Source organism: Hyaena hyaena, unplaced genomic scaffold (genome assembly GCF_003009895.1).
Source record: "Hyaena hyaena isolate Hyena2069 unplaced genomic scaffold, ASM300989v1 scaffold_8, whole genome shotgun sequence".
Lineage (NCBI taxonomy): Eukaryota > Metazoa > Chordata > Mammalia > Carnivora > Hyaenidae > Hyaena > Hyaena hyaena.
This window is the reverse complement of record NW_024080640.1, coordinates 4883307-5460022: the sequence shown is the minus strand read 5'-3', so window position 1 is coordinate 5460022 and position 576716 is coordinate 4883307. Positions and strand designations below refer to the sequence as shown.

The 576716-nt window shown below is 47.8% G+C and overlaps 1 protein-coding gene and 1 long non-coding RNA gene across 5 annotated transcripts in view; one reads left to right on the top strand and one right to left on the bottom strand.

Moving 5' to 3' along the window:
- Positions 1 to 124611: 124611 nt before the first annotated feature.
- PLXNA4 (plexin A4) lies at positions 124612 to 488024 on the top strand. 3 transcript variants are annotated; one of them, XM_039243563.1, is made up of 33 exons: positions 124612 to 125796; positions 141857 to 142039; positions 261342 to 261358; positions 311740 to 311751; positions 331788 to 331899; positions 384541 to 384641; positions 396920 to 397043; positions 397744 to 397897; positions 399135 to 399234; positions 401675 to 401789; positions 412441 to 412641; positions 420002 to 420098; positions 420514 to 420704; positions 424532 to 424683; positions 429119 to 429236; positions 434759 to 434895; positions 436076 to 436240; positions 439038 to 439131; positions 439582 to 439821; positions 440271 to 440417; positions 441105 to 441339; positions 444092 to 444234; positions 452319 to 452587; positions 455260 to 455326; positions 456084 to 456230; positions 459861 to 460020; positions 472272 to 472375; positions 472898 to 472997; positions 474146 to 474336; positions 475218 to 475387; positions 479149 to 479361; positions 485701 to 485851; positions 487896 to 488024. In XM_039243563.1, the coding sequence occupies exons 1-33, from the start codon at positions 124612 to 124614 to the stop codon at positions 487989 to 487991; spliced, it is 5691 nt and encodes a 1896-aa protein (XP_039099494.1). In that variant the 3' UTR covers positions 487992 to 488024. The 3 variants fall into 3 exon arrangements, with proteins under 3 accessions (XP_039099494.1, XP_039099501.1, XP_039099490.1); XM_039243570.1 differs by lacking the exon at positions 261342 to 261358 and adding an exon at positions 217509 to 217525; XM_039243559.1 differs by lacking the exons at positions 261342 to 261358; positions 311740 to 311751 and having other exon boundaries at positions 331768 to 331899.
- Positions 488025 to 493956: 5932 nt separating this feature from the next.
- Positions 493957 to 576716, bottom strand: part of LOC120238716 — a 232792-nt gene continuing 150032 nt past the window's right edge. For both annotated transcript variants that reach the window (XR_005530293.1, XR_005530298.1), the window contains exons 3-4: positions 568590 to 568698; positions 493957 to 494014 (exon numbers count right to left, since the gene is read on the bottom strand). This is a non-coding gene — a long non-coding RNA (uncharacterized LOC120238716). The remainder of the gene's footprint in view (positions 494015 to 568589; positions 568699 to 576716) is intronic.

The following is a 576716-nucleotide window of genomic DNA, read 5'->3' as shown; positions in this document are numbered from 1 at the left end:
GTTTCTGAAGGGCTGTCCCAGATTTCTGGCTGTGAAGCCCCAGTTTGCTTGGGGTTCTTGGGCAAAGTTGAGCCAACCTGGGTCTTAGATCTGAGGCTTTGCATGGTAGGGGTTTGCTGCTCCCATTCTCTGTCCTTATTGCAAGAGATGGTGGCTGCCCTTCCTTACATCCCCAGTGCAGCTCTTTAGAGGGGATGCCCACTGGCCAAGCTCTGTACCCCGAGTTCCCAGTGAAGGACTGCTCCTAACAGAACCTTGGGGCCCTTTCCTTCATCCCCCAGCCTCCTGGCAGAGCTGCATCCTGTCCTTGATGCCTGCAGATAAATACATGCTGTTCTTCTCTTTAAAAGTTGCCAGAAACAGTCGTTCAAAGACTTTCATTTTCCTATTTCAAGTTCAATAACCTGGCACTCAGAACATTCTTGTGCTGTCAGATGGAAAAGCTAGAAGCTTCTGATGCTGCTGCCATTAGTTTGGAATTCTCCTGAGCTAGTGGAGGATTGGGGGCCAGCCTGGTGGAGGCCTGGGACAAGGTGCAGCACAGTGGGTACAAAGAGCCGGTCCAGGGGGCTGAGGAATTGTCTAGGCAGTCCTTCTTCCTCTGTTGTCCATGAAAACTTTCTTAGCAATGACAGCTCACAGTGTTTTCTGCTTTTTCCATTGCTAGGAACACACAGCACCATGTGTTCTAGCTTTTGGTTATCTTGAATCCAACACTCTATCTTGTCTTCGTATTTGAGGGCCTATCATCGCTCCAGCCAACTTACCAGCTCTTGGGACAGGGGCCATCTGGCTCTATATGCACAAATATATGGTTCAAAAAGCCTATTTGAAGTTCCTGCTCTGCATCATTCACTGTGTTGGCATTGAAAATGCGAAGATAAGTGTGATATGACCTTAGCTCCTGAGGGACAAGCAATGGAAAACATAATTTCACTGTAGCGCAGTGGCCACTATGATCAAGGCACTAATGCATATCCATGCAACCCAGCCTGGGTGTGAGGGCAGTGGCCAGGGAGGATCCCAGCATGGGTCCCTCAGAAGCTGAGATCTCCATGAGCCCTTAAATGGTGAAGAAGATTATGTGGGAAAGGGGGAGGACAATGTAGAAAGAACAGCCTGTGTAAAGAACCAGAGTTACTTGTCCTGTGATATAGAGGGAAGTCTACATTTCTGGAGGATTGAGTATAAGATAGGTTGTGGTATGGGATGGCACGGACGAGTGAGTTCTGAGTGTGTGTGTGTGTGTGTGTGTCTGCATGTATCTGCCTCTGTGTGTGTGTTTGTTGCCATGGTCAACTAAAGAGATGACAAGCCTTGAGCCAGGGAAGCAGCTGGGGAAACATGAAAAATATCTAGGAGGTAAAATTGTCAGGACCCAAACCTCACCTTTACCAATTCAGTTGTTAAATGAATACTTGTCTCAAATGGAGGAAGAAATAAAAAGCACAAGAATGAGAACACTAAGCTCTACTGTTTCTGAATCAGCTTGAGCAAATTGTATTTGTTCTCCTCTGTCTTGGGCAATTAACTGCCTGTTTCATTTTTATACTTTTCATCTCCACAGGCCCCTCAGAACACCCACTTCACTGATTTGGTTTCTCTTCATCTCCTCGCCCTCCTGCCCCACATGCTGGCTGCTTTTGGCCCAGGAGTACTTTGCATTGAAGGGAGCATGGAAGGTCTGGTTAGGATAGAGGGACCCTTGAATAGGACCAAACACAGGCATTCCTTCCTTGTAGTGTTCCCAGGATTGAAACAGAGAATCCGTGTCCCTCCTCAATCTCCCACACCAAGAATGCTAGAGACCCTGCTCTGAGTCCCGAGAAAATGCACCAGGTGAGCTGATCTCTGGCTTCAAATGCTGTAATAGGGACACTAAGGTCCCCATCAGTTTTCACTTGTCTTCAGGAAAATGGAGAAAACAGGGCAGATGTACTGTTTTGCACAAATCTAAATTTATTTGGTTTAGATGTCTGCTTTTATCCTGAGATCATCTACTTCCCATTTTGTGGCTCTAACAAGTCATTTTAAAAATGATCTGATAGTGATCATAGGAGTTATTTTTAATGTGCTTATTTGGCAAAACATAAAGTTGGCAACCCTGTGTTGATCTACCCTCCCCCATATTATTTTGAAATTTTCTTGGCACGTGAAAAGTCAGAGCCTGGGAGCTGTTGGGATAGATGCACATTTCTACTTTAGGTGGTAGTATAATGGGTAAGAGCCTCATGGATTTCAGGACACACACCCCCAGATGTGGTGCCTTGGCATCCTGAATATTTATTTCAGACTGAAGAAATCTGAGGAATGGAGGGTGCAGGAAGGACTCTGACCTTCCCCAAAGCAGGTCATGGACCTTCATGTGAGAGGTGCCGTCCTTATATCTGGAGGAAAAGAAGCGTCTTTATGTCCAAAGACCAAGGGACTCTGAGAAGAATTTGAAGGGACAGGCCTTGTTAACTTCTCTCCAGTTTACTACCCATAGCTCTTACCCCTTTTGTCTGATCACATTTTCCTATGACTTCCCATGCTTTATTGAACCTAGCATAAAAGCCCTCAGCTGTAATGTTTCTTTGGGTCTTCACTTCCTTACGAAGGCTGCTGTGTCACATAAAAGTTATATTAACTAAACTCTTATGCTTTTCTCTTGTTAATGTGTCTTGTTGTAGAGACAGCTGTGGTCCTAAGATGGGTAGAGGCAAAAAAGATATATTTTTTCTTGCCCACCAGCCTAACTATGGAACCAGTCTAGGTTCACACGTGGCTCCAGCATTTACTAGCTGCATGAGTTCTGAGCTTCATGTTCCTGATCTGTGAAATGGGAATACTAGAGTACGAACTTTCCAGTGTTGTAAGGATGGAATGAGCTATTATGTGTTCTCTATTATTATTATTACTTCTAAAAATTTCCATTAAAATGTGACTTCCTTCTCTACCAAACGCTTTTGTTCCAGAAATTCTACCCAAGAAACTCGGGATATTTTCCCCCCAGCAGATTAGTCTTATTCCATTGCCAGTTAGGGTTTTGATGAGAGGCAGGGGCAGAAAGGAAAAAGAGATGGAAAGGAGAAGAAAGTGAGAAGATTCTCTGGAGCACTTTGTACTTAAAATTATGAGGCCAAAATAGAAGGCTCAGAGAAGAGAACCGAAAAGACTTCAAATAGCTGCCTTATCTTCCTAGAAGCTGGTTAGCTTTCTTTCCCTTTTTTTTTTTTTTTCTTTTTTTTTTTTGGTACCACTAGACCTGGCTCTTGGCTATATTGGGAAGTTTAAAAAGTCTGTACTAACCTCAGTAGGAATTTCTCTATTCTTGTGGTCCTCTTACTCCTGAGAGACAGGCAGCTGCTTTTCTATCTATTCACTTTGGGATATTAAAGACTTCCTGTGGCACCCCTCCCAGGGCCTTTTGCACAGTAAGAGGACAGTGATTTGAGGGAAGAATTTCTGACTTTAACGGGAGATTTGCTTAGATCAGGGGACTGTCCTTGCAGCCCTCAAAGTTGAAGCCTCTGTGTTTCTCGATATAAGGCCAGCCTTGCTTCTGAGATGGAGCTTCTGGGATTGGCTTGGACATGTAACACAGATATGATCTTGCCAGGAGCTCGAATGAGGGGTGAGTGAGGAGCAGGTGAGAGCATGGCTGGGGGGTAGTTCAATGCTTAAATGCAGAATAAAGAAACCTGAGTGACAGTGCTTATCCAGGGACACAGATACCCTTGAGTGATAATGCTTAACTAGGGACACAGATACCCTTGGATCTCAGGGCAAATATCAGAGATAAGAACATTTGGAAAAGCTCTCAGCCTGTGGTACCACACAGAAGATACTCAGTATGGTCATTCCTCCCTTTAGAACTTGACTTAGCTAAATGGCCTACTTGATCTGCCATAGACCCCCTCCTCACTCCCCATCCAAACAAGACCCACCCTTCAAGATCATCCAGTGCAGTTCATTCATCAAACACTTGTTAAGTATCTTCTAAGAGCCAAATACTGTGCTCAATATTGGGGACACAATAAGAATAAGGGCTGGACCTCTTAAATTGAGGTATATGTCTTCTGGAAACTCAAAGCAGTGAGATAAGCATGAAGTCTTTCCCAAAGCATCAATTTTATGTGAAGATTGGAAAAGGAAAGGAAAGGAAAGCAATTTAAATGGCCAATAATTAAAAATAATGCTCTATATTACAATAAACAGATCTATTGTGGGAGATAAAATTTGAATAGATTTTAAAATGTGATATTTCACGTGATTTTAAAAACATGATATTTCAAAGAAATTACATGCAAGTGGTTGACTTCTTTGGACTGTAGCCCAGAAGCTTGGAAGTACACATGTTAATTCTCTTCTTCTTCAATGAGTACATTGGTTGGAAAGTTTGAAAATCCTGACTGCATGTAATGAGGAGAAATTGAAGGGGTTTAGTTAGGGAAGAGTCATAGTAAAGCTTTCAGGTCAGATATATCACTCTCAGGAATACCTGGTAAGCTTGCAGACCAAACATTTGCATTTTCTTCTACTCCCTCTCTAAACCCCACTACAATAACTATGAAGAGTTAGGAAAAAAAAAAAAAAAAGGACAAAGTAAAGTATAGGAGATGAGATGACAAAAAGCAACAGTCTGCGAAGTTGTGGAAACTAAAAAGCAGCGGCAAATGACTTACCAGCGCAGAGAAAGCAAAGTGCTGTTGGAAAGAAACTAAGAAGAAGCAAACTGGTTTGCAGAAAGAACCAGGAATTGGATGTAATGGTTTCCTTTGAGGTCCTCCAGTATTGACTGCATGCTACCAAATTGTGTCCCTCCCCTGTTTCCTGCAGATTCACAGGTTGAAGCCCTAACCCCCAGTGTGAATGTATTTGGACACAGGGTCTTTAGCAGATAATTAAAGTTAAGTGAGGTCAGAAGGGTGGGGCCCTACTCTGATAAGACTAGAATCCTTATAAGAAGAGACACCAGAGAGCTCAGGCCCTCCCCACCAGCCCCAGCCCCACAGCGCTCATGCACACAGAAGGAAGGACATGTGAGGCCAAGCTGGCTGTCCATAAGCCAGGAAGAGAGGTCTCACCAGAAACTTGGTCTTGGACATCCAGCCTTCAGAACTATGAGAAAATATTTTTATTGTGAGAAAACATTTTTGTTGTTTATTTATGTTTGAGTGGGGGGGGGTGGAGGAGAGAGAGAAACAGAATGTATGTGAGCTGGAGGCGGGGGTGGGGGGCAGAGAGAGAGAAGGAGACACAGGATCTGAAGCAGGCTTCAGGCTCCAAGCTGTCAGCACAGAGTCCAACACAGGGCTTGAACTCAAGAACCATGAGATCATGACCTGAGCCAAACTCGGATGCTTAACTGACTGAGCCACCCAGGTGCCTCACACTTTTAGTGTTTGAGCCACCAAATCTATGGCACTTTTTATGGTAACCTAACCTAAGATATGCTATGGTACAACATCATGAGTTTTCAAAATGCTATAGACAAAGAGCCTAAAAGCTGAGAGATACAGAGGGAGAGAAAGGAGGGAGGAGAGATGATGATATATAAAACAGCGAAAGTCAACATGGTATGGGTGTTCTCATCAACGTTAGAAGTTAGAGGACTATAGAGCCATGACTTCAGATTTCTGAGGGAAATTGTTTTTGAATCTAGAATTGCATAACCTGCCAAACTACCTCTATGTATGAAGTATAAATATGAGGATACATGATGGTTAATTTTATTTGTCAGTTTGAGTGGACTAAGGGATGCCCAGATAGCTGACAAGGTGTTGTTTCTGAGTGTGTCTGTGAGGGTGTTTCAGATGAGATTAACATTTGAATCCATAGATTAAGTATAGAAGATCTCCCTCACTAATGCTGGTGGGATATCATTCAATCTGTTGAGAGCTTGAACAGAACAAAAAGGTGAAATAAGGCTGAATTTGCTCTCTTGAGCTGAGACATCCATCTTACGCCCTAGGCCATCTGAATTCTTAGTTCTTGGGCCTTCTGGTCTGGGCTGGAATTATGATACCAGCTTCCCTGGGCTTCCTGCTTGCTGATGTCAGATCATGGGATTTCTCAGCCTTCATTGTATGAGCCAATCTTGCATAGTTAACAAACAAGTAAACAAACAAACAAACAAACAAACTCCTCTTGGTTCTATTTCCATGGGGGAACTCTAATGTAAGACAGACTAAATTTTCAGAAATATAAGGCTTAAAAAATCATCTCCTATATATACATTATTGGAAAGCTACTAGAAAATGTATTTCACAAGGATGAGGATAACTGAGCAGGATTAGAGAGCTTCAGTCCATGTTGGATAAAGGAGGGAGAGTTTCATTAGAGAAATCTCCAAGAAGAAAAATATTGAGTGGATTGATTGCCAGATGTGTTTAAACATATTGAAAAGAGATAGTGTGGTAGAAAGTTTGGAAAGGAAATAGTGTGAGGTACATAAAAACCAAGCAAATAAGAAAACATGGCAATTATTTATTCCAGGGAAAACAAAAAAACCTGTACAGGAAAAGAAATGTAATCAGTATACCACATGGATTGGCTGTGAATGATACTACAGAGTCAAAACAACAAAAGCAATGAAAATTGTGATATTGCAATCTTAGGAAAATGAAGAAGGGGAAGTGTGTGTGTCTGTTTGTGTGTGTGTCTGTAAAAGACCTAAACCCTCATCTTCCATGGTAGGATGTCAATAAATATCTAAAAATCAAAAGCATCAACAAATAGAAACATAAGTAGGTTATTCAGAAATATGAAATTAATGCCAGAAGATGATCTGTGATGGGTAGGGAAGAGAATGCCGTTCTTTATTGTAAGTCTTGAGTAACATTTGATCTCATAAACTTTGTAGTACTTTGATAAAAGTAAAAGTTAAATTTTACAAAAATCATAAATATCACTTTTGTAGATATTCAGAGATGGGATTGGTGAAGCAACAAATGAAAGCAGAGAAGGCAGTAGAAGCCACTGCAATTATCTGGGTATCACAAGTTGGGTTCTGGCATGCAGGCTGTTTATCGAGGAGGGTCCTTGGTATTGACACCTGTGGAAGGGAAGGGACAGAGGTGGGAGGGGGCAGAGAAATATGTCATGATGCAACAACAGCCTCTGTGGTTCCATGGGGAGCTCTGGGACTAGAACAGCCTTTCAGAGTTTTTCTGGATTGGGCTGAGATAGGTGAGCCATAGATAAGACAGCTCTCTGCAGCTGAAGCAACCCCTAAGGGGGTTAACAGCTGAAGGCTGGGCACCCACAGTATTCCCAGAGCCAAGGCAACAAGGTCTTTCTGGAAGGGGAATCTGGTCTTTGCATGACAGTGTCCACCACTTACCTTCCTCCCAAAGGTAAGACATGATGAAGGCTCAAACTAGGTTGTGGTAGTGAGAATATGAAGGTAGGAACAGATTTTGGAGGCAATTAGATAAAATCTCTATGACATCCTGATTGATTGCCTACAGTGAGTGAAAGGAAGAAGTACATTAGGACCATCTGGTATACCTCCAGGTTTCTTGCTCGTAGGCCTGGGTGGATAGTGATGGTGACTGGGTTCACAGAAAGAGAGTCAGTAATACTGGAAAAGGGGTGATAAATTCAGTTTGGGGTAAGCTGAATACAGTCCTGTGGTGAGGCTTCTACCTCAGCCCACCCAGATCTCTTGTTGTGATTATAGATAACTTTTATTTTTTGACCTCCACAATCAAACCCTGAATTATATTTCCTACTACAACGTAAATCCCATAAGAGCAGGGATTTTTGCCTATATCTCAATACCTACAGCAAACCCTGGTGGTATTGAGTATATAACACACGTAGATATTTGCTATTGATGCGATGTACTGTTCCTATTATTTTCTTTTTGTATCTGGCCTCTTCAATGAGAGTGCAAGCTTTTTGCTGCCTGATATGACAAATTATTTTACATTCCACAGCACCTAGCATAGTGCTGAGCTAAAGCACACACATACCGATTGCAACTGATTTATGAGTAGCCAGGGGAATCTCAGGTCTCTAACTGTTAAGACTTCACACACCCCATTCTGCTTCCAGCCTGTTTCTATCTTCCACGATGTTCTTTCTGGTGCTTGGATGCAGTAGAAGCTGTTCAAGATCCATGAAAATAGTATGAAAAGATGGTGCCCAGAGAAAAGGGAAAAACATTTAAAATATTGCAGAATTAGTCAGTTTTTTGGGAGATCGGCATAGATTATGTACATTAGCAGGGAGGTGTTCTGACTTAGGGCCACAAAAGCCAAAAAAGCAGAATTAGGGATCTCCTGATCACCATACTCTGCTCTTTCAAGCTTTAGAATTGTGCTAGCATAGGGGGTATTTCTTATTATGTGGTTATATAGTCTACAATCTAGGGAGGCTTGATTCAGCATCCCCCACACACACCTGTCCTGGGCTTAAATCATTGGTCTTTACTACATCAGGGATGTTTAGGTTCTTGCAAATTGCCTAGCCTTCATTTATGAGATGGAAAAAGTGAGTAGAGGATGAATTTGAATGAAAGAAAAGGAAAGACCTTGAAGACCAAATATTCTGCTTTATTGTTAGGGCTCAGTTTTCTGCATGTGAAAATGAACTCATAGCATTGGCTATTCATGAGAAGGAGTTATTTTACCCATGTTTTACAAGGAGAATAATACATTGGGCAACATGGAAGTAGAATAAAGTCCCCTGACTTGGATTGTTTGTTCTCTTTTACAATGGCTTCTCTATACACATGCTTATTTCTTATGGTTGTTCATGGCTTGACTTAGAAGTAGGTGAATTTCTGAGGGTTTATGGTGAAGGTGACTCTAAGAGAAGGTGGCAGGTTATGGTGAACCTAAATAGGGTAGCCCTTGACAGTTTACTCACGGGGACTGGTGTTTAACTTTTAGGTCACTACACATTGAACAAGCAACCTGTGTTGTGGACCAAATTCATGACTTATACCAGGACCAAGGAATTGTTATTTCCAGACTCATGCTTTCTTACCAAGATTGAATAAGTCCTGGATGTAACTTCCCATGTGAAGTAGGACTTGGAGTTTGAGTTGATCTGGTTTTCAGATCATGAAACTAACTTTTCATCCCATACTTTTCACGCCTCTGGAGTTCCCTGGCATGAATATGTAGGATGACTGTTTGATGTAGGGTCTATTATCTGTGCTCATAGAGCAAGGCTTGCCCTCCTCAGTGTAAAGAGATAGAATCTGCAGCCATGTGAGCTAATCAGAAGGGTTGTGCTTAAGGTCAGAGACTTGTAGTCTTTATATGCTTTGCATACTGCTGTTATCCTAATAAATATTACACTACCATCCCCAACAATGGTTTCAGCCATTAATGTAGGAGAATCTAATAATCGCAGCGGTGAGGACAGTAGAAGCATCATGGGCACTTGGAGCCAAAGGTATAGTTCCAGTCCTGCAACTGCCCTTGACTAGTTGTATGACATTAACCATGTTACCTAACCTCTCTGACATTGTTTCCACTAAAAGGATGATAATCATTGTCTTGACTGCATTACAGTGGGTTCTGAAAGTGCTTTGTAAACCGTAAAATGCTATGTAGCTAATATGCTATAACTGTTGCTGATTGCAATGTGAAGACCAAACTTCCTTTATTCTGTCATTCCTTGGATATTAAATGCCTACTGTGTGCTCCATGCTAAGCCAGGGACTGGGGATACAATAGGCAAAATGCAACCAAGTCTCTGCCCTCATGTCTTTATGGACCATTAAGATTCCTACCTCCAAGAAATGCCCCCACCTTTGGGGTGCTGCTCTCTGCTCTGGGGGTTGCTTCCCATTAGACTTTTGGATGGTCCACCTGGAGGAGCCTGTGGAGAAGTGCTTTTCAAACTTTCAAATTTCAAAGCCCAAGGGTCCCAGGGAGAAATTCACATGGCTGAGGGGCAGAGCAAGGAGGAAGGACCCTAGGTCTCCCTCCTGCCGTCAGCCAGGTTTGCTTCTCTTTTCCTGCTTTATTTGATTGTTTGAACACTGCTGCTTTGGTGGAAGGAGATGGACAGTCCAGTTTCTTGGCCTTTTCTAACTTGTACATTTAACTTATGAGTGAGCCTCCTTTGTAGTCTCTTTCCTCCTCTCCCAGTATTCCCATTATTGGAATGTAGCCAGGATGTGAATACTTTAATCTCAGTTCTTATGCATAATGGGGGAGGGCCTGGGTGGGTGGTGACAAGTTGCCTGGAGGGGTGGGTCAGTTTCCTCTCATAGCCTTAGGACAACAACCTGCACAAATAGCTTTGACAGCTACCCTGCTGAGATGGCTTTGCTTCACAGGAAATGCTGAGTAGGACTCTATGTAAAGCAATTTCTCTTTTCTCAGTAGACTGTCAGCTTCAGCAGGGAACCTGGTAAGCTATGTGGTAGCTTCATCCCTGGCCCCAGTCTCATGGATATCATTCTAATAGCAAATGGCATTCTGGGTAGTATTTGACCACAGATGAAATTATTCTAGACTAGTATCTACTGTCTAGTAGTAGTAGACTAGTGTCTAGACTCTGTTGTAATTGACAGAGTATTGATAGCTGACAGAGTATTCCCAAGTGAACATAGTCCCCCAGGCCAAGTGCTGGCCAACAACCAGTCTCTCCAGTAAGTGATATTTCTCAGACCACTGTGGGAACCAGAAAATGGATGAAATCCCTTTGCTAGGCAAATTGGGAAGCATTTAGGATTTGCTGTCTTTAGCTAGCTCCTAATTATTCAGAGATTTTCCAAGATGGAATATTCCGCCCTGGGAGATATCCCTAAATATCTGCGAGGGAACCGTTCCCTGATTTTTTTTTTTTTAACACCCCGCGGTCATTTGAATGAGTTAATCCTCACTGCATTGTGTTAGCATACTGATATGGCTCTTGTAATAAACCCCAAAATGCTCAACCATACTAAAAGTTTGTTTCTTGTTCACACTACATCTGAACCAAGTCTTTGAATTGGTGGATGTCTCTTTTCCAAGTAGTTATGTAAGGACTCAGGCATCAGCCCTCGTGCAGTTCTGTCATCTTCAACATGTAGCTTCTAGGCTCACCATGCTTCCCTGCATCAAGCCAGTGCAGAGGAAAAGAGCATGGAAGGTAGCACGTGGCAAAGTTTTACAGGCCAGCTGGGAGTGGGACACATCACCACACTTAGGTTTTCATGTCTAGAACACAGTAACAAGACTGTATCTGAGAGAAGTCTGGGAAATGTAGTCTAACTGTATGTCCGGAAGAAGAGAGTTGGTGGATGGCTAGCCATGTCCGCCACTGCTGTCTGCTTTGGTTGTGTCTCCCTGTTTAGCAGGGAGTAAGACATAAAGCAAAGTGCAGAGAACTGTAGTAGTAACATAGTGACCTCCTACGTTCAAAACACTGTGGGACAAAATAAGACAAGAATGGAAAACTGTTTTCACTCATCTGGTAGGCCATCATCTTAAAATTTGATGATGGTGGCAGGCATTTTGGGAGATGGGTTCTCTCATACAGCGCTTATGGGAAAGTAATCTGATGCAGCCACTTTAGAGAGTTATTCGTCTGTGTTTATGCCCCGTGGCCCCGCAATTCCATTTCTCACTATCTTTCTTGGAGCAACCTTCTCATCTGTATACTGTAAAGCATAAATAAGATGCCAATTGCAGGCAATGTACATAAACTGAAAGATTATAGGCCATCTAAATGTCCAGGAGTAAGGAAATAGGTAAGTAAGCTATGGTACACTTGTTTTGTAGAATATACCATGAATGGTGAAAAATATAAGGTAGATTTATGTGGACAAACCTGGTAAAGCTTTTTAAGACCTATTCCAAAAGAAAAAAGCAAGTCACAGAGTAAAAGATCCCATAGTATATCATTTATAAAAATAAAAACAAGAACAAGATAAAACTATCAATGTCAGTGTGTACATATACATTTATATATTAAAGTATAAAGAAAAATCTGGAAGGCTGCAAACCAGGGAAAAATTACCTTGCAGGAGAGGACTGGGTGTGAGGCAATAATCAAGGGGATTTTAGTTTTTATTGTTTGGATTTTAATCATCACAAAGCATTATTAATGTACTACTTATATAATTAAAAATTAGTTAAAATAAAGAAATAAAGTCAGTAAAATAAAATAGGAAAAATAAAAAACCCAAGTATTGGATTTTGCAAATATAAATAGCAGTGTTACTTGTTATGATTTATTATTATCTCAGTGTTTTAAGATCATGAACAAAGAAACAAAAACTAAACAAAACAACAAGCCCTCCCCCCCCCCCCCCAAGGACACAAATTCTACTCAGAATCAGACCACTTATCCATGGTCACTTCAGAAATCACAGGAGTTCTTAGGATTAGGCCCTCATGCATATTGAGTGTGTCACTCAATCTTTCAGGACCCACAGGAGCTAATGTGGCTTTGAGCATGTTTATCAAGAAAAAGAGCTTCTCAAGAAAAACTGCAAGGGGTGTTGCTGTTGTCCAGTAATTTTCAAATTAAGTTCACTTTGCAGTGACAGGTTCCATTGCTAAAATGCAGGAGTTGCTCCCACATACTCCTAGAAAGTCAGACACTGGATAAGAACTGAAACAGAGCAATGGATAAGACAGACTTCATTGCCACTTCCTATGTGGTGCTTACAGTCTAGAGATACTATCCTCACTTATAGAAACCATTTAGTTAATGCATAGAATTTTCTCCACTTTCAGTTTTTTCCCATATGCTTTTCCTTTAATTTTTGATATTGCTTGCATACTAGCAAGCACAGACAATGGCCATAAAGACAAGCCAGTGGTAAATAGGGATAAACAGAAAAATTCCGGGAATGTTTGTCAACTAATCTTTTAGGGCACATGTGCCTGGTTGTAATATTATATTACATATATAGGAGATAGCCATGCTGTGTTCTTCCAAAATTGTTGTTTTATAAAATGGAATGAAAAACATAAATATCTCATGGAGCTCTACAGAGGACACCATGATTTTGAGGCTGGGAAAGTACCTGAAAAAATTTGAAAACTACCGCCATATACTTCCGTCTTTTGTAGGGCCATTTATTTTTGCTAGGATTGAAAGCAGATCTTTGTGAAGGAGGTTTTCTGGGATGTGTGCTTCTCTGACATTTCCCTGGTGCTCTGAGTCATCCTCACTCTGAGACACAGCTTGCCTCGTCACAAGGCAGAGTCTGGGTCACAGAAACACAGTCTAACAAATTTCATTTTCCAAATAATTTGTGTTCTCCTCCTGCATTTCTTATCTTGCCATGATGTCTGCAGTGATGCCTCTAAAATCGACTTTTCCTTTCCTCGCCGCTTCGCTCACGCATGCAGTTACTCCAACACTGCCCCTCCAGCTTCAGCCTTCTGCTCCTTTTCTCTCCTCCTCCTCTTCTCCTCACCACCGTGCATCACAGAAAGCCCAAAGCAGCAAAGAGTGAGGCTGGCCTAGAGAGGACTGAAAGAGAGAGACGGGGAAGACGGCGGGGCAGGCAAAGGTAGGCAAAACCAGAGGGCAGTAGGGAGGGACAGATAGAGGGGGGTCTGTTGTCTGCTGGTTGTCTGCTCATACCTTTCCTCCTTGTCTTCCTTTAATAATAGCATGTTCAAAATACACTGGCACAGCGGCCGCCCGGTAGAAACTATATTTTTCCAGCCTTCCTGGCAGCTAAGTTCAGCCGTGTGTACGTGTGGTCAGACAGTCGGAACACAAGTAATGTGTGCACCTCTGGTAATGCCCCGGAGATGAAGGGTGTCCTTTCCATCCCCTGTTCCTGTTGTGTGGAAAGTGGACCTGACGGTGGTACCTGGAGCAGCCAGCTTAGACCATGGAGTAGAAGCCCAGTGGGAAAGGTAGCAGAGGAGAAAGACAGAATGAACAGGAAACAGTATTTGTACAGCAGAGTTGCCTGGCCAGCCCAAGGCCTGCAGGAAAAGAAAAATTCTATCCAGTATAAGTTACTGCTACTTCGTCTCTGTTAGGGCAGCTGTATCAATATATTAAGCCATATGTCCAGTTTAAAGGAGAATTCCAAATTCCTAATCTCCCCTCCCTCAACCACTTGGATCCCATGCTGTAATTCAGTAGTGGTCCTTGCATCAGCCAATGTGGGAGGCATGGGGGAAATGGGCTGGTAATGTTTTAGATTCAATGGAGAGGTAGCTTCAGTGAAATAGGTACTCTTCCAATTCAGTTCCCCGGAAAATTCCTTAAAGACTGAGAGCCACTGCCTTAGGAGCCGAAAGAGGAGCCTAGAGGAGGAGGATTTATGTATTTGGTCTGAAATCGAACTCTTTTCTATTAGGAAGACACAGGACATGCAGAAACCAGGGATACAGAGTCATTTTTTACTCTCTGGCTTGGTCGTCTCTGGCCCAGAGTTCAGGGATGGCTTTTGGAAGAGGGTGGAAAGTGCCCGTCGGTTCCTGGGCAAGGCTGCCCAGGTGGTGCCTACCTGGTGCCCAGGTTTGCCTGTCAGACTCTTATATCTTGACCCCACCCTGCACCTTGTTCCCTGCTTTTCCCACCCACCCTGCCCCATGGCACTCTGGCTGCTTTCAGTGCCAAGGAGCACCCTTTCGGCAGTGTTAGCTGGGAGAGACCAGTCCTCAGAGACAAACCCTGTGACTGTGATGGCATCTGGTTCTTCACAAAAGGTGTCAGTCAAGATAAGTCAGTTTGTGCTGTTGTAACAGACAATTCCCAAACCTCAGATCCAACATGGCTCTGCAATGTCTCCTCATCATAGCCCCTTGAGGGACCCTGGATGACCATCTTATGACCCCACATTTGAACGTGAGGCTTCAGGCTTGGTTGCAGAAGAGAGGGGAGCACATGGAGAATCGCTCTTCTTCATGTTCCCAAGTGGAAGTGACCGTGTATGGGACATGCAGGTCACGTCGCCACTCCCACCTTCAAGGGCTGGGCATGCAATTCTCCTGTGCATCTGGAAAGGAAAGGGGCCAGGAATACCGGTGAGCAGCAATGCTGGCCACAGAGATGACACTGTGAAAACACTGATAGGTGAGCTCAGTGAGTCTTCAAAGCCTTGTGTGCCCAAGAGGAGCACAAAATGAGCCACTGAGCGTGGGAAGGACATGGTGGGACTTCCAGCTACATTTACTCTTATCTTCTCCTTTGTAAACTTCTATTTTCTGAGTATGTCTATTATATCTATTATAATGAGTATGTCTATTTATAAGGTGCATAATGTATATGTAGTTTTACATGATTATAATTTATAAGTAAATAAATATGCATATGCTGGGGGTGGATGCTCAAAAAAGTTTTATAAATGGGACAAGCAATCAAAAATGTTTGAGGACCACTGAACCCAAGAATAGGACCCAGAGATCCTTGGGTTGTGGGTGTTGCAGGCACTTTGAAAATAGGGCCTGGAGCCCTTAACCCTGAGATGACTCAGTTTCCTTGGCTGTGAAATTTCTACCATGATTCCCTTTTCAGAAGTTTCCAGGATTGATCCCCCAAAGATCCGTGGAGAGCAGAGGCCAAGACAGGGTAGGGTCAGGTTGAATACCTTTTCTCCTCCCTTTCCGGTGACCAGCAAATGAAAGAGCAGTCATGGCAGTGTGTGGGATTGCAAAGAGGCAAAGTGCTTTCATGAATGGGGCACATGGTACATGGTATGGGCACTCTGGGTGTGCAGGGGCAGTCAGTGGCAGTAGAGAATGCTGCCTCAGTCTGGAGAGCCAAGGGAACCTCTGTGTTATCTGCCATTTCTTTCCCTGGAGTGGCTGAAAACCTTTGAAAGGTTCACTCTGGGGGATAAATGTTACAAAATCCGGCTGGGGTAGAGAGAAAGAGTGAGAGAGAGAATAAATGCATGTGCATATGTGTGCGTGCATGTGGGTGCATATCTGTGCACACGTTGCTAGAAGCTGATATGGACAGAGTGTGTCAGTGTTTTTTCCTGTGGCTAAAATAGGGTCTGTTATCTATGGGATGTAAAAAGAAGGGATGAAAGATGCGGGGTTGCGGGGGGGGGGAAGACTGGCCCAGCCAGTAAGGGGCAGGTACCAATGGGAGAGGTGTGGAGAGAAAGTGCCAGAAGACAGACCTGAAAGTCAACACCAGAAATGATGTATCCCAGACCGTTAGCAGACCAGGAGATGAAAGCCTGGAGTCCTTTTGGGACTGTCCAGACCAGAGAACTCTGGACAGTCTGAGGAAGGGCAGGAGCAGCCCCAGCCACCGTGTTTCACACTCAGCCAGGGGCACAGGCGGCTCTGTGTCTCCCCAGTCCCAGTCAGGGCAGAGAGGCCAGGAACTCATGTCTGTGCATAATGTAATGCAGCATCATTTTCCCTTGGAGACCTGCCCCCCTTCCACTTCCCCCATCTGTGTGAAGGACACCATCAATTTTCCAGTCATCCAGGCTCAAACCCTCAGCCGTCTCCCTAACACTCGCTTCCCATTCAGTCAGTTGTCAGATCCTGGCAAGCTCACCTCTCACGTGGATCCCCTTCACTTCCTCCCTATGCTTCTCCACAGGAGGAAAAACAAAAAAGGAAAAACAAAACAGTGCATGTGATAAAGCCCTTTACTAATAATATTTCTTAGGACTTCTAAATCTTTAGTTGCATGGAACAGAAACCAGCATTCTAGAAGAGAAGGAAGGGAGAGGGAGAGAGAGATTTTAGTTTAAAAGTAAAGGACATCCCAAGGGCAGTATTTTAGGGGAGGCTCAGAAGAGTCGGGAAAGCTGGAACTTGGAAGCCAGCGGGACACAGGCACCTGGTCATAGCCCCTAGTCTCCGTCTCTCTCTGCACACCTGCTTCCTTTCTCTGCAGCTGCTCAGTGGGTGGGTGGGAGTCTCTCTACTACCTTAGCACTGCATGTCCCTAGTAGTGGCATCTCCTCCATCCAGGAGCCTCAGATAAACTGAACTAGTCTCGTGTCCCTCCAAAATTTCTTCTTTAGCCAGTTTGGTGTGGAGACACATACCTGTGTCCCCCAGCCTTGCCCCCTTGTGCATCTCACATTTATAACCTGTGCTTTTGACCGTATTCCTGCAGTCTTCTGCCTTTGAGCTTTATTTCAGTAACGTACCATATGAAAACAGTACTACGTATGCCTCTTCGAACTTCAGCCGCCGTCTACCACATTCTGTTATTTTCCCAGGGTGAGCCAGCCAAGTCCACACTGCCTAAGTGCACTGAGCCTGTGGCCACATGTGACGACTGAACACTTGAAGTGTGGCCAGTCCAAGTTGAGACGAGCAGTGTCAAATACACACCTGGCTCCTAACACCCAGGAAAAAAAGAATGTAAATATCTCAATATTAATTGTTCCTATGTCGGAATGGTAATATTTAGATATACTGAATTAGATACATATATACATTAAAGTTAATTTCACTTGTTTCTTTTCACTTTTTTTAAATGTGGTTATTAGAAAATTTAACATTACTCGTGTGACTCACATTTCATTTCGGCCGGACAGTGCTGGGCTGACCTACTTCTCAGGAAAAGCCTGGACGTTTTTACTCACTGCCTTTATTCAAGCTGTTTCTCCCTCCAGGAAGGTTTCTCCATCTCCCACCTACCCAACTCCTACCCATCCTGCAAAACCCCCCTTCAATGCTGTCCTGGATAGCTCCATGCCCACAGACAAAAATCTGTCCACCCTCAGAACTGTTGAAATCTTTTTTCTTTTACTTTTTTACTTTTTTTTTTTTTGTATTTTAAAATACGCTTTTGGCACATTGTACCTTTACTGTAATTATTAGTATGTATGTGTGTTCTGTATTATATTGTAGGTCCTGTGGCCATGCTTCATTTATTTGTCTGCTCCAGGTTTAGATACCTAATAAGTGCTGAAAATGGGCTGGAAATACTAAGTATGTGAAAGAAAATCCCCCCTTGGTTGTTGCGTGCTCCAGTGAGGCTTTTGTTCTGATCTGTGTCCCCGTTTTCTCCATTATTCCTTTACCCATTCCCTCACACCCCCTGCACATGCATGCTCTCTCACCTCCATTGCCATATTCATTCATTCATTCACTCATTCATTCATTCACCAAATATTTAATGGCACTTTATCGTGCCAGGGACTGGTGAATACAGATGAATGAAGATATAGGGCCCCTGTCTCCATGGAGGTTACAGTCTCATGGGGAGCTTGATAACACAAGTGAATAGATTAATATATGCTTAAGGAACCATGAGATGGAGAATTCAGAAGAGGAACCAGTCAGTGGGAGGGTCCGGTGACTTAGATTCCTGGTCAAGTTGAGGCAATGCCATTTAAGCAGGGCCTCAGCAGAGAGCTGAGGAGTCAGCTATGTGCTGAGTGGAAGAAGAGGGGCCCTAGCAGAGGGAATCTGTGTGGAAAGACCCCTGGGAGGGAAGAGGAGAGTTAAGGCCAAAGGATATTATCTCTGCACTTCCAAACCCTGAATGGGCGAGAGGAATCTCTAGGAGGGCAATTTCCTCTCTGTGTTGTGAGTTTACTCTTTGGAACTTTGTGAACTTCAGAGAATACACTTGGCTCTTAAAATCTCTCAAGATGCTTTTCGACAAGGTGTAAGTACTAATTCCATTTCTTCTCATAGTGTTACCCTTAGGTGAACAGGTGTAAAATTCATACACTTTCTGTAAGAAAATCATGTGTATAATCTCATTGTAATGCCCCTTTGATATACATCAGTGGTTCTCAGCCAGGCATTAATTTTGTCCCCTGGGAGACATTTGGCAATGTATGGAGATATTTTTGGTTGTCTCAACTTCAGGGGGCTGGTGGTGATACTATTGGCATCTAGTCAAAAGAGGTCAGAGAGGCTGCAAAACATCTTATAATACACAGGACAGCTCTCCCCCAAAAGAATTATCTGGTTCAAAATGTCAATAGTGCCAAGGCTGAGATATTTTGATACATAGTTAAGGTAGATCTTCTTTTGATAAATGGAAAGTAGATCTCTGTGACAGAGACTGCCAGTTGTCCCCTCGTATACAGGATATCTCTATCCTTAGTAGGATTCCCAGGGTTTGTGAAGACTACAATGCACCCAGGCAAAGGGCACTATTTCCCAGTACTCCATGCAACTGGGTGTGGCCATGTCACTAAATCCTGGCCACCAAGATGTCAGCAGAAATGCCTTTGGGGAAAGTTGCTATAAAATGGAGTTGCCATGGCCTGTATTGGTGTCATGGGGATATTTTGCTCTTGTTTCTTTTCCTCCCTGCCACCTAGCATGCAGTGTGATAGCAGGAGCTCAAACAGCCATTTAGAAAACCAATGGACTTAAAGGTAGAAGTCACCAAGCGACCTTGACGTGACCTTGAAGATGATTGTGCACAAATACTAGAGCCTTGGTCTTGGCTTCATAGAGCCCCTGACTCCCTTCCTCCAGACATCTTTTACATGAACAGATGAACCTGTGTGTTAGTTTGGGTTTCCCATAAAATACCTCTGAATTTACTTCTAGCTGAGAGACTGTCAATAAGGAGCCTGAGGTCCACGGCTCTTTCGGCTGGGTCTTTGGGACCTCTTTCTCACCCCAGGCACCTGCACTTCTCTCTTGGTTCTGGTCTCCTTGCATGCTAAATTGTCAGCCAGTCACAGATGCAATTTCACAAGTTTTCAAGTTCTGGGCCAGGCCCTGCATATGGGGAGATGAGCGTGTGGTTCATCTTTCAGGATTGTGCCCTGGGATAATGAATTCCCCACCTTCGGGTGTATGTTACTGTGTGAGCTTAGTACAATAGCCTCCTTGCTCTGGGGTCATTCATGGAGGTGTTCAGAAGTTGCGAGCAAGTGAGTGCTTGGGTATGTGTGCATGCTGTCACTTTAGAAGTCTGAATTCAGTTCTGCGCCTGAGCTTGGATTTGGAAGCACTAAGACATGTTTGCCAAAGGCTGGAGTTTTGATGTGGAGTGGAGGAATAGCTGTTACTTTGTGGGGGAGAAAAACACCTTTCATTTCTTTAGGGAAAGATAAGTACTGCAACTTTGCGGTTTCTCACTTCTGATCTTCTGGAGAGCAGATGTTCCTTGAGGAATGGCTGGTCCAGAGGCGACATATTTAAGTTCGCAAACACCACACATTTAGATGTTAGACATTTCAGTGTTGCTAAAGAAAACCACCAAATTAAACAGCCAACTTTCCCTCTTGGTTTTTGTCAAAGAGACTTTTTAAAATTAACTTGGCTGCCGGCAGTGGGATTGGCTCATTTGCCAGTCACAGGGATGGGGAAAGGGGTGGATATGTGATTGGGGTCGGGGCGAGGAGTCACAGGAAGAGGTGAGCGGTGGGAGTGTCTGGGCACACAGAGGAGCCTCCCTCCCCTTGAGGGACGGGGCGGGGGGTGGGGGGGACCTCCCTGGGGGCCATGCATACTCTGGCTCATCCACCTCCCAAGAGGCAAAAATCTGCTCCTCCAGGAGGTGATGTCATCACACCGAAGGGGAAATCCACCGCTTTGGCATAAGGGCAGTTGCCTCCTGAGACATGTGCCCTCTAGGATGAGAGGAACTGGCACGAGAAGACAGCCTTAGGTAAATGAGTGGAAAGTATTTCTTTAGAGCAGAATAAAAGATGCCCAGGGTTTAAATGGTGTGCTGCGGGCTGGGTAAATTGCTTCTCTTTGCCTCATGACCTTCTTATCATTTGTGTACGATTTAAGTTCTTAAAACATGTTAGGTGCTGGATGTTGGAGGAGGTTGGTGCAGAGAGCAGGAGAATGGAACTTCCCGCAGCTGTGTCCTAGCTGTGGTATGAATAAGATGAAATTCAACTTCTTATTTTTAGTAGGGGTGAGGAAGCAGGGAGAGTCTTTGGTGTGGAGTTTAAAGAGCTTCTTCAAGAGGATGAGGTTGCCAAGGTTAGGGACATCCCCTTCAAATGCCCACCAAAAGCACCACAGGAATCACCAGCAGCTGGGATGGGCCCGCCGCATGGATAGAAAAGTGCCACCTCTTTTTCTTGGAAGCTCAAAACGTCACTGCCCTGGTGGGGAAACTGAGGCCCTGAGAGTTGCAGCTGTCTGTCATCACCCAGCAATTCCCCAGGAGGAGTGAGGCTGGCCTGGGTCCTCTGGCACCTAGTTTAAGGGTTTTGTCTGGGTGATTGCTTTGGCTTCATAATATCACTTTCTACTCTGGTACTTGGATGTGTTCCATAAGTGCCCTGCTATGTGAAGATCTTCCTTAAAATAGGAAGAGGATAAATCCATCGGAAGGGCTAGAAGGACCTTGTGAAGAGAGCTGGGCGTGATTACAAGTCACCCTGGTTCCACTAGTTCAAGCAGACAGATGGTGGATAGAACCGAAGCCAGACAATTTGCACTTACCGAATTAGCACCCGTCTGTTAGTCTGCAGAAATGGGGAAAAAATGGGCATCTCTCTCCTCGCCATATAAGGTAAATAACAACCAGTGCTCCTGGAGTGTTGGCCCTTACAGGACCGCAAAGGCAGTGTTATCCAGGCTACACCCCTGCCCCCCCCCCCCCTCGTCAGCCACTCGTGGAAGGCAGCACAGAGTGATGGGAAGAACTCGGGCTGTGGACCCAGGGAGTCACAGGTTCAAATCCCAGCTCTGGTGCTTAGCGTGGCTAGTGTGGCCTTGGGCGACGTAACCCCAGAGCAGCTGTATGCTGACCTATCAAATAGGAATAATATCTAGAAAATAATGTGATGAAGTAAATAAAAGTAAAATGGACAGTACCCAGGTCTGCTACAGTGAGAACTCATCTGTGATGGCTGTCAGCCACACTCTGACCCTGTCTAGCCTTCACCTCCATGGGACAGTGGCCACAAGAATGGTGATGGAAGGGACCAAAGAGAGTGGCTGGCCTAGAGCAAATTCCTGCCCGCTCCTGGACATGCCTCACAAACTGCATGTTTGCATTCAGCCCTGATTAAAGGAAGGATGGGGGGTTTACATTGCAGGGCTTAAGTCGCATAATAGAGTCTCCTGTACAATGAAACCTTGGTTCACAAGCATAATTCATTCCGGAAACATGCTTGTAACCCAAACCGCTCATATGTCAAAACGAATTTCAGGAAACGTTGGTTCAGTTGTGATCATGTGATGTTCGGCGTCAACCTCCTAGATGCAACACATCGCTCGTTTTTCAAGCTAAAATTGATTAGAAATGTTTGCTCGTCTTGTAGAGCACTCACCCAACAAGTTACTCGCAATCCGAGGTTTTACTACTTTGAGGGGAGCCACCGCGTTTGCAGCAGGTGGTTTGTCATTCACCATTTCTTCCGCCGACCATTGCAGAGCCCAACCACGCCATGCCAGTCCTGATCCGGCGCTGGGGAGACTGGCCCTGCTCTCGAGGAAGTCAGAGTCTGGGAGGGAAGATAGGTATTCAAACAAATAATTATGACAAACTTTAAAAACGCTCTAATCAGCATGGTGAATCCTACCTGGCATGAGAAAGAACGTGTTGGGAGGTCCCTGGTGTAGACCCTGAGCCCGACCTTTCGGCAGGACAGGGATTTCAGCAGATTGCCAACGGGGCAGAAGGGACAACATGTGAGCAGGGCCTCAGGGTGTGGAGTGCCTGGGTTTCCCTGGGAGCAGTGAGCACCGCGAGGCGACAAGTGTCAGGCCATGTGAGTGTCAGGTGTGGGTTGCTGAGCTAGGCTGCGTCCCACCCTGACCATGGGCCTGAGGAACAGGGCGGCGTTAGTCAGGTGAGTGAGTGATTCCTTCAGGTTTGCATTTTGGGAAGGTCAGTTTGGCTGCACTGGGCAGAAGGGATTGTGAGAGGCAAGAGTGGGGGTAGGGAGCCCGGTTTAGGCTCTTACAGGAGGGCCTGAACCAAGGCAGCAGCAGAGGGACGGATTTACGTCACAGTGAGAAGGGAGATGGAGTGGGCCTGATGATGAACTGGACGTGAGGGATGGACGACAGAAGGCTGAGGATGATTACCTTATTGCTCTCTGGGGTAATTAGGATCTTGGGCCAACTTTCTCTCACAGCACTTCTGTTCTAATACTTGCAGTTTGTCTCTCCTTTGCTGTTAGGCTGAGTGTTCCTTGAGTGTGGGGACTATGTTTTATTCATTCCACCTGTGCCCTTCATGGTACTACAGAATGGAGACCAAATCATCTTAGCATTAGTATTTGGATAAATGAATAAATGAATATTCTTTGTGCCTTGTACTGTGCGTCTCTCGGGCCAGAGTGGGGGAGAGCGTCTGTTCTATGTGTTACGCAGCTCCCAGCATGAGGTGTCATGCCTGTCAAACTCCTTGTGATGATGATGATGGTGGTGGTGGTGGCAGTGGCGGTGGTGGTGATGAGAATAGTGACGGATAGTGATGATGGTGATAAAGCCTTGCTCCTCACCTTCCCCTCTCCAGAACTCAGTGCTCCCTAGCTTCCTTGGGGAATGCAGGAGGCCACATTCGTTAACAAGAGCTAAGTCTCCTGATTGGAACTTCTTGGCTGGAAGAAGTCGTGGGCTCAGGGAACATTTCCATTACAGTGACCGTGGCTGGCACAGTGTGTGAGGGGGCCTGTTAAAGCTCTTCTATCAATGGAAGATAAAACTGCAATCCCCTTAGCCTGGTTACTACACTTCAAAACTATCCATCTCTCCATCTAGAAAATTTCCCCTTGATTCCTCATCTGCTCAGTGCAGATTTCCAGCTGCTATTTTGCTGTGCTTGCTGTTACTCCTGGGGAGGTGAGGGGAGCCCCCGGGGAAAGCACGACGAGATCAAGAATTGCTGGAGGTGGGCAGAGAGGCAGTTTCACCCTAGACAGTTTGAACCATTGGAGAAACTTCTCCAGAATTTAAGCTGTGTTAACATCTTACATGCTCAGAGGGCGTGTCTCCTGTGGGCATATGTGGGCCAGCCTCTGGGAATTGGAAAGCTTGGGGCCCAGGAGTTTTTGGTTAACTGAGAATTATCAAAAATTCTTGTTTGGGTTAGCCTTGTTAAACTTCTTTTGCAAAGGCTTTGGTCCGTTTCCCTTCCTTAAGCTTCCTGAACACCAAAGATCATTTATTCTTGATTTTGTGATTCAGAAAGCATTGAGGATCATGACTCAGAATCCCCATTCCAAAATGCCAATTTTTATTACACATAAGCACAGGTGTGGAAGGCTCAGGGGACTGGGTGAATCTCCTTCCAGGACGCATTCTTGATTTTATTTGGCTAACTTCCACATTAGCTTGTTTCTTGTGATTTGCTTCTTTTAAAAATTAAAGACAGATCATTCCAAATATATGAGGGCTTCAAGTTGCTTTCTGCTTAATGAAAGTTTCACTATGTATCAGGTACTCCCTCCTCCCTATCTTTTCTCAGGCTAAAAGTGAAACGTGTCCCTGTGAAAAAGGAGCCGGTGGCATAAACTGTGCTCGGCCGGCTTGTTAATTCCTTATGTGAATTTAGATATACAGTCAGTTCTGCTATTAATGCTTGTTTTGGAAATGCACATTTTTTCCCAGTGCAATTGATGTCTTAGGGAACAATTTAACCATAACACAAATTTCACATTGACTTATGTGCCATTTACCATGCGAAAAACACTAGGTGAGTGCAGAAGACTGCACACGCTGAACCTGGAAACCTAACAGTGTATAGAAACGCACGTCTCCCCGCTCTCACAGCTGAGTGTGCTGGGAGCCACGCCCACCACACCTGTTGTTCTGACTCTGCTGACCTCAAGTCCCAAAAACACAGCTGTAACCTTTCCAGTGCAAACATCAGGACTTTTCCAGGGCAAAGTGCCATTTTTATTGTATTATATATGTATTTACAAACTATTTTACATGATAAAATTGTACTATTTTTATTAGATTCTTCTTTTTTAAAAAAAATGTGTCATTGATGGGGTTTTTGAGTGTTGTGCTTCTAACCCCATTCCCACCCCTCCATAAGCTCTGTGGGTTTTATCATGTGATTTTGCACATCATGGTGATTTTTAGGAACTTATATATTGCATTACAGCAAAACTGGTCATAACAGAGGTGGGGGGGGTGTTGTCTCTGAGCTTCACTGTAACCTGCTAGGAAAGGAAGGGAGTATTCATGTTGAAGAGAAGAGACTTTACCAGTTATACAAGTAATATTTGATCTCTTTACCAAAGGCCACTTTGATTACTCACCAAAGATACATAGCTTACAAAGAACTATTCTAGAAGGCTGAGCATATCTTCCAGTTAAAAGAAATAGACAACCAAACAGAAGTTTAAAATAGATATATAGGATGGTATCACTTCAACTTTAGTTATGGGGCATCCAAAGCATAGAACACATGTCCTCTCTGTTATGCAGAAGCTTTCTTTGTGAAATACAGGGAGTGTTCAGGGACATACAAAGAGCAGAGTTGGCACACACTAAGTCCTTCCTACAGAGAATAAATGCATTACATCATCATCTCACATAATCTTCCTATCACATCATTCCCATATTCTTCAAGTATTTGTTGAACCCCTGCTGTGTATTGGGTGCTGAACCAGGTGTGGTTATATCAGTGAACAGAATATGTTGCTTCCTCTAGAGCTGATCTTCCCATGGAGTGAGGCAGGCAGTAAGCCAACAAACCAATGTACTCTTGGCCATGGTGTGATAAGTGGAGGCTTACCATGTGTGTAGCTATGGAGAAAGATAGGACAGAGAAAGGAGTGCTTGCGGCAGAGGGAATAGAAAGGAAACTGAAGGGGTACCGAGCAGGGACCAGGCAGCGCTGTCATCCTCATTTCTATGGATGAAGAAACTGAGGTAAAGAAGGAAGGGTCAAGTTGCTCAGAGCTTTCAGTGGGCCAGTTGGGAGGTAGGGGGAGGGGAGGAAGAAAAGGTAGAATTTGTTCCTTGGTCTGTAGAGGGTAGAAGTAGAGTGAGGACTGTGCTAAATCTAATTTTACTTCAAAGTCTGTTTTCTTTCTATGCCTCTGAGCAGTTTCTACTTTTTGAGCTTGATCTTCCAAAAACATGGCTTCCCTCTCATTACCTCAGTCTTGCTCAAGGACCTGGGAGGTTTTTCTGATGATAATTGTATTAGTTTGCTAGGGCTGTGTCTTGCAAAGGCTCAATGTGCTTTCCTTTACTCTCACACTACCCTTCTCTACTATGTTGAGTTTCCCATACATCAAGCAATTCTCCAATACAGCTGGGTATTCCATGATTCAATTCTGTTCAGACACTATCTACCTGGAGTTAGCGTCAGACCCCACCAGTTAGGGACTCATTTTCACAAGACTGCCCCCACTTCAGACACCAATTGCAAGTCCCTGTTATCACTTTTATTTTTCACCAACTATATATATATATATATATAAATACTATATATTTATATATATATATATAAATACTATATATTTATATATATATAAATACTATATATTTATATATATATATATATATATATAAATGTTTTATTTATTTCTAAGAGAAAGAGACACAGTGTGAGCAGGGAGGGTCAGAGAGAGAGGGAGACACAGAATCTGAAACAGGCTCCAGGCTCTGAGCTGGCTGTCAGCACAGAGTCCGACATGGGGCTCGAACTCATGAACTGTGAGATCATGACCTGAGCCAAAGTCGGACGCTTAACCGACTGAGCCACCCAGGCACGCCTCACTAACCAACTATAAATCAGGGTTGCTATGACCCCCTTCTGGGATTCAATGATTTGCTAGAATGGCTCACAGAACTCAGGGAAACATTTGCTTTTGGCAGTTATTATAAAAGATATAACAAAGGATACAGATGAACAGCCAGGCAGAGAGATACATAGGGTGAGGCATGGGGAAAGCATGTGAAGCTTCCATGCTCTCTCTGGGTACACCACCCTCCCAGCACCTCTGTGTTGGTTCAGCAACCTATAGAAGTTCTCTGAACCCCACCCTTCTGGGATTTTTATGGAGGCCTCATCACATAGGCAGAATCAATCATTGACTCAATCTACATTCTCTTTCCTATTCCCAGAAGATGGGGATTGGGCTGAATGTTCTATACTTCTAATCATGGCTTGGTCTTTCTGGTGAATAACCCCCATCCAGGAGTCCCCCAAGAAGTGCCTCATTAGAACAAAAGATACTTCTATCACCCAGAAAACTTTAAGGATTTAAGAGTCCTATACCAGGAACCAGGATCCAATAACAAATAATAGAATAACATATGCTCCTGGTGTTCTAGTCATTTAGGAAATTAGAAAGGTTTTAGGAGCTCTATGCCAGGAATGGGGGGCAGAGACCAAATATAGATATTCTATAATCTCAAAGGTTGATATAACAAAATTTCACAAATTAGGTGACTTAAAACAGCATAAATTTACTGTATTATAGCTCCAGAGACTAGAAGTTAGAATTCAAGGTGTCATCAGGGCAGTGCTCCCTCTGAAGGCTCTAAGGAGGATCCTTCCTTGCTTCTCTCTTGGCTTCCAGTGGTGGTCACTAATCCTTGATGTTCCTTGACTTGTCTGTATCACTCCAATCTGCCTCCCTCTCTTTACATAGTGTTCTTTCTGTGTGTCTCTCTGTGTCCAAATTTCCCTTTTCTTACAAGGATACCAGTCATGTTGGATTAGGGTCCACCCTCATCTTAACTTTATTACATCTGCAAAGACCTTATTTACAAATAAGGTCACATTCATAAGTTAAGGGCTAGGGTGTTAGGACTTCAACACAATTCAACCTATTGGCCAAACTAAGTCCCAACTCTCTGCCTGGCTTCCTCTGTCTCCAGAACTTGCTCAAATCTACCAATGTCACCTGCCTGCCTACCAACAAGCCCTCCACACATGGTCACACCTCTGAGCCTTTGGCCTTTCCAGCATCTATCATGTCCCCTACTCATTCTCTAGGGCCAAGGTCCAGTTGTGGCTTGTTTCCAAATCCTCTCTGATGATTCTGTCCCTCCATAGTGATACTTAGTCATCTAACCATCATCTGTGTAACACACACACACACACACACACACACACACACAAAATCAAATCCTAGCTTGAAGGTTCCTCTTTCAGTGTGGTTGAGAGGTAAAGCACATGGACCTTGGAATTTCACAGCACAGATTTGGGTTTAGCTCTTCCTCTTCCTAACTGTGTGACCTTCACTAAATGATTTATCCTCTCTGTGCCTCAGCTTTTTTCATCAGTAAAATGTGGATAATAATGGTGCCAATCTCCTGGATTGTTATGGGAATTAAATGAGATGATTCCTGTGGAGTGCTCAGTGTGGGGAGCACACATTAGCTATTTTTATTGTGAATACCTGGGGAGCTTGCCTTTTAAAAGCACCCCTTTCTCAGTTGGTGCTGAGGCTGGGCTGCTATACACCACCAGCTAGTGAAGGAAAGGCCATCAAGAGCTGGGATAGGAGGGAAGTCTAGGACCATGTAGGCCTGGTCCCAAGAAGTGGCTGCAGCCAGGGACAGAGTCTGGTGTAAGTAAGTCATATCCAGGGGACATGGATGAGAGATGTGGCCATCTGCACATGGAAATAGAGGTCTGTCATGGTCCCTGCCCTTTGTCCTTGCCATTTGTTCAAATGAACAAATTACTGAATAATGATAAGTTTGAGTCAGAATTGTAGGAGAAGATATGTATATGATGGGGTTCCCAGTAAATAAATATTTCACACAAGGGACTGAGAGAGTGGGGGCAGAATCTGGCATCACTTGGCCGGTTTTGTCATTTTATATAATGGCGTAAACTTTTTACTGTTTAATGGTATGAATGGTTTACTATTTATTGAATAAGCAACTATTTACTAGATTATTAAGACTCTTCCCTGTTGCACATAATGAGAAACAGCTGAGCTAACTTTGACAAAAAGAAATAAAGAAACAAACAAAAACAGCCCCAAACCCAAACACCTTATTTTGAGGAACAGGGGTGTGAGTTTCATGGAACCCAAGGGCAGGGATGACCTAGGGTATTGGAATGTCAACCACATTGTCTCCTTTCTCTTCTTCTGTCTTTCCATTCAAACACTAGTCTCTCCAGCTGCTCTGCTTGGCAGAGCACAGAGTCCCCATCAGCTCCTGGACTCATGGGAATGCAGGGTCCTCTATCCAGAGGGAGACCCATATTTCTTGGCATACATCCAATGCTGAGACTCATATTGGCCTGCCTTGGGTTAGGGACCCACCCTAAACCACAGAGAAGTAGGGGAGTCTGTATCCTGGGACTGATCCCTGGGACCATGCAGACTAGAGATATAAGGAAGACTTCTCAGAAGAGGGTAGTAGTACACAGTGTTGGACATAGCTGGGCAGATAACTCGATCAGAGCCTAATAGAAACAGAGTCTGCTATGTACTTTATATGTATAATATTTTAAATCCTCATTACCACCTTGCAAAGTATACATTAACCTTCCCAATACTGGTATAGAAACTGAGGCTCAGATTGATCATGTAATTTGCTCAGGGTCATCATTAATATGTAACGAATTCAGGGTTTTAATTTAGATCTGTGTGAAACCAAGCCTCACAATAAGTGACTTGCCCAAGGCCAGAATTAATTGGTAGCCAAAGATGGACTAATTTGTGTGATACATTCTAAAAAACACAAAACCACACCCAAGGAAAATGTATCAACAGACACCAACCTCACAGCTGGTGGCCTAGTATATTTGGTACCAGTTGGAGGTCCCTTCTCCCAAATCCTAAGGTAGGCCGTGCCCTCCTACGTGCTAAATGAGCTGGGCCCTGGAACATGGATCCCTCTCCTAGATCAGAAACTATACTTTCAGCAGATGCTTCTCTATCCAAGATGTTTACCTGCAAAGCTGAATCTTGTCCTGAAGGCAATCACAGAATTGGCACATATTGGGGCTGGGCTCCCCTGTTTCTTCTTGCAGCCAAAGCTGGTACCAGAATCCTCTTAGGGGAGGTCAGTGAAGCTTCTACTTGGAAACCCAGACACAATCACTGTCTGGATTATCTGCAACGCAAGGCTGCAGAGTAGCTGGGCAGAAGTGTTTTACAGGGGAATAATTCCCAACAAGGGATTCTGATGACCTTATAAACCAAGAGACTGAAGCAGCTTGGCTTCTGTCTTCCCAGGATGGAATTAATTCCACCTAACTCTCTATAATCCATTTGGTTTTTTGTTTTTCAAGAAAAAGAATACAGATCCCAGGGGTCTGTGCTGTTTCTTTGAGACATTTAAACTACCAATCACATTAGCGTGGGACCTACTTGAAGACTGAAACCAGCAAATTCACTATGGAAGAATAAACACATGGTGTAGAAAGGAATGAAAAAAATAATTAATACATTCATTTCAAGGCTAAGGGCTCTTTTCTGCACCCTTGTGGGATTTCTTTTTATGTTTTGTTGATTCATTATAAGTGGTTGATGGGATATGCACTGGGAAATTTTGATTATGGTAAGGGAGAGCTTCTCTTGCTCCATGTTTCTTCTGGTTCATAGAATTGTACCAACACTTCTTGATAAGATCAGGAAGAAGCTTCTTTTTACTTAGTTCCTCCAAGGATGGAGGGGGATTCCACTGATAGGGGAGATGGTGAGAGTCTGTCATTCTTTGTCCATGTGTCCCCATGGGGCAGAATCTGCATCAGAGACTGATTTTCTTGTCTCTGGTCTCTCTTGTACTTTCTGCCCTGGCTAAGATGGGAGACAGGTCCTTGTTCTTGGCAACCATCTTTGTGGCTGCTTCTTGTCTGTTCTATAGACCCAAACCTCCCCTGTGTGTGAACACGAGGGTGGGGACTTAGAAGGAAAGAGTTGGAAGCTTGTCTTGGTCTTACATCTAAACCACGTCCTCTATTCTTACCAGTAAAAATAACTCTTAATATTTTTATTCCTGTTTAACTTTATATCTTAGCTGATTTTGTCATCAGAGAGGAGAGGTCTATCATCAATGGTCCATTTTCATTGAGTGCCACAACCACTAGCCATTTTAGCAACCATGATAGCATGTACTTTTTGTTCTATGGAGTGATAAATTGTGTTTAGAACAATCATCCAGTGAAAGGTTGGCTTTCTGGAAAATGGCTGGAGCAAAGATCAAGGAGGTTGGAGTTAGATGAACTTGGGTTTGAATCCACATTCCTCCACTTATTAGCAATTGACCTTGGAAGGTTATTTTAAGTCTCTGACTCTTATATCCTATAGGTTCAAAAGGGGCATAATACAACCTATTTCAAGGTGTCATTGTGATGATTAATGATAATAGCCAGCAAGCAGTTATTGAGATCTTATAATGTGACCCACACTATTCTAAATACCTTCATCGTACCAACCTTATGAGGTAAGAACTACTTTACCTCTTTTTTACAAGAATCTCAGAGAAATTAGTAATTTATGCAAGATCATATAGCTAGTAACTGTGCCTAACCTTCGCATTATACTGCCTTTTAACCGAACAAGAGATTCAATAATAAATTTATGTGAATATGCCTGCTACAGCTCATGGCATATAAAAAAGCTCCCAGTAAATATCATTTTTTTCCTTTTCCTCTCCACTGGTGAAGTGTTGGGGTCAGAGTCCACCTCACTTTAGCCAGGACTTCGGATTCTTTGCATTATATGTCCTGGCCCTGGTATCCAGGAGATATAAATCCTTTTTTTTGGATCTAGAACTGCCAATTTCTTGCCTGTAAGGTTCTGGGGTCAATCCAGAACTGATGTTGATGGTTCCCATTGATACTGATGCCACTTAAGAAAAAGCACTCCTAGAAGTCTTCAGTAACAGCAAAGAGACTGTAAGGACATAGAGAAGCTGGTAGTGAGACAGAGAAAACATAGCAATTTGATTTTATAGATTATAGAGTATGTAGGTATTGTCTATGAAGCTTGCTCTGAAGCGTGGAAAGCCATGCCGAATGTGGACCTCAAACCACAACTCATGTTGGGAACAGGTGGAGCACTACTTTGAAAGTCAAGGTCATCAGCTATGTAGTAGACAAAGCTTTCATAATTTGATTAAAAAGATTTTTTTTAAATGTTTCTTTATCCTTGAGAGGCAGGAAGGGGCAGAGAGAGAGGGAGACAGAGGAACCGAAGCAGGCTTGGCACTGACAACAGTGAGCCCGATGCAGGGCTCAAACCCATGAACTACGAAATCATGACCTGAGCTAAAGTCTAATGCTCAACTGACTGAGCCACCCAGACGCCCCTTTCATAGTTTGATGTAATTGTGTTTGATCTTCTTGAAAAGAACTGGGAACCTGATTACCTAGTTAGCCAGAGTCAAGTCTGAGAAAAGTCATACCAGAGTCTGAAAATTTGAGATTTACCTGGAATATTCCCAGGCCATCAATGGGGCTGCAAATTACTGGGAGTTCACATTAGAAAACTTAGATTTTTCTGTTAACTACCTTTGAGAGCAGTCCTTTTCTAAAGAGGTAAATTTGGCCAGTAAATTGGGATCTGAGTGAGAATGAGACATGAGTCTTAGTCTCAGCTACCTCATTGATTTTCCCATGTGTGAAATGAGGACTTTAACATCACCTTCTTTCTTAGGTCTTTGTTGTGTGAGTAAGGACATACTTTAGAAAAGGATCAACATGTGCCCAGTAAATCAGTTACCAATCTAATTGTAGTATCATCAATTTATATGATCAGTTACATGTGATAGAAGGTCCCTCCACCCCAAGAAAAGACCCCAAACAAAGTCTTGAACAAGATAAGAATTGGCTTTCTTTTCCAAAAGCATTCACTTTGGGCTGCCATAGAGGCTTCCTGGTACGAGAAACCCAGACTTTTTATCTTATTCCTTTGTCATGTGGGTTCCATTTCCAAGGTCATTCCCTGATCTGTTATAACTACTGAAACTCCAACCATTGTATCCACATTCCAGAAAGCAAGATGAAGAAAGGGGAAGAAGAAAGGCACATTTTCTCCCTTGAAGTACACTTGCTCAGGTTGACCCCACCATTTTCACTTGTATCCCATTGGCCAGAACTTAATCACTTGGTCTTTATTCCAAATGGTTGTGTGCCTAGGTAAGATTAGGAGTTCTATCACAGGAGAAGAAGAAAAGAAGAGAGGATCACTAGTATTACTAATGGTTTCTACACCACTATCAGAAATGTCTTTTTTTTTTTTTTTTTTTAATCACAAGTGTCAATTAGATGAATTCTGGAAGTTCCTTTAGGAAGGAGTATGTATATATCTTTATATTAACTATTCCCTCAGTAAATATTCTCTCAGTCTTTACTGAGGCCTCTTATTCGCTAGGTAGTATAGTTAGTTCTTTAAGGACTATGAAGATGGACAAGACATATTATTTGATCTCAAGGTGTTTACAGTTCATTCATTTATTCAGTAGACATTTGAGAAAAAGCTTCTGTGTACTAAGCATGTGCTCAGCTCTGGAGATAAAAAGTAAAAAAAGAAGTATGGAGCTAACCCAAAGAAAGTAGAATAGATGAAATAATAAATATAATAAAAAACATTTTAAAAATTGAGTACAAAAAAACATAATAGAAAAGATTAACAAAACCACAAGCTGATTCTTTGAGATCATTAGTAAAACAGTGATACCTCTGTAAAGACTGATCAAAACAAGAGAGAAGACACAAATAAATAAAATGGAATGAAAAAAGAAATAACTATAAACAAAGCAGAGATTAGAATAATAAGCACATTATGAATAGTACTAGATGTGATAATAGATGTAATGGATACATTTTTAGGAAATATAAAATTCTAAAATTGGTGTAAGAAAAAAAACTTGAGAATAGAATTAGACCAGTAAGTATTAAAGAAATTGTAATGGTAACCAAAGACCCCTTATTCCCCCAAAATCCAAGCTCAGTTAGTTTTAGGCTTTCACTCTAATGAATTTATAAGGAACAGCATATTTCTACTTATATATATACAATTCTAGAAACATATATAGTTACAAATGTGTGTATATATAATGATATATATTCTAGAAAATATCATGAAGCATGTGACATTATTTATTTATGTAAATAAAAATTCCATGTGCATAAAGATACACACACAACCCGCCCCTGTATATATATACACTTTATAAGAATACATGTAAACAAAAGAACCTCATTAACTTCCTTAAAATGGTTGCCAATGATCAAGGTAACAAGATTGGGAAAGGGGAATACAGGGAATAAATGAATACAAGAATGAATGAATGGAGAGAGACCATGCAGAAATAAATGTGTAATGAACTAGGAGTATGGCTGACTCAATTCTCTGACCTATGGTCTAGTAGTATAGAAAAGAAGTGATCAAACTGCCATCATTAGGGCTTACAATTTGGTAAAAGAAGACAGACATATGTCATTTAAAAAAATAAAATTATTTAGGTATTTTGGAATAATTCTGGTCATGGTAGAGTGGGGACACAAATCATGGGGAAGTGACTTCTCTCTGGGTGGGGGCTGAGGGTGAGCTTATAGAGACCACACACTAGTGGAAGAGACCAGTGTGGCATAAAGAATGTGATTCAACTTAAAATATAGATCTATAGTTTATGGTTTTCAGAAATAAATGTTGACTTGGAATATTAAAAAAAAAAAAAAGAATGTGATTCAAAGAGGGATAGAGAAAAGAAATTAAAAGTGAATGCTAAAAATAAGTCCAGTGGGAATGCAAAGGCAAGGGATGATAGCCCAGTCTAGGGTGTAGAAAACAGCATATTGATACCTCAGCTGAGCCCACAGAACTGGGCAAATGACCCAGACAGCCAGCACACCTGGGCCACATCTAGGTGCAGAACTGGATGCTGATGTTGGCTCCAGACTATCCGAGGAGCTTGTGTTGAAACTCTGCACCATCATGCACTGCACAGAATGTGGCCTGCAAACCGATCAAAGGATTAGTAATAAAACATAAACTTTTTTCCTGTTCCCTCATCTAGGAGGTGAATTCCTTTAAACCAGTTCCCAGTGCTAGTTGTTTGTGGTGGTTTTTCCATGGCCCTGGCATTTAGATTCTGCCTCTGAATTTGCAGATATAATGAGATGATTTATCATGGAAAATTATTGCATGATCATCAAAAAGTAATGAAAGTTGTCACAGCCTCTCTTCTTAATGGTATTTCTCACTGACCTCCTTCTCCCTACCCTGAAAATGAGCTCTAGGAGTCTTGCATGGAGCCAACCCAGGGATCTGACACTGTTTAATTCACTCAGGCAGTCAACCATAAGCAGTTTTCAGAAGTAAAGACAACTTCTGTAACTTTTTAATTAAAGCATAAAAGCCCGTAATTAAAGAGGCATAAATCACCAAGAAACCTTTACATGTTTGGAATCTTTTGCGGCATTGCATGCATGTTTCCAACTGTGTTCACTGGGACCTCAGAGGCAGCCTGGTCCAGAGAGGGAGGGCAGGGCCCTGCTTTCCAGGGGTCCTGGAGCAGTGGCTCGCCAGGACCGAACATTCAGTGGCAGTGCCGTGATGGAGATGCTGGCATGGACCCTACAGTTGATGGAGGCAGAGATGAGAGCACCTCAAACAGGAGCATTCAGTCCTGTTTCTCTCTTGACTAAGGCCACTCTTCAGTTTTTGGTAGGTTAGGATGGCAGCTGCCTTCAGAGGATAGAGGGACAAGTCAAACACCACCACCAGGAAACAATCACATGGTTTGAGACTATAAAACATTCAATGAAGCCATCAACCTGGGTTCCTCAAAAAATTAGTGTCACCAGAAAGGAGTTGGAGGACCAGAGTGGATTAAAGGAGTTCAAACAGACGCCACAACCAAATGCAGCATGTGAACTGTGATTGCATCCTGATTAGAAATAAACACCCAAACTATGAAGAACATTCCTTCTTTGGAAAGATTGAAAAAATTGAGTATAGACTTGACATTAGCTATTATGGAGTTATTAATTTTAGTATGTGCAATCATAATACTGCAGTTAAATAAGATAATGTTTTATTCTCAGGTATGCTGCAGTATCTAGAAGTGAAACTTCATGTAACACAAATGTGTTAGAATGACAGTTATTGGGCATAGATGGAGGGCATCCATGGGTTCATGTTAGTAGTTTTAAAACTTTTTATGTACGTATGAAACAATTTTGTACGAAACTTGGGGAAATAAAAGTGGCAGTTTCTTTTACTTGGTCTCTTAGAGACCTCCCCCCATGCATGAGTCACACATCTGACATGGGAGCAGAATCAGGTTGGGCAAGTAAAACTGGACAGGTTTTCCTCTCTGCTGTCTGGATCTTGTGAATGCACCTCTTTACAGCTTTTAAAATAACATAGCCAAAAACAAAAACAAAAATAAAAAAACAAAAACATGAGCTTTGAGAAGGAAATAGCTCTAGAAGGTGGGTCACAGAATCTTTCAACTGGCCAGATCCACTAGGGAACTCAAGGTGATGATGAGGGTCCAGAATGGGACTGAGTTTCCAGGACCCAAGCCCAGCAAAGATACAGGTATCTGAGTGGAAATGCCATTGAACTAGACCAAGAAATCTGCAAACTTTCCAAGCCCCTGGGTGAAGTGGCCTCACCCTACTGGGGCTCAGTGGCTGATGAAGCATGGCAGGTGTGTGTGGTATGGAGATGTGCATGGGGCCAATTAAAGGACTGGTCTATCCTCATAGCTAGACAAGTAAATGTTCCTGGAATGTCCTTTCCAAAAATCTCAAACATTACGTTGTCAGAACTGAAAAGGGCTTTAATTTAGAGAGAGCTGGACCTTGGAGATCACCGTGGTTTTTAATCAGTGCTGCCGATTGAACTTCTAGGACTCCAGGGACATTCCAGTTCAAGTCAAGACAGTCTGAAAGTCACAAACCTAGCCCAGAGCACTTCCCTTATGGAAGGCCAATGCCTTAGTGCCTCAGGGTTACTATAAGAAAGTACCATAAACCATGTGGCTCAACAGAAGTTTATTGTCTCACAGCTCTGGAGGCTAGAAGTCTGGGATCAAGGTGTCAGCTCCCTCTGAAGGTGCTAGAGGAAGGTCTGCTCCAGGCCTCTTTCTTAGCTTTGGTCATTCCTTGACTTGTGGCAGCATGGCTCCTACTGTGGAGGCAATGGTATTTTCCCTGTGTGTGTGTCTATGTCCAAATTTCTCCTGTTAGGTCACCAGTCATTCTAGAGGAGGGACCCATCCTACTCCAGTATAACCTCGCCTTAATGAATTACATCTGCAATGGCCCTCTTTCCAATTAAATTTACATTCAGAGGTACTGGTGGTTAGAACTTTAACATGAATTTTGAAGGGTCACAATTTGACGCATTGCAGTGAACTAGAGGCTCAGTAGGCTTGCCTGGTGTGGGCACCCACATCTAGGTCTGGGACTCCTGATTCATCCTCAAGAGATCTTTTCATTATTGCAAGCCATCTCCTACCAGATGCTCAGACTAAACAAGGGATCCCAAGCATGCATTTCTTAGCCATATTGTATGTGTCATTTGCCACTTTTGGGGTGCCTATCGCTCAACCTCTTTTTAATAGCACCTGGTCTTCCTTGTGGGAAGTCTCCTATAACGGGTCACTTTCTTGACAGATCGTACTTGTTTCCCACTCTCAAAACTGAAAGGGCAGACCCTCCTACTATCTCCAGTGAGCTAAGATGGACACATGCCTTAGACTCAATCTGTCAGTCCCATTCTCCTGAGCCTCATCCCTGGAATGAGTGATGCCATGAGGTGGAGGCAATAGCAGCACCCAGACTAACCTGATCCAGTAGGGTAGCCTTACTAGACTTCCTCCTGGTCATCCTCCAGAACTCCCTGGCATCCCAATCCTGTGAGTCCCTGATGTTCTTCTAGGAAGTACCATTTTTGTTTAAGAGAGGCAGAATCCATTTCTGTTATGTACAGACATAAGCTGACTGATACACAAGTCGTCACCGGTTACCTGGAGAGGTGTCACTAATTCATTTTAATTTTAGAACGAATCACAGCATCACAGTCATCCCGAGACCCAAAGGATGACAAAGTATCATTATGTGGATTTGGTTTTGGATCCAGGTGTGAGCTAGGACCATCGTCATGTGCTCGGCGGGCCTCACTAACCCAACCTGTACGGAGCTGGGGTGAGCAGGGCAAGGCGGCCACCGTCAGCCTGCCGCCATGTGCTAATCCATGTTCCGTGATAGCCCACCTTGCATGTCCAGTGTGTGGTAAACAGATTATAGGGCCCGATGATTTTATCTCTTTAAAATCAAGCCTAAACAAAATAGATAAGCACTCTATCATCTTCCTGAATTAATCCACATAGTTTATCTTCTGAGAGGCTTGCCACAGTGTCACTGTAAGCATATGTTGGGTGGGTCACTCTTATTTATTTAATTTGCTTTCAGGTGTGTGTCTGTGAGACCTCCCCTAAACCAAATAGTTTGGGATAATAGCAGCATAAAGGCGAGTAAAATAATATATGTGGTAAACCAAGGTCTAAGGTTTTTGTGGGTTTTTTCTTTTTCTTTTCTCTTCTTTTTCTTTTTTTGATTCAATGCCTTAGCCTTGCTTTGGTATTTATCTTCCTGTGGCAGCCCCTGATCCAGTCACAATGTGTAATTCCATTAGCATTATCTCTCAATTCTTTGGAGGGGGCTTCAGCCTGGACAAGAGCAGCAGAAAAGGCTGCACTGTTCAGGAAGCTTATTTCTTATTTCTTCAGCAAGTTTATTCCTTTATCGGCAGCTCGTTTAAAGGGAGCTAAAGGGGAGCCGGTCAAATCATTAAGTGAGAATTTAACATGGGTTTTTAAAGGCAAACCCAGATGCTTTTTGAGGGGTGAAAAATGGTTAAATTAAATAAATGAACAATGCCTGCACAGCTAGCGTAACTGTTGGCAAAGGATACTATTGGAAGGCCTTGTATTTGTAAAGGAGGTTTTATCTTTGTGCTTTTCATGAGAAAAGTGATTTTGATCAGATGTCAGGGCTCCTGGGTATATTCTAGCTGAGCCACTGAGTGACCCTGTGACTCAGTTTCCCCACCTGCACCCCACTACCATCTTTGTCTCTTCCCCATCACAGAGGCAAAGCTGGGAAGAAGATAGAGATGATCTTCCCAAAGCTCCTTGAGTGCCTGTAGAGAAAGATGAAGGCAGTGGGAAGAAAATACAGATACTTCTTGCTTGCCCATGTGAACGACAGGCAGGATTCAGAGGGAGACATGAATTGCACAGAAAATCTCCACACCCCATTTGTGTTTTAACCCTCCCCTCCCAGGGGAACCTTTCACTTCATGTGCCAGCCACCTCCCCTCCCTGGCTTTGCTTCCCCTCCTCCCCTTGTTCATGGTTCACAGGAGTGCCCACCAGCTCTATTCAAAAGATAGACAGCAGGTGGAAAGAGAAGAAGATGCCAGGGGTTGGGGAAGCCACGTAATAGTGACTTCTGGGAGCTGCTTCTAGCACGGTGCTTGTAATCCTGTTTTCTGGGAGAGGGATTTGAGGTGCCAAAAAAAGCACATGGTGTGCGGCATTTTGAGAGTGGAGTTGGGAGCCCCTGGGACAGATGCCTGCCCTTGCCATCAAAAATTGCAATCCTAAAATATCTGAAAGGCAACACACGAATGAGCCTTTTTCGAGGGCTCAATGTATATCCAATCTTGTGCTAAGGGCTTCATATACATTATGTTCTTTAAAAAGTGTTTCCAAGATGGTTTTTCCTTAAACATTGGGACCCTTATCAGCAAATGTTTTGAGCAATCTCAATATATGTACATTTATTTATTTATAAGTTATGTATATTCTATTATTGTGATGTATTATGCATATTATAATACATGAACAGCTGTGTATATTTTTAAAGAATGAGAAAAAGAAATAGAAGTTATAATACTTTATCCGTGAATCTCCATAGAGTCTTGGGAATATGCTGGGTACTCACAACCCACTCTGACAATTTCTGCTCTTCACAGCCTGCCTGACACATATGTGTTGTCACTTCTGTGTTATAGGTGAAGAAACCATGGCTGAGATTGTTTTAGTAATTTGCTCAAGGCTGGGATTGTAACTCGTGTCTTCTGATTCCAGATGCAAGATTTTTCCATTACACTGTATCCCTTCCTTCTCTCCTATCTTCTTGCGGGCCATAATGAATAGCCCTGCATTCCTGTGGCCCACTATTCCCTCCTTTTTCTGTTCCAAGGCTCTCCATGTTTATTGAATCTGCAGGGGATGACTCTGAATCTTGACTAGTCCAAATCAATGCCATGATCCCATTCCCCTTTGCCAGACACTCATTTTCCCAGCTTCCCTTGCAGCTTGGAGTGGCCATGTGACCCAGTTCTGGCCATTCAGACATACACAAGTGTTCTGAGAACTTTCACCTGATGTGAAAAGGGAGAGCCACTATAGAAGAGTGCCCTCCCCTTCCCCCCAACCCCAGCACTTCTTTTCTTCTCTTGGGTCTTAAATATGATTATATGAGCAGATGCTTGGAGCTGATTTTGGCCATGAGGAAATGAGTCTCAGGGAAAAAAAGCCAACTTGCTAAGGATGAGACATAGATAATGCAGAAAGAGACTGACCCCTTGGTAACCTCACTGAGTCCCTGCACTACATCAGGAACCACTTACCTCTAGGCTGCTCTTGTGAGATATTAAATGTCTTCATGACTTAAACAGCTAGATGGATGTTTTGTTACTTGCATACAAAGCCTTGCTAACTGACACAGTCTCTGTTCTACAATTTTTATGAGCATTTTCCATCTTCAGTTCACCATTCCATCAGTTTCTTTCTGCTCCGCAGTCTACAAGTTAACTTTTATGGAACCAGGCTTGTTTTCATATGGCCTAAGTCACATGACCCAAAGATCTTCAAAGACTAAGGACTATTTTCCTGACTCTTCATGGTTTTATCTTCCCCGACTGTATTACTACGTGTGTGTTTCTGTTTTTATAATGGCTTCTTCTAGTTCTTTGCCTGGGACAGTTCTGCCCACACTGGACCTTTCCTGGTTACCAGAGCTTGCCTTCTTTGGAAGTGAATATTAGTCTTTTGCTATGACCCACTTCAGGGTGCTTGTACTGGCTGCTTCCTTTCCCCACATCTCTCCCTAGCTGGTTCCTTGTCCTTCCAGCTTCAGCCCGGATGTTACCACCTCAGAGAGGTCTTTTCTAACATGTGTGCCTCCACCCCTTACAATACTGTGTCCTAATCTTCTTCATAAACCTAACCACTACCTTAGATTATCTTGTTAATTCATTCAACTGGTTCACTGTTGCCTCCATCCTCAATACACACTGTATAAGAGCAGAGACCTCATCTGCCTTGAGCTCCACTGTATCCTTAGTGCCTAGGAGTTGGCACATAGTAGGAGATTGGGATATATTCATATAACAAATGAATAAAAGAAAGAATGAATGGGAAGCTCCTTTTTATCTGTTAGGTCAGATGCTGCTTAATTCATGCATTGCTGAACAAAGCCAGTAATATCTTTAAAATTAAAAAGAAGAAAAAGAAAACGGAAAGAATGAATGGATATGAGCTACCTGCTCATATCAATTCTTGGTTTTGTCCCCCAGGGGAATATTTCAGCATTTATGAAACAGGGGTATTTAAAAGTAAAGTGATCAGCCACTCTATCCAAGTGCTATGTAAATATTGTACCGTCATGAACTTTCTTTAATTTGAAATCCTAACTTAGAAGACCATATATTAGTGTTGTTATTATTTCTCATTTAGATAAGCCTTATTTTAAAAATATTGTACCAGCAGAGACACTTCTAATAAAAGAAGGAATAGTCATAATTTTAATATGGTGCTATGATCAGAATTAAGCATAATTGCTTTCTGAACTGAGTGACACTCTCTCCCTTACAATTCCACACTACCTGGTGAATGCTTTTATCTTAGCATTGATAACATATTAGTGCACTTATTTGTTGGCAGTGGTGTTCTCCATTCACCCGAAAACCCCTAAGGGTAGGGACTGTGCCTGAAACAGCTTTGATCCGTAGCACAGTGACATATGGTAGTCATAAATGTTTTTTGAATGGATAATTTTAAACATGATATGAGTTACACAAAGTATCCCCTTGGCACATTTCACTCTCCAATTACAGTGAAATTTAAAAAAAAATAAAAGCCTTTATAGTTCCACAAAAATCTGTAATATCTGTTTTGATCTTTGGAAGATATCTTAATCATTGTTACCATTATTGTTTCACTCTTTTGTTCTTAAGATGTATTCTCTCTTTCTGTAGTATTTAAGCCTGAATAAGCGTGAAGAGTCAGGAAGGGACATTATGACCACACCCAGAAGGTGCTGATGAAATCACTGGAGGGAAAGAGATAGGATGCTTTCATTTTCTTTGCAGAAGAAACTGATGTGAGTGTCAGTGATACTGGTTGTAATATGGGAGGAAGCGTAATTAAGAATGGCAAAGAAACATTTAGGCTGGAAGTCTGGAAGTCCTGCAGAAGGAGCAAACACATTCCTTCACAGAGAGGTACATTTGATGATGGAGTAATTCCCCCCAGGAGAGAGAGAAGAATTATTCTGGTCCATTAAGACAAACAAGAGGATGAAAGAGCAGTTATTACTTGCAGTTTGTCCAGTTTCCACAGTGTTAGGTAGATAGATGTAGGACAAAAGCCTGCCCAGCCCCCAGATGTACAGTGTATGGGACAAGATGACATGAGTTGACATGGAGCCTGTTACCTGCGATATCTCTGAGACACAGGGATCCCTGGCCTGGGTTTTAGGCCTGTAGTGGCTGTAGGAAGCTACTGAGGCTAAGAGGTAGGGATAGAGCAAAAGAAAAAAAAAACCCTCAGAGAGGGAGAGGCTGCCTAGTTGGAGGAAGGATGAAAGCAATCTGAGCACAGAAAAACAATGACTGAGGACTCAGGAGAATAAGAACTGGAGAGAAATTTGAAAGTGAAAGGAAAGAATGAAAACTCAGAAGGCTCAGTTATATGAGCCTCCACTGGACAAATGATACAGTTCCATATAGGCCCACTTTGGGCAAAGGACAGTATATCTGGTGAATGAGGTACGCAGTACAGAGCAGGGAAGAGGCAGTGTTTAATGTAGCTCTGTGTCTGCTCATTCCCTTCATCCCACTCTGACGTGACCATATTCCTGACTTCGTCCTTGGCTTCTCTCCCTGGTGTTGGTCTTGAGTGGGACATAAGTTAGCTTCCCTAGATATTTTCCCCAGAGCATTACAGGTCAATTCAGTAAACATTTACTGAGTCAGTGCAAAGTGCGTGGTGTGGAGGATACAATAACAAACACATGATGGTTAAAACTTCAGACCCTTGAAGACATCAGATGTCATTTCATTGAAATTCCTGTCTTCACCTAAGTATCACCTAGTTCTCCAAGTGACAGATAACTTACTACCATCCAACGAAATCTATTCTGTCTTTAGAGAGCTCTATTAGAAAGATATTCTTTGTATTGGGCCAAAATTTCTCTACATAAGATAAATGTTATTAATTTATCCTACTTTGATATCTTGAAGTTATATAGAGCTAATGCAGCAACTCTTCCCCTTGAAAACCCTTCAAATATTTGAAAGTATCATATTCATTTGAGTCTTACTTTCCTGAAGATGGACATCACCAGTTTCTTTGAATGTTCCAAATATAATAGGGTTTTAAGTCCCTTTTGGGCTTGGCCACTCCTTTTTTTTTTCTTCTACTTGCTTTTATTTTTTTCTTAAATAGTTTATTGTCAAGTTGGTTTCCACACAGCATCCAGTGCTCATCCCAACAAGTGCCCTCCCCCATGCCCATCACCCTCCTTCCCCTCTCCCCAACCCCTATCAGCCCTCAGTTTGTTCTCAGCATTCAAGAGTCTCTCATGATTTGCCTCCCTCCCTCTCCCCAACTATTTTTTCCCCTTCTCCTCCCCCATGATCCTCCATTAAGTTCCTCCTAATACACCTATATGTGCAAACATATGGTATCTGTCCTTCTCTGCCTGATTTCTTTGCTCAGCATAACACCCTCAAGGTCCATCCACATTGCTACACATGGCCAGATTTCATTCTTTCTCATTGCCATGTAGTATTCCATTGTATAGATAAACCACATCTTCTTGATCCATTCGTCCGTTGATGGACACTTAGGCTCTTTCCATGTTTTGGCTATTGTTGAGAGTGCTCTTATGAACATTGGGGTCCATGTGCCCCTATGCATCAGCACTCCTGTATCCTTTGGGTAAATTCCTAGCAGTGCTATTGCTGGGTCATAGGGGAGTTCTATTGTTAATTTTTTGAGGAATCTCCACACTGTTTTCCAGAGGGGCTGCACCAGTTTACATTCCCACCAACAGTGTAGGAGGGTGCCCGTTTCTCCACATCCTCGCCAGCATCTGTAGTCTCCTGATTTGTTCATTTTAGCCATTCTGACTGGCATGAGGTAGTATCTCAGTGTGGTTTGATTTGTATTTCCTTGATGATGACTGATGCTGAGCATCATTTCATGTGTCTGTTCTTGACCACTCCTTCTTGAGTGTGGTCCAGTTTTTCTTAAAGCACAGTCCTGCTCTCTCAAAGTAGAGCAGGGCTATCACTGCATTCTTTGGGACTCTGTTCTTTATTAATAAATACAGCTTGTGATTTCATTGACTTTGGCAGCATCTCACACTGATAACTTATTGTCAACTTTAGCTCGTAACTAAAAATAGTGGTCGCATTTCCTCGATCCTGTATTTACAAAGTTATTTCTATATCCATATATAGGACCTTGGTTGTATCCATATTACACTTTGTAGTGTTAAAACTTTCCCCATAATTTCAGCACACAAAATTGCTTTCAAATACAGACTATATATTCTATGTTGCTAAGCTTTGATCATATACTTGTAGCCTGAATAAAACAGTTCCTTCTTTATTCTGTGTTAAGATCCATGGCGCCTTGATAATATATCCAAAATAAGTGCAAAGTCAACCCTTTCAAAGCATAGAAAAATTACAAAGCTCTATACTGATGGTATTTTGAGGAGGCATCAAAAGAAGGAATTACATCATATACTCTGAAAGACTTTTTAAAAACCCTTTTCTGACTGATGCTCACATACCTCAGGACTCTCCATCATCATAGCCTTCCTCCTACCTGGCAACTCTCATCCTCACCCCCCACTTCCCTCCCAGGCTGCTGCTTTATTTTTCTCCAGTTAGCAAATTCTTTTTCTTTCTGAGTATTCCATGCATATCCTTCCTTCCTTCCTTCTTTCCTTCCTTCCTTCCTTCCTTCCTTCCTTCCTTCCTTCCTTCCTTCCTTCCTCCCTCCCGCCCTCCCTCCCTCCCTTCCTTCTTTCCTTCCTTCCTCCCTCCCTCCTTCCCCTCTCTTCCTTCCTTCCTTCCTTCCTTCCTTCCTTCCTTCCTTCCTTCCTCCCTCCCTCCCTCCCTCCCTTCCTTCCTTTCTCCTTCCTCCCCTCTTTCTTCCTTCCTCCCTCCCTCCCCCATTCTCTCTTTCTTTCTTCAGATTTTATTTTTAAGTAATTTCCACACTGAACATAGGACTTGAACTCATAACCCTGAGATCAAGAGTCGCATGCTTCACTGACTGAGCCAGCCAGGCACCCCTCATTCCATGTATTTTCAAATGTTAATCAACTAAACTTCTCTCACCTCTTCCATTCCTCCACATAGTGCCCCAAGTCAACACCAAAATGCCTTACAGAAGCACCAAAAATGCCCAATATTAAGCAAAAGTTTTTTATCCTTTAGAAAGGAGGATTATAAATCTATATTTATATTTAATATTTTTTCTTTTATTGCAGTCGTAGACAATTTTGATGGCCACATCTTCTATGTCTTTATTCGAGTTACTAGTAAATCTGTTGAATAGGTTAGTTAGAGAGCAGAGTTCTGATACAGATCCCAAGAAAATCTTCCTGCAGTTGCCTTGATACATTAATGGGCATCTTTGGGGGTTAACCATTCAGTCAGCTAATCCATTCAGCCCACATTGCCCCATGTTATAAGGATTTTATTAAAGAGTCTACTGAGCTCATTGACACAATTCAGATAGTCTCTTGTGTTTCCTTGATCTAAAACCTCCCTACCTGCTGATTTAGGGAGAAAGAAGAGCCTGACAGAGTTTGTTCAAGATCACAGACTGATTCCTAGTGGTCATTGTATCACTTTCTAAATAATAATGCCTACCTTTTACAGAACTGGTGGTCAACATCTGGGTCGAGCTCATTTATTCATATTTTTTAGAACTTACATTATTTTCACCTTTCACAAAACTGGAATGGCATTTGCCTGTTAACTTTTCTTTCTCTCCCCCCTCCATAGTTCCTGAGAAGATTAATAACTCACTATGGAGTGTTTACCTGTTAATATCTACATCATGGCATCATCGTAATTTTAGCCTGGACCATCTCTGGGTGGTAGTTTCCATGAGTTTACTGATCCCAGTGTAGAAGAGTATTGCCTTTGACTTGACCTGAAGTTGCTTGTTTTATCCCAGAAAAGATGTTCTGGATCATTCCTGGAATCTTTCTTTGGCCAAATAGAAGTCCCCAGGCCAAGAAGGGCTCTGGTTGGTCTTTAAGAAATGGGAGCTGAGGACTTATTCTTTGGAATGAGAGAGATTCTCATCATGCCTGGAAGACAGGCTGCCATGTGACCTTCAAGACGGCCCACAGAAAAGGAGCGAGATGGCACCAATAATCGGAAACTAGAACAAAGGCAAACTTGACTATGATACAGATGGGGTGGAGGAGTGGTTGGCTGGATTCAAGAAGAGAGAGAGTAGAGGACTAGAGGCGTGATGAAGATGCTTTTAGCAGCAGTGTTTTTTGTTCCTTTTAAAGTAGCTTTTTTAAAAAAAAATGGAGAATGAAATACTCGCACATGGTAAAATGTCAAAAAGAACAAAGGATGTACAATACAACGATGAAATATATATCGCTCTGCCTCCCACTTTGAGGTTTCTGCTGGTAACTTCCAAAATGCTCTGTGTATATTGAAGCCTATAGAGATATGTGCATACTATTCTGTATGTTAAAAAATATGCAAGTATGTATACAAATACTCTGCACTTTTTTTATTTTCAGAGCATAGATTGCAGAGATTTTACTTCATTTGTTTAAGGTCAATGCTGTGTTCTCCTGCATGAGTGTACCCTAATTTTAACAGCAGTGCTCTGAGAGAACAAAAATAGAATTGTTGCCAAACACAGCATATTAATCTTAACTTTGAAGTGGAGGCAGTATATGACAGGTGTGAACAGGTTTACAATTTGGATACCTATGTAACACTTCAATGTCCCTTGCCTCAGTTTACCTAGCAGGGAAGGGAAATCACCTTCCTTCTTGATTCTGGTATTAGAAAATATGAGTCAAATCCCCTTAAATACAGGACTTAGGGAAAAACAGCTACAGGAAAGGGTGTATATTAATTTTTTCTTATCACCAAGAGGTGGGGTGTGTTTAGAAGGCAGCCCTTACTCTGGCTACAGCTACACTAAATTGAGCTGACATTGGCGGTGTGTTTGCTGGGTGTCTGTGAACCGCTGGCTGGCTAATGGTGCAGGACTGATCTGGCCTGACCCACCTTATTCTTGGTGTATTACTGGTTCTGCCCAGGGGTGCACTGGGAAATGTTTAACAACTGACTGTCCACAAAAACAAAAGCCCTGGTGTGTGGTATTGCTTCTCATGGTGTAATTGCTCCTGGCTGATTGCTGGCTATCAGCATGCTATCCCTGAATTCAGGGATGGGGAGAGAGGCCACAGTTGGCTCTCCCCAACTCTTAAGCGACTGCATACCGCCGTGGCCTTGGGGCTCACAAGGACCTCACAAGGGACCCTCAGCATTGTGAAGCCTGCAGTCAGCAGAGGTGCACTGGGAGGAAGCCCTTTAGAAACAGGGGAGGGGAATGGGGCCAGAGAGAGAATGGAGTCATGTTTCAGAGTCCTGGAGGGAGATGTTAAAGAGGAAAGAGGTCATGATGGGCCCTTGCACCATCTCTGGAAAGTCCCAGAGGCCGTCCATGGCTCTCTTTCTACTCTGACTTCGTATCGTCACCTCTGCCCTTCCTAGTCTTCCCTATTGCTACTTTCCTCCTTCCCCCTTCCTCCCTCGTGCAAGCCTTGGCCTCACTCACAACCCATAGGCTCTGCTTAGTTCTCCAGAAGCTGCTCAGGGTTGAGGAGATCCCCTGAAGCCTGAGAGAAGATGATGTGACCAAGTCCTCATGGGGCCCTGTGTGGATGGAAAACTGCAGTGTCAGGTTCCAGCCACTTCTTATTTCTAGTCTCTTCTTGCTGTGACAAGAAGAGTCCCTGGACTTCCCTCCTCCCCTGCAGTATAGTAAGGGTCAGGGTCAGGGGTAGGGAACTCTTTTAGCACCATAGGGACTGGTGTTCACACTGGAGTCCACACAGCCTGACCTCTAAGAGGATCCTGTGAAGGCAGGTGCCAGACAGCTTGTTAAAGAGAACAGGATCCAATACCACTTCAGTGCTGGGTGCCCCTGGGGCTGAGTCTCTGGAACTTATTCTGTTCTGGGACTTCAGGTGAGTGCTTGGCATGAACATTCTGTGGGCTGATGGTTTCCAGTGCCCTGGCTTGATTTTCTCATTTTTACTTAACATGTTGAGATACGCTAAGATGCTTGATGCTAAGAGCTCTGAAGGGAGTCCCAGGACGGGCACATATTGGTGCCCAGTCCTGCACAGTGTGGTCACTATCATGCACCAAGCATGTCCTCCTCTGCCCTTCTTCTTTTAAGGCCATGTGGACTCAAATAATAAGAATAAGAGGCTAATGAGGCCAAGGTCAGGGGAAGGAGTCCTTCTCTGTAAGTCACTGTATTAATTATTTATTGCTTCATAACAGAACACCTCCAACAACATCTAGTCTCTGCTCCACAATGTCCAGGACCTCATTTGGAAGACTCAAAGCTGGAATCATCTGAAGACTTGAATGGGGCTAGAGAATCCTCTTCCAAGGGGTTCACTCATGGGATGTCAAGTTTTGCTAGGAGTTGTCTGGGAACCTCAGTTCCTTTCCACAGGGCTTCTCAAAGGGTCCTTGCCACAGGGCAGCTCACTTGCCCCAAAGTGAGTGATGCAAAAGACCAAGCTAGAAGCTGCTATGTCTCTTATGACCGAGCTTGGCAATCACACCTGCTCACTTCTGCAGTATGTCTTCTTGGTCACCCAAGTCAGCTCCAATTCAGTGTGGGAGGGGGCTGCGTGAGGGCATGAGTATCAGCTGGCGAGGATCTTCAGGGCCATTTTGGGGGCTGGTGGTCACAGTTATTTAGGAGATTACACTCAGTCATCTTGGGAATGTATGTTACCAGGCAGCCTATCAGTACAAACCCACCTTCACTGCAAGGAAAATTGATTTCAGGCCTTTGTGTTTTTTGTACCCCAGTCAGAGGGGCCAAGCGACTCACTTAAGCTACTTGGCAAGTGCTAGGCAGAAGCAAGATGGAGCCTTCATGTGGGAGCCATGAACTGCATTCAGTCCTTGAATTTAGGCACACTGTAGGAACTCATGCTTCCTGGCACTGAAGTGTCTGCCTTTTCTCGTTGAGCAAGATATAGAGCAGGACAGAGCTGGAACTCTGCTATTTTCTTGCCAATGAAGTTAGGTAACATCCTCACCCTCCCCCCTCTCACCCTCCACCTGCTGCTACGTCCTCTAACTTCTGGTTCCTGCAGTTGAGAATACAAGTTTGTGTGTTAGCTGAAATAGAAGGAAGACTTCTGGAGAGAGTGTGGTGGCTGAAAGGGTCTGGGGAGGCAGAGGAGGAAGACTTGGACCGCGGGAGCTGCTTGAGGGCCCAGATGACCAATATCTGCACAATGTGTGGGTGGGGTTGGGGGCAGGCACCCTCGCCACCCTGGTACCAACCCCCCCGTGTGGCCTGGGAAGCCATGGCAGAGCAGCAGGGCCAACCGTGTCAGTATAGTTGGACAGGGGTGATGAGAGTGATGTCCTTCCATCAAATGGCTCATATAGGCAGTAGACTTCCATAATGGGCCCCATGGAGAACATGATCAGACTCGTTCCTAAGCACAACCACCATGGCGGGGTGGGGGAGGCCTGTGACATAATGCAGGGAGACAGGGAGGGAGTTGTCTGTGTGAATGGGGCAGGTTGGGAGCTGAGATTGAGGTGTTAACATCTCTGTGTCTTTGCTAGCACCCACAGGCTAGAGAAGCCTGGGAAAGTCTAGGTCTACTGACCATACCCAGCTACCAAGTTCAAGTCACAATTAGGGACTGTGGTGACCCAGGGAGACTTTCTCCCTCAGGTCCAAAGGCAGTCATTTCTCTGTCCTTTTTTTTTTTTTTTTTAACTATTCTAAGGCCTGGAGTTTCAAAAACAAAACCCTTGGGTTAGAAGCTTACTTAACTACTTAGGCATCAGAGGAAAGAATAAGGTTGTTTCAATGGACTGAGAATCTTGAGAGCAGCTGTCCTCCCTTGAAGTGGCAACTTTCAAGGACACAAACTGAAGGTTGCTAGAATGTACAGTGGGCATCTGGTGACACATCCAGAAAACAAGGGTCAGTGGGGAGTTGGGGGCCCTTCCTACTGTCTGCATCGCATCCAGGGAGGTGTCACTGGGAAGGCTCCCTTCCCTCCCAGCCTCTGCCTAGAGTTGGGATAGTGTTGCTATTTCTACTCTCCTGCAGGTGGCGCCACAATTTAGGTTTTTAAGCTGCTGACTGCCTGTGGTTTTCATCTAGTGCACTGTGCACTGTATAAAACCCAGCCATGGGGCCAGCTCTTGGGGGAAAAAATTTCTTCCTAGCACCACCAGGCTCTGGTGATTTATTTAACAAGCAAATCTGGCTTTTATCAACTTAAATAGCAGTTCTGTTCCTAGGCTAATAAAATGGTGGTAGCTAAGTGAAGGAAAACTTAAGGATTTCTTCTCCTCTCTCCTATTAAATTTGGCCCTTTAATTCAGCCGTGAGTGATGAGCCAATATTTTTCTCCTCAAGCCCCTCAATAAACCACAACCAAATGGCCACAAAAAATTGCCTCCTTAGAAGATAAGACTTTATGAAGCAATAATGACATTTCACTTCTCCCTCTTGTGGCCATGGGGCCCGGCAGTGACTCCTGGGTTTCCTCACTGGCCTGGGCTGGAATGGGTGACTTACAGATCCGATGTCATTTGAAGAAAAGTTGGATCTCTCTTTGCCCCTCACCAGTTGTCAGGGGCTGCAGGAGCTGTGAGAGGGAGAACAGTTTGCAACTAATGCAGAAACCCATTTTGAACTGTTCTAGAGCTTGCCCTTGCCAGCGTGTCTATTCATAGAGAAGGGTCAAGACAACAGAGGACTTTCCTGCCCCTCTGTACTGTGCCATTAACAAAGGATATGTCTTTCTGCAAAGCAGGGCTAATTCCTTGGGTGTGTACTGCACTTATTTTAGACTTTCCAAGTGCACGAATAGATAGCTTCTCCTTTGCATGTCACGATCTGTAAGGGGTAAGTGGGGCAGATGAGAACGGGCATCTCCGAATCATAGCATTCGTGGGTGGTGGCACCTAGGTCTAGGACCAAGTCTTCTTGCTTCCAGTGTAGAGTCCTACCCATCCAACCCCATTCTACTCTCTAGCCTTGAGAGAAGAAATCCAAGGGGCCATAATAATAACAATGACAATAACAATAATAATAATAATAATAATAAATCAAGCCCCACATTGTTGCTAATTTGACCCTTCCTGTTCTCCCTTACAATGAAATTGTACAACCACCTCTTCAACATAGCTTCCTCCGTGTTTCTAACTGGAGAGGAAGGAAGGAGAATGTGGTTGGCCATAAGTCCCATTAATGATGAGAGACTCGGCTGGGGCCACTCACCTTCCTGTGGCTGGGCCAACTTCTTACCTCCCTGCTTTTATGTCATTTGGTTCTGTTATTACTGTTCAGGCACTACATGGCATCTGTTTTTCTGAATGAAAATAAATGACACCACATACTAGGCAGGAAATAAAGAATAATAAATATATTTTATTTGCCACCCCTAAAAAAGGTCTTTGACTTCCCATCCATCCATCAGAAATTGACCCTGAGGCTCACCAGCAATATTCACACACACACTCACACTCACACACACACACACACACACACACACACACACACTGCACAGAGAAGCTACAAGAGGGAAAATCAGTTGTATTAAAAATACATGTTGGGGCACCTGGATGGCTCAGTCAGTTGAGCGCCCAACTTCAGCTCACGTCATAATCTCACAGTTCATGGGTTCAAGCCCACATTGGGCTCTGCGCTTATAGCTCAGAGCCTGGAGCCTGCTTCAGATTCTGTGTCTCCCTCTCTCTCTGCCCCTCCTCCCCCCGCACCCTGTCTCTCTCTCAAAATAAGTAAACATAACAATAAAAATTTTTAATTAAAAAATACATGTTAGAATGGCTGAGAATGGAGGCAAAGATGTTTTCTTGCTTCCTCTCACTTTCAGCATTTTTATGACATACCCTGAAAGCCAAATGGCAAACACATTTGAAAGGCTCGCCTCCCCCCAGCCCCACTCTGCTTTTATTGAGCCAGAGTCCTTAACTAACCCATCATGGTCTTTCATGGGGCTATCTATCTGTACTGCCACCTCTGGGAAAGACCTGCGATGATCCTGCAGAGAAATTTTAGAGAAGATACCTTAGAGTGGGGCCAGGGCCAGTGCGAGGCCAGCCTTACAGGAGCCTGAGCCTGAGCACCTCCTTAAATTTTTCAGCCTGGGTGCCTCACCCTAGCCTCAGTCCTTCCTAGAGAGATACTGGCCCTGGGCTTCCACAGCCTGGATGGAAGTCCAAGGAACAGCGGCGTAGAGTTATTTTGTTATGTGTTTCTCTGGACTTCTGAAACTAACCTGATATCGTGGGCTTTATCTAGAGTCTGGGATCCAGGGTTTCTGAGAAGAGAGGAGCCAGATCAATGTATTAACGCAAGCTAATAAGATAACTCCTTGCTGCTTTCTGGGCCATGCACTACTCAGCAGAGAACCAGAGGCTACAAGGGCTCCACGCTGTCTCCTGAAATACCCTCTAACCAAACAAGCCAATGTCTGGTTTCCTCCTCACCCCGGCTCTGGCTTGGCTCATGTTTTCACTGAGGCACCCACGTTTGAGAGCAAAGCTTCAACAAGGCGCTATCTAGGCGGGTCCTGCCTGACCTCAGTATGCCGCCCACCTTGGGGCTAGTAGAGCCGGGCAGCTCTCAGCTCCTGTCAAAGACTCCCTAGTTACAACTCGGATTTCTGTGAAAATGTAACCCCTAGAGGAAGGTGTCGGGATTTATGCTGTCGTCAGTCACGTCTACCTAATGGGAAGATTCTCAAGAGGTGTTCTGATGGGAGGGACACTGAGGGGCAGAAAGTTGGCTGCCTACAGGAAAAAGAAAAGTTGAGGAGTCCTGAGAGAGGAGACCAACTATGGCTCCTTTGGATGACCCTCAGTGACTGTTGCGCGCATGTGAGGAGGCACTGAGTGACCCAACTGATGGTTCCCCGGGACTGTGTCGGGGGTGGGGAGCAGGGCCTTGTGCAGAGTTGGTAGCTGAGTGTGGGAATCTCTTAGGCTTCTCCTGGCGGGAGGGGGGCACATTCTCAGGAGGATCTCGGCAGAGCTTTCAGAGGTAGTGCTACCCACTTCCGTCCGGCATGTTTCCTCTCTGCCAGATGGCTGTCTAAACCACAGCAACGTGATTTCTTTCTTCGGACTTCCGAAACTGCCCTGATGTCGGCATTGTCTGCTCTGCTGTGGTCGAGGTTTCTGAGAATAGGAGCCAGGTCGGCTCCTCAATATAAACACGAATAGCCGCGTCAGGCTACTGGGCAAGCTGGAGGGCACTTGGCCATTCATGCTCTCTCACCCAGGCCTCCGTCCTTGGGTGCCGTGGTGGAGGGGGGTGCCTTGGAGGGGTGCTGGGGTTCTGATAGGAATCGGTGCGTGCGCCTGTGTCAGCTCTGCACACCTGAGGGTCCCTCCGACCCGCAGCGCCCACATCCCGAGGAGGCTGATCGTGCCTCCTTCCGAGTACGCTCCCTGCGCCCGTGTCACCGTGTACGCGTCCCTCTCGGCCCCACATCGCCCCCGGGCAGGGTCGTTGGGCGCGGGCCGAGGGCCGAGGGGGGTGTCCGCCAACGTCCGTGCGGGGGAGCGCCGGCGGGGCGGGCGGCTGCGGGCGCGGAGTGGGGGAGGCGCCCCCTGCCCCCTCTGCCGGCCGCCCTCCGTCGGTCTACATGTCAGCCGCGAGCTCCGAGCCAGCCCGAGCGAGCCAGAGAGGGAGCGGCGGCGGGCGGCGGGCGGCAGGGGAGGGGAGGAGGCGAGGCGAGGGAGGGAGGCAGGGAAGCAGGGAGGGCGGGAGGGAGGAGAGGAGGACCCAGAGAGCGCCAGGCAGCTGGAGTTTTTGCAGCGCTTGGCCGGGCTTCAATGCACAGCAGCAGCGAGCCGCGGCGGCAGCAGGCAGCCCGGGAGCTCCGGCGGCGGCCGAGCCAGCGGCGGCCCCGCTCCCTGCCCCCTGCAAACTTTGCGAGCAGCCCGCCCGGGGGGCCGGGGGCGCGCCCGGGAGGCCCGGCTCGGCCCGCGGCCGCGCTCTCCGCCGCCGCAGCGCCAGGCGCCGCCGCCGCCACCGCCGCAGCCCCGCGCCTCCCCGGGGAGCAGCCGGCGGCTCCCGCGGCCCCCCAGCCCCGGGCCCTCGGCACTGCCCGGCAGGTCCCCCGGCGGGGGCGGGGGCGGCAGCGGTGCGGCCGGCCGCGGGCTGCCGGGGGGTGGCCGCCGCTGCCCAGGGAGGCGCGCGGAGGCGCCGAGAGCGCTCCCCGGCGGGTCCCCCGCGCACTCGCCGCGCCCGGGCAGCGGCCCGACCGGGCGAGCATGGGCGGCGCGGAGTGACGCCGCCGTGCCCGCTTGGCATCAAGGACATTCAGCCCGCGGGGGTGGGGACGAAGGGGGGCAGCCCCGCGTCGCCACCGCAGCTCCGGAGAGCCGCCGCCGCCGCCGCCGCTCCGGCTCCGGGCTAGGTGGAGGAAAGGGGTGCTTGGATTCGATCCACATTCTCCGACCTTTTTGTTGGACATTCCGCCCACCTCGGACGCCGCAAGAGGAGCTGTCAAGCCCCGCAGGCTGTGATTTCGCCCTCCGTTTCCCTCGCCTCCTCCCGGGTTCGCTGTGCCTCGGTGGAGTATTTGCGTTCGGGGCTGGGGCTGGAGGAGGCAGCCACACGCGCGCACACGCACACGTTCAGAGGAGGACGAGAGGCAGCGGCACAGACCATCTGCAGTGTCAATGCGGCGCTCCCGCTGAAGGAGGAAGAGCGGCGCTTGCAGGTAAGGAGCCGGCGGGCGGGAGAGGGCAGCGCAGGCGGAGGTACCCGGCTCGGTCTGGGAGTCCTCGGCTGCCCTGGAGCCAGCCCGCTGCACGCACGCACACACACACACTCGCGCGCGCACACACATACGCACGCACACACACACACAGACACACACACTGGCACACGCCGCTCACACGCACCTGCCCAAGTCCCACCTGGACACCCGCGTAGGTGCGGCGCGGCCGGAGCAGGTATTTCCCCCTGTTCTTTCTCGCCTGACGATCCGGACTCACACTTCTCTTACCTAGGACTTTTCAGGGTGCGATTCTGTGGACGACTACCTCTCCCTCCCACCGGGGTAGGCTTCGGGAGCGGATTTTTCAGTTCCCGGCCCCTGATATTTCTAGCTGGTTTTCAAAACGGGAGAAGTAATGCGAGGTCTGGGGAGACCCGCCCAGCATCATCTCGGCTCGGTGGCCCTTTGGACACCCTGGGGTTTTGACGCCAGACAGACCGACAGATATTCAGACAGATATTTGGAGAGCGTAGTGGCCCAGCGTGCAGGGAGGAGGCCACGGAGGCAGATGGGGCTGCAGTTCTGTAGGGCGGTGCATATGGAACAGACACTGCGTTTCCCCAGTAAGAGGCAGCACAAACGCCTTTCTGAAGCGGTGCACTGCTTCCCCGGGAATGCGCCCTGATTCCAGGCAGGAAGGGGCTTCCGCATGGCATTGGGTGTGTGGCTGGTCTAGGGAGGGCATATGGGGGTCACATCCCTATTCACATCTCCAGTCTCTCGGCAACAGCCCGCCGCCAGGGCTTAGGGACACAGGACGTGGGTCTCCCTTTCATCTCTCTACCCTTCCCTCCACACTGTGCGGGAAAGCATGGGGCTGCTTTGCCTGTGCCTCCGGCTAACACCTGTCACATGCCTTTGGAGGTGTGTGTCTGAGAAATTGAACTGAAGGGGGGCGAAGGAGGGTGTAGTGGGGAAGGGAGGAAGGTCCCCTTTCTCATGACCAACTCAGCAGTGCCCCCCGTAAGGAGGCCAGACATTCTTGGGTTTGCCAGTGTTTCCCAGAGCCAGGCTGCTCTTGACAGTGCAGAATGACTTTCCAGAAGCCTGTAGTTCAAGGTTCTATTTCCCTAAAGCCTTTCCTTTCCTTTTCTGCCCAGCTGGAGTTTTGCGGGCTGCTCATTTTCAAACTTTTTCTGGAGGAGCTAGGGGGTGGTTGGGGCCCCCACAAGGCTTTTTTTTTTCTTTTCTTTTTTTTTTTGCAGTTTCCATCTGGGGGGTGAAAGAGCAATTTATTTGGGCTCGGTTGTTGTAGGGAGAAGAAAGTGAGGTCAGGTAAAATAGGATTTTGGAGTTGCACGTAACTATAGCAGGGTCCCGTGTTTCTCTAGCGGTCCCTTTTGGGGTAGCTTTTGGGCAGCCTGGCAAGAAAGGGAGTGAACTGGTACCCTTTATATAAGATCATGTGTTCAGAGTGTCCTACAAACTCACCAGTGGGAAAAATATGTTGGGAGTTATCCAGAGCACTAGGGGAAAGGAGTCAACATTCTTTGGAACAAGGGGCCTCAGTGTTGGGCAATGGATTTGGTTGATTCTGTAAATCCTGAAGATGAGTGCTGAAATAAAGGGCTCTCTACGCATCCCCCCATCTCTGCTATTTTCAAACTTTTTTCCAGCTCCTGCCAAAGGTCTCTCAGCAAGGCTGGGGGGAGAGGAGCAGACGCCCCTGGGGGGAGATTGTATTCCTGGTGTGCTGTGTGTAACTGCCCTTTGATTGATTGGAAAGGGTAGATGGAATAAAGGAAAGCTCTCACAATGAGGAGAACCCAGTAGGGGGAAGAAGAAACATTATTTTCTTTTTGAGAATGGTGTGTGTGTGTGTACGCACACTCAGATATATGCGTGCTTTCTCAAAGAGTCCGCTCAACGCGATCGGCTTGTCTAGTATGTGACAGTGGGACCCACCTCTGTCTTCCAGACTGTGGAAAAACTGGAACATTTCCACACGCATGCCCTATGAACGCGTGGACAGGGAGGTCCCACGTATGTGTAGAGGAGCACATGGTTTTCAGAAGAAATAGTGAGCCCCAGCAATAGTGCGTGGCTTCCGGATAAACATTCTCTCACCGGACCTTGAAGGGGCCAAAGGATGGCATACCAAGCTTCCGGAAACGTCTGCGTGTCTTCCACACAGACTTGTGCTCCCTTCCCCGCTTCCCTCTCTATCTTTCCTTCTTCTGTGTTTGCAGCCTTAGGATCCGTCATGTTCTTGCAAGGCCAGGAGGCATAATGCTAGTTATAAGCTAAACATTTTAAAACATGGGTTCAAAAAATCCCCATACTTTTTGGACTTAGCATTAGGTACCGATTTGGTTTCTAGGGCAAAGCAAGCATTAATTAACATCTGTGTAAAGCTGGATGTACATCATCTAATTTTTTCCTGGCTCTCTCGCTGAGCCCTGGAGCAGGTCACGTTGTCTCTCTCTCTCTCTCTGTTCCCCCCACCCCTCGGTGGCCTTTCTTTCAAGTTCTGTAGGGTCTTTGCACTCGGAAGGGAATCCTATTAGAAAACCCCCAGTCTCGAGTGCTGCTTTTCAGCGGACCCTCGCTGCTGCTGGGCTGTGCCCTAAGGGCTCCTCTCTGAGCTCCTCTGTGAGCTTGAGCTGCCCACAAGTGCTGTTCCTTCTTACCCAATCTGGGACTCCCTTGCGGGCTCGCCTCTGTCCTCTCAGGACTTCATCCTGGATGCCCACTGATGCCTGCAAACCTTTCCAGAGGCATCTGAGGCCGCCAACTTGTTTCCTTTCTCCTCTGCTTCTCTCCGTGGCTGCTGCTGCTGCTGCTGCTCCCTGCAGACAGGGAGATCTGCATGCCAGAGTCAGCCTGCACTTGGCCTCTGCATCCTTTTAATCACGATGGGGGCTGCTGGGAATTGAGGGGCGTGCTTTCTAGGGAGGCAGTGGTCCTGAAGTGGGGAGAGAGCTGAGGGGGCCAGGTGATTAACCGCTCTTAGCTCCTAGTTATCACCAGGCTTTGATGCAAAGAAACTGCAGCCAATCTCTCTCCTCCTAGCCAGCTAGGGGGCATTTCTTAGCTGCTTCTCCCCATCCTCACTAGGAGAAGGCGCTACACAGACAATGCCACCTCAGAGACCTGTTGGAGTGGCTCTGTGATGGGCGGGGATAGGGCGGCAGCCCTACAGAAAACTGGCTTGCGATCCACGCTGGGATTAGTCTGTGCGACAGATGTGCCATTCTTTTTTAGGCTCTCCCCTCCTCTTTTCATTTGTGTCGATGTGAAGCTCTTTCAGACCCTGGGGTAGTGGAACAGGGCTCATTTCCTTCCTCTGACACCCCCTTCCTCCTTCCTCATCACTCCCTTCCCCCCCTCAACTTGCTAATTCACCTCTTAGCTTTGTGCACACATCCGACAGCCCGTTCGCCCTCAAATTTGTGGCACTCCAAGAAATCAATATAACATGAATTTAACGACAGCTGGATGATTAAGTGTTATTTATATTTAAGAGCGGCATTTTAAAAAGACCGTCGCGCTAATAAATCAAACGGCTGTTTGGGAGATGCACATGATTAGGGTAATTGCCCTACAGGCTCCATTGAGCAATGCCTGGCCCAGGCAGAGCCCTGCGGACACTATCTCTTTGGAAGCTGCCGCCCCGCTGCCGCCTACCCTGACCTCCCACATGATCCCCTCCATCCGGACTTACTCTCTCCTGCCTCTCTCTTCACTGCCCAGAGCTGTAGCCTTCCCATGGCAGGAAGGTGGAGTCAGCAGGGACAAGGAAGGGGGCTTTGCTGCTAAGTGGTGGGAGATGGGTCTTAAAAGCGAAGGCAGGCAGGAGGTCCTAATTCCCAGAGCAGAGGCCTTGTTCCATAAGGAGGAGGCCGCTTCTTTGCTTGATATGAAGCAGCTTGGGAGAAAAGCTTCCTAAGCCCCCACCAGAGTCTGTGCCAGCTCTCAGGCCCTGTCCTTACAACCATGTGGCATCAGCCTCCCTAGGGAAGAGGCTGTGTGGACATTAGTGTTTGCCCTTGTGAGCGCTAGCAGAATGGAAAGGACTAGTAATCAGTGATGGTGGTGGCTAATATTTATTCAGCGCTCAGTTGGATGAGGCATCATTTGAGTGGTTTACACAGGTTGGCCCATATCCTCCATGTAACTACCCAGAGAGGCAGTTACTGTTATTATTCCCATTTCCTGCATGAGGAAGCTGAAAGGTCTAAGGTCAAAGACTCTGTCCAGGATCATACAGTTGGTGGGTGCTGGAGCCACATCTCAACCCTAAGCAAACTGACCTCCCTCCTTACCACTGCGCTGTCTGCCTCCTTAGGAGGTCTGTGAGGAGCATGCTGTCACCTGGGAGGTTTGTGGCAGAGTGTGGCTGAGGAAGTAGAGAATATAGGATTCCTCCTTTGGACACGTCTGTGAGCCCAAGTGGATCTGTTTATTCTTGGAGACTCGAGTTCCCCATTCATCAAGTTGGGCTGCCTTATCCTTGACTGTTGGTGGGCTGTGAAATTGCACGGATCATTCTAACAGAGAGGTTAGTTCCTGGGGGTGACTCTTGCCTGTTTTGATAGCTCCCATCTCTCCCTGGGAGAAACTAAGGAAGAGTGAGTGAGTGAAGACCTCATCTCTGCTTTTGACTCTAAGAGGCTCTAAGTCTTGTGCTGGTCGGAATCTAGTTCTCTCCAGTAATGGCTTCAAATTTGCTGGCAATTTGAAAAAACCACCCTCTCATTTAATCCTTCAAACCATTCAGCAAGGGGGGGGGGCACTGGTTATTCCCATTTTGATGGTATACAGACTGAGGATGAATGTCCAAAGCTCTAGGACACTACATAGCGGGTGCTATTTTGACTCATGGGGAAGGACGCTCACAGTAAGGACTTGTTGGTTTATTCATTCACTCAGTAGCCCAAGGCTTCTAGATTTTGGAAGCCAGTAGATCTTTGAAAGCCAGGAAAGGAATCTTTGCTTGTGGGTGTCATGCCGCACTGGGCACCTGATCCATATAATTGTGGGAGCAGAGATTAACTGGAGGCTGGTGCCAGTGGCTGCATGTATGGAAAGTCGCCTTGTGCACTTAGTGTGATTAGAGCACTTGGTTAGGAATGACATCCGGATCCTGAGCAGTGGCAGTGGGAGGTCTTAATGGAACCTGTATACCTGGCCAGGTGCTGTCCCATCCCAGAGCCAAGCCTCAGCTGCCTGACTTGGTCTCTCCGGCCTCAGCATTTTAGGGAATAGCCACAGGCGATGCTCTTGTGGTTAGTGGTTTGGTTTTTTTTCCCTCCAAAGACAAACTTTTATTCTGCACTTCCTTTGGCTTCTCCTCTATGCCTGAGGTGAGTGGAAGTTTCTACCAAACTTGAGATGGCTCCCAGGGATGCATTTCATCACCCCCCCACCCCCCGGTGCAACAGTAGAAGTGGCTGAAACTGGTGGATGCGGGGTCCTGCTCAGACATGCCTAAACAGGTGCATGTGAGGTCTTCGGCACCCTCTCTTTGCCGGCTGAGCTTGGCTAGCCCTCTCCTGTTCCACAGTGCCTTCCCCATGAACCAGGATTTGCAACAGCAAATTGGATTTTGGAATGTTTTGTCACTCCAACACAAAACAGATCACTAGCTAAGAGGATATCACCTCTGCAGTCGATGCCTGAACATAGACTAGCAGAATCAATCCCGAGGTCTTACAGGGAAGAGTATTTTCATTAGGAAGCGTGAGGAGAGAAGCAATGGAGGAAGAGGGCCCTGGAGCTGTAGGAAAGGAAAACCATAGCAGTTCAAGGACTTTCTTGGTCTTCACTCAAGTGATATACTCATTGGACTTGTCTCTTATGAGCACAGCTGGATTTCCCTCTTGGTGGGTGGGGCCTAGAGCTAGAGGCCGAATAAACCATCCCTTGGCTTTGGCCCAGAGGGCAAGAAGAAGGAGAGTAAGCAAAGCAGACTTGGCTGATTGTTTCCTCTCTTATGGCAAGAGTAGACAGTGAGAGAAAGGCATGTCAGGTCAGCAGCCGTCAGGATGTATAATAGAGCCAGCCTGCATAGGTCAGCTAACCTTGCAGACATAGTTAGGGTTCATTTCTTCCCTCTCCATCTCAGGCCTGCTTCCTGAAGGTAAATCTAAAATAGAGCAGAATTTCCCCCAGGTCCATTCTGTGGGAGTGAATAGGTGTTAAATACACAAAAAGTTCCCACGGCCAAAGTTGGAGAAACCCTGAGTGTAACACAAAGCTAGAGTTCCTTGTTGCAGGACTTCTCAGAGCCTTTAAGCACAGCTAACTTGGATTGTGAAACCATAATAAGGAGATGTACTGTGTAGTGGCCCTGGGAATATGCTGAGAAAGTCTGGCCCAAGACAAGCATTTCATTTTTCTATTCTTGACTGAATAAAGGATGGATTCTACAATGACAATTTCAGCAGAGCATTCATTCTATACACGCAAAGTACTGGGTTCTAGTGATTAAGTAGATATGAGGGTTTCATGCAGAATTTTGCCAGATGGGCAGGCAGTCCAACTCCAGGTTCAGTGTTTGCCCTGTGTCCTTCCCAGGCAACAGGGAACTTCTCAGGGAGGAGTGAGGTCCAGGCAGGTATATATTTTCTCAGGTTCCTAGACAATTCTGGTATGTTCCCCTGGTTAAAAAGTAGTGGTGTTGTGAGAAAAGCTCAGTTGTAGAGACAAATAGATGTAGATTATCCCAGATCTGTCACTTACCAGCTAAGGGGTCTTAGGGAAAAAAATCACCTTATGTTTTAGTATCACCATTGATAAAATCAAGGGGTTGGTCTTGCTCAGTGATTTAAAACGTATTTTAATTTTTTAATGTTTATTTATTTTTAAGAGAGAAAGAGAGCGAGTGCATAAGCGGGGGAGGGGCAGAGAGAGAGGGAGACACAGAATCTAAAGCAGGCTCCAGGCTCTGAGCTGTCAGCACAATGCCCTATGTGGGCCTCGACTCATGAACCTTGAGATCATGACCTGAACCGAAGTGGGATGCTTAACCAACTGAGTCACCCAGGTGCCCCAAAACATATTTTAATACGTACGCTGTGGGACTCTTTACTCAAATGAAGTTTTATATGGGATTCTATCCCATAGCACAGAGGGGAGAAGGACGGTTGTGGTCAGAGCTGTGGAGGAACCCAGAACCTTGTGCTTTTGGTCTGTCTGCCCCTCACCTGCAGTCTTGGCCTGGGCTCCCTAGAAAGCAGAGCCTGAGGCAAAAGCTGATGTGGGAACACTTTATTGAGCGGTGGAAGCCCAAGGCAGCCAGAGTGAAGGGAAAAGGGGGAGAAGTAGGGAAGTAACAGAAACAACAAATGTACAAAGAATCCAAAGAATGTATTGCCCAGCCAGCTGGGGCTTCCTGAGGAAGTACAGCTGGTGGCTCATCACCTGGACAAGCCTGGTGGGAACACAGCCTCAGCAGAGTCTGGAGGGCAGGCACAGCCAGCCTCCGTACTGGGACCCTCTTGTGAGCTGTGGTTCCTCGGCACCATGCTCCCTGGGAGGCAGGAACTCCTCCTCACTTTGGGGTTGTGAAGCTAGCTTAGACCAGAGCCTCTGTGGTCAGTCCCCTAGGCTGAGGCTTCAGGGGCTTCCCCCACAGTTTACCTGCTGGACTTGGCCTTTGCCCTGAAGGAAGAAAGTCTTCGAGAACTTTAGGAATAGTGTGAGGCATTCCAGGGGCCACTCAGGCTAGAAGTAGGGCAAGTGGCTGAAGGCCAGAACTGGGGGTGAGGGTGGGATTTCAGGGAAGATCTGGGCAGGTACAGAAATTGGGAGTCTGGGATAATGGGTTCCGTATAAGAAACACATGGTTCTTCAGAACAGAATTAGATTGTGAGCCAGAGCAGGCTGCTCCAATAATGTATCATTCAGCCCCCAAAACTCATGACTCCATGGCCACAATGGCCAACCACACTGTGGGTTACCTAATTAAGCCCCAGTAGAAGCCACATTAAGAATGGGTTCCAGTTAGGGTGCCTAGGTGGCTCAGTCCGTTAAGTGTCCAACTCTTGATTTCTGCTCAGGTCATGATCTCATGGCTTCGTGGGTTCAAGTTCTGCATCAGGCTCTGTGCTGGTAACAAAGGATGCTTGGGATTCTCTCCCTCCCTCTCTCGCTCTCCCACTCATGTTCTCTCATTCTCTCTCAAAATAAATAAACTTAAAAACATTTAAAAAAATGAATGGATTTCACGGTGGTGTGTGGATCTCTCAGACACTTCTGTTTGTGATGGCTGAGGGGCATGTCTGCTTAGAAGCTGGGGTCAGAGGCAAATGACCCCTGCCTTTCTCCTGGTTTTAAGAGAGATTGTAAGCACTGAAATATAAAACAAAAGGGGGCATTTTTGCATAAAATACTTCCCATATTTTACATCTCTTGGGCATTGAAGCCCCTCCGGGGTCAGGCAGAGCAAAGGAGTGATGCTTGCACTGTGTTTGTGACCCCTTTCCCTGCTCTCTTCACCATTAGATACTGACCCCTGTCTTTCTTCCCGAAATGCACTTGCCTTTAACCGCTGATTGATGTGAGCCACTAGCTGACTTGGAGACCTGTGTCTGCATTAGCATGCCTGCCTGAGAATGCCAGCTCCGGCTGGTCAGGACCAGCCCCTGGTTGTCGTGTCTCTTGTGTAATCAGAACTTAATTCTTAACTTTTTAATCAAGGTGACGAAGCTGCTGGTGGCGGCGGTGATGATGACAATAGCATTGAAATTATTTATTTCCTTATAGGTGAGAGGGACCACTTCTTACTTCCCTTGTGTACCTGGTGCCCAACCTAGGGCCTATCATACTGGAAGCGATCAATAAATATTTGCTGAGCAAAAAGAATTACTAAGTGGAGCAGGAGAAGTTGGAGACGAATGGCCTGTAAAGGACAGAGCTAGGGGTGTGCGGACCAGCTGCCATGGCGAGAGCTTGCCCTCTGGCAGGGGCAGAGCTGGGGCCACATCAAGGCAGGTAGCTATTTCAGAGGATCAGATGAACAAAGATGAGTGCAGGCTGAGCCCATCAGTCACCTTAGAGCGTCCTGAGTGATGGTGGCTTGGGGGCAGGTGGTCGGTTGACACTGACCCATATGGAGTTGAACTCCTGCTTTCCATATAAAACTAATTGTGGGTTTAGGTGCTGGGAGGTTGGGTGGAACGACCAGATTGCATCTCCCAAAGCATTCCAAAGACCAGTCCCTTCATGGATGAAGCATCTGTGGCCAAGTAAGCCTTGCAAACACCTTATGCTCTGTCCTCCTCTTGGAGGTTCAAGATATACATCAAATGCACAGGAGGGAGGGGCACCTGGGTGGCTCAGTCGGTTAAGTATCCGACTCTTGATTTTGGCTCAGGTCATAATCTCACAGTGTGTGAGATGGAGCCCCATGCCGGGCTCTGCACCCACAATGTGGACCCTGCTTGAGATTCTCTCTCTCCCTCTCTTTCTGCCCACCCCAGCTCGTGCACAGCCTGTCTCTCCTTCACTCACTCTCTCTCTCTCTCTCTCTCTCAAATAAATAAACTTTTTAAAAAAGGCATAGGAATCCCGCTGTAGAGACACCTGTTTAATTATTCTCAGCCAACCATTTTTCAGCTTGTTTGGTAGTGTGCGTTTAGGCCGATCAGCTGCTTCTGGAGCAAGGTTGGACAGAAGGCATTTTGGTGAAACCGTTTCAGGTCACAGCTGTCAGGTTTGCATTTGGTCCGGAGGAGAAGAAACAGAGGAATGAATGCACTGGACTGTTACACGGGGGAACTTGTGGGGCCCAGATGCCGTGTCCTTGCCATTTGCCTTTGAGAATCTCAGAAATGGCTGTGAATCGTTATGAGATATTGACAATCATAGTGCTTACCGATGCACCTTCTCTACAGGGACCGTTTTAAGGAGTGTGATTGTGGCTCCAACAGATTTGTGGAAATGTCTCCAACAAGTAGCATTTTTTGTTTGCACATAATAGATCGGGATGAATGTTTGTAAAGTATGTGAGTAATGACATTTCACTTTCTCAATATTGTTTTTTCAGCTACAGCTATCCAATAAGAGGCTTCAATAGAACTGGCAAAGATACACATTCTGCATTAACAAAGAGGGCTTGAGTTATTAAGACATACCTCTCTAGCTTTTGGGTAGTTGAAACAAAAGATTTTCTCTTGGGGAGGAAACTTTGCTACCCCAGAGAGGCTGAGGTTTTGTAATTAGACGAGAAATCCATAGTTTCCATCATTGGGTACTGACCCACACAGTGGAGTCAGACATTTCCCATGGGCAGCATTTCAGCACCTAGTACTCATCTTACGTAGGTAATGTGTGTGTGTGTGTGTGTGTGTGTGTGTGTGTGTGTGTGTGTGTGTGTGAATGAGAGAGAGAGAGAGAAAGAGAGAGAGAGAGTTGGGGCTACCACCCCAGGGGTGTTAAGATTTGAATCACCTGGGGACACGTGCTAGTGACCCACATGCCCAATTATAAGGCTTCAGCCATGCTTTGCCCAAGCACCATGCTCCTTTCCAAAGTGAATAACAGTTGCTAACACACACTTACTAACAAAATTCCCCTGACACCCATTCATGAAGCATTGCACTGGTGATTCTATCAGCATTAAACTGTTTGGTGACGGAATTTAGAATTATAGGAATCAGAGAAATGAATTAACAGTAAATCAAGTCCCAGCTGAGTTCGAAACCAACTGCAGTGAGTTTTAAATTAAAAATATCTTGCTATGATGAAGCAGTTGTAAGTCAAGAACCGGAGCTCTGTCACTCTTGACTTTGGAGAACTGTAGCAGTCACCCTTTGAAAGGAAAACCTGGCAACGGCTTGTATTGATTCCCAGCCATGCTGGGAAATTGCCACTTCACTTCTTCTTCATAAACTGTTGGCTCTCATTTTTTTTTAGTTTGAAAAGGAATCCTATTTGCAGGGACCTGGCAGAGCTCTGGGAACAGGGCAGGTGGGAGAGGGCTCAGGCCCAGGGGGCTCATTCACTGCGTTCTCTTTGGTCCTTCTCCGGAGAAGCCATGCAGAAGGGGAATCTAGGTCTGCGGGTGTTGTGCGATTTGTTTTCCTGCTCGGACCATATTTGATTCTTCTTTCTGGGGGATCCGTACAGAAAAACAACAAAGAGAACACTTCAAGGAGGCTGCAAGACTGTCATGTTGCAGTGACAATTGCGGTGTAATAGGAAATCATTTATGTAAGTTACGGTGCCCTCTGAATGGAGCTTGTCGAAAATGTGGCTACAGCTTCTGAAGGCCTTTTTTTTTTCTCCTGCAAAATAATCCCAAGATTTTCATTTTCAGAGCAATTGAAGAAGTATTATGTTTCTGGCCAGGGAATAGGGAGACCCAGCTTCTAATCCTAGGCCTGCCAAATGTCTTTCAGTGAGTTCCCTCTCTGGGCAAGGCCTCAATTTCTCTTCCTTTAAAGCTGGAATAAGCCCTTGCTGTTCCTGACCTGAAGCCCAGGAGGTGAGGATGAACATGGCCATGCATATTAAAGGGCCAGGTGAGCAGCAGAAGATTCTACTTATATGCAAGGTCAGAGAAAATCAAGAAAGAAAGAATGAAGTCTAAGCTCAGGCCTCTCGCTGTTACACTTGTACAAGCTCCTTTGTGCCTGCTGGTCTGGTGAAGAGCTGTAATGATGAAAGCAACCTGCAGGGTCTGAAAGGAGAATGTAGTAGGAGAGCAGGAGTCCAGGGGAGGGGATGGAGAGTGCAGGAGGGCGGAGGCCTGGGTAGGAGGGGAGACCTGATCCCGACACTGGTAGGTTATGTCAGGGCTTCAGAGAAAGGAAAGGGGTCATGATTTCCCTGGAAGTTTACCTTTCACTTTGCTCCATACAGATATATTTACATATTGTAGTTAGAGAATATTTAACCAACAAATTGATTGGTCATTAGTCAATTCAGTCAATATTTATCGAGTGCTTACTATGTGCTAGGCACCATGCAAAAGCTTGGTTGTACTGAGGTGAAATGGTTCCTGCCATTGGGGAGCTCATAGCTTGGCATGGTCACAGCACCCATGTCTATAGATGATTTAATCCCAATGTGCTAAGAAGTGACATCTGTGCACATCCTGATAATATGTAGGAAGGGGCACCCCTCCAGATATGAAAGGCAGGACATGGAGACCGTCTTCTGGAGAAAGATAAGGGTGTTTTGAGGGGTGTGTGGGATTGGAACACATGAGGAGGAGGTACCAGGTGGGGGAGGCAGCGTGGGCCAGGCATGGAGGGGAGCTCACCGGCACCGGCCGCCTGTAGTGCAAGTCAGGCTGGGAAGTAGTGCAAGATGGAAACGCAGGTGGATCCTGGGTCAGGACCAGTGTGCTACAGGCAGAGGCAAGGCCTAGGGGATTTCCAAGTAAGAGAATCAAGACTTGCCTTGTAGAAGGATCACTATGCGGGCGGTGTGGAGAAAGAGTTGGAAATGGGGGCTACGATAGTAATTTGGGAGGCAGAAGAGAGGGCTAATCAGAGGCAGTGGCCACGGGGAGGAAAGGACAGATCTGAGAGGCACATAAGAGTTTGAGCTGACAGGTGGGCGGATGGTAGTGAAGGAGGTAGAGAGCAAGCAGAGGGAGTGTTGAGAGGCCTCATAGGTGGAAGGTGACACCATTCATTGAAATAGAGATTTCTAGACCAAGACTTGGTTGAAGGGATGTGGCAAGGAAGGGGGACGTGGTTTTTCTGGAAATGGTGAATTGGGGTGCCTAGGGATTTCAGGCTGAGGTGAGCGGGAAGCCAGCAGACATATGGCCTTGTGTCCCTGGCAGCTTCATCTAAGTGCTCACCAGGCTGAGCACTTCTCATCTTAAGTGTACACTTAGTTCTCAGGTATACACTTAGTTCCTACATGTGCACTTAGTTCCCATGTGTGTACTTAGCTCCCAGGTGTGCACTTAGTTCCCACAGGTGCACTTAGTTCCCAGGTACACACTTAGTCCCAGGTGTGCACTTAGTTCCCAGGTGTGCACGTGGTTTCCACAGATGCACTTGGTTCCCAGGTGTGCATGTAGTTCCCAGGTGCACACTTAGTTCCCAGGTGTGCACTTAGTCCCCAGGTGTGCACGTAGTTCCCAGGTGTGCACGTAGTTCCCACAGGTGCACTTAGTTCCCAGGTGTGCACATAGTTCCCAGGTGTAGACTTAGTTTCCACAGGTGCACTTAGTTCCCAGGTGTACAGTTAGTTCATTTTGGGACCTGGTAGAAGCTTAGTAAGTAAGCAAGAGGACCCATACATATAGAGAGTTTGGCATTTTTTAACTGATTCATGTTTCAAATTAAACATACTATCTTGAACATTTTGCTTGATATTGTTCTGAAAACACCCAGGTATCGACTTTGCCATGGGAGATCCCCACTATTTTCTAATGGAGAAACAGTGGTACCTGGAAGTTGAGTCCTACACAGAAGATGACCGAGCAAGCTCAGGATAAAGGCAGAGTTTCCGTAATAGAGAAGGATCAGGCCTTTGTTCCGGGCATTAGCCGGTTCCCTTTCTTGGCATGTGCACCCCATTTTCAATGTGCACACACTCAAAACAGCATGATCTGCTGAAATGTGCTCTCCCAGGACCATAGAGGCAGTGATGAAAATTTTGACCTTGCCCTTTAGAAGTCATGTCTTGTTTGTCTGGGTGTGGGAGCCAGTCTGTACATGTCTGGCCTGCTAGTGGGATCTGGCCCCTAGATAGGTTTTGCTTGGCTTAAGGAATGTTCAAGAAACATTTGTATTATTTGGTGCAGCCATCCCTCTCTGGGGAGCCACGGGTTCTACTCCCTGTAGTCACGCCTTTGCTTCACACGTTTATGGTGGAGGTACTTGATTTAAAATACCAGCAGCCTGGTACCTGGTAGGTATTCCAACAGTGTCCCTTGTCCTTCTTTCCAGTACATGGGGGGGAAAATGAGTTAACATATTAGCGTCGAGTGCTTTGCATTCTGCAGGGAAGCCTTGTAATTTCGTAACCCTTATTAATCCCAGCAGATGTAGAAGTGGCTGGTGATAAAGCTTGTAGTCTCTCTGTGCTAGTGTGTTCATACTATGCAAACTTTAGAAAACAGGCCATTGAGTGTGAGCAGTGAGTGGATAGAAAGAATGGAACTCCTTCAAATCTATGCAGACCCTTTCAACCTCTGGCTCCTCTGTGTTGCTGTGGAAGGCCTCCAGGCTTGTGGGGAAGCATGGGTAGACGTCTATAGACAAGGTGAGGTGTCCAACTAGCATGGGACAGTTTCCATGGGGCCTCCAGAATGAGACACTGAGCATTCAGCCCCAAAGAGTGTCTCAAACTACAAATTTGCAGTGCATTTCTTTTTCTTTTTTTAAAATATTTTTAATGTTTTTTTTTTTTTAATTATTTCTGAGAGAGAGAGAGAGACAACATGAGCAGGGGAGGGTTGGAGAGAGGGAGACACAGAATCCGAAACAGGTTCCAGGCTCCGAGCTGGCTGTCAGCACAGAGCTTGATGCAGGGCTCGAACCCACGAACCATGAGATCATGACCTGAGTCGAAGTCAGATGCTTAACAGACTGAGCCACCCAGACACCCCTGTAGTACATTTTCAAGCGAAACAATGCTTCTCTTCTTCTCTGGATTGCTCCTGGGTATCTCAAAGCTGCTAATAAAAATGCCTTGTGGACTCTCTTATGGAGTAGGAACAGGGGTCCCGGGTTGGTATTTTGGAGCTCTAACCTTTTGAGAGCCTGAAAGAGGTCATAGGGTTTCTGTACTTCCCCCATGTCTGTGCACCCAGCCCTTGAGCATTTGGTCAGCTGCATTCAGTATATAATATTTTTACATAGCTACACTTTCTGTCTCAGGGAACTCAGCAGTTTTCCACAGTTTATCTGGTGGCAACTTGTTTCCCTAGGAGGGGGCAGAGAGCAGGGCCTGGGGTCCTAAGAAGGGAAGTGATCTAACCACAGCGATCTGTGGTTAGGACCAAAATAGAGTTGTTGACACCACTCTGTGGCATGTCCCATGCATGACTCCGCTGGGGGCAGTGTCCAGGACTTGGGAGCTGAGTCCTCTCAAAGGCTGCCTCAGAGTCTGGCACAAAGGTAGGGAACCCACTCTGCTTCTGTTTTCCGATGCACTGCTCTCTTGTATTTCATTGTAGAGACTTCCCACTGACCCACAGGTTATCAGATGTCCTCTAAGGGGCTTCTGGTCCTGTGGTCAGATGAGAAGATCTAAGACATGTCCAGATACTCAAGAAGCTGACCATGTGCATAGTGTCTGATTGGCTGTTGATGGCCTGGGGCTGCATGGTGGGGGCAGTGGGGGAGAGTAAGCTTTGCTAAACCCAGGACTAACTTCATGAACAAATAGCTGTGACTCACTCTCACTTCTGTTCCTTCTTCCAGGAGTCGATGCTAGCAAGACTCAATGCTTCTTGACAAATACTTACAAAGAAACAAATTAAATATTCTGTAAAAACCCGTCTTTGTATTTATGGTTGTCATTATTGAGTAAAATAGTATGTTCTTTGCCTGTAGGCTTTGAGGTGTGGTAAAAGTCCTCTGGGTTTACTTTGGTGATGGCCATGCTTGGCTTGTTTACGAGAGCTTGTGTCAAAAGCTTGAAGGATATCGCATGCCAAGTAGAGACACGTAACTTCTAAAAGTGTCAAGCAACATCTCCTCAGCTCATATTGTTTTGTAAGAATGGTATTTTCATCCCCAAATTTGTATTTGCAAATTTAAAAAAATCTTTAGGCATGGAAGAGTTTTATCAGCTGACGAATTTTGCAAGCAGCCTTGTTCACCTTCCATATGTTAGCTAGGTCCAAATATTTTTGTATCAAGACAATGGCATACCTAGAGACTGTAAATTCAGGCTGCCAAGAAGTTATTTGTAATATGTAATTTATTGACTTGTATTTTAAGCATTTGCATCTCATATTCCCACTTAATTGCAAGCATTTTGAAAACAGGCTACTGTCTTAGACACATGTGCAGTTCCCTTTGGACCCAATATTAGGGTGGTTTGATTTTCTTCTCTTGATCCCCACCTTAAAGTTGGTTTTCTGAGCTTAAAACAGAAGTGTGCTAGAATGGCCAGACAGTAGAGGGTATCACACATACTGAAACCACTGCAAATCCACAGGAAGCAGGAAGTAGCTTCATGGGAAAGTCTGCATGCGGTGATGGCTGCGTGCAGGTGGATAGTCTTTTATTTAATAGTTGTTGCCCTATGATTGAAAATGAACATCTACTGAGTTGGAGTCTTGACCACAGACTTACCGTATCACCTGGGAGGCACATAAGAACAGCTCTTACTTCCTTTCCAAAATGAAAGCTTGGCTTACTTCTTGTTGTCTTTGACCAGAAGTTTCTGAGGTTTCACAAAGGTGAAAAAATAAAAGTGATAACATCAAAATGAAATTCAAGGAAAGAAAGATTTTATTTAAGGAGCACAGATGGTTGTCCCTTGGTAGTTGATGGCCTGCTTTTAAGTCTCCTGTCCCCCGGAGCCCCCACTCCTTCCATCTCCTATGAAGAAAGTCTTAACATTTCAGGCTTTTATCAACTCTCCTTCCACCTCTTGTCTCTGACCCACACACCTGAGCTTTGCTGGCAAGTTGGGCATCTTTACAGGGCATGGGAACCACCTCGTTTTGGGAGCAATGATGGAGGGCTTTCTCTTTTCATTGCTTTCCACATCGATTGAGACCTCATTGCTGCTCATGGCGCATCGAGACCTGCCTCCACATCTGACTTTGGAGTGGTGAGAGGAGAAGGTCAGAGTCTGAAGGAGGCGGGGGCAGTGAAGCCCAGGGTCACTTCCTGTGTGTGTCAAGGTTATTGGGCACAGGCCCCCTTAAGCACTCGGGCCAGCCCCATTCAACACCTGGTTCATCACCGTTGGGTCTCTACACTCTTCCAAAGCTCACTTCGTGTGTATTTTACATGCACTTCTGCCATCTGGAACTTTATTCATTAATACCTTTTTGAAACAAGTTTTGAACTTGTTTACCACATTAAATTTCATTTTGGGGTCTAGTTTGGACCCTCTTCTAGCCTGCTAAAATAGTTTTGAACTATCATCCATGGGTAAAGACTTACAGTAATACAGCATGACTTCTCTCATACTATCTCATTTGACCTTCACAAGTCCTGGAATTTGTCATCTGCTGATTTGATAAGTGTGGCTCTCAGTCTTTATTCAAATTACTGATAAAAATGTGAAACAGCATAGCACCAAGGACAGAACCCTTTAGCATGGCATTTCCTGGAGAGCTTCCCACATTGGTTTAACACACACACAGACACACAATTTGATTAATCTACTTCAGGCCCAAGAAGCAGTGGGGTATCCAGGACCCAGCATAGACTTTGGAGGCAGTCAGACCCGGCATTGTAACCTGGCCTACACCAAGTGGGTCATTCCCAGTGATCAGAGTATTTGGGGCCCAGGTTCTAATGATTACAGGTAGGCAAGAGCTATAGGCCTCTCCTCCACAGGCTTCTAAACAAATCAGGTGTCGGACTCAGTTCTACCTTGTATCAACCTTTGCTAGTAAGCAGACATAGGAACAGTCACACTGCCTGTTCTTAAAGTTCAGCGAAGACCCTGTCTTCTGTTTTGGCTAAAGTGCCAGGGCTAGTGAGTGCCCTCACACCTGAGGGCAGATGCTTGGGGCATGTAGCAGGTAGAGAAAGTTTGGGACGCTCTGATGTAATGACTGCCTTAGTTAGTTTAGGCTGCTATAACAGAATACATTAGACAGGGCAGCTTAAACAGCAAACATTATTTCTCCCAGTTATGGAAGCTGGAAATCCAAGATTAGGGTGCCAGCATGGGTAGGTTCTTGGTAAAGACCCACTTTCTGGGGCTCCTGGGTGGCTTAGTCGGTTAAGCCTCTGATTCTCGATTTTGGCTCAGGTCATGGTCTCACGGTTGGTGAGTTCAAATCTCCGCGCTACATGGAGCCTGCTTGGCATTCTGTCTCTCTCCCCCTCTCTCTCTCTGCCCCTACCTCACTCCAGCCCTGTCTCTCTCCCTCTCAAAATGTACAAATAAACTTAAAAGAAAAAAGACCCTCTTCCTGGTTTATAGACAACTGACTTGTCTTCTCATATCTGAGAGGGAGAGAGGGATACCTAGTCTCGGTCTCTTTTTATAAGGACACTAATCCCGTTTTCAAGAAGGTTCCACCTGCATGACCTGATTCCTTTCCAAGAGCCCCATCTTCAAATCCATTATATTGGGCATGAATTCAGTCAGACACAAACCTTCAGTCCATTACAATTACTCTGACAAGTTTATATGAAGGAAGGTTTATTTGAAGCAGCTGCAACAATATTTTGGTTTCAGGTTTCAGCTCACCTTCTAGTGGTACTGGAGTTCACAATCTTTTGAAAGATGAAACATAGAGCCAGTGGAACCCTAGACTGAGAACAGAGCCAAACATGCTCTGGGCTTGCCAGATTTTTGTGCCCACAAGGCAGAGATTCCTGGACAGTATTTCTAGCCAATAATTCTATCTCTGACACCACTTAATTTCCCACTGAAAAATTATTTTTTCTAACATCTCTTAGGCTCTTTAATAAACCCAGGAGTGCTGATCAAGATAGTAGAGTTGAAACACTGGGGTGAACTCTGATGTGAGTCTATCAAAAGCCAGCTCACCAACCCTGGAGTGTGCCTTTTTGATGACAGCACTTCAGATGTTGACTAACCATCCTTGGGTGCAGATTAAAACTAACTTACACACATTATACCACACTGCGTAAGCTGAAGTATTTTAAGTAAATTACAGACATCATCAAACCCTGGCTTCTTGGCTGTATGACCTTGTGCATGACTACATCCTTTGGTGTTCAATTTCCTTATCATTACACAGGTGAGAGAATACATGATGTGGTTACTAATCACAATTAAGTGACATAATGCACACTGCTTGGCACATATTAAATGCTCAATAAATGGAGGCATAATAATGTTTAAAATTACGGACTGCTCTTCAGGTACCTAAAACTTGGTAGTTATGCTTCTTACCACTCTGCGTTAGATTAAAGCACTTCAATTTTCTTGGTTTATAAATAGTCACATCTGTTTCTAACACTGGGATTTTGTGGGCCTATTACTTTTAGGTTCTATAAGCAAATGGGAAGACAAAGGAAGGGGCTGGCTTTTTCTTTAAGGATGACTTTAAAAAAGATTTAAAAATATATATGAAGGGGGTGCCTGGATGACTCAGTCACTTAAGTGTCTGACTCTTGATTTCAGCTCAGGTCATGATCTCACGGTTCGTGATATTGAGCCCCACACTGGGCTCTGCACTGATAAGACAAAGCTGAGCCTGCCTGGGTTTCTCACTCTTACTCTCTCTGCCCCTCCCCTGCTCACACTCTCTCTCACTCTCTCAAAGTAGATAAAACTTCAGGAAAAAAAAGAATTGCTTAACTTCTGCCACACAACCACACACACACACACACACACACACACACACACACACACCATTAAAAATATACACACATATATAGGGATTCCTTCATTTTTGGAGGATCCAGCACTTGCCTGGAGTTTAGATTTAACAGCTGTATTTATATACCTAATCTCTGCGTAATACAGGCAGCCATCCTTTTTACCAGTGCACACATGTAAACATACATTGTTTTTATAGGACCTCCAGCTATAGCTTAGAGAATGTGTTTTTCTTGCCAGGAAATGGTGATGGCTGCTAGTTTTTTCAGGTTTACCACCCAGGACCCTAGATTTGTTTTAAGAGGGGAGCAAGTAGAAGACTCTTGGCTTTAATTTGAGGTAATGACTAACCATTAGCAAGTAGTTTTGCCTGGTAACTACCTGATTGTCATGTCAAGCTTTGCAGGATGAAGCATTGGCTAATGTTTGCCTGCAACAAAGTCGTAAAGCTGGTGTCCACTGGACACCAGAAGAGGGGGTCGAGTATGCATGGTATCGACTACCTGGATATCCTTACCTGCATCCCATGGGACATTTATGCAGACAGTCCATCTACCTGTCTTCAGTCCCAGGCCCATTTTCTGGCAAGATAGACTTAAATGAGATAGTAAGGGCCTCTGGGATTTTCCTGCATAGTTTACTCTGTGTGTGTCCTACTATTCAATCAGAGTCCTTTGCCCTGAGGCACTGTGGTTGTCAGACCGGGCCCAATTCATGCAGGCACCTCGGCTCTGAAATCAGTAAAATCTCTGCACGATGACAAACTATTAAGCTTGAAACATTGCATTATTCCCAGCAGCACTCTAGCTGAGAGAGGAAGGAACCAGCGGTTGGCTGTGGAGAAAGGTGATTAGCCGCCATGGAGGGGACTGGAAGCTTGGGGAGTCTGGGAACTTCCGGTGCGTCAGTGTATTTTGGTGATAATGGAGCCTCCGTGAGCAAAGTTCAGGCCAGCTCTGAATGAGATGGTCCTTATGCTGGGGGCACAACCACGAAGAGACTTGCCACTTCTCGCTTGTCTCCTGAAGGAAGGGAGGCTCTGGCTGGCACACTGTCACCCAGGATCCTTGTCACGGCCGTCCTCTGTTCTGCAGCCCATCTGCAGTGACCACAGCCTCTGGATTTAGAATAGTCTTCACTTCAGATATTTCATGCCACTGACAGATCATGCGTCCTGATATTTTTGGTTGCAAAGTGGTTGTTTTATATATATAATAACATATAAATATATAATATATAATAATTTACTGATACATAATTTTATATATAATATAAATTTGTATTTATATATGTATACTTAGATACACATATATACATCTGTCTAGCTATCTAATTTCCAAAGGGTATCCTTGGACAAAATTGGAAAGTAGCTGGGTTTTTCTTAAGTACTCCATTCAGAATGAAGGTACTTCCTTTCTGTTTTTCCTTTTCTTTCCTGAGATAGGGCCTCCAGTTCTATCCACTGTAGTTTGTGTGCCTGTGACCCAGGGACGAGTGAGAGCTGGCCTTGGCCAAGCCCGGCTGCATCTCCTTGCTGAGGAAAGAGTTGACTTTTTCTTCCAACAAGATACCTTCTGCCCACGAAGTTTGGCAGACAAGAGAGAATGGCTTCCCCTAATTTTCATCACGTAGCCTTGTAGACCAGTGTGGACCTTGCTGTGTGCCCTCTCTCCCTTCTTTGGCTTAGTGCTATCCTCAGTGTCCCCTTGGCCACAGGGAAGAGAAGGTGATGGAGCAATTGCACTATGAAAGGGATTGTTGGAGGAGGGAGTATAATGCTTGACCCAGAGAAACAAGTTCCGGTGATAGCATTTCAGGTGATCACTGAAGGGGGTGAGATGTTGACTGGCACAAGGAGACTTTTCTGGAACTTCTCAAAGCAGACAGAGAGGCCCCTGAATGCCAGCTCTATGTATCTGTGATTCGGACTAGGCCCAGGGACAGGTATTTCTGGCCTTGCCTTCTGCATTTCATTTTGTGGATCTGTCAGGAAACTCTCCCCCCAGCCAATGGCTGTCACCCTTTGGCTTTTCTGATGGGTCTGGGGAGGTCTAGAGGAACATGGAGATCCTTCCAGCAGTGTTATGGGTCCCTGGGGCAAAACATCATCAGTATTAATGTGGAAAATAGCTCAAGGGTGGTGAGAGCCACTCCTCCCCCTGTCCCTGCACTTCCTTTCATCTGCCTCCTCTCTGTCATTCCAGGAAATGCTGACCTCAGAGCGAACAGGTCACAGGCCACACCTGGGGCTGGCAGAAACAGACCTCAGGATGCAAACTCTGCTTCTAGAACATCCGGATGTGGATGTAGGTGCCAGAGATAGGTATTCAGAGTAGCAGGATTCCTGTCTGTGAGGTCTACCCAGAGACTCTGGCTTGTCCAGGAATTAGAATTAGAGAGAACCTCGTTTTCATGGCAAAGCACCCCAAAGTCACAGGCAGAGACTCTATCTACGGCCAACAAGCCAGTCCCCTCACTCCCGGCAAGATCACTCTCAGGCTGCATATGGTGGGCTGTGCCAGACCCAGGGCAAGATTTCTTCTTTGAGTCTCTTTTGTTCTAACACAGCTTTGGCTTCCACTGGTGTCTTTGCTGGCATTGGGGAAGGCACTCAGGCTGTTACTCCGGATGTTCATCTCCAGGGAAATGAAGCCCCAGGTTCCCTTAGTTCAGAGTTTTGGGGCCCAGGGCTGTGTGTCCCCAGCTGGAGGAAGTGCGGCTGGTATATTGGCACTGATCTGAGCTCCAGCAGCCGGGGTGGTAGGGGGTGGGGGAGGGTTGGTGTGGGGGCTGCCAGTAATCAGATCACCTCATCAGCCGGAAACCTTCTACCTGCAAAAGAATTTCCTCTTCTCACCTTCCAGAGCCTTTCTGCCCTGAGGTGTGCCACAGGAAATGGGGAGCTGATGGAGGAGCATGGTCTCTAGAGCCTCCAGGCCCTTGGCTTCCCAGCACCCCATCTCCTGGGGCAAAAGTACTTGTAGCTACTCTTTATGGACTGGGATTTCTGAAGGGGAGTGAACCTCAAACAGACAATTCCCATTGTGGCTTCTCTCTTAGAGCAAGTATTTGCTGAACCCCCCTGGCTTGTTCTTTCCCAGGATTTTATTTATTTTTTTTTATTTATTTATTTTTTTAAAAATATTTTTATTTATTACTAGGAGAGAGAGAGAGAGACAGCGTGAGCAGGGGAGGGTCAGAGAGAGAGGGAGATACAGACTCTGAAACAGGCCCCAGGCTCTGAGCTGGCAGTCAGCACAGAGCCCGACGCGGGGCTCGAACCCACAAACTGCGAGATCATGACCTAAGCGAAAGTCGGACGCTTAACCGACTAAGCCACCCAGGCGCCCCTCTTTCCCAGGATTTTAAATAAAGGTCTAGGAGTTAGATCTCCAGCACCAAGGTCCGGGGTAAGTTTGCCAGCTGTGATCTGGACACACGGGCTCTGAATGTTTTTTCCAGCCCCAGTTAACATTGTCTCTGCTGCTCACATCAACCCTCACGGGGAGCTTTCCTGTCCAAGACTGGGAGGCGGGGCCAGCACTTAGCTTTACATGCACTGTCAACTCATCTTGGTTGCATGTGGGGCATTGATTTCACGTGTCCCTCCTCAGCAGACCTGCTAATAAGATTCTTTTCCCTCTCTCTCCTTCCCCCCACCCCCTTCAACCTGGCTCGACTCCTGGTCAGACCTTGATTACATGTCTCATTGATTCCATTCAGCTATTTATTAATACGCTAATTAGTGTGTTCATTTAAAGGAGAGTGACACCGCGTTTTAAAAATAAATGTACAGAGGTGCAGGTTAATGGAAATTTCTGTTTATTTAACATTGATGTCTGGTGTGAAGAGGATTAGTTTTGGATGTTAAAAGGACACAAGGGTTTTTCCAGGGTTTAAATCACTTTCGCTGACAGTCACTAACACTCTTTGAAAGGTGACACCTAGAATCATATTGCACTTTCCTTCAGTGATCACAGGCGCTCAGCTTTTTGGGTAGGGAAACTGTGGAGGAGGAGGGGGCGGTTGAGAGGGTGTGGGGCTGGCTGTACACAGGCTTTTCCAGACGGCCTGGATCCGCACGAGGATGGCTGGCTGTCATGGTAGAGACGAGTGAGGCACACTCACTATTCTGCCTGTAGCACTGTCTGGGATTTTGTAATTAAGTCTATGAATGGACGAATGTTACTTTTCTTTTATAGTCTTGTTCTGTTTGTTCTTGAGTTGCTTAGGAGTGGTGTTTTCATTAGAGCAGGCTAATTCTATCATGGACAATCTCCCAATGTCGGTGGGTTCACACAATTGCAGAGTAACATCAGTTAGTATGGGGTGGGGGGGTTGCTCCATGAAGTAATCCAGAAACCCAGGTTCTTAGTTCCCTACTGGCACTTCTGCACCTGGTCAGGAAAGGAAGAAAGAGAAAGTATGTGGAAGAAGTTATGTAGCTGGTGTGGGGATCAAGATGCCCCCGGGCCCACTGTCTTCCAGCCCGGTAGTCCTGGGACTGGACTCTGAGTCTCTGTTTATGCTCCTGAGCCAAGGGCCACCGCAGACCCACTCAGAGACAAAACAGCCCTGAGAAAGCGCACAGGACACAGCCAATCCAGGAGAGAGAGCACGTAATGCCACCTCCTTTAGATCAAGGAAGACTTTTCTTAAGAGGTAATTTCTAAACTTTGTGGACGACAAAAAGGACGTGTGAATTGACAAGGAAAAAAAATAAAGCAAGTAGAAGAGAAATTCATAAGATCCCAAAGGGAACAGATTTGTGTTTCAGAAGTCTCTGGGGAAACATTTCCCCTTTAGTTGGCTAGGTGCTGGGCTCCTTGCAGAGGGACTGAATGGTATCTTTGTTACAGATAGGAAGACAGTGTAATGTGTATGGGATGCTGGGAGCTGCTGGGGAATCATGTTATTATGGGATGCATTGGTTTGGAAAGAGGAGTTTGGAGAAGACTCAGCATAATCTATCTCCCATGCCCCCAGTGTTACAAGGGTGAGTCTTAGCCAAGGGCACCATTATTATGGCACCTTCTGCTTTTCTCCAATGACCTAGCCCTTCTACCTTTTCCCCAAAGCTCATGGCAGCTCAGTGTGTAGTTCTGGCATCCTTCATCTCATTTCTGGATCAGACAAGATATTCATACTTTGGCATCCCTGTGATATCCTCTCTTAGTAAGAGGGTGTGTCTATGAGACTACTGTATAGGTTAAGGCCACTTGGAAGGTGGCACTAATTGTGCTGTGAGTCAACTGGGCCCCCATGAAGAAGGCAACAAAAATGCACCTAATAGTTTGGCAACGTCTAATAAAATAGTAATTCTTGCTCCCAAGAATGTAGTTCATGGAAATAACAGTACTAATATGTGGGGATGTATGTGCAAGGATGTTTATATGGAATCAATTTTTGCACCAAGAAGAAGGTGGGGTGCAGACTAAAGAGAATGCCCATTGATAGGGGAATGGCTAAATTAGGGTACATCCGTGCCATGGATTATTATACAGCCATCCCCAAATAAAGTCACAGCTAAACCAGGTGATTTGGAGGGTTTCCATGAGGTATTGCTGAGGGAGAAAAGCATGTATAATGTGACTCTGTGTGTGTGTATTTGATTCTATGAGTGTGGAGAAACTCATGGAAAATACTCAGATGTTAGCAGTCTCCCGGAGAAGGGAGGTGAATGGGGGATGGATGGGAGGAAGGCAAAATAAAACATGAGTTTAGATTTCTTTTATGCTGTAGGATGTGGGTACCTATAGAAGGGGTTTGGCAAAGGAAGTAACCTAATTTCATTTACTTTTTAGAAAGATCCTAGTCTTGGGGGTGTGGTGGGCAGTGTGGCAGAGGAAGAACCTGACTGAGTCAGGGAGTCTATAATGGGGCTAGCACTGCAGTCTGCGAGGAAGTGAAGACATTGGCGTGAAGGCAGGGCATGAAGGGTCCAGAAATGGGTTAGATGGTGATGAACAGGTCTTGATGGTAATTAGATGAGGGGCTTGAAGACCCTGTGGGTGGTGCTGCACCAGCAAAAGGAGGGAGCAGGTGTAGAAGCGGAGAGGCTGGGTTTTGATGATCTGAGTTTGAGGTGCCTGTGGGATGTTGACTGGACACGTGTGGGATGTGGTGTGTGAGTGGCCTGGAGGCCAGGGGAGAGGGGATTGAGGTCTAAACTAGAGATCGGATGAGGGGCCCTAGGCAGAGATGTGGCCACTGTAGCCTGATGGGAGTGTGTGATTTATCCGAGCCCTGGGCCAAGGTGGGTTTTGGGGGCTGTGGGTGGGCAGAGGAGCTGGACTGTCCCTCCCTCTTCCCAGTGGGTCTCTCAGACAGAAACCTCAGGGGCAAAGGGAGGTGATTGTGTACAGCAAGCCTCAGTGCCTTGTGAATACAAAACAAAGTCATATTTTGGTTAAAATCTAAATTATGATGATTTTTTTAAACCAGCAACTGTACTCAGAACTGCTTTAAGTGTTCAGTAATTGCCTCCTGCAGCTCGAGAAGTGCCGACTGACTCCCTGATGCTGTGCTCCCCATGAATCCAAGCGCCCACATCCCTCTTGTTGAGAGGGCAGGGTGTAACTCTGAATTAACTTTACCGATGGGTTGAGGTTAAGGATGGGAACAGGAGAGTAACTAGAGGGTAACTTACCCTGATTCACAATGGAAGGGCAGACCCCTGACTTAAGAGGTGACTCACTTCTCATTTCTGGGCATCTGGAAAGGGGGGTGCTCATTCTCATGCTCTGGGCTGGAGGTACTGTAAACTCCAGTTGAACATCCACATTCCAGCCCTCATTTTCATCTCAGGAAATGTCCACTCCGTCAGGGGGATGCCTCCCTATGGGGTACAAGGGTGAAGTATGGCCTTAAGGCACCAACAGAGCAATAAGAGAAGAGCAAGGTTGTCTAGCACTAGGGTGCTTTCCAAAGTCTGGGTCCGTGCCCCAAACTACACCTGGATCTGGTTCAGTCTCTCCTTCTGGTGAAGAGAGGACCCACTCACCTGCTCTTTCTTCTTCTGCTCCTCCTTTTTCTACCTCATGCTCAAACTGTAACTCACAAGTGCCTCCTCAAAAATGAGCAAAGCATTTGAAAATAATTTTAGGAAAAAATAAATCTCAGCTCCTCCCCACACTGCTCAATAAATAATCAAACAAACCCCAAACCAGGGAATATTGAATATGTATTGGTAACCTAACCTGAACAGCAGTTTGCATAACTGCTGAGAACATCTCTCGGCAGCCAGTGTACTTTACCATTTTCTAGAACACCAAAGTGCATAGTGGTTCAGGCAAATGGTTCTCCCAGAATCAAGAAATCTACCCTCTGGGGTATTTAGTGTCCCTTTTAAAGCTTTTCCAGCATCCGTGGTTCTGGGTTACAAAAATCTTAGGAGGGACCAAGTATAACAAAGTCTCCAGGATTGGGGGCCCAGGCATCACATTTTATAAAGCTCCTCAGGTGATTCTCATGTCTGACCAAGTTCAGAGCCATTTCTAGTGGTTGAACTACACAGCTATCTCTGCCTGAGATGTTTAGGAGGGAGGGGGTTGTTAACACATGGTTTGTGAATGGGGTGTTAGATTGCATGGGATTCCCCTCTCCTTGGGTGTGATGGTAGCGGGAATGAAATTTTATTCATATAATTTAGGAAAAATACGTTGTTGGTCTGTGCCTTATTTCTACCGTTGGAAAAAGCTACGTTGGGTATTTATTGGAAAGCACAAAATAGAACGTTTGGTCTTGGTCTTTGTTGAGAACATGCCCAACTCAGTCAGAACAGGTGTTTCTGGGATGAGTGGTGGGAACAGAACCTAGACTGCCTAGTGTCCATCCAGCTGCAGGCTATACCACTGTTCTCAGTATCTCCAGATTTGCGCCCCCTTTCCTGGACGCTCTTTGCCAAGCGAAACCCTCAAAGGCATACAAAATGATGGGTCATTAAATAAATAAATAAATAAATAAATAAATAATACCTTACATGCACTTGAAATTGCCCTAGGCTCATCAGCTTATCATAAAAATCCTTTCTGAGTCATCTTGAAGTTAGAATTAAACCCTACTCTGAATTAATTTTGCATTAGGATTTAATTTGATTAAAGACGGGGCTGAGTGAGTCTAGAGCTCCACTTCCTACTGTGACAACTAAGGGCTGTTCAATGTGCAGGGCTCTCCAAACCCCTCACAAACTCCACCGGATTTGGGACATGGCATTCCTAGAAACTCCTTTGAGTCTTTCCAAAGCGAGGCTTTGTCTCTCTTCACACTGTCCCTATCTGCGGCCCTGGAGGGAAGCCACCAATTCAGAGGGCTCTGTTTGGCTGTGTGTTTTCTTCGGTTTCACGTTTTGTTCGACAGCATTAGATGTGCTCACACTCAGACTCCCCGGGGCCCGTGTGTGCGTCAGTGATGTCTTTCCATCCTAATTTGGTCATGGTGATCTAGGGATCTGTAGTTGTGGCTACAAAGAGAGGTGCTCTCTGGTTTCTTGCCATCCCCAGGGCTCATTTGCAAGCTGCTGCCTAAGCCCGAAATAGAGATCAGACCAAAGAATAGAAATCCAGGCTACCAACAAACTCACTTGTTATCTGTACCCCTGATCTGATTCTCTTGGCAGGTGTTTGTGGGGTCCTGATGGCTTTTGCTCCTTCCCTGTCTTCTCTGTGGATCTGGAATGCCTGCCCTTTGGTTCTTGGGTACAGTAGACAAATGAGTCAGAATCTCTGGAACAGTTCTGCCCTTACCAGCTGATCCGAGGAGGAGTCCTGGGCTCTTCTCTTGACTTCTATTCCCCGCTGCATCCTCAACCATTCAGGGAAGCCCTAGCAAAGGTACAGAAGGAGCTACATTGACATGGAGGGGATGTTTGTTAAGTGACCTTCAAAGATCTAGAAACCTAAACAGAGAAGTAGACATCAGAAGGTTTAAGGAAGCAACATGCTGCAGGCTTAAATGTAAAGGCTCTGGGAAAAAATCTAGAGGCAATTCACATCCTAGGACATCCTACTTAGGCAAGTACTGAAGCCTCCCCAAGGCTACTTCTTTATCTATAAAATGGGAAGATGATACTTTCTTTACAGGGTTAAGTGAGATGACATATGTCAAGTGCTTGGCACCAATTCCTGGCCCAGGGCAAACATTGTTAAAGAACGGGCCCTACTGTGTCTTCCTTTTGGGAAGAATTTCAGCTTCAAATTATCTCTGCAAACAGGAATCAGGGAAAATAGCAGTGTGGAGCTAGCCTGTTGTAATTCAGTTTACTATTTCAAGAGAGGAAGTATTTGAACAATAAATGTATTTTTCAGGCCACTTGTAACAGATTGGCATACTTTTGGCCTTCCTTTCCTTGAATAGTGAAACCAGATGGGCTAGTTTGGCATTTGACTTACATATTTTCATTTTGTGGATCTCATGGGTTGAACTCTTGGTTCCCAAGCCCTGCTTTATCCTAGGATTCAACTAAAGAGTTTCTGAGAAAGTACAGATTCTCTGGCCTAATCTCAGGCTGCTTGAATCAGAATCTCCAAGGGTGTTGGGAGTGGAGGTGGAGATGGAGAACCTTCTGGAAAAGGTTTCAAGTGGGATCTGGTGATCAGTCAGTTTAGGAAGTCCAAGGCAAGATCACTGTTAAGGGTGTCGGTTCACCAGTGGGGGACGAGCTGTAGCCATTAGCACTTATGGTGTTTCCTCCCCCCTCAGATCTCCAGTGTATCAATAAAAAAATCTCAGTAGTCAAGGGATTATCAGCACCTGCCCCCTTCTGTTTCTGAATCTAAATGAGGGTGTCCGGTCCTGAATTAACGGTGGACTTTTTTGGCCACAGTGATGCTACATTGTGGAGATATTCTCACAAATAGCTTTTATTGAAATCCTTCTTTCATTTAGATTTTTCCATCTGATATATCCATTGGATTCCTTCTCTTTTACTTCATCCACCCTGCAGTGCAGCATGCTGAACCCACTAGGGCGGGCAAAGGAGATTTTAAGGTCAAAACCACCTTAAGCAAATTCATGTCATTATGGGACCTTCTCTCTCTTCCCTTCCACTTTCTTGTCTTCGAACTGGCTGTGACCCTGGGAAGGCATGAGGGAAGAGAAGGGAAGCATGAGACTGTGTGGTTATGGGTGTCCTTCCTTGACCCTTTCTTGCTGCCTTCTCATTGTTTTTCTGCTTGGGTGGAAAGTAGTAACACTCAGGCCACAATGCTCAGTGGCTCCTGCTAATGTTTGAACAATGGCTCTCTGCTGATCCTATCAGGAACATGCTTCTGGAGGGAGGATGTCTGTTAGATCCACTCCAGGGAGAACAGACTCTAGGAAATACAGAGTTATTATTTCTTCTTCTTCTTCTTCTTCTTCTTCTTCTTCACCTCCTCCTCCTCCTCCTCCTCCTCCCCCTCCTCCTCCTCCTTCTTCTTCTTCTCCTTCTCCTTCTTCTCCTTCTTCTCCTCCTTCACCTTCTCCTCCTCCTCCTCCTCCTCCTCCTCCCCCCCTCCTCTCCTCCACTTCCTCCTCCTCCTTCTTTGCTTCTCAAGGATGAGTTTTATTTTTTTTAATTTTTTAATGTTTATTCATTTTTTGAGAGAGAGAGAGAGAGAGGGAGAGAGATGGAATGTGAGTGGGGGAGGGGCAGAGAGAGAGGGAGACACAGAATCTGAAGCAGGCTCCAGGCTCTGAGCTGTCAGCATAGAGCCCGATGCAGAGCTCAAACTCACAAACCATGAGATCATGACCTGAGCAGAAGTCGGACGCTTAACCAACTGAGCCACCCAGGTGCCCCTCAAGGACAAGCTTTAGAGGTTATGAGTGATCATATTTTAGAGTCATCTCAGTTCTGTTTCTTCTATAGATTATGGGCAAGGTAGGCTCAAGTCTATGAGTTTCAAAGGATCTTCGAGGATTTTGACATATGAGTTAGGACATCACTGAGGCATATCCCCTTCTCAGCAGTGAGTACCCTGAGCCAGCAGTGTGTGCACTTGTGATAGGGGTTGTGGAATCTGCCCCTGGCCTGATAATGGGATAGTGAGACTGAATCACCTTGAGTGGTCTTAAAAATGGGATCTTCCTCCCCTTCCCTTGGAGGAGCCAGAGGGCTACCTTAGAGCAGACTAGGAGGCCACTGGCTCCTTTGGCATCTGAGGGTTGGCCGATGTTATCTGAGGAGAGGAAGGAGAGAGTCTTTTAGGCATGGTTGAGAAACATCCTCCCAAAATTTAGTGATTCTCTAGTTGGACCTCAACCAGTAGTTCTCAAATATGACTTTTAACTGGAAACCCACGAACCAAATCACAATTGTGTTTCATTTAGGACCATAAAATATTTTGCCATTTGACAAATGAAAATAGAGTGGATTCTGACTTCAGGGCTCAGAGATTGGAGTAGCTAAGAGGATAAGCCCCACCAAGGGGATCCCTAATACTTGTCCCCTCCTGGATACTAGATTTCATGTGGTCCTGGAAACATCCATTTCCACATATCCATGTTCAAAACTTTTCTGTCAGTGCCACCATTGTTTTTCATTCCAAAAATTAGCTTTGGGAGTAGGCATGGTCCTGTTCCTGAAGTTGTCACTAGAAGACAGGGCCCCAGGTCCTTGGTGGGTGACTAGAACATCACAGAGGAAAACTAGACATGTGCACACTTTGGAGTCCCTTGTCCACTGAGCATTTGTTAAAGCAACTGTTGGACTAGCTAGTTATCAAAGGTGACTGGCCATTCAGTACTATTTAGTTTCCAGGGTCGATGGGTGGTCCCCTTCCCATGTCCTGAGCTCAGCTCCAAGTATATAACATTGTCTCTTTCATCAGTCAATAGGAATAGTCTTCGAGGTCCAGACCCACAGGTGTTGGGGAGCTTTGAGGCAGATGATGTCAGCCAATCAGCCAAACCTTCCTCTACCCTGTTCTACTTCCTTACACCTTTGCCCAACAGATCCTATCCTCATCTTCCTTGTTTGCTTGCATAAAACACAGCAAAGTCATGTAGCCCTCCCTTTCTGAGGAGTCTGGAAATCCAACTGCTGTCTTGTTGGGGTTTTTTTGTTTTTTTGTTTTTGTTTTGTTTTGTCTTATGTTTTTATGTTTTTTTGGGAATGAAGGATTTGAGAAGAAAACATGTCAGAGCACATTTACAAGGGGTACCCGCCTTGGGTAATGAAAGAGTTAGAAAAACATAGGTCCATCCATTGCCCTGCTCCCAGGTGGCAAAACATTTAAGAATTACTTGAAGAGAAGTAATGCCTGGCTTGCTTTCCACATCCCAGTATCTCAGTTAAGCAGCTGCAGTATTGATGCTGGATGATGTCTTCTTTATGCCGGAGACAGTGCCAGGAGCTGGGGTTTGGTGGTGAACTGGCAAACACTGCTCTACCCTCTGGGGGCTAGTGGACTATCCCTGGGCCGTTGTTCTTGCAGCCTCACTCTGCATCAATATGCACACCTACTGTCTAGTTTTCACTGGGTTCAATGAACGCTGCCCACAGGATCCTAAGAAGGGATGGCAGGAGGTGGAGTCCTTTTGGGAAAACTACTGGGAACTTTTTGAGCCCAGAGGATATTGGGAGAGCGGCTGGCATACTCTTCAGTTTAGGTCTGAGGAGGGAGAGAGAGGAGTCCTAGGATAGGACAGGAAGAGGAAAGTGCATTTGTTTTGTGCAGATCTTATTGATTCAGTACAGACAATTAATAAAAAAAAGTAGGAGCAGACAGGTTATGTATGTGTGGTGAGCTTTGCTCGATGTGGCTCACCGATCTCCATCTGTAGCACACGTTCAGCTCAGATCAATGCCAAGCTTGGTAATTTATTTATGAAATTATATAGCTCTTCCTCAAGTCACATTTTACTTTTATTTTATTTCATCTCCCAGATCCCCACAGTGAAAGCAGAAATTATTTCCTCATAGGAAGCTACCTTTTGACATTCATTCATATAAATGGAAGGGAGGATGGGGAGATGTAGTACGTGGCAGACATCTGGGCCAAGAAAGATGTGGTTATAGTTTCCATTGGATTCTATCTCTGCCTGGAAACCTGGGAAGTTAGCTCTAGTGGGCACCTTCTCATCACTCAGTGGAACTGATAATGGCAGACCTAGAGGTCCCCCAGGATCATCTGTCACATAGTGATGGGGTGTGCACCTCTCACCCTCCGCACACTTGAGTGTGTTTCTGTTAGCTGCTTATTTTCATGGAGCATCCTGACTGTGTTCTGATGCCCCAGGATCTCTAGTTATTAACAAAGCCTGGGAGCTTTCCTCATGCCCCAAACGAGAATTGTGCTAACAGCCAACGTCACTTATGGAATCTCTGACATCACAAAATGGGGTGACCTCCTTACCCCCAAGAGATTGTTCCACCTGCTTGTCCACATGACACTATGAGCGGATGCATTCCAGGGGCAGGCTCTTTAGTCTCACATGCTGCTCTCTCTCTTCTGGGACGTTCCTGGGCTGCAGAGTGACCACTGTCACTAACTTCAAACTGAAATCTTGTCTTGGAGCTCTAGCATGACTAAAAGGAGGATGGGTGGGATGTGTTGTGGACCCCTTCTTCTCTTTCCCCAAATCACTTTAATTCCCATCTTTGAGTTTTCCATGTTTAAAACCTCAGTGTCATCCTTGACTCTTCCTTCTCCTTCCCTTCACTCCCCACTGCCATACTCCGTAACTGAGTCCCATTTTCTCCTAGGTCTGTTCATCGAAATTTGTCCCCTGGGTCAGTTCCTGTCTCTGGCCCCTGGTTTGTGTCCTCACTCACATGATGCCCCTGAGTTTCCCATATGCCTCTCTTTTGGGTCTCACTGCCACAACCCCAGTTCCTGTGTGTTTACCTTTTTTCTAGAAGCTTGATAAAGCCTGATAACTCTCCTTCCTGATTTTGATCTCATGGCCCTCCAATCTGTTAGGCATGTGAGTGCCCAATTCATCTTCCTCAAGGCAGCTGTCAGGTAACCCTCCCTTGTTCAAGAATCTACAATGGCTCCCAGTAGATGATTGAACATCATTTCCTTTTTAGCCTAGGTTATCAAGTTAGAAATGTTTTAGAATCAGCATATATTTGGCTTTATCTTTTACTTCCCCCCATTATAAATCCAATGTTCGAGTCAAGTTATGTATTATTTGTGGGACTTTTGTTTATGAGAATGGCAGACTAGGTAATTCAGACTGACCCACCTATTGAGAAACATTTAGAAAGTAGAAAAGATATTTTCAGAAGTGTGCCTGAAAACATGTAAAAGCTAGCAAGTTGGTGAGGATTTACAGGGCCAAATTTTGGAAAATAGAAATCAAGAAATAAGTTACCAGAGGAGTAAGACTTTTTTGCTGGTTTCTAAAGAGGCAGCTGAAGGTCTAAGAATTTCATTTCACAGCCTCTTGGTGGGTAGGGGACAAAAAAGCTGGAATTCAGAGCCTATCAAGGTTATAGCATTTGGGGCTGAAACTATAAGTAAATCAGTTCTTGCAAGTTTTGAAGTCCAACTTTGAACCATATGAGTAGCAGAGAGAAATCTCTGTTCCTGAAGTATAATTAACGTTATGCCTTATTGTAAGTCAGTCACCTTGCAGAAGCATGAGAACACTTTCTGGAAGAAAGTAGGAACACTATCCTAGTTGTCAAATTATTCCCACAAACAAAGCTTTGAATGCAGTGTCAAAGCACACAATTGAAGATAAGTTGGCACACAAGCAAACAACTAAACATGAATAAGAACCAAAAATAGACCTGCAGGTTTTCTGGATACTGCAGGGATCAGGCACTGGCTTTAAAATAACCATGCTCACCATTTTCAAGTAGAAATAAGACAAGATTACGAAACCCAGCAGCAAACTAGAAACTAGAAACATCACATAGCAGATTTTAAATGTGGACCAAAAAGACATTCTAGAACTTAAAATATAGTGACTTAAGAACTCACTGGATGTATTTTGAAAGAATTTAGACACAGCTGAAGAGATAATTAATGAAGTGGGGGACAGGGCAAAACAACCCATCTGAGATGAAGGATAAAAAATACAAAAAAGGGGGTAAGAGACATGGAGGATATCATGAGAAGGTCTTTACCTATTTAATTGGATTTCTACAAAGAAGGAGAGAAAATGGGGAAGAAGTATTATTTGAGGAAGTAATGGCCTTCAACTTTCTAAAACTGAAGAAAAATATCAATATACAGATTCAAGGAGGCCTACAAACTCAAAGCAAGATAGATAAAAAGAAATCTACATGCAGACATGTTGTAATACAAATGCAGAAAGTTGAAGACCAATTGTACTATTTATTATTTCCCAAAGCAAGTCCCCCATTTCCTTGCATCTGTACCTTCCTGTATACACATTCCCTTCTTCTTCAGCTTCATCTGAATAGATGTGACCTATTATCTCTCAGACTTTATCCAGTAATCCTCCTGTTTTTACCTCTAACCAGATTTGTAACGAAAATTATCAATAATAATTTAATGTCAACAATATTAATCTTACTTTTTGGACTCTTGCTACCATTATGGAACACGTATTTAGTTCTGGGCATTGTTCTTGGCACTCACCATACATGATCTCATTTAATCCTCATAAAACTCAGCAGGAATTTTTACACAGAAAAAAAAAAACTGAGGCCACTCGCCTCTCCTATGAACTTAAATAGCATTTTACCTATTTTGTGTCATTTATACCATTTTTTCTTGAACTACTATATTTTGTATGCAAAGTCCATCTCATCTAGAGGATGAACTTCATTTTCCTTTTGTGTCTCCTGCTGTGCCTAGGACCTTAGCTTTGCACGTGCATAAGTGGTATCCCTTCATTTGTTGAGTAAGTCTTGCATGTGACATGTCCCTGAGATGCCTTAAGTGCCTGTGGATCTGTTAAAAGTCTGAGCAGACACACCAACGGAAGTTGTGAGCCTGTCCCCACACCTTATCATCTCTGCCTGCCTCAGCGGCTCCCATTCACACGTTAAATTGAAAGCAGCGACCGATGCTCTATTTAAAGTGTCCTCGAAAATGGTACTCAAGTGTGGAACACAGCTATTTCACTGACGTGGGCAAGGTATTTATGGAGAGGTTGTTTTTCCTTTGGATGGGGGGTTTGTAACCAGGAGCCGTTATATGACACCTGTGTGGATGTCAAAAGGAAAACAATGGGGAAAAAAAACCCAAAAAACTCCTCTACCAGTTACCTCCATCTCTATCAAGACATAATCTCCCTGGTTATTTTCTACATCAAGCTGTGTCTCTTCCATCAGCATCCAAAGATCACAGAATATGACCCTGGGCCAGTAAAGTCGAAGCAGGAATTGTCCAGAGCAGAGAAAATAATCACAGTGGTTGACATTAGCATTCCAACAACAGCTCTCTTTGGATTTGTTCTCTACCTCAGCTTGACAGCTTAATGGTTTGCGGAGAAGGAATGTTTTAGCACAGCCAGTCTCTACCTGTTGTGGGGAGGGGGTACCTGGTGAAAGCACTAGGTGAAATCTCTAGAGGAAGGGGGCTGCTATGGGAAAAGAAGTGTTAAGTTATGGGAAATGGGCAACTTCATCATAGCTGCACACCGTCACTGCCTCCAGCATACCTGTGATTTGTGTGTGCTTCCCTGTCCCATGGCTAATCTTTACCTCTCCAGCTCTCTGTCTGCACACCTTTTCATTGGGCACCCTTCCAAATAAATCTTTATTGATTCTACTGATTAAATCCAGTGCTTGCATTTTTGACAGCCAGGATTTTTTCCCTTTCTGAATAGCACCTCCTTCACCTTCCCTTAGCAACAAATAATAAATAGCACAAAGTTTTTAAGGCAGGTTCACACTACACCTTCTACTGTCTGGACCCAACATCCATTTCCTGTAAGAGCTTTTGGAGAATATGGGGGAATCCCTAATACCACAGTGCTGGAAAATGTTTGCCTGGATCATGGGGTTGCACAGCTAATGTAGGTTTGGTAGGGAGTGGTTGAAGTTACCTACCAAATTGAGGCTTTAGGCAATTGCATTTGAAGGTGAGGACAGAATGTCTAGAATAGTAACCAGCCCTCACGATGCCTAGAGTAGGAGTTCTGGGAACTCCAGCAACAAACCTGTCCCATGAAACTTCCATTCCTTCACTATGATTGCTGTGATTTGATTGATGGACTCTCCAGGCAGCCTCTGACATGGTGTCCTACTGGATATCTCTGTGCCTCTGGGGCAGTCAGTGTTTTTCAATGACATTTTGGGCAGGACAGGTTTTCTTTATGCAGGACCATCTCATGCAATGCAAGATGAGCATCCATGACCCTCTGGCTGCTGAATACCAGGAATACTCAGTCATTCAAATAAAAAGGCTCTAGACAGTTCTAGATGTCCATGGGGAGAAACTTTCCAGAGGAGAGCTTCTGCAAGTCTGAGAAGTTGATGGTTAATAGCTGTACCTCTTCCTAAGGACGGGCACTGTTGAGATATCTTTGACAGCTGAGTGACCTTGAAAAAGTCACTTCACAAGCTCTCTCAGCCTTCAAGGTTCTTACCTATTGAATGGTGATAGTAGTAGAACCCATCTCTGAGGTTTGGTAGGATGATTGACACTAGTGAAACTTTATGAGTGTATACAATGTGGTAAGCAATTTGCTAAGCACATTATATGCGTGATCTCATCCTAATCTTTGTAGCCAACCACACAATGAAGTAGGATCCATTATTATTCCCATTTTACGGATGATGAAACTGTTTTTAGCCCCATCTCATGGATACAAAGACGCAAGATTATGCAGGTAGTTGGGCTATAACTTTGGTCAGTGGTTTTCAAACTTCAGGATGTTTCAGAATCTCCTGGAGGGCTTGTTAAAAACCACACCTTGCTGGAAGCCACTTCCAGAGTTTCTGATTCAGTAATTATGGGACAGGCCTGAAGATTTGCATTTCTATTAAGTTCCTGGGAGCTCTGGTTCTACTACTCCAGGGACCTCATGTTGAGAGCCACTGACCTAAGTCTTCCCAATTATAACCCCCAATAATCTGCCATGTGTTATAAGTTGTAATAAGGCGGGTGGAAAGTATGTCTCCTCCCTCCACACACACAGTGCACATCAAGGGATTTTGTATGTCCTATGTGGCCTTGGACAGTGCTCAGTCCCTGAGGCAGGCGACAGAGTATTACTTGGATTCTACCTTCACTGTCAGTCAATGGAGGCTTCATATGTCCCTCAGCCCTGGATGAAGAGGCAGTTCCTAAGTAGACACTAATGACATCTGCCTTGAGCCTTGTGGAATGGATAGAGAAGGGCAAGATGAGTGACAGGGTGGCGGCAGCCACAAGGAGACAGACAGGGCCAAGGAGCTTGGGAAGTGCTATAAGATGTGAATTATTATATGTTCAGAGACCTGCACACAGAAAATGTAAGTTTTTTATTGTGCCTGTGTTTTCTGTGACTATCAGATTTTTATTCTCTTCTGACAATGTCAATTTGTGCAAAGAGAAAATAAGGAAAGAGATTTTCTTTCCTCCATACTTGGGCCAGGGTGTTAGGAGGGGAGTGATGGCTTCCTGTGGCTGATCTTGGTTGTAACAAAGTGAGAGAAGCCCAAAGAGAGGTGGACCTGGGGTGGGGCAGCTGCCAACAGCATCCAGGCTTGCTGGGTCCAGCTGCCCTCCCCATCTGGAGAACCTTCCAATAACAATATTGTAACCACCACCCTATTTATTGATTGATTACTTTGTGCCAGGGCTTATGCTGAGCACTTTATAATAGTTGTGGGGATGAATCCTACTTTCAACACCATTTTCTAGATAAAGGAAGTAAGTTTGGAGATTCAGAAATTTGCTCAGGTTCATGCCATGAGCAAGTGACAGAGTAAGACCTGGAGCCCACAGCTGCCTGGAGCAAAGCTGCTCATACCCTTAACCACTTTGTACCAAGGCTCAGTTTCAACATTGGCTCTTGCTTTCTCAGAATTTGGGAAGACTCTTCCTTTACAACACAGACATTGTAGTTCCACTCTCCCTGCCCAGAAGGAGGTACCCCCTAAGACTTGTGGAGCTGCTCACACCCCAGGCATCAGACCAGCCTCTTCCCAAGACCCTGCCCATGAACGTGAGTTGGTCAGACAACCTCCTAGAGTCTGAGTGTCTCCTCTTTGTGTGAGCGCCAAGATGCCCTCTCCTCTCTTGCGGGATTGCCATGTGTATGGCTAAGTCCAGGCTCCTGGGAGGGCAGGTGGTAGTGGTGTCCTCCACCACAGGGGCTGTCACAAGGAGCCTGGGCTCCAGCTGCCACCCCTGGTGTTTGCGAGCCTGTGCACAGGCCTCCTCTTCTGTGTGGGTGGCTGTGCTAGGATTGCTGAGGAAGGAGAACGCAGTGGATGGGGCCCGTCTTGATGTCTTTTCTAGGAGGAATTGAAATGCAAGGAGGTCCAGGGTCAGAGCGGGATCAGTGATGCTCACCATGCTGCAGGGGAGTTGCTGTGTTCTGGGGATTTTCCCCTCTGCTGGTTTGATATATGATCCAGGGCTAGGTGTCCAGGCCCAGCGTGTGGGTCATGGTGGCCCCCACTGCCCATGCACTTCCCCATGAAATTGGCCACTGAAACTCCTGGCTTGAAGGGCTTGATCCAAATAAAGACCCCATTTTTAAGTTTTTTGAATTTATTACTTTTTTTTTTTTCACTTCTGTTCTTACCAGGGATTTCCTGTCATTGCGGACTTGACACCTCGCTCTCAGAGGGGTTTTGGCTTCCGTTTCTCTCTTCCTTTTTGTGCCCACCCCCATCCCTCTTTCCTGTGCAGCACTAGCTGTAGATGGTGCTGGGTGACGAGCCTTGACCTCTGTGGAGGCATATGTTCCTCCAGCCTGATATACCCTGAAGTCCTGTCTCAGGATGTCTATCCCAAGCTAGGGAATCCCAGCAAAAGCCCTTGAAAAGGGTTTTAACTTTTTTTTTTGAAATAGTACTTTGGATGCTGAAAATGATCTCATCCAGGGCAATGAGTAGACCGAGGAGATTAAGACCCCTTCCCAAAAGGCCAGCTTTATTACATTTGGCTAGAAAAGAACCACAAAAGTCTTATCACTGGATCAATAATGACCATAAAAGTGCTCGGGTGTTGAGTTGTGAGTAGGTGTTGCACGCTGCTAAGTGCTTGTGTAGGCATCACCTGGTCCAGCTTCCTGCCCCACATGGAACTCTGTGCATAGCATCCCTGCCAGATGGACTCTTGATTTTGAACTGAGTTTGTCTGGGACAGCCTCTCCCACAGCTGTGCTGACCCTGTGGATTCAGGCAGGATGGGCATCTCTTCCTTATGACCTCCACTCACAGGCCCTATTTCTGCCCTTTGGTGTGCTCTAGAAAGGTCACTCTCTCCTCCAAGTGACAACCCCCAAGTTTAGTTTAGACATTCTGTCCCTTCAAGATGACCTAGTCCTCCGTAGTTGCTTGTTTCTTTTCATCTTTTGAATCAGCTTGATGCCTCTGTGGTTAAGGCCAAGGTGGTAGCCTTCCTTTGCAGAAAGCAGAGTCTGAGACATCGAGTGGGGACTCAGTAGTTCATTCTCAAAGATATGTTTTTCTTTCTTTTTTTAAAAATATAATTTATTGTCAAGTTGGTTTCCATATAACACCCAGTGCTCATCCCCACAAGTGCCCTCCTCCATGCCCATCACCCACTTTCCCCTCTCTCCCAACCCCCATCAACCCTCAGTTTGTTTTCAGTATTTAAGAGTCTCTTATGGTTTGCCTCCCTCCTTCTCTGTAACTTTTTTCCCCCTTCTCCTCCCCCCTGGTCTTCTGTTAAGTTTCTCCTGATCCACATATGAGTGAAAACATACAGTATCTGTCTTTTTCTGCATGACTTATTTCACTTAGAATAATACCCTCCAGTTCCATCCACATTGCTACAAATGGCCAGATTGCATTCTTTCTCATTGTCAAGTAGTATTCCATCGTATATATAAACCACACCTTTTTTTTTAAAATAGTTTATTGTCAGGTTAAACCACATCTTCTTGATTCATTCGTCAGTTGATGGACATTTAAGCTCTTTCCATGATTTGGCTATTGTTGAAAGAGCTGCTATGAACATTGGGGTGCATGTGCCCCTATGTATTAGCACTCCTGTATCCCTTGGGTAAATTCCTAGCAGTGCTATTGCTGGGTCAGGGTCATAGGGTAGTGCTATTTTTTATTTTTTGAGGAACCTCCATACTGTTTTCCAGAGTGGCCACAAAAGATATGCTTTTCTTCTGAAATACCCCTCTCACGAATACCTTCCACCCTTAACTTCTTGGAAGAAGGACTTTTGACTAGGCCAAACCAGCCATCTCTATAAAGCTGCTTCTCCACATTTTGGGGGGATGTTCTAGGACTCCTGGATGGAAGAAGCAGCTCCCTGTGCTGGCTCTGAGATTATAGACCCTGGCCCCTCTCAGCAGCTGCCTCCTGCTGGGGTCCTTTGGACTGATTTGCCTGAGGACTGGATGCCTAATTAGTCTCCAGGCATCTGTAGCCTCAGTGGAGCAGGTTATATTGGGCAGGCCACCTTGGAGCCACAGGCTGCCTGTGCCAGTTGGGGGCCCCTCAGGGGCTGTGGGAGGCCTTGTCCAGGAGCCCTCCCTGCCTTTCTTTGGCACCATTCATGTCCTGGGCCATTTGCTGAACCCTGGATGTCACAGTGGGGTGTGTGCTGCAGCAAAAGGTGGGAGCAGGGAGGGTAGTTTAGTCTTTCCCCTCTGTAATCTGCAGCTTCTCCCCAGGCTTGGAGCAAGAGTCAGGATTGGGATAAAATGATAAGGATTAGTCTCTCATAGGAAACAAAAGGAGGGGAGACTGAGCTTACTGGAGAGAGCAATATAACATGAGAAGGACTGAGGCAATGATGGCTAACGCTGATAGAGCGGCTATTTGTGCCCAGCGCTGTTGGAAGCATTTACACCTATTAACTCACTTAATCCTCACAAAATCCCCATGGGGTATATGCTATTTAACTCCATTTTATACACAGGGAGCCTGAGGTTCAGAGAGTAACTTGTCCAAGGTCATAATACAGATGCAAGCTTTTCTCCAAGTTCGGCATTCCCAATCTTTGTGAGGAACAGAAAAGAGGTGGAGAGCAGAGGTTCTGACCCTGGGATGGAGTCTGGGATCCACCCCTGAAAATTGCCTACCCTCTGTGAACCCCAGTTTTCTCTTCTGTCAGAGGGTAACAGTAAGAGCTCCCTTGTGGAATTGTGGTGAGGAGTGGTGGTGTGATAAGATGATGGGGTCAAATGTACAGCCCAGTGCTGGGCATGTAGCAAGGTTTCAGTAATTAGCTCTTACTGTAAAGGGGAAGAGCCTTGATTTTCAGTCACAGAGAAAATATCCTGACTGTGGGGCCTGTGGAGAGGGTCTTGCTCTAGGAATAAAGTAGAGTCTGGGAATAAAGGGACCTGGGTGCTCATTCTCTATGGCATACTTTCCACTTGAGTCCCTTGAGTGAATTGGTGGGACAGTGGGGTGTGGCCTACAGGGTGGCTGCCATGAAGGTAAATGAGATGAATAAAGTGCTTGGATAGGAAGAAATCCCTTTCCTTTTCTTCTGGTGCCCCAAGTCTGCAGTTAGCGTGAGGTACAGGGTAGCAGGAATGGTGAGTCCCATTGGATTGGCTCAGCCACAAGAGTCTTTACTAGAAGCTGTATCTTGAGATTCCTGAGAGTGTAATGCCACTTCTCATTCTCCCAGCCAGACCACTGTGTCTCCCCTGCCCAGCCAGCACAGATGAAAATGAGAGGCAATGGGTACAATCTGCCATGTTGTTGGCATGTGTTGCCATCCATTGGGCAATATCTCAAAGTAAATCAGCACTTAAGAGAAGGTTCATCATTAATGATGGTGACTGTAATAAATCCATATAGGAGAACAGTCTTCCTAATAATTTGTTTTAGAAGAAAGTGATGAGTTGATGTGGTTGTTTAGTTGGTCCCTTAGCTTCTAATGTAGATGATAAAGAGTTTGTGCTAGCAGGATCACCTCTTCATTTTTGTATTGACCACTAGTGCCTGCATTATCTGTACTATTTTCTATCCATACTCTCTTTATAGGTATCTTTTTTTAAGTTTATTTATTTATTTTTAAGAGAGACAGGGGGCATGAGCAGGGGAGGGGCAGAGAGAGAGGGAGGAAGAGAAAGATGCAAGCAGGCTCCACACTACCAGCTGTGGAGCCTGATGCAGAGCTCGAACCCATGAACCATGAGACCATGACCTGAGCTGAAACCAAGAGTCGGTCACCCAGCCAACTGAGCCACCTAGAAGCCCCTATCCTTATAGATACCTTTGAAGGCTACTTACTAATTTTTAAACATACTGGATTATTAAAGTGAATAATGCAATAAATCATAAATCCCCTTATTTGGCACAGATATGCAACAATACCTTGCAAATACTGATGGGAAACTAAGGTGTGAGGGGACCACGTCAGCCTCTTGACATCATGAGAATTCTCCACTGCCCTCAGGACATCTGCTGTGCCCTTAGGACATAGGCCTATCAATATATAGAGCAGCAAGATGTACAGAGTTCTATATATAGAATGTTAGTAGAGCTGTTATCTTTTGTTATTTACATATAGTTTTTCTAGTGTTTTCTTCCCATATCTCCTGAGTTTGGAGACCACAAAAATAAGACTTTCTGTGCTGGCCAACCTAGTATCTGTCCATTTGCTCTAAGTCCTGGCTGTTCTTACTCTGAAGACTCAATCTTCCTCCCTTTGCTGTCTCCATGTCCCCTTCCCCCACTGCTGTATCTCCACACACTTGCACACTTGTGTGTGTTTCCATGAGCATGTCCTTGGTAGCCAGGCTTTTGCCTGTGCACTAGGTATAAATGTGTGGACACTAGGGTAGGGAAGTCTGAGGCAGGAGGATTCCCAGGCCATGCTTCTTTCTCCTGGAAGATGACATGCCCCTCCTTCACTGAGACTCCTACAGCAAGGAGTGAGTTCCAGTGGTGGAAAGAGTTAGGAGGACAGGTGGCCCCATAACAAGTTAGTTGGAGAGCTTGGATTAGGGTCAGGGAAGAACTGGACTTGCTGGGGATCTTACTAGGTATTCCTGTTACAGCCAAGAAGCAGAGAGAAGAAGTACTAAATCCTTTCTTCATTTATGCTGATCCATTTTCCATTTCTGTATGAGTTCCTGCTTCCCACTCCTCTTTCCCCCTATGTACACACATCAAGCTGCAGCTTTCACTTTATTGGCCTTTTTTTTTCTTCTAAATACTGTTGGCTCTGGGAGTCATCACAGAGTGGCCATTTTGTTTCCCAGCCTCTCTTCAACCTTCTCCTCTCCTATCAAAGGAATGTCTCCAGTTTCAATGCATTGCCTTGTGACTTGCCAAAGCAAACAAACAAACAAACAAAAACTCCTCTCTTTGGATCAACTCTACAGAGGTCTAGTTCCATAGGCCATGGGCCCAAACCAGACTTCTGGGCTCCCAGGATGAGGACGTGTCCAAGGTGGGTTGTTATGGGGTGATGGCACTGAGGTACACGGGAATGGAGGAAAGGCGAGATGCTGAGGGCAGGTGGGGAAGGGAGCGCAGAGCATGCTGGGCTTGCAGCCTGTGTGTGGGAGAAGCCCGAGGACTCCACTGAGTCAGAACTCCCCCAGGTGGGCAGGCAGCTGAAGCCTCACAGACTAGCAGAGCAGAAGGAGAACAGAGGCCCACAAGCATCAAATGAGAGAAAAATGGTTTTCTTGTGGAGCCGAGGTTTTTTGTTTTAAGTAAGCACAAGGGACTCCTGATGTGGAAGGGAATCTTTGAATTATTGGAAAATGCTTTGGGGATGGAAAACTGGGCTGAGGCTGGTCTCTGTAGATTTGAGGGAACTCTTTGAACAAGGGGTATCTGGAGACCCTTCTCCAAAGCTCAGTGGCTGGTTCACAGGACAAGTGAAATCTTTTCATGTTGGAGGCCTTGTACCCATCCAATTCCTGAATTTATATCCTGCTCAAGGTTCTGGCTACCTTTGATGGGGGCTTAGAGCAGTGTGAAGGATGCTGTAGGGTCTGTTTAGGGTCACATGAGACTGATTGTTTCTTCTTCCAAGTCCTATTGGGCACCTATGCTGTGCTGAGTACTGTGCATTAAACTATAAAAAAGAAGCATATTTTCAAGTCAGGAGGGTTTATTAGCAGCAAAGTGAATACAGATGTAAACATTATAGCAAATGCAAAGTAGAAAGTGATCCGCTCTGACATTTGCACACATTGCTTTAGAAATTCAGGGAAGGGAAGAGATTCTTTTGGCTTGGAGGTTAGGAAGGGTTTGTGATGGTGGTTAAAATGGATTTCCTCATTTATTCCTCACCACCACCTAGAAGGCAAGTCCTATTGTCATTCCCATTTTATAGTTGAGCAAACTGAGGCCTAAAGGAAATAAGTCATTTGCCCAAGGTCAAATTTTGAAGTGTAAAGATAGGGAAGCAAGAAGGAGAAGGGAATCTCAAGCAAAAGGAACAACTTGGTGAAGCCATGAAAGCAGGAAAGCACAGGATATGTATGGACAGTGAAAAGTAGTTCTGTTTCAGTGGAAATGATGAAAGCTAGGTGGTGGAGGTCTTTGAGTATGAGGCTAAGTCTGTCCTCCATTCTGTAGACAATAGGGAGCCACTGAAGATTCTTGAGTGGGAGAGTGTCAGGATCAGATAAGACAAGTGGTTTGGAAAGAGGAGAATCAGAGATGTATAAAGCATTAGGTGGTGACTGTAACAGAACATGTGAGAAGTGTACACTCTGTGCCCAGAGGACATTATAAAGAGCTATTATTGTGGTCAATGTGGGGGAGAAATTTTCTTTTCATTTTGGTAAGAGACAACTGATTTCATGGGAATGATGAAAAAGTGGTCCATATTCCAATTCCTTCCAACACCAACTACCCATTTATACATATTCTCCTCACCACTAAACTAGATGCTGCACATTACTGCCCTACCCTTTTTCTTTCTGCTTACTGGATTTCTTTACAGAAATGCAGTCACTCTAACACCAGCTCATTGGAATGAATTAAACATCTTGTTTTTAATGTTTATTTATATTTTGAGAGAGAGACAGTGTGTGAGTGAGTGAGGGGCAAAGAGAGAGAGGGAGACACAGAATCTGAAATAGGCTCCAGGCTCTGAGCTGTAAGCACAGAGTTTGATGTGGGGCTTGAACTCATGCACCACAAGATCATGACGTGAGCCGAATTCGGACATTTAACTGACTGACCCACCCAGGTGCCCCTAAACAGCTTTTTTAAAACTTTTTTTTTTTTTTGAGAGAGAGAGAGAGCACAATCATGAGTGGGGGAGGGACAGAGAGAGAGGGGAGAGAGACAATCCCAAGCAGGCTCCACGTTGTCAGCATGGAGACTGACGTGGGGCTCCATCCCATGAATCATGAGATCATGACCTGAGCAGAAACCAAGAGCTGGATGCTTAACCAAGTCCCTCAGACACCGAATTTAAACATCTTTTATGTCTTCAGACATTTATTGGCTTTGAAGGAGGTGGTATGTGAGTGCAAAGTTGGCATACAGAAGCATCTAGGTCACTGGGGTAAAGGTATTGTACTGTAGTGAAGAGCACTGAACTCAGGTTCTATGTCCAGATGATAACTCCTTTGGTGGTGCTAGGATGCGTGATCTCGGATTTTGAGTTTCTGCAACTGCAAGATGGGGATAAGATTACCTAGGGGCACCTGGGTGGCTCAGTCAGTTAAGCGCCAGACTTCGGCTCAAGTCATGATCTCATGGTTCTTGGGTTCATGCCCCATGTCAGGCTCTGTGCTGACAGCTCAGATCCTGGAGCCTGCTTCAGATTCTGTGTCTCCCCTGCTCTCCGCCCCTCCCCCACTCACACTCTGTCTCTTTCTCTCTCAAAAATAAATGAACATTAAAAATTTTTTTTTAAATAAAAAGAATACCTATGCTAGTGAGAAAAATGAGATGGTGGTAAGATAAATGAGTGTGTATGTTGGTAGTTCTCTGAGTGTGGTCAGGCAAGCATCATCAGTGTCACCTGACAACTTGTTAGAAATGAAAATGACCAAGTCATGCCCTAGACCTGCCGAGTCAGAAACTCAGGGTAGGTTTTCCAGGTGCTTCGGTGACGCACGGTCAAGTGTGGGACCCAGCATTCAGGCTCATATATGAACTCTACCTTGGTCTGTCACAGTGGTTCTCGAACCTGAGTGTGCTCACAAGCCCCTGGAGGCTTTGTTTAAACACAAATCCCTTAGGTCTGGTATGGAGCCTGAGAATTTGCATTCTATCAAGTTCCTAGGTGAAAACCCCTGCTCTATTACGTTCTGGCTTTGTGGCTTTGAACATAACTCCGTAACTCAGTTTCCTCACTTGTAAAATAAGGATCATAAGAGCATTTACCTTATAGGCTGTTATGAAAAATAAACAAGGTATTCATATTGAGTGTTTAGTACAAAACATTCTCCTTGTTATTAATGAATTTGTATATGCTTTACAGATAAAGAGGATCATTGTGAAAGCTGGATCACAGTGGGTCTACTTGAAAAATTTCCATCCTGTAGTAAAATATATAAAACATAAAATTTGCCATTTTAAGTGTACAACTCAGTGGTATTAATTACATTCACAATGTTGTGCAGCCATCCCCACGTTCCATCCCCAGAACTTTGTCTTCTTCCCAAACTGAAACGCTGCCCATTAAGCAATAACTGGACCCTTCTCCCTCCCACCTGCCTCTGGTAACCTCTAATCTACCTTCTGTTTCTCTGGATTTGCATATTTTAGATATTTCATAGGAGTGGAATTATAGAATATTTGTCCTTTGGTGTCTGGCTTCCTTTACTTAGCCTAAGATTTTAAGGTTCATCCATATTGTAGCATGTATTAAAACATTATTCTTTCTTTTAAATCAATGAGTCATATTCCATTGTATAGATACACCACATTTTGTTTGTCCATTCATCTGCTGATGGATACTTGGGTTGTTTTCACCTTCTGGCTCTTTACCACTGGCTAAATGAACATTGGTATACCCATATGTGTTTAGGTCCCTGTTTTCAATTCTTTTGGGTATATACCTAGGAATGGAATTGCCAGATTATGTAGTAAATCTATATTTAGCTTTTTGAGGAACCACTGAACTGTTTTCCAGAGCAACTGCACCATTTTACATTTTCACCAGCGGTATTCAGGGGTTCCGATTTCTCCACATCCTTGAAATCATTCTTTTTCATTTGACTATAGTCATCATGGTAAACATGTAGTGGTATTTCATTGTAGTTTTGATTTGCATTTCCCTAGTGACATCTTGCCGTGTGGTCATTTGTCATTGGTCATTGGTCATCTTCTTTGGAGAAATGTCATTGGTCATTGGCTAACTTTGGAGAAATGTCTCATCAAGTCATTTGCCCAATTTTATATTGGGTTCTTTGTCTTTTTGTTATTGGATTGCAGCACTTCTTTCTGCATTCTGGATACTAGATCCTTACTAGATGTGCGATTTGCAAATATTTTCTCCCATTCTTAGTTTGTATTTTTTAGTCTGTTTTTTAAAATTCAGTTTCATTGAGATGTAATTGATATGCTATACACCACATCTTTAAAGTATATAATTAAATGAGGTTTGACATATGGAAACAGCTGTTGAGATCATCACCACAATCAAAATAAAGAACCAACCTATCACTCCCCAATGTTTCCTCATGACCCTTTGTAATTCCTCCTTCCTGCCCTTCTCTCTTCCTGTTAATAATAATGCTCTAAATACCCTGCAGTTGACACTGAGGTACACACACACTTTCCCTCAAAAGAAATAAATAAACTGAAAAAAAAAAAAAGCATAGACACCACGATCCCACCCCCCAGAAACTCTCACTCATGATGGGAAGACACCTAATCTGGAACTCAGGAGGCCAGATTCCTAGTGCTCTCGTTCTGTTGCTGGTGGTTGCGGATTTCTTAACAGCCTCTCCACTTCCCTGGGATTGCTGTCTGACCTGCACATGACAGGATCCTGCTATCAGTGGTTCTCATCCACTCTGGCTGCATACTAGAAAATCACTTGGGAGACAAATGATTGCTTTTTTAAAAAGCAATGTTTTAATAATTATTTTATAGTTAATTTTGAAAAAAACTACTGCTTTTTGAAAAATACTGATTGGGGTGTGATTGTGGTGTCTATGCTTTTTTTTTCAGTTTATTTATTTCTTGAGAGAGAGAGAGAGAGAGAGTGTGTGTGTGTGTGTGTGTGTGTGTGTCTGTGTGTGTGTCTGTGAGCAGGATTGGGGCAGAGAGAGAGAATCCTAAATAGGCTCCATGCTGTAAGTGGGAGCCCAACGTGGGGCTCAGATCCCATGACTGTGAGATCATGACCTGAGCCCAAATCAAGAGTTAGATGCTTAACTGACTGAGTGACCCAGCTCCCCCTCTGTGCTTTTTAAAAGATCTCCCCCAGTGATTCTGATGTACAGTAAGTTGAGATGATTTTCCATATTCAAAATTCCATGGTTTATATATCACTTTGTATTTTTCGTATTGGTTTCCTTTCATGCTCTTAAAAACACCGTAAGGTAGGTAATAAAGATGTGGCATTTTTTAGAGACAAAAGACACAAATCTAGACCCTGGGTAATGGGCTTGAGTAGATATGATGTAGAGTGGAGTTGGCAAGGTAGCACGTGTTTCTATTATTCCTCTCAATTGCTGTGAAACAAGATGACACCAGCATGCAGGTGTTTGACTTTGCCGTTGTATCCAGAGATGAACAGATTCTCAGGACTAACGCACTCTAATTCCCTAGGGCATTGATATTTAAGGTAAAATGTCACCTTATTCTTTGCAATCAAGTCTGTTCCTATTTGGTTGATGAAAGAATGGTAGTTGCTCTCCTAGATGCCCTTCATGGCCTTCACGGTAGCAAGGTATCCAGAGAACACACCTGTAGCCTGAAGGTGTACTCGGTGAGTCAGTGAGATGCGTTCATATGCTTTCAGCTACTGGTGCTTTCTTCTCTGCTCAGCCATGGTGGGCATATCGGCAATGTCTCCCCTCTTGGTCAGGAGAAGTCTGCAACAGTTGATGCCACTGTGACTGGTAGGCAAGTAAGGATGAGGAGTGCACTCCTTCATATAAAGTCCCCAGCAGGCTTCTCATGTGGCACAGTTGGCCAGGTTTGAGTCTTGTGAATGGTCCAAAATGTATTACTGGAGACCATCATGGCTGGTTTAAACTAGTCTCAATTAACCACTGGAGCTGGGAATCACTGGCTGATGCTAATCATGACTGACCCCCTTCTGAGGTGGGGCCCCAGGTGGAGGATGAAACCCTGAATAGATTGGGGGATATACCAGTAGGAAAGAATCAGTGGACATCAGCTACCTAACCAAGGGAGCATGGAATTGGGACCAGGAGGCTGGTGCTTTTGAGAACCACATCATCTGTTTCTTGGAGAAGTCTGGTGGCCAGCTTTCACTTCTTGGAGTATACTTTCCATTGAGCCACATACTCATGTCTGGCAGCCACTATAACATTCTCTCTCTCTCTCTCTCTCTCTCTCTCTCCCTCCCTCCTTCCCTCTCTCTCTCTCTCCCTCTCTCTCTCCCCCCCCCTCTCTTCTCTCTGGTTGATATGAGATTAAAAGCCAGCAGTTCTTTGCTGTTTTGCTTTGTACTCCAGGCCGACCACCCCAAGTTGGTTAACACCTTCTTTATTAAGGCTCTTTAGATTACAGCTTTCTTGAGTTACATTCTTGTCAGAGGAAGAAACAGTGTCACCTGAGTGAACTTCAATTCCCTGTTCTTTCAGCAGTGATTTAGGGACAACTTGCCCATGTAAGGTGACTTCTGCAGATATCTAGCACTTCTGTGCAGATGTCTTGTTACTAAATTAACTCTCAGAAGGTCACCTTATCTCCTTGTTCCAGGGACTTCTCTCTATAGCCTGTGTGTGCAGACTCCATCAGCTACCTCTCAGCTCTGTTTGAAGATGTTGATTAGGTCAGGTGGGCGCCTGGATGGAAGTTGAATCTGGCACCTGGGCAGTGTGCTGGCAGGTGTAGTGGGGAGTTAGTTTGGGCAAATACAAACATGAATGTGATGTGGTCGGGTGTCAGTTCATGTGGGAATGCGGGTCATTTGTTGGTTGCTGCATCGATCGTTCCAGGCTAAGCATTTTGCCTCATTGATTTTCACTGCCAACTGACTCTTGTTCATCTGTTCACTTGGAGATTGCTTCACTTCTTTTTAGTTCATTTTTCTGTGCTTGTCTGACATTCAGCCACATTGTATTGCCCTTACTTGCTGTAGGTGCTGATCATCCCTTTCTTAGGACAATCTATGTGACCTTGGCAAAGGCCTCAGTTTCCTCATCTGAATAGAGATAACTCCTGCCTAAAACATCTAGAAGCTGGGGAGGAAGCTGGGTATCTGGGAGAGTAGCCCCTGAAAGGTGGTGGCAAGACTTGTTTGTATTGTAAGGCAACTATGACCTTGCTCAGACTTGACATGGAGGGAGAACCTGCACTTGAGGAGGGTAATTGAAATCCCATGGCCCCAACTCTCAATTCTCCAACCAGTGCCTATAGCTCCAGCCATGCTGCCTTCTAAGAATGGGATGTATCTTCCTTGTAACTGCAGCCCAAGTATGGATTTACAACTGTCCATTAATATACAATAGCACAGCTGATGCAAGGCTGGGCATTTTAACAGGACTTTACTAAGGGCCTGGAGGTAATAAAAGGGAAATAAATAGAGTTATTATAACAAGTCAATAGAGTTACTATAACAATAACAGGTTATGGTTTAATTTGCTTCATCAGTAGATGAAACCCCAGTTTAACACCTATTAGTGCCGCCATGGAGCACTGTCCATTTTTGACCCTTAGCTAGACCCAATAGATCCCTTAAAGTTTAGGCATAAAGACTGAGACCCAAAGAAAGGTAGGCATCCTCTCTTCTATCTGAAAAAATGTGCTGTCCATCATAGTGACCCATATAGAGAGCCATCTCTTACCTGGACGAATTACATCATGAATATTTACTCTTCATGAACCTAACCTTTCATGACAGACCAGGACAGAAGAGTCGTTATCCCCAGCCCCACAGAAGCACCTGCAATATAGGCAGTGAAGAAGTGAGCATCCAGACAAGGTGCTTGGAAGTTGAACCAGCTCTTTGTGTGTGAGGGTGACAGTCTGGGAATAAGTTAGGAATGGATGAAGCAGAAAACCATACTTTGTTTAGATAGACTCATTTTATGCTTCTTCCTTTCTCTGTGTTTATTTTGTTTTCCTGTCGATTTCATGTAATCACAGAGAAAATTATGGCCGGCCTCTCTCAGCTGTGCTAAGAGGAACCAGGAGGAGAGGGTTGTAATAGGTGTGCAGCGTTCTGTCAGGAGGTTAAAGGGAGGGGTGCTATGTACCCATGGGGCTGTGGTGATGGTGAACACAGTATGTTCAACAGTGGGCCTTCAACAGAAAGGGAAAATCAAGGGGACAGGGTCTCAATCATTTGTTCTAGCTGCTTCTGCTAACCTAGAGATTTTCTTTGCAGACCTAAATCTTGAAAGCTTTTTTCCCCTTTTTCACTAAGTGAAGCAAATTAACTTAAATTTCTCAATCTACTTGACAGAATTTTTATAAAGACTAAGTGAGAAAATAGATGTAAAAGTGTTTTGAGGCAGAGAAGCCAGCATACCAGTGTTTCCCAATGTACCATGGAACAGTGTTCCTAGAGATAGTAATAGGGATTGAGCAATAAAGGATTCCTTAGCCAGGAATCCTGGCTAACAATCCTATAACAGGTGTCTTTATCAAAGGACTTCTTGGGACTTTTATTTTTAATTTATTTTTAATTTTTATTTATTTTTGAGACAGAGAGAGAGAGCCTGGGAGAGGGCTAGAGAGAGAGAGAGAGAGAGAGAGAGAGAGAGAGATTTGAAATCCAGAAAAGCATTTTTGAAGGCGGAATCCTTTTTTTTTTTTAAGTTAAAAACTGTCTTACCCCACATGCTATAGTGTGGGTGAACCTTGAAGACATTGTCCTAAGTGAACTAAGCCAGACACACAAAGGCAAGTACTGTATGACTCCACTTGCATGAGGTCCCTAAAGCAGTCCAATTCATGGAGACAGAAAGCAGAAGGGTGGTTGTCAGGGGCTGGAGGGAGGGAGGCTTGGGGGATCAGTGATTGATGGGGACAGGGTTTCAGTTGGGGAAGATGAAAAAGTTCTGGAGATGGGTGGTGGGGATGGTTGCACAATAAAGTGAATGTAATTAATGCCACTGAACTATCCACTTAAAATGGTTAAAATAGTAAATTTTATGTAATATACATTTTACCACAATTTTTAAAGTTGATATTACAACAAATCTTGTTCTCAGTCTGAGTTCTTTTTTATTTTTTTATTTTTTTTTAAAGTTTATATCCAAGTTAATTAACATATAGTGTAATAGTAATTTCAGGAATAGAATTTAGTGATCTATCACTTACATATAACACCCCATGCTCATCCCAACAAGTGTCCTCCTTAATGCCCCTTACTCATTTAGCCCATCCCTCCACCCAAAACCCCTCCAGCAACCCTTAGTTTATTCTCTGTATTTAAGAGTTTCTTATGGTTTGTCTCCCTCCCTGTTTTTATATTATATTTGCTTCCCTTCCTTTATGTTTATCTGTTTTGTATCTTAAATTCCATATATGAGTGAAATCAGATGATATTTGCCTTTCTCTGACTGATTTATTTCGCTTAGCATAATGTACTCTAGTTCCACCCATGTTGTTGCAAATGCAAGATTTCATTCTTTTTGATCACTGAGTAATATTCCATTGCTTATATATACAACATCTTTATCCATTCACAGTAAGTGGACATTTGGGCTCTTTTCATACTTTGGCTATTGTTGATAGCGCTGCTATAAACATTGGGGTGCATGTGCCCCTTCGAAACAGCACACCTGTATCCTTTGGATAAATACCTAGTAGTGCAATTACTGGGTCATAGGGTAGTTCTATTTTTAAGTTTTTGAGGAACATCCATACTTTTTTCCAGAGTGGCTGCACCAGTTGCATTCCCATCAGCAATGCAAAAGGGTTCCTCTTTCACTGCACCCTCACCAACATCTATTGTTGCTTGAGTTGTTAATTTTAGCCATTCTCACAGGTATGAGGGTATCTCACTGTGGTTTTAATTTTTATTTCCCTGATGATGAGTGATGTTGAGCATTTTTTCCTGTGTCTGTTAGCCATCTGGATGTCTTCTTTAGAAAAGTGTTTGTTCATGTCTTTTGCCCATTTCTTCACTGGATTTTTTGGGGGAGGGGTGTTGAGTTTGCTAAATTCTTTACAGATTTTGGCTACTAACCCTTTATCTGATATGTCGTTTGTAAATATCTTCTCCCATTCCATTGGTTGCTGTTTTGCTGATTGTTTCCTTTGCTCTTCCAGAAGCTTTTTATCTTGATGAGGTCCCAATAGTTCATTTTTGCTTTTGTTTCCCTTGCCTCTGGAGACATGTTGAGAAGTTGCCATGGCCGAAGTCAAAGAGGTCGTTGTCTGTTTTCTTCTCTAGGCTTTCTGTCTTACATTTAGGTCTTTCATCCATTTTGAATTTATTTTTGTGTATGGTGTAAGAAAGTGATCCAGGTTCATTTTTCTTCATGTCCCTGTCCAGTTTTGCCAACACCATTTGCTGAAGAGGCTGTCTTTTTTTCTATTGGACATTCTTTCCTGCTTTGTCAAAAGTTAATTGGCCGTACATTTGTGGGTCCATTTCTGGGTTCTCTGTTCTGTTCCATTGATCTATGTGTCTGTTTTTGTGCCAGTACCATACTGTCTTGATTACAGCTTCGTAATACAGCTTGAAGTTCAGGGTTGTGATGCCTCCCACTTTGGTTTTCTTTTTCAGGATTGGGTCTTTTCTGGTTCCATACAAATTTTAGGATTGTTTGTTCTAGCCCTGTGAAGAATGCCAGTCTGAATTCTTTTGATTCAGACTCTGGCCTTTAGACCTTTTCTGGTTTGCATAATTGAGTGCCCAGGATGCTCTTTATAACTTGAGTGAAGAGAGAGCTCTTTGCTAAGAAGTATGTGACTGATGCCAATTATCCTCTGTCATCTTTACTCTTTTCATATTATTAATTTTCGCTGGAAATTTATAAAGTTGTGCTTCATAAACATTTGTAATTTTCCTTTGGTAAAAGAGAAATTTTGATGTGATAGTTTTTTCACAAAAAATAAGTGTAACATGCTAGCCCCTTAAGTAATATATGTTTTATTTTTTATTCTTTCAGTTGAGATCATTGATATACCATCTGCATCACCAGGGAACTGTCATAGCAGAGGGTCCTGCTGACTAGGGGACTTTCTGTAGGTCTGGGTTCAGGTCTTAGTCTCATTTTATATTTAATTATGAAGAATCAGTTTCTCATTTAGGAAATAAGGATATCATTGGGAGTGTTTAAATAAGGTGCTCTGTGCAGACCACACAACTAGGTTCTCTGTTATCTACTCCTCTCCATGATTCTCTTTTACATCAACCTGGGCAGGACTGGCTCTTCAGATGATCTTGCCCTTGATATCCCAAACAGAACTCTTGATTTCTTTGCTCCCCTGCAAAGTCTTCACATAATAGTAACATGGCACTACTATCCACCCAGTTCAGTTGCTCAAGCCCAAATCAAGGTGGCGTTATGCATTTCCCTCCCTCCCCTCTCACTTCCATACTCACCAGCAATGCTGTTGGAGCAGGTTCTCTGTTTTCATCACTGATACTTGAGCCAAGCCACCATCACACCTCAGTGAACTGCAGGTCTTCTACCCACAAACCGTTCTCCATCTAGCAGCCAGACTGAGTTTGTCAATGATAAACTTGACCTTGCTTAGAACCTTTTCATGTGGAATTTACATTTATTCCCATAGCTTTTTTTGTTGTTGTTTATTTATTTTGAGAGAGAGATTGAACATAAGCAGGAGAGGGAGAGGGAGGGAGGGAGGGAGAGAGAGAGAAAGAGAGAGAGAGAGAATCCCAAGCAGGCTTCACACTGTCAGCACAGAGTCTGACACGGGGCTCAAACTCAAACACCGTGAGATCATGACCTGAGCTGATACCAAGAGTCAGTCGCTTAACTGACAGAGTCACCCAGGTGCCCCTCCCAGAGTTTTAAATGTCCTCTGTCATTTACCCCCTGCCTTCCTCTCTGACCCCATTACCCACACTTCTCTGCTCATCAATGCCTTCCAGACTCTCAGTCTGCCTTTTTCTTGCCAAGTCTGCCTCTCCTCAGAGTTTTAACTTCATTTTTCCTTTGGCCTAGAAGGCCCTTTCCCCAAACCCTTGCATAGCTGGCTCCTCTTTGCTATTTATCTAGCTCCCCTGGAAGCATCCCCTCAGAGAGACTACCACTGGTCACTCCAGTTGGGGACCCCCCGCCACAGCTACTCTGTATCAAATGACTATGCCTTCTATTTTTTAAAGTCTTAACACTGTCTGAAAATAATTATTTTTCTTATTCATTGTCTGTATTCTCCCTATTAAATGTTAGCTCTGATTTCAAAGACTTTTGTCTTACTCATTGTGTATTCTTAGTACCTGGGTTTCTGGAGGGAGCCAAGTAAGTGTTGTTGAACAAATGCATAAATGGACTTGGGTCATCTTCCCTGCTTGGCTCTTTCATATCATCCATTGGCCACCCAGGCCTTGTCCACTTGTACCACTTCCTCTGGGATGAAGGAAAGGGGTCTCTCCTTCACATGCAAGTTATCAAGGCCTATCAAGATGATGACACTCCAAAACAGTTCAGTTGTATATTCTAATAGGCTAGAAGCCCTTCCTTCCCTCCCATTTAACAACCACACATGGGTCACGGGCCTCCTAAACTTACCTGCCCTCCTACTTTTGATATAAAATCTTCAGTGATGACCTCTGATCAGTGACTTTATGGTTTACAAGGAAGTATCAGATCTGTCAGAAGACTTGAGTTGTAGACATAAGAAGAGCATGGCTTTGGGCAAGTTAATGAAATTCTCTGTGTCTCTGTGTCTCTGTCTGGACATTAACAATCATAACTTGGATAGGGATGGATATATATTTTTGGAGTCATGAGTATTTATTGCACACAAAGGAACTTGTAGAAGGCAAGGTTTACACACAAATGAGAAGTGGTGCGGGTGGAATCTCAGGCCATGTAAGAGGAGGAGGTGGATGGAGCTGGCAGGCATTTTCCTCTCTGTGGGGTACTTCATGTTTCCATCCACTGGGCAATGTGCAGAACAGACTCATTGGGTTTTGCAGCAGATTCAACCCTCTTATCACACCTTGGATCCATCTCCTGGCCTCTTGTGCCACACAGCTTCTGAGCAGGTTCTCAAAGGCGGGTGTCAGCAGCTTCCAACATGAATCTTCCACTGCCTGGCCTTACCATGACCCTCCAGCAACATGCCCCATCTGTATTCTTTCACCTGGAGAAGGAGGGCACAACTAATTCATAGGGGCGCTATGGGAGGGAACCAGTGCTGTCAGGGGTGTGGGCAAGAGGGCCTCACGTTGATGTTGGGGCAGAAGTTAACTTGTTGAGGACCATGTCTTGTTGCCACTGTATGGTGATAGACACCTTGAAGAATGACATCTGAGGGTCTTCACCATTCTGTGACTTGCTTGTGAAAGGGTTGTGGGATGGGGGTTAAGATTTCCTGCTCCTTGCCTCATATGTTTCTAGTATAAATACAGAAGTAGAGAGAGGTCTCAGCAGAGTGGGGCAGGTTAGGGAGAAGGAGTTGGGAGATGGGAATGTGTTCATTACTTTAGAATTGTTGCCAGAAAGCACACATGTCTCCTTAGTCATTTGACTCATAGGTGTGTCCCCAGCAGGTAGGAGGAACAGTATGACTTGGTGGCACAAATCCCCACTGTTGGGGACCCAGTAGCATAAAGCACATAGGAGTAAGCAGTAGGTGGGCCAAGAATAAGCCTCTTCATTGGAATAGCATACTATATGAACATTACTTGATCAATACTAAACATTTCAAAAAATCAGTGTTGTCATGGTGATGGAATTATTTCCAAACTTGAAGATATAAAACCTCCTATTCTGCTACCTCCTTGCTTACTTCCAGGTAGCAGTGTCTGGCCCCAGAACTTTGTTGCAATCATTCTGAACACTTTTTTTTTTTTTTTTTTTTTAAAGGAGCGAATATAGCTCTGTTCAGCTTCCGGCTGTAAGGGAGATTTCTGCCAAGATTTGCGGCACGCAGCTGAAATATGTTTTGTATTTTATGAGCTTTGGCTCATCGTGGAATTAAATAGCACTAATTACATGAATATAGACCAGCAAGGGAGGCAACTGTTCACTTCCTGATTTTCCCTGGAATTGAAAAAGAAAGGGAGGAGGTAGAAGGACAATGAGGGGACTGGGGAGAGAACCCTCCCACTAGACATTAGATGACAACAGAAGTACTGTCATTTGGCCCAATATGCCCCCAATAGGCTGCTCCTTTTCACAGCGCTGCTCTTTGGTGGAACTACTGGCTTCCTTATACGAAGACTGTGTGGGCGGGAAGGAGGGGGTGACCCTGATAGGGGCAGCAGTCACAAAGCCTGGGGTCAGGGAGGGGTGCATTTGGGGAGCCAGGTGCTAACTGGGGGAAATACTGAGCCCCAAGGATCTGAGAGCAATGAGCTCCCAGCTGGGACCCCTCAGCGCCCTGTATTTAGCCACCTTTCCAAACCCGTTAACCTTTTTTCAGCTAGAAAAGTCTAGTTAGAGATTTTACACTTGTCTAAGGAAGGGAATTTTCATTCCTTTTTTTCATTTGTTTTCTTACTAGGGAAAGGGAAGGAAATGGGCAAAATCAGTCTATCATGGGTGTAAGTTAAACCCTTGGATTGGGGTGGAGGGGCTTCAGGGCCTAGAGGACCCCAGCTGACTTTTCAGTCAACTGTGTGGGTGGGGTTCCCCAGAGGCCAGAAGTAAAGGCGCCTCCCTGAATGGGCCAGAATCTGAGCTGACAAAGTGTGTCCTGCTCCAGCCTTCTTTATTATGAGAGAGAAAATGGCTCAAGGAGGGTGATTTAGGGCCACTTGACGGATGAGTGCCTTGTGTTCTCAGAGGACAGGCTGTGGAATCCGACCGTGGCAGGCTCTCCCAAGGTGCTCCACAATTCAGATTTAGGCTGCTAGAAAGCCAATTTAAGCAAAGATACAAAGAGCCTCAAGAAAGAAACTTCAGTGCCAGCCTTTTGTTTTCCAGTCAGCACCCCCTTATCCCCAACCCTGCGTGTTGTAATCATCACCATTATGTGGCTCTGTGGCATCCACTGTCTGTGAAACCTTCCCAACACCAGTGACAGCCTGTATCCCAGGAGGCCTAAATGCCTTACTCTCACTTGGAGATTTAGCCCAAGAAGAAACGTGTTGATTTCTCTTGCCTTATCACCCTATTTCCAGAAACACCATTTTACAGATGGAAAAACTAAGGCATTAAGAAAGAAAGGCAGGCACTGAGTAGGACTGTGACCAGTTGGGATGACCATTCCTGACTGCTATAGCATCCTTGTCACAGTGATTCAGAGAAAGGAGACTTTTATGGGTGACTTTGGCTGACACATTACCGTTACCCACTGTAGGCTAAGGAGATCCCGCTTCTTCTCCTGACTGTGAGAGGAGAGGAGGGTCTGGAGAGGAGGAGCTCATTGGGGTGAAGCCACGTGCCAAGGTTTTGCTTGCTGCTGCCATGCTGGGAGTCCAGGCAGAGGGGATGGTGGGGCTAAGGGAAATGTACCTGGAAGAGTTGTAGTGAGCCTCCTCTCCAGATGGAAATCAGTCAGCTAAGCATGGCTTCAATCTACTTCTCTCCAGGCCACATGCATGAGACAGGCTGCATGGAGCACTGACTATCCCCAGCCTGTGACAGACCCCAGCCCCATCTCTGTGACCTGAGTATCCACCCAGATCTTGGAGCAGCAAAAGTGATAGCAAATGTTCCCTTTGCTATAGCTTTGGGGTGTCTTGAGCACCTTTGCATGATGTCCCTCCATTTCTACACATCTGGAAGCAATAAGGACCCTCAGAATACTGGGAGCCAGCCCCCTTGATAGGGCATTCCTCATGGGCTGGGCCCAGGGTTGAGATGTGAGAGAGTAATCACATTGATGCCAAGTCCAGCTGGGGCATCTGACCCTGAATTCCTGGCCAGCCTGTTTCTTTAAATGAGACACTGGAAAGTTTATGATTCTGTCCTCCCAGCACAGGCTGCTATTGAGAATGTTGTGTTTTTAAAGCCTCACAGCCAGACTTGGAGTAAAGAGAGTCATTGCTTAGCGACTCCCCCACCCAGAGCACAGTGCTTGGAATATAAAAGGCTGCTGGGATGTAATAATAGAGTTCCATCTTGGGCTGCCTGGGCTCGCTGAAGCTCCCACTCAGCTCTGCTGGGAACGGCAGATTTGGCCAGGGAAAGGTGGTTCTGTCCCTGGGGGGTTCCCTCAAGGCCAAGGACAGGGAGGCATGGGGGAGGGGAAACCATAGATGAGGACCTCAGGGGTCCAGAGACGACCTAATCTCTGAATGGGGGTGGCTCACAGACTCACCCTCCTGCAGAGGTTTCTTCTAGGCTGGTTCCAAAGGCTCTGTCCATGGTAATCACATTTCTCCAGCCCCCTTCAATAAACTGGGAAGTAAGGATTAAAGGAGCCCTGAGCAGCTTGAGCTTGGTGCTGAATTTCCTGGGGACCAGGGCTGGTTGCCTGGAGGCACAGGGACTCTAGGTCTGTGCCTGGCTCCCCCTTCCTCCCTCTTCCCCGTCCCTGATGACCTTCTCCAGCCCTCCCCCAAACCACCAATGTCACATTTCTCCTCGTTCAAAAGAACAAAAGCAGAGCAGAGGGAAAACAGACCAGAGGGATTGACTTCTGGGCTCCCATCCTGCCCTATCTGTTGTTGCATTTTGGTTTTGTGCTGGGTTATGGCCGTGCTGACCTTTCAGAGTCCCCCATGCACATACGACTGCCCAATGACAGTGCTTTGACCTCTTGGAATGATAGTTGCTTTGACGTGATTTTTCCCCCTAGTGGTAGTAATGGATTGCACTGTGACATTTACACCCTCAGGCACTTTTCCTTTTATGAATGTGGCACTCATTTCTGAGATGGTGATGAGGGGGTGTGGAGACCAATGAACACATGGTGCTCGCACATCACAGGCTTCAGGGACAGCCATTGCATGACTAGACCACAGATGTCACATGTAAATGATTCTTAAGAAAAATAAAATAACAATTTATGGCTCCCACTTATAGAAACCAAGAGTTCTGTAAGTGAGAAAAGCAGACAGGAAAAAATACTTACTGAGGATGTTCTTCTGAGCACGTAGATGACAAACTAGAGTAGGAATCTAACAAAGGCATTTGTCCATTGTGCTAATTTGGATCAATGGATGTCTAATGTTTCTTGGACTAAATAGAAAGGAGACCTGTGCTGTGTCCCCAGCCCCCTCCCTGCCCTCAGCTGCACACACATAATGCCTCCCTAGTTTCCAAACTTTGGAAGGGTCACTGAAGAACATGAATATTTTTCTGCCTTATAGACATTGGCATGGTCATCTTGTACCTGTCTAGGCACAGCTATTTGCAATCTGGCTTTGGGAACAAAGAGGGGGCTGCTGGCACTTAAAGGGTTGCCCTACCCCGCCCCCCCTGGGCAGCCTCATATGCTACAAGGATCAGAGCCCCCACAGCACCTGGGCTGGGGTTTGAATCTTGGCTCTGATATGCTGGCTGTTTCTCTGCCTGTGTTAGTTAGGGTTGTGCCTACTGCTGTCACACTGAAACCAACCATTTCAGAGTCTTGTTCTAATAATGGTTTATTTCTTGCCTTGGTGGATGAGTCCTTCCACCTCTAGGCTCTATCATCCTATAGAACCTCAGAATCCTCTTTATCCAATTGGTGAAAGGCTCTGCAGGGAAGGCATATCTATTTCTTAACTGCTTTGGTGTGGAGGTGGCCCTGTGACACTTCTTCACTATTCACAGGGTCACACCTGGGTACTGTGTGAAAATGTACAGGCTGGAAAGGCGGCTGGTGGCCACCTCTTAGCAACAACTTCACACAGTCAGCCTCATTCATGGATGGGGAGGCACACACTTTTGGTGGATTATTAGTTTCCTGTCCTCCAGCCTTGTCTCAACAAGAGATGAATTACATACAGTGGGGGCACTGTAGAGGAGACTAAGGGAAATGAGTTTCCTGGTTCCTAGTAGAGGCTAGGCAATGGTGCTCTGATGAACTTACAGTGACTGGAGATGACCTCAAAGGGGTATAGCTAGAGTATCCTATAGTATAGCTAGAGGGTCCTATAGGAGACTATAGGAGACCTTCAGCCACCAGAGGGCAGGGGTACTGTCTTTTGCTTGGAGTGTCTGTACCCCTTGCAGCCAGCTCAGAACTCCTCGAGTAGTACATGCTCCACCAACATTCATTGGCTGAATGAAAGAATGTGTGCTGATTCTAGCAACTATGTCTCCTGCCTCATCTAAGTTTTCCTCAATGCAAGTTTGTCTTAAGGCTCAGCTCCTTCTCCTCAATAGGGTCTGTGATGATTTTCTTGGCTGAAAGTGATGATTCTTAAAATCTAATTTGTGGACACAGGGCAACTTGTTATGATATTCCAGCTGGTGGACTGGCAGTTCTCATTGTGTATCATGTATGAAGGATGTAATTTCCCTGATGCATTTGAAGTCATGCTTTAAACAGACAAGACTGAGTATTGTAAGTATTTATAAGCCCTGGATTAGAGCAAGGGAAACCCAGCAGTTTGCATTTGGTCCCTGAGCTAAGTGGCCCAGCACCAAGATTTGCTTGAACTTCAGCTGTAGGTGAATCCAGCTACCATTTCATCCATGCTGCTGTGGAGTAGTCATTCATTCATTCATTCAGCACTCATTTATTCATACATTTATTTATCCATTCATTCATGTGTTCTCAAACATGTATTACATACCTATTATGTATCAGGCTCTGTTCTTGGAACTGGAAAGAATAGTGCTGAAAAATACATAATTTCTGACTTCTAAGAGCTCTTATTTTTGGAGAGTGGACAGCATCTGTGGGCAAATACAACATAGTTCATAAAGCATAAGACTCTGGTGGGCATTGATTCCTGTATTAACATATCACAGGGGCATCCAACACCAGTGCCAGAGTCAGAGATGACTTCTTTGAAGATGGGATCCTAGGTGAAGGGGGGTTGAGGGATGGGGATCTGGGGATTATAAACCACCTATGCAGAAGACAGAGGCATGGACAGGTAGAGAACACCCCCAAGCACCTACCAGCACAACACTCTAAGCAAATGCCCAGCAGAGAGAGGAGCATTGCGTTTGAATTTGAAAGTCAGCACACACATACAAGACACAAACCTTCGCACACCCAAATCTTACCTGAGATAAAGCCTGCTATTTGCAAAATTCTAGATTATCTTTGTGGCCAGTGGGACATGGAGATGTTTTTGGCATGCTTTCTTTTTCCTGTGGAAGAATAGTCTGTTAGAGAGGATGTGGTAAGAGACACTTTTGTCTTTTGGCTAGAAGGTTGGATTTTTCTGTGTATGGGCTAGGATTCTTTCATTAACAAATTCCAGAACCCACACTGGCTTGTGCAAAAGGGAAATTTTGGCTCAGGCAACTGGAAAGTGTAAGCATAGAGCTGGCTTCAGCCCCCTTGATCTAGACATCTGTGTGAGGTCACCAGGACCCGGGATCCAGCAGTTTCCAGTTGCTCAGTGCTGCTCTTCTCCATGCTTTGGCTTCATTCTCTTCAGGCTCCTCTTCCCTTCTTCCATCCCCATGGTTATAAGATGATGCCTGCATTTCCCAGGCTCACACCTCTCCAGGTCACATCCAATGGAAGACCTAGAACTTTTCCCTCAGCCTGTTGTCTCTCAGAGATTCTGATCTTACTAAGTAGCCCTCCCTAAACCAATCACTGAGACACCCTGCCCTGCCTGCCCCCTGCCGGCAGCTCTGTGGTGATTGGTTTGGGCCCAAGTCATGTGTTCCCCCTTGAACCAGGGGTGGTGGCCACTCCCCCAGAAGCTTTTGGGCTGAGAGAGGGTGAAGAGGTGGGTCCCTAAAGGATAAATGAATAGGAGCAAACTAACAGGTGTCTACTATCCCTAACTGTGTCTTTCAAAAAATTTTTTGATTATGACTGCAATAGTCAGGGTTCTTCAGAGAAACAGAATCTGTGTGTGCGTGTGTGTGTGTGTGTGTGTGTGTGTGTGTGTGTGTAGGGAGAGAGAGATTTTAAGGAATCATACAATTATAGAGTCTCCAAGTCTAAAATCTGCAAGGGTAGGCCTGCAAACTGGAAACACAGAAGAGAGCCACGTAGGCCCACAGACTAGAGACTCAGCAGAAAGCCAAAGGCTGTCTGCTGGCACAATTCCCTTTGCTCAAGGAGGCCAGTCTTCAACTAATTAGAGACCTACTTTATAGGGGGGAGTCTGTTTCACCCCAAGTCCACTGATTTAAATATGAATTTCATCATCGGGGTCGGGGGGCTGGGTGGCTCAGTTGGTTAGGCATCTGACTTCAGCTCAGGTCATTATCTCATGGTTCATGAGTTCAGGTCTTTCTTCGGGCTCTGTGCCAACAGCTGGAGCCTGGAACCTGCTTTGGATTCAGTGTCTCTTTCTCTCTCTGCCCTTCCCCCACTTGCTCTCTGTCTCTCAAAAATAAACAAACATTAAACATTTTTAACTATTAATTTCATCTGAAAACATCCTCACAGAGACATCCAGAAAAATGTTTTCCTGAATATGTGGGCACCAAAGCCCAGCCAAGTTGACCTATAAAATTAACCAGCTCAGTGACTAACAGGAAGAAATACATTCATATCACATTCAAGGCATACATATATATGGCTGAAACAAGAGTCTCACTAAATAGTGGTTATTCTTCTTAAAAGTGACATAGTCTTATTTTTCTCTTCTTTTATTTCATTAAAAAGCTCATGTGACCCACTCAATTGGTTTCTGGATTCATGATATGTTGTAGAGATGGTCTTTTAAAACACCATCCCAGAATATATCTTCAGAATGTTCTATTATCCCATAGCAAAGGTCCCTTTGGGCAACTGAAGAGCTTTCCAAACCCCAGCATGACTTTGTGTTACCTCAGCCTGGACCTGACCTGTATCTGCTCATGCCTCAATTTCCTTATTTGTAAAGGAGGCAGACTAACAAATACCTCTTCTACCTAACAGGGTTGTTGCGAACAATAAAACCAGAACAAGGTAATGTATATGAAAATGTTTTATAAATTCTAAAGTAATTTTGTGAGGTAATTGCTATTTTAAACTAGTCTATAATAACTTTGCTCTCCACTACTCAGGAATCTGAGAGGATAGTGCTATTTCATGAAAATTAGTTTGGCTCTTCAACACTTGCCACATAAAACAAAGACAGCCCCAATTTCTTTAATCAAAATGATGACCAGCTTCTAAAAATGAGCCCCATCTTCCCTGAGATCATTCAGAATTAAAATCTGATTGCAAAGAAGGGAAACGTGCAGTGTGTTTGGGTTTGATCCAGAGCCTTTCTGTTCTCTACCCTTCCACTCCCTGCCCACTCTGCTGGTTCAGTGAGGTCTTTGGGGTGATCTTGGGGTGACTCAGTCACATCACTTGCCTTTAAGAATCACAGTTGGGCCTAATGCAACCTCCAGTACTTTGAAAACCAGCTAATTGATGACCTGAGAGAGAAATGATGTGGGTAGGACCTACCACTGAGGGCAGGGTTTCCTAGGTTGGGTCACCACTTATGAGAACAGATGTCCTGGAATGGAGCCACCCTGGGGACAGAGCAGCCGCAGGCAGCCCTGGGGAGCAGGGGACTGGCAGCTCTGCCCACTTGTGGGTCTGGAGCTTGGGGAGTACCCTGCGGTTGGGTCGTCCCTGCAGTGGTGGTGCCCAGCAGGGTCTCCAGTGAGACAGGCTGGAGCCCACACCCTTGCTTGTTCCTTCTCTCTTCCATTTCTATGTTACTTATTTTCTAATCAGTCCTTTCATGGTATGTAAAATATGAGGCTGGTTATTCCCATCACCTGTTATTGTTTTCTGTGGGTTCCTCTTTCCCCAGGTACAGTAATTTCACTATCCCCAGATGAGGGTGATAAGTGTTTGAGGTGCATAACTGTGTCTCATTTCAGTGTCTAGTAGAAGATGGAGAGAGAGAGAGCCCTGGAACCTTTCTGCTCAGTAAATTCATAATTACAGGCTTCCTTGCCTCCCTTCTTGCACACTGGAGAACTGTTGATTGGCGTGTGGGTCCATGAGTGTGTACAGTAAGGCGGGGTGTGTGGCAGGCACACTTCCCCGGTGCTTGGCAGGCTCCGATACGGCGACTGCTGAAAGATCCCTCCAGAGAGTCAGTGGCTGAGCCCTGACCGGCACCTGCCTGTCTGGAATGAGGATAACCAGCCATGCTGGAATTTTATTGTTGCCAGTAATGTTCTGAGAGCTGTGTTAGCCAGCCGGGCATATGGGCCCCAGACGAAGGCCAGGGAGCAGGTGCTGAGCTGGGTTCAGACAAAGTTGGAAGATAGGCTGCAGGTGGTGGTAAGAGCACTGGACTGGGAGTCCAGACACCTGAGCTCAATGCCATCCCCACCTTCAACTCACTATGTGACCTTCTGCAAATCACCTCACTTCTCTGGATCACAACTTCCTTGTCTTTAAAATCAGGGATCGGAAATCGTTAAACCGGATTATCTCTTTCAGATGAAAAGCTTCTAGATTCTTCTCTGATATTTGGATTTGCACAGGCACTTCAAGATGAGCCATCCCGAGTCCTCATCACTCGAACTGAGATGGTGCCATTAGGTACCATCTTGTTATCATAATCCTAACCCTTTTCATCTCATTTCTGTCTTATCGACAAGAACAACAACTGTCATTTAATAAGTATGTACCATGTGCCAGGCCAAAGGCCTTGTGCCAGGTGCTTTCTGTCATTAACGCTTTTTAGAGGTGAATAGTGGTGTCCGCCTGATGGATGTTATCTGCCAGGTTATGCCCCGTGTGTCCCAGGGGCTAGGCTTCCTCCTACAGAGCAGGCGAGGAGGTGTTCCTGGGTGATGTCCTGGGGTTTTTTAGTCTAGAGACTTACATGGATTAGAAAGGGCTTCCAAGTGCTCTATATTCTGGACTCTGGAATTGTGTGTCTCTAGAAAGAATATGGATTTTGCGAGGATGCAAACCTGGGTTTCAGCCCCAACTCTGCCACGTATTAGCCCTTGTAGACCCTAAGTTTCCTCATCTGAAAAACAGATCGAACAACCCTGAACAAGGCAGACAGCTGTATGGATTGAGTGAGGTAGTCAGGGTGCAAGCATGTGCATGGGGCCTAGGTACCACATATGACCCACACATACTGACATTCTTCCTTGCTTCCAGCCCCTCTCTTTGCCAGTCAGAAAACAGATCTTGAGTTTCCACTGGACATTGGGCATGAGCCTGACACTCTGGACTCACCAGTGAGCTTGGTGGGCCTCCCTGCCCCCACAGAGCCCACAGCCCCTGGCCCCAAAGTCAAGTCCTTCTGCAGAGGCTAAATCAAAGTGCCAGGACCCTTCTCTGGGGGCCTGTGCTCTATTCCTTTAAGTTTCTCTCCTCAGTACCATGAAGTTTTGTCTCCACTTCACAGGGATGCCCTGGGAAGGCTCGGGGGTCCTCTTTCCACCCTGTCTCCTGCCTGACCGTGTTCTCCAGACAGACATTCCCTGGTGAACATGCCATTTGATATGCTCGGGCTTTTGCTACACTGACCCCTCCCCTTTCCTTCTGGCCCACGTGTCCTCCCTTAGTCCATGGCCAGTCCCAGATGCCATCCCACAGCCTTGTCCTTGCTGTCTCACCCCAAGGTAGAAGTCTGCATTCCTCATGGGAGCTGCCATCACATAACCTTTCACTGTCTGAGTAATCAGGTCCTTGTGGCATCTACTCAGACCTGGCAGGAAGTTCTTTGAGGGTCCAATCCAGCCTCTGCTGTCCTTGGATCCTGCGGCATTTTGCAAATTCCTTGCATGCCCTGAGCAAACATGTGCCATGTGGGGGTGTGAAAGAAGGTGCCGCACTCGCAGGACTGTTCTGGGCTGTGGGTGTGCAGAGCATTCTCCTCTCTTTTGTTCACTCGACAAGACATGTGGTTTTCGTTGGGATTTTAGCTGACAACGTCATGTCTTTGCTTTCTTCTTTCTTTTCTTGGTCTTCATATAACCTCACTCTCTGTGGCGTGTTCTCTTGCTCCGTGGTCTACCTCTTCCCACCACTTCATTATTGAGGATTTGGGGGTGAACAAGAGAAATTCCACAAAGCAGAAATGCCCCCCAAGTAGGATGCAGACCTGCTTGGATGCCCTGGCTTCTCTCAAACTGGAAGAAATATGAAGCCGTCCTCTTTAATAGAAATAAATGAGACCATTAGGACCAAGAGCAATTTTGTTCCATGGGGAGGTATTTATTTGTTTATTTATTTATTTACTGGACCATTTCTTAAACCATTTGTTCTCTCCCTTTAATGAAAACCTCTCAGAAGAGGCCCCAAGATGGGAGGCAGCCAAGATCTGTCTCATTAAAATGACACCAGGGCTCAGAGCCGGGCCGTGTACCCAGAGGACTTGGTTGCTGCTGTGGTGCAAAGGGATCCCGGATGTGGTTTTAAAGTTTTGACCTCATGCGCCATCTGGCAGTGGGGAGGTACAAAAGAGAAGCATTCCCTGCATAGGTGTAGACCCAGAGGGCTGTGGCTGTAACCGATGGACCCCAATAAAGCATTGTTTGGACTATTCTGCTGCAGATAAACAGTAGCCTGTGCACACCCCCATCTGTCCCAGGCTGGGGTAAACTGAGATGGATTAGCAGTTAAGAATGAGAACCCACTGGGGGTGCCTGTGTGGCTCAGTCGGTTAAGCATCTAAGTTCAGCTCAGGTCATGATCTCACGGTTTTGTGAGTTTGAGCCCCGTGTCGGGCTCTGTGCTGACAGTGCAGTCTGCTTCAGATTCTCTCTCTCCCTCTCTTTCTGCCTCTCCCCCACTCAGGCTGTCTCTGTCTCTCTCAAAATAAATAAACTAAAAAAAAAACTAAAAATGAGAACCCACTGTAGACTTGCATACCTGGGTTTGAATCCACCTCTACCGCTTATAGCTATGCAACTTGTATAACTTCCCTAAGCTACAATGTGGGGATAAAAATACTACTTACTTCAAAGGGAGTACAAATCAGGGTCCCAGCAGCAGACAGTGCATGCAAATTCAGTTATTTGTGCAAAGGTTAATATGGGAACTCTTCACAAAGGGCTCCCTAAGAGCAGAGCAGTATTTCGGAGTAAGAACGGTGAGTCCTGTTACTTCGTATAGGACCAAGTGGGGGCAGGCAGGAAGTGGTTCACAGCACCTGGAGACAGAGAGGCAGCATGGAGAGGCATGCCTGTGGCCGCTGAGACCTGTGGGTGAGGATGGCAGCCCAGCCCCATCCCCCTGTCCCCTCCCCCTCCTGCCAGCCTTCTGCTGATGCTCCCATCTGGCTGTACCTAACCAGGCCCAAGGGTAGACAGTCCACAGATGTAGGGTTCATACAGGCTAGCCTCTGAGGCACAGAAAAGGGTGGAGAGTGGATCTGGAGGGGACAGGTAGAAGATACTCAACTCTGAAGGGTTTGTAAAATGAAAAAAGACAGTCTTTGGAAGGTGCTTGACAGTGACTGCTACAAAGTCAGGCGCTGGATAGCCAGTGGCTGTGCTTCATTGTCACCATCATCACTATTATCATTATTATTCACATTCTTGTTATTGTTGAAGTTGCTCTCCTGGCCCTGCTGTCGCGCAGCCCTGGCTGACCCACGCATGCATGAGGGCCGAGTCCCATGGCCTCCAGCTTCTCCGGTGCAGTTCTCAGTCTCAGCATGTGCAGAGGGCTTTGAGGGGCTAGCCACACAAGCTGCATACCATTGTTATCCAGTATCATATCCTTCCTTTCCCCCATAGGGAGCCTCCACTCCTGAGTCCTGGCCCTCCGAGGAGGCTGCTGTGCCAAGTGCTACCGTGCTGCAAGGACCCATTTCTGAAATGAAAGCCATGCCTTGGAACTGGACTTGCCTGCTCTCCCATCTCCTGATGGTGGGGATGGGCTCCTCCACTCTGCTCCCCCGGCAGCCACCCCCACTCTCCCAGAAGCGGTCTTTTGTCACGTTCCGTGGGGAGCCAGCTGAGGGTTTCAACCACTTGGTGGTGGATGAGAGGACAGGACACATTTACTTGGGGGCCGTCAACCGGATCTACAAGCTCTCCAGTGACCTGAAGGTCTTGGTGACCCACCAGACAGGACCGGATGAGGACAACCCCAAGTGTTACCCACCCCGCATTGTTCAGACGTGCAATGAGCCCCTGACCACCACCAACAATGTCAACAAGATGCTCCTGATAGACTACAAGGAGAACAGGCTCATTGCCTGTGGGAGCCTGTATCAGGGCATCTGCAAGCTCCTCAGGCTGGAGGACCTCTTCAAGCTGGGGGAGCCTTTTCACAAAAAGGAACACTACCTGTCGGGAGTCAACGAGAGCGGCTCCGTCTTTGGAGTGATCGTCTCGTACAGCAACCTGGATGACAAGCTTTTCATCGCCACAGCAGTGGACGGCAAGCCAGAATACTTCCCTACCATCTCCAGCCGGAAGCTGACCAAGAACTCAGAGGCAGACGGCATGTTCGCTTATGTCTTCCATGATGAGTTTGTGGCCTCGATGATTAAGATCCCTTCAGACACCTTCACTGTCATCCCTGACTTTGATATCTACTATGTCTATGGCTTTAGCAGTGGCAATTTTGTCTACTTTTTGACACTTCAGCCTGAGATGGTGTCTCCGCCAGGCTCCACCACAAAGGAACAAGTCTATACATCTAAGCTTGTAAGGCTGTGCAAGGAGGACACTGCCTTCAACTCCTATGTGGAAGTGCCCATTGGCTGTGAGCGCAGTGGGGTGGAGTATCGCTTGCTGCAGGCCGCATACCTGTCCAAAGCTGGGGCTGTGCTTGCCCGGACCCTTGGAGTCCGTCCGGAGGATGACCTCCTTTTCACTGTCTTCTCCAAGGGCCAGAAACGGAAAATGAAATCCCTGGATGAGTCGGCCCTGTGTATCTTCATCTTGAAGCAGATTAATGATCGCATTAAGGAGCGACTGCAGTCCTGCTACCGGGGTGAGGGCACACTGGACCTGGCCTGGCTCAAAGTGAAGGACATTCCCTGCAGCAGCGCGGTGAGTCAGGGGAAAGCCTGGGGATGGCGTGGCATGGCAGGTGGACACCAGCCTGCGGTTTCCATGGGATCTGAATCACCCATCCCATTTTGCAAATGGGACAAATACATCTCTGGGTCTCACTGGATTCAGATCAGCACCAGCTCAAATGTGCTATGGCTATGGCACTGAGCTTATGAGAGCTGGAGCTGGGGATGCAAGGTAGATTTCCTATCTGATACTTTTTTCTATTCCATATTGGCTTATAGTTCTCAGAAGGCATGCTAGAAATAGGTGGAAATTGCGTTCCATAGATGTCATATGCACCAGGCATTGTTAAGACTCAATTATTGTGTCCTGTGGTACAAGACATGTATTGATCTTTCTTACTGACCATGCCTACAAATCACTTTCCTGGGAGCTTAGAATAAAACCATTACTGGGAGTAACGGAGCCAGCCATTCTGTGCTTGGGATAGATCTAGGACTTTAGGAGCATCACGTTTTTGTCCCTTGAGTATCTTAAGGAAATGGCAAAATGAGAGCAGAAGTAGGGTGGGAGTCCAGTGAACCCATAGGTGAAAGCAGAGCTTGCTTAGAAAACTGCATTTATGGGGCACCTCAATGGCTTAGTTGGGTAAGTGTTTGACTCTTGGTTTTGGCTCAGGTCATGATCTCTTATTTTGTGGGATCGAGCCCCACGTCAGGCTCTGTGCTGACAGTGCAGGCCTATTTGGGATTCTCTCTCTCTGCCCCCACCCTGCCACTCTCTCTCTCAAAATAAATAAGTAAACTTACAAAAACTGCATGTATTAAGCATCTTCTGTGTGCACTGTTCCATGGAAGAGATATGACAAGCAGCCTTAGAACAGTACCAAGTGGCAAAAGTGCTGAAGGAAACCAGAGGAAGGGGAGAATGAAGGGCTGGTTTAGAAGACCTTCCCAGGGACAACAGGTGACCCACCCTCCTGCCTTTCCCAGCCTAACTCATTTGTGACCCGGCTTGCTGTGGCCTGACATCTGTTCATCTTTAAAATGCTCTAGTTTTTTCTCATTGTTCCAGTGACTTAGAAGTCTCATTTATGAGCATCTTCCATGCTCTGTGTCCCTCTCCTTTCCCCCTTTTGTTTTTTCACTCACTTAAAAATGTAGTTTGAAAAAAGTCTATCCTAGAGAGAAGAAAGGAGAATTCACACACAGGTAGAGTATGTGTTGGCACAGATGTTATTCTTGACTGCTAGGCCAACTTTGGTGCAATTCCACATTAGGAAAATGTATTTTGATTGATTTAAAAAGTTTAAGTCTCCCTTCACAAAATATGGCTACTTGCCAAGTCCATTTCAGAGGGTGCTGGCACCCAGGAAGCTTGTGGGGGGGGGCTGTTTCTGTGGGCACTAGGACTTGAGCTGGGGTAGGGGAGATGGAGGAGAAGGAAGGGACTTGACAAGGTTTGCCTTTGATGCTCTAGCATTTAGGCTCACACTGTTTTCCAGTGGTGAATTTTCTAGGTACCTGGGCTGAAACTAAAAGATGTCATTTCTTTCGGAGATCCTGAGAAGCCTAGTGTCACGAAGCAAATGGGAGAGGCCAGAGAAGGAAGCAACGAGTTGACAATCATAGCCAGGCCAGAGAGTGGAGGGGACTCCACTGTACCTGCTGAGCACTAGTGAGTGGCATATCTTTCGGGGCCTTTGGTTTAGGGCAGTGGCTGATCCACTCAGTAGAGTTTTTCCTGAGAAAAAACAGGTTTATGAACCTGGGGGCCATGGACTTCTCCCAAATGCAGTCTCTAAAGGTCAGGTGCTATACTGTGTGTACATATATTCCAGACTCAAGGACAGCTCCCTGGGGGGATACAGTAGGGATTAGGCATGGGGAAGGAAGTCCCTTAGAGACCCTGTGGTCTGTACCTTCATTCTGAGGACCAATGAGATGAAGGAACTGCCCAAAGTTACATAGTTTGGGAAGGAATGGCAGACACAGCACTCCCTTTCCTCTTAAGGAAAATCACACTTGCACACATGCATGCACACACATGCATACCTACACATGCGTGTGTGCACATGTACAATGAATACCCCCACGAGCATGCACACATGCATGCACACCCACCCTATGTTCGAAAGTGTAAGTTTAGGCAGTGTGCTTACTAAACAGCTAGTTCTTTTGAGATCAGACAGGTTGACTATTTTTTTCCGTAGATGCTTTTCTGTAGAAAACTGGCTCAGATTCTGTCTTTCCGGGTGATGCTTTTGGGAGTAGACTCAGCTGCAGGGATCAGCCTGGCTGCCCATGGGCAGGTGTTTGTCCCGCCCTCGCTCCTTGCCACAATACAAAAAGCAAAGTTCATCATGGAAGTCTGCAGAGCTGCAGGTCCTGAAACCTCGTGGTGGCCTTGAAGAGAACAGAGAGACGACAGCTTTGCAAGACAGCCTAATGCCAGGGCTGGGAGTCATGGAGCCAGATAATAAGCTTTTGATTTTTCTTTGGGCTTTAATTAGCCCTTTCAAGTTCGAGGCAAGTTCAGGGCTGAGAGCAGAAAGGAGAAGGCCAGAAACTCCACACCAGGCTGGGCTGTCTCCCCAGCCAGTATAAAAGGCCACGCCAGCTTGTAATGTCAAGTATCAGTTTCCTCTGATTCGGCCGACGCTCGGATTACTTTGCTCCAGTCCTCAGGTGCTCGGCTACAATTCATTTGGCCCCAGTTCAGACCACACATGTTCCCCACACGTCAGCCGGGCCAGCCTCCTGGGCCTCCCCAGGGAGGAGTCCTCGTGGGCACACCGCTTGCAAACGCAGCTTTTCCTCCACCCATTCACGTGGCTGTTGGGTTCCTTTCCTCCCTCCCTTTCCTGCCTTGAGGCGAAGATGGGCTATAGGAATCTAGAGTTCTCTTTTGCCTGTGAGTCCAAGATTCCCTTGAGGCATGTGAGGCGGGATGGACTCTCAGATGGTCTCTGTCCTGCAGCATGCCCTTTATAAGGCCGCAGTGGTGGGAAGCCCAGGAGAGTGACTTTTAAGACTTGTGTTTTGTAGGCTAAGGGATTCCCTGCGGGCTTCATCATAATTACAATCCATAGAGCTTGAAAAGGTATGATTAGTGGTTCATTTTTTTAATGAAGATATAATTGACATACAACATCATATTGGTTTCAGGTGTACAACACGACGATTCAATATTTGTATGTCTTACAAAGTGATTGCCACACTACGTCCAGTTATCCACACACAGTTACACCTTTTTTTTCTTGTGATGAGAACTCTTAAGATCTATTGTCTTGGCAACTTTCAAATCTACAATACAGTACATCAACTATAGTCGTCATGCAGTACGTTACATCCCCAGGTCTTATTTATTTTATAGCTGGAAGTTTGTACCTCTTGGCCAGTGATTCATTTTTATTGTGTTCCTATTTTCCTAATTCCCTAAGGTAGAATGCTCATCCCACGGTATTCTTCAGGGTTTTCTGGCCCTTCCCATTTCTTGGGATCCACATTCCTTCCCCTGAACTCAGGCTTCCAGAACTCAGAGCAGGAAGCAATATAAGCAAGCCCTGGGGCCTCTGGTTTGCTTATGTCCCAGCTGCCACTTTGCCTGTGTGCAGGAAAGACAAGGTGGGGTGGGGAGAGGACATCTGTGTGACTCGGCGTGCCATGCCATGGAGTGATCATGGAGCCATGTGGTGGGCCACAGCCTGGTGACCAGAAGCAGTGCGTGAGGCAGGATCCTCAGTCTGCAGGCCCCCAGAGAGCTCCCCATTGTTTTGATTTTATTCCAGGTGAATCAGGGAAGGGTGGTGAGCTCACACCAGAGATAAGGGCTGGCAGGCCCAGAGTAGCCTCCTCATGGGTATGTAAATACATATCACAAACAAATCTCTGAGTGGGTGTTGGGCATAGAGGCTGCCCAGGTGTTTTCTGATGCTTGTGGGAGATGGAAGTAGATTCCCCCTTTGCCTTCTAGGCCATTCTTTTCCTGTGTCCTGGTTTTCCCAGCCTGAATGGAAAGATGTATCCAAGAACAAATGGTCTATTGTCTGAAAATCACTTTACAGGTCTCAGGAGGACATAGGCAGAAGGAGGGTCCTAGAAGCATCGGCTGGGGGTCCCCTTGTATCTCGGGATCAGCGGACGAAAGACCAACCTGAGGTCCTTTGCTTCAGAGCATGCAGGAGGGTTAACACTAATGATGTAATCTCTGTTTCTGCCACTCAGCACTGGGAGGGTCTCTGTCTTTCCCTTTTGAAGGCGGTCATGTCACCCAGGGTCCCCAAACCCTTGTCTACAGAGCACAAGATGATTGGCATGAGGAGCCCATTGCCTCTGGCTTCTGTCATGTGCCATGCCCCTGAGCAGACCAAGGTGACAGCTCCCAGCCCTTTCCTGGGAGCCCTGACACTCCTGACCCAGAGTCAGGGCAATGAGGCTGGGGAGTGTGTTGTGAGCCAAAGCTCTTGTGTTCACATGGGCCAAGTGGCCTGGCCTCCCAGATCCCCCAAGCAAGCTATCTATGCCTTTCTTTGGCCTTCTGGAGTAACCTCATGGAACACTAACCCTTCCACTTCCAAGTTAATTAATGAATGGGTGAAACATTTGTCAGGCCCTTGGTAAGTGCTTCCTCTTGGTGGCTGCCAGTCATGAAATGACATCAGTCTCTAGGGACCCAAGAGTCCGGGAGAGACTGCAACATAGCAGGTGATTATGGCCTGTGTGATGGGAACAGTGGCTGTGGTCATGGGACAGGTCATTACTCATGCCACTAAATCTTCCCTGAGTTTGGATCCAACTGAGAAGTGGACATAGGAGCCAGACAGTGTCAGCTTTTGTGCTATGACCATAAGGTCATATGGGGCAAAAATCAGATTTTTAATCTTCCCCTCAAAACTTGAACTTCAGTGACCTTCCAATGCAAAATGTAGGTGCTTGGGACAGAAACTATTATCCAGAATCATTGCCTCCTGGTCACGTGACGCCTGGTCATGTCTCAGTAGTGGGGACAGAGAGTGGTGGCCTCTGGGCTGCCTGGCGGTCCCATTGCAGGAGTTCATATTGTTCCTGACAGTTTACAGAGGGTTCATCACCTCCTTTTCTTCTCTCAGCACAAAGTCAAGTGCGTCACTCAGGGTCTTGTGATTGATGGACTAGAACCTACGTCCTAATTCTCAGCCCCGTGCTTTCCCCAACTTTGGTGCTCAGTGGTGTGCCAGTGGCATCCGGTGTGGGACAATATGGTGCAGGCACCGTCTGGGCATTTCAGGGCATTTATGATCCTGGGATCCTGGGCTCTAGAGCACTAAGTGCTAATGGGACCCTCATTTACTACAGGAACTAGAAAAGCCTCTCATGTTTCTGGAAGTCCCTGGTTAAGAACCATTGCTAAACCTCGCCTCTGTATGACTCGGGGTTTACCCGCCAGTCCTGTTCCATCCCACAGCATCCACAGGGACACAGGGACTGAGCTTTTGATTTTTAACCCCAGGCTTCACTTCATGTCTGACAGTGAGGAATAGTGAAGGAGAACCCCGTTCACAGATGCCCTCGCTTTGACACGTTTATTGGTTTCACAGGCACGTTAGCCCTGGGAGGGGACAGGGTCACTGTGCCCCCTGGACATGGGCTGGCCTCCCATGCTGGCCTGGATGGCACCTGGGATCCTGGAACTCCATGACAGTGAGCATCTGGAATGGTCCGGCGGCCATCCTGGGCCCTGGGTGCTGGTTTCTGCTAGTGTGCTTTGGGTATTTTCTTTTCCCAGTCAGCAGGAAGTGCCACTCTGGCTGCATGGGGTGTATCCTGTTGTTCACGGTGCTAGGCAAGTTTCTTTCGCTGCTCTGCCACAGTCCCTGCTCAGACCAGGAACCCCTCCTCTTGCCTGCCCCATGCCTCCTTCCTCAGCTTCACTCCATTACACACACACACACACACACAACGGACCCATCACACATGCTCAATGCACAACCACACTCAAGTCGCAGTGAAAGCTCACATCACACTTCTTCCTCATTGGTCCTGGTACCCATCCCTCATGGCCCTTTGACCCAGTACTCCAGACTTCAAGTTTGAGATTTGGCGACCTGCCATATTGCAACCCTAATCTTTATAGAACCAAGTCTTCTGTTCCAGGTAGGCAGTTGAGAAAGCCACCCACCTCCCTCTTTTTTGGCCAACAGGGTTTGCAATCAGAGTCATATCCCAGCTGAGTACACATGGTGCTTTGGGGTGCAGGATGGTGGCTGAGCCCTGGGTGGTATTCTGGGCCAGGTGAAGGGACATGTCCTCCCAGAAAGCTCTGGAGCCTGTCAGTAGGGAGAGTGACAGGACCCAGGAGTCCCACATGCAGAATTTTAACAAAGACAGCCACCAGGAGACCTGAGGAGCCCCTCATCCCTATCTCCGCTGCTCTCTCTGCCGTGTCCTGCTATCTCACTTAAACTCATCTCCTAGGTCCCTCTTCCCCTCCTTCTGTGATGTATTCTCCCTCCACCCACACACTACTCAGAGCAGCTAATGCAGCGAGATCTCTCTTGCGGGCACACACACGCACACACATGCCCCATATGGTGTACGGTAGCCCAGCCAAAACGGGCAGCCGGGTCTCTTGTTCGGTGAGCATGCAGACCGGCCAGGCTTCATGGTCCGCATCTGCATTCTGAGCCTTTCCTTCAAGTCCTGTCATCCTCACAGGGAGGCGGCTTGGCTGGGATTCTGAGAATGTGGACCTCTGGGTCTCAGCCAGTCCTAGCTCCTGAGATATCACAGGGCTGGTGAGAAGCTTCCTTTTTACTTTGAATTATACGTCTCATCTTCACAAAGGAGGTGAGAAAAATAACGTCCCTTTCATAAAGTGTGTTGAGACTCCTAAGGAAAGAGAAATACAGAGACATTAATAAAAAATGAGAGACATAGAATACTTTGTGTTTGTAAGATGCTTAAAACCTTCATCACCCCACCTGTATATTTGTGGTTATAATAACCACCCAATGGGACAGGAAGGGACTTAATGACGTTGCTAGGATTTCATACTTACATTTTTTCTTCACCAGGATCTGCTTTTGAGAGATCTGGCTATGCCTAACCCAGATGTCATATTCCATACCCCAGGCCTAATGTGTAGCCTGTTTGTCTTCCCCGGCATCTGGCACACGTGATGAATGCTAAGTTAAAGCATTTTGAAGGAGAGGCTACATTTCAAGCTCGACTCTCCCTGCTGTTACCTTCAGGTGTCCCTCAGCTTTTGCAAGGCAGAGGGGAACGACCACACCTCCGTGCAGGGTGCTTGCTTCTTTTCATTAACTTAGTGGAGAGAAGGGGAAAAGACAGCTAAGAGAGTTTTCCATTCAGACTCTCCATTGACATTTCCTCCCCCGGTGGATGCCCCCCACCCCCCATGCTGTCCACATAGATGAAACGGGACCAGCAAGAGAAGAAAGCCCACATCTTTTTCCTGGACTCGGTATCATGGCTGTGTCTCTGTCAGTGTTCCAAAATATAATGGGATTTGTTTGGCTGATTTATCCCGCATGCAGGCAACATTATCCAGACTCGCTCACGAGCCCGAGGAGCAAGAGGGGAAGGTGCACGGCCACAAGAGTGGAGCTAATAAAATTTATTCCCGCTAACAAGGGAATGACCTACCCCATAATTCAGCCTGGCCAGTGGGGCCACCGTTTCCCAGCGCCCGCCAGAAAACACACAAACTTAATCACTGTGGCGCGCCCCACTCCAATTACAGCTCTGGTGGCGCAGAGGCTGTTTGCAGTGTTCTGGAAGGGGAGTGGGAAGGTAGGATTGATGAGCTTTTTTGCCCTTGACAGGTAGCCACTGGGGAGCTCTGAAGCTAAGGTACAGATGGAGAGAAGTGGCACCCAACAAGGCTGTGCTTGGTATCATTCCCAGCGCTGGGAAGCCTTCCCTGGCATTTCCCACAAGTCCAGTTTGAACTATTGGGCTGGTCCCGGCATGGTGGCCATCTGCAGAGCTGGGCCACTGGGGTCCGAATTCTCTTGCTTGGCTGGCCTGTAGCTCTGGCCATGGTATCATGGGCCTGTCTCCTTATCAGAGGGAGGAATCCAGGGCTCTTGGCAGCTGAGCTAATGAGGAGAAGGTCATGGGTTCAACCCCTGGGATCCTATCCCTTGTTGGAGCTACTCTTGGCTGACTGTGCTCAGCAATTCCTAGGAGGGGTGGGTTGCTACAGCTCGCTGTTGGTTACAGCTAGGCCTACAGAGAGTGTGCCTGGCTTAATGCCTCTCTCCTGGGGAAACAGCTCAAGGTACTGGCATTAGTTTCCTATCAGAAGGGTAGCTTATTATGACAATGAGGTAAAGACCACTCAGATATCTGGTGCAATTGGGCACAGACAATCTCAAGCACACACAGAAATATTAAAACAAGTACAAAAATGAGCACTGCTTTTAGCAAATCATTCCCAGTGATTCATAGACAGTTCAGTGCATTCATAGATGTTTGCATCGGAAGCGACAAATACACACAGAACTCCTAAAACACGATGACCTTCTCTCCTCTATTTTAGTACCCACCCTTTTTAAATGCTGGCACTTGACTCTTGGGAGCCTTGGTGTGATTTGTTGGGTTGTCCTTCCAACCCTGAGAAACTTCTCATGAAGCCCCTCCAGTAACAGTTTTTTCTCACCAGGTTGTTGTGACTGTGGTTTGCTGGCTTCCTTTCTCTGTCTCCGTATACATTCATTGTCTCTACAGTCTCATTGGAAAAGACACAATACAGGAATCATTCTGAGAGAGCACTTAGTAATGAGGTGGATGGGACTTCATTCCCTCATTCCACTTCCAACATCTGTGCTCACAGCCAGGGTGAGAGGGCCAGCCTTCACTTGCTGCACGGATTTCTCCAGCTCTCAAGAGAGTTCAACCCATAGGGTCAGCATGGGCCACAGGCAGACTTTTGGGGGAGGGTTAGAACTCAAAAAAGAGAAAGGAAATTTTATGCAGAATAGTAAGGAAATTGGTGGGTCACAGAGTGCAACTTGGGGGATTTTTCCTTGTTACAGAAATAGGCACTTAGGCACATGGGATTATTGTATGGAGTAAGAAGTTTCTGGTAAGAGTAAATCTAAGCCTACCAGAGCCTCCTCAAAATGTTTCCACCTCCCCAAAGATTCTCTCTGCTTACCTTCTCCCCCTGCCACCAAAGGGCACTCAGAGTCATCTCAAGGGATAGATGAACCATGGGCATTAGACACTATTGCATTTATTAACACCTTAGGGGTCAGTGGTCATATTTGAGCTATGGCTCCCAATAAGTGGGTGATTATTACCTTCCTGTACTGCAGGGCTTTACAACTGGAGTCTGTATTTAGACATGAGCTACTTTGGCTTATCTGATCAATATCTCCCTTTAAAAAGAAATCCCACATGTATAATTCACTGAGTCCCCATTTCCAGTGGACATCTGTTAGGGTCAGCTTTCAGGATGTGTGTGTGTGTGTATGTGTGTGTGTGTGTGTGTGTGTGTGTGTGTGTGTGTGTGTAATTAATTAACAGGAAGAATTTAGGGCTGCTGAACATGAAGAATCTAAAGACCTTTTCTTTTCCACATCAGCAAGTACCTCACGGGCTTCCCTCCTCTTCTGTCCCTAGGCCATTGGTCACCATGCCCGCTGTACCCTCAGCCTTGGGTACAAAACTGAGGCAGGACATATGTCACCTTGTCTACTTGTAGCCCAGGTCTGTCTCCTCCACTGGGAGGGACAGTGGGAAAGGGGCAGGAACAGATGAAATGTTGCCATCTTTATATTGTTGGGTCCTCAACTAGGCCTTTATATAATTGTTCCTTCCTACACGTTCTTAAACATATTAATAAGTGAGAAACAGTAAATAGTGTTGTCTTCATTCACTGCCTCAGTTCCCCCTAATAGAAACAGGAGCTCCAGTAGCCTAAGATACTAAAAGTTTGATGAAAAATGGCCCAACAAAAGGCTCTTCAGTGGATGAGCCTGAGCAAGTCTCTGGTACCTTTTCTCCCTGTGTGATGGTCTGACCTTCCAGCTTTGGGGGTGGGCCTGGGGTGTTCAGAGCTCCTCTGCATGAGGCTGGGTGCTACTTTGCATTCAGGAAGGGAGGAGAGCTGGTGTGCTCCCATGTGGAAGGACTCCTCTCTTTGCTGGACCAGGAGCTGCCCCCAGAGCAAGGGAGGACCAGGTCTGACTTTGCATTTTCCACGCCGGGCTCGAGCTTCCTACCGCCAACTCGGAGCAGCTGGAGGCTGCATCCTGTTTGGAGGATTTGGCTGTATCTGTCCATCCCTGCCGGCTCACCTGGTCGGCCTCTTTTGGATCAATTTGGGATATTTGTAAACAGTCAATGCCCGGGGTAAGGGGGGCAGCCTGTGGCTATGGAAGAGGCTGTGTCCTAGAGCTGAGCTAATTGGCCCACAGGGGGATGGACCTGGTGACCTTTACCTCATTAGCACCACATTTGGATCACTGAGCTCTGGCCTAGTTCTGACCTTTCCATAATAAGGACTCAATGTGGGGTTTCTGCAAAGGTGGGGCACCTGAGGGCGGGGCCAGGACTGCTCCACTTGACTGGGGAGCGGCCCGCAGGAACCAGGCTAAGTAAGGGCCATGCTAGTCGGGGTGAGAAGTGGCTTCAGTACCAGATCACGTCCCACGCCATCACCCAAGGCCTTCAAGTGGGCTGGCACAGGTGTCAGGGTGACAGTGGTTTTGTACGAGTGTGTCACCAGGGCATGGGGCTTGGGGGCAGTGCAGGGAGCTCCTGAGGAGATGCCTCCACTGCCTGCCAGCTCTGGCGTCTTCCTCAGTCCTCCTCAGAGTCTCCGGACTCTGAGAACACCGGACACTTCTGGGGTCCTCCAGTGACCGCGTCGCAGCTCTGGCCCCTGGAGCCTGGGGAGGCAGCTGCAGGAAGGATGCCGGCAGAATTAACACCCCCTTTCCGTGGAGATGATAGAGCTTTTCAGAGTGCCGGTCTCTCTACAGAGTGGGAGCAATTTCCCTGTAATTGGTAAAGTAACCGTAACTGCTCTGTCATTTGTATGTAGCGACACGTAATTGCACGGTAACCTTTGCCGCTGTGCGCGAGGGAAGCGCGGGAAGCTATTAGATTGTAATTTGGAGTGTCAGCTCTGGCTCTCCACACTACCTCTGCCACCGCCCTCTGCCATGGGGCCTCTGCGTCCAGGGCCAGTAGGGCCTGCTCAGAGTGGCTGTGCTTTCTCTCCCTGGGCCTGCTCTATGGCATCCCACCCCTGCCCCCGCCAAGGAAGTGACCTCCACGGGGTGATGCAGGTCCCTGAGTCTCACTCCCAGGGGTCCCGATCCAGTATAGATCTGGGGTCTGTGCAAGAATTTGCCTGCCTGCCTGCCTGCCTGCCTGCCTTCCTTCCTTCCTTCCTTCCTTCCTTCCTTCCTTCCTTCTCTTTCTTTTAAGACACAGAGAGAGTGTGTGCACATGTGCAAACAGGGGAGGGCAGGGAGAGAGGGAAAGAGAACCCTAAAGAGGTTCCACACCTGTCTGGGACATGATCTAGGTTCCACACCTGGCTACATCTCACCAACTGTGAGGTCATGCATGACCTGAGCTAAAATCAAGAGTCAGACGTTCAACCAACGGAGCCACCCAGGTGCCCCAAGAATTTGCGTTTCTAATGAATAGTGCTGAATGTTCTGGATCTTACACCATTCCTCTATTCCTTCCTATAGCCTCATAGGCCTCATAGATCTTTAGGAAGTACCACTTTTGCTACTTCACCTTGATAACATTAGTCCCGTTAGTTGTGATAACACCTTTCTGAGGTAGATACCAGGAATTTCCCCAAAAAGCCTCACAAAGGTTGTCTGAATTGTCTAAGGATGACAAACAATATGAGCTAACATTCCCAAAGGACTTAGTAAACGCCAGTGATCTACGTGAATTAAATCATGTAACCCTTACCACTGCACTAGCAAGTATATAGTATTATTTTTTCATAGTATTATCCCCATTCTACCAGTGGTAAGCTGAGACATGCAGAGGTTAAACGACTTGCCCAAGGTCTCACAGCATTACGTGGTAGAGTTGGGATTCAAACCTAGACATTCTAATTCTAGTTCCTCAGTGTTAACCACTGTGAAACTCAGGCTTTTATTTGCTCATCTGTCCATCCATCCATCCATTAATTAAACATATGTCTTAACCCTATAAACCAGGAACTCAGCTAAGGGTACAGAGACACATAAAACATGGTTCTGTGTTTGAGCTCATGGTCCCTGGAGTCCCTTGGATCACAGGTCTTAATTTATAAGTCATGCACCCATGAGGCCGTTTGTGGAAAGTGGATTTGGGATCTTCCTGATTGGGGCAGAAGGACGTGGCCCTGGCCTGTTCACAGGGTTGCCCAAAGAGGCACCACATATATTTTCATGGAACAGATCCTTGTTTTTCCCTTGGTGAGAATGAAGTTACTCTCTAATAAATAAGCATCGTAACAATGGCCAAAGCTCATTTGTGGGAGTTTGTGGAGCAGCCGAGGGAGAGGTGTGACTGGGCTCCTGATTACAGTGGGGTCCGGTCCACTCCGGGCTCCTCTGCCTGCCGCTCTAATCTTGCTGTTAATGGGGCCCAGGGGAGGCTCAGCCAGGGCCTGAGCAGACACTCTCCTCCCCCATTGCCCAGGGTGTTCTGGAATCCACGCCAGCCCTCACCTGTCGAAGGTTTTCACCAATTAGCCTTTCCTTCCAGGGCCCACACGGCCTGGCATCTGCTCCTTACACCTCACACACCCCAAGTCTGTGGGCCCTGTGGGGTCTTCCTCCCCCTCCCCTCCGGTACTCTAATTACCCTGTGGCTATAGTTCAGACATGGCGTGGTGGTGTCCTTAGAGAGCTTGCTCCCTTCAGGAGCCATGCTAGGGGCTCTCCCTGCGGCCACTCTGTCCCTGTTCTGGGCAGGATTTCCATTAAAGAAAAAGGAATATGAAATATCACCTTGAATTGACAAAGTGCTTTCCAGTTTACCCAGTGTCTTCACTCCCATTATCTCACCTGGCCCTCATGACAGTCCTATCTTGCTGCTTTACAGTCAAGGGGAATTGAGGCTCAGAGAACAGGAAGACCCTATGCTAAGTTGTATAGTTGGGAAGCGAGCTGCCGTGTGAAACCAAGTCATGTGTTTTTTCTGCTACTTTAGTGTTAACCGCCCTCCCCACCCCCATTGTCCCTGCCTTGAGGAAACAAAGAGTAAGAACCACTATGCCACAGCTGGGGGTCCTTAGCATCCATGCAGACCTGGGCTGCACCTGGCCAAAGGCTTTGCTCATACCATTAGCACCGGGGGCCCCATGTAGACGGAGAAAGCGTGCATGGTGGGGGTGCCGGAGGAAGCCATCATTGTCCCTGGAATCTCAATGCAACATTAGGAACCCCAGCTGCAGCCGTGGCCTTCTTGGAGCCTGATGACAATACCATGAGGTAGGCAGTGTCAGGTACAGTTGAGCCAACCAGCTGTCTCCTGACTGGGCCTTTAAGGGGGCTGTTACGAGCCGAAGATGGGCAGAGCCCTGGCCACCGGGCCGCCAGGCTGGGCTCTCCTTGCTTTTTCCCAATGAAAACATTTCTCCCTGGGCCCCTTGCTGCTCAAGGTGCCAGAGCGACAGAGACTTGCTGCCTCTGAGCAAGCAATGATTTAATGCTGCAATTGGCCAACTGCATATGCTCTTTTTGTAGGTGGTTGTTTATTTATTTGCTAGTGTTTTGCTCAGCCGAGGGGAAAAATGGTAATCAGTTACTGACCACTCAGAAATGTAATCCTGGGGGCTGAGGAGCCCAAGTCTCCCAGGTCAGTGAGGCACACGTTTGTGCCAGGGGTGGTGGGAGACTGTCAAACATGGCCTGCCTTGCTCCCTACCTCAGTTTCTCCTTGTTCAGCGTGGACAACCATGCAGCCTCATCTACTTGGAAAACGGTTCATAATGGGCAAGATATGTTTGCTAATGGCAGAAGTCTCTGTGGCACAGCTTAGAGCCAAGAAAGTTAGGGGTGAGGGCTCCTTATGAAGTGGAGGCAGGGACATTCAAGGCCATGAGGATTCCCAGCATGCCTGAAGCAGCCCCTGGCATGCCTACCATTGGTCATGCTACCATTATGTCCGGCAGGAAGAAGACAGAAAACTTCCTTCATCTGGATTTTTCCTTCTTTGTTTCTTTCTATCCCTTTTACCCTCCATCACCTGTGTCCTCCCCCATTTCCTTATTTTAGGAAAGAGCTATAAAGATCAGTCTAGACCTTGAAAGCTCCCTTCTAACTTTGACTTCTTATATTGTTTTTTCGCAGGGAGGAGTTGAGGGTTGTGTTTGGCCTGGGCTATTCGACCAGACCACGCAAGAAAGGCCAGAGGGGATCAAAGGCTAGAGCAGACATCTGCTCTGCATGTGTCCTGCCTAGGCCTGCCCCTGCTCTCCCCAGCCCTGCCCTGACTGCCCCCATCATAAGAAGGAGGGGAGAGGTCAGGGAGAGGTTTTGGATGCTCAGCGTGTTGTCTTCCCTGAGATGGACAATGCTTGCTCCCTCCATTCTGGGAGGGGGCTAAAGGGTCCCTCAAGTCCCCGGAAAGCTGAGTTGGCCACTTTCACATCGCTTTGCTGGCAAGAGCCTGCCTGCTGGTTCTCCAGATGCCTTTTCCTTTGGCTGGATTGAAACCTTTAAAAAAGTGACACCTTGTATTTTATTTCACTCCTTTTTCTGCAAAGTCCAAAGACATTTACAGGCATGAGCTCTATAGGCTTTATGGAAACCCATCAAAAAGCAGGGGTTGTTTCCTTCATCTTTATAGAGTGGAAAATAAAAGCACAGGAAGACAGAATAACTCTTCTAAGGCCACACGGTTCTTCTTGGAAGGAAAAATCTGGTGTAGGTTCCTAGAGCCTCGGAGAGGTCTGTGCCAGACCAGAGCTGCTCGGTGGTGGTGCTGGGGGTCCCTTGCCAGCCATGAAGTTCTTTTCCACTACCCAGTAGGACATAACCCAGATGTGACCCTGTGCTCATGTGGGGATCTGGGAGCCTGGAATAAAACAGGGAGAGATTCAGCCAAGATGGGCCAAAGCCTTTTCCTGTTGGTTCCCTGGCTCCTGAAATTGTCTGGGATTCAGGAGCAAGAGTTGGATCTGTGAGTCCCACAGGGTCTCCAGGGGACATTCTCTTGGAATGCTTTCAGGAAGGCTAACAGGTGTTCCAGTCATTTTTAGGGCATATAATGTTTGGGAAAGGCAAAAGGAATGTTAAACATATTTCTTCTTAAAAAGACTTTTCAGACCTTTCCTGTAATTGTTATGCGTCTCTTACATGTTGTTAGAATGTGCTGTGTTTCAGTACAAAATAATTTGACCAAGGAGCCCTATTTTGGTAGAACATCTTGGAGGGCTTGGCTTCCACAGAAGACACTCTGGCAAATGCTGGTATAGGTATGACAAGGCCAGGGTTGTCCATTTTCACTGTGATTTTATAAAAGGCAGGGAGCTTGAGATGGGGCATCAAGAGGCACCACTGGGGCTTGTTGAGTTGTTTGTGAACCTTCCATCTCTCTATTTCTCTTTCCTCAACTGATTGTCTGTACATTGTGATGCTTCTGTCACAATATTGTCATTCACATGTTAATGTTTCTGGTTCTCTATTCTACACTCTTGAGTCCTCCTCTGTGTGTCTGTTCAATAGTAAGTGTAGATGTGGAGGCCACATTCCCTCTCATTCCCAAGCAGAGCTGCCTGGAGCCCATGCTCATGGGTGTTGGCCCAGTGCTCTCCACCTTGATGGTGATGATGGGCCATCTACATTACGCATTACGAAGATGGCACCCAGAGGGGTTGGAGGAGGGGCAGAGAGACCATGGAGGACAGGAGAAGAAAGAGACTCTAGGGATCTGTGTTTTTTTGCCATGGTCCTACTACCTATTTAGACTGACTGTTAACAGGTCATCTAGTTTCCCTGGAGCTGAGTTTTTCTTGGATTTTTCCAAGAAGGATTCTTCTAGCCCTGTCATTACCTGACTCAATACTTCTGCTTATTGTCCTGATGTTCCCTCCTAATTTTTCTCTTTTTAATTTTCAGCTCTTAACCATTGATGATAATTTCTGTGGCCTGGATATGAATGCCCCCCTGGGCGTGTCCGAGATGGTACGTGGCATTCCCGTCTTCACAGAGGACAGGGACCGCATGACTTCTGTCATTGCCTACGTCTACAAGAATCACTCTCTGGCCTTCGTGGGCACCAAAAGTGGCAAGCTGAAGAAGGTAGGAATGAGATGCAGTCATTTTGATTATTGTGAAGGCCATCTATCCCCGGTGGGATGGATATTCTCTCATGCTTTTTAACTACTTTTGGGCCTGGTGGGAAAGTGATACAGGTTTAAGCTAAGGAGATATGTTGCTCTTGAAGTCATGAATAACAACCTGTCCCTTCTCTGTCTTCGTGTGGAGGGTTACTGTGGGCATCACAGTGGGCGAGTGTGTAGATTTGCCTCTTTCCTAGGTCTGGTATGCACATGGAGGAGTTATCGCAGTCTCAGTAGGTCATCCTGAATGGCGTGCTCTGCTCAGCTTGGGTTTGTGCCCTAATGCAAAGGCTGTCTAAGGGCTTAGTGGTTAGGGAAGGTGGGCAGGGGCAAGGAATGTACCTGTTCCTCTTGCTTCAGCCCTTTTGACTGTTGCATCTGTCTGGAATCCATGCAGGGAAACAGATGGGGGAAAGTGAAGGACCTGCTAGAGTCAGTGTTGGGGCTGAGAGGCAAATCATGGGATGAAGAAACCATGGATATTGTTGGAGCATAGAAATTGCTTGAGGTGGAGTAGAATGGTGTGATCTGGGACAAGAGCTTTTCCTCCTCATCCTCCAGAAGCTTGCTGGCTCTGGGTGCTGGGTGAGTTTGGCCCCTCAGCAGTTTTGGGGGCACCTTTATATCCAAGAGTCTTCTCTCACCTGCTGTGCTCAGGCTTTTTATCTCAATGAGTTAAAGCTGGTGCCCTGGAGAACCCCCCTTGATTGGATCAAAAGCCTTCCTAAAACTAAGCAGTATATCCTGTCTTGTGTTAGCTGGTAATTGCACTTCAGTCTTGTCCCAGGGAGTGTTGGTGGACCCACATGGAGCTCCTGCTTTTTTTATTTAATAGGCTTCCCTTGGAATTCTCTGGATATTGTGTGATTTATACTGAGAAAGTGACACTGCCAGATCTGAGACAACCTTGAGTTCTACTTTTCTCTTTGATGCGTTTCTGGGCATTAGCTCGACACGGTCAAGGGGAAATGCTTTCGGCAAATCTAGAAGACTTTGCCTACTCTCCCATCCTACTGTGTAGCAGCCTGGCAGTCATATCTTTCTTTAAATTCTACATCTCTTGGAACAGGCAATGGGGCTGGCGTGTGAGAGTACGGAGGAGGAGAGGCAGGGAGAGGTGTGTGTGAGTTGGGGGATGTGCAGGGAGTAGTTACATGGGCAGTATCTGGAAGAGGAAGCACATGTTGGTGAAATGCCATGACGCTCCACAGAGATGATGCGGGTGGCATGCCACCATCTGGTACTGCCAAAGAGGTAACCAGGAAATCGTAGTGTATGGCCTTACACATCTAATTAATGATTGATTCAACCATCATCTACATAGCTTTAAGAACTATACTTCATAGTTCCCTGCCTTACTCAGAAGACTATATTAAACATGATTGAACGTTCTGTTGCTGCCTTGGCCTCCTTGTTGTGATTATTGCTCACATATTGAACTGACTCTTGTGGATGCCCGAGAACATGCCATGTGCGAGGCATAGGTGTGTTGTCCTGGCACGACTCCTGTGTCTTGTTGCCACTGCCTTCTGCCTCTCCCTTTAGTGCACATTGCCACTCATCACCTCCAGCTGCTGTCAGGAACCCTGGGCAACTCTGGTCTTTCCCCCTCCCTCCATCTGTGGCTTCCAGCTTTTGGTGGGTGGGCTTTTCGGTGAGATACCCAAACTTGCTGAAATTGTGTCTGCTAAGCCACAGTATAAACTGAGGAGGGAAGCACCCGAGCTTTGGAGCAGGGGCCTTGAGGGTGTTTCTGTTGGATGTTCAGATGATTTCATTCTTTATTATGATTCAGTGAGTTTGGTTTGCTAGAAAAGTGAGTTCCAAATTCCAAAGGCATTCCCGTATGCAGTTCATACAATGAAATGTCTGTTGACCTGTTCGGCCTGGCCCGATGGGTGAATAAGCACTACTGAGAGTGAAAAGTAAGCAAGGCGATTTGGGGCACCTCAACTCTTTTCTTTAGTGAGCCCTATCTCCGCACAGTAGAGAAGTAACTTACCTCACTGTGCTAAAAAGATTCCCACCCACTAAACTTCCTACTCAGTGCAACAGGATCATTTACTTGCTGGCAAGACTGAACAGATCATGTAGGAGGCTTTTTTGTGGGGGGGAGGGGTGTCATTGTCTGAGCTGGTCAAAATATGGTGTCCATGAAATAAACATTGAGAGTTCAGGGCATGTAACAGAACAGTTATTCTCTCTCAGGGGGTAAAAAGAGCCATGCTTCCTGGCCACAGCTGCATTGTAAACCCAAGGCAGTCAACTTGCAAATATGTGCTGTTGGCCAGAGGGTGGATGGAGGTCGTGGGGGCTGGCTGCCTCACACCCGTGGAAGCCTGGCCCCTGATAGGGAGGTCAGAGTGAAGCATATCCCCATAACGGTGGCTGAGGACCCTCCCTCTGGGAGGCTGGGCACACAGAGTGCTTAGGGAAAAGCTTTTGGGGTAGGCTGTAAGCAGAGCCTTGCCTTTAGGTGTCCGCCGAGGTCAGTAAGGCCAGCAACGACAGGCACCACCTGACCAGGAGGCTCGGGGCTTTATAAACCTAGGGCTGGCATTTCCCATTTTTTACTTTGGGGAGTTTATATAAGAACAGTTCTGTTTCAGCCACCTGGGACGTTCCATTTAATTTCCAGAGCAGTAGTGGGATTGGTGAAGCATAAACATCTGAGAAGTAAAGAGCACAGAGGGTCATGTGGGGGGAATGAGCCAGCGGCCCTCCTGGGGAAAGCCAGGGCATCGGGGCAGCCAAACTTTCTGCTCCACAAGCTCAGAGTGGCAGCCTTTTTAATAGTTTTGCTGGAGCTCAGCTACTGCTGCTGCAGACTCAGCACAGCTGGCCCAGGGGACAGAGTTGGGAAAGGAAGGCTGGGCCGCCGAGTCTGTTGTTTGAAATAATAAAGAGCAAAACTGGCCAGTTTATTTATTTTTTCTAAACAATAGAATTTCCCACCACCCCTGCTTGCTGAGCACTAGCCACTCCTCTTTCCTTGCCATGAGTTTGTATTGCTTTTCCCAGAGGTTATCAGACCACATTCACCTTTTGGGCAGAGGCCCAGCCGTGAAATGCTTTGGGGCTGCAGGAGGATTTTGCAGGAAGTTTCATGAGCTCCTGCAACCAGGGGGTGAGAATAATGGAAATCACACTGTAGCCGTAATTACAGAGTTGTCTTCTCCGAGCCCTGTAATAATCTCCTGTGTGTATCAAGGGCTTCGCAGGGTTCTTTGCAATATGACAAGAGACTCGTGGTGGGGAGGGTGGGTGGGAGGGCTTGGGGGTTTGCTGTGAGTTTCAGGGGTCTCGGAGCTAGACTGTAGCTATCCATAGGCTGCCCTCAAAATTACTGACTTTTCCTATTGTTTGAAAGGTGTGGGTCCTCATCATTTGCTCCTTGCCTCTGATGACCATAATTTCACTCCTTTAGTGCGCACATCACATGAGGCAGAGGGAAAGGAGGTGAGGAAAGTGCCAATTTGGATGTCTTTTATGTTTTCTCGTTGTGTGTGTGTGTGTGTGTGTGTGTGTGTGTGTGTGTGTTATGGCTGGTATTGGCAGCTTTTTCATGGCGAGCATTATAGGGCAAGTGCTGCTAAGAAACATGGCATATAAATGCTGTAGTCACCAGAAGGTACCTAGGAACTTAGAAATAACCCACAAACTGTTAAAATTTCACCTGCAGGGAAAAAATCTTAAGGCAAACACCATCCCCATCTGCTTTAGGGTGTCTGTATAAACCTGAAAATCTTTGTGCCAAGTTGGGGTAATGAGGCCAGTGTGACCAAAATCTCTTTGCTTAAATATTTTGCCTGGAACCCTCTTTCCTTGCCTCTTGCATTCCTACTGCTAAGTGATCATATTTTATGGCTGCTGTTCAACAGTGAATTACTGCCTGACATTAGGGGGGGAGACTAACGTTCATTGTGAGCCAAAACATCGTAAACTTCCACTCGAGGTGTGATTGCTCCTTTCATTTGGTGATTGCATCGTTCCCGAGTGTTTAGCTAGGTTAAACTACTCACACCTAAGGGGCGGAGCACTTCATGGAGACTGGCTAAGCAGAACTCTGGCTGGCCCAGCTACTGGCTTGTAGTAGGATAGGTACCCATGTATATGACATACCAAGCCTTACCAGCCTCTCTGGATAGGAATCGAGTGTGTGTCTGCATGGAGCGTCAATAGGAGTTGATGTCATAAAAATCATTCTTATTAGGAGTTATGATGCACATGAATTTAATCTGCCTATTTTTTTTTCTTGACCCTGTTTTGAAATCAATTTGCTTGTGTTCCGTATACCCCGACCATGGATCCAGAAAGTCAAATAAACAGTAGAAGAGTGGGATAGAAGAAGACCCACCTAGGTCTATATTATTCTGACCATAAATTCTCAGCAATGGATGCTGTGTGTGTGTGTGTGTGTGTGTGCGCGCGCGCGCGCGCAACGCTCAAGTCAAAGAACAATATCAGTACAGGGATGTATAGCCCCTGCTTTGCAACTTCCTACATGTATCTGAGAATTCTTAACATTCACCTGGAAATCTGAATCAACTTTAAAAAGAAATTCATGCCATCGATAGGACTTCAAGTGGGTAAAGACATCACGGAATCAGATGGAGATGTAGCATTGGAACTCTAATTTGCCTGAGGACCCTGAGATTAGAGCACAGGGTGCAGGTATCTGGTAAAGGATTTGGTCAGTGAGCTCTGCGAGGAGTTTCTAACACAGAGCTGCTGGCTGGTTTACATGTGCTAGGCACTCAAGCAGAAAGGACAAGAAATATGGAAGAATCAATGCTGAACAATGTTCGTTATGGAAAAAGACCATCAAAGCATTTTTGTCTGATTGTTTTGTCATGTTGTTTTTGTATTTCCCGCTGCTCGTTTTGCAAGTACTAAGCCTGTAGAGATCTTAGCCATGGGTTAAGTGGAGAGGAGCTGAGGTTGGGGGAGGTGCAGACAGAAGAGCACCACAGATGTTCCAGGGACTACCATGCTCCTTCCATTGATGTCAGTCACCTCTAAGCAGGGGCAAGAGATGGCTGTTCTGTCATTAGTCCTTCAAGTTTGGGGATCCCAAGACCGGCCTTCATCATGCCAGCAACCTTACATCATGCCAGCTGCCCACCTCTGATCCACCTCCCACCTTTTGCAGTGCTCCCTACTGGGTTTTGAGTCTTTCTGTGCATGCTGTACCTGGTAGATGTGGACAGCAGCTGGGCTGGTCAATGTCCTCTTGGGTGTATCTTACATTCTTGAGCAATATTAAGTCTTCATCCAACCATCCTTTCTACATAAGTGTATCCCACTGGCACTCATTTCTCACCCCTTCCTACTTTGCACCACTCTGCCCTTGGGCCCACCCACTGTCCCTGTTTGGGAGGTGGAATGGATCTCAAGTGATCGCTCAGAGCAGACCTGAGCAGGCGTGGGGGAGGTGTTCTCATGACCTGAGTTTCAGCCTCACCCGCTCTCAGAGCAGCTTGACATCTTAAGCTGGGGCATAGTCTCCTTCTTCTCCTGGCATCCTCTTAAAATGCACTTTGAGATCCCCAGAAAATATTCTCTCGGGTACACTTGTCATTTTATTTTCCAAATGATCATTAGTAGTGCACATGATTTAAGGAGATAGTCTCAAATGAGCTTTGCCAATTCAAGATTTATTGATACATGTGTGCCACTTTTTTGAATCATGTGTATGTGTATATATATATATATATACATTTGTGTAGAATGATCCTGATTATAAATTAAAATGCAAACCCATTAAAATTGAAGAGAGAGCTACAGAAACACCCCAAATCATAGAGTGCACTCAGTCAGCTGATGCTCAAATACCAGACACGCTAGAGGAATTTATCCAGTGACACATGCAATTGAGGTAAAATATTGTGCTTTACAAGAACATATCATTAAAATGAAAACTAGCAGCATAGGAGTCTGGCCATGTAACCAAGACAACAAAGATGGGAGAGGATGAAAGACATGGTGTACCAGAGCGAGAGGGAGGAGCAGAGGCGAGAAGAGGAAGGGGCCCCCAGCTGTAAAGGGCCCCTTACTACTGGGCTCGCATCTGATAGAATCTGCATCTGAGGAGAATAGAACCTTTCTGTCAATACTGCTGAAGGCTCTCAGTGAGGGGCAGGACCAGGGAAGGTCTTCATCACCTGAAATCACTGCACTACCTCAGCCACTTTGATGGATGGACTGACTCAGGACCCACCTGTCTGGAGCTCTTACTGAGAGATCTGCATAGAGTCCCTACTTGTTCTCAAGTGACATCTGTGAATGTGGCCATGTGGCTGGCCTCTTGGGAGCATCACGGTGTTTTTCCCAGCAGCTTTGGCTTCTCATAGAAGCATTCATGGGACTTTTAAAATAGCTTTCTCAACCCTGTTATATTCACTCCACACCTTCTACCCTGTCCCAGGTGACTAAGGGGTATTAGTTATCAATTGTGGTGTAACAGATTACCCTAAAGCATGGAGGCTTGAACAAAACAACATTTGTTATCTCAGTTTCTGTGGTCCAGACACTGTGGACATGGCATAGCTGGGTGGCTCTGGTTTGGGGTTACTGACCTGACTGCAGTCAGGGTGTGAGCTGGGGCTGGATTGGGAGAGGATCTACTTCTAAAGTCATTAACTAGACACACCACACACCATGTGGGCTACTTTCCCTGAAGGCTACTCACACAACATGGCAGCTGAGAGAGAGACAGAGAAAGGCAGAGAGGGTGAGCAACATGAAAGCCAAGGTCTCTTTGAAACCTAATTTCAGGGGCGCCTGGGTGGCTTAGTCGGTTGAGCGTCCGACTTTCGCTTAGGTCATGATCTCGCAGTTCGTGGGTTCGAGCCCCGCGTCGGGCTCTGTGCTGACTGCCAGCTCAGAGCCTGGAGCCTGTTTTAGTCTGTGACTCCCTCTCTCTCTGACCCTCCCCTGCTCATGCTGTCTCTCTCTCTCTCTCTCCTAGAAATAAACAAAACGTTAAAAAAAATTAAAAAAAAAAAAAGAATCCTAATTTCAGAAGTGGCATCCTGTCACCTTTGCTGCATTCTAGTCCTTGGAGCTGCCAGTCATGTGGTCCAGCCCACCCTTAAAAGAAGGGCCTTCCAGCTTCCACAGGGGCACGGATACCAGGAGGCAGGGGCCACAGGGGCCCTTTTCGAGGCTGCTTACCACACGAGGGCTCTGTGTCTGGGCCTTGGCGAGGGCACCTGAGCCAATACTTTTCACTTGTGAGTGGTGTGAGAAGGGGCACAGCCTGGCTCAGGGACACTTGTGACCCGAGCACTGAATCCTGCTTCTGGCTCCCTAGGGTTTGATTGTGCAGACATGTTAGAGAGTCCAGAGGATGAACAGGAAGAGGCCACGTGGCCTGCCGTGGCCAGGGCCAGAGGGTGAAGGACAGTCCTCAGCAGGAGGCCTGGGAGCTCAGAGAGGCAGTCCCAGGTGCTCTATTAATCTTAGGGCGATAGTTTAAATGGTGGGTGAGTGATTTGTGTCAGGAGAAGAGCTCTGCGTGGCCTTAGAGAATCTATGCCTCCTGGCTTTGCTGGGCATCACCTACTTCTTTTTTGTAATTTTCTATCTGTCTGTCTGTCTATCTATCTATCCACCTATTTTAAAGCATGCAAAAGCAGGGGAGGAGCAGAAAGGAGAGAGAATCCCAAGCAGGCCGTTCACCCTCACGGAGAGCCAGACATGGGGTTTGAACTGACAAACTGAGAGATCATGACCTGAGCTAAGATCAAGAGTCGGATGCTTAACCGACTGCACCCCATTAGGGACCCTGGGAACCACCTTTCTTTAGGAAGGAGTCACTTTCCAAGGGATGGAGCTGGCAGGAAAGGCGATGGGAAGGGAACCTGAGTGCTTTCGACACCCAGTAAGTCCCAGGCACTGTTCTAGGTGTTCCGGATGCACAACCCTCAGCATTTCCTTGGGGTACATTCTACGACCTCCATTTTACACAGGAGGCAAGAGATTGAAGAATGCCCCAGAGGTCACATGACTTGATCTAAGGTCTGCCCTCTGATCCATTCATATGGTAATATCAAGGACTCTACTGGGGTTGTACTCTCCTGGGTAAACCTCACCTCCACAACTGTGAGCAGAGGTAGTCACCTGGCTTCCTGAACCTGGCCAGTGTGCCTGGTGGCCAGAACCTTCTTTTCATTCCCTCTGCCCCTACGCTGGCTCAGGGCCCCATGCTCAAGCCCTGCTGGCTGTAACTGATTTCCCATCTCTAGGTCCCTCCCCTCTTTTAATTGTCCTATAAATGGCGCCAGATTCATCTATCCAAAACAACTCCAATCTCGTCTGTTTCCTAGTTTAAAAACAACAACAACAGCAAAGACAGTCACCTCATCCAGGCTTCTGTGGACCCCTGCCTGTTGCCCTGCGTGTAAATGGCCCTACTGCACTGTCCCCCCAGCTCAGCTGTTCAGCATTGGCCCCTCATATTTTGAGTCTTCTAAGGCCCTGGCTAAATTTAAATACCAAGGAAGAGCCTCCCACCTGAGAAACAATAGGACTCCTACCTCCATGGCAGCTCTCTCTCCTCCACGATTTCCCTCTGGAGGAGCAGATATGCCCAGCCCCGTCCTGCAGCAGAGTGGGCAGTGGCCTTGGGAGGGCCGGAGCTTTTCTGGGAAGCAAACAGGCTGTGCTTTTCCACTTGCTACTGATCTGCCACCCAGGACACACTCGGGCGTTTCTTTGTCTTTAGCTTCTCACTGGAATGCTCTCTCCCAGCAGCCTGGGGGACTGGGTGCAGTGGTTCTTGATTTTTCCCATTGCAGGTCATCTAGGGTCCCTGTCTTTACTTACTTGGAAGATGGCTGATCCTACACAGATCCCAGAACTGCTTTGCAAGCCCTGTGAAGCTGAGGACCTAGTTACACCATCTCCTTACCACGCCTGGTCATTTTGGCCATCTCCCCCAACCAGTCCATCCAGGCTTCCTTTTCTCCCTAAATGCCCATCCCCCTAACCCAAGCCTCTTAGCTGCGCCCTTAGCCCTGTGCTTGCCTCTCTCCACTGCCACCTCTCAGCTCTTGCCTGTTTCTCCCTGTCATTAGGTAGTATTGTACTTGTGCCAAACAAACACCCACTCACAAACATTTTCTTGTCCAATTCACCCAGGACGACTGTGAGGCCAGTGAGGCCAGGGGAAGCTCTGGCTCCACAGTTCCTTTCAAGATTTGGTGACTTGGAGGACAGTGACTTGAGGGGTACCCATCACCCCCAAGCCACCCCTTGATGCCCATCACCAGGTGGCATTATCTCCATTGTTCACTGCAGAGCTCAGTTCACTGCAGAGCTCAAGGCCCAGGAAGGTGAGGAGTGGGAGCCCATCTTCATCATATCTCGGGTTGCTGGCATAGCTGGATGGGGACTCAGGTCTACCCTGTTGACCTGCTTTGCCCACATGAGTCCCATTAGGAAAACAGGGCCAAGGAGTGGGTCTGAGAGCAGTGGGTGTTGGCTCATAGGCTCTCCCTTCTTGAGGCCATTCTCAGTCTCCTGAAACAGTGGCATCCCCAGTGCCTCCCCTGCTCCCAGGTTTTCTGCTTTCCAGAAGAATCTTTCAGAAGCCCCCTCCTTCCCCTCCACCCAAGGCTCCTGAAGCCTTGGACGCAAGGAGGGTGGAAGGGAAAGAGAACAGGAAGGAGAAGACTCTCTCTCCTGCTCTTGCCAGGAGGATGGATTGTCTTTCTGCTCAACCACTCCCGTCGCACCCCCCCACCCCCCCCACCAAGATGTGAGCATGCTGGGGTGGGAGCAGCTGAGCCAGAGTGTGCCCCAGTGGTTGGACTTGAGAGGTCAGCTAATGCTGAAGCCACTGTTCGACTTGCTCTCACCACAGCATCTGAAACTTCACCCAATTGCTACTGCTTTTTAAGTCTTCACACTAGGAGGCTTCGATGCCAGTGGGTTTTTAGGCAGACTTATACCCAAGGTCCTATGAGCATCTCATGTACTTTGTGTTTTTGATAATAGTGAAGATGGTTAGAGAGCGTTGGTTTATTCTTTAAGATCTGCAATTTTATACATGTTTTAACTAGGTCTCTCTGCTGGCTCACCAACATTTCCTCCAATGATCATTCAGCTCTTTCCATTTTGCTTTAGCCTACTCCAAACGATCACAGCACTTAAACATGATTTTCTACCAGAAACAGGACTCCCTGTGGGGATTTCTCACAATGGCCAAGTAGGTTTTTTGAAGTTGCGTGTAATTATATTTTAAAAGCTTCAGATTAGCATACATAGATGATCTTTGTTAATCTTTATGATCACAGCTGTTTTGGGGCCTTCCCTCAGACATACTGGATGTGGGAGAAGAAAATACATTTTAAAACTCACTTACAGGGTGAGTTTCTTTTAGATCCTATGAGGTGTTTCAGGCAGAATCAACTTAGGCCTTGGGTAAACCTGAACTTACACATCGTTGACTGTAAGTGCCACCATGGCAGCTGGGGACACTAGATCCCACCATGATCTGGGCAGCATCGAGGCCACATGGACTGGAAGCACTATTTCATTGCCTCAAATAGGCTGTGGGCTTCTTTATCCAATGGAAAGATCATGAGTTTTTGGGGAAGAGATATGAATTCATTGAAGGAAACCAATGAATCCTTTTCAAAATGAAACAATTCTTTTCCAAAATGGATAGATAATACGTCCATTTTATCAATTTAAGCTGTTGTTCAGTGCTGTTTTGATTATGTAGAAATCACAGGCAATCAGAGGTTTCAAAATCTGTAGCTGAAAACGTCTTCTGAAAGCAGTTTAGTTATTTTCTTCACATAAAAACACAGTTTATTATTATTTTTTTTTAAATTTTTTTTTGTTTTATTTATTTCTAGGAGAGAGAGAGACAGCGTGAGCAGGGGAGGGTCAGAGAGAGAGGGAGTCACAGACCGAAAGAGGCTCCAGGCTCTGAGCTGGCAGTCAGCACAGAGCCCGACGCGGGGCTCGAACCCACAACCGCGAGATCATGACCTAAGCGAAAGTCAGACGCTTAACCGACTAAGCCACCCAGGAGCCCCAAAAAACACAGTTTATTAATATAGCTGGATTTTTGTCCCAGTGTGTCTAAACCTTCCCAGTTAGATTTCAGGTGCCCCATGTAGTACTGTCTGAAGGTAACAAGTGTATCTGAAGACTGACTGTTGAGGCTTACAGTACATGGGTGTGTGTAGAAGTGTATCAGCTACCTTAGGCTAAGTTATGTTGTGGTGACAAATGACCCCTGCATTTAAGTAGCTTACCGCAATAAAGGTAATTTGCAGCTCACATTCACGGGCACCCTGGTTGGGTGGCAGCTGTGCTCCACATGATTTATTTGGAACAGAGAAGAGCATCCCCTCTGTCTAGAACATGCCAATCTTCCATCTGAAGGAAAAGAGAGATGGTAGAACTACCTGATGGCTGTTAACCTGCCTTTTGGAGGTAGTACACATTATTGCCATTCATATTTTATTTTATAAAACCAGAGTGAATGGTGTGGGGGATATAGCTGTGCCACAGGAAGAGACCTGATGTGCATATGTGTGGGGAGGAGTAAGGGAGGGACAGAGAAAGTTTTGTCAATAGCATAGTTTACCATAAAGACTATTAGTGTGGACGTCAACATTGAGTCAAGAAATATCAAATTAGGGGCACCTGGGTGGCTCAGTCAGTTAAGCATCTGACTTCGGCTCAGATCATAATTTTATGGTTCATGAGTTCAAACTTCACATTGGGCTCTGTGCTGACAGCTCAGAGCCTGAAGCCTGCTTCAGATTCTGTCTCCCTCTCTCTGCCCCTCCTCTCAAAAATAAACATTAAAAAAAAAAGAAATATCAACTTGACCATCTGTAATGTGTGTAATGTGTCATCTGTGTCTCCCTCTCTCTGCTTCTCTCTCTCTCTCAAAAAGAAACATTGAAAAAAAAAAGAAATATCAACTTGGAAAGGAAAATATCTGTAATATTACATTACATAAAGGAAATATCTGTAATGTGCTAGATGTTTCTTGACTTAGAGAGCTGTGGTCTCTTCTGGATTAATACTGGAGAAAAATGTCTGAGAAATATAGGATATGGTTGATTTCATATCATCAACCCCAGACCTAGTGTTGGAGACTTTTAAAAAATGAAATTGTCTATCAGCTGGGGTTTTTTTGTGTGTGTGATTTGCTTTTTCTCTGAAAACCAAAACAAGAGTTACTCAGTTCTTTCTATTAATTAGGCTCTGCATGCTTGTATTTCCCTGGATTCAGTTTTCCACAAGAGTGAGGGCACTTTTCTACTTAAATACAAATATCAGATTTTGCTCAGCAGATATCTCTGGGGATAATTACACTGTCCCAATTTATTAGATCATTTCTCTTACCTACAATTAAATGGAGCCTCGTAAATTAATTTTCCCCGAGTAACTTAACCCCCGAAGATTTCCCCACTTTCCCCTCTAAACTCTACTTTTCTTATTGTGAACTCTGAAATTCATTCTGGACACAGGCAGGACCTCTGGCCCCTACATTTCATTCCTCTGGGCAGTGAATCCAATCTGGGCATTCTGGCTCCAAAGCTGGCTTCCTACTCAGGGCCAACTCATGGACCCCCTTATTGGGGCTCCCTACCACACGCTGCTCTCTGGAAAAGGCAGAAGTGCAGAGCTGGAATCCTGAGTGGAGGAAGTCATCCTGCAGACTGGTTTGAAAAACATTGATTTTTAGCTCTCAAACTTATTTTGTAGACTGCCAATTTTTTGGCTGGCATGTCTTAAACTTACATCATATTGATGATGCATGAGAATCATTGAGCATCCATAACTGGGGGAAATGATATGTATTTTCATGGCTGAGCTGGTGACAGCGATTGTGAGGGCTTTGGCAGTCACAGAAAGCTGATGGGGGAGTTGTTCTTTTGCAAATATGCTAGGAGGGCCCCTCTTATCCTTTCTAAGCTTTCCACCTTTTGTTTCCAGATAGATAAGACATATACTCATACATGCACGTTTGTGCACACCCTCCCATATATACACACACATTCATGTCATAAACATGTGCGTGCACCTAATCCCCACGTGTACCTGTGCGCACCCATGCATGCCCACTTGGGAGCCAGGCTCCTCTCTTTACACTGAAGCCCGAGGCTGATCCTCCCATGTGCCGCCCTCTCTGACTGGGCCCCACCTCCTTCGTGTTCTCTCTGGGAAATTAGCAGCACACCATCTAATCAGTTTACCTCTGACTCTCCCACTTTGGCTTCGAGATGATGACAGAGTGGAGCTATTTAGCTGTCAAATGCGCTGACTATTGCCCAGATGGACAGCGTCTCAAACATCAGGGTGGGTTCTTTCTCCTCCGTATGTGTGTGTGGAGGGGGGGTAATGAATCTCCCGGTTGCTTTTTTAAGTGCTTCTTGCATCTGTCTTTCATTTTAATGCCTCCTGCCTGCTGACCTCGCTTCCCAGCAGCCAGCCTAAGTGTGATTCCCATAATTAGCTTAGTGATAATTTAATCTCTCTGCTTTAAATTTGATTTGTTTTGAGGGACTTGGGTCTGGGGACAGAGGAAGGGGCACCTTTGTGCCTCTCTGCACCTTTGCTTTTGTCTGGACTTTCTCGGTCAGGGGGCAGGAGCCAAGGGGAGTCACTGGGTTGGGGTGGGGGTGGTGATAGAGAGCGAGGGCCATGACATTGTGGGTAGATTCTGAACAGGAAGCTGAAAGCTCTCCTTTCATCCCTCTTCTTGTAAAGGGGTTCCCTTTCTTTGTCCCTATATCCCTTCAGAGCATGAAGGCATGTGGGTGTGGATATACAAAGTCCTTCAAGATACTTAGTTGGGGAACAGCTCAAAAATGGGAAAACACTATACTTCCTCCGTGATCCTGGCAGCCATTTTCTTTTCTTTTTTTAATTTTTTTAATTTCTTTTATTTCTTTTTGAGAGAGAGATAGGGACAGCATGAGCAGAGGAGGGTCAGAGAGAGAGGGAGACACAGAATCCAAAGATAAGCTCCAGGCTCTGAGCTAGCTGTCAGCATACAGCCTGATGCAGGGCTCAAACCCACGAACCATGAGATCATGACCTGAGCCAAAGCCGGACACTTAACCGACTGAGCCACCCAGGAGCCCCCATGGCAGCCATTTTCTTAAGCCAGAGAAGGGCAAGGAACAAAAGGAGCCGCTGAATGCCACCCTGTTGCTTCACACACCCATCCTTCAGCATCACCACAGTCTTCATGCCCAAGTGTCTGTGTGTTGCCTCTCCGTGGTTAGGACCCAGACCTGCATGTCACATCAAGAGTTGGAACTGACAGCTTGGAAGCCTATTTGGGACAAACTGTTTATCCACACATAAATTTCACCTTTTAAACGATGACCATATTGATAGATGCAGCCTCCATCTCTCTTTCAAAGGAGCTGAGGATAATAGAACTTCACATCTGGAAGGCTTTCTTTGATTCACCAGGAGGAAATAGATAATAAAAATTAAGAAGATTGTGAGGATCATATGACTCTCTGTGCTTCGTAAACTTCCGAGAAGAGTCTTCAAAATCCATGGATATAAACACCCTGTGAACCCAGGCAGGGAGCATGAAAGGTCTCCAGAGATGGACGTCTCTAGGGGAAACCTTAGATGCTCCAAATAGATGCACTAACCAGTCCTTGTGGGGTTTCAGTGTGCGTATGTGTGTGCATGTACACGCCCAAGGTCTCTCTGGCAGAAGTTCAGAAGCCCAAGGGGGAAGGTGAAAGATGGAACTCAGCTGAACCACCCTTAGCAACTCACTGAGCTGCTATGACGTGAGATGGGGTAACGGGTGAATAACCCGGGTGAGGAGGGGGCACAGGTAGGGTACTGCTAGGCTCTGAAAAGCTTGGGTTCCCTCCTACCATCTTCTGCAGACTGGAAACAAGGTCTTTGATTTATGAGCTGATTTTTAATTAAAAGAACAGCAAAAAAGAAATCTCATTTTGCTGTGATAGGATAAATGGTTCACAGTCCTAACTAATTTTGTTTCTTCTCCAAACGTCCCAGTGTTGCAGGAGTCTATGCACATGTGTGTGTGTGTGTGTGTGTGTGTGTGTGTGTGTGTGTGTGTGTGAGTGTGAGTGAGTGAGATGGGACCCTGGCCCAGTGCTCTGGGTCTGACCCCTCTGATGCTTCTTTGCTCTCAGGGCTGACCTTGCCTCTGCATTCTGGGTCCTGCTGTGCAGCCCTAACACCCACTTCCAGGTGTACATCCTTTCCCCGAGTCACGATTTCTCTTTGCAGCTTTCCCCAGCATCTCTGCTTGAAGAAACACTGTCAGTTCTGTTTTAAGTTGCTTGTAGAACTTTCTTTCCTTCCATCCTTCAGCCACATCAATGCTTATGCGCTCTTTGTCGGAAGAGATTTTATTTTGGTGATCACCCCAAATTCTCAGGATGTTTTTATTTCCCCCGAGAGCCCCTCATGACGCCCCTTCGGCACTTCCCAGAGTGGAATTTACCAGACTCGCAGCCCTTCTTCTCTGGGAGTCAGTCTGCTCTAAAATGACTGAATCTGACATGGGAGTGACCCTCTCCTCAACCCCGTGTGTTTGGACGCAAACTTGGCCTTTCTTATGTTATATTTATTTACCATCACTATCCATCATCTTTAGCAATATGATATGGACTACTCTTTTCTGCAGTTCCTATGTCCTAGAAATACCGATATTTGCTATTTAGAAGTGTATTTCCTTCTATGTGAGAAGGTATTATGTCTATTCTTAGTATTTTCATCCTTCCCTCTGCCAGCGAGGTTTGTTGGACTCTGTCCATTGATTAAGGAACAGAAACCGAGGGTTCTTATCCCAACCAACGGACCCTCCTGGCACTACCCTGCTGTGACTTTTGGGCACTATTGGAGATGCCACCATGGACTCTTTGTTCCAGAGAATAAGAGAGAATCTGCCCACAAAACATACTGAAAAACCTCAGGGGACAAGGCCAGGAAAATCACCAGCTAAGATAAGCCAGAAAAACAACTGCAGAGCCATGGAGAGGGGTCTTGAGCCAATGGCAAGAATTTGGGTTTGCACTTGGTGATAAATTCTCATCCTTCTCTCCTGCTGACTCACTTTGAGGGACAAGAAACAATCACCCCCCCACTTCCAGGGTCTCAGTCTTATTTGCAGTAAACAACAGAGGGAATGAGCTCCAGTCCTCCCCCACCTTCTGTCTGCTGCTGCATTTATAAATACTCAGTCACATAATGTCCTGGTGTCAGCACGGGGGAGGTTCACAGGGACATAAGCCACCACTTCACAGTTAGAATGTTTGCCTGCCACTCACATCAAACTAAGTATGGGTATCTGTGGACTTGCCTTAAAGCACCAGCTCACCCAGCCTGCTGCCCGCTACCAAGCCCCGGCCATCGCCTGCACCAGCTTCTCTTTCATGCGTGGAGGGAAGGACCCCTATGCCCCCCACCTATGTTATGGGACCAGCAGTGACGTCTACTTTCCAACCTGTCGAAGTGATGCTTCCCAGAGCACTGTGAGGCCCTGGGGCTGTTCTGTGTGATGAGATCACTGGTGCTAAACTTGTCTTTGCCAACAGCCCAGAACCGGGTCCCAGGGTTCCTGGCAGGCTTGGGAGGTAGTCAGCTTGGTGGGGGGTAGTCCTGTAGATGCCCCAGTGCCCGCCGCCACTGCTGTCTGTTGAGAGGGGCTTCCTTCTCTTCGGACAGTTCTCTCCTTCCCTTTTGGCTTGCTGGCTTCTCCGGTCTGAATATTTGCTTCTAGAGCACTTGGGTGGCTCAGTTGGCTAAGCGTCCAACTCTTGATTTCTGCTCAGGTCAGGATCTCATGGTTTGTGAGTTTGAGTCCCACATCACGCTCTGTGCTAACAGCACAGAGCCTGGTCGGGATTCTCTCCCTCTCTCTCTCCGCCCTCCCCCGCTCATGTTCTCTCTCTTTCTCTTTCAAAATAAATAAATACAACTTAAGTAAATAATGATTTGTTTCTGTACCTGCCACCCCACCCCGACCCTGGTGGCTTAAAGGGCCAGTATAAAGCCAGGTTGGAAAATGCACACGGCATCAGTGAGAAGTGGCATGTCACTTCCCTGTTCTTGCGTGTGGACGGTCGTCTTGCATCACACGCATTGGTGTTGGGTGTTGTGCAAGTCTAACTCCAGGGAGGGGCCGAAGTTGGGTACCGGAGGCTGAAAGAGCTCTTCTCCTCCTTATGCCTCTGTGTGTCTATGGTCTGTCATCCTGACAAATGAGTTTGGAACTCGAAGGGTCCTGGGACTTTAGAACAAGACTTGGGAATCCATCATCAGGAACCAGGGCCATATGAAATGGAAGGAGGGGGCTCTCTTGGCAAGGGAGCTGGGCCCGGATACCCCACAGAAGCAACAGGTGAGGTAGACTAGCTTACCTGCTGGGAGGACTCTACCAGGAGCATCTTCAGAGAAGTCAGCTGTGGAGGGATGAGGGGAGGGAGCCCCAGGCACCTGGCCAGAGACCAGCAGTGGGTGTATTAGCCTCCTGTTGCTGACGTGACAGATTATCACAAACTCACTGACTTAAAACAGCACAGATGATTCTCTTATAGTTCAGTAAGTCAGAAGTCTGATATGGGTCTCACTGGGCTAAAGTCAAGGTATCTGGCAGCTGCATTCCTTTCTGGAGGTTCTCAGGGAGAATCTGTTTCCTTGCCTTTCCAGCTTCCAGAGGTTCATTCTTCAGTTCATGGCCCTCCTCCTCCATTTGCAAAGCTGGCTATGCCATATCTCTGGGACCTTCTGTAGTCTTGGCTCCTTCTAATCACATCTGGGAAAGGGTTTCTGCTCTAAGGACTCATGTGATTAGATTGGGCTCACCTGCATAATCATCAGCGAAAGCTGAGTCCACTGCGAAGGTCAGAATCACCACTTCATCAGTCAGGGCTGGGGAAGGAAAGAGGGGATGAAAGATGAAAGAAAAGTGAGTAGCTAGTGTGTCCTGGGCCCTCTGCTACCCAACCCTTACCTGTGAAAGTCTAGGGCTCTCACCAAGAAGCCCCACGTGGTAAATGTGTTTGCTCCATTTTTTCCCCACAAGGACACGGAGACCCAGACCCCAGAACCCACGTCCTTGTATTATGTTTCCTCTCCTTTTATGGACATAAATATTTTGTGTGTGTATGCTCATGTGCATTTTAGAGTTAAATTTGGTTTCTTTGCCCAAAATCTAGCTTTGTGTAGGGGTGAGCCTAGGGCATGTGGAGAGTTCGAGGCTCCAGAGAGGAATCCCTTGGTACTAGCATCTTGGGCAGCTTCTGAGCATTCCAGGGCCCATATTCTGACCTCAGAGAGAGTGAGCCTTTTTTTTCTTGCCTGTTGAGATCCCAAATCCATGGACTCTCACCACAAGCATCTATACTTACAGGACTGATCTCAATTGGGCTTGTGAAAAGGAACAGCTGATGTGTTATATAATTCCCTTTCAAATGTGTGTGTAACAGTATGTGCATAAATATAGTGTGTATGTGTGTGTGTGGTGGGGGGGAGGTTGTTCCTGGAAAAGCTGAGGAGGACCTGTTTGCCGTTTTTGATGACTTGTTCTACAGCATTCCTTTGCCTGTCTTCTCATTCCGTTCCCCCATCTCCTACTTCAACAGGAAGAGGGAAAGAAGTAACATGCAACAGCCATAGAAAGAGATGTTAGGAACATTGTATGGGGTCCCAACTGCCTCTTCTGCTTGGTCACCATAAGGCAAAGACCTCCCCATCTGACCTCAGCTCTTTGGATTGTTGAGATGAGAAATTTTGCCTTCAGTCTTCACTGGGATTGAGAATGCAAACAAATAATACGATTAGGAAAAGTTATTTGTGTAGAATATGTATGGTGTGTGTACAAACATCAGTTTATAAATAATAAATAGGGACAATTTCTAAATAGAGAATTCTAAAGATGAAATATATTTTAAATTTTCAACAATCCCCTGTGTGTGTGTGTGCGTGTGTTAGTTAGAACTTTGACAGCATGAATGTAAAGATTTTTCCTATCTCTGTTGTAATTACATTAAACTTAACTTAGGCCCAGTTGATTCCAGACTAGAGTTTTGTGTGACTGTTGTCCAGAGTTAAAAAGTAGGAGGGGGTCTTGCAGCTCATTCTCACTAGGATTGATCAGGGAGCACACCCAGGTCTATACCCAGGGAACCAGCCAATGGGCCAGTTGGAGTCTGGGTGTGTAAGTGTGTATGTGTATGAATATGTTAGAGCTGTGTGTAATTACTTCTGATGGTACCTTCTGCATAAGGGGGACAGGTGTTTCATTAAGTTTGAGAGATTTGGAACATTTCAACTACGCCGTGGTGGGATCTTGGCATTCCAAAGTGAGCAAGCAAGGATCCCACTGCCAAGAAGCTGGTTTTCTCAGCAGTGTGGTTATCCAAGGATAGCATATTTCCCCACTTGGACACCACTGTCCTAAATGACGAGGTTATTTAAAGTATTAGAAAAACTGAAACAGTGTGCTGCCACACTGCCTCTGGAAATGATCGTTTGGGCCATCACGGGAGGAGACGGACAGTCGCTGTCCCTGGTTCACTGCGTTTTCATTTTGTGATCTTGGGCGTTACCTTGCTCTCCCTGTGTGTTAATTTCCCCACTGTCTACTGCAGACCAGAAAATGTGCCAAGAAAGTCCTTGGTGAGAGCAGCCTGGGAGTGGCTTTCAGAGCCTAGGATTGGTGGCCAAGTTGGCTGAAGCAATACTGTAACAAGGCCAAGGTCTCTCATGTGCCCCCCTTCCCCTGCAGGGGGACAGCAAGCAACTCTGGCCACTGGCCTCAGGCAGAGCCCTGAGCTCCTGCCTTATGGGTCACCTTGGCCACAAGAGTGTGTGACAGATTTAGCTCTGGAAAAATAATGCAAACTCTGTGCGCTCCCCATTATAGGTCAGTGAGCCTCACACCTCTTTTGGCCGCAAGACCAGCCACTCTGCAAAGCTGTGGAGATGACTCCAGGCAGGGGAGCTGAGAACTTCTTTTGTTTGGTTATTTGATGAATCTCAAGGAGAAGAGCGGGCAGGCAGGAAAATCAGGGCCTGTGAGGCCTCAACCCCCTTCCCCACCAATAACTTCTCAGCCTGTCTTGCAGCTTCTCCAAGTGTGAAACGAGTCCTGGGCAGTTTTACCACAGAGCTGCTTAGAGAATCGCTAATGATTCTGATGGCCAGCTAAGAGGTGGTGACAGCACATATTTCTCTAAGAGGCTAAGAAACATGTCAGCTAGGTGACTTCTCCCAACAGAAGTCCCCCGCTAGCTGCCCAGAAAGCCAAGAACAGGCACCTGCAGCTATGGTCATACTTATTTGGGCTTCTTGATAAATGGTTCAGCAGCTCAACCTTACTAAAAGAGCACAGCGGAAAACTTAGAAATGTTTTAACAATTTTAAAAAGAGGGAAATGGAGGAATCAGGGAAAGGAAAAGATGGGGGATATGGAGGTGGAGCGAATGCCCCCAGGGGAAGGGTTATACCTAGAGAAGACTGCGGTTGGGGAGCTGTTGAGGTCTTTCTGCTAATTTGACCCACACCCACGCTTCTCAGTTGGTGGGGCTGAGCCTGGTGGGGTGCCCTGTGAAGGGGGCTTATCCATGCCTTCTCTGGCCAACATTTATCTCATGCTTGCTGAGTGCAGGCACTGATCTGGGTGATAGGCCTTTATTAATTCAATCAGTCCTCCAAACTGCCCTGCATAGTGGATGTGCTTGTGATTGCCAAGAACACTTGAGGAAACTGAGGCCCAAAGGAATTAAATAGCTAGTCCAAGATTATGTGATTACAGCCATAGAGACAGGATCCCTAGTACAGGGTCTGGCTCTCAGCCCATGTTGTTGATCTCAGGTTGAGTGTGGCCCCCTGCAATGCCTGCGGGGGGTCTGCAGCCTCCCAGAGATGTCAGACCTCACCCTCTCTTTCATATCTGTCCCTTGGACTAAAGCGGGCCGCTCGACTTGCATTCTCCTTGCCTTAAGATCTTAGAGAGCCAGGAAGTGATGGATGGCTCCTCCTCCTTGTCGAGTTGATGGCTTCTTTCTTCCATGGGGAGACCTGGATTGCTGACCTCCTGAGTTTCCTGGGTTGAGACAAGACCCCCCGGTCCCTGTGGACACCTAGAACTGGCCTGGTATTGCTCATGCGCTTTCTACTCCCTTAGAAAGAGGTACTGTCTGGCTCTAAACTGGTATCTTTGCTTCCCTAGCCTTCTCCTCTTTTTTCAGAAATGTGCGTGTTTCCAAAGAAGCAGATGGGCTGATGGGTGTTCTTCCAGCCCCTCTCTCCTCCCGCTCCACAGGGAGAGGTTTTCCTCTCGGTCTTTTTGCTTTGCTTCCTTCCCCCTCGAACCTTCTGCCCACAGCACTGCCAAATCTGGGATCACACTTTGCTCGTTTGGGCTCGTGTAGCCTGGGCTGACACGCCTGGTCCCCATGGCCCTGAGAGAGGAAGAAGGGCTTTTCTGTGCAATAGGACAACCCCTTGTCCTCGGGGTCAGCAGCCACATGTCCAGAGAAATTCTGGGTGGCATTACTGTTGAACTACATTTTCCCCCTAATGAGAACATTACCATTATTTGGGCGGGGAAGAGGCCCTTAGATGGCTTCACTCCAGTCCAGGGACCAAGGTCCTCTTTCCCTAGCCTTCAGTCAGGATTCTTCAGAGACTCTAGGGCAAAGATTTTGAAGCTTTTTAGACAGAGAAGTCATTCTCGAATAAAATCTTACATGGAAGCCAAACATAAAGTGGATACAAATCAGTTCAGGTTGAAGTTGATGGATGAGGGGCAGTGTGGGAGTGGGGGAGTGGTTTTAGAGCTTCCCTCTCTATCTTCTTCATTTCCCCCCTCCCAAGACCCTGCGGTATCCCACAGAGCTCAGGGAGCCCTATGGAGCGGGACTTCTACACATTTGCCTTGTGGGTGGTCTGGACTTAATCATGACATCACCCCAATGTATGGACTGTGTGTTCGGTGTTGCTGGGGTGAGGTCTGGGGAATATGGGGTAGTGTGTATATAAAGGAATGGAAAAAGGGAGGGGACCATCCACTGCTTCTCCTTTGCACTCTTACCACAGATGGCACCTGGGCCTCCTGGGACTGCCTTGGGCCTGGCATGATGGTCCTTAATTTTTTTTCTTTTCCTTTTTATTTTAGGGAGAGAGAGACAGAGAGAGCATGTGAGCAGGGGAAAGGGGCAGAGGGAGAGAGAGAGAATCTTAAGCAGGCTCCATGATCAGTGCAGGGGCCAACACAGGGCTCGATCCCACAAACCTGGGATCGTGACCTGAGCTGAAATCAAGAGTCGGACACTCTGCCTACTGAGCCACCCAGGTGCCCCTGGCGTGATTGTCCTTACAGGGAAGCCAGCCCTCAGGAAATGTGCTGCATACGATTGTACATCTTCTCTCTTAGCCCAGTAGCTCAGAGCTATGAAGTAAACAGCTTCTGGCCAGGCCACCGTGTCTTTAGGATGAGATGTTTCCATCTAAGAAATATCCCTGAAAGTAGCTGCTGGCCCATGTGCCAGGGTTAGGAGTGGCGTCTTCTGGGCTTGTGCAGGAGAACACCTGTGTGACCTGTGTGTTCCCTTAACCTGCTGAACAGGGTGGGGGCTGACTTGGGGCGATTTTCATTTTGGTAATCCATGATGGCTGTGTTGGCAAAGGTCACCTGCATGGCTGCTGCCACCAGGTACTTAGAGATCTCCTCAAACATTCGCATCACACATTGCAATTTGCAAAGCCCTTTCATAGGTTGCCACATTTATGTGGCACACCCACCTGCCAGGTAAGGGCCTTGATTCTCAAAGATTCTCATTTTATAGATAAGGAATCAGCTTGGTGAGGTTATCTGATCAAGAAGGGTCACAAAACTAGTTAGTGGCAGGGTGGGAATGTTCCCACCTGACCATCAAGTCTCTGAGTCTGAGTCCATTGTCATTTTCACTTTTCCACAGGTGCTTTCAGCTGTCAGACATAGCAGCTCTGGCTGGGAGAGGAGGAACAAGACGCAGGGAGGCCCTTAATTCTAACGGGTTCTCTGGATCCCTTTCTAAATCTCCCATGATGCTCCCTGCTTACCCCACCCTCCTTCCCAGGCGAGGTAGAGTGGGGCTCTTCCAGAGCACACTCCCATTGTTATTTTTTGCGCCTCAGCACCACGTGTACTGCTATTTTTATCCTGTACTAGAAACTATTAAGAGGGGGAGAAATGTTAATTGGTATTATTACAGCAAACTGGGTCCTAGTAACATTGCTATTCAGAGGTAAGCTCTCCACTCCCCTCCCCTGCCTTTTAGGCGAAGGTAGGGATTTTATTCATTTGGCTGCCAGCCAGCACAGGTTTCCTTGGCTGGTGCGGGGCCTGTGGGGAGAAGTATTCAGGACTCTGACATATATTGGACGGGCCTCAGGGCCTCCACTCCATGGTTAGTTTATGAGGGAAGGATGTGGGGGCAGGCAAGCTGTGATGAAATTGGTTCTGTTTGAGTCACTGGAGCTAGACTGGAAGGGATAGTGTGTCTGCTCAGGAAGCTCTCCTGGGGTGCAGCTTGCAGGGTCTTTGTGAGAGAATCTGGGGCATTTGTATTCATGGCCCAGCTGAAAGCAAGAGATAGCAGCCTGCACAGTTGTGTCCTCCTAAGCCAGAGTGAAGAATGAACAGATTAGAAAATAATAGCAATGAAGTCAGACAAGTTCTGCTTAACTTCTAGAAGGAGGAAAAGGAAGGGGATTCAACGAGCGGGCTGTCCGCTTACTATCTGGGTTCAGATCCTTACAGTCTCCCTTCCCCACCATGTAATACAAGCAAATCTCTCATCCTCTCTGACCTCAGCTTGCTCACCTGTAAAATGGGGCTGGTATATTTGCCTCTCGGGGCCGTCATGAGGATTCAAGTATATTGCACACAGCATGCCGTAAGGATTCTGAAAAGTGAAGCTTTTACAGCGAGCTTTTGTTCATGTGCCCCGAGACTCCTGAGGGAAGCAGCAGGAGATGGAAAATCCAGATCCCAGTGGGGTCTGCTGACCGCTTGGACCCGACCCATGGCCCATCATATCTTCCAAAGCCTCTCAGTACCTCCTTCTCTCCCTTTTCTAGTTTGATTTTGTAGTACCCTAAAACTTTTATTTTTTTATAATGCTTATCACTTATTAAAAATTATTGTAGCAATATATATTGCTTGTGGAAAACAGAAAAAGAATAAATAAAATGACAATCACCTGAAATCCTACCACCTTCAGAAAATTATGATTGATACTTGAGTGTATTCCATTCCTCTGTGTTTCTTCCTTCCATGTACTTTAAGTATATACAAAGTGAGATAATATAACATCTGTAATATATATATATGTATATATTTTATATCATGCCTTCTTCTTACTTTTTATCGTGAACATATACCCATGTGATTAAATATCCTCCAAACTCGATTTCTAAAGACAGCCTAGTGTTTCATAATGCAATCTTTGCTCTTCTGTTCTTTATCTTTAAGCTTTCTGTTTTTCTTTTTTAATGGTTTTTCCCTCCTGTTTTCTTTTTATCTGTTAATTTTTGCTTTATGGATTGGATTTGCTCTGCTTTCCCTCCTTCTGGTGATTTGGAAAGTATTCATCCTATTTAAACTTAATAATGATTACCCTTAAGTTTTTGAAAGCATGTTTAAACCCGTAAGCATCAAAGTTAAGAATTAAATGGTATGGTTTATGTCGTTCCTTTCCCCCATTTTCCCATTTTTGCTACTATGCTTTAAGTTTTAAGACGCATACTAATATTTTTTACATTCTGATCGTTTCAAAACCCCTTCAGCCCTTTCAAACATTGTTTGACATTTCTATTCTTCTACCACTGGAATTATACTAAGTATTTAGACAACTTGAGCGGTTTATCATTGTTCATGTATCTCTTACCCTGCATATTTCCCATTGCGGGTTCTTGATTTTGCTTTGTCTCTTGGTGGATCAGCATTCAACTTTAAGACTTTTTTGGGGGGGGGGGCCAAGAAGGGAATATTGGTAATGTGATATATTTAACCCTTGAGTGTCTGAGAGTGTCATTCTATTGACTTTACATGTAAATGACAACTCAGTTGAGTATTTTTCTTTCCTCAAAGTTGTTGAAATTTCTTCATTGTCTCTGAGCAACGAATGTAGGAGAAAAGCCTGAGACCAGTTGAATTTTGGTTTTTATTTTTAAGAGAGAGACATTGAGAGAGAGAGAGCAGGTGGGAGGGGCAGGGGGAGTGAGAGAGACTCTTAAGCAGGTTGCACGACTACAGGGCTCGATCCCAGGATCCTGGGTTCATGATCTGAGCTGAAATCAAGAGTTTGATGCTTGACCAGTTTAAGCCATTCATGTGACCCTGGATTTTGATTTTTTTATAGGTTTTCTTTTCCTTTCACCTGTTTGAAAGTTTATAGAATTTTCTCTAGATATTAAAAAAAGCTTATCAGGATACATATCCATGTTGACTTAACTTAAGAGCATTGCATTTAAATATGGTCTTTTAATCTGCAGCCTCGAGTTTTCAACTCAGAAATGATGGTGATGGTGATGATGGTGACTATGATCATGATGATTTCTTTTTTTTTTTTTTAATTTTTTAAATGCTTTTATTTATTTCTGAGAGAGAGAGAGAGAGACAGCGTGAGCAGGGGAGGGTCAGAGAGAGAGGGAGACACAGAATCTGAAGCAGGCTCCAGGCTCTGAGCTAGCTGTCAGCACAGAGCCAGATGCGGGATGCAAACCCACGAACTGTGAGATCATGACCTGAGCCGAAATCAGACACTTAACCAACTGAGCCACTTAGGCGCCCCGATCATGATGATTTCTACTCTGGGCTGTTCTCTTCTTGAAGAATTCCTTCTCTTCATGTATTCGTCCCCTGGTTTTGTTGTCTAGGCCTCACTATCATGCAAGTTCTGGGAAAGCTTTCAAAGTGTATCTTCATGTCTTGAACTTAATTTTTTGCAGTATACTTTCTACTACTAACTGCTTTCTGTGAGGTTTTAACTTCAGCCTTTCATGTAAAGTTCCATGACTCCACATCCTTCCTTTTAGAAGAGCTGTGGAGGGCAAACTAGGGCTGAAGTCTGTGTCTGGTCCCAATGATTCTTTATATATTATCTACTGCTTTGGGGTGTCCAGCTGAGTAGTTGTGGAAGAGTCCATGTGGCCATCAAAGCAGTTAATATTTACTATCTGGTTTTTTAATTTTTATTTAGTTTTGAGAGAAAGAGAGAGAGACAGAGTGTGAGTAGGGGAGGGGCAGAGAGAGAGGGAGACACAGAGTCTGAAGCAGGCTCCAGGCTTTGAGCTGTCAGCACAGTCTGTCTAATGTGGACCTTAAACTCATGAACTGTGAGATCATGACCTGAGCCGAAGTTGGACATTTAACTGACTGAGCCACCCACGTGCACCACTACCTGGTCTTTTAAAAGAAAAGTTCATTGACTCTTGCTGTAGATACTATTTAGTTTGATTTTTTTTTTCAGCAAAAGCCTCTTGAATCTTACTGAAAAACGACTAAGAAATATTTTCAAACATTCTCTTTCTCTTTTTTGTTATATTGAGTCTATCTCATAGGATGATATTTCTTGTGATTCTTCATCTTTTTATTCTTATTTTCTAGAACTGTAATATCCCTTTTGCTTATTTTTTTTCTGTTTGTTCAGCCCTCTGCAGAGAGGTTGTATGAGGAGGTAAGATGGGTCTATCAGAGATCAATGTGGGCTCCGTTCTGAAATGTTTAGATTTCTAATACTTTCTTTCTCTGTCTCTTTGTGTATGTGCATTTGTGTTTCACTGAAAAGTCATTCACCCTCATAGTGAGTGATATGTGAGATTAGCAGAAGGTGAGATTCATTCTTCCCACTTTATGCAGTAAAAGAAGGAGAGACCCAGAGAGGCTGTGATGATAGGATCAAGTTCAGAGTTTACACCCCGCCTTCCTGCTTTGAAGCCCCCAGTCCCACTTCCCAGCTGGTAGCCCCGCCTCCAGCTGTCCTGACCTGTCCTGACCTGGTTTCCACCTTGGTAAAACCTTCCCCAGAGTTCTTGGGCACCTGAGGCTCAGAGAAGGAACTTTGTCATTCCTGGGATGAACTGGATAGACCCCCAGGAGGGAGAGGGAGCCACGCAGTGAATGTTTTCCATGCAGCTATTTTTGAAAGCATTTGGAGAATTGATGATTTGAATTCTTGTTATGTTGTACCTGAACATGTCCATGGCCATAAGCGTTCTTGCCATTGGCTTCCACTTGTTAATTCCCACACCTGGACTTTCAGAAGCAGAAGGTGAGAATGTCTACCCACATGAAGGCCGGTTTATTTGCTGTGCTCCCGAGGGAACATAAAATGTTGTTTGGAAGTGGTTCCCCTTCACTACATATGTTCTCACGGGCTAGCAGGGCGCGTGTGTGGTAAGCGTGCTTGTCTAAGGGGAAAAGGGAAGAGAAGGAGCAGGGTGTGGGTGTGCTTCTTTGTGCAAAGGTGAATTTGAAAATTAAGCATTTTCACAGTTTGGTCAACCCGTTAGCTGCACTTCTGGAAGGGAGATGTGAGGCAGATCATTGAAACTAGCAGATGACTTACAAATTATTTCTCCTTTGTTTTGGGATACTTGGAATTAAGTGCAGAGGAGCCTGTCAGTTCACATGGGGCTGCCACCCCTCACGCCTCACAGATTTCTCCTCTGGTCTGTGCTGCTTGAGCTGGTGTTAAAACAAGCCCAGATTCTCTGACGTGCTGACCATAAGCCTGAATGTCAGTGGGGGCAGGGGCGTGGGAATATGAATTGAAAATGCCTGAGGTGGGGGATACCTGAGTGGCTCAGTCAGTTAAACTTCTGACTTCAGCTCAGGTCATGATCTCACAGTTCGTGGGTTCGAGCCCCGCATCAGACCTAGAGCCTGCTTCCAATTCTATGTCTCCCTCTCTCTGCCCCTCCCCCGCTCTCTATCTCTCTCTCTCTCAAAAATAAATAAACATTAAAAAAGTGCCCAAGGGGGAATAAGCTCCACACAAAACCTCAGGACTGGACCCCCACCCATCTTCTTCTTGGGGCATCGCTAACACCCTTTTGTGCTTCCCTGGAAAGAATCTCACAAAATCAATTTCCTCCAGTCCACTTACTGCTTTTCAGCCTGTCCCCGGTTCTTCTCCGTACTGACAAGGAAATATGATTTCACATTTCGCATTTACTGCCATTCAATTTGCTCCCAGCTTCTCTTGAAGGATAGATTATGGCCAAGGAGGTTGAATTTCAAATAATAAAGGAAGGTGGGAAAATCTCTTCCCAAACAAAAAATCTCATTGGTGTTGAAAACAACGCCAGCGTTATTTAAGTTCTTGCCCTGTGCTTCCTCATGCAGTTTTTAAATTATGGGCTGTGTCCCAGAAAAACGTCTGCTCAGGAGAACTTGTCCTCCGAGTTGCTGTCTCTGTTCAGACAGGCAGCCCTGGAGGGTCCGAAAGCTTCACGGCCGCGTGGCAGGAGATGGGTGACAGCTGTGCTGAGCTCTCTGATTTGGTCACGCCGTGTAAATGCGTGTGCCTCACCTGGGCTCGCGTAGATGTATGTATTTACACTTCCTAAGTTGCATATTTCAGGGTTGTAATTGCATCCCGTGTCCCCACAACATTAGAGACTTGAAGGGAAAATGAGGGCTTTGCACGTTCCTAGAGATGTTATTATGGTAATACGCAGACCCTGTTTGCTGTGCTTGTCCTGGTGGGCGCTTAGCCCAGCTCTCTGCTGCAGGCAGCAGCACAAGTGGATGCACTTGGCGGCGGCATTGCTTCCCACCTTGGGCTCCTTGGGGAGCTCTGAGCCGAACTTTCCTGTTCGTGTGGGGAAACGTGTTCATCGTTAACTGTGCACCATAGTGACTTTTCACCTGTGGCCTGTAGTACCCAAATCAAGAAATGGAACGTTCCCCATTCTCAGAATACCCCCCCGTGCCCGCTTCGAGTGGCTACTCCCACATTCCCAAGGACGGCCACCCTCCCGACTTCTCACGGCATAGATGAGTTTCTCCAGTGTTTATATACATGGGATCATGTGGCACACACCTCCCGGTGTCTCATTTCTTTTGCTGCTTTCTGTTTAGGAGATGGATGCCTATCGCCGCAAGTAGGTGCCGTTTGTTCATTCTTGTGGTTGTATAGCATTCCATTGTGTGACTCCACTAAAATTTATTTTCCTATTTTATTGTTGATGAGCATTTGAATGGTTTCCAGTTTGTGCCTTTTATGAACAGTGCTATTCTTATTTCTCTTGTGTATGTTTTCTGGAGGCCACAGATTCACATTGCAATCGCAAACAGACCTATGAGTAAAATTGCGAGGCCATTGCGTGCTTTTGGCTTTAAGAGATACTGCCAAATACAGACTATAGATATTTTTAAAGGACTTTTTAGTTGTGGGAGGCTGGCTAATATCCTCAACAGAAAATAACAGAAAGGGGGAGAGCTTTTTTTTTTTCAGACAGTACAGTGTCATGAGTTTCAGAGTGAGCTAGACCTAGCATGCTACTCCAACAGGTGTTTATTGAGCGTCCACTGTCTTAAGTGACAGCTGGAATAAATTACCACGTAGTTGGTGGCTTAAGACAACCTGAACTTATTCTCCTACGGCTCTGGAAGTCCACGGGCTCTGGAGGGACATCCATTTCCTTGCCATTTCCACCTTCCAGAGCTGCACTGGTTCACGCCACCTCCCTCCATCTTGAAGGCCAGTAGTGTAGCATCTGCCACCCCCTCTCTGCTCTGTCTCTGCATTGCCCCCTCGTCTGTGTAGTAAAATCTCCCTCCACCACCCTTATACAAGGACACTTGTGATTGCATTCAGGACCCACCCACGTTATCCAAGATGATCTTCCCATCTCAGCATCCTTAACTTAAACACATCTATAAAGTCTCTTTTGCTGTGTAAGGTAACATGTACACACCCCGAGGATTAGGACCCAGATCTCTTTTGGAGCCATTATGCAGCCTACTGCACAGGGACATGCCATCCTCTCTCAATTTGTACCGTGTCATCTACAGAACCTGTCTTCCTGGAGCCTCAGCTTCCTACATCACACAAGTGTCCCACTGTCCTGCTCTTCCCAATGATTTTTATTGCATTGTGGGAAAAGGTTGATGGATAGGACCAGAGGAGTGTATTTAAAGGACAGATGAAGATTTGTTTCAGCGAATTGTAATTTACTTCCAGTGATAATAAAGACTCTCAAACAGGTAAGATGAAAAACATATCAAAATACAAGACAGCATAAGTGCAATGTGAGATCTTAGATTGGATCCTGGAACAGAAAATGGACATGAGTGGGAAAACTGGTGAAATTCAAATATGTTTCCAGTCAAATTAATTTTGGTTTTGGAATTGTACCATGGTTAGGTAGGATATTACCATTAGGGGAAACTTGGTGAAGAATATACAGGAGCTCTCTGTATTATCTTTACAATTCTTCTTTAAATCTAAAATTACTCCAAAATAGAAAGTTTTTAAAAATGCAAGGCATCCACTCAGGTACAGTAGAAAAGCTCAAATTCTATCCGTTCATGTGACTTAGGGGATAGGACCCAATGTTGGCAGAATGAATTTAGAAGATCCAAATGGTAATGACGAGGCTCACCAAATACATAACCACTGAAGTATAAATGGGGATGGGTGGATGTGAGGCCAATAATATGCATGTTATCTTGGTGGGAACATATGGGTCCTCGGTACCACCCAAGCCCCCCTTCCCACCTCCACCCCACTCCCCCTGCAGGGGAGTGGAGCTGGGACTAAGGGTGCTGTTTGGGTGTGAATGGAGAGAGGCCGCCCTTCAGTCTCCGATTGATTTATCAACTCCTCCTGCCCTCCCCCTCCTCCCTTCCTGGCCCATTGAAGGGCTCAGTGTGTTAAGGGCTCCCCCGTGGCCGGCCAGCTCACAACTGAGTTGTTATCTTCCCGCACACACTTATCTGGGCACGCTTAGAGCTCCCTAATAAAATTTGTCACTGACTTTAATCCCATCACTGTCCAGACCCGGTGATTAGCCCCTCTGGTTGTTTTGGCTTTTGCTGTGTACCTCCAGCCTCTTCCGAGGAAGCTGGTAGAGATGGGAGTTCAGAGAGAGCTCCTGGCCTTATAGAAAGGAACACAGAAGAAGCAAACCAGGACCACAAATCCTGCTACAATAATTAGATCCAAATGGCTTTGTCTCCCTCCTGCCCTTCGGTCTGCTCCATTTCAGGCCCATGAGGGACAGAAGCAGGAGAGGGGGCTGTCTTCTCTGGTCTGTGCTGTGAGCTGCAGAAGCTGGCCTCATCCCCACTCTCTGGACAACTCTACATGTCCCCTGTGTTCCTCCTCGGCCTCCTGAGATGGGGAGGGGGAGATGGACAGGTCTGGGCAGGGGAGAGGAGGCTGAGTCAGCTCACCTGCAGCCGTGCACCCACACCCCGAAACTGGGTGTGGAATTTCTGGGCCTCATTTCCCCTCCCCTCTGCCAGGCCCCATGGAGTGTCCTGGCAGGCTTCTATGGTTGTATAACTCTCCGTGCAGCTGCATACTTGATGCACAATTTTGAAGCACAGAAAGAGAGTGAGTGTGGAGAATGCAAACGGGAATTCTCTAAGGAGCATGTTTACGCAGCAGATACACTGTGGGTGCTCCCCACCAGACACAGACATAGACTGTACTGTGTGTGTGCGCGTGCGCACACACACGTGAGTGCACTGAGATTCGCTGTGTCTCCAGGTGTAAATGCAAACACCCCCCCCACTGTGTGTGTGTGGGGGGGTGGTATGTACAAGGGCACACTTCTCCCTGTGCTGATTCTGTTCTGCCGCACAGCTGCTCCCTGCCTCCCTCTCGTTCCCTCTGCACCACCCTGACAGTCAGATGACCCTCCCACTTTCTGAAGGTAAACCTGTTCTCTGTAAATCTGTGTGTTGTCCCAGCTCTGTAGTTCTCCTTTCTCAGCCATCGGGGCTTCACACTCTGTCTTTGGGCCCCTGCCAGGAAGGAGGCAAACCGCAGAACGGCAGGAGCGGTGGGCACCTGCCATGCGTGTGCAGACAGAGCCCATGTGAGACTGGAGGCAGGCGGCCCCAAGGCAGACGGCCAGGACCGCCTCCCAGAACTGCCTGTCTCCCCGAGGTCCTGCTCTCTCTGCAGCTAGGAGGTGGCATCTTTGCAATCTCCAGCCCCTGCCCAGGGCCAAGAGGCACAGAGCTGTGCTGCTGGCTAGAACCAGACCCCGTGGAGGCACCGCAGGAGCTGTGGGAGGGTGGACAGCTCACACTGGGGACAGGGAGAGGTCAGCCATAAGAAAGCATCGCAGACCAGGTGGCTCAAACAACAGAAATGTATTGTCTCAAAGTTCTGGAGGCTGTAGGAGATCAAGGTGTAGGCAGGGTCAAGATCAAGGTATAGGTAGGGTCGGTTCCTTCTGAGGCCTGTCTCGTTGACTTGAGGGTGGCTTTCTTCTCCCTGTGTCTTCACGTGGCCTTCCCTCTGCTCATTTCTGTGTCCAAATTACCTCTTCTTATAAAGACATCAGCCATATTGGATTAGGGCCACCTTAATGACCTCATTTTAACTTAATTACCTCTTTAAAGATCTTATTTCCAAATACAGTTACATTCTGAGCAAGGGTTAGGATTTCAACACATGAATTTTAGGGACACATTTCAATACATAACAAGGATGTCTCTGCCTCCGCTTTGTAGGGGTCATTTCCTAGCTGGCTTCAGGTTAGAGCCAGGTTGCCCCCTCCCCAGCCCTTAGGACCCTAGCTCTTTCTCCCTCGTGGGTGATAAGCCAGCTTTTGGTGTGGTGCTTTACAAATTAACTGCAAAGAAAACGGAGTGGTTTTGCGGGCTATTCTGTGAATAATTTTGGATTATTCAAAATGTAGTGACACAAACAGGAACTTTGGGACCTGAGACAGTAGTTGTGTGGCCTTGATCAATTACTTCACCTCCCTGAACCGATCTTTTAAATCTGTGCAATGAGGCTATTGTTGAGGTTGGAGATAATATGCATGAAATGCTCAAAACTCTTTGCTTAACCTTTACTTTTAGTTATGTTACTGGTGCTCCCACCGGTTCCCATTTCTGCAGATGGGAAAGTGTGACAGACACTGAACTCAATGAGCTACTGGCAAATACCTGCTGTCCACACAAAGGAGCTGGGACAACGGATGCTGAGTGTGCGGCGCAGACCTAATTCTGCTGTTTCCGAATGAACCACACTCAAGTGTCATTTCTGCTGATGGTGGGTCAAAGACAAAACCTCTGTACAGAAATGGTTATTTGTTCATTGAAAGCAATGCACAGTCTCAAGGGGGAACTTTGAACACAGAATTTGGAAAAAAAAAAAAAAAAAAACTCATGCGGGTAAAGGCTAGAAACAAAAAACGATGGAGTCCCTTTTCCCTGCAGGGGCGGCTCTCAGATTTGAAGGTGACCCAGACCCACCTGGGGGGCTTGTTAAAATGCAGATTTCCAGGCACCAACCCCCGGGTTTCTGATTCAGCAGACTCAGGGTGGGGCCTGAGAAGTTGCATTTCTGTCATGTTCTCGGATGCTTCTGGTCCAGGGACCACACTTGGAGAAGCGCTTCTGCACAGAATTAGTCCTGGTTTAGGGTCCGCATCATTCTTTTTTCTCTAGCCTGTTCTGTCTTTGCTGTTGTCCTGGCTGCCTGATCTCATTTCTCTGCCTTCTTCTGGGGGAGGGGGCAGGTTTGTTGGAACTTCTCCATCCTCTCCTTGATTTACACTGGACTTTCACCTGTTAATAGGCAACTATTTCTTTAGCCCTTATCCTTCTCTCCTTTTCTGTTTTTACCCCCTTTTTCCTATTTGGGCCTCCAGAGGTCTACAAAGAGTAGACCACGGTATATAGCTTCCTCACTGATGCCTGCACTAACCCCAATTAGGAGGAGGCAGATGCAAAAAGAGCATCTTTCCCGTCACCACCCTCATCTTCTATACCCCATGTGCCTCTACCCCAACACATCAATTCCTTGGCCCCAATTCCCTAATCACTTTGCCAGAGTAAATAATTGCTGGTGTGTGATGACCCAAGGTCATCGCCAATGGAGGAATGTAATTAGGGCCTTCATTTCCAACCATTTTGGGAACTGTCTTCCAGCTGATACTTGTTCCTCTGTTCCCTTGTGCTAACGTTCACGTCTTCCCTCATCCCCCGCTGTGGAGACCGGAGAGCTTGGGCTGGAATAGAACTGCTCGTGAGTAGAGTCTTTGCCCACAGAAGGGAGAGAGTAGAACATTGTGTTCCAGGGACTGGGAGCATAGGCCTCCCACCTTTCACGCCACACCTCATAGGGTGCGAGTCCTCTCTCGTGGCCATTTCCAGGAGGGACGTGGGACTGGGAACTTGCCCCGTGCCACATCTTTTTGGACTATGCAGCACCGCATGGCCACCATTGCTTTTTTCAGTGTTCGAGCATCTTCCTTGTTCCTTGCCTTGGAGCCCTGCTTGATTTGTGCTTGTGAGAGACGGGCACGCTCTAGGCTTCCTGGGCTGGGAAGGCCTGAGTAACTCGAAATGTGTTACGGTGGGTGGGGCGCTTCAGTGGGAGGCACAGGCCTTGCCTTTTGTTCGTACCTCTTCCATCTCTCGCTGTGGGTGCCGGGATGCCTTGCTGGGGGAGATGATGGCAGATAGCTGCATTCCAGGTTCTTCTGGAAATGTTCCCCCTGGCCAGAGCGAGGGAGGAAAACCTCTTCTTGCCTTTACTCTAACTCCCAGAGCTAAGGCAAAACTTGAGACAAACCCCATGAGAAGAAAGGGCCAAGACTCTCTTGTGTCTCTTCCCAGCATACCTTTTTGGAATGGGGAGGGGGCTGTCGAGGAAGGCAGTAAGTGATGCCATGTTTTGGTATCTGATTCTTTCTTTTTTTCTTTTTTTTTAAATGTTTTATTTATTTCTAGGAGAGAGACAGCATGAGCAGGGGAGGGTCAGAGAGAGAGGGAGTCACAGACTGAAACAGGCTCCAGGCTCTGAGCTGGCAGTCAGAACAGAGCCCGACGCGGGGCTCGAACCCACGAACCGCGAGATCATGACCTAAGCGAAAGTCGGACGCTTAACCGACTAAGCCACCCAGGCGTCCCATGGTATCTGATTCTTTCAGCTTCCTTTTGGAAGAATGTCCATATGAAAACTGAGAGAAACAGATTTCTCGATTTAAGAAAAGGAGGCCCACTGGCTTTCATCCCTAGGAAGGTCACTGCTATAATAAACTTACACTGTCCCATATTCCACCCCTGTGCCTGTGTGCAGACCCCAGCCTGGTATGCCTGGTCAGTTCTGGGCTGCTGAGGCAGCTGAAGAGTGTGAGCTTCTTCTCGCTCTCTCTTAAAAGGGCCTGGCCTGGCCTGGCCTTCCCTTCCTGGAGTCCCCCTGGGTCCAAGAACCACACTGTCCCCTACCTTATTCTCTTAGAAAACTTTCCACAGGCAGGGGTGTGTCCTTGACTGCTTGCCCCGTTGTTCCCTCCCCACTGGGCATACGAAGAACATCAAACAACAAAATATAAGCCTCCCCCTTTTTCAGGGGCATGTGGGTGGCTCAGTCGGTTAAGCATCTGACTTTTGATTTCAGCTCAGGTCATGATCTTGCAGTTTGTGGGATTGAGCTCCATGTCAGGCTCTGTGCTGAAAGTGCAGAGCCTGTTTAGGATTCTCTCTTCCCTCGCCTGCTCTCTCTCTCAAAATAAATGAATAAACTGTAAAAATAAATAAATAAATAAATAAATAAATAAATAAATAAATAAATAAAAAGGTTTTTCTTTTTTGCTGGAGATCAGTGCAAGAGAGCCCTCTTTGAAATTTTTATTTGGGAATAGGCTTCTCTGTTGCTTAATATTTGTTCTCTCCATGTGTGTTCCCACATATTCTAAATTTCCCCAACTGTCTGAGGGCTGGAACTTTCTGTCCTTTTAGACTTTCTGTCACAAACACCTCCTAAGCTGCTCAGCATGTCAGTTATTGTTGGGGGATGTGATGCCAAATGGGAAAACAATGGCTGCTGCCTCCAGCTCTGTTCCCGTGGTAACCCCCCACCAAACCTTAAGGCAGGAGCACAGTGAAAAGGGGGCCCAAAGCAACACCTGAGCCAGACGGACCTGGAGGTGGAATCTCACTGCTCACTGGGTGAGGACTCCAGATGTCTAGGGATGGGCCTTGGCTCTGAAGGGTGAGCCCTGATCCACCTGCGCTCTCACTTGTCTTTCTTACCCATGATACCTTGGAGGTCTAGACATTCGCCATTGAAAAAGAAAAGGGGTGGGTGTTGGTGAGTCGGGACCTACCCTGAGTTAGCAATGAGTACCTTTAGGTGTACACCACCCATACCTGGAGCATGTGGACACAGAAGGGAGTGTAGCCCTAGGAATTGCCTTCAGGCTTGAGTCATCTCAGTTCTGAGGCCTCTAAGCCTTGGGTGGTGGAGTGCCCAAGAGACAGGGCCCCTGCATGGCTTCCTGAGCCATGAAGTGAGAGACCTAGGATCAGACTGACCCACCTAGGCCTCTCTGGTTTTCCAACTTGCCCAGAGAAGCTCCAGGCCAGAGTGGAACAGAGTCCATACTCACAGAGATGCAGAGATCATTCTGGAATTTCAGAGGGAGGTCTGAGAGGCTGAGAGGTTATAAGTCCAAGGGGATGGCACGTCTGCCTCCTTGGCCATTGGCTCTGGGGCAGGATGAATGAGTTCCTCCAGCTCCATTGGTGCTGCACTGAAGGGGGTTCTGACCTCTCTGGTCCCCCAATTATCCCTGGCCCCTATAGCCACCTTATGGGGAACAACTCCTCATCAGCCAGGTGATGGAAGAGTTGGGGAGGGGGAGTGAAGTGAATGCGATCACTTGCTGCTGGTAGAACAGTAATGAAATTACCAGGCAGTTAGAGCTGCCCCATTAACAGTAGAGTCAGTGTGTCAGAGGCACTTAGGGTATCAGCCCTCCAGATGTCATCCTGGAACAGACATAGAGCTGCTCACGTGTTCTACCTGCCTTTGTTGGAAGAGCCACCTGCTCTCCAGGAGAATTCCCTTCCCTTTAGAAGTCTTGCTGTGTACCCCTAGCTGAGGAGACATAGAGGCCAAGGTTTTGCTAGAGTTCTTTCTGAGGCTTAGGAAAGCTGCATGATGTAGAAGCATTATATAGAAGCTGCTTCGAGTGCTAGAGAGAACCATAGCCTCCCGGACCTGCATTCCAGCCACATCTCCCTTAGTCACTTACTATGTGAGCCTGATCTACTTACACAGCCTCTCTGGATGCCAATTTGTTCATCTGTAACATGGAGGGATCCTATGGAACAGTCGTCTTCCTTCCTGGAGGAAGGAAGGGATTTGAGATAAAAAATAGGAGCAAGTGTCCAGGAAGGAAATGGACGATGATATGACTGAGAAGCATTTCATCTGGTGTCCTTAATCTGGAGTCATTTGGCCTGGGGCCCCCCGCTGGGATTTTGGAGGCTGATGAACTCTGAAGTTGTCCATAAAAACAATTGATGGGTGAGCATTTTCTAGAACTTTCGAGAAGATTCTCAGAGAGGTCTTGGCCCTTACAAAGTGGACACCCGCTGGCATCTTTGTGTGTGAGCAGCCTGTACCTCAGCCACTAGATTGGGAAGGCAGGCTTTCCCTTAGAGGCAGCACCCCACTCAGCAAACTTGTCCTTTCATCCAGCAGTTGGAGAGAGCCTTGCTTCTGATTCTAGATGAAGCTGTCAGGGAAGATGGAGAAGCATAAGTGGAGGCAGTCAAATGTAACAGGGGAGGCAGAGAAGGAGGTATTTCTGAAGGAGCTGCATTTGCCTCCTCACCCCTTTGTAGAAGCAGAGCTGGGACCACAAGAACAGGATATAATTTACCTGGACACTGGTTTCCCTGAAGTGGATCAACTTTGGATTGAAGTGGATCCGAAACATGATCAGGCAGGAATTTCAGAGAGATGGCTCCTCCTAGCTTCTAAACCCTGTTGAATGTGAACCTGGCAACAATTCTTGGCCTGGATGGAATTTGGGTTGCCCTTATTTGTGGGTGTTCTAGGTGCAAAATTGAACATTGTCAGGGACCAAGTTGTTAGGTTAACTAAGACCCTCAATCTCAAACCACATGGCTCCAAATAAGGGGCCAGTATCCCGGAAAACTATGGAGAAGGAAAACAGTCAACTGGGCAAAGTGGGAATGAGGTAGAGACCCATACACACAAGACCAGGTGAAGTACCAAGGTCAAGTTTATGCCTAACCAAGTATCTGTCTATCTGGCAGTTGACTTTCAGCTCATTGGAAAAAGATGATTTGCAAAGCTTGACCTCTGATAATAAATCAGTGGTCTGCCAGCAATTTAATGAGTAAATCAAATATTTGTGAATTACCTGTAAGGTCTTCAGTACCTTACCAGTCACTGTCAAAGATGTATAAGAAATAAAAGACACTATCTCTGCTTTGATGAGCTCATCAGTTAGCTGGAGTGAATAAACATTTGTAGAAGGAATAGTTAGAGAGAACCATGGCTGGGCTATGTATAAATGTGCATCAAGAATTCAGTGTCTGGTTTAGAGTTCTTTGCTATTCTTATACCTCCAATTCATGGCTTCTAAGAAATGATAGAATCCAGAGTCCCTTATGTCTCTTCACCTTTTTCCATTCCAAGTCTGAAAACATGACCAGCGATTGTTTTCCTCAGGATATACGTAACATATAGGTGCTGAGGGAATGAAGTTGGGCCTGGTTAGGGGATGAGGTGTGGTTGTTCTATTAAAGGTTGCTCTTTCCAAGATATCAGAGTGTGGATTCCTTGACTTCCCTCCATCTCTTCCACCTTGCTCTACCCTTCCTATGCCTTTTGTCTAAGCTGACCAAATGACTGGCCATCTTCTTCATTAAACCCTTAGCTCTCCAGGTGGGGAGGGGGTGAGCCCTGATTTATAGCATATGCCAATTTCTGTAGTGTAAATGCTCCCACTATGATGAGCTCAAGCTGATTTAACAACCAGATCACAAAATTCCTATAAATGTAATAATCAGCTGTCCTGAGCTGGCAATAAGCTGACTGCAGCCCACCACTGTTGGCTCCAGATCAACCTGTTGATCTGAACATCACTGACCACTTCATGGAGCACAGAGTTCAGATCTTACTGGAAGAGTAGTAGCTTCCATAAAATACCAGCTTGAGCACCCACTGGGCAGCATCCAGTGGGAATATGAAGTTCAGGGAAGAAAATGTAGCTCCATTTGGTACCTCCTAATCCAACATAATTATCAGAGACAGAAACTAAATGCTGAGAGAGAGAGAGAGAGAGAAAGGGAGGGAGAGACCACAAGTAGTCAAATTACCCCATGTCTGGTTGAAAACATCAATACTTAGAGGGTCACAACTCACCTGGTCCTACTTCACAGGGCTGCCTATTTCTTCTAGTTTCCCCTGCCCTCTCCTCCAAGCTGAGAGCCCTGAAGGACTGAAAAGAGCCTACCCATCAACTGGATAACAAGGACTGAGTCTAGGGGGGTTCCAAGCACCTGCAAGCAGGGAAAGAGGGGAAAAGTCCAATGCAGCTTCTCCAGGTGATGAGCTATCCCATCTTGGGCTCCAGTGGGAGGCTGGCCAGCCAGCTGAAGGTCTCTGAGGGGAAATCAACCAGAAATGTCAGTCAGGCAGTGGAGCGGGACCAGAAAAACCAATGCTGAATTCCAGATGCCAGGAGGGCAGGAGAGGGAGGATGGAAGGATGAAATGAGAGCATTTGTTTGCAATTCTAATATAACAAATCAACAGATCACCAGGCAAAGATGCCTAATGAAAATGCACATGATGGACGCGGGTGAGTGGAGAGAGGAAGGGAGGGCTGGAAAGCCCAGGCCTGCTGAGGAATTCAGAGGTGTCTGTGTCCACCGTGACCCTGCTGCCAAGAGCAAGGGCACCCAGGCCAGCTAGCCTTAGGCTGGAGTCCCAAATCTGCCCCTTACTCACCATGCGGCCTTGCCCCAGTTACCTTACCTTCCTGCTCCTTCATTTCCTTCTCTGCAAAGGGGGGGCCATTAGGAATACCTACCAGGTAGGGTTTTCATGAGGATAAATGAAGTAACTGGGATAGCTGATGCTTGTTATGTGGAAATAGCTATTACTTATTTTCTTATTTAAAACCCTCATCAGGGTGCCTGGTGCGTAAAGTTAATGTCCTTCCCCCCTCAGGGCAGATTGAAGGCTCAAGACGATGGAGAGGCTGGAGCCCAGATATCACCATCCAGGCCACGTCAAGGCTTTCACCAGGTTTCCTGTCTGGCCCCCTCAGATAAAACCAAGAGATTCCAGTCTTCTCTAATTCTGCTTTCGAATCACCTTCTACACAACATGGGACAGATATTTAATAGCACAGGGTCTGAATTTCCTCATGTGTAAAGCGATGGTAATGGTGCCTAGTTTAGCGGGCTATTGCGGTTATGAAGTGCAAGGTATTGTGGGAAGGTTTGTTGTTCTTAGCTAACCTTTATTGGCATGTATGAAGTATAGTCTCTGGTGTGAGCAGGCTATGTACACTATCTCATTTAGCCAGTAACAACTGTAAGGAGTTTGTACTTTTGTTCATTTATGACTCAGGGAGATGGGGAGTTAGTCTGACTTAGTTATGTCCGAGATCACACAGTCCCATATTAGCCTCAGCCCAGTGGTCGCCCTGCCCTGGGGCCTTCTCTTCCTCCATTTGAGCTGGTGTGCTTTTCTCAACATGGCACAGAGCTGAGTTGGACCTATTAGGGGATAACTCAGTTTCAGAGCTGGGTAAACAATCCCCTCCACCAAGAAGTACCTGCGAGTTTTTCCCCTGTAACTGTGGCCCTGATTTTTACCAGCTTATCATGTGAGCCTAAGAGACTGTGTCAACCATAGTGGAAGGCAGAATCTCTCAGGGAGGACACAGGGAGAGCCCAGCAGTGTTCCCAGTGACAAGGGGGAACTTCCTGACATCCTTTAGTACCACCCAGAGCACTTCATTCCACTGGAGGGAGTGAACAGAATCTCTGAGGAGCTCCCAAAAATTTTGTTTTCATGTTTCTCTCTTTCCTTATAGACAGAGAAGTGAGGTTCTTAAATGTCTGGCCATGGAATCAGGCAAGATTTTCCAAACCATATACTTGCCCTCTTTTCACAAATTGGCACATTTCAAAGCTTTTTGGGTGTGAAAAATACCATTATCTACCCAGAAGTGAGTATCACAGTCTTGAAAGGGTGATGTGTGCTATAGGATGAATGTTTGTGTCCCCCTCCCAAAATTCATAAGTTGAAAATCAATCCCTAATGTGATGGTATGTGGACATGGAGCTTTGGGGGAGGTGATTAGGGTAAAGTGCCCTTTAAAAGAGGCCCCACTGAGCTCCCCGGCCCCTTCTGCCTTATGAGGACACAGCAAGGAGAGAGCTGTCTATGACCTAGGAATTGGGCTCTCACCAGTGTATCTGCCAACACCTTCACCTTGGACTTCTCAGCCTCCAGAACTGTGAAAGAGAAATTTCTGTTGTTTATAAGCCATTCACTGTATGATATTTTTTTCTAGTAGCCCAAATGGGCTAAGAATGCAATAATTGCAGATTCATGCCATGGAGATAAGTCATTTATGCACTATTGCCCATGGCAATAGGCAATAGGCAACTAGACGTGTCTGTATGTCTGTGAGGTGTGTTCCTTGGACATGCCCCACAGGGGCTCCGTTGAGGATGAATGAGCTACTGTGAAGAGAGGGCTCCACAAGCTTAAGAGAAAAATCAGATGGTTTGAGATGTGAGTGACTCCAGACAAAACTCTTCTCATCTGTTTCAAAACTAACAGAAGGAGCAGGTGGAAGATTTGGAATAAGGGTAGACGTGGTGAGGTGATTTGGTTGGCCAGATCAGGAATTTAAGGAGATCCGAGCTTAAGGAGAAGCCCTTTAATGGGCCTGATGGTGCCAGTTTTCACTGTGTGGGGGCAGGGATGGTGACTGTCAGGTTCTTCTGCACTTCTAGAGCGATGGATTCGCATGGACACTCTACAAGTGGTGGACGGCACAGCCCTCAGATGTGGGGAAGGCAGAGAACGTGTGTGGTTCAGCAGACTCGGTGCCTACCCACCGACAGGCACACCCTCATTCAAACCTGACAATCCCTCCCATCCCACACCAACACAAACCTTCACAAGATGTGCACCAGGCCGCCTGGGGTTCCTAGAACTTATGTCCCTTTACCAGATGCCACCTGCCTCTCAGGATGCTCAAAATGCAGCATATGGTCCTCGTTGTCCAGAAGGGAGTTAATTCCTGAAAATATATCTGAGTAAAAGGGCACTGCTAGAAGGGTGAGGTAAGTGTTTGGTTCAGTTTCCAAATTGAAGAAGTAAAGTATGTGTGGGAGAGAATTTCAAAATAAAAGTTTCAGGTTCCAGACAAAAAATAATAATGAGAGCTAAAATTGGGCAAGAGAATTAAGTTCACCTAAATGTTTTGGATCTGGCTCAGTTTGTAAGCAGCGCTTTTGGGGAGAAGGAATCGGGGAGCATGTGTGGCCAGTTGATGCCTGTTTGAGTACACGGAACGATGGTAATTCAGTGGGTCCATGCTCCTCTCTGCTCATTGACAGGATCAGCCTATTATTGTGTTTCCTGGAATGGAAGCACACATTTTTAAAAAAAGAAGCGATGCCAGATTCGTTTTAATCTGAGAGAAGTGCCAATTTAGAAAATGAAGGGGAACCCTGGAGATGCTACATGTTGGTCTTCAGAAATTTTCTCTGCTGAATCCTCCAGTGACAATATTTTCCCTTCACTGTAATGAAGAAAAGATACAGACGTGAGGTTAATTAAGAAGGACGTATCTAAAGGAAGGCTGAGCAGGGAGCAATCCAGGGGGAACGTGGCCATGACCACCAGCAGCAGCATCGTCACCACCCTTGATTCCTGTCGACTGAGCACGTGCAGGGAAACAGACCATGGGCCCACTGGCAGCTAGAAATTGACACTAGAAATACCCAGCGTGAGAGGGCATGGAAGTCACAGTCATGAAGCCATCAGTCTGTCTTACCATTCAGAGAGAAAAAATAATATTCAGAGTGTCAGTAGAATTGGGTCCTGGGAAGAAAATCGCCTGGCAGATTTGAACGTCTGGTAGCAAGACTCCTCTTTCTGAAGACTTGGGACTTTACAATGTGTTCACAAGCAGCCCAGGAGACGGAATGCTCCCCCAAGGAGAACAAGGTATAAAACAGATGATGCCACTGATTGGATTTGCCTTTGCTATAGAATAACAACCACAAGGGAAGGACAGGCTCTGAGCAGCAGTGGAGGAATATCTTCCAGCTAGGTAACACTTCCTGCCCCTCCACGGGACTTGGGGGTGCTGAGCCTTGAGAGACACTGAAGGTGTGAAAAGCAGCAGAGAGGTCTGCTGTCCCTGGAAGTTCAGAGCTTGGTTGGTGGTTCTCCTCGGTGATGATGCCCGGGGTGGTAGCCCATGGCACAGTTGGAACGTCACAGGCTCAGCCAGTTAGAACTGACACTGTCGACAACCTCTAGGACCCTACTAGCGCCACCCTGCCCAACGTCAGCCCACCTAGGGCGTAATGTAGGGATTTAACCTCTCCGCGCCATATCAGATCCAACAACCTAGAACCTCAAGTCCATCAGATCAGAACAAGATAAGTCAGAGAGACTCCAAGAAGAAGCCACCCAGAAGAATCTGGAGCAAAAGGCATTGCTTCTGGTTCCCTGTTGAATGCCTGTCTTTTATACTAAATTCTAAGCTCCGGAGGCCTGGGATAGTTGTTGTGTTGTTGTTTTTAATGTTTATTTTTGAGAGAGAGAGAGAAGGAGAGGATGGGGGAGGGGCAAAGAGAGAGGGAGACACAGAATCCAAAGCAGGCTCCAGGCTCTGAGCTGTCAGCACAGAGCCCGATGTGGGGCTTGAACCCATGAACAGTGAGTTCATGACCTGAGCTGAAGTTGGACATTTAACTGACTGAGCCACCCAGGCACCCGGCCTGGGATTGTTTTTGTTCCACACATGGCTGGTGCTTAGCCCAGTGCCTGGAGCACAGTGGGTACTTGGTAAGTGCTTATTAAGTGCATAAAATGAGTTTGTGGAGGGCGACTTCTCTGAACAACAGCATTTGGGAGGACAAAGGTCAGCATCTAAAGGAAGAATGCAAAAGAACAGAAAGGATCCCATGGAGAAGCAGCAGATTGGAATCCAGAAAGAAAACGTAGGTGGTGGGGAAGTTGCCCATTCGCGAGAAGTAAAAATCTTGAGGCATTCCCAAGAAGCAAGGGGGTGGAAAGGACATCTGTTAAAACTTCTGAAAATGGACTGGGTGCTGGGAGCGGGGAGTGCTTCATTCGATCTTTCCAGGTTTTTAAGCCCTTTGTTTTCTGTTTCTCTGTTTACTTACATGCATTTGTACGTACAGCCATCCTGCTCACCTCTCCTGCCGTCATCTGGGACCTCTGTGGTCCTGGCTGGTGACTCTGAATGTATTCCTTTCATCTCCAACTCTTTGCTCCTCACTGATAGCTCTCTCTCCATTCCTCAGACCTAATTTGTCCTCGCTTTTGTCCCTGGGTCTCCCAGGCCAGCCCTGAAGGCCAAGTGTAACCACTGAGGGTCTGGAGCCTCCTTTCACCTCTGACTCTGACAGAGTGGTGACTTGAGGCCAAGAATGTCATTCTTGTAAGCAACTGGTGACTTGCTACTTTGTAAAGCAGTTGGCGCTCCTGACCCTGAGGGGCCCTCCAAGTGCAGCCTGGTAAGACCCCTGGCCTCATTGGGCTACGTCTACCTTTGGAGACACCATTCTCATATTCAGCCTTGTTGGCCTTGGGCAAGTCATTTTTTGAGAGACCTTTGTTCCCCTGACTGGTAGCAAGGAATAGGATTATTATTTGACTGAAAAGATGTTTTAAATGTACTATATATATATATATATATATACACACACACATACATATTTATAACATAATCAGGATATATATATATATATATATATACACACAGATACTTATAACATAATCAGGATAATAGAGGCAGGATATATATCTATAGATCTATATATAATTATATAATATATAATATATTACTTATAGATTATTACTTATACATTATTATATTATGGATTATATTTTTATATAACATATATAGTTCATATATATAATATGAAATGTAAAAAAGCATGAAATAAACTCTAAAAGCAGAACATGAAAAAGAATTCCATTCATTACTATTTCAAAAGGCGGAGCTTGGTGGCATGTGTCCACCGACATGCTACCACTCTACAAGCTTGGGATCCGTGGGCAGTGTGTCCGGTGTTTCCCAGCCTGGGCTCCTCACTTGGGGCTGTCTGTGGGAGGTAGGTGATTTCTGCTGTTATTCTTAGTTCAGTTCAGCGAGCACATATGGAGGACACACAGTAGAGCAGGCACTGTGCTGAGCCCTGAAAACCCGGAAAGAATTGACCGTGGCCTGAGAAATTCCTAGCCGCACTCACAGATCAGTCTTCTAAACCAGTGTAAAGGAAAGCATCTTGTCTAGGCTGTCATCACAAGCTCGGTGACAAAGCCACGTCTAGAAATCCCTTTCAGAATTTGTATGTTGTGCAAGGCGGGTGAGATGCAGTCTCATGGGGCAAAAGCCATCTCGGGGGATTGTCTGTGACTGAGATGCCAGACATGGGTCCTAGCTCTGTCTCTGATGGATGCTCACCACCTGCGTGTGGATGGGCCATAATGTTGTTTACCCTGGAAGGAACCCCGGGCCCACTCTTGCTGTGGTAATATTAAAAAAGGTGAGGTTTAGGTACTCCAAGCCTTAGATTTCTCCATGTATAAAATAGAAATAACAATGGAATGCTTACCTCCTTTACCTTACATGGATTTTAAGAAACAACACATGAGGACAGCTGTCAGAATATTTTGGAAGAATTGGCATATAGCCGTCCTGACTCTGCTCTGGAGGTAAGGGTCGCCCTGCTCATCAGCCTCCTTTGCTCCTCATTGCCTTCTCTATCGAGTGCCCAGTGAAACCCTATAGAGCCCAGCAGGGCTGCTAAAAAGAGAGCCAGATACAATTTTAAAAATACTCTACTTACGGGCAAAAATCCCACAGCAGCAGTGAGGCCCTGACCCCTGTATAGTTGACTCTTTCCACAAACAAGTGCCTGATAATCACCCTTCATGGTGAAATATTTGATTTATTCTATGGAGGTTCATTGGAAGGCCTTTAAAAAAGGAAGCTGTGTAAAAACATTTGCTAGCAACTTTAGGGAAAGGGAGGAAGGAGCAGAAAGAATTACGACCACACACCCTTGGAATTATCATCATATTAAGCCTGTTTCCATGAGTGGATGGATTTTCTGATGCAGTTGGGTATCTTGCCTCCAGACAGTGAAACTGCTATCCTCTGCCACAGAATAAATTACCTGTCAGGCTCTTTTAAGCGGTTTCAGGATGGTTAGTTTGAAGACAGCAGCACACGCTGGGGAAGGCAGGCAGGTCCAGGGTGGGGAGAGTGTACTTTCAAAAGTTACCGTTTGTGTGTCATAGTGTTATTTGCCATGTCGTGTTGATCTGGTGTGATTTGACAGCTGTGTGTCAGAGGCAGCAACCTCAAAGAATTGTGAACTGCCCTCCAGGTGTTTATCTGTGCAACACATGTCTGTGCAAGGCAGTGGGGAAGGTAAACCAAGCCTCCCCCTTTTTTTCTTAATATTTTTTTTTTATTTCTAGGATCGAGAGAGAGACAGCGTGAGCAGGGGAGGGTCAGAGAGAGAGGGAGATACAGACTCCGAAATGGGCTCCAGGCTCTGAGCTGGCAGTCAGCACAGAGCCCGACGCGGGGCTCGAACCCACGAACCGCGAGATCATGACCTAAACGAAAGTCGGACGCCCGACCGACTAAGCCACCCAGGCACCCCCAAAGCCTCCCTTTTTAAACACGGAACCCTGACATTTTTTTTGCAGGATGATGCCCAGAACATTCATGGTCGTCTCATTGTGGGGAGATGGGAGGATGTAACCGATTCCTATAAAGTGGCAGCAATGCCCAGCCCCCACAGACCCATGCACATGCATGCACACACACATGCACACGCACAGAGTAAGGTTTTCCAATTAGCTAGCCAGAGCATATTATCCTAATCCCATAAAGCTTCAGAAAGCACCACACTGCTCATTCAGCTTTAGGACATTTTCTGAGGCCAGGAACTAGATACTTCTCACCCTGGTAATCTCCCAATTGACAGGGCCTGGAGGATCACAGGTCAAAAAGGCATCTGTATTAAAACATTTGCTAGTGGCTTTAGGAAAATGGAAGAGAGAGCAGAAAGATTGACTACCACAAATTTTGGTTGATCACCTATTGAGTTCAGGGCTTGCCCCTTTAACCAGGGGTTTAAACCAGTGTTTGGGTTCCAGAAGCTGTTTGAGCAGAGAATGAACCCTTTTCTCCCACAAACACCACTACTCAATGTGTCACCTAAGGTGAATAGGGAGTGTAGTCATGCATGGAATATATGCATAAGCGTAGGCTGATGCATATGTATGTGTATAGATATATGTGTGCATAGATGCACGTGTGTGTGTGTGTTATGTGGATAGCCAAGCAAATTGCTTATTCATGTGTTCTAAAGCATGGATGGTCACACCTTCTGAGAGACCTGTCTGCAGACGGCGTGGGGGGTCTTCAGAGGCTCTCAGAGACAACTTCTTTCGAAGGGGCTAGCCTTGAAGATTGCCGAGCTGAGCAAGGTGGTCCTGCATCTGTGGGCCATGTGTCTGAAGCTCCGGCACCTGTCAGCTGTCACGGGGCAGCTGGATCTGGTGGCAACTATTTTCTGCTTCTCAGTCCCCTCCAGGCCAAAGATAAAATGAAAACTACAGTTTTGAATGATACCAGGGCTGCTGAATGAACCCGAGATGGTTAACATTCTTGCCAATAGTGAAGCATGTTATACGTGGTAATAATTGCAGGTTATAGCTTGCTGCTTGGAATAAAGGGTTTAAAATGGACATGCCAGTTCATCTTAATGCCGGTCGAAGAATTAATATGTCCACGTGCTTCATAGAGTCATGGCACGTTAAACCTCAGGCACCATCCTGTAAAAGCCTTTCAGCGACTTTGTGTCCAGTGGTGGCCGGTTGATTTGGAACACAGCTTTTGTTTTGATGTGCTGACAATCAGTCATAAGGAAGATTGGAAAAAACTCATTAAACCAATAATAGAATCGTCAATATTAAGCACATCTAAAGCTATACAGAATTTTATTTTTTTAAAAGCATCTATTAGATTGTTAGCTGATTATGGGCATTGGGCTAAGCCAGGCTGATGGTCAGCAAGTGGCAAATAGGGGTTACTGCCATGGCTTGATGGCAGTTTTTGCTTTACCATGATACTCTATGACACTTTGAAATATATGCTGGACTAATGTTGAGGTTATCTGACTACAGTTATCATTCTATGCTAATATTCACTGTGTGGTCATAAAGTGGGCATTTGCATGTTTATCTGGATAACACATACCATAGCTGAGTTGCAAGTAATAACATGTATCTGATACTCCCCTAGTTTGCTACCTCATTTTAGACCTTTGATGGGGGCTGGAAAATAATAAAATGAATCTTTATTGGGCACTGAGTCACTAGGCACTGTAGCCAGTGCTTTATCTATAGGTTAAATCACAAAAGCAACCCTCTGAAAGAGTTGCTTAATGCGACCTACATCTCCTAGATGAGGAAATCAAATCATGATTTTGCCAGAAACTGTGGTCTTAACCACTTCTAACCCCAAGTCATTAGGGCGTGCTAGTGGCGCTGTTTGTATGTTGTGCTGAGGCCTTCCCATAGAGTGTACCAAAGCTGTGGCCTCCCCCATGGAAGGCCCCAGGACATGAGTGACATCTTTTCAGGGGACAAGCATCATGCCCCTACAACCGCGACCACACACTCAGTGTGGCTTCTGCCACCAGCCTTTGCCTTACCCCCCGCCTTTCCCTCACTGAACCCTTGGCTTTGTCTTGGCTCTTGCCTCCCCACCTCTTCACCTCCCTTTCTACAGGGGATGGTGGTCTCCACCTGCTGTGACAGAGTGACCCCCACTGTCAGGCCGCTCTCCCCACTCACCTGGACACCACACAGGGCGATGGCAGTGACTTAGTCGGTGTGTGTGTGTGTCATCCTGGCCACATCCTCTGGGGTTTTCTGTATTTTCAGCTTGTGTGTTCTTGGTGTCATGGGGTAGCCTGGGGAGGGAGAGATGAGGGAGGTCTCTGTCTGCTTTGCAATGAGTGAGGTGAGGACAGGAGGAACGGGAAGAGATCAATCAGGGCATGACAGGCTAAGGACCTCTTGGAGAAGAGGTTTACATCCCGCAGGGTTTCTCATTTTTGTTTATTTCCACTCAGATGTAAGCTCTTCCCATTCTGCACTGTTGCACATAATCACATGCAGGGACCCCAACTTTCACACATACACCCACACTCCACCAATGATTACAGCTTCCTTTGTGAGAATGTGTGCGTGTACACGCACATGCCTGCACATGCTGTGATCGCGTGCCTCCCTCCTAGATTTCTGCCCCTCAGAAATCAACGTCATCGAGCCCTCTAACAATGTGAGCTCAGGACCATGAAGGGGGAGAAAGTGAGCTACTTTCTGGCTGCAGGCAAAGATCTGTGCTTTTTAGGATTTGGCTTTTTATGCTCCATATCCTGACCATTGTGCTTCTGGAGAGTCTCTTCGAATTGCAAAACAGACATGCCACATGCCATAGGGGTTGCCTGGCTGGCTCAGTAGAGCATGTGACTCTGATCTCAAGGCAGTGAGTTCAAACCAGAGCTTCCAGGAAAAAAAAAAAACAAAAAACCAAACCCCCAAACAGTCATGCAGTACTAGTTGGTGGGTCACTTGAACTGGACTCTCTTTTCCACTGGGATAGCTAGTAGCCTTTTTCACCTGAGGACTCAGGCAAACGGGAGGAAGGAACTTGGAAGGAATGCTCTTCCATATCCATGATGTTGGGTCCAAAGTCTAGATGGCCATTACCTCCGAACAAGTAGCGCTTGCATAAGATGGAGCACTCCGGGCACTGTAGCCAGGAAGCCCAGTAAAATCCAAGCCACGTGGCATCTGAGTGGCTGCAGTCCAAGTGTCCTCAAGCCCTGAAACTCCCCACTTTTATCTGTGAAGTCTGGCAGCTATGACCTTTGCAGTGACCTTTTCATTAATTTCTGTGCTTTGCTAACTTTAGGTCTCCCCATATCTCCTGGGTGGTCAGCCATCAACTGAAAATCAGGACCCCAATTTCTCCATGTAGCAACTTAGGTGGGGGTTGAGTTGAAACATATCTCTGAGACTCTCCAAAGGCTGGAAGTTGGGGGAAAGGTCACCTTGTTGGATTGGGCTCTGGTATCCCCACTGGCTCCTTGTCCTGGGTCTCCAACAGTTGCCATGACACTTGTAGCGAGAGTGCAGGTGGAGAGCTAGAATTCCTGAAGCCGACTGGCTCGGGCCCCACACTTATAATCTACGGGGCAAGCCTTCCCCTGTGCCCCACTGCCCTGGCTCCAGGATGGCTAAGGCCAAGTGATTATCCCAGACAGCTGCACGGTGTTCACTGCCATGGCCCTTACCTCATCCGCCCCCCATTTGTGACTCTAGCTGCTTAAAATATAAACCAGATCCCTTGTCCCCCTGGACAGACTCCCTTCAGAGCAGGACGGAGTGCAGCGTGTCATATGTCATCTGATTTGCAGCCTGTTTGGGTGATTGCCAGATGGGCATAGGAGGAGGGAGAGGGAGGCTCTGAGCGAGCAGAGGGGAGCTCAGTTTTCTGGGGACAGAGTCTCGAGACTGATACTAGACCCAGTGGGTGACTTTGACAAGTTGTTTGCTTCTGAGGCCCCATCTGTGGATCGGTGGAAAGCCTGTAAGTCACCAGTCATTTTCTGGGAACTCAAGGAGTCTGGAGTCTGTGGAGTTTATTCTGAGCCATAAACCCTCTACTGCAGCAGAACTCTGGAGAACGTTAGTGCAAGTCTTCTCTCCCTCCCAGCTCACTGAGAGATGGTCAGAAGCTGCCAGTGCCTGCTCCCTGCTGGGCATTGACCCTGGCCTTTGCCTCACAGAGGTTAGTCTTTGGCCTGCAGCCTAGAGCTTTTTCCAGGAGATGTGAGAGAAGAGAATGTTCCATGGTATCAGAAAGGAGGAAGAGAGATGTTGACAGGCTCAGATGATGTACCCACAGACAGCCACACTGGCATAATGTCCAGAAGCTGTGACATGTCACCCACATGATCAGGGGCTCCCCTGCAAAGATAAGCATGCCCTGACATGTTCCTCCCCCAACACACACCCCATCCCCACACTTCTGTTTTCTTTTATTTCCCACACACTTCACCCCCATCTTCCTCTCCCCAACAGACCTCACCCTTCCTGCCCGGGCAGATGGGGGCATTTACGGACTAGGTCTGAAGGCTCCATCAGCAGCACTGATTAGAACAGGCTGCAGTTTGAGCAACTGTAATAAGGAGCAGTTGTCATGGAAACCAGCTCTTGATGTTGTCCAGATTTCAGAATCTCTCCCCTCTCCCCACCTTGGTTATTTTCCTTCCTTCCTTGTTTTTCCCCCGAGGCTATAGCTACACGTTTGGCAGGAGTTTATGGGTCCACGGTTGAGAATGAGGACCGTGGATCTCGGCCAGGCTCCGCCATGCGGCCGCCCTTCTACATGAGGATGTGGCCCTGCATGGCCAGGAAGCTGGAGGCAGGGCACACACACTTTGTGCTAGTATCTCAGAGATACAGGCGGTGTGTTGGATGCCAGAAGTGTAGATGGGTCCTGAGAAGTGCCCTTCACGTATGGGTGGGCCGGGAGCTGAACTTCAGATCTGTATACTCCCCAGTAGTGGCCCTGGAGCAGAGCAGCTGGGAGGAGGAACTGGACTTGGACTCCCCATCCTGGGTGAAAAATCAGAGTGGGACTTTGGTCATAGCCACCTGCACGGCCGGAAATGCAGGTGTGCTCAGGTGCTCCACCTGCATGGGAGACTCGTCCCCTAACCACCATACACCTGCACTAGTCGGGGTCGTGCTCTTGCAGCTGAAGGCAGTCAGAGCCAAGCACAGCCTGCCACTCTGATTCGGCATAGCCTCATTCGCATGGCTGTGTGCCGCAGTGTCCCTGAATGCAGCAAAGCGGGGGTCATGTCCCTTGATCTGACTGCATCCATCTCCAGGATTTTGGGGGGTTAAGAGGAGACAACAGGTGGCAAGCTGTTTGGCAAGGGGCAAGTCTTATACAAAGGGAAGAAACTGTTGCTGGGAATCTACCACAAGACAGAGTTGGAAATGGCAGGACTTAAGAAAAGCCCCAAACTTACCCATGTTGTAGAGAACCCGGATTTCTAAGTTTGAGGGTTTTTAAAAAATTTCTGGGAGAGAGACCGCAAAGCGCCTACAGTATGTTTGCCCACCTGTCCTCCCTCTTTGCCTCCCACTGTGGGAAGTGGGTACAGGTGTGGCAGCCAGACTGGCCGTTGTGGGCTGGGCCCCAGGGACAAGCCATGTGAGCACCCTAAGTGGCCAGAAGACCATGGAACTGGGGGTTGAATATAAACTGTGGCCAAAAAGGAGCACTGAAACTCAGTGCTGGGAGCAGCAAATCGGACACCAGTGTAGGGACTGGGGATGGGGAATAGGAGACAAAAGCAAAATGTCAGGAGCTAAGGAGACATAGAAACAGAAGGGGAGGGGAGACCACAGGTGGCCAGTGTCCCTGGAGTCAGGTAAAGTGTGTGGTGGTGGGCAGACCAGCCTGGGTTAAAGGTCCAAATTGGAGCAATCACATAGTAATTGTACTGGAAGGTTCTGAACAAGCCTTTGTCCATTGAGTGACACTGATCATCATCCCTAGGGCTCTAGATCTTCAACTTTTACTCCTATGTGTCCTTAGACTGGGTTCTGTCATTGTCAGACACGTTTATTTCTTATTTTCCTTCCCTGCCTACTCAATTGGGTATAGTGAGGGTATAGAGGGAACTTCCCGATAGGGCAGCTCTTTATAGAAAATGGGGAGTGCTAGATGAGATGTTAGGGAGGCAAGGGATGCCGTGACTCCTTTCACCACCTTCTCAGGTTTGGGGTACCACAGGTGGGCACCCCTGTCTGGGGGGCCTTTCCTTCCAAGCAGTAAAATGCCTCACTCTTTGTTAGGAAAATGGTAAAAGATAAGGTGGTGGCCAGCTGATTTTGTGTTCCGAGAACAGAGAGGAAGCTTCAGAGACAAGCCAGCCGCTCTTTTATTACAGTGCTGTTTGTGATGTGTCCAAAGGGAGATGATTGCTAGGCATGAAACTCAGAAAAACATCCCACTTAGAACGGTTCTGCCCATGATCACATGTTTCCTCTTTCAGGTGTATTTTACCTGTTGTCCTTTACCTCCAGCCACCCATGTTTAGCACTAACTAGCAAGATGGGCACCAAAGCCTTTGCTGGTGTTTAGGATGGGGAAGGTGTTTAGGATGGGCCTCATCTCCTTCGGGGACCCCAAAGGCATGTCTCTGGCATCACCTTGGTTGCTACAATAAAAGTGTGACATCAAGCCAGCTGCTACAGTAACAGGTAACATCACAGAGTTGTCAAAGTGGTCAATGATTTGACAGTCAAGAAAGATTTTTTTTTTCTCAAACTTTTTACTCTGGTGAGGGGACATCCATAGAAATTTGAGAATTAAGTAAAGCTCCTAGGTTTGCCAAGCCAGCCCAGTGCTCTAATCTTGTCATTATTGTTTCTGTTGCCCATTTGATACCCCCATCAACCAGAATTAGAGAGAATTACCTATGTCAGAGCAACTGGTAGAATGACGTGGTGCGATAGCAATACCTACAAGAGACAGGCCGACTCTCTTCATGCATGTATGCAGAGATACCATGGGGAAAAACACAGGAAACAAGAGTTAAAAGTGTTTGAGTTTCAGCAATGCTATTTCCAGGTATGTGACCTTGGACAATTGCTTCATCTTTAAGGTTTCATCTGTAGGAGAAGTGAAATGAGCCTACTTTTCTCAGGGAGAAAGAATTGAGACCGTATTTGTAAAAACAAACAAACATATGTTTCACATGCTAGTTACTATTAACCATACTCTCCTCTGAAGCAGTTCTTTAAGGCTCCCTTTCTTAACCCTTCCCTCAGTTTTTCCATCTGTTAAATAGAGGCAGTGGCTCAGCGCTTCCCCACCCAACCCCCAAGATACACACTTTCTCCCCGTGTCTCCGCCTTGTTCGTGAAGAAAAAATAGATGTGAAAAGCTTCGAGTTCCTTGAAACCAAGAAGTGGGATAAATACCCTATATTGATTATGATGATTATATCTGGGACTAGAAAAATATGATTGCCTGGTTGCCAATAGCAACCAGATGGCAATGCAGGAGTAAGGGGCTGTGCTGTGTTGTGTGGAGAGGTTCCCTGAGAACAGAAGCACATTCCTTTTCTTCTTCTTTTTAAAGTCCCCATTCCTGCTCCCTTGGTCTGGCATTCCTGTTCTTGGGAGACGTGGTCAGTTGCAAAATGGGATTCGAAGGGAGTTGCAGAGTGGGCAGGCTAAGGGCTTCTTTGGGAATGCAGCGAGGGGCTGGTGAGTCTCCTTCAGAGTTGATTCCCCTTGGATACAGAGATGGGAGAGCCAACTGGTTGGCAGTGAGGTGGGAGGCAGCCCCTGGACCAGGGAAGAGAAGAGACCCTCAAGACCCACACGGGATATTGGGGGCCACCTAAGAGTGGGTGAGTAGAGGCCCTCACAGAGACCCTGGGGGAGTATGGGGGATGCTCTGGGCTTGATTAAAGCCACTTCCCCTCCCAGGTCTGAGAAGGGTGTTGATTAAGAGGAGAGACCCTAACCTCATTTCAGATGGTGAGCAAAACCTGTCATGTCACTGAATTCTGGATTCCTCTGCCTTTATGCCAGAAGTCCCATGCGCTGGGCTGCAGTGTGTGCTGAACACACATTATCTCATGGGCCCTCATTTAACTGCGGTCCTTGTTTACAGTCACATGGCCAAGGAGGGGCAACATTAAGATTGGACCTCATGGCTTCCTGCGTCCAAAGCCTGTGCTGATCATTCTCCCAGCTGGTCAGAGGATTGACAAGTATCTGATCACTAGCCTTGAGCAGGAGGGAGCCCAGAAGAGAGCCTCTGAGTATTAGAGAGCCCCTGTGCTTGCCCACTGGTTGTAAGCTTTGGCTTGAATCCCTCTGCGATGCCCCTGTGTTCTAAGAAAGAAGGCATCTGACCTTAGGGTCAGGACTTCCTCCCTCCCTCCCACAGTGTTGGGGGCTGTGAGTATTCTGTAGAACACATTGACTCTCTTGACAAAGGCCCCATGTGGAGCCATACATTTCTTGTTTCTGGCTGCCACTAGCAGACTTCAGGAAGTGACTGGGGGAGTGTATGTCAGACTCCAAGGATGTGGCGAGGGCCCATCCAGGGTTTGGAGGGTGAGAAAGGGGGCAAGTGGGAATTTTAGAATGGCCACTCTCTCCTGAAAAGAAGCTGCTTTGGCCCAAATGTGACCTCTGACCAGAGGACACAATTTGACCACTGGTTATACAGAAATACCTAGTATTTATCATGGCACTCAAAAAGCGGTTTAACTGACTACAAATTTACCTAATATAGTAAAGTTATTCTGGTCTAAAAGTAACAATAATAGCTAATGTTTATTGAGCACGCATAAGCACTTCACATGTATAACCTCAGCTGAATTTCACCACAGAGTTGTTGTGAAATTTACTTCATTTTACAGATGGGGAAAGCTTGGTCCCAGGGAGGATCGACCATCTCCAGTAAATGCTGGAGTTGGACATGGCCTCCAGGCTCGGCAGTCATAGCCACTAACCTTTACAGATCACCCCAGGCCACTCTTCAGCTTCCCACTCCCCACCCCCACCCCCCGCCAGTGGAGTAACTCAATCTGCCTGCTTCTGTCCTTCCTGCTTGAGGATTTCTTAAATGGATTCCTTGCTTACTCCAGTCCTGATGCTCTCTACTGCCAGATTAATCTTCCTAATCTCATCAGCACCCAACCACCTCTGTTCAGAAAACCCAACCCCTCCTTCCGCCCACACATTTAAACTCCTTTGTCTGACATTCTGGGCCCTCAGTGATCCAGACACAGTTCAGCTCTGGGCTCTTAGCACCCAATCGTTATTCCTTTCCTGCGCCCATGGATCAGCAAAGCGAAACTACAGGTGTTCCTGGAGATGGCTGGGTATCCTTCTGGCTGGAATGCCTCTTCTCTCTCTCTGCCCCAGCTATACATGCTCCAACCCCACCCATTTTGTCAGGCTTGGCTTATCTGCATCCACTGTTATGGGGCCTTCCTTGATTTCCCTAACTGGGCACAAATTCTTGCTCCTCTCAACTTCCATAGGATTTGATCTATCTTCCTTATGCCTCTAATCATTTCCATCTTGCACTTACATTCATTTACTCATTTATTCACCATTTACTGAGCCTCTCCTTGTGTCCTGTGCAATGCCGGGTGCTGGGAATGAAAAGAATAATAGGGCTCAGTCCTCAAGGTACGAAGTGAATGGAGAGTTGGTATCGGTATGTTTCTGATATCCTGTGCCCAACTGGCATCTGGCGCAGTGCCATAGGAGGCAATCCACACAATACATTTGTTTTAAATGAATGTAGATGCTTGTACTCCCTGATGCTAAGAGGAGAGGATGTGGGAGAACACAGTGGTAAGCTGGGTTGTGCTGCGTAGAAAGCCAGAAGGTTGGTCCTTTATTGCCTTATATGCCAGGAGACCCTCTGTCTTGGCTAGAGAGGGCTGAATTCCAACCCAATCCTTCTTCCATTCATTTATGAAGAGGATTACTTCCTTGGCTAGGGAAATCTCTCCTCTGTTTGTCCAACTCACTCATATTTGGCAGTGATGTCAAATCACTCTTGTAAGGAGATTTCCTGAGGTCTTCACAAGATAGGTGGTGGCCTGGCCCATCACCCCAGTGTGACCCAGAAAAGACTGACTATCAAGACTCTAATGTCAGGCTGAGTCCATGAGTCATGTCTAAGCTGTGTGTGTGAATCAATCTGAGAACCACAGTCCTCTAGCTGCGTGGAGAGGAGAGGTTGGCAAACTCTGCTCCACAGCCCAGATTTAGGCCACCTGTTTTTCCACAGCCTACAAGCAAACAGCAGTTCTTACATTTTTAAACGGTTAGGGAAAAGTCTTTTAAAAAGAATAATATTTCTGGGTGCCTGGGTGGCTCAGTCCATTAAACATCCAACTCTTGATTTCAGCTGAAGTTCTCATGGTTCGTGGGATTGAGCCTTGCATCAGGTCTGTGCTGACAGTGCAGAGCCTCCTTGGGATTCTCGCTCCCTACCCCTCTCTTTGCACCAATCCCCCACTCATGCACTCTTTCTCTCTCAAAATAAATAAACATTAAAAAACAATAATATTTTGTGGCATATGAAAATGATATGAAATTCAGACTTCACTGTCCGTGAGTAAAGATTTGCTGGAACTGGGCCATGCCCATTGGCTTATGTTTGTCTGTGGCTGCTGGCATGCTACAGCAGCAGCCCTGAGTAGTTGCAACAAAGAGAGCACATAGCCCACGGGCCTCAATGTTTGCTCTCTGGCCCTTTACAGGATAAGTTTGTAAACCTTGTTGTAGAGGATAACATTCTTTGTATAGTCATCCTTTTTGGTCAAGAATAAAGGACTTCCGAGCTCTCTCCCAGTACATAGGGCCAGTGAGCTGCTGGGATCAAAGGCTGGTGTTAAGGAGCCTACAAATGGACAAAGCTTGGGTGGGGGATTAGAATCCCGAGTTCTATGGGGTTTGGGTGGGACCTTTCCCATAAGTTTGGGATGCATGGTCTCTAAGGCCCTAACTTCCTTGCAGGTAAGCACGGTTATCTGGTCTACCTGGCCTGTTCTACACAATGGTCTGGGTAGCATGAGGATGGCTCTGGGCCCCTTGCAGATTTGTCCTCTGAAGCTTTGGCCTGGGCAGCAGTCTGGGCCCCAGCCCACTTGACTCAGGAGCACCCCTCACCCCAGGATCCCAGCCCTTGCACCCCACTGCTCACCAGGATCACCATCTTTTTCCTCGTGTTGATTCCTGTTTGGACTCAGCTCAGCCTTTTTTTTTTTTTTTTTTTTGAAGCGCCTGAGATCTAGACGGACTGTAATTATGCAATTCTTTCTTGTTATCTTTTCTAATTGTTCTCGGAGCTGTTTCCTAAACTGATTGGAAACAATTGCAGACAGGGAATGGAGCGGGAGGAGGTGAGGACCTGGAGGCTGGCCAGAGCCAGGCTGTCTGCTGGAGGCCATGTCTGAGCAGGGTAGGTCCAGGGTGGGGACCAAGAAGAAGCCACCGCTTATAGTTCCTCGTGTCTGAGTGAAGCCACCGCTCATAGTTCCTCATCTCTGGGTGGCTGGGTGGTGGGGGTAGCAAGGAGAAGCACTCACGGAGGTGTCGGGAGCTTTGGTTTAATCACTCACAAATAACAAATCTCCCTCCTGCTCCAGGCCCCACAGGCCTGGCTCTTTTCCCCTTCTCGGCTGCCTCTGTGACGTGGGTAGGGCTCCCTGGGGATTCTGCCAACAGCCAATGGGGAGCTGGGCCCTTTCCTCCTGGCACTGAATTGTTTGTGCTTTCTTGACAGAAAAAACAATGCAAGCCTTGAGCCCTGTATGGCCCCCAGGAAGCCAGGGAGGGGCCGGGGGAGGGAGAATGTGGGAACGTCCTGCGGATTTGGGCCTGAGTGGGTAAAATGAGGCTGCTGGTACTTGTCCTTGGGAGAGTGGCAGAGATGCCACCTTCCTTGGGCTGAGTCCAGGCAGGACCTTGCACACAGCGCGTGTGGGGGTTGCTCGCGGCCATCTCTGTCACCTCGGGCCTTCTTTGCGGTGCACCTCAGTTTCTTTCTGTGATGACAACGATGCTCTCCCCTTCCCCATTGCTCTTCTCCCCTGCTCTGCAGAAACGATGTGGGTCGGCTTCGGCTTCGGATAAAAGTGTGGAGGTTCTTATAGAACACAAGGTGGGATGGGGGCAGGGCCCCCCACCTCCCCTCGCACTTGATGAGACTGCCTCCCGGGCACACCGTCAACATCATCTCTTTTACCATTCCCAGAACCCCTCTCACGTAAGGGAGACTATTGTTCCTGTTCTCCTTTTGAGAAAACGTTTGAGAAAGAATTAAATTAAACTAGGGGCGCCTGGGTGGCTTAGTCGGTTAAGCGTCCGACTTTCGCTTTAGGTCATGATCTCGTGGTTCGTGGGTTTGAGCCCCGCGTCGGGCTCTGTGCTGACTGCCAGCTCGGAGCCTGGAGCCTGTTTCGGAGTCTGTATCTCCCTCTCTCTCTGACCCTCCCCTGCTCACACTGTGTCTCTCTCTCTCTCTCCTAGAAATAAATAAAAATAAAAAAATAAAAAAAATTAAATTAAACTCCACAAAGGTGTGAAGTACCTGATATGTGGCAGGTTCTAGAGAAGGTATTGGGCACAGAGAGACCTTCTCCAAGGACGTGACTTTGTAAGCTCCCATGGATGTTCACAGCAGGCTGAAGCCGGCATGTGAAGCCAGCATATGGGGCCCAGAGCTCTTTCCACCAGACCCAGAGCTGCCTGCCTACTAGGCCGACACTCGTCAGGCCGGAAGCCACACTGTTCGCTTGGAGGACTTAGCTCAGGGTCACTTGCAGTGGCGGGGGGAGGCAGTGGCTCCTTCCAGGTATCTCTTTCTCTTTCCTCCTTTCCAGCCTCTGTTCAGAGTGGGGAGCAAAGGGGGAGTATGAGGGGTGCCCATGAAGTGCTGGGGACCCAAAGGTCTCTTGCTGTCCCTCAGTCCTCTACCCAGAGCACCCAGGCTCCATGGGCCCTGAATTCTCTTAGCCCCAAACTTTGTTCCTGCCTCAGGTTGCCTGGGGCATGTCCATTGGACATCCCATTTGTTTCTGGGCTTAAGGTCTGGGCTGAGGGGTGGGAAGCAGCTCTTAGTAGTTTGTGTTCTGGAAGCTCTTTCCTCTGACCTGACAGAACAGACAGGGTGGCAGCTCTCACACACGGGTGCCCTGCTCTCATGCTACTTCAATCACTAATATGGAATCTCTTACCACTTTTTATTTTTCTTTGAGAAAGAGAGGGAGGGAGGGAGAAGGGAGCATACAAGTCAGGGAGGGACAGAGAGACAGAGAGACAGAATCCAGGGCAGAGTCTGTGCCATCAGTGCAGAGCCCGATGCGAGACTTGAACTCACAAAACCACTAGATCATGACCTGAGCTGAGATCAAGAGTCAGTCGCTTAACTGCCAGAGCTACCCAGGTGCCGCTCTCTTTCATTGCCTTCATGGGGACATCTAGAGGTCACCAACTATCTCGGGGCAGAGTCCACCCCTATGTCCAATTTCTTATGCATTCGAGGGGATGAACATGAATGGCTTCATCTCTGGCTCGTGTGGCCATGGAGTGTATCCCCCTGGGGCCACTGCTCTAGGCCAGGATTTCTCAAACTTTTATTATTATTATTATCATCATCATCATCATCATCATCACCTTCTGCCAACTAGGAGAAAAATAAATTAAATTTAAATTCTTCCGAATAAGAAATATAACAATTTGTCAGGTAGTGTTGAGCTTTGGAGGGCCACATACGGAAGGTAATATGTAAGATTTTTGTATGCCCTCCAATTTTCGCCCTCTGGGGGATGCTATTGCCCACGTTGATGCTGTAGGCTTTCCAGAACATGTTTCCAAACTGTGCGTGATTTCTATTGTCTCTGGTAACATATAGAAATGAGGGTTATGGATGAAGAGTATGGTTTCAAGAATGGCATCAGACATGCAGATTTGGTAGTAAATCCTCTACTGGAGTGGATGACTTCCCATTTCTGGGCCTCACTTTTTCCACTTACAGAACCAAGCAGCTGTTTCTTGCCCCCTCAACCAATAGGAAGCCACAGCTAGGGTCAGGCGAGCATGACCCAGGCCACACGTGTGTGCCTCACATAGGGCCGTGGGTCAGGGCAAGACAATGGCATCCTGTTCTCCCCTCAGCCTCTACCCCACCACCCAGCCAGACACATGGTGCACAAGACGGTGGTGGGGAACCCCATGCTCACCCCCTTGGTAGCTCTTCTAGTGTGTCACCGTGGGCCATCCAAGGGCTGGTGACAGGCTGTTGGGTGGGGTCTTCGGGATGATTGGGGGAGCTGCCATGTTATCTTCCTTGGCCTCCCCATTTGCACACGGATTTCCCTCCAGAGGCCTTCCTGCTTCTTCTGCAGGAACCCAAACTCCACTGTGCTGCCTTCGTCCTCAACGAGGCCCCTCAGAGCCTTGTGCCTGTACTTTATGACATTTCTGTTTGGGGACCCGGGAGTCTGAGGCCACCAAGCAGAGTGAGCCTGGGCAGGAAGCCCACGGGCTGCCCTCTTGGCCTCCAGTGTGAAACAGGCTGAGCAAGTATAGCCCAGGGCCCCAGCCCAGGCGCACACACGATGCATGGTTTAATGGCAGGCGCAAATGAGAAGCAGGCTTCTGGAATTTGGCTTTGGTTCCTCGCTCTTCGTTTCCTCAACTGTTTCTTTCTTCTCTACGTTCCTTCCTGTTCTTCTCTCTCTTGGTTCTTTTTCTGCCTCCTTGCATTATTGCCTGGCTACAAGCCTGCCTCCCATTCAGCTTAAAAGCAGGTACCCCTGACCAACCAGATACCCAACTTGAGGTGAGATGGAGGGAGGAAGGTGGGGGAGGAGGGAGCAGAGCCCCATTGATTCCAGTAAATAGAAATTAACCCTTCCCTGGCCTGAGGAGGTCAGCCAGTCATTTCCTTCCCCTTCCCACCAAGGTCATAAAATCCGTTTTCTAACTTTTACCAATTCCCCTGTTAGTACCAGAAACACACAATTAGCTTTAAAAGTGTCTCCAAGCTGTGGCCAGTTAGAAATTTATGACTTTTTTTTTTAAAGCTTTCCTTTAAAGTGGCTAATTAGGTGTATTTCTCCAATGGTAATTTAAAAAATGCTAATTGGTCTACACTCTGGAAGGAGGAGAAAAAAACTTTCCCCTTTTATAATCTTGGCGCTAGGGAGACATAGAAGAGACTGACAAAGCCTGAGCAGTGAGAGCAGCCTCCAAGGACGGGGGCCAGGTGCGGGCCCTTGTCTGCATTTGGCAGCCAGGAGGAGGCCAGGGAGCATGGTTTTCTGTGTTCCAGACAGTTTCCTCGGGAAGGGGGGGCAACACAGTGCATCTGAAGAGGGCGGTGAGGGCAGGGCAGGGCCGCGCACCATATCTGGGTGCAGGGGGGCTCAGACACCAAACGCCTGGGGTGGGCCTGGGAGAATCTTTCACCGTGGCTTCTAAGGAGGATGATGGAGGGAAGGAGAGGGTGCGTGGAGGGCTCTCCCCGGCCAGGACTCACGTACCCGAGCCAGGACCCTGCGCTAGCACAGAGACTGACAGATGCCATAGGACCCGCTGGCAGAAAGCACCATTTGGGAGAGGCTGTTTATTCTAAGGACAGTTCCAGATTGAGTGTATAGGGGGCAGAGTCCATGGTACAATGTGTTCTCAAACTGGAGGTGAGGACGTTGCAAGGAACCCCAGGCCAGGAACTCTGAGGCGGGCGCAACCGACCTCCTGACATGCCAGGCAGGGTGGGGGCTACTCAGGGCTTGTGTCCCCGTGGGGCATGGAAAAGGCCTCAGCCTGACTGAGTGTCCTCTAGAGGTGCTGCTCCCGCCTGCCCCCAGCTAGGCAGCCAGCAGCTCCCCAGCTGCGTTCTCTTTCCTGCTCCCTCAACCGACCACAGCCTGCCTTAGGACTTGGGAGTTGGCAGTGGGTTTCTTGGAACTGCCTTTTCTCCAAAAGGAGCTCAGAGATGGGACTAAACACAGCCAAGGCGGCCTTGCAGAAGCAGCATGTGAATCCATAATGCTTGCATTTCCAAGGCGTGAAGTTGGAAGACAGGGGTCAAGTTTACCTCCTTCTTGCAGCCAGGAAGTCCAGAGACCCTGCAGAAGAGGAAGCCTGGGTTCCTTCCCTTCCCTTCCTTGCTTGTTCTCCTTGGGACAGCTGAAGTGGAACAAGCCTCCAAGGGCCAGCTCAGGGGACCGTGTGGGGACAGTGCAGTCCTGGGACACTGGGATGGGTGTGGGGGGTGCCCCGGGTGCTGTCCTGCCCAGCATGGAGGGGCAGGGAGGGTGTGAGCAGTGCATTCTCCTGGAGAGCCAGTTACGTTTTCCTCTTGGCCCAGACGCTTCCGTGCGTTGCTATGAGAATAATACAATTACGAAGACATAGGACAGGGATAAACAGAAAACATTCTGCAGCAGGGAGAGCGAGAAGGAGGGCCAGTGACAATCAGATATTTTGTTATCAGATCATTTCAGGGAGGAGTGGAATTCTTTAAAACCCTGTGCTTTTGCGGAAAAGAGGAGTGATGAGCAATTAAACAAATTACTCCATTTATTTTTCAACATTAGCTTTTATCAGGCATCTCTCACAGTTCACCTCCTCTCTTTGGCTCCATTACCATCTCTAGGACAGCCAAATGGAAGTGGGACTGGAGTCTAGCCCCAATTCTCTGCAGCCAGTGCCCTGCTCTGTTCATGGACTCAGTTTATCCATCAGTAAAGTCGGAGGGGGAAGTCTCTGCATTGTCTTCATAGCAGCAGGAAGGATCTGTTAGGGTGGGCGGGGCAGGCCCGAAGCCAGGCTCTGCACTTCCTAGCTGGTGAGCCAGGGAGGATCACTTTACCTTGTAAGCTTTGGTCACTTGGGAAAAACCAAATGAAATGCACAAATGTTGCAAGATGGAAATAGAGATTTGATGTAATTGTTACAAAAATGAAAGAAGATGATGGATGCAGAGAATCTAGCACAGTGCTGGGAAGGGGGAGCCCTCCATATGCAGCTTTACCTTATCACTGACTCTTCTTAGAGAACTCCACCGTGTTCACAGGGAGGCTGAGGAGGATAAACAAAGCTCAGGAGTTATGGAAAGAATTCTGAGCCACCCGGAGGGGCAGGGCTGATGATAAATGTTCTTAATTTGAACCTACCGCATGATCTGTTTTATTCTCCCTGCCTCTGCAAGGCTGATGAGGTGGAAAGGTCTGTCTCCTTTGGCTAAGGGAGGGTCTGCCTGAGGTTCCCACCTTCAGTGGTTTCCCAAGGTGCTGGGCCACTTGGTTCATCCATCTTCTGGAATGTCCAGAATTACTTAACCTTTTGGACCCTCTGTCCGATGGGGTAATAATACCCACTTTACAGGGCTATTATGGGGATTAAGAGAGCTAATGTATGGCCAAAAGCTCCTGGAACAGGGCTGGGGTCTTGGAAAGCACTCAGTGAATGCTACTTCTCTTCCCTCTGCAAACCCAATAACCAATTAATCAGCAACTGGACATTGGACTATGCACATCACTAATTAGTATGAGCCATAAAGGAGACGGAAAGGAACAAGAGCCAGGCCATTAGATAGGACCAACGTGCATCCGTCTCCAGATGGGCTTCTGATGGACAATTAGGATGACTCCTTACTATAAGGCTGCTTAGACTATGCACACTTCATAGCTTCTAGAGGGAGACAAACATGTTTTTGATCTCAGCTTTATGATATATCAGCTGTATGACTTTGGGCTGATCACATATTCTCTCTGTGCCTCTTTTTTTTTTTTTTTAAACTTTAAAAAAAAATTTTTTTTAATGTTTTATTTATTTCTAGGAGAGAGAGAGAGACAGCGTGAGCAGGGGAGGGTCAGAGAGAGAGGGAGTCACAGACTGAAACAGGCTCCGGGCTCTGAGCTGGCAGTCAGCACAGAGCCCGGCGCGGGGCTCGAACCCACGAACTGAGAGATCATGACCTAAGCGAAAGTCAGACGCGTAACTGACTAAGCCACCCAGGCACCCCTCTCTGTGCCTCTTTATATTTGTCCATATAGGAGGAGGATTAAGTATCATTGTGGATGGAGAATACCACCGAGCCCCAAAAGATACAAATTTTCTCCCCTTCCTCCTCCCTGAGTTGGGATCAGTTTGGTCTGTGTAAGGTCCCCGTTGTTCTGCAGTAAAGTCAAAGTCTTCGGATCACATATGTGCACCGCCACGCATGGCGATGAGTGCAGGGGTTACTAGTTTATCGTTGTTCCCTAGCCCCTCAGATAGGGCTTGGCATACCGTGAGGACTGAAAGCATTCAGTGACCAACTGAGTGAATTGGTTCCCAAGGTATCAGCATTTGTCTGTAACCACAGGTGTATGTTTAACAATGACTTCCCTGTGAAAGGCTCAGAGCCCTTTGAAGACATTGCCTCATTGTGGGGAAGATTTTAGAGGCATTATTTGATCTACTTCACAAAGGAGGAGGCCGAGCAACAGAGAAAGACAACAGCATGCCCAGGTCACAGGGAGGCAGTGGTGTATATGACACCTGAGTCCCAGGCCTGGACTGTGGTGCTTTTTGTAGTAAATCAATTGGTGTCTCAAAAAAAGAGGTTCTGATATTCTCCCGGGGGGATTTCCAGGGGTCATTTGGGATACTAGGAAACAGACTATGACCCTGACACTAATTACGCTAATAATAATATTTATGATTATTATTATTATCATTTTGAGCACGATATTCTAAGCTTTGTGTTAGATATGCTGAGCCTTTCAGTTCATTTTTACAACAGGTATTATATTATAAAGTCGATATTTTCATTTTATAGATGAAGCTCGGGTTAAAACCTGTAGCTAATGAAGTGAAAAAGCAGCTAAGATTTAGATTCAGGGGTGTCATAAATAAAGCCTGCCCCCTCTCCCTGATACCGCAGTAACCAAGAGCCAGAGGGTGAGCAGGACTGGGTGATATTCAGTGGACACAGAATAGATGAGGAGATGGATACCGCTAGGAGGAAAGATGAAGAGTTTGTCTTGAATTTTGTCATGTGTTAAAACTTGACAAAGGCCCAGTTATCCCCTTACTTCCTAGGGAATTGAGGGACTCATCTTTTAAAAGTCAGTGTTCACTTATTTGGCCTTAAGAAGGAAGGAAATTCTGGCACATGCTACAACATGGACGAACATGGAGGTACATCACGCGAAGTGAAACAAGCCAGACACAAAAGGACAAATACCGTATGATTCCACTCCTATGATACCTAGAGTCGTCAGTCCATAGAAACCGAAACTAGAATGGTGGTTTCCAGGGGCTGAGGGGAAGGCAGAGGGGGACTTGTTATCTAATGGGTACAGAGTTTCAGTTCTTCAAGGTGAAGAGAGTCCTAGAGATTGGTTGCACAACAATGTGAATGAGCTTAACGCTACCGCTTAAAAATGGTGACAGTGATGGGTTTTATGTTATGTATGTTTTACTACAATTTAAAAAGTGAGGCTTCTCATTCCTATTCAAATACTCAGAAGTGAGGGGCCTTTTGTTGTGCTAGAGCCTCTTGGGGGACATCCAAGACCATGTGGCTTTAGGTTAGGTGATGGAGCAGTGGTTGGCTAACGCCCAAGGGTAAGCATTGAGGAACACTTGGGGATGAGCCTCGGGAGTAGACTGTGTACATAAGCCAAGAAAGTGCTTGGAAAGAGCAGAGTCTCCCTCCCTTTCCACTGGACCAGCAGCTTCTGGAAACTACTGGCTCACAGTCTTAATGGAGAAGATAAGCAAGCAAAGAGACATTTCAAGGACGTGTGAGAAACCTGTAACATAGAAAACACATTTTCTCTAAAGAAACCATTCAGGGAAACAGGGGCAAATAATGAAATATGTTATAACTCAGACTAACATAGAGGCTGTAGGTCAACATGAGCTTGACCTTGGCTCGTGGGCAGCTATGGCAAGCTTGTTGGGACTCCCTATGCCCCAACCTCTCTATTGACGCCAGAACACTTGAAGAAAAGAATTGGCAGCACGCCATAAATATCGGTGACATCGTCTGGGCTACAGGTTGGCAAATGATGACCCTCAGGGTAAATCAGGATCACCTCCTGATTTTGTATAGCCTGTGAGCTAAGAATGGTCTTAATGTTATTTAATGGTTTAAAAAAAATCAAAAGAATATTTCAGGACACATGAAGATTAAATAAAATGGGCCTTTTAGTGCACATAAGTAAAGTTTTATTGGAACATGGTTACACTTGTTTATGTATTGTCTGTGGCTGCCTTCATGTGGCAATGGATGGCAGAGTTGAATGATTGTGACAGATAATATGGCCTGCAAAGCTGAAAATATTTCTTGTCCACCCTTTACAGAAAAGTTCGTTGACCCCAGTCTAGTCTAGTATTTTTTTCCAAACTGTGGGTCACAACTCATAAGTCAGTCTTGAATCAACTTAGCGCAACATGATCAGTATTAAAAATAAGTTTTACAAAAATAGAACAATGGACAGAAAATACTAGAGTACAATCACTTGTTGTAAGGCTAATTTCTCCTTACACATTTTTTTTTTTACTTTCCTTAAGCTTTTATTTAAGTGAAATATGAATGGATATACCACTCATGATGAGAACTGTTTTTCTTATTTATAAGTCTTGGTGAAAATGTTGGAAAGCTATCGGTCTAGGTGAACGTAGGAAATTTACTATCATTCACCTGGGTATCTGCGATAAGATTTGGATGCAGGCCTCTCAGTGACCTCGGCTCAGGAGCACAGTAGTCTGTTCCTATAGCCCAGGCTCAAGCTAGGCTGCTGGGTGCAGGATTCTTCATGGCAACCCCCCTAGCACCCCACCCCCGCCCAACCCCAGAGCACAGTTGTCAACAATGGCCGAGATGTGACCCCAGGTAGGGATTTTCCCTTGTTTCCACCCAATTTTCTCCCCCTTGAAGAGGAAGGTTCCCTTTACCCCCAGAGAGCAAAGAATGAGGAATGCTCACTGCTGGACAGAAAAAGAAAAAAACAAGCAAGACCCAGGACCAAGGGTATGTAGCTCCTTTACTGACCTCTTCAATTGACGACCGATATGCAGTGATGAAGGACAGCTCTTGTGCAAGGTGACAAGAGGCAAGATCTGAGAAGCCTTTGTGTTTACAAACATATTGCCAGAAAAGTCACGGATATAATTGAAAAACATCAATAGTGATCAATGGGAATGAATCGCTGGCCCAGCCATTAGAAAGGAACAGAGATGCAGGCATGGAGGAAGTGAGGGGGAAGAATCTATTACTACCCTCCTCCTCCCTCCTCCTCCTCCCCCTCCCTTTTTCCCCACCCTCCTGACCTCACCCTGTCCCTTTTCCTTTCCTTCTGCTCCTCTGCCCCCTCATCACTGCCCATTTTTCTTAATGCAATGGAAGGAAAACCATTGATTTGCACGAGAGCATTTGCCTTGATCTTAGAGACAGAATGAGAACAAGGCTACCTGCTTTCCCCTTCCTCTCTCCCAGCTGTGCCCAGTGTGTCTGTTGAATTTCAAATAGTGAATCGGTGAACAAGTGTGTAGCCAAACTTCATATTCTCAAAGCCATTAACTCTGGGCGTCCTCCATAAAGGCCTTAGATGACCAGGTAACCACGGTCATTGTAATACAACATGCTTTGTCTGAAACAGACTATTCCAGGTCTTAAAAGCTAAGCTGGGTTGGGTCCATCCTGATCCTGAAACTTTTGGAAGGCCAAGGAGGCTTGTTCATCAGGAGGCTTTCAACCATCACATCATGATGAAAAACAGACTGTGGTCTCCTTTAAATTAGCAATCAATAGGGGAGGATTCCAAGAACTTGTGGTGAATTTTATTGTAGTCTGAGAGACCGGTGTAGACATATGGTATGGTGAATCTAGTAGGTAAGATGAATGAACCTGGATGGACAATGAAGAGAAACTTTCTTAAAGTTCAAGTCACTTTAGGACCTTGAGAAAGGGTCTAATCTTTCTTTAATAAAATATAATAAAAGTGATAGCAGCAGCAAGAGGGTGGCTAGGTGCTGCTTACAGGGCTACAGGGGAGTTGGAGAGCCCTGGTGTCTGGGGGCAGGGTTGGCTGGGTGCTTTGACTATGGGTAATCACTAAGATTCTGTCAGTATCCAGAATCTGCCATGCTAAATTGGCTCAAAAGGTATCAAACATGAGGAACAATGGATTAGGGGAATTTTATCCAAATAAAACAAAATGACCAAGAAAGACAGACTTTCAGAGGATGAGTACCAGGCAATTACAGAGAAAGTAGTGCCCCCATAGAAATGAAAGAGAGATTGGGGACACAAGAAAGAGAACAGAGACTCAAGGACCAAGGAGCATGTAAGTTATCGTCCCTGGGGATTAAACAATAGCAGACTGGGTATGAGCCGGAGTAACAGGTTTAGTGCCAATGGGCTCCCTCCTTCTCTCCTTCTCTCTCACTCTCTGTGTCTCTCTCTGTCTCTCATTTATTTATTCTTCCATTATATTGGTTGTTTATTATATATGCCTGGCATTTTCCTGCACATTGGGAGAAAGATTTAAAAGATACAGAATTAAAATCTCTACCCTCGAGGAATTTGTGAGCTAAAGCATTACCTCATTCCTTATCTACAGGATGAAGTCTATATTCTGACATTTCTCATTCTGTCTCCAAACAGTTTTATCATTTAAATGGCTAAATATGGAATTTGAGGGAACACGATGGAGCAAGGATCTAGAGACAGGCAAAGGAGGAGCCCCAAACCCAAGTGCAGCCCCTCTATGAGGGCAGAGAACCAGCTTCTTTACATAGAGGAGAAAATAATGCCCAATAATGCCTTCAGATGAGGGGTATCTTTTGCCATTTCATCTCCAGCTATCAGAGGCTCCCCGATAGCCCCGGTCAGTAAGTGAGATGTCAGGAGGATGGATTAGCTGTGCACAAGGAGATAGGTAATGATCTCTGAGGCCAGAAGGGAAGCAGGGGTCCCTGTAGAGTGGTCATAAACTTAGCCTAAGAGAGAGTCTGCGGATTTCTAGTGCAGGCAAAACAGCTATCTAGCAACTTCCCCTTGCAGAGACACAAACCCTTTCTTTGTCCTGATTATCACCTTTAATGTTGGGCTCTGAATTGCACTTGAATTTGTTCCATATTCTGAGACAGTTTCCCCTTGCAGTGGTTTGTGGAGAGGCACCTGTGCATGTGGGGATAGCAGTGTGTGGGAGGTGGGGATGTGGCACCATCTATAAAGTGGTTAAAGGACTCTTTGACAGATGTCATCCATCCAACCAACCAGTCATGGGTTTACTTGAGAAGTGTTTACTGACTGGCCACAGTATGCCCTAAGCCATATAGGAACAGAGTAGAGAACAGAGTCCTACTTGGCTGCTTCCCAAGCTCCAGTTTTGCCACTTATCTTTCCAATGGCTGCTCTTTTACAAAAGGCCCAACTTCTCATTCTTGGAGAGCCTTGTGCCATCACAAGAAGGGAAGATTCAGCATTAGGGGTAATGACTTGATTGCTCCCAAACAAAACCTACCTGTTGGGAGTCAGAATGTGAGATAAATGATGAAAATTGTCTTAGCGTACACATCTCAAGAGAAAATGGGAAGGGCCCAGGGTGACAGGCTGGGTGGGAAGAGAAGAACCCTGGTCTTTACTGACCGTGTGACCCAGGACAAGTGACTTCCCTAGTGGTCACTGGCCTCAATTGTAATGAGAAGGGGATGGACATTCAAATCCACAAGTCTCTTTCTTCTGTGATGTTGGGTGAAGTCTCACCTGTTAGTGATGCTGACCTACTGATCTTTGTCTTACTGCCCTCACTCTCTTCTCTCCTTGTTGCCCCATTTCTTTTCCTTTCTAGATCTGATCAGCTCACATGTCATTACAGTCCTTTTCCTGAAGGGCATCCCATCTTGCCAATGTTTTGCACGGTCCTCTCACTTAGCACCATCCAGTAACACTCTCAGGAATGACGGCAATATTCCCATCTGCTCTGGTCACTATGGCAGCCGCTAGCCACATGTAACTATGAAGCCCTTGAAATGGTGGCTAGTGTGACTGAAGCACTGGATCTTAAATTTCATTTAATTTTCACTTAACACATGTGTCTAGTAACTACCTTACTGCACATCACTAACCTCTGTTCCCAACAATCCTGGGTCATTATTGTGTTTGTCTATTTATTTCTTCTTATGTCCCCAGTTAAGAGCTTGCTATCTGTAGTCTAACTTCCTTAGCTTGAACCCTCATGACCACTCATTAGCTGCAGGACCTTGAGCAATTTACTTAACTCTTCCAAGCCTCAGTTTCCTTGACTGTAAACTGAGGGTACTTAGTAGTCCTACCTGCTAGGATGGTTGTGACCATTAACCTGAGAGTGAATGTAGATCATTTAGCACCATGGCTGGCATTCTGTAAATATTAGCTGAGAAGAAGGAGGAAGAGGAGGAGGAAGAGGAAGAGAGGGGGATATATTTCCATCCTTTCTCTTCTATTAGAGTGAAGTCTTGAGGACTAAGACTGTCTAACTTTGAGTTACAACCACTTAGCATATGGAGACAATCCCATGTCTCCCTGGGCTCACATAGGTCTCCTTTTTATTTGATTCCTATTTTCCCTTCCCAGCTGCCAGCTCTCCCCATACCTCTGTGCTCTGTACCAAGTCAGAGTCAAGTCTTCTAACCCCACCTACCCTGTGAGCTGAGAGACCGCCAGCCCGCCCTCACACACGTATGTGTGCACATGTGCGCCCACTCCTTCCCAAGCAGTTGGACCTGGGATTTCATTCCTTCAGACACATCTGTGTCTCCTGTCTCTGGCTCTTCCTCCTCTGGGCGATGGGGAGCAGGGTGATGACCCCATTAATTCTAGGCAGGCCCTTGTTGCTCTGTAGGTCTCCCACTCCCTTCAGACCTCGCCTCAGGCCCACCCGATCTCCCAAGTGACACCTCTCAATCCTGCCCCAGGAATCAGATGTCTAAATAGCAAATGAAAGATTAATGCCAGTGGCCAAGATTGGGATGTGAATAATTTAAAGGGAAGAATAAGAGCCAGCTCTGCTTACTTCCAGGGCCGCCTGGGCAGAGGTCAGGGAGGGGATAAGGGCCAACTTCGGGCCAAAGTTAGAGGTTGTGGATCCTAATGAATTGACTGGGGAAGGATTTGTTGTCATTGACATTGGGAAGAATTTGTAGTTACAACCAGAAAATGGGTTCTTTGGCATTCTTACTGATACAAGCACTACGGTTTTCATGAGGAATGTGGACAGTTTTCCAAGTGGGGTGCCATGTTTCCACAGACACTGCAGCACCAGGAACCACCCATCGGATGAACACCCTGAGACCCAACGATGAGGACTCCTCATACCAGGGTCTCTGTTCTTGTTGCCTCCTTGAACATGTTGGGCTATGGGATTCCACATGGCTGGGATATTTGGTGGAATGCTTCATGGGGATATGGGCTTTGAGGTGAGGAGGGAAAAGTAGCCTAGTGTTTGTGAAATGAGCAGAGTTTTTACAGACAGTGTGGCTCTTGTCCAGGCAGAAAACCTCTGTGTGGATATTTTCCTCTCCTTGGTCTACCACCTCGGTCACCTCTCTGCTACCCCAGCCTCCTGTTAGGTTTACCGCAGTCTCTCCTCTGATGGTTTGGGGTTTGATAAATATTTTCCCCTCCGGAAGTCTTTAGCAGTGCAGCAAGAAGGTTACATGATGGATTCTCCCCATCACTTAATTGAAGCCATAAAAAATGGAAAGAGAGTTTCCAATAAACCTAACCATTACTCACTGGTGGATAGAGAGGGGATCCCAGAACCGGGCCCTGGGAGGCGCAGCTGGGAAGCCCTCCAGCTGAATGTCTATTATGATTATTAATCACAACGGCAACAGGGTTCATCTGCACAGAGCTTCTTAATGAACTTGGACTCATGTCCTTACAAGGTTGTAGCCATTATAACAGCCAGGCCTTTCTGTTCTAAATCCCTGAAGGCTTAGTTGACTGGGATGGATGTCCAAGGAGGAGCGTTTGTCCGGGTGCTCCCCAAATTATGAGATAATGTGTGGTTGTGTGTAGGCCTGAGCAGTGGAAGGGAGAAAGCCACATCCGCTGTGCCTGGGAGACTCAAGTGTTATTAGAAGTATGAAAACATGGCTTGTGGCTGGGCGCATGCTGTTGATGCATGCTGGATTAATGGTTACATGCTGTGCATGGTGTAGTGAGAGTTCTATCTGATGGGTGGTTGATAGAGGCGTGGGAGTGAGGCGTGTTCATGGTAATGTGTGTATACGCTTTAAAATAGCATCATCACTATGGGGATTCCATAACATTTGGTTTTTCTGGTAGGTGCTTTATAAGTAGGAAGACCCTGGAATTTGTTGTCCAAACTACATGAGCTTTGAAGGTAAAAGGGGGCATTATTATGATTTTGCCTAGACCACTCATATAAACCTGGACTGTTGCAGGCAACGAAAGATGTGTGGTAACTCCATGTACAAGGTACCACTGAATTGCTTAGGTGTGTTTTCCATTGAGTTTGACCTCTAGTTGGGTTTATGAGAGCGAGTCTGTCAAGAGTTTGAACTTCAAGGTGTGGGCAGAGGGTGGCCTCTGAGGCGGCATGATAATCACTGGCATCTTCCCTGATGGCTGCCACAGGGTGGGAAAAGCAGGCCCGTGGACCCTTCCCCGGGCTCGTTGCTCTAGCTTCAGAGATGTGCCCAAGCCTTGATACCTGAGGGACTTTGGCACCCACTCCAGAAACCCTGTGCACTTAAGATGGAAAGTGTGGCCAGTAAACCTGTGGGCTGCATACAACCTCACTGCACTGGGAGGGCTGAACTGACCCAACCCAGGGGATTTCAGTCTTGAGCCGCAGGTTTGCTGTGTATGCCTCCTGGGTCACAGTGCAGTGAGCCAGGAGCCAGACCTTGTTCCATTGTGGTTGGGTCCGCCATTGGCTTGTCCTGGGCCTCAGTTTACCCCTATGTGAAGCTCAGGGAAGAGCAGTATCTCCTAACAAGAGTATTCATGTTTAAGACAGCATTTGGGACGATCTGTGTAAGAGAAACTCATCTTCTTTTTTGGCTTCCTTCCTTCCTTCCTTTGTGGCCGCTCAACACTGCAGTTCTATTGTGTATCAGGTGACTTTGCCTTGAAAGACCCCAGACCTCTGTTCCCTGGAGTTCCTCCATATCAGCAATAATTTTCCACCCTACTGGCAAACCTTTGAGGTTTGGGAGAAAGGGAAAGGGGAGCCTTACCAGAATCTTGGCTGGTGTTTTCCACATGGAAGTTCCTCCCCAATGCCCTGGTTTTCTTTCCAGCTTGCTCTGTGACCCACAGCAGGCAGTGGCTCCCCACAATAATACCTAGAAGAGCTCTGCCCACGCAGCTTTCTGCAGAGGCTGTCTCTCCCACCTTCCCCCCGAAAACCAAGAATTCCCTGATGCCGCAAGCAACTAGATGTAAACAGACATTAATCCATCTGCAAAACCTCAACATGTCACCTGATCCCTATCAGGGCCTCATAATCGCCTCCAAGGAAGATCTTCTTCTATTAAAAAGCAGTTGCCCTCTCTGCTGGTAACACTAATAGATTTTGTGCGATATTTATATCAGACTTTGCTTTCAGCACATGAGATGCTGTCCCCTTCCTTCTGCCTGGGTCTCAGCCCTCAGTCTTTGCAGACATCTCTCACGATTTCACTTTCCTACAGGGCCTCTGGCTTGTTGAATGTTGTATCACCAGCACAGGAAGAGTGGCGTGTGCACAGGAGGCATGCAGTTTCCTCCATCTGTCCAATTCATTCACTCATTCATTCATTCAACAAGTGGGGCCAAGGTCTAGAGGGGGAGACAAGACCAAAAAAAATGACTAATAATAATAATAATAATGACAAGCAGTGATAAGGACTTTGAAAGGAATAAGTAGGGTTTTGAAACAGAGAGTAATCAGGTTTGGGTTCTACCTTGAGTGAATGGCAGGAATAGCCTCTCCGAGACCTAAAGAATGACAGGGTGTGGCCATCAGAGATAGCATAAAGGGGGGTGGGATTCTCTAAGCAGAGAGCTCCACTTGAGGGCTGGGAAGTGGGGAGAGAGCTGAGCTCCCTTAACTTGGGAAAAATTATGGATAGAACTTTTTGAAAGAGAGCATTTGTTGGGTTCAGAAAGATAGGGAGGAACAAGGCCACTTCAGACATGTCTGGATGTCAAGGCACTGGGGGATATGATTGGTGGGTAGAACTTGGGATCCATCCTACCCTAAACAGAAAGATCTAGAAGATGCAGAGATGAAGCCCCTGGAAAGTCTGTGTATGGAAACAAAGACTGAAGGTGGTGAAGAATGTAATCTGAATAAGGGATGCCAGAACTTCTGGTTCTCCTTTTCTGCTCACACTTTGACACACTGTTTGCTTGCGTCTTCTATTCCTCCATGTTTCTCAAGATGATGTAGCTACAAATAGGGCATCTGAACTCATACAGCTGTTGCTCCGACTGGGGTAGAACTTGCAATCAGGGCCCATCTAAAACCTCGCAATAAGTCAAGAAGACCCAGATTTCAATAACAGTCGTGATTGCAGTGTCAGCAATGGCCCCTTCTTACCTTCTGGGCTCTTTGGTGTGAGTAAATAGAAACCAGTTTAACTTGAGATAGATTTGGTGGTGAGAGCCAAGCCCATAAAATGCCCTTCAAAGGTTATGGTCTTGTCAATTAAGCATCAGAACAAGTTGTCGATGAGAGATGGCAGGGCTGAGGCCCAAGCAAGGTGGAGACGCGCCAGCGCACAGTCGGACGGGTGGGAGTAGCTTCATGGAACCGGGGGAAGTGTAGCCTATGCAGAGAGTCGCCTGGCTCCAGGAGAACTCGGGCCCCCATCTGCAGAGAGGGAGATGGGGGAATTGCCTGGACGGGAGGAGCGACTCGTTAATTAGAAGTTAAATGTCCTCCTGTCTCCACCAGATCTGAATACATTCAAGTGAAACCATATGAGCACAGCCCCATTTCTTTCATCCTCTCTCCGTTTCTAAACATTTCCTTGCCTTAAACCCCCTGTGTTCCTTTTTAATTCATGACAGCTAGATCATAGCACAGACAAACATAATTGGGGTGACAGCCGAGGCACCAGAACTTTTTCTACAAGACCCTGCTGAGGACTGGGCTGTTATCTCCTGGGGCTTGTGTCTGAGGTTTTGGCTCTGAGTGGAGTCCCCGTCCAGAAGGGATGCTAGCCCACAGGGAGAGGCTGGACAGACAGATGGATGGATAGACAGCCAGAAAGAGAAAGACAGGAGTCCAGGAAGATCCGTGGCATCCTTTGGCCCTCCTAATGGCAGTTAGTGAGAGTAGAAAATGATGGTGGACCTGGGGGCAGGGGTGAGTGCTTGGCAGAAGGCGATCCAGTCCCCCTCTTGGTACCTCTTTGCCCATCACTGTTGCCAGCCCCAGGCAGTAGAGACAGCGTGGTGATCCAACCCAAAACTTGTCCTTATTAGTTTTAAACCAAATCTCTCTGCAAGGATTTACAGTCCTAGCTTCTGTCAACCCAACGGGCTCAGTTCAGGAAGACGGGGCAGGAGAGGTGAAATTCAACACATTTTTCCACCAAGGGCATGAAGCCTACTGCTGGGTCAAGATCCTGATGGGGTGCCTGGGTGGCTCAGTTGGTTGGGCGTCTGACTTCGGCTCAGGTCATGATCTCATGGTTCATGGGTTTGAGCCCCGTGTCAGGCTCTGTGCTGACAGCTCAGAGCCTGGAGCCTATTTCAGATTCTATGTCTCCCTCTCTCTCTCTGCCTCTCCCCCACTCATGCTCTGTCTCTCTCTATCTCAGAAATAAACTATAAAAAATTTTTTAAAGGATCCTGAAGGCTTCCTGCTGGGCCAAGCATTGGCCCTTTAGGTGATGGATCTTAGGGAGGTCCTTAGGGACCCCCGTACCCAGCGGCTAGGGCGGATGTAGCAACCGGGGAGGTGTTGTAAGGCAATGGCTTCTTACCAACCAGTGTGGACATATTTCACTATGTAAACATCCAGGTGCATAACTGACTGAATGTCAGGTCTAGGAGCAAGACGTTTTCCCTCCAGCTTGTGGGAAAGATGGCCCAGGTCCAGAGAGAGCTACAATTACACGTAAATATACAAGTAAATATTCTACCCCAGAAGAGAGCTGAGAAATCCATTCATCCTCTCCTCCTGGGTGGGAAGCTAGTTCAGTATGTAGATTCTCCTCCTTTCCCCTCCCCTGTGAACTCTGCAGGTGCCACTGTGGGCTCACCAAGAGAGGAACAGACTCAAGGGGATGGCAGGTAACACTACCGAGGAACCGGAACTCAGAGGCCTGACATACAGCTTGTGAGGAGGTGCCCCCGTGCTCAAAACAGACCAAAAAAATCTGTGGAGTTTGGTCAAAGGGAGATGTCTGGGGGCCAGAGCTGTCGGAGGGAGTGTAGGCGGGGAGATCTGCCCCACTCCCAGCGTGGCTCATCCTGTCGCCTGGTCCCCGCCCTGGAGATCTGCTTCGGTGGGGCTCTTGGACAGGGAGACCCAGTGCTGAGGACCCACCTCCCCCAACAGTGATTCCTGGCTTCACGGCACAGCTGCCAGCGACCCCCTTCATCTAGGCGTTTGGCTCCGGATGTCTAAGCCCAAGGACACTGTGTCAGCACGTTTTGCTGCTAGCTGTGAGAGAGCAGCTATATCTTCTTGCAGAGCCTTCCAAGTCCATTGCTGGTCCGGATGATGATAGTATTTCATTCGTAAGATGGTTACACCTCTTGGGCCCCTTTCTGAGATCCCATTCTCAAATACAGGAGGGGGATATTTCAAGGCACCGAGGGTTAGAGCAGAGGGGGTTTTAAAGGTCCTGCGGCCCCACACACTCATTGTGGAGATGAAGAAGAGGGGTGCGGGCGTGACTGAGGTGGTCAGAATGGTCACATCATGTCCCTGAAGTGACTTGCAGAGGTGGTGGCAGAGATGTGACCAGCCCTTCCTGTTTATGACATACCTTTTGGTTGAAGTTTTAAAAAAGTTAAAAGAAAAGGTATTTTTTTTACTTGGAAAATACAGAAACATATAGAAGAGAGCACATACCCAGAGTGCTACCACCCACACCATTGTTAATATTCCCTTTCAATTTTTTAATACTAATTATTTCCCATAGTTAAGATTGTCGTATATTTTTTTCACTGAATAGCCCAGAAAGAAAATCATGTATGTGTGTGTATGTATATGTATGTATGTATGTGTATGTATTTTTATATGTCTCTGTGTGGGGGGGGGTGTATGATTTTATATGTATATAATCGTGTGTATACATACATGATTTTCTTTCTGGGCTATTTAGTGAAACATTGTAACTTAAGTAATTTCTCTACTTGTTATAAACTCTTCATAAACATAATTTTAAACCTGTGCTTAATATTCTATTATGTGAGTGTATCATAACTAACTTACCTGCTCCCATATTGTTTTATGTTTCAGTAACTTCTAATTCTAAAATTATAAATAATGCTAATATGAAAATGATTATGTGGAAAGGTTTGCTTTTCTTTTTTTTAAAAAAAAAATCCCTGTATTTCAGACTCTGTTTCCTTTGGCTGGAGTCCCAGAAGCGGTGTTTCTAGGTCAGAGTATAAACACATTAAGGATTGGCAATCTATTACTAAATTGTTCTCCAAAAGTATTGTTCCAATTTATATTTCCACTAGAAAGCTATGAAATTTTATTAAATCTTTGTTAATGTGACAGACAGTCCTCATTTCTTTCTTTTTTTTTTTTTGACAATCCTCATTTCTGATGTGAAAAATCTGTCTTCTAAGTTCAAGTGTGGCTGTGCAGTAACAGAGACTTTGATGTGAATCAACAGTTGCACTGAACATTTTTGAAAATTTAAGAAAACCCTGAATCTACCCTAGAAAGCAAAGAATTGGCCCCATTTAGCCCAGTTGGCTAGAACCAGGTCCTAAAAGTGATGTCTACACCCCAGACCAGGATAGATGTGCTGACATAGCCCAAGGAATAGAGATAAAGCAGAGAAGATTGATCTCCAAGAGGCCTTTTAGAATGAGCACCGGAGCAATCCTTGTGCTCACATGCACACACGCGTGTGTGTACACCATTATGTGTTATGTGCATGTGCAGATGTGTGTGTGTCCATATTTCTCAGCCCTGCTGTTCAGAGGTTGTCTGGGTCCTGGGGTGGGTCTGCCAGCCAGGGTCAGAGCATTTCGGCCAGCCTAGGGGAAAGGCCAGCTGAGCTAATGAGACCCTGCTCACGTCAGGGCCATCTGACAGGCAGGGGCTTCCTGGAACAAATAGGAATGTTAATGTCTGTCTCTCCACACCCACAGATGAAGGGCTGTCAGTGTAGATGTTTCTAGAGCCCCACCTCGCCTCTGCAGCTCTGTAAGGAACGTGAAGATGCTAGAAGTGAAGACCCCATGTGAGCTTTTTGCTTTTAATCTTTAGAGAAGGAGACAATGAGAAGGTTGGGTTTTCCCCTCAAGATGATCACCCACTCCATTTCAGTTCCCCTGGGATACCTCAGCCTCTCCTGCTCACACACGGGTGGGTGACCCTGCTCATTCTCATTCATGGGGAAGTTGTGAGGGGCCTGGGGGCCTGGGAGACAGAGCAGCTGAATCCTGACCCCGACTCTGGAATTCTGCGTGGCTCCAGGCCAGTCACCAGCCTCCCTGGATCGGGCTCTTCTCCGTGCAGAGTAGGACGGACTGCATTAGGTGGACACTAGACCTTGGCCTGAAGCTTTATATATTTGTAATATGATAAAAAAAATCAAGTATGCCTAAATGAGTGACATTTTGGCCAGAAGGGAGCAGCTGCTCTGAGCCCAAGAGGCCAGAGGAGTGGTCTGTCCTGTAACTCATGTGTTCAGGAAGCTCTTGGGGGCCATCAAAGAGCAGGAACGAGAGGTGAGGGTGAAAACCTGGCAGACTAGAAAGGGCCTGGGTCCCTGCCGTCCTAAAACACTCAGAAGTGAGGGGGAAGAGTGTAACAGGTGGGTGACAGCCTGCAGTTTTGAAGGCGCTCTGGGACAGCGTCAGTGACTTACCTAAGGCTGCTTCGTTCGTATCCCACCAAGAAGGTACTTGGAACACTGTGTGGCAGGAGGCGTGTGCCTCCCTTTCAAATGAGGCAGCTTCTGTGTGTGCTGAGAATTAGTCATCGGCGCGACAGAGGGACCGCTGTCCTTGCTGTGGCCCAGGCAGCAGGGAAGACTTTCTCACCCTGCTGATTAGTCCTAGAAACATGTGGTCTCTGCACTTGTCAAGCAGTCTGTCCCTCTGCAAGATGGAGTCATTGTGTTGTAGCCTTGGGAAGTCCTTGTCACGTCCCCGCCTCTCAAACAGTGCTTCCAAAACTTAGTGTGCCGCTAAGTCCAGTACTAGTGGGCTGTGACCAACAGTTTAAATAATGGAAAAGAGTAAGAAAATAGAGTGCACTGCAGGTAGCAAGGGTAAGGCTGGTCTACCTGAAAATTTTTTGTTTTATCCTGGATTGCAGCGAGTGTACGATCTCATGGGTAGGTCTGGATCCTCCACAGGATGGAGGATCTGAGGGAGAAGGATGCTGGAGGCTCTGCATCTATCTTCACAGTGTATATTGTGTGCCACGTGGTACGTGTGGTGACAGCCAGAAATACCACCTGGCTAGGGGGTCTGGGGAGAACACCCAGCCCCCTGCATCCTGGCTTTGTGGCCCAGGCTTCTGGCTCAGTAGTCTTGCTGTACCACTGCCCATTACCTCCCCCTCCCCTGGGATGACAAATATCTGTCACCAATCCTTTCCAGGCCAGCAAGCAGCTGGGACCCTCTAATTCCCTTTGTCCCTGCTCCTCTGGCTGTTTTCAAGCCCGAGGAGATTGAATCAAGGAGGAATAAAATCAGAGAGAAGCAGCCGCTCAGCATCTCCTGGTGAGTCCACGTGGCAGGGATAGAGCCCCGGTACCTGGAACTTAATAACTAGAAGGACCTATATGAGCAGCCTTGTCCTGCCCCATCATTTTGCAAGGAATCCGATACTCTGTGACATGATGGGCAAACAGTTAGTGGTGGTCAGTTTCAAACCCAGGTTCTCGATCAGCGAATCTCATGCGCTATCCCCACGTGCTGTCTTCATCCTGCTGAAAGTGTCATATCTCAGCAAATAGCTTCTGAGAGCTTTGGGGTGAAAACATACATCCCTGAGAAGGGAATGTGAATAACACTCCTGCCTGCCCCCCACACGCACCCACCCCCAGCTGCCCCTTCTGTCTCCCCTGGAAACAATCCAACCCCGGATGTTCTCTCAAAGCAGGTCTCAAAAAGTAGGACCAGCATTGGAGTAGCCAGAGGGGATGCTGGGGTGACGGGAGGCCCCTAGCATCCCTCCCTCTGCATTGCTCACTCATGGCAACCCCTGCAGCCCCATTGTCTTTCTGGGCCTCTGGTCTCAGCCATGACAGAGAGAGAGAGAGAGAGAGAGAGAGAGAGATTGAGAAAGAGAGTGAGAGAGAGAGGAGAAGGACAATGAGGAGGAAGAGGAGGAGGAGGAAGGACAGCAAGAACAACCACCATGTAATCAGAGTAGCGACCAGAGCCCTACACGGGGCACTGATCCAGGCTTGGCGCTGTTCCAAACCCTTTACATGAATTATCTCAATTAATCTTTATGCCCCCGTGAGGTAGCACCATTGCTCTCACCCCCTTTAAGCAGTAGACTGCACCAGGCACAGGAAAGTTAAATAATTCATTGTCACACAGCTCGTTAGCATCCCAACCAAGCAGTCTGGCTTGGTGGCCCCATTGTTAACCACTGCCCTGTACCGTGTGGCCACCCTGTTGCCCGGTTCGTGGCCAGGTGCAGCCAACGGGGCCTGAGCAGCCTCACTGGCCCTGCAGTGTCCCAATTCTGTCACCAGTGATGCCTGCCTGGTGCCTCCCAGGCTCAGGGCCTGTAAGCACTGGACTGCGACACAGGGTGAGCGGATGCAGGTCCCACTGCTATCTTTCTCTGGCCCTTCCTCCACCCCATGAGAGCCGGGGGCAGGCACCTTGTCCCCTGTTAGGTTCGATGGTGATGTTACTAGGGTGACTCTCCCAGAGTTCAGTGGAGGGGAGTCTTCTGAAAGATTTCTGGGGGTGTTTCCTGGAGTTTTGCAGGCCAGAACCCTGCGGAGATGTGGCATCGTGCGCATTATCAGGTCAGCCTGCTGGAGGGTTACATAAGGTGCAGGTTTCTCATGGAGCTAGTTAGGGTCAGGCCTCCAGGTGAATGCCTCCAGGTGAATGCGTCACGGAGTGCTTAGGGGCCCGTGGAAACAAAAGAAGTGAAAGAAATCCTCCTCTTCCCACCACCCACAGAGTCTAGGGTGATCCTTGCTGCTCAGAATTGACAGTCAGCTACAGAGCCCTCCCCCAGCTCCGCTCTGTGAGCCCTGAGCCTCCCAGAGGCTTCCCGAGTCCAGCCCACAGGGAGGAGAGCATATCTACTGTGAACTTACCCCCGCTGCCCCAGGAACAATGAAGGCCTCTGCCAAGAAGGGACAGTGGCCCCTGAAAGTTTGCATGGTGGTCAGTGGCCACCTTCCCCCTTACTCCCTCGGGTTCTGTCTCCCCCCCCCAACCCCCCGCCACAAGGATGCCTAAACACTCCCTTTCTCCTCTCTCCCACCCCCGCCCTCCCTCCCCACAAAGCAAAGCAACAGACCTACCTTTTAAACTTTGTATTCCTGTCATCACTTTCAGTGGGGATGTCAGTGGAGGAGGAGGTAGAAGAGAAAGAAGAAAAAAAGCCAGGAGAGAACAGAAGTCCCCATTTAAACCCAGGCCAGTGTGGGAATCCAGCTGACACAGCAAGAAAGCAAGATTAGTAAAAAGTGAGAGGGAGATGATTTATGTTTTATGCCTCAGGATCCACAGAAGACTTCCAGGTGTCACCCAGGCTGCCCAGCAGTCTGTAGCAGCAATTAGAGCTGGGGACTGTCCTGAAACCCCCGGCCCCTACCTGCCTGCTTGGTCCTAGGCTAATGCTTTCATTTGCTCCCATGTGCACAGGGGCTTCCAGAAGCCTCGCTTCCCTGCCTAATTTGTCTTTCTCAACTCTCCCCTTTGGGTGAAAACGACATGGCTTCCCCGATTGGGTGTCGGGCTAGTGGGAAACAGTGCATGGCCACACCTCGGGATGCCTGGGTCTAGAGCCACCGTCCCCTTTCTTGGGGCCATATCCACATGTTAAGGCCTCCAAACCCAGGGCAGGGATCTGGAAAGACCACCCAGTGTTCCCTCATCTCTCGTCTGAGCACTGTTTCCTCGGGTGTGGGTGTGGGAAGGAAAGTGGGGAGGCCCTTCTCTCCAGCTTTGAACCACACAGAGAGCAAGGAGAGCAGCTGACCAAGGAGAGGCTCAAGGTCAGGGGAGGAGACGTCTGGGTTTTGCACATGGACGTAGTGGCATTGGGTCAGCTGAGTGGTTTGTGTTTTGTTAACGAGCTCTTCTACACTAGCTCCCTGGATGGTGGGTCAGTGGGTAGGGGTGTTCAGCACAAGAGATGAAGCACCTGGGTCAAGGACACACACCTTGGCAGTTTGGCCAAGCTGCCGCTGGAGTTCACAGCCAGACTCATCGCATGCAAGGCCATGGTGCCTTCCTTGAGCATCTGATTGACCCAACAGACTGAGCAGTTTGAGAACAGCCTACCCTTTGCTCTGCATGCCATGGGAGGGCAGTGGTGGGTGCTACAAGGGAAGAAAGCAAGCTTTGAGAGGCACACTGGTGTTTCTGGCAGAGGGCGTTCTCTGGAATCAGAAAGGCTAACCAGCTGCCTCTTACCTGCCAGCAGCTGGCATCAGGACACAGACACACCTTTGCACATATATTGGACAAATTAATAGCAAGCATAAGGAAAAGCAAAGGGAGGCTCTGCAAGCCTTTTAGAACCTGGGCTTGGGCATCCTAATGTTCTTTCACCACCTTTACAATGGAACCCCTCCACCTTGCTACGATGGCCTCTTCTGCCAGATGAGTGCCCCAGGTGGCTTTCTGTAGATTTGTGTACCCCTGTATTATGGGGGTATCTGTCATCTATCACTTGTCACTGTTGTTGGCAATGCTGTCTGATGCATCATCTGTTTAATTGTTCCTATTTAATTTTCTGTGAGTTTGGAAACAGATAATCGTGTTTATTAGAATAGTGTGTAAAGCAAGAAGAATAAGGCATTGAGCGAGTATTCAAGGGACCTGCTGAGTCAAGTGCATTAGCTATGGTGTGTAGGTGGTGAGATTGCTATGTTGACCCTTTCCAGATCATTTCTGGTATGTTCTAGTGTTTGGCTGGATTCTAGATGGGGATACCTAAGGCCAGCTGAGTGCAGGTCGGCAAGGGATTATGAGCCATGAGGAGGATGCCTTACTTTCATACTTATCCATGCTATATTCTGAAGCTTCTCCAAGCTCTCCACATTTTGGTCACCTAAGAGATGCTAAATGTCTTCTGGAAAATTGTCTTTTTGCTGACAGTTGCCCTTGGCAATTTGTAAGGATTTAAAGCTGTTTCAGGTGGTTGAGAGATCCTACCCGAAGGCAGGAATGGAAGCATTTCTTACTCACGGTGTTGTCCACCCTTTCTCCTCAACCATGTCCAAGTTCAGGCCTCCTCCTTCTCCCTCGTATGACCACACCTTCTCCAAGCCTTTCATCATTGACCTACACTGCCCTTTGCTGCTCCTGCATCAGAGTTCCCCATCTCTGTTGAGTCCTGGTTGGATCCCACTTCTACCATGATGCCTTCCTCCTCCTCCTTTCTTTGATTGCCTATAATACTTCAGGTAGCAGTTCGTTTATTTATTCAACAGGTACTAATGAAGGCTTTGGAAGCATATGCAGATTGCTGCATTTGCTTTCACATGTTTTGTAACTTTTCATTTCACGTGTTTGTTAACTTCTCGGCCAGCATCTCGGCTCCTAGGGCAGCACTTCTCAACCTTGCCCGCACAGAGGATCAGCTGGGCAGCTGTTAGAACTTTGTTGGAGAAGGTTCACCGCCCCACTCATTAAGCCAGACAGCATCTTTTTCATTTTTTTACTTTCTATTTTGAAATTGTTATATGCATGCAATTGCAAGCGGTTCCACAGAGAGGTCCCTGCACCCCTCCACGCAAGTTTCCCCCATGGTCGCATTTTTACATAACTATAGTGCAATAGCCCAAGTGGAAAATGGACACTGGTATAACACACCAAATTTGCCCATTCAGATTTCACCAGTTTTATGTGCACTTGCGTATGCGCGCACACATGCGAGTTCAGTTCCGCACGATTTTATCACACGTGTAGATTCGTGGGATTACCTTGTGATCACATTGTCTTTCAAAACTCCCAGGTGATCTCAGTGTGTGACGGAGGTTGAGAACCCTCGCTCTGTGAGCCACACCTCATTGGCAGCCAGCAGTGCCCCCCAGTCGATGGCCTCTGTTTCTTCTCTGAGTCGGAGTTCCTTCTCCACAGCTGGCGCATCTGACCCTCTGTAACCCAGCCCACTGCACCCACCCTCCTGACTGCTACCATTCTCTCTTCCTCAGCTCCCGACCCTGACTTGGGACCCATGTGTCAGGTTGCTGGAGTCCTCCTCTGTCCTGCTTGCACAGATAGCTATTTCCAGGGCTCGAGAGTGAAATTGAAAATAGACCAAACAATGTGACAGTTTTCTGCTGCTATTTTTCTTCCATGAACAGAATGTTCAGCATTATTTTTTTTTCTTTGTGCAGTACTGCAAGTGAGAAATAATCTGATTGGAATGCTGGCTTATGCTGTTTATAAGCTGCCCTCTCCAGCAAGCTGTGCAGAAGGGACTTTCTCAGGGACTCAGTCGGGGGGGGGGGAGGGGGGGTTAGGGAAGGTGTTGTCGAGTCATGGTTTATGGCCACAGCAGGTGATGATTAGGCTAGGAAGTAAATGCCCACAGGCACGTGGATGCTCCTTCTTGGGGCCTCTCTTTTTCTGGAAGCTTTGTGATGCTTTTTGCCTGAGGGCAATCAAGGAGTGCCCTGGTCCATGAACACTGGGGAGGGGCTGGGAAGGAAGAGAGGGTATCTGAGGTTGGGACACATTTGGCCTCAGACATTGTCACTGAATAGCCTAGGTGAAATATAAGTATCCCTAATCCCCCAAATTTGCTTTCCCAGAGAAGCTGGAATTCGAGGCCTGAGGTAGACTGTCTGTAGAAAGCATGGGAGAGTTCATGGGTAGAAGGCAGTAACCGGAAAATGCTCTCTGGCATCCTGTTGGAGATTTCTCTTCAATCACAAGAGAAGGGACAGGAAAGTTTTGTGACTGTCAGTGTCATAGGGGAGCCTGGAGAAAGCGGAGTCTGTTATTTCCTGGGAGATTTTAATCTGAGGATATTTATTCCTTCTCTTATTTAAGAAACATAGGGATCTTCCCATCTATGCCACATGTCGAGCTTGGTTCTGGGGACATTAGGCATTTGTCTCTCCAGGTATGGGTTAATTTTATTTTATTTTTTTCTCCTGGGATGGGAGGGTGAACAGAGATGGGCAAGAGAGGAAGCTGATTATTTTGATTTATACTGATCCACAAATGCCTAGAAGATGTAGGGACAGAACAATCAGGTTGTAAAAGAAAATTTCCTTATTCTTCAGGCACTATGGAAGTGTTCTAGATCTTGACCAGGGTGAATGGGTACGTTTGTTAAAAGCTCATTGGGGCACCTAGGTGGCTCAGTTGGTTAAGCGTCCGACTTCGGCTCAGGTCATGATCTCTTTTTTCTTGGGTTTTAGCCCTGCTTCGGGCTCTGTGCTGACAGCTAGCTCAGAGCCTGGAGCCTGTTTCAGATTCTGTGTCTCCCTCTCTCTCTGACCCTCCCCCACTCATGCTGTCTCTCTCTCTCCCTCCCTCCCTCCCTCTCTCTCTCTCTCAGAAATAAATAAAACATTTTTTTTTAAAAAGCTCATCAAAGTGTATACTTCAGATCAATACATTTAACTGTGTGTATATTTTTCCTTAAAAGAAAAACATTACTTTCCTGACAAATGGAAAAGAAGCACAGTTAAGTGAAGAAAACTTTAATCAGGAATAAAACCTTAACTTTGAAATTTCATCCTAGCTATATTTTCAGATGCCACACGTTGTGGCCCCAAGGCTCTGTCCCCCCAAATCATAGGCATGTGCCCGTCAGGGGACTCGCTTTATCCCTGCCCTGGGTGTGCCTGCTTCTGCTTCTGGAATATTCCTCCCACACTCAATAGGGCCAAGGTGGTCCTGCTCCCCTGTGAAAGCTGTCTCAATCATTCCAGTCTAAGTAATGGTTCCCTTTTCTGCTTCACCTGCATTGACTGCCTTAATATAATTTGACCCTTTGTTACTCAGTATCTCTCATTTTTATTTACTGAGTAAGTTAGTAGGTTGAAAGGGCTTAGAACAGTTGCTGGCACAAAATAAAGGTCAATAAATGATCATTGTCATTGTTGTAGTTACAGGACAGTCTCCTGAGGGCCTGTGTCCAGGACTGACATTCAAATGTGGTGGGGGCTGAATTGTGTCCTTTAGTGACCAGAATAATGCTGGACATTCGTGCTTACTGAATTCTGCACAGATGTGTATGAACTCCAGGTGATTCAAAATCCATGTACTTGGTGCATCTGACCACACCAGAGGTGACTGAGGAAAATTCTAGCAGTGTCCCCTGAATTGAGATGCACCACCAACCAGGTGGCGTGGGGAAGGAGGCCATATCAGGATTCTAAAATCTCTTTGGGCCCCAGGCTCAAGAGACCTTGAGAAAAGCGTGGTCTCCAACACAGCCAAGGGGCAAAAGGTTGTGACCTCCGAGTTCCAGGTCTTTGTGGATGGCCTTTTGAGTCTCCCACGGCACCCTGGGGTGGGGTAATGAGATGCCACTTGATGACAGCAGCTCTGCTTTTCAAAGCAAAAGGGCAGCATGACAATGACACCTGCTCATGAGCCCCGCCCACCTCAAGATGGTGAGGGCTGGGCCACCCCGCTCATTAGATCGGTGGCGTCTGTCCCCACCAGCCTGTCTGCAGCTGATGCTCATTAATCTCGGAGGCCTGAGCCTGGTGGGCCCAAAGAGGCTGAGCTTTTAGAGCCATTTATGGCAATCGGCTTGGCGAGCGCTGCTAGATTGATTTATAATTGGGCTGCGGGGCCCGTTCTGCATCCCTGGAGCCCGGGCTCCCAAACTAGGCTGGTCCAGGAGGGTGGTTTTGGCTCACTGGCTTCATGAAGAGTCCTGTTGCAGGGATGATTTTCCTGCCAGATCAGCGTGGTGACAGTACCACAGGGACAATTCCAGCGCACCCTGGGGCCTCCTGGCTTGGCCCTTCTGGTTTGGGAGACTTAACAGAAACTGCCCTGGTGAGAACATGGTCCTGTGGGGAGGGCAGGATGCTCATCAAGGTGTTCACTGGACAACATTGGGGTTAGCTTTCTGAACTCACAGCAGTTTTGCCGGAGAGTAACACTAATGAAAACAGTAGATGATATGTATTGACCACTTACTATCCCCCTGACATTGAGCCAAAGCTTCAGATGTAGTGTCTCATTCAGGGAAGCTCAAGAACTGTTATCAAGCCCATTTTGCAGATGAAGAAACTGAGGTACAGAAGTTAAGAACCTGCTCAAAGATACACTTTCCTAGAGGCAGAGCTCAGCTTTGTACTGGGTGGCTGGGCTTAGGGTTTCCATGCCTTAGCTTTCTGCTGCCCCAGGCAGAGGACTTGGAGTTACCAGCCTAAGTAATGAGTCTGACGTTGTCAGAGATGCTGGGAGCCTCCACAGCGAGATGGGAAGCTCTGGCTGATGGTAGAGAGCCTGGAAGTCAGGAAACAGAGACTCGGTTTTATTCCAGCCACCTAGTACCATGGGATGCTAGGTGCACTACCTCCCTGCTTTGTGCCCTCAGCCAAACAGGCATGCAGGCATGCTGTCATTGGATGCTGTTTTTATTTACTTATTTAATATTTATTGATTTTTTGAGAGAGAGACAGCATGCGAGCCAGGGAAGGGCAGAGGGAGACACAGAATCTGAAGCAGGCTCCAGGCTCTGTGCTGACAGTTGCAGGGCTCGAACTCATGAGTCATGAGATCATGACCTGAACTGAAGTCAGACGCTCAACTGACTGAGCCACCCCGGTGGCCCAGATTCTGTTTTTAAAATAAGGATACCAGCCTGCAAGAAATGTACAAACACATAGCAAAAAGTTAATAATGACAGCGGTAACTACCCCTGGACCAGCAGAAGGGCCCCACTGCTGGGAGTACCCACCTGGAGGAGTGACACATTTCAGGCAGCAGAGATGATGGGTGATGCTTCAGGGTGAATTCCCAGCCCTCTTCCTTCCTTTCTCAGGGCTGTGCATGTGGCTGGACTGCCAGGAAGCTCATGTGTGCTCACCTTGTGTCCGGGTCTGTTCTTGCTGGGCTCTCATGAGTGTGTGGGGAGGAGCGAGCTCACCTCTCTCCTTTCCCCAGATCTTCCCATCAGCTTCTCTCCGCTTCCCTGCGCCTCTCCTTTTCTGCTGGTTCACGATCCTCAAAGGCAGCTCTCAGTCTCCAAACTGTGAACCCAACTGTCTCCATTGCTGCAGGTTTCCGAGCAGCCATGTGACAGTGGCGCTTTTTATGGCACCAGAAGCTGCTGATGTATAATTCAACAAACAATCCAGAAATGCATCAGAATCCAAATTACTCACATCAGAGGGATCTTGATGTTAAACATGGTCTCTTAAAAACCCACTCCATTCATGCCGGTTCCTGCGCTTTTATCTTCCAGCATTTGTAAAAGTTTGGGGAAAGGCTGGGCTGCCATGGGAAGTTTTAGCTTAAAACTGATGGCTGGGCATTGCTGTGGAGAATGTGGGTGCTGTGAGGTCCCCAGCCCTCATCCCTAGGCCAGTTGTGAGACTGGCAGGTGCCTGGGGCTAGGTTTTGGGGCTGGATTCCCCCAGGTCCCAGGCAGGTGTGGACCTGGGCTAGCCCTGGGGCCCTCAGTCCTTCTGGCAGGTTACCCCCACACAGAGGCAGGGCCCTGCCCTACAGAAGGCAGCATCCTGATTCACTGTAGAGACACTGTGTTGCATAGTGGTTAAGGACATAGGCATTAGAAGAAGACTCTGGAGTTCAGAGTGTGGCTCTGGCATTAATCATCTGTTTAACCTTGGACATGTTTCTTAACTATTCTGTGCCTTTCTAAAATATGGAAAATAATAGTGATCATCTTACAGTGCTCTCTGTGATAACCAGAGTTAATTTGTGTGAATGCTACATAAGTGTGAGTTTTTGCTGTTATTCTACAAATGTCCATGGTTATCTAGGGAACCCTTGGGTCTCTCCATCCCTTCCATGGATCTCCAAATTTCAAAGCACTCTGGTCCTGCCCCAGCAGCACATCAGCAGCTGCATGGCCAGACTTGAACTCGGTAGGCTGGAAGGGCCTGGCTGCCTGCAATACTTTGAAAACAATGCCTTGCACCCAGCCCATAGCTGCTTTCCTCAGATGTATCCTGGTTGGCACTCTTCATCTTGGGGACTGCCTCTGGGGTCTTCTCTCTCAAGGTTTTTATTTATTTTTATTTTTGTACTGTTTTTATTTATTTTTGAGAGACAGAGACAGAGCAAGTGGTGAAGGGGCAAAGAGAGAGAAAGGGAGACATAGAATCTGAGCTATCAGCACGGAGCCCAACATGGGGCTTGAACTCATGAGCCATGAGATCATGACCTGAGCCAAAGTCAGACACTCAACTGACTGAGCCACCCAGGCACCCCTCTCTCTCTCTCAAGGTTTTTACATTTTATTTCCTCCCTCATGGGCTTCAGAGTCTAGAGAAACTTCCAGTGTATTTTGTCCCACCCCCACATCCTATTTCCCTGGATGGCCACCTGGCAGCCCCTTATCCTTACCCATGTCAGCTCGCCTCCTTGTCAGTTTGCAGAAGACACACATGTGCGTTTTCTAAGAGGCTACTGTGGCTAGTCTGTGCTCAAGTCCAGACCTAATTAAGTGTTTCTTACACTATTTCCGGAAGTGAAAAGTGGGGTTCTCTGATCAATAGCCCTCGTGGTTGCCTCTCAGTGGCTCTGGTTACCCCTTTGCTGTGGGGCTGCAGATAAGCCCAGCATCACCTCCAACAAGTGTGCAGCCAGCCCCTCCTGTCCCTGTGAGGCCAGGCCGGGTTTCCACAAGGTGAGGAACCGAGTCCGTAAAGGCTGAGAATTCCTACACTGGCCTCAGACTCACCGAGCTGGCACATCTGAGCCACGGATGGCCACAGAGGACCCTGGCTAAGAGGAGGAAGATTTGTAAGTGAGGAGGAAGGGCAGGAGTCCAGAGGAGAACAGAAATTGTAACAGGTGGACCAGGAGCTTCTTTGCGACTGGGATCCCAGCATAGGGGCAGTGGGAGCACGTGGGGAAAAGTGTTTCATGGATCCTCAGGACTTCTTCTTGGGTTCAGTGTGACCCTTATTTTACACTGTTTTAATCCCGTGCTGTATGCAGTGTGACTTGTAAACTTGTGCTAACTTCAGCACAGAGAGGTGAGGGAATTTACCTAATGTCACACAGCAGGTTAATGGTGGAACAGAAATGAGAACGAGGTGCTTTTCTTTCAAAGCAGTAAATGCTGTCCCGACAGCTAGAATTGCAGACTCAGACAATAGGAACACTAGATTCAGAGAGGTGAAGTCACTTGCCCAAAGTCACATAGCTCATTCATGGTAGAGTTGGGACTGGAACCCAGCTTTCCTACTTCTTAATCTAGTGTTTGCTCCACTTCCCACCCCTGTACACTTTTGCTGGTTTGTTCATCTGCTCCCCTCATTAGCTAGGGAGGAGGGGGTCCTCCTAGGGACTGGCATCTGCTGGTGCCATCTGCACTGAAATCGGCCTGGGTATCTCCAGGGGGTAGGAGAAAAACAGCCCTACTGGCTGGGCATCACTTCAGAGGTAAGCTGGCCCATCCTGGGGCTGGGCTGAATGGAAGGGCAGGCTTTGCCTCAGCACAAACTGCTCCCACCCCCCTAGCCCCCCTCCCATGTGTCCTGGGTCTCAGCCAGGGCTTGGAAAAAAAAATAAATTCTGGATGGCTGCTGGCCAGGCAGACACCCAGGTTGTCAGGGGATTGGGGAAGGTCAGACAGGGATGCCAGTTAGCATGAAGAAAAAAACAGAGGATGGGTGTAAATTAGTGGCCTGTGTCTCAAGAGCTCTGTGCCTGGAATCTGTAATGGGCCTCGGCACAAGTTGGCTGGGGATTCTAGATGATAACACAACCCTCCTTCTGGATCAAGCCCTGGCTTTACTGCCGTGGGTCAGTGTCCTGGTAGAACCCTGCCCTCCCAGCTTCTTCCCTGCTGAACTGAGCTGACTCTGATCTCCCTGGGTGCCCTCTGTTCCCAGCTATGGTCAGGCTCCTCGTCCGAGGATCAGACAGGCCCCTCTACTTCCCCTACCACGTCTGTTTACTTTTCTGTCTCTCCTTCGAGTCTAAGGGTTGCTAGAGCTTCAGGGCTGTGTCTTTTTCCTCCTCTGAATCCCCAGCACATAGCAGGTGCTCAATAAATATTTCTCAGATGAACGAATGGGTGAATTGGTGAACGAACAAATGAAGGAATGCTTAGCTAACAAAATTAAGGCCCGAGAGATGAGATGACTGGGGCTTCCAGCAGTAGTCAGCCCTGTCCAAAGCTGATACGTGGTATAGTTTGGTCTCCACATGTTGGTCTGATATCTGGGCCAGGGTGTCTGATTTCTGGCCCCTTGAGGCTAAAGCCCATCCAATAAAGTTCTATGTGCCAGGTCCTGTCTTAGTGCTAGGCTGATAATAAGATGAAAGCGACAGTTTCTCTGACCTTGAGGGGATCATAGTCTGGTGGGGGAGTACAGCACAGAAACCACCCATTATAAAGGTGTAATCCAGGGATCACCACCTGCTGTGGGAGCCAGGAAGGGGAGTAAAGAGGCTCCTTAGGAGGTCGGGCTGGGTTAGCCTCTGGCGGCAGGGGTGTGGAAAGTGTGCTGGCAAAGAAGAAGAGCATGAGCTGGGTCTGGAGGGATAAATGAAACTTTCCAAATGAAAAGTAGGGGGAAGGAGGGGAACACACGGGAGGAGTATACTGACAGCCTGTGTGCAGAATTACAGTAGCTTTGTTCAGCTGGAGAGGGGTTGTGGAGTGCTCCAATGCACGAAGAGCACCTTCCACGGACCTGACCACTGGACGTGGGTGCTGAGACTGATGCAGAGAAACAGCACATCCTGGGGATGTGGGGTTTTGCAGTCGGTCATGTCTTTTCTGCTGATTGGCCCCAAGCTCAGCCGGATGCTAGAGTCTATGCACCCGCCTTGGTTTGAGGCCCCTGGATAGCCACAGCCTCCAATGGCAGGGCTTCTTGGACAGTCTAGAGAAGGCTGGATGCTGGTGGTTAACATAATAACTGCCGAGCAAGGCAACGTGCAACGCTTGGCTCCCCCCACCTCGCTGCAAAGGGCATTGAGTTCAATGGTAGCTTCCAGGATCTCTGGGGCACCCGGCCAGCTGTCCAGGCCATCGGCTCCCCAGGTGAGGCTTTTTCCAGCTTGGAGTATCATGACTCTGATCAGCGAGACTTAGGAAACAGGGAGTGGTTGCCCTGGAAAGATTCAGAGGATGGACTGGGAACGACAGCTTCCTCTGCACACTGGAGAGTGAACCTGAGATACAAGTAATAATAACCAGGTTCTAGTTTAGATATGAGGGAAAGTTAGCTTTGATTGCACTCTTGATGACATTCCTTCCTTCTTTCATATTTTCCCTTGTTAGTGGAATCACTATTTATTGAGTGTCCTTTGAGCACAGGGCACACGCACCCTACCCTCCAGGGACTGTGGTCTAGACGGAGGACAGAAATAAAAGTGATTCCCACATAGTGTGGTATATGTCTGTCTCTCTCTTTTGTTTGTGCCCCAGATCCTCTGCATTCTCCATAGACTGTAAAGGCCACCTCAGTGGGCTCCCTTGCCTCTGACTTTCAGTTGATTTGAACAATAAGGAGCTTGGCAGGAGATTGGGGTGGAAAACCGAGAGTTTGGGGGTTTTATTCCCTTCCCATTCTGTCCTGGGTAGCCTTGGGCTGGCTGCATCCTTTACCTACAAGTGTTGCTCTCAAGTTGGCCATGTTATCCTTTCTCCCTTCAGCTTCTGGTAACCATTCTCATCCCTTTCTCCTTCAGATCCAAGGGTGGGGAGGGTCCCCTCTTTCCTAACCCTGAGATGCTGCACTATCCCATGAGGTTTGCCTTTAGTTCATATTGGGAGTCAGGAAGATAATTGGAATATATCAGCACATGTCATCCCCACTAGCAGAAGGTAGACTCACGAAGGTTCCATGGTCCTCTTCCACATTCCTTGCCAGTCTCATCTGCACCAATACGGAAACAAGAATGGGGAAGCCCAGGTAAGAGAAGAGAAGTGGATTCCCCAGCCCTGATTTTCCCCATCCTGGCCCTGCTGAGGAACATCCTGCCTTGTGTTTCCCACATATGGTCTGCCTACCTGATGCCACGCTGGTGCACGGCCACGCACATGTGGGTGCCACACACCTGCTCCTAGCAGCATCTGGTGCTCTTCCATGCTCCTGGCTTGGGACATAATCACCCTTCCATGATGTGTGTTTTGGAGAGGAGCAGAAACAGCTAGGCTATGCTGTCATTCCTTTGCTTCATTCAGAAGGAGAAGGATGGGGCAAAAGGGAAACGCCCTAAGACCAGTGATTCTTGGGAGAAATTCCTTGAGCACACTCTCCACATGCCTTCCCGCTCCATGGTCTTCTCTTTCACTGACTTTTAAGTCTCCAGGAAAGCATTTTCCTTTTTATTGAAGGTATCCTTTTCCAAGATTAAAAGCACAAAAGGAGAAAAGGAAAGCCTTTGCTCCTCTATGCCCAGTCAATGAGAGGAAGTGAAGACTAAGTTGAACTTTCAAGGAATCCCAAAAGTTTGCTGAAATGCTGAGGGGGATGGGAATTTCTTAGGAAGCACTGAGTGGGGTGTTGCTGGAGAGAAAGAGGGTAAGGATGCACGGGGCATAGACTTTGGGGTCATGCTGTGGCATGTGGCTCACAGTGTCAAAAGGAAAAGTTAGTGAGAGATGTATTTGTACCTGGGTCTTTTCTTTTGAGAATGCTGTCATTTCCAGCCAGAGTTCTGGGGAAGGCCACCACCTCTGTTCTGAGATGCTTGTCACTGCTTATGTGATTCCGGTTCCTTTCATTAAGTTATAGAACTTGACAAAAAGAAGCCCCACTTTGAAGCATAGAATAATGAAGGCCAGTGCTACCTAGAATCTCCCAGAACTGGAAGGGATGAGAGAAAGGGATTGATCTGATGAGCCCCAAGCTTGAACAGGTCCTGAATCTCATAACCCAAGGTCAACATAGTTCTTGCCCTGACCCACCATTGAAGCCAGTGTGGCCTCAACATGGACCCTGAGGCCTCTAGAGAAGTAATTGGGTGAAACTTCTTATGACTTATTCTCCAAAGGACAAGGTGGTCGAACCCTTTCACTGGTTAGATGAAAATACATGGATGGTCAGGACCAGAGGAAATACATTGATAAGGAGACCATTTTTTTATGAACCAAAATTGAGAGTTGGGAGTAGATTCTTACGACAAAATATTGGGTGCAGAAACCATCACTGGGATGGACTATCTGGGGACTGGGATCAGCACAGATGTGCGACTCACAAATCCTGCATCTTCCTGTGTTGTCTCAGGCAGCAACACAAACCAGCTGGGTCACTTTGAGCAAGACACATAGCCACTTGGGACCTCGGTTCCAAGGGTCTCCCCAGCTCTACAAATTGATGACTTGGGGTGAACAAGGAAAGGAGTCCTGTGAGGGTCAGAATGAAGTGATCATAATAGTGCAGGTGGGCCATGAAGGCACAGGGTGGCACCGAGGAAAGAGAGCCCCGGAGCGGCTGCACCCACTCTGCTCTCAGAGATAGGGACCTCTCATGAGTTAATGTCTCTCCCTCATGATTTCCTCGGGCCGGACTAATGGGGCTGTGGCTTCTCTCCTCCCTTGTGTGCAGGTTCAATGTTTAATTAAGGACCAGGGCTGCTCCTCAGTGGGAATTGATTGAAGTAGGTCTGCAGCCCGAGACACAGGCAGAGACATGCTGGAGGAGGGGTACAGAAAGCGAGCCCCTGGGGGCGTCCAGCCTCTCTGGCACACTGCCGGAGACAGAGCAGGGTGCAGAGAGCCCTTAATGGCCAAGCACATTAGGAACATGGTTCCGGCTGAGGGCGCAGAGCCCCGGAGAATGATAATCAAACTCCTTGCAGCCAGTCAAGCAGCTAAGCAGACAAGATCTAAATAAACACGCTTCTGTCTCCAGTCAGGCGGGCCCCCCTCTTGGTGATGGAATCAGGTTGTCTCCTCCAACATCCTGACCTTGGACTCCCCACTGGACCCTGGTGAAGCGCCAGATTTTCCAATGTCAGATTCACCAACATCCCTCACCCCTGTGCTCAGTCTTCTGGGCTCATTTTAGATCTGGCAAGCAGCTACAGTCAGTCTCCACTGGCTCCCACCCCCTAGCATTGTCCAGACACAAACAGGCTACGTAGAGCCCTCGGCTTTCCCCTGCAGCATTGCCCAGTTACCTTAGTCCCAGAAAATATTTCAGCCTGCAGACTCTACTAAGTTTTCCACCCACTCTCCAACTTAGTCAAGATGCTTCAACATTAAGCATCTCAAGTGTCTTATTCAAAGATACTTGTAAGAGTAGTAAGGCTTGTAAGAGTAGTAAGGCTTGGATGTGAGGAAAACGTTTGTAATCTATTTACGCATGAGCCTGGTCTGCCCCAGTGCTTCTCAAATTCTAATGTGCACTTACACCAGCTGAGGATTTTATGCAAGTGTGGATTCTGACTCAGTAGGTCTGGGATGGGGAGCTAGGATCCTGCATGTCTGAAGAGCTCCTAGGTGATGCTGATAATATTGACCCTTGAACCACACTTTGAGGAGCAAAGGTCTGGGCCAGTGCCATTCAGAATATGGTCTGTGAACTGTTTATTAATGGTCTGCTGTGTGGTGGTACAGACACTGAGAACAAGAACTTAGAAATTTGTATAACAATCTGACATTGCTGCAACGTCCTACAGTTTGGTCGGTGAATTTGCACTTCGCTTTTTAAATTTCATTTTTCTAGTCATTTTTTTGTGGTTTTTGACAAAAGCATCCATCTACAGTGAGTTGGAAATGTGAGAGAATAGCTCTTCAGCACGGATAATGGGAAAAACAATGGACTGAATGACTTCTGGCATGCTTTGCGGTCTCTGAGGCTCTCCGATTCTCTGCAGCTCATGCACAAACGTGTCTGTCGGGGGGGCGACTGCCCCTGGCAGCACACGATCCCTGCAGAGGACCCCCGGCCAGGTCCTTGGCATTTTCTCACCTCGCCTGTTTTCCACAAGCAGTGTTTCCTTTCCCAGGCGGAATTCTGGGTATTTCGGACAAATGTTGGACGTGTCAGGGGAGTTCAGCCTCTGATGATGCCAGGAAGTGCCAACTAATGAGAGAGATTGGCAGACTGAGAGCCCCTGAACACACAGCCCCATGGGCGTCCACACTAGCACCAAGCAGCCCACTCCCCTTGTCCCTAAGCAGGATCTGACTCCGCTGTGGCAACCAGCTGCCCTGCTCCTGAGAAAGAAAAATCCAGGCTGTGAAACAGGCCAGTGACAAGGCTTCCTGCCTCGCGTGCCCACAAGGGAGGGCTGGGTGTTAATGAACCTAAGTGCAGTCACAACAGGAATATAGGGCCAGCTGGAGCCCGCCCATGTTTGACCTGCGGTCATTTGGCAGGCCGGGGACAGCGGGGGGAGTGGTCAGAGACAAGAACACAGTCCGGTCTGCTTCCTGCAGCAGCAGCCTCTGTTGTACTTGGCCCACTGTGGGCTGTCACCAATGCTGGCCAGGACGGTGGGATGACCCTGCGGGGGCAGGGCAGGCAAGACTCATTTCCAATCTCGCCTTCTTTCTCCCATCCCCCAGCCTTGGTGCCTGGTCCAATGTTGGGCAGCTCGCAGGTCCCCTCCATCAGTGCCTTTTCGCAGACTGATTTCATATGCTCCCCTATTCTGAGCTAGAGGTAATCCCCTCGGTGATAGAAGCTCTATAGAACATCTCGCCATCTTTACTAAATGCTAATTAGGTTTGAAAATCACAGAGAAAAGGGGTTGATATCGAATAACCGTGTGTTGAATGATCTTCTTACATCCTTTGGAAATCAGCCACTCCAGTGTTCAAAAAGGATATGATTTCAGCTAAGCTGGATTTAATTGAGTGGTTAGATTTTTATTTGTGCCTGCGATTTATTAGATGACCCAAAGCTGCTTTATCTTTCAATTTGTATAATTTGTTAATGATGTTCTAGGTTGACCACTGGAGGACTTGTCATTGAGAATGTATGTGTGTGCACATATGCCAGACTTTGTAGAAAAGGTGGTGTTTGCTAAGGTGGGGGTTTTGAGTTGTTCTTTTAGGGATGGGGAGGAGCTGACATACCCTCCTTGTTCCCCCTTGTTGTCTGAGACAGATACCACCGTACATCTTCTTGAGACAGGTGCCTGGGGCTGGGGCTGGTGTCCATGGCCAAGGAACAAAAGCAAAGTTATTTGGTTGATCCAGGGCTTGGGCCCATGACCATGGCCTCGTTATGACTATGGCCACTGTGCCTCTTAACGTATTTTATGAAACTGAACATTTGTACACATATTTACTACAAACGGGATGGGCAAGGGGAAGAAGGGCCTTTCTGGCCACATCTGTGTAGCACAGTCCAAGTCTGTTAAGACACTAAAAGGATTTGTCTTGTTTAGATGCCTGGTACTAGCTTCTCCCCTACACGGGCCCCCTTACCCCCTGCTACAGATGGATCCCAGATTCCTCAGAGCAACAATTACTCTGGAGATCCCGCTCTCTAGCCGTAACCCAACTGAGAAAAACTTCAGAGCTTGCTTAGCATATTGTCTGCTTTGGACGTTGGAAAATAGAAACAGAGAGCCAGCATCTACACAGTGTGACAACATTGCTTGTATCCTGCCACCTCATGTCCCTAGGGACAGTTCTGAGAACACTTCCCTGCTGAGCTCAAGGCTAGAAAGCTTGTCTGTCTTCCCTGCCCCAGGCACCGTGGGTGCTCCTGGACACTGGAGCTCAGGGATGGGCCATGTGCTCGCACATGTATGTTCCAGCCAAACTAATGCTCGCATCCGAAAGTTGTCTATTAGACCTGCTTTCTATCTTTCCTGGTGTGATAGGATAATCTCATGCTCAGTTCTCCACTTCTGTAGCCAGAGCCACCCAGACGTGTGTGTGCATGCATGCACACACACAAGGCAGGGCGGATGGAGCCCACCTCAGTGCTCAGAACCACAGCAGCCCTGCAGTAGGAAAGAACGAGAAAGCTGGGAGCCCGTGCTAAGGCAGATCACCTGTGCTAAAGCTCTGTTAGCATCTGGAGCACAAAGACACCAACAGAAAAGTTAGGTTGTCCAGTCTCTTTTCTGTAACACTGAGGCCGCAGCTAGGCATGACCATGTCTCCAGCATGAGCAGTACCAGTATAATTCCCTAATGCTTGGTTAGAAAATTGGGGGAAGGGGCGTGGCACAGGAGGTGAGAATACCTGGTATCATAAGCTGCCATAATTTCTACTCGTTCACCAGGAAAAAAGTGGGGTGAAGAATGCATGAAGGCAAAATGTAAAAGTTAGAGACTGAGGCAGTAATCTGACTACTTGAAAACAGTTGAAAAGGTTGTGGTTATTCTCCTGCTAAGCACCACTTTACTAACCCCAGCGGATCCCTGTGGGATGCACAGCAGTGTGGCCCAGAGTTCCCTGGCTTGCAGGAGGTGATGGAACAGCAGGGTCTTTGAGATACTCCTTCTGGGTGGTTGCTCCAGAGCTGGGGCTGGAAATGAGCCCCCACCCCAACCTAGAGAGTTCATGGAGGGGGGAACCCCTCTGTGTCATGCTGTCCCTATCTGGGGGGCAGTGGCTGTGACAGGCCATCTGAGCCTGTACAAGGACAGGTGGACAGAGACTCTGAAGGAGTCGAAAGCCTTATAAACAGTTCTTCAGAAACAAATCCCAGGAGTTAGATGTGAAGCTGGCTGTTTGCATTTGAAGCGTGGCTCCTGGGAATTCTAACTAGTACAACACTGTTGGAAAACAATTTGTAAATATTTAACAAGAATATTACAAACATTCAGGTCTTTTGAACTAGCAATAATTTTTTTATAGGAATCAATTTTACGTTTAAAAAATGGTCCTAATCACCAAGAAACATGTTTCAGTATTATTTGGCTAAGTTGGAATTGTTCTGAATACCCACTTATAGGGGAATGGCTAGGTAAATTTGGAATATTATGCAACTACTAAAGATTTAGTTTATAAAGGCCAGTATTATAACCAACTCTTGTGTGGTAAAAATAAGAAAAAACGTGCAATACAGTTAAAACCTTTTATAATGCATAAAATAAAAACTACAAAGAAATCTACCCAAATGCTAACAATAGTCATGCTTGGAAAATGGGACAAGATGTGGCTCATTTTTTCTACTTATCTACATTTCCCCAAATTTTCTTTAATGAGCATTTATTGCTTTTATAATGGAGAAAGTTAAATTTCAAAAAAAAAAAACAATAAATCCTGGAGAGTTTTTTTAGGTAACATAGAGGTCTGAGAAAAGATATCAACATTCAACCCAAGGGTCTGCAGTCAGCGAGCCAGTTGACTCTGTGGTGAGGGGATCTTTTTCTGGATAGGTCAATGGGTTTGCTTGGTGACAGGGCCACCGCATGACACGTGCCATGAGTGGGCCTCAGAGAGAGGGTGTGTGAGTGGAGATATCAGCATAAGGCTTCCCCAACTGTTGGGATAAATCCACCATCCAACTAGAGTTTCTTAAGGGTGACCTGTGAAGGATGCACTCTATTATCTAGGGGAAAAAACATGACTCAGGCACACCCAGAAACAGTTCATGAACGTGATATTCTATAAGTATGTTGTGTGTCTCTGTATTTGTGTGTGTGTGTATATGTATATATAAATACACTCACACATACATAGGCACACTCACGCATACATACACACTGCAAACCCTCTCTCAAATATATTGGTAGCTCGGACAATACATGATAATTGTGCAATGGAAAATAAGCACTTATTGTACTGCTTTAGCAGTATTGTCTTTGAATACAAAGGACAGCATATCATTGCAGATAATTTCGATAGCAATAACAATGATTGCAGACCATGCCGATACTCTCTCTGTTATTAATGAGCTGATGCCTTAGCAATCTCCATTTGCAAAATGCCACACGTAGCAATTTAAAATCTCGATCATTTTGACAAAATTGACTAGGCATGCTTAGGGTGAAAGGCTTGTGGAGGCTTGCAAGGCCTTGACACAGAGATCTCACATTTGATTCTCACCTGCATCTCTCCAGGTGAGTTTGAATAGCCCTCTTGGTTTTCCCGAGGATGACATAGAAACTGGAGCAAACGCGGCCGGACAGGAGCCAGAGACACCATGAGTCTTGCTTCCGGGCTGCACTCCTCAGGTGGCCAAATATTACCCAGGCAGGCACAGCAAACAACCTTGAAAGACTCTCACTGGAGCCTAGGACGGCATTGTCCCAACCCCTGAAATCGGCTTTGGTCTCAGCTCTCTCTGCTTCTTTTTCTCGTGGCTTTGGGGAATGAAGGAACCTCTTCCATTGGCTTAGTCAGAGACAGCAAATGCAGACAACCTAGAAAGCTCGTGACAGGTCTATCCTTACATCCTGCAGAAAAAAGAGACCCCTGGCTTCCTTTTCCCCCTTCTCCCTCATAGTTTCTCATTCCTGTGACTTTTTCTCTACCCTCCCCCCCTCCTCGCCTCCTCCCCCTCCATTACAAGCAAACAGATAGAAATGTGGATAATTGATTGGGAGAAGCTGCAATGACTAACAGTTCTAGATGGAATCTCTCACTCAGGAAGCCTGGGGAGTTGCAGAGGGGAGGTTATCTACATGACAACCAGCCCCTCCCCCATCCTACTCTGGAGGGTCTACAGGTGGCAAGGAGCCCCACAGAGCCATGTGGCCACCAGGCTGTGTCCAGGCCCTCCACTAGAGGTCTGTACCCTGGGTGAATGGTGCAGGATTCTGGAAAGTTCTCCTCTTCTTCTCTGACTTGGATAACATCAGACATGGTCAATATGTTTATCCTAAATGTGTGTGTGTGTGTGTGTGTGTGTGTGTGTGTGTGTGTATTTGTGTGTGGAGTAGAATATGGGCTAGCAGTGTAAATTCTTTGCCTTATTAATATCGATGCCAGATGTTACCAGACTGTGTTCTACATAGCTGTCATGTAGAAACTTAAATAGTTGTTTTTGAATTATCAGATCAAATTTGGGAAATGCTATCTAGCCTCCTCTTTGAGATTCACTCTACACTTAAGTTTATTAAAATACCCAAAAGGTCTAGCAGTAAATTCTTGGTTTCCATTTGTCTTCCCCAAACCTATTTGACCATGTGATCACATTTTGGATCACTTTTTTTTTTTTTTTTTAACATCTTGTAGGACACTGTCACACAGTATAGAAAAATATTAAGACACAGTGAGATTAGAGCTGTGCATTTGAATCCTTTTCTACCTCCCAGTAGCTGAGGGACTTTGTAGGAATTTCTGAGCCTCAGTTTCCTCATCTATAACACAGGAATAAAAGCCAACAGCCAACCCCCAAACCGTACGTGTGATTGCAAGTGTGATTGCATGTAATAGCAACTGTCACAGTGCTTGGAACGTAGGAGACTCTGTAATCTTGTATTGAAACTGAATATAAGTATAACCTGAGGTAAATAAAACTGTGCCATAGCTGAGCAGAACGGATTCAGATCCATTGCAGAAACGTGAGCGTCCTGCCCAGGAGACTTCCCCACTGTCTTCAGTAACCTGATCTCCTGCCTCGTTCCTAACGCTATCTGTAGGAAATTCTTCCTGGTATCCCTATTGCCCTAGTACCGTGTAGTTCAAACTAATCCCGTTCTCCTCCAAGGCCTTGACTCCTGGACATCAGCATCAGCCTCACCTGGGGACTTGTGAGACATGCACATTCCAGCCCCAGACTTACAGAGGCAGGCACTCTGGAGTTGGGGACCAGCCACTGGAATTTCAGCAAGTTCTCCAGGTGACGTGGACACTCGCCAAGTTTGAAAACCACTGCCCTGAAGCACTGTCTACTTGACTTTGCCAAAACCCATCAGAGCTCACTCCCACATGGCCCGTCCCCTGAAACTGAAACCTGTCCTATGTCCTTTGTAGCCTCCATGCAGAGGACTGCTGCCTATTTCTGGGGTTCTTGGAATGTTGGCAGGTTTCTTGAAATCAGGGTTATGAAATTCAAGGCTGGCAGTTCTGTGCTTCGACAACGGACTAAGGGATGCAGGGTCCCATCCCCTCATTTGCTCCCTCCAAGCGTCACTCTGCATCCTAGAAAGGTTCTTGGATCCACCTGTCTGCTCCCAGACACCACGGCAGTTAAGCCAACAGTGGAGGAAGAGCCAGCTCTCGGGGGAGAGGCTTGGCCTGGCAGGTTTCCTCTTTGTTACCATGGAGGTTGTTACCGTGCCGCCCTTTCCATGTGACCGCGACGCTGCAAATTCCACAGGCTGTTCTCTTGGGGGAGTTGAGCAATAGGTAACAACTGTCCAGAGGGTTATTTCTTTGGTATTTTGGTTCATTAAAAAGTTGTCTGTGGTTCCCAGAAGCCCCTAGGGGGATGGGCTGCTTCTACTTCTGGAATCCCATATGGGGCCAGTTTCAGCAACGTGCAGTCACTTCTCAAGCCATAAGTGAGTCAGCACCTTTATATTATGTGGAGAGTCGTACCTCAGGGTGCGTGTGTTGTGGAGGGGGGAGCCGGCTCCAAGATCCCGTGTGCAAATAGTAAAAATCAGGCAAGAACTAAAGGACTTGTCCCAACTTCAAAGGCCTTGAAATCTAAAGATAGATTCTAGCTTTCATTGCTTGTAAAATTTGTAGAATTATCATGAAGAACCATACCCTAGATTTCAGGAATCCTGGGATCTAATATCGACTTTGTCACTGATGGTTTGTGATATGAACAAGACTGTTCCTTCATTTATTCTTTCCTCCACGTTGGATTAGTGGTGATTATGTTTCTTGGCACTGTGCTGGTCACCTGGGGAAACGACAAAGGGTGAAGCACGGTCCCTGTTCTCCAGTAGCCCACAGTCTAAGGAGGGTCCATTGATGTACTCTCAAAGCTCACTGGGAAGCTGGAGGACAGAGCCACGGATGCTTTGGAGAGAGGAATGATTCTCAGACAAAACTTTGAGATGCTGCCTCCATTTCTTCCTCTCATGCAGTGGTTTTATAAAAGATAGTTTGCATCCATTGAGTCCTAGCTCTCTCTTCCACATCACAGGCTTCCAGAGGACTAGTTGAACCACTCCTCAGATGCTTACACATCCCCTCCTGCAATACACACCCACCTTTGCCCACACAAAAGAACCCAGCCTAGTTTCTGGTTTACAAGCCAGCCTACCCTTGAACATCTCCAGTCTTGGGGAACTTTTGCCCCACATTTTATGGACATCTGTTATAAATAAGAGCACTAATGGCCATTTCATAAGTTTTAGTATATATGCTGCTGAAGTGAGCACCATTTCAGAATTTTAAACAAGAGGACAGACTCCCATTTCAGAATGGGGTTGGCCGCCATTTTGGTTTAAAGTAGACTAGATCTCAGGGAGCCTGGGTGGCTCAGTCTGTTGGGCATCTGACTTCGGCTCAGGTCACAATCTCAGTTCCTGGGTTTGAGCCCCGCCTCAGGCTCTGGGCTGACAGCTAGCTCAGAGCCTGGAGCCTGTTTCAGATTCTGTGCCTCCCTCTCTCTCTCTGACCCTCCCCTGCTCATGCTTTTTCTCTCTCTCTCAGAAATAATTAAAAACCATTAAAAAATTTTAAAGTAGACTAAATCTCAACTAGAGATTTAAGTGATACCCTTGAGTAGAATTCCAAATTTCAGTGGCTCCAAGAAAATCAGAGATGGGAGGGGATTTTGAATATTCTGAACATCATCATTCTCTCTTTCCTTAAACCCAATTTTACAAATTAAGACCTGAGATCTAAGATGTAAAATGACTTGACCCATGTTAGTAATTTATCAAGAAACTTATTGGAATATCTGGTAGTTTTTCAGGGAAGGCAGAGCTTGTAAGAGTACTACTCTGGCCTCCTGTAGTCAGGAAAGGTCAGAGTCTGCAGAAATATGCCACTGAAGGGGAGCTTCAGTGCTATAAGATGGCTTATAGCACACACTGCGTGTCTCCTCCTCAAACCATCCTGATCTCCAGTGGTTGCTCCATTGACATTAACCAAACACTTGAGAAGTAATCACCTGGAACATACCATGTGCCAGCCATAGGCCAGAGATGGTGAGAACTCTGAACTAAATACTCTTCCTCTTCACTCTAAAGCAGGTTTTCTTGATTTTTTTAAATGTTTATTTATTTCTTTTGAGAGGGAGGGGAGGGGCAGAGAGAGAGAGAGGGAGAGAGAGGATCCCAAGCAGGCTCTGCACTGCCAGCACAGAGCCTGAAATGGGGCTCCATCTCATGGACTGTGAGATCATGACCTGAGCCAAAATCAAGAGCCGATGCTTAACTGACTGAGTGACCCAGGTACCCCCTAAAGCGGGTTTTCAATCCTAAATGGGAAGAACTATTTTTATGGCTTGAGAACACCAGACCATCAGCACACAAGAGAAAAATTGCTTGTGCAGTATAAGACACTGAGCCATAACAATTAGTGCCCACTTACAGGTAGCATTGTGACTTGAGAATAACTTAGGCGTTTTTGACAGAAACAAGATAATTGGAGAAGTCTGGTGACAGCATAGATGATTTTACCAGGAGCATGTGATGGTGGGGGCAAGAAACGGAGTCACCTGGTGTCCCTCCTGCCTCCTCTCCTCATAGTCAGGAGAATATAGTGCCTCAAGTGGGGCGGTTGCTCCCTCCTCTGCACACCCAGCAGTATAGTCCTGAAGCCCCAGAGCCCGAGTGTGTCTTCCTTTCCTTTCCTCTCCTCCAAGACAGTGTAGTAAGTGCTTCTGTCACACCAGCTACCTCAGCTCTCTCCTCTGTTCAGGGCCAGGCCACTCACGGCATCATTACCACCAGCCACATCTCCGTGCACCCGGACATCTCCTGGAAAGCAAAACCCACTTAGCCAGTTCTCTGCTGGTGGCCACTGAGGGGCCCAAGGAAATCAAATGGTCCCTTCTAGCAGCGAAGCGCTGGGGTGAGGAGGGATATGCTGGACCCCAGGCAGGAAGCTCTGGCAACCCCCATCACGGTGCTGCCAACAGATGTGTCGGTGCCACAGGTGGGGAGCAAGCCACATCTTCCACCTCAGGCCCCTTGTCCATGTGGAGGTGATCATCTCACTCTCTTTCCTCTTTTCCTTCTTTTATTTTGAGCTGGAAGAAGGCTGTGTCTGGAAAAGCTTTGTGCTTATCAGAGAAACACATCCTGTAAGTGCCATCCTATGAGTGTCTATAAACAGGAGGCAGAGAGGGCATTCGGCTTGGAAAAATGATCTTTAGGATTGAAATCATTTGAAACAATTTTGGTAGGAAGAGGACCAGGCTTTTTTCTGGACCAGGCTTTTTTCCAACTGGGCCCCAGTAAACAAGGCTACTGAGCTGTTGTTTTATAACATAAGCATTTCGTGTTCACCGGCTCTTCCTCAATAGCCTTTCCTAGCTGTGAAAGAGAGAGATCCTCCCATTGTCTCATAGAGAACATCTGGGGAATACCATGTAGGATTTTTTTTCCCTGTGTTTTGTTTTTTACAAAATTCATGAGGCTAGGAGAGGAGTTTTTGCTGGCATTCATGTTTGATGAGGAGAGAGCAAGGCAGGCAAGAGAAGTTTCTCCATAAGCAAACATAGCCCACGGCGGATTCAGTGCTTCCTGCTGAAAGCAGGGAGGTGATTAACCCTGCTTCCCATCCAAAAACCAAAGGTTGACCTGGAGGGGTAGAGGCACAAGGAAGCCTGAGTGTGGGTGGGGGCCCATCTGGTGGCAGTCACTTATGTCCTTTCCAGTACATTCACACAGACAGAGACTGTATCTTGTGATCCCAAGCCTAGACCAAAGTTGAAGGCAGCGCCTGTGTGATGAAATTAGCGGTGATGGGCTGCCTCCTCTGTGGGATGGAGACGTTAGGAGGCTGGGAGGCTTCTCCTGTCTGAACAGTGATTGATCAGAGCTCCTGAGAAATGGTTATCACTGAGCAAATCACTTCCTGCAAGCAGGATTTCATAGCAGCAATTTTGTTTCCTTACGGTTGCTTCTCACTGAAGACGCCTTGCCTAACATCACTGTCTGTAGTTACAGAGCTTGAAGGGCCTTCAGAAAAGACAAAAGAATGCTTTGAAAATGAAGGTATTTGGGAGAACTAACTTGAGTACACTTGATTGGGAGGCCGTGGACAAGGGGACTCCAGGATCATGCTCATGCTTGGAGCAGATGCGGGGACTGGAATGCCTTCCTCCCTCCCCTGCATCCTCATTGGCTTGCGCTCTGCCTCACTGAGCATGGCATCGTTTTCCCTCTGGTGTGTAAACGCCAAGGACTTTCCAGCAAACTTTGTATAGCCCCTGGGTCAATGCCAACATGCCCAGTAATGAGTACTAAAGCCCCTCAGATTTCTTCATTCTCTACTGCCATATCTACATTTGATTCTCACACAAACACTGGGACAGGTAGCCCTTCCTGTGTTACCAATGAGGAAACTGAGGCACTGGATGGTTCAGGCATTTGTCTGAGGTCACGTCCATGGGACTGGGATGCAGACCCTACTGTCCACCCTTTTCTATCACATGAGCTGGCAGGAAATAATTGCTCTCAGCCCCTCTTGGTTGCTGTGAATCTTCTTCCTTTCTAAGTTCTAGGCAAGGCCCCCCTTCTCTTCACTTTTACTCCAGTGATTTTAGATTGTGTTTTGTCTCCCCAGTAGGCCATGTTGTTTCCCACCCCTCTGACTGAGCATATCTTGGTTTTCCTGTCTACAGCATCTCTCTTGCCCTTTGACTGTTCTAGGAACTCCTTCTCAGGTTAGATGTTACCTCCTCTGGGAAGTCTTCTCTGATCCATTCTCTCTCCTCCTCACCCTCAAGCAGAACCAGCCACCCCAGTTATGGCGCTACTGATACATCTCTTAATGTTTCCATGTTTGTGTAGATCACACGGAATGATGGTTATTTAACCATCTATCTGTTTTTCTTATGGAGCTCTTTGTGAGACCTGTGGGGCAGGGTCATTGACATATGTCTTTAGGTCCCCAATGCCATAGAATTTGTTTTTGATGAAGGGAGTTGAGGGCTGGAGAACCATGTCTACACGGCATGTCCTTGAGTCCATAAAGACTTTTCCACTTCTTGGGGACAGCCAGACTTCTAGACCTCTCAGGAAGTTGTCTCTGTGAATTTAATGACATTGTCCTAAATCCTTCTGGAGGTTGGGCTAGGATGAAGCTGGGAGTGCTTTGAGTCTTGGAAGAAGGCTCAAGGGCAAAGACTAAGATGACACAGAAGATGAGTAGGTGCCAGTCATCACATGGCCCCAGAAGGCTCTCCAGCTTTCTCTGACCAGGCACTTGTGCTACCACAGCCCCTCCTGGACCTCCGCCAGGATCCAAGACCCCAGCCAAACTCTCTGCTCTGTAATGAGGAACACAGACAGATGGGCCCTCACATTAGAGACCTGGCCCAAGTGAGCTTGTGACATCCAGGATGGAAATGGAGGCGGGCAGGAAGGCAGCCCTGCCTCTGTTGGTCTTCACCACACACACTCAGTACATCATTTATTGGGGCATCTCTCTGACACCTTGAAAAGGATGGGAGCTCGTCCCAGGATAGAAGTTAACTTGTCACATAATGGCCACAACTGACTCTTGGTGCCTTACTTACACCTTCACGTATCTTTTTTTGTTCCCCTGGAGAAAGCTGGAACATTGTTGTGGATTTAAGAGTAAGTATGCCTGTTTAAATTGATAAAAAATTGTGAGATGAAAATGATATGCTCTCTGTTGGTGCAAGCGTTGCACACAGATTTGCCTAGAAGTGAAGACCGTGTTGCTAGTCATGGCCTTTCTGCTTGTCTTGGAGTTAGGGTTCAAGTGCTTAACAACTTGTATGCCTTTCGCAGTAGTGGAAGAAAAGTCCAGAACCAATGCTAGTGCCTGTTGAACATCCTGGGCATGTTCATTGCTACAGATTTCTGATGGATGCATTCTGATACCCACCAGTGACTTCTAATTATGAGCTGCTCATGCTCACTTTCCCCTCAGCCTCCACTGGCTCAGGCCTAGCATTTTCCAACAGCTTCACCTTTGACACCCCACTTGTCTGGGAAAGGAGTCTGTCATGTGGTATTAGGTATGGAGGATCAGCCCCTCAGAACTGAGAGTGAGACCCCCAGATAGAATTGCATGTGGCAGGAGAGATGAGTTCATTATAAACTACCTGTAGCTTCTAATGAATGAACATAGCTATCCAATGCTAATGGAAACCTTAAGGACTCAGGCACGGATTAAAGCTACAGAGCCTTTCAAATGCACAGGCTCTCTAATAAACCACACGTTGAAACTGGTCAACTTACTCTTTGGTGCTCTCTTAACGAAGACCAGGATAAGCGTCTCTTTTCTCAAAGCGGGAATGCATGGGAGCCAGACTGCCATCTTTGTCTGGTCCAGGTCAGCCTGAAATGGCTCTAGATTATTCTGTGATGTGCCATGGCTGGTGTGTTGCTGGACCAGCCACTCTGCAATCAATCCCAGCTGTTGGGCTGGGGGGCTGGGGGAGCCCAGCCACCTGACCCTCAGGTTGGAATCATCTCTTATATCCCCATTAAACTCTGAGCCACTACCACATGGGAGAGTTTAAGGGGAAAATGAGATTTTATTAAAGCCAGGGGACCTCCCTGACTGAGCAGAAAGCCTAATAAGAGCCGTAAAGGTTTCTTATCTCAGATGAAAGTTTTCCATTTTCCCAGATTCCTCCCTTTTGTTGCTGCTTGTATCACTCCTCCTCCACCTCCTCACTTCCATGAGTGCCTCTTTATTTAGAGCCACTGCTAAAAGGCCAAAAAGCAGTTAGTGGCCAAACCATCCGACAGCTTTTTCTCTCCCTAATGAAGGCCAGAGGTTTTGTGTGTATGTGTTTTATAGTGTGAACACAATGACTTCAAAAGGCTCCTGAGTTTCAGAGCAATAATGTGATCTGGATTTCGTGGGGGAAACAAGACAAGCCAGAAAGGTGGATGTGCATCTGTGTCCTCTGCTCTAGGAGGTGTCCATGACCCAAACAATCCACACTGCCAGCCGGTCTCAGCAACTCACACTCAGTGCCTCTAGAAACCAGCAGCCTACCCCAGTCATAGCATCCCAGCATGTGAGGAATGGTCACTTTCCCCCTCCCTGCCTCTTGACTTGTCCCACAGACCCTGGGGAGGACATTGCAAGACTGTGCTTGGCCAATGACTGTGTCACCAGTCAGATGGGACTGGGGATTAGCTCCGCAGTGAAGTTCAGCAAGGACAGGGCTTATCTGCCTGCCTTATAGGCTTCCTCATTACTTCTTCTCTCATCCCCTGGCCACTTTCAAAACTTGGGATTGTGGCCTGTGCAAAATGGGGATCATGATATTTATCATCCACATAGTATTGTGAAGATTAAAAAGGATTATGGATTCTAAGCTCTTAGAAGAGTGCCCTGTAATAGTAAGTACTCAATATGTGTTTAGTATTTTATCGTTGGCATTGCATTAAAGTGTTTTATAACTTTGCTAGCAGACCCTTAAGAAATTCTGGTTTCCTTAGTGCTTTCCTCCTTTCCATGCCAAGCCCTCTACTGAACCCACAAACACAGATTATTTTCTTTAAGCCTCCCAACCTTCCCTGTTCATAGGGAGGAAGTTGAGGCTTTGAGAATCGGCTCAAAATCACACCGTTGGTGAAGGCAGAGCCAGAATTTCGTTCATCAGGTATTTCTCCAGGGCCTGCTGTGTGTCAGGCACTATTCTAGGCTCTGGGAATTTGAAGCTTTGTAGGTTTGATTCTAGGCCTGTGTCTTTCCTATGCATCATGCTGGTTTCCAATCTGTGAAATGTGGGAGATGGCAAACAACATCTCCTGACCCACAACATACTTAAAGATAGCGAAGACAATGGCTTAGCATAGAGCTTCTACTCCTGCCTGAGGAAGGGATGAAATAACTGAGCTTTTCATCCCCAGAGGAGGGACTTTCCATTGGCCTGTGTCACCTCTGTTAGAAGACCAGTACCCTCTAGAAAAGGAGCCACTTAGGTATCCAAGACATCCTCAGTGAGGAAGAAACTGCTTGAGGAGATATGCACAACACACACCCTCCTTGTGTGTGCAGAGTACTGTGATACAGAGCAATATGCACTTTGTTCAGGAGAAATTTAAAAATCAAAATGGTGGAACCACTTAGGGTTAGGATCTCGGGCTTAGCTTAGCCATTCCTTTCTGCTTCTTTTTTCATGTTTGAAGTATAATCAACATACAGTATCCTATTAATTCAGGCGCACATCACAGTGATTGGGTATTTTTATACATCTGGAAACAATCCCTACAATAAGCCTAGTCACTATCTATCATCATACAAAGTTATCACAATATTATTGTTTATATCACCTATGCTGTGCATTACATCCCCGTGACTTATCTATTTTTAACTGTAACTTTGTACCTTTTAATCCCCTTCACCTATTCTGCATCTTTTGGATTGGAAATTTTAAGCTCTTTGCTGTCAGGAACTTAAGTATTTGCTCAGTATCTGGCCCCACATGGTATGTCACATGAACATAAGCTTTTCCCAAAGCATACTTGTGTGTCTGGTCACTGGAACACTGTGAATTGATGGATATGAGGTAAGAGTGAGGCTGGGGCACAAATAAGATGAGTCTCAATCTAGAGGCCTTATTGATTACTTAATCAATAATTAAACAGAGTAGTGACACAGATAATGAAAAGATTGTATCGTTTTGCAGTTTCTTTTTTTTTTTTTTTAATTTTAGAGAGAGGAAGAGAAAGGGAGAGGAGGGAACAAATAGAGAGGGAGAGAGAATCTCAAGCAGGCTCTACACTCAGCACAGAATCCAACCCAGGGCTTGATCCTATGACCTTGGGATCATGACCTAAGCCAAAACCAAGAGTCAGATGCTCAACCAACTGAGCCACCAGACTGTGTGGCTTTGGTTTGGGAATGCACAGTAGCAGGCTTTCATACCAGGTTGAATTTCTTACCTTCCCAATTAAGTTTCCCTGGGGTTATTTCTCAGCCTGTTTTTGTGGACTAAAGCACTCTTCAGAAGCTGGTTGCGTCCTTGACTTTGTGTGTGTGTTGAGGGCATGGGCAGACTGGGGAGGCCCCAACCGTGGGCTGGGATAAGGGAGTCACTGTCCCTGTGCCTGGACCACAGGCACAGTCTTGCAGCCCCCACCCCCTGCCACTCTGCTCTGGGGCTTCCTCCTGAGGCTCACTGCCACTCTGGTTTTCCTCACCAATTCCCTCAGTGCCTCAGCTCTATGAAGCCCTCCATGAGGGCGAATTCCCCACCCCAGCACTTCCTTCTCAGAACTACACCCAGAAATAGGCTTTTGTGTCTACAGGTATTGAGCTCTTTGGAGAGAAATTTTCATAAGAAGTGATTCAAGATCCTAGAGGCTATGAAACAGACAACTGACGATGATGGGAAGACTTTTCCTCTAAGGGTCTGAATCCATCCCTGAGGGGTTTCTGGAGTAGATCTTGGTAAACTTTTTTCTTGTCCACCCAAATGGCTCTGGTGTTAACCTTCCATATCATTTCCTTCTCTTATCTTCCCTGCCTCCCTTCTTCCCTCATCTGTGTGACTATTGTGTACATAACATGGTGCCAACTTAAAACTCGGTTCATCATTTCCTTCTTTGCTCCTGTTGCTGTCCCCACCTCCAACTCCTTCTCTGCCCTCACCTGCCTCTCCTCCCCCAAGTCCACAGGCACTTTCCTTAGCAGTTCCCCCCCTCAACTCCTCCCCCACATCCTGCCATGTTCTTCTCCTCTGGAATTTCCTTTCCACTCTCCTAGCCTCTTCCCACCTCTGCCTCTGCCCATCGGTGAGGCTGTCCACACACAGCCCACATATTCAGGTGCCCCCACAAACCTGACACCAGGTCCCACTACCTGTCAGCACATGGTGCCTCCTCACTGGGGCCTCTTGAGGCCAAAATGGGCCTTCAGCTCCTGGGACACATTATGTCCTTTTGGGAATATAGTTGTATCCACAGGCAGGGGCTGGCCTAGCTTAGTCATAGTACTGAGCGGCTGGAGCAGGCTGGGGAGAAAGGGCTCGAATAATGAGTCAACAAAACCTAAGAAAGGAATCTGCTCCTGGCTCCATTGAGTGAATTTGCTGTTCACTGACATTTATTTATGTTCTCTTATGTTTGTGGTAGGAGAGGAATAGAAATAGGTAATATACACTGAGTCCAGGAGAGTTGGCACTGCTAAGTATAGGCAGCGCAAGGCAATTTTACTAGTTCAGTAGAGATTTTTTTAAAAATGGACAATTTTATAAAAGTTATTTTCAAGAGTTAAGAATTCTAAACAGGGCTGGGAGAGGGGTGGGCGATCACTAAAGGCGGAGAGCTCCTCCAGCACTGTCTACACCCAAGCTAAGTGGGCTACACCCACTTCTGGTTGCCTATGGGCTCCCTGGGAACCCCACTCCCACTGGCTGTCTTTTATATCCCTGGGGTCTTACACCAGCATCTACACCATCTAGGACAACATTGCAATGTGTAGCCTCTGGATCCCAGGAGAACAGCATTTGGGCATGGTGAGTCTGGATTTTCTCTACTCAGATTCCCAAACAGGGTTAAAACTGGGAAGGAAGGACACCCAGGTTGACTCTGTCACTTCAACATTAAATGTTTGGGTTCTCCTGCAGGGGAACTGGAGCCTTGAACTTGCTGTTCCAGACCACACTGCTTCCATCTCTTTGTACCTACTTCCTGGGGGGCCATAATGGATAGATTAGGCATCAAAATCTCTCGTCTGCAGAGAGTCTACAAAATTCTCTCTCTTTGATGAGCTCATTGTTCAAAGCAATGGTTTCAGGGCAGACATGAAGTGCCTACTTGTCAGCAGAAACTGGTGGAGTTTTTCTCTGTCAACATGGGTAGGTGCTCGCTCTTTTTGGTGAATGTTGCATCCACCTGGGGCTCTTCCATTCTTTCCACACAGCCCCCTGGCTTCTCCCATCAGCAGAGACACAGGGATCACTAGCTGTGCCCCTTGCAAGGCTCCTCCGGATGGTGGCTGAGGAATAGGGGTCAGGGACATTTACTCCTGTTCTCACCAGGCTTCTGGAATTCTCTGCTCACCCTGCTTCTGGAAGCTGCTCCTGTCATTTTTGGGGAGAAAGGGAAAATGCACACCGTACTAGCAAGGGGTCTGGAGCTTTGTCTTAGCAGGTTGCTGGCACCTGGGTGGCTCTGGGGGCCTGGGAATCAAAGGAGGGGCTTAGGCCACTCAGCTTAGCACTGTCTTTGCCGCTGATTTTGCCTGAGGGGAAGACAGAAGTTGAAAGGAGCTGCCTTGGTTGAATGGCAGAGAGCTGGGATGCTCTTATCTCCTGTTAAGGGACCAGGAGAAACTCTGGGCCTCTCCAAGCAGCGGGGCTCATATCAGGCCCACAGACCCAAGAAGATAACCCAGATGAGAGCTGGAACTGGAGAGGAAGTCAGGGCAGGGGTTGGAAATGTGGACTGCCAGGAAAGCCCCCCCAGGTCGCACTGAGAGCTGCAGGCATTTATAGAGTGGCGTGTGAGGTGAATGCAGATGCCAGCTACAGTGGGATGTGTAGGGTCCCAAGGTCAGTGCTTGAAATCCAATGTCACCTCATGGCTCCGGGTTGGCGACTGCAGATTTCACTCTGGCAACCTTGCTGTTTGGGGGACCGGGCTGCAGTCCTTTGGGGCTACGCCTGGCTCCTCAGCAGATGCGTGTATGTCAACCCCTCTCAGCCCAGGCCTTGTCTACAACCGGCAGCTGAGATGGGCATGGTGCCCGGAGCAGAGCGATGTGTCCTTGAGCAAGGCAGGATAAGCCTCACCTGTGCACAGGTGCTCTGAGCCCACATGGCCGGGTGGGGGCCATGCTGTCAGCCCCTTGCCACTGAGGTTCCAGCCCTGGACCCCTCCATGTGCCAGCTGGAGCAGGGGCGCGGGTGGCAGGAGGGAGCAGGGCCCTCGCTCCTCCTCTGATCCCCAGGTCAGTGGGGCACTCTGCCAGCTGGACCCGGGTTCACACAGCTGCTTGTCTAGATTCAGGACAGGCCCACGGAGCCGCTGGCAGGAAGGAGAGTGACAGGAAGCAAGGCCAGTATGGATGCAGCCCCTTCTCTCCCTCCTCCCCTCCCCTCTACTCTCTCCTTCTGGCACCGTATCTCCCTGCTGCTTTTCTTTTCTCTCACACCTTAATGATTGATCAGATAGTTTTTGCACATTAACTTAAAAAATAACTAACCAGAATAGAGTAGTCACAAAGGCTCTCGTTCAAAATTCTCCTCATTCTGTATCATCACAGGAAATTCCTTGCTGTGAGCTCTGCCGCCTCCATGATCTCTGTCTTCCGTTGGGCCTGAAACACTTGCAGAAGGGTGTCGCAGGGGAGGAGGGCTCTGGCCAGCAGACCTGGGTGGGTTCCAGTTCCACTACTACCTGCTAGCGGACTGAGGCCCAGCCCTTTAGCCTCTGGTTCTTGGCTTTCTTACGAAACAGAAGCTGGCACTGTGGGTCTGTTGTGAGCACTCATATCAGTTGAAGGACGTGGCTCCCAGTGGCCATTCCATCCCTACTTATCCCTTTGTTCACTTCTTCCTCCCCTATCTGTGCTGGTCCCCAGGGATGCTCATTCTCCAGGGACATGCTGCCTCCATATGTGGTCATGGTCCCAGGCAGATGGGTCCTCCCTCTAGACCGAGCCATCTGTGATATTCCCTGCACGTGGCGGGGCAGCGGGGGGGCGGGCATTGCTGGGTCCTCCTTCCCCCACAATTTCTTCCCTGTTTGTTTCTCCAGCTCCTCTGTGGTTCCCTTCATCCGTCTCTACTTACTCCCGCAGGCCCCATCTCTTGCCAGTCCACCCTCCATCCTCTCTTCCTGAGACCACCACCCCTCTTTCTTCTTCCTCCCATGTCTCCTTCCTTCCTGCCTTCTTGCCCCCAACCCACTTGTGCTTGAGTCCTTCTTGAGGGCAGTATGGTCCACACCAAAGCAGGCAGCACGTAGTGCCTCTTTGATCATGGTCTGTGCAGAACCACCAGCCTGGCTTCCTGTGCAATGTCTGGTCCCAGGCAAGGGAGTCTGTGCAGTCTCCAGGGCCTGGCCCCTGCCCCTCGCCACACCTGTATGTCTCCAGCCCTACACACAGCCAACGGAGTTACTGACTTGCTCTATATCCACAGGCAGAGTGCCACATTTAGCAAGGGTTGCATTTCTAGGTAAGTTTCGCTCTCTCTTCCTTGGCTTATTTAAAGCTCTCATCTCCATATCCAGTCAACTAGTCTCAACTGTTATCCAGTAAATTTTTCCAAGGTGAATGTAAGTGGCCCTTTGTTGGAATCTCTTTTCTGGAATACCAGCCATCCATCTACTTCCCAAATGGTGGCTCCTGATGTCCTAGAAAGCTGGAGGTTGGATGGAGAGAAAGAGATTACTTCTTATTTAATTCTGTCTCTTTGAGAAGGTAGGAAACCCTGAGGCCTAGAAAGCATAGGGCCTATTATTCTAAAACACCAGCCTTCTTAGTCCAGAAAGTGAGAAAAGAAGTGAGGACTCCTCCAGGTACTGAGCCGTATCCTATAGGGCTCTGAGCACAATGAGCAAGGGGTCAGACTCACCATTTCCTCTGGGTTCATCCTTGGATTACAGATTTCTTCCAAATTCTCTCAGTGTGAAGCTCCCCGTAACCAGACAGTCATCTCTGAGACAGGTTCACGGCTTCTAACTAATGGAGCTGTTCCTCTTCAGGAGTCGCCAAGCTCCCTGAGAGATAGGGAGGCACCCAGGGGACTGGGAAGCTGAAGGAAGCTCCCTCCTGTGATTAGTGATAGGAGAGAGAGGCAGCAGGACACTAGCTTTCTTCCTTGCAGTGTGCTCTGCTAACTCAGTTTTTAAGTTCTCAAAGGAATAGAGTTTCGACAATCGCCTTAGTGATACAGGTTTCTATTTAAGAGGACTTGGCAGAAGAAATATTTCCTTGCTGCTGCTGCCTCCTCTACAGCCTGGATGTCAACAGCCCTATCTTTGGGCTCCATTTTTACCCTCTGCCTCATGGGAATGCTCGTCTTTCCCTTCCTGGTACTTGTATCCCATCAGCTGTAATCCCAGAATTGCAGATCCATGAAACTATAGAGCATTCTAGAAATTAATTTATGCAGACCTTCATTTGAGAGATGAAACTGAGCCCCCAAAGGGCGTGTGTGAGGAAGGATAGCCACATAGGTGGGCGTCCATCGAAAGGGGTTCTGGGTATGTTCCCCAAGGTGGTGGCTCCACCGGGAAAGATATATCATTCATCGCTTACATTGTGCTCTTGCATGCCAGGCACCTCATATCTATCGCTCAATGAGATAAGACTGGCATTCTTGTTTATCTCCAGTTTACAGATGAGGAATGTGAGGATTAGGCAATGTAGTAATTGTCGTAACTCCCTAAATTTACAAACTAGTAAATGTCAGTCCTGAGAGTCAACCTGAGTTTGTCAAATCCCAGAGACTGCCTGCTTAACCACAGCGTTTAACTATGAAGACAGCGAGGAAAGAAACCACCTTTCTCCACATCCCCAGAGCAAGACCACAGAATGGGAATTTTTGGTAGTGTGAAAAATTCCTACGGTTTGTGATGATTTTGCTAAGGTCTCTTCTAGGCAGGAGTGTGGACTAAATAACCCTTAGTGGGCCCTGTTAAGTCCAGTGATTTCTAGACAACTTTATGAAGATGGAAAGAGACCCTCAAGCTAATCATCACTCCCAGATGCCAGTGGCATTCTGGGATGGGACGTGTCCAGGAAGCTCAGCCTCTTAATGGCTATGAGCTGGCATTAAATCGCTGCCCCGTCACAGGGGGACAAGAACTCCAAAGCTTTGTACTCTGGCGGGCTGGCTCTGATCTCGCCAGCTGCAAGGCCTTTGTGGAACAAAGAAAGGCAGTAGCATTTCTTTCTTTTTAGCCCATTATTTGAAAGCTGAGTATCTGTATCAGAATATCCTGTTATTTGCTCCACATGACAAGATCTGAACATAAATATGTCGCAACAAAAATGCTAATGGCTTCCTCCCACCATGGCTGCCCATCCTTCCCCAACATTCCCTCCCCTTTACCCTTCCCATGCCTGGGTCTCTGTTCCAAGAGGCAGTATCTGAGCATTCCCCCCTGCCAAGGGAAACATTATTGCCAACGAGTGGAATGTTCTTTCCCGCTAGTGCACTGGTCCTGGCTCAGGGACCACATGCCCTCCACATACCAGCGGGTGGCAGGGCGGATGGGATCAAGCTGTTGTTTCTCCTTCCTGGCACTCTGCTGGAGCAGAACAGCCTGCCAACCACAGCCTGGGCAGCAGCAGCAAGGGAAGGGAGTTTGTCACATGCTCTTGGCCAGGCCTGGGCCATACCTGGCCAGCTTCAGCTGGAGTTTCATCAGCCTTTGTTTCCTTGTGATCTTTCAACCTCTCCATAAAGCATTCCATGAAGTATTGAAATGTTAGAAGAGATAGTGACAGTACGGTGGTTCCTCAAAAGATTAATACAGAACTACCATATGATCCAGCAATTCTACTTCTGGGTATATACCCAAAAGAATTGCAGGCAGAGACTTAAACAGATCATTTGTACACCTGTGCTCATAGAAGCATTATTCACAATGTCCAAAAGGTGGAAACAACCCAAGTGTCCATTAACAGCTGAATGGATAAACAAAGTATGCTGTATACAGATAATGGAGTAGTATTCAGCCTTTAAAAGGAAGGAATTTTTGATACCTGCTACAACATGGATGAACCTTGGGGATATTATATTCAGTGAAATAAGCTAGACACAGAAGGACAAATATTGTGTGGTTCCACTTTTATAAGATACCCAGAGTAGTCAGATTCTTATGGACAGAAAGTAGAATGGTGGCAGGAGGGTGGGGAGAATGGGGCGTTAGTGCTTACTGTGTACGGAGTCTCAGATTGGAAGGATGAAAATGTTCTGGAGAGGGATGGTGGTGAGGACTGCAGAGCAGTGTGAGTGCACTTAATGCCATTGAACTGTACACTTGCAAATTTGTTAAAACGGTCAATTTTATGCTATATAATTTACCATAATAAAAAAGAAATAACATACTTGAACATGTTTCACAAATTGCAAAGTCAATATACAAATGTCAATTTTCATGCCATTCGTATTATTTCTAATGATAGGGCACCTGTGGCTCAGAAAATTGTCTTTCCTAAGGTCATGGATCATGGGCCTTTGACTCCACATCTGGTGCTCTTGTCAATGTACTAGGGATGGCATATCCATGGCATGTGGTACCCGTGCTTTCTTCCACCCCTATTTTTTTTTAATGTTTTTTTTTTATTTATTTCTAGGAGAGAGAGAGACACACAGCGTGAACAGGGGAGGGTCAGAGAGAGAGGGAGTCACAGACCGAAAGAGGCTCCAGGCTCTGAGCTGGCAGTCAGCACAGAGCTCGACGCGGGGCTCGAACCCACAACCGCGAGATCATGACCTAAGCGAAAGTCGGACGCTTAACCGACTAAGCCACCCAGGCGCCCCTCTTCCACCCCTATTTATATCAGTTAATAGATCACCACACTTTTTTAGATGAAATTCACATTGGACCTCAGAATCACTCTTAACATAGCCCTCCAGGCAGTTACTACCAATCAGTCAGAGTTATGCAGGCAGGTGGCAGCTTACTTCTCATCCCTGAACTTCTAGTGTTTGTATTCATTTCTTAGTCTAGGTGCCCCATTCCTGTAGGAAGTTTTGAAGATGCAAGAGATTGGTATAGAAGGGCAGGAGCTTTCTGCAGAGAACAGGAATGCTAGTTATACAGGTTCCCAGCCCAGAAATGAGTCAAGTGCTTGCAGCCTTGTCTTATTTGAATACTGCCTCCAGCCACCTCTTCAAGATCAGCGTAGCAGCCCTGCATCATAGGGAGCATCCCTTCCTGCAGGTGGCTCTGCAGAGAATCCATTCAAGATGGAACTATGAATTGAAGTCCTCTCAATCACCTATTCCTCCCACCGTGGTCTGACTTGACCATGCAACCAAGACCTCTGTCTCATGCTTTACGTGGGGACCAGGGGAGGGGACAGGATCTGTGACTGAGAGAGGGTCCTTGGTGACCTACTGGCCTTTTGAACTCCCTTTTGTTACAAGCTCCTGGTTTCTATTTGTGAGAAGCCTGGACTCAATAGCTGCTCAGACCCTACTTCATTTCCAGTTGAGTTATTGACACAAGTGAAGAAAAGAAAGGAAACAAGATTGGTGTCAATTTCCCTTTCTTCTTTTTCTTTCTCTAATGTTCTTCTTTACTTTGAAAGATCAAAAGAGGTCCAAATAGGATTCTTTTTTTTTTTTTCACCCTCCCCATCATAATGGAATACAGGAGGGAAAACTCCAGCAAACCAAATTGTTCTCAGACATCTTTTTATTTTTCCTTTCAATAGCTTTGATTTACGTCCCATGGCTTTAATCAAAGTGCTCAGGGGGCACAGAACTGATTCTGTAAAACGAAGTCCTTGCTGCATTCACTTTTCCTACCCTAACGCCTCCTGCTCCTGTCCCACTCGCCACATTTGTTATTATTGGTTTTTATTAATGTGGTTGGAAAAAATATTCTCCCAACAAAGGAGTAAGGACTGGAGAGAAATTTTATTTTCAGAGCTAATAACTGGAAGCTGGCTCAGCCACTCTGCAGCTGACAGACTGTTCTCCAAACCCAAGCCCCTTCTCTCCTCCCCTCTCTACTAAATTCATCCGTCACTTTGGACAAAATAAATAAAAGGCCCAATACACAAATCAATCCATCCATCATTTACTGTGAGCTCACAAGGCATCTAAGGTGGGCACATGAGTGGGTTTCTGTGCTCGAGCCAGTGAGTGCCCACACCAGGCATCAAGGGCCCACGGGGGCCTTCCATCATTGGATAGCACAGCGAATGGCCCACATGGTTGCCATCTCTGCCTTACACCTGCTTGGAACACTTCTCTTTCTCCCAGGTCCTCCCTCCTCTCCCTGGAAGGTACCCTTCAAGTTCATCGCTAAAGTATAGCAGCAACACGCCCCCCTGGGGCTCATTATGGCTGACTCCGTGGGGTAGGGGATGGCATCGGTGACCATCCATATAAAGGCCAGTTCTCGGAACAGGCCATCAGGCAGCTCACAGTAATACATTTACTCACCTCTTTGCCCCATTTAGCATTTGTTTTGCAAACACTTAATGAGCAACAATGCACGGTTAGGATGAGGGCCAGCCATGGGGGGGTACAAGGTAAATATGGTAGGTGTGGCTCCTGTCCTCAAACAGTACACACTCAGCAGACTGACTTAGAGGGGGAGGCGCTACACAAGGACAGGTGTGCAGGGCTGTGCTTGCCAAAGTCAGCAGAACATTGGGAGCAATGCCCACCATCTCCCTCTTCTAGCATACCTCATGCCGTGTGCTAAGCCACAGTGTGGACTGAGGCACTGGCCACTCTGCAGTACTTTTATGCAGGTTTGGCTTTCCTCTTCCAAAGCTAGTCATTTTTATATTTTTATTTTTTGGTTGAGAGAGGCATCATTTAATTCTGAGAGCCATTGCTAAGCCTGTCAAGAGTATTCAGTGTTCCTATGAAAGAACGAAAAAAATCAGGATTCCCTCTCCCTGCACCACCACTTTTTAGTCTCATAGTCCTGAGAAGTAACTGAGTATCACTGATCTCTTTTAGGGATTCACCCTAAAAATGATCTGCACAGTCTTTTACCTTTCACCTCTGTTTTCATCGGCACAGTGTTTTACCTTGGCATCGCCTGGGACCTGGCAGACAGAGCATATTCTCCCAAGCCTTCTTGGAGTTCATTAGGAAGGTCTGAGGGATAGCAGGAAGGCTCATATATATTTATAGATGAGCTGCAGGTGCACCTTGAGGTCCTGACCTTGATTTCTCCCATGCCCTCTGAAACCATGTGGTCTGAGCAGCCGACCAGCAGAAAGGGAAGCCAAAGAGGAAAAGGCACTCATGATTTGGGGAGGTAGATAGCAATGGTCCTGAGAGCTGTAATTTGGCAGGATGAGAGAAGAGATGTTGTGTCTTTAACATCAGGTCCCTAAAGGGAATATATTTGTTAAACATTATAATTACCCTTCAGCTGCTGAACTCCATGGCAAATGAGAACTCCATAGCAATTGAGAACTATATAGCAATTGAAGCCACACCGAGGCCCATTACTGTTTCTCAAATGATGCTTTCATTTAGATAAGGCAGATAATTATACATCTTGATTAGGTCACTGCTCCCATGGGGATGCAGCAATTGTTTTTTCTTTTTCCAGGAGTGCCCCCTCCCTGTAAATAATGCTGTAGAGCTGCAGCCAGTCTTCCAACTCTCTTTCCTCTTTTCTTTCCAGATCTAGATAATGAGATAAAGAGACACAGACACAGATGTATATACATACATATGTATATGCAGGCATGGCTCCATTTTTCTCTCTGGTCTTGGTACTTAGGGACACTGAGATGTGTGAGTCTGTGGCCAGGATGGAAGAAGTCAGAAATAATCACACTGATAGTCATAATATCATCTTAGGTATATATAATCCTTTATTTTACAAAATGTATTTGCATGCATTATTTCTTTTGATCACTGCTTCAGTCAAAGCAGACAGAATGGGGATTAGAATACTTGATTTTTTCCTTCAGAACTAGGAGGGAGCTGGATTCAACAACAACAACAACAACAACAACAACAACATCTGGAGTACCCTCCAGCCTCAAGATTGAATCTATTTGTGTTAGTCTTTCATAAATGAGAGGACAGAAATTGGGGAGGCCCAGTGGCTTTCTTAGGGCTACCTGACTGGTTAAGCTGTTGAGCTGGGTCTAGAGTCCAGACCTTATGATTCTGATCCTAGACCTCTCTCTGATCCTAAACCTTTCTGTGGATTCTTACTGCATTCATGGTCAAACCAAATGCCACTTGTGTGGCCAGCAAGATCCTGGCTACTCCAGGCCATGCCTTGTTCGGCCCCTCTTCCATGTCACTCTTCAAGCCTTAGCTCGCCTGCTCTGTCCCTGAGCGATGCCACCCAGGTGTACCGATAAGAACATGCCCACCCAAGCTCATTCGAAGTCCTGGTTTCTTTCAGCTTGACATCACAGAATTTACACAATTGTAATTACTCATTTGTAAAAGTAAAAAAAAAGGGGGGGGGGTGCCTGGGTATCTCAGTCTGTTAAGCGGTTAAGCATCCAACTTCAGCTCAGGTTGTGATTTCACAGTTTGTGGGTTTGAGCCCCCCATCAGGATCTCCGCTGTCAGCATGGACCCTACTTCAGATCCTCTGTCCCTTCTCTCTCTACACCCCCAACTCTCATTTTCTCTCTCTCTCTCTCTCTCAAAAATAAATAAACATTATGGGGCACCTGGGTGGCTCAGTCAGTTGGGCATCCGACTTAGGCTCAGGTCATGATCTCAGAGGTTGTGGGTTCAAGCCCCATGTTGGGCTCTGTGCTGACAGTTCAGAGCCTGTAGCCTGCTTCAGATTCTGTGTCTCCTTCTCTCTTTGCCCCTCCCCTCCTCAAATAAATAAGCATAATTTTTTTTTAATTAAGAAAGTAAATAAACATTTTTAAAAAAAGAAGAAAAGTATGTTTTCACCACTTATCTCTAGCACCTACCAGAGCTCCAGTCATATAGTAGGCATCAAGCTCATAGTTGTTGTATGAACCCATGTGTTAAGAAATTAGCTGTGAGGAAATAATGGCCTGGACTCTGAAGTCAGCACACCTGAAGATCCTGTAAGGCTAATTGCTTCCAGAGAATTTAATAAAACACAATCATTCCCTTGCTTAGTTTTCTCCACCAACTCTCCCCCAAATTATTTGACCAGTTGCTACTATATTTAGAGACCCCACTGCTGTCTCGTTGTATGGGAAAGATGTGTTCTTCCGAGCGCGTGGCGGCTGGGGCTTCAGGGTCACTTGTTAATATAAAGGGCATCCCTGTTAGATAATTGAGCTCGAATCCTGCCCTCGCCCCCCCCCCCCAGGTTTTCAAATGAGAAACCTGAGTGGCAGATAATTTCTACAGATGACAAACATCTGGGTTAAATTGGAAATGGAAAAAAAGAAAGGATTCCCATATTTCAAAATATATGGATAATTAAATAAACCTCTCAATCCCCTTCCAGATGGTTGATGCCATGTAGATGCAGAAAGACTTTATTTTGGAATCTAAAACACAAGTTCGTGGTAGCAATGGGATTTGAATCTTGGTCATAAATCGTCATCTCCACTGAGGTGGCTGTCCTTCCCTCTCTGTGGAGTGCTCTGTGTCCTGCTCTCTGGTGTGGATTTCTCTGTAATTCCTTTCTCTGACTCAGGCCTAAGAAAAGTCTTTACATAACTCTGCCCAGTGCTCAGCCAAACACTGTTATTTATTTATTAGAGTTGCCTGCAGAGTTCCAAGACCACCAGGCCTATGCGCAAATCTATAAAAACACACAATGCAATTTCCAAACACTGTGGTAAACTCCCCCTGAAGAATCTGCTGTCATGGGGGATCTCAGACTGAGAAGGTTTGTGTAGAGGCAAAGAGAAGGCCGGCTCTCTATGAATTCAATGCCCAGGGAGATATGAAGCCCTTAATTATTTCTTGGGAAACGTTCTGGGCCCCCCACATGCCTGAGATGAGATGAAATGTCAGAAGCTCTGGCTGATCCTCCCACGTGCCTGAGATGAAATGTTGAAGGTTTCCTGGTAACCTGGGTGAAGAGACAACACACCAAAAGGCAGGTAGTTTGGAGCCTTGGTATCTTAAGGCTCCGAACTGGACGTGGACTCGGGGCCAGGCTACTGCACAACTCCAAGGGGACATTATTTACAGAGAAGGAAAGAATTGTGTCCTCAAGAGCTATTTGACACAGTGGCCCTGGGGTCACTCCCACTGGGCTGGGACCCTGCATAAGGGCCACTTTGCTTGAGTCATACACTCCTGACCACCAGGGGAAGGTGAAAGAAGCCCTTTGTGAAGAGGATTACAAAGGTGAGAAGGGAGGTGAAGCAAAGAGGGAGGACAGGAGACAGGCAGAGCACAGGACTTTGCACTCAGCACACTGTGATGGGTCACAGGCATGCCAACAGCTAGGCACATCCATCTCACAAACAGCCTCCTCTGTTGACCTGTGTGTCTTCTGCAGAAATCGTCATTCCCTGAGGTGGCATTAAACACAGGCTAGGGAGTTCTGGTTTTAGATGGAGGTGTCTCCAGAAAAAAGTAAATTTTGAGGCTTCTAGGTAACCAAAAATCCCTTCCCTGCCATCCCTGTCCATATGGGCACTACATCTCTCATAAGCAAGGATGATGCCTATTGGGTGAGCATCCTCGGAAACAGGTGGATTTACCAACTCTTCTTGGCAATCTTTTCCCACGCTCCTGTCTTCTTTATTCTCTAATGTGAATCCCTCATGGAGCACTTTTGACTCTCTGACATGTGTTAGAAAAAAAAAAAAAAAAAAAGGTTGGCCACCATCATTCCTATAAGAGCCCCACATAGAGATAAGCAGTTCTAATTCAATCCTGCCCCTGATGTTTTGTTTGAGTTAGAGCTTTGAAAGGTTCTGTTTGACCTTTAAAAATCCCCTTTGCTTGCCTCTGGACTTCTCAGGATGTAGAACCAATATTTCCTGGGCCAGAATAATTATCCAGTCTTTGTTCCTGGGTGATCACTTCTATAATGCCCTCGCCTGGGTCTTACTTCCGCTATGGTCTCGGGCAGCAGTAGACTTAGATCTGTGTTTGCAAAGCAGCCAAAACAGCTACGGGTGATAAAGAAAAGAACAGGGCTACTCCCTTGCAATGGTTTGCCCTTATGTCGTGTTCTTGGTTCATAGTAGGAGTGAGAATATGAGACTATGTAAAACATGAACCCTTCTACTTTTGTTTTTTAAAAACAGCATTGACCGAACGCAGGAAGTTCATCTTTAATATCACTGTTTATAAGCTGCTCAGCAATGTTTACCATGGTTATAATTGGTATCATTAAGCTTAGGTGACATTATTAATGCTGCTGATTAAATTGTCATAAACCCAACTTCACGATTTATACAAACAGCCGAGTCTAAGCTTCCAGCATTCACACTTGAGTACTGGGAGAGAGAAACCAGCCCTTTGGGAGGCACAGTTGGGAAGGAAAATGAGACACTTATCCATCAGGTAGAGTTTCTAAGAAGATCCAGCTCAAAATATCTTCCCCCACTATTAGTAAAGTATGTTCCTTTTGTAAAGTGGCTTTTGAGGACTGGAAGTCTTGATTCTGTTAGTGCACATGAATAAGGGACATCAAATAACTTTCTTCTGGCTCTCCTATCTCTGGACCTCTCCCCACTCCTCCCTGCAAACCCTGTGTCCATTGTCTGCTGTTGTGCTGGGATCATTTGTCAGTACCCCAGTCTACCTCTCTACTACTCTACCACTTAACAAGAGGAGTACCCCCTCCTTTTGAAATTTAATTTTGTTTTTTTATTGTGGTAAAAAAACATATAACATGAAATCTAGCCTATTAACAAATTTATAAGGGTGCAGTACAGTGTTGGTAACTAGAAGCACAATGTCGTACAGCAGACTTCTAGAGCATTTTCATCTTGCATGACTGGAACCTCAATGTGCATTGACCAGCTACCACCCCCTGCAACTTTCCTCTGGCTCCTGACCTATGGTGACCACCCTTCTGCTTTCTGCTTTTACTTTGCATACCTCGTATAAGAAGAATTATGCACTCTCTGTCCTATGGCTGGTTTATTTCACTTAGCATAATGTCCTTAGGGTTCACCCATGTTAAAGCATATGACAGGATTTCCTTCTTAAAAAAAAAAAAGCTGAATAATATTCCATATTATGTAAATCCCACCTTTTCTTTTTTGGCCTGATTTGAAGCACTTTTTATTGAATTATAATTGACATACCGCATTACATTATTTTCAGGTATGCAAAATAACGGTTCATGGGAAGCCTGAGTGGCTCAGTTGGTTAAGCAACCAACTCTTGGTTTTGGCTCAGGCCATGATCTCATGGTTCGTGAGTTCTAGCCCCATGCAGGACTTATGCTGACAATGCAGAGCCTGCTTGGGATTCTCTTTCTCTCCCTCTCTCTCTCTGCCCCTCTCCTGCTTGCTCACTCTCTCTCAAAATAAATAAACTTAAAAAAATAATGGCTCAAATTTGTATATAATATGAAATAATCACCATGATGAAAGGTCTGGTTATCTTTCATCACCAAATATAGATACAGCATTTTTTCCCTTGTGATGAGGTCTTTTAAGATTTAATCTATTAGCAAATTTCAAATATGCAATGAATATTTTTTACTTGCCATGTTGTAACTTACATCCCATGACTTTTTATTTTCACCTGGAAGTTTGTACCATTTGTCTCTCTTCACCCATTCTATACCTGCCTCTCTTCTCTGTATCTATGAGCTTGTTTTTCTTTAGATTTCACATCAGTGAGATTGTACAATATTTGTCTTTCTCTGACTTCTTTCACTTACCATAATGCCCTTACCATGCATCTGTGTATATAACACACACACACACACACACACACACACATACACGCACGCACGCACACACAAGCCTTTTGCCTCTTTGGCTAAGTTTATTCCTAAGTATTTTATTCTTTTTGATGTTATTATAAGTGGGATTGTTTTCCTTTTTTTTTTCCAGATAGTTTGCTGTTGTGTATAGAAATGCAACTGAATTTTGTATGTTGATTTGTTGTTGATTCTGCAACTTTGCTAAATTCATTTATTAGTCCTAACCTTTTTTGTGGAGTCTTCAGAGTTTTTCTACATTTAAAAAAATCATGTCATCTGTAAATAGAGATAGTTTTACTTCTTCCTTTCTAACTTGAGTGCTTTTATTTCTTTTTCTTGCTGAGTTGATCTAGCTGGGACTTCTAGTACTGTGTTGAATAGAAGTGGTGAGAGTAGGCATTCTTGCCTCATTCTTGATCTTAGAAGAAAAGCTTTCCATTTTTTCCAATTGAGTATGATGTGAGTGGTGGCTTTGTCATATATCAGCCTTTATTATGTTGAGATAGTTTCCTTCTATCCCTTGTGTGTTGAGTGTTTTTATCATGATAGGGCATTGACTTTTGCCAAATGCTCTTTCTGCATCTATTGCAATGATTATGAGATTCTTAACCTTAATTCCACTAATGTGATATATCGCAGTTATTAATTTTTATATGTTGAACCATTCTTGTATCCCATAAACTAAATCCCACTTGGTCATGGTGCATAATCTTTTTAATGTGCTGTTGAATTCAGTTTGCTAGTAATTTTTTTTTGAGGATTTTTGCATCTTTACTCACCCAAAGATGTTGGTCCCTCATTTTCTTATTATGTCTTTGTCTGGCTTTGGTATCAGAGTAATGCTGGCTTCATAAAAAGAGTTTGGAAGTGTTCCCTCCTCTTCAATAGTTTGGAAGAATATAGAGAAGGGTTGGCATTAATTCTTCTTTAAATGTTTAGTAGAATTCTCTGGTGAAGCCATCTGCTCCTGTGCTTTTCTTTATTGGGAGGTTTTTGATGACTGATTCAATCTCCACACTAATTCTAGGTCTTTTCAGATTTTCTGTCTTCATGATTGAGTCATAGTAAGTTTTATGGTTCTAGGAATTTATCTTTTTCTTCTAGGTTATCCAATTTGTTGATGTACAATCGTTCATAGTAGTCTCTTATGATCCTATGTATTTCTGTGACATCAGTTGTAGTGTCTCCTCTTTCATTTCTTATTTTATTTAGTTGAGGTTTTTTTCTTAGTCAAGCTAAGGGTTTGCCAATTTTGTTGATCATTTAAAAAATTATTTCTTAGTTTCATTGATTTTTTTCCTATTCTCTATTTTGTGTTTATTTCTGCTCTAATTTTTATTATTTCCTTCCTTCTGCTAACTTTGGGCTTGGTTTGTTCCCTTTTCTAGTATCTTGGGGTGTAAGTTTAGTTGCTTATTTGAAATCTTACCCCCTCTTTCTTCAGACACTTTTCTTTCTTGGCCTCAAGGAGTCTCTCTCTCTTTCTGTTTCCCCTTGTTCTCTCTCACTTTCCCCTCTCCTTCCCCCTTTTCCTCTCCTCTCCCTTCCTCTCTCTCCTTCTCCTTCTCCTCCTCCTTCCCTCTCTCTCTACCTGGTTGCTCCTTCTTAGACCTCTCTGCTAGAGTGCCAGGCTCCTTATCCTTGGATCTCTTCTTTTCTCTATCTCACTACCTAGTAGGGCTCATTTACTTCCTTGTCTTCAAACACCATGTAGACATCGGTGGTTCCCCAAATCACATCTCCACTCATATCTTTTCCTTGAATTCCACACTTATACCCATATGCTTGTTCAGCATCTCTGCTTGGAAGTCTAATAATTTCAGACTTAACATGCTTAACATCACACCTTTGATTTCTCTGTAAAACCCCACCCTCCTCCCAGTCTCCTCCAGCTAAGTTAAGAGCAACCCCATCACCTAGGCCTGTGGCCTCCTCACTGGTTTCCTTGCTTATTCCCCTACCCCACCCCAAAGTCTATTCTCAGTATAGCAACTAGAGGATACCCTTTAAAACATCAGTGGGATCGTGTTGCTCTAGCGATCGGCATCTTCCAGTGGCTTCCCAACTTGCTTTGTGTAAAACCCAGGTTTCCTACACCTGGAGGTCCTTCCCCCAGCAACTTCCTGCTCTCTCCAAGCTCACCTCCTACCATGTTCCCCCCTGGTCTGTAGTCTCCAACATGGCTTCCTGGCTATTTCTTCAGCACACATCAGGCTCCCACAGGGTCCCTGCATCTTTGGTTCCCTGTTCTAGGGACTCTCTCTCCCCCATGTCTGCCCAACCAGCTCCCTTCCTCCCTGCAAGTCCCAAAGCCACTTCATCAGAGAAGCCTTCTGTAGCCCCACTTTATAAAGCCACCACACCCTATCCCCAGCACTCTCTGTTCCTCTTTCCTGGGTTCCTTTCTTCTTCACAGCACTTACGAACACGTGACACAGGAGTTATTTATCTGCCTGTTTGTGATTGTTTGTCTCTCCTATTCTCGACCAAGACATAAACATCATGAAAACATTGATGTTCTCTTATTCGTTGCTGTATCTCTTGTACCTAGAACAGTGCCAGGCACCTAGTTAGCGCTAATTGAATGGATGAATGAATGAAAGAGTCTGCCAAGCACTTGATGGTCTCATTTATCTGAATGTTATATGGAAATGGAGACGATTGGGTGCATTTCTTGCTCATAGCCGGTAATGAAATCTGACGTCAGCTGTCTTGGGGATTTATCAGTTAGGATGTTTCAGTTGCAACTAACAGAGACTGACTTGGGTTATCTTAATCAAAAGGAGAATTTATGGGGAAGGATATCAGGGCCTCCCAGAATTGATGAGTAGCTGGATGAACAGTCTTGGATGAAGTACAGGAATCAGGCACCCTGGCGGTGGAAATGTGATGGCCATCTTTTAGTAAGAACAGTCTGCAGGACATGCGGTCTCCACTGTGACTCACTACGTCCATCCTGAACAGTTTCTAACCATTCTTCCATGTGTGTCACTACTGGAGCTCCAAAGTCTTGGAAACAAGACTTCATTGACCAGCCCAAGGCTCTTATGATCAGAAGCAAGAAGCGGGAGCATCTGGCTCTGTCTGCCTCCAAAGCGAGGACACTGGGTCCTGCCTGCCACCAAGACCTTCCTTTAATGGTCATGGGTGGGGGTGTCCTGCAGAGGAGGGTCCTGGACTACCCCCATACTATGTCCAGTAGAGAAGGCATGCATTTGCCTCATCTTTTGCGATCATTGTTTCAAAGGCACTCAGAGAAGCATCCTAGAACCGTGCCAGTGTTGACAAGGAACTCGGGTGCCTTCTCCACGCTTTCCTGGGGCCGTCAGCAAGTTGCCTCCCGGGAGGCCTTTGTGGGGCTTCAGACCACTTCTGTAGTTCCCTGCGTTTGCCGCATCTGTACGTGCTGGTTGCTAAGCAAAGGGAGGGGCTAGAACTTCTTCCCTTTTGAAGGCAAAGAATCCCTCTCCAATAGCTTTCCTTGCCCAGATTAATTAAAGCCATCTGCAGAGAAGGGGTATGCTAGGGACGCACACATAAGTATATAAACAAACACACCCACAGAGCCGTGCACTAAGCAGCCTGTCCCTACATCTATAACCTACACACGTTAGTGCTAAACAATGCTGACAGTGTATTCTGATAAACGTTATTTTTATTAAAGACTCTAGCTACCACCTTCCACCATCTGAATATTCTATTCCCTGATGGGAAAAGCAAAGCTGTAGTGGCAGAACAGTAAAATGTGAATATAAAGCACTTCAAGTCTAGATAACTGAGCCCTAAAATGATTTTTGATCCCAGTGGGTTTCAAATAAAAACTCGTCCTGCTTTAATTATGAAGTCCATGAGTCCACAATGATACAATACATGTTTGTGGACTCAAGCTCATTCGTGACTTAAACCCCTTGCTATGCATGGACTCATCGTATGCACGCGCATGCGCACACACACACACACACACACATTCTGCCAGTGCCCCTAGCTTGCAAGCGTGCACAGTTCTGGCTGTAATGATTCAGATGCCATTAATCCAATCCCAGCAGGACAGTTCTCCTTTGATGTTCCCTTGGGGGAACATTCCAAGAGGTCCCCACTCCTACTGATGTGGATCTCTCTGGGGGTCAGTGAGCAATGAGGACATGTGTTGGGGTTGGGGAAGAGAAAACCCCCGGGGCTCAGGCTCCATGAGGGAGACAGATCTGACATGAAAAGAGCACAGACACCAAGGAGATGCAAAGCTCCCAAGATGCTCAGCAGTCCTGGTGAATGCCCAAGTAAGAGGGCCTTCCCTGCAGAGAGCAGAGCAGCAGGTACCCAACCACAAGGCCAACCAAGATACTCTCTGCCTTTCTGCCTCAGTTTCTCCCCTTGATTAATGGGGCGGGGTGCAAAACACATGCTTTCTCTGCTTCTCCAATAGAGCCAAGTCATTCATAGACATATTGGTTCAAGTAAGAACGGTGGAGGAAGCTACAAATTGCAGAGCTGAGATCATGCTCGTCTATTTCTTTGTTTTGTAATAAGGTTTCCCTTCAGTTTCAGGAAATTCAGTATCCCAAAAACACTGCCCTTGCCAAACAGATATTTTAAGGTGTGACAATATGTATGGGAGGGAAGCTTCCTAGTGAATACCTAGTGAACGGAAAGAGATTCCGTTTGTAGATATTAGATTGACAAGTAACTTTTCCGACATACATCCGTTACATAGAACCAAGTGCACACACCTGTAATTAAGTAATAATGATAAGATTATAGCAATTGGCATCACACTGATGCTAAGTTTATACTATAACAATTAGCCTTTAAATGTGAGTTAATAAGGGCATAAACACATATTTAAGAGTGGATCTAAGAACAACTTAGAAAGTAATCATGAAAAGTATTCTGTGATGGAGCCATAAAATCCCAGCCAATAAATCTCTGCCAGCCAACCAGACATTCTGTTATTTGATAAAACTAATAATGCAAAACTTATTGCTATAGCAGAAACGTCATAAAAATGTAGTAAAAATAAACAAGCACATGGCTTTGGCAGAAGAGCTAAAAACAAGTGTGGAAATTGAAGACATCAAAGGAAAGCCAAGAAGCATCTTGGCAAGTGGGAGCAGGCGATGTTCACATATATTAGTGGAAAATCTTAAGGAATTTTGGATTTTTTTTCATGTTTGAGCAATATTTTGGGAAGTGGTATTTCATACATACTTGTCTGTGTACTAAGACATTTCTCTTCCCAACATTATTTTGTAATGTACTTGACTGGTGAGGTCTGTTACTGTTATGATGCCTTTTGGAAGAAATAGTTGAAATCGTTCAAGCAAAGGAGAGGCACTAATGTTATTAAGACATACACTCACAGTTACCTGCATTCTCTCAATTCTCAAGTCAACCCTGGAAGTGGAAGAAAGGGGTGTTGCCATTTGGAACAAAGGAGTTCCAAGAAGTTGATCACATGGCCTGGTGGTAGGCATGGGTCCGTCTGACCCCAGAAGCCATAGGCTTGACCATGGGACTTACTGCTTTGTATTCCTACTCCTCACCAGAAATTGCAAAGGATAAAAGAAGGAAGTTCCTGTAGAGCACTGTTCTGGGTGTTTGGAACCCACTACCTGCTCAGTGAACATTCGTGAATGCTCATCTCCCCATGCCGTGTGTGGACTCCTTTCCACCTTTCTTCCACCTCAGACTCAACCACCTGCCCCTGAGGTGCAGACAGGGACTGACCAGGGGGAGCTACTTCCCAAAGTCTAGCAAGTGTGTTTGGGGTAGGCAAGGGGACGAGATTCGAAGGCCAAGGCCATCAAATCCCCCTCTTCTTCAGCTCTATATGAAAAACCCCATATTCCACTGTGGCTCGGCCTTTAGGTCCACAGCTGCCTGGAACCAGAAAAGTTGAAGCTGCCTCTCTCTCTCTGTGTTTCTTTCTCTCTCTCTCTGTTTCTCTCTCTCTCTCTCTGGGACTCATCTCCTGCATCAGACAGTCGTCTGCGGCCCAGCTTTGGGGGTGCCCGCAGCTCTGAGAACGAGAGAGATGGCATCTGTCAGTAATGGGTGCTCCTGTTTGCGGGAGGGGCCCGCTGGGCCTCTGGGTAGGTTATCAAAGGAGGAGGAGAAACAGGAGGAAGAGGAAGAGGAAGAGGACAGCTGTGTTTGGGATCTGAATGGGTCACAGGCCCCGCTTGGCTCTCAGAGGGCCGCCAGCAGGGGAAGCGGGAATGCCGGGAGGAGAGCGCCAAGTCTCCCATGCAGGGGCCTATGCAGCTGAAAGCAGCCTCCTCACCCTCAAATCCAATTAAAGGCCAGTACTATGTCAGTGGGAATGTATGCCAATCCTAATACAGTCTAATAAGCCTTAAAATAGCACTCTGTAAGTGGAAAGCCCTGTGGTTTAATTTGATTCACAGCCTAATAACAGGCTTAATAAGAGGGAATTGGCCCCCTTTTATTTTCCAACTGGTCTCGGCATGCTCTTTTCTTCCCTTCTTTTTTTGCCTCCTCTTTCTCTTTCTCTGAAGCTCTGAGGAGTGACAGAGCGAGACAGGAGTGAAAGGGAGATGGACACTCCTTTCTCTTCAGAGCTTCTGGCTGAAAAGACCATGGCTTCTGCCACCTGAGGGAAGGGGGTTCATGGCAAGTGACTGGGACTCTACGTCCTTGGTCCTATGCTTGCCTCACTTCATGCCTGTACAGCCCCTGCTGTTTGCTTTGCTGCCTTCCATTGGCATTGAGGGAGATGGATGTGGGACTCCTCCAGACTCATATCATATACACCTCCCTTCTTCCTGGGCCTCAGGTCCTCCCTCCCAATGGCCAACTATGGGCAAGTCTTAAGAACTCGGTCCAGAAATTGATCCAAGGACCTGTTTTATGGAACCTTGGTCTAATTCTCAAGAGAGTAAAGGATTCCCATACATTTATTAAGCAGAGTTCAAGGATTTAGCACACTCTTTCTTTTTTAAACAGGCTTAATGAGCTATAATTCACATTTTACACAGTTCACCCATGTAAAGAATACATTTCAGTGGCTTTTAGCATAATTACAGAGATGTGCAACCATCACCACAATCAATTTTGCAACATTTTCATTACACCATGAAGAAATGCCCTAACCCTTAGCTACCAGCCTCCCCAGCCCCCATGCCTCCCATCCCTAGAAAACCACCAATGGACCTTCCATCTCTATAGATTTGCCTGTTCCAGATATTTCATAAAAACTGAATCATACACCATGTGGTCCCTTGTGATTGGCTTCTTTCACTCAGCATAGTGTTTTCAAGGTTCAAACATGTGGCAGTATATGTCCACACTTCATTCTTTTTTTTTTTATGGGTGAGTAATATTTCTTTATATGAATATAGCACATTTTATTTATCCAGCTCTCATGTGATGGTCTTTTGGGATGTCTTCATTTTTTGGCTATTATGAATAATGCTGCTCTCAACGTTTGTGTACAAGTTTTAACATCAACATATGTTTTCATTTCTCTTGGGTATATAGCCAGACATGAAATTTGAGGATGTTACCCTAAATCTGTATTTAACCCTTTAAGAAACTACCACACCATCTTCCAAAATGGCTGCCTCATTGACATTCCCACTGACAACGTGTGAGAATTGCAATTTTCCCACATCCTCGCCAACACTTGTTATTGTCTGTCTTTCTTCATAGCCATCCCAGCGAATAGGTCTGAACAGGTCTGTGAGCTAATCAGCAGTGAGTGACCACTTCAGATCTGAGCTATGGTGATTATTAACCAGATAATCTTGAACAAGTGACTTAATTTCTCTGAACCTTAGCTTCTCATATGTGATGTGAAGATGGAGAGAATCTAGAGGAAGCAGCCAGCTTGCAGGGGGTAGGCCCACAGCACAAGGTCCTTCCCCTCCCCCACTGCTGATACTTCAACCTCCATTTTGATGCTGGTACAGAAGGAATGATATTTATATGTACTCCACCAATTTTACAACAAGGTCAGGTGAAAGACTGAAACTTTAAAAAGAAAAGGAAGATGATGATGGATTGGAATGAGTTGGGACAAAGAAAAAAGGCATTTGACACTATAAAGAAACTGGAGGGGTGTGTGTGTGTGTGTGTGTGTGTGTGTGTGTGTTTAACTAGGAGAAGCAAAGGGCTAGGAGTGACATAATAACCATATTCAATATAAGAGGGGTTATTATGTGGAGGAGGGTGACCAGCTGTTCCCCAGCTCGACTAAGGACATCAGAAGGAAAACTGCATTTAAACTGTGGGAAGCAGCCTGTAGCCTAGTTATTAGGAAGAGCTCCTTCGCTGTCAGGGTTGTGAAGCATTGGAATGGGAATTTATCAAATTTCCTGTCCCCAAAGGTCTTTCCAAGTATGATGAACTGCATCCGGGAGCATGAATGAGATGCCCTGAGGGAATTCCTTCCATCACAAAAGTACTACAGTTCCTGGCAGTGCCCACCCTTGGCGCGTGCCCTGTAAGACCCCCTCTGCACACGGGGGAGTGGTTCGCTGACCTCTCTCCCCCTCCCCCATTGGGGCTGGACCTGGTTGCTCCCCCTGCTCTCCCGAAATGGTGTGGGGGAGTTGTACAATCTCTATTTTAGTAGTGAGTGATGTGCTTTCTATACATAGCCCCGGCTCAGAACTTCTTTGGCAGCTCCCGGGTTGAAAGGTGCCGTTAAGAGAGAGGGAGAAAAAGAGCTAAATAGCTCTTTTATTTTGGGGGGAAAAAATCTTTCAAGAAAAGCTCAAATGTTTGGTCCTTTAATAGATGGCTCACCACGGCCATCGTTGTCCTCAGCAGATCTCTCCACGTTGGAAACCTGGCTAGTTACCCTCATTTTACAGATGAGCAGACCGGAGTGTGTACAGGGGAAAGCATCATCCGTTACACCTTCCTTCCATAGCACGGTGACTAGGAAATGTAAGGGGGTTGCCTCTACCCCCAAGACCGCAGGTGGTTTCCCTAGTCCTGAGCTCACAAGGGTAATCCTATCTCCCTTGTCTGGAAGGGTTTGATGCAAATAATCTTAAATGATAAGTGCCCAGAATTTCCCTGGCCCCAGAGTTTGGGGTCTCCCTAACCACTCTTACTCTTATTTGGGAGTTGTGCTTTCTTGGCCCCCCCCTTCCCTGGTTGCAGTGTGTCTATTGATCCACACAGCCCTGGGAGCCACCGGGAGGAGCCTGGGCAGCCAGAGCCCCTGGGGCCATCCCCCTGTCTTTGTGAGCAACCCTCCAGTTTACCTGGGCACACACTAGAAATATATATGACTTTACTGTGTGTGTCATGATGGGAAAATATTTGGGAAATGCTGAAGCAGAAGAGATTAGGTTTGGAATGAGAAGGAGAGATGGGCAGTCTCCCATCCACTTGCTCACATGCTGGGGTTTGTCTGCTGTGTCCTCAAGCTGGACTTCTCTCAAGGCTATAGGAGCTCCAGCAACACTGGTCTACGTGGGTAATGTTATTACCCTTGTATTAGCGATTGGGGAACTGAGGCAAAGAGGTTATGTGTCCAAGGTTATATAGTTAGCAAGTGGTAGGGCCAGAACCGGGACAGTCTGGCCCCTCCACCCCCGCCTTTCCAGCTGACCAGTGGGCAGGTGTGTGTCTGACACTTCCTGTCCCATAAACCACTCCTCCAGCACCAACCTAAGGAAGAACTGCGAGGCAAGTGAAATTTGTACCTCCTTCCGTTTCATGGTTCTCCCATGTCTGTCCCAGAAGAGCTGTGCCTGGGAAGGTACCCAAATCATGGTGTGCGACTGTCCCCTGTCCGTGCCTCCTTGCAGGGGAAATCTGGTTAAAATGAACATGCCGGTAGCACTGAAGTGCCTCTGAAGAGCAAAGGCTGCCTGGACAGGCTGTGAAAGGGGAGAAGGAGAAAGTGAAGCCAACTGAAGAAACGGGGAGAGCTCTGGCCTGAGGGTTAGAAGCCTGGGGTGAGGTCCGGGCTCTGCCTCTATCTGTGTGATCATTGACTGCCTTCCCTCCAGACCTCAGGTGTGGTTTGCAGACTCTTCTAGGAGCATACAACTGCCTGTCCTCCTGGGCAGCCAGCTCAGCACTGGACCTTCAGCCTGCCTTTCCTTCTGTGACTGCCCCATCTCCTTCTTGGCCATCTTGGATGGCTCTTTCTGGGGCAGCAAAGTCTCTTGACTGAGCTGGCATTGATTTTGTCATTTCCCAGTCTCTCAATTTTTTTTCTTCCCCTTCACCCACCCTACTCAGACACTCATCCACAAACACACATACCCACAGACAAACAGGCTTACCTTAGGAGAATCCAAACTCCCCAACAAATACTCCCTCCGTCTATCCGTGTCTTATTTAGTTTCCAGGTGATGAAATTGGCCTTGGGCCTGGGTGGTTGTCATGGAGATGCATCCCAGCTTCCAACCCCACATTGGCCCTTAAGCTCTTCCTGGCAACCTTTCTGGGCTAGAGAAGAAAGATCTGACTTTGCCTTCTGTTTCTCCTTTGTGGGGAGGGGCCTCAGCTGCGAGGGCCTGGATGCTGCCTGTCCCAGGTCATGCCATGGGGGAGGGGTCAAAGGGCTGGTGAAAAAGCGAGAGTTTTTCTGTTGCTCTGGTTTGTATTAGCTAATTGTCCCAAGTGATGATCAGAAAAAAAAAGAAAATGTGTAACATCCATGATATTCATATTTTATCATTTTTGCCAAGGTCAACAGAAGAATATAGTTTATTTCTCTCTGACCCTTTACTTAATGTCATCTTCTTGCTGCTGAGCAAATTTCACCACCTACTGATAGCCCATCAAAAATGCCTCACCTTTTCATTCAAGGCTTTGAATAATAGACAGTTCATCAATAGTATGTACCTGAGCCTTTGCAAAGGCATGTCCTTCAGGAGCTTAGACTGGTCTCAGTTTCTAGGAAAGTGTGTGTGTGTGTTTGTGTGTGTGTGTGTGTGTGTGTGTGAGAGAGAGAGAGAGAGAGAGAGACTTATCCAGAATTAATCTCTAAGTATCTCAAAGGACTTTGACCAGTGCTTTCCATAATCCTGACCATTTTTGGTATGAGAGGGGCTCTGGTGGGCAGACAGAGGGAAGCTGAGACACAAAATATAAATGAAGGATGGCTTGTCCTTTCATGGAGTCCAACAGGTTGAAATCTAGCGGCTGCAAAGGTGAAAACAAAGGTTTCCTGATTGTTCTGTGGCCTTTCCATCGTGTTAGGAAAACAGGCCTACCACAAAAACTGTAGCCACAGGACTTGCTTTTACAGAGAGAGAGGTGGAGTTAGCCCTGGAGTGGGAACCTGATAACCTGGGTCTTAGTCTTGCCTTCTCCATTATTGAGTTGGTCAAGTCACATAATGTTTTTAAATTGGGGGTATTTAAAAAATTTTTTTCCTTAAAAATTGAGTTAAAATGCCCATTTTCCTCCCCTTAGGTGATCCAAAGGTGTAAATATACTTTGAACCTTTCAAGGCATGCTAGAAATGCTAAGTGTAATTAAAGCTATGAGATATCTCATTTGGTGCTTACAACCATCCTATGAGGTTTGCATTATTTTTCAAGGCTCAGAGAGATCAAACAACTTGCCCAGGTAGCGAGCAGCAGTGTCTGGATCAGGATCCTCTGACTTCAACTTGAAAGCTTTTCATCTGCCCACAGCTGTCTGTCTGTCTAAACCAGCGCAGAGACTCGGATCCAGAGAGAGGGTCATTTCAAGGTCATCCCAACAAACAGCCTGCTGTACCAGCTCTGGAATGATATGCAGCTCCAGTGACCAGGAATTATAGGAGCCTTATGGCTCGTGCAGCAGATGGGGAAAGAGGAGAAAGGGATAGAGTGGGGAGTGGAGGAAAAGTGGAGGAAAGAGGAAGCCATGTGGGTTCCCATGCTGGCCTGGAAGAGGGGAGGGTAATGTGCCACGCTGACGTCTTTGAGCCAAGAGAACATGTGTGTCTTTATCTCTGTCTGTACAATTTATGGTCCAGCTGGGCCCTTCCGCGAGGCTGGGCTGTTCTGGCACTGCCAGGGGAGTTACTCTTGGGGCCAAACACTGGAGCCCCTGGGGCTCTGCCAGGAGCATACTGTAGTCATGGTTATTAGAAGGAAGCTCCTGAATGGGGTGGGCTAGCAGCACCCAGAAGATTTAGAGGGCACCACTCTGTGGAGTTCCCAGAGCAATTGACTGGCCTCAACTCATGTTAGAACCACAGATTGTATCATTTCCTTCCCTATGAGTTCTGACAGATGCTCTTGTTGACCCACTCATTCATTCATTCATTCATTCATTCATTCAACAGAGATTCATGGCAAGCTACGTGGTTATGATCATTGTAGTTGAGATATGACATGTGTTTCTATAGGAGAGCTCAATATACAGGGTATAGCTGAGTTTTTCTACCCTCAAGAGGGAGGCAAGAGACAAATGTTAATGTGACAAGCACCCATGGATGTATAAATTATTACAGTTCACCATTATCCAAGTGGCTCTTAGGAGTTGTTCATTTACTGAGATTAATGAAGATCTTTTGGAGTGTTGGTTTAGTGGAATAGGTAACCAATGCTGTATATTTGTATGTGCTCTGAGAACTCAAATATTAGTCAGAGTAACCAGGCTTAATGTGCTGAGAATCTGGACTTTAATGCATATGTCTTGTGGATTATTAACCATTCTGCTCATCAATGGATTTCCTTTCATACCTATAGCCATCCCGAAAGCAATTAGTTTGAAGATCTAAGATCTAGCCAAATATATGCGTGCATTCATCCATTTGTTCACTTTACCAATGTTTATCAATGGTCGGTACCTATTCTGTTGGGGAAATATTTACTATGTACAAATTTCCAATGAGGAAGCTGAGATAAGATGCTTCAGAGGACTGGATCCATGATGATCCTCATCTCTCTTGTTAGAGGAGGTTATTTTCCTTGCTATGGTGTGCATTGCTGTGGCTTTAGTCACAGGATGCCTGCATGTCTCAGAGATATTATTATCCCCTTGTTCCACTGGAAAGTGAGTTCTTCTCAGCTCTCTCCTTCCTTGACACATAATTAAATTGTAATACAGACAGTGACATGACAGTGTTTTGAGGACAGAGGTAGAAATACAAGATGTTTTGATGAACAGCTGTTGGGATTCTGCATCAAACCAGTCACATAGATAATGAAACAACATAAAGGAGAGCAAAGGAAGGAGGAAGCTGAAGAATAACACAGAGAGAAGGGGTTGGGTGTGGATGCCAGCCCTGATTTGCAGGGGTGAGCGCTGACTATTTCTGAGTGCAGAAAGTAAGCAAGGCATATATGGTCCTTGCTCTGCAGGAGTTGAGGCTCTAAGCAATCCTTTATTGCACTGGTCTCCCTCCCCCAGAGATGTTTGTGTTCTGAGTGTTTTGTCTTATGGGATGGGAAGATTCATACCTCAACAGCCCTTTATCATATCATGGCACACACGGGAAATGATCATTTCTGGGGGGCACACTGTGCCTTGGACACTATTGGGATGCACTCATTCAGGTGACCTCTCTCATGTATGCAAGAAGAGGTGATTTCAAGGAGGCCATCTATTCTCCTTCCTCCAGGGAGCACATGCATTTATGTCATCCAGGGAAGGCACGTAGTCAAGATGGTAGTGGGTGTTACGGGAGCTATGGGCGGGAGCGAGGGAGGGTAACAGCTGTGGATCCAAACTAAGTACTTCCTATCAGAGAGGTGGTACCTGCCTGTAGGCTTAACCTATTTTCTGCTTCGAGGCATGACTCAGTTTCCCATTTGCTCTCTTGCCAGTGTTTTTCTAAACCAGAGGACTCTGGAAGGATGACCCTTTTCTCTTCAAAGGGTGAAAGTTTCAGAAGGACTTTAGGCTCCCTGAAAGAGCAGCACGATAATGATTAGGAATAGTCCATTTAAAAAGGACTTTCCAGGGGCACCTGGGTGGCTCAGTTGGTTAAGCATCTGACTTTGGCTCAGGTCATGATCTTACGGTTCATGGGTTCAAGCCCTGCATCAGACTCTGTGCTGACAGCTAGCTCAGAGCCTGGAGCCTGTTTCAGATTCTGTATCTCCCTCTCTCTCTGACCCTCCCCTGCTCATGCTGTCTGTCTTTCCCTCTCTCTCTTTCTCAGAAATAAAAAAACATTAAAAAATTTAAAAGGACTTTCCAGACAGAAAGAAGGGTGGTTGTCAGGGGCTGGGGGCAGAGAGGAATGGGAAGCTCATATTTCATGGACCTGGAGTTTCAGTTCTACAGACGGAGGGCTCTGTGGACGGACAGTGTCAATGGGTGCAGTACAATGCTGACGTACTTAACACTGAACTGTGCATTTAAAAAATGGTTAAGATGGTACATGTTACATTATGTAGGTTTTACAATTAATTTTTTTAAAAGGACTTACCATCAAATGAATATGCCTTATCTACTCTTTATCATTTCGAAGTAGCTTCCTTTCTTCTTTTTTATAGTATTTCTAACCTTAAAAAAAATCTTACTCTGTAAATTGATCCTTAACACTATAACACTGAATGCTGTTCCCTTCATCCTTTCTCCCAAGAGACATCTGTCAGACCCCGTCACCCTCGTTCCTTACAAACATCTTCCTAGGGAGGCTCAACCAGAGTCCCTTCTCCTGAAACCAACATGCAAAAGTCAGAGATCAGGGGCGGCACCTGGGTGGCTCAGATGGTTGATTTCAACTCCCCTCATGATCTCACAGTTTGTGGGACTGAACCCTGGATCGGGCTCTGCGTCTGGCTCTGCTTGGGATTCTCCCTCTCTCTGCCCCTCCCCCACTAGTGTGCGTGCACATGCGCTCGCGCTCTCTCTCTCTCTCTCTCAAAAATAAAACATTAAAAAAAGTCAGAGATCACCCCCCACTCTGGCCTGTGAGGGGACCAGCAGGAAGTGATGGTCTCTCATCTGTCCCCACAAACACCCCTAAGCCAGTGAAGCAGGAGACAGGAATCTTGCTTTGGGTTGTGCTTTTCAAGTTTTCTATAGCATGATCCCTTACAGCCCAGCTTAATCTATAATAACAACAGCAAGAATCACAGAAGCTTCTTATCTTATAGCTGAGATTAATCTGTTTGTAACTCATTATATTCACAGAACCCTTATTTGCCTAAGTATATTACTATGCCTCCTGAATTCTATTGTTATTTTCAGCATTGTTATTCATACGTTTATCCAGTGTTACTATTTTTATTGAGTCGCCTTTTCCCCTACATTTCAGTAATGCCTTCAAGTCCCTGTTTTACTTAAAACGATAAATTCCCCAACAGCAGGAATGATTTTCCCGATGTTACGGAGAAGAGGAATAGTGAGCCACAGAGCAAGACTAGACAGTCTCCTCAAGCTGTATCGATGCCAGAGGAAAATTCCATGATAGATTGATCGTTCCTGTCACATGCATTTACTAAGTATTCACTTTATGTCACTTGTGATGCTGGTGCTTAGGCCACTCCGATCCAAAAGGATTAAAAATGGGGCAGTGGTGTCACCCAGACCTGGGTTTGAATCCCATTTTGACCAGGTACTGTACTGAGTCAATAGCTTGTGTGAATTTGGCAAAATTGCCATCTCTTATCTGTTTCCCTCATTATATAACAATAGCACCCACTTGCATATGGAAGGCATAGTAGTGTACACTCCTATTACCTGGCCTGGAGTGAATACTCAGTAAACATTCACTATTGTTCTATCTTCCTTGAGGTGCCCATGACCTAGAAAAAGAACCAAACCCTGAAATACTCATAACTGTGATGTGAAGGAATGGGGTAAGGGCCACAATGAGCATGAATCAAAGGCTCAGACTGGCCCAGAGGAGAGGGGAGGCTGGGGCCCAGGGCTCCCTTTTACACAGAAGGAGCATTGACCCAGGCCCAGAACCGAGGAGGCGTGAGGGTGCCAATGAAGGAGAATCAGGTCTGGCTGAAGTTCCGGTCCACACCGCATGGGGCCTGGGCATGAAGCTGGATGTGTTGATGAGACCATTCTGAAGGGCTTGAATGCCATCTCAAGGGATTTAGATTTTCCTGTATTTTAATATCTCTAAAACACACATTTCCCCACACATTTTAACATCTCTAAACTGAATGCATCTTATAATCAATGTGTTGTCCTCGTTAATTGCCATCACTTTTTTCTTTTCTTCTTTTTTTTTAGTTTTAGTAGTACACAAAATTATAGTGTACTGTGCGATTGGTACCTCAGATTAGATGAAAATATGGTGTGTTAAAGGCCACAGGACCCAAGGCCTGATTGGAGCAGGCTTCATGCTGCTATTGTTTCCTTTCCATTCCGGTAACTTCAGTGCCGGTAAATAAATGCCCCGTTGTGCTCAGATACAGTTCAGTGCTGGTAAAGGACACGGTCCTCCCAGCCCTTTGCAGTGGTCGCCTCGGTGGAGCGGCCCTGGCCGGGGTCGAGTCTCCACCCAGTGTGAACCCTCTTGCTTCAAAGAACCACATGTGGAAAATAACAAGTGCAGGCGAAAAAGCCAAACTTTCAAGAGAAGGCGCGGTATGTTCCAAAGACGATTTGCACTCAACACTCAGTCCTGCCGTCTTGTCCACACACACACTCACCCGCATGCCCCTTGAAATGCCCTACAACCTTCTCCAAGACTGGTTCTCACTGCCTGCACATGACTGCCAGTGGGGGCTGCAGGGTGAGTTAAGAACCCAGGCAGAAGACTGGACCTCAGGGGTGATGCTAGAGAAGAGATCTTTACCGTTTTCAATTTCTTGGCTCTTTCGTATGCTTCCCTATCTCTTTTGTTTCCCCCCATTCTTTATGCCTCTCTTTTCTGCTCCTTTGCACAGAGTAGAGATGTTCTTGGGCACAGTAAATCCACGGCTCACTTGTTGTGGGATCACGAACAGAGAGAGCAGGCAGACGCTAGAGAAGAATGGGAAGGTCCCACCAGCTGATGCTGAACTAGCTGAGGCTCATCTACATCTGGGCCACACAGAAGCCCCACTCACCCCTTTGGTGGGTGGGGCTGATTGCTTAGCAACATTACCCTCTACTCTTTGCACTCCTTCTCCAGGGCATCATCCCTTCTCCTCGCTTCCCATCAGACCGGCCTATGAAACTCATTTTTACCCAGCTTTAACTTGAGTAACTAATTGAGAAGCGTTTGATGTGGTCTTCCTTAGACACTCGGCCTCTAAGATCAGCCAGGCCACCAAGGGCTGTGCATGGCATCCACCAAGTCCTGAAACTTAGCTGTGCCACAGATTCACTGTGGGACTTGTCCAAAGCAAAGGTTGTGGACAGGACCTAGAGAGTGCAGAAAGCCACTTGGGATCTGTCACATCCAGAATCTCACTCTCACTCTTTCTCTGTTATAGCCAGGCAGGGAATCTGATCTGGAAGCTAGTCCAGCTCTGTATTATTTGTTGTATATAATGTGTATGTTCATTACAGGATCTTTAGTGGAAAAAAAAAAAGTCATTGTTAGGTTCAGTGTCTATGCTAGGTTATTTCTGTTAAGAAATAACTTCATTGGAAGTTCTGGGTTGGCTCCATTGATTAAGTGTCTGACTCTGTTTCAGCTCAGGTCATGCTTTGATGGTTTTTGAGTTGGAGCACCGTGTCAGGCTCTGTGCTCATAGTGTGAAGCTGGCTTCGGGTTCCTTCTCTTCCTCTCTCTCTCTCTGGCCCTCCCCTCCCCCCTACCACATGCACACGCTCTCTCTCTTAAAAATAAATACACTTAAAAAAAAAACCAAAGAATCATTGGAAGTTCTTTCCAGAGCTTTCAAAGGAACTTTCAGTGAGAACCTAGTCTTCTACAGTCTCATCACAGCAAATCCTGAATGCAACACGGTATGCAATTCAGCATTTAGACTGACTGTGGGGGCCTTTGAGTATTCTTTCCTAACCTAAAAGAATGGAAACCTCAGTTCTTATCAGTTCCACTTCTGTATCCCAGGAGAGAGAGAGAGAAGAGAGAAAAGTTATATTTTTACAGTCTATTTACTTGTACATGAGCAATACATTCATAATTGCTACTTTTCATGAAGTAGATTGCTTTTTCTTTTTTTATCAGTGGCTTGCATAGGGTAGACACACAATAAATATGTGTGAATGGAAGGAATCTCCTGTTCAATGGTTTTATTAAAACACATCTTTTCGTGGGATAAAATATGGAAATTGATCTGTGGGGTACACGATCAAGAACTGAGATTAAGTTGGGGGATTATGTCATTAGGTAAGTTTGATATGCGTTTTCCTGAAGTGGTGTGGGTGGGAACAAGTTGCATTATCTGGTCAGAGTTTTCACTTTCAAAATGAGGGGTGGGTAGCAGATCTCTGACTTTTTGACCATCTCTAAACATTCATAATTCCAGGTGTTAATCACTTTCTTTCACTGGTTTCTTTCCCAGTTTGTGTTCTGGTCAGTAAAATGACAAGGATGCCACTTTGCCTATAGTTACTAGCTGAATGATTTCCTGAACCAGAGTGGAGTCCATGTGAGGTCCTTCTCCCTGGGCTTCTTGACATTCCGGGAGAAGCTGTGTCTCATCACAGAAGGCCCTATGGCCTTCCATTTCTTCTTATCGGCCATCACATCCCCTGACAGGCGCCTGGCATGGAAAACAGAGATGGGGGTGGGGGTGCCTGTGTTGTCTTGATATCAGTGATGTGAGCCATCCTTCCTCCTTCATTTGGCATGTGGACAGCCCAGTATCCAAATGTCTCTTTAGGATGCTGCTAGGGCCCAGAGATTTATCTTCTTGGGGAAGAAAAGGACTATTTTCTTGTCCAGAGGACAGGAGCTAAATGCCAGATGAAGGACGTGGGTGGTTGGGGGTCATCAGTTTCCAGTTATTTTTTGAGGGCAGATTCTATGTCTTGTTCAGTATTGTGTCCTCAGAGCCAGACCATCCCCACGCCCCAATATTTACAATGTGGTCACTAAGTACTTATTTGTTGAACGCTGAGCATTATAAAAACATTCCACAGCTAGACTCCAAAGATATCTAAGCTGTCTATAGAACATCCTCCTGTGATTTGGAGGGTGAGGGTGTTAATCGCTGTGTAAATATCTGGGTAATTACTGCACTGGCAGTATTTTTAAGACAATTTGTCCCAAACCTGGGGTGGAGCAACCCATTCTTCCCAGTTACATTTCACCCATACTTAATAGTTGGCTGGCTTTGCCAGCTTCAGAGGTATTCTTTTTGTGGGCTCTGTTCTCCATAAAAGCAAGGCTAGCATTTGCTGGTGGATTTCCAAACATTCGGGGGTCATAGAGTTTGGAGGGGCCTCCCTGACGTGCTAGAGTGGCCCAGAGGGATTTGAGTTTGTAAGATTCCTGTGCTGGTGGCAAAAGTCAGCTCTCTTTACTCCAAGCCACCCCTTTACAAGGCACCCAGAGCCAACCATCCCATATTCCTTGCAGAAACTTGAAGTGGTAGGAACTTGCCCTCACCACAGTCTGCAGCGGGGAATCTGAGAAGGGTAGACAAAGTCATAGTGAGTTTCAGAGAGGAAATCACCATCTGAAAGGTGAATGGATAAATACGTTCCTACAGTGTAAGCATAAAGAGAGTGCGATGAGCAGCTGTTTTCCCTCACTGCAAGAGGAAATGGACTTAAATCGCTCCAAGAAGGACTTAGGGCAGACAGTCAGGGGAACTTCCTGGCTCTACAGTCTCCATAAAGACAGACTCATTGGCCACTGAGACAGACTCACTGGCCACTGACTCACTCACTGCCAAGGATGGTTTTCTGTTCTTGCACACCCGTGTTCTCCCAAAGTGTAAAGGAAGCCCCTTTTGTGAACAGGGCACATGTACACAGCCTGGAAGTATGTTACAAGTAGAGCCTCATTCCCACTCAGGCTTATGGGTCTCAGGCTGTGAATAGGAGCAGGCTGCATCATTCTGCGTCCAGCTAAACCAGCTGAAGCCACTGGAACTACCTTGGCCGGGTTTGCTTAGCAAGAGGTAGGAAGAGAGTGTTCTAACTTTTCAGCCTTATTACTCACAAATGGCCTGAACTCACTACTACTGGGGTGCAGTTGACTGTACATTTCCATGGTGATATTTATGTGAGAAGGGAATAAAACACATTGTCTCCATATGACCGTCCATTTGCACCCATGTGTTCTGCAGGTGTGATTATGTACATCCCAGGGATGTGTGCATAGTTCCACCTGTGTGTTTTTGCACATGCATCTGAGTATTCGTGTATATAAGTTGTAGACACGAATTGTAATTGCTTCCAGAGCCAGGGCTTATGTGTGGACATGGGAAATGTGTGTGTGTGTGTGTGTGTGTGTATGCAACCATGCACCTGTGACCCTAGTCAGTTCTTATTTTCACATCACCCATGGCTTCGTATATGTACAGGTATCTGCAGCACATTTGCCAATGTCCATGCTTTTTTTTGCTCATGTTATTTTCCCTGCCTTTATGGGGGAGAAATTGTTAAATGTTGGCAATGCAATAAAGAGAAACTGATTTCAGTGGAATGTTCCCTTGCCCTGCAGACACGTTGCCACTGCTTTTATGCTGCACATTACACCGTGGTGAAATTTAGTTAATTTTATGGTTTGTTATTACAACAGCAGAGTGGATTGAGAGAGGCAGCTTCTCTTGGCTCCGTGTCCCCAATTTCCTGGGTGTGATGCGAGTGAGAGCAGGAAGCTAGCGGTGGTCGGAAACAAAGTCAACCCAGAAGCAAAGTGGCTGCTCTAACTGGCTTTCAACTTTCCTAACTAGAGGAATTAATTGGTCAGCAGAGGCTTGGCTGCTGCCCTGATGGAGTGTATACTTTGGTCAAGGAATTAAGACGGACATTCTCGGAAACTCTGAGAAAACAATCAGGTGCTCAACTATTTTGCTGAAATGCAACATGTTTTGGTGAAAAGAGCTTTGCAGTCTGAATATCCTGCGCTCAGTGTCCAGCTTCGCCAGCGCTCGGCTCCCTCTTCTCTAACCTCAACATCTTCCTCTGGAAAGTGGGGATAGTGATGACCACCCTCTGAGCTTCCTGGGAGGCAAGCACCTAGAACGAACGTAATGGGGGTTTACCTTCCTTCTCCTTCCTCACTCCCTGCCTGGGAAAACTCCTCTGCCCCAGAGCATCTCCAGATTCGAGAGAAAGCCAGAGCAGTGAGGTTTTGAAATCAGACTGAGTACCAAGTGGGAAAGGAATAAGGATACACAAGTGACTGTGCCCATAATTTCTGAACCTGCAAATTAGGACATATAGGCTGAAAACTTTGAAAGGTCTATTCTGGAAGACCCTCAACAAAAAGAGGTACTGCCTGCATCAGATGCTGATCATTCTGAGTGTGAATGTGACTGAAGCCCATTAGCTCATTGAGATACATGCCATCAGTCACTCTGAATGAGGCAAAGCTATTAGCATTCTTATTTATACTACTAATGAAGCTAATTAAGTCTTAAATCCGAAACAGAGTTGGTGTGGACTAGAATACTTGGAGAGCAGAAGCTGTTTCCACGAGAACATGGCTTTTCTTGTTATTCTTCTCAGCTGGGTCCTTGGATCCCACCACCAATGGCAGGGCAAGCAGATGACAAAGAATATGTCAGCCCTGCTACCATTCCTCCGAGGTCTGGCAGCTTCTTCCCCAGGCTGGGAAGCTGTTCATCTCTCTACTAGTCAGTCCTCAGTTCTGAGCAGTCAGGGGCCTAGCAACTTCTCTTGGGCCTCCCTGGTGTCATATGCTGGCTGGAGTAGACCCTGCTTCCCCTCCCAGCATTGGGGAGAACATTCTGACGGGAGGCAAGTAAACAAAGACTTGCAGATTCCGGTGCTTGTGTTAGCTGTTCTTCCTCCATTGATTCAGTCTCTCATCTTTGGGAAGTTTCTTCTTCAGGAAGTTTCCTTGCCTGTCCTATCTTAGAAGAGGTCCGGGTGCATGGAGATACCATAAATTTGTATTCTCTGCTGGTTTGGATGAGAGAACAAACAATGATACCTTTGTTTCTTGAGCTGAAATGCATTATTTCATGGATAATGTCAGAACTCATCATTTTAATATAGGATGGCCTTGAGCTTTAATGCTAAAAAAAAAAAAAAAAAAAAAGTTTCTATTTTGGCCCAGGAAGCCCCAGAATGAAAGTATTCGAAAACCACCAAACAAGGCTGACTCATTGAAAGAGCGTCACCTCGTGTGCTGTGGGGCGGTGAGGCGAGAGGGCAGGGCTTGGGAACGAACATTGAACACCCTGTTGAGGAAAACGTAGGCTTCTGAGCCATAGTATCAGAGAACAATTTGATTTGGGTGGTTTTAGCTATCACTAAACCAGCCCTCTTATGTTAGAAAAGGGGACACTATTCATTTAGCGTTCTCTCTCCCGATTCAGAATATTCTTATGGTACATCATCCCCAGTCCTAACTTTTTAAAAATGTTTATTTACTTATTTTGAGAGAGAGAGAGCACGAGCAGGGGAGGGGCAGGAAGAGAATCCCAAGCAGGCTCTGTGCTGTCAGCGCAGAGCCCAGCACGGGGTTTGATCCCACAGACCGCGAGATCATGACCTGAGCCGAGATCAAGAGTCAGACACTTAACCGACTGAACCACCCAGGTGCCCCTCCCCAGTCCTAACTTTCGATCAAGCTTATGGAAGATGCCAAAGAGAACTGGTCATTTTTGAAGAACAGGCTTAGGGAATAAGTCACTGAACTACAGATTTGGAGTAAGCGGTGACAAATTTTTAAAAGATTAAAAAGCAACACATCAGCCTTTCACAATAATACTAGCTGAATATAATGTATTTTTAAAAATTATTTGCAAGCCTGTTGGTGGGAATGTAAACTGGTACAGCCCCTCTGGAAAACAGTGTGGAGGTTCCTCAGGAAACTAACAATAGAACTCCCTTATGACCCAGCAATAGCACTGCTAGGAATTTACCCAAGGGATACAGAAATGCTGAGGCATAGGAGCACATGTACCCCAATGTTCATAGCAGCACTCTCCACAATAGCTAAAACATGGAAAGAGCCTAAGTGTCCATCAACAGATGAATGGATCAAGAAGATGTGGTTTATCTATACCATGGAATACTACATGGCAATGAGAAACAATGAAATCTGGCCATGTGTAGCAACATGGATGGACCTTGAGGGTGTTATGCTGAGCGAAATAAGTCAGGCAGAGAAGGACAAATACCATATGTTTGCACGTATAGGAGGATTAGGAGGAACTTGATGGAGGAACAAGGGGGAGAAGAAGGGCGGAAATGGTGGGGGAAAGGGAGAGAGGCAAACCATGAGAGACTCTTGAATGCTGACAAAAACTGAGGACTGATGGATGTGGGGGGGAGGGGGGGATGGGCATGGAGGAGGGCTCTTTGGGGATGAGCACTGAGTGTTATGTAGAAACTAATTTGACAATAAACTATTTGTAAAAAAAAAAAAAAAAAAAAATTATTTGCAAGCAGTCAAGATTTTTACAGTGCTTAGAACGAACGTTAACCCGTCAATGTAAATGTGCAGACATCTGGTTAATAGAAAGATCTGGTAAATAGAACAACAAACACAATGTACAGTATTGAATTTGTTTTTCTGAGGGGTTTTGTAATCTGGCTTATTTTGCAATCAGAAAATTAGACTCTAATGAGAATCCCCTGTTACATTCCCATCCAATCCTGATAATCCAGGCCCTGCGCAGTGGGGCCTCTGATGGTGGGTTTGAAGCAATATCAGGAAGGGCATTTCTGCTGCAGTCCACTATACACATGAATGCAAGAAAGGCTTCAGGACACCCCCTTTTCCTCTTGCTTAACCCACAAAGTCTAGTTCTGATTCTGGCCGTAAGATAACGAGTGGTTTGTAAGACTTGACTTCCTCATTGTTTGCGTTCAGGCCTCAGAATCTGATGTGCTATTTTCTAAAGTATCATAAAGCTCCAGAGGACAATTCTTTGCAAGAGATCTACCTCTTTTTAAATGTAATCACTGAGGGACACCTGGGTGGCTCAGCCGGTTAAGTATTCGACTTCAGCTCAAGTCATGATCTCACAGTCTGGTAGTTCGAGCCCCACATTGGGCTCTGTGCGGATGGCTCAGAGCCTGGAGCCTGCTTCAGATTCTGTATCTCCCTCTCTGCCCCTCCCCAAATCTTCCTCTCTCTCTCTCTCTCTCTCTCTCTCAAATAAGTTTTTTTTCCAAAAATAAATGTAGTCACTGAGACTTCTCTTAGAAAACCATAATAATAAAAAGAAAAGAAAAAGGAAAAAAAGAGAGAAGAAAACGAAAAAAGACTGCTTTCCACTCTCTGCCACTTAAGTATTTTACACCCAGCCACAAGAATTCCGTTAAAGATATGCTACCTAGTGTAAAAAAAAAGTTACAGTTGTTATAAAATCATCACAATTATCAAATGCAATTTAATTAGTGTACCAGCAGTAGCTAAATATGTGTACAAAACACTGCTATGCTCAAAGCACCTGTAAACAGGGAAGAATTAGGCCTTACAGGACCCTGGGGAGGGAATGGAGTTCTTTCCCTGTAGAAGAGAGAAAGGAACAGAGAGGAACTCGCACGCTGACCGTGGGAGTGAGTCCTGTGCGTGCCAACATCTGGCCCTCCTGCAGAGTGCTGCTGTCAGTGCTTAGGAGACAAAGCAGGACGGGTGGCATTGCCTTGGACAGTTTCTCACTGGCAAGTCCCCACAGGACTCCTGGGAAGTGGGCAACTGTACTGATTCTCTTCACTGAAGAGGAGACGCGCTACCTTCTGTCTGCTTTCTTCTTCTCTGGGGACCCCAAGCCTGACTCTCACCCCTCCAAGCCCGGACACCTCCTTGAGGACACCCCACAGTGACCACATCCCTCCAGCAGCTGAGGGCCAGGCACAATTAGGCAGCCTGGTGAGGTCCAGCCACACCTGCTCCCCCCATGGGGCTGTTAGCAGCAGGAACCAGCGAGGAGTTGGGGGAAGGCGGTGCCTCCCCTTCCACAGCCTGCCCGGTGCTCACTCTTGCCTCGGTCACAGTTTCTTGGTGCTTATTGCTACCTTCTCACCTCTCCAGTTTCTCTCTTCTTCCTCCTTGCTGAGGATCCAGGAGAGCAGCAGCTCTGGGCTGGGAGCAGGTGCAGGATAGACAGGAGCTGGGGGAGCCCATTATCACTCTCTGCGCACATTGTCTAATTAGCATCAGGCAAGAACCCTGGCAACAAGATGGTGCCGGAGACTCCCACCCAACAAACCCCCCAACCCACCAGCCACACCCAGGGAAGACTGCTAAAGGGGAGCAAGTAGACGAGAAGGACATCTGCCCATCCTGATTTCAGACCACAAGATTGGAAACTGGTAATGCCCTTTGAGGTCATCAAATGCAATGACTTTAAAATTGTGGCATGAGACCCATGAATGTGTCATGAAAGAAATTTAGTGGGCCCTAACCATCATTTTTTAAAAAGAGAAAATATCACAATGCATGTCACATATAAATGAGTCTTTTCCTTCAGTTGTCTATGAAGCGTGTGTGTCCTCGGCTGGGATGTATTTGTGATGGCAAGTCTCAGAGGAAAAGCTGGAGAAAGGCATGGTACTCAGTCCCACCTCCTTCTGCACTGATTTGTCTCCAAGCTCCCTGAGCCATTGGGAACCATCTCGTCTGCAAAGATTTCTGTTGGGGGAAGTGCCTCAGCTCCATTGGCAAGCATGTTTCATGAACACTCCTCACTTCCAGTAAGCTCTTCCCTGCTGTCCTGTCTGAATACCAGTTGACATCATCTTTCTTCCTTCATTATAGAAATCTGACCACCCTTCACGTAATAATCCCTGGTTAAATTCTCCCTGTGAGGAATCTAGATATCCCAACTCCTCGAGTTAAAAATTGGGCACCCTTTTGATGGATGACGTCTCCCCTTGCCATTGGTTTTTCTCTTGACCCCATCTCAGCCCCCCTTGAGTGAGGCTTTTGCTATAGTTAAACGAGAACTGGGATGAAGGTGTTCTTGCTCCCAAACACAGCCGTAAAGACCAGGGGTCACAGAGGACGGTGGCAAGGAGAGGAGCCTCCTGATATCACAGCGGACTAGGTCCCAGGAACGGAATGGGAAAAGGCTACATCCCAGACAAAAGTGCATCAGCCACAATCTCAACTTAAATGACAAGAACGTGCATTTTCTGGCCTGAGGGTCTATGTTGTTATGTGCAAAGGATGGTGACGTCTTTTTACACCTGAGGTGGACACAATCCTTGCCTCCACTCCCTTCATGAGTAGGGAGAGAGAAGAGTCAGGGATTCCAGAGGCTTTTGGAACGTTCTTCTCTTAATTAACAAGTAACTTGTTAGTAAAATGTGAGTGCTTGAAGAGGTTCAGGAAAATCTGTGTGTATCTCATAAAGGATCCACATACTGCCTGTTGAAGTTCAGTGCTTTGCCCAGGATCACCCGGAATACTGTGGGCTGAGCAGAGTCTAGAATCCAGATCTCAATGCCCAAGCACCCCTTCTCCTCTCCCCGGATCCTCAACTGCCGCTACTGGCCCTGGTGGCACTGGTCCTTCTCCTATAGGAAAAGGGGAATGGGACCAATGGCCATCTCCCCATGTGACGCTGCTGCACATTGTTTGAAGCACATGGCCAACCTTAGGCTTTGTCATCACTTCATCCAACAGTGGTGCTTGGGCCAGTGGGATGGAGAGCTGATGGTCTGGGACCCCTGAAGGGGAGACATGGGAAGAGAAAGCCTGAGAGCAATGGGCATGCATCAGTATGATGAGAGAAATACTGTAAACTTGAGGTTATTACTTTTATCATTGTTATATTTAGATTTAATGGCTGAGTGAGCAGTTCACTTGGCCCTAATAGAAAATTGCTCCTGACATCGCTGCATAACCATGAGATCTGGGGAAAGGCATTTGCAAGAAGTGCTCTCACCTTTGCTGGGGAGAGACATGCGCCAGGCTCAGACACGGATGGCCCAGGTCCCTGAACAACAGAGCAGAGCATCTAGCTCCTTCCCTGGCCTGTGGCTCTAAGCAGGAAGGGGTGAGGTCAGGGAGCAGGGAGGCTGCAGGCCCCAGTGACCCTTGGCAGAGGCAAGCTGTGTGTGTCCTTGACAAAGGTGAGGTGTGTGTGCAGGGATCGGTAAGGTTCAGTGGCCAGGGCCAGGAGAGACCCCCCATATCCATCTTCTTTCCACTCTCAGCTGAGCCCATTAGGAATGTATCTCCGCCTCCCAATTGCTCTTCTGTGCTATTAATTTGTGGTTGTATTAATTCCCGCTGTTATTATACAGCTAGGTGATGCAGAACAAAACTTCTCATTAACATGGCCAAGGAGCTGTTGCTGCTGCCAGGGTTGATGCCCCCTCCCCCACTCTGTCCCGGCACAATCTCCACTCTGTCTTGACATGAGCAGGCTTGAACCTTGGGAAATGACTGGTGGATCCTGAGACCCAGGCTGCAATTCAGAAGCCAAAAGTGGCTGGGGAATCTCAGTAAAAGGAGCAGCTTTGCTCCCTTGGCTGACCTTCCCCTTTATTAAAAAAAAAAATGTATTATACTCTTAAGCACTGCCTGTGACCCCTTATCACAGGTGTCTTGGACCACTTTTGTGATGAGCGGAGAAGCATGGTGTACCAGGTCATATCCCCAACGTGACTGCCAGGGTCGGTGGTGTGTGTGATCTTGGACGTATCCCTCTGTTTGAGCCCAGATGACCCATGGCCCAGATGGAATCCATAGCCGAGCTCAGGCGCTCAGCCCCCAACCCACCATGTCATTCACCTACGGGTCTCTGTGTGGGCCACTCACCTCCACACAGCCAAACACAGGCACAGTTCGGTACTGGGAAGTTTCCCCAGTGGGACTCCCTGGAGTATCAACTTCTTTACATTTTTACATTTTAAAGTGTGCTGTAAGGAAATACTCAGGACTGCTACTGGGCAGGAGGCACGTTTCATTTCTAAGAACTGAGGACATTTTCCGCCCATTCTCATTCCTGTCCCCTCTGCATCATCCACTGGTAAGTGGGTTATATTTCACTCTGAGTGGTGATTCCTGGAAAGCGTGAAAGCTTCATTCTGATGGTTACTCTGCCACTGTGAGGCAATCGATTAAGTCCCTGTGGCTGTCTCTGACACCCCAGTGAGAGGTGACCAGCACTTGCTAAGGCCTCTCCTCCTGCATCTTTCTCTCAGTCTCCCCCTCAAGCGTCCTCTGCTCAGCCACACTGAATGCCTCGCTCTCACCCAAACACCCCATACAAGGTGAGTCCTTCCCACCTTCAGTCTTCACCCATGCTGTTCCTTAAACTAGATTGTTCCCTTTCTTTACCGCCCACTCATTCCTTAAGAATCTACTCAGGGTGGGGTGTCTGGGTGGCTTAGTCTGTTAAGCGTCTGAGTTTTGATTTAGGTTCAGGTCATGATCTCATGGTCGTGGGACCAAGCCCCACATTGGGGCTGGAGCCTGCCTGGATTCTCTTTCCTTCCCTCTGTCTCTCTGCCTTTCCTCCATTCTCTCTCTCTCCCTTTCTGTCTCTCAAAATAAATAAAAATAAAAATAAATTTTGTAAAAAGAATCAACTCAGGGAAATCTGCTCTGTGACACCCCCCCCCCCACCTCCCGGCACCCATAGCACCTCCTAGATTCCAGCTATAGCCCTCCACATGTGATGCAAAGCTCCCCTTAGAAGAGTCAGGTGTCCTGGTTGTTATTTGTACCCGGTGCCTGGCCCAGCACTTGGCCTCCTGTAAGCTCAAATATCTGCTGAATGAATGAGGGAACCCTCCCTATTTTGTAAATAGAAAATTTTCATCACAGGACTCAGAGAGACTGGGTCTAGGTCACCAAATATACATTTAGGGGTGGTGACTCTAGAACTTGGGGACCCCCATACCCAGGTGGGTCCCCATTCATCTGTGAGTATCCTCCAATTTCTAGAGTGCATCTAGAGGCCAGGAACCAACCCATTTTTATCTCCATGTCCTGCAATCCCTTGAGAATGGCTTGGTGCAAAGGGATTCGCATTGTTATTATTTCGGTAATTAAAAACAACCCATGAAGCTGGAGGCCCGTGATGCAAACAAGGAAAAGCAGCTGGAATTGGCTCCAGGCCCTCTGGCGATGTTGCCACAATTAAGGGTTGTGCTTAACTGATTTTCTCTGGTTGCCATCAAGGCAGGGTGTGACAGACCCTGGGTCCTGGGGACATGGGGCCACAGCAGGACAAGCAGGCAGGGGGATGAGCACCCTTGGGCAGAATCTTGTGGGGATGCAAACTAGAGGAGCTCACCAACCATCTCCCTGTGAAGAAGGGAAACAAACAAAAAGACATAAAAATACAGAGTCAGGGGTGCCTGGGTGGCTCAGTCCGTTAAGCATCTGACTCCTGATTTCAGCTCAGGTCATGATCTCACAGTTCATGAGTTCGAGCCCCACATTGGGCTCCATGCTGACAGCCTGCTTGTGATTCTCACTCTCTGCCCCTCCCCTGCTTGCACTCCCTCTCTATCTCTCTCAAAATAAATAAATAAACAAATACACTGAGAGTCAGGCATGGGTGAGAGAATGATGATGGTTGTTCGCAAAGAGCAGGGGAGACTCCAGAGTGGGTCTGGGTAAGTGTTGGAAGGGTAAGGTTGGAGCTGGATTCAAGGCACAGACTCAATTTTTAGGGCATTTTGGCTTTGTCTAGAGGGTTCTTGAATGTGTTCACAGCAAGGTATGCTTTGAGCACAAGTTCTCAGAATGGGGTGTGCATCAGAATCACCTGGGGGCCTTGTCACAACACACACGGCTGCGTCCACCCCTAGAGTTTCGGATTCTGTCTGGAGTGGGTCTGCAAATTTGCCTTTTGAACAAAGTCAGTGATGCTGATGCTGCCGGCCGTGGGGCCACCCTCGAGAACTGCAGCAAGCTGCCCCTGGATCCAGGAGCGTGTGAACCTCTGGCCCGTTGTGGCACTCTCCACGGTTGGGTCCTGCGTAAAGACAACCTGTCCTCAGTGGCCACGGTTTCCCCCTCTTGGAGGGGCCGTGAGCATGACACGAAACCGTGCGCATGGCAGTGCTGACGACTCTTGCCTGCCTCAGCTAGCAGGGCTAGCTCGAGGTGGTCAGTGAGGTGTTCGTAGGGAAGCCCAGGTCTGATCCATGCTCTCCTCCCCTCACTTGAGAATGATTCTCATAAGAATGGGCAGTTGGTGGCCCAGAAGAGAGCGTGAGCGCCTCTCCACAGGCCATTCCTGGGTGGAAACTGCACCCAGTGGAGGGGCACCCTCTCTGTGAGAAGCCCCCCAACCCCATTCAGTGCTATGCCATCCATCCCCAGGCATCAGGAGCCCTCCTTCTCAGCGGAATGCAGAGGTGATGGGCTTGATCTTATTGAAAGCAGGCTCATGGCCGCCCCTCCCAACAAAAGGTGCTGCCAGCAGCCGATAGGAGGGCAGAAGAAGGGCTGTATTTATCCCACATTCCAGGCAGTTGGCTCCGCACTGAGGCTGATGCCCAGTGACCCAGTCTGTAGTGCTGACTCTAGCACACACTTCCTGCTCTCCCTGCCTCATGAGCTGTCACCTTGGACCCCCAGCTTAGGGGGACCCACTCTCTTATGTCCTACAAAGCGAGCAGCTTCCTTGTGGGGCCCAGATGATCCACACTGGCTGAGCTGTGGAGGCTCAGGTTGGTGGTGCTTGTGAGTGACATGGGTGACATGGTGGGGACCAGTGCTGGTGAGGTATGCATGGCAGATACCTGGGACCATGGAGCCCATCTCCTGAAAGCAGACTCATAAGGTCTCCCCGAGAGCATCTTCCCCTGAGGTCTGCGGAGGGGCGCTCTTTTTTTCTGGGGTGTTCTTCCTACTGCTGTGGCGCTGGGGACTCCTGGGTGGTGCACAGTGTTCTGGATTCTGCCAGCCTCCCACGGTCCCTGGGACTTCTGTGGGGCTGATCCAGGCAGGGGACACAGCCTCTTATTCTTCATCCCCATTTGGCTCCCATGAAATCCTAAGAAATTTTTTTACCCTTCACCTTCTCTGAGGCCAGGGCTCTGTTGAACCTCATGGCTTCTGGTAATAATCTTTCCTGGAGTCGAGACCCAACCCCTCCCCCCCCCCCACCCTCTGGTCCTTTCACACAGCCCACTGGACCAGAGGTAGGAGGTGTAGGGCAGGGTTAGGCGGCTGCCCCCCGTGCTGCCCATGCTCAAGCATCTTGCACAAAATGCTCTTTTTGTCCACCCCGCCCCCAAACCTAGAAGCCTCAGTGATGTCGTGATGGAGACTCGGTGGGGAGGAAGGGGGTGGGGGGAGGGTGTCATGGGCCAAGAGGATCAGAAATGCAGCTGAGGAGGTGGCTCAAAATAGCTTGTGGAGAACAGGCTTCTGCTTGACAGGCTGACAAGGATGTGCCTGGAGCCAAACCCTCCTCTTTGAATGCTCTGTCTCCTTCTAATTATGGATCTGTCAGGAGGAAGGGAAGCCAGCGACCGCCCGACCCCAGTGACCCTTCACTTAACTTGGAGACGGAGAAGCAAAGCTCAACCCCCATGAGCAAGGCCAGATACCTCACTGGGAAGACATTTGCCCACCCCCATCCCTTCCATGGGGACCGGAAGTTCTCTTTGCCCAATCCATTGGCTTCCTTCCTGATGGATAAGAGAGGTCACCTGTGTCCCCAAGTAGGGACAGGTCTCTCTGATCTTAGAGCCTCATAGGAAGAGTGAGGACCTCCTCATCCAACAGGTGGATGAGGAGTCTGGTCCACAGAGGACTTGCTAGAAAGTTGTCTGCCATCGGGGACTGACTTTGCAACCCTTCTTTATAAGGTATTAACTTTTATACGAAAGCTCTTTTTAACTTAGTACAATTTGATGGATAAGTCATAAGGAGTTAAGACTGTATCTTCTTCACACAGAGCATTCACTCCTGTGTCCTGAGGATCAAGAGAATAGCAAGCCTTCAGTGCATGTTCTTGACTGAGTGACTGACTCTGGTGTTACCATGATGGCCAGTGTAATGCATTCAGAGAGGGCCTTACTTTTCTAGGCCAACAAGCTCTATTGATCTTTTTCTGGAAGAATTTAGCACTTCAGAAGGTTTAGGGGTAGAGGTGGGGATGAGGGTGGTCAATATAATTTTATAATTAGCAACTATAATCTCCCTTGGATCTACATATATATATATATACACACACACACACACACACACACACACACACACATATACATACATATATATGTATATACATACATATATACATGTGTGTGTGTGTATTTATACAACTGACTTACCTCTTGGCACTTCCAATCCTAGACTGCAGCCTTTCCTTAGAGTGCCAAACTATGGGATTCTCTAGGCATGAGCAGACCCCAGGGCCATCCTTGGGTAGTGGATGGTGTGGGATCAGGGTTTGGGCATGCAAGGCTGTTCCCTTCCCTCCCTCCTATCTTCTTTCACTCTGTCCTCACTTCTTGCCGTCATTCAATTACCCACTTACCCACTGACTATCACTGGCCAGGCACTCCGAAGCTTCCTTTGAAGCTCTGGGGCATCCTTGCTCACACCTCAGATCCAGGGGAAGTTTTAGACACCCTGGAAACTACTCTGAGAAATTGGGTGGTTAAACTGGAAGCACAGAGTGTCTCTTTCTTTTCCTGGGTTGAGCTAAGAGTTATCCTGAAGAACAACCCATCTGAGGGGCCCCAGAAGTGAAAGTGGCTGGGGGCAGGTGTCTCAGCTTCTGTAAGAGTACTGTGGGCAGTTTGCCAATCAAAGGACCCCATTCAAATACTAGCTGGAGAAGAGAAGGCTGCTGTCCTGTTTTGTTCTCTATGGAGGACTTCTGGTCCTTGATTTTAATCTTCTTCCCCAAGGACATGAAAAAGATTCGTGAGTTTGAATCTGATTCCTGTCACCCATCACTCAACACTCACTCACCTTTCCAGGAATCTGTGATGCTTATGTTTGGGCAGAATTCGGTTCTCATCCATTTTCCAGTGCCCCTGTCCCCCTGCAGTGTCCAGAAAAAACCCAGCCAGAATAAATGTTGGGCTTAGGCATTTCTTCCATTAGCCCCACAGAAAGGCAGTTTAATCTGCAAAATTACTTTAAAGTTATCAGGAGGCCTCTCCAATTCTGAACAGTTTTAATAGCCAGCACTCATTCCTTTCCCAATGCAAAGAAGAGATTTATTCTGGCGAGCTTATCCCAAGTAAATCTTGGGTATCTCAGCTTTACATTTTAACGAGAAACAAGCACTTTATAATAACTGCTCAGATTAAACTCCAACATACTTTCAAACCATTAACCTGGAAGGAATTGTAACGATAAATTAAACATATTAATGAAGCTGTACTACAAGCTCAAAATTTGTTAGGTAAATTGTAGCATTATTAACAACCAACTTGACTTATCACAATCTATCATTGGAGGGAAATGAACTAAAACAGTGATTACATGACATGCAAACCCCACCAGAATAAATGGAAACAGAAATGATTGTTAACAGCAAATGAAAATCTGCCAGGACATTTTCATATGAGTATCAAACCTGGCAGATCTTTAAATTTTTTCTTTTTCTCCTTTCTGGTTTCTCCTCCTCTTCCGTCCCCTCCATCCCCTTCGCTCTCCTCTTAGGAGGATCTGAGAGCCTGGTTTGGGGTTTACTGGTTGACATACTTGTCTTCAGTTCTGCACTCACTTTACAGACAGAGCCTGGGTTTTGCACACACTGTAAATCTCTCTGGGCACTTGTTACCCATTGTTTGCCTGTCTCTGTCCCTGGGTGGCTCTTGGCTGGGTATAGCCCCGCTACATCTCAGTCCTCAGGCAGATGTTGTGATTATTTGTGCCTGAATTTAGTTTGCACCCCTGTAGGAGAATAGAATCTTCTGATTGGAGGAAACTCAGAGATATGAGGTCCTTGCTGCCATGTGAGGGAGTGAAGGCACAGAAGATGACCTATCTTTCTTAACAGCCACCCAGATAATGAAGTGGCAAAAAATAGAAGTTACAAGTCTCCCAAAAGTGACATGCCCATACACGAGACCTCAAGTTTCTCAGTCCTGGGCTCAGAGCTTTGGGCAGAATCTGGTCCCAGTTCTGGAGGTGGTCCATGCTCTACTGGGCTCAGCATGGCCACTGCTGCCTTTGGCCCAGAGGAGTCCCTGCTGCACTGAGCCCTGCACAGCAGAGCCCCTGCCTTGACAGAGGACCCGACAAACCTGCTTTGGAGTGTTTGCCTGGAACTGTCCTGGAAGATTGCAGGAGGACCAGGTCAGGCCTCTGGGTTGCGGGGTTTGGTGTTGACGATGTTGCTTTTATGGCCTCATCAGAGTCCTTGGGGATCCTGATGCCTAACTCCTCAGATCGCTATGAGGACTGGATGAGATGGTACCCTTTGCAAAACCACATTGTAAGCCAATGGCGTGGTGTCGTGGTCAAAATGATTGGCATGTCCACACACCCTGTAGTCACATTGTCTGAAGAAGAACTAAGCACAAAGTAGTTATTTCCACCATCAGTCCCTCGCCCCACCCAGTATAGGTAAACTAAGGCCATTCCCCAATGGGGAGGGAAAACATTGAGATGTAGGGAGGAGGGGAGGGGGGAAGAGAGGGTCATCTGGGGAAGGAGAGCAGCTGCAAGGGGAGGAGACTCTTGTGCTATCTCACTGGAGCAAGTCTCAGCCAACTTAGCCCGGCTGGCAGGAGCCCACAAAGCCAACGGGTAAAAAAAAAAACAGGTCCTGGGCTCTTGGGCTAGGAGTGTGGAGGCACACAGAGACAGTTGTGGAAACCACAGTGCTAGAATCCTGGAATCTCCTGAGGACACGCCTTGACCCCTCAGCCTTATGTTCCCACCAGGGCATCTGCCTGTTGGGTTTCATGAATCAGTCACTAGCTCTCAGCAGTGTACACATACAGGTGATTTACAGCCAGGTTTGGGGGAGGTAAGAGGGAAGACAGGCTGGACAAGGTGAACTCACAGGGATCACAGCTCAGTGGCCACCTGAGTTATGAGTCTCTCCTTCCATAGATCTCTTCCCTCCATAAATTTCCATTATGTCACCCAGTGTACTTCACTGATGCCAGAGGAGAACTCACTGATATAAATGTGTCCCCCTCTTCCCAACCTTTGTGTTTCTGATCTTAAGACCCCTCTGGATGACACTGTATAGTGGATCAACTGTCCTGTTTTAAGTCTGAGCGGATCTATAAGTCACAGGAGGTTGAGCCCCAGGACAGTGATACCTACACTTGGGGTTGTGACATCTCTTCTTCCTTAGTGTCTCTGGCTGTTTGGAAGAGTAACCCAATGAGTGAAGTTCCTAAAGAGAATAAGGCACAAGAGTTTTGAAAATGCATATGGTGCATGATGGGCTTAAAAAGGGAGGGGTGCTTTAAACCAAATGAGCAATAGTGGCAGAGTGATCAACTCCTAAATGGCCAGGCACTGTTTGGGGTTGGAGGCTGGAGAGGTTGAAATCACATCAGACTCACTTGCTGGGGAAGGAGCTGTGGTTTGATGCTCATCCATGCCACCTTTTCTGTTGTATCATAGAAATAATGTGGTCACACAGCCTCTTACATTCTGATGCTCCATCTTGGAGAATGGAATTGAATCAGGCAGTGCTCTTGGGGAACTGGAACTCAAGCCTTTGTCTATTTGGTTTCCAGACTTCATGCAAATTGTGTCTTCCACCAGAGTGCCTGCATGCAAAGATCTCCAGATTTCTCTGCCATGTTCCTTCTGCAAACCCTTTTCCTCAGCATATTCATTTTGATTGCATTTTTTCTCACTATGACTCTACTATAATTGTGCCCAATTTAGCAATTGGGAGAAAAGAGGCATGGAAGCTGGAGGGTAATTTGCCCAGACATCAAAACAGTTGGCTAAATAGACAAATATACCAGCCCCTGCTTGTTGCCTTCTTCTTATGGGTGTGGAGCTGTAGCATTCACTACACTTCCTCCTTCCCATATTTGGCTTCCCTTCCTTCCCCATGCTCAGCTCTGGAGCCTCTCCAGGGCCTTGTGACTGGGCTGGAGGTCGATCACCTACACACAGGCCTTTCCAGTACCCACGCCTTGGCTCTCTCCCAAGTGCTTTCTGCTTCTCCCCACCCCCAACCCACAAAAGTATCTTTTTTTTTTTTCCCTCTGAGTATTTTATTTTATTTATTTTTTTAAGCTTTTTTTTTTTTTTTTTACAAATAGTTTATTGTCAAATTAGTTTCTACATAACACTCAGTGCTCATCCCCAAAGTGCATCTTTAAAGTTTTGTCTTGAATGTTCACCAGACTCCAACACATGTCCCCCAGGGTTCCCTCCTGCCAGTCTGTCTGCCTTCCTGCAGGTCTGTCTGCTAGTGCAGGCCGACATAGCAAACACACAGGGTGCCCCAACACTTCAGCGTGGCTTTGAACAAGCCCTACCAGGGGATCAGAAATGTGGAGAGCAGATGTCAGAGGTGACCCAACGTCTGCCGTTTACGGGAGTTGCTCATTCTCTGGGTCGAGCAATATGTACAGAGACTGTCACAGCCAGTGCAGTGAGCATCCAAGAGGTTGTCACTGGTATCTCTCTGGGAATTGGACCGTGATTTTGAAAAAATAAAATAAAAAATCTTGCCTAGAACACAGACATGCTAGGGTAACGAGATTTTACGTTCACGTAGATCCTGGGTCTGACATCCTTGCCTTCAGCAGCTTGGCAGATAGAAAAATAACAGTTTGTTTTGTGTGTGATCAGAGTTAAGTAAACCAACCCCTGCCAAGCTCTTCTCTTCGTCAAGAGAAAGAGACAGAAGGAGGTGAGGGCATCATAAGTGTGTGTGAGGGGGCGGCAGGAGAGCCAGGTGAGGAGAAAAATGCTGGCTAGGGAGTGTGCCATGAGTTGATGTGCTGGCGTCTGACACCCACACAGAGATGGGGCAGGGTGGCTGGGAGTAGGCATTGCAGAACAGGAGGTCAGAACAAGGGCATTTCAGGCAACAAGTGGTATTAGCCAGTGGCTGGCTTTCCCTGGGGACACCCTTGTGCCCCCTGTACCGGAGCAATCATTCCCAGCCTTCAGTGAGCTTCACAAGTGCCTGGAGGGCTTCTTATATACAGATTGCTGGCCGCACCCCCAGAGTTTCTCAGCCAGTAGGTCTGCAGTGAGGCTGGAGAAATTTACATTCTAACAAGTTCCCAGATGCTGCTGGTCAGAGGCCCACGCTCTCACAACCACAGTCCTAGGGAAGCCAAGAAGCTGACTTGCTTTAGATACTTCTAATCCAGGAAGTCACTGGGGGCTATGTATTAGCTGGGCTTTCATACTGTGTCCACCAGAAGAAATGTTTTCATTCATATGATGTGCTTGGGGAGCCACTAACCCCCTAAACCTGCTCTCCTTTTTTCAATCAGTAGGTAAAACATGACAGCAGTGCCTTTCGTGTATGGATATGACAGGTTGAATTGCCATGTCCCCCAGCTCCGCACCCAAAGAAATGTTGAAGTCCTAACCTCTGATGCAGGTGACTGTGACCTTATTTGGAAATAGAGTCTTTGCAGATGTAACGAAGGTATTTACCTGTAATCCAAGCCATGCTGGATTAGGGTGGGTCCTCAATCCAATGTCTGATGGCTTTATAAGAGAACAGAGTGGGGGATTTGGAATTAGAAATAGACACAGGGAAGAATGCCCAGTGAAGACACAGGCAGAGGTTGGATTGCTCTGCCACAGCCAAGGAAAGCCAAGATTGCCAGTAACCACCAGAAGCTAAGACAAAGCAGTGAGAAATTCTTCCCTAGAGCCTTCAGAGAGAGTATAACCCTGCCAGCACCTTGGTCTCAGACTTCTAACCTCCAGAACTATGAGAGAATAAATGTGTTGTTTTAAGCCACTGACCTTGTGGGATTTTGTTATGGTGGCTCTGGCAAATTTACGCGTGGGATCTTCAGAGTGTGACTGTGTTATCTTAGGAGCAGCCAGCACGATCACTTTGAGTGGGTCTTGTGTCTGCTAACTTTCAGGAGAGATGCCCTATACCCTAAGTACATCCACATTCAGCTTTAGGCAGCTCGACGGTAGAGAGTTGCTTGAAGGACACCCAGGAGCGGAAGCATTTCCCAGGACAATCAGATGGGGCAGCTGGGAAGCGGGAGAAGGATGGGGTGTGCGCCCCCCTGCCTTGCACAATCATTGGAGAGCCCCATAACCACCGAGGCAGGGGAGGGTGCTAGCCTTTTCAGGGGTTCAGACAGAATGAAAGAAAGGCTAGGATGACAGCGAGTTGGAGAAAACCTCCTGGAAGAGCAGGAAGTCAGGGATCTTAGAGCACCAGGAAATTCGCATAAGGAAAAAGAAAAGTGGTCACTGAGGAATGCGAAGCTTGAACGCGTCATGGCAAAGAAACATAGTGACGATGTGTTTGAAGAGCAGGAAACAGGTGGTGAGAAGGAGAAATTGCACAAGGCCTGAGGGCAGATGGTAGTATGAAGGCCACATCACCATACCTGGGATGTCATAGTTTCCTGTTTCTCTGTTTGGGGTTCCCTGGCCACTGCATGGGAATCACCAGTGGTGTTTATTGGAAATGCAAGTTCTTGGCTCCACCTCAGTCACACTGAGAGTAAGAATCCCAGTGCCTGAGCCTGGGAAACTGTGTTCTCACCAACTCCGAAGGTCTATGTTATACCCATAAAGTCTGAAAACCGTTGCTGCAGATGCTTCATAAGTGTTAATAGGCTTCCCCCTTGCTAGATAAAGTTAGGGGAAATTCAGAAGAACAGAAGAGAGAGGGAAAGGAGGAGAGGGAGTTTCTGGAGAGTTTTAGGGTAGCTCTCCACCACTCGTCTTGCTCAGGACCTCTGTGTGGGCCACTCCGGCTTCCCAGTGGACACACCTTCCCTCCCACTGTCAGACCACAGCTGACCGGTGTTTCGGGGCTAGTGGACTGGAATCACCGGCCCGTCGCAGCTCTGCCACCTACTGGTGGTAGGGGGACATGCAGAATTCAACGTGGAGTTCATGCTGATGAAAGAGCAGTTTTAGAAAACACACACACACACACAACACGTGTGTGGGCGCGCACACGCACACATGTACACCACCCACTAGGGCCCGCTGGCCCCACGAAGCCGCGGCAGCAGCTGTTGGTTCACCTGTTGCCACAAGTACAGATGCATTAGATTTCTCAGTTCAGGGACTGATGAGATTGCAGGGCTGGGGGGAGGGGCAGAGGGGGGGGGGGAGGAAAAAGGAAGCAAAGCACAGAATGATCACCAGAGGCTCCGAAAAGATCTCTTCCTCCTTCCTTCCTGTTTTCTATGAAGAACACAGGAGGTAAGGATGTTAGCGAAAGTTGTGAAAAGTGCCCTCTGTGGGGGAGGGTGGAGGAGGAAAAATGCAAGCCACTGAGGTTCTCCTGGGGCCCTAGGGGTGGGGAGCAGGGAGAGGGGGTGTGAGTAGCCCACCCTCCCTCAGCTGGGCTCTCCCACACCCAGGGCACATGATCACCGACTGCTATTATGTCCTCCCCATGAGGCGTGCTTCTGGCCAGTATTGTGGGCTTCTCTGCCTCAGTTTCCCCTTTGTGAGCAGACAGGGCTGTGGCATGAATACATGTAAACCACTGCCTCAAACCCTGCCAGAGTGCCAGGCTCAAGCCTGATTTTCCCTAGAGCCCAGAAGGCCAGGCAGGGCTCCAGAAGCCCCCCACCCCAGAGCTGCTCAGAACAGTGTAGACTCTGCCTTACTGGCCTCTCGACTGCCGGCCCTGAAGGCCCGCTTGTTTGGGATGAACTTCTGTCCTTGCCTTGTCTCATGCTGTGACCTTATGTCAAAACCACTAGGGGTTGAGTTTCATTGACCAGGTTACCTTAAGTCTTTGGGAAATCAGTCAACAGATCACAGCCATTCCCAGGAGTCACAGATACTTAGACTCCCAGGGAATGCTCTCTGGCGTGCAGACTCTGCCCTCCAGTCCCCTTTTCTCTGACAGTTTCTTGTTCTCCACTCCCTGCTCTTGGCTTTCTTTCTTCCCCTTTCTAAGGCTGCCTGGATGGCTGTAACCTGAACCAGCTGAGGGAAGGAACAGACTGGGAGGGTCCCTGAAGTGGGTGTCCAGGCAGTGAGTATTGGCCTTTGCTTGTGGTGCCCTACTTTGCTCTTGCATGACTTGGTCATTGTGAAACCACTGTGGTCTGGTGAGGGCAAGCAAGTGGACACTGAATGCCACAATGCATACACAATCAGGGCAAGCTTTGTCACAGACCAGTAAATCAAATCCAGTCTGACCCAACACATTCCAATACAATACAGCACAACACAGTACAATCTAACCAATGCAACCCAACCCAACCCAACCCAACAAAATAAAATAAGCCCAACCACCGTCAGTGTTATAGCACCTTATTTACTCCCCTCACTCTGCATTGATGGAACAGGGGAAGTAGAAGACTGGCGTATGGATTTTCCTGGTCATATTCCATCCCCTATTTGTAGGATGCTAAACAGCAAGGGAATGTCAAGACAGCATGGTGAGGACAGCAGGCTCAGGAGGGAAGAGAGCAGTGACCGTGAATTTGGGTATTCACTTAACATCCAGGTTTTTGTTGTGCATCTGTTGGGGGCCTGGTGCCTAAGGATATGTTACTAATCTGGTTCCCCTCATGCTGTGAGGATACACTGAGGCCTTTAAGAGCTGGGGTTTCTACCCCACAGTGACTCAGTCGTGGAAGGCTAAAATAAAAAGCTGTTACTAAGTCCACCATTTTTTCCATGAGTCCAAATTGGTTGATTCTATTTATTAAAGAATATATCAAAGATTTCCAAAACTCTAGTTAGAAAGCTTACCTTAGAAGAAATGTGCTATTCCCTTAACCCACACACAAAGGACCCAAACACAAGAAGTTGGCTATGACAGAACTGAGAGAATTATTCCACATAATCCACCTCCGACATAAGGTAGGGGGCCTTTTATGGGGTAGTATTTTGTGTGTTCGGTGCTTGAGACAATGAGTAGATTCTCACCTTTGTTAAAGGGATGAAAATGCTCACCTTCAAGGGTCTTATTGTAGGTTCTCCAAATTGGGAAAGTAGAGTATGGGTGATTAGCCCCATCTTACAAAGGTCAGATCACGCCAGTTCCCACCTCTGAAACGTACACTTCTGCCTTGGCCTGCAGCTTAAGCCCAGTGCTTGGAAGAGCATTCAGGGGTCTCTTGTACCTGCTTCCAAACTATCATCCCAGGCTTCCTGCTCACCTGTCCCTCTGAAGTCATCTATCCTGGCCATAGCTGGCCAGTCCCCACTGCACACACGACACCGTCTCCATCCCCACCTGCTCATGCCAGCCAGTCCCAGGACACATTCCTCCTTACAGCTCCTTCTGTTTGAATCATACACCTCCTTTAAAGGTCAGCTCAAAGCACCACTATTCTGTGAAATGCTAACCATTCTTTCCTTCTCATGGCCACACACAGCCTGTTATCTCTGTACTTCACTCAGGAGGAGCTTGGTGTGGGCAAGAGGACATGTTGGTAGAGATCTGGTAGAAAATTCTCAACTTACCACCCGTCAGCTATATCTGACTTCAAGCATGTCATTCAACCCATCGAGTCTTGGTTTATTTATGCCTAAGACATGAATAAAAGTAACTCTCTCCCTTATCTCATCAGAATTATAGCTCATTTATTAAATCAACAAGTGTTTATTGCAGACCTACTAAGTGTGGTGTGGATTAAATTAGAGAATAGATATGAAACTGCTTTCTAAATTGTGTTTTGTACCTGAGTTGTTTTAGACCAGAAACCCTGGAGGGTAGAAAACAGCCAAATTCCCTTTGAATCCTTTGATTCAAAGATTCCCTTTGTATCTTCTGTGGCAACAGTTTACTGTGTAAACAGTAGGTGTGCAGTTAGTGCTCAACCATGGCACAAACTAGAGAAAACAAGACTCCCAGAAACTGCACACAGTGGTTGGTAGAGAGTCCACAGTGTCCTCTGTTTTCCTGGCCGCAGTCACAGAAATATCTCCCCGGCTCCCAGATCCTCCAACCGGCTTATCTCAGTCGCCAAATGAAAAAGGCAGGGAGAGAAAGCTATAGAGGAAGAACATAGGTTTCCATTGGATAAACAAAATGCTTGGGAGAGTTGAGGATAGATTATTGTTAATTATCTGACACCCTTATTTATGTAGTGTCTGTGATAATAATAATAAAAACTCTCTGAAGTGCTTGCAGCCCATTGGAGGCTGAGGAAATAATTACCTGCTTAGAAATCTGGGAGGAAATTAAGTGACGCGAGACAGTTTTGTTGCCGGCTCCTTTTTCTCTGTCTTTCACTAGTGCAACACAACAAGCTGACGTGAGCAGAGCCCTCTGGGCTGAAGAGGAACAAAGAAGTATTTCCATCCTGCTTTTCCCTGGTCTGCCTTGAGGGACAGGAAATAAAGCTCACTGCCTAATGAATGCAGCCACAGGTCCAGCCCGTGGACTCCATGCTACAGATCTGGGATATGGGGACATTCTGATGTAGCACCCAGGGCCTTGTGAGGTGGGGGCTTGTCTTGGAGCCTGGAGAGTTATGGCTTGTACATCTCCTTCTCCCTTCCTGAGATTTCCCAACTCAGTTCTCCCATCTTTCCCCTCCTCTCCGCCATTGCCTCCATTTCCCCTCCTAGCTAACTGGGGCAAAAGTTGGAAGGCCCCAAGAAACAGAAGGGAACAGTGACCCCTGGTGGTAGGTGTTGGCATGAGGTCCACCAAAGGTAACCAAAGGAAAAGGTCTGTGAGGGGGAAGGGCCCAAACACAGGCTCCATCATTAGAGCCAACGCTCGGAGTATACTTCGCTTTGCTTTAGGTCTTAGGTCAGTGAGACACATAAGTGCTGAGTTGTGGGGAGTTTTTGGGGGGTTGTTTTTGTTTTTGTTTTTTGTTTTTATAATGATACATAAATTCAGGGTTTGAAAATGACATAGGCTTCAGAGAAAAGTTCCAGAACCAGCCCCAGGCAAAATTTTGGTGGAAAATGAGACTTCTCTTTAGTTTTTCAAAAATGCCCCTACTTCTCCAATCTGAACCATCCTGCTTTCTGTTGTTCCCTCCATTAATCTTTCACCAGGCACCCCCATTCTCTTCTGTCATGGAAGAACTATAGCTAACAAAAACGCATATTTTTTGTATATATATTTGTGTAACCTGGACCCGAGTGTGCACGCCATTTTGTTGATGGTAACTAGAGAGACAGGCAACCTCTTCTAGACCAGGACCTTTCACTTTACCCCACTCCACCCCACCCCAAAGGTCAGCTTCCTCTCCCTCATCAGAATATTTGTATCTTAAAAGATACTTAACAAAAGTTCCTCAAATGCTGGAATTCGAAGATGGCAATGACTATGTGGAAAAGATACGTTTCGTGTGTTCCTCAAAGTGACTCCCTCTTCATTTGTAAGGTTCTCTAAGTTAAGACATGGAGCCCATTTAAGCTGCTGGGCTGGGAAAGGGGAGAGTGTTCTCATTTCTCAACTGAGTGAGCCTTCTGGTTGTTCAGAGGCAACCTAAAGGGAAGTGGGGAAATGTGACTTTGTGTTCTTCTCTTTCACCACTGACTTGCCAAGCTGTATTCTTAATCCATGGACTGTGTCAGACCTGACCTCAGAGAGAAAGTGAGAGGGCCAGCCTGGCACAACGGTCTAAATTCTGGCTCTGGAAAATGTCATCGTGTCGTGATTTCACAGTCCATCTCTAGCATGGCAGCGGCCAATGGCATGTCCTTAGCAACCATTTTCTACCCAAGCACCAGTCCTGAATTTCCAAAGGCAACCAGACACCATCAACTGGCAACTGGACGTGCCACCATTATCTCACATTCAACAGATCTCAGACTCACTCTTCACCTTGCCACCCACACTCATTCTCCAACCCGACTTGCCCTTGCTCCTGTCATTCCTTTGGTCATCCAGGCATGACATTTCAGAGTTGTCACGGATCTTCAAGCTCCATCACCTTCTACCTTCTTTCATTTCCTTGATTCCCACTGCCTGGAGGCTAGACCACAGTCTTTTACTGTCACTCCATTTCTGGTCTCTCCCATTCATACCATCCAATATAAAACCTATGTTTCAGGAACACGCAGTTTCCTACACCAAAAAGGCTTGTAAAGGACAATTATTTCTGTATGATCCTAGACTGCCGCCATTCAACACATTTAATCTTAAGATATCCTCAGAATACATTAAATAATACTTCAAAATACTTTATAAGTAAGACTTGGAGTAACCATTATTAGCTTAATGTTGACTCCGGGAATACAAGGGCATGTTCCTAGAGTGGAGTGTGATAGGCAGAGGGGGAACATGGAGTTCAAACACCATCCCCAACCACATCCAGGAGGCCAGCTCCTCCTTCAGACCCTCAAGAAAGAATGAATGTCACTCATCCTATTATGAATCTCAGTGTCAATATGGACAGGAGACTGAGCCTCTCTCCCTTACCTGTGTTGTAACCATGAAACATGAGTGACAAGAGAAGGGTCTTGGAGTATCCTCTGGACCTCCTGTGATAATAACTAAAACTTTAGATTAGCACTGAAGACGATGATGTGCTAAATGCTTTTCATCTACTGACTCATTAATTCTTCCTGTCAGTCAAATGTGATAGGTACAGTCATTCCTCGCATTTTACGAATAAGGACACTAGAGGCTGGAGAAGTTGACTCATTTCCCAAGGAGTCTTGTAGCTAGCTCATGGCAGAGCTTGGTTTGGAGCCCATGTCAATGGCCTGGGGAACCCACGTGCTTACTCACTATGCTACGTAATTTCTTGGCCAAGCCTGCCAAACAACATCCTGACAGAGTAAGTATAAGTATTGGCCAAATAGAGAAAGGAACGTAATACTATTAATACGTTACTGTAACATTAGTATATTATACTAACATATTGATTCTTAATGCTAATATTCTAACCAGTGGCTTTCCTGCTCTTGGTTATATCCGCTAGGTCTAGGTTTCCACATCTGAGCACGAGGAGAGACACTTCCCACAGGAGCAAGGGTGGTGGCTGTGGGTTCTGCGTAGTGCCTCAGAGTTGTGAGATCAATAGGTTAATTGCTGTGAAACACAGGCCTTGGTGATGCTTTATAAATAATTGTAATAACTGTGGCCAGTGACGGAGAGGATGGTTTTCCAATATCTTATTTTAAAATGCATTTCTCTGCAATTAACTCCACAAGCTTCTGGCAGAATGAGTATCCCATATAGGCACTATTTTTCTTTTTTTCTTCAAGACCCTTCAGCTCCGATACCTCATGCTTTTTCCAGACTCTCCCTCACTGGGATCAAAGTTCACCCATCTGACTCGAGGAGAGTGTCTTTAGGTCCCTCAGCTGAGGGTGGGGGCGGCTTAACGCAGAGTCTCTGTGGTTTTCCTAGGATGAAGGGTGGTCAAAAGACCCTTTGTGATAATCACAGCCAAACTCCCCCCTGGCCCTAGGGCCCCTCAGCTCTCTGCATCTGTGAATTCCAGCGCTGTCTGGTGATGTCATCCCCGGACAGGGACGCCCTTCTCCACTCCAGAATTCTAAACCCCGGGAAGGCTGTTCCCCACAGTGTCTTTGGGAGCGGATTTTCTGACTGCAAACCATTCACATGCCTCACCCAGGCCTCATGAATTCCTGGGTTCTCATTTGAAATAGTTCCAAGTGTTTCTTTCTCAGAGTAGCTGCTATAAAAAAGAAAAGAAAAGAAAGAAAAATGTGGGCAGTGGCTGTAGGGAGATGTGTGGGAATAGAGAGAGGGTGAAATAAGTGACACTTGGTGATCGGTGAGACAGTACTGAGCAAAGTCCACTCCTTAGAAAAGATGCAGATATTTTTTTGCTGGACAATAATGAACACTGTCACTGTGTGTCACTACGGTGCACAACAATACCTACTTTTTTGTCAGTTGTTGCTGGTTTGATGCCAGCAAACTTAAATTCCACTATAGGGCTCTACTCGCTGGCTTTGTAACCCTGGGTTAGATGAATAAGACACAGCCCTGCTCTCAAGAAGCACATGGGCAAGTAGAAAGACAGGTACACACCCAAGACCCCGTGTTGTGATGTGCCTCAAGTGCCCTGATCGAGGCATGTGAGTACGTACTTCTGGAGCACAAGCAGGAGGTACCAATCCTATACTGGGAGATGGTGGGGGAAATTTCTGGAGAGAGTGATGCTGAGCTGGGTCTTGAGTAAACACCAAACATATCCCACACTTACTTCTGCCCCTTATTTTGGCCATGCAAAAAAATTCCTAGACAACCCACGAGCCAAGCCTACTTTGAAATTTTGGTATAGATCCCAAGTGAGTAAAACTTGACTCTCGGCCTGGTTCAGGACTTTGTAAGTCCTCTGACATTTGAAAGGAACCCTTAGCCATTCAGCCAGGAGCCAGATGGTGTCACTGTGACCAAAGCCCTTCCTGAGGCGGGGGATGGGGGTGCCATGTGGTCTGCAGGGTGAGTGGCTGACGCCCTAGCCTTGACTGTGGAATTGCGTTCGCCTTCTGGGAAGCCAGCACCCTGGTACTTTGCACTAGGAAACATGGTCTGTTCGCACCCTCACAGAAATACACACAGGTGTCCTTGGATGGTGTCCCTCGAAAGGGCTGATGCCCCAACAGCTTGATGAGGCTGCAGGGAAAGAACCCAGAGCAGGGCTCATCAGAGAGAGCAGATGTCGAGGCGATAAGCACTTGTCTGACGCTCCCTGGGTTATTTATTTGTCAAGGAAATTGCCAAACCGTGCCCAGAGGCTAAGCAGCAGTCCTGTGGCTTCATGCAGACAGTTCTGAACAGCCTGACAAGTGGGAACCAGAGAGGGCTGCCACCGCCACCCTTAGTGTTAGAAACAGGACTGATGGTCCTTGTAAGGGCAGGACATCAAAGATGTATGGTTGGGAGGGTCTCCAAGGAGTTGGAACTCTTGATCTTTTTGCCATTGTGTTTAGAGCCCATGCATCTTTTTGTTAATTTACCGAACATCTATTAAGCAACTCTGGTTTTCACAAAGCTGTTAGGGTCCTTTCTAGAGGTCTGTGCTCTGCTACTTTAGCATCATCTTCATCTTCATACTACCTGACTGAGCACAACTACACACGACGTAGCCACAACCAGCAGTCATATGCATTGACTACTTCCTATGTACCAGACACTTCAGTAAGATTGCATCACAAGCCACCTGATGAAATCCTGGCAGCAACCTTGAGCATGGAATTCTGAGCCCAGCATTTCAGCTGAGGATATTAAATCAATCCTCAAGTTCTGCTTAAGGTTACAAATGTTAATAAGAGGCAGAATCAGGACGCCAGCCCAGCTGGCCACGCAGCCCCATGTGTTAAGCCCAATGCCGCAGACCTACCCTCACGATGCTGACACTCATGGCTGAAACTAACACACTGGAAGCATGGGAGCAAATCAGGAGAGATTTCCAGGCCGAGGCACAAGGCAGCTTACGTGGCTGCGTGGGCACCCTGGGTGAGATCACATGGGACATCAGAGTGGGGCGGGTATTATGGAGAAAGCTTTCGGAGGAGTGTCTTGTGCCAGGTTCCTAGGGGCTGATGCCCCTGGGGTGCTTGAAAAGAAGCAGGGAGGAAACTGGAGGAAGGACGCAGAGGGGGGAAACGGTGTGATCAGGAGTGTGAGGGGACGTGTCCCATTCCTGGCGGGAACAGGAAGGCACCCTAGCTGGCAGGAGGAGCAAGGCTGTGCTGAAGAGTGAGGGGACGCTGCACTTACACCTGCTTTGCATGGGCAGTGCCATGTGGTTGCCAGATGAAGAGGAGGATGGACGGGGTGGTCCCTGGAGTCAGGGAGGGGCACGAGGGAGGCCTGGGGCAAAGACTTTGTCTCTGCTCTAGGGTGCCCATGGCGGAATATAGAGGATGGTCTGAAGACTGAAACAGCTGAGTTACGATGAGAAAATAGGAGACCCGAAAGGGGGGGGAGGGCTGCCTCTGAGCTGGGAGAAAACTGGACAAAGCCTACTCCCTTCATTCAGTCAGCACTTGGTTCTTAAGTCTCGTCTCTGTGCCAAGCCCTGTGCTGGAAGCTTCTGCCCTCTGAGCCGCAGCCAGCTGGTTAGGACCCCTGAAGATCCTGGAGACCCTGCCACAGCTCATGCAAGAGTCCATCCATCTCCAGTCTCCATTCTACCTCCGTTCTCCCTGGGCGCTTCAGCTGGACAGGGGTTTCTCCTCCCGGTACAGCTGCATTAAGCACCTGCTGGGTCCCACTCAGGAGGAGCTAGGTTTCCAGCAGGAGAGAATTGCTGACTGCACACCAGCCTCTTGCTGTCATGCTGTGCCTCTGTTCATTAACCCCTTTGTGACTGCAACCATTGGGGGTGCAGGATAGAGAAGGTAGATCCCCATTTGGCAGGGGACACATGGAGCTCAGAGACTGTGTGAGAGGACAGGGTGAAGAGTGACTTGTCTGAGTCATAAAAGAGGTAGGAGGGAGTGCGGATGAAGAATCTTGGACTGATCCTGGGTCCAAGACTCTGTCTTTGACACCATGTGCAGCAGTGCTTCTAGGAAACTGGCCTTCCTTCTCAGCATCCCACCAGCTCTGACTTTACATTCTGCCTGAGATGGGTCCTCAGAGATGCCTCTCCTCTCCGAGGCCAGGCTGTGGTTCTCCACTTCCTGTCCTGTGGCTTGCCCAAACCATAGGCATGAAGCTGGCTTTCTGAATCACATGCAAGTTGAGACAGACTCAGGGTTTCCTGGACAATTGCTCCAGCTTCAGGACAGCCATATAAGGGTGTGTGCATCCATGTCGGTGGAATGCCCATCTGGACATTCCATCTGTGTGCACAGACCCTTCTCTGCCCAATTCCCTGCCTTCTATCTCATCTGCCTCAGGTGGCCCATAGTGGAGCCATGGGTCCTCTTCTCTTTCTAGCCCCTAGGTGACCTTGTCGGATGCTGGAGTCCAATCTGTGGGCCACATCTTCTAATCTCTACAGCACACAGGATTGCTGCTCCCACTGGGGATGAGTGGGAGTCACAGGATCAATTCGTTTGAATTCCCTCCATAGTAATCATTGCTAACTTTTATGGAAACTTAACTGTCACCCTTTTTCAGTGCTAAGTATTCTACATGCTTGGGAAATGACCAGATGCCCACAATAAGAATGGCAATATCTGTTTGACATCTGTAAAAGTGATACTCAAATTACCTACAGCCACAGAGTTCCTGAGTGGCAGAGGTGGGTTCCCATCATCTGCTCCTGGGATTAACCCCATGCTCTTCTGCCTGCAGCCCCATCTGGGGAGCCAGAGGACTCTGGTCTTTTGTAACATGGATGAGCACCGTCCACCTTCCAAGCAGCAGAACCAGCTGATGTGTGTAAAGCACAGGGTGTGGCACAAGGCAGATGGTGAATCAACTATCTATTCATCTTGTTTTTCTAGGAGTGGGTGGAATATGTCCAGGCTCCTTTGTGGCCAGAGGCATTCAGGAAATGACCAACCAAGGCTTTGGGGTACAGGCTACTCAAACAAGTGGTGACTCTGGGGTGACAGTTGACATGACCCACCCAAGCTTCGAACCTGTAACTTGCCCATGCTCTTTGGAAGGTTGAATCTCTTTGGAAGGATGCACCAAGAGAGGCTGGTTTTAAGTATTTTGCATCTGAGATGTGCTGGTTTGAGCCTTTTTTCTGGCACTTTCTTGGTATCAATCATGTTGACTTTCCTTTTTATTCCTTCTGTCTCCTAGAGTTGTTCTTTGTGTCAGTACCCAAACAGGTGGAGGGAGGGATGGAGGCCATTGTTCCCAATTTCTCTGTTTTGGGCAATGCAAGGCAAGATGTCCTAATGGCAACCTAGAAATCATCATTCAGTTTTGTGTGTTATCGAGAGACCCAAAGGGACCCATTTTCCCGACAGTGTTTGGTAACATGGCACAGGATTCATGCACGCACAGGGCCTAATTAATTACTGTTTACACTCTTACAGTTCTCTTTGCATCCTTTTCCTCCTGGCTGGAATCAGGAAATCAAAACAAAGCACCCTCATTGTGCTATTCTGGGGCAGCTTAAGCTGTGTGAACACAGAAGCAGGGTCTAAGCCCACATTCCGAGCCCTTGGAATTGAGGCAGGAGGAGCGGCTATAGTAAGAGACTGCTCTGTGGTGAGACAGAGCACTGGCAGCCGCTGGGGTCTGGGTTACACAGCTCGGGCTCCTCTCGTGCTGCTGAATCTCCCAGTTAGAACACCCCTGCCTGTCTGGGTTCCTTGCTGTACTATAAGGGAGCTCTGCATCGTGAGGACAAATTAAGATGGTGATGAGTAGTCGGAGCAATTCCATCCGTTCATTTATTCAACCAAAATTTATTGAGCACTTACTATACATGGTGGGGCTCAAGGGTTTGGGGATGTATCCACCAACACAAAAATAAAGACCTTTCCCTTTTGGAGGTTACATTCTAACAAGGGAGACCAACAATAATGTAATAAATGAATAAATCACATGGTATGCTAGAAACTCACAAGTGCCATGGAAAAAAGAAATGAATCTGGGGAAGGAGATTGAAGTGCCAGAGAGGGAGAGGGAGGGGGAGATTTTATAATGAGAGCCCTGGGGAGCCCCAAGGGACATTACGAGTGAAGAGCTGTCCGAAGGTGGCCCTGGTGTGGGGCCAGAGGAATATTGACAGTGAGTGCCTGGGGCCTGAGGGAACTACACTCAGCAGAAGATAGACTTGCAGCCCTTGAGCCTGGTGGCAACTTGGAGGTCACCATGTTCACCGCCCTAAAACCCAGGGACTCTTCCACAGACACATGGAGACATGGTAGAGGACCCTTTCCCTGGAGAGTTTTAACCCCACAGCCAGCAAGTCACCGTGATGCTTAGATCTGATGTTGGTGTCTGCCTGCCTGCAGGCCCCACACACCCTTCCCAGTCCCTCCTCACCCATGCAGGAGCTGAATCACTTGCCTCCCATCTGTTTGTCATAGACTTATAAAGGGAAAGTTCTAGTGGCTGTGTGGGAGTTGAGACGTGGCCTCATCTGCAGAGATAGAGAGAGCATGAGGGTTCATGCCTAATGGTTGCAACTATGGAAATTCAGGCCCAGAGTTAGTTTCTCAACTCATTCATTCAATCATTCATTCATTCATTCATTCATCCAACAAAGGAATACTTCCTGTGCTTGATGCTAGTGCTCTAGGGCCTCCTCCTTCCTTTCACCTGCTCCCCAGCCTGTGTGGCAAGATGCTGAGTGACAGTGGCCAGGTTATATCACTCAGAGCCTTAGGGGGCCAACTGAATCAACTGTATAAGTAAGATCCAAAAGGCTCATTATTTTCCTCCTGAGAGACACTACAGCCTTCAGTGTCCCAAGAAAGTGGATCCTGGTCACTCATTCCCCACCAAGGGTTCTTCCTGCCATTTCTGCCTCAGTTGTGTGCTTTAGGGCTCCTGAGGGTAACAGAGCTTGAGTCCCTCACCTCCTCCGTGGGCACCCTGCTTCCCCCTCTAGCTTGCACCCAGCCTCCACCGACACAGGCTCCATTATGCAAACTGTCTGGTCTGCAGGTACTTGCACAGGATCCCCTTGAGATTCTGGGTACTTTGGAGACTTGCCTGAAAGGGACGCAGGCCTAACTGCAGCTCTGGCACTGCCTGAATGTGGGGCGTACCTCTCTATAAGCCCTGCCCCACTAAATGTGAAGGACGCCTGGCCATGCGGCCACCCACATCACTGGGTCACTTCCCACCTAGCTTCATGTTTAGGTCTGAGGGTCTAGGTGGAAATCCAGACATCTGTCCTAGGCTTTCCTCAGCCCCAGCCCTGCTTCTCTACCTCCCGCTCCAACTCCAGGCCTGCCACAGGAGACCCACCTTCTCCTTGTAGCTGGGCCCAGCCCAGAAATCTGGCAGTATAGACCTTGACCAGGAAGTTTGGGGCGAGTGAGAAAGGAAAGAGGGGATCCAGGGGGTAGCTTGCATCTTCAAAGATGAATGGTACTGTTTGCTCATTAGAGAGATTACTCCAAGCAAGAAGGCCGCCAGAACAGTCTAGTGCAAGCATCTGCCTGCTACTGGGAGACGATATTTATTGTTCAATCCTTCAATGGATGTAAATAAACAGCCCGGCCCAGATAATGTTCCAGTAAACAAACAAGCAGCTGCCAGGAGCTCCCCGGATGGCTGACCTTTGCGGAGGCCACCCTGCTGATGTTTTAATAGCGCTTGCCTGGCAGCGCAGACACTCACCGTGCCAGGAGGAAGAGAGGTGGCAGTGCGGACTGGCAGAAGAGCTGGAAGGAAAGGGGGTTGCATTGCCTAGGAATATCCCCGGGGTTCTGCAGATAGAGTGGGAAGGGCAGGCTGGGGACGCCTGTGCACCTAGAGTACGTGTGCCCGTGAGCGCTCCTAGGTTGCATGGACCTGTCCCTGGTTGGCCACATGGAGGGGAGGACGCAGGGCATCTTAGGCTATGATGGAGGTTCCTGTGTGGTCCAGGCAGGACTGATGTTCAGTCGTTTCGTCCTGTGTGGCCCCACCCATTGTTGCTTTTCTCATCTTTATTGAAGAATATTTGACAAATGAAAATTATATATATTTAAAGTGTATGACTTGATGTTGTGATGTATACACATACATTGTGAAATAGTCTGTACAATCAAGCTAATTAATATATCCCTCACCTCACACAGTTGCCACTTTCTTTCTTTGTGTGTGTGGTGTGTGATGAAAACGCGTAGCAAACTTCAGGTATATGCTATGGTCACGTTGCTACATGTTAGATCTCTAGAATTTATTCATCCTGTATAACTGAAACTTTGCACACCTTGACCAATATCTCCCCATTCCCCCTGCCTGCCAGCCTCTGGCAACCACCCCTCTACTCTCTGCTTCTGAGTTTGACTATTTTAGACTCTACATATAAGTGAGATCATGACCTGTTTCTCTTTCTGTATCTGGCTTATTTCACTTAGCATGATGTTCTCCAGGTTCATCTATGTTGTTACAAACGGCAGGATATGCATTATGTATGTATATATGTAGGTATGTATCCATTGTTTGTATGTATATGTATATTATATATATAATACATACACGCTATATCTATGTGATATATAGATCACATTTTCCTTATTCAGTTGTCAATAGACATTGAGATTACTTGCATGTTTGGCTACTGTGAATAACTCACAGTTGTTAAATATTGAAATTCTTCCCAGTGATTGGTAGTTAGCTGTGCTCCCAGACCCTGATTGCCCACACCATCTCAGTCCCCCTTTGCCCCTAAAAGCCTGGTGCAACTGGGAGCCTCTGAGATCCTGCCCCTGCAGCATCTCTTCTGACTGCTTGGTTCTCTCTTAGCGGTTCTTAAATGTTTTGACTGTCACCCAGGGTATAGGGGTTTCTGCCATGCAAGAGGTGTGCCCAGAGCGCCTGTTGCCTGAATATGGAAAGAGGCATGGCTACATCAAACAAGCTTGCTGAGCGCTAGACTGGATCGGAACTGAGCACGCACAGCTGCGTGTTATAACTTGCTTGGGCTGATGGGGCCCACACAGTTGATAGGAGCTTACAACTTGTGAGCTCCAGAAAAGCAAAGACAGTTGGGCACATGCATCTTGCTATAAATTGAAGGTCCCGGGAGACACAAGGGTGTCATAGCAGGGGAATGGAGTAAGCAAGATGTCAACTGAAGGCAACTCCAGAAGGATAGTCAGCAGCCAAATGATTAACAACATTGCATGGAGAGTATAGATCAAAACACAGGGGTGACAGTAATCTAGAGCTGTGCCATCTAATATGATAGTCACTGGCCACACATAGCTATAAAGCCCTTGAAATATGGCTGGTCCATACTAAGCCTTGCTGATAAGTATAAAATACATACACATCAGGTTTTTGAAGACTTAGTACAAGGAAACAAATGTAAATTTTTCACTTCCAATCTTTTATACTGTATACATGTGAAAACAATAATATATGGGGCACATCGATTACATAACATAGATAATTAAAACTAATTATATTTCATTAATTTTACCTGTTTCTTTTTTTATGTTTATTTATTTTTGAGACAGAGAAAGTAGGGAGAGGCAGAGAGAGAAGGAGAGAGAGAATCCCAAGCAGGCCTCATGCTTGTCAGCACAGAGCCCAATGCAGAGATTGAACCCACGAACTGTGAGATCATGACCTGAGCCAAAATCAAGAGTCTGATCCTCAACCCAGGTGCCCCTACTGTTTCTTTTTTGATGTAACCACTAGTAGAAAACTGAAAATTGCCCGTGTGACCCACACTTGTGACTGACATTATATTTCTGTTGGGCAGCGCTGGTCAGAAGAATGTTCTGTTGGGCCTTTGGTGAGACCTGAAGGCACACCACGCCCTACCATGGAGAACACATTTACACTCGGTCTCCTCAGAACAGTGCTGCGTGAAGACAACCACGTTCCCCCCCACCCCACCCCCTTTTTCATATTTTTACTCTTACCTTCCTTGGCCAACATGGACATGCCTTTATAAAATCTGTTAGTACCACTAATTTTGCTACTCCAGATGAATCTTCCTATGGAGCTAAGAGACTTTGTCTCCTAAGGTGGCTTTTAAATAAATCTTGTAAATATTACCCACTATGTGTTTTTTTAGTCAAACTTTCAGAGTTGGAGGTACCATTTTGGTAGCCTGAATGCTCCCTTGAGCCTCATTTGGGGCTGGGCTGATAATTCCTGGTGACACTCCAGTCAATGGCTAAGTCTCTTGGGAAGAAGGAACAGAGGCCTGTGAACACCCTCTGTTACAGCATTTGCCACTTGGCTTTATTTGTGTGATATTTGAGCACTTCAGGAGACAGGTCTCCTGGAGGGCAGGACAAAGACCCCCTTTTTTCTCCAAAAGCTAGCTCTGAGCCTAGAACACAGTGGCCTTCCATAAAGGCACTTCGGATGATAAATGAATGTGGAGTGTCACTCTGTCAAGGGACGAGTAGGATTAAGATGTGATTTTCTCTTCAGTGTTAGCCTCAGAGAATAACATCTTCTAAACACCCAAATTTACATTAGCATCTTCTTTACATTTTCTACCTTAAAAAATTCAACTTTCTCACTGCTTAGGTGATCTACAAGTATCATCTGCCTTGTGTAAAATAATAAATCTTATTTGTCCTGATGTGTACAGTAATAAATCCTGTTTGTTCTTAGCTGTCACCTCCCAAGCTTCAGGGTGCCCCTTGCGTTGCTGACTGAACCACAGCCACTGGCGGGCCCTGTCTCCTCTGATCTCAACTATGTCTTTGTGGCCTGAGGCATCTTTTCCGAGGCTGTTCTCGCAGACATCTGGATTATGTTTCTACCTTATCAGGGCTGAACTGGGCGTGGTAGTCCGTATCCAAGTGAACTTGGCCAGGAGAATGGCTTCTGTTTGTCTGTTTTCCCCTGAAATCCTCTTTGAATGCTGCTTCAATGTTGCTGGCTGTTTGGGGTGTCACAGAGTATCCAGAACAGTGAATCTCTCCTTTCTTTGTCCTGCCTCTCACTCTGAATATTCTTTGGTCTCATTCTGTTCAGCCTACGGTCCATTGGCCGAATGTGGCTTGTTTTTCCCATAGTCAGTTAACCATTTATGTAGTAACTACTTATTTTTTCCTGTCTTTATTAATGCATAATTACCACATAAAAGTTGTATGTATGTAAGATATGCAACTTGGTATACGTATGTATTGTGAAATAATCGGCACAATCAAGCTAATTAACATATCCATTGCTTCACATAGTTACCATTTCCTTTTGTGTGTGCGTGTGATCAGAACGCTTAAAATCTACCTTCTTAGCAAATTTCAAATATACAATTCAGTATTATTAACTATAGTCAATTGCTGTATTAGATTTTCAGAACTTATTCACCTTATAACTGAAACATTGTCCCACTTGACCAAGATCTCCCAGTCTTCCCCAACCCCCAGCCCCTGACAATGACCATTCCAGTCTTTGTTTCTATGAGTTTGACTATTTTAGATTCCACATGGAAGTGAGATCATACAGTATTTGTCTTTCTGTATCTGGCATATTCCATACAGCATAATATTCTCCAGGTTCATCCACCTTGTCACAAATGGCAGGATTTTCTTTCTTTTTTTAAGGGTTTATTTTATATATATATAGAACATGATTATACACACACACATATGTATGTTGTGTGTATATATACATATATAGCAAGTATATATGTATATGCATGTGTATATGTGTGTATATATATGTGTGAGTGTGTGTGTGTGTGTGTGTGTGTGTATGTGTATATACATATATATTTCTGAGAGAGAGAGACAGCGTGAGAAGGGGAGGATCAGAGAGAGAGGGAGACACAGAATCTGAAATGGGCTCCAGGCTCTGAGCTAGCTGTCAGCACAGAACCCGACGCAGGGCTCAAACCCGTGAACCGTGAGATCATGACCTGGCCCGAAGTCGGCTTTTATATATATATATATATATATATATATATATAATCTTTTCCTTATCCTTTCATTCATCAGTGGATATTTAGGTTGTTCTCACATCTTGGCTATTGTAAATAATGCTGCATTGAGCATAGGAGTGCAGTTATTGCTTTGAGATACTGATTTTGCTTCCTTTGGATAAATACCCAGGAGTAGGGCTGCTCTATCATAAAATAGTTCTATTTTTAATTTTTGAGGACCGTCATACTGTTTGCCATAATGACTGCACCAATTTACATTTTTTAAATGTTTATTTATTTTTGAGAGAGGGAGAGAATGCATCAGGGAGGGGCAGAAATAGGGAGAGAGAACCCCAAGCTGGCTCCACACTGTCAGCACAGAGCTCAAGCCCATGAACTGTGAGATCATAACCTGAATTGAAATCAAGAATTGGATGCTCAACCACTAACTGAACCATCCAGCTCCCCCACCCCCCAATTTACATTTTCATCAACAGTGAGCAAGAGTATCCTTTCTCTATACTCTCGCCAACACGCATCAGGAACTACTTATTAGTACCAGCCATGTCCCGGGTGCTGTGCTGGGTGGGGCTGCAATGCTGAGACTCTGCTCCCATGAGACGTACAGTCCCAGGCCTTTTTGCACATGTGCAGCTTCCTCCCCAGACTTCGCTGAGGATGCCCCATTTTTCTGTAGTCACTCTCCATTATTGGCCTTCCTGCTCTCCTAAAGAGCTTAGAATGGTCTGCCTAGTTTTCTGCTCCCTCCTCCAGACCACTTATACAAAATATTAAATAAAACAAGTCATAACACCAGTGCTTGAAAAGTCCCCCAGTGCCTACTTCTCCATGCAGAAACGGGTCTTTTTCTATCTCTAAGTCAGTTCTCTCCCTTGGTCAAACTGCCCAAAGTCCCACAGAGACTCATTATTTTTAAATACCTTTTCATGTGGAACCTTGTCAAAGGCTTTTGGAAAAATCTAAATCACTAAGAGGTAAGCACTGAGCTAGGAATCAGGAGACCTGAGTCCTAGACCATACTGTCACTGGTTTATCACTGAACTGGGCAATGCATAGGACAGCTCCAATTTCAGTTTCTTCATCGGTAAAATGAGGATTATTGTGCTACTGATCAAAATCATAAAAATCTTATAACCATCCAGTGAGACAGTGTTATTTAAGAATGCTGTGCAAGGTATAAAACAAAAATATAAGGGATTGCTATTTGAAAATTTACAACAGCATCTTCTTCATTCATATACATGATTCTCTCCCAAAAGAACTGTAGTAGATACTGGGGCGCCTGGGTGGCTCAGTCGGTTGGACGACCGACTTCGGCTCAGGTCATGATCTCATGGTTCGTGGGATCGAGCCCTGCATCGGGTTCTGTGCTGACAGCTAGCTCAGAGCCTGGAGCCTGTTTCAGATTCTGTGTCTCCCTCTCTCTGATCCTCCCCTTCTCCTTCTCACGCTGTCTCCCTCTCTCAGAAATAAATAAAACATTAAAAAAAATTTTTTTTAAAAGAACTGTAGTAGATGCGGAGGTGGGTCCTCCAGCACTCTCAGGGTTCTGTTCGTTTAATTCCAACTGCTTTCACTTCTTTTTTTTTTTTTAAACAATTTTTTTAATTCTTTTTTTTTTTAATGTTTTATTTATTTCTAGGAGAGAGAGAGAGAGAGAGAGACAGTGTGAGCAGGGGAGGGTCAGAGAGAGAGGGAGTCACAGACTGAAACAGGCTCCAGGCTCTGAGCTGGCAGTCAGCACAGAGCCTGACGCGGGGCCTGAACCCACGAACTGCGAGATCACGACCTAAGCGAAAGTCGGACGCTTAACCAACTAAGCCACCCAGGCGCCCCCAACTGCTTTCACTTCTTGAAGAGATGCAGGTTTATATAACCAAAAGAACCTGGTTCAACATGCGCTGGTATAGTTTGTAAACACAGGAGGCACGGACAGAATCAGTCAGATCTTGGTATGGGGCAAGGCCATGCCATTCGCTAGATGTGTGACCATGAACAAGTTAGCAAACCGCTCTGTACCTCACCTGTAATATCAATGCTATTTCACAGAGTTCTGTGGCTTAAATGAGAAGTTAATAAAGGCTAGCATGAGACCTGACTCACATTAGCCACTCAGTTATTAACAGTTCTTGTTGCTGTTGCTTATGGGATACCAAGGAAGCCCACAGCTGGGTCATCCTACCTCAATTTTATGATTGTCTATCATTCAGCAAATCCTACCACAAACTCCTTTTATCCAAGATCGGTGTGAGATTCTTTCAGCAGGGGGATGAATGAATGCTTTCCTTTCTGTTTTGTGAAACAAGTAGTGGACTGCGGAGGGGTATGGGGAGAGGGAACCCTGCCTTTCCAATTACTGACTTCCCATCCACGTGGAGTGTGGAAGTGGGTACCGTAACCGCATCCTCCGTCCCTGGGAAAGGCTCATGAAAACTTGCCCTCAGTGCTCCCTGGTTCATGCCTCTCCCTGCCCCTGCTCACCTGGCTTCCTCTGATGTCTCCCTATATCCAACCCATCACCTTGCACTAAAGAGCAGAGAGTGGGGGGCCCAATGATAAATAAGATTGATCGGACACTGAATCCACTTTCCCTTGGAGATTAGACCATGGCCACTGGATGGGACTCATATCTAGCAGCATTCCCTAGAGGGGCCTGCTCCTGCCGGCAGACTGAGGGGGCTGGAGACAAGCCAGGGTGCTCAGTATCACTTTTGTCACTCTTGTGCTGTTGCTCCAGAGTTGACTCACAGCTGGGGATGAAGCCTGGCTGGGCTGGGGGCCAAGGCCATCGCCACACGGTCAGACTTGGGTGGTAATCCCAATTGGTTTTGCATGAACTCTCATTTCATTCAGATTAAGGAAGGACCTGGCCAGGATGGACATCTGGTGGTGTGGGGGTGGGTACCGAAGCAGGAGGGCTATTGGAATCTGAGGCATTTTGATTTTCAGAGCTAAAAGTATTTTCTTTAATTCCTTTATCAGTTTTTGGTTTTGTTTTTGTTTTCATGAGCTTAATGGGAAATCAGCAAGGAGGAGGTTTAACTTCATTTATTTCTCCGTTTTTAAAATAAATATTTGTCAAGCTCAAGTATTTCAGCATCAAAATCAGGAATGACTAGCGAAAACCACTGGAATCGTATAGACCAGAGACAGATGCTGACCTCAGCCCTCTGTCTTTATTTTGGTGGCACCCCCCCACCCCGCCAAAGAGTAAACATGAAACCCATCAAGGAACAAGTCTCATGTAATGGATGATAGGAAAAGCATGGACTTCAGAGTCGAACTGGATTCTCATTCTGTCCCCAGATTTTATATCTCAGGCTAGTTGTTTCATGTACCTCTGCCTCATTTTCCTCGTCTCTTATATCAGCATATCACGTAGGACTTTTGACGTTGCAGAAAGCCCCTTTGTTCCTTTAACAGTAAGAAAATAACTTGAGTAACTAGAAAGTCCTGACATAGGGTAGGCTTTGGGGTCATTTTGATTCAGTGTCTCAGGGACATCACCAAAGACCAATTTTTTTCCATCTTGGTACCTTTCCTGGTGTTCAGCTCCCCTCTTTATCACAAGACAGCTGCCCACAGTTCTGGGAGCTAACTGTTTCTCTGACCCTACTGAGGATGAGGAGAAATTCTCTGTTCCCTGATCACAAAACACTGTCTTGCCCTGCTTTGCTCTGAGTGCACACGTTGATTGGCTTGGGGCTGCTTTCTTTCGATAATTGTGGCACCAGAATGAGATTAAACTGATATGCTTGTGCCCATCAAGATGCACCCCTGGGAAGTAGGGGTTGGGTCCAGCCTTGTCCCAAAGGTGAGAGAGGTTGGAATGGATGCTGGAGGGGCCATGCAAGTCAGGACAAATGACCACTAAGCCCACAGGATTGAGAGGATTACACCAATAAGGAATTATGTGCAAAACCATTTCTCAGTGCCTGATGTGTAGGAAGGGCTTAAACATAGTGCTTAAGAGGAAAACAAATAAACAGAGCCTGGAACAAACCTAAAATCAAACACATAAATCACAAAATAACCTAGTGTCAGAATTCAGTGAATTCAACAGAAACGAGAAGCAGCAGACTTTCAGATGAATTGATGTCATCAGTTGACATTACATCGGTGTCCCTTCTGTAATTTGGTTCCTCTGAATAACTTCTCTTCTCCTCGATCTCATGAAAGGTTAAAAATTAAATATTAAAAATTTAAAGTTAGAGGGTATATGGGAATATATGGAATATAATTTTTTCTTTAGTTTTGTTATTGAAATCTCTAAAATTATATTGTGGGTACCTTACAGAGTTGTATACAAATGGTATCTAATCAAGTTTGGTGATCCCCTAGCTACTGCCTCTCCCTGTCTACCTCCACTGTTTCCCTCCCCTTCCCATGTTCCATTGGTGAGTAGCATTATTAGCGCTGGACACTGATTGTCTTGAATCTATCAGCCCAGACTTGTGATGATTCTGATGCTGGAGACCTGGGCCAGCACCCGGGGTCAGATGAGCATCATATAGGGTTGGGAAGTCCCTGTCTTTCTAGATTTGTCCTCCACTATGGGGGTTGTGGGCAAAAGTCTCTCCTGGTTGTCTCCACATTGTCTAAGCAGTTCTAGGAAGGCCTACGGATGGCCCAGGGGTGATCTACTATGCTAAGTGTTCTCGGAAGTTTGGAGATGACTCACACCCAATACGCATTTTCCTGGAATGCTCACATCCCCTTCCTTGGGGACAGAAATAGAACCTCTAGGACATACGTCTACTCTAAAGCTTGAAGCATAAGCCAATGGTTTAGTGGCCAGAAGTAGCCCACTCAATGTGAAACTTCTGGGCTTGGCTCCTTGCCTGGTTCCCCTCAAAGGTATGGCAATGATAGCTGAGTAGCAGTTTCAAAGAATCAGCCCACATCCTTACACCCAATGTATTTTCTGAGAACAAATGTAGCAAATACTATTGCCTTTCTATTACACGATGACACTGATCTGTGGCAGCTTCAATTATCCATTGTTCATCCAATCCCCAGCCCCCACTCCCCAGTACCAACCCCATCCTCTTCTCCAAAAATGTACAAGCCAGGCCTCAAGACTTAAGTCTGAGGCAGAAGTAGCCAGAGAGGATAACACTGGATGCTTGTGGAGCCTGGTTTGGTCTCCCTGCCTTCCCTTCTCTTTGCCATTCCCAGCAGGAAGCCCATGGTGGGGCTTCTATCATTCAAGCTCCTCAGAGCCTGGCCTCTGGGCATTGTGGAGGCAGAGCTCACTGCCTCTCCTTTAGCTGTTGGGAGGCTCTCTGGGCTGTAGCTTGACTTATAGGATCTGAACTCACATCATCTCTCCTTTTCCTCTTCTCCACAGATCCGGGTAGATGGGCCCAGGGGCAGTGCCCTCCAGTACGAGACTGTGCAGGTGGTAGACCCCGGCCCAGTCCTCCGGGATATGGCCTTCTCCAAGGACCATGAGCAACTCTACATCATGTCAGAAAGGCAGGTAAGTCTCTAAGGCTCTGTTAGACATTTGTCTTGCAGCTAAATGCTAACCTGTGGCTCGGTAGAAACCTACAGGAGGCCAGCTGCAGAAAAGGGATTTGATTTATTTGGCTCAGTGTGTATCCTTTTGGTTAGCTGCCCGGGGACTGAGGTTGAGTGCACTGAAACAGAGGATAAAACATTTAAAATATCAAAACGTCTGCGAGTCTAGACCAAATCCACTAACTTCAGAGGGATGTGAGTATAGATTCAGGGCCAACATTTACTCTCTTTTGAAAAAACATGGTACAGATGCCCAAGTTTTTTGTCTAGATTTCCTTACACAAAGTATAATCTACTACCAAGGTCACCTTCCTGGACCCTGGAGGTCTATGGTGGGCAAGGATTTGCTGCCCAAAAATCTTGGTTGAAAGAATATCATAGAACAGTCAAATGGATGGTGATTCAAAAAACAGGGTCTGTGTGTGTGAGGTGAGATGATATAGCAAGTGTTCTGAGCCTTCCTGTGCATACCTACAACCCCAGCATGAAGTTCCAGAATTTTTCATGAGGCCAAGCCAGGCAGAACATAGGGTGCAGGGATTACTGTTAACTGACACTGAGTAGAAAGTAGCAAAGCTGGGATTGTTTCTAGAATTCAGCTGAGTACACTATAAGTTCTTCAAGGGTCCTTGAGCTTATACGAGGACTGATATGTCTGCAGCAGGCAAATGTATAAATATCACCTTGAAAATTCCATATATTTAAGAGTATATCCTGGAGTGCATAGCCCAGAGTGTTCCACCCCGCAAGACACACCCACCTCAAGGGTGGAGTAGCACTGCCATACCTTGCCTGTCTCATCTCTGTGTAGGATGGGTCATTCCCAGGAGTTGTCCCTCTAGCCCATGAATATGTATATGACAAAGGCAACAGCCATCAGGGGCAGATCCCATCTCTTTATTCATCTTCTTAGCAAGGCCTGAACTCCCCAGAGGACCTTGCTGACAGAGTCTGGATTGTTCTACTTGTCCCCTCTCTGCACAGTGAAGGAGATGAATACTACATTATGCCACCCACAGGGCTTGTGCATTATGCCTTGGCAGGCCACAGCAGCTCCACCCTCTCCAAGAGCTTGATGACATCTTCTCTTGGTGCGGGACTCCCCACTCAACCACACTGAGACCCATTGTGGTGCCCTCATTGAGGCTGCTGTGGTTCGGAATTGTCTCATGTGGGGCCCATAGAAGAACATTTTACCCCAGGAGCCAGGATGGGGTATGAGGCTGCTCCTTTGCTTTCATTCCTTGCTCTTTTCCTATAGGGCCCACACTCCATACCTCTCTAGGTACCTTTGAGTACCTTTTCCGATGGGGCCCAAACTCCCTACTCGCTGCTTACCTTTGAGCCCTGGACACTGAGGGGAAGCAGCTTTCCTTGGATCCTTTGGAGAAGACTCAATACCTCTACAAGGGATTAAGTACTTCAGGATTTCTTGCCTTAATGTAAAAGCCAGGATTTATGAACCTGGAACTTTGAGAACTTCCAAAGATAGAAAATATAAACTGTGTGGAACCCTCTCTGATCACTGAGTTGAGATTCTGAGTTCCTTGTCCTCTGCCATTCTGCTTCCCTGAGAGCACAGTCAGTGGCCAGTGCCCACTCAGGCTTGGAGAATGAGGTATGCTCGGAGCTCTGGATTATTGGAAAAGAAAGGAAGACAGGAATGGAGGGGGCTGGGGCATTCATTCTGGGACTGCTCCTCACAGAGATGGAACATAGCCTGCCATCAAAATAAAATCCCAGCTGGCCCAACACTGGTATCTGGTGGATTTGCACATTCCTTGTGGATAGCGGTGGTATAGCACAGTTAAGTACACAGGCTTTGGTGTCAGAGTATCCGAGCATGAACCTTAGCTCCACCATTTACGAAGTATGATCTCAGGTAAGTTGCTTAACCTCTTTACAACTCAGTGTCCTCAACCACTGTATGGAGATAATAATAACACCCGAGAGTGTTCCAAGAATCAAATGATATAACATGTATAACAAGCATGAACCAAGCCTGGCATGGAGTACGGGCTTGATAAATGGAGGCTCTTATTCTTATGACATTGCAACAAGAGTGTCTGGACATTAGCTGCATTTGACGTCAGGCATGTGGTGGCATCAAGATTCTGGGTGATCTATCAGGTATGGAACATAGGAGTTCAGGGCAAGGCCAAGGGAGGCAGAGAACAGGGCTTCAGTTCCAGTGGAAAGAACATCAAGAACCCAAAAAGCCTGCTTTATTGACTGCATGTGCCAAGTGGAGTTTGGGACAAGAGTAGCCTGGTAAATCCATTAGGGACACTCCAGCCTCTGTCTGCTGGTAGGCTGGTCTCAGCCACACCTGAGTCTACAGGTTAGTCTGTAAGTCTCTATACGCTCAGCAATGATGTCTGCTCTGCCTGAAGGGCACTTCTCTTTCTCATCTGGCTAATGCTGTCTTGTTCCTCAAAACTTAGTTCTGCTGTCATACTCCACAGTGGGTGATTGCTCACCTGTGGTTAGACACCTCTTTGGTAGCTCTTCTCATACTAGGCTGCCCTTTTCTCCTTGTCTTTCTCTCTTACCAGACTGTCAGCAGTTTGAGGGCAGCCCTGTGTCTTCTAAACCTCACCTAATAGGTCCTTGATAATTATTTGATGAATGAATGGATGAATGAATGAATGAATGAATGAACGAATGAATTATTGATTGAATCCTCCCTGTCATCATTGACCCAGAATTGGAAAAGAGAAGGACTGGAGTGCCTGGTGGCTCAGTTGGTTAAGCATCTGACTTCAGCTCAGGTCATGATTTTATGGTTCATGGGTTTGTGTCCCATGTCAAGCTCTCAGCTGTCAGGCTCTGGAGCCTCCTTCAGATTCTGTCTCCCTCTCTCTCTGCCACTCCCCTGTTCATGCTCTGTCTCACTCTCCTTCAAAAATAAATAAACATTTAAAAATTTTTAAAAGAAAAGGACTGATACAAATTATTTATTATTTATTACTTATCTCAATTCCCAAGTTCAAACTTATATATGTAATTAAAAGACTATACTCAGACTATACTCAAAGAAAGTATCTCCCAAACTTCCATCATCTGTTTATTACTGCCATAACCCCTGCCCAGTCCTGAACTATTTTTTGCTTTTTGTTTTTATTTAAGTATACATACTGTTTAAACCTAAAATCCTAGGTCACCTCAGTCAGTTAAGCATCCTGTTTGAGCCCCACATCAGGCTCTGCGCTGACAGTGCAGAGCCTCCTTGGGATTCTCTCTCTCTCCCTCTCTCTCTGCTCCTTCCCCACTCATGTGCATGCTTTCTCTCTCTCTCTCTCTCTCTCTCAAAATAAACTAATAAGCTTTTTAAAAAAGATTATAAAAATTTAAATAACCTACTTAAGAGCAATGGGAGAATCTTTTGTTGTAATATTTGGTCTCTTGTCCTCAGTTTCTGAAATTTTGGGGAGCCATAAAAGTGAAAGGGATGTCTTGTTATTCGTAATAATCCCTTTCAACCACAACTGAATTTGTGTTAATTGAGTTACTTTTGGAAATCCCCTAAAAATGGAGGGGGGGGTGATGACTGTTTGTCAGGAGAGTCAGTCATCATGTGATTAGAGGGTTGGAAAAGGTAAGGATGGTATAATAGTAGAGGTAGAGAACAGAGTGTGTGTGTGTACAAATGCTATATAATTCATGGCTCTGAGACCATAGACAAGTTACTAACTCTCTCACTACCTCATTTATTCATTCAATATTAACAAATATTGAGCACCTACTATGAGCTGGCACTTTTTAGATACTAGAGATTCAGTGGGGAACAAGATAGACAGAATCCCTGCCCTGATAGTGCTTATATTTTAGGTAGAAAGACAGACCATGAAGGAGTAAATGAATGAATGATGTATGTCAGGTAATGGCAAATACAATGAAAAATTTGACAGATTCAGTGGGAATGAAGTGGTGGCCAGGAACATGGTGGGGAATGCTCCTTTGGGAAGATTGTCAGAGAAAGCCTCCCAAGAAGGGAACTCTTGGGCAGAGAGAACGATAAAGTGAAGTGGCAGGAGGTGATTAGGGACCGATCGTCATCCAGGTAGAAGGAACAGCTGGCACAAAGGTCGTAAGATGGGAACATGATTTGGTGATTCTGGGGATGCAGAAGGGCTTCCCTGGAATAGGGAGTAGAAGGTGGTAGCTGATGCACTGGGAGAAGCCACAACTTAGTTTGTGACCTGTGAAATGGGAATGCAGTAAAGGGCATTGATCTCCTAGGGCACCGATGAAGACTAAATGAGATAATGCATGTAGGAAGAGCTTGGCTCAGCATCTAGAAGTGAGTGCACAACCAACCTATTAGGATTATTTGCAAATTGAATAATTCTAAGTGAGGATATTGTTTCTTCTGTTGGGAATATGTGAGTTCCTCCTTATTTCTTACCCTGAAAGGCCTTCACTTTCCATATAAATTTCTCCTTGGAGTGTTACAGTGAGTGTGCCGCTGGGTGTGTTCATAGGGTTTGCGTGTGTGTGTGTGTGTGTGCGCGTGCGCGTGCACACACATGCACACCTGCTCCCATGTCGGTGCCCATCTACATGTCTCCCATCAGCCTCCTCCTTGCTTTGTACATGTCTGTGTGTGCATGGTGTGTATTTACCACGACTCTAGTACCCCCGAGGGAATGTCTACACACACTGAAACTGTTGTGATAAAAACCTGCCAAAGCTATGGCAGGAAGGTGAGAAAAAATGTCAGCGAGACAGATCGATGAAGAGATGAGGTGGCGGGGCTGTCCTCAGGTGCCCTGGAGCAGCCCCCTGCTGGGGAGGAAGCAGCTGTCCCCCTCACAAGGCAAGTCTCTTGTCTGAAAGGCTCCAGAGCAGGCGGCAGATTCAGCATCTCAGCCATTTCACACCAGCTCTTCCCTGCCTGAAAGCCAGAGGCCTCCAACACATGTTTCTGTTTGAGAGATATACTTTGGTTGTGTGTGGGCCAAAGCCATCTTTCATGGCGTCCTTTGTTTTACCGACTCATGTTGATAGCGGGTCTGCCTCCAGGTGCCTGGAGACACTCACATGAGCTGGTGACACTCATAGTGCTGCCTGTGATGCAGAATAGGATGCCTGTGGGGGCTGAGGAGGTGGGTCAGAAAGTGGGTCCACCTGCTGCTTAGAGTTACTAGGAAGGAGGGACCAGGTGGGGCAGCTCTACTTGGCTGCTTCCAGCATAATCCAGTGGTCAAGTAGCGAGCGCCATCTTGTTTTATAACATATTACCTACGCTTGAGTCATTCATTCACTCAGAAAATATTCACTGAGCATCTGCCATGTGCTAAGCGTTAGCCTTGGCATTTGGGCTACAACAGTACAGAAACAGATAAATCACCTTGACTGCAGGGGCTTGCAGTTTTAGCAAGAGGACACAGCAAAGAAGCAATCAACATACCAGATAAATCACATAGTAGGTTAGGGGGGAAAGGAAATGGAGAGGGGTAAATGGGTTCTGGAGACCTAGTCAAAGCAAAAGAGTTGCCATTTTAATGTTTTTTAATGTTTTATTTTTGAGAGAGAGAGAGAGAGGGAGGGGCAGAGAGAGAGGGAGACGCAGAATCTGAGGCAGGCTCCAAGCTCCAAGCTGTCAGCACAGAGCCTGATGTGGGGTTTGAACCCATGAACCACGAGATCATGACCTGAGCCAAAGTTGGATGCTTAACCAACTGAACCACCCAGGGGCCCCAAGAGTTGCCATTTTAAACAGAGTGGTCAGAGAAATCTTCCCAGAGAGACATAGGTGTAAAAGGGGGTTGACCTATCCCCTTCCCTGTTCTTCATGTTTCTTTAGAAGCTCTTTGCTTGGAGTTGTGAAACAGAGCTTATCAAGTATGCCTGTTGGGAGGAAACTGGTGAGAGGATCTCTTTGTAGTTGGGATGTTTACCATGTGGAGTCTTTCATGGTTAAGTTCAGTTCAAAGGGAAAGTGGTACTGTGGTCCCAGACAGTCTCAAGCTACTTGGGTCTGGAACCCCTAACTGGATGGAGCCTCTGCTGGTACTGGTACCCCTTGTGTAATGAGGGGCCACTATTGCTTCTCTGGGCCTCAGTGTCCCTCCCATCCACAGCCTGCCTCCCAGGGGTATTCAGAGAGCAGCTGATGAGAATTCTGACAATCTTGGACATCTGCAGACACCCATCTCATATAAGCTGTGAAGATAGTTTCTGCCCCCTCTAGGCTCCTGTAAGAGAGATTCTGACTCTCAGCACTGGGTCCAGAGCACATCTCTCATGAGGTGCATTTCCAGTGGGAGACACAGCCATCTGCCGTCATTCCTCCTGCCCTTGCAGGGGACCAAGCTGTATGCTGCAGCTTGTGTCTGGATGGCACTGTGACAAGCCCATTTGGACATTTGTTCCTGGCATCCAGACTGGGCTGTTCTGATAGCTCGGGAGAGAGAACTTGAAGCACCGACCTGAGAGTGAGTGACAGGAAACAGAGCCACCTCAGGCACTCAAAAAAAGGGGAAGGCTGTTGCAGTGTTTTACCCACTTTCACTCAGACAGAAGCCTTCCCATTCGTCTGGAGCTTATCCTGAAGGTTCCAGCATGTCATTGCTGAGATGCTCCCACTTCTCACCTCCTTCTCAATAAAGGAAGAACATCTCTGTTTTACTGTCTTGGAACCAGAGGGGCGCAGAAGGGAGAAATGACTTCCTGCCCCAGCTTCCCAGCCTCCCTAGGCGCCGTGAGCCCCGCTTTTCCATCACATCACGAAACCCCAGAACTAGAATAGCCCTCAAGGCTTATTGGGTCCACCCTTCTCTTGCTGCCTTATTCCAGTGTGGCTGAGGAGCAAACTGAGGCCCAGAGAAGTTCATGGCTTGGCCAGTGTCACACAGCAGGTTGGCCAAGGAGCCGAGTTGGAATCCAAATCAGCTCCTCTTAGAATGTCTTCTCCAGCCTCTCCATGAGGGACATGGGGCTCTCTGTGGGGGCTGGGGACACTCTTCACCTTCTGCTCTTACCAGCAGAAAGTTTTATACCCAGCTCCTCAAGTGCTAAAAACAAGCCTAAGAAGGCAAAAGGGCTTGCTGAGGGTGGAGGGCTGAACGGGGGGGTGCAATGGCAGGAATGCAGAGATGCCTTGGCTTATTCTTCCTTACGTCCAGCCTGATACAGGTTGGAACAAGAGCTCCCTTGATTTATTCTAGAGCATCTAGAGGCACATGTGACCCCAGACACAGTCAACCCATCCCGTAGAGGGCGTAGGCAGGGGAGCTCTCTCCTTTTCCAACAGACATGCTTCTAAGTGGTCACTCATGTAGGCATTAAGTCTTGAACACCTGAATATGACTGAGTTTAGTAACCTCCCTGAGAGGAAAAATAATGGGCCTGACATTTTCCAGATGGGGTGACTGGAAGGGAGAAATGTGTGCAGGATGGAGACCACAAGGTGGTCACGAATAGGCCATGCACTTGGGTTTTCATCCTGGTCCTTTGCACCCACCAGGTCTGCCACTGGAGCAAATCACTCGTGCACTTTGTGCTTTAATTTCTTCATGTGTAAGATGCAAATGATAATAACTACCTTTCAAGGCTTTTAGGATTAAAGGTAATATATGTAAAGTGGCTAGCATGCAGTATTCAGCAAGTTGTGGGAGTTATCTCCAACATTATCATCATTATTATTACCAATACTCTTAGAGAACATATTGTCACCACGGGAAGGGATGCCTGGACAAACCACTTTGGTTGTTAAAGGCCAGTTCAGCTCTGGGCACCAGCTCCCCAGGACACCCTGGTGCACACGCCCCCTGTCCATTTTGAAGTCCCCCAGATGATCCTAAATCCGGCCATTCCCTTTACACCTGCTGGGGCTGCCCTCCAGGAGACTGAAGGGCCAGGAGACCATGGTCTCCCACCCCCGTCAACGGAGCTGTGCAGCCTCTCTGGGGGGCTGGGTGGATTTTCCTCTGTTCTACTTCTGCTCAGGAGAAGTAACTTTAGTGTGTTTGAGTCCAGTCCAATGGACTTGAGGTTTTCACAGACTGGGCACCTGAAATAGCTTCCGGTTCCTCATCTGTCAGGACTTGCAGGGCAGACGGAGAATGGCTTGTTCCCCTTCTCTCTGCCCAGAACAGCAGAAGAGCTAGTATTGTAAGGGTAGGGGTGCAGAGCACAAGGGAGGGGGGGGAGCAGGAGGAAGGACTAGGCAGTCCAAGGGCCAGGCGATTAGAGAAAAGCCTCGGAAGCTCCTAATTCTGAGCTCCATTAAGCGTCTGTCATCCTTGACAGTCCCATCTCCTCTCCACTCGGTGCCTGCGTCCCAAGGCTTTGGGGGCACTCAAAGTGCCATTTTAAAGACAACCACCTGTAATTTTCCTCTTAGCATATGTGAGGAGACTCCAACAGCATGGGCAAACGGGGCCAGGGGCTCCATCTCTGCCACTCCAGCTCCTTCCTCCCACCACGTGTGTTTATCGAGTGCCCACTGCGTGCCCACCCAGCACAGGTACAGAATAGAGAAGAGCAGAAGGAAATCGCTGTTCTGGGAGCCTCTGTCAGGGATGAGGTGGGAGCAAACTCCAGCTTATGGGACATTGAAACAGAAGGGGTTCTACTGTGAGGATTACCCTGGAAACCAAGCTTTCTTGTGTAGTTAGGGCTTGGGTGAGGTAGAGAACAGGATGTCAGCCTGAAGGGCACATTCTCCTGGCGCATTTGGGTGGGTATCATGAGGGCTCTGGTCTAGAGGCCAGAGATCTTGGGTTGCTTCCCAAGACAGTTCTTGATTCTGCGGGCACCACTCAGCTCCCATCTCTTACATCGCATAGGTGTGGATGGAAGCCGACTCCCACCATCCTAGCCCTCTGCTCTGTCCTCCAGGGACAGCATCTGAATGGAAGTGGTTCCGTTCAGTGAGACTGATTGACTCGTGCTTGAGTCCCACAGAAAGAGAGGCTGGGCATATTGGATACTTAAGTGAACTGTGTACTCAGTTTGAATATTGATGAGACATTTTCAAAAGTAAATAGATGCATGTTAATGTGTGCCATTGTTCAAGATGACTAGTTGGCATTCGTGATGCCACATGACTTTACCAAATGCAGTATAGGTATAAAAGGAGAAATGACAGGTGGCAGAATTCTATCTGATCTGAGTCTCTTAAGTGCATTTCAAATATTTTGCATAGACAATGGAGACGTGAATTTGAAACTGACTCAAAGATGATGCCATCGTTTCAAGGAAATGCATAATGGCTGAAGGGGAGACTACCTGGATATTTATTTAAAGTTATGCACAACAGCAAAAGGGTGGAGAAGCACGTGTGGAAATCAGTATGTCCTCCCTAGAAAGGATTTTGAAGGGCACCTGGGCGGCTCAGTCACTTAAGCTTCCGACTTCAACTCAGGTCATGATCTCACGGTCTGTGAGTTCGAGCCCCACATCGGACTCTGTGCTGACAGCTGGGAGCCTGGAGCCTGCTTCAGATTCTGTCTCCCTCTCTCTCTGCCCCTCCCCCACACATGCTTTGTCTCTGTCTCTCAAAAAAAATGAATAAATGTTAAAAAAAGAAAAAAAGGATTTCAAGCTGGTGCTGACATTTCTCGAGTTACCTGCTGGATGACTTGAAGGTGGTTCAGAGGAGGAGCTGGAGCCACCGGCCCTCATTTGGGGTCCTAGCTCTGCCACTTTCCACCTATAGGGCTGTGGGCAAGTTATTTAATCGCTGGGTACTTCCCGTTTCTTAACAGTAACACTTGCTAGTGCCCACTGCCTGGGTGGTTATGAGTAAATTAGAAAGCAGATATAAAATTTTTAGTGCAGTGCCTGGCACATAACTAGAGCTCAATAAATCTTAGCTTTCATCTTTATTATGTTCAGTATGCTGGTCTAGTAGAATGGTGTCTGCATTTGTTTTTTTTTTTTTAAATCCCACCCATAATATTTTTACTTTCGATCCTTCATAAACTCACATCTGTCTCCTCCAAGGCATGTCAGGACCCTGGGTTTTGGTGCTCAGAGCAGCAGAGAGCAGAGCGGGCGGCCTCTGCTGGCCATGCCTCCCAGTCCCCTGACTTGCCAGGTTCCAAGGGTCTCTCACAGGTAGCTGTGGTTATTGTCTTGCCCAGTTCACTTCTTGAGACACTGCCTCCAACGGGGGTCACACCAGAGTGTACCTGCAGGGTAAGAGAAGAGACCCCTCAAGGGAAAGTCCTACCGCCCTGAAGCCACTTTAGTCCGCAAGGCGTACAGAGGCATGCTTCTCTCATTAAGGTGAGGGCATCTCAGGACACGAGCAATACACACAAGAAGCGTAAATGTAAATGATGCCTCCCACCTGTCCCTCTGCCTTGTTACCACTTTAGGCATCAATTAGTCCAGGATTCCCCAAGTTTTATTCTCAGAACCAAAGTTTTGCAGAATATTTTTTTTTTAAAAAAAAGCTTTCTTTGGTCACGTACATTTAGAGAAATCTGAGTTAAGCAGATATCTTGAAACATTTGGTGTACTAATGAGTATTATGACTCTCCAAGCTGGCGGGGATGGGGCTAGGGTGGCGAATTTAGGAGGTGGTATCTCCCAAGCTCATATGATCACAGAACTCACTTTACCAGGAGCACCCAGAGCTGTTAGTAGAGTTCTGGATCCTTCACTGGGAAAGACTTGATTTTGATCTTTCCCAGATCTTCTGGTTTCCTCTCCCTGCTCACTGGTGGTCTTGCTGGCTCGAGGCCTGACCCTGATCTCTCTTCTTTTGTGCTCCTCCATTTCCCAGCACAAGCTGAATTCTCTGTCTCACTTCTCCTGAGTTCAGGAAAGGAACTTTCTTTGGATCTGTGTGTCAAGTTTACATCTGGATGCCACGCTGCTTTTCTTCCCTTTCAGCTCACTGACCTCTGGCTTGCCGGTGCTCACTTGAATTCCTAGGACTGTCCCTCCTCTGTCCTAGGTGCCTGGAGCCCTCTTCAGCTCTGAGCTTAGCCCCTCAACCTTAATCTCCATAACTCATTGTCCTTCTTTGAAAGCCACCAATTTTGTTAAAATTATTAAAATCCTGCTTCTTACCTACTGTTGCCTTTCAAAGTTATACATTTGGGATTAATGGAATTAATTTATTATATCATTTTACATCTGCTCAGATGGTTCTTAATTTAAGGGCCATTGTTTATGCTCAGGTATTTATTATTCTATCTTCAACAATTAAATAAATGTCAATAACCCAATATCTCTCAATCCACATGACTTAGAGAAGGCAGTTCATTTATTTATTATTGTTTTGCTCCAGAATGCCAAAGACCAAACTCTAAAACACTGAGTACCTTTTTGCTTCTCTAGCATAGAGGTGTTTAAGTGCACTTTGATGCTAAGTGCACAATGAAGGCAATGAATGAGCCAATGGAGTAAAGGAAGAAACTATTAGAACTTCTTTTTTTTTTTTAATTTAAAACAAGAAATTAGGCTTTACTCATGTTTAATATACAGTCGATACTAGACACTATTTCCCTGCTTTGGTCTGTATGTCAGGAAGTCATGGAGGTATGTGGGAGCCCCACATCTCCCAGTGACGACACTGGTGTTCTTACTGGATGGGTCAGGTTCAGTGCATTACAACAGGTTTGCAATTTATGTCCAACAGATATTATCAATATTGTAAAAACAATCCTCAAAATAGAACCTTTATAATAACTTTGCAAGGAGATGGAAATGACCACAAAGATGTTTTTGTACAACCCAGAGGTTTGCTGGTTACGGAAACATAAGTAAACATTTTTCTTTTAAAAGAACCAAAGTGTCCCACATTTGCTGATCTTTTCAGTTCTGACAAGCAGCTTTCAGGAGTATGTCACTTTGCTGATAACTTCAAATAAATTACACACTTCATCTGCCCCCTCAAGATAAAGGTAATACATGAACAAAGAGAAAGTAATCACTCTTAGGAAGAATTTACAGCATGGGGAGACCATTTTGAAAGAAAAACAAAGAATGTTTGGAAATATTTTCATCTTTACGTGATTTTACTGTTGGTAATGAGTAGGTGTGAGACTTTAAAAACTCTTTATCTAAAAACTTTTAAAACTTGGAAACAGAATCCTCTACTTGCCTAAAAATCTTCCAAAGGAAGAGTTTTAGAGAGTTTTGACCTGTTTTTTAAAAATACATAAAAATTCAGCACCTTTCGATTACTTAAAAGAATAGCTGATTGACATCAGAGAAGATGGAAATCTACCAGGTGAATTTCAACAGCAGTCTTTGCATAATTGGTGCAATGAGACCCAAGAAAAGTATCTTGATTCAGTCAGCATAGCCAACAATGCTTCTTTTTGCATTTCTGTGTCTATGAGGTGTCTTTTTCCATTATGACAGCCTTGAAAGCAAAGTTTCAAAATAAATTGAACCCTAGACCTCAGAATCCCATACCATTAAGTGCTCAGAAAAGAGTTTCACAAATAATAAAGCCAATTCTAACATACTAGTCCCATCATTTTTAATAATAATTTTCTTGGTGATAATAGAATGTTTCATATCATTCACTAATAAAATGAAATAAAAATAAAGATGCTAATTTGTCTTTATCTCATATCTTTATTTCCTAACTTTGTGTATAGTTGGTAATGCAATAACATTAATAAGTAAAACACCTATATTCTTTATAAACAAATATGTGTATTATAGGTGCATGCTCAAAAAAATCTTTACTACAGGATCTGCAACCAATACTCTTCAGTATGTAAATTTGCAGATGCTTCATAAGTTAATCTCATTCAATCTCTGATCTTCACTTTCCTGTTACCTTTAAAACTATCTCCTCTGTACCCAAGAGTTTGTTTTTAAGACCCAGCTCAGAAATCCTTAGGGCCCACTGTGCAATTGGCGCATCGGTGTAGGTGGAACCAATATGGACAGTTTCCTTATCCTTGGGTAAAGGATCTTTACCCAAGATCTTCTAGATTTTTCTAAAGCCCAGATTCCTGAACAGCAGACAGAACATTCTCTCTGGGAGGTAAGGAATTTGAGATGGTGCTGAGAGATAAGACAATCTCTAGACAAGCAGATAACATGATCATGGCCATGGTCATACAAACTAGCAGGGAATATTTTTGTAATAAGTATAGCCAAAATGACTGGATCTTGAGGACAGTTTTAATAGGCATAAATCTGTCAGTCTAGAGCTAGCCCTCTCTCATTATGTCTCCCATTTTCCATCAGTTTTTCCTTTGTCCCATTCTCTTCTTTCTTCCATTTTTTGGTATTACTCTCACCTCCCTCCTTATTTTTATCTCAGTCTCTTGTCTTACTCTTCTCTGCACCCACCTTCCATTTTCCCGGTCTCCAAGGAGGGAGGGAGGGCTGGAATGGGGTCAAATCTGGGTTTTTTAAACTGCCAGTCATGACACATTAGTGGGTCAAGAAATCAATTTAGTGGGTCACAAAATCAATTTAAAGGGTCATGACCAGATTTTTTAAAAAATGGAATAGAATAAAATCGAACAGAACAGTGTCCATCAAGCATAGTAAGGATAAGTACTATTTGTGAAACTATATATGTGCATGTACGTGTGCCCAGGGTTTCAGTGTAAAACATCTCTTGCAATGAGTCATGGTCAAAGTGAAAGCCACAGGTTTAGGAAATAACATTTTGCATTCACTGGCAATAAGTTTACTTAAGCTTTGGGCATCAACTCACATTTCAAGCAGGACTAATGACACCTTCTGACCCTCTGCTGGTTTTTAGTCAAGTGATTTCTCAATTTCAACAATTTGGCCTCAACAGTTATTTGTTGACAGTTTAGTGTGGCAGCTGATGGGGTAGTCAGTAAGGCATCGGACACAGAGTAAGCTTAGTTGGAAGCTTATGAGTCTTAGTTTTCCTATTTGTGGACCATCAAGGCATTCCAACCTGTATTTCATTAAATACACATGGAAATGAATGGATTTCTACAGCTCACTGGGATGATGGAGGTCCCCTCATAACCAGAGGGGACCAGGCTGTTGGGATGTGGTCCTCCCCAGGAATTTCCCAGCTACTCCAAAGGCTAAAAAGACCAAGATGGTAGCATACCCATGGCTGATCCATGACGTCACAGCACACCACCGTGCACTGTCCATTGGGGAAGTACTGTCCAAATGACTATAATGTACTTTGTTGGCCTAGAAATTGTCCTTGTGGCTCTGTGTATAGTCCCGATGCTGGAAACATACAAAGATGACAAAACACCTGTGCTGTCATGGAGCTTACTTTTTATTTAGTGATTGTGTGTACCACGTGCAGTTTGCAAAGACACATTGGGTGGTACAGGGCCACCTGAGTCATGATTAGCTTTTCTGTGCAGTGACCTCTCCTTGTCTAAAGCCCTTGTCTAGGGGCACCTGGGTGGCTCAGTCGGCTGGGCGTCAGGCTTCGGCTCAGGTCATGATCTCACAGTTTGTGGGTTCGAGCCCTGCATCAGGCTCTGTGCTGACAGCTAGCTCAGAGCCTGGAGCCTGTCTTCAGATTCTGTGTCTCTCTCTCTCTCTGACCCTTCCCTGCTCATGCTGGCTCTATCTCTCTCTCTCAAAAATAAATAAAAAACATTAAAAAATTAAAAAAAAAAAAGAAGTAAAGCCCTTGTCTAAAGCCTTTTTCTTTTCTCTCTGTGGGGCCTGAACACAGCCCCTAAACTCCCTTACAATTCTGATACTTCTTAGCTACAGATGTAAACCTGAGTCAGGTCAAGATGAAGGGGGCAGACTCCAATGGCTCTCCAAATGCCAAACCCTACTGCATTCACCATGTGCACCGAAGGGAATAAAACTAATTACTACCTTCCTGAAGAGCTGAGCATGGGTGGATACGCCCTTGAAAATGGCCAGCAGAAATGCTTCTTACAAACCAGTCTCCCCATGCAGCTGCCGGCAAGTCTCTTTGCTACAGCCTTTGCTGCCCAAGGACCCCTTCCTCGGGCCATTAGCGAAGAGGCTGGTCATTATTAACTAGTTGGCATTGACTGATGACACTAAGCTTTTTTTTTTGGCCTTGTATGGGCTGGTGGCAGGCACTTAGTTGACCCCTGGAATTTGGAGTTTATTCTGCCATGCAAACAAAGAAATAAATTAGAGGAATGAACAGAAGCCTGTATGGTTAGACAGTAGTTAGATACAGCTCAACAGCCTCAGCTGGCCCCTCCCCAACTCTCTCTTTCCTTCTGTCTCCAACAGAAGACTCCTTCCACCTAGTGCCTTGGCTTGCACTCCCAGATTGCTGGTAGTGCTCCTGTCTTGGCTAGTGAAATGAAGAGAGTGATTCCTGGTTTTTGTTTTGTTTGTTTTGTGTTTTTTGTTTTTTGTTTTGTTTTGCTTTGTTTTTGTTTTTGTCCCCTAGACTCTGGTGCTGTGGAAAGAGATGGTGTCTGCACACCTTCCATACTGAAGATTTAGAAATCTCAGCTGTATATAAAGGAGTCATTCTTTATGCTTCTATAATAGATTGTATATTGTGAGTACCACAGAAATCTTTCTGCATAGAAAATAACTCTTTTCGGGGTGCCCAGCTGGCTCCTGGTAGAGCGTGCAACTCTTGATCTCAGGGTTGTGAGTTGGAGCCCCACAATGGGTGGAGAGATTATCTAAAATTAAAATCTTTTTTAAAAAAGAAAATAACTTTTTCAACATGTTCTACAGTTTTTTACATTGTTAGTCATAGCCAATGTATTCTTTAGAGTGAGATGCTCTTGTTATTAAGTGGTCTCCTTTCAATTTAATCCAACAAGCACTTATTGTTGACCTACTAAAGGGGTTGGCAAACTACAATACAAATCTGATGGACCCACCATTTTTGTAAATAAAGATTTATTGGAAGCAAGTCACACCCATTCATTTACATATGGTCTAATGGCTGATTTTGACCACAACAGTGAGGCTGAGTAGTAGAGACAGGCCATATGGCCTTTGCAAAGTCTAAAATAGAAACTATCCAGCCTTTCATAGAAAACAAGGTGGTTTCTCCTGATGTATGTATTAAACCTCAAGGTCAGGAAACAAAAGGATGGATACAAAAGAAGTATCAGGCAGGACCCTTGTCCTTAAGGAAGTTACACATTCATGAGGGGAGAAGGATCTTTTTTTAATTTTTTTAATGTTGATTTCTGAGAGAGAGAGAGAGAGCAGAAGAGAGGAGAGAGAGGGAGGGAGACACAGAATCCGAAGCAGACTCCAAGGTTCTGAGCTACCAGCACAGAGCCTGACATGGGGCTCAAACCCATGAGCCACGAGATCATGACCTGAGCTGAAATCGGATGCCTAACCAACTGAGCCACCCAGGTGCAGTGAGGGGAGAAGGATCTTAAACATAAAGTTTAAACAGCCAACAGCTGCCAGCTTTCTGCACAGTCACACATGTGTGTCCCAACTTTTGGGTCTATGATTCTGTCCTACTATCTGTCCAGGATACCTTATGACTCATGTCACCAGGGTTATCGTGTATACGCTCCAAGCATCCTCACTAACATCCTCTGGACTGTGACCTCCTCGTTATGTTTGTCCTGCCAACCTCACAAGGCTGGTATGGGTATTTGTACATGCAGACACTCAATAAGCATTTGATGCATTTAAATGAATCTTTACCCTATTTGGGGGAAGATGGGAGACACATGAAATGACCTTCTCTTTACCAATTTTTTTTAAAAATTCCAAATAGAGGTCAGACCCATGAGATCAATCTCCCTACATCTTTCCTTGACTTTGGCTTTAAGCCAAGTGCCAAGGGTCCCCCCAAATAATTAAACCATTATGGTAACTGGCTTCTAAGCAAGTCACTGTTTCTGGAGGATATTTATACATTTTTATTTCATAGATAAAAAGGGGGCCAAATAACTCATCTTTCTCCTGCTTTCCCACTAAAATCTCCTAAATCCCACTACACAAAAGGACATTTTTTAAAAATCAAAATGAGAACAATAATTTTATGTGACAGGATTATTTATATGGCTGTTCTCCCCATGATGAATCCATCTAAGGGCGCAGCACCTACCCCAGATGCCAATTCATAAATCAGGAAATGCTATTACCCACTGGCCATAAAAACAGAGCCCACCTCAATGCAGAGGACTCATTTCAGAAGTGGCTGCCCCATTTCAGGGCAGAAATGAGTTCAGAAAATCCACCTAGCTGTCCAGAGAGAGAAGAAATGTCTTTTATTTGATAAATAATCAGTCTTTCTTTCTTCTCAATCCCTTTCCCCCTAGAAATATGTAGAATTAATGGCCCAGATATATGCCATTCCACAGAAAAAATAATAACAGGGCTACCTAGATTGAAATGAAGCTTTCCCACGAAACCTTTCATATTAGCTTAAATGCAGCTCAAGAATAAACAACTTAGAGAAAATTTAGTGGGAGTCCTCCTTTCTGGGCATTCCTCCTACAGGCACCCATTAAGGACAGGCAGAGAGCCAAGGAAAAGTGTCAGGAACAGGAGAGTCATTGCAAAAAAAATAAATTAATTTTTAAAAAAAAAAGGCCTAAAGTAAGACAGAGTAAGCCAAAGTCTCTGGATTTGTCTGTGGTTCCTCCAGTGTGGTTGTGCACTTCATTTTTTTCTCAACAGTTATGGGTTGGATTGGGGAGAGGACATAAAGAGAGTTAAAGGAAATAGAAGAAGGGAAGAGGGCCAATGAGAAGTAAGGTGACAGGAAAAAGTCTCCGGCGGGGGGGGGGGGGGGGGGGGGGGAGTGGTATGGTCACAGTCACTTGGCAACAGTGAAGGTCCAGCAGTAGACAAAACAGATTGACGCCCATTCATTTATGTAGCTTCGTGCTAGAGGGATCAGGAGGGATGATAAACAAGTCAGCAAATAAATAACCAAGATAATTTCTTCTAGTACTAAGTACTGTAAGAGAAATAGCATGGAGTCACATGATAGAAGGGGCAGGTTTGGTCTACAGGGCTCAGGAAACTCTTTCTGAATAATGACAATAATGAGCTGCTATGGAATATCATGAGGAAAACATTCTAGACAACGGGGACAGCAAGTGGCAAGCCCCTGAGGTAGGATGTAGTTGGCATATTCAACTAACAGAAGGATAGTCCCCATGAGAGAGAAGACAGGAGCAAATGTGGACCCACACTGGGGCACCTGGGTGGCTCAGTTGGTGAAGTGTCTGACTTTGGCTCAGGTCACAAGTCCATGGTTCTTGAGTTCAAGCCCTGCATCCGGCTCTGTACTGACTGTGCAGAGCCTGCTTGGGATTTTCTCTCCCCCTCCCTCTCCCTCTCTGCCCCTCCCCCACTTGCACTCTTTCTCTCAAACATAAACAAACTTAAAAAAAGTTTTAGAAAAATGTGGGCCCACACTGATGTGCAGGAGATAATTTTAGGAGTCTTCAGCAGTGCTAGAATAGAGCTAGGTCGAGATGTTGGTAATTGATTTTTTTAGTGTAATTTATCCAGTATAATAACAGGGTGAGGGGGAAAGGAAAGGGCTCTTGTGCTGTTAGTGTTTTGCCTGTACTGGGCTTTATTTTGAACATCTTAGTTCACCAAGCGCCCCCTAGTAGAGGAGAGAGATACTCCTTGAGAAAACAGCAGCAATGAGAGCTTATAGTTACATAGTCCTTACTGTTACATTGGCAGAGCTTAAGGGTTTTTTTGTGTTTTGAGTTTTGCCCACTTTATTTAGGCATAATTAACATATAATCACCAACTTGAAGTGTATAGTTATGTGGTGGTGTAAGAATACTTCTATATCATGACTGCAGTGGTGGTTACATGAATCTACACGTGTGATACAATGAAATGGAACTATACACATACTTTACACCAATGTCAATGTCTTGGTTTTAATATTATAGTTTTGTAAGATGCGACCACTAGGGGAAACTGGCTGAAGGGTTGCATGTACTGTCCTTTCAGTTTCCCATGAATTTATAATTATTTCAAAATAAAATGGATTTTAGAAATAAAAATATTTTTTGATGTAGAAAGAGGAAAAACATTTTTTTCTTCTTAAATAGTTTATTGTCAAGTTTGTTTCCATATAACACCCAGTGCTCATCCCAACAAGTGCCCTCCTCCATGCCCGTCACCCCTCTTCCCCTCTCCCCACCCCTATCAGCCCTCAGTTTGTTCTCAGCATTCAAGAGTCTCTCATGGTTTGCCTTCCTCCCTCTCCCCAACTATTTTTCCCCTTCTTTTCCCCCATGGTCCTCCATTAAGTTCCTCCTAATCCACCTATATTTGCAAACATATGGTATCTGTCCTTCTCTGCCTGATTTATTTCGCTCAGCATAACACCCTCAAGTTCCATCCATGTTGCTACACATGGCCAGATTTCATTCTTTCTCATTGCCATGTAGTATTCCATGGTATAGATAAACCACATCTTCTTGATCCATTCATCAGTTGATGGACACTTAGGTTCTTTCCATGTTTTGGTTATTGTTGAGAGTGCTGCTATGAACATTGGGGTAGATGTGCCCCTATGCATCAGGACTCCTGTATCCCTTGGGTAAATTCCTAGCAGTGCTACTGCTGGGTCATAGGGGAGTTCTAATGTTAATTTTTTGAGGAACCTCCATACTGTTTTCCAGAGGGGTTCCACCAACCCCTCCCACCAACAGTGTAGGAGGGCGCCCGTTTTTCCACATCCTCACCAGCATCTATAGTCTCCTGATTTGCTCATTTTAGCCACTCTGACTGGCAGGAGGTGGTATCTCAGTGCGGTTTTGATTTGTATTTCCCCGATGATGAAGGATGCTGAGCATCGTTTCATGTGTCTGTTGGCCATCTGGATGTCCTCTTTGGAGAAGTGTCTGTTCATGTCTTCTGCCCATTTCTTCACTGGATTGTTCGGTTTTTGTGTGTGGAGTTTGGTGAGTTCCTTATAGATTTTGGATACTAGCCCTTTATCTGATATGTCATTTGCAAGTATCTTTTCCCATTCCGTCAGTTGCCTATTAGTTTTATTGATTGTTTCCCACAAATGTATGGCCAACTAATCTTTGACAAAGCGGAAAAGAGCATCCAATGGAAAAAAGACAGCCTCTTTAACAGATGGTGCTGGGAGAACTGGACACCAACATGCAGAAGAATGAAACTAGATCATTTTCTCACACCATACATAAAAATAAACTCAAAATGGATAGAGGAAAAACATTTTAAATTGCACCACAATAATCATTGTTCCAGAGAATTATCTACCATTGGATATAAAAATCAGTGAGCAAAAGTTTGAGGAAAAATGGGATATTTTCAGTCTCAAAGTATTTCCTCCAAGATATTTATTAACTACAAAGGAAAAAATAGTAATTTTACAATGGAGAAAGCACCTTAGCCAAATGATCAAGGTTAATAACATCCACAACAAGATATATCAATATCATGAACCCCTTGATAAGATGCACTGAGAAGGGAACAATATTACTTCTATGATACTCTTGCCAAAAATGCATATAACCTCATTCTAATTATGTGAGAATCTCAGACAAACCCCAAATGAAAGACATTCTACAAAGTAACTGACTGGTATTCATGAAAAGTATGAAAATCAGGGAGACAAGAGAAGATTGTTACAAATTAGAGGTGACAAAGGAGATATAATAACTAGATGGAATGTGGGATCCTGGAACAGATTGAAAATTAAGTAGAAGAACTGGGGGTATTAGAATAAAGCCTAGAATTTAGCAAATTGCATTGTACCAATGTTAATTTCTTGGTTTCCATAATTGCAACATAGTTACCTATGCTCTTAACATGATGGAACCCTAAGGAAAGGGGATATGGGACTCTACTATTTGTGCAACTTTTTCGTAAGTCTAAAGTTAGTTCAAAATAAACCCTCTTTAAAGTTAAAAAAAAACAAAACTCTACATGATACTGCAATCACTTCTACAGTCCTGACATAATTTCCCTCACCCCAAAAAGATCTTTCATGTTCCTTTGTACAAGATATGCCCCCACCTCTCCAGCCCCTGAAAATCACTGGCCTTCCTTCTGTCACAGTAGTCTTGCCTTTGCTAGAATTTCACAAGAATGGAACAATGCAATATGTAATCATGATATCTGGCTTCTTTTATTCAGCACAATGCTTTTAAATTTGGCCATATTGTAGCGCCTTTTTATTTGCTGAGTAGTATTCTATGACATAATTATACCTCAGTTTACTCATTAACCCTTGAATGATATTTTGAGTTGTCTCTGATGTTGGGTGAATATAAATAAAGCTCCTATAAACACTCTTAGCAAGTTTTTATATGATCATACATTTTTATTTCTCTTAGGTAAGTACCTTAAAGTGGGATCTAGGTCATAGTATAAAAAACTACTAAACTCTTTTCCAGGGTGGCTGCATTTTTTTTATTGGCAGTGTATGAGAGTTCTAGTTGTTTCTCCATCCTCATTCCCACTTGACATCATCTAGAGTTTTTATTATTGTGGTTTGGTTTGGTTTGGGTTTTGGGGTTTATTTTGTTTTGTTTTTAGCCATTCACATAGCTATGTGAGGATATCTCATTGTGGGTTTAATTTACATCTTCCTAGTGGCTAATAATATTAAACATCTTTTCATTTGCTTATTTGCCATCTATATATCTCCTTTGGTAAAGTGACTGTTTAAACCTTTCGCCCTTAAAAAAACCAGATTATGTGTTTCCTTGTTGTTGAGTTTTGAGAACAGTCTGTGGCAAATTTTGGGTCCATCTTACCGACTAGGAAACAAAGAACAGACAGGTTAAATGACCTCCCCAAGATCACACAGTTTATGAGGGTGAAGACAGGATTAAACCTCAAGAGTCTATGAATGATGAGAACAAACTGAGGACTGATGGATGTGGGGGGGGAGGGGGGAGATGGGCATAGAGGAGGGCACTTGTGGGGATGAGCACTGGGTATTATATGGAAACCAACTTGACAATAAACTATATGTAAAAAGAAAAAAAAAAACCCTCAAGAGTCTATATTCCTAGCCACCCACTCTCCAGTACTGCCTATACAGACACTCACTGTCCCGGGTAGAAACATGGAGAATCAGCATGACCAGGTGTACTTTTTGTGGACTTTTCCACCTGAAATAGCCACTGGAAATCTTATCAGTGGGACCAGCTAGAGGCCCTGATGGCTTTACAGGTAGAACTCTGCTACAGAATATTTATCTATAAATGGAGGGCATGCCTTCTGGATTCCATAAAAATGATCAATCATTGATTAAATTCTTTTTTTGTTTTTTTTTTAAATTTATTTCTAGGAGAGAGAGAGAGACAGCGTGAGCAGGGGAGGGTCAGAGAGAGAGGGAGATACAGACTCTGATACAGGCTCCAGGCTCTGAGCTGGCAGTCAGCACAGAGCCCGACGCGGGGCTCGAACCCACGAACCGCGAGATCATGACCCAAGCGAAAGTTGGACACTTAACTGACTAAGCCACCCAAGCACCCCGTAATTAAATTCTTTTAACTACATATAACAATCACTTCTTTGGAAAGTAAAAGATCAACTCTGCTTTATAATGATAGCCATGTCCTGGGTTTATTTTAGCCTCCTCTACCTAACTTGCATGGAATTTGGTTTGACAGGCCCAATGAGATAGTTCTTCCAGTGTTCAGAAAGGTGGAGCCCATCACACACCTCTGCAGAGGATGCAGAAGACGAAGGATTTTTCTGTAACTGGAGTTTCCTCAGGAGGGACTTTTGGACTCCAATTTCTGCTTAAAATCCCTTTCTTCTTCTTATATCTAGAAACTTTCTCTTCTTATTTTGAATCCTTGTGAATCTAGAATTATAAAATTCTCCCAAGTTTATATTTAGAATACACACTAAGGGCTCATAGTAAGGCATGGCCATAAAGAGGAAACATATCCACAGGGTCCTAGACCTTTGGTCAGGGCCACAGTCAGCAGCTTCCCTGGTGGTAGACAGTCATCCTTTTTGCCTCTAAACCTGCATTACCATGCAGCATGAGAGTACCCTGAGTGGGTACCTATACTTAGTGGAAAACAGAGTATAGACTCTGTACTCATCAATATAGCTTTCTGTGTATCCCAGAACCAAGACCTCGGGTGGAAGGAAAAGTTGAAAATTAAACATTTGAGTTCAGTCAGCAAAGCTGCGTACAATTCTAAAGGCTGGAATAGCCTATGGTGTTAAGATTCTGGAGACAAAGTGACAGGAGATGTGTGAGTGTGTGTGTGTGTGTGTGTGTGTGTGTGTTCAGAAACAATAAGGCACAAATTAAAGAATTTCAGGTGTGAACTTAGTGTATTGTATTTTTCACTAACTTTGAGTTCCAATGCTGCTCCTTTCAATAATTGCAGAAATACGGACATCACTTAGAGCAGATGATGTCTGCTTCATGAAGATGTAGACTATATGGGATGATCTGTTGTACAACTTGACTACTTTATTATCACTCCATGGAGGCAAATTCGTTCATTCAATCATTTACTTGCCAAGCATTTGATGAGTACCTACCCAGTATTGGTACTGTCCTAGGCAAGACATTATAGAATTAAATAAATCATATCCCTTCCTTCAAGGGTTCATGTAATATTGAAACCCAGCATGTAAATACATAAATGCAGTCCAATGAGATAAGTGTGACAACAGAAGTGATTAGATTGTAGAGAGGTAGCACAGAGAAGGGAATAATAGAAGATGGACCTTAAGGAGGCCACATATGAGCTGAGTGTCAAAGATGAATAGGAGTTTACTGAGAGAGCCAGAGAGGAAAAGGACATTCCAGGCAGAAGGGACAGCATTGCAAAGTCAAAGAAAACTTAAAACATTATGATGTATTAAGGGAAGCTATAAGCAATTTAATGTCATGGGAACATAAATTGAGATGGCAGCTTGGTGAAGGCTAAGGAGCTGAGCAGGGATGAGATCATACAGCATGCTAAGTGCCAGATGCCCCCCCCCCCTAAAAAAAGCTTGGATTTTAATCCATAAACAGTAGATTCATTGACATGATTTAAGCAGGGTCAAGACCATGACAGACTTGAATGTCAAACAGATCATCCTGGTGGCAATATAGTGAACAAATTAAAAAGTGGAAATCTATTTTTTAGGACTAGGGATAGCCAGGTGAGAAGTTTTTGCTATCACTGTGTCAGGTACTTATTTAACTTAATCTTCACAGCAGTGCTATACAAAGTATGTATTTTTATTTCCATTTTACAGATGAGAACTTGAGGGGTGTGTAATTTAGCTGAGGTCACCGAGCTGGTAAGGGTAAAACTGTGATTATGAGAGTTCCATCAGAGTTTAAAGCTTCACAAAGGTATAGGTGTAAGGGATACTTAGAAGGTTAAACAGCCTTTGTGATAGCAGCATGGAGGGGAATGTAGAGGAGATAAAGGGGTTCAAGATGATCCCTGGAGTCCTCAGTCAGTAGAAATTAGTTGTATGATGACTTCATGGACTCAGATAAGAAATAAGAAATGCAGAAGGGAAATCTTTCCAAAGGCTCTGTATATGTTCCCTCTCCTTGTAAAGTGTCATCCACCAGCACTCTGATCCTACCGTTTTCAAATGTACAAAGGATTTTCCATCCACAGTTCTTTATTTTCTATTTCTTCCTGGCATCTGCTCTTGCACCTCCATCTTCAGTCAAGCTCAAGTTTTGTTTTTCTCTATTTAACTACAGCCCCATTTCCTTCCTTCACCACCAATACTTTGGGTTTGTGGTTTACACTTTCTACTTTAATTTTTTCATCTCTAAATCTTTCCTCAACTCTCTGTAATACGGTTTCTCCAATGAAATTACTCTCTTAAAATGGTAGCCTGTGACTATCCCATGGTCTCTGTTCGGTTCTCATCCTCTTTGATCTCTTGATGATTATATCCATCATTTCATGGCAGTAACATTGACCTTTTAACTTGGCTTCTCTATACATTGCAGAACTCTGATCATCAGAAATTAAAATATATTCTCTCATCATTTAAAAAGGAAGTTCAGAAACATAATTTTATGTCAAATAGAAGTGTCAGCCTCTGGAAACATTTCTTCCATAGCTTTCCTAAATAAAGCAACAATCCAAGATGTCATTGTGGGGACATTGTGAAACAGGCTTCATTTTTCCCCATGTGAACAAATTTCCCTTCTTCCTTCTTTATTTCTTTGATGTTTTTTGTAGAAGTGTAACATTTTATTGTGAAGGTCTTGGCTTTAAGATACAAAAATGAGTAACCAAGTGTATCAATTAAGTTCATGTCAAAGTGTTAATTCATACCATGGAAGCACCTCAAATGATCAAGTTCAATGTTTCAGCACCAGAAATTGAGGACAGCTCCCCCACACTGCAAATGATTCTGCCTGGATATCAGGTTTCTTAATAGTACCGATTTCCTGAATTTTATATAGGTTTGGACATATTCAGAGTCAAATATTGCAGTTAAAACTCTCCTTATTTTCATCCCCTTATCCTAAAAATTGGAGCAACTTCTTTGGTGAGTAGGAACAGACCATCAAAATGCCATTCTCTCTAAGTGTTTAGTTGACAAGTCCATCTAAATTTTAAGTGACAACCTCCACTCTCTGCACTTATGAGGATGCACTGCCTTTCACCTTAATGAAACTGCCAAGTAATTTTGGAACCATGAGGAAAAGTCTGGCTCTAGCCCCCAGGGGATATATTGAATAGCTTGGTTCTTGCTGACCTCAATTGGTCTATAATTTCTAGACGTTTTTAGCTATCATCTGAATCTGTCCTTCTCTCCCAGTTCTTATTTGGAAACCATCCCCATGGTACATTTAACTTAAGGAGTCACAGACACAGCAATTACTGATGAAAGAAATTCACATGGGGCAGCTCCCTCCATACATGGTATGGAAATTAATAAGCATTTATTTTATGGCAAGATGGTAACAAAACTGTAGGTAGAGATAGGTCTTCATTTCTCTGCATGTATATATCTCTTTACACATGGTATTTTCTCTCCAAATAAGCATTTAGGAAGATGAGCCCAGCTCTTAGAAAACCTAAGGGTGAACAGAATGGATTTCTGAGCCATGCTGGTATTCTCAATTATTCCTGTCAACCCCTCAAGCACGTTTCTTTGTCATTCGCATTAAAGGTGTGGGCCTCGGCACTGACTTTCCATAATGTGCTAAGGGCAGCTTCTGCTACCCTCTGCAGGTCCCCCTATTTGCAGCATTCATTTCTCTTTCTAGTGATAGAAATATCAGACGTCCCAGTATTGTGTCCCTCTTTGTCTAAACCTGGCAGCATCTCAGGGGAGAGGACAACAAGATAAAACCAATCTCTCAGGAATAAATAAAAAATAAAATAAAACTATTAAAGGGGCATGTTGCGTTTGGAAGGGCAGCAGTTGGCAGAAAAATGCTCTTGGGAGGGGGCAGAAAAAAAGTGTCAGAGTCACATCACTGGGCCATCTTTTTGCTGTTTCTACATCAGGACTGTATCTGCATCTCCAGATCTCACTGGCTTTTCCAGACATGTATAACCTGTCATCAGAACGCTATCCAGTTCTCTAAAGTTTGTTTACCAGTGAGCACATCTGGACACATTCCAAAATTTAAGAACATAAGCAAATAGAAAATAATATACCATTTTTATATAGCACCTTGCTTGGAGGTATGCCAAATCCTCTACCAGCTACATCGCCAAGACCCTACCCACCCGCCCACCGCCAACTCTTAATACAGAGCTACTGCCCCTTGCTGTAAGCACAGACAGCTTAGACATCAATAGGGGCAGCTCAGGAAAGGGGACATGACATTCCTCTATCCCGCATCACATACCCACCAGCCAGGCCAGCAATTAGTGTACCAGAAACCTGCCTCAGTTGACCAAAAAAGCAACAGACAACATCCAAGTGAAGAAGGCTGACATCTGTGTTTCCACCAACTCTGGCAAACTGCTTCCTCCTGGAGGTACCCCCTGTCTAATGTGTCCAGTGGGAGTGGCTTATTCCATGGGCACCTGCACTGTACATATGAGGCAAAAGCTACTTCTCTTAGCAGACTATGGGGTGTTCCCCTCAGCCCCCAAGTCCTGTGCCCCTCCCACTAGTCACACATGCTTTGCTTACAGTAATTTTTCATGAGTATTTAATGATCATATCAGTAATTCATACATAGTTTCAAACTCATGATGAATCTGATGAGGTTAAAAGAACAGATAACAGAGAGTGAGCTAGGAGCCAATATTGTATTTGGGACTGAGGGAAGTGAGGCAAAGGGGTAAATGGTCATGATGGTCTCCTGATTGGTACTTCAGGTAACCTTCTCTGATACTTTACAAAGGAGCTTGTGACAAGTATGGAGTAGCTCTGCGTGGAAAAAGGGACCATCCTGTATGTAATGTAATGTAAGAGACCACCCTATGTAATATATTCCTTTGCCAAAAGACCAGGGCAGCCACAACAGGTTAGGGAATTCTGTGCCAGCCATATCGTATCTCAGGACCTCACAAACCATGGAATGGCACTAGAGGCTGGCAATTTCATAAATTATCCTCCCAGTTGATTGCATTTTTAATCAGGGTGTGCACCATGATCACTAATGGTTCTTGCTTACAGGATGAAGCCCCAGTATTTATCTTGTTTTAAATATATTAGAAAGCAGTGATATTCAATTAACCAACTAATCAAGTAAGCCAATCAATACTGGTCCTGGCAGGATCCTCCATAGTCCAGCTCCTTGTTCTGGGTGGTAGTCCATGCTTTAGAGTCAGATGGAGTTAACTCTTGATGGCCAGGGTCATGCTCCTGAGTAGTAGGCAGGAGCAAGGAAACCAGGATTCAGCTTTAAGACATGGGCAGACCCCCTACAGATTCTTTCCTTTGCCTGATTATAATGGAGATTTGCAGCAGCCTCCTTTAGGTTAAGGTGTTATGTGTTCTACAATGGATATATTGTTTTCCAAATACATACAGGAGACATTTTTCCCATCCTGTGGATTGGAGCTATGAAATCCCCATATACTATAAAAGCCAACAGCAGAGCTCTAATTATTGAGTGGATCTGATCATGGGATGACAGCATGAAGTAACTTCTGATCTTCCCAAGGACTGTCAGAAGGTTCCTAACTATGTGAAGCAGTCTTAACAGCAGGTGGGCCAACCTGGAAAGCTTCCACCAGAACCACTTTAGGTATGTGTGTCTAGGTTTGTGAACAGCTGGGAGACACAGCGAGTCAAGAGCAGAGCTGATCCCAGAGTGAAGGCTCAGTGAGCAGGCACACTCTTTGCTCCATTCATGTGTCCAGGGACACATGGCTTTGTGACTGTGTGGTTGTCCAAGGCTAGGGAGTGGTTGCTAGCCAGAGAGGAAAGTGTGTCACTTTGGGTATACTCATGCTCCTTTAACTTTTACCCAGCTCCTCCTACAGACACACATGGACCTTAATGTTTATGTACCAAGCCCACTTCCCAAGGTCAGCTGGTGACTGAAATTTGAGGACCATTGCCCAGTCATCCCTTTATTTTTTTCTGACTTGTAGGGCAACAGCCAGGGTAGAGTTTTCCCTGAATGCTCCCTGCTTGGGTGGTTTTGTTATTCTTGGGCCCCAACCTCTGTGATGGTTTCAGGAATTACCACCCTTTGCAAAGCTGAGGATCTCAATTGGAACTTCTGAAAATGGTCTACTCCTAGATGAGGTTGACATTGGAAAAGGAGAAATGTCCAGAGAAGATGAGACAGTGGGCTCCAGGATACCTGTCTCATTAGCTCACAACTGCCCACACACAAGTTTAATCACTTTGAAGACCAGTCAGATTGTCCTAAAAAGGGAAATAAGTCTGTTTGATGACTGAAGACACACCCTAGTAATGCCTTTTCAGCTGCATCAAAGTTCCTAAGTCATCTTTGGAAGGAAAGTAGGGATCATTTGGTGCAGCCAGAAAGCCAATGCTTATGCAGAACACCACATTGCCAGTTGTAAGAATCACCCAAGTAGTCAAGTTCTTGCACCTCTGTGTACTGGTGACTTCCTGCTGCTTCAGGTGGGCTAAGAATTGAAACCTAATTTCCTGTATGTGGCTGTCTGAACCCAAGCGAATATAAAGGAAAGTGAGACATTTCACACAGAAATACATTAAAAGGGAAAGAATCTTAAGACTGCTGTTCGTTTCCAAACATTTGATGAGTTTCCATTCATTAATAGTTTTGTAGGCTTGTTAATTTAGTAAGAGCAAAAGGGGCCCTAATGTCAGACAACAATCAGTAATTTGAAGGGGGTGAAAAAGAATAAGAAGTAAAACAGTCATTACCTAGCATAATGTTTAATCAAAAGACACCAGGAACTTTCAACTTCACAGTAATGTTTTCAAAGGTTGGAGATTTTCTAATGTATACAGTCTTTGACTCTGGCTGGCAGGCTAGAAAAATGGACATAGTTGTGGTAATTGGCTATGATGGAATTTAAAATTTCAACCCCTACCTCTCCTCCCTACACGTATACAAATACCCACCCTTGAGACAGATTCAGTTAGAGTTTCAGCCCAGGACTTCAGGAAGCAGGGCTTTATCATTGCATGTGAGGTCTGCTAAGCCCCACACTCATATTAAGTCAAGATGTTCTTGACTTTGAACCATACAAGGCCTCTTCTTCTAGTGAATCTTTCCTTATTTTCACCTCATCCTTTCCATGCTATAGTTAGGATCTCTGTGCTTTTCCATTTACCCTACTCTTCACTTTCCACAGGCATGAGTATGTGACATGTGGGTTCCCCAAGGGCCCCCCATCCTGCTCTGGCTGCCTGGGATATTAGTGCCTGTGTGAGTGACCTGGCAGGGTCACAATGCACAATACTTGCCACTGTGCCCTGTCCTCTTCTTTGAGGAACATCCAGCTCACATTTCTATCTGCTAGGGCCTGGGCCTGAGTACACTTTCCTCATCTGTACAAGAGCTCTAGGTTGGGAGTCAGAGATCTGTATCTGCCTAGGGAGGAGAGAATGGATCTCATCTGCCCTATTCTTCTTTGCCCGGGATGGAAAAGGACCCCAATCCTAGTATATTGCTCTTTTCCTGCCATCTGATCCTTTCTAATAACACCCTGCCTATTGCTACCCCATCCTTTTTTTTTTTCAAGTTTTAAATATCTGTTTATTTTTAAGAGAGAGAGAGAGAGAGAGAGGGAGTGTGTGTGTGTGTGTGTGTGTGTGTGTGTGTGTGTGCATGGAAGGGGCAGAGAGAGAGGGAGACACAGAATCTGAAGCAGGCTCCAGGCTCCCAGCTGTCAGCACAGAGCCCAGTGCCCGGCTTGAACTCACAAACTGTGAGATCATGACCTGAGCTGAAGTTGGATGCCTAAGTGACTCAGCGACTCAGGTGCCCCTGCTACTCAATTCATTTTTTTTTAAGAGAGTTCAGCTCTCATTTTTTAAAATGTTTATTTACTTTTGAGAGAACAAGACAGAGCACGAGCAGGGGAGGGGCAGAGAGAGGGGAGTACACAGAATCTGAAGCAGGTTTCAGACTCTGAGCCATCAGCACAGAGCCTGAGGCAGAGCTTGAACCCATGAACCGTGAGATCATGACCTGAGCCAAAGTCAGACACTTAATTGACTGAGCCACCCAGGCACCGCCCCTCCCCAAACTGCTACCCAATTCTTAGTTGTTTAATTCATGATGCCAGTTGACCATCCAAGAATGAATCATGTTTCAAAGGCTTCTCTTTGACTTTTCAGATTTCTTCTTGCCTGACCTGATTATAGCACAGTATGTGTAGCCTATGCCACCCAAAAAATCGATAAGCAAAATATTATTTTAAGTATATGGAATCAACTCATCTGCTTGACCCAGATGCTTTAGAATGGTTTTGAACCCTGGGGAGTCAGGCCAGACTGAATCAGGCAGGACTTAGCTGAGACCAAGGCACAATTCAGAGTTACCACCCAGAACTTTCCAGTTTATGAACCTAATACATAGTATGATTGGGACCCAAACCCAACCTCCTCCACTATACCAAACTATCTCCTTATGGCCTCACTTGTTACTTTTGTAATATTGTTTTAAGCATGATCAAAAGCTTGCTATTGTATCTACTTTGGGGATCTAGCTGCTCTAGAGGCGACAAAAAGGGACAGACTAGGGGCACCTGTGTGACTCAGTTGGTTAAGCATCTGACTCTTGATTTCAGCTCAGGTCATGATCTCATGGTTTGTGAGATCAAACCCCGCATCAGGTGGAGCCTGCTTGGGATTCTTTCTCTCCCTCCCCTCCCTCCTCCTTTCCCTCAAAATAAATAAATCAACTTTTAAAAAATGAACAGACTGGTATTTTTTTTTTTTTTACAGCCAATTGGTGCCCGAGGAGCAGATGGCAGTGGCTCAGGGGCATCTGGAACCCAGTGGTGTGGGTGACGTTAGAAACTATTCTCCTTATGTACAGAGAAGCAGTAGAAGGACTCCCAAACAAGCATTGCCTATGTTATGTGTCCGATAACCAGCCCTGAGAGAGGGCTTATGTTGCCTTTTGGCAGAAGGAATGAATGAGCTCCAAGTCAAGGAGGAGGTCAGGTTGGGATCAAGTTATTTTGCTGCCGCTCTCCAAGCCTCACAGCAAACAGTCACCCCACAATAATCTCTGGGCTCTGTGGCTGCATCTGCCTAAAGACAGAAGCAATTTTAGTACCCAATGCATAGAAAGCAGAAGGAGCAAACTCCGGGGGAGAGGGTTCTGATGGGATATAGATTCCTTAATAACAATTACCACGAGCACCAGAGCTTTCAATTTAATTAAACCAATTCTTCATCGTGGGGATCCATGCCTGGACTTAGTTACTTTTTCTTCTTCCTTCTTCTTTCTTTTTTGTTCTTTCTTTTTTATAACGTGCTCACCCCCTCGGTGTTGTATCTCAGTGTAGCAGGATATCTGAAATGATGATGAGTGGATGAAAAAAGAAAAATTATTTCTCTTCTGGAGCCTTAATGGAAGGTAGCGTAAGAACTGAATCGAGAAGTTAATAGTTACTATCATTTATACTCCCTGGAAGGACTGATGCAGGCGAACTCTAAATTATCTTTGCTAATAGGACAGGGGAAGCAAATGAAATGATGTCATGATCTGTTTAGCACCTGCCATCTCCAGCATCCTTCCCACGTGATATCTCACTGAACATGCCCAGCGGCTCTCAGAGTCTGTATTGTTGTAACAAGTGATAAAAGTCAAATGGCTTCTCAAAAGTCACACAGCTGATGGCATGGTGGCACAGTTAGTCCTGAGCCCCGGTCTTGTGATTTTAATTTTTTTTTAGTGTTTATTTATTTTTGAAAGAGAGACAGAGTGCGAGCAGGAGAGGGGCAGAGAGGGAGACACAGAATCCAAAGCAGGCTCCAGGCTCTGAGCTGTCAGCACAGAGCCCAACATGGGGCTCAAACTCATGAACCGTGAGATCATGTCCTGAGCCAAAGTCAGATGCTTAACTAACTGAGCCACCCAGGTGCCCCAGAGGTCTTTTGATTTTAAATCCATTGCCTCCACAATGACTCCATAAACAATTCTCATTTGCTGTGTCACTTTTAATTATCCCTCCCACAAAATCGATGCAAGCAAGTGGCCAATTTGAAAGGTTGTAAGTATTATCTCCTTTCTGGCTTCAAGGAAGGGGCACTGATGAATCATAAAATGTTCCAAAGCGGACCTACTGTGTGAAATGCTGTCATAACAACCAAAGCAGGGATTACCCTCCCCGTTTTACAGTAGAGAAACAGGCTCAGAGATATTAAAGAATGTTCTGGAAGGCCAGTATGGAGAGCTAGCCAGCCTGCTCACTGACGACACGCTGTCCGGCCTGCTGCCTTGGCTAGTTCAAAATGCTGTCCACGCCCACTTGCTGGTAACCCTGTGCTAGGACAGCAGTGAGCTTACATGACCAGAACACATTCTAAAAGGCGCTTGTGGCTGCTGCCCCACTGGTGGTCGGTCAGGCCACATCAGCTTCCCTTCCACACAACCTTCCCTGTTTTGCAACTCTGCTAACTAGATTTTGGGGACAGAGGACAGGGGAGAAGTTCAGCCTCTCTCTCCCAACTGGACCTGCCATCTTGATCAATGCCCTTGTACAGGCTGCACGAATAGAAGACTCAGGGGCCCGGGCTTGACCGGAAGCACACTGAGGGCTTTCCATGAGCTGCTCCCCAGGGGAAGGAAGTGAGACTTCAGTCCCACTGCTGAAAGGAATTGGTTCCAAGAGCAAACCACTGCTTGTTAGCTGTCTACCCCACTCCGTCCAAGCCCCAGGCTGCAGTGCTACACAGATGTGTGTGGACTTGAACCCTTGACTTTAGCCAGGGGGTCATGGATGACAAGTGACCTCTAGGGCCCAGCAGCACCCTGATGCTTTAACCCCCCTTACACCCAGTACCTTTTATCTTCCTCTCTAGGTATATCATTGAGTTCATGCCAGGGTGGGGTCTCTCCCTTGACCCTGGATGCCCATCTGAAGCAGATGCTTCCACTCTCCTAGAGCACATAAGGAATCACTCTAGCAGCAATAGTAATTGATCAGTTAATCAATTTAAAAGACTCATAGCCCTGGGAACCTGATATATGTATAACACTGTGCTGTCTCTCCCTGTTTGTCTGTGTCAGTGGCTCTTTTAGATCCCCAGATGAGGAGCCACTTCAAAGGCATAGTCCCACTCCCCATTATGCAGCCTCCCGTCACCACTGGGAAGCAGGGGGGTGCGGGGAACCCTATCAGGGTCTCCTGTCAAGGGGTCAGCTAGAAATCAAGTTACAACCAGCACGATGTGTTTAAGAGCATCTTGGTTCCCATGTGTCAGCCCAAAGCATCATTAATAATCCACAGCCTAATGACGGAGATGAATATTGGAGCAGGAAGGCAGCCTCGGTGCAGTGAGGCAGAGGGAGAGAGTGACTTATTAGCCCTGCCCCAGGTGTAACCTTCTCCCCACAGCCAAGCCAGGCCAAGATGATTTATTGGTACAGTAAACGGATTTTTATAATTAAAATTGATTTTCAGTTTTAGCCTGGTCTGAAAGGACCTGGTCAAGTTCAAGAGGGGAGAGGGGGACAATCTAGGGAAAGAAAGGGAAATGTGCTCTCAATTTCCCCTATGTCTTAGATTGTTAGAGCAGGAAGAACCTCTCATTTTACACGTGAGGAAACAGCAGGCTTGGGAGGCTGACGTCTTTGGCCAGCCTCACATGGTGACATAGGCACAGCTGGGATTCAACCTGGGTCCCCTGAGTCTCCTGGATCCCTGATACACTCATTTCCCTGGAACTATGAGTGTACATGTTCATAGAACCGTAGCATACTGTGGTGTAGGTTGTTCACTGTACAAGGACAGCTAACCAAGGGGACTCTTGGGGCTGAAATCCAGCCATGTCTTGTGTGCTAGGGCAGGGCTGCTGCTCCACCCAGAGGATGTGTTCAGAGGGGCCATTTGGGACTGTTTCCTTAAGCAGTCAGCTCTTGGCCAGCCAGCAGCTGTGGAGGTCATCTGGGGCTGTACCCACTCGATCCTCACCTCACAGCCCAGTGCCTAGAGGCTACATTGGGCTATTTAAGACCTGAGGGCTCTGCCGTAGATGGTGAAGACACCCTGGGCTACTGTGCTTCCAGTCCAGTGCAGGTCACCACACAGGACACTGGCAGCAGCAGAAGCTAACCTAGAGGCAGTGTCAGTGTGTCTGCATATTCAGGAAGACACAAACTGGGCACATCTAGAAGACGTGACTGGTGTCTCTGGCATTACCACTTGTGCATGGAATTACTCTAACAGCAACAGTAATTGATCTTGACCACTCCTTCCAAGGGAGGCCCAGTTGAGAGAAAGAAGGCAAATCCCATGTCCATGTCACAGTCCACTCAGCAGACTTCTGTTCCAGCCCATCCCAGGGCAGTGCAGGCGCGGACTCTGCGTTCTTGCCCATCGCTGGCTCTCCATGCCAGGTCCCTCATCCAATGCTGCTTCCTAGTGACTCTGGTGGCAGTACGTCCTGTTCCCCCCACGGGTTCTTGGGCATGTCATTCTCGGCTGTGGAAGAGAGCAAGGAAGGACCCATGAATATGGGCAAATTCTTTTTCAAAAAAGAAGAGTGGGATAGGGTCTCTTTTTGTAGCTTAGTATGCTGTTTAAACTAGGCTTTATTTTTTAGAGCAATGTCAGGTTCACAGCAAAATTAGGCAGAAAGCACCGAGAGTTCCCATATATCCCTGATCTCCCCTCTACTCCCCCGGCCCCCGCAGTCTCCCCCAGTTTCAAAATCCCCCATCAGGGCAGTGCATGTGTCATAATCAAAGACCCTACAGTGATGCATCCTAATCACCAAAGTCCATAGTTTGCATTATGGTTCACTCTTGTTGTTCAGTCTGTGGGCTTGGACAAACGTATAATGACACGTAACCAGTATTACAGTGTCATACGGGATATTTTCACTGCCCTAACAATCCCCCATGCTCCACCTCTTCATCCCTGCTCCCTCTGAACCCCCAGCAATGGCTGATATTTTTACTGTCTCATACATAGTTCTGCTTTTTCCAGAATGCCATGCAGTTTTAATAATACAATATGTACCCTTTTCAGATGGGCTTCTTTCACTTCGTAAAAATACATTTAAGCTTCCCCCATGCCTTTTCATGGCTTGATAACTCATTTCCTTTTAGCGTTAAATAATATCTTGTCTGGTTTTATCGCATTTTCTTTATCCATTCACCTCCTGAAGGACATCTTGCTTGCTTCCAAGTGTTGACAGTTACGAATAGGGCTGCTATACTCATCCATGTGCAGGAATAGTTTGTTTTTCACCCACTTAGCTCAACTACCACCCACCATACGGAAAAGACCCAAGACCCAGATGCACAAAGGCTTCAGGGAGTCCAGACTGGCAGGCACACCTTTGCAGAACACACCTCATCCCACAGGTGTCCAACCCACACCTTGCACTCAGAAAGGGCCCAGTGTCTGTCTGCTAGCGATGGAGGAGGGCCGTCTTTAGAAGGCTAAGTGACCAAGAAATGTAAATACCCCCAGTCCTTTGTTTCTGTAATTATGAGTAGATTACCGTGGTACATGAGCGGTAAATTAGGGCACCAGTACAGACAAGCGCAGTTTAATGCTGCATCAAACTGTTTCCTAAGTCACGACTGATTACATTTAACGGTGTGTGTAACCCTTATCATTTGTCCTTCGAATTGGGCGTAACTGGCAAACATGTTGCATCAATGGCTGTGATGAGCACTTGTAGCCAATGAAAGGCTGGATTCAGAGGCTTGAAGGTCTCATTCAACACGGGGATTCTTGGCTCCTTGAGTCTGAGCAGCCAAGCCCAGCATTCGCAGCTACCTTTCTCTCCTCCCTTTGTTGATGCCTGGAGCTGTGGTCTGGATGGGTGTGGCTACTCCTTCCAAGCATCGCGAAAAGTCTAAGCTTCAGGCACATGCTGTCATGCATGTGAGGGTCACCAGACTGGTCACAGGGGACAAGGAGGAGGGGATGGGAGAATGAGGAGAAAAGCCCATTTGGAAGGTGGAGGTAGTGGTGGGGAAGGGACCCTCTCCTGGTGTCATTGGGACCGGGAGACTCTCACTTCCATGCCCTCTGTTTCCCAGGAAGGAGCCTTCATCCACCACCAGGAGGGCCAGCTCGGTTAGGCTAAAGTATGAGTCTGTGACCCTGCCAGGCGATTTCTGATAAAGAGTAAAAGGGAGGAGACAAGGGAAGATCCAGCGGCAGGGAGGGAGGCGCTGCCCAGCAGGAGGAGGGACCACCTCACACCCCTCCCCCCACCGTGTACCTGCGCCTGCTTTGTTCTGCATCGAGCCCTCCCTGTTCAGACGTGGGATGCCCTTTGGTTTGCACCATCCCTAAACTCCCTTTGTTCCTTGAAGGACCAGAGGACAGAGAAGCCCTGGGGTTGGGTAGAACCTCTCAAGGTTTTGCTGAGTCTAAATGAATAGGACGCCGGGGACAGGGTCTTGCAGAGACCCCATGGGACCTCTGCCGGGGAGCTTCTCATCAGCTTTTCTGCCTTAAATGCCCACCTCTCCAACTATACCCTCCACCTTCAAGACGTGAACTTATAACGGCTTGTCCTGGCAAGGAAGGCTTTGGGTGTCTATGGTTTTGCTGGGTCCTCACTATATTTAGGAAGCTGACTTGACAGGAGGAACTGAAAAGCACAGAAGCTCAGGGTGGACCCTCCCCGACTTCCCCTTCCTCAGAGAGGCTGCAGGGTCAGCACAGGTGGGAAGATCACCCAGGGCACGTCCAAGGAAACCCCATCCACGGTACCCCTCAGAGGTCCAGGGCCACAAGTGAGCAGCTGAGAGCAATTCTGGGTTAGAATAAGACACACGCGGGGGTGCCTGGGTGGCTCAGCCAGACTCATGGTTTTGGCTCAGGTCATGATCTCAGTTTCCTGAGTTCAAGCCCCGCCTTGGGCTCTGCACTGGTGGTATGAACCCTGCTTGGAGTTCTCTGTCTCTGTCTCTCTCTCTCTCTCTGCTCTTCCCCTACTCACACTGTCTCTGTCTGTCTCAAAATAAAACAAATAAAAACTTTTTAAAATTATTAAAAAAAAAAACAAAAACAAATCACCCACGCACTTCTGGCATGCAAGCACCATGAAATTCAGGTCAGCCCATCTTTTGGCCAGCCTGTGGGCTCAGGCTGCTCCTTGTCCTCCAACCAGACCCCTGAGCCCCAAGACAGGATGTGGATACACCACTGAGCTCTAGGTAGCAGCGCCCCAGGACATAGGCAGGCTCTGAAGTCTGCAGCCCCCAGAGCCAGTGGAACAATTCCATAATTGGCAAAACCTCTGGGGGTGAGGCATACCACCCCCTCCTTGCTCCTCCCCGGGTGACATAGTGCCCTGCTGAGTGATGGTCTCAGGTCCTGCCCCGCGTGAGATGATAAAGCCATATTTGGAGATGAGAATCATGGATGTTGAGACAGACCTTGCCATGGAAACATGCTGGCCAAGGACCAGTTCTAAGGGATATTTAAAGGGGACCTCTCCAACCCAATTCTGCCTTCATCAATTTCCATGATGTTTGGATCCAGTTCAGGCAGCTACTGCTCTTCGCTGGGGACTTTGAGGCTCTTGGCCCCAGGCAAGAGAGGGGATTCCGGTGGAAAATGGAGGCTACGCCAGCAGTAGAGCTGTTGTAGGTCATAGGCTCTGAGCCCTGTGTCAGAGTCCTGTCTCTGCCACTCGCTGTGTGCCCTTGAGCAAGTCACTTAACCTCCTCCAACTGATGTCCTCATCTGTAAGATGGAGGCTGTCCTCCCTGACCTGGCTTCCACGCAGGGTTGTGGTGGGGGTCACACGCAATCATGCCTGTGAAATTGCTTTGTAAATTGTGAAGCCAAGTACGGCAGCCAGTGTCATTGTTATGCCCGCTCCACCTGTCTCTGTCGTCAGAGCCTCTGACCTTCTGCATCTCTCAGATTCCAAGGCGGAAATACATCAGCCTTAGATCCCAACTCCTCTGCCTCTGTGCCCAAGGCCAGCCTATCATCAGGGTCAGTGGGGGCTGAGGGGAGAAGCACTGTGCTTTGAGAAGACATAGATGCCTGGCTCCTGAAACTTCTGATTTTGCTGGTCTGAGGCTGGCCTGGACATCAGCATTTTCTAAAAGCTTTACAGTTAGGTTTTAGTTAGAAGCTCCACTAGGTTTAGGACGCCTGGGTGGATCAGTCAGTTAAGTGTCCAACTTCTGCTCAGGCCATGATCTTGCAGTTAGTGAGTTCAGGCCCCACACTGGGCTCTGTGCTGACAGCTCAGAGCCTGAAGCCTGCTTCAGATTCTGTGTCTCCCTCTCTCTCTGCCCCTTCCCCGCTCACATTTTTTCCCTCTCTCTCTGTCTCTCAAAAATAAATAAACATAACAAATTTATTTTTTTTGAGCTCTACTAGATTTGGAACCCCTTAGCCTAGACCCCACTTCCCTGCCTTTCCCCTCTCCCTGGCACCTACTGTGTGCCCTGATTCTCCCCTTGAGTTGTAAGGCTCCCTGAGGGTGGTCCACACTCAGCAAGCCATGGCATGGGGAGCCTGAGAGGGGAGTCTTACACCCCACACCAGCCCCATGTGTCCCCCAGACTCTGGTCCAGCTCAAGCTCTGTTTACAGCAGCAGCCCAGGCAGGCTTAATGGAGTAGAAAAGCTTTTTCAAATGAATTCCACTTACGGCATGCTACCTGCCCTAAATTGTCACATTTGTTTCCTTGCTGCTGCCTCAGTACTGCATCCTGCAGGTTTGTTTGCAAACTCAGCAAATGCCCTGTGTTTAATCGTGTCTGGAGGCTGCATCCTCATGTCCTGTCGCAGCAGGGTCTGCTGGACTCTGTGCGAATGCCACCATGCTGAGCCTCGCTGCCCGACCCTGGCCTGCCAGACATGCTATGCCAACCGATGTACCCACATGCCGGCACACAGCGTGGCCTCTTGTGTTTGGCCAGGAGCCAGCATGATTTCCTGTCCCAGACCTGCAGCCAACTTTTGATTACGCCTGTTCACAGAGGTCAGGGGAGAAGCTGAATAAATTAAGGCCGCAGATAACCCTGACCTCATTTCATCTAATAGCTGGAGCGGCTCCCTAGCTTCACCTAACTTTCCCCAGTGGTGCGGGTAAGAAAACAAATTCACTGGGGTTTCCTCCTCTTCCTGCCTTCTGCTTGCTGTTCAAAAGCCCAGGAAAGGCTGTTAAAAAAGCTGGAGAAGGGAGAGGAGGAAGCAGGGAAGTGGTTGGGAAGTTCTGAACGAGTTGTGGAGCCAAACTCCCATTCATAGGACCAGGAATGTGGGTCTGGGGACCAGCGGGGGTCACTGGGTGGGGTCGGCCGGTCAGGAATAAGATCATGAGGTCCCACGGAGAGTTTCCTCGAGTCCTAACTGCTTCTCCAGCTCCACTTATAAGGTAAAAGATGGCGGAAGCATTCAGCTGTCCCAGGGGCATACCTGGAAACCTTCAAGGTTGAACTTTTCATTTAGGGAAACAACACTATTTGCCCCCGAGGAAAAGCAAACCAAAAATGTGGTTGTCATCACTGCAATGATAGCTGCCATGTGGATTGCCATTTGGTGCAGATGCTCCTGGAGCCATGTGTGGTGTTTTATAAGTATTATAGTATTTAGTTTGCAGAACCTTTTGGAGGCTGGGGGATGTTAAATGCCTGACCAAGCTAATAAGTGGCAGGGAATCTGAACGGCAACCCCTCAGATCACAAAGCCCAGGCCCCAACAGCTGCACTGCCTGGCTCCCCAGGGACCATCCCTCCCCGTGGTGGGTTCTAGGCACCTAGATCTTTCTCCCAGGCCCTCCATCTACTGAGCGTATGTGTCAGATTTAATGACATTTTGATATTAAGGGCTGTCTGTTGCTGAGACTTGCGTAGACAGAGAAGGGGTGACTGAGGCTCCAGGCCTCCCCCTCCCAAGCCATCCCACACATGTCCACTGAGAATGGGTACACGCTAGCCAGCAGTGGACGCCTCCTCCCAGCTCACCCCACCCCCAGGGCCAGCAATTATTTCTCACTGAGTCTAAATATAGCCGCTTCTCATCTGTTTCAAGCCTTAGCCTGATGTAGATCAGATTCCCCAGCTGCACACAATGTGCAGTGAATGAGTTACCACTGCCACACCACTCACCCCTCGACGATGAACCTCCTAATGGAAACCAAATGACCCACGCTATAGGCCTATGGGGTGGGCTCCTGGCAGATGGACGCAGGAGACCCCCCCTTACCTTTTCAGCTCTGCTGCCGTGACAAATGAAGGCTGATGTGGCATGGCTGGCTTGCCTGGTATACTGTGGTACCACTTAGACAAAAGCAAGAATGGGCATTGTCCTCTCACACCTGAAGAGCTATTGCAAAATGCCCTCGGGCCAGCATCTCTTAATGAGGAGAACACATTTGGCCATGAGGGCCCATGTCCAAGGGCACTCAGACACTAGAGAACCATCTTCCTCTTTCCCCAGCAGTAGGCAGGCCCCTGGCCCCACAGGAACTCTCCCATAGGTTCGGGAGAGTTCGTTGGCTACCTTGAGGCAGGAAGTGAGGGCAGAGGAAGAGGCTCTAGGTTCCTTTGGGGCACCAGTGGTCTCTGTCTCTTCCTTCCTAAGCTAGCAGCACCTGGCTGCCTGAGATGCTGGGGCCGAGAAGGCCCCTGGGGTATACCAATTTCCTTTCATTTGGGCACCATGATTTTTCCCAGGGTCATACTCCTTTTTGCAGGGAGATGTTGGTCCACTATTCCAAGGAGCCTCCTACCCAGACAGGAACATCTGCAAGGAAAGATGTGTTTACTTGCAAACATGCTCCCATGGCCCTGAGCACTCCTGCCCACCAATGTGTGAAAATGGCGCCCCTGTTACCAGGCACACACGTGTAGGCATGCGCCCTCAGGCTGCTGTGCGCCCATTCACATCAGTGTACCATTCACACACAACCACTCTTTAGTTTGAACAGTCAGGTCATTGCCGGGGATGCTGGCCCGCAGTGCCCTTGACAGGGCAGTCGGAGGGAAGGGTTGGGTGCTGGGTGGAGAAGGGAGTGCCTGCCCGGCCTGCCCGGCCACTTCCCACAGAGAGTCCTGCCAGAGAGCCAGAGGGTCTCGGCATATGTCTCAGAACTCACTTGGCTCAGCTGCAGGGGCCTGGATAAAGGTGTCACCGTGCCAGCCCCTCCCCCTCCCTCTTCTTGGCTGCTGAAACAGAGGCCTCCGTTGAGCAGGCTGGACTGGGGAAACTCACACCAGCAGGTCCCCAGTCCCAGCTCAGATGAGACCGTAGCCTCCGTCCGCAGCGCGTGGTGAAAGATGGCAGGAGCACTTTGATCCCCAGGACAAAGCCTCCTTCCCACCTGTTGGGCCTGGGAGTATGGAGGGAGGCTCCCAATCCCCAGTGGTGTGGGTCACAGAGACTCCACTTCTCCCTTCAGCCCTGACCTTGAGGCTAGGCCAAGAGCACACATCTTGGGCAGGGGTCTATATCTAGGGGTGTCTCTAAAGAATAATGTTGCTGGCCATGTGGCTTTGGACTGACCCTACAGCAATTGAGCTTCACCTGAAAAATGAGGGAGCTGGAAACTGGCATCTAGATTAGGTCCTCAGGGTCCCTTCTAGCTTATTAATTCTGTGAATGCCGGAGCATTGCTCCCGTCCTGGGCACCTTCTCCCCCGCATGGTGGTGGGGCAGCTCTCTGAGTAGGGTGTGGGTGTAGCCACCAGTCTCCTCTGTCAAATGCACCGAATTGACCTACCTGGGAAAACTCATGGCTTGCAATACCACAGCTCTAGAAGTCCTGCCTCCCAGGGTGCCTGGGTGGCTCAGTCAGATACACATCCAACTCTTGATTCTGGCTCAGGTCATAATCTCAGGGGTTTGTGAGTTCAAGCCCCACACCAGGCTCTGTGCTGACAGTGCAGACCTTGCTGGGGATTCCCACTCTTCCTCTCTCTCTCTGCCCATCCCCCACTCACACTGTCTCTGTCTCTAATAAATGAAATTTTTTAAAAAGTAGAGCATTGTGGGAATGTGAGCATAATAGTCCAGAGAGGGGAGAGAAGTTGACCTTTACACTAAGAGATGAACTTGTGGCAATAATCCAGAAATTATAGGTTTTTGGGCAGAGCCATGATGGGCAGATCAGTTAATTCCATGGGGTTCTTGGAACATGAGCCCGGCAGGAACCAAATTCATTCATTCATGTGCGCATTCACCTTCTTGCTTATGAATTGGCACTTGCCATGACTGATCTGGTCCTAGGTGTGGAGAGATGAAGAGAGATGGCTTCACAACACCCCTCAGGGGAGCATTTTATCTGGGAGAGATGCTGGAACAGCAGAGCGAGTTGTTACTGGCACTGCACTAACACATTCATGTGTATCATTCCAACTTATCCTCACAACAGCCCTTCAGGGTGCTTCCTGTTATCCTCAGATGAGGAAAAGGAGGCTCGAAGAAGATGAGTTGTCCAAGTCGCACAGGAAGGGACAGATTCCAGGATTCACACACATATCTATCTTTTCTCCAAATCTCTGCTTCTCACTTGGCACTGAGATAAAGCTATTCCAAACTCCCTTTTTTCTCTCCAACCGCATTTGAAGGAGCCAGGAAGTCTTCCTGGAGGAGGAAGTCTGCACTAAGACCTACTACAAGTCTCTCTAGGGCTCCTACTCCACAATGGGCCTCTTTGCCTCCCAGCCAGGGACCTTCAGCCCCTGAACTTAGCCAACCTCTCCTGGTTTCCAGCAAGCAGCCTGCAATACTGTGAAATTTTCAACCCAAGAATCAGGGTTCAGTGGAGGTACCGGAGGTTTTTCAGTCCCCAGGAGAGGCCACAGGGGAGTCGGTGTGTTGGAGCCTGATGGCAGGCTGCTGACCCTGCTTCGTTTCAATTTCCGCCTCTACCACTGCCCTGCTGTGTGACCTTGGCAAAGCTGCTCAGCCTCTCTGGCTTGTGGCTCTTCCATCTGTGTGCCCGAGAAGGGGATGGCTCTCTCGCTTGGTGAGGGGTCTGGTTAATAACAAACGTGGGCCGCTGCGGTGCAGCCCACGCGGGGAGATGGAGGACAGGGTGATTTCTTGAGGCTCTGCAGAAATCGCACTAAGAGCTCCTCGCCCAGCTACTGCCGTTTGCTAATGAGGAACAGCATATGTTGATAATTCCGGCGTCAACACTCGCTCCTTGGCTGTCCGAGTTCCCAGAGCAAACTGGCTTCCTATTAGGCATTTATACTTATTAATAGCAGCAAATTGCAGCCCTCCACAACATCTGCTACTTTTCATTTGCAAAGAGCTTCCCAGACCATTTGTATTAGTAGTATTTTGTGACCGGTTCTCCTAGGCAGAGTAGATCTGGGTCCCCCTATCTATAAATCAGGCAGGAGGAATGTAATGAGAGAAAGGGTTTGTTCAAGGTTATCAGGGACCTCAGCTCCTAAGCCTCCTGCTCTGAGGCTGTTGCCCTTGTTTTAGGTATCAACAACCTTGACCCTAGAACTCCTGCCTACAGGCAGGTGGGGACAATGCTGACAGCCAGGGCTGCTGCACTTGACCCTGTGCATGAGTCTGCTGTCAGGGGAGACTGCTACTGGATTAACCGCATGGTGAGAACAATAAGCAAGAGAACCTGTGAAGTTCAAGGCAACCCATTCCTGAGGGGCTTTTATTGCTGCCGAGCAGATAAAATCATCTCCTGGAATTAGGGAAGCCAGGAGGCCAGCACAGGGGTTCCTATGAGCATCTGTGCTCCAGGTTAGCTATCCACACCTGAAGAACCACATTCTGTTTCCAGAGTCCTTTTGGGTAATTTGCCCGGGGGCTGGGCCTCCCTGAGATCTATAGATCTACAGTCCTAGAATTAAGAGAGCTTGGTCAGCGTGGAATATACTGGGAAGATTCATTTGTCATGTTAGACTCAGCTTTTAAAAAAGTAGAGTGGCACCTGGGTGGCTCAGTCAGTTAAGCGTCTGACTTCGGCTCAGGTCATGATCTCACAGTTCATGGGTTTAAGCCCCGCATTGGGCTCTATGCTGACAGTTCAGAGCCTGGAGCCTGCTTCAGATTCTGTGTCTCCTTCCCTCTATGCCCCTCCCCTGCTTGTACTCTCTCTCTCTCTCTCTCTCTCTCTTTCTCTCAAAAATAAATAAACATGAGGAGAGGGGAAAGTGGGTGATGGGCATTGAGGAGGGCACTCTTTGGGATGAGCACTGGGTGTTATATGGAAACCAATTTGACAATAAATTATTATTTTTAAAAAAATCAATAAATAGGGGCTCCTGGGTGGCTCAGTTGGTTAAGCGTCTGACTTCAGCTCAGGTCATGATCTCACTGTTCGTGGGTTCGAGTCCCGTGTCAGGCTCTGTGCTAACATCCAGCTCAGAGCCTGGAGCCTGTTTTGGATTCTGTGTCTCCCTCTCTCTCTGATCCTCCCCGGCTCACACTGTCTCTCTCTCTCTCCCTCAGAAATAAATAAAACAAATTAAAAAAATTAAATATCAGTAAATAACCATTTAAAATAAATAAATAAACAAACATAAAAAAATAAAAAGAAGTAGAAACTACCACACTGCAACCTTTCTCCTCCTCCATTTATCGTCCCCCCTCTACCTCTCACAGAACCTTTGCACCCTGGTGTGACTTTATGGCAGCATCTCTGTATCAGTTAGCTATTGCCACAAAAAAAGCTGTGTAACAAACCACCCCCAAAGTCAGTAGTAGGTAATAATAAGCATTAACTCCCATACTCATAGACCTGCACATCCATTGCACGTCAGCTAATCTGGGCTAAGCTCATCTGGGCGGTTCTTCCTCAAGCCGCTGTACCAGTTGGACTTGTCTAATGTCTGTGGGTTGGGCTCAGGTCTGCTCCACACGGGTTCATTCGGCTGAAGGAGTAGCAGCTACATGGGAATTTTTATGGCCATGACAGAAGCACAAGAGGGCAAGGCCAACCACAGAGGCACATCTCAAGCCTCTGCCTTGCGCTTGTTGTCTCCCATTGACCAAATCAGGTCCTGAAGCCAAGCCAAGGTCAAGGGGCTGGGAGTACCCTCCACTTCTCCATTCACCATGAGGCCAGGTAGGTAGGGGCTTGGGGATATAGGAGGCTATTTCAGGGGAATGAAGAGTTGGGACTCATGACACAACATGCCATAGCCTGTGACCAGCCTCCTGGCCTTGGCCTCTTTGGCCAGCCTGCCAAGGTCAGACATACCTGCCATCTCTGCACAAAGAGGATGTGAGGGACTATCTTCCAGGCACTGGCATGACCTGAAATAAACACAGCTTCCTGAACCAGAGTTTAGCCACCACAGGTTCAAGCCATGGCAGTGAGGGGGTCAGAGGTCATCACGGGAGACAAGGGCTCTATGCAGGCCTGGCATGGCCCCAAGTCAGTAGAAATGAGGTCTGGAAAGGCAACCAGAGGCCACCAATGGAAAGAAAGGCCCGTGGAGAGGTTTGGAGGGGCACCCCAAGAGCGTGACGCTGAGTTCCATGCGGGTTGCTGAGTTACTGATGTTCTGGAAAAGGACTGGCTTTTCCCAGCTCTACTTCCTTTGCTCAGAGACATGAGGACAGGGCGGCGATGGAGAGGACGGCACCAGAGACGACAGGCACCAGGTGCAGCGTCTGCACAGCCTGCCAGCTCCGTAGCAGTCCCTCAGAGTTTCTTAATGGGTCAGTCCTCTTGCATCTTTTTCCCCTTTTTTGACAATTTTGGAGGAAACTGGGTACTTAAGGAGCCTTTTGGACATTTAAATTAACCCCCAGCATCAGGCTCAGCATAGGCACTGCCCCATTAGCATCCAATTATAAGAGGAGAGACGGAGGAATAAGTCACATTTCGACCAGAATGTCACATGTTTAAAGAAATAAGAGCTATGCACAGAGACGGTACGCTGTGTCTATGGAACGTTTCTGAATGCAATCCGCAGAGCAGCAGGCACCCTTTGGGACGCTCACAGCAACAGGCGGAGTGGGACTCAACTGCCAGAAGAAAGCATCTTCCAAATATCAGGGAAACCAACCAGAGTCTAGATAGTCAGGGATCAGGACTCAAGAACCCCCCCCGCCCCCCCTCTGCCCAGCTGCCTTGAGCACACCCAGGCCCTGGCCGCTCCAGGCAGTCGCTCTCTTGATCAGAGTGCAGAAGCTTGTCAAAGTCAAGGCCATGAGCTGAAGTCCTGTGTGGGCTCCTTCACTCTGTCTCAATCAGTCCTTGTGTTTCTATCCCCGGCCATTGTTTTAATACATTCAAAGGCCTCATTCATGGGGCCAGAGAGGTGAGGGACTAGAGATAACAATTCTATTTTATAGTATTTAAAACCCAGACAGGGGCACCTGAGTGGCTCAGTTGGTTAATGCGTCCGACTTCGGCTCGGGTCATGATCTCACAGCTTGTGGGTTCAAGTCCCTCATTGGGCTCTGTGTTGACAGCTCGGAGCCTGGAACCTGCTTCAGATTCTGTGTCTCCCTCTCTCTCCGCCCCTCCCCCACTCATACTCTGTGTGTCTCTGTCTCTCAAAAATAAAAATAAATGTTAAAATTAAAAAAAAAAAAAAAAAGCCCAAACAAAGCTATGCTCTTTGATTTAGGGAAGCTTACCTTGGGGTAAAAGGGTGAAGAAAACCAATGTGAGTGTCAAAAGGGTAATTGGGGAGTAGGGGGGCAGAACAGAGATGGACAGAGATAGATACCAGCACACAGGTGTTTTCTGCTCATAACAGACAATGAGAAGTGTCAAAGTAGAGGCAAAGCACTAACCAGGGAATTTTATAAAATCAGGGGCCATTTGACCTCACAAGACTGATTTGAATTCCGAGACCCTCTCCTGTGCCTCTTGGATGAGATGGGAGGTGAGAAAGTGTTCTGGGTAGAACAAAGCTATGACATTATTTTTCAAAACCAGGAAATGGAGACCCAGAGCTTACGAATGACAGATCAAAGTTACATCACAGTCCATGATAAGAGATATTCATCCAAAACCCTTTTGTCCATGTGAAATTAAATTGAAAAGAGTAATATGCCTATCTTTCCACCCAAGGATCTCAGAATATTTTATAAACATGAGTTTATTAGTCTAACACCGGAAATATTTGTCTTTTCGTGTCTGGCTTAATTCACTTAACATAATATTTTCAAGGTTCATCCATGTTGTGGCATGTGTCACAACTGCCTTTTTTTTGAAAGGCTGAATATTACAATAGTCCCTCCTTATCCACAGGGGACATGTTCCAAGACCCTGTGGTGGATGCCTGAAAACACGGACAATACAAAACCCTAGATCTCCTACCCTACATATACATACCTATGATAAACTTTAATGTGTAAGTTAGGCACAGTGAGAGATTAACAACCACAACTAATCATAAATAGGGCAATTATAATAATGTATTGTAATAAAAGTTATGTGAATGTGGTCTCTCTCGAAATATCTTTTAATGTAGTGCACGTCTCGTGATGGTGTGACATGATGAAATGCCTACATGATGAGATGCAGCGAGGTGAATGGCATAGGCACTGCGACTTAGCTGTTGACCTTCTGATCACATGTCAGAAAAGGGGTAACTGAAACCACGGACAGGGAATAGGGGCAGGGGGCTGACTGTATTCCTTTGTAGAGCGATACCACACTCGTTTATCCATTCTTCTGTTGGCTTGCTTTGGCTGTGGGTTGCTCTGGGTGACTTTCCCCCTTTTGGCTATTGTGAATAACGTTGCTGTGAACAGTGGTCGATAAATATCTGCTTGAGTCACTGCCTCCAGGGTTTTGGGGTGCTTACCCAGCAGGGGAATGACTAGACCGTATGGCAATTCTATGTTTAGGTTTTTGAGGAACTCCTACTGCACTGCCCAATAGGTCTTTGCACAAACCCAGTGGCAGGTGCAAAAATGACTCTGTGCCGGCCCTGTCTGAACCCCTCCTCCCGAGGAGTGCCCCCCCCCACCTCCCAACACAGCACTGCGTAGGCACACACAGACTTTCACGAGGCGGTGGGGCTCCTGTCTTTAGAAGCAGTGAGGGAGCTTGTGCAGACACATCAATCAACACCTCTCCTGGAGTCCAGTGACCAGGGGACAAACTTCAGTCTTTTGTGGTGTCTGAGACCATCCATCACTAGGATCGCTTGGGTCACATCGCCATCTGATTTGTTCTCCAAGCGGAAGCCCCCCCCCCCCATGACTTTCTTTTTTCACCTCTTCCTGTGGTCTGAATTCCCTCACTCAGTTAATTAGCATGCCTGGCACTGTAGCTTAAGACTTTAATCAGCGTGGGGTGGTTTTAATTAATCGTGTGGCTCTGCATCTGGAGTGGTTTGTGTTCCAGGGTCAGAAGAGGAGCCGACGATGGGGGAAGGGAGAGGCGGCTTTGTTTGGTGTAAGGTGTGGGCGGAGAATCTGGAGATTTGGGGGAAAAAAATCACAATGCCACGGTGGCTTGGTAGCCACCTGGGCACCTATACAGCTTCCAAGCAAGGAATGGAAAGTAACTGGAGCCATGAGGGTGTAGAATCTCACCAAGATAAATGATGGATATTCCATCTAGTTTTCAGAAGTGACCAAAAGTGTCAGAAAATTTTCTGATGCTTTCCAGAATTACTCATGGGGTGGGAGGTGAGGCAAAGCAGTCATACAGATTGGGAGATGTAGAGTCGGTCTGGAAGGGGTTGGCTGTTCTGAGGAATACTGCCTGAAAATGGGACTTTGAAGGTTTCCCAGGACAGACCTTCCTTGAGAAAGTCCTGCCGAGGCGAGGCAAGTGACCCCTCCCTCTCAGGTAATGGTAACCTTCCGGCCTGGTCTGTAACATCCACACTTTAAAAAGAATGGGGAAAAAGCCAAGATAAATCTCAGGAAAGTAATCAAAAATGACTGAACGTATACATAGAAAGATCCTATAAGAAAAGGTCGAGAGAAGCTGAGTCTCATAATAACTGCCTAGGAAGGACTTATGCCCCTGTCCCACAGGGATCCATCTAGATGAAAAGCAGAGAGAAAGACATGCCTGTTACAGTATCTGGTAAAAGCACTGAATAAGTCCAGGAAGCAGGGCTACCCCAGAGTTTCATTCCAAAGATGAAGCAATAACGGGTTAGGGGCAGACATCGCAGTTCAAGGAGGAAACGGTATGATCAAGGTGCTAAAGAAGAAAAGTTCTTCCTGGCCTGTTACACTCCTGGTGGAGTTAGTGGGTCCGGGGGAACCTGCCAGAGCAGTTTCCTGTGATGTGGCGTAGAGGTAATGTGTCGGTGCAATGAAGAACGGGAGATCAGTGACAAAGATGACAATAATAACCATCACTTGTAATGTGCTCATGCATTTACAAAGCAACTTCACACCTACCAGGTCATCCGTGCTCTGGGAAATGCCATGAATTTGGGAGGTACAGGGGGATTTTTATTTCCATGTTTAAAGACGAGGGAAAATGAGACCCAGAGGGAGAGGAGGACCTCATTGCTGGTAAATGTTGGAGCCAGGATTTGACTCTCGCTCTGTGGGCTCCTACACTCTTTCCAACCAAACTAAAATCACTCTCGTTTAAAATCGGGCGAGGAAAGGATTTTATAATTCTAGGTATTGGCATTATTAAACACCAGTTGCAAGATATTTTTAGAAATCTGAATGCAAAGCCTTTCGAGAACATCGGGCTCGCCAAGCAGCTGGCATACCCCCGGAGCCCCATGGCCCATCCATCTAAGATACATTATAGAACATGTCATTGGAAGAAACTGGGGAGGATATTAATTAAGTTTAGACCAAGAAAATGCTTTTGATTGAACAAGCCATGATTTTCTCCTTAAGCCCATGCAAAATGTGGAGTGCTAGGCAAGCAGCTGGAACGCATGAAAACATTATTATGTACTTGTGTTACCAACTTTCACCATCCATGGCCCCTTTTATTACTTCTTCCCCTCTAGGCATCGTGTTTTCAAAGATTTTTGCCTGCTAAACAAACTGCATTTATTAAGTAATAATATATTTCCTATTCTTAATGTGGGACATACATCACTGTGTATGCACACAAAAAAGAAAACAGCAACAATCCAATTTCCATTAGGCTTTTGGAAATATTGAAAATAGCTTGTGGACCTTATTAGCGCTCATGGATTCCTGGGAGTCCAGGTACTTTGGGCTGAGAACCACTATTCATATGCTTACATGAGCAGCATGTCTGTACCCACTTAAGGGATGAGGGAAGAAATTAAAGAGGCAATTGGAATAGGGTAAGTTCCTGGCTAGGTGTAGAGCCAGCAGGGCAATTTGTATGAAATTGATTGTCAGAATTAATTGCAAGAATGGGAAGGTTGCATGTAGGCAGAGCTGAGGCATGGCCCCTGTAGGTTATGGGAGCGGTAATAACAGGAAAGATAAAAATCCCACAAGTGCAGAATGACAGCTGAGAGGGCCACAAAGGCCAAGGGCAAAGCTAGAAGAATGGGAGGAGGAGGCCAACAGGTAACTGGGAAGAAGTAAAAATGCAGCACGGTCATTAAGACGGCTCAGCAGGCGCTTGAGGAAACAAAACAAAAAGCCACGTAAAGGGAATAAGTAAATGAAGGTAGAAAGGGAAAAGAGATCATATGGGGTTTGGGATTAATTATTAATTAATTCCAAAAGACAGTTTTGAGACTAATTGAGCAGACCATGGTGCCAATTGGCCTATGCGTGAGTTACAAGTAGCCCCTGCCAAGTGTACATAATCTTAGGGAAACAGATGCCCGGGCGGCAGCAGGGGACACAGCCTGTGCGTTTACTTACGAAACACGGAGGCTCGGTCAGCTCAGCAGGCTTGGTACTTCTTGGTGCCTGTTGTCTGACAGCAAAAAATTAAAAAGGGCGGCCACATCGCATTCTCTTAGCACAAGCTGAAAAATTAGGTAAGAAGTCTTCTGCTGAGATAAAAAGGTGCCCCAAATAGAAAAGGATGATTTTTAAAAAAATTTTTTTGTAAGGAAGAAACTGGCAAAATAGAGAATAAAGACCAAGGCCGCTGAAAGAAAATTAAAATTCATTTGATCCTGGGTATCATGATTAAGTACCTCCTATGTATAGGGCCCTGAGAAGTCATGTAAAAAGACATCCAGGCGAAGCTACACTGGAGAACAAAGAAATGCAAAAGATATTTCAGAGCATGCAGGCAATGGGAGCATTTGGTCTAAGCAGAAATGTCATGTGGAGCACTTTACATTAATAACCAGCTGGCAAAAGCAAGCATATGGTTTTGGGGGTGGAGAGGAAGCCTCCAGTCATGGAAAGGGTGTGGGCAGGAGGAGAGGTAGCAATAGTGGTTCTATGAAAGCACCAGAATGAAGAACTTTTAGAGCCAGTTGAGCAACAGCATGAGAAAGAGAGGGCAGGTTAACAGCTACAAAGTGAGGTCGAAGACACAGAGAACAAGAAAGAGAAAAGTCTGGGAGTTGGCTTGTGTGCTCTCTTGGACCACACATATGATAAAACAAAAGGAGGGGAACTATAAAGAAAGCAGAACACTATGGAGAGAGAGAGAGAGAGAGAAGAGAGAAAGAGACAGAATGAGAGGGGGGGAGGAAGAGAAGGAAGAAAGGAAGGAAGGAAGCAAAAACAAGAATGGACAAAGAATAAACATTTGGATTTATTATATTGATAAGAAGTCAGTAGGTCATGTATTGGATGTTGTAGAGATATTTTGGGGTTTTGATAGTGGGAAAGTTTAAATGCATCAATACAAATATCTTTCATAACAATTCATATGAACTCTAAGGAAGTTATTTTCAAAGACTCCTAAAAGAATGACAGGTGGCTGTCTCCCCTGGACGCATATGTGGCCACCTGCTCAAATAATATCTGCGAGCACCTAGGTGGCTCAGTCAGTTAAACATCTGACTTTGGCTCAGGTCATGATCTGGTGGTTTGTGAGTTCAAGCCTCATATCAATATCAAGCTGCACACTGACAATGAGGAGCCTGCTTGGGATTCTCTCTCTCTCTCTCTCTCTCTCTCTCTTCCCCACTTGTGTGTACATTTTCTCTCTCTCAAAATAAATAAATAAACTTCTTTTTTTTTTTTTTTTCAAGTTCCCTTCTGGTTCTAGAGCTCTGGCCTCTTCACATTCATTCACATTCTGGCCTCTATCACACTGATTTAGGTGATATGGCTCATAGAATAACACCTCTTCTTGGTGAACTGTTGGGAGTTTTGCAAAATCCTAATCACCCATTTCTTGTCCTCCTGTCCTAGCTCACCAGAGTCCCTGTGGAGTCCTGTGGTCAGTATCGGACCTGCAGCGAGTGCCTTGGCTCTGGTGATCCTCACTGTGGCTGGTGTGTGCTCCACAACACGTGAGTACCGCTAGGCAGCTTCCTTCTGCCCCCCACTCTGCCCATAATTCTCTTCCTCCTCGCCTTCCCTGTCACCAGTCTCCTTCTCTTTGATCTCTTCTCTCCCTGCCTTTTCTTCCCCTTCCTTTTTTGTATCCTTTGCAAATCCCATTCCCTTCTTTTGTTCTAATTTCACTTTAAATTGCCAAATTCCCATAAGAAATATATGCAAATATCAGCATGGGAATGATGATGAGTTAGGATATGGGATCACGTGGGTTGTAACACTCTAGAGGCTGGAGGGAGGTTCCTGGATATTTCTGACTATGGCTGCAGACTGACGTTGCAGGACTGAATGCCAGGAAAAAGGCATTGGACTTTTTTCTCAAGGCTCATATGAGCCACAAAATCATGGGTGAGGAATGTGCTTTCCATTTAGTGATTCAACATCCACATAGCACACTCTTCAATACCCCCCCCAGAAACTTCTGGTATTTGAGGGGTACATTTTGAGTGTGCAGCACCTAGACCCTCCCTCTGCTGTCAGTGTACCCATCTGGCTCTCAGGGGACCCTGGGCCTGGGGTCACTAGGCCAGTGAAGTCCTGTCCCAAGTGCTGGGTGCTCTCCCTATGTACCCTTTTGTGCTGGTTCCATAGTATTCTCTAGAAGAGGGGAGAAGGCAATGGTATACAGTGGAGGTAAATGGTAGCCTGCTAAGTGATCTGAAGACTGGGATGCAGGGTACAGTGTGGGGACTAAAGTCACTTCTTTGGAGATCCAAAGCCCGTGGCATTGCTGACTGGAGAAGCCAACAATAGTTGGGCCCCACTCGGAGGGAATTTGGTCCCAGTTAAACTACTGTTGCTGGAACCCTGGACTTCTAGTCAACACTTGAAGCTGACATCCTGCATGTTGAACACACGTGTTATACATTAAGGAGAAAGGCTTTAATCTTCCTGCTAAGACCCTGGACTATATGTGACCAATGACAATTTCTAGTCATTTCCAACTGTAAGAAGGTTGGACAGGATCTTGCTCCTAGGAATGCTGGCTCAGAATTCAGGAATGCTTCTGAAAGTGAGAAATGTCCTCTTAGGTGTCCATCCTGTCCAAGAGAGTAGTCACCCTCCCATCCCTGGGGAACAGGCTCATGCATAACGAGTCCTTGTGCTCTTTGAGGGAAGGTCTGAAATCCTTCATGTGTGTTATGGTGGGGAAAACCGAGACCCACTGGCCCACATAACTGAGAGATGACTGGAAACTGGGGGTGGGAATATACGCAAATGTGTGTATGGTAACAGAAAGTAGCAGAGTCCAAGAGTGGCCAGCATGACAGAATATGCACTATTGCATTCAGAACTCTGTTCAGCTCTGAACAGCACAGAGGAGTTGCCGAAGTGGCAAGGCCGAATGGAAGTCATTTGCTTTTCCCCCCACAATGAGTCCTCTCAGAAAGGGACAGTGCTCCAGATCCATTGCTTCCTTTAAGGCCTGGGCCAGTTGGCTTTCTCCTCAGCCAAGGGTGGCTCAGCTGCTCCTGGGATGGGGTGCTCAGACACGGCATCCTTCAAGAACAATCAGGAAGGCTGGCCTCTCTTGGACACTCTATGCCTGTGGGAGCCAAAGACAGGTCAGCTTTGATCCTGCCCAGTGATACTGATCCACCCCACATAGCGCTAAGCCCTGTGAGGAAGAGGGACCCAGAGGCTCTGAGAAGGAAGCGGAGAGACTGTGAGTACCCCTATATATACCCAGAGCTGAGCCAACCAGGAAGAAGAAGAGGAGGGACCAGAAACTACTTCCTGTGTGGCCTCAGTTGCTCCTTCAGAAACAGTACTTGCCTCCTGTCAAGTGGCAGAAAACAGGGGTGGGCTGGGGCCAAGGAGATGTCTGGATAGTTCACAAAGGACCCCATGAGTCTGTACTGGGAAGTCAATAGCTCTACGCTCAGTGAGTGTGGCCTAAAGAAAACAGCCATGGGCATGAACTTTAGGAATCTGCCACCAAATCCAGATTCCACATTGCCCAGCCATGCAGCGATCTGGGGCAGCCCAGCTCATCTGTGAATTAGAGATGGCGATGCCTGTCTCACCCACCTCACCAAGTCACTGGAGGGTGAAATGAGATCCCGTTGGCGAAAGCATGGCATGTACTGCAGAGTGCTGCGAAATGCAAAGCAGGGGTTGCAGTAGGAATCGTGACACACTTGGGGAAGGACGGGGAGCCCGTGGGTGTGGGTACCTTGCCCCTGATGACTTTGGTCACCCTGTTCCCATGGGCACCCTAGCCTCAGGCTTCCTTCCTCTGAGTGCTGGGTGCTCCTGCTGGATTCTCCTCACCTCTGTTAATCTGGCATCCTGTCTTCCTTTGAAGTTTGCATGTCTTATTCATATATGTCGCGTAGGTACAGCCCTTACTAAGCACAGATTCTCAGAAAGCAGGAGGAGGGATTTCTCTTTGTTTCTCAGCACTGAGCGGCAGCTGCTGCTGGAGCTGTTAGTAGCTCTTCCTTTTTGCCCAAAATGCCAGGGTGAGAACAGGTGTGGAAGAGCCATGAGGGACCTAGAAGGACAATTGGGATGGATGTCACTGAAGTCTACTTCTCACTCTTTGCAAATGTGCTATGGGGGGTTAGAAAGTATAGGCAATCCCCATTACTCATGGTAGTTCTGTTCTGTAAGTCACCACAAATGCCAAAGTAAAAGAATACCGAACCCAGCCTAGGGTGGTTCCCAGGACTGGGTTCCTATGAGCCTCTGGTCACAGCATGTCTGTCAACCAGCCAGTACATGACTGTGTTTAATGCGTGTCTCTGTTTATTAAAAATTGGAGTGTCTGGGTGGCTCAGTGGGCCAAGCATCTAACTCTTGGTTTCAGCTCAGGCCATGATCTCACAGGTTCGAGCCCCACATCGGGCTCTGTGCTAGCAGCATGGAGCCTGCTTGGGATTTTGTTTCCCTCTCTCTCTGCTCCTGCCCTGCTCATACTCCGTATAAACAATGTTTATTTATTTATTTTTGAGGGAGATAAAGACAGAATATGAACAGGGGAGGAGCAGAGAGAGAGGGAGACACAGAATCCAACACAGAATCGCGGGGCTTGAACTCGTGAACCATGAGATCATGACCGAAGCCGAAGTTGGATGCTTAACTGACTGAGCCACCCAGGTGCCCCTGTGTATCTCTGTTTAAAGACACCTTATTTAATAGAAATTGTTTCATTAACATGGAATTCATGGTCAACAGCACTACATCTCATGCCTAAACAAAGCTTATCTAGCACACATGTTTCCCCATAAGGCACATCATGGTCTTCTCATGCTTAAGAGCACTAGACAGCATTTCAGCACAACACTTGGGGAACATTTTAAACAGTGAAGTCACCAAGAAGATGCACAAAAATGCAAAAAAAAAAAAATGTTGCACTAAAGAGACCGTGAGCAGGACATTTGTTTGTGGTATGAACTGAAACAAGAAGGCAGAGTAGCATACCTTTTTCAGCCTCTGATGGGAAGGTGTGCATGTGGCCACTCCAATTTTTCTCTACTCTGCTCATGTCCAGGAATGACCACAAAGGTGCTAGAAGTATCAATTTTGGGATTTTTAAATAAATGTTAACAAGCAGGTGAATTTACATTTATGGAATCCACAACTAACGAGGCTCGGGTCATAACTCTGTACGTCAGAAATTTGGCATCCTCATTTCCGAAGAGGAAACAATACCTTCTCATGGGGGTGGCAAGTAGATAAAAGTACATGGTGGTGTAATAAAGGACATTGTAGGTTAAGGTGGTGTTCTCTGAAATCTTGAGCCTCCTGATGCTTGGGTCTCTGCCAGTGCATCTAGTAAATCTCACCTCCTCTGGGAGGATACAGCTCATGAGCACCCCCACCACGCCCTGCCCACCATGACACTCCCTCCCAGAGTTAGTGACTCAGGAGAAGCCCTGATCCACATGGCTGGATCTTCTAAGATGCTATAAATCAGAATATAATGTTTAATAGAGAGAGATCGTAAGTGTACAGTTTGAACAGTTTTGACAAATGCGAAGACCCAGGTAATCCATGCTCCGATCAAGATATACAAAGCGTCCTTCATCCAGAAAGTTCTCTCATGTTCCTTCCCACTCTTTCCAGTGGGCCTTTCTTCCCTAGTTTCTTTAAGTGCAGGTAAAAGCCAGATACTATTTCTTCTGATATGCTCTCCATTTTATTTTATTATTTTATTTTATTTTGTTTTGTGTTGTGTTGTTTTGTTTTGTTTTGTTTTTTATTCTTATTTTCTCCCTTTCATTTTAAATACATGCCAGCTGGACATTCATGGTTGGGAGAGATGCATGAGGGCGTAGCCAGAAAAGGCTGGGGCAGGCAGAGTCAGTGCAGAAGGTGGAGGAGGCCCAGAGGGAGCCTGCAGACGCTTCCCCTGGGGCACCTCTTTTTGCCAGGCGGGGAGCATGGTGACAAATGCAGGGGGTGTTATCATGCATGGGAGTGCCGTGCCTCCATAGATATTGTCCATACACCTTTCCCACTGGCCCTGCTCCCTCAGTCTCTGGCACTGTGCTAGGCTCAAGGGATACGGAGGGACTATGTTAGACTGCCTCTGCCCTGAAGCTTTATGGGAACTGGGGCCCAAGGCCAAAGAGAGGGTGGGGGTTGCAGACTGCACCAGAATCAGTGTATTTAGGCCCCCATCATGGACAAGGCCCTGTGCTAAGTGCTCCAGGTCTCAGAGAGCCTGACCCTCAGGAAAACCAGGGCAAAGGAGCATCAGGAAGAGAGTTCCCTTGAGTATCAAGATATGCCCTTTTTCTGTCACTTTTGCCAATATTTTTATGGTCGTAGGAAGTAGGAGGATGGGAACTTGGTGGGAAGAGGGCAGCAGAAGCTATGTGTGTGTGTGTGTGAGAGAGAGAGAGAGAGAGAGACACCGGGGGAGAGACAAAGAACAGAAGGAGAGGGCATAAGAGAGAGAGTGAATAGTTTAAGGGCAGGACCCCTATGAACAGGTGGCTCAGGTGGCTGAAAGGGTTCTTTCTACCAGCAAGGGCACAGGTGGGGCACAGACTGAACAGGCTTAAGAAATGCTCATGTAATTGAAACCTCCCTCCTGTTACTCACTCTTGATTATCTTAAAGCATGGGCCTGCCAGCCCAGTAGCACAGAGCATCACCCCATTGTCCTCCCACTAGGTCCCTGACCCAGCTTGCAGGCTTGCTGGTTTCCAATGGCAACGACAATTTCAACAAGCTGGGTCTTTGTTTGTCTGTGAATCTTGAGCCCGTATTCCCAGGGCATTCACCTTGGGCCCGACCCTACCTGTTTGGACTTGGGGGAATGTAAAGGAAAGCCTCCAGCCCAGCCCAACTTTGCCTGCCTTGGGCCTAGAACATTTGCTTCAAGCACTAGGGTTGGCACAACCCCAAGCCTCCCTCCCATCCATCTTCCCCCAACCAGGCCCAGGCTGAGAAGCCGATCTCAGTCTCAGCAGGTAATGGGATCCCATGACAGACTCAGCCACATCGATTGGCCCAGATGTTACCTTTCTGAAGAAGGTTCTTCAGCGTCACTCCTGGGAGGCTCATGTAACCCAAGATATCAACAGGGGAAAGATAAGACCAGCTTTGCTAAAGTCTCTCCCTTGCCCCTTTGTGGCCCCTCCTCTTTGCAGATTCCTTCTGTTGGAAGAATGCCTACCCTTGGATGGTTGGCCCAGGTTACTGCTCAGTATCCACTCCTTTTCTTCTCTATATCATTTCTGCCAAGATGGAAAGAAGGAAAGGGAAGGAGAGGAAAAATGCTGTGACTCAGAGCAGAAGGGAGGGGTTAAAGCTAAGAACATGTCAGTGGTCAAAGTCAGTCTGGGCTCAGTTGCCTCAACTGTAAAGCAGCAATGAAAGACCTATTCTGTTGCCACACTGTGGAAATGAAGGGAGTGGATGGGCATGAAGTGGCTTCACTGTGCCTAGAAGTCACCCTGATTGCAGTGACTATGGAAGCAGAAGCTGTGGGTCAGACCCCAGGGCTTTCTCCACAGTCCCTGCCCCTTCCTGTCCTCCCCAGGACCAAAGGGCTATGGCTGGGCGGCCAGAACAAACCCACCGCTGGAAAGGCTCCCTGTCTTGAGCAACTCCAACCAGCTACACCATGTAGGCAGTGCTCAGAGGCCTCAGTCTTCAATGGTCCCTAGGAATATGCACACTTTATCCCATAGCCATGGCCAAATGTCCCCTTAATGGAGCCCAAATGGATTCCAAACATTTAAGTCCTTCCTTGCTGCCTTTTAGCATAGCCCATAGCCTGCTTTGATTCTCTCTTTAAGCTGTATCGAAGGACCCTTTAATACCAACCTGCTAAGGCACCGGTGTCTCTCAGAGCTGTTTGCAGGATGCCCACCTATTCATGAGGAATTGTTAGAATCACTTCTTCCCAGCAACCTTTGCAATCTATGCTCTGGGCTTCCCTCTTTGCCAGGAAGTTTTCAGCCCCTGGTCCAGAAGAAGAATCCCAGACTGGATACTGGTACAGTCAAGTTTTTCCATCTCTGGCCCAACAGATATATAGCATGGGTTAAGGAACCTTACTTTTCCTCTCCTAACTACTGCCTCCTTCTCCTCCCCACATACATGTGTATAACACATGCGTTCATGACCAAAAGATGTTCAGTCAGCAATGCCATCAGCTCATAGGAATTAGGAAAGCCCTGTGGTCCATATGAGCTCTGGGTGCCCCTCCCAGTCTAATGACTTAGCTGCCTGAAGAGCTGGGCTGCCCCTGAGGTTGAAGGGCAGACGTGCATAGCCGTATACCAGCATTCACACGCTCTGCCCAGCCATGCTACCTTGGGCTCGTGGTGTGGAGAGTGGCCCAGCACACAGAGCACAGTGCTCCCTTGCACCTGACTTGATGACATTAAAGAAAGCTCCAGGCTGTTGGGTAGTGGTGGTGTGCAAGCTGACCACATCAATCAGAGTAACTGGTGAGTGTGTCTCAAGTGACAGACAGGAGCCCCCTTGTTACTGATTGGATTGAGGGGAGAATGGACTAGGCTGCTACACCTTGCCTTTGCTTTCTTCTCCTCCTCCTCTCTCTCTCTCCTTCTCCTTCCCTCTGTTCCTCTCCCTCCCTCCGCCCTGCTCTTCTCACCACCTCAGCTTTCCTAACCTCCTCTCACCCGCAGTAGACATAAATAGGCCCCAACAGCACTACCTACCGATGAAGAGAGAGACTGTCCCTGCTTCCCCCTCCAGTTGGGCACCTGCTAAATATAATTGTCTTCTCAGAAACATAAATTCTCTTCCCAGAAAAGGGACCTCCCTGGGCCCCTTTGACTACCTTTTTTGTGTTCAGATTATCATTTGTTTGAAGAAGGGCTGAAAGGAAGGTGAGGTAAGACTCCCAACTAGGACCCAGGGTGGAGCTCAGCCCCTCTGTGCTGCCCGTGGCAGTGGGCCAGAACCATGCGCACCAGGACCACGTGGTTACCACATGAGCCCACAAAGGCTCTTGGGCCTCCTCTGGGCTCCTGCACCTGCTGTTGCCATTAAATCCTGTGCCCTCCTGCTTTGGCACGTGAGACCCAGGAGACATGGAAACCCACATCTGCTGCTTAGGTTGGCTTTGGAGCTTTAGAGATGGCAAAGGGCAGTGAGTACAGTTCCCGTTCGGCAGCTGATGGCAAAGGAGACATCTCTAAGAACAGCTTAAATCCTTAGATCAAGACCATGGTGTTAGTCATTGGATCCTAGAATCATGCACTGCAGGGATAACCTGGTCTACACCCTTGGTGTAAGAAACCTCTTGCACATTCACCTGCCTGGAAAGGGTCCCTTCACCATCTAGCTCACCTTCCTCCAAGATGCACAGATGTGCCTTCCCATTTCCGTGGGCTTTTCTGAAGAGGGCAAGGCCAACGGTATTGGCAAACCCAGTTTCTTCCCTTGTCTGGGTTCTCAGATGTGGATACAGTAACCAAAAAGCCCCTGCTAGTAAGCATTCCTCTTAACTTTCCTGGAAAGCTCATTTGGGAAACCCTAACCCCATCTCATTTTTTTCAATCTCCTCATATTCTAAACCCAGCTTCCCTCAAGGGTGCACTTAAGCCCAGGCCATGACCAATGCGAGATATTTAAGGATGGGGGAGGGGGTAAGCCGTGGAAAGAAGTCAGGAGACATTCGGAGATCCAAGGCAGGTGGGGCCATGCTGGAGGGCCTGGGGACGGACCAGCACCTAACCCCCAGCCTGGAGGCTCGCCCAGACCCCACCTGCAGCCCCAATTCCAAATTGAAATTTGCTCACCCAGCTGGTGACACTGGACGTTAATATTTCTTTCGCTGTCCTTAGGAATTAATTTCTAAAGAACTTAATCACCACCTCTTCCGTCTCTCTCACCCCCTTCCTTTCTCCGTTCCTCTCTTTTCCAATTTTCCACTTGGCTGGGAATTCTCCAGCAGCGAAAGTTCAGGCTTAGAGGAGGGCGGAGGTGGCTGCTTCATTAGAGAGGATAATCTCATTGGAACCACTGGCTTGAATAATAACCCCTCCAGGGCCCAGGCCTCTGTCCCCATGGCCTTTCAGCACCTCTGAACTGGGGCTGGAGGGCCCAACTGCAGAGAAAGTGGAATGAGGAAGGGGCATAAGAGGAAGTTAGCAGAAACAGACTCCAATTCTGGGGACCTTAGCAGTCTTCTCGGAGCCCGCTTCCTGCTGGCCACCTGCAGATCTGTGTTGTGGAGGGGTGTGGTGATGGCAGCCACATGGATGACTGTCTGAAGACTCCAAGTCACCTAGCATGCACTTTTTGAGTCCTGCCTGGCAAACAGATGAAGCAGGACCTTCTTCCAGCTCCAAGGTTCTTCTGCAGTGGAGTTGAAGGAAGCAATGTAGGAAGTACCTGGGGCCCTGTTGAAAGAAACATCTAGGCCACCCCCAAAAGTCATGACTTAATCCTTTGTACACTTCCCGGCTCTTGCCTGGGCTAATGAGAAATCACAGTCCTAGAAGAGCAGGAGGCCATTACCCTGACATTCCCCATAAGAACTCCGAAGGAATCCATCCTTCCCCCCATTACCCTCTCACATCTAAGGTCAGCTGTCTGTGCTTTTGGGCATTTGCAGCCTCAGCCCTCATGGGCCCTCAGGGGTAGTAGAAATGTCAAAACATCCCTGACACTGACCTTAAACTTGACTTTCCACTAACAGAGCTGAGTACTCAATACCCTTTGACAGCTACTGAGAAAGCAGAGCTCCAAGCAAGCCAGACCACTCTTTCCCTCTTTCCTCCCTCCTGGCCTCTGGGGCTCCCCGTCCCTCATTAGGAGGAAAACTGCTGGAGCCGTCTCTGTCTTTTTGTCTCTGGTTTGCCCCATGGGCCAGTCTGGAAAATCTGTGCTTCTGTGTCAGCTATAGTTCAGAGAGCTTGCATGAGGAAGGCAGAGCAGGGATGGGGTTATAGTGCTAATGGACATGTACTGATGGCTTATTGCACACAAGCTATGCCCTGTTCTAAATATTTTATTTGCATAACCTCATTGTATTCTCTGTAATAACCCTATTTGTTAGATACTGTTTTGTCCCCATTTTGTAGAAGAGAACACTGAGGCACCAAGAGGTTAAGTAATTTGCCCGAGATTACACAGTTAGATGGCATGTTTAAAATTGTGAGCTACAGGTGGCTTTTCTGGTAAGACCAAAATTGGGGGTGAGGGGTGTGTTTGGTTTGAGGGGCTCTCAAATTTGGGGAGCCATGGCAGGATGCAGCCACATGAACTTTGGAAGCCACAAACCATGCAGGTAGATTTCATCTTGAGATTCCCCCAACCAAGTACCTTTGTAGACATGCAAGAGACGTAGAGTCCTGTCTTCTCCATCTGAATCTATTTAGTCACTCCAGGTGAGGTTTGGCCTGGGTGCAGGTTCATTTTCCTCCCTTCATAATTTAATCAAAGACATTTTTCAGACCTACTGATTGCTATTGGAAATAAGAACTTCAAAGTTGGGGAGTCAGTGAATAATTTAAGCCTGTACCAGCTCTCTGGGTCTGCTGTTAATGGGAGTAATAACACTATTAATAGCGATGTCAGTGCAGACACCCTGGAAAAGTCCATAACATTAGCTTAATGGCCAGAGGTAATGAAGTCCTCACAGAGGAGCTAGACTGCTAAATTAACTTCCAAGACTTTTAGGCAGACGCCCTTGTTGCCATAGCCAGCTAGAGCAGGCAGGGAGTGCCAGGGAGGTGACCACATTCATGTCTGACCCTTCACTCTCGGGTTTCCTAGAAGGATCCTGGAGAATTCACAAGTTGTAATAATATTCAAAGTGCTTCCCAGTGGCAGGCAAAAAAAAAAAAAAGCGATTAGCTTAGAGACAAAGCTTGAAGAGAAATTTTGAAATTGCCTTAAGCAACATGAATAGACCATCAAACTGGCAGGGACATGGGTTTAGTCTGGTTCTCCCTGATGAGCTGATGACCTTGGGCAAGTTACTTACCCAACCTTCTTGCAGTTTCCTGGTCTCTAAAATGGGGTTGTTGTTGTTTTTTTTTAGTTTTTTAATTTTTTTTTTTTTTTTTATCTCTAGGAGAGAGAGAGAGACAGCGTGAGCAGGGGAGGGTCAGAGAGAGAGGGAGTGACAGACTCTGAAACAGGCTCCAGGCTCTGAGCTGGCAGTCAGCACAGAGCCCGACGCGGGGCCCAAACCCACGAACCGCGAGATCACGACCTAAGCGAAAGTCAGACGCTTAACCGACTAAGCCACCCAGGCGCCCCTAAAATGGGTTTTTTATGGTACCTGCCTCAGGACATTGTTGGGAGACTTTGAGGCAGACTTACCAGGGTGCACAAGAAGTGCTCACTGACTAGTAGCCATGATTGTATTACTTAGAATTGCTTTTCCCGTTCCCATAACTGATCCAATTTACTCTGTGGTCATCCTTTTTGTGCCTGCATCTCCCCCTTCTTCCTTTAGTCCATGCCTTCAGTGAATTTTCCCTTATTTGCTAAATTCTCCCCCCAGACTCACCACCATTAGGCTATCCCTCTCACGGAAGCCAAAGCTGTGTTCCTTCCCTGTGGCATTCCTTCTGATGACTCAGGAGCCATCTCCCTGCCACCCCAGCTTGCCTCAGCTTGTCCCTCTAAGGACCCTGCTTTCCCTTACCCCACAATAGAATCAGGAGTCCACAGCTTCCAAATCACAGCTGCCCAGCGAAGGTCCACATTCACACGGTTTATCGGACTTGGATTAAAGCCTGTTGCCCAAAGCTCAGGTACTCCATGCGGTGAACTCCCACTGCAAGGCAGGGATGCCTTGGCCCCAGCAGAGTCTAAGTACCTTTCCCCATGTGTGATGTGCACATTTGGGTGAAGGTACATGATTCTTATATGCCTGTTTCACAAGCTCCATCAGTGAAGACTGTAAGATCCCAGGTCACCCTGGATGTAGTCTACCCGTGATGCAGTGTACTTTGAACAACACAGGAGGCTAAGCAACAGTAGCAAACTTTCTATAACAGTAACCCTGTGCTGGGAGATGGGATTCTGATCCAAGGCAATCTGGCTCCAGACCATGCTTTGAACTGCTACACTGTTCTTTTGATCCTTCCTTCCTTCCCTCCCACCTGCCTACGTTTGTCTTCTGGCTGCTGGACATGAGGTATACAGGGGATTCCAAAATAAGTCAGGTATCGTTTCTTCTTTTGAGCTCACACCTGCTAGGAGAGGGCTGCACTTAATCCAATAATGATCATGTAATCAAAGAAGTTCTAGACTATCAGAAACCCCCAAATGCTCTTAACTCTGCCTAGGGTGGTATTGGGGAGAGAATGCAGATGCCTAATCGTTGAACCATGTCTGGAAGGGTAGGTAGAAGCTGGACAGGGGAAATGTGGAGAGAAGGTAGTCCAGAGAGAAGAAGTGGCCAGCACAAGGCAAGGAAATTGGAAAGAATATTTTGTGTATACGGTGTCTCGGTTTGCCTAAGAGGAGAGATTTACAAAGCTGAGGATGGGTGGGGAGGTAGGCTAGCAGGACTTTGCATCTCTTTCTGTTAGTGAGGAGTAGGTGAGGGGTCTTCAGGATGACCCCCAAGTTTCTGCATTTGGCAACCAGTGATTAGAATAATCATCATTTTCACATTCAGGGATGGTGGGGGAGGAACAGGCTGGAGGAAGAAGGCAAAGAGGGTAGTCTTGTTTGAACATGTCCCGGGAGCCGCTGGCAGTGCCTGACCTCTGTGTCGGCCCCTCACTGGAGCAAGTGACCTTCTCCTGAGTCACTCATTGGTCTGTCCCTCCCAGGTGCACCCGGAAGGAGCGCTGTGAGAGATCCAGAGAGCCCCGCAGGTTCGCCTCTGAGATGAAGCAGTGTGTCCGGCTGACGGTCCATCCCAGTAACATCTCTGTTTCCCAGTACAATGTCCTGGTAAGAGCAGTGGGATCCGGGTCTGGGGACATGGGAGAGCCCTCTCCCCCACCAAAGTCCTCCAGTGCCCTTAAGAGCTGGGCCAGGCCTGACCAGCAAGGCTGCTTGAGGGCAGCTTTAAAGAATGTGTCCCCAGAGATGGAAGAGGGGACATGCACAGGAATACCGGGACAGAGACCCTCTGCATAATGGGTGGGGAGATAGGGAAAAGCGTGACACCAAAAATGATTGAAAAGGTGACCAAGAGAGGGAAGATGTTGGGAACTATATCTTTGTCTGCAAAATGGGAAGGATTTATGTGCAGAGGGAGAAAGGGGCAGGGTATCTCCCATGTTCATGCACTGGCGGTTGGTTTGCCATTTTTCCAAAATAGGGGATGATGGAAGAGGAACTTGACCAGCAATACCTCAGTCCTGCCCACCTTTCTTTCTACCAACAAATCCCCTAAGCACTCCCATTTCCTGAGGACAATTCCATTCATATGTAACGAAGTTTCCTCTGTGTCTGACTCTACATCCCGCCGCCTCTTGTCTTGTGATCAATTGGCTTTCTTTTCTCTATGTTAATATCTATCGTCTCCTATTTTCTCTCTTTTTCTCTCTGATCTCTTGCTCTCCCTCTTTCTTCTTTTATTACATACCCTTCCTTGCCCCACTTTGCTCTCTTCCTCTCTGTCTCCCCTTGCCGGGGCTGTTCGCAGCTGGTCCTAGAGACATACAATGTCCCGGAGCTGTCAGCGGGCGTCAACTGCACCTTTGAGGACCTGTCAGAGATGGATGGGCTGGTGGTAGGCAATCAGATCCAGTGCTACTCCCCGGCAGCCAAGGAGGTGCCCCGAATAATCACGGAGAATGGTGAGTGGTCCCCAGAGGCAAAGTTGGGTGGCATGTCTTTCCTCCTATCGTGATGAGAACTCAAGACAGGCATGGGGGGCCCGGAGGGAGCCCACAGTCAGGGGAGTCAGGGGAAGGGGTGCTTTGGTGGGTATGATACGGAACAGGAGGAAAAAGCATCTTTTTGCTGCTCTCAGAAATGACTGCTGAAACTAGGTGAGCATCCTGGAGTCAGCCTCATCCTAGGTAGGAGCAGCTGAAGGGACTGCGGAGAGAGGGCAAGGCCAGGACAGCATCAGAATGTGCCAGCCCAGTCTGGAGATTGTCCTGGAGCAGGAGAGGGTGGCGTGGAGGGGCCAGTGGGGAGGGGCAGCTGGTCAGGAGCATGGCAGGCAGGGAGGAAGATGTCAAGACTCCTGTGGCTCTGTCCCCTGCCTGCATTGCTGGGTCTCTGATCTTGGACCACTGCCTCCAATCCCCTGCCCTGCCTTCCCAGGGCTGCATGTTCATGGCCAGCTGCACTGGGAGGAACAGGGGTGGACAGAGGCCCAACACTGGTGAGGGACAGGCCCAGCCTGGGCAGATTGATTTCATGTTGGCCCTCCCTTTTGGGCTTGTCACATTTGTTCCCAACTGATTGATTAATGAGGCTCTCGGGGAAGGCACAGAACAAGGCTGGAAGTGGGGGCCCAGGGTCAGGGCTGTGAATTAAACATGGGCTTGCAGCTCCTCCCTGGCGCCAGCTGAGGATTCCAGGGACACCCGCCCGAACGGAGCCCTGAGCCCACCAGAGGAGGGGGTGTCAAATCGGGGTGTCTCCTTACTGAGATGAGGAATGAACCCATGTGTGCACATACATGCACATACATACAAAATCTCTTGCGTGGCTTGTGGCAGTGTTACAAAGAGTCTACATGGTTGTCGTGGTAGCTAAGCCATGTGTATGTTTATAATTCTGTGAGTCTGGCATGGACACCATGCATGCAAGCCTGTCAGGGTATGCACACATGAGAGCTGGTGAGCAGATGAGGGGTGGGTGCTGGGAACACAGGGTGGAAGGAGGAACAGATAAGAAGCGCCCTCTGCAGATGTTCTCAGGGCTGTCCTGGGACCGGGCCCCCCGAACCAGAGTCCTGTCAGTGCTGAGAGCACCCCCAAGAGAGCAGGCTCCCCTTTCCCAATGCACATCACTCTCAGTAGGACCCTCACACAGGAACTTGACCTTTCCCCTGACCTCGTCGTTGTCTCTGCCCCCCAGGGGACCACCATGTTGTCCAGCTGCAGCTCAAGTCGAAGGAGACAGGCATGACATTTGCCAGCACCAGCTTTGTCTTCTACAACTGCAGCGTCCACAATTCGTAAGTGCCTCCCAGCCTCACTCAACTCCCTGTTCCTGGGGTCCATGTTCACCCAGAGACAGAAGATGCCGGCGCCGTTTGTAAGAAGGACTGTAAGGAAGCAGACCCCTTCTCTGGTACCCACAGAGTTAATAGGAAGAGCAGAGTAATAACCTGTAGGATGGGGATCTCCAAATCCCTAACCGATACATCTCCGGCATCAATCTGCCTAACCTGATTCAGTTCCTACCATCTGTTGAGGAGCAGGGTGTCCCTCACCTGAAGAACAGAGCAGCCAGCACCCTGGGTGAGAGGAGGGGTGTAAGCAGGGAGAGAAGCCCCCACATATGTCCAGGCCAGGGCAGGTGGTCCACCATAACACTGAATGCTCAGCTCTCCCCAGGCCCCTGAGGGCTGAGTCAGAGCAGGGCAGAAAGGTCCGTGCTAGCGGGCTCTGGCCCAGGAGGTCTTACTCCAGCTCCAGCTCTGGCGCTGGCCCTGTTTGAGTGAAACATCCCCTTCCCAAGGGAAGGCACAGAGGACAGAGTCTCAGGCTGTGGAGTCGGGGCAGCCAGAAACGTACCCATTCTGTGTCCCAGTGTCCTCTGTCAATAGAGAGATAGTGGAAGGAGGACCTTCCGGGAATGTCATCCAAATATGCCACCTCTGACATGGCAAGGGCACTTCTGGGCAGAGCTGTGGTTGGCTGGGACACCCCTGCTTGCTACCCCTGCACATCAGCACAGCTTGGCCCACAGACACCTGTGAGGACCTGAAGAGCCATTACAAGCACAGCAGCTAGAGCCACTGTCTAGGCACTGCTCATGTTTTTGCTGTCATTGTATTATTTCCTCTGTGAAATGATAGAGTTAGACCAGACTGAGAAGGTAGAAACCTTTTTTTTTTTTTTTTTTTAATCATAGGAACCTTTCTCCAGCCAAAATTCAATGTGGAAACCCAATATTCAAGACAGATGGAAGTAGGAGCTACTCTGGTTAAGGGTTGGGGGCTCCTGGAACCTCTCTGTCTTGGAATCCATACATCCATCTCCTCATCTCCAAAGAAGCTCCATGGAACCTCCAGGGTTCCATAGAGCACAGTCTGAAAACCATAAAGCCCTCCTTGTTTTGAAATGCTATCCTGTTTTCCTCTGCCTATAGGACAAGCTAGCTAACATAGCCCAAGACATTATGGGGCTCTAGGCCAGTGGGATGTTAGTCTATCTATCTGGTTATGGCAGTTATGAATCCAGAACTTGGCTACCTTTACAGCTCCCAGTAAGAGGGAATCAGGCCTCCCAGCCAAAAACAAGTTGCCTCAGTGCCGGGACTATCTTCCTGTTTCTTATCATGGAGCTGCCCATAGCTTTACCACTTGGTAACCTAATCCCTCGCTCCCCTTTAGCCCCTCTAGGAAAGCAGAGTGTAGATAGATGAAATCATGTGTGAAGTTCCCATGAAGTCCACAAAGTAATTTTAAGCATCTGCTTTGTGCAGGACAGTGTGTTACTCATTAGACAGGAAGGATCAACAATTAATAAGACTCAAAGACTCCGTCTTTGCTTCCCAAAGTCATGGACCATGTGGACTAGTGGATGAACTAGACAGTGAATAAGTAAAATATGAACCGACAAGGCCAGTACTGCCCCAGAGACATAAACAAAGTGATTAATGGGATAAGGGCCCGGTGTGACCAACTCTTTGTTGGTCAAAGAAGGAAGAGGAAATGGCCAGGTGAAGGAAAGGAAAGTGATGCTTCAGGTAGAAAGACAGCATGAGGAGAGCATGGCCTGTTCATGGAGGAAATACCAAATACATGTGGATACAGTGGGCCTGGATATCCTGAAGGGCTTAGCCTGCGTGACAAGACATTTGGGTTTCTTCACGCTCAGGAAGATGGGAACCATGCTGGGTTTTTAGGCAGGAAGGAGCTCTTACAAAGTGTCTTTGTTTTGTGGGGGTGAAGTGTAGAAGCAGGGTTGCCAACTGTACAGATACCCACTGCACTAAGAGAGAAGCCTCAGGACCTTCCACTGCCCAGGTGGGACCATGTGAGTCCTTGACAGTGAGAACCTAGAGTCAATTTGACTTAAAAGTCAATTTCTTTCTTTGCACTAACTTATATGGGCCCCCTGAATGAAACCCCCTACTTCAGATCTGATTGTCCCCCAATTCAACAGAAGAGGTCACCATCCTGTGGAGATGGAGGGTGGTTGATTAGGCCCTTGAGGATTAAGGTTTCAACCATCTGAGTTGGGGGTGGGGGGAGGCCCCAGATTCTGGGCATCCTGAGAACTTGGTGCAAAAAGGGCCAGATTTGTATCAGATCTGCCCTTCCTGAGGGTTTAAAAGTGGTTTCTCTTACTATTAAAAAATATCTTTCTAAAGCCAAGAGTCCTAGACCCTCTGCTTTGGGTTCACCCAGGTTCTGTAATTTGTTCCTCTTCCTCCTCTGTGCTCAGGTGCCTGTCCTGTGTTGAGAGCCCATACCGCTGCCACTGGTGTAAATACCGTCACGTCTGTACCCATGACCCCAAGACTTGTTCCTTCCAGGAAGGCCGAGTGAAGCTGCCTGAGGTAGGTCCTGGCAGCTAGAGTGGTGAGTGCTGCTTGCTCTGAACATGGGGCATGGAGGGCAGGCCTTCCCTTAAGAAGAGAAAGCAGAGGCAAATCCTACAGGACACCTGCTTCCGCCCCAACCCCAACTCTTAAGGGACCACTTCATGAAAGCAGTAAACAAGCAAAGCTCTGTGCTGGGGTTGGTGGGCTCTGAGTCAGTCCTGGAGGTTGAGCTAGGCAAAGGTACATTCCAAGTCACTCCAACCATGAAGCGCCTCCACATGCCAGGTGAGTTCTAGAACAATTCCAGAGTGATGAGTGTGTATGTGATAGAAATAGTTGTAAGTCTGCAGCAAGACAATATATAGACTCCTTGGCTGTCCCTCTGAACATTGTCCACAGAGCATATCTGAGATCAAGTAGGACAAGTTGGGTAAAAGGGAGAGAGAAACAAGAAAGAATGAATGGTCAACTTACCAGCCAGAGTGGTGCTTCTCAAAGTGTGATTCCCAGACTGGTGGCATCAGCACCACCTGTGAACTTGTTGGAAACTCAAAGTCAAGCACTCCACCCCAGACCAACTGGATGAGAAAGTCTGGGGATCGGCTCAGTACTTGGTGATTCTGCTGCACGGTCCCATTTGGGTATCACTAGAGTTGGCTTCATGGTTAAGAAGCTGTGTTTTTAGTCTCTCCCAATCTTTATTCTCATCCTTGAACATTATTCATCATTGTAATAGGAATATTCTATGCCTATGCCATTGCCTTTCTTAGGATGTAAGCTTGTGGGCAAGCACCTCAAAGATAATGGGTATAAAGATACTTTGGAAAAGTCTGCTATTGTTCAACCATTATGGTGCTTGTGTGTCTCCAACCATCAGGCCAGTAGGACTGAACAAAGTGATTGCCTCGGAATGTTGCTATTTAGAATAGAAAGATTCTGTATGTATACACAGTGTTGGTTAGACCCCACTCAATGCGGGGTCAGAGCTGCCAGCCTGGCCCACGGTCTCTCAGCCAACATGACTCAGACAGTTTCTAACATCTTCACCCCCTTCCCCAGCCTTGAGTGTACCTTCCAGCCCACTTTGCATATCCACAAATGTACCATGACCATGTGGCAAACCCCACAGCTTTGAGAGCAGAGGATTGTCCTGGTATAGGAAGCATAAAAGCTGTTTAGGGTACCACAGGGGAATGGTGAGCACAGAGGACCATCACAGTGCCCTTGTCCCAGACTTCTATCTCCGGAGGTTTGGCCAAACCTTAATGGCAGGAGGGAAGCTGTCTTGTCTCTGAGACTGACAGGGAAGAATGTTGTACTCCCCACTGCCAACACCTGCTGCACTGGGTTCTGCCAGCCCAAGGGGAAAATGACTGAACTCTGCCTGGCATGGAGAAAACCCAAGCTCCAAATCCCATTTTCCCAGACTCTGATGACTGAGCAGGAGTTCTATAGATAGAGCGTGAACAGAGCAATTCACTCTAGAGGTAAAGGCGAGGAATGGTGAGGTTGCCGAGGGGAGGGGATGATCCCAGTTGAGAGGGAAGACATGAAGAACAAACAAGAAAGAAACGAGGAACAAAGAAAAGAAAGAAGAGGCTGTGGAAGTCTCCAGACATAAAGTCCTCTCCCTCTATGGCAGGGTCTGTCTATGGCTACCAATGGCTATTCTGGATCATAATCCAGAAAAGAGACCTATGCTTAGATTGCCCTTCTATGGGGAAAAGAAGGAAAGAGAGTACATGTTGGCTTTCAAAAGGAACATGAAGCTAATGTGTATGGTCGATTCTGTTCTTTAGAGAAAATGGATCTAAAGCTCGTAGGACAGACATGGGTTTGACAGCCAAGGGGCAATACCTCTGGCATGAAGACCCTGATAAAAGGCTGTAACAGTTTCTTCAACCTTGAGCCTTTATCTTGGCCATGGGGTCAGGAGAAGAAGGTCTGAAGAAGCCCCTTCATCCACCAAGACCAGGGACTGAGGGCCCAGGAAGAAACCTCTTACTTTGTTCGGGAACCTGCAGATGACTTGATGGGAGCAGAAACTAAGAGGTTTTCAGCCTCTCTCCGACTTCCTGGACCCGTGTATCTGGCAAAGGTTTCATGTGTGGAGAGGCCCAAGGATAAAATAGATGAAAGTAGAAACAATTGAGTGATCTGGTGGATTTCAAAGGCCCCTAATCACTTAATTACCTTGAAGGAGGTTTTCAAATTTCTGCCTTTTCTTTCTTGTTTGCTCCTCTTGTCCCAAGTTTTTGTCTCTTAAATACACAAAAGCGGCTTGCATCTGCCGCTCCAAAGGAGGAAAAAAGAACTAGAAGAGAACAAAAGAAGAACCCACCATGTTTCCCAGGGCAGTTCAGATTTCCCTTCAGAAGAACGCTGTCTTCAAGCGCCCAGATTGCCAGCCAGGCACAACCCCCCACCTGCCCCTGACTCTGCAAAGGCTGGCAGAGAGTCACGGCATCTCAGAGGACATGGTGCCGGGGCCCCCAAGAAAGCAAAAGGCCTGAAGGAACACGGCCGATGGGGGGTGGTGATGAAGTAACATACCACTGCCACCCTCAGACACTCTCCATTTCACCCAGTCTGTGTTATGGTGAGCCTGGCAGACCATTGCAGCGAGAGGCTTCTATGCCTCCCTATCACATCATTGAGTGGAAGTAACTTTTGCTCCTCTTTTTCCTGGATGTTTATTTATCCTAAGAAAAGGAAGCTCTAAGTCTGTGTTTCTGGTCCAAGTTTGGAGGCTGCCTTCTACCCACCTCAATACTAGGACCATCTTGAGTATAATGTAGTGGAGAAGCCCGAGTTGTCCACTTCACGATGGGCATTGTAGCAGTAGCATCCTGGGAAACGTACCGAAGGGAAAAGAAATAATAAATATTTGTGAGTTTTTGACTGATCTAGCTATTTGGGTCAGTGGAAGGAGGTCATTGTGCTTCAAGCTTAGAAAGAAAGCCCTGGCTCCTAATGAAAATAAGGTAATTTTTTTTTTATGTCATTGTTGTTTTTTTCTCTCTATGTTTTAGTCCCTGAGAAGAGCTATAGCAAGAATAAGGGGTAACAAAGAAAATTACACATTTAAAAGGTGATTTTATAGAAGCTCCCAGACACAAGTGTCCCCTCTCCTTGCCAGGGGAAGAGCTTATTCATAGCATGGTACTCGAAGCTTCACTGCAGGTCATGTTAGTCCTGCATTACCCAGATCCTGAGCATTTCCCATATGTAGAGCATTGTGAGAGGTCTCAAAGTGTGTAGATCTGTAGTCTAGATTGAGAGATGAGTAAAATGGGACTGTTGGTCTCCGTGACCTCTAAGGTTCTTTAATTATAAGTGGAAATAAGCCAAAAAGCACCAAGGAGGGGTCCATACCTAAGAAGTGGTCTTATAGGATGAAGTTTCAAGTCCAGGCTGCAGTCCCCTTGTTCTACCTACCAGGGGGGCTCCCCCTCAGCCTCAGGGGACATCCAGACCCAGACCTATCCCCACAGGATGAGAGTGAGGCCCAGGCCCAGAGATTTTTCTGAAAGTCCCTGGGTTTTCATTTCCTTTCAACTTTTGAGTGTGGGGACACAGACAGGGTCCTTTTGTTAGCCAAGAGGGAGACTGCCAGGTGGCTCTTCATCTCCCCAGCACCATCTTTTATCCCCAGGAAGGCTTTCATCCATGCGTCTTCCAGTTTCAACACTGGCTTTGTTGACGATCACCAGGGATGTTGAATTACCTCTTTTTTTTTCTCCCCCTGAACAAAGAGTGCATTCAGGTGAAGTTATTGGTCTGGAACAGAGAACTGGTCGATCATTGTTGTTATTATATTAATGGCAACTATTCTAGCATAATTACAGTTATTAGAAACAGAATGCCCAATAAACATATGTTGTTTGTAGTAACTATATTCCGGTTACAAGGAATGATTTTGTTTCAGCTAATGATGGCATTGTGATAACAAGTCTGGGTCTTTAGATCAGCTGCCAGATCCTAGGTACCAAAAAGAAAAGAGAAGGAAGGCAAGGGAAGTGGAAGTAGGGTGAGTAACTTCCTGTGCTCAGCCCTTCTCCCAAAGTCAGGAGAGACTTCTTGCTTCCCAATGGAATGGCCTTTCCCAGGGGCAGCCATTAACCGGGCTGTGACCCCACGTCCACCAAGGAGGAAGGGCCTCTGGTCCCTGAGTGGCTTTGGAATCCCCAGGCTCCGCCACACCACCCCTGAACCCCATCAGGCCTGTGCACATAATAACAGTGATCCATAGGAAGCAAAGGTGAACTTCCATGGAAAAACAAATGCACTGACAAGTATTTATCCTCCATACACTATTGTACTATTATTTCTCATCTAAACTGGAATGCAAAGTCAGCTGTAGCTGAAGCTCTTCCCTAGGAGCCAGACCAGATGGGCTTCGCTAGGGAGACCCACAGTGCACAGGCTCAGAGAGAAAGTTCCTGCAGACCCTCTCTCTTCTTGAAGTTCGACCAGTGTTTACTCCGGAGAGCAGGTATAAGATCAGAAGAGGCAAAATGAATTTTGATTTCTGAAACAGTGCTTGAAAGGTTCTTCTAACATCCCCTACTGACACCCCGAATTTGAAGCAGCGGACAAGATGGGTATCACAAAATCTGCCAATCTCTCCAAGACCAAAGTGTTGTCAGCCCCTGGACTGCTGTTGACCCTGATGCTGAATAAACCCCGTGTCCTGAGACAGGGCAGGCCAAGGGCATTTACCTGCCGCTGGACTCTGGAGAGAAGTCGGGGCATCTACCTTATTAGTGATTCTGGCAAGAGGAGCCATTCCTGGGGCCCAACCCAAGGGATAAAAACCATCCTTGCCATGCCCTTCACCTTCCTTTGAGAAAACAAAGCCAAATCCAGCTAAAGAACTTGCTTCCAGTCCATGCACCACCCCCACCCCAGTATTCCATTACTAGGTTGCCATTTCTCCAGACAATTGCACTTTCCATCAATCTTGTCTGCCCCACCACCCCCCTAGAGGTTATGGGTATTTTCTTTCTATATTATTACTTTGCTCTCTCCATAAACCAGGCCATCGTAGATCACACTAATGGCATTATAAACTTGGGGAACAGCAAGAAAATATATGGCGTGTTACATTTTTGTATTGGGCATCATGGGTCTGAGAAGGTGAGTGTAAATTTGGGGGGTTGGTTGGGGCTAAAGCTGGTTTCTTCTTTGGAATTGATGGGGGCTGAGGTGACAGTAGTGGCAAGGGGTGCCCCTCAAATCACTTATTCCTTAGCTGCCCCTAGGTGCCGCCCCTGCCCTGCCTCCTCCAGAGCTTCACATTTCCCCCATCTTGCTGTAACAACTAGGAAAATTAGAGCCTTCATCTTGTACACACACCGGGGGCTGTAAATCCACAAGCCTACCACCCGCCTCCCCAGGCAGCACCAGCCCTAAGGGCAGTCTTTCTTTTCTCTCTCAGCTCAGCAGCGTGCTTTATGTCCTTGTTAAATTATTTAAATATGCAATGAAACCTCTGTATAAAGCAGCCACTGACATGCTGGACATGGTAGATAGAAAGGCATCTTTGTGCTCTCATACTTTGGCTTGATGTTCCTGCTCCCTGCAATTAGCATTGCTGTCTTTACTTCTGTGTGCATTTCTCTGAAAACCAAAATGTGCGTGCGGCTGAACAGTCGACCTGGAGCCCACCAGAGCCACCTCCTTAAAGCCAAGACCCTGAATATTCTCTTGCACCTCCCACCACCACAGCCACTCTCAACCCTCAGCTCTTACAACTGCAGAATGTAGCCCCAGGCAAAACAGCCTCCAAGGGAATCTGGTTCTGAATGCATGCATCGGTCTCCAAATAATCTTGTTAAATGCAGGTACTCTCCACCTCCAAGAGCTGGTCTTTTCCATCATTACTTCAGAGAAATCTCTTCCTTGAAAAAAAAAAAAAAAGAAGAAGAAGAAGAATATTATGTTTTGGGGGAATTCTATTTGGGGGCTGGATAATGGTCTGGGGACAAAAGTCAGTAAGATGATCTGATGAGAATATTTTGTTGTCATTGTGGGAACTGAATGAGGGCATTGGTATCCTTGATTCCTTTACCATGAACATGGCCATGATAGTGCACATTGGGCTGTGAAGCAAGATGACAAATGGGATAGCATGTGGAAGGTAATGGAGGTGGTGAAATGTGCCCTGGACTGAATCCTTGATCCCCTTGTACCGTGTTAGCTAGATTCATAGCAGCATCACACACTGCCTACCAGAGCCATGCCACTTATACAACTGTACCAGCGTGCAATGTGCCGGTTATTAAAATATTAAAATACTTCCCTTACTGGTAGATAAATGGTCACTTCCAAAGGCTCCCTCTCCAACCCCTCCAGTGTTCTTTCGGTTGTTTGATATTTTGAATGCCGCACTTCCACCTGATTGAGCAGGCATTGTTACCCCATTCCAGAGCTGGGAAAACTGAGCTTCAGAAAGGCTACAAAGTGATGTGTCATGGTTCATCTATTGGGTTAATAATAGAACTAAGACCATAAAATCCACTGGATCCAAACCAGCTTCTCCATTCCATGGCCGAGGAGACCCAGAGGGTCTGAGGGACTTGCCCAAGGCCATGTGATTGGTTGGCAGAAGTTCTGTCCCAGAACATCTAGAACATGCAGCTGTAGTATGTCACCTTCCAAAAGAGGGAACTGCTGTTAGAAAGCAATCGATGGACCCAGGGCCTCTCTACCTGTCCCCCTGTGTTTGGGGCACTTAGAAGCTGTTGAAGTTGTCAGGCTCTGAATCCTAGAAGGGATGGGAAGAGCTGGACAGTGGGAGCTGATGGGGTGTCTATGGAAAAGCACAGAGGTAGTATCAGGGGAGATGAAGCCTTTGGAAGTGATGTAGGAAAAGGGAGTAGATGAGGGACAAGATGTGACCTGGGTTCAGCAGGCAGTAGATGAGGAAAGAACACACATTTGTTGAATGTTTGCTCCCTGTGTGTCAAACACTTTATATGTGGTAGTTCATGGAACACCTCCCCTCACCCCCAAAAGCCCTTTGGAGGAGGAACTTTTAATCCCCACTTGGAGTTAAGCCAAGCAATGACTATAGAGTCCTTGCAAGACTCTGAAGTTAGCAGAAGGAAGATAGCCTTGCATTCAGAGATCAGTGACTCCCCAACCAGGCTCTTCCGGTTAAGGACTCTCAGAGGTGATTGTTTGAGCCCCAGGCGGAGGTGCTGGGAAGTGAGGTCTTCAGACACAGTCACAGAGAAACAGGGAGCTTTCTCTGCACCTTCCCATGAGCAAGAGGTGGTTTTGTACCTGGGATCTCAGTGTGAGGCAGGTCAGGATCTGAGGGCCTGGGGTGGGAGGAAAGGGCAGTGTGGTGGCAATGGTCCCTTCATGCCTTGCTGCCTAGGGAAAAGTTGCCATTTTACATTTCAATTAGGAAGGACACCAGGGTCAATCGGCAGTGCCACCAGAGGAAAATGGGCCCGGCCCAGCCCTGGGCCTCTCCAATTATTATTAATGAACTTACTCTCAGACCTGCCAACCTTTTTATATGCAAACTAGGTCTTTGTGTGGCCACTGGCAATCAGGACTCATTAAAGAACGTGTGCCAAGCCTCAGAGAGACTCATACAGGGGCTTATGCTTCTACCCACATCCTGGACTAGAAACAGCCCAGCTGGAGGCCAAGTCCCAGCCCCCACAGGAGGGTGTGCAGCTCCCTTGTCCTGCTGTGCTCAGGGAGATCCTTCCGGACCCACCACCCCATCCTGAGGGGGTCCCGGCCCCAGTAGGAACTTGCCTCTTTCATTAAGGGAAGGAAACATAGTGGGTTGGCATTCAACTTCAGCTGCCAGCATGTCTGCTGATACTGAGCCATTATTTTTCCTTTCCCTGCCTCAATTTCCCCTTTGCAAAGTAGAAGGGATCCATTAGGTTAGTCCAGAGGACTCTCAGAATCCAGACACCTTCTGAACATCATTCAAGGGCAGCCACATTTTGCTGTAGGAGATGGGAGCGAGAGATCCAGGGCTTCTCTTACTCCACATGCAACCACAGGCAGATGTGGAGGCAGCAGAAGGGAAGGTCAGGCTTGTGCATGCTTTCAGGAGAGGAGAGCTGCCCAGGGCCTCAGGTAAAGGGAGGAGTGGAGTCGGGACCCTCTGGCTCAAAACTCCCTGCTTTCCGTGGATCTTCTCTCTTGATCTTCCACCATCACACACCTTCTGCCCCAGTCCTGAACTTCATCTCATTCACTAAATCATCCCTATCTTCTACGTGTCCTGCATTCTCAAGTTGCCGGGGCAGGGGCCACAGGATGGAGCTTCTAAGACTCTCTCCATGTGGGACCTCAAGGTCACTGGAGATCTGTGAGCTTTACAGCCTCAGGACCACATGCCGGGTTCAGTGCTCTGCTCCTTCTCCCCTCTTGCTGGCCTGCCTCCTGCTGCTCCTCTGTGTTTTAATTTATTTTTAATTGTGGAAAATGCACACATAAAACTTACCATCTTAGCCATTTTCAGTGCAGTTTGGTGGCATTAAGTGTATTCACTGTTGTGCAATCATCCCCACCATCTATCTCCAGAACATTATCACCTTCCCCAAATGAACGAAACCCTGTCCCCGTGAAACACTAATTCCCCATTTCCCCTCCCCCATAAACCACCCTTCTGTCTCTATGAATTTGATTATTCTAGGTGCTTCATATGAATGGAATCATGTGATATTTGTCCTATTGTGACTGGCTTATTTCACTTAGTATAATATTTTCAAGATTCATACATGTTGTGTGTTAAAATCTCCTTCCTTTTTGGGTGGCTCAGTTAGGTGAGCATCCAACTCTTGATTTCAACTCAGGTCATGATCCTAGGGTTTTGGGATCGAGCCCAATGCTGGGCAGCATCGTCCATGCTGATTGTGGAGCCTGCTTAAGATTCTCTTTCTCCCTCTGCCCCTCTCCCCTGCTCTCTCTCTCTCTCTCTAATAATAACAAATTTTTTCTTCCTTTTGAAGATAGAATCATATTCCATTGTAAGTATATATCACATGTAGTTTATTCACTCATCCAGTCACAGACACTTGAGTTACTTCCCCCTTTTGGCTGTTGTGAATAATGTTACTACGAACATAAGTGAATGAGTATCTGTTCTAGTCTCTGCTCTCAACTCTTTTGGGTATATATCCAGAAGTGGGATTGCCTGATCTGCTGCCCCTGTCCTACCTGTTTTTTGTGTTTTTTTTTTAAAACAAAGGTATGGGCAGCCTGAAGAAGAGAGGGGGTTAGTTTAATGGGCCCTTGCCATTAAAGGACACATGCTCCTCTGTGGTAAGGGTCCATGGTAATCAAGAAGGACAGAGGTAAGACCTCCCCAAATCATGGAATCAGGACTGGTAAGAGCTGAATGGATCCTTGGAGCCTATCCAACTGACAGATAAGGAAGTGGAGTCTCAAAGTGGGGATGAGATGGATTCAGGGTTCCATAGCTTTTCAAAAGCTCAGCAGGCGTTAGAGTGCAGGTCTTCTCCCTTCCAGCTTTCAGTGACAGAGGGGGCTCGTGTTTACCTTCAGACCCAGCAGGGATTAGCTCCCTGTTGCCTGAGAACCCTCCAGTCTGCTGTTCCCCATCCACCTCCTTTCTGCTCCACTCTGCTGAGGATGCATGCAGGGGCGAGGCGCCAGCAGCCTCTGCGGAGGACAGCATCCTCAGGAAGGATGTGTGTACCATGCCTTTAATCCATCGGTCTCAGCATGCCCCAAACAGTGCCACAGCAGGAGTCTGGGGGATGGTCTGTCTGGGGGGACCCAGGCCCTGCTTGTGTCTGCAGAAGGCCTCACTCCTGCCCATGCTGATCAGGCCTGGCATACTGACTGTCTTCTACCCCACTCCTCAGAACCCAGCCACATACCAGCCTCCGGAAAGAGGACAGAGCACTCACACTCCATATTTGACCCCATTTCCCCCCCAGCCCTCCCTGGACAGAGCTGATTGCCTCAGGGAAAAACGGCCCAGTCATTCTCCCATCCCCCAAGGCCCTCTGGGCCCCACTCAGCCTGAGGGATGAGTGTGCTCATTGCTAGCATTTAAGAGGTTCTCCATGTGCGTCTGCTCTGAGGGGCATTTCCTTGGGGTCCGGCCAACCTCAGAGTACAGTCAGAAGCTTCTGGATTTTAAAAGGTCTCTGGGCCTTACTCTAGAAAATTCCCAATTGCCAACCTCAGCCATGTATGGACGACCTTCCTGCTGTGGTCCAGACTCACATTCCAGAGCTGGGCCCCACAGCTCACTGCTGGTGGGTATCTCCGGTGGGTCTCTCTGTCCCAACTCTTGGTGGCCTAAAACTGAAGTGGGACATGGGACACCCAGCAGCAGAGTCTGTCTCTGTTAGGGTCGGAGAGGTGCTGGGAAGAGGCAACCAGGAGTATCAGAGTCTGGAGTGCGTTAAATTGGAAACTGAAGAGGGCAGGAGACCTCAGTGGGAGGTGGCCTCCAGTAGGTGACTGTGGAGTCTGGGATTTCTCGGGCCCATTCCCTCCTGCACAGAGGCTGAGGATGGGCCCCAGTGCCCCGAACCTTCTGTGGGTGTGTCCCAGGGAGGGTGGAGCAGGGCAAACATCTGGGCTGTGTCTGGAGAGGCCCCTGCACCTTCGCCTTCCTGCTCCCCAGCCTGAGCTGTGCTGTCTGTTCCAGGACTGCCCCCAGCTGCTGCGAGTGGACAAGATCCTGGTGCCCGTGGAGGTGATCAAGCCAATCACTCTCAAGGCCAAGAACCTTCCCCAGCCACAGTCTGGGCAGCGCGGGTATGAATGCATTCTCAACATCCAGGGCAGCGAGCAGAGGGTGCCCGCCCTGCGCTTCAACAGCTCCAGTGTGCAGTGCCAGAACACCTCCGTGAGTTCCCCTAGCCCCGCTGCCCCCGGGCCGCCTGAGCCCCCCTCCTTCACCCCCACATCAGCTCAGTTCTACAGGGTTTCCCTGAACACCCACAAAACTATCTAGCCACCTGCCTCACTGCTCCCCCCGACCCTACTTGCCCGGCCCTGCCTCTTAACGCCGGCCCCAGTGGAGTGCTAGGCTCTGAGGTCTGTCTGCCCATGGTTATGGTGAAAGGGGTCATCTGCCCAAGGCAGAGGCTGCAGCGGCAGGGGCTTACAGACCAGCCATGGGGCTGCCAAGTGCTGTCTGTGGGCGGAGAGAGGTATTTGCAGGGTGTGCTAGGCTCCGGGAACATCCTTGTCCATCCTTCATGAGACAAGCTCTGGAGTCCCTGGGCCCTGTCTTCCTACCAGGGCTGACCTGAGCAGCCCACCTGAGCCCACAGAGGCCCACTGCTCCCTTTATACCTGCACAGAGGCCTTTTCCCAGCAAGACAGACCAAGCATCTGCAAAGGGAGCCGTGGAACAGGATGGAGCTAGCCAGAGGGGTGCTGCTTGGATCAGCACAAACCTGCCTGATGTTTAGAAAATTCACATCAGGCCCATGCCCGACCAAAGACAGGTCAGCAGCCCCCTGCTGCCAATGGCGATCGTCTGATTCCTGGGTACCGTTCGGTGTGCCCTAGTGATGCATCACCTTTCCTGTGTGGCTGCTCCTGTCCCAACGTTGTGGTCTTCCCAGCCGCTGCTCTGTTCTCTCTCTCATTCTCTTTCTGGGCCACTTCTGTGCACCCAGACACTCAGAAACAAGCATTAGGCTTATGGACTCATAACATTTTCAAGCTGTAGGATACCTTAATATTCTTCCTCACTGTACAAATGAAAAACTGGAGGCCCAGAAGCAGGGGCAGCTTTGTAGGGGCTGAAACTTATACAATTTGGGGGACCTTCTTTTAAGAATGAGATGTAATAAATACAAAATTTGATATATAGGCAGGCCTGAGAAGGGGCTGAAATTCCATGTGCCTCAGGGTAACCCACCCTGCAGGTAACCTCACCTGTCAGGGCTGCTGGGCTCCATTCTGTGCCTTTGTTTCCGGGAGGCTCCAACTTTGCTCTCACAGTCAGAGCAATGGGGCCCCTAGGAAGCTTGTTCATTGAGTCAGGCCTGGCTCAGAAATGCTGAGGACGGTACATAGAAAGGCAATGGGTCCCAAGGCACTGAGTTCTGACCAAGGAGTTTATAGAATGAACTCAGGCTGCTATATTTTCTGTTTAACTGAGCCAGGTGAAGCCCAGGGCCCATGAGGCCCAGGCCTGTAGTGTCTGGGGAAACAAGGGCTCCATCATCAGAGGTCATAGACTCTGTCCTCCCTCTGGGACCAGGTTCCCTGGGGCAGTGTCTCTGATGAAACAGACTTTTCTACGTCGTTTAAACCCCTATCTGCCTTCCGCTGACTCGCATGTGGAGCTCAGGCTTTTTCTTCCCGCAGGCACTTACTTATTTAGGGGAGAATCACTTGAGCCAAACCCTTGGGGCTGGTCTGGTTGGCTTCAGGATTTATGAGGAAACAGGAGGTGTTTAATATCCCATTTGCTTGCAGGTTTAATCTGGAATGCTACAGAAATCTGCCAAACAGCCTGGCGGTCAGGACGGGAGGGAGATGTACATGTGGGAGCTGTGGGGACACATCTGGGGTTTCAAGGGTTGGGACATCAATTGCCAGTTCAGTCCCTGTAATGCTGAGTGACCTTGAGCAAGTAGGTGGGCCTCTCTGAGCTTCATTTACCCCTAGACTTTTTCCAACAGGGAGAGTGAGGGGCTCCCATGAACTGCTTTGTCCAGGACTCTCCTGGTCCTATATCACATCCCCAAATACAGTCACCATATAGAAGTCGCCACAGCACCAGGAAGGATGAATGGGAGGCAGTGTGACATAGGAGGAGACCCTGAATCCAGGCTCAGCCCTGCCCCTCACTAGCTGTGTAACCTTAGACATGTCGATCTTTTTCCTGTGGGAGTAAAGTTGGAGCCTCCTGGGAACAAAGGCACAGAACGGAGCCCAGCATCCCTGACAGGCGGGGTGGGTCCCCTTGTCTAGGGTGCCTCCGCAGGGTGCCTATGTTGGCATCCTGGTCAGTACCATGGGGACAAGGGGGAGGTGCCATGGGGCATCTACTTGTCTGATGTCGAATCCTTGGGATTTACAAAATCTGCTAATCACACACTGCTCCTTACTCAGGGATTTCACATCTGGGAGTCTGATGCCCCAGGACACTGCAGTCAAGTCTGATTTCAGCCCCAAGAGGCCCCAGGGACCCCATAGGGGTCTTGCCTGGTCGACTGGCCTCCTGGATGCAGGGGTGCGGTCAACCTCAGATCCACTTCCAGGAGACTTCCTGGGTCCGCAGGACCACAGTGGAAACATGATGCTGGGGCCAAAGGCCTGGGGCCCCAGGCTCTGACCACCTGCGAGAGGACATGACTCCCAGGCTCCTGGCACATCCCCTGCCGTCCCTGCAGGAGGTGGGGCAGGCGCACCCCGAATGCTGGCCCTTGGTGCTCAGAGTCTGTCTGAGGTCCCCCACCTGCCACCAGCCGGTTTGCAGCATCTTACTAAGGCTGCTGCTCCCAAAACAGCTTGGCCTTTCTTATTTCAACACCCTCATGAGGAAGGTGATGAGAAAGTTTGTGACTGGACCATTTTAAAGTCTTAAAACGTGAGGCGACAGGAAGTGTACCCCACAAAGGGTAGATTCCAGGAAACGTTCCCTCTATCTACGAGGACCTGCTGGAATATCCCACACTTCAGGAGGGCTCATCTCTGGCTCTTCCCAGGAGCCTCTCTTTCCAGGGATCTCAGTTTAAATGCTATTCTGGGCATTTAATACTGATACCACTTGCCATCAAGTGACTTCCTTAAAAAACTTTGGGATCACCATCAGGGGCAAGCCTCCTTTACCATAGTTATAGAGGACAACGTACTACCAGAACAGGAATAGACTTGAGAGGCTGTCTACTGGTGATCTGTGACAGAAGGGATCTCTAAAGCCCAGAGAGGGCATGCGACCAGCCCCAGGTTATACAGCAAGTAAATAGCAAACTCAGAAATTCAACCCAGCTTCATAACACACCCCCCTCAATCAAAGGTTGGGCAGAAAATAGCAACTGAGCTCTTGATACCCAGCCTTGGTGCTCTGCCTGGGAACAAGGTCTGATGTGCCTCAGACAGGACTGTGGGAGGAGTTTTATTGTTTCACTTCCTAAATCCCTGAGCTTTCTAGAATGGGGGAGGGGGACAGAGGAAACCCATCAAAACCCCCGAGTTTGTGATGACAGAGGAAAATGGGCGACAAAGAGGTGTCAGAGAACAGAGAAGAAAAACAGGAAAACTGCGCATGGTGTGATGCCAGCTGGGCGGGCAGGCAGGTTGTCTCCAGACCACATTTTGGGGACAGGCCTTGGGCCATCACTGGAGCCCGAGGGGGGTGCTGTGGGAGGAAAACAGAGCAGCTCCCAGGCAGCAGTTGGAGGGAGGAGCAACCATGGGTATTCTTGGCCTCCTTTAGACCAAGGCTCCAGGGAAATGACAAGTGCTACTAATAATAGTGCCCGGTCCCTGCCTCTCAGGCTCCAGCAATCACGCGAGCAAGGGGGCCGCAGGGGGCAGCCAGCTTCAGCCCCAGCCTCCACTGACCCACAGTGGCTGCCCATCTCCTCTCGGTGTCCCAGTTTACCAGGTGCAGAACAAGGATGGGGAGGTAACTGGGCCCCCTCCCTGCTTTCCTGGAACTCAGCTGGGAAGGGGTCTGCTGAGCCGTCTGGGGTCCTGGGGATGGACGCGGAACATAACACAGGCTTGTTGGCTGTTCAGATCTGTCCGCCTGAATGGTAGAATTTTCCAGCAGAACATCTCTGAGCTCAGAACAGGGAATGGTTAGCAGAAAGAATGTCCAAATTAAATAGGTCTTGTCTTTGCTTGACAAGGTAGAGGCTCACGCTTTCCTGAGGTAATGAGCAACGTCATCCCCTAGCTGCACTGTGGTGTGCCAGACCTTGATTGAGACACTTAACCTCCTGGCCCCTGAGAGCCTGAAACACTCTCCCCTTAGCTCTGGGTTTTGTACAGATTAACTGCCTACTGATTGCAGAGAGCTATATAAAGGCTAAATGAAGCAGAGGTGGGGGTCCTGGGGGATGGGAGCCAGTGGTCCAGGCCACCCAGCTGTCAGCCTCCTCCTGCTGCAGAACGCAGGTCATGGGGAAAGAACCTCCAGGAATTACTGTGACCTCCCTAGAGATGGAGGGGGTGGTGGAGAGCACCAGGGGTTAATGGCTTCTATAATATTTCATAGTCAAGATCCCAGGAACGGGCGACAAAAAGATAAAGCAATGCCCAGCATATTTGATCCTTGAAGTCTTTTCAATTTTCCTCAAAAATGAAATGCATGTAAACACACATATGCATCCCGAAACACATAAGCATGCTCATGCACATACATTCCATATGTACCAAGAGTCTGGTGCATAAACACTCAATAAATGCCTGCTATTATTACTTCACATAAACATAAACACAGGGAACACAAGCATATTTTTGGACGGCATCCCCAAATGTATACACACAGACTGAAACACACAGTCATACTTGAGTGCTTATTCTATGTGACAGGCACTGTGCTCAGAGCATGGGACGGTTACCTCGAGCCCTAAGAGTCCTGTTAGGTCTGCACTGTTCGTAATTCCCACTTCACAAACAGGGAAACTGAGACTCCCATCATTTGCTCACATTCACACAGGCGGTCACTGCGGAACCACTTTGTGGCGGTACGTGCACAGATTCGTGTGCACGCGCATATGAGCACTCAGACAATACAGATTTGTGCCCTGAGCTCTTCTCACATGAGCTGCATGTGAACACGTTTGTGCACAGACACACATGCATACATATGCAGAGTGTTTTGCCTTGATGTCTCGGGGGTTTCAGGGCCTTTCTGAGAGAGGCCGGAAGGTTCTATTGATCTGTGGTTGACGGGGCCCTTGGTCACCACCTGCTGCTTCCACCTGCTGAATCCTGGCCAAACCCAGGCCTGAGAAGCAGGAGGCAGGCTTGGATCCTGACTTAGGCACCACCGGCATCCCTCCTAGAGGCAGAGGCAGAACAGCCTCAAGCCAGCCCTTAGCACCTTCCCTTAACAGCTTGCCTGCACTGGGGCCTTGGAGGAGGGAGATGGAAACAGAGATGGGAAGGAGACGAAATGGAGCTTAGCTAGGAGAGGGAATGGGAGAGAGATCTGGAAAAGTCCCTCCTCTCTCCCACCCTGTCTCTGGCTCCTACAACATCTCTCCACCATCAGTCCACTGTCCCCTGCTTCTAGCAGACTGCAGGGAGTGGGAGCAGTGAGTCTCTAACTCCATGCAGCACTAGAGTCGCAGAGTTGCCTGTTTGAAATGCATCCCCATCTTCCAATCCAGCAGGTGCAGGGGGAGGCCCTGGGATCTGCGTTTAGGCCCCCTAAGTGATTCTTGATGAAAGTGGCCCACAGACCATCCCGAGAACCACTAGTCTAGAGAGGAGGAGGTTTTTTGAGAAAGCTCAGGATGCCTTAGAAGTGCCCAGTCTGACCGAGAAGCAAAGAACATCATTCCTGGGGAGTTGGTCAACTGCACTACATGGCAAAGGGCTTATGAGTCACCAGCTGAGTTAAGCGATCATCAAAGTCCCTGCGGTTGTTTCTTCAGGGCTGGGGAGCTTTGCTTTATTCTATGGCTTGAGCCCAGGCCCTGGTGTCATGGGTCACAAGGGAGATTCTATGAGAGTGTGGATGGTACAGAGCCAACCACAACACTGAATGTGGCTCCCTGGCCTCGGCACATGTCTCCAGGGAGTTAGTGAAAAATTTGGGAGTGCCAGGGTAGAGCCTGAAGAAGGCTGGACACCTTCCCACTTATATGGTGTACGAGGACAGTGTCATGATATATTCACACTGGAGCGCCTTCTCAGGAATAACTCGGGAATTTAGGGTGATTTCCCAGATTAGGATTGTAACATCTCCTCTAGAAGTCTCTATGGAGAGGCTCCAGAGGCAGTGACACCATTGCAGCCTGAGACCCTCCCAGGCTGTGCATTCCCAAGGTTCTGTAGCCTCTCAGTGAGAAGCTAGCAGCTCACTCGCTCTGGGGAGGGAGCATCGCTGCCTCCATAACATCCGTCAACACCCCCACACCCCAGCCCCTCCAAACTTCAACTGAGTTCAAAGAGCCTTTGGCTCTGCAAACACCACTTCGAGCCAGGTCTCCTGGACTGAACCCCTCTAGCAAATTGCCAGCTCTCAGCCCCTCCTCTGAAGAACCTGTCTCTGTTCCATTCCTCCATTCACCCCCTGTGGAGGGCAGAATCTGGTGGAATAATGAGAAAATCACCAGGTACGGATTGGAAATGCTGCCCTGGGCAGGCTCAGAGTTCCTGCCACCTACCCTCCTTCTCTGGGGATTGAGAAGTGTCTGCTATCAGAAGGTGGGGGGAGATAGTTGGGGGGGGGGCTGGCACATCCTGTTCCCTCCATATCCCCCCTCCCCTGGAGCACTCAGACCCAAGGATGAGACCCAGCCAGGTGGGGCACTGACTCCAAGGAGAGTTGGGCAGGGAAACAGCACCCCGCAGGGACCCTGTCCAGGCCTAGAGGCAGCTCCTCCACGGGCAGCTACAGAGTTGGGGCCTGGCCTCTTCGAGCCAGCACATGCCTTTGGAGTCTTGATCCAGATTCCTGGGTTTGGCCTCTAGGGTGTCCACAGGACTTCCCACCCCACCTCTAAGCCCCACTCAGCTCTCCTGACTCCTAACCTCCATCAGCTCAGCCCCTGAAGAGTGCGCCCCCTTCATTTCCAGTGCCTGCACCCGCCACCCCTGCCTGGGAATTGATCAGCCCTCTCTAGGTCTTTGATAAAGCACCCACCTCCTCTGAACTTGTCTTAGGAATTAATGTTCCCAGGTTGAATCAAGGGCCTGGTGGCGCCTAATGACGGGGTTCCCCCTGGACAGTGAGGGAGGAAGCTGGGAAACCACCGCTGGTATGAGCCAGCATCCATGGAAGGGGGCTGAGTCGCTTTGCACTAACCTGCCCTAAATCTGTATTCCAAATGGGTGTCCCATCCAGACCTGGTCCCTCCCCTGCCTTAGTATCCTGCCCTCTCCACCCCCACCCTGTTCCCCCAGCCATGCTTCCCACACATGCGCCCACACATGCACTCAAACACAGGCATGGCAGGTCCTTAGCCCTGAGTGCCTCGCAGGCTCCAGGCCAAAAGAGCTGGCTCTCCCTAGAAATTTCTGTGACCCAGCTTTTTTCTTTCCTACCCCCAACCTGGTTGCAGTATTCCTATGAAGGGATGGAGATCAACAATCTGCCTGTGGAGTTGACAGTTGTGTGGAACGGGCACTTCAACATTGACAACCCAGCTCAGAACAAAGGTGTGGAAGGTGGACCCCGGGTTGGGGAGACAGGGCAGAGGGAGGTGGCGGCCCTGCCTTTGAGGGCACATGTTATCCCATCCCTGTGCCATTGACCCTCTCTTTCTGGTTCTGAGCCTTCCCTCTAGCCTTTGAGGTCAGCTCCATGACCTCTCGGGTGCAGGGCCACCATGGGCAGTGACCCTGGGGGTGGCAGAGTGAGTAGAACTGGCTGCAAGAGCCCTGCTGATTCTGGAGGGAGACCCCGTTTCTGGTTAAGTTTTGCTCCCTGGGGCCGAAGTTCTCCTTTGCTCTTCTCTGTGTCAGAATGGCTAAAGGGACACGGCTGCTTGGGTCTCATGATCCGAGGCTGGGACTGCACTCATTGTTCACAGTCCCATCCCCTTCCACCCCCCACTCTGTCCTTCACCCACAGTTCACCTCTATAAGTGTGGAGCCATGCGGGAGAGCTGTGGGCTGTGCCTCAAGGCGGACCCGGACTTCCAGTGCGGCTGGTGCCAAAGCCAGGGCCAGTGCACCCTGCGGCAGCACTGCCCCGTTCATGAGAGCCCGTGGCTGGAGCTGTCGGGTGCAAACAGCAGGTGCACCAACCCCCGCATCACAGAGGTAAGCCGTGGTCCTCTGGGCCGCTCCAGATGGCCGAGCCATGCCCTGCCATGGCCGGGGCCCCCGCCAGCCATCTCCCGCCATGGTGTCAGCCACCCCATTGGTTGCCACGGCTGGCTGGAAGCATCCTCATATTCCTGCCCAGCTCCCCCAGAAATGGTGGGTTTGGTCCAGGGGTGTTTCCCTTACCAAGGAAGGTTGAAAACAGAGAAGCGCTCCACTGTCCTGTGGGAGTCTCCCTGAGGACAGTATCAAAAATGACTCGAAGTCCTGGCCACTCTCCCTTTGCCTCTAAGAATCTGGGTGATGAGGCTGTTAAGCTCCATCAGGGACAACCTCGAGCAGAGGCTGCGTGGGGTTCCAGGGCACAGCGCCCAGCCCCCGGGAGGTGGAGAAGGTGGCAACGGTGAGATCTTGGGACTCACTCAAAGCAAGATCTAAGCGGGTAGATGGCAGAAACGGATTCGGAGCACAGTTCAGGGGCCATGGGCCATGGAGTAAAGATGAGTGAGAGGCAGGGCAGAGCTAACCGTGCAGAGAACAGGGCGCGAGTCCCAGCTCTGCCAGCTAGGTGCTGGGTACCCCGGGGCTAATTCGACACTGCCTTCATGCCTCAGCTTCCTCACCTGTGCAAGGGGTCTAAGGCTCCATCTCACAGAGGAGTTACAAGGATTGTATGAGCCTCAAATCATGCACAATGCTGGCTCCGTGCCCAGCCCACGGGCATCTCACCATCCTCCCACTTGTCCGTCATCACCGTTGTTAAGGCTGTTGCCATCTGTGTCTACGCCTAGGGGATCACTGCCCCTGGGGTTTCTTTAGGTCACCAGTGCCTTCATCTCCCCACTCTCCACTCCTGGCAGAGAGTCCCCGCAGGCATCACCTCCCGCCATGCTCCCCTGTAAAAGAAAGAAGAGGCGTGCATGTCTCAGCAGCGGCGCCCTCTGTGCCTCTAGCACAGTGTTTGCACCTTGTAGGAACTCAATGCCTCCTTGCTATATTGGCTGCTGATTTTAATAACAGAGCAGAGTAGACCAGAGGAAGAAAGAGGAAAGGGAGCTCCATCTTGCCTCCATACCTAGAGACCGGTGGCTCTGTGCAGAGTTTCACAAACACCCACGTATCCAATAATCTAATCATGCCAGATATTGCTGTGGTCCTTCACAGTCTGCACAACAGTTTCCTATCCCTTACTTTGTCCGTCCTCGCAGCGACCCCACCATATGGTTCCTGGGGCTACCGTAACACAGTACCACAGACGGAGTGGCTTCAAAGATAGACATTTGCTGTCTCTCAATTCTGGAGGCTGGAAGTTGAGACCCAGATGTGGGCAGGACCGGTCCTTCTGAGGGCTGTGCGGGAGGACCTGCTCCAGCCTCTCTTTCCTGGCTTTCAGGGGGTCTTCTCCCTGCGTCCCATCTTGTCATCGTCCTGTGTCTGCATCCAAATTCCCTCTTTATTTGAGGACACCAGTCATGCTGGATTAGGACCCACCCTAATGACTTCATTTCAACTTGATTACCTCTGTAAAGACCCTTTCTCCGAATAAGGCCACGTTTGCAGGTACTGAGCATTAGGACTTCCGTGGATGGATTTGGAGAGGGCACATTTCAAGTTTAATGCCTGCCAAAGCCAGGGTTATTAGCCCCCGTTCCCAGATACAAAGAGCAATGCTCAGAGATGCTAACGCCCTCACACCAAAGCGTAAATCAAAGGGGCCCTGAATCCTGGGTCTCTGGATTCCTATATTAGTGCTCTCTTTCACCACAAAGGCCAGACACCCATAGATATACCCCCCCCCACCCCTCCACTCACAAGCTGTGCACACATACCAGGGAGGTACAAAAGCAGGCAGGGAGGGAGCTTGACGTTTGTGAGTGCACAGCCTCCTCCAGCAAAGTGGCCCCGCCATGGTGGCCCTCTGTATGTGCCCTCCACTTCTGCCCCTTGTCCTCCACATTCCTGGTTTTCCAGACATGGGGAGTCTCCCTCAGCCTCAACTTCAGTCTCCTGCATGGGTAGGAATCTCAACAGCAATTCTCGAGTTGGGGCAAAAGACATGCATTTAACCGACATGCCTGAGGAAGGAGGGCACCTGCACCCTCTGTGCCCCAGTCGCCCTCCTTTACAACTTCTCCCACCCGCAGAGCCCTTAACACAGAACCACCCCCTGGGGCTGCCACGCATGACTGCTGCTGGTGTGTCTGCATCGAATAGTACGACTTGCTTCCTTCTTGGCCTGAGACCAAGAAAATCACAGGGAGGAGATGGCAAATTAAACAAATCTCCCTGTGACGGAGGCTATTTATTGGCTCTATACTGGCGTCAACCCTCCGGGGAGCCCAGGGAACCAAAGACTGGGCCAGAGATAAAGCTCCTTTTTCAGTACAACATGCCAGGGCTGGAATATCATGAAGCCACTGCTGCCAGGTGCCCATGGGGCTTTGGGGACTGGCTGGGCAGGCATTTGGGAAGAACAGACACTCCGCCTTCCAGCCCTCCCTATATCTAACTGCCTCCCTCTCACAGAAATGGCCCCTGCCTCCAAGGGATCTGTCTTTCCACAACAGTGGGAACAAGTACATGAAAACCCTCACACTCATGGGCACGCTCACTCATGCACATGTGCACGCATGGGTAAGAAGCAGGAAGGATCTTAACTTGTAGGTGAACAGCCTTTCCCAGCAAAGACACCCCTTGAGCCTGGTTTCTTCCACCTTCCTCCAGGGAGGAGCCCCCAGTTGTGACCTTTGGGGGCAGAGAGAGTAGGAAGTATTAAGAGATGGACTGTCTGGGCTCCTTGAGTTGTGATCTCATTGGTGTGGGCCAAGATCTAGTTGCTGGTGTTCAGAGACATCAGGAATGGGAACCGTGCCCTTCTCTGGTCTTTCAAATGCCAGGAGAGGCTGGCACAGAATGCCTTCTGACTAGGGTCACTGCTGTGGGATGTCATAATTAGATTGCATGAACGGTACAGGGCGCCTACCTCAAAGTAGGCCCTTGGTTGTTGGTTCCCAACATCTCAATCGTGGGTTTTTAACACCAATGGTGACATCTTGGGAGGAAGAGCCAGTCATTTTGGCCAGTATATGAAGGTAAAGTCTAAATTAAACCCATCTCTGTTAGAAACCAAGCCAGACATAGAAGGCAAAGGGCTTGTGACAAATGCCCTTCTAAATCCAGGAAGATGCTGGGTAGCTGTGGTTTTCAGCTCAATGACAACCTGAGAAATAAATATGGTGCCATCACTGAAAAGTCCACAGGAAGTAAGACACCATCCCTGCGCTCAGAGACGCAGGATCTGAAAGGTGAGGAATCAGACACCAGTGCTTGTTACCGTGAAAGGAGCATTACATGTCAGTGGAGAGAGAGAGAGAACAACTGGTTATGGGGAAGTGACATTTGAGAAGGATTTTGAAAACTGGGTGGTTTGCCATAGTGTGAAGGGCTGTGGGCATTAAGAGGATTGTTCATTTTCCTTCAGAATGAAACAACACAAGCAAATATCAAGAGGCTTTATTCCTTGATTTTCTATGAATCACCCGGCAACAGTATGGGTCACGTTCCGTCACCCATGTCTTCCACCAAATAGGAAGGTGAATGAGGGGATTTGAACACTGTTCCTAATACCACACACAAACATGAACTTCTCTACCAAAAGTTCCCGCCATTGAGGTTCCCAGACCTGGGGGCCCTTGTAGACATGGGCCCAGCTCAGGGAATCAGGTAGAGAGGGGGAAGAGCCAGAAGCCTCTCCTTGCCTTACCAGCAAGTGGGTAATGGCTCTCTCTTGGTGCCTGTCAAACTGCCACGGTTCCTCCTTCCAGATAATCCCAGTGACGGGTCCCCGGGAAGGGGGCACCAAGGTCACCATCCGAGGGGAGAACCTGGGCCTGGAATTCCGAGACATCGCCTCCCATGTCAAGGTGGCCGGTGTGGAGTGCAGCCCTCTGGTGGATGGCTACATCCCTGCAGAACAGTAAGTAGAAGCCACAGGAGACATACAGAGGTGCGCCTCTCTGCTGCTGTTGACGCCCCTTCCCTGGCTGACAATTGACAGCCAATGGCAAAAGGTGATAGAAACCGTTGGGGTGGGGGGAGTAGAAGGCCCCTAATATTCTAGTGTACTCCCCACCCCTGAACTAGCTAGCTAGCTAGCTAGTATAGAAAGGGGAAGGGGAAGGGTACATGGGGCTGGGAGGGAAGAGAAAAGTGATCCCTACCACCTTGGGGTGTGGCTGTGGGTAGTGATGAGACAAAGCAAAATGAAAATCTGCAAGAGAAGCATGAGTTCAGTTCCTTACCCACTGATGTCCCTAACTCCCCACTCCTGTCCTCCTCCAATTATGAAAGAAGCTAAGCCTCTGACACTTTCTGTAGAGACTGAAAATGAAACCCCACACCTGCTCTCTGGCCTGTGGGAATTTTGGATTGTTTTTCTGCATGCACAGTCTGCTGGTGCATGGAGTGGGTCGTTCCATCAATGACCTTTACGTCCCAATCCACCTGTTAGAGAATGTTTGTGAGTCATGTATCATTGCCTTGGAAATAAGTAAACACAATTCTCCAGCCCAGCAGACGTTCCCATGAAATGTTTGCCAGCACGATTAGATTCTATCTTCTATACCATCTTTGCTGGCCCTCCCAGAGCGACATGTTGCCACCTGTGCTGTGTGCATGTGTCCCTGACTCTTTGCAGGTCTCCCCTTGGGTATGTCGGTGCAGTTTTCCTCTCACTTTGCTGGGTCTTGCGCAGGTTTAGTGATTGTGGAACTGTCAGTACCACCATCCTCAGTTCCTTCTGATTTCCCTCCAGATCTTCCAAAGGCACTCTTAGTCGATCCTGTGATAGAAGGATCTGTTCTTAATAGAACTCACCTTGTGGCCCGTCACTTCTTTATTTGCCCAAGGATCTTTTTGTGGCTCCTTCAACTTTCTGAGTCCTTCCCTAGAACAAAACCAAAAGCAAGAGGCTACCAATATATTGTGATTTGGGGAACTTTAAAATGCCCTTCTCTGGACCTGCAAAGCCAGATAGAAAATACATTACTAGAAAGTCACATGATTGACATATTGTGGTATCGGTTAGATTAGTGGAATAAGAGAACACCAGGAAGAAAATCCTGATACATAAAAAGTTAGTGATGTGGTAAAGGTGACATTTCAAATCAGCAAGGGAAGCAAAGATCCTTCAATAGCAGTTCTCATTAACTCCCTGAAAAAAAAGTATACCAGACTCTTATTTCACATTATACACCAAAATAAATTCCAGACGGATTAAAGAATTAAGTGAAAAAAATAAGTCTGTGGAATGACTAGAAGAAAATGCAAGTGAGAATTTATCTGATTTCAAATAAGGGAAGTATAATGGTTCTAAGTATAACAGCAAAGGAAAAAAATTGTAAAGAAAAAGATCGGGGGATTAGAGTATATAAAACTTAAATTTTGTTTATCAAAAATCAAAGAAAATTATGAATGATAAACTGGGACTCTTATTATACCCAATTACAGTTAATACAGCTTTTTCTTAATATACAAAGAGGTTCCATTTTTTAAAAAAGCAAATATCACAAAATGAGCAAAAAGCATGACTGTGAGCAAAGAACATCACAAAGTAGACAAAGAACCAAAAGCCATATAAAAAAGTTAAATATCATTAGTAATCAATGAAATGAAAATTAAAATAATGGGGAACAGTTTTAAAAAGTCAATGCCCCGTTCAGATGAGAACCATGAGAAATAACACATTCATATATTTGCATTGGGAATGTAAATTGGGACAAACTTTGTGGAAAGAAATTTGGAAATGTGGATTATAAGTCTTTAGCCCAGGTCATAATATTTCTAGAACTTTACGTAAATAACTAGAATGCACAAATATTTATTTGCAAAGATATTTATTTTGGCCTTATTTTTAATAGTGGAAATTTAGAAGCAATTTGTATATTTTAAAATAGGGAATTAATCAATCCCATCAATTATTGTATTTGCACAGACAAGAAACTACATAGCCATTAAATCTGATGTTACAGAAGAATCATGACCAGCATATACTCAAGGTGTGTTAGTGAGAACATCATTTACCAAGCAGAATAGAGTTTCTAATTAATTCTTTTTTTAAAATTTTTTAACTGTTTTATTTATTTCTGAGAGAGAGAGAGAAAGAGAGCGAGCAGGGGAGGGTCAGAGAGAGAGGGAGACACAGAATCTGAAACAGGCTCCAGGCTCTGAGCTGTCAGCATAGAGCCCGACGTGGGGCTCGAACCTGCAAACTGTGAGATCATGACCCGAGCCAAAGTCGGACGCTTAACCGACTGAGCCACCCAGGCGCCTCTCTAATTAATTCTATAAAAGAAAAACAAGACTGAAAACATGTACATCAAAATGTTGACCATGGATATTTCTGGATGGTTGAAATGGGGTGGGAGGAGGCATATGTATGGCAAGTGTTTTCATATACTTTCTATTTTTTTCTTTACACTGGACATGTGCCAAGTATGCTATCTGGACAGAAAGGCATATATTTTTACTGGACTCTCACCCCGAAGTTCTTTCTAAGAGACACAGAACCTGGAAGCCATAAAGTAAAAGAAGGAGCAGTTTTACCACAGATACTTTTAAATGTTAGTGGAGCAAAAGACATTATAAACCACGTTGAAAGACAGATGACAGGCTAAGAGAATAATTGCAATACTTACTACAGACAAAAGTTAATACTGCTCATTCAGAAGCTCCCACAAAAAGACAACCCATTAGGAATATAAGGAGACAGTTTCAGACAAATCAAAGGAAAGGCTATCTAAGATTTTTTACAGCCACACACATGCTTGAAACTATTGCAACATCACTAGTAATCAGGGAAATAACAGTGAAAACAAAAAGGAGATCTTTATTCCCTATTATATATTGGAAAAACTGTCAAAGGATTGATAATATCTAGTGTTGGCAAAAGAGTGAACTAATCTCCCTCAATTGCTTTTGACGGAAGTGCAGATTGGTAACAACCTTTTTGGACCATTATTTTCTCCTACCTATCAAACATTAAACGCATAAACAACGACCCCAAAGGCACCCTCCTCAGTGATTTATTCTAATAAATGTGCAGTGCTTCGGGATGTATGTGCTATAAGTCGGTTCATTTTGCAGGGTTATGTGGAGTAGGAGAAAAATCAGGATACGTTAAAGGTACATCAAGAGGGGGACAGTTAAACAAATAATGGTGCAGCCATAGTGTGAAGTGCTCTGAAGCTATCAGGAAGGGTGCAGGAGGGCTGCGCCTGACCCGGGGCAAGTCCACGCTGTGTCTCTGAGTAGAAGGAGACGAGTTTGGAACAGTGGGGAGTCCTGTCTCACTTTGATTTTTAAAATCCCGTGTATGGTTATATATGTATGTTGTATATAATTGTTCATGTGTATGAATATAACTCTTATGTTTACATGCATGTGTAATATCACACATTATGTGTGTGTGTGTACGTGTGTGTATATATATACATGCACGCACACATATGTGTGTGTATATTTGCAAATATATATATTTGGGCAAGTTGCCTAACTTATTCTGTGCCTCAGTTTCTTCATTTATGAAATAGAGATTTTATATATATTATATAAACATATATAAATATATATGTTTGCATAAGTCTAGAGAAAGGTCTATGAAGGTGTGTGTGTGTGTGTATGTATATATATATACACATACACACACACACACACACACACACAGCAAACTTTTAAGAGGGATTAGGAGTGAAGAAAGGGACACTTATTTTTACTATCACACGTCTGTACTGTCCTGTTTTTGAGGGGAATGAACAAGTTTCGTAATTAAAACAATGAACATTTTTAAAAGGGACACACGTGTGCCTCGCCTCCATCCCTCTCTCCTCCCCTCAAGCAGGACTCTCTCCACCCAGCCAAGTGGCCCTCCGGGGCTGGGGACGAAAAAGCCTCCGCTGAGGCAGTCCATGCGGTGGGAATGAAGTGCCCCTTGATTGGGGTGTGAAAACCCTAAGTGTGCTCCAGGGCCCCTGTCGGACATGCTGTGTGCCCTTGGGAAGGTCATTACCTCCCTGGGCTCTGCCAGCCGTGTTCCCTGCGCTGTTTGACTGAAACATTCCCCACCACCTGATTCATAATTCAGTGGACAATTCCTGAATGATGGACTGGGTGTCTGGGGTCAGGACACGGGGACCCTCCCCTAGGCTCCTCACTCCATAAGGGTCTCCAAGGAGACCCATGTAGGTTGCATTTCCTCATTTTCTGAGAACAAAGGGGGAGCCTTGCAGGGAAGAATCAGTGTCTTTCCCCTCCTCCTCCCCCGCCCATCCCTGAGAGCCTACTGCAGAGAAAGGGCTTGGGTAGGTGTGGGGTCCACTCCTGTGACCACAGGGTCTGTCCTCTCCTCCCTGCAGGATCGTGTGTGAGATGGGGGAGGCCAAGCCCAGCCAGCATGCCGGCTTCGTGGAGATCTGCGTGGCCGTGTGTCGGCCCGAGTTCATGGCCCGGTCCTCACAACTCTATTACTTCATGGTAAGTCCCGGCATCGGTGACCAGACCCGGCGTGGGATACAGACCTTGTGACCATGGTTGTCGCCTGGCTGGACCTCTGAGGGCAGACCCCGGGCAGCGCATTGGAGTCTGTCCAGCAGTGTGAGAGCACAGCCCTTTGAATCTGAAAGGCTGGGTTCCAATCCAACCCCACGGTGGCCGGCCCTGGCCCAGGGAAGGTGCTCTGGCTCCCAGGCCCAGCGCCCCGAGCTGGCCCAGTGGCAGCGTGGCCGGGCTGGGATCTGAGCCCTGGCTCTGCTGCTTACTCACTGGGCCAACTTGGGTGAGTTGCTTAACCTTCCTGCGCCTCAGTGTCTTCATTTCTAAAAAGGGGGTGATAATACTTGCGTCTACCCAGGGTATTGTTGTGAAAATTACATAAAATGGCTGTATTGTTGTGAAAATTACATAAAATGGCTGTGTCACCTCTCTCATGTCTTCTATGGGGTCTGTAGCAGCCCGTGTTTCTGCTGTGGCCTGCCCTCTCCCTGTACACTGGCACCCCATCATTTCTATCCCAGAATCTGCATTCATCCTGCCTTCCCCACGCACCAGCACCCCATCCATGACCTCCTTAACCGCACCCCAACCCTCACCTCACCTGTACCTCCACCCCACCTTCCCTTCCCAGGGCTTGTCAGCAGCCCTTACCCTGACCTCCTCCAACCAGGACCCTCCCTACCCCTGCAGAGGCGGCCCCTGGTGAGGGGCTCATCGGGGTCAGGGCTCTCGGGACCTCTCAGCCTCATGGTGTCTGGCAGGCATGTGGGAGGCATGGGCATCTCTCTTGCCCCTCCCTCTGCCTCATTTTCAAAACTTGTTTTACCATCCAGTTAACTCCTCGGGTTAATGATGGCTGTGATGGGGTAGTTTCCTCATGATTCTGGGCTCCGTTTGGAAGCTGGAAGCCTGAAGTGATGGATGGGCATCAAATGCTCGAGAACAGTCCATGGGAGCCCACCTTCCACCCTCCGCCTCTCCCTCCCTCCTCTTTCATCTGCCTCCCTCCCCCTCCTCCTTCCTTCTCCCTTCAGCTGACGACTCTTTAGCACCTTGCAGGATCCTTCTCACTAGATTGTTTGATAAATATTTGCTTAATTGGTTGAATTTCATAATTTAATTTAGTGGCCTTGGCTTGTGGGTGTTACAGTGATGGCTCAGACCGGGCAAAGCCCGTCCCTCAGGGGCCCAAGGTCTAGAAGGAGAGGCAGGATGGAGGATGTGCCTGCCGGGGAGAATGTGGTGGGGGCCAGATGGGGAAATGTGCATCAGACACCCCCTCCAGCGGGCGCTCCGCTCCCTCTGCTCCCCCCTCCACTCGTGAAAACCTCTCCTCCTTCTCAACACAGTTGGCTGTCACTGTGCACACAGGAACTCACGTACAAGAACATACACATGTGTAATGGGTTTAATGGATGGGCACGTGTACTGGGCTCTTCAGGATCTACACTCCCACCTTCTTCTGAAAGGATAGGAGGCAGTTGCCAAGGGAAACCCAACACTCCTGAAGGCAATCAGCCATAAATGTGTATATGTGCGTATGGAGAGAGGGCATGTATACTGTACATTATCTGTATGTATATACACAGAAGTTGTTAATCCAGCAGAGTTGAGATCCTGAGAGGGAGAGATAGCCAGACTGAGACAGAGGCAGAGACAGCACTCCCCAAGTGTTTAAAAGTGTGGTGTGGATGCCAAACTTGGGCAGGAAATCTGGCTCTGAAATTACATATCTATCAGCTATGGTAACAAGGTGGATGCCACGCTATGACCAAAGCAAGCGCTGGTCAGCCAGTCACCTGCCCCACGCAGGTTTTTTAATTGATTGTTTATTTTTCAGAGAGAGAGGGTGCAAGTGAGCGAGGGACAGAGAGAGAGAAGGAGAGAGAGAGAGAAGGAGAGAATCCCACGAGGGGCGGCAGTGGGGAGGGGAAGGAGAGAGAGAGAAGCAGGGCTCACCTGAAGCCGAACTCGAACTCACGAACAGTGAGACCATGACCTGAGCTGAAGTCACATGCTTAACTGACTGAGCCTCCCAGGTGCTTCTGCCCTGATCAGTTTTTATCCTGGGGTCAGTGACTAATGGATGGTAATAGGAATGGCCCCTACCTCAGGAAGCTGAAGCTTGCTTTGGGTGTTAGAAGTCTCTGCCGGGTCTCCAGCTGGGCCTGTCCCCTTTGTGACTCACTCAAAGTACACCACCCCTCTCCTGCTGTCACCTCCATGACGCACCCAGGCTTTCAGCTCCCACACACAGTGCACCCGCCTCACCTGCCCATTTCCGTCAGGGACCTACTACCAGGCCACAGTTATGGTGGACGATGGCTCACCTTCCCTTAATTCCAATTTTAACCACTCCATCACCATGTCCTAGAGTCTTACTTCTCTCATTCTCTTGGCTGCGGCAATGGCCTCTTTAAATCCCTGACTTTGAAGGTCGGAACCCATTCTAATCCATCTACCCCTGCAGAATGCGGGGTCCACTTCAGAAGGACCCGGGGTTCTACCGTCTCTAGCTGTTGTCCAGGCTCCTTGGTCTGGCCCGCCTTATCTACCCAGTTCTGGTCCCCGAGCCTTTGCGTGCCCTGACCCCTTTCCTCTCTCCATCTCCATCCCCACATTGCCCCAAACCACATCCTCCTCCCTCCTCCAAGCCCTGCCGCTGAGCTACTCCACGCCTTCTCTGAATGCCCAGCCCACAGCACCCCTGGAGCCTGGCTTCTAGGGGAGTCCATGGCATCTGCCTGCTGGACGCTCCGTGTGGCATCTTGGAGCCCCTGCTCCTCCGTCAGATCAGTATGTCTTTGGAGATGAAGCCCCGGCTGTTTATTTCTTTGTGCACCCCCATGGTGCTCTGGCAGCTCTAAACCTTCCTGCATGTTGGAATCTCCCGAAGAGCTCTAAACACAATGCTCCAGAGCTCCCCTCCCCGCCCTCTACCCCCCGGAGCTAAATCACACACTACAGGTGGGGCACAAAGTCCCCAGGACATTCCAACACAGCCCAGGCTGAGGACCGCTGGCCTAGGACAAACAGTGCTTCCAGAACAGCTACCGTGTGCCTGCTGATAGCTGGTTGCAGGTTTAATTCTTACAAGGAGGCTGTGTTGTAGACATTCAACCGCCTCTTCTGCTCTCAGGTAAGGTCAGCCTCACATGACTGTTTCTGCCCCGGAGTAGGATGTGGTTAGATGCAGGGCATCTCGAGGTGAGGCTTCGTGGAAGAAGCTGGATGGAAAGGCAGGATGGGATGTTCCATATGGATCTGGAGTAGTGGGAGGCTGTGCCTGGCATAGGTGTGAAAGTGCACTGAATGATGGGACAAGGAGGGAGGGAGAAGGAAGGGGGCTGATGGGAAGGGAAGAGGTCGGTGCAGAAAGATAAGTCAGGAAACGTAAGAGTTGTTGCCACAAGGGGGGCCCTGGGACTTGAAGGCTTGTGAGGGATGCCTCTGAGGAACTCTACTGGCACCACGTGTCTGCCGGGGAGGACTTTCAGGAAAGGGGAATGATGCTGGGGAGCTCGGTCTCCTCACCAGTCCCTCCTGTGCATTTAAGGGCCCAGTCATTGAGGCTCTCCCTACAGAGTTCCTTGGGGTCCAGGGAGGGAATGAGGAGCAGAGGTTCCCACGAGTCCCAGCCCGGAGGTGGAAGAGACAGAGTGACCCTCTCTCCAGCATCTGAGAGCCCTCATGGCCTCCCCGCACTGCTAGGCAGCTCGCAGGTGGCCCTACTTGGGCCCCACAGAGAAGCCCCTGACTCTTCTGGAGGCCTGAGACAGCTAGGGAACCCCTCCCCAGGGGTGGGGCGTGCTGGGGAGCCCCCTTCCCTGTGCTGAGATTGGGACTAAGGTTTGGGTCTAACTCCGTTTCCCTCCACAAATCAGGCCACACTCTGATGTGTGGGTTTATTCGCCCAAAACCAAAACCCAACCGCCAAGGCCAAGGGATCGGCATTCTTGGTCTCATCCCCCATTCTGTCCCTAGAGACGTCCGTGGAAGGACTCTTTCCCTTCCCTACCTCCACCCAGGAGCCAGGTAAAGAGGTGGCAAATAATACAGAATTTGATTGCCCGTGCAAACCCACCGTGAAATATTTATGAAGCATGACTTGAATAATTAATAGTTTCCCACAATTTTAAAACATGTCTCAGTATCATCTGCTCCTAGCCAGCCACTGCAAGAGCCAACAGGGATTACTCCCTTCCATCCCTTCTAGAACCCCACCCACAGGCTGCCAGAGAGCCTCTTCTTCCCACCTTGCGTCCACCCCCATCTATCTTAACCTGCCTCGTTTTTTACTTTATCTCCAGGCCCACCCTTGCCTCGCACAGTGCCCTCTTTCCCTTCCAGACAGCGGGGCAAAGGCACCGTGTGTGGGAGGTGACCCCAAGCCACAGGACTGGAAAACCAGCAGGCACCTTTGAGATAACTATGTTTTGACACAGCTCCCTGATTTTATGATCAGAGTGGTTACATGATTTGTCCAGAGTCACACAGTATGATCTGGGCAGAGCTGTTCTCTGCTCTTTCTGTGGCCTCATCCCAGCCTGCGCCCCGGTCTCCCTTCGAGCCAGCAGCAGCGCCAGAATGAGGGGTTCCCTAGTATTGTGGGTGCCAGGGGGATGGCAGGTTCATGATCTGCAGGGACCTGGTAGGCAGATGGGCCCCACATGTGGGTGGACACTGGGCGCAGTGGTCAGCAAGTGTCCCCGCGTGTCCCTGGGCACATGCCAGCTTCACTGGGGCTTCTCCCCTCCTCCCGAGGTGTTATGGATTGAGGCCTCTCCTGGGGAGGTTGCCTGCAGGGTGGGAGCCCAGTAGGTTCAACTTTTGGTGCAGAATTCTTGAAGGGGCAGGGGAGAGAGAAATCTTCATTTAAATGCAGATACAGGCTTCTCACCTGGGACTGAGGAAAGTTTTTTCCATTAAAATGCTAATGAAAGAGCAAACCAGCAACTCCAAATCCTCTGCTCACAGGTGCCCCCTCCTCTCTATCCTCACTCAATCCCCTGACCCTTCTTCTGGGTATTTGGACAGCTCTCTGAACAGGCCTATGGAAGGAGCAGGTCACCTTCCCGAAAGCACCTGAGACCGGAGAGTGCTGGGGAACTAGAGCTCTGGAGTCAGATCTCAGATGTGCCACGTTTTAGCTGTATGACCTCGGGAACTTTACTTAACATCTCTGAATATTTTCTGTAAAATAGGTAATAGTACCTACCTTATAGAATTGACTGAGCAAATAAATTATGTAGAGACAGATGAAGATATAAAGCCTGCCAGTTAAAACATCAGCGCATAGCAGCTGTCATTGCTATTATGAACATAGAGGTGTAAACTTTCAGGGTCAAGAACGTCGCTTACCCACACAAGCTCAATAAAATCTTCATGGGCTCTTTGGGAGGTCACCATTACAGAGGAGTCCAGAAGGCAGCTCCAGGGAGCGGGGTGCTGCCTCTTCAGACCCCGCCCCAGTTGTGTCTCAGGCCAGATCCTTTCCTACACAGACGCTGACTCTCTCGGACCTGAAGCCCAAACGGGGACCCATGTCAGGGGGCACCCAAGTGACCATCACGGGCACCAACCTGAACGCGGGCAGCAATGTGGTGGTGATGTTCGGGAAGCAGCCTTGCCTCTTCCACAGGTAACTCAGCTCAAGACAGGCCTCGGGGGCTCACAGCCCAGCGCATGGGGCCGGTGGGGCTGCCTCAGGGCAGCAGACGACCAGGGCTAGCCTCTTGGAAGTGCCTTCTCCTCCCTGAGAAAGCGGCCGTTCCCTTTGAGGGAGGGTTTGATGGGCATCCCTGGCTCTGGATGGTTTTGCCTTGGTCTGGAGAACTGCCAGGCATCCCATTCATGCTGTTGCCCACGATTTAGCCTTTGTGCCCCTATACCGACCCCAGTACAGAACCCTTCGGGTTCCGCAGGACTCACTTGGGAATCTAGGGCCTCTGCCTGCAGGTTAGCCTCTCTCCAGCTGCTGCAGAGCTGGCTGGGCCTGCTGAGGTTTGCTAGGGGCCCCTACCCCAGCTGGCTTAGGTTCAACCTCCAAGGGCAGCAGACTTTCTCTCCCCTGATTCCACCATCCAGCCCAGAAGGACACACCTTCCATAAGCCGGGAGCCTGGGGTATAAGAGGGGAGCAGGAAGTTCGTCTTGATACAGGACTCAGATTTGGTGGGGATATGACATTCTGCAGGAGAGGTTTTCCTGGGACAGAACTATGCTGAGGGCTGTGGCAGCTCTGAAGTCAGGCCAGTGATCAAGAAAACATGGTTCTGACACTTGCTAACATGGTAAGGAAGCGTTTACTCAGGAATTATTGCAATAGGTGTCAAGAGTATCACAATGGGGAAAGAAAGTAAGCAGATTTGACTCCAAATACAGCAATGACATGGGGGGATTTATGGCCAACCAGCAGAGTGAGGGCGTCAGTGATGGGATTTTACTAAGAGGAAGCAAGAATAGGAAGGTTCTTGCTAAGCAGCCTTAACAGGATTCTTGCCGAAGGCAGCCCAGGGTACTCAGGTATCAACTGGAGGGGCGTGGGGAGTTTGGACTTAGCAGGATTCTTGCTAAAAATGGGGCTTTGATAGACCCAGGACAGGGCCCAGGGATAAGGCCTCACTGAAAAGAGGGCTCAGAGGAACCTGTCTACAGTTGGGTCAAGTCTTTGTCAGTAATGCCTGGAGCTTTCTGTCTGAGGCAGCGCTGACCTATTGTCCCTGAGAAGCCTGACGAACGGGGAGGGTTGGGCGGGCCCTGACCTGGACCACTGTCCCCATCCACACCCGGAGCCCAGCTCCATACCTGCCCTCCCTGCAGACGCTCTCCGTCCTACATCGTCTGCAACACCACGTCCTCAGATGAGGTGCTGGAAATGAAGGTGATGGTGCAAGTGGACAAGGCCAGTATCCACCAGGACCTGTTCTTCCAGTACGTGGAGGACCCCACCATCGTGCGGATCGAGCCAGAGTGGAGCATAGTCAGGTAGGGGCGGCCCTGACCTCGGTTTTCCCTCCTCAACTCTCAGGAGCCAAGGACAGTTCTGGGGCCCAGTTCTGCTTTGAGGACTGATGAACTTGGGTTGATTCAGAGCACCCTCCCCAATCAGACCTTCCTTCCAGGGCACCCTCCTTCCCCCGAGAACGCCTCTGAATGGGACCTGGCCCCGGAGGCCAAGCTCTGACTGGCAAGAGCCATTGACCCCTAATCTGAGCATTGGTGGGTACACCCAGAGGAAATGATCCCATCACAGTGACTGCTAAGGGGTGCCAGTCCTGTTCCTTCGAACCTTCCTTCTGGCAAATATGATGATAATTCCAACCCTGCTGAGGGATGCAGGAGAAAGAGTGAGATCAGATCCAGCTTCTTCTTGGCCTGCTCCTGAGCAAAAATGTGCCCTGACCACCAGGGTGCAATTCAGATGTCTGTCCTCTGGGCTTCTGTAGCAACCAGCCATCTCTCTGGCCTGCTCTGTCATGACCCCTCGTTGTGTGCTTGATTTGACCTTCCCTCTACTGCAGGCTCCTCAAGGGCAGCGAGTGGACCTTGTTCCCTCCTCTTTTCCCCTTTTCCTGAGGGCCCAACACAAGTATAGAGAGCGCATGTCCCAGGAGGGAGCCGGGTATATGCTGGTATAGCAAGACCCTCCATGGCCACCTCTTCCTCAGCCATTCGCAAGCTGACCTGTGACAGCTGCATAACTTCCCAGGCTTCCCCTGGAGAGATTCACTGGGGACTTTGGAAACTCTGGGATCCCTGGGGGCCTCCCCAGTCCCCGCTTGGTAGGGCTGTGGAGTGTGGCATCTCCCTTCAGGTAGGGAGCACCTTTCCAGTCCCTGGAGGATACATTGTAATGGGAAGGCGATGCTAAGGGCATCCTGACACCAAGGGCCCTGCTGACCATTGGGAAACTGCTGTATCAGGGGCCGAGGGAGAATGGAACAGGGCTTGCGGTCAGAAGGAGTGGACTCAGACCAGCTCTACGTCAAACCAGCCAAAGTAACCAATCACCTTAAAGTGTACTTAACTTCTCTGACCTCATGGTTTCTCATCTATCAACTCCCTCCTGTGGCACTGGGAGGGGTAAGCAGAATGCATATGCACAGAGTAGTGCCTAGCCCAGCTCTCTCCCGCTGCCCCTGGCCCACTCCTTAGCCCTCCCCACCGTCGGCTTCAGTTCTAGAGGTATCTGGCATCCAGGGAAGGGGGAAAGCATGGAGATGTGGTCTCCACAGCTGAAGCAGGGGTCAGGGATGAGTCCAGTCCAGAGAGCAATCTTTTACACCAGGGGTGAGCAAACTCCAACCTGGGGACCAGATCTGGCCATCTGCCTCCTTTTGTAAATAAAGTTTTATTGGAACACAGCCATACTCATTCATATATGTTTTGTCTATAGCTGCTTTCTGAACACAACAGCAGAGATGAGTAATTGCAACAGACCATATGGCCCGGGAAGCCTAAAATATTTACTCTCTGGCCCTTTCCAGGAAAGTTTGCCACCCCCCGTCTTTCACCCACAAAAGGCAGCCCTTGCTGAGATCAGATTTGGTTGTCCTCAGCAGTTACTCCTAAGACCCAAACTATAAGCTTTAGCCACGATTTTAAAGTAGTTGAATACGAGGCACAAAGAAGGGGAAAATAGTCTGTAGAAAGCTTTTCTGGGATTTGCCCCCTGGCACTTGGGAACTCTAGGAAGTCGGTGTAGCCCTTTGCCTAGACACATTCTACAGCTCCCTAAGGAATTCACAGTCTGGCTTAATTCAGTTCTTCCTCATGTCATTGTCACAGAAATAGAGGTGTCGTCCTTCCTGGCACTCAGTAGCGGACCCTGAGTCACGTTCCTAACAAGAGGGAGGTTGGAGGCACGTTTGGGGCCTGCCAGCCGGCTCTAGAGTTTTTGCTGCAGTGAACAAATTCTCTGGTGGGGTGGGGCTCTGCAGAGTGAGGCTTTGCATTGCTCACAAGAGTCTGGGCTTAAGTATCAGGGATAGGGGGTGGGGTCCGTTCGTAAACTCGTGCTGAATTGGTGATGTAGAAAATTGGGAGATGGCCAGATAGCAGAATCTCATTGTGGAACACTGCCATGGGCAGAAGAGCCTGTCTGGGTTTTACAGGACTCTTCCAGCATGCATGTGCATGTGTGTGTATGTGCATGCTTGTGTGTGTGCATGTGTTGGGTGGGTGGGGGGAGTGGGAGGGGCAGGTGGAGGGCAAAAGGAAGCCAGGGAGTAACTGGGAGTGCAGGGATGGGCAGACACATAGAGAGGTAGAAATGAATGCGGGTGAGAGATTCTTTATTCACCAAGCTCATAACTGTTTCAGATGAAATTGTAGTAATTTCTGGGGAGGAGACTGTGGTCAGACCCTGAAGGGTCCGGCGGGGGGCATCTTGGAGCACGGCTCTCATTAGGCTAAAGCCAGTGTGAAAATCTCCCTGAGACTGGTGAGGGCTGGGGCAGAGACACCAGGGGGCTGCAGAGAAACATCTGACTCAGGTCAGGAGGCTTCAGAGCCTCCACGGGTGTCCAAGCTCTAGATGAGCTCAGTGCTGGACAGCCACAGACATCTGGTTATCACTGTCGTCCCCTTGGCTGCTGAGAGCTCGTCCTTATTATTATTCAGTCAGTTTGTCATCGTTGTCCCTGTGAACATTATCACGCCTCCTGGTTATCATTGTCTTTAATGTCAGAGCTCAGCCTGATTGATCATCGTCATCATCTTCAAGTGCCATTGCTATTCCTGTCCCTGTGTTGACACGCCTCCTTCTTTCTTCCCCGGGCAGTGGAAACACACCCATCGCCGTATGGGGGACTCACCTGGACCTCATACAGAATCCCCAGATCCGTGCCAAGCATGGAGGGAAGGAGCACATCAATGTGAGTCAAGGGTGGGCAGGGGGCATGGGGGCTGCCCACTCAACATGTCCCAAAAGGATAAGTACTCAGGCAGGCCACCCAGACACCGATGAACCATTGCATGTGACACCCTGGAGCAGTGGGACGATGGGACGAGGGAGCAGACGTGAGGGCATTTTCATACTTTGGGGTACAGGCATGGGCTTCTGGGCTCCACCTTTCAGACCTGTAGCACTGCCCCTTAGCTTAGAGATCCCCCCAGTCACTGCCACACCCGCTGTGGACAAAGTGGAGCTCGATGCCAGCTTCCGAGTTTACTGCTTGAGTACCCAGGTTGTAGGGTCCTGGGTGCAGAGGGGTGGTGAGCCACGCCAACGCCATGCTGTATGATGGTGCTGGGGGACCCTGGTGGGTGTGTTAGGGCTGTATGGGCTCTGGTGCCGCATAAGTCCCCCTTTCTGGCTGCTCCAGCTCTGTGAGGTCCTGAATGCCACTGAGATGACTTGCCAGGCTCCGGCCCTCGCCCTGGGGCCCGACCACCAGTCTGACCTGACCGAGAGGCCTGAAGAGTTTGGCTTCATCCTGGACAATGTCCAGTCCCTGTTAATCCTCAACAAGACCAACTTCACCTACTATCCCAACCCTGTGTTTGAGGCCTTCGGACCCTCAGGAATCCTGGAGCTCAAACCTGGCACTCCCATCATCCTGAAGGTAGAGTGAGGCGGTGGGCAGAGGTGGGAAGCGAGGAGGCTGTTGCCTGGAAAGGGGAGGCTTTTCGTGTCACAGAGAAAGGCCAGAAGTCGGGGGCTCTGGCCCAATTTCATGACTGCCATCGCTAGCAGAGGTTGTTGCATGGGTAGCAAATTAATTTTAACTCCGGTGACAATTTGAATCAACTGGTACTGATTGACTGTAGCTCTGTGTTGAGAAGGATTCTGAGGCTACGTCCGGATGAGCTGAAAAGAGTGCCCTGATTATGATTCCCCACCGAATCACGGGGAATGGCAGTGTATGTTTCACAAAGCTCTCGGACTTATTATGGAAGGTGGCCCCTCCCCCAGCTCATCAGCAGGACGGGAGCTCTGGGAGGGAGACGAGGCAGCCAGCCAGTAGCTATGGTCCTGACTGGGGTGGGAACTGGGGCGTTCCTGTCCCTCCAGGGCAAGAACCTGATCCCACCGGTGGCTGGGGGCAATGTGAAGCTCAACTACACCGTGCTGGTTGGGGAGAAGCCGTGCGCTGTGACCGTGTCGGATGTGCAGCTGCTCTGTGAGTCCCCCAACCTCATCGGCAGGCACAAAGTGATGGTAAGGCCCGCGGGGCGCCGATCTGGATGGGGCGGGCACTCAGGGATGCCCGAGGGTGTGCGGACCAGTGCCATCCTGGGAGGCCAGGGCTTCCCAGGAGGGATTCTAGCCCTCTTGGAACTTGCTTCATAGCCACCCCTCACCCCCTTGTTCTTTCTCTCTGTCACGCTTCCGGCCTCCCTTTTGTGCGTTGTCATTCTCTCCTGACTCCGATGCTACAATAAAGGCAATGCAAACAGCTTTAAGGACATGCTGCATGGCCTGTCACAGGCCAGAGACCCTTCCAGGAGAGCCCGCTGCTGGCCCGACGAAGTCCATAATATCATGCTCTGTGTCTCGGTTTTCCATCCTTATGATGGGATGAATCTCAGGGAGCCCATCATTGAAGACACGTCAGACTTATTTAGGGCCCAGTTGTGTGCTGTTTCCTTACGAAGATGACAGCATTAGTCCTGAGTGAGGGAATGTGCAGCCTCCCATCTGTGGGGGTGGCCTGCTCTGAGCCATCCGTACCCATCCCCAGGCCCCCACACATCCTCTCCTCTGTTTTGACAACCAGTGATGGTTTTCCTCTCTGGAGCCCTTTCCCTCCTCCTGCCCCGTAGCCAGTTCATCGCCAGCCTGGGGCTGCTTCCCTGCACTGCTCTGGGGCCGCTCCCAGCTTCCTCTCCCATGCTGTGCCCCCAGGCCCGTGTCGGTGGCATGGAGTACTCCCCAGGAATGGTGTACGTGGCCCCAGACAGCCCGCTCAGCCTGCCCGCCATCGTCAGCATCGCCGTAGCAGGTGGCCTCCTGGTCATCTTCATCGTGGCCGTCCTCATCGCCTACAAACGCAAGTCCCGCGAAAGTGACCTCACGCTGAAGCGGCTGCAGATGCAAATGGACAACCTGGAGTCGCGGGTGGCCCTGGAGTGCAAAGAAGGTACTGGGGGACCCGGGACCGTCGCCCCACCCCCACCCCGGGGCTGTGCGCCTGTGCTTCACACAGGGCCGCGAGCTGGCCACCTGCGGGCAGCGCTGGGGGGGGGCCTGGTGTCTAACCTCTAACTCTGCTCTCTGAGCCTGTATCCATACAGAACCCTTAGCCCAGCACCCCACCCCTTCCCGGGTGAGGCCACCCTCCCCTTCCTCGATGTGTCCCCTTCCCGCTTTCCCCAGGTCAGGCTGGGATCATTCTAAACCCACGAGAGCAGTTTCCAGCCCAGAATCCTGGCTGCGGGGGTTTTATGCTCTCCTCTCTGGGACACCTTGGGGTGTCTTGACATGACGCATCCAGCAACCTTCAGCTCCCTTCCTTTAGGAGGAAGTTATGGCTATAGGGCTGATTTGAGATGTAGAAGGAAGAGGGCTTCACAGCCTGTATGATTAAAAATTACCACCACCACCATGATGTGAAATCAGTTGCACTAAATCCAAGAAGGATATTTAGAAGTCAGACTCTTGTTGCCCGCAGGGTATCATTTTGTGAGTCACCCTGGGAGGGTCTGAGTGGATTCTTTGCCATGGATTTATTCTCCGAGTCAATCCGGCCTGTACCCGGGGCTCTCCCAGCCCCACCAGGGAGGCTGCGACTCCCTCTGATGGGGAAGTGGGTCTGTCCCATCCCCTCAGTACATCCTTAGCTGTCAACACTGGCATCTGCCTTGTGGGACTGTTAATTACTGCCTTTTATTATATTTACGCTGCTTAATTTTTTTCTCCGCAATGTACTCTTCCCTCTAATTAGGTGTAGTGATTAGAATCTCTTTTATGTGTGGCAGGCACAAGGCTTTGAATGTTGGAGGCGCTTAGTGACTTGAAGGAAAGCTGCAGACCAATAAAAAAGACCACCCCCCTCCTTCTCCTTGCCGCCAGCTGAGCACCCCCAATGGGGAGGGGGCAGAGAGGGGAACGTGAAGCCAGGTTCCTCTCAGAATGTTCTGGAGAAGGAGGAATTAGCAGTCAGACAGGGAGTCCAGCCGAAGAGTGTCAGTGGAGGTGTCTGGAGAGAGCCTTGGCTTCTGGCTCTGGAGAGAGCTCTCCTGCGTGAGCGAGGAGAGAGAGGTGTAGAGCAAAGTATAGGGAGATTAGCCATGAAAGTCTTTGTCAGGGGTGCCCAGAGCTGGCTCTCAAACATGCAAGGGGCAGCTTGGGTCCGGGGAAGGTGACTCCCTAAAGACTTGACAGTAAGCCAGGATGTCACCCACACCCAAAACCATGCCCTCTCTGCACTGGCCTGGCCTCTTGATACATCAACGCACACACTTGTGCATATGTGGCCACAAAAACTCACTGACATGCACACTCACAGGCAGTCACTCATGCACTCACACACACACACTCACACTAATACCCACGCACACATTACACGCATTACTGCAACACACACGTGTTCCTTAGTACATACATGAATGTTCACCAGTGCTTTCTGTGACAGTATGTGCCAAAAGTCTTACCAAGCCCTCTTCATACACACGTGTGCACACATGTTGGTGTGAGTTCTACTTGGATGCATTACGGTTGCTCTGCCTTCGAAGTCATTTGCCTTAGCGGGGCCCTCCTGTGTCAGTGTGACTGGGCGTGTGGACAGAGAGCAGCGCAGGAGAGGTCTGTCTGCAGCAGCCTCCCCAGGGGCCCGGGGACTGTGTTCATTGTCCTGTCAAATGAGGAGCATTGCTATCCTCAAGGCCCGGAAACTCAAGATCCGTCGGCCAAGTTGGCACTGTGGGGTGCAGAGGGCACGGGCCTGGGGCAGCCATATTGTGTTTCTGTGATCAGCAGAGCCCACAGAATACTTTTTCCCTATTCTTATATTTGTAAAATCTTAAGAAGTATTGTTTCATCGGTGCCCACTGGCTGTGTTAATCCATGCTGGTTGTGTGTGAAAGTGCATGTGTGCCATGCGTGCATGTGAGTACATGTGCATGTGCCCAGGAGAAAGGCAGAGAAGGGGAGGGTCCGGCACACCATTTCTGATGGCCTCCCAGGGCAGAGGGTAGCCAGGGAGGAGGGCTATGCTCAGGATAGGGTGTGGCCACAGCTTTGGCGCTGTGTGACCACCTGGGCTGTGTGCTAGACTTTCTTAGGGGCTGGAAGGAAAAAGGTCTTGCAGCCCCATCACCATCTGGAGGCCTGAGCTGCCTCCACAGACAGCAGTGCCCACGCACAGGTCATAGTTCACCACTGAGTGGCATCATGGAAAGAGTACATAGTGTGGCAGAGCCTGGGCCCCACTGGATGGTCTGATGGCTCCAGTGAGCTGCATGGCCGAGAACTCGGACTGCAGAAGAAATTGTTCTTAACTTTTATAAGAAAGCCCACTAGAAAATGCAGAATTGGGAATAGACCCTCCACCCCTGGAACCTCTCCCCTCCTTCTCCCTGTCCCTTGACGTCCCCCTAACCCCCAGCATATTCTGTAAACCAAAACGATTCAGGCCCCAGCAGCAGGACAAGTCTATGGACAGCCCATGCCCATCCATGCTTTGGAAGGGATTTGGCCCAAAACAAGCTTCCTTGTGCTACATCTATCTCCCCTTCCTATATCATCTACCCCAGCTACTTAAAACATCCCACGTTATTCCTGCACACCTACAGCCCATTGCCCGTGTCTCCTAGGGGCGTGGGTGAGGGTTCTGAGCATCAGACCCAGGACCCACCCCAGCCAGCAGTCTCACGGGCTTCCCTTTGTACCAGCTTTTGCCGAGCTACAGACGGACATCCATGAGCTGACCAGTGACCTGGACGGAGCTGGGATCCCCTTCCTAGACTACAGAACCTATACCATGCGGGTGCTGTTCCCAGGGATTGAAGACCACCCTGTGCTCCGGGACCTCGAGGTGAGAAGTAGGGCTTGTAACCAAGCCTTCCCCATCAAGGTGTTAGTGCAGAGAAGAGTGTTGGTGACCTTCACATGCAGCCATGTCATTCGGAGGTGAGAAAGCTGAGGCCAGGGAGGGGACGTGACTTGCCCAAGGCTTCCCCTCACCCCTGTTTGTCAGTGCCAGCCACCCCATCCCTCTGGAGGAAATGGGGCCGAGCCAGGGAGCCATCTGAGCAGAGATGGGAGTAGATTTGGGTTCTAGGGGTCATGGCGCCCTTGAGAATTGAATGGAGGTTGAAGAAAAACCATACATATACATGCAAACAAGAAATCTGGCAGCCAATGTAGCGAGTTCATGGACTCCTGTTTAGGAAACTACCATGAAGTAAGGGATTTCACCACATAGTCGGTGCTCAATAAATATGTGTAGAAACAATAAGTGATATGCTGGGAAGGGAGGTGGAAGCATGAATGATAAGAATAGAACTATCTTTTGTACCAGCAGGACCCCATTTTGAACACTTTATCACTTCCTGTCTAGCATAGTATCTGGCTTATGCATATATTCATACTATGCTTTGTTCCGAAAGGGATTTCAGATGACTTATCAAGATAAATACCAGAGAAGAGTGAAAAATATAAATGAGGAAACCAGAGCAAAATAATAATCCTAAGGAATAATCGTTGCTACTGGACTGTCAACTGAGCTCCTGGTCCGGTTTTGAGTACCTCATATGTGTGTGTGTGGATTTACTATCTCACAAGCGGTCTGAAGAATAAGGGCCCAGAGAGCTCTGGGGCCACACAGCTGGGAGGGGGTGGTGCCAGGATTTGAGTCCTGGAGTTAGACCTCAGGGCCTGTGCTCCCAACAATGAGCCTTTGCATGTCACTGTTGTGGCTTTGGGCTCTGGATACCTATTAGGACGGATCAAAAATCTCTAGGCAAAGCAGCAGCAGAGAATAAGGCTAATTCCAAGATTTATCTCGTGCATCACATAACAGACGCATCGCTTGTGGGTTGCACCGTTTTGCAGGTACTGACCCCTGTGGGAATGTCTACACAGTGGTCCAAAGGGGTGTAGAGGCTGTGCGTTTCTATGGAAAACAAAGCAAGTCCCAGGGACTTTGGGGCCCACATGCATTTCTCCATAATTGTTGAATAAAGTGTGTGCCTCTGTGTGTGTGTGTGTGTGTGTGTGTGTGCACACGCATGTGCACGCTTCTATAGTGAGGGAACAGTCGCTTCTGTCTGGAGGAGGGTCCCGTTGGCTCCTCAGTAGACAGGTACCAGGAGGCACTTCCTGAAGCCATCAGTGGTAGGCTCTGTGTCCTCACTGATGACGCACCTCTCCCTCCGTGTGCACGTCTGCTTGTGTGTATACGTGTATAAGGTATACAGGTGTGTCATGTAAACAAATGAAAAAATCATCTATACCATGATATGCTCTTCATTTTCTCGGTCTCTTTTTTTCTGAGTGAAAATTATCTTGTTTATTGATGTGCTTGCTTATTTACAGTTCATATCTCTGTAACCCCCTGCCCCCACATATGCCACATGAGAGCAGTAACCATGCTTATTTTATAGACATTAATACCAGGACACCAGGTGGCACCAATTTGGTGAATAAAAGAAGTCACTCTTTAGCCTAAGACATACATATAAAATTCACAATTGTTTATGAAGTTAAAGCATCACACCTATGAACTGACATTAAAAAAGAATGTAGGTCTTAGATCTAGTACAATAAATGATTATAGTTGACATATGGCTTTGGTAAGTTAACAAATAATTGTTTTAAAATATCATTTGGGGGGTGCCTGGGTGGCTCAGTTGGTTAAGAGGCCAGCTTCGCTCAGGTCATGATCTCACAGTTTGTGGGTTCGAGCCCCGTGTCAGGCTCTGTGCTGCCAACTCAGAGGCTGGAGCCTGGTTCAGATTCTGTGTCTCCCTCTCTCTGCCCCTCCCCAACTCATGCTGTCTTTCTCTGTCAAAAGTAAATAAATGTTAAAAAAAAATTAAAACTAATATCATTTGGGGGCACCTGGGTGGCTTAGTTGGTTGAGCATCCGATTTCTTTTTTTAATCCAACATGTAGTGTAATAATGACTTCAAGAATAGAACTTAGTGATTCATTACTTATATATAACACTCAGTGCTCGTCCCAACAAGTGCCCTCCTTAATGTCCATCACCCATTTAGCCCTCCTCCCACCCAACACCCCTTCAGCAACCCTCAGTTTGTTCTCTGTATTTAAGAGTCTCCTATGGTTTGTCTCCCTTTCTGTTTTTATCTTATTTTTGCTTCCCTTCCCCTATGTCCATCTGTTGAGTTTCTTAAATTCTGCATATGAGCAAAATCCTATGATATTTGTCCTTCTCTGTCTGGGTCTCCCTTTTCATGCCTGTGCCCCTATGCTTCTTCCAGCCTCATTTTTACCTGCTTCAAAATACTAGGGTGTTAGTCCACTGAAAAGTACGCACTTTCCATGTTTACTTGCATCTCCGGGAATTCTCAGATTCTCAAGTCTAGCCTGGCACGAGTTTAACACACACACTAGGGCAGTACATTCCCAAGGACTGCCCAAGGTGGTAGCAGAAGAGTTATAGGGCTCATTCTCCCACAGGATCTCATGGACAGTTGTGCATGTTGAACACTGTAGTGCTCCAGATGGCATCATTCATATGCGGCACCTTTAGGGTTGTTCAGTGCACAAGCTGCTTTACCGTCTATAGCAGCCCTGTTTACCTAGGACCAGAATACAAGGGATTCCCTCTCATTGTCCTTCTGAATCGTACTAGGCCCCTCGCTGAAAGCTGTTGAGAGTCCCTACCCAGCTGTACATCTCCAGGCTTCCCTCTAAGGTCTGTTTCTGGTGAGAAGCAAGATGGGTACTGCTACCCATTCCTAGCCTGATTCTTCAGTGAGGCACACAGCCAGGAACCCAACTCAGCAAGCCAGGCTCTACAAACAGAATCCCCGAGCACCCTCACCCCTGCCCTCAGAGCCTGGCAGGGAGCCAGCTCCCTGCCTCACGGCACTGCCCTGGCCCCTGCCTTGCTCCCCGACATGTCACACATCCCTAAACAGAGGCATCTGGGGCAGCAAACTCCATTCTCTGCCAGGAAACCACAAGAGCCCTTGTTCAGCACAGTCTCAGAGGCTCATAACTTCTTCACTTCACAATGACACCGCCCACCACGTGGCCTGGACACACACAAGGGCACCCCCAGGAATCACTGACTCCCCTCCTCCATCCCTCACAAATGTCAGATGAACCCCGCCCTGGGAGGGCTGCAGAGGACTCTTAGAATCAGAGCTGCCTGCTGGGCTGTAATCACCTGAGATGCTCTCTGGGTGGATACCCCACCCCCACCCCAGACAGTTCCGATGTCCCCATTATAAATCACATCACGTCCCTCCATGGCCTTATTCCTCATCTGGCACATTTACGTTTCCCCTCCAACCTGAGTCTTCTCTCTTCTTCCTTGCCTTTACCATGAGGGGACACTTGTAGCCCCCACCCTCCAGCTCACGAAGGAGTTAACGGCCACCTGCCCCCACTTCCTGAGTTGGAGCCCACACAGGTTGGCTCACAGTCCCGCACAGGCTCTGCATCAAACAGGTCACACGGCTCTTCTTTGTTTGAATTGTGGTAAGATAGGCATGACATCAAGTTTACTATGTCAACCATTTTTACATGTTCAGGGTCATTAAGTACATTCACGCTGTGGTACAACCGCGCCCCCCCCCCCATTCATCCCGAGGATGTTTTCATCTTCCCCAAATGAGACTCTGTACCCATTAAACATCACTTCCCATTTGCCCTCCCCTAGAATCCCCCATTTGACTTTCTGTCTCTATGAATTTGGCTTCTCAGGGTCCCTCGTGTTCAGTGGAAACATACAGGATTTATCCTTTGGGGACCGGTTTATTTCATGTAGCAAAATGTTTTCAAGGTTCATCCATACTGTGGCATGTGATAGAATTTCTTTTCTTTTTAAGGCTGAATAATAGTCCGTTATGTGTAGAGACCACATTTTGTTTCTCCATCCACCTGTCAACAGACATGTGGGTCGCTTCCACCTTTTGGCTGTTGTGACTAATGCTGCTAAGAACGTGGGTGTACAAGTGCCTGTTGGAGCTCCTGGCCCTAATCTTTGGGTGTATGCTCAGAACGTATGACTTTTCATTTCTGTTAAACTCTCTAATTAATGGACAGAAATCAACGTTTACCATCCCACGTGGTATATGAGCTCCATATGACCGACATCCTATGCAAGACCCTGGGATTTTGCCTGGATTCTTCTTTTCTGGTTTGTTTCCAACCCTGCCTTGCCATTGGAAAAGTTTCTCCCTGTCGGCTTTCCAAGTATGGAAATATTCCCCAGGAAGCCATTGATAACCCAAAGCCATGTTTCTCGACCTTTTCAGCTACTGGGATAGGTGCTCACTGGTTGGGCATAGTGGTAGATGTGTGTGAAGAAGGGGGTGTCCTCAGGCTTTGTCCATCCTGGACGTAGCCCTGGGTGAAGGGGTGGCATGTGGGTAAGGGGCTGCCCATGCACTGGGGACACACCAATCCTTTAAAACCAGAGAGCAAATGGTAACCACATACCCCATTTTCAACCTGTCCTTGTCTCCTAAACTCTAACCTGTTAGCTTACAATTAAAATTTACTATCCAGTTTTATACTCATAAGCTTCAACTAAATTATCGAACCATCTGGTGAATAAAGAAAGTCTTGTTTCAGAGTGACATTTGCTTAGGGAGTTGGTGGGGGGGGGTGGCAAGTTACAAAGGGGAATTGTGCTGGATACTCTACCAAGATACTTCATACTTCACTTCCATCTCCCCCTTCATCAAATGGGGAGAAAATTCCTACCTTCTCCCCCCACCCCCCAACTCCCCCCAGACACTGGGCTGATGCCTTCGATGTCTTGGAAACTTCTGGGCAAGAAGGATAGGTGAAAAGCAGCGAAATAGGAGAGGCAGGTAATAAAACTGCTGTTAAGTGCGTACTGTGTGTGCCAAGCACTTTACATACATTATCGTATTTAATGCTCATGAAACATTATGACATGGGCACTCATATTCTCATTTTACAGACAAGGCAGTAGAGCCCAGAGGTGACAGAGCATTCCTCCTTGTGTGAGTTCGTTAGTCTCTCTGACTCCAAACCCCACGCCACTGCCCAGGTTTACCCCACAGCTGGCTTTGCTAAACCTTTCCCAGGGTCCCAGGCCTTGGTGGCCAGGAGGCGTGTGTAGCCAAGGCAAGAAGTCCAGAGCACGTCCTCTCCCCAGACATGCCAGCTGGCCAGCCCTATGCCTTCCTCCTCCCTGTACCAAACCCAGACGTGGCTCCTCTGCCCTTGATGGCCAACCTGAGTTGCCAGGAGGCCCTATGCGGGAGGCTGAAGGGGAGACTCAGAGCTGGCTCTCGGTCACCTCCTAGGCTCAGCGGTAGGACTAGGTGTGGTGAAGGATGGGCAGAGGGATGGGGACCGGGGAGCCAGACAAGCTTGGGTTTGGAAATCCAGCACCATCCCACACCAGCTGGCTGGCCTTAGGAAGCCTACAGTACCTTCTCTGAGAGCCGTAGAGAGGACACACTCACTCTTGCAGGGTCCTTAGAAGGCTTAGATGGAGTGATGATTGTAGTGCCAGCACCGTGCACTGCACGTGCTGGTGCCTGGGAAATGGCATTATCTTTCAGTTGTAGAACAAGTTGTGGCCATGTTGCTCTGGCCGGGGGACCGGGGCGGGGATTATTGATGGACGGAGGAGGTAAAACGTGCACTTGTTTGTGAGACGCGAGGCGCGGTCACAGAGCACGGGGGGAGGTCGGCAGGGACACAGACGGCTGGGTAGATTGAGGCCAGGCTGAGGGCAAGGTGAGGCTGCCTCACATCCTTGTGTTTCCCCTGTGGAGAGGGAAATGGGGGGAGCCAGGTGGGATGCAGGCTGGGATTGGACCCACCTTGGGGAATGAGGAGTTGGCCAAGGGCAGCTGTGCAGAGAACTGGGACAATGTGGGGGGGGGGGGGGGGGGGGGCGGCTCTGGCGAGTTCCCAACTCTTTCCTGAGTACCGCCTTCCCACATGGCCTTCCAGAGGGGCCTCCTGCTGACCGTCCAAGGGCAGGCCTGGGCCTGACCCATCTCTGCCTCCCTCGAGGGCCTCACCCCGAGCCTGGAACACCGGGGAGCTCAGGAAGTGAGTGGCATGAACATTCCAGCTCTGTCTCTGCCACCTCCTGGGACCTTGGGCACACGGGATTTCTGCTGTCTCCCTCTTCCCAGAAGTCTAAAACTTCTAGAATAAAGTGGGATAAAACTGCTACCATTCAGTAAAGGCGACTGTGAGTCAGGCCCTGCACTGTCAAGGTTTTCACACATCTTCTTCTTCAGGGCTCCCACCAGCCCCCCACCCCCACCCTGAGATGGCAGGACGCAGTGCCGGCCGCCTGGGTGCCCATCCCGGCTCTGACACTTCTCTGTCCTCACTGTCGTGAGGCCCCGGGATAATAACAGTGCCCACTTCGTAGGGTGTCATGTGGCCTAGGGGTCAACATTTCTCAAGTATGTAGAGCGGGGCTCAGCAAAGTAAGGTCTACGGATGCATTAGCTGGAGTACCTTCATTTCGCCGTTGAAGGAATGGAGTCCTCTCAGGGTCCCCTAGTATATGGGACTAGTATATGGCTGTGACAGTGAACTCAAGCTTGCCCCTCCCCGCAACCCCAGTGTGCTCCACTGTTGCACACGAGACGCTCCTTCTCAAAGGCCCCTGCAGGGGCGATGCAGTCCCCCCCACGGCACTTCTCTTGAATGTCCCTGCTCCTCCAGCACCCCACACCACGACGGGTGCCCTGCTCTGTTCTCAGAGGGCTTCACCTTGAGGGCAGAGGCTCTGCTTTATTTGTTAAGCAACCTCCTCTTTTAATGAAAGAACGCCCGCAGAGCAGAGCGCAGCTTGTGGGAACACAGCTCAGTGCATTCTCCCTGAGAGCGTGGCCACCAGGCCGCGCGCAGAGCATGAAGCTGAACCGGCCCGGCCCTCCGCACGCATCCCCGGGTTCCCCCTCCCGGTCACCGCCACCCCCACCCCCGAGGAGAGCCATTTTCCTGCCACTGTTGTTTTCTTATTAATCATTATTTAAATGGTATTGTACGGTGCCCCCTCTTCTTCCTTTTTTTCACGCCGTATCTGCAAGATGCGTCCTGCTACCATGAGCGGTAGAAAGCCCTCCGCTCCCGTGGCTGTGTGGTTTCCCGCTGGGCTAATTCCCCGCACTTCCTGGAGCCCCTCGCTGTTGCCAGACATCTAGCTGATTCCGGTCTGGGGCCCTGACACGCAGAGCTGTGGGGCCCGCCTCGAGCATCGCAGAGATGCGTCCTCCATGCCCTGCCCAGTGGCTGGCTGGACGGTGCCTCCCTGCCGGCGTCTCCCGATGGACAGGAAGATGACACCTTCTTCCCCTTCTTCCTCCCGTTTCCGTGGGTGGAGCAGGGTCTCAGGGGAGTCTCTGAGAAAATACCAGATGCTAGAGTCTGTTGGGCTTAATCTTCCCCTTTCCCTGGGTGAATCACCTTGGGGCCCCAGAGAAGTTAAAGGACTTGCCAGAGGTCCCACGGGGTGGTGGTGTCAGAGCCTATGTGGACCCTGGCAGTCCTGACTCTGAGGCCACCGTTCTGTCAACAGAATCCACGTGGCCAGAGAAGGGTCAGCATGAGAGGAGCTGGGGAGTCAGGTGTGGGGACCCCTCCACCGCTGGAGGCCCCCCAGGGCTGTCTGTAACGCTCCTGTGCCCTGATGTAGGGCCCCTCGCCACCTCTGTGCTGCGTCAGGGAAGAGCTCACGCCCAGCAGCGGATTCAGATCCCAGCATTGTCATTCCTAAGGGTGCCCGTTCTCTCTGTGCCTCCCTTGATTCACCCCCACAGCAGCGGTAGTGGGCGGCCACGTGGGTTACGTAAATAGCTGACATGATGCCTTGTGCCAAGGTCCGCAGTGTGCAGCGCCCACCCCCTGGGGAGGACCCTCTGCCTCAGGCAGAGGGCCCGGCCTCAGGACTCCCCCTGGGGCGGGGCTCCTCTGCAGGTCCCCGGCTACCGGCAGGAGCGTGTGGAGAAGGGCCTGAAGCTCTTTGCCCAGCTCATCAACAACAAGGTGTTTCTGCTGTCCTTCATCCGCACCCTGGAGTCTCAGCGAAGCTTCTCCATGCGCGACCGCGGCAACGTGGCCTCCCTCATCATGACGGTGCTGCAGAGCAAGCTGGAGTACGCCACCGACGTGCTGAAGCAGCTGCTGGCCGACCTCATCGACAAGAACCTGGAGAGCAAGAACCACCCCAAGCTGCTGCTCAGGAGGTGAGGGCCGTGCCCAGCAGGTGGCAGGGGGTGGAGGTCAGAGGGAGCCCCTGGGCGGCCTGGGTCTTGTGCCTTCTTGGGAGACGGGGGTGGAGCTCCCAGAAGGAGCAGCCAAGTCCCCCAAGCTGAGGCACCAACCTGCCCAGAGACCAGGGCGCCTCCCCCCCCCCCACACCCTGTTGGAAGACCCTGTCCACCTTGGCCCGTCTGCTCACCATGCTGCTTCTCTTTTGCCCTCCAATTCCACTCTGCCTTCTCTCTGTGTCCTTACCCTTCCCTGATTATAGCCCTTTCTACTGGAATTCTTCTCTCGGGGAATCCTCAGAGGTCCCTTGCTCATCACCCCGGCCTTATCTGAATCAGAACATGAATTAGGAGAGATAGCCCAAGGCCCCTCTGGGGACCACCCTCACCATCTCAAGACTGGAAACTTTAGGGGCACCGGGGTGGCTCAGTCGGTTAAGTGTCCAACTCTTGATTTCGGTTCAGGTCATGATCTCACGGTTCATGAGTTGGAGCCCCGCTTTGGGCTCAGCGCGAACACCGCGGATCTTGCTTGGGATTCTCTCCTTCTCTCTGTGTGTCTCCCCTGCTCGCTCACTCTCTCGCTCTCTCTCTCTCTCTGTCTCTCTCTTGGTCTCGCTCTCTCTCTCAAAATAAATAAGTAAATGTTAAAAAAAAAAACAAAAGATTGGAAACTCTAGCCCCGGCCGCTCTCACCACTGTCCAGCACCAGCAGCGAAGCACCTGGGAGCTTGTCGGTAATGCAGAATCTCAGGGCCCAGCCCGCAACCCGCCGGATCAGAATCTGCATTCTGACGAGAACCCTAGGTGATCTGAAGGCACATGGGAATCTGAGAAGCACCAGTCCAGCCTGTGTTTGGACGAAAGCCCTTCAGTGGCCCCTTGCCTGACATAATGCACCAGGTGTTTCCTGGCACCTGCTGGAGACCCTCCAAGCGCCCAGGGGCACCACTACACCCCGATGGACGCCTCGTCCTTGACACTGTGGAGACCTGTGTTGTCACGTGTGACTGCAGAAGCCCTATCCTGTGGCTTCAGCTTTACAGGACTTAGAGGTTCTCCAACTCTATCCATGCTGGTGTTCACATTTTCCTCGTACCTGAAGGCCATTTCCTCTCTAGGCTGTCATTGCAGTGTCTTTAGCCTTCGTGTGGACAAAGCCGGGGAACTCTCGCATCCCTCTGCCTGGACCACCCCAGCAGCCGTCTGCCTCTGCCCGTCCTCTGCCTCCGTCCTGGGCATCCGGGTCTGAGGCAGGGCCCCCTGCTTGGTCCAGTGGCTAGATTTGGCTTCCAGAAGTGTTTCCTTCAGGCTTTTTCCTGGTGCCGTGGGCATTCGCCTGCACAGCTGCAAAAGGTTGCTACATTTCGGAGCAATCAGACAGCTTTGGAAACAGCAAGGTAGATCATTTTGATTTTTGTTTTACTTCCACCACGCAGCCACCCACCGGCATAATTCTAGGGTTGCGGCTGCCTGCCAGAGCTCCCACCGACAATTTCCCGGCGTGGCCTCGCTCTGGATCTGTGTGTCTCCCCTCTTGTTTTCCACTCACTCTGCTCCAGATGCCCTCTCGCCTTCTGCCCTCCTCCGTCTCCCTTTCTTCTCCTTGCCCTGGGCTGGCCCCCTCATTTCAGCAGACGTCTTGCTCTTCTCAGTTTCGTTTTTGTGCTGGCCGTTGCCTTGGGATCGGAGTTATTTGCATCTTTTGCCAAGTGCAGCTCCCAAGTCTATCCACACGTACCTGAATGGGCTGGTTTCTCCGTGGAGGAGGCCACACGCTTAGCCCGAGTTCGAATGGAGTTTGTTTTCTCTAAATGAATGCAACCAGAAGTGTCCTGGGGCTGTAACAAGGCAGCAGTGTCCTTTCCCTTCCAAAGTAAAAGGAGAAGCGGACTTGGGTGGCGGCACAAAGGATGAGGATTAGACTCAAGAAGGCACTTCCTGCCATCGCAAACAAAACACTAGCCAGGTCCCAGGGGAAGTTCCGAAGTAATTTGAAATAGGACCATGTTGGCATCTCTCGGGCTGAGCTCGGTATTAGCTCTAGGAGGCTTTAGCTTTAGGGGATGGGGTCATTCTGATCCATCGGGCTCTCGTCCCACGACCCACCTCTCCTGCCCCCTTCCTGTCTATCCTCTACCAAATTAGTATCTCCCTGAGTTTCGTGTGTTTCTCTTCTCCACCCAGAGGAAACCATAAAGTCTCTAAGCTTGCACTGTCCGATGTGGTGGCTACGGGCTACACGTGACCGTTCAAATGTAAATTAATTAAAGGTCGGCTCTTCAGCTACACTGGCCGCATTTTGGGGGCTCATTGGGCCCAGGTGGCGGGTGGCTACCACGCTGGACGGGACAGGGAGTACTTTCCTCACTGCAGAAAGTGCCAAGGGGCAGCTGGTCTAGCGCATTCCCACCAGATGTGTACCGGGGAGCCTGACCCCTGAATGTCATCTCCTGGTTCCTGTCTTATCATTACGGGGCATCTAGGAGGCCATGGAATCCAGCTGTTCTGTAGTACCTCGAGATGGGGCCCGAAAGCCGTAAGCCGCAAAACAGCAGAGTTGACCCCCTGCCCTCCCAGTCCTTGGGGTCTGACCGGCTGCTTCTGCGTTTGTCTTGCTCCCTTGGTTCCTTGGTGACTGGTGACAGGACTGAGTCTGTGGCTGAGAAGATGTTGACCAATTGGTTCACTTTCCTGCTCTACAAGTTCCTCAAGGTATGATTGGATGTGGGGGTATCTCTGGGGGTACCCCCCCGCCAGAGCCCTCCTGCCCCCAAGCCCACATTCCCCACGGCCTGGCTCTTAGAACCCCTCCAAGAAATGTGGTCCCCCTCACCACTGTCATTGTCCCCAACTGGGGGGGGGACCCCCTGACACTAGACAGAACCTCTGTCGGCCCTGGCGTGATACCATCCCCTGGGGCCACTTTCTCCCAGGTGAAGGGGAGATGAGAGCATTCTGCACGAGCCCTAAAGCCACATTCCCCTTGTAATCTCCAAACAATCCGCCCCTTATTTCCTTGCTTTCCCTCTCCCTCCCCTCCTACCTCTGCCAGCCCCCAACTCTCCCAGCCCCCAGGCCCATAAGGGTCCCAGGCTGGTCACTTGCAGCTGCGTGTGTGGGTAGAAGATGGAAGATCTGCTCCACTTCAATTATTACCTTGTTTTCGAACGGCTTGGTCCCACCAGGGACTGACCTCTGTCTCGTGATGGGCAGGGATGGAGTGGGGAGGGGAGGAGGAACAGAGAAGAGACAGGAGGCAGGGGAGGTGAAGAGGGAGAGGGTGGATGAGAGAAGACAGGTGGTCCAGAGAGCTAGGAGAAACACACGTCTGAAGGGGGAGTTGAAGCCAGAGAGAAGGACGGGGAGCGGGAGAGGATTGAGACGGGGGAGTGGAGAGCAGCCCTCCAGGGAACCGGGCTCCGGGAGGCTGGTCCGGAGTCCGCCCAGCACGGCTCTTCTCTGTGTCCAGGAGTGCGCCGGGGAGCCCCTCTTCTCGCTGTTCTGTGCCATCAAGCAGCAGATGGAGAAGGGGCCCATCGACGCCATCACAGGAGAGGCGCGCTACTCCCTGAGTGAGGACAAGCTCATCCGCCAGCAGATCGACTACAAAACCCTGGTAAGCCGGCCTCACGACGCTGTCCCATGCCCCTGAGCAGCGAGTGGAGATGCTGACAAGCTACCTGTCCTTACCTGCGCACGGGCCCAGCCAGGTGTTCCACCTGTGCCCGTCACCACTGGGGTCCCTCAGTTACCACCACACCAGGGCATCTGGGGCTAAGGCTGGTGTGGTTCCAGGCCAGGGCGCTGGGCATGGGGTCCCAAGCCTCGCCAACAGCTGGCCGGCTGATTCCATGGAATGAATGCCTCATCAGGGATCCCAGCGCAGACGGTGACGGCTCTATGCAGAGAGGGTGGAAGCCGAAGGAGAGGAAACCTCAAAGAGGTTATATTTCGGAAGCTCAGCTCTGCCTACCAGTCTAAGTTCAAATACGCCCATGACCCAAGCTACAGACCGCGAGGCCAGGATGGCCTAGTGGATAAGGCGCTTGTCCAGGGAACTAGGGATTCCCTCTGTCAAGGTTAGACCCCCTCTTCTGATAGCAGCTGTCACCCCAGGAGGCAGCCAAGCTCAGCATGGGGGAGCATGAGGCCTGGATTAGAGCCCTGACTCTGCTTCTGACCAGCTGGCTGATTTGGGGCAGATCCCTCAATCTCTCTGGGTTTGGGTTTCTTTATCTAAAACAAAAAGGGGGGGGTTAACACTAGAATTGATTTACCCAGGGATCGTAATTGTGCATAGCTCCCAAAACTCCAGAGGATGGGGTGTGAGGAGGGGTACAAGGCAGGGACCACGCTTCCCGCGATGCCTGTCCAGAGGAATGCCACCGTCCCTCTGGGCGGGACACTCACTCGACTCTGCGCTCTTGTGATGGAGGCACTCTCTCCCACCGAGCCTCCTCTGGGAAAGAGGAGGGGTGGGAAAGGAAGGAGCTAGAACATAAGATAGCAGATAAGTGGCGCCAAGACGGGTGGACAGACAAAAGGATTTAAATGGACTTATGGGGAGATGAGACCCATGCAGGCCGGGCCAGGACAGGGCAGAGCGGGACAGGAACAGTGAGCCCAGGGTGAATCCCAGACCCCACGGCCATGGGGAGACGGCCCCTCCTGGCTGGGAATGATGCAGCCGCAATGCACCTGTCCTTCTCCATCTTCAGAGGGCCGAGGGACAGGGGCCCAGCGGGCATCTTGATAGACCTGCTGGGATGGGCGCCACTGAGGAGACTTCAGAGGAGCAGCATGCAACCGAAGGCCTGGCTTCCTTGAGTCACATTCTGCTCCAGAGGAGAGACTTGGAGGCTCTGATTAAAATAAGAAAGGGGCGGGGGGCTTCCCAAAATAGAGACCCGCATAGATTTTTAATAAGCTAGATGTAGCATTGAAATGTCTCCTGCCTAATCTCCCCCGACCCCTTCCTTGCCCATCCCATCCATGGATCCTCAATACTGAATCCCGCACAATGAAGATGCTCTGTCCCCAGATCGCAGCATCCTTCCTACTGTTAGCACACCAGCCGGGTGTCAGGCAATGTGAGGAACTAGGAGTGGGTCAGGGGAGCACAGCCGTCAAGTGGAGAGACTGGGGGAAGAAGAGGCGCCATGTGGAAACTGGAAAGAAATTGCAATTGTTTTGCCCGGAGAAGCAAGGGCTGCGGGGAGACGGACCGCCACCTCAGGCCTACGAAAGGGAACTCCCAACAGACATAAGGGCAGCAGCCCCTGGCTGGCGAGAAGGGAAGGGAAGCAAGTGTACCAGACAGCAGCAGCCAGGGCTGTCCCGGGCCAGAGCTGCCGGGATGCAGGGGCCAGATAAAAAGAGGGGAAGTCGTGGGACTCAGCAGTGCTACAGGAGCCCTGGACAGTGCGGGCCAATGGATACTCTCCTTGTCCTGGGCGGAGGGGTACCGCAAAGGAGGACAGGTACTGAGGGCCTCAGGGGTGCATCGCTTTCTATTAGGTGCCCTCAAAAGTGTTGAGTGATTAATCAGCCGGATACCAGAACCTGGGCTTGCGGGTTCTAGGGCCCTGCTGGCCTCTCCAGGGAGCCTGCTAGTGCTGGGTGCTCGCCCAGGAGCCTGCTGGCTGCTAGGCGCTCCATGCTTACCCGCCACATTGCAGAATCTCAGGCCCCGCCTCAGACCTCCTGAGTCAGAATCTGCATTCTAACAAAACCCCTGAGGGATCCTAGTCACAGTAAAACTTGACAAGTACTGAGTTGGCAGGAAAAAACGAAACAAAACACATCAGGCAGTTTGCTCAGAACCTAGCCAAGGGGCATGGGAATAGGTGCTCCGGGTGGAGCTGTGGCTTGGCCAGGGGCCAGGCAACCCTGTCCCTCAGCACTTCCCCTTCTTCTCTGGAGGCCCTGAGGCATCCCATGGGGTTCTCCTAGGGTCACCGTGAACCCCTGGGGCAAGCAGAAATGTCTGCAGGCCATACTCTGGGTGGGGGAGGGGGGACAGCTTCTGCCTCGAGGTTCTAGGGGAGGAAGCCCAGAAAAGTCTGAGTTGATGCCTGGCAGAGGAGGCTGAGCCCAGAGCATGGGACAACAGGGATGGCCAGGGCAGCACAAGGTGACAGGCTGTGCTCGGCCACGGAGGGGGCAGCGAGGGTCCGGAATGCTTTAGAAGGAAGAGCTGGGAGAAGGCACTCAGAAGGGGCCCATGGCCCAGAATTTCTTCCACCATTGTTTTCATTTTAGGACACTTTGAGGGTGAGAGACCGGATTTATAGATTTGGGAGAGGGTTTTTTTCCTTCTTAATGGAGGAAGCATGTTCCCGTTTGAGCTCACAGCAGTCTGGCTGCTAATGAAAGGCAGGCGTCCAGGGGGTCTGATTGCAGCCACATGGAACAGGAGGGGGAGGGGAGGGGGAGCTGTCGTAAGAGGCTGCAGACATGCGAGATCTGAGATCCGAGGTGGCAAGGGCAGGGAAAGATTAGGGAGGAGGGCATGGGGGGCTCCGGCAGGCAGGGACAGAGGGAGGGTGTGGGAGCCCGGTGTGACAGCCGCCTAGCCCACCCGCGCCCCATGGCAGCCATCCCCCCAGCCCCCCCCCAGCATCCCACCCAGTCCCATCCATGTAGACAGAGTCTCGGTCCTCTCTGAGAACAGCAAGGGAAGCAAAGCCTTGGGAAAGAGCCCAGAACTTTTTAAAGGAAGAAAAAAAAAATACAGCTTGGTGCCTTAAGAAGAGCCTGAATTTTTTGGACTAGTTCCAGAAAGAGACACTGAGGCCCTGGGCCAGGGTGACCACTCTTCCTTAACACAAGGTTCTGGGTTCAGAGCCAGGAAAGGATCTCAAGTAGTTTGAACCTACACCTTTTTATTTTTAAAGAACCCATTAGGCTTCTTATAGATTCTCCAACCTCCAATCAGCCCAAAACAGTCACAAAAATCGAAGCTTATGAAACCTCTTGAGCAAGGAGCCAGATTCGTGTTAGTGTGTGTGTATGTGAGAGGGAGTGGCTGGGAGGAAGGACCCACACATGGGGAAGGGGAGGGTTCAGGAGTGGGCAGGGGTCTGGGTGTGCTGCTGACATGGTGCCGTGTACATGTGAGAGAGAGTGTGGGTATGGGTGCGTGTCCGGAGAGATTGTTGGTGTGTGCAGCGGGGGGTCCAGGATGCACCTGGGACTCGGCTCTTCCTGCCGCCCTCCCCGATGTGCCTCTGCTCCTTCTCCCCAGGTCCTGAGCTGTGTCAACCCAGACAATGCCAACAGCCCTGAGGTCCCAGTGAAGATCCTCAACTGTGATACCATTACTCAGGTCAAGGAGAAGATTCTGGATGCCATCTTCAAGAATGTGCCCTGCTCCCACCGGCCGAAGGCTGCAGACATGGACCTGGGTGAGTAGGCTGCCCACCCAGGGGCTGTCCTGGGACTGCTCAGAGGCGCCTCCTACAGACCAGGGGATCCAGGTGCAGGGAGCAGGCATGTCCAGACCTCAGGAGCCCATGGAGACTGCCCCCAGGGCTGCTCAGCGAGCAGCAGGCCCCACTGCCTCTGGGGTCTTTGGAGTCGCTGAGGGTGTCCTTTCTGCAGTGAAGGGGACCTGAGCTGAATCTGTGTGGTCCCCATTCCTGCCACCACCGTCATTAGCCCCCAGGGTCTTCCCTTGCCCTCTGTTCTGTGTGTGTCATTTTTGCTGACTACCTCAGGCAGGAGGGATTTGGGTCAGTGATGGAAGACGGAGAAAAAGAGGAGAGAAAAATGAGAGATGACAGCCTGCTGGGGAGCGGGATGACATTTTATTTGAATGTTCCATGAATAGATTGCATAGCCTATTAAACAAGGGCATGCCCCTTAGGGCCAATCTATGGCTTGCCTGGGTATTTAATGAGATATTGTCCTGGGGAGACCCTGGTGGGGAGCTCCAGGCTCCAAAGGGGCCATGGCTGAAGAGAGGCAGTTTGACCCTGTGACACATCGTCACACCTGGACTTGAGTCCTGACACTGCTAAGTCATAGCTGTGTGACCGTGGTCAAGTTACTTAACCTTTCTGTATCTTCATTTCTTTACGTATCAAATGGAGATAATCAGGGCACCTGTGCAGCTCAGTCGGTTAAGCATCCAACTTTGACTCAGGTCATGATCTTTCGGTTCGTGAGTTCAAGCCCCACATCGGGCTCTGCACTGACAGCTCAGAGCCTAGAGCCTGCTTCAAAATCTGTGGCTCCTTCTCTCTCTTCCCCTCCCCTACTCATGCTCTTTCTCTGTCTCTCAAAAGATAAATAAATGTTAAAAAAAAAAAAAACTTAAAAGAAAATGGAGATAATCATCATGCCCAACTCACCGTAAGAAAGAAATTCGATGATGCTTGTAAAAGCTCCTCAATGCAGGGCATGGCCCAGAGTACACACCCAGTTAGTATGGGCTGTTGTTATTACTGATCGGGAGAACAACACCAGTAAGGAACTGGTATGTGCCTGTTTGTTGATCCTGGGCACGGAGAGAAAGGCGTTTGTGTATGTGCTTGTGTCTGGAGATTTGTGGCAATGTGGGGTGGGAGGGCCTCCCGGGGCCCCTAATCCACCCATCTGGCCTCTAAGCTGCCTTCCGTTAAGCCATCCAACACAGATGGACATCTCCGCTGTTTTCTAAAATCCGAAGGAAATTTTCATCCCGTCTTGCTGCGCCATCCACGTCCCTCCAGAGTCTGATGCCTGAAGACTCAGGAGCAGGAAGTCCTACAAACTCACTCACCTCAACCCTTTCTGCTTCGTTTAACCCCCCTCCTCTTGCCCCAGGGGCTGCGACACCCAGGGAGAGAGAGATCGGGGAGCACAGAGTCCCCTTCACTTGAGAGGTGTCTCTGTGTGTGCTGCTTCTGGGGCAAGGGGGGAGCACAGGAGCGAGTCGGTGGTGGTGAGGGGTGCACCAGCGTGTTCACGCGTGTGTCCCGGGGTACCGGGCACCCCCGTCAGGGTGAACACTTGTGTCTGCGTGCCGGTGACTCTGCTGCCGTCAAGATCCCACAGACGGACGTAGTGAAGGGGCTGCTGACGGACCAGGGGGAGGGAGACCGACTCCGGGTTCCCCACCCCAAACAATTAAGTGGGTTGCTTCATAGTGGGTTTCCTGGGGAGACTGGCGTTCGCTAGCGGAGCCAGGTAGCACCCACCGTTCCTCTTGTTGATCGGCGGAAGCCATGTCCGTGTTCCTGGCTTCTCAGTGTCCCTATCTGCACAGTGGGCGGGAGCGTAACCCTGACATCGTGGGGCCCAGAGGAGGAGCTGTTAGAAGAGCCTTCATGCCGGAGGGTGAGGGTGGAAAGCTGGGGTCAGCGCACAGGGAGAGCTCCTGCGTGCAGGCGGTACACGACGACTGCTTCTCACGGTTGGGAAGGGGGTGACTCCCGGGAGGGAGAGCAGCAGGGGGCTTCGGGAGCCTCCACCTGAAGCACCGAGACCGAGCTTTTGCACCGGAAGACCTTCTCTTCCTTACCAGGAAAGGGCAGGTGGGTGGTGAGGAACACTACCTCCTGAGGCGGCTCAGACACTTCACAGCTCTCAGGAAGGGCAGGGCCTGCGTCCGGCAGTGTAGTGTCCACCCCAAGCTCAGGGGGCAGCCCTGGAAGCAGATTCAGGGGCCACGCCTTCGGCACCTGCTTGATTTCCTGGAGCGAGGCCACATCCCAGCTCAGGATCTCCCCCCCCCCCTGGAATCTGCGCGTGCGCACGCGCGCACACACACACACACACACACACACACACACACACCGATCTTGGGAGGGGAAGGAGCCGCTCCTTAGCTTTGGAAAAGTGCTCCTAAAAGGCCTGAAGACACAAAAGCCCGGCAAGAGCAGGGCATCAATGAAAAGATGTAAAGCATCCTGCAGCCAGAGCGGTGGGCCATTTGGAGCAGAAATGGCAGCCTCAAAGCACCTATGGCTACTTCCTTCCAACCCCCACCTCTCCCATAGCCACCTCCCCCCACCCCATCCCAGTGAAGAGGCCTGAGCCCTGCAGCAAAGCAGCAAGACTGACCCCAGGGTGCACATTCTGAGCTATAGGCTGCTTCCCGCAGCAGCCGGGGCTCCTGTGACTCACTGCCTACAAGGCAGCCTCAGGAGAACCAAGGGGCCACCCCTCCCATCGAGCTGCTGTTGGGAAGGACCCAGGAGCTACCCTGACCGCAGGGACAGATACGGGGGGAAGCCAAGGAAGTGGGGACCTCAGGCAGTTCGAGCCTCAGGGCCCCATCTTACTGGGGAAGGAGCTCAGGCTGCACACCTCATAAAGGCCCCCCCATGGTGGGTGCCCTTCTGAGGAATGCCCTTTGCTCTACGAGAGCCCGGGTTTGGAGCCGCCCCGGAAGCTCTGGCTTTCTTTCTACCACAGCCACATTGCATAACAAGGAAATGGAACCCTCCTCAGAGACCCAAATGCTTTTTCTACATGATTCAACTCAGCCTGTGGTCCCCAAGGGGAGAAAGAGGCCAAAGCGAGCTTCTCGCGTCATGTAGGTGATAGTGCTTTAAAAGCCTAAAAGCAATTTACAAACGCAAGGTGTGATTATTATCAAAAATTAATCAATGCTGAAGGGACACAGCACAGAGGAAAGGAGAGGACTCAGACCCGTGCTCCGGAGAGAGGCAAGAGAGCCAAGCATTCTCCTTTCCTCCCCACCCCCACCCCCATAGCTCAGGGCATTGGGCAAAGACTGCCTTCCCCCTCCCGATGCCAGTCAGCCCCTGGCAAAGCAGGGACACCTGTCCTAGAACAGCTCAAAGGGGACAAAGACATTTTAAGCTACCTCTGTCACTGTCCTAAGTAAATCCAGCCCCAAACACCTCCTTCTGACTTTCATCATCACCGTGGCCCCTGGCCCGGCCACTCCTTCCAGACACTTCTATCCATTGCTCCTCCCAGACACTTCTATCCATTGCTCCTCAGACTGAAGTTCTCTCACCTCCCCACCCCACCCCCATCCACCCTTTCGGCAGACCTTTCTAGGCATTAAGCAACCAAGATGGGGAATGTATTAGTCAGGGTTCTCCAGAGAAATAGAACCAATGGAATGTGCATATAGAGAGAGAGGTTTCTTTTAAGGAATGGCTCACGTGATTACGGGGTCTCAGCCCGTTGGCCTGCTATAACATGATACCACCGGCTGCATGGCTTATAAAGAACCGAGAGTTCTTTCTCACAGTTCCAGAGTCTGGGAAGTCTAAGATCAAAGGGCGGACAGGCCTGGTGTCTGGTGAAGATTGCTTCCTGGTTCATCGGTGATGCCTTCTTACTGTGTCCTCACATGGCAGAAGGAACAAGGGAGTTCTCTGGAGCCCCTTTTACAAGGGCACCGATTCCATTCAAGGGGTCCCCACCCTCATGACCTATCTGACAAAGAGCCCACCTTCAAACCCCATTGCACAGGGCGTGAGGATTTCAACATAGGAATTTTGGTGGGACACAGAACTTCAGCCTATGGCAAGGGGACCAGCAAGTCCAAAGTCTGCAAGGCTGGCTGGCAGGCTGGAGACCCGGCAAAGAGCCCCCATTGTAGTTCAAGTCTGAAGGCCTTCTGCTGAGTCAGTCTTGTCTTCAGGCCTTCAGCCCAGCGGATGAGGCCCACTTACATCATGGAGGGCAATTCGCTTTCCTCAAAGTCCACCGATTCAAGTGTTAATCTCATCAAAAAAAAAAAAAAAAACTCCACAGAAACATCCACAATAACGTCTGACCATATAACTGGATGCTTAGGCCAGGCTGACACGTAAAATTAACCATCATAGGAGCAAAAATGAAGGACACGAAGGTCCGCTTTCATTTCCAACTGTTGGAATCCAGGAAAGGAAGGAAGGAAAGATACCGCAGGTCAGGGGTCTGGGGCTGGGCTCCCAAAGCGCAGTGGCAACAGGACCCCACTCTGTTACATGCGAGGCTGTCCCCACCACGTTTATGCCCCTTTCCACCCACAGGTATTGGGCATAGGGAGCCCCCTGGGGCACTAAACTCTTTAACATGTGTATCATAAGAGCCTAACTTAGGGCAGGCTCTGCACCAGGCATGGGGGTACCAGTGTGAGCAAGACGAGTTTCTCATTTCTTCATGCAGAACACCCCTCCCTGAGCTGTGGGACTCTTGTTTCAGGAAAGTGGAAATCATGGAGCCATTCTGATCCACTGTATGGGAGAATCTACCGCTCAGAGAGGCACAGTGCCTGAGCCCTGGCCACACAGCAGGAAGGTGGAGAGAACACCCATTTCCCCCCTGTAAAGTCTCCCCATGAGCCTTGACCTCCAGAGATTCCTCTGGTTTAATGCAAATACTCTCTCAGTAGCACCACACACACACACACACACACACACACACACACCGCCTCAACCAGAACTCCGGAACTCTGCTGTCCCCTCTGTCTTACCGTTCAAGGTTCAAGTCATGCTGTAAGGATATATATATATTTTTCAAACGAGTAATTCCTGCATGCAATAAAAAGATACACTATATTCTGAATGAAATATAAAGAGTTCACAGCAGCTGTCTCCCCAGTTTGCATTTTCCGCTGCAGCTGATAGGAAGGACAGATAAAGATAATGGGATTTTTTTTTCTTTCTTCTTTTACCTCCCTCTCTCCCTGGAAGGTGGAAGTATAACAAATTGGATTGTTGAGTGTGTCTGTCCTTTGTGCTTGGAGATGGGAGCGGGGCACCGGGCTGCCAGGCAGGAGCTGCGAGGGAGAGAGGTCAGAGCCACCAGCTCTGTTTTGGTGCCGTGCGTCGTGCACATGAACCCCGGGCCATGTCTCCTCCTCTCCAGTGCCCACCACCCCCCTTCTCCACTCTTCTCTGACGTTGCACACCACAGCCCAGCTGGAGGGCCACCAGAGCCTTGGTGTCCCATACTTAAGAATGTCCATTAAGCCCTAGCTCCTGTGTCCTAAATTGAGGAGCAGAGCACAGCCTCCTTCTGCCTTCAGCTCTCCAGATGCCCCCCAGAGAGCAGCAGCTCACCAGTACAGGGCACTTTACAGTTTACAAAGACCTAGTACCTTAAATGCAGATGGCAAGTTCTACCTGGGAATCTCTTCTTTCTTTAAAAAAATGTTGTGTGTGTGTGTGTGTGTGTGTGTGTTTGTGTGTGTGTGTGGGTGTGTGAGAGAGAGAGAGAGAGAGAGAGAGAGACAGAGCGTGCACATGCATGCAAGCAGGGTAGGGGCAGAGAGAGAGGGAGAGAGAATCCCAAGCAGGTTCCGCGCTATTGAGCAGGGCACGCGCTCACGAACCGTGAGATCATGACCTGAGCTGAAATCAAGAGCGGGATGCTCAACTGACTGAGCCACCCAGGCGCTCTGGGAATTTCTCCTTTTAAGCACCTCATGTTGTAGTTCAGTTATTTTATATTTTAGAGCTTGCTCTCACAATAAATAAAATACTTTTTTTTTTAAAAACAAAGCATAGTTTAAGCATAAACTATAAACATAAACAAAGACAGTACCCCTCCCGCTCCTGGGTCAATTTTCCAACCTTGTTTGAAGTGAGACTGATCCCGTCATGGCTCCTCTCTGTTCTGCTCTGTCGCATGCTCCCTACCCTGCTGAGTTGCTGGATGTTGAGGGTCCCAGGGGCCCTGCCAGGTGTCTCCTTGGGGGTCACCGGTCAACAGGTGTGCGGCAGTACCCATGTCCCCTCCTCCAGCCTCTGCTTGGGGGTCCTGTCTTTGGGGGCAGAGCAGGCACTGTGCAGGTTGGCTGTGGTGAGAGCCTGCTCTTGGTGCCCCCGAGGTGAGACAAGGTGGCCTGGGGCAGAAGGTCCCTGGTGGATCGGCCCGTTCTAATCAGTCTGGTGAGTGTATCCCCCCTCCCTTGCCCGTCCGGGTCAGCCTTTCCTGAAGCTTCTGTGATAGGTCTGAGGAGAGGTGCCAATAGGAAGAATGGAAGCCGGGGGGGGGGGGGGGTTTACAAGCCTTGAGCTTCCACCCTAAGGTAAAATGAAATGCATGCATGTATGTGTGTGTGCAGACATCTATGAGTGTGTGAGTGTGTGCATGAGAGTGTGCCCGTGTGCACACCTGCACACACAGACAAGGTCAAAGCTCGTGCAGGTCTGTGCTCTACGTAGCGTGTGTCCCTCAACACAGCACCTGCTGGGAGGCAGGGGCCCCTCCAGGAGCCGGGCCAGTGACGTGCTTGGGGCCCGTGTCTCCTTCCAGGGTTTTCCTGCACCCAAACCCCTCCCTTGTCTATGCCCCAGCCTCCAGTTATTCCCTCAGCCACCTTCTCAAACTTGGGGGAACACGCCGTGGCCCTCCCATCTCCTTTTCCTCGAGAATTTCCGAGCACTGTGTGGTCGATCTCCTGAACACCCCCTACATCTGTACCCCAGTCCCTACTGCTTAGCTCGGGCCCTCACTGTCTGCCTTGGTCAAGGGCAGCCATCTTTGGTGGGGCTCCCTACCTCCGTGTCTCATCCACCCCGTCCTCCCGCCCTGGAGCTCACCCCCAGATGCCTTAGCCTGGCTCACCAGATCTTTCTTAACCCACTTCTGACTTGCACATGACTCCAGTCTCCTAGCCTCTCCTTTCCACTGCCTCCCACACTGACACACATCCACGGGTCCCCAGAAGCATCACATAAACGGCATCTTTGGACCAGAGCGCCCGTCCCCCTTGCTGCCCAGCCCTCAGCCCCACAACCATCCCTGCGCCCACCCCCTGGAGATGCTGCTCATTCTCCCCCCTACCCTACCCTGATCCTGGGCCCACGATTCATCATGCTTCCTCACAGCCTTCCACCAGGGAGCCCTTCAGGACCCAGGGCTTCAGTCTGAGCAAGTGTAATGTTGTGCTAGCACAGGACAGGGCACACCGTGGGTACAGGGAAGACGGTGCTGCAGTGGGTGAGTGTGAATGGGGCTCTGAGGTTTTCTGGATCTGGATTTTCAGCACGGTGGCCACAGGTGATGCCTCTTCCCAGATGTGCTGGTCCAGAGCGTGCCGGGTCTCGGGATTCTCTGGGGCCATCACTGAGCCCAGTGTCTCCCATCATTTGGTGTCTGGACGTATTTTCTGGTCCCTCCCTGTGCCCCAATGACAGGCAAAGCTGTGGGGGGGCTGGGCATTCACCCGGAGGACGCTGGCCGTTGGCCCAGCTGTCACATTGCCCCTCAGCTATTCTAACGTACATACACAGCAAAGGTGTGGACACAAAAGAGAGATATTTTTAGTACCGTTTTTATAGGCAAGACTTAAGGAGCCTATCTGGTGAAGAGAGTGCTGGACTTGGGATTGAGAGCCTTGGCTCTACTGATTTGCATTGCCATTATCAACACTAAGCGTGTGTCGAATATACAATACAGAGTGCAAAATGAGATACGCCCTCGCTCAGGGGCCTCCTGAGGGTGACCCAGCCAGCCACATGCACGAGGCCGCTGTCCTTCAGATCTGACGGCGGCAAGCCTGCCTCACCCTCAACCAGTCCAACCTGCCCTTGGGTTCCTCACTGCCGGGCAGGGACGGGATTTCCGGAAGCCGGCCATGGCATGCCAAGGGTGGGCACTCCAAGACAGGAAGAAGCCAGCTGCTCTGGCCTTCGACCTTGTCCCTTCCTGGTCCCGGCATGACTCCGTAGAGCTCCAGGCACGTGCCTCTGTCGAGACAAAGTCACGAAGCCGTGCGGAAACGCTCCAGAAAGCCGAGCCCGCGTCGGCTCTTTTGATTTTCTCGAGATGTTCCATGATGAGTCCGGGAACAAAAGAGAGACCGTGGCTGCTGTGGACGATGGGTTTCAGGAAAGGAAGGAAAGTGTAACTCGGAGGTGGAAGTGTGCTCAGGCCAGCAGGTAAAACGAAGGACTCTGGCCGAGGAGAGTGAGTTTCAGGAATGAGTGCCCAGGTGAGCCCAGGTTAAGTTATTCGGCGCCGGGCAATCCCCTGCCTTCCCGCTGCACTCCGCGTCCCCCCCACCCCCCACTGTGGGTCAGCTTGCCAGGCACCCCATGGCCTGCCCCTTATAGCCCAGGGATTGAGCTGCCAAAACCAGGGTCCCACCTCTCTGGGTTTCCATCCATTAGGACTGATTTGGGGGCAGGACAGAGAATTTCACTGTTTTATCTTCCTTATATTTCAGGGAGAAAAAAAGCAAATCCAAGGTTTTTTTTTTTTTAAGTTTCTTTTTATTTATTTTTGAGAGAGAAACAGCGTGCATGGGGGAGGGGCAGAGAGCAAGGAGACAGAACCCCAAGCAGGCTCCATGCTGTCAGCACAGAGCCCAACACAGGGTTCGAACTCACAAACCATGAGATCACCTGAGCCAAACCCAAGAGCTGGATGCTTAACTGATTGAGCCACCCAGGCGCCCTCTACCCCCCACCCTCAATTTTTTCCGGGTAAGAGATAACGAGAAGAAACAGGTTCAAGAGCTCTAAAAGCAGGGCTAAGTGCTCTAGTTGATTACAGCTCAGTATCCTCATATTGGTACTTGGGGGAATATCGGTAACTTCCTGAGATAATTGACAAGAAAGAGTCGCTACCTCGTGCTGCCGGCTGGTAGCCCACCAGAGGCAGGGGCTGGGCTAGAGGGACCCTGGTCTCTTCTTGCGGCCTCTGGATGTGTGACTGCACATCGGCATCAGTGAGGAGCACGCTTCCCACCCGCCTTTGAGCGCCTGTGCTGCCCGCTGCGTACCTCATGGCTGGGCGTCTCAGCCAGGGGGGAAAGCCTGTGTCTACACCAACGTCAGAACTTGATTTTATGGAAAGGAAGCTGCTGCGGCCCGAGGGACACTGCCGGCAGCCTTCTTGGGTCCCTTCTGGGACACGTCCAGAGCATGCACAAAGGCTCCTCGTACGTCACTATATCCCGATGACCTAGTCCAGTGTCCCGCCCAGAGAAGGAACCCAGTTAGTGCCCATGGAAGAGATCTCCACTGGTGATCAGAAGGGGCAGTGGCCTGGGGATAAGGGCCTCTGCATCTGTCTTCCCAACCTGGTTCTTTAATTTCCCGGTCATAAAACGAGTGGTAATAATTTAAGACAACTTTCCTTCTGGCACTGGCTATGACTGGCTGTGCTTCTGAGGAGTTCAGATCAACCTCTGACCCAGGTTGCTAAGAGAGTAGTTCACGGTTCCCCTTTAACTGCAACTCACTGTCCACCGTGAGCACCAACACAGATGCAGAAAATTCTTTTGTACTGCCTGGAAAATAGTCCACCATCACTCACTCGCTCATTCTTCTTCCTTTCTTCCTTCCTTCTTTCCTTCCTTCCTTCCTTTCTTCCTTCCTTCACTAATAAAGTACACATCGAGTACTTACTGTATCCCGGGTGCTGGGCCAGCACTGCCAGTAGGCATTTAGCAACATCAAATTTTTGTACTCCTAAGGACAAGCCATCATTCCTTCACTGTCCTGGGGGAAGCAAAGCCATACTCTGCCCTACTTTTTTTCAGTTGGAGACATAGATACAGACTGATTTTCATTTGCTTACATAATTATTGGACATGACTCAGAAACAAGGCTGCTGAGTACAGCTGCACAGGCTGCGCACTGCACAATTTCAGGGGGGAGTTGTGCAACAGGGAAGAGTTTATATCAGGCTCCAGAATCAGTCACCAGCTATCACGGCTTAGTCCACCAGGCAGTGTGGCTTGTTCAGATCCTACTGACATGTGCTACAATTCCATCAGCGGACAGTGCCACTGCAGCTGCTAAACCAGAAAGCTGGTCCCCATCCGTTCCTGGAAAGCCCACAGCCACTTCAGTGGAGGAGACCTCCTTCCCCCTGAGGCCCAGCCAGTGGACGTAATGTCCAGAGTCCTCCCCTGCTTCTCCCCCAGCCCCCATGTGGGGAATGCAGTACCCTGTCTTCCGTGCTCCCAAGCTGTCTCTGTACTATTCCCCCATGCAGCCTCTGACTTCATGGCCCTGGTGCTATTCACCAGGCAAGAAGGAGAGACCCAAAGGCTTTGTCTTCGGGGACTGGGGTAGAGCATATGACTGCCATATTCCTTAGCCCCAGGCTGGCCTTCACCAGGACTCGGACTGTACCACACAGCAACTGGCTGACCACCTGCCGGATACTCTACTACTTTTTCCTCCTGCTCAGAAATGCATGCATCCATACACACTCACACACAATGAAAAACAAAACCAAACAACACAACAAATAAAACACTGGCCACGAGGTGCCTCAGTGGGGCGTTTCCTCTTTAGTCAATTACCCTACCTGCCCCGAGGCTCTGATCCTGCGGATCAACTCCAGCCAAGCCATCAACAGCACTAAGTCCCCAGGGACCTTCGCTCCAGTGAACATGCATGATACCGTCATGTTTTCATTCCTGGGATGGCCTGATGCTCCATGAAGCTTTAAATCAGGTGGCAGGCAAGCCCTCGGCCTGGAGTGGGGCCTGGGGTATTACAAGCAAGTCTGCTGCCCCTAAGGGCAGGCAGCCCCCTTCTTGGGCCTGTTTTTCATCCACGGCACCGGCCCGGCCAAGCACACAAGGCGGGGAAGAATAAGTGCTTTCTGCGCCGCAGATGTGGCCAGTCGTGCGCCCACAGCTCAGCCTCGATGGGAGGGGACGGCGGGGGTGGGGTTAGGGCCTGAACCGGGCCTCTGTAAGCCATAGAAAAACCCACAGAGGGGTCAGGCAGGGATGTCAGATGACGCTTTCCAGCACCCGTCTGTGCTCCACGCACCCTGGGGCTCTTGCATGTTTCAGGAGCACTGGAGTCCGTGCAGTATTGAGCAGGGTCGTGATTGCCTGGGAGCCAGATTCGTGACTTCCTGGCTGGAGCGCACGTTGCATCTGAATTGAAAAGGCTGCTTTTCGTTTCTGGTGTGTGCGTGTGAACATATGTGCATGTGTGGGTGTGCACGTGCACTCGAGAGCTGGTGTGTGCCTGGTCTCCATGTGCATACATTTCAAGGCTGGAATGTGCACTTCTTCATCTCCATGTGGTGCGTACCATGGGTGGTGATGGCAGTTTGGTTTGATGGGAAACAGTCTCCTGCTTCCCCATGTGGGATCCATCAGAGAGCCTGTGTGTTGGCGTCTGGGCCCCCGAGGAGAATGTATGGATATAAGTATATGCCTAAAGCAACAAATAATTAGGTGTTGGATAGATCACTAAGATGTAATGTGGATACATTAAGTCCATGAGAATGGGTTTTGCTGATCTCTCCACACCCCAGCCTCCTTGCCAGGGGTGACCCACCTCCCAGCTTTCGGGTGCAGGACACCCCTGGAACAGGACAGGGCATTCCGAGACTGAGCCTGCAGCCTCTCATTAGCTCCGAGACCTTGCAATCAAGCAAATGAGCATGTGGCAGTGATGACGCCACCTTGCATTTACTTAGCGCTTTCTTAAGTGCTTTGACCTGCCTCATTCATTCAGCCGGGTTTTAGAAGCATCGACTCACAGATGTGGCCACTCACCGTGGACAGGCAGGCAGGGGAGGACAGGCACTGTTACCCCACTTGTGTGGCACATGGCGTGTGGGGTTGGGACCCAGGCCCCCCTCTGCACCGAGAGCTTCTGCACCCCTCCTCAGGGAGTGTCTGATCACAGATGCACCCTGGAGACGGTCCATTGTAGTCACCTGCACAGGGGTCCTCAGGCCCCAGGGCCTCTCTGAGATGCACCCGCTCTCCCTACAGAGTGGCGACAAGGAAGTGGGGCGAGGATGATCCTCCAGGATGAGGACATCACCACCAAGATTGAGAATGACTGGAAGAGACTGAACACCCTGGCCCATTACCAGGTGGGGTGACTGCGCGGGAGGGATAGGGCTGGCTAACCTGCTGTCCCCTCAGAGTCTCAGGCCTTGAAAGACAGGATCACCCTGAGGCCAGACACCAAGCCTCACACCCACCTCTCCACCAGCACTTCTGATCCCCTAGCGACCCAGGGAAACCTGATGTCCCCCAGCCAGGAAACCTTGACCTTTCTGGAGACAGGATGCCAACATGCATGCTTTCAGAAGGGTGTGGGCAAGTCCCCAAGAAAAGGCCTTTCTTAGATAATCCCTGGGGTGTAAGGCTGGATGGAGGGTACTGGTGAGACAAGCTTGCCAGAGTTGCTCCAAGAGTGAGCCACAGCACAGGATACTATTCGGCACTCTGGTCTGTCTCGTTCCAATGAAGCAAAGCTGACTGCCTCTGAAGTCCTCCCGCCCTCGGCGAGGCACTGATTGCCCCTAAGATCCAAGTGAATTCTGATTGTCCCTATTTCCTGAGGTGCCTGAATCTCTGTGCCCAATCTCTTATAAGCCTTTCCCCTGTAGGTGCCAGATGGTTCTGTGGTGGCCCTAGTGTCTAAGCAGGTGACAGCCTATAATGCTGTGAACAACTCTACAGTCTCCAGGACCTCGGCGAGCAAATATGGTGAGTTCTGTGAACCATCCTGGGGAGGAGAGGATGCCCGAGCTCGCCGTGGCGAGTGTCATGATGGCAACACTGCCGAATGGCCCTGGACCCCCGGACAGGGAGGGGGAGAGGGAGGCAGGCAGGCTGACCATCGCTGGGGCGGACCTGACTGGGGAGGAGTCTCCTGGTTCTGGGACTCTGGTGCAGGACCGGGACCTCCATCCTTGAGCACAAGAAGAAAATCTAACCTTCACGAGCACCTTACAGTCTCCCACGTGATGCTTTCACTTTTGCGATCTTCATTACCGCACGTCATGTTCGTAACAATCAGTGAATTAAATAATTATTATTTCCCCCTATTATGCAGATTAGCAAATTATAACTCAGATGCTCAGAAGCTACACAACATGTAAAGGTCACACGGTTATGAAGCGGCTGAGGGAAGGTGCAGGCCCAGGGCTCCGGCTCCGGGGTGTGAGGGAGAGGGTGCTGGGTGCGGGCCGGGGGCCCCTGTGCAGCCCTGTTTTGCTACCCCGTGTGCTTTGGGGCCAGCTGCCTGACCGCCGTTAGACCTGGTTCTCTTACCAGCAAAACTGGAGGGGAAAAAATGACCAATTCCACAGGGTCACTGTGAAAAATCAGTAGTAAACCTACATTGATGCGGGCACACAGTAGGATCTTCATCTTCTTTTCTGCTCCACACTCATTGCACCACACCCCACACGTCAGCAGCAAGCAGGTGGGAAGGTTTGGCCCAGGCCAGACGGGGGATGCAAGTCAGCAGGTGACAAGGCGATTACTTGTCTGTTCAACAGTCATGAAGGGAAACAGGGCACATGTTCTGGAGACATCACCTCAGAACTCTTACGAGGAAACGTGTAACGAGGGACAGGCTGATACTCGTACAAATCGAGTAATTAAGGGCCGGAGAGATGCAAGTATAGGAAGGCGAGGAATCTCAGTGGGCAAAGTAGCCAAGGAGAGTTTCCCGCATGTGGTGGGAAAAGTATCCTAGTCTCAGGGAATGGACTGACTAACGCAAGCCAGGCCACCAATGGCACCCACAAAATGCAGGAAGCACCAGACGGTATCGGCCACGGTCAGAATATGGGGCGAGCTGTGGGTCATGGAAAGGCCTCACACAGGCGGGGTCGCTGCCTTGACAGAAAACATGATCCGCTACACCGGCAGTCCGGACAGCCTCCGCTCGCGCACGCCCATGATCACCCCCGACCTGGAGAGCGGAGTCAAGATGTGGCATCTGGTGAAGAACCACGAGCACGGGGACCAGAAGGAAGGCGACCGGGGAAGCAAGATGGTGTCTGAAATCTATCTGACGCGGCTACTGGCCACGAAGGTAGGGGACTTCTGATGGCGTTCAGGGCACATGTGGGGTGTGGGAAGGAACGTCGTCACCCCACAGAAATGCCAGGCTGGCAGATACCTAGCATTTGTGCTAGGACCCTCCCTGTTATCCACTAAGCCCCAGTATTCTTTCCCAGCACGGAACCGCAGAATCCTTCTCAACCTCACACCTCGGGCAAACCCCACGCATGCATCTGACGCTTTGTTTCCATCCTTCTCGGTGCCCCGTTCCCAAATACAGAGATACTAGCTGCATCTGTCCATGTTCTGCCGTGCCCCGTGACAGAACGCCTCCGTCTCGAGGGTGTCATGTACAACCTCGAGCGAGGGAAAGCGGGGCTCCATCAGTGACATTCCAGGCACCATTCTGATCCCGGTTCTGGGAATGTTGTGTGCCTGCACTTAGTCCTTCACTCGTGAGGCTGGCCTCCGCCTCCGCTCTGCAGAGCCGCATGCGTTACTGTTCATTAGCCAGTGTGAATGATGCCGAAACAAAACCAGCAGATTGTGTTTGTCTGCTCTGACCGAGGGAGTTGTTCGTTAGCATTCGTGGAAGGTGCTAAAATAACACCACCAAAGGGTGTTAAACCAACCCATGTTGTTGGCAGAGGAAGGCTCGCTTAGGTCATCAACATTATATCTATTTCCACGTGCACGGGAAATTTAAAGCCATTGGAGGCAGATGAAGATGGTAGGGGATTTAATGCACGCATTTGCCTGGCCTCCCCCCTGCCCCCCTCCCCTGGGCAGGCCAGGCTGCATGCACGCTGCCCTCCGTTCCCCTCTCCTGGTCTGCTGGGCAGATTTAAATTTAAGCCCAGTGCTGAGAGCTCCCTGGGCGGAGCTGTGTCCTGAACTGGCCCCACTCCACAGGGCACGCTGCAGAAGTTTGTGGATGACCTGTTCGAGACCATCTTCAGCACGGCGCACCGGGGCTCAGCCCTGCCCCTGGCCATCAAGTACATGTTTGACTTCCTGGACGAACAGGCCGACAAACACGGCATCCACGACCCGCATGTCCGCCACACCTGGAAGAGCAACTGGTGAGTGATGCCGTAGCCCTCCCCCCACACCGCCCCTTCCTCCGCAGAGACCCGGAGCAGGCTCCGTGTCTGGGCCTCCCCACCCTCTCCTTCTATGTCCCTGCTGGCTTCCTCTCTCCCTTCCCTCCACCCAAAGCATCCTTGTTTACCATCAATCGATCAAGCAGGTAGCAGACACTTATTGAACCAAATAAGCGAGCAAAGGTTAACATGCCAAATGTTGCTACCAGGTCCCTGTCACATCCAGAGTGTGCCCGACACTGTGTGCCTGACGCTGAGCATGCAGACACCATCAGGCACGGCCGCTGCCCTCGCTGGGCTGACAGGTGTGCCTAAGAGACAGGCAGGTGGCTGTTTGGACAAAGAGGCCGAAGATGCATGTATGCAACCAGTTCTAGAGCCAGCACCTGACAGGGCTCCTCAAGCACAGTTTGGACCTGAGAGTCGTCTAGGTGAACAAAAGGTATTTCTGTTCTATTTGAGGAGCAAGGCTCTTCCCTTCCGCCAGACTCCCTTTGGGGAAGAGACCTTCCCGTACCTGCTTTGTCTGTCTTCGAGGAAGCAGGATTCTCTGAATCCTGACACCCTAGATGTCCCTGCTGTGGCCCCTCTGTCCTTGAACATATACCCTCCTTTCCCTTCCTGGGAGTATACTCTGGGTTTCCAGCCTCAAGGTCAGACATCAGTATTCAGCGCTCGGTGTGGAACCTTGCACAAAGCTGTGGCTCGATACATATTGATGAAGATGCAGGACCAATGTGGTGTGTACTCGAGGCCTCTATCTCAGGCCAGGCCGGCTTAGATTTGGTCCCATCAGTTCCAGAACTGCCTCCCTGGGTCTTTTAAACTGTCCCTGTCCCGGGTTGTTCTTCCCCAGAACATTCTTCTAAGGCAGCACAAGCCCGCTGCCCAGCACCTGCAGCCGATGGCAGGGACGGGCCTGGCAGCCAGCCCGGAGCCCCAGAGCAAACACAGATTACGTGGGGAGTCAGAAGTGGCACTCAAACCTCCTTTAACGTCATCTGCTCTGGCTTCTCGTCTCTTTCATCTGAAGATTAGCGCGCTCTCTGCTGAACCCGGAAATGTGGGCGGGAACAGAGGTTTGGACCATAGCACTAAGGAGTTGGGTTTGCTCCCCCATTGACTCCGGGTGAGAGAAGATCTTGTACTGCCGGGTTCTTGCAACACTTCTGAAATAACACTCTTAGGATCTGGATTCCTCAGGGACACGGGGTGAAGGCTCTTCCCTGCAGAGGGCCTGCCAGGTCTGGTCCGGGTAAGATTGCTTTGAATTCTGCCCATTTCTTTTAGCCTGGGTCTGCAAAGCCGTTGCACGGGCCCGGTCCCCAACCTACCCCATCTGCTTCCCTCTGCCAGCGAGTCTTCCTACTCACCATGTCCTCTGAACGGTAGCCGACTCAACAACACAAAGACGTTCTCTGCCCAGCCCCGCTCTTGGGCCCGGCTGGGATTCCCAAACACCCCTACATGCCCCTTACCAGCAGACCACCTTGGTTTTCAGCCCATACTTCCTGCTGCGGTAAGCCCCCCACCCTCCTAAATGCCCTTGGCGTGGGCCCGACCTTCCCTCCACACCAGCTCCTCCCAGTGCTATGGCATCATCGCAGGGACCCCAGGGCGGTCGTCCGCAGTACCCGGCTCGCGTTCTCTCACCCAAGGACACGCGCCCCCTGACCCTGCTCGCTGCTCAGGCAAGAAGCAGTTCATCTGGGAATTACAAGATCTGCATCATGACTCCGAGTTCATTGTCTCTGCGTAAAAAAAAGATGACTTCTTCTTTATTCCTGGCCAGAGTTGTAGCTCACCTTCCCCCCACCCGCTTCTTCCACGTTTCCCTACTTTGAAATAAACCTCCTGCTCATTTAGCCTGAGTGGCTGCAATCAACCAGAGATTAGTGCCACCACTAATGTTAATAATATGCTAATATTTCATTAGGCAGGAGCCTCGGTGTGGTGCCCTGGCGCCCCTGTTTGATTTGCCTGTCAGCACAACTGGCATAAGCAGGGGAAACAACTGTGTAGCAGGTATAGAAACACCCCCCCCCCAGGCTTTCTTCTGGGTGAGACTCCCAGAAACAGGAAGGTGTGGGCACACCCCGTAGGTGGGGCACCCGGGAATCCTTCACCCGGGGCTCTGAGCCCAGCTGTCATGGTCTGCCCTGGGCAGCTACAATGACCCTGACTTTGAGCGTGTGCTGCAGCTTTCTGTGTCATCCCCTGATCTCCTATTCCATCTTTCCCAGGACGAAACAAGTGCCTCTTCCCGTTGTCAGATCTCAGTGCCGCCCGAGTCCTGTCCTCCACACTTTGTAGGAACGTCATGCTTGTTGATCAATCGGCAGGCTTGAATCTGAGGTCTTACTGTATTTTAGCATTTAGTACCGTTGTATGGCGGGACTGGCTACTGGGAGGTACAACACATAGAAATGTATTGTACTCTCTGTATTGAAGTAAGTAATTCTAAGCGTTCAAGTTTCAAGAGGCAGGAACGCTATAACTATTACCAACAGTGAGAACAGCAACCAAAGCAATAAAACTTCAGGGCAAAAGGCAGGAGGTGAGGAGGTGGGGGACAGAGGGAGGGAAATAAGCGATCCCTTGCCTGGTGCCATCCCGCTTCCTAACTTGCATCTCAGCAGGCTGGATGGAAGCCGCAGAATGCAAGAGCCAGCCGAGTATGGCCAAAGGGGACGCGGGGGGGCGGGGGGCAGGTCTCTCAATATCGCTTTCTGGCAACACAGAGCGTGACTTGCATTTATCAGACCCCATTGCAGCTTTTCTTCTCTTTGTCTTGGTTTAGCTGATTCCTCCCCTGCTTGCTCCAGGCTTCCTCCAGCTAAGGAATACCTCTGTGTCTTTAAAACTCAGACCATCCAGTGTATCTCCCTCTGTGAAGACTTTCTGAACACTTCCCTCTGTGTAGACTCAATGACACCTCGCTGTGTCCCACGTGAGACCCTGTCTGCCCTTGGGTTCCAGCACTGATAGTTCTCAGAGCACACACTTGGTGGCAGGTCTGACTCCCCCACGAACCCACCAGAATGCTGGCTTCTGGAGGGCAGAGGATGTGTCCCATTCACACCATATCCCCAGTTGTTAGCATAGTGCCTGGTATGCAGTAGGCACTCAGTGCAAGAAAGAGGGAGGGGAACACAAGGGACAGATGAAGGGCTGTGGATGTGGGTTTCTAAGCATGCTGGCTCAGAGAGGAGAAATCAGTTAGCTACGCTTCAACTGCTCAGCCCCAGTGCCTTCACTGCGCAGGCTCAAGCTGATACCGCCAGGCAGGGAGGAAGGATGTGCCTTCTTCCAGGTCATGCAGTGGATGGCAGAGAACAAGATACAAAACCTGTATTCCAGGCTATTCTGTAAGGTTTGCGGATTCGATGTGCATTATATCCGGTGTAGGGGATAGACAGTGGAATAGAGTCAGAAACTCCACTCTGTAGCACCCAAACTGGCCGCCTCTGAGCCCCAAGGCCTTGTGCCATCAGGGAGGGTTGTAGCGCTGCATTTCCGGGCTGGGCACCAAGCCCTCTCCAGTGCCTATCGGCATTTTAGCTGTGGGTGGAGCGCTCAGCCTTGCTGATCCTCCGCTTCCTGGCAGGTATGTTAGAGGCATAGGCTTTGCTTAAGAACAGTCAGTTCCCAGCCTTTTCTCTCTCCCCAGAGAACTCTCCGGGCCACGCCACAGCCCCCTGCCCCCTCTTCCTGACCGTCTGCCCCTTCCCTCCACACAGCCTACCCCTGCGGTTTTGGGTCAACATGATCAAGAACCCTCAGTTTGTGTTCGACATCCACAAAAACAGCATCACGGACGCCTGCCTCTCCGTGGTGGCCCAGACCTTCATGGACTCCTGTTCCACGTCAGAGCACCGGCTGGGCAAGGACTCCCCTTCCAACAAGCTGCTCTATGCCAAGGACATCCCCAGCTACAAGAACTGGGTAGAGAGGTGAGTGCTGGGTCTGGGAGCCAACGCAGGACCGCTTGCAGGTGACTGCCCTTGAGTAGGGGTCCCGTCCCCTCCAAAATGGGCCGGTGCTTACAGACAGGCTTCGCAGAGCCTGATGCTGCAGTCTGTAATACCCACACCCCCGCGTCCCCGTTGGTATTGTCAGCTGGGACCCTGGGGAACCTGGCCGGAAGCAGCCACTGTGCTCTGTTTCCTTGCACGGAGGGCTCCAGATCTCAGTGGCTGAAATGGCTTCAGGTCCAGGAAGGAAATAACAGTTCCTGCTCTAACCCCCACTAAAACAAAACAAACAAATGCTCAAGGAACCAAATAACATCCAGTCCCTGTCTATCCAGTAAGACATCCTGTGGGGATGTCATTGTCACTCTGACGCTTCTGACTGCCCCAGACCGTTGACTCTCACAAGATGAGCTCTTGATGCCCTGTGCCCGTGGTGCTTTCTCGGCCATTGTAGCCATGACCTTCATCATGGTCTCATGCGGTGTCCTATGACTGGAGGGCCAGCTCTAAGCTGGGGAGCCCCTTCATGCAAAGCTAACTCACGGTAAAGATCATTAGTGGTGTGTCTGGGCCAACCAGCTCCAGCTAGTGAGCACCTGAGCTAGGCAACTAGCCAAAGCTTTCTTTCTTTATTCATCACAGTAGTACTGGCATTTATTTTCTGTCCATGAAAATGAAGAAATATACATTCAAAAAGGCCAAGATGAGAGGTGTTCCCCAAACTCCGCTAAATCCTACTTTTATACTATTAGTGATGCTTCCAGCTGGGGCCTCTGCCAACCTATATGGTGCCTCTGTGTGAATTAAGGAAGGTGCCCTTTCCTGCTGGAGGATGTAACCCCAGACCAGGATGCATGGTTTGTTGAGTGATGGACTGGATGTCAACCCGAGCACCTTTGTTCAGCGAACAACCTGCACAACTCCACAGGGCAGTCCTGATTTTAGAGTCCCTTTTCTCTTTTTGCCATGAAGCTCAGATTCGGTGCCTTTTTAAGAGTGAAAGATGCCAGAAATTGTTCTTGACTTAGTGACTGAAGACAAAATGAACAGTATCATTTCCCCCATGGGGAAGAGGCAGTCTCCATCTCCATGCTTGAAAATTGCCTTCCCTTGTAACGAGGGACTAACTAAGAGAGTGTAGAGTCCTGGCCACCTCAGTAGCATGGTTCTGCTAAACAGCACCGAATTTTGTTTTTCCTCTCCCCTCTGTTTTTTGATACCCTCCCCACCCCTTCCTGCTGAGGCACGTGGTGGGCAGCAGTCTTGGCCATCAGAGAGCGAGGGGCCCCCTTGTCCTTGTATCTGATTAAGTCTGATCACCAGGAGAGGCTCTCACCTCCCTCCACATAGACGGTGGCTCAGTCTTCTGACAATAGAGCTGCTGGGAACAAGCCCTCCCGTGTGGTCACCGGCTCGTCAGCAAAGATAGAGAGGAGAAAGGCCGTAGCCGGGCTCTGGTTCTCCCAGCGCGGGTCCCACGGCACTGCACTGGGACCTCAGGCAGGGAGCCAGGAAGCAGGGCTGTGGAGGGCTGGGGGCATTGATGAAACACCTGCAGAGAGGACCCCCCTCGGCACACGGCTAGCTAGTCAGAGGTGAGAATAACGCCTGCGCGGAGCTAACAGTCTTCCCTCCGCCTGGTGCGAAATGACATTTGTGCCACGCAGCTGCTGCGGGTCACGAGTAACCCTGGTCCATTTGGTTATTTTTAGGAGTGGCTCGATGGTTTCCATTTCTTATCCCGCCAGTTTCTTAGCAACCAGTGGTACTCTAGGGAGACTCATCTCTCACTCGCTTGAGATCCCACCCAAACCCTTTCTCCTCTCCTTCTGGGATGAGGGACAGAGACAGAGGGGCTGGGAGACACAGCGTGAGCAGGTCTGGAGGTCAAGTCTAGACTGCTTCACTAGGTGAGGGATGGAAGGAGTCCACCGTCACTTCCTCGGAGGCTGGCCTCTGAGCTTGTCTGCCTGCTGGAGGTGAAGTCGAGCAAGACAGAACTCGCTCAGGGTGCACAGCAAGCCTGGTCTCCCACCTCTGCCCACCACCGGCACTGGCAGCGTGTGGTTCAGAAGAACGACGGTAGAGCCCAACCTCTCATGGCTGGTGCTTACCCACAATGCTAGTGGCTGGCAGCCCCCACTGCACGCTCCCAGTCTTTGCTGTGTCTGCCCAAGTATGCAGGTTTTTGCTTATGGCCACATCTAGAGGAAGGGCGAAGGTCCTCGTGTTCCCCGGTAGCGATCAACCACTACATTCCTCTTACAGAATCACCATAACAGTGTGTCATGGCCAGTTATAGTTCCTATTTCATTAGCAATAGCAGTAAAAATTTTCATGTCAGGTGGCGATTTCCTCTCCTCTTAAATTGGAAGAGCCTCAAGGTTATTCCTGTGGCCTCGTTAGCCTTTCTCACCTGCCCTCAAGGCTTTGGCGGTAGGGCTGAGTGGAGCGGAATCGCAGCTGACCGGCTCAGAACCGGACTGGGGTGTGCCACACATTTCAATGCCATCTGTCACATGTGTCACAGTATGAAAGAGGTTAAGGATTTTGAATATTTAAAAATGCCTCTCAGGAAGCCATCCATTCAAAATGTAGAACGGTGACAGTGCACCCTGGGAGCAATACTGGAGGTGAAGTATAGACATTTCATTAACTTATTCATCAATCCATGGGTCCAACATTTATGGTCTCCATCAGGAGTGTATGGGGCACTCGGGATATATTACACTTGGCCCTTCCCTTGTGGCTTTCGTGGTCAAGGAGGACGCACAGACAGGCCCTCGGCAAACCCCATCGAGCTGTGATCGTGCTGCGGGGGAGGAAGAGCCTGATTCTGCTGGGCCTGGAGAGGTCAGTGAGGGGTTCTCAGAGATGAAGATCTCTGTGCGGGGCCTTCAGGCTCTAAATGTTTCTCATGTCTACAACTTCATCCTTGAGGTGTTTGGAGGGATGACAAAACTGTTCCTCTAAGAGTTCAGGGCATTAGAGACCGCCTTCTTGATCACTGGTGCCATCCTAAAGGCAGCGAGGAGACACACCATCGCTCACTGGGCCCGTCCCCTAGAAGCCCACAGATGTGGACCAGTATGGACTGGCTGACAGCGAGACATGCGGCATTCCAGGGCTCTACCCTTTACAGCAGCTCCCCGATGCCCCACAAGCGTACTAGCATCCCATCTGGTCCAAACAAACTCAGCAAAGAAAGCCGAGTAGGGCCAGTGGTGGGACCCAGACCTCATCAGCAGGCCTGGCGTTGGCCAGATGGGGGAGGGGGTCCTGGGGGACCTTCAGAGCGTCAGTCCCTTTTGAAGGGGCTCACCTGTAGGCAGAAATCCCATGGGAGGAAGTTCAAGTACAGGAGCCCAGGCTGACCTTCCCCTTCCGCACTGCACAGCCTGCTGATAAGAATACCTGTTTGAAGCTCATTAATGGGGCATAATTGCATTCTTTAGAACCAATAAGCCTTCTCAGTGGTGGAGCCCAGCACAAAGGCCAGCCCAGCAGGAGCTGAGAAGGAAGCAATTGCCCACACAGCTGGGGAATCCAGGGCAAGGTCATTATCCGGCTCAAGGGGTACTGGCAAGGCCAGGGGGAGAGGTGGGGTGCAGCCCTGGAGGGAAGTGAAGAGAGGTCAAGGCAGCGTCAGCATGCCTTGTTGTGTGGATGGGCCCAGCTAGCAAGGTTGGGGTCAAGACCCAGGCAGAGTGTTAGCTGGACCCCAAACCCCACACTCATCTGGGAAATTGAGCTGTCCATGGCCACTCAGCTCAGCTATTCAGTGCTTGCTGAAGATGAGGGCACGTGGTTGGTCCATTCATGGACTAGCATGTGGCCACGGATGTGCACGGGTCCCATCCAGCGCCCTCTGCACGTAAGCAACAGAGGAGAGGCTGGGCTGCTCTGTGAGGGCATGACCTCACTGTTAGAACAAGGCAAAGCACGTCCAGGTGGCCCACCACCCATTTCTTCAGGAGAGAAGGCTGGAGTCCCCACCCTCTCCCCATTCCACTCCCCACCCCTCCCTCTCACTTTTTCTCACACGCAGACACATTTCCAAATAATCTCTTTGGAGAAATAGACTGGGCTTCTGGCACACACCAAGGCAAGCCACGTTAAAGGGACAGAGTGCTGGGCGTCTGCTGTTTCCGGTGGAGACTGTGGTGAGGCATCTCAGGGTGCAGGATTCGGGGTGCAGGGTGAGAAGTTTCACAGGCAGCTACCAGAAATAGCAGGAGTCTTTGCTTCTGATGACAGCTCTGTCCTGTTGGCGAGGACCTGTCAGTCTCTCTGACCATCTAGGGGTGTGACCGAGTGTAACTGTCAGGGGGAAGCTCTGGCCCCAGGCATGTTAGCAGACGGGCCTGGTCGCTGGCTGCGGAGAAGCCAGGGAGGTCATCTGCTTGTGGTTTCCACCAAAATGACCTGATGGCCTAGCCCCTGACCCCACACACACATGTCGCTCGGCCAGCGTGAGACAGTGGGCACACACCTCCTTGGGAGGGGCAAGACAGTGGGCACACACCTCCTTGGGCTGAAACCCCTAGGTCTCTGGCATAAAATGGAACATTGGCATTCATGGCTTTCCAGAAGAAGTGCCAATGAATCGAGTCTCTCCCTGGAACGTTTATACCTGGAATGTCATTAAAGCACCCAGAACCCTGAGGATGTTTAGGGGTAGATTGCAGGTCTGGAAGAGAGAGGGGGTTCTTCTGGGATGGAGTGAAGGAACCAAACTGCCCCAGGACAGGGAACAGGGGGCTCTGAACATAAGAAGGGCAGGGGGTGGAGGACCCCACCCTGGACGAAGGTTGTGAAGGATGAAGTCCAGGTGAGGCTGAGGGCAGAACGGCCTCACGTGAGGCCGACCGCAGGCTCCTCTGAGAAGGGCCATTCCATTACGCTCTTGTCCCCAGGCCCAGACCTCCCGCCAAAATGCAATCAGCTCCACAAAGCAGTTGGCAAGTGTGTCTGTGTGTGGCCAGCTTTCTGAGGTCAGAGGAGGCTCCTTCCGACCAGCTCCTTCTCTTGCCGGTTGCTCTCTGATTGCATCTCCCTCCCTCCGTCTCCCTCGGAAGGTTTCCAGAATGGCAAATGGCAGGTCTGCGGTCACAGCAAGGCTGTGGCGTGGGGCAGGGCGGCCATCACAGCCCTCGCTGGCCCAGGAATGCAAATTGAACTGTCATTGCACTGCAAGCCCTCGAGTGTGATGGCTTGAGTATCACAAGAGTGCCATGTCTGCTGGCCTGGATTGGGGGTGGTGGAGGGCTGGGGATGGCAGAGGACCTATGGATTCCTGGTCGGTGCACCGAGGGACTCGAGCCAAGGTGAGACTGTACGAGAGAGCTCCTGAGGATGCCCCTCCACTTGCCTGACTTCCGGGATTGCCCTGAGCCTGTCACTGGCACCTGCACTCACACAGGTGTGCCAGCGCCTCCCTCGCCTCAGCCCGGTCCCTGCCCCCCTGAGGGTCCCACCAACCTCCTGTGTTCTAGATGCTCAAGCTTGCTTTCCCAGCTCCAAAGCCATAAGCATTCAGCTGCAGGCCAGGCTGGGATGACCAGGACTCCCAGGTGCTCCCCCACTGCCCTGAAGCCTCCCTGCTTTTGTAGGCCCACATAAAGGGCCGGCACCTGGAGAGCGGGTCATGGCTGTCTTTGCGGCGGGGGGGGGGGGGGGGGGGGGGGGGGGCACCGGGGCCCTTCAGCTCCTCATTATGAAGCTGCACCACTCCCCTCTGGCGGAGGAGTTGGGGTTTGCTGCATAAAATGTCAAACTGCAGAAATTAAAAATGTAAATGCTGGCGTCTAATTAACAAGTTGACAGCAGTGCACAGCTGCAGGTGACAGTGACTGATTGCCTTCTGCCAGCCTCTCTCCCCAAGCAGCCCCCCCACCCTGCCCTTCTCCCGGGTAACTCCCCAGAGAGGGGAGGGCATCGAGGCAGAGCAACTGCTTGGAAGGGCCTTTGGGCACTGCGGAGGGCGGCCCTGGCATCTGCGGGAGGAGGACAGGACACAAGAGACACGCTGGACCACGCTTTGGTGGCTGGGAGGCTGATGCGGGAGACAGCTCCTCCGTAGTCCGGCTCCCACCCCCGGTTCACCCTCTGACCACATCTGGGCCACATCCCTTCCCTCTGCACCCCCTGCATTCAGAGCTGTAGGGGGCTCTCTGGGGCCAGCCCCTGAAGCCCACCATGGTCCCCAGGGGATCATGCACAGGCATCCACTGGCCCCAGTGCTGCGAGTTTCCATCTGCCCTCTACTCTCCTATGCACGGCTGGAGCTCCTCATTTCCCCTCTCCCTCCCCGGACAGGTATTACTCGGACATCGGGAAGATGCCAGCCATCAGCGACCAGGACATGAATGCATACCTGGCCGAGCAGTCCCGGATGCACATGAATGAGTTCAACGCCATGAGCGCACTCTCGGAGATCTTCTCCTACGTGGGCAAGTACAGTGAGGAGGTAAGCCCACCCCACCCCGTGCCCACTGGGAAGGATGGGGTGGAGATGGAAAAGTCCCCGCCTGTGGCAGCCACTAGGCCACTAGGCCACTGAGGGCCTGAACTCCAGGCCACAGTCTACCTCCGCTGGGGAAGCTGTCTGTCACCTTGGACTTGGAGGGCTCTGTGCCACAGACTGGGGTTGAAGAAATGCTCCGTTCTGTAAATTCTGCATTAATCCCTGTTCTTAGATATTTAGATAAAGTGTCTGTTTCTTTCCTTTTCTTTTCTTTTGAAAATTCTTATTTCTCCCCTGCCTGTCCCTCTCTTTTGTTTTTCCCTTTTCTCTTTTGGGTCTAATTCTCTTTAAACAAGCAGTTGCCCACTCTCGTGGCTGGCTGAATGGTGTGGTGTGGTGGGACACGATGGGACAGGAGAGAGCAGAACAGAACAGAACGGGATCTGTTTTACTTGCCGTGTTCCCCGGGTGGAAAACGTCACCTGGGGTCACTGCCACTGCAGACACTGCCTTCTTCCTGGCCAGTACAGAGGTGCTTCCAGATTTCTTAGTCATTCAGGCTTAGCCCAAGTGGGTTCAGAATCCAGGCTCCCTCTGTCCGAGCAGCAGCATAACCACCTTCTCCCTGAGTGGAAGGTAGTAACAGGAGCTAAAGCCAGTGCCCCCAGTTCTCTGCCTCCTCTCTACCTCGTCCCTGAGAGAGGTCTAGGAACCGCAGGCTAAGGAGGGAGCCCCAGCAGACCACGAGCAGCGTAGTGCTGTCAACGCCAAGTGCAGGAGAAGCCAGCTGTGAGTCGCTTAGGGGAGGGACCGAGATGCCAGACTGCAGGTCATTGCTGGTCAGGGGCAAAGTTTTCACCTGTCCGTGGCCACATGAGAGAAGGAAGGGCGATGTGGAGTGCGCTAGGGTGGGGGTGCAATTGCCTCATTTTGGAAGGACTGCCCTTTAGGCTACAAGGACACTTGTCTGCTCGTGGTGTGAAAATGTCCCATCCTCGTGAAATGCTGGTGCCAGTAACAGGCAGTTCTTGGCCAGCTTAGAAGTTGGCAATTCCATCCTCATCTCCTCAATTAAAATTGCATTCAATGGGCCAAGTAATCCAGGGCTCTGGGAGGCTCCCCTCAAGCCTGCAGCCTCTTCCGCCTCCCTGCCCCTCAGCCCCAGCACACGCATGCCTGTTTGTCTCACGCACCCCTTGTGGAGTAGACTTCGTGGGAAGGGCACACTCCCGTGTGTTCTGTGACTTTGTCCTCTGCACTGGAGCAGCCCACGGAGGGACCAGTAGCTCCCCCATTTTACAGATGAGGCAATGAGGGTTCAGAGATGTGACATGTCTTAGCCCAGATCACCTCGCTGGAAACCGGCAGACCTGTTACTCAATCCCATATCCCCTGAGTCTGAGTCATATTCTAACACATTTCCCATCACGCTCCACAGTCGCTCGCCGTCATTGCCCTCAACCAACCATCCGATCTCAGAAAAGGCTCTGGCATTCTATCATGAGTGCTGATGACCAAGAAAGCTTGAGATAGGGCTCTTCAAAGGATAGTTGCTTGTTAATGGACAAGTAAAGCCAAATGACTTCCTAAATGTGGGACCTGGGGCCTTGGGGAGCTGATGGGGAAGATACTCCTTTTTTTGGATGACAAGTGGGATTTCTTAGTATCTGTGAAATCACATTCCCCAGAGACACAGGGCACCAAGCTTTACATGGGAGTGGGACTATCTGCTTGTCACCCTACAGGTAACTGGCGCATCTTTGTGCAGGCGTCTCCTGCCCACTGTCAGCTGTCTTACGTGGACACTAAAATGCACACATTTATTTAGACATGCTGATGTACGTGCTGACACCCAGTGTCCAATGACACAGGGGTACCCACATGCTGCACCCCACTCCCGAGTGAGCCAGGCTGCCTGCCGACCCAGCAACTTCCTGTGTGCATCTGTATGTGCACGTGGCTCGCCAAGCCTGACCGCCCTGGCCCCCTAAGAACACGAACGTGTGTGCACAAACTCGTAACTGCCCTGTTCTTGGCCCTTCAACAGATCCTCGGACCTCTGGACCATGACGACCAGTGTGGAAAGCAGAAACTGGCCTACAAACTAGAACAAGTCATAACCCTCATGAGCTTAGACAGCTGAGAACCGTCCTTCCAGGGCCCCTGGGGGGAGGGACACACCAAGCCGTGCCTCAGTCTAGATTATCATCTTTACCAAGTGCAAGTTCCGACTGGCGTCAGCAGCATCCCCTGAGCAGCGCTGTCTCTCTCTGCCTCTTTCTGTCTCTCCCTTCTCCCTGCATCCCTTCTCTCCGTTGCTCTGCCAACACGATCAAACCAAGCCACCGCCCCTCAGTTAGTCCAGCATGGCCAGGCTCATGCGAGGGACCCAGCCAGAAGATATCAGAGGGGCTCTCTCTACCGGGTGAGCCCAGGCATCAGCAGCGGGGCCCAAAGGATGGAGGAGGAGCCACGGAGAGAGGCTATCCGTCCCTGGGCTGCCACTCCACTCACACAGTGGGTCGGACTTTGGTCTAGGGGAAGAGGCAGTGAGCTCAGTATTATCTTCACTGGGAAGACATCACCTGGCTCTCTCCCTTGTCACACAGTCCATCTCCAGGGGGACCGTCAGTGTGTGGCTCTGTTGCAACTGTGAGAAAGGCCATGGCTCCTGCCTGGCCAGAGAGTGAGGAGTTCGGAGGTGCTTTTCAGGCTGCCTCTTACTTGTGTTGGTGTCCAGAGGCCTCCTTGTCCCCTTGCAGTCTTCCTGGAGCCCTTCCAAGGGCTTCTAGGGACCTGCTTGGCCCATCTCCTCCCCTGCCTGTGGAAAGCCAGACAGGAGAAATAGCAGTTACCTTCCACCATGGAGACCCTCCAGACCTTCTCGTCTGGCTCAAAGGGGCAGAAACAACGTGGAGGGGGAGAAAGGGAAAGAGAGTTGCATCCAACCTGGAAGCAGAATTTGTTGTTTTCCATTCACCTCCAAATGCAAATGCAACACGCCCATGGTCATGGGTCTAATCCATTGCCAGATCTTCGATGCTGTCCAGAGAAAGCACCTGCATCCTCCTTTGTTGGCGCTCATCAAGGATCAATGTAAAATGCAGAATACATCCAGGAGATTCTACCTCCAGCTGCCTTTGTGGCTCCGTCCTCACCACCCTTCCTGAGAACTCTAGAGAATGCTGGGGCAGAGAGTGAGCCCCTATCCCCCTGCAGAGCCTGGTGCCATTGCTATGCAGACGGCCTTGTCACTCCACTGTCCAGACCTCCTTGGCAATGACTCCTTCAACATCCGCTGTCTCCTTAGTCACTGCCCTTCCTCACCTCCTCCCCAGTCATTATGGAAAGAACCACGCTCAAGCATAGCCTCGTGGAGACAAACCAAAATGCCAGCCAAACCCCGCCCCTAGCTTGCCATGTCCAGGAGGAACCAAGGACTCCAGCTGAAGGACGTGGCCAGCAATGACAGAAGAGACACACAGTGGACCTCAGCCCTCGCATCTGTTTCTCCATCTGTCCCTCCATCTCTGGATGGATTTCAGCTTGTCGGGCAAGCGTGTGTTGAGACATGGGTGAGCAGGGGCTGTGGTAAGAGACGGTCTAACAGAGGATCATGGAAACCTTAAAGGGACCTTAGATGCCATCTGACCCAGTTTCTCACCATCAACAAGATTCACTCCTGGTAGCCCTGGTGGCTAATTGTACACCAGTGTGGGAGACGAGAAGCATTGTCTAAGGTGTGGTTATGGGCGAGGATCCCAGTCTTGCCTTCACTCCCCAAGCATCAGACGTCATTCCCTGCAATCCACTCAAAATGGATTTCCCGTTGGAAAGAGGAAGGAGCCACTCCGTTCCCAGCAAAGTCTATGGAGTACCCTGTACTTTTAAGAACGCTAGGCCCTTTGGATGTGAATATGTGTGCATGTGTGAGTGTGCGTGTGTGCGTGTGCATGCGCGCGTGTGCGTATCTGCCCCAGGAGCAGGCAGAGAGCTCAGAAGGATTTCTTATCCTATGTAGGGGACTCTGATGTGTTACCCTTCTCCACTCTTGCTTTTTCATTCTGCAGCTTCAGGATATTTCAACGCTAGCTTTCGATGCTGAGTGCTGGTGGGTGGAAGGACAGCCACCTCTCTGTAGGAAATCAGGGTGGTCACTGGCCGAAGGAGGCCTAGACTTGACTGGAGGCTGGCTGGAGGTGACCCACAGCAGGGTATTATGTGGCATCAAGGGGGACAAAAAACCAAAGGTTTGGCAAATGAAGTGCCAGGTGAGAAGCATGGGCTTTCTACCCTTGACCATTTTATTTCCTCCCAAGGAGCCACGGGCCCCGGCCAGAAAGCAGGCGTGCGGGAGGCGGGAAGAAGAGGCTCCACAGCCGCTGAGATGTTATTTGCACACGTGAGGGGTTGGGGAGGTGAGAGACACAAACATATTTAACAGATTTGCTGAATGGAAGCTGAGTGTATGTGTGAGCGCATGTATGAGTGAGTGTGTTTGATTTGTTTTTTAAGTTTTGCACAGTTAGAAAGGGGAAAAAATGAACAGGCAGACAAGAAAACTATTATCATGGTTCTGCGGAAGCTTTTATTTTTTACCGGATTGTTATTATTGTTGTTATTGTTCCTTTGTCGGTACAGAACCCCCCCCCCTCGCCCCCGCCGCTATATTTTGTCATAAGAGAAACCCCTCAGAGAAACCTCAGTGTCAGGAAGAAGGGGGAAAGGACAGTCTCCTGGCTCTCCTCCTTTCTCCTCAGAGAGGGTTTTGGGGGAAATTTTAGTTTGTTGGTGGGGGGAGGGTAGGGGTTGCTGCTGGTGTTGTTTGCCGAAACCTCTGCAGCCTGCTCAGGCTGGAGAAGTGGGATAGAATCACCCAGAGCTGCAACCTTTCTTGCCCACAAAAATTCTCTTTCCTTTCGCTGTTTGTTCGTTTTCTGTTTCTTCCATTTGGATTCGTGGTGTACGTGTGATATGTTTCAAAGTATAGACAAGGCAGCATTGTCAAAGAGCTGTCCTTGCCTCCTCATGTTCTTTCCAGAGCTCCCCTTGGGCTTCCCAATCTCCTCCTGGCAGGCCACAGACCCCAAGTCTGTCCAGGGGGTACATGCGGGCCAGCACATCACAGAGAGGGGAGCTGGGCAGACTGGTCCAGTGGAAGGGAGCTCCCCTCAAGGGCCCCCCACCATGACAGTGAATTTCCAGGGTCATAACTCTGTTTAAGGTGGAATCTTTATCTAACTCCTTGAGTCCCGGGCAGAGAAGAAGGGAGACAAGGCCCATCTCCTCTCACCTCCCCCTTCAACCATCTCCTGCACCCTCCACCCCTTGAGACCGCCAGGGTCAAGACGGTGCCAGGAGCTCCCACAGCCGGGATAACTGACGTGGGTTAGGTGGGGATTTTGAATGTAGGAGGGAGATGGGCTGAAGGCTGGTAGTGGTACGAGGTGGGGAGCTTGGTGGGGTCCCGAATTGAAAAGGATGGATGGAAAGAATCTGGGAAAGACAGCTGCAGGCACGTCATTCTTCTCGGGGGGCATGAGTCTCCCCACGTGGGGGCTTCGCCATTCTTTGTCCTTCCATGTAAGGACATCTCTCGGTAACTGTAGATGGTACCACTAAGTGAAGTTGGCTATTGTGTCAGTTAATTCCTCAGGAAAACATTTTTTCTTGCCTTCTTTCAATGTGGTCTGAATTTAGGGACTGAGGACAACCTGAGTGTTCACAGGCAAAGTAGGCTCAGGCCCCCAGAGCACCATGCACACCCGGGGTCAGCCCTAGAGCCTCCCTCTTATGAGCCGGTGAGCCGATGGGTCAGGACTGAGGTGCTCGAGCAGGGCTACGGTCAGAGAGAGGAGTCATTTTCAGTAATCCCAAAGCGAAGCTGACGGCCCAGGGCTGTGCCAGGCAGAAGCAGCAGTCCCCGACAGGTAAGGTCGCTGACCTTGTCCCCTCAGGCCCAGGCCCCACCCCCTCAGCCCTGGGCAAGGTTTAGGTACTGTCCTAGCACCCCCACATCCCCCTGCCCGAGGTTCTCGTGCTCATGTGTCCCTTGCACGCCTGGCTTCTGAGGGTGTCCCTCCACCGCCGAGGGGAGTGTGCCCCCCCCCACCCCTCACCTGCAGCCTCTGCCCCAAGGCCATGTATCCAGTCTTACCGGCAGCCTGTGACCTCACAGCCCAGCCCCCTCTCCCTCCCCCACACACAGCCCTGGGCCCCTCCCACCCTCCTAACACTGCCTCCCTGAGTGGTTGGGGGTCTGTCCCTGGGGATCCCCCATCAGAGAAGCCACAAGCAATGATTTCCCAAGCGCCCTCCAGTCCAAGAGGCAAGTCCTGCTGATGTTTCCAGAACCCTAAACAACCTCTCACTTTGACCTAACAGGCAAAGCCCTGTTTTCCATCTGTGTCCTTTCTTAGGAATCAGGGGACACTTCCTATGGCTTCATAGGATGTGAAGTCAAGTACTTAACCTAGCGAAGGTTAAGGTTAATTATTCTTCATCAAGAACAAACTTTCCCACCTCTCAGAGAGCAAGGAGGGAGGGGAAGAGGCTGGGAGGCCCAGAGACACCCCTTCCGTGGCCCTTCCAGGAATGGGCCACCCCAACAGGCAGTCCAGCGGGAGGCCGAAAGGCATTCCTGGGAAGGAATAACCTGCAGCCACCAGAGTTCCCAAGGGAAGACCTGCCCCAGGCGGACCCTGGCTCCTCCATGGCCTTTCTCCTTGCTCCAAGTTCATGTCAAAGCCCTCCCGGCAGCCCCCCTGCCTCCGGTCAGCTCCCAGGGCAGGTGGCTGAGGGCCCTAGACCCCTCAGCCCCTCCTTTTTTCCTTATTCTGTATGTGGGCTGTTTATCTGGGGTTTGAGGTACTTTTTGTCTGTATATGTTAAGCGTTTGAGATTAAGGAGGGAGCCCAAATTGCGGGAGGGAAGGAACAAGCCTCTTTACCTGTGACTTGCAGGGATGAGGAGAGCCACGGGGCTGGGGGTGGAGAGGGGCTCCCCTCACCGCTGTTGTTAGAAAGTGGGTCTGAATAGTTCCCAGATGTGGGCACGCCACGCCTGGGGAAGCGGTTTCCATGGCTGCTGATACCCTTGGTGCTCCCCCTGCACCTCCGAGAGCTGGGGCCCGCGGTGACCCCCACCCCGCTCCCCCTCCCGCCACCTCACCCCCACAGGTGAGCCTTTACAGAGCGGGAAGCCGAGGTAGGGCCACAGGTGACTAGAGAGGCAGCTCCAGAGAGAGGCTGGGACACCATGAGCCTCTGAGAGTGGGGGGCCCTCGGCTGGAAAACTTATAAAGACCGTTCTTCCCAGTTAGAAAGGAGTCTCTGTAGTAAAAGTTTGAGACTTTCAAGAGAGACCTTTTTTTTAAACTATAAATCTTTGCTCCCCAATAAAATTGTAGGTTTTTTTTTTTTTTTTTTTTTTTTTAGTAGGGGGAGTATTCAACTTTATAAAATATACAGGATTCGTTTGGTTGTAAAAGTATCATACTCATTAGAGTCTCGGTTAAATTCCTTGAGTAGACTGGTGACTTCCTCAGAGCAAAGCTAAATGAAACAAAAGCCCTAATACACGAAAAGAGGCTTCTGTCTGTATTGGCAGAGCCAGTGAGGTGGGGGCGGGGGGGCTCTGTACCCTCAGTTGGGTCCACCCCACCTTCCCTTTTCCTCACCCCCTTTCGCTTTGTCTGGTCTTGGCTCTCTGGGCTTCCCCTGGTGTGGCTGAGTCCTGTGCGGTTCCCATCAGCTTACCTCAACCCGTAGGGACACCCTGTTAAGGACTGGTCATGGAGGCATCAAGTCTCGTCCCCTGAGAATGCAAATGCTCGGGCAAACAGACACGGTCTGTGAAGCTCATCTTCCACCACTTTTTGTTTTTTGTTTTTTTTTAATCTGGAATTAGAACATCTTTTGTTAGTATCTTTGATCTTACGACTCAAGCACATTTTGGAAGGGCTCCCTTCCAAGAGTGGAATTCAAAACAGAGGATACAGCTAAAGAGCGATGCAAAGGACACTTAACAAAGCGAGACCGCTTACCAGACAGGACTGCTGAATGCGATTCAGGCCCATGACCAGGATGGGGTACGTGTCTCGTGTGTTCTCCTTCTTCTCCCTTCCCTGATGTTCTCCCCAGCTGTTGGCTCGTTAAACCTTCCGTTCTTTAAAAAGAAAAGCTAGTTTACCTCAGAGAATCTTGTTTCCATTTGGAAACCAATGACTTTGTGTTTTAGAGTAGATGGCCCTCCCCTCCGTCACTCCTTGCCTGGGTCTGGTGTTCCCAAGGCCTGAGGTCCTTGCTTAGTCGTGTGATGGCTACGTTGACCAAGAACAAGCCCTCAGGCCCTGAGATGGACAGGAGGGACTGGGTACAGCTGGCCTCCTCCCCACCTTAGCTGGTAAGGCCCAGCCTGTCGCTTCTAGCAGGGTCCTGCCGAGTCACCATAGTAACCAGCAACCCCAGGGTACGGCCAACAGAGAATGGCTCCCTGAGGTGCAGGGGACGTGGGGTCTGGCCGCTGGGCACACAACCCAGAGTCAAGTCAAATATTAGAGGCAAGAGGGGAAACGGGAAAGGATGAATGGGTGGTTTGAGGGACAGGCAGAGGCCGCTGAGTCTCAGAGAGAGGCTGTTGAAGGAGGTGGGGCGGGTCATTCCTGCCCCGGGTCTCCCCCTTCCAGCCCCGCCCCACCTCTGTTTCCATAAAGCTCTCACCTTGAACACAGACCCTTTGTTAGAACAAAGCAAAACATATCTTTAGACAACAGTGTTACAATGAGCCTCACAGATAGGTGGACCAACTCTATCAGAGGAAGAGGGTCTTCTGGTTTTGATTTTTAAAAGAGTATCCTAGTAAGATTTAAAAAAAGATTTAAAAAATAAAGTTTTTAAAAAGGAAACCTATGCTATTTAAATTGGAGCCCAGTTGTAACTTGGTAAAGGCAAGCTTCTGTACCTTTGTTATAATTAATTGTATACCTGTGTATGTAAATATAAGGCATTCCTATTTTGCAGTTCAGAACAAAAAAAAAACCTATTTGTAATATAGAATAAAGTTTATTAAAAAATAATAAAAATGCAGTTTGGGATTTGGGTCCTTCTTCATGTGGCTGGCTAGGAGGGGGTGGGGAGGGGGTGGGGAGGGGGCGAGGAGGGGGCAGGGAGAGGGGAGAAGGGAACACTGGCCATAAATAGGCCTCCACAGTGCACAGATGTGGAAGCGTCTCTCTCCAGCTCCATGATGTCTACACTCAACCACCAGAGGTGAATTCTCTCACTTAAGGCTCTGTCTTCGGGTACAAAGCAGAGGTGTCTGGAGATGATGGTGCCCCCAGCGAGGGAGAGAGCAAGCATGCCTCCCGCCGGTGGAGTCAGCACACACCACTTCCGCATGAAGCTGGATCAGCCTCTGAGCCCCTCTCAACACAGCCCTCCAGGCCCGCGCACAACTAACCCGCTAGAGTCGGTCCCGGAGAGAAGGCCAGTTGCCATCCCTGCTTTAAGTCGCAGCAAACTGCGCCCTCCCATAAGTGATTGTATCAGTGTCTCTGTCCCCGAGCATTCTGATAGAGGGTAGACATCTTGACCCCAATTGTGCCCCTGGTGTAGAAGTAGGACAGAGAGAGAAAGAGAATGGGAAGCGTGGCAGTGGGGGCAGGGAGCAGGGAAGAAGTGGCCGTCTGCCCGCCACCCTGTCCATCTACGGTCCAGGCTGGCCTCCAGGTGGCAGTGCAAGGGGGCAAGGGCAGCGCAAGCAGACGGGCCAGTGTGAGCCCCGGCCTGGGCCCGGGGACTCTGGCCGCCCTTGGGCAGATGCTTCTGCCCCTCTGAGCCTCACTCGGGTCAGCAGACGGGGGAGGTTGAGCTCCACGTCTCCAATGTTCTTATTATTCCCACTGAAAACCAGAGAACAGGAAGGAAGTGGGATGAGGAAGGGAAAGAAACATGTAAGGACGGAGAGCACGTGAGGAAGAGGAAGAGAGGTGGGAGAGAGGGTGGGAGAAGACAGACAGACCCCAGGCACCCAACAGCAAGTCCTGCCCTCCCCATCGCCCTGCTGCCCCGGCCCCACCCCCCACCCCCAGCCCCTGGGCTCCTCCAGCCTTCAAAGCAGAGCCCCCCGAGTGTGAGTGCGGGAGTTCACCAACACGGGACCTCTGACTTGGTGCAAAGTCCGCAAGTCCTGGCTTGCCTCACAGACTCTCCCACCTTCCAGAAGAGACCCCACTGCTGAGGTAAGAGGGAGCTGCTAAGGGGCCAGCACGGCTCCACAGTGAGACCCAGACACGATCACCTCTGGAAGACACATCCTATAGCCAGTGACCAATGCCAGGCACCTTCAACCTTGGGACAATGAGGCAACAGGTGACAGCTAGGAGGGAAAGCCAGAATTAGCGACCCTAAGACCAGCACAGACTGCCTGGACTGAGATCAGAGTGGTGATTTTTGTTTTTTTCAAGAGTTCCAACTGACACGGAAAGTAGATTTCTCCCTTGTCCTAAACCGTGAAGCAGGCTGCGGTAGGGACGATGGGCTCAGTGTGAAAGTTCAAGTCAGATTCCACACCCGATCAAGTTCCTGCCATGTCCGCAGATGCCTTTACCTGTGTGATCTCATACTCTACCACAAGCAACCACCATTGACCTTGAGCAGACCACTTCTCTGTGATTTGGCTTCCTTATCCATGACCTGAAGACACTTCTAACTGCTCTATGATCCCCAGGAGACTGTGGGGGAGGCCGATTTAGATAACCAAAGTGAAAAAGACCCTGAGCACCACGAAGGGTGACACATGCATGCGGTATTGTTATCAGTCATAAAAATGATACTGTACAAACAACAGAGGGGATCCAGCCCGGGGCCTCAATAACAAATTGAGAATAGATGCTATATTCCTCGGCTCAGGCTGCTGTAACAGAAAACTGGGAGGGGGAGGGGGCTTAAACCACCGGCATTTATTTTCTCACAGTTCCAAAGGCTGGAAGTCCAAGATTAGCATGCCAGGACTGGCTTTTAGTGAGATCTCTCTTCCAGGCTTGCAGAGAACTACCCTCTGTGTCTTCACATAGCCTTTCCTGGTGGGTGCATGGAGAGACCCCCGCGGTCTCTTCTCATAAGGACACCAGTCCTATCAGGTTAGAACCCCCCTCTGGGGCCTCCCTTAACCTTAATTACCTCCTTAGAGGCCCTACCCAAAAATTCAGTCACAATGGGGGTGAGGCCTGAATCTGGGTAGGCCGGGGGGGCACAATTCATTCTGTAACAGTGCCTTATAGATTAATTGCCAAAAAGTATCTAACAGCTTATGGAAAGGGACATGTACTTTGATTGTTAGACTGTAAGACTGTCGAAGGCAGAGACCATATCAGCTGAATGTATGCTACCCAAGCTTAGCAAGTGTCCAGCACAGGGCAAGTGAGTGTTCAGCAACTCATGAATGGGTGGCGGGAGGGACAGGGGTGGCAGGACTGGCAGAAAGCAGTCAGCCCCGAAGTTGGTCACTCGGTCATCTCCCCGCCCAACCACTATGCCTCTATTATTTTCCACATCAGACCACATCCCCTCCATGAATATTTTATCTCTAGGAAACGAATTCCTTCAATTTCAGCCAGTGACTTATCTTTTGTAGGTGAAGAGAGCCAGGCGTTGTGGTCAAGACCTCTCCCGGGGTTGGGAGAGTGGCTACCGGCAGAGCAGAACAGGGGTGGGTCACTTCCACACCAATGTCTTCCTCCAGACCTGTCCTGCTTTCCTTTTAACAAAAGTCCCACCTTGAACCAAGCCTGCAGGGCTGCAGGGAGTATGAGCTAAAGGTGAGGCAGGTGCATGAGGTTGGGCCGTGCGTAGGGATAGTGGGTAGATCGTGTCACTGTTCAACAATGTCTGTCTTCCCTCCTGGAGTGGGCATGATGGCTTCCCATCCCCAGAACGGCAGGCTGCCCAAGTGAAAGTTTTTCAGCCTCAGGTAGAGGTCACAGCACTCACACCCCACACTGCCCTAAGAAGCTGTTATTTGCCATGTATGGATGAATCCAACCAAGTTCATTGTAAAACATGACCTATAACTTTCTATATACAGTGAAACCTTGGATTCTGAGTAACTTGTGCAAGGGTTCTGCAAGAGGAGCAAACATTTCTAATCAGTTTTGTCTTGCAATACGAGGAGTAAGTGATGCCGAACATCACATGATCACAACTGAGCCAATGGTTCTGGAAATTCGCTTTGATATACAAGTGCTTTGGCTTACAAGCAGGTTTCCAGAATGAATTATGCTCACAAACCAAGGTTTTACTGTACTTGGATTTTCATCAGTGGTTTTCATCACTTCCAGGAAAGCAGAGAGCTTGTCCTTACTAGGAGGCACAGACCATGTTCTCAACACAAGTCCCACCCAAGATGGCAAGCCACACTTAGGAGGCCACAAAGAACACTGTCTCATGGTGCCTAGGAAGGCCCATCCACACACAGATGCTGGCTTTTCTCAGCAGCACCTGCTGCTGCCCAATACGAAGGCCCGATGGCCCCTCTAAAATGCAGGCAGGGGAGCAACACACGCCCCCCAACCGAAGAGGGCCCTTCCTGCCCTTGTTCCACAGTGGAGCACAGAGCTGGAGCACTGCTTGCTTCCCCATCTTCCAAGTCCCCAGCCATTTCCTGATCAAGCCTGTGTGTTATGGGGGGGGGGGGGGGGGGAGGAGTGGGAAGCTGGCAAGGCACCAGGGATGCACTCTTCACCCCATTCACCTAGAGCACATCCTGTTTCCTGCACTGAAAGGACCAGACCCCCACTCCCTTGAGTGCCAGCCTGCACTGCCCCCAACTCCACAATGATTCTCATTTTTGGAAACTTTCATTTCTTTGAAACTCTGTAGTTTGCCTCTGCGGGTCACACAGGCTAATATGCCACTGACTCAGAACTGGGAGAGCACACCATCCACACTGCTGTGACTTCAATCCCCTTCCTAACCCCCCACCCCCCACCCATTTGCAGCCTGCACACGGTCTGTGCACAGAGTAATAGTGAGACCCTGCCTACCCTCGTCCAGAAGTGTTACTCTGGGTGAGTTCCTAACCGGCTCCAAATCTTGGTGTTCTCACCTATAAGGATGAGAAAAAAATAACACCTTCCTCACAGAAGATCAAGTGAGGCAAGGATTACAAAGCACTTACAGCAAGCCCTGACACTTTGCAAGATTTTAGTGGATGGTAGTTTTTTTGGTACTGAGTGACAGCCTTCTTGAGGAAGAGCCCACACGGTCTCTCTCTGGCCCCAGCTTGTGGGACAGCATCTGGTAGTCACTCTGAAAATGTTTGTGAATGAGATGAATAGAGAGAGTCAAGTCAGCGCAAGGATCTTGCAAACGGCCAAATCCTGAAATGCAAGTCGAGATAAAAGTTTCCCAATAAAGTACAGACATGAATAATTAAAAATGATAAGTGCCCGCGGTTCCCACAAAAGCAGAGCTTGAGACAAGGGCTTGTGAGCAGGTGGCTTATTTGGGGAAGTGGTCCTGAGGAACAGAGGTGGACGTAGGGGATGAGGACAAGCCAGTTCAACGGGGTGTCATCAAGCCCGGCCCCGCTGTGGGCAGCAAGACTATCTCCCTGGCCGCCCTCAGAACAGACTGTGTCCACTGGCTCCCATCCCCCGCTGCTCAGAGGCCGCTGGGGGGCTGCTTATTCCTGCAGACCCCAAGGTCTGCACCTGGAAGAATGGGTGCATGTGTTCCCCTCCCAGTGACCCCAGGGATGAGAGCAGAGGAGCGCTCAAGAAGAACGCCGGGTGGATGCAGTGTCTGTCCCTAAAGCAGGTGCTGTCAGGCTACTGTGCAAAGTCACCTCGTTGCTGTGACAACAGCTGGGGTTGAAAGGTGGGTCAAGAGGGTACAAGGTGGAACACGAGGAAGTCGACAGCACCATACAGAGCCCTTTAAAGCCCTTAATAATTCCATAAAAGCAAGATTAAAGTCATTTCAAAAAGTATTTTCTCGGTAAGAGCCCTCGCTTTTCTTCTACCTCTTCACTTTTCTACTAGTTCCATCACCAGCTACAGGTGCTGCCTTTGTACCTCCTTTCCATTATTCACCACAAAACCAAGTTTTATTCCACCTTGAAAGTTGTCACACGTGTGAGATACGCAAAGAGCCTCCAAGCAACAGGAGACCCTGATGGCGGTGGAGGGCTGGACTCGCCCACTAGCTCCGTGACTCATCAGACTTGCAGGTGACTTTTCAGAGGGACTGTTGCTAATTTAACCTTTCTGGCACCTTCCGCCTTTCTCTGCGCACTGCACAATTAGCACCTTATCCCGGATGCTTGTAGCTCTAATTGCCTCAAATGCGCCACTCAGCACCGTATTTTAACAGATCAATGCTGATATGTACCCAATCATTTTATTCCCTAAAAATTTCACCTTCATTTCTACTTCCTCATCTCAATGAGTGGGCCAGGTTTTGCATTTCTTTTATTCTGAGCTGAACACTGGATACATGGGAATAAGATAAATGCCCACTGTTTTCTCTAAAATATGAGACTTCAAGATCATGTAATGCAACCAAACTGATCCTGAAGAGGAGGTTTCAAAAAGACCAAAGTCTTCTGTATCCTATCAATTTAAAAAAATCACTTGTTGGGATGAGCACTGGGTGTTGTATGGAAGCCAATTTGACAATAAATTATATTTTAAAATAAGTTAATTAAGAGTAAGAAATTTTTAAAAATTGACTTTAAGAAAGGTAGGGCTAAGGGGCACTTGGGTGGCTCAGTCAGTTAAGCATCCGACTTCGGCTCAGTTCATGGTCTTGTAGTTTGTGGGTTCAAGCCCCACCTCAGGCTCTCTGCTGTCAGCATGGAGCCTACCTCAGATCCTCTATCCCCTCTCTCTGCCCCTCCTCCACTTGTGTGTGCATGCTCTCTCTCTCTCGCTCTCTCTCTCAAAAATAAAACATTTTTAAAAAGAAAGAAAGGTAGTGCTGATAAGATGCTTGGAGTAGAGAAGAGAATACAAGAGTCAGTTGGGGCTGTAACCCTGATTCAATGCCTGGTGACAGAGGGTCATCCCTTTCCAGGCCACAAAGACTTCCTCAGAGAGACGATTTCATAAAATGAAATTATTTTTTAAAAAGTGAAATTATTCAGGCAATTCTCTGGACCCAGCCTTATGTAGTAGTTGCCACTACTATGCCCATTTTATAGATGAGTACACTGAGGCTCATAGCATTAGCCACTTCAGTCCCCGAAACAGCGAGTAACAAGAGGTCACAGAGTTGACGTGTGAGCCTAGGTTTCTCTGCCTCTAAAGCCTATGCTCTTAGTGACTGTGCTGTGTTCTAACAAACATTAAACAAAGTCTCTCTCCCATCGATGGCTTGACTGATTCTCCCCACAGCACTGGAAGTACAAAGGACGTTGCGAGAAAATGAGCAAAGATGGGGCCTGGACGGCAACTGTGAAATAAAGCAGGGCGGGGAGAATAGAATTTGAATGGGACTTTAACTCAGACTTAGGGACTGCCATTCACGGGGATGAGACACTGTCAGGCCTCCTGGCGGGATGCACAATAATTACAGAGGAATCGGGCTCAACTTTCCAATACCATACTCAGTGGGGTGTGTGTGTGTGTGTGTGTGTGTGTGTGTGTGTGTGTGTGAAACTTTCGACAAGTTGATTTACATCTGTCTCTATGCCTTATTCCCTTCATCTGTGAAATGGAAATAATTTGTGAGAGAGTTGTGAGAATTAAGTGTGATTATGTACACAATGTCTGACACATAGTAACCCCACCTCAAGAAAAGTAGCTATTTTTTAACACGCATCACTGACTTGCCATTGAAACCTGCTTGCGCCCCCCACCCCCCACTGCCTTTGTTTCCACCCTGAGTCACACCCTGAGTGTGACAGAGGCTGCAGCTAAAGCCAGGGGAGGCTACGCACATGACAGCCACCCCCTCCTCCCACGCACATCTTCTCAGCTGAAGGAAGGTCACTGCCACCTCCCTCAGCAAATGGTCTGCTCTTGGTCTGTGAGCTCGCCTGCAGCCCTGCTCTGTGTTTGCTGCCTGAGGAGAGGCCGGTGGTCTCCATCTTGTAAAAGGGCCAACTGCACACACGGCCCAGACAAGGGAGAAGCAGGGCACCCTCATGCCGCTCCACCCCATCTGATGAGAGATCCAGAGTCCTTGCTCTGTGGTCCCAAAGCCCTTTGCAGACTATCATTGCCGCCCCACCCAGCCCCCAACCCCTTCCATCTGGTGTTGGGTCCTTAGAACACACTTTGATGGAATCTCTAACACTGAGCCCAGCTGCCAGCACCCAGTGAGGCCAGCCCCTCATAGTCCTCAGAGAGCCTAAAGGGCCTGCATGAAGCCTCCGCCAAGGGAACCTCCTATCGCTGACACCCTGATTGCGGCCCGGAGTAAGAGCTCAGGCCAGGCTGGCCGAAAGCGCAGGCCCCAGTGAGTTATGAGGCTGTAATTCCACCAAGGGCTTCTGGAGAGATCGTAAACTCACGTCCCACGTCTCCCCTTCCCCTGGCCCCTTTTTTCCCCCAGAGTGATTTATGACCCTGTAATTATGAGGCGGGACTGCTTCGTATTTCATATAACCCAAATATTTTCCTAAGGCTACAAGGGTCCTTCCTTCTCTTGGCTTCGAACTTCCTACCGCAGGGCTCAGGAGTGGCAACAGCGCCGTCTAGTGGCTGGAGGCCTTGGCGGGCTCCTGGATGGAACCCGTCACACCTAACCCCCCAAATGGGTATGAAGGGCACGTCCAGGGACGTGCAGATGTGGCCCAGAGGCACTTACAAAGTGTTAATTCCCATGGTTCCACGGATTTGGTTGACAAGCATCTATTGAGCCCTGGTTTATGAGGCGCTTGCTAGTGATGCTGTGAGTCACATGGCCAATGTGGCTGTGTCTTAGCCCTTCAGATCCCTTCAAGCACTAAAGACTGGGTGTGAATTTTCTACCCTCGCCACAGCCCTTCCTGGCCCTGTGCACACCCTTGGGCCAATGGAATGGATCATTACCTGACATTATAGTTTATGCCTGTGCCTTTATTGTCCACCTCTCTCGTGAGAGTACAAGCCTCATGAAGGCAAGGACTTTCTCTGGCTGGGTTCTGCTCTATCTTCAGCATCTGGAACCGTGCTGGCCCCAAGCAAGCACTCTAGAAATGTTTGTTGAGTGAATGAATGAAGGAATGAGCAAGTGAATGAATCCGTGAGGTGGCTGGCTGGTTGGTAGCACTGACCCCAATCAGCAATAGTGAAACCGAGGCTTGTCTCACCCCCAGCCTGAGCAGGAAAGGGGGGGTGGTGTGTGGAGCTGGTACCTTCCTGCCATCTTTCCCTTATCGCCGACTCTGTCTGGGGTGTGGAGCCCTGCAGACGGTGGGTTGCACAGCAGAGAAAGAGGGTGACTTTCCTGGAGCTGGGACAGGTTCAGGGCCAGAGTGGGATGCCGGAAGGGTAGTAAGGCATCCCTCCAGCTGTGCTAAACGCCTCGGTGTCCTTCACAGAAAGCCGCAGTGGGTGATGTGCCCTCGCTGGGCCCCCAGGCATCTGCCCCTGGGATGGAGATGACAGCTCACGGCTGCAGCTGTCGTGGCCGCGCTCTCCGGCCCAGACACCTCCTCCCCACCTTTCTGACTTGCGCGTCTGCCTGCTTTTCCCCTTTAAGATCTGCTCATGTTCTCCACGGTGGTGGCTGGTAACTATGGAAACTTCAATTAGGCTGTTTTGCTCAATGTCTCTAAAAATTGCCAAGTGCAGGCAGCAGCAGCCCCTGACGTACCAGGGACCCAACCTGAGCTCTTCCATATGTTCTGTTAGGACACGCCCTTTGAGCATTGAAGAAAATACTCCTCAAGCCACCTGTGATGAAAGACCAGTTTCTCTTTGTAAACATTTCCAATTCATCACAGTCCTATGCTTTTCAAAAATACGATGAGCACAAATTAGAAAAATGAAACGCAAACCAAAAAAGATATACAACATACAAGCCCCAATGTTATAATGTAAATTCAATAGGCCCGAGAGTGCTAGAATAGCTATAGAGTTTCTCGGTGCCTACTCTCCATGTCCATGCTAGATCATCATGGGTGAGTATCGGTTTGTGGACAGACTCAGTAACAGACCACACTTTGAATACCCCCTGGCCTGGAACCCCAAGGAGATGCAGGACGCCACCCAGGGTCTCCCCTAATCCAAGGGCATCTCTGACCAAGCCTGCTGACCCAGTCCTGCTTTGGCCTGCACTCAAGCATGCCTGGGGCTGGAGGGTGGAGGGTGGGGCTTCACTGGGGAATACCGCAGAAACCTCTGCACCTGAACTTGAGCCAATGCAAGAGAGAAGCAGCTGTCATGCCAGGAAGTGCCCAGAATCCTGGGCTTGATCATCCAACCGCGAGAGGCTTTCCATCCGCCCTGAATCTCTGGATTCCAGCATGGGATCTGATGGCCCAAGCCAGGGGTCACTCAGAGGGGCTCTGACTGAGTCTGCACCGCCCTGGGATACCCCAAAGGTCCCCACCACTTTCCCCATGCCTTCTACTGGAACAGTGATTGCCGTTTGCATCCCCTGGGTGACCATCCATCATTTTTCTACCTGACCCCTGAGCCCCTTTCTTCTTTTAAAAAATTAAGGTACATGCTTTGTAGGTAATTACACAAATATTGAGTATAGCTCTACGAATTTTTGCACTTGTATACCAAACAGATGAAGATATAGAACACATCCAGAACGTTCCCTCATGCTTTTTCCTAGTCGATCCTAACTTTCCCCACCCCCTGAATTATTTACTATTCTGATCTTTATCACCATAAACTAGTTTTACATTAACTTCATAAAAATGAGGTCAAACAGTGTATACACTTTTTTTTTTTTTTTTACTTCTTTCACTCAGTACAATGTCTGTGAATTCATCCGTGCTGTGGCCTGGTATCTGGTTCTTTCTTATCGCAGTATTGTATTTCACTGATGCTGGGAATATTCTTGTGTGACTTTGGAGGGGACACACATATTTCATTGCTTTCAGATGAATGTCTACATTGCTGGATCACAGAACAGGCCATGTTTGGGTTTTAAGCAGACACAGCCAAATTGTTTTCCAAAGTAATTGAGCAAATTCATACTTCCATCAGAAGTGTCTGAGAATTCAGGTCACCCCACATCTTCACAAGGCATGGTTCTGCTTTTCTTCTGTTTGCCAAACTGGTGGGTAACAATGGTATCTCTGCGGTTCTAACTGCACTCCTCGGATGAATAATAATGTTGACGACCTTTTCATATGATCATTGGCCATCAGGATATCCTCTTTCGTAAAGTACCTGTTAACTCTTTTGCCCTTAAAAAAATGAGATTCTTGGGGTACTTGGGTGGTGCAGTCAGTTGAGTGTCTGACTTTGGCTCAGGTCATAATCTCACAGTTCATGAGTTCAAACCCCACATCCAGCTCACCGTTTTCAGCACAGAGCCCATTTTAGATCCTCTGCTCCCCCCTCTGCCCCTCCCCTGCTCCTGCTCTCTCTCTTTGAAAAACAAATAAACATTTAAAAATATCAGATTCATTTTTTTAATGTTTATTCATTTTGAGAGACAGAAAGAGAGACTGTTAGCAGGGGAGGGGCAGAGAGAGAACCTCAAACAGGCTTCACACTATCAGTCCAGAGCCCAACTCAGGGCTCAATCCCATGAACCGAGAGATCATGACCGGAGCCGAAACCAAGAATTGGATGCTTAACCAACAGAGCCACCTCAGTGCCCGCAAAAAAATCGATTCTTTGTTGGAGATACTCTGAATATCTTCTTCTAGTCCATGACCTCACGACTTACCTATTCACTTCCTAAATGATTTTTTGATGGGGAAAAAAACAAGATCTTATTTTAATGTAGTCCAATGTATCACTCTGCTCTTTTATGATTAGTATTTCTGTGTGCTGTCTGAGAAAGTTTTGCATACCCCAAGGTCATGAACAATTGTTTGTTGCCCTTTGTTTTCTTCTAGGAACTCTGCTGTTTTATTTTTCACATTTCGATCTATGATCTACCAACTATTAATTTTTGTGTATGGTGCTGAGGCAGAGGACAAAGCTCATTTTTTTCTCTTACAGATATCTAATTGCTCCAGTACCATTTATTGAAAAAAGCCTTCTTTTCCCCACTGAGTTTCCGTGGAGGCTTTGTTGTAAATCTTGTGACTGAATGCGTGTGGGTCTATTTCTGGATTCTCTATTCTGTCCCATTGATCTATTTGTCTCTCCTGCGCCAACACCACACTGTCTTAATTGTTACAGCACTATGGAAACTCTCAGAAGCTCGTCTTCAATCTCTCCATCAGGGCTTCACAATCTCCAGTGTAGAGGTCTCACACATCTTTTGTTGAGTTTATTACTTGCTATTTGATATTTTTAGTGCTACTGTAAATAGCATTTTTTTTATTGTGGTAAGAAACACCTAACGAAATCCACTACCTTAAATATTTCAAGAGTACAGTACAGAAGTGTTAACTGCATGCATATTGTGCAACAGATATGTAGAACTTTCTCATCTTGCACAACTGAACCTCTAAACTCAATGAACAACACCCCGTTTGGCCTCACCCCAGTCCTGCGTAACTACTTTCTACTTTCTGTTTCTATATATTTGACTACTCTGGGTTCCTCACCAGCAGAACTATACAGTATTTGTCTTTCTGTGACTGGCATATTTTACTTAGTATAATGTCCCCAAGTTCATCCGTACTGTGGTGTATAACATGATTTCCTTCTTTTTTTTAATGCAGAATAATATTCAAATGTATGTATATACCACATTTTCTTTATCCATTCATCCATCGATAGACATTTAGGTTATTTCCACCTCCTGCCTATTATGAACACTGCTGCAATGAACTTGGATGTGAAAATATCTCTGCTATCCTGTTTCCAGTTCGGTTGGGTATATACCAAGAAATGGGATTGCTGGATCACATGGTAATTCTATTTTTAATTTTTTGAGGAACCTCCATACTGTTTTCCATAACAGCTGTACCATTTTACATTCCTTATAAGTAGCATTGAAAAAAACCTCATTGCCCAATTATTTGTTGCTAGCATCAAGAAATTCAACTGATATTTTTGTATATTGACCTGTGTACACTGATCCTTGTTAAATCCAGTTACTAATTTCAATCATTTGCAGAGTCTTTTGGATTATTTGTGCATATAATTATTACATCTGTGAATGAAGAATTTTGCTGCTCATTGTCAATATTTACGTCTTTTGTTTCTTTGCCTTGCCTTACTGAGCTAATGAAAACCTTCTGCGCAGTATTGAGCAGGTGATAGTGTACATCATTACCTCTCCCTAATTTTAGGGAATCTCCCACCTCATGAGCCTTGCAGGGAAGCAGAGCCCACCTCCCACCTAGAAGCCGAAATGCCAGATACTTACTCTCTCAGCTTCTTTTGCAGCCAGGGCATAAAGAACAGAAGGCACACTCAGATGGGGTTAGGAGAGAGGCTACTGTAGGGACTGACTGTAGTCATGTGGGCGGGGCTAAGGAGACGGTAGAGGGTCCAGGCAATCAGAGACCCACGACAGCAGGAAGCCAGCCTGGAAGGGGCAAGGTGAGGATGTGGTAGGAGCGGTGCCCGAGGCTGCCACTCAGGCAGAGCTAGATCTGAGATGCACCTACAGCCAGAACCAAGGTGCTCATGTCAGAGGAAGTAACTGGGGGTAGAAATACCCAAACTTCTCTTTTGGCTCCTCCCTCAGTCTCCACCTGGCCTGCCACTGGTCTAACCAAATGGAAACCTGACAGCAAGGGAGTCTGGGTAGAGCAGTCCCTGGGGATTTAACCCTGGGACAAGAAACTGCCAGAAAGAGGTGGAGCATAAATGGCGTGGGAAGGGTGATGACAATGATGGACACAAGCCGGAACACACCGCCCAAGCTGACCCAATCAGATGCTTCTTTCCCAGGCCATGAATCAGAAGCTAGTGATGCTGAGAAACACGTGGTAGCCAGAAGGATACCAGCACAGTCCAGGATCAGGGATTCAGTGTCACTGGGGCACACTGAGACATCTGCCATGACAATTCAGCGAGCTACCTAGTATCTGTTCAACAACTTCCTCTTCTGTCTACACCAGCCAGAATTAACTTAGTGGCGGCTAAGAACCTTACTGAAACACATCCCTAAAAGATCTTAGAAGTGTCACATTCTATCACCTGATCCAGTCAACAAATATTTACTGAGTATGCCTCATCACCCCGCCTCGGCTGGACATGTGCAAAGATACCTCCATCATAACTCACCACGGTAAGCACACGCTGGGGGAGAAGTAGAAGCTGCATTTTAGGAACACTTAAGGCTACAAACTAAACATGGGAATCTTCTTGAACAGAAATTTTACTTAAGATTTTTTGGAGATAGATTATATAATTTTACTAACAAATACATAAAATATTTTTATACTGAAACAATCCTGTATCTTAAGGAGCTGAACACAAAATTCGCTGGGCCTCTCAAAACAAAGCATATGCCTTCAAAGAAATCCCAAGCATAGAGTGGTCCACTCTTTGATACAAAATGTCAAGAAAACCCATACTGGGGTCTCTGATTCCCGGGCCCTTGTTGTGAAACATCAGATTGCTGTGGGGTCTGGGCTCACTTTCAATGTGCTGTTGATATAAAGAAAAGCTAATTCTAATCTAGGCATTAGAATTTAGATATGAGTCCTATGTTTGACATGGAAGAGCATGACTGACTTTTATTAATGTATTTTTTAATGTTTGTTTATTTTTGAGAGAGAGGGAGAGCGCATGCTAGTGGGGGAGGAGCAGAGAGAGGGGGAGGCAGAGGACTAGAGCGGAATCTGTGCTGACAGCAGAGTGGGGCTCAAACCCATGAGCCATGAGATCGTGATCTGAGCCAAAGTCGGACGCTTAACTGATGGAGCCACCCAGGCGCCCCTATTAATGTATTTTAAAAGACTTGGTGAATGTCTCATGCTAAACACCCTGGCCTTTAAATGGTGGGCTTCTACCAGTTTGACAGTCCCCTCTGGTTGCTGCCTATGAGACAGCCCCCACTTGGCCCCTGTATTAGTCAGGGTTCTCCAGAAACAGAAGAGGATGTAGAAAGACTGCTTACAAGGGATTGACTCACATAAGTATAGAGGCTAACAAGTTCCAAGAACAGAGTAGGCAGCTGGAGACCCAGGAGAACCAATGGTGTAAGTTCAAGTCCAAAAGCCAGCAGGCTTGAGACCCAGTGAAGACAGTGTTCCGTCTAAGTCTAAAGGCAGGAAAAGACCAGTGTCTTAGCTCAATCAGTCAGACAAGCAGAGTTCCTTCTTACTCAGCCTTTACTCAGCAGACCTGTTCTGCTCAGGTCTTCAGCGATTGGATGGGGCCCCCTACATGAGGGAGGGCAGTCTGCTTTACGCGGCCAACTGATTCCAGTGTCAATCTCACTCAGAAAATACCCTCACCCTCACAAACACACCTGGCATAAGGCTTGACCAAATGTCTGGGCACCCTGTGGCCCAGTCAAGTTGACACATACACTTAGCCAAGTCAGCACCATCCAGAGTCCCAGTGGTCCCCTGGAGAGGCAGCAGGACCCACAACTAGTGTAGCCTCCCTTTGATGCACCCACTGAGACCCTTCGTGGGAGTGCTGTTTCTCCCCTGGTCGCATGAGGCCAAAGTTTCCATGAGGACTGTGGGAGCCAAGGTAAGCTCATCCCTCCCTTTCCATCATCAAGGTGCAGCTTAGGGGACCAACCCATCCTGGTCTGCCTGTGGCTTTACCAGTGACAGCACTGAAAGTCCCATGTCTTGGCCTTCGTAGGGGACCAGGATGCTTGCCACCCTAATCCAGCCCCCCCTTGGAGTGGTGAGAAGCTTCACACCTTCACACCCCATCCGGGCTAGTCTTCCTCCTTGGTCTAGGGAGGGTGGGTAGGAGCGTTAAAGCTTGCTTTCTTTTTACTCACACGAGGTTAGTCACTCCGTCTAAAGCCCAGCCATATAGAGAACAGAGAAGATGCCTTTAAAGAAGTCCCACGTTTAGACCTAAGCAATTAGTTCTTAATCAAATGAGCACTATCAGTGAGGCCGTGCGATCTCCAGCCCCTGCCCATCCTCCTCCAGGACAGAGCTGGCGCAGGGCTTGCTGGGCTGGAAGTCACATGGCCACTGCTCCCCGGGATCCTCTTGAGGGCTACCGATTCATGGGATCTCTTTTGTGTTTCTGAAAATGCTCTCACACTGCCATCTGCTTTATGGATTCTTTCCAACAAAATGCAGCCCCAAACAGGAGTTGAGTTTTGATATCCTCATCAAAGAGTACTTAGCCTGTGCAAAGGAGCTTCAGAGCCATGCAGCATTAATCAGAAAAGACCTGGGAGTTCCTCCCAACCCCCAAGCTGATAATACCACCAGAAACACACAGACGGGGCTCTGAACAAAGATGGGGAGCAAGAGTGAGAGATGGAGCAAGGTGATGGGGTTTTCTTTCCTTCTTTCTCTCCTCCTTGGGTAATTCGGAGCCATTATATTATTGCTGTTGGTTTTCGTGTTTTTACAAATGAGATGTTGCCTGCTTGCACTCAGAGGTGCTCTCAGCAACGGGAAAAGAGAGCCTCTGAATTAACAGCTAAGGCAGAAATGACCCGGCCACATATAGGTCTGGTAAGCCCACAGGGATGATCTTAGGGGTGCTGGGGGATGACCCAAGAGATCCCATGTCCTGCTGAGATGGGACAGCACCTCCCTCCTGCCCCTGACCTTTGCCACACTTTGGGGGTGACATAATTGACTATTAATTATTATTATTGGTGTCATAGGCAAGACATGTGCATGACACTCAAGTGGAGAAACACAATGGGCCTCCATCCTACTCATGTTCCCCGGCCATCAGCTCCCTTCGCTGCGGGTGGACTCTGCCCCTGTCTATCCCTTCCCTGTCCAGAAACAGCCCACATGCACTTGGTGATGCACTAATGCAGTTCCATGTTTGCAGGAGACACAGGCTTGAACTCCGGAAACAGGGCTGTGAGGCTCCAAAGCCTGTTTGGCCACATGTCAGAGCCCCAGAAGCAGGGGTTTTGACGGAGTGTTTTTTCAAAGGCAAGACAGCGCCATGTGAGAAGAGAGATCTACAAGAGCAGGAAGGAAAGGAGGGGAGCCTGCCCTGTATCGGAGCGTACATCTCCCAGCTCTTCCAAGTCCGGTTCCATGTCATGAGCACTCTGCTGCTTCTCGGGGCTCAGCCCGGACCTGGCTAGTGGTTCCTGGGAGCCATCCTTCCTTGGGCTCAGACCAGCACCTCCTCTACTGCCTCCAGGGCTCTCCCACCACAGGGCCCGAGAGCTCACTGGTTTCCACCATGCTCCTGGAAACCTTGGAACTGCCTGCAAGTTACTTCTTTTTTTTCTTTTTTTTTTTTTTTAAATATAATTATTGTATAGACTAGACTCTCTGCCCACACAATTACACTGAAAGGCTCACTCTGCCTTCTGGAACCGACACGACAGCGTGCACGGGCAGGCTGGAGGTGGAAGGGAGCGACAAAAGGCAGGCAGCTGTCCAATCATGGATTTGTGAAAGCAAGGGGATATTTGGGGGACATGGTCAGCGGGAGAGGCGGCTGCCTGGCCCTTGTCACTGGGAAGGATGGGCTTGTAGGAGGGGGTGCACGAGGTGCACCTGGTGGGGGGCTGCTTCAGGCCGGCCCTGCCTCGCTGCCAGCCCGCAGCCTCCTAGGGAACACCTAGAGGCGGCCACAGAAGACAATCTTGCTCCCACCTCTATTTCCCAATGGCTCCCCAGGGAGCAACGAGAGTTTCAGGAGGAGCCCATGCCTCAGAGTCGGCGACCCCTGGGCCTTCACATTAAATATAAGAGCTTCCCTGTTCTGGGCACAGAGCAAGAGTCCAGACCCTAGGGGTTCCCAGGATAACTTGACCAGACCACAAACGGGGTGAGAGTTAAACAGATGAGTTACCCACGCTTTGATGACGGCGGAAGGAAACGCCACAAGACAGTCCATGATTAATTGCTAAATGGGGCAGTCAAAGTGTCGTTGCCACAGCGGCTCCAGGGAAGGAGTAAAGAGCAAAGGGTTTCCAGAGAAGCTGCACCCCGGAGGGCAGATACGTTGCAAACAGGAGAGAGAAGGTGATTTGGCCACATCAGAGAAAGTCAGTAGCCACGCCCCTGAACTCAGGGAACCTGTTCCCTGCCCACCCACCGATACAGGGGCCCTGACACCTGGAAGAAGTCAAGACCCTGCCCAAGGTCAACAGCCTGAGGCAGGTCAAGTGTAGGACTTCCAGTTCTGTGTTGGCCTCTGTTATGCCTCCTAGTTAGTGCCTTTCTCTCTTCATTTTGCGCGGTATGCCCTGTCGCCTACACTCTGCAGGAGCCTGAGAAACAGTGGCAGGCAGGCTGCCATCCTGGAGGCGGTGGCAGGAGAGAGCGTCAGCAAAGCCCTACTGTGAGCGTCTGTTCCTCTCTGCCTTCTGCAGGCACCTCGGCCCCACGTCTTCTCACTTGCCTGGAGCTAAGTGGCATAAACTGCTTTGGAGGCTCCTTTCTCCCCTCTTCTTGTGTCCCCTCACTTTCAGGAAGGAAAAAAACAGACTAAAGACACAGAAGAAAATTGTCACTAATGTTCCCTCCTCTCCCTCCATTAGAGTGAGTGCTTATAAATATTGAAGAGCCAAGCTCCGCCAACCCCTGTGAGTACCATTGTCTGGTGGCTGTTCCCTCCCTTTCCTCGTCTCCCAGGGCAACCCTCCTGGGAGGTGGGGAGCCGGGAGGGACCACTCTGGGAACGCCAGGGAGGCCTGCGGAGCTGCTCTGGGCCACTGGGCCACTCATGGGGGCCCGAAGGTCTCCTCCTACCAGGACAGTGGCGAGCCTGGAGGAGGAGTAATCCAGAGAGGCTGCAGAGAGGAAGAGGGCAGGGTCAGGGAGCTGGGGTTCTCCAGAGGACATTGGGAAACAGGTTACTAAAATCAAAGGGCTCTGATAGAAACAAAAAAACAAAACTTGCTCAAAGGCACCCACCCCTCTGACCGGCTCCCAGGCGAGATCCTGAGCTGAGCAATAGGACCCAGGAGGTGCTGGCGAGCTCTGGCACGCCCAAAAATAGGGGCACCCATCTGCCTTACTCATAGTGAGGCCGGAGAAGGGGGGGCCCTGCTAGGAAAGAAGGGCTGGGGTGGGTAGGCTCCCGGAAGCTAGACCCAGGCAGCCCCTACATGCCTCTCTCTCCAGCTGACATCGCTTCCCAGTCCTTCATTCTTGCAGTCAGGATTTCCTGCTCCAAAAACGCAGTACCCTTCCCAGGCCCTCTCGTGGGGTGCTCCCAAGCCTGAGCCTGGCTGTGGGCCCTCTGGACGGTAGTACATCCTTTGAGGGCAGGTGTGGGGCTGTCAGAACATGCGCTGTACACTAATAAATCAGGGGGCCCGGCCAACGCTTGTGCCCACATTAGCTTAGCATGGATTACCATATAAATTGGATTTTACTGCCATTTCCAGTTTTCCCTTCCTAATTTACCCTTTCTACTTCCCTCTGCCCTAGTGAACCTCTCTCTGGAATAGCTTCTGTTTCCACGGGGAGCGAAATCCTTTCTGTCTGGACTCCAGGTCCTCTGGGTCTGCCCCACCCAGCCAGAAATGGTCTTTTCCCACCCGTCTGATCCAATATGGTGGCGCCTCTGGACTGTGCCCACAGACTGGCTCTGAGCTAGCCTGGTCTGTCATTCTCGCTGCCTTTGTCTTCTCTAAAGTACAGCTGCAGTCTGTTTTGGCATTGCCACGCTTTCCAGCTTGGATAGTGTTCTTGAAGCAAACCTTACGGGTTCAAGTGCTTTGCCCTCCAGAGGCCCAGGTTTTCTTGACTTAGGAATGACCCGCGGGCAGGATTTTTGTCACCTTTATCACCTAGGCCTCTCCAGCACTAAGCTGTCTCACTGCAGCAACTGGCTACAGACCATCTCTGCTTTGACTTGCAAATTGTGATTGGAGACCGGCCCCAAAAGGAAAATGAGCAAGAAATACAATATAATGAACGCAGGGCTCTGATGATTCCCGTTCAATGCCGTGTCTTCTCGAGGCTGCCGGGGACGTCTGTTTTCTCACCGAAAGATTGAAAACTGCCACTCAGACTAAGGCGCACAGTTCGACTCCTAGAGCAAGCAAGGAGAGGCCTGGCCCATTGCCCACCATCTACCCCTTTGTGATTCCACCAGCTAGAAGATGCTGAACGAGGGGGTTAGGGGAAATTCCCACGGAGGGAACTACAGCCTGGATCAAAAGAATGTCGGATTCCCGAACCAGTAGCTTTTTATTTTGCTCACTATTTGACAGCCAAATCAATCCTTTTTTTTTTTTTTTTTTTGTCAACAGTTTTTGTTCTCACTCTGATCAGCTCACAGCTGTTAGAGAGAGATGCTTTTCTCCTAAGGCCACTTCCACACTCTTAATTTGTGTTTCTTAGGAAAAGGAGGAGAGGACCCTAACTGCTTGTGGTCATTCCGACTTGGCTTTAGGATTTCTGCTGGTCCGGTCCCAGGGAAGCCACTAACAGAAAGATATCTAGAAACAGAACAGTTAACATGCGCCGTGAGAGATTCACCTTAACACAGGTGCCGGCAAAGAAAGGAACAGGGGAGAAGGAATGTTAACTGAATGTTTAGCACATGCAAAGTACTGGAGGAGGCAATTCACACATGTAGCAGGAATATCATTTATTAACATGTCAGTTTACCACCTCTCTCTTGCCCCTCAGCCTCTGGCCATCCAGACTTGCCTCTGCTTATGCCCCCAGCCCTAACCCTCTGCATACTCATAAGCTGAGAAATTCCCAACGAGATTCCTGGGTCTTCTGATGTAATTGGGAGAGCGGGTAGGTAAAATCAAAGAAGCTAGAGGCAAGGAGTAACAGGAGGGTTTGGGCAGAAAGGCTAAGATCATATACATAAGTTTTAAAACAAAACAAAACAAAACTAGAACAGACTAAGAAATCCAGAGTGAGAAAAGTCAAAAGCTACATGGCTTAAGAGAAGGTTTGGGGGGCACCTGGAATCGGTTAAGTGTCTGACTTTGGCTCAGGTCACGATCTTGCAGTTTGTGGGATCGAGCCCCGCACTGGGCTCTGTGCTGACAGCTCAGAGCCTGGAGCCTGCCTAGGATTCTGTGTCTCCCTCTCTCTCTACTCCTCCTCTGTCTCACACTCTGTCTCTCTTCCCCTCTCAAAAATAAATAAACACTAAGAAGTTTAAAAAAGAGAGAGAGAGAGAGAGAAGATTTGGAAGATTATAATGTAGGGAGAGGGACAGAGAGGAGAGAAGGGGCAGATGAAGAAGAGCTCTCCCGAGCTTCTATGGGTTTGGGCTTGTATTCTCTTTAATATTTCTCAAGAGATATCAGTAACATTTGGAATTCTTTTTTTTTTTTAATGTTTTATTTATTTCTGAGAGAGAGACACACAGCATGAGCAGGGGAGGGTCAGAGAGAGAGGGAGATACAGAATCTGAAGCAGGCTCCAGGTTCTGAACTAGCTGCCCAACGCGGGGTTTGAACCCACAAACCGTGAGATCATGACCTGAGCTGAAGCCGGACGCTTAACTGACTGAGCCACCCAGGTTCCCCTGAAATTCTTTTTAAACTGCCATTTGGCTGATGTTTGTCCACACCTCTTTAAATGCAATTCCATACAAAGACTGGGCTATGAGGGTTCGCAAGATTTTTTCAGGTTACATATCAAGACTCATTTTGAACCTAAGGTACAAAATTTCACTGCACCTCAAATTACAAACTTTATCTTAGACTCAAAACAAAAGCCAAGAGGACAACTTCTCCCTGGCTACTCAGCTACTGAAGTCACTCTGAAAAGGGAGGGAGGCCGGACGAGTCGTAGCCAGAGCGGCAAGACAGTTGCCTTGGATGGATCTACACTGATTGGGCACTGACCTGCTCTCACTGCTCAAAAATGATTCCAGTATTTTCGGAGAGTCAATTTATTAGGGTTGGGATAAAATGAATGTCTCAGTTTTGTAAGGCTTTTGTTTTTTTTCTTTTTTCTTTCTTTTTTTCTCATCTTGATTCAGTGATCTCACATAATGCCACATGAAACATCCTTTTCCAAACCTTCCATTCTCCTGCAATTTGTAATGCTGGCTTCCTCATCATCTCCCTGATTTCTCTGACTTTGAGGTTGCAGCGAATGCACCATATGGGGCCTTAGGATTTATTTTGGCTGTGGGTACCTTTATCCTTTAATGAGATGAAGAAGCAGCATTTATTGTCTTTAGAGTCTACTCTTGGTACCTAGTGCTTTAAAATAAAATTGTAGCATCTGACTCTTTTGAATCCAGGAAAGCCGAGATAATTGTGAATTTAAAACAATTCTAGCTATTTTATACAAAACGGGAAAAAAAGAAAAAACTTCTCTTTTACCTCAAGTTGCCCCCTCTTATTTTGCCCCAACATTTTTTATGAAAAATAGTCACACATAACAATGGACATATAAGAATACGTAAGTTGAAGGTGTAGAACATATTGATGCATTTATATATTGCAACCCAATTACCTCAGTGGCATTAGCTAGCCACCTCTATCACTCCATGGAATTATCATTTCCTTTTTGTGATGACAACAATTGAGATCTATCTCTTAGCAACTTTGAAGTTTATAACACAGTATCGTTGACTGTCATCACTACGCTGTACATTAAATCTCCAGGACTGGTTTATCTACTGGTTCCCAGTTTATACCTTTGAACAACACAACCCCAACTCCTCTGGGCCCAGCCTCTGGTAACCATCATTCTACTCTCTGTTTGTATGAGCTCAGCTTTTTTAATATTCCACGTATAAGTGACATCTTAGAGTATTGCTCTTTCTTTGTCTGACTTATCTCAACATCAAGTCTCCAAGGATTTCCTTCCTTCCCATGGCTGAATAATATTCTGTTGCATGTACATACCACATCTTCTTTATTCATCCAGTGATGGGCAGTTTGCTTATTTCCAGACCTTGACTGTTGTGAATTATATTACAGCGAACATGGGAATACAGATATTGGTTTGATATCCCGGTTTCATTTCCTTTAGATAAATACCCACTGGTGGAATTTCTGGATCATATAACAATTCCATTTTTTAACTTTTTGAGGAAATTCCATACTGTTTTCCATAGTGGCTGAACTAACATACCTTCCCACCAACAGTGATCAAAGGAGCCAAGAATACTCAAGGGAGAAAGGAGAGTCTGATAGGAAAACTGGATAGCCACGTGCAGAAAAATGGAAGTTGTACCCCTATCTCACACTGCTCACAAAAATTAACTTGAAATGCAGGAAAGACTTAAACATAACACCTGATGCTATAAATCTTATTTTGCATGTGGAACCATAGAATAAATTCTCTAAGTTATCTTCTTTTTGGTGCATTGCGCACATCAGTATAATTCTCCTTAAATACTTCAACATGGGTATGATTGACCAACTGTAAGGATTTGATACAGATTTATTTTTAGATAAAATTTACATAAAATGAAATGCACAAATCTTAAGCGTACTTTTGCTAAGCTGTGATAAGTGCATTATTTGTTGCAACTTCAATCCTAATCAACACATGGTAGAATTCTGCCATTACCCCAGAAGATTTTCTTTTTTTTTAATTTTTAAATGTTTATTTATTTTTGAAAGAGAGAGAGAGAGCACACAAGCAGGGGAGGGACAGAGAGAGAGGGAGACACAGAATCCAAAGGAGACTTCTGAGCTGTCAGCACAGAGTCTGATGTGGGATCGGAACTCACAAATAGTGAGATCATGACCTGAGCTGAAGTTGGACACTCAATCAACTGAGCCACCCAGGCGCCCCACCCCAGAAGATTTTCTAATGCCCTTGCTCATCAATTCTATCACTCCAGCTCCCCAGAGCAATAACCATTATGAATTCTTGCTGCCATAGATCAACTTAATCTATTCTAGAACTTCACAGAAATGGAATGATACAGTGTCCTCCATCCTAGTTTTCTTGCAAAATAAACCAACCTCTAGCCCCCTGCAGTATAGCAAATACTTGGGCATTTTCTCCTTGCATGGAAAACAGGGAGTCTGCTTGTTCTCCATAAAGACCAGAGCTCTGTGGGTCATCAGTCCTCATGTTGGATGGATGCTACATAGAGGCTCAGGTGGTTTAGCTGAACCTTCCTGAACAGGCAAAGCCAGTGAAAACAGAGGCTATCTATGGTTTTAATGAGTGTTGTGATGGGTTCCTGTAGCTTTCCACTCATTTGTAGGAAATGTTTCATGAAGCTTCATTAGCATCTGGATCTTCCAGAGCTTCAAGGGACTGCGTGGTCTTGCTCAAGGTTGGAAGTCAGAGTGCACAAAACATCTGGCATCATATAAACCTAGCCTGGGTCCTCATTTGCTTCATCCCTTTGACCCAGAGGATTGCAGGCATCCTATCTTGGGTTCTTGGTCCTGGAATCAGAACTGTGAGGGCCCTGTGGACTTTGTCACTGAGAAGAAATGTCTTGTTTTCCTTGTGCTCTCTACAGGAGGGAGCAGCCAAAGGAAGGAGCTGTCTGCATTGCCTGTGGTGTAAGACCACCCGCCAGCAGAAAATAGGAAGCCGAGGGAAGTAAACAAACCAAATTCTGAAATGCGCTCATCAGTGCAATCTGTCCTCTGAACGCTTTTGCATCAAGGGATGGTTGAGATGCAACCAGGCGGAAGGAACTAATCAGCTGGCCTCAATGACAGCATTAAGGAGGGGAGGAAAAGTGACAGCAGTCACCCCCTTCCCCGGACTCAGCAGGGCAGGAGGCTGCGCCTCCAGTGCAGAGGGCTATCTGCCTTAGACACACGCTGCTGCCCTGCGCATGGGAGGTTTTCCATCGGTCACCACTGCCCTGAGTGTTGGCACTGCACTGCTACGTGCCTGGTGCTGAACCCAGGGGTGGCACAAATGGGAAATACAGTGGTGGTGATGCAAAGGGAAAATTCTTTGGAAGCTCCTATGCCCACATCTCAGGGGTGGGTGAGTTTGGGCACTAACAGAATTCTGCAGAGCTGACTGAGAGAACAGTCAGTGTTAGTCCTCACGGTCAGTGAAGTGGGGGAGGAAGAGGGGCTACTTCTCCTTTGCATGGCTAATTGAAACTAGCCTAATGTTCAGAAACGTTACGACCCAGATTCTGCCTTGATAGGGCTGCAGGTACAGAGACTGCTAAAGGGAAGCATCCACAGGTTCAGAGTTTCTGGTTTGGACATAACAGGAAGCTAATGGTGGTAATTAGAGACCAATTGATGATCAAGGATGAATTGAGAAGTGTCAAGGGTTTGGTATACATTAAAGCTTGAGGACCGTGTGTTCTGGAAGCAGGAACCAGACTGTGAAATCCCCAGCTTCTCAGGATGGGGTGGTGGGGCTCAGAGTCCTGCACACCCAGCCAGCAAGGGAAAGCAATCTACCACAGTTGGCCTTTGAGGAACCAACAACTTTACCAGGAAGCAGACGGCCAGCCAGTGGGAAAGCATGGAAGAGTCTTTTCCCATGTCCTCCTGACTATAAATCCCAATGCTGAGGCTTAGTTCTCCTTGGATGCTTCATTCAAAAAATATGCAATGACCCTGTCCCTTGCACCAGAAAGGACCCTGTCCTTGAAGCTCATAATCTAACTCGGGGACAACAGTTTACTCCCTTTCTGCTTCCCTATCAGCTTTATTTCTCCTTTCCTTTTGGCACCAGAACAGGAAAGAGAAGGGGCCTGAATATTTAAAAACTAAAGCAAAGGCAGTGACCCTGGGTGGCTCAGTCAGTTGAGCATCCAGCTCTTGGGTTTTGGCTCAGGTCATGATCTCACAGTTGGTGAGTTCAGCCCTGCATCAGGCTCTGCACTGACAGCACAAAGCCTGCTTGGGATTTCTCTCTCCCTCTCTCTGTCCCTCCCTGGCTTGTGCTCTCATGTGCTTTCTCTCTCTCTCTCTCTCTCTCTCTCTCTCTCTCTCTCTCTCTCTCTCTCTCTCAAAAATAGATAAATAAACATAAAAACTAAGGCAAAGGACGGAGAGATGTGAATGAGCATTACTCTGCCTCCTACTGTCTGGATGTATAATGAAAGCACACACTTGCTTACTATCCTCAGGAACTTCTTATCGAGTGTCAGGCTAAGAGATAAACTGGATGACTCAAAAGTTGCAGATAAGGCATTTGACCAAGGGACAGTTCCAGGTTCCAGTGGCAAACACCACAGCCAAGAACTGATTCCAGCATTCCACTGTCTACATTGAAATGAAAAACCCTCTAGAAGAAACCACCTTGAGGCCTGCCCACTGTTACCCCACCTCTTTATACCTTCGTTCCCCTGAGACCCAGTCTGGGTCCACCGGCCCCTTTCACACACTCCTTCCCTTCCCCAGGCTTGGCCAGGACTCTCCTCCCTCCCAGGAGACCTCTACACCAGGCCCAGGGAGAACGTGGAGAGCTCCCCATGCTTGTGCTTCCAGATGGTTCTTTTTATATAGCTCCTGACTTCTGGCCCTCCCAGCCCTGGGCCAGCTGTCCAATTATCCTGGTGGCATCCTGACCATTGATGCTTGGGTCCCCACAGGGCAAAGCCACACGCCTCAAGGGCAGAGTCATGGGCCGGCGGCCAAAGCAGGCCTCGGCCCCCACTGCGCTCACAGAGGGCCTGCTGTAGCTCGCAAGCGCTGGGCCCAGACGGCATAGCCAGGCCTGCCTTCTCGGGATCCTCATGGCCTGACCGTGAAAGGGCCTGTGGTGCTTATATTGTCGCCCTACCCTGTCTACCTGTTTGTCTCCCTGTCGCTATTTCATGCTCCCTGAGCATTCACAGAGGCAGAGGCGACTCTAAGCAAGGTCCCCCTGCCCTTCCGGCAGCTGCAGTTCAAAGCACCTTTTCTTCTTTGACAATTTAAAGAGCAAGGACTGTCATATCCCAAGTCACCATGTTCGGTGAAGCATTGCCACTTAAGTCTCTGAGAAGACTGCATCTTTGGGGAGCCACTCACAAGAGGGCTGAGTCTCCAGGGCTGGAAACAAGGGGCCCCCATCTGGGGTTGTTGAGAGGCCAGCTCCAAGGATGGGGTGCTGAAGAAGGCGATGCTTCCTACTGGGCCTTTCTAGAAGCCTGGGATAATGCAAAACCTCCCCCTTCCTCCAGAGGTTTGAACCCCTGACCCTAACCCCTTTCTAACCATACACACATACACATGCACATATGTGCACACACACATGCACCACAGGTATGCACATAAATGAAATGCAGCTTGCAACTACACACACACACACACACACACACACACACACACACGTCTCCACTACCCAAGCAGGTGCCATTACCCTCAGTCATGCTTTCCTGAGACAGTTCAAAATGAAACAATTGCCTGATTTAAAAAAAAAAAAGACAAAAACAATGTAATTTCTCAGTGTGTGACCATGTCGGAGTTACACGGACTATTTCTATTAGCTTCACTGATGTCACTGTCATCTGTCTGACAGAGGACGCACCTCAAGGGCCCTGACCGTGCTTTCCACTGGGGAGCTCAGTGCTCGAGCAAGTCACCTCGCAAGTATTCTAAGGAAGCAAACATGAATCCGATTCTAAAAAGAGTATCCTCTAAATCACACTAGTTGGAGTTTAAAGGCGTGATTGGATTTTGCGGTGGATGCTTTACTTCATATAAAAGCGGGTTTCTATTCCCTGAGTACACAGTGGCCCTGGGACATGATGGGAGGGAGCGAATGTGCTGGCAGGTGGGGGAAGGGAAGCTGTCCCGGAGGGGGAGACGCCCCAGGAGGTTGCTGAAGGCTCTCCTCCTGCAGGTAAAGACACGAGCTCGGGGGGCAACAGTGTGGGGAACCCCCGCAGATCCAAAAGGATACCCAGAAATCAGCTCTTCCAAACATCTCGCACACAGATGAGGACACCCGTGGAAGCTGAGGAAGGTTATGAGTCACCTAGTATAAGGTATGCGACCAGGACTGGCCTCCGACTCCCTACTTGGTCCTGTGTCACCCGAAGCACACAGCACACGGGGCAGCTCCAACCCAGGAAAATACCAGTGACGGAAGCCTTCCTCAACGTGACAAGTGGAAAAGGCAGATCAGTCGTAGCTCCAAGTGCAGGACAACGGACGGGCTCCTCTGCTCCCCTCTAGACAGAGGGTCCTGGCGGTCCCTTCTGCACATCCTGTGGGTCGCCAGAAAAATCTATCTGCATAGCCAGGACAGCTGGGGGAGTGACCCGTAAGAAAGCTACTATCAGTGTGTGGCGGTACTATCCACTCTCTGCCAGACTGTGTGCCCCTCAAGCACAGGGACCGTGTAAACTCTGTGCTAACTCCAGCGCCCAATCTGGAGAATTCTACACGCAGGTGCTGGGCATAAATTAAATCAAACTGGATTGGATTAGCTGGTAAACAGTAGCTGGCTCTGCAGTGACTCTGATACATCAGGGACAGCAGCGGTATGTGGAAGTGGAGGGTCAGGCCCCTCGCCAGTCTGCAAGGACAGAGACACAGGTGAGGGAGCTGACCTAGTAGCAGGGGTGTGGCTGCACTTGGGGAACGATGTCAGTTCAGAGGAAATACCCTTTAAAACGCCCACAGCGGGGTGTGTGGGTGGCTCAGTCAGTTAAAGGTCTGACTTCAGCTCAGGTCATGATCTCACAGTTCGTGGGTTTGAGCCTGTGTCGGGCTCTGCACTGACAGCTCAGAGCCTAGAGCCTACTTCATATTCTGTGTCTCCCACTCTCTCTGCTCCTCCCCTGCCCATGCTCTCTCTCTCTCTCTCTCAAAAATGAATAAACATTAAAAAATAATAAAATAAAATAAAGTGCCCACAGGAATTTATAGGACACCTCTTTGCCCACATGTAGTTTAGAAGCAGCTCAATTTCCAAGACAAGACGATAACTTTGGAGAATGACACAGCCTAAGCCAGATAAATGCAAGGCCAATGATGCGGGTCCTGAGGAAGCTTCCAAATCGAGAAATACTAGGGTCACAGGGAACCTGGGGAGTCATTCAGTCCGGCCAGGCCCCTTCAGATGAGGAGGCTGTTGGCTGGAGAAGGGAGTTGGACATGGAGTGAGTCACCTGTGGGCGGGAGCCCCGCCTCCTGCCTCTGGCCTCGGCGGCTGCTCCCCAGCTCCGCTCTGCTGCAGCAGGAGGGCACCGCTGACCTCCAGACCCCAGGGCTCAGGGACCAAGCTGTAGAGACTCCCCTGGGTCAGAGCTGAGTGGCCCCTCACAACCCCATAGGACTTGAGTGGTTAAACAACAGAATCCAAGCCAGACTTCAGAAGACACCAAAGACCACCAGAAAGGCCCAGATCCTTCTCTCCCCAGTGCCTCCTCCTGGATTCCTCCAGTTCATGGCCACACTCCCCACTCGTCTACACAAAGAGAGGAAGAACAGAGAGGAAAACACACCAGCACAGGGACAGACTGAGCAGGGGGGGGGGGGGGAACACGGGATGAAGCGAGAACCCCTTCAAAAGAGGCTAGCCCACCAGCAAAGGTTGCCAGCCCCATGCTGAGGACTGGGAGTGCAGTGAAGAGAACAAGACAGGGTCCCTACACTGGACACTTTGCCGTCAGGGCACCTCACTTCTGCTCCCTCCTCCCATCCCACCTCAAGAGGGGCCCCGTGTTCTTCCCCAGGGTACGGCCCCCAGGGGCAGGGTGGTGGGGAAGGGGACATGCAGCACCGCCTTCCTTCAGATGGAGCCACCCACCCCTACTCTGGTCTGCGTGGCTGGACTCGGCGATCACAGCGGGCAACAAGACGGCACTCCAAGCAGAGGGGCCTGTGAGGCGGGTAAGACATTGTCAGGCCCCTCACCTGTCCGGGACCACAGGATGGGTGGGGACCAGGTGAGGCAGCGGCTTTCTCACCCTTCTATCTCCCCTCCTGCTCTCACGGGATGCAGCCAAGTGTGGCAGACACAGCACAGGACTTCAAAGTCTGTGGACACGAGTTCCAATTCTAGCTCTACCCCCTACCAGCCGGGTGGCCTTGGGCAAGGACCCTAAACTCCTTAACGCCTCCCGGTATCTCCATCTGTACAAGGAAGATAACACCTCCTCTCTCCAGCTCCCTGTGGGAATGAAGAGAACCACCATAACACACGTGCAGGCAAGCTCTGGGCCCTGAAAGGTGCTCAGTGACGGCTTCCTTGCCTTTCTGCTTCCTTCCATGACCACTGGAGGGCTTGGGACTCCTCTCGGGGGCCCCTTTCCCAGGCTCAGATGTAATGAGGAAGGGGGGAGGCAGCAAATAACAACATTCGCAGAAAGCTTACAAGCCAGACACCATGCTCCGTGGTTTATAAGGCTCTCCCTTAATTCTGTGGACATAGACGGAGCTAGTCTCTGTGGTCAACCATTAGTAAGAGGAGGAACGTGGTGAAGACACCACACACAAGGCGAAAGCAGAGCATCTGGGAGAGCATTTGAGCTGCTTGGTGCATCTAGTCCTCTGTGTGAACCCAGTGTGTGAGCAGAAGGTGGGGGACAGCGAGGCTTGCTCTGGTCACCTCTGTCCCTCCAGGAGCCCGGCTGTGATTAAGCATGTTTGATAATGGCGATTTGTTCTGGAAATCACCTAATGAGCTACAAGACTGTTATCTAGCACCAAAACAGTATTACCATAAATATTACAAATCAGATTAGGCCACCTTTGTGAAATCAAACAAATAATAAGAGAAACTGGAATGGGAATAAACCAGCCCACTCGGTTCCTCAAGATGCTCTTGTTGATTTGTGTATCCGCTTTGGACCATGTGGGCTGAAGACAAAAATTGATCCAGTCATCTGTCAGGGCTGTTGTCTGAATGAAATTCTCCCAGGAACGAAGTGAATCTACATGTATAATGTGCGCAAGGACGTACACGGGAGAAGTCGTCCTATCACACTGCCAAGTGACGTCAGGCCTCCATGCTCTGGCAAGATCCCACCACTCTCTACTTTCAATTTGCAGATGGAAACGGATTTCATTTTTGACATTTTTATCCATAGTTTGAGAGAACAATGTTTTCTGTCGGGATTGGCTGGAGGGAATGAGACGATTTTCTTTATCCTCGTGAAAGTGTTGAAGCCCTACCTCAAATAATTTATTACACAAGAAAGCGGTCTTCTCTCTTTCCATTACTGGGAGATCACCCTCTCTCTCCTTAGTCTTTCAATTCAATGGCGACTTGAAATAACCAATATTTTGTTTTTAAACAAAAGCACTTGGGCAGTTCCATTTTCACCAGCACAGAAGTGGATGGCACTTCTGAAAAAATTATTATTTCTGAACCCGCAAACTTTTGTTAAGATGACTGTTCAGTGACCACGCTCTGTGCGTGTCGCTCTCCTTCTTTGTAAACAGCTGGAAGGCTGACTCTCCCAGGCTCCTCTGCAGTCAGGCGGCGGCTACGTGAACGAGTCCTGGCCGACTGGATGTGAATGGAGATGATGTAAGCCACTTCTAGGTCTGATCCTCCACCATGGCGACCTTGGAGGTCACGTGTCCTGGGTGTTGTATCTACAAGATGAAGACCTAAGTGAAAATCTTTGCTGCACTAAATGCTAATAATGGACTGATACGACGATGCTGCAGTTTTTCAGTTTCAACTCACATCCACAGAGCTTCCCCCGTGGTGTGGATAATAACGTATCCGAGTATGAAAGTCCTTTGTGTCCATCGTCATCACCGAGTAATCTGATCTCTCTAATTCTGAACACTTTTTGATCAAGAAAGCAAGCAAGTTTTTGTTTTTATAAAGAACGTATGCCTCTGGCGGATTACCTGGCTATAAAGAAAGCTCTTACCTCATATAGTAATAAGACAGTAACTGCTGGTTTATTCCAATACAACCTGACAGACAAATATTATTATCCCCATTCTACAGATAAGGACATTGAGGCTCAAAAACCTAAACAACTTGTCCAAGTGACAAGCCTATGTCAAAAGAGGAGCCAGGCTATGTCAAAAAGTTGGAGGCTCAGTCCAACTCTTGATCTCGGCTCAGGTCATGATCTCAGGGTCATGAGTTCAAGCCCTGAGTTGGGCTCCATGCTGGGCATAAAACCTACTGAGAGAGAGAGAGAGAGAGACACAGAGAGAGAGAGAGAGAAAGATCCAGGATATAAACTTAGATCTTTCTTGTTTCATGCACTTCTTTTTCTTAATCCACATTGTCTCTTGACTCTATCATGTTAAAATAAGGTAGAAGAATTCACAACATGATATGATAAAGGGTCCCCTTTGTATATCTTTCAGCCAGAGAAACCTGAAGCTGAAGATAAAGGAATGAGCCTTGAAGGAACTCACATACATGTAGATAGATCAGATTTTTTTCTAATTAATAGGCTTTATTTTTTAGCAGTTTTATGTTTACAGGGGAAAGCACAAAATGTTTCCATATATCCCCTCTTTCCCACCCTATTATTGATAGTTTCTATAACTGTGGTGTATTTGTTATAACTGATGACCCAATATTGACACATTATTATTATCTGAAGTCCACAGTTTACATCAGGGTTCACTCCTTGTGTAGTACAGTCTACGGGTTTTGATAAATGTCTGATGATTTGTAACCACCATGACAGTCTCATACAGAAGAGTTTCACTGGAGCCAGAATCAGGGAAAGATTTTTTTATAGGTGGGATTTTAAAAAATGGATAAGGGGCAGCTGGGTGGCTCAGTCAGTTAAGCATCTGACTTTGGCTCAGGTCATGATCTCATAGTTCATGAGTTTGAGGCTGACATTAGGCTCTGTGTTGACAGCTCAGAGTTTGGGGCCTGCTTCAGATTCTGTGTCTCCCTCACTTTCTGCCCCTCCCCCTCTCTCCCACTGTCTCTGTCTCTCAAAAAATAAACATTAAATAAATAATATATAAATAAATAATGGATAGGATTTTTAGCTATATCAAGAACCATGGTGGGGCGCCTGGGTTGCTTAGTCGGTTAAGCTTCCGACTTTCGCTTAGGTCATGATCTCGCGGTTCGTGGGTTTGAGCCCCACGTCGGGCTCTGTGCTGACTGCGAGCTCAGAGCCTGGAGCCTATTTCAGAGTCTGTATCTCCCTCTCTCTCTGACCCTCCCCTGTTCACACTGTCTCTCTCTCTCTCCTAGAAATAAATTTTTAAAAAAATATTAAAAAAAAAAAAAGAACCATGAACAAAGCCAGAGAGAAGGAAATGCACAATGCATTATTGAAGAGATAGTGGGTATGTCAGTTTGTCTTAAGCAAGGGGCTCATGCTTGGGAAGGTAAAACAAGAATGAATGCTTACTTGACACTATTATATGCCAGGCAATTGCTAAACATTTTACATGGATTAAGTGATCCACAAGATGATTTATAACAGAGATGCATTGTTACCATATTTAATGAAAGATGTGAAAGTTAAAGCTTAGAAGTGTTTTTAATTTTTTTTTAATGTTTTTTATTTATTTCTGAGAGACAGAGAGAGACAGTGCAAGCATGGGAGAGCCAGAGAGAGAGGGAGATACAGAATCTGAAGCAGGCTCCAGGCTCTGAGCTAGCTGTCAGCACAGAGCCCGATGTGGGGCTCAAATCCAGGAAACGTGACATCATGACCTGAGCCAAAGTCGGATGCTTAACTGACTGAGCCACCCAGGTGCCCCTTTTAAAAGTGTCTATGAAGTGACACAGTAGATATCTGCCAGATCTGGAATACACACTTAGGCTGAATGAGTCCAGAGCCCTCTGACTCAGTCACTGCACCATAATGCCTCCAGAACAAAACCAAAACAACAGACCGGATAAAATGGAAAAAGTAAATTGGGGACCATTTGAGATGGACTTGGAAGTCAGGCTAAAAAGTTGTTTTCCTTCAGCAACATAATTCTCAAGAAAAGTATATCCTAGTATTTCCTTTTGGTAGTTTAAACCAGAGAAAAGGGATAAGTATGAATCTACAGGATCTTGGCTGCTTCATAACAGCTTATATAGGTTTAAAAAAAAACTCTAGGAGAATGACATGATAAAGTCACATTTGGGGATGTTATTTATCCTGAAGATGATATGTCAAGCAGACTGGGGAGAAAGGGAGCTGAAGGAGAATCAGTTAAAAGTTTACTGAACATCATCCAGGTGCTGGGCCAGAAAGGTTTGGACATGAAATGGCGGTTGTATGAATTGAAATAAAAGGATGGTTATGGAAAAAAAAAGAATATCAAGAGAGAATTGACCAGTCTTGGGGATGAGAGAAATGTCTGGAAGAGTTAAGGGAGAATGATGGAACTATTTTCAAAAACGCTAAAGGTTAGAGAAGGGGGCAGTATCAGAGGAAGGACACAAGCTTGGATCCCAAGCCATGGTTACGACTCCATCATGGTGGAACTCTCCAGCAGAGAGATGGGAATCAAGTCTGGAGTTGAGTGAAAGGGTCAGGTGTAGAGTCACAGATTTGAGAGTCGCCTTTGTAACAGTGATGAGAATGAAGGATAGAGAGAGGGAGGGAAGAGGAAATGACTGGACCCCGCATGGAGGAGGGAGGACAATTCAGCAGTCAGGAGAGAGGAAGGTCATCACTATGGCAGGGAAGCCAGGGTCCAGGATTAAGTGGGCTTTGACAAGAAGATGGAGACAAGACTGTCAGACGCTACCCCACCGAGAGACCAGAGGCAACACAGACCAGGAAAGGGCCTCCGGAGTCCTTTAGTATGAACTGGAAAACATCAAGAAGGGAAAGAACGGAGATACAGATGGCTTGGGAGTGGTGAGCGGTGTCTTCAGATGCTCGAAGCACAGGAAGAACATGACTTTTCTCCGGCATCAAAGACCCAGGGGGTAGATTTCCTCAAAGTTGTGTTTAGATGCCAAGAGAATGAGCAGCACCAAGACTCAACTGACTGTGAGAAGAGCCGTTTCTGAGCAGCTGAGTCAAGAAGAGACACATTTGGTGGTAAGCACTGCAGGGGTGACGGGCCCACCTCAGGAGAGAAGGGGTGGGGACGCAGTGAGAGGGAGACTGAGTTGCCACTGCATTGTATATTTTGAATTTCATACCATGTACAATTATTGCTCATCTGAACAGGGCAAACATGTGAGACCACCACCCTTGCACACGATGTTGCATCGAGCTGGAATCAGGGAGTCTGAAGGTACACATGGGAGAGCAGTCCTCTCGCCTTAGCACGAAATGTGCAGTGGGCTTAGGTTCTGAGAACTGACCCCACTTTGCATGCCCTCACTAGTTGTGGCAAGAAAAAATCAATCACAGGCAAAGAGAGGCTCCTCCTCCACCACCTTCCTCTTTGTCTTTTAGCCCTTTTCCCCTCCTGTGCGTTTTTTCCCCAGGTATTTGTGTCACACACCATGGATTTGGTGCTCTATTAAGAGCTGGTTTTATTTTTCATTGGAAAGAAATGTTGGTTTTAACATTAGTCCAAGAAGAGCGTGATTAGGAAGGCAAATCAGCTCCTACGAATGATCAAATGGTACATTTCAAAAACAGATGGTAATGATTTCAGGATTATCCATTGGCTTTGGATTACCCATGCTATTGCTCACCTCCATCAGCACAGCTAACCATGAGGTGACTAGGATCCATAAAAGCCTTTAAAGTAAATGCAAAACTCATAGCTATTGCCTAGTCTCGCTTCCCTCCCCCTCACCCCCGCCACTCCAGGACTGATGTAGACTACAATCAATTGTATATGAACTCAAAGTAGAGAATGTTCAAGTTAGCACTCGCGGATAAGTAATCAGAATCCCAGAATATTCTGTTTTGAAACTCATTTTCTTCCCTCTCTCCACACACACACACATGCATATGCATACACACACTACAAGTGTGGAGAAACACATTAATCTGATTGCTGGGTACTGATGTTAATGATAGAATTACTCTCTCGAAATCCAAATCTATGTGTTAGAGCATTGTGAAGGGTAAGCCACTTTGCTTGGTAATGATTGAATGCAGACATTTCCATTTTAGGTGTCCAGAGTCTTTTGAGCTCTAGACTCTAGTCCTTAAAACAGAAAAAAGGCCAGTGACAGAAAAGGCAGCCTATGCATCAGTTTTGCCAGGAGCTCAGAGCTGGGAACCAAGAGCTAGACCAGAGCCAGCATGTAAGTCATTGGCTCCATTTTCTAATCCCATCATGGCAGCCTCACAAGGCAAGTGAGCTGGCCCCAGTCCTGGGCCAGCTGGGGCCAGAGGAGGAGAAGGTAGAAGGCTAATGCCCAGCTGCCCTTTGCAGCCTTTCAAGGCACCAGCACCAGACTCCAAATCAAGTACATGGCGGGTGGTCAGGCAAAATTTTGTGCATTCTGAGTGCAAAAGATGGTCTCTGAGATAGAGTTTGTAAGCCAGAAATTCCAGCACTTGAGGGACATTCTGAAGGTTTGTGGAAACAATCAAGCAGCCAGTGTGACACAGCCAGCCTGTCCTGGACACTTCAGGATGTTTGTTCATCCTATACACCAAATTCACTTCTCACTCACTAGATCTGTCTTTGACTTCATAGCTCCCAGAGGAGTTCCTGGCAGCAGGGACCGGCATCTGCCAATTACCTTCAGAAGTGAGCCCAGAAGCCCAGAAGGAGCCTTCCTCTTGCGAATTATGCCTTCTTTGGGCATAATTAGGCTCCTGTGTTTGGACTTGCAGGGCTGGATGTGGGACAATCTGCTTCTTTGGATGACTACACCAACTGGAGAGAAACCAAGTACCCTTCCTGACCCCAGGCAGCAGGATTGGGATATAGGATGTTTTGCACATCCCCAGAGCCCTTTTGGCATAAGAACATTAGAGACAGAGAATTACTAGAATTAATGTTTAAGATTCTAACATCCAGACAGGATCTTGCACTCAGAAAGTTCTGGCCCACCATGAAAGTGGCCCACCATGAAAGACAGCAAGGAAGAAGTATGTCAGAGAGTGATTTATCTCCCTCCCCAAGAAGCTTGCAAAGCATCACAATGCTTATCTCTTCTGGGTGGAGCTGGGGCACTAAGAGTTCCAGATTCTAAGATGGCCCCATGCCTCTAGCCCACGAGAAAGGAGCTGTGCCAGAAGCCCTGCGGTTTGAGCATTAACTGTCCTGCTAAACCTTGCCAGCCATGTGCTCCCCAAGGACTATTTTACTCTTTGCAAGGGGAAAGGACAAATACCATATGTTTGCACATACAGGTGGATTAGGAGGAAGCTAATGGAGGACCATGGGGGAGGAGAAGGGGAAAAATAGTTGGGGAGAGGGAGGGAGGCAAATCATGAGAGACTCTTGGATGCTGAGAACAAACTGAGGGTTGATGGGGGTAGGGGAGAGGGGAAGGGGGGTGATGGGCATGGGGGAGGGCACTTGTTGGGATGAGCATTGGGTGTTATATGTAAACCAACTGGACAATAAACGATTTTAAAAAATAAATAAAATAATATATGAGCATTAATGTAAAAAAAAAAAAAGAATTAAAGACTCCCTTTTCAGCAAAAATGCCATCGAGGTGTTTATCACACATTGTGCCCTGGCTATCTGTGCCACTGAGGCAATCCCACCCCCCCTGTCAGAGGGTGCCTTGCAAGAGCTCAGCAACAGATGAGCCACACCAGGATTATCAGGATCTGGATGCAGGCGTGAAGGCCAGGAAAGGCAATCCAGCAGGGCGGGAAGCATCTTGAAGGTCCATGCCTCCCTCAAGGCTTCCAGTGATGGAGGTCATCCTGTCTAGTCTCAGACAGCAGAGCTCTAGCCATGAGCTCCAAGAAAAATATGCAGAACTGTCAGCCACAGCAGCACAAAGAGGAGCAAGACAGGACCTCAGCAACTGAGGGCAGAGAAATATGCCTGGGGATGAAGAAACGGGAAGCCCATCCCAGGAGCCAGGTACAAATTCAGGGCTTGAATGGATCAGTACTAGGAGGCCAGTAATGGGACCAGGGAATAAAGTCAGTGTGAGAGCAGAAAGAGCTACTTGGTGCTGAGTTGGATTGGGGGACTCTTGGCATAAGATCAAGATTATAACTTAACAGCCAAATACAGCACCAATGGTGAAAACAGGGGTTCATTCTTCTAACATTCAATAATCTGGTCATGCTTCTGGGGAGGCAGATAAATGAGACCATTCTCTGCCCACCAAGGAGCTCACAGCAGGGTGTGGGGAAGACACCTCTGTGAACTGGTCACTGTAACAGAGTAGCTGGGGTGCGGGACACATCCACAGAGTATGATCATTGGAATTTGAGAGAGAAGTGGGGGGGAGGTAGGCTCTCAAGGTGAGCCAGGACCAGGTTAGGGGGTGTCTCTATAGTCTTTCTCACTCTAGACCTGACCTACTGATGGCAAGGGGCCGTTCAGTGGCTGTTGGCAACCACTCAGGTCATAAGCAACAGAATCCAGCTCTCACTTAAGCAAGAAAACCCACACTGGGGGCACTTGGGTGGCTCAGTCTGTTAAGCGTCCAACTTCGGCTCAAGTGACATCATGATCTCACAGTTCGTGAGTTCAAGCCCTGCGTTGGGCTCTATGCTGACAGCTCGGAGCCTGGAGCCTGCTTAAGATTATGTGTCTCCTTCTCTTCTCTGCCCCACTCAAGCTCTCTCTCTCTCTCTTTCTCTCGTTCTCAAAGATAAATAAACATTTAAAAAAATTTTTTAAAAGAAAGAAAACCCATGTGGAAGCATAAAGGTGGCTCCCTCACCAGGAGTCTAGGAGACAGACTGAATCCAGGGCATCTCTGGGATTCCAGGCTTAGGGAACTACCAACATGACAAATCAGCTGCACCTCACTCCGATGGCAGGGCACAGTCCCAGGGAGAACGTCCGACACCAACCTGTGGCCACCCCTCAGTTGGCAGTCCCACTAAACACCAGGCACTGTAAGTGGTACTTTCCCCCAGAGAAAATCGGAGTTCTAGAGCCAAAAGGAGGGGATTGACTCCTGGGTGGCCCAAAATTAATGGAGAGCATGCCTTAAGTGTTTAGGCTGCAGAGTGACATAAACACATGTATGGCTTAGAGCAGAGGGTCAGCACACGTTCTCCGGAGAGGGCCAGATAGTAAATATTTTCAGCCTTGTGGGCCATATGGTCTCTGTTGCATCTACTCCACGCCGCTGCTATGGCACAAGAGGAGACAGACAGTATATGTACGAATGGGCGTGGCTGGGTTCCAGTAAGGCTGTATTTATAAAAAGAAGCCGTGGGCCAGATTGGGTGCTCTCTGTGTGTGATTTATGCCATGCTGGGGTAGAAGAGAGGTACTGGAGGGGAGGGAAAGAACACAAAGAGAATACATACAAAACCATTCTCTCCACGAAAATATGCCCTGTGGATTTTCTAGCGGAGTGCAGCCTCTTAGGGAAAATTCCCTATTTCTCTCTCTTTTTGGGATAAAACTACCCCTAGGTAAAGAGTCCCTTTATAAACTTTATTTTCGTGAACATTAAGTTCGGTTTCCTCTTGCATTTAACTTGCTTCTTAGTTGTTTGTTCCTGTAGGGGGTTCTATTTGTTTGCTACCTTTTGTAGGAGTTTCGATTCCGGCAAAAGCAGCAGCAACCTTTCCCAGCAGGATACCCACAGCGAATCGACTTCCGCCCTCCGCTTATTATTGTACGGGAACCGCGGGTTTCCCGGTGTGGGACACCTGTATTTACTTGAGGCCAATTTTAAAAACACAACATGGCCGCATCCACACTTTCTGCGTTGCCATTTGCTCACCGCTGGCAAGCCCGAGAATCTTCCTCCGTATTGCACCTCAGCCAGTCCAGCTCAGCCACAGAGGAAGGCACCGGGGACCTGGACGCGGCGTGTACAGCTCGGCAAGACGGAAACCTCACCCCTTCTTTTGTAATCACCTCTTCGGTACGAGGCAATATGCCGTGAATTAGTGTGTTCCAGGCCTGGAGTGGTAACATATGGTGGATCTCTGCTCATTCCACATTAAATCCTGACATTCCGCAGCTGTCAAGATAAAGCTGTTTATATGAGTAACATTGTAGTTTGTTTATAGGGAAATAATGTGTAGCAAGTTATGATTAATCAAGGTGTCTAAAATCTGCTGGAGGCTTCTAAATAGATTTGTTTTCACTGCCGTGCTTTCTGTCTCCTAAATCAGGGGGTTCATGGCCCTCTACCCACTTTGAACCTCACAGACCTTTTGGTGCTGTCCCCTGGGGTGGGGCGGGTGGAGAGGGAGGCTGGACCTCAGTTGCAAAGGCAGGAAGAATGGGGTGTTGCATGGAGTGAGGAGGTGGGGGGTATCCACCTTAGCTTCCAAATCTCAGGAGGCCCCTCAAAGAGGTCCGTATCTTCATTCCCGTGCTTCTGGGTTTAGACTCCAAGTCTCCAATTGGATGGTCCCCTGAAGAGCGGCCGGTAGGTGACTGAGTCTCCAGGGAAACGGAGAGGGCACTTAGCTTTGGTTTTCTGGGGTCCCAGAGGTCATGGGCCTGAAGGCAATGCAGATTTGAGGAGTCGCGCCTTCTAGAGGTTATCTGTGGTTCTCGGTTCCAGTTTCCTCTTTGGAGGATAATTGGTTAGAACCCAAGGCTCCTGAGAGTGGGACAGAATCTAACGTGTCATCTTGCTGAGCTACCATCCCAAGGCAAGACTCCTTCAACCTCGCTAACAGCCGGTGTCAGGCCACCACGTGATCTGTCTCGGCAGAAGAAATGAAGCCAGCTGTATGACCGTGGGGAGGGTCAAAGGCTGGGAGGACATGGCCTTCTGACCCTGGGCTACATCTGCCCTAGTCTTGCCCTGTGCAACAACTGGGGGCTGAGTAGCCGCTTTTCCAAATGAAACACCTTCAGATCTTGTCAACAGCCGCCACCTCTTCTGCAGGCCAAACGTCACAGTCCCTGAGCACTGCTTGCAGTGCGCAGCCCCCCCTCCATCCTGGCCACGCTCCCCCAGTGCTTGCTGGCTGGTCCTGACGCACCTGGAAATACGTGCTCCAGGATGGGGCCCATCTCACTGTCCCAGGTGGCCGGACGCCTCAGCTGAGCTCCTTTGCCCTTTGTCCTCCTTTCCAAGGCCGTGCAGTAATCCCTGCCCCACTGCTGGCCGGGTGGGGCGGTGGGCGGTCAGCCTCCACCGGAAATCCAGGACACTGTGGAGGTGGCTTCATCCGCGGACTGGGACATGCATAAGCAGAGACGCGTTCCCCCAGCAACGCCGGACCAGCTGCCTTTCGGCCGCGGAGGCAGAGCCAGCAGTAGTAGCAGGATGCAGGATGAGGGAGCAAGTTGCTGCAGCATCACGGCCCTGCACCCCATGCCTTCCCGGACACGCGGAAGGCGGCTGGCAGGAAGGCAGGCGGGACGAGAGGCGAAGAATTTGCTGCCTGAGAGAGCAGGCGACTCCACAGCTGTGGACGGGACCTCGAGTCACCACCCACCTCATTTTCAGCAGATAGCCTGCCCTCCCCCAAACCCCTTGTGCCCTGGATGTGCGTCTAGAAGTGTCCACTGTGAAGGCTCACAGAAAAGAGCAGGTGGCTCAAGCTGCAGTCTTAGGAGACGCCCCAGTTCAGAATGGAGGGGAGGAAATGAAGCCACGGGTGGAGCCTGGGCAGGGCTGGGCCCGGGGGCAGAAGAAGAACGATTTTCAGGAGTCGTCAGCCCAGAGATGTAAGTTAACTGACCTGCCAGGGTCCAGCGGTTGAGCTCACATTGGAAGATACTGAGTTTAGCATCACAGAACCTTCCTTCCTGGGGTTAGGAGAGTCCCCTCGCCAGTTCAGACTATTTCATCTCCTTAACTGGAGATCTCAGAGATCCCCTCCAGTGTCGCCACGCGGCAGAGAGAGAGAAGCACCGAGGCACCCATTTCTTGGGTGAGAGAACCCAGGAAACCAAGGATAGGGCAGAGGGCACAGAGCCAGGGACGAAGGGTGCGGGGAGAAAGGATTACTACAGAAGGTGGTGCCTTCTGAAAACGACCAGAACAAAGAACTGCATCCAATCAGGAACCCTGGACTCTTGGTCCACTCCCTGCGACCCCCACCCCACCCCTTTTCCCGTAGGCACAGCAGAGCGAGCCTCTTGTCAGAAATGAATATCACACAGGACAGTTAATCAAAGCTGAACCGCCCCCCACCCCCACCCCTGCCCCCATGAGTGAGCAGTGCTCGAGCGGAGCGGGCGGCCCAGGAGATGGAGTGGAAGCCGTGTCTCCCCTGGCCTCATCCACCTGCAAGTGGGTGGCGCTGCAGGGGAAGCACAAAGCCAATTTCTTCCCATAAAAAATATGAGGTGAAAAACCGTTTACTGCACATTAGGATCCACGCTTGGGCCATTTGTATGTTTTACTGGGATGGTTATGTCACTAAACGAAGCCTGAAAAATCCATCATGGGCAGGGAGCCTGACAGTGGCCCGTTCAGGGGAGGGGAGTTGGGGGCTGGGGAGGGGGGGGTAGAAGAGGAGAAATGGGAAGGGATAGACACTAGTATTTGGGGGAACTCATGTCCATACTCTGTCCCAGATCCCTGGGGTTCACATCAGAGGGCCCAGTGAAGCCCCCACCAGCTCTGTGGCTCCTATTCTTCCTAAACAGGAAGCCCCAAGGTTCCCTCTACCCCAGTCCCTCGGGCTGGTTCTGGGGGTGCACCCATCTGCCACTTCCAATTCAACGAGTGACTTTTAATTAAATGCCTATGTGCTAGGTGGGGGACCCTGTCACCCCATCACCCATCAGGACCCTCCCCCTCCAGCCTCTGAGCCAGGACCAAACCGCCACACTTGTGGTTAGAGAAAGAAGTGACTAAAAAGGCCCCTGAAAGTTGGGGAGCAGGTATCCAGGGAGTGGAACACGGCAGGCGGGGAGCGCAGAAATGTCATTCGCATGGCTGCACGTAATCAGGAGCTCTGTTAATGAATGCCAAAGCTGGCCACCTGAAACGCTAATTCTAACTTTAATCTTCCACCTGTACCTCTCTCCCCTTGCCTCTGAGCAGTGCCTAGCTTTAGCAAACTGATCAGGAATTGGGGGCCTTCCTGGCCTCCTCAACATACCACTGACCTTGTGTTCTGTGTGACCCTCGGATCCCAGGCTCAGACAGGCCGAGAGAAGGTCTGAGTGGAGCTTTTTGTTATCCAGGTGAGAAACCCGGGCTAGTACTACAACTCTGTTCTCTTAATTCCCAGAGCCTCCCTCCCACACCCTGCTGTGGCCCCAAGACCAAGTTTGCAAATGCAAGGGAGCCCCAAATCACCAACAGGCATCTTCCCTGACTTCCCAAGATACAGCCCATGATGTTATGCGGCAAGGGCATTTGCTAGAATGCAAAACGTTCTCATCCCAGCCTCCTGTTCTACCATCTCGCTTTCCCTTTTCATAATACATCGTCCCCAGGCGCCACCAAATTGAGAAGCAAGGACACAAACTGTAGGCACTGGACAAGCAGTTCCCAGTGCCTGAAGGAAAAGGGCAGGAATGTCACTAGATGCCAGGTGGGGAGATGTCTATTGAGACGGCTGCCCTGACCAGGAAGCTCAAGCAGCCACGAGACAGATCGAGCACAAGATAGAAAAAACACCCGCTGATGGTCCTTGACCACAACTGGAAACAGTGTGCGGCCGCCCAATGGACTGGCATGATGCTGGTTTTTCACTACGAGTTCATCTGAGGACAAATCAGACGCCACATTTTCAAGGAATCGACTCAGCTGTTCAATTCATCCTTCGAGGTGAAGGAAATGGATGCCAGAAGAAAAAACACTCCCACATGTCAGGTGGGCAGCAAAGATGTTGTGTGTCCAGTCCTGACACGTGCAATTTCCTGCGGCGTGAGAGTGAGCCAGGAATCTGCCAAGGCCCTGAGACCAAGAGTAGATGGTTCACAGCAAAGATACAGGCTCCCTGTGTCTGGGAAGCAGCCTGGGCTAGCAGCAGTCATGCAAATTCACCCAGGAGGCCTGGGTTCTGATCCCTATTCTGCCACCTACTGGATGTGTCACCTTGAGCAATTTCATTAGCCTCTCTGTACCTCAATTCTCCCATCTGTAAAATGGGCACAATGACAGCACTGGCCTTATAAGGCTATCCAAGGATTCCTACTTGCAAGTGTTTGGAAGAGTGCCTGACACGTGGCCAGTGCTAGAAAAGTCTTAAGTGAAATCAATGAGTCTGAGGTGAACCAAGAAAACTGAGCCCTGAAACAAAAGGCAGAAATGGTTCTCAGGCAAGAACTTCTCTGCAGGTAAAACTGGGAGTGACTGAAGGGGACACTGTAACCACACACACAATGACTGACATGATGTCCTCATTTGCCTTGGTTCCTGTCATGTGTCGCCTGTGAAATGAGTTCCTAAGACATGCATCTTATTTTCGTATTCAATTTCAAGATAAAATTAGGGTTGTGTCCCTTAGGGAGAAGATGTGCCCGCCCCCCAAACAAGAGCCTCCCTAGAGAAAACCTGTTAAAATCACATATTTAAAGGGACATCAATATTTTTCTGACAGAGTATTAGTAGCAATAAATAAATTGCCAAATAGGGCTGCAAACTAGCAGGACTGCTCGATATTTGAGTGACAGTTAACATCTCATGGGAAATAGCAGTGACAGCTGAACATGTCACCAATGGCACGGCCTCAATTGCACAGTATATGAGGGACTTCTTCCAGGAGAAAGGGGGGAAGCCAGCGCCAACGACATCCAGGGCAGGGGAAAGCCGGGCGGTAAAGGTGGGCTGTCCACCGTGGGGCAGCCTTATAGCCCAGAGCTCTGTGGCCAGGAGGGGGCAGAGGGCAAGGTCCAGGGCTGGGAGCCATGGGGACAGATTTCGGCCTTCCCAGCCTTGTGTCAATGTGGCAGAAGCCGATCTGAGTGGGGAGGCAGGCAGGGCACAATTTTACACTCGTGGGGATTGACGATGCTTGCATCAGGGAGACATTCAGGCCACTTAGTGGGGCTCATGTGGGAGAGTCCTAGAAACTAGGGCTAGGTCCTGGGAAAACAACTAGCCAAGAGGATAGGAGGCTGGGGCACCAGGGTAGAGCCCAATCTCTGCCATGGAGACAGGGAAGGGAGAAAAAGGAATAGGGAGTCAGGCTGAGCACAAGAGACCCAAATGGGAGACCACTGAGGCTTGGGTAAGGAGGCTGCCATTTTCAAGGGTCTACATCCAGCCCAAGAGACATGGCGGAAGAGGGAGGGGGAGGGAAAGGGAGGGCCAGAGAGCAGCAGGAGGATTCCAAACCCCTTCAGGCAGTGGAGCACAGACTGAAGGAACAGGGCTGGGGTGGTTGGGGACAGAGAAAGACTGTCCACTACAGTGATAGAGCCCTTGAGTCTTGGAGCTTCTACCAAATTTTCATAGTAGGCTGATATGGGGCCATGGTCATAGCTTAAAGCCCATCTTCAGCTTTAAAAGGATGTCCCAGAAACATCTGTGTTTTAAAAATGAGTTGGCAACCCGGAGATGCAGAAAGCCAGCCTAAGCCAAGCATTCCTGACAGGACAGGAAGGAAACGGGTAGAGGTGCACAGACACTGGGACTTGCTGGGAGAACAGGAATGAAGCAGGTGTGGCCTGCCCAACCCAGGCAGATGGTCCAGCGCATCAGGAAATGGCTTGTCTGCATCACACCGACTTAGCAAGAGGGCATGACTTATCAGCTGAACACTTGGTTGGTAAATCTTGCTTATACCAACTGTTTAAAAATATTCTGTGGACACAAAACTTGTTAATGGGCTTCTGGTTGGAGGAGAGACATGGGACATTGATTACAGAGCACAGGGGACCCCCACCTGATATATATTTCTTTCGTGTTCTAATTTTTCACTATAACCATATATTTCTTTCATAATAAGAGGAGATACTAAGACAGAACGTATTATGGAAAGACATACAGGACTTTTTGAAGTAACTTCTGAAAAGCTTGCGTAAGAGTTTATAAGGGCTTCTAGTGGATTCACGCCAATGCAGTAGCTGTGGGGTCCAGAAATGAGGGAATATTTTTAACTTTTTATTTTTATTTTTGAGAGGGACAGAGAGATGCACATGAGAGTAGGGGAGGGGCAGAAAGAAGGGGACAAAGGGTCCGAAGCAGGTTCTGTGCTGAGAGCAGAGAGCCTGATGCAGAGCTCGGACTCATAAACCATGAGATCATGACCTGAGCCAACGTCAGTTGCTCAACTGAGTAAGCCACCCAGGCAACCCGTTATTATTATTATTATTATTATTATTATTATTATTATTGAGAGAGAGAGAGAGAGAGAGAGAGAGAATCTTAAGAAGGTTCCATGCTCAGCATAGAGCCCAATGTAGAACTCAATCCCACCATCCTGGGATCACGACCTGAGTCAAAATCAAGAGTGGAATGCTCAACTGACTGAACCACCCAGGCACCCCCAGAAACGAGGAAATTCTTAATAGGAGGTCAGAGTGGGGACCACACTCTCCCTGTCCCTGGCTTCCTGTCTTACCCCGGGAATTAGGAATTTACACCCTTGCTGAGGAAAGGAAGGAAGAAACCTTTTGCCTATTCCATTCTGCCCATAGAGTCAGCCTCTCCCACTCTGAAAGAAGAATAATCTATGATCAGATTAGCAGGCTTCCAACCCCAGGAAGCTGCTTTTCTTCACCTAGCAGAGGTCATGTGTTAAAAATGGCATGTACCTCAACCTCCACCTCTGTCTAACTCATGCAGTATCTTCACCCTTGCCCACAGGCCTCTTCCAAGAGCAGCTCCTGGCCTAGAGGTTGGGGAAATATTTGAAGAGGGGTCTTCAGGGGCCCCATTTTCTTTCCTTAATCCAGCTTTACCAGCAATGAGGCTGACTTTTTAAAATTTTTTTCTGACCTCTGGTCTATTTCTGAAAGGATTCAGAACTCATGGAAGGATGTGATGAAATGCCAGATTTCTAGTCCCTCAAAAACAAAACAACAATTATCATTTTGGCAGAGGAAGCTTCTGATTGGAGGAAAAGTATCAGAAGGATTGATCACAAATAACAGCATCAACATAACAACTAACTTTGGTATTGTGACAAAATAAGTAATATATTGTTGGTCTTCATACACTCTTTGGCACAGAGCTGCTAAAACCCTTGGAATTTCCTAAGTGATGAGAGAGATCATGATGTCTTTTGTTATGTTAATGAGGTGACTTTTGGAAAGCCTCTAGATAACCAAAGGATGGGAGCTGGTTGCCAAGGGAACCAACCATGAGATGATGAGAGCCCTGGAACTTTCAGTCCTCCCCCCCCCCCCCCCCCGCCTCCTCCAGGGAGGGCTGAGGGGCTGAAGATTGAGTTCAATGATTTAACCGATCATGCCTAAGTAAGGAAGTCTCCACAAAAAAGCCAAAAGGAGGGGTCTGGAGAGCTTCTAGGCTGGTGACCACGTGGAGACCTGGGGAGAGGGGTGTGACTGGGGAGGGCAAGGGAGCCCAGAGCCCCTTCCCTACACCCTGCCCTATTTATCTCTTCTAACTGGCTGTACAAGTTATATCCTTTTATAATAAACCAGTAATCTCATAAATAAAATGTTATGAGTTCTGTGAGCTGTTCTAGCAAATTAATCAAATCCAAGGAAGGAGTCTTGGGAACCTCTTATTTATAGGCAGGGGGTCAGAAGTACAGGTGACAAACTGGACCTTCAATCGACAGCTCAGTCCTGGGGGACTGAGACCTCTCTCTGATCTGATGGTGTCTCCAGGTAGTCAGAATTGAGTCGAATTGCTGGACACCCAACTGGTGTCGAAGAATTGCTTGGTATGAGCAAAAACCCACACACATCAGGATGGGCGATCAGAACATTTATTTACTGAGGGTTTACCAGAAACCAGATATTGTGCTAAGTACTTTACATGCCGTGGTGTGTGTGTGTGTGTGTGTGTGTGTTCTTATCACAACTTTCCAAAAGAGGAAACTGAGACTGATAGCTACCAGGGTGGGGACTTGAATGTCAGAGCAGAGATTCACACCTAAGCTGACTTCACAGGCCACCTTCTTCTTCTTTTTAATTTTAGAAAGTGTACATGTGCATGTGTGAGCATGGGGGAGGAGCAGAGGGAGAGGGAGAGAGAATCTCAGGCAGCCTCTAAACGCAGCCCAGAGTGCGACTCGGGGCTGGATCTCGAGCTGAAATCAAGAGTCAGATGTTCAACCACCTGAGCCACCCAGGCGCTCCCACAGGCTGCCTTCTTGTAAACATCACCCAGGATAGTGGGTGATTTCACCTTTTCCTACGAAAGGGCAGTTGGTCTGTCTCCCGGGTTGGTGGGACAGACAGCCAGTACACGTGGAGATCACAACAGAGTGATGCTCAGATATACAGCAAAAGGTGAAAAGGGACAGGCGCAGGATAAAAAGGAGCAGAACACACGTGCAGCTAGCCAAATGACTGCGGGTGATGACTGGGGCAGTGGGGAGAGCAAGAAAGGCCTGGGCCATGATCCCCAAGAGAACTGCACAGAGGCAGCCCCCAGCGAGGGACGTCTGCAGAAATCCCGCAGGGATCCCTCAGGCTGGAAGTTCAGGCTCATCCCGTTGGCTCTGCACCACGGTTATTAAAATACTCTAGGTCCTGTTTGGCAGCGTGGCCATAAGGTCATGGACACTGGAACTTCAGGGAACCTTAGAGAGTCCTTCGACTTTCTGGTTCTAGGGATGAGTAAAGGGGCCTAGGAAGGCGAATGAATTGCCAAAGGTCACAACACGAAGGAGGGAGGGAAACCCAGGAGTTCTGACTCCCCTTCCAGTGCTGTTTCCACGGTACCACCTGGAGGCTTATGTTTCTGCCACATTTCTGGTCCTACTACTTTGAAACATCTACTTTAGGTGGGGCGCAGCGATAAACCTGAACTCGGGAAAAGCCCAGCTCTAGACTTCCAGTGTGATTCATGAGACTGTAGCCATGCTGGGGGATACCCCAAGCGTGTGTTCGGCTCTTTGGACTGGTAAACATCGCTCTTAAACCTTGTCGGTTGCTGAGATGACAACAAATGTGACAGAGAAACACAAGATTGATTTGCCATGTCCAGAGCTACTCCTAATTTATACACTCTGTAATTGCCAATACTCCCTACCTCGGGACACATCTATTCTAGCAGTTCAAGATACGATCTTAACTCCCTCTGCCCCTACCCACCTCGCCCTAACACACAGCCCTTGGACTATAAGAGTTCAAGAGTCTTTCCAAGGTCACAGAGCAAGCCACAGGCAGGACAGAGAGAGAACATCACGTCCTGACTTCCCAGGTCTCCGGTGCTGAGCCTCCTCTCACACTACCTCACCTTGCACAGATTTCTGTGATCAGAGGAGAAAAGGTCATTCAAGCGGGAACTTCACAAGCCACTGGAATAAGGGACAGACATGGGTCTCCTCCTTGGGAAGGTCTCCACTGCAAGCAGATGGAGGCGCAAGAATAGAGGTTCCAGAAGCCAGACGGTCCTGATGTAACAAAGGGTCTGTTTGCAGTGACAGAGGAAGACCCCAAACCCTGCCCCCCCCATCAGGCAAGCCTCCCTGCTGTTCTTTTAATAGAGGCATTTTCCCTGCCTTCCTCCCTTCCCTCCAAAAAACCTCACAAATATGTTGTGTGAAATATCAGAACTAATTAGACCAAATGGTGTTCATATCTGTCACTGGTTTTTCTGGGGGAGAGCAGGCTGTGTCGTGGAGGGGAATGTTGTTAACTAATTAAGGACAGTTTTTTAGGGGAGAGTGTCATGTTCCTGTGGGAAAGAGGGATGGGATGACTGGGGAGGGTTCTTGGATGGGCCAAGAATGGAGATAAAAGACACAGTGACAGCTGGGTGACCGGGAAGGTGGTGTGGGCGAGAAACAGGACTGAGTTAGCCTTGGGGGCGGCCAGTTTCACAGTTCTTCTTACAGTCAAAAGAGGACACTGTTTGGGGCACCCGGGTGGCTTAGTCGGTTAAGCGTCCGACTTTCGCTTGGGTCATGATCTCGCGGTTCGTGGGTTCGAGCCCCGCGTCGGGCTCTGTGCTGACTGCCAGCTCAGAGCCTGGAGCCTGTTTCAGTCTGTGACTCCCTCTCTCTCTGATCCTCCCCTGCTCACGCTGTCTCTCTCTCTCTCTCTCCTAGAAGTAAATAAAACATTAAAAAAAAAAAAAAAAAAAAGAGGACACTGTTTGCGCACAAGAGTAAAGGCACTCAGCACACCAATGAACAATATCCGTAGGAAGAAGGAGGTAGTTTACCCCAGGTTAGTACTTAGCAGTCATCACTGATGCTCTGACACAATGAAGAGCAGGAAACATATCTTAGTTCATCTGTATCGTTTGACTCTCAGCACAATGTGCGACATCCATAGCTCCCCCCAAATTTTGACTAGAATACAAGAGAGGATAAAGAGTAAACATTCATATGGGCCTAGTTTGTGCTGGAGACAAATGAAGATCCTTTGATATCTCTTCTCATTGAGGAATATCTAAATAGAAGTAACAGAAAAGAGAACGTGAGGATGTCAAATCAGAAGAAGACAGGAGGAACTTTTGGCTGCCTCCATAAATTCAAAATACTATCGTATGATAAAGGGAATGGATTAATTCTAGGAGATCGAACTAGGACTTTTTGGTAGAAGATATCAGGAGGAGGACTTTGATCCAAAGTAAGGAAGAACTTCTTCATGATTAGCACTGTTCCAGAAAGGGAGCAGTTCGCTGTGGGCCAGAGGCAGCTCCTGAGCCCCTTGGCATTTGAGCCGAGCTGCCCAGCATCGATCAGAGCTGTTCGGGGGGGGCGCCTGGGTGGCTCAGTCAGTTAAGCGTCCGACTTCGGCTCAGGTCATAACCTCACAGTTCATGGGTTCGAGCCTTGCATCGGGCTCTGTGCTGACAGCTCAGAGCCTGGAGTCTGCTCTGGATTCTATGTCTCCCTCTCTCTCTCTCTCTACCCCTCCCCTGCTCACACTCTGTCTCTGTCTCTCGAAAGTAAATAATCATTACAAAATTAAAAAAAAAAAAAAGCCACTTAGGAGAGATTCCTTCAGGAGGGCTTTGACTCTAAGGCTCCCTAACCGCGAGCTTCCAGGAGTCTGTAGTTTTGCATGTGATACAGGCTATATTTCAGCTGCATATGCCACCAAGATGATTTTCCCTGAGGAAGGAACAGGCCAAAGGCCCTGAGAAAGTCTTTGAAACCCTCTTCATTGGGAAGCCTTTAACAGTTTGACGGGGATAAACAGCAATCCTTCTGGATATGTCAGGGTGTGGCCGTGGTCCAGGCAGAAGGTGGGGGAACAAGTGCACAGCCACACCGCTTGAAGAAGTTCTTCCATATTCTCGTTCCCCCTGCAGCATCCAGACTTACAAGGCCAGGCAGGGAGGAGGACGGGGGAGCCGAGGACCAGGAAGACACATTTTGTTCAGCAGGTGCTCGGCGCACCACTCACACCAACAGTGTCCTTATCTATACCTCTGCCACAGGGCCACCTCGCCTGGCCTGTGGCCTCAGTCCCACAGTGCCTTCCAATGAGGTCCGCACTGAGCACTATGGAGAGCTGACCTTGTTTAAGAGGGAGACACCAGACAAAAGGTGGGCCCCACCCTAAACTGGATTCAAATTCTGCCTCTGCCACTCCTGGCTACATAGGCAAATTTCTTGACCTTTCTGGCCCCTTCTTGCTCCTAAAAAGGGATGATCGCATTACTTTGTTCATGGCATGGTCGTGGAGATTGTGAGTCCGTGCAGCAGATGAACGCCAAGCATGCACGTGACACCCAGGAAGCGCTATGTGAATGGCCTGGTTTGCATGGGCACTTGGCACTCTGTCCTCCAAATTGTCACCACTGTTCTTTGAGGGATCAAAGAGAGAGGCCACAGGGTCTTGGGTTACAGGCAGGCATCCCTCAAGCAGCCAAGAAGGAGTGTGTAAAGGGCTGTGCCGAGTGTGGGGATGGTTCCAACAAAGCGAATTTCAAAGGGAAACAAACCAAACCAGGGAATGACAGAAGAAAGGCCAGAGCAGAATGCTCCCGGGGGACTGGGGGCACTGTCTGCATACCATGTCTCTGACTGCTGGCCTTGCTCTGGAGGCCACATGGCCATTTGCCAGGGGCTGCCAGGGAGGCCTCCTCCAGCAGCCAGGCTCCTCCCCGGCCCCCGGGCAGTCATCCCCGGGGCTCCTCGCCAGCAATGGTTTTTCTCCTAAGACCCTTCAAATGCCTCCGGGATAGACTTTGGGGGGAACTGAGACGGGCGGCTTCAGCTTGCTCGGAGTCACAGCAGGGGCGCGTGTTGGGCCTGGGGCTCAGCATGCCCTGCTCCCCACTCTGCTGTCGCCGGGTCCTGCCGCCACGGCTCCTCTCTCTGCCTGCCTGTCTGCTCTACATCCCCCATGAATGTTCCTTTTGCTGGGATAATAACACTGGCCCTGCTCTTTGGCTCTACTTACTTTAATACACACATAGATTACAGCTACATTAAAGAAGCCTGAAAATACCAAAGCAGAACTAAAGCAATTATTATAATGCAGCCTTAACAGCAGCCGTAATGAGAGAGAATTAAAAATGTGCCAGTATAATCACAACTCACTGTTCCCAACGACCTTCCAGAACTGCTCTCATTTGGAAAGTAACATCCAGTCCTGAACTGTCAGATGGAAACGAAAAATTCAATTGTGCCTCCCAGCGTGGCCTGGTCCCTGGCTACCAGGAGATCTGGCACTTCCACATGAAGACATCTGTCCCCTGGCTAATGCTACACGCTATTATCCATTTGCTTAGCGGGGGGCAGGGGGAAGGGACGTAGGACCTGGGTGTTCCTTCGATGGCACACAGGCTGGCTTAATGCCTCTCCCCTGCATTTGTCACCAGGCCTGCCCATTCCACACTGGAGCAAGTTCAAGTCTGAGCAGCACCATGCCCTGCACACCGCGGCCCTATGGTTACAATGACAACTCATGTTATTTCAGTGGATTCCGACAGTCATCATGAGAGGCAGAGAGACTTGGAGGCGTTAAGTGATGGCTCAGAACCATGGCCAGGGGGTGCCAGAGCCACGGCTCAAAGCCTTGTCTTCAGACCCCAGGGCACAGTCACCCCAGTCTCAGCCTGACTTTATGTAGCTGATATCCTAATAGAAGCAAAGGAGAAGTCTGCTTGGATTGGCCTTACATTACTTTATTCTAATGGTTAGAGTGAACCAATGGGAGGAGACAGAAGCCACACCCAGCAGGAAAGGCTTGCTCAAAGAGCCAGTACTGACTGAAGTGTCACGGGGTATCTGTGGAACAGAACCATTTACCATGGCAGAGTGCTAGGAGACAGAGTGGCTGGTGGGGGAGGATGCAGAGAAGGTCCGGGCTTCTCTCCTCTAAGATGCTCAGGAGAAAACACTAAAGCCCCATGACTTTGCTCTGCAGCTGCACTGAGCTTTCTGGAGCCTCACCCGAAGGCAAACCTGGCCACATCCTGCAGGCTACGCTCGGTTTACTGAAAAGTCAGAGATGGGGATGTTTAGACAGAATGGGGAAGTTCCCTGGGTCTTCATTTGTGTTTGGTTTTCACAGACTTGCCTTCCCATTGACGAATGTGAGACAGCTTGCCTCGTGTCACATTGTACAGGGGCAGGCACAAGAGGAGGAAGGAGGGTCAGGAGGCAGTCCCCTATCTTCGTCCCACCTGAGAGGGTTCAGGGAGCAGTCAGCCTTTCTTCTTTCCCCCGGTTCCAGGCAGTGATGGGAGCCCTGCAGCTCTGACGCCAGGGAGGAGGCCCCAGGACTCAGGGTCCAGAAGCTCTACAGCCTTGAATGCCCCTTGAAGGTGTTGAGAGTTCAGAATGACTCTTGCCAGCCAGCCTGGGCCTCTGGGGAGGGTCTGGAGCCCCGAGCTGCAAGCTCTCCATGGGCCCCCTCACCATTTCACTTGAATTAGCTTTGGGGACTGTGATTTCCCCACCTTGGGTTAGCAATGGTAACGAAGCACCTTACTGTTTGACAACAATTGCCAGTGGGTTCACAGTCATCTCCAGGAACCTAGGTCTAAAAGGTCATTATAACAGTGAACTATTTGCCATACCAAGGCTGCTGATCAGCTCACCCTACATCCCAGGTGAGGAGGCTGCAGAATCAAGCCAAAAATGCTGGCTTCACCACTGGGCTCTGCTGGGGAAAAGAGCCATTGAGAGAAGCCAGCCCTGGCTCTTACCTAGGCACTGGCAGTCCCTCTCTGCCAAAGTTCTCCCTTCTCTGTCCCTATTTTATGGAGAGAGTAGTGCGTGAGAGTAATTTGACTCAAATCGAGTAGGACCATGTGCCTATTACTGCTAGCAGAGAACAATCTGGGCAGGGAAATCTGGGGGCTGGAGGTTTGGTAGCCCCCAGGACTGGGGGCTGGAGGCGCTACCTCCTCACCGGCCCCTGAACCCCCTGAGAGAAAGGTCTGAGGGACCTTAGCCACGGCACGTCTCCCTCCCAACTTCCCAGCCCAGATGAGCTTGTTCAGAAACTGGGATCTTGAGAAGACAAGCACAAAGGAATGAGGAAATAAAGGTTGGGGCGGAATGGAGAAATTGCTGAGGGGTGGGTCTAGTTTCCAGCATGGAAAGTGGAGCTCGCCTTCTAGGGGTGAGAGGGTCCTAACTGTGGCGTGGAGGTGTCTGTGGAGAGCGTCCTGACTCTCAGACAGCACAGCCGAGCCACGAGGTCACCTGAAGACACCATGACTCTGGCGACCTTTCTTCATGGAAACTGTATTAAAAACCCCAAGGTTCATAGATGTGAAAGAGATTTTCAAGCACCGGCTGGTTTGAGGAACAGGAGACTGAAATGCATCCTACGCAATAGGATTTAGGTACCTGATACTTGTTGTGAAGATACACGAGGGAACAGATGAACAAGCACAGCATCTGAAAGGCCTTTCATAAGTAAGCAGGGAGCGGAGGCGCCTCCCAGTCCACCCACCTCTGCTGGCCCGCATTGGTTTACAGAGAATGTGGAAGCTTCCAGGCCCCCTCCCCCAACCCCTGGGCACTAATGAGATGCACAGAGGGGTCCGCAGGCCCGGTGGAGTGGCTTGCAATTTCTGTTGTTGTTGTTTTGAATATGTCTTTCCCTAGTGCTCTGCCAACAGCTTGTTAGCACATGGCGCTGGTGAGTGAGAAGGCTTTAGATGATGTGACGCCCTGCCCCAGCTCGTGTGGGGGTATCCAGGACATTTGTCTTCACTGTCCCCAGACAGATGCTCCAGAAGCCTCGCGGGCAGCCACAGCCACATAGACACCAGGAAACCCCAGGCCCCATGTCCAGGAGCCACATTCTAAAGCCCATCCCCCACCAAAGCTTCTTTTCCCATCTGCCTTTGCAAAGGTGTGAATGGATTTGACAAAGGATGAGGAAGGAGAGGAAAAAGGGAGAAATTAACCACACCCCCCTATTAGCACATTACCATCACCACATGTGCAAGTGTGCACACACGCACACACAGACACACACATACACACACACACACATACACTCATACAAAGGCAGCCAGACATCTGCAAAAGTAGGCACTGGCCAAAGCGCCAAGTCCCAAAGGGCAAGTGGACAAAGCTTTCTCACCATGGGGTGCAGTGTCCACAAAGGGTAAGGAGATTTGGATTCATGTCCCAGCTCTGTCATGAGCTGACCTTAGGCCAGTCACTTCTCTCTGGACCTCAGTGTCCTTCTCCCCACTGTTAGTCATCTCTACTTTTCTAGAAGACCACCAGGCTGGTACCACGCCACCTATAACTTAACACCTGGCACATCCAGAACCATGTACCCACAGGAGGCGCAGCAGCATTGGAACTTGTTACAGATTTGAGGAGCAGAGGAAAACACACAGGCCTTTATAGGGATAAGATGGCTGACCTTGGCCCCAGCACCAAGACCTCCAGCAGTCCAAACCCTGGGGTCTCTGCTGTGTGTATTTCCTCCCTTTGTTCATAAAGTCCCTAAATACGTATTTCTGTGTCTCAAACAAGCTGTGGTTCACTTGTTACATGCTTCACAGGACACCCTCATGTGGGACCGACCTAAAGCCATTATGTTCCTTATCTGGAACCCATTTCTGGATCAGCTCACCCAGATCCGTCTCTCCTTTGTCTGGATTCAAAATGCTTGCTGTTTGTACTTCTCACCTAACACTCATCTTACGCTGCCTTATATTGGATTTGACTTTGTATGTTTCCTCTCAGCTAGATTGCTCTGTTTGTTGCAAGGTAATGCTGTGTGCGGTTCTGAATTGATGTGAAGGGTTTTCCCCCCGCCTTAAATATAGTTTATCTGCTATTTATTTTAATGCTATTAATTTTGTTTTGGTTAGTATTTTCACAGTATGCCCTTCTTCATTCCTGCTACTTTCAAACTTTCTGTATCTATGCTGCTGAGGTGTGACTGGATTTGACAAAGGATGATAAGGAAGGAGAGGAAAAGGAGAGAAATTAACTGCACTCCTCCCACTATCACGTCACCATCACCACCAACACACACATGTGTGCACACGCACAAATACTTGTATTACACAGGCAGCCAGGTATCTGCCAGAGTAGAATATGGCCAAACCACTAAGGCAAAAAGAGTAAATTATGTTTTAGGTGGTTCTTATACGTTGCATAGTTTTAGACCCCAAGTTAGAAATTCTGTCTTTTAAAAGGCAAAGTTGGGGCGCCTGGGTGGCTTAGTCGGTTAAGCATCCGACTTTCGCTTAGGTCATGATCTCGCGGTTCGTGGGTTCGAGCCCCGCGTCGGGCTCTGTGCTGACTGCCAGCTCGGAGCCTGGAGCCTGTTTCAGTCTGTGACTCCCTCTCTCTCTGACCCTCCCCTGCTCGTGCTGTCTCTCTCTCTCTCTCCTAGAAATAAATAAGACATTAAAAAATTTTAAAAAAATAAATAAATAAATAAAAGGCAAAGTTAATTGATTTCTATTTCCTGTGACTGCTAATGTGTTTTAATTCATTTCTATCGCCTTATTTTGGGTCTGATCATTGTTTGAAGGGAAGCTCCTCAATGAGTCACTTGTGCTTCTCCCCGTCTACCGGGTTTGCCATGAATGTAAGGCTCTGAGCTCCTTAACTGGGCACTTCTCAGGGTTGTGTTCACATAAAGAAATCTTACAGAATAGGTAAGGTGTCCCTCTCGGACATAGCACATGCTCACTGCCTGCTCGGAGATGGATTCTTCAAGTGCGGTGCTCTGCACGTGCAACGCCCCATCTGGGTCCCTCTGCTTCAGCTTCCAAGGGACGTGGGGGCAAAGATGAGCTGAAGCGCACACAATACTCATGGTGGTTGCTATGTGTGAATCTTCAAGTCCTTTGTCTCTGACCCAGGAGTCTCATGTCTTCCAACAGCATCCATGAAACAGTGACAGGCTAACTTAGTTGCTTAAAGTTGAATAAATCAGACCCTTCACAGACCTGGTAGTGACCACCATGGTTATTCTCTCCTTACTTCCTCATATCATGCCTCCTGTGGGAGTGATTTCCGTTTTCTTTATTTCTTTTTAGACTCTACTGCTTTGAAAGTTGTGCATTGTATTTCTCTTATTTTAGTAGCTCTTCCTAAAAAACAACTTTTTAAAAAAAATTAAGTGTAACAACGTTTAAAGTAAATCACTGTCTCCATCTCCCTTCAGGACAATAAGGCGCTTTGCCACCCCCCTGCCGCTGCCACTCCTGTCTTCCATGCCTTTTATTGTTATCCAAGATTTTACTTTCACCTTGTTTGCAATCCACTGTTTCTTATTGTTGCTCTTACAGTCAGCACTTTCTTACATTTACCAAAAAGTGTATCTTTTCGTCGTTGTTGTCTTTTTTTCTCACCTTTGCTTCTGGCTTTCTACTCTTCCCATCTGGTTTGGTTTCCCTTTCACTGAGTTACATTCTTGAGTTGTTCTTTCCACGGGAATCTGTGAGTAATAAATTCTCTTGGGCTTTGTGTTAAAAACTCCTTTTCTTCATATTTAAATGATGGTTTGGTTAGGACTCGAATTTTAGGATGCTAGTTGCTGTCCAACAGCAGGGCAAAGGTCCATCTCCTATTTTATCTATTTTTGCTGGTGATAAGTCTGCTTTTACTTAAATTGTCATTCCTTTGTGTTGTCTGACTTTTGGCTGGAAGTTTTTTAAAATAATTTTTCTACTTTTTATTTCTGTAGTGTATCTACAATGTGTCTAGATGTGCATTTGTTTTTATTTATTATTCATGGGACCTAATATTCTTCCATTTTAAAATTTAAATGTTTCTTTCATTCTGGGAAATTCCCTTACAATATCTTTTCAAGTATTACCTCCCTCATATATTCTCCATTTTCTCCTTCTGGCACTTGACTGGATGTATTTTGACTACATACCTGTTAACTCCCTTTCATATTTTCCATTTCAAATCCTAGGTGATAGTCTCAATGTATCTTTCAGATCACTAATTCTCTCTTTAGCCAAATATATGCTACTATCTTACACATACACACAAACACACACACACACACACACACTAATGTACTACTGTGTAATATAATTTACACATCTAATAATTTTTATTATAATGACATAGTTTTTCTTCCTAGAAACCATCTGTCTCCTTTTCAAATCTGTTTCTGTATTTCTCTGTCCTGTTCTTATGATTTTTATTCCTCCTTCTATGTTTTTAAATAATTTAAATATACTCAAGTCATAGTCTATTTAAGATTATTTCCCCTAGATTTTGGAATGCTAATCATCCAGTCTGTTGCTTCTTCTAAGTGTCCCTCTTCATAGCTTGTAGCTTTTCATAGATTCTACTTTTTATTGTGAGTTCTTCGATGGCATTTGGTTCCTTCGGTAATCTCATGTCCTTGGTACATAAATGGTAGCATCATCCGTCTATATAATACTACACGTTTACCTTTGCTACCACCCCCACTGTTTTTGGCAGTTCTGAACCAGTATTGATGTTAGTTTCTAGGCATTACTTATGTGGTGTAAATTTATACACATAGTGAAGGCTTAGGTTTCCAATTGACTCTCTTCCACCCAAGACACTGAGAGATGACAAACTTTCTTGAAACTTCCCCAAAAAGATCTGCTTAGTTTTTCTACTACCTTCAGAAGCTCTAAATTTATGCCAGAAGTCCTCCATCGCTTTCTCCCAACTCACTTAGATTTGTGCTTTAACTCCTATCCTTGGATGCATAGTCAAACCCAATCTGAACCCCTAAGGCTTCTGTCTGGGTCTTAAACTCCCTTTGGACTATCATGGTCTCAGCTCACATCCAACACTTGGGCTTGGAGTTCCTGTCTCATAAATGACACTGGGAAGTTCTGTAATCGAATCTATTTTTGTTATATGCGGATTTATATATGGGTGGATGGAAGGAACACCTTTCTATGTCCACTAAGTCTGCCACATTGATTGGAAAGCCTCAAATTGTAACTAACAGCAAGAACCATGTGTCATCTTTCTGTGTATGCCTCCACTATAGAGCAGGCCCAGAATCACACACAAAGTCAGAACTCAAAAAGGGTTTGTAATAATCTCAGGGTCTGACCAAGGGGCTTTGTAAACTGGACCATGGCACAGCAGTGCAATGGGATGTGGTGCTGCCATTTTAAAAGATAAGGAAATTTTGTAAGTGATATGGAAAACTATTTTTCACATCATTTTTTAAAAAAATATTTTTATTTATTTCTAGGATAGAGAGAGACAGCGTGAACAGGGGAGGGTCAGAGAGAGAGGGAGATACAGACTCTGAAACAGGCTCCAGGCTCTGAGCTGGCAGTCAGCACAGAGCCCGACGCGGGGCTCGAACCCACGAACTGTGAGATCATGACCTAAGCGAAAGTCGGATGCTTAACCGACTAAGCCACCCAGGCGCCCCTCACATCATTTTAAAGGTAAAAGATAGGTTAGATAATAACATGCACCCTTCTATTATATAAAAAAAAGACTGGAAGAAAATACAGCAAAATGTTAGCACCGATTTGGTCCCTATGCAGTGAGAGTATGGGCCATCTTGGTTTTCTTCTTTTGATTTATATGTCCTACAGTTAACATTTATTCCTTATATAATAAATGTGATGGAAACGAATTTAAGATAAAACCTGGTAAAACCCCAAATGCCAAATAAATAGAAAACTTGAGATGCTCTCTTGGGTCCCTTCCTCTCTAGAACATTTATGGGCTTATATTGTCTCAAAGGAGTGTCCATTTGACATCCACACCCAGGTGGGGTTTGTTGCTTTCTGAGCAATTCACAACCACCTTCCTTCTCCCTGCCTCTGAAGGGGCTTTCTGAGCACAGGGGCTTTCTGAGCATTGAGCACTGGGTCTCCTCATAGTGGCAGCTGCCCATTGGTCCTTTGTCGTGATGCCTCTTTGGCCCATGTTACCATGGTAGCCCTTCAGGGAGAATGAGCCAAGGACACACCACGCCCAGCACCCCTCTTCATTTCCTACTCTCACCCTGATTGTAACCCTGGCAAGTGCTGTGCCAGGCTGCTCAGTCTGGTGGCGCTTCTGAAGCACCCCATACTATACACAAACCTGCCCTCTTTCACTACCCTGAGCTCTTCCTCATTAACCCCTGTGCTTTCCTTCTTCAAGTTTGTTCTGGACCTCACTGCCCTCCCCTTCCACTAGACCTCGACGGCAAGCTCTCTATTCTATCCTTAGCAGATCTCCATGGTTTTGAACTGCAGGAAGCAGGAATTGGGAGTATCTGTCCTCCTTATCCAGAAGGCCCTCTGGGCTCCTTTGGAAAACTAAGTCACCTTCTCCAGGGACCAGCTTTTCCAGCTCCAGTAGAGGTATCCTTGCTTGGGACACAGGAGTGTTTTTATACCCTGACGGCAGAAAGGGGGCTTCCTGCCATCCATACAATTGCCCAATTAGAAGGCAACTCAGGTAACCCTAGGCTAGATAAACATCAGCATTTATATATAATATATATATTATATATAATGTTATTGAAACAATAAAGGACTGTAACTGACTATCCTGTGTAAGGATTTGTACAGTGTGCTGGGGTTGCAGGATGCATGACCCATGACCTGTGACCCATGACCCATGACCCAGGAGAGAAGCCATATGGTGTGGAGGTAATACCCTGGGGTCTCAACCTGGCCCAGACATCAGCATCACCCACCTACTTAGTGGAGGCTAATGAGCTATGTAGAAATTAGCAGTTTCGATTCTCCCTGTAGCAAGGTCCTTCTTTTCCTAGCTCCATTTTTGGCTGTTTTTGTTCCCTGAAGCATCCTCCGGGCAGAGATCAATTAAAAGTAGGGGCAAGGGCCACAGGAAGGACAGAGAAAAGAGGTCTACGGGAAGCCCTGGAGTTCCTTTGTCTCAGGAATCATTTTTTTCCCTACCTCTCTCCATTTCACTCTCCCTCCACCCCTCACTCTTGCCTCTGGAAGTCAGGGAGGGGCAGGTACTGAGCAGGTGGCCCCGGCTGGTGCCGGAGTCGGTGGCAGGTTGGGCAGGAAGATGCTTGGCAGCATACAGGCCAAGGGAACACATGGCCCCGAGTTCCTGGGGACAGGAGGGGAACAGGCAGGAGCAGATGAACTGCTAAGCAACAGGGTTGGTAATTTCAGCCAGGGAACTTTCCAGCGATAAGAAATAAGGGAAGGCAGCCAGCGGGGGAGCATGGGAACGGAGGCTGAGGGACTCGGTAGCCCATCTCTGCACAGTGAGATCTCTGTTTATGTGCTTTTAAAAATAAAACGCTATTCTCTGTAGGAAGCTTTTGCTTTTCCCAACTCACAAAGCCGAAGACAATAGAAAACCATGAGCACGTGTCTTCACCCTCCCCAGAGGACAAAGTTCCTCACACTCACATGTAAAGTATTTCTGAGCTTTAGGAAGCACAACGGCTGAACTTAAACACAGATCAACATACAGGGAATGGAGCTATTTGGGGGTATTTAAAAGAAGCTCAGTAGGAAGTATACCAGAGTGTTAATAGTAGTTGCCTCTAGTAATAAGATTGTGGGTGATTTTTCCTCCTTCTTCTCTTCCATACTCTCCGTGTTTTTATGATGTACATGTGTTGTTTTACAACTTTTAAGAAGCTATTTAAAAACACAGACAAAAGCAACACCGATTACTGGAAAGAGGAACACCTATGGGCTGGTGTTTCCAGAACCTACCATGTGGCACTCTAGGGCTGGTTTTTAAGTCTGTAATTTGGTTTGACCTTCACAAGCATCCTGTGATTATTGATTATACCCTTTGTACAGATGAGGAAACTGAGGCTGGGGAAGTTAAGTAGCTTGTCCAAGGCGACATAGTGGTAACAGGCAAAGTGAGATTGCAACCCAGGTCTGTCTGACTGCAGGCTGTTTATGGGAGTAGTGGACAGTGTACTGTAGGCCTTATTGCCAAGTGGTTCTTCAGGTACACATAACTTCTAGTTAAAGGCCAGGGTAAAGAATCAAAGTGCCAAAGCCCTGAGTAGGAATATGCCTGGTGTGTTTGAAAAAGAGCTCCAGGCCAGCTGGAACAGAGGGAGCAAAGGGTGAGGTGGGAAGTGTAACCAGAGGTGGTGGGATCGCACCTGCAAGGACATATGGGCATTGGGAAGAGTTTTGGAAAAACTCATAGTTTATGCTCCTGCAAATATGCCCATGGCTGAGCATGGTTCTCTGAGGCCCTGGATTTTCATGATCTTTCAACAGAGATACCCAACAATTAGAAATTTCTTATGCTTCTCTTAGTTCTAATTCCCAAAAATGGGAGTCTAGTTGATTGACCCCAGCCTGGGTGGGCTTCATTAAGTGAGGATTTTGTGCCCTCAACCAGGTGGTTGCAGCAGGTCAACTGCCTTGACCCTGGCCAGGATCTGGGTAATCAGACAGTGACAGACACCCCATGAAGAGAAACTCTGAATGGGACTTGGGTTGTTAATGGGACCCAGGTAGTCAATTCAGAAACAGAATCAAGTCAAGGGGAGAAAGCACCTCCTTCTGTCCCTCATTCTGCTGTTGTCCCTTGAGATTACTCACTTGGTGAGACACGAGAAAGGGGCAGAAAGTCCTCTGTACATGTGGGTGGTTTGATCCTAATGATGGCTAGGAATAGGCAGGGAGAAAATATCTGCATTTTTGGATCTACTTAAAATTACAAGAAGGATGAAAACACATCTTTCTGGAAGTGGAAGATTCAGAATCTAGATTTGCTGAGCCTTTCCAAAAAAGAAATCTTTTCTTATTTCTTTATCACCTGCTGTCTTGAAAACTTTGTGCCTACATTTCCTCACATGACACACAATGACTTTCTAAGCATCAGGAAAAGCTTTCGTGAACCCTGGCACTGAGTTTCTATCCTAATCTTCTCAGCTGGGAAATAGCCCAGCACCTCCTTCTCAGACCATGCCAACTGACCCTCAGAAGTCTCTACAGGCTAAAAACAACAGACAAGTCCAAGCCTAGAGCAAGGGCCAGTGAAGGTCACGGCCAAGACTAAGTCACTTCAGACATCCCTGGCCCCAGGATCCCTATCCAGAGCCCCAAAGAGACCACAGAAAGAAAGCAGAGTGGGTCTGCAGCAGGTTAGTCACTCTGTCCGTTCTCTCCCCTCCCCGGAGCCCCCACACCAGGCTGTCCTGGGTCTTCCTCCAACAGCCTGAAAATCCACCACTTGCCACCCTGGGCTTTACCAGATCTTAGTTTCCTAGTGTCAGGAAGATCAAGTTCATGTTGCAAATCTCAGAAGCAGTATTCCTCTTTCTTAAACAAGAGCCAATGTCTCTGTTGCTACTTTCTCCCTTTCCCCAGTATGGACCCAAGGCTAATAATCACAGGGATAAGAAGTAATATGCAGTGACCCGAGCTCAGTCCCACATCTGTTTCCATACTACTTGTAGCACACAGCTCATTTCCCCTTCACCATGACCCTACACCTAACCCACTGCACAGGTAACTCTGCCCTCTCCTCACTGGCTTCTTAGAGTCAAGCCCAGAGTTAGAATTCCCAGCTGCTGAATGAGGAGCAGTTATTTAATAAGGAGAGGGAGGGGGCAGCTTCCTACAGGATAGGACAGACCTTTGAGTACAGTGCCTTGGTGGGATAACATGACATTATACTGGAATACAGAAACCCTTTCACTGAGGATGGGGCAGGGTGTGCCTACTTGTTGGGCAGTAGGAGTCTGATTTTTTGTTTTGCCAATCTGTTGGGGTTTTGATCATGAGGAGATGTTGTCAAGAACTGTGGAGGGTGTGAGGTCTTACCCTACTCCCAGCTAACAAGTCAGTCTACCACAATATCATGGATTCTGTCAGAAGACATGAGATTCCTGGGTCAGAGACAAAGGACTGTTGCTCAAAGCAATAATAGTAGCCAGAGAGTCAGCACTTGCACAAAGTCCTCAGGCCACAGTTTCCACAGGGCAACATAAAGAGGACTATGTGATTGATACCTGCAACTCAGTTGGCTGAGTTACAGGAGAAGAACTTGGAAGCTTAGGGAACTCAAATCTGTTACAACAAGCAGTAAGCCTGCTGGCTCTCCATCCCAGAGAGAGACATACTTCTTATTGACTGGAGAGTAAACAGAACTGCCATTCTGCCCTGGAAGGAAAAACTAACTCTATGTTCCAAAGAGGTTTGCTATACAAAAATCATTAAACAGCCCAGAACAAAAGCACTCACAAGATGTTCAGAAACACAAGAGACCTGTTGAGAACCCTCTCTCAATAACGGTTACACAGTGCCTGGTTTCAGGGAAAATTGTTAACAGTGATGTCAATAAATAATATTGGGGAACTGACAGAACAGATAGAAGCTAAAACGTAATCAAGATATGTGAATCTAAAACCAAACATTGACCAACAGGCATAGTATTTACCATTTGTGTCTGATAATCAGGTGGCACATAACAATTATGAACATCAGTAAGGATGGGTCAGATAAACCTTTCAAGGCTTACATTTGGCTACAAGGTTGTATACACTAGATCACTTGGCGTGGTCCCACAGTGAGGCTTTATTCATTTTTCTCTCTCTATTCTTCAGATTGGATTATTTCCGTTGATTTCTCTTCGAGTTCAATAACCCTTTCTTCTCTGACGCCAATCTAAATTACACATTATACTTTGCAGTTCTAATGTTTCTGTTTAGTTATTTTTCTTTTTTTCTTTTTCATTTCTCTTCTAAGACCCTCCCTTCATTTTAACCATATTTTACTTCAAGTTCTTGCATGCATTTGTAATAGAAATGTTAAAAATCTTGTGCCTAATTCCAGTATCTAGGTCATCTTTGGTTTTATTTCTTTGGACTGCTTTTTCTCTTGACTGTGGGTCATATTTTCTTGCTTCTTCCACGTCTAATAATGTTTTATTCTACACTGGGCATTGTAAATGATGTATTGTAGAGATTTTGGATTCTTCTTTCTTCCTCAGAGAAGTGCTGCTTTTCATTATAGTAGGCAGTTAAACTTGACTGGACTCAGACTCCAAAGTCTGTCTCTCCTTGTGGTGGACAGCACCTGAAATCTCTCCTCAGTTCTTCAATCTTCCAACTTTGCTTTCTTTTTTGCTGGCTCCCTGGGTCTCCCTACACATGCCCAATTATCCTCTAAGGCTTTAGTCAAAGTTTACATGTAGACTTGTGTCTCCTTTTTCACTGGCCCCTTTCTTTCTGAGATTTCCACCCTCATTTAGTTATTCTGGCTACCCTAAACTTTGTCTCCCAACTCTGCCAGCCAGTGGCTCCCCAGATTTCTGCTTGAGTTCCAGCTGTCCCACGTGGAGTGCTTGGCCCCCCAAAATAAAACTATAGGAATATGAATCTCAACCAAGTGCTGTTCCCTACTTTCAAGGATCAACCCCCCTCTAGCTGTGTCTGCCTTTGGTCACTCTCTAGTACCTTCAAATTATTGTGTTTTATACTTTGTTCAGAATTTATAATAATAATCTCTGGGAAAGTTAGTGTACTATAAGCTACTTTACCATTAAGGGGAAGTAGAACCACACACAAACTGTTTCAATAACCTGTTTATTCTACACTGTAATTTAAAATGCTACACATTATTCCACCTTATTGACTATTGTGTTAAACAAAATTTATGTACACTTAACGACTGCTAGACACTTAGGATATTTCCAAAATTTTGATGTAATAAAGTCAGAGGCTCCCACCACAGAAGCTGCACACGGTCACTCATTTCACAGAGAGAAATAGGTCTTAGTACTTCCTTTTGTTTCCATTCACCTCATCATTTAATATGTCTATCTCATATATATACTGTATATATTTTTACAACACTACAGACAGGTATTTTATAAAAGATGTATAGATCTTTGGGGTATCTGCTCAATTTTACTTAATTCTGTTTTACAGATGGAGTATATGATTTAAAAGTCTAGAGGGTACAATTATAAATAATGCTTTAATGAATGTATATGTACATAAATACATAATATGTGCATATATCCATATGTCTGTATATACACAGACATACATACACACACTTTGGGCACAATACTGATTATTTACATAAGGCAGTTACCCAGAAGTACAACTGCTGAGAAATGTTGTACACATATATTTTTTAAAATTTTTGACTCAGTTTGTCAATATTGCCCAGTAGTCCTCTAAAAGGATTGTACCAATTAACCCTAAAGCAGTAGAATATGAGAGTATACTTTCTCCCATAGCCTGCTAACACTGACTACAGTTGGTGGTCTTTTTCCATCTTTAAAAATGTTTTAATGATGAATAACAATATTTAGGTTTAATGAGAATATCTTCCTTTACTCAATAGAGTTGAACATTTTTCATATATTTACCATATTAAATGTCTTTTTAAATTGCCTGTTTATTTCCTTTGCTTTTTCTATTAAGATGATTCATCTTTTATTTAAAAATGAATTTTAAGGGATCTTTTTATAGTAAGTATCTCCATCCTTTGATATGAATGTTACAAAAATGGTTTTCAGTTTATCATTTCCCTCTTTATCTGTTGGTGACATTTTCACATACACAATACTTTTATGTCATCAAATTTATTAGTCATTTTCTTCATGGTTTCTGTCTTTAGAATTATACTTACAAAGTCACTCCACACCCTTAGAGTATATAATCATATCAATATTTTCTCTTAGGACATTTAATTTACATTGAAATCTTTAATCCATCTGGAATTTATCATGATAAATTATGCAAGGCAAAAATCTATCATACCCTAAAGTCTTGTACATATATTTGGAACTGTTTCTGGGGTTTTTTTTGTTGTTGTTGAAATCCAGTGACCCACTGAACTACTAATATGTTGGTATTACAATCCTCTAATTTTTTGTTTGACAAAATGATGCATTTTTAACATGGGGCATTACATTCCAAGAATGACACCTGACAAACCAGAAAGCGTTTAAATGCAAAATTCGAAAACTACTTCATGTAATAAATATTTTAAAAACTAGGAATGTTTTACTTTGAGAAGGGAAGATTCAATGCCTGTCAAAAAGTAGGAATTCAATAAGTAACCTAAGGGCATTAATGGCGTAGTTATTTTTCAAATAGGTAAAGATCTGTTATATGGATTGGAACAGATCTGGATGACTCTAGCGGGAGTAACCAAGGCAAATGGGTGGAAATTAGTAGAGAAAAATTCTGGTTCAACAAGGTCCTTTCCTGACAACGGGGTTGCTCAGCAAGAGAATGGTTGTCTTGGAGTGGGGTGGGGTCAGAGGTCCCGTTCAGAGAAAAAGTTAAAAAACAAAAACAGGTAACTAATTTTTCAAGGATGTCATAAAAGCGACATTTATAACAAATAAGGGTCTGGGTTACTTGAAGGACATTCATGCTCTAAAGCCCCGGTGTCTGATCTTATTTCCTAAAAAGACCACTGTCATAACTTTAACTGACATCAAGCCTCAACAACTAAAAAACCAGCAGTGAGTGATCCCTGAGGCAACAGGGCTGAGCCATTGTTTTCCAAAACTTGAGAAACTCTGGTCTGTTACTTCTTTGTCTATGAGGTGGTGGGTGTGGGGCTGGGGCTGGGCTGCAGGATATAAAACACATAGAAATTTAATAGGTCCCCCCAGAGCCTTTTTGTTTGTTTGTTTGCGGTTAGAGGCATGACTCAGGGTGCCCAGGTACAAAGGGGTAGTTCCCCAAACATCAAGAAGAAAAGTGGCCCCAGGATCTTGGGATCTCATTTCCATCTTCTGTAGACACCAAAGCAATGAGCAAGATATATTCCGTCCCCTCTTCACCTCCATGAGGTCTGAAGGAGAGAGCTCTCCTTTTAATTCCTCAGTGAAGTATTTCGAGGTCCCAAGAGCTGTCCTATTCAAATACAGTGATTTCATCTATTATTTAACCTGTGGCTTGGAGAAAGGAGGTGTCTCAGCCATGCTGTGAGGCAGAGCTTTGAAGCCACCTTCTGTGGGCTGGTTTCCCTGGGAAGAAAGCAGTAGCCCAGAACAGGAGGGCAGAGGTGTCCCTCTGGAGCTGGTGTCCCTGTGTAGGACATCTCATAGCTGAGGACACTGGCTCAGCAAGTGTCCAGTCACCTGACCACTCTGGTTATGTCTGCTGAAGACCCACGCTTCTGACCTTCATATTCATGGTAGAGGATAAAGCACCATATGCCATCTGCTGTCCAGCCTCAGGGTAAAGATAAACACTTTGTGGCACAAGGTATGAGGCAGAAAGTGGGTAGTAAAAAGTACCACAGACTATTAAGGTGGACATAATTAAGCATTAAAATATAAAGAGAAAAGCTTATGGGTTTTTTATGTTTATAAACATAATGTTGAGTGGGGGGAAAAGCCAAACACAGAAGTTTTGTATTAATCCGTTCATATAACTTTAAAACAAACACATTTATGGTGTTGAAGTCAAGACAACAGTTATCCTGGCGGTGACAGGGGTCTGGAAGAAGGTACATGGGGGCTTCCGGGCTGCGAGTCACATTCTGTCGCTGAAACCAAGTGCTGGTTACCTGGGTGTATTCAGTCTGTGAAAACTCACTGAGTCTTACATTTATGATTCATGCGGTCTTCTTTATATGTTACACTTCAATAAAACATTCCAACCAAGAGGAAGGTGGTAACTTGGCCCTTCTAGGCCCTGTTCCGTGGGCTCCCGCAGGTTTGTGTCGTTTAATGCCCCCAGCATGTGTGTGTGAAGTAGGTGATGCTTTCTTCCTCTCTCCAATGAAGGGTGCGGAAGCACAGAGGATGGGTCAGAGAGGACTCACATGGCTGGCAAGTCAGATCAAATCTCCATCTTTCAGACCTGAATCCTAGGCTTAAGTCCTCACTAAATATTTACCGTACAGAGAGCAAAGTAACACCCCAAAACCCCAAGGAGAGGGGAGCTAGGATTTAGACCCTCTTCAGACTTAGAAACCAGAATTCATGACCCCAAGGAGAACTTGCAAGTCAAGGAAGAGTCCCGAGTGCTCCCAAGGACCCAGTGGGTCCTGCATTATTCAGGGACGGGTCCCTCATAGGCTCTGTGCAACACTGGAAACTCATTTTGGGGGTTCTCTATCACCAGACCATAGGGATCCCTCCACTTAGGGCTGGAGCTGTTTCACAGACTTCTCCCAGGTCAGAGTAGTGGGGGGATGGGAAAGGCATGCAGAAAACGCAGGTGGCCTGTCCCAATTCAGATGCTTAATCAGATCAGTTAAGCAGAAATATGGCCTCAGACAAAATTAAATTATGATTTCTTCATGCCCTAGTGGAAAGTTCATTGCCCCAGGCTTCGGGAAACTGTTCCAGTTACTGGCTCTGCGATTAAGTATCTGTTCTAACCTCTCTGGGCTTCATTTTCTTCATCTGTAAAATAATAAATCTAAAAGATATTTTCTCTACCTCCCTTTCAGCCCAGATTAGGACCTAAAATACTGGGATTTGAATTTCTACCAGAAAAAACAATTCAAACCCCACATTTGAGCCCAGGACTTTGAGACTGAGTTTAAGTCTTGACTCAAAACGTAGTACTTTCAGGGCGCCTGGGTGGCTCAGTCGGTGAAGCATCCACCTCTGGCTCAGGTCATGATCTCACAGTTCATGAGTTGGAGCCCTGCGTTGGGCTCTGTGCTGACAGACAGCTCAGAGCCTGGAGCCTGCTTCGGATTCTGTGTCTCCTTCTCACTCTGCCCCTCCCCCACTCATGCTTTCTGTCTGTCTCTCTCTCTCTCTCTCTCAAAAATAAATAAACATTAAAAAAATTTTAATGTAGTACTTTGCAATTTCTTGGAGTCTCAGTTTCCTGTTCTGTAATAAGGGAAGATGAGCGCTTTTAGAGATTCTTGCTAAGATTCAATGAGTTAATGAGTGATTCTTGGGGCACCTGGGTGGTTCAGTCGGTTAAGCATCCGACTTCGGCTCAGGTCATGATCTCACGGTTCATGAGTTCGAGCCCCATGTCGGGCTCTGTGCTGACAGCTAGCTCAGGCCTGGAGCCTGCTTCAGATTCTATGTCTCCCTCTCTCTCTGACCCTCCCCTGCTCACGCTGTGTGTGTCTCTCTCTCAGAAATAAATAAAACGTTAAAAAATTTAAAAAAAAATGAGTAATTTTCAAATGTGACCTTGTTACAGAATAACACTGTGGGGGCAGTGGGCTTCTTAAAACCCCTTGCTGGGCCTTCCTTCCCAGTACCTTGGACTTATTAGGCCTGGAATGGAGGCCAGGAAGTTGCGTTTCTATCATGTTTCCAGGTGATGCTGATACTTCTGGTCTCGGGTCATTCTTTGAAGACCCCCTGAGTTAGTATGTTTAGAAGCTCCATTACTAATAGAGTATGAGTCTAAAATGGTTTGACTCAATCCAGATGGGAAATGGTTCTTCAGTGCTAAAATACAACCATATAGATGATTCACGTTCTTATTGGATGGGCAGTGGGATGTAAACCAAATGTCTCCCAGTTCCATCAGCCTATAGATTCTATAGGGACTGTGTTAGCGTTGATAACCAAACTTACTGTCCCCTAGCTCTGGACTACAAATTCAGGACCAGATATCTGGGGGAGTCTCCATAGGTTTATGCGTGGGTCTCATGTTCTACAAGGTTCTCTCCTTGTTGATGTTGCCCCTCCCCCGCACCCCAAACCACTCATCCTTTGTCACAACTATTCCTCCTGGTATATTCTGGAAGATGTTGCTTTCCTGGACAGGGGCTGTCTACCCACAGTGCTGTAGCTTCAAAACGCTGAAGTGCCAAACAGGGCTACCTTCCCTTCCGCACCCCCAGAGATGTCATTTCCTCACAGAAAAGCAAGGATGGCTCTCTCTTCAACCCTACTACCCTTATCACTGAACCCAAACCTAGCACACGGGTGCTCTTCATGGCTGTATTCCATTGCAGAGAACATGCCTCTTTCATTTCACATGACTGCAATTCCAAGCCTCTCTTCCAATGAAGCTGGCGCTATACAACCAGTTCTTCCATTGGTTTATAAGCAGAAATGTGTGTGTCAACTTCTGGGTCAAACCACCAAAGAGGGCCTGCGAGTTCTCCATGCCCCATGTTCCTTTCCCAGGGATGTGGGTTCCACATGTTCCAGAGGCATAGCACATGCAAATGTCCTGTGTTCCCAAGTCATTTTATAGAGGGGAGCAGCCTTGGAGACATGCAGCCAGCACTGACTTAGTGAGAAATAAACCTTCATGTGTAAAACCACTAAGATTTCCCCCCACAACACAATTTAGCCCAACCTAACACCAAGTTCCTTTAGCCTTCCTCCAGCCTCTAAGACAAGGCCAAAAAGTTGGAGAGAGCCCAGAGAAGAGACACCATAAGGCCCTTCCTATCTCCAAATCTTTCCTTTTCCCTCTAACATGCTTCCCTCTTACTCTACATAAATAGCACCTGCACTTAGTCCCAGGAGAGCCATGTCATAAGCTCACTGCTCAAGAGATCAACCAGGTTTTTTTTAAGTTCCAGTTGGAGGTGGTACTTGTCAAGTATGAAGATAAATCATGTTGAAATTTTTATTATATGTGTGTTGAATTTATAGCCTAATTTTGGGAGAATTGATATCTTTATAATAAAGACTTCCCATCTACAAACATACTGTATCTCAATTTATTCAATTCCTCCTACATTACTTGAACTTTTCTAACACTTGCTTTAATTATCCACATGCACTTTATAGTTTTTTCTTACTACTGAAAATTGCATCTTTTTCAAATTAAATTTTCTAATTTGGTCATTACTGTTGTGCAGAATGCAACAAGTCTGGATAAGATGAATTAAAAAAAAACTTTTATTATCATTATTTTTGAGAGAGAGAGCACGTGCATCCACACTCAAGCAGGCATAAGCTGGGGAGGAACAGAGGGGGAGAGAGAGAGAAAGAGAGAGAGAGAGAGAGAGAAAGAGAGAAAGAGAGAGAGAGAATCCCAAGCAGGACTTGGACTATCAGTGCGGAGCCCAATGTGGGGCTCAATCCCATGAATCCATGAGATCATGACCTGAGCTGAAATCAAGAGTCAGACACTTACCGACTGGGCCACCCCAGCACCCCTGGATAAGCTGATCCTCTACCCAGTAAATCTGACTTTAAAAAAATATTGATAACTTTTTCATCAGCCATTTGGGCTCTTTGTAGAAACAATCAAATAATGTGTAAATAACAATTACATCTTTGACTTTCCAGTTCTTATTCTCTCATTTTATTTTTGTGTTTAATTGCATTCATCAAAACCTTAAGCACAATGTTCACACTAGCGATGATTGATTGTGGACATTCTTGCCTTCTTCCTTTAAACGGGAATGTTTCTGGGCACCTGGGTGGCTCAGTCAGTTAAGCATTCCGACTTCGGCTCAGGTCATGATCTTGCAGTTCATGGGTTCAAGCCCTGCGTCGGGCTCTGTGCTGATAGCTCAGAGCCTGGAGCCTGCTTCAGATTCTGTGTCTCCCTCTCTCTCTGCCCCTCCCCAGCTAGCACTCTGTCTCTCTGTCTCTCAAACAAAGGAATAAACATTATAAATTTTTTTCAAATAAAATAAAAACAAATGGGAATGTTTCTAATCTTTTGTAATTAATTATAGTATTTGCTATAAGTAGTAGATGCTATCATTAGATTAAGACATTACTCTTAATTTGCTAAGAGATCATGTTTTAATCACAAATGACTATTGAGTTTTAGCAAATCCTTTTTCTACATCTATTAAGATGATCGATTTTTTCCCCTCATTTCATCTTTGAAGAAAACAAACTGATGGTTGCAGCCAGGATAGAATCAGAGTATCAGATTACCAGAAATGGAAGCTTCCAGAGATATTACCCAGTGTTCTCAGTGGGACTCTGGCACACAGGGCTAGGAAAACTCGTGCTGTTCGGGACTGTGCTACAGATTACAGGAGGGCTAGCAAGCCTGACCTTCATTCATTAGAAGCAGGATGCACCCTCTAATTCATATGGAAATCAAAAACCATCCCTACATATTTACAAAGGTCAGCAGAGGCGTCAACGTGTAACTTAAACACCGCAAGGTCCCAGAGCTGTCCAGGCCTGCGGGGCTTGTCCTAACCCTGAGTTACCAAGTTCTTCCTTCTGATTCACTTTAGACCAGGTTTTGACTCCTCCCTGCTGTGAGAGCTCCACCCCCATGCCCCCCAACCCTTGCCAAAGAGGTGCTGAATTGTTCAGATTCCTTCTAATTTACTTTTGCTCCTGTCCTAAGCAATCCCCCCAGGGATCCCGATTTTCCCTCACTGCAAATAATTCTAAAGACCCATCTCTTCTCTCCAAGGCTTGCTCTTCTCTAGAGAGTCACGCCTGACCTGATATGAACCAGTCCTGTCAGTCACACTTCTCGGAGACAGCAGATCTCAGCAGGAAGAGAGAAAAGAAAGGGACTTCTCAAGATTGAAGAGACAGAGGTGCCCCCTTGCATTCCATGCCCCCTCACTGAGCCACGAGCCCTCCAGTGGAAGTAGACCAGCCACCTGCTCCACACGCTCTCCCGACCTCGGGCACACACACCGAGTGCCAACAGCTAGTCAGGGAGGGCTCTGCCCAGCCTTCCTCAAGCCTGACCCTGTGGGTGCTGAGGGATCTACCTGCAGCCTCTTAGGAAGAACAGGTGCAAAGGTGGGGCCTTACCATATGTCCGTACATCCCAACCCACTGCAGCCAGGGAAGTGGAGGCTCTGGACCAGGGAGAGGGTGAGGGAAGGGGGACAGTGGTCATGGCAGGGGTGTGTGGACAAGGTTCTGTCCAGAGGACAGATTTTATCGCCTTCCCCTTGGAAAGGAAAGCCAAAGCAGACAGCTCCACCTTGGGACCTGGGAATTCACTGGGAGCCTTGTGAGGTCATTTTGTCCAGTCTGCCCAACCTAACCAGTACATATAAACCAGGAGTGTTCCTAGTCTCAGGGCACTTAGGCTCCCTAACTCACGCTGTTATTCACACATTCAAACATCTCTAAGTATCCACTTTGTGTTCAAAGGTTAATAATCCAGCTCCCATGCTTGAGTGCTTCCCAGTCAGCTGGGGAGAAATACAGGAACATGATCCCAGGAGAGGGTGCCCCGGGCCCCAGCACAGGTACACAGAACATCAACAGAAGAGAATGGCCGGCTGAGAAAGCTTCACAGAGGGGGTTGCCGCTCCCTCTGTCTGAGGATTGTCTGGGGAGTGGACAGGAAGGTACAGTCCATCTTGGCAGACACTGTGGGCGGGGGGGCACCCATTCCCACTTTTTCCTGCTTCTCAGGATGACTTCTGCCCTAACCAAACTGAGGATCTGGACTCAATCCTTCAGTCAATAAGCATCTAAGGAACTAGGGGAGGAAATGTTAAGATACTACCAAAGACACCTACACTAGGGGAAAAAACGGTATGTGCAAACCTGGCTTGCTGGCTCACCAGTGGAAGACTGGCTGCAGGTAGATTCTGGGTCCAACATGGGCTCCTTTTGGTTGTCAAAGGATGTACATTTGAATCACAGATGCAAGCAACTGGAAGACATTTTAGGAAATCATTATTCCAATCTTTTGATATAAAATCTGCCATAACAATTTCCTCAGTTTCAACTGTCCAATTTTTTGATTGTCATGAATAAATCAAGATTGTCAATGATGAAGAGAGAAAAAATAGAATGTCTACACCCTTTAATAATTTACCCCAATGGACAGCATGATACAAAGGGCATTCTTCTCCTGCCACTTACTAGCTGTGTGACCTGGTACAAGTCACCTAACATCCCTGAGCCCTCTACTCATTTGTAAAATGAGGACAAGGATATATACCATGTATGATTGTGGTAAAAATGAAAACGATGTGCCTTTGGCAGGTGCCTGATAAATGGTAGCTAGTACTATTATTCCTAAAAGCTCAGGAGCAGGAAGACAGCTCCTATGTCTACCATCTCTAAGAATAATTTCTAAGCCAGAGCTATAGCCCAGACCATACCTAGCAAGGATGACATTCCAGAGTAAATGAAAATGGGATTCAGCTAACGAAAGATTTGCCAGGTCAATAAGGCAGAGTGGAGAAGTTACCATCGGTTACCATATTAAAGGACTCTATGGGGAAATTTCAGGAAATGCAACTTATGCATCCATCTACCATTCATCCATCCACTCATCCATCCAACCATCCATTCACCATTCATCCATCCATCCATCCGTCCACTCATCTATGTATCCATTTATCCACCATTCATCCATCCATCCACTCATCTATGCATCCATCCACCATTCATCTATTTATCCATCCATCCATCCATTCATCCACCCACCATCCATCCATCCATCCACCCACCATCCATCCATCCATCCATCCCAGAAAGGAAATGGGAGCAAGAACATTCAAATGCCATGACTTCCTGGATGTCAAAAACACGTCCCACCCCAAAGCACATGGACAGGAAAGTCAACTAAGATAAAATTCAGATGGCCTGGTAACAAACTTTAAATGTTTATTTGGCTTTATTGACAACTTAAAATTTATTTTTAAAAAAATCATACCAGTTTTTTCCACCTAACCTGCAGCAATGGTTTTAAAATGTGAACTCATCATGTTCATAAGAGTGCCAGGAAACAGTCCATCTCAAGGGTGGTACTGGGAATCCAATTTGAGGTAGACTTCCCAGCGGACAGGAAGAGAGGTGGGGGGCAGGGCAGCTGTAAAGCAGGGGGCCCCTCACCCACAACACCTCCAGATGGGATCCATCTGTGTGCAGTCCTGACCCAAACATGGGCTCCAGCTCCAGGAAAATGTGTATTTCTTTTGACCTCTCTACCTTATTTCTAGAAACGTATTCTTGCAAATAACAATGGCAATAGCATGTTATTTACATATAGCTATATAGATGTCCCACACAACTTTGTGAGTAATATTTAAAAGCCAGAAACCTCTAAGTGCCGGCAGTGGGCGCTCGGCCAAGGTGGCAGTGTGGCCTGCTAGCTCCTAGACTCGGGAGCCAGAAAGAATGCACTGGGGTTCAAACTCCAGCTCTTCTGCTCACTCCCTGTGTGACCTTGGGCAAAATACTGCCTAAAAAACTTGTTTTCTCATTTATGAAAGGTGCATAGTAATAGGATTTACCTCATAGATCTCTAGTAAGGAATAAATTAGATGATGCATGTAAAGCATAGCCCACAGGAAGCACTTTATAAATATTTGCTATCATTAAATAAATTACACTATAACCATATGATGAAATTCACTGCACCCATAAAAAAGATGTAGAAAACTATCCAATGATGCTGGGAAATGTTTATGGATATTGTTAAGTGCAAGAAGTAGGTTATTTACTGTATGATATCTGGTTTTGCTAAAAATATGTTGTTTTTCTCAGAAGGAAAAGAGCAAAACAGTTTATAGCAAAATGCTAACCATAGTTACTTCTGAGTAATGGAAGGATAGATTTTTGTTCTTCTTATTTGGGCTTTCCTATATTTGCCAACTTTTCCTCAAAAAGGAAGTAGACAGAGGGCACCATCAGCAATGTGACTCTGCTTGCTATTTATTTTTTACGGTGAAAATGGACAATAATGGATTTTACCTGTAAAGACATTCTAGAAAACAGAGGTAGAAAATGGCATCCTACAAAACTCCTCCCAAACTGTTCCTGTCCCAGCCCTTTTGGGGAGGAAATAGTCTAAGAAACCCCTAACCCAGAAAATGGCAGGTTCCCCAGCCTGTAGAACCTGAGGGGCCTCACCTGAGTCTGTGGGTGCTACTGAGTACCCCACCCTTAGGCCCCTCACAGAAAACAGGTGAGGCAGAGGGGACCTATTTTCCTTCAATCCGTACGCCCATCCCTCTCTCTTTACCCTGGAACTTGTCATCTTCTTTGTTGCTGTTTTCCATTCAGCCTGCCCAGGGGCCACTATTTTCCCACTGTGTAAAGTTTTTACAGTTTTTCTTGACCATTGGATCCTCCAGGGCAAACCAAAGGCAGCAGAATTCCCCCTTAGCTAAGTTGGCCCCAGTACACAGTCCAGGGCAGGACTGGCTATTTCCTGGCCATGTCCCCTCCAGGTCAGGCCAGAGCAAGGAGGAGAGGAAGAAAGGACAAAAGGCAAGGAGTGATGAGCACATCCTTTCCTTTGGGCAAAGGAGGGAGAAGGTGCATTTGAGGCCTCAGATAGAGTCACCTGGACTTCACTCCTCTCCAAGCCCCCAAGTTAACCATGTTTTCCCAAGAGCACAGAGAGGTGGAGGCCAGTGGGTATGGATGGCATACCATACCCACTTCGGGGGTTTTGTTTTTTCAGGCTGGAAGCCATGGGTGGGCGGGGACCCCTGCTCATTTCCGGGGTTCCATCAGCCTTACTTAGCATTTACACTGCGTGGCTCCAACCCCAGAGCACCCCCTCCAATCACGTTTAGGAGGTATTCGAGGAGCCCCGCGGCTTTCTAGCTACCTGCGATTACTCTCCAGCTCTCTCCTGCATATTTGCGCGCTTTGGAATGGCTTTCTGAGGAGGTGTTTTTTGTTTTTTGGGGGTTTTTTTTAGATAATTAACGCAATTGGATGCACCTAAACAAATGTTTGAGAAAGCTTTTCTCAAACCCTGTCCATAAAGTAAAAATGATAGTGATTTCAAAACCACAGGACTATTGGTGATGAACAAATGGGATTGTCCTGGAGAGACTAGAATGTCCCCTGGAAAAGTATTTTAACCCAGAGAGAGGTCTGAGGGCCAATTCTGGCTGACTGCAAAGCTCTGTTCTTAACTCCTACATTCCACTGCCTTGGGACTAAATGTGGCTTGAGGATCGAGCGGGCTGCTATGTCCCAGGGAACCCTGATTGGAACGCCCACGTTATAGCAGCAGCCTTAACCTCTCAGCGCTCAGTACCTTCAAAGGCCAAAGTGTCCCTTTCTGTATTGTTTCTCCTGGAGAACTTTCACTCCCACCTGCCTGATCCTTGTCATTTTTTTCATTTCGGCGGGGCGGGGGGGGGGAGGCGAGTGGCAAGGGATGCCATTTGGAGATAAAGGTGGAAAAGAGAAAAGGCACTGTGAGCAGAGCCAGGTGGAGGCTAGTGGTAACCAATCCCTCGGTGTGAAAGCCCCTTGTTCTCCCCTGCCTGCCCCACCTTCCTTCCAGCATTGGCTGGAGGGTGCAGCAGACAGGATCTCATCCCACCATTGACTTATTAAAGACTCCTTCATCTGGGCAGGAGCTGTGTCTTTTGTTTCTGAGAGCTCATGGCGTCTTGGAATGCCAAATGGCAACAGATGGACTCTGAGTGGCCCTAACTGGGCCACGTTGGGACTGGGTCAGAAGCTGTGTTTGCCTAGTTGAGTTAGGACCTCTCAGGCACCAGTTAGGCATAAACGCACAGAAAGCGGGAGGGAACTTCTCAGACAGGAAAACAAAAGAGAGGCTGCAGGCAGAGTGGCAGGTATCTGTGCAACCTCCAGAGAGGCAAACACACCCACCCATCGCCACCAGGGTCCTTCTCTCCTTGCGTGGGGTGTCTTCAGAAATCAGACCGCGCTACTGCAAACACTGAGATACGGTAACAAGTGCACACGAGCAGATGCGGCTCGGGGTGAGGGCAGGACACGTAGATGGGTGGGGGTCTGTTCTTGGGCATGTCTGCGTCAAGGTTTTGGCACATACCATTCTAGAGCAGGCTCCCCTCCCCCGGGGACCCCATAACAGGCTCCCTGTTGCCAGGAGCGGAATTTCCCATCATGCTCCCTTCCTCTTGTCAACTGCTGGCACTGCCTGAGCTGGAAGGCGGGCTGACAAGGTTAAGGGGAGAGAAGATCTGATATGCTATCATGCCTCTCCGCTCCATGACAGGCAGGCTTGTGTGGAGGGGGACCATGGCTTTCCTCTGCTCCCCTCCCCAAATAACCCTCCGATGTGCCAATCAGAGAAGAAGATAAGAAGCTGACTCTGAGGCCTGCTCCCAGAGCCTAAACCTTGAGGTGATTATTTATGGGAGCTCCGCAGTGTCGATCAGCCTCAAGCCTGGGGCCTCCTTTCCTCATGGTGCTGTGGCAGCACCATGTGGAAGGTGTCACAGCAGCGGGGACTGCACTCGGCAGAGGCAGGAGGGAGCTCTCCCACATCCCCTTTACGTCATGCTGGTCACCATAACTTGACAGTGACAACCACTGGGAGAGCATGCCCACCGCTGAAACTATGACTGTGGGACAGGCCTGCCCCTATGCGGGGGGGGCCCATGAGCCCCCAAGCAAAAGTCCAGGCTCCCACCCCAGGTCACCTACGGCGACTCAAAATACCTACCAGGGCCATGCTGAAAATTATTTACTGCTGGTCCCCCGTGAGGTAAGCACAGAAACTGAGCTAGCATTTTGAGACTGTTACAGCAATCCAGAAGAGTAATCGAATGGGTTTATTCTAGTAATACAAATGGGGCTTGTATCTTCCCATCTTTTTATTTCACTTTCCCAGAAACATATTCTAAAAAATACATTTTTTAAAGAAAAATATAGATTTTATAAAAATATCATTCTGCAAGAAACTGTCAAAGAAACACCCTGTTCCTTCATCCCAGATGGTTTGAGAAGCACGGTCTAGATATAGTCCACTGCTCTGAGTACATGGCATCGAAGCCTCCAGGCCACTGCCTACTTATCCTCTTCATGGGAATTCTGAGAGCACACGAGAGCGGAGAAAGAGAGAAGAGGAAAGAGACGGGCAGACTGGCTGACAGGGGAAGTACTTCCTTCCAGGAGGGCCAGCTGCACCTGAAACCAGACAGCCCAGATTCCAATAAAGTGGCACAGCAAATCCAGTCCTTTCGGGAACCCTTTCCTGAAACTATGGCTGTGGGGCAAGTCAAAATAAAGGCATCAGTCCACTGCAGGCATGGCCCCCAGCCCTGAAAACATCCATCCTGGGCAGCAGCCACTCCGCTCGCATGGTCTGGCTGCCCCGATGCCCTTCAACACCTCCTTTCTAGTCTAGAGGTTCTTGCCTTTTGAAGAAGATCAAACCCGAGTCCTCACCTATCACTCAAGCTGAGTAAGACTTCCAGAGAACATTTTCCAGCTCAAGCAGAATACCAAGTGATGAGGGGTGCCTGGGTGGCTCAGCCAGTTAAGCGGCCAACTTCAGCTCAGGTCATGATCTCATGATTTGTGAGCTCTAACCCTGCATCGGGCTCTGTGCTGACAGCTCAGACCCTGTAACCTGTTTCAGATTCTGGGTCTCCCTCTCTCTCTGCCCCTCCCCCCACTTGCACACACTCTCGCTCTCTCTCAAAAACATTAAAAAAAAAAAAATGCCTAGTGACTAAAACACGAAAGCACTGTGGTCAAACATACTAGAGCTTGAGTTCTGACTCCTCCACCCCTACCTATGTGACTTTGGGGCCCTCTGCTTACTCTACTGGGGCCTCAGTGTCTGCATCTACAAAACGGACATAACAACACCTAATACCTACTGAATGAATGGATGTACTATATGCCAGATACTGGCTATTTGTTTCACCTGGAAACTCTCAACCGTAAGAGATAAGTACCTCTCTTCCCAGCCTACAGGTGAGAAACCAGGTCTAGAGAGGCTAAGAACTTGCCATGTTCCCACGGTGAGGGACAGTCATGACTCTGCGTCCCACAATCCTCTTCCCAGAGTTCTCGTGTTTGATCACTGTGGGATGCTGCCTCACTAGGTAGCTTCACTTACCTGCCTCAAGGGACTGCAGTGGAGGTGAAATCATGCACTTAACACAGTACCTTTCTATGTATGAGTTGCTATTGCTCTCGACATGATTTTCCGAGGGCTCCTCGAGGCCTCTGAAGGTCCCCCTGGCTCCAAGGCTACCACCTAGGGCGCGAAAGCTTGGTGAGTTCCAGAAGGAACCAAGCCAGGGTTTCCTTGGCAGGTAGCCCAGCTTGCACATCCTTTCACAGTCCAGGTTCTCCTAGAAATATGCCAACAGCAAATCAAAGGCTCCGAAGCAAATCTCAATAGTTACTCAATTTCAGGCTCTAAAGCGTTTTCAGCCCTGCACCTCACATCCAAGCTCTCGCACATTCCCAGCTTCTGGATCAGTCCACTACATCTTTCTAAATGCTGAGCCCCTCTCTGCAGAAGAGCAGAGATATCGATTATCAAAGAAGGGAGTAAGACCAAAGGGCACGGAAGACACTTGGGGAGGTCGCCGGAGTGTCCATAAATATTTATGCCCTTTTGACGAGTTGGAGCCAGGACTCTCGCTGGGGCTTTCTGTGGAGGATTTTTCATGCAGGATTAGGGGAAGCTGAATACCAACTTCTTTCCCTGCGGTGCCCTTGAAAACCTCAGAAAACCCATGCTACCGGCACATTCTACTGAGGGTCAGCTCTGTGTCAGGCAAGGTGTCCCTGGTATCCCTAACCTGTACAACACACTACAGCATAGGTATTAGTAGGTATTTGTATTCTCACTTACGAATCTTACAGATCAGGAAACTGAGGCTAGAGAAGATAACGCAGCTGGCCTACGGTGATGCAGCCAACAGGCGGAGGAGCTAGGATACGACCCAGCTCTGATGAGCACTTGCATCTGAGCTTGTCCCCTTCCCGGAGGTTCTCTGTGCCCTCCTCCTGGGACGGGATCCTGGATCTCTACCCGGTTCTAGTCACCTCCCCCTCCTTCCCCCTTCCCAGAGCTCCTGGAAGGACTTCGCTGCACCACCAGCATCCCAAATGACTTCTAGCTTCCACATCACCTTGCCGGGAGGTGGAGGCATGGTCTCTTTACCTGTCCCTCTTTGAGTCTCATTTGTTTTACTTCCAAGGTGGTGCTATAGAGAGGAAAAGATCATCTCGTTTATGGGGCTGAGGCAGAGTGCCTGCAGCCCTTGCTCATTGGTGCTTCCCCACCTCCCAATTTACAGGAGGGGCTCAAGTCAAAGCCTCCATTCAAAGTACCCTCAGCACAGCTTTGTTCCAGGCTTATGGGTTTCTGGAAACACAGAGCAGGAAAATGTCATATGCCTTGTCCCCCAAAGGGCAGTGATGAGTATGTCAGAGACAGTCTAAGCCTCTGAGTGACTGCGTCCCATGTCAGTGATGGCATAGTGCCTACAGTGCCACCAATACCAGAATCCCCTTGGGTGCTGGCCTGTTAAAACATAGATTCTTAAATAATAATGTAGTCTGCAGTGGGGTCCAGGAATATTCCCAGGTTTCTAGGTGATTCTGACATTTACAGAAACTGTACAAATTTGGTGGGTTTTTTTTAAAGTTTATTTATTTATTTCGAGAGAGAGAGAGGGTGCAAGAGAGAGTATGAGCAGGGGAGGAGGAGGATGAAGAGGAGGAGGAGGAGGAGAAAGAATCCCAGGCAGGCCCTTCACCGTCAGCACAGAGTCTGATGCAGGTCTTGAGCCCACAAACCATAACCTGAGCTCACATCAAGAGTCAGATGCTTAACCAACTGAGCCACCCAAGCGCTCCTCGAAATTCTACAATCTTTGACTTAGAGCATGGGTTCCAGAAGCAGAACCAACCGGATTCAAGTCCTGACTTTGGGCAAGGTGTCCAGCCTCCTCA

Coding starts and splice junctions, on each gene's coding strand:
- PLXNA4 (XM_039243563.1), top strand. CDS start 124,612: ATGAAAGCCATGCCTTGGAACTGGACTTGCCTGCTCTCCCATCTCCTG. Junction 397,044..397,743: donor TTTCCCAGTACAATGTCCTG/GTAAGAGCAGTG, acceptor GGCTGTTCGCAG/CTGGTCCTAGAGACATACAA. Junction 475,388..479,148: donor CACACCTGGAAGAGCAACTG/GTGAGTGATGCC, acceptor CCCTCCACACAG/CCTACCCCTGCGGTTTTGGG.